Source organism: Mchenga conophoros, linkage group LG20 (assembly GCF_057382185.1).
Source record: "Mchenga conophoros isolate Kocher_MC1m ecotype Shallow Benthic linkage group LG20, M_conophoros_male_GT1.1, whole genome shotgun sequence".
Lineage (NCBI taxonomy): Eukaryota > Metazoa > Chordata > Actinopteri > Cichliformes > Cichlidae > Mchenga > Mchenga conophoros.
In genome coordinates, this window is record NC_140545.1 from 20598316 (window position 1) to 21097043 (window position 498728).

The 498728-nt window shown below is 40.9% G+C and overlaps 16 protein-coding genes across 40 annotated transcripts; 11 read left to right on the forward strand and 5 right to left on the reverse strand.

The window, feature by feature from the left end:
• The first annotated feature begins 2012 nt into the window (after nt 1–2012).
• Nucleotides 2013–11518, forward strand: nt5dc2 (5'-nucleotidase domain containing 2). The gene is made up of 14 exons (XM_085260178.1): nt 2013–2491; nt 4403–4587; nt 4681–4755; nt 4859–4914; nt 4998–5091; nt 7605–7733; nt 8154–8214; nt 8308–8410; nt 8522–8623; nt 8744–8825; nt 8973–9059; nt 9984–10124; nt 10503–10567; nt 10917–11518. Exons 1-14 carry the CDS (start codon nt 2116–2118, stop codon nt 11176–11178), a joined length of 1818 nt encoding a protein of 605 aa, XP_085116304.1. The 5' UTR covers nt 2013–2115; the 3' UTR covers nt 11179–11518.
• A 13133-nt stretch (nt 11519–24651) lies between these two features.
• Nucleotides 24652–81348, forward strand: LOC146550711 (rap1 GTPase-activating protein 1-like). 14 transcript variants are annotated; one of them, XM_085258474.1, is made up of 26 exons: nt 24652–24809; nt 46313–46348; nt 61963–62056; nt 66472–66507; nt 67544–67591; nt 68038–68076; nt 68394–68585; nt 69394–69497; nt 69964–70042; nt 70140–70193; nt 70572–70655; nt 71601–71701; nt 71865–71994; nt 72894–73049; nt 73126–73197; nt 73281–73367; nt 73552–73692; nt 74927–75058; nt 76688–76765; nt 77727–77836; nt 77944–78066; nt 78243–78378; nt 78513–78624; nt 79071–79138; nt 79361–79408; nt 79714–81348. In XM_085258474.1, the coding sequence occupies exons 1-25, from the start codon at nt 24766–24768 to the stop codon at nt 79367–79369; spliced, it is 2265 nt and encodes a 754-aa protein (XP_085114600.1). In that variant the 5' UTR covers nt 24652–24765; the 3' UTR covers nt 79370–79408; nt 79714–81348. The 14 variants fall into 14 exon arrangements, with proteins under 14 accessions (XP_085114600.1, XP_085114598.1, XP_085114599.1 ...); XM_085258475.1 differs by lacking the exons at nt 24652–24809; nt 46313–46348 and adding an exon at nt 46694–47501; XM_085258482.1 differs by lacking the exons at nt 24652–24809; nt 46313–46348 and adding an exon at nt 59751–59945.
• LOC146550712 (uncharacterized) lies at nt 33736–36469 on the forward strand. The gene is made up of 4 exons (XM_085258487.1): nt 33736–33921; nt 34836–34984; nt 35687–35851; nt 35929–36469. Exons 2-4 carry the CDS (start codon nt 34928–34930, stop codon nt 36016–36018), a joined length of 312 nt encoding a protein of 103 aa, XP_085114613.1. The 5' UTR covers nt 33736–33921; nt 34836–34927; the 3' UTR covers nt 36019–36469.
• A 2836-nt stretch (nt 81349–84184) lies between the features above and the next one.
• aurkaip1 (aurora kinase A interacting protein 1) lies at nt 84185–87372 on the forward strand. Its single transcript, XM_085259407.1, has 4 exons — nt 84185–84279; nt 86229–86334; nt 86435–86898; nt 87092–87372. Exons 2-4 carry the CDS (start codon nt 86283–86285, stop codon nt 87206–87208), a joined length of 633 nt encoding a protein of 210 aa, XP_085115533.1. The 5' UTR covers nt 84185–84279; nt 86229–86282; the 3' UTR covers nt 87209–87372.
• Nucleotides 87373–87911: 539 nt separating this feature from the next.
• On the forward strand, nt 87912–99866 carry LOC146550714 (matrix remodeling-associated protein 8-like). The gene is made up of 10 exons (XM_085260494.1): nt 87912–88062; nt 91152–91178; nt 91285–91593; nt 94927–95028; nt 95154–95615; nt 97958–98113; nt 98260–98290; nt 98364–98443; nt 98533–98586; nt 98686–99866. Exons 1-10 carry the CDS (start codon nt 88047–88049, stop codon nt 98709–98711), a joined length of 1263 nt encoding a protein of 420 aa, XP_085116620.1. The 5' UTR covers nt 87912–88046; the 3' UTR covers nt 98712–99866.
• A 787-nt stretch (nt 99867–100653) lies between these two features.
• Nucleotides 100654–124989, forward strand: LOC146550715 (segment polarity protein dishevelled homolog DVL-1-like). 3 transcript variants are annotated; one of them, XM_085260703.1, is made up of 16 exons: nt 100654–101098; nt 105830–105899; nt 109513–109634; nt 112179–112297; nt 115709–115847; nt 116216–116309; nt 116457–116526; nt 116643–116782; nt 117233–117309; nt 117745–117812; nt 117937–118014; nt 118124–118258; nt 118839–119006; nt 119131–119346; nt 121316–121810; nt 121919–124989. In XM_085260703.1, the coding sequence occupies exons 1-16, from the start codon at nt 100929–100931 to the stop codon at nt 121924–121926; spliced, it is 2169 nt and encodes a 722-aa protein (XP_085116829.1). In that variant the 5' UTR covers nt 100654–100928; the 3' UTR covers nt 121927–124989. The 3 variants fall into 3 exon arrangements, with proteins under 3 accessions (XP_085116829.1, XP_085116828.1, XP_085116830.1); XM_085260702.1 differs by having other exon boundaries at nt 100655–101098; nt 121316–124989; XM_085260704.1 differs by lacking the exons at nt 100654–101098; nt 105830–105899; nt 109513–109634; nt 112179–112297 and adding an exon at nt 115173–115324 and having other exon boundaries at nt 121316–124989.
• An 832-nt stretch (nt 124990–125821) lies between these two features.
• On the forward strand, nt 125822–128160 carry tnfrsf9a (tumor necrosis factor receptor superfamily, member 9a). Its single transcript, XM_085260705.1, has 7 exons — nt 125822–126175; nt 126757–126876; nt 127000–127137; nt 127233–127305; nt 127413–127525; nt 127608–127766; nt 127865–128160. The coding sequence occupies exons 1-7, from the start codon at nt 126049–126051 to the stop codon at nt 127984–127986; spliced, it is 852 nt and encodes a 283-aa protein (XP_085116831.1). The 5' UTR covers nt 125822–126048; the 3' UTR covers nt 127987–128160.
• ccdc187 (coiled-coil domain containing 187) lies at nt 126210–149259 on the reverse strand. 7 transcript variants are annotated; one of them, XM_085260698.1, is made up of 15 exons: nt 149129–149259; nt 148269–148364; nt 142358–142420; nt 141585–141723; nt 141309–141399; nt 140743–140775; nt 135446–135524; nt 133621–134940; nt 133000–133121; nt 132822–132893; nt 132604–132738; nt 132365–132459; nt 132185–132279; nt 127841–132104; nt 126210–127705 (listed from the first exon to the last, which is right to left on the reverse strand). In XM_085260698.1, the coding sequence occupies exons 2-14, from the start codon at nt 148315–148317 to the stop codon at nt 131956–131958; spliced, it is 2442 nt and encodes an 813-aa protein (XP_085116824.1). In that variant the 5' UTR covers nt 148318–148364; nt 149129–149259; the 3' UTR covers nt 126210–127705; nt 127841–131955. The 7 variants fall into 7 exon arrangements, with proteins under 7 accessions (XP_085116824.1, XP_085116822.1, XP_085116820.1 ...); XM_085260696.1 differs by lacking the exon at nt 149129–149259 and adding an exon at nt 148661–149004; XM_085260694.1 differs by lacking the exons at nt 148269–148364; nt 149129–149259 and adding exons at nt 144479–144543; nt 145075–145803.
• A 4464-nt stretch (nt 149260–153723) lies between these two features.
• On the forward strand, nt 153724–155577 carry LOC146550718 (urotensin-2-like). Its single transcript, XM_085258804.1, has 4 exons — nt 153724–153868; nt 154225–154335; nt 154942–154985; nt 155080–155577. Exons 1-4 carry the CDS (start codon nt 153763–153765, stop codon nt 155191–155193), a joined length of 375 nt encoding a protein of 124 aa, XP_085114930.1. The 5' UTR covers nt 153724–153762; the 3' UTR covers nt 155194–155577.
• Nucleotides 155578–155644: 67 nt separating this feature from the next.
• On the reverse strand, nt 155645–435601 carry camta1a (calmodulin binding transcription activator 1a). 2 transcript variants are annotated; one of them, XM_085258802.1, is made up of 24 exons: nt 435434–435601; nt 431594–431695; nt 422830–422933; nt 313040–313107; nt 280377–280512; nt 217852–217923; nt 192205–192358; nt 187423–187563; nt 184474–186800; nt 180460–180586; nt 179896–180030; nt 168322–168527; nt 167998–168194; nt 167813–167891; nt 167342–167690; nt 166479–166957; nt 165512–165690; nt 164754–164997; nt 163830–163901; nt 163699–163719; nt 163377–163576; nt 162967–163041; nt 162574–162604; nt 155645–160842 (listed from the first exon to the last, which is right to left on the reverse strand). In XM_085258802.1, the coding sequence occupies exons 1-24, from the start codon at nt 435456–435458 to the stop codon at nt 160810–160812; spliced, it is 5556 nt and encodes a 1851-aa protein (XP_085114928.1). In that variant the 5' UTR covers nt 435459–435601; the 3' UTR covers nt 155645–160809. The 2 variants fall into 2 exon arrangements, with proteins under 2 accessions (XP_085114928.1, XP_085114929.1); XM_085258803.1 differs by lacking the exon at nt 162574–162604.
• Nucleotides 435602–437190: 1589 nt separating this feature from the next.
• Nucleotides 437191–445431, forward strand: dnajc11a (DnaJ (Hsp40) homolog, subfamily C, member 11a). Its single transcript, XM_085259968.1, has 16 exons — nt 437191–437340; nt 438083–438212; nt 438342–438415; nt 439829–439930; nt 440045–440173; nt 440310–440432; nt 440578–440651; nt 440751–440940; nt 441029–441114; nt 441315–441431; nt 441809–441964; nt 442091–442160; nt 442365–442422; nt 443430–443572; nt 443768–443897; nt 444983–445431. The coding sequence occupies exons 1-16, from the start codon at nt 437269–437271 to the stop codon at nt 445006–445008; spliced, it is 1680 nt and encodes a 559-aa protein (XP_085116094.1). The 5' UTR covers nt 437191–437268; the 3' UTR covers nt 445009–445431.
• A 2893-nt stretch (nt 445432–448324) lies between these two features.
• LOC146550721 (F-box only protein 6-like) lies at nt 448325–454269 on the forward strand. 2 transcript variants are annotated; one of them, XM_085259970.1, is made up of 7 exons: nt 448325–448642; nt 448737–448998; nt 450343–450592; nt 450684–450795; nt 451587–451682; nt 452977–453112; nt 453197–454269. In XM_085259970.1, exons 2-7 carry the CDS (start codon nt 448885–448887, stop codon nt 453341–453343), a joined length of 855 nt encoding a protein of 284 aa, XP_085116096.1. In that variant the 5' UTR covers nt 448325–448642; nt 448737–448884; the 3' UTR covers nt 453344–454269. The 2 variants fall into 2 exon arrangements, with proteins under 2 accessions (XP_085116096.1, XP_085116095.1); XM_085259969.1 differs by having other exon boundaries at nt 448325–448998.
• Nucleotides 454270–454372: 103 nt separating this feature from the next.
• LOC146550722 (F-box only protein 6-like) lies at nt 454373–456153 on the forward strand. The gene is made up of 3 exons (XM_085259973.1): nt 454373–454481; nt 454976–455108; nt 455178–456153. Exons 1-3 carry the CDS (start codon nt 454387–454389, stop codon nt 455319–455321), a joined length of 372 nt encoding a protein of 123 aa, XP_085116099.1. The 5' UTR covers nt 454373–454386; the 3' UTR covers nt 455322–456153.
• A 1361-nt stretch (nt 456154–457514) lies between these two features.
• On the reverse strand, nt 457515–462465 carry LOC146550723 (cell division control protein 42 homolog). 2 transcript variants are annotated; one of them, XM_085259971.1, is made up of 6 exons: nt 462140–462460; nt 461459–461608; nt 461297–461369; nt 461087–461196; nt 459515–459712; nt 457515–458652 (listed from the first exon to the last, which is right to left on the reverse strand). In XM_085259971.1, the coding sequence occupies exons 2-6, from the start codon at nt 461561–461563 to the stop codon at nt 458563–458565; spliced, it is 576 nt and encodes a 191-aa protein (XP_085116097.1). In that variant the 5' UTR covers nt 461564–461608; nt 462140–462460; the 3' UTR covers nt 457515–458562. The 2 variants fall into 2 exon arrangements, with proteins under 2 accessions (XP_085116097.1, XP_085116098.1); XM_085259972.1 differs by lacking the exon at nt 457515–458652 and adding an exon at nt 458743–459344 and having other exon boundaries at nt 462140–462465.
• Nucleotides 462466–467977: 5512 nt separating this feature from the next.
• Nucleotides 467978–469835, reverse strand: LOC146550724 (CMRF35-like molecule 3). The gene is made up of 4 exons (XM_085260048.1): nt 469708–469835; nt 469245–469613; nt 468412–468463; nt 467978–468255 (listed from the first exon to the last, which is right to left on the reverse strand). The coding sequence occupies exons 1-4, from the start codon at nt 469742–469744 to the stop codon at nt 468153–468155; spliced, it is 561 nt and encodes a 186-aa protein (XP_085116174.1). The 5' UTR covers nt 469745–469835; the 3' UTR covers nt 467978–468152.
• Nucleotides 469836–482875: 13040 nt separating this feature from the next.
• slc60a1b (solute carrier family 60 member 1b) lies at nt 482876–486155 on the reverse strand. The gene is made up of 10 exons (XM_085259607.1): nt 485814–486155; nt 485517–485715; nt 485048–485290; nt 484763–484925; nt 484487–484608; nt 484169–484342; nt 483916–484063; nt 483751–483821; nt 483487–483607; nt 482876–483360 (listed from the first exon to the last, which is right to left on the reverse strand). The coding sequence occupies exons 1-10, from the start codon at nt 486041–486043 to the stop codon at nt 483251–483253; spliced, it is 1581 nt and encodes a 526-aa protein (XP_085115733.1). The 5' UTR covers nt 486044–486155; the 3' UTR covers nt 482876–483250.
• Nucleotides 486156–498728: the final 12573 nt, after the last annotated feature.

Genomic DNA, 498728 nt, shown 5'->3' on the forward strand with positions numbered 1-498728 from the left:
AGGAAAGCAGGCAGCGCATGTGTTCTGAGAGAGAAATAAGACAAATAAATATAGAGATTAAATGATAAACAGGGTCCAGGATGTCAGTACTTAAGCTCACACACAGAGGTTATGTAATAGAGGAATGAGAGAACGCAAATTTAATCCTGTCACTTTCTGCACTTGCTTAATCCAAGTGCTTCCCAAGATTTCTCTTGTTGTCAAAATGGCTTTTTCTTCTCTTCATTTTTGTGGCCCTTTTTTGAAATTCCTCTGGTTTTGGAACAACAGTGTCTTTAAACTACACATGAACTGTTTTTTGGGTTGCGTTCTGGTTTTTGTGGTGTTCAGTTACCATTTTGCATTAAAGTAAAAAGTAATGAGCACAGTAAATCAGCTTATGTGTGAACAGTGTGCCGTTTTTATCTGGATGGAATGCAGAAGTCTTTAGAAAGTGTATGTTAAGGTGGGAGTGGAAAACAGCAATCCTTCCTGTTTGCCTCGGGGTCCTGGGCGCTCACAGGTCAAGCAGCGGTGGCAGATTGCAGCCTATCACCTTCTCAACACAGCCAAGGATATGCAGGTCTCCAGTTACACCCTGATCCAGATGTCAGGGTGTAGTCTTGTGATCTTTGTTTTTTGGGGATTGGGGTTGATAGTAGAGGCCTTGCGCTGGTGAGGTATTGCACATGACTCTACACCGTAGTGTTCAGGTCAACATAAGCTGGAGGCAGAGACTGCTTGTCTCTTTATGGTATTTACAGGGGTTCTAACCTTTTGAACTGGCTCTTGTCACTCATAAGAATGAAGAAAGTCTTTATTGTGATAGGGGAGGAAGGGCCTCTGAGTTGCGCAGATTAACGGCAGCCGGGCTTGAGAGAATGGTGGGTGTCACAGAGGGTGGTGCCAAGACTGCCTTTTTGGTTTTTCAAACTAATAACAGAACACATTAAGGTCATTTGGCAAGTTGTCAGTGTACTTGAGGTCTTTATGTTTGAAGTTGATGACAGAAGCTGTCATCTACATTCACTAAACCTCTCTCGCTATCGCGCTAAACCTGTAATTTTCCTTAAGGCTCCTCACCAACCTTTTTTCTTTTTTCTTTTCCGGCTTAGCTCTGAACCATCTGCATCAGCTCTGCATCACTGTTTAACTCACGTTTGTGCCTTTTGGTCTACAGCACTCTTTACAGAAGCTACAGCAGGCCTCTGTATACTTGTCCAAGAGTGACTCATCATAGTCCAAGCACAAGAGGGGCCTCCCCCTCTTTTTTTTCCCCTTTTTTGTGCTCCACTAAAAGTCTCTGTGAACTCTAGAACAGAACAGAAGGAAATATTCACACGTATCCATGTTTATCCTATTGCTTCAGTTGCAAGTTTCTTTAAAATGTAAGACTTTGGAAAAAATTAGTTATAATGCTCTGGTTTTGAAGAGAAAGTTTGCATTTTAAAAATCAAATATGCATTTTGTTTTTGCAGTTGACTGTCCGGGGGAAACTTCAAGAAAACATATAAATGCCGCATTTATCCAATACTATGTATTGCAATTTTTTTGTGTTTGTTTTACTAAAGTTTCTCACATTTTCTTCCCTCGAAGAGCATAAATGAGGCATTTGCACATGCAATTGACGCATATCCCCGCACACCACGAAACTAAAATACACCAAATACTCATAGAGCTGCACGCTTGTGCGGAAAAACGTTGTCCTGCAGGGTTTTTACTTAGTTGTTTTTTTGTAAAAATTTCCGCCAAGACAACAAAACCTCGTTTAGTTTAAAATGCACACTGTCCAAAAACAATACCCAGCTCTCAGGGCGGATGTGGCAGAACACCCATTTACCTCATATATGCAAAGCACAAACGAAAGAACAAGATGTGACTGCAACTTAAAGAAAACACACATAAGTCACGCTGACGACATGTTTTCTCATGTGAATTTGATCACAGATACAGAGAGTTCCGCGCTTCTGATTGGCTGCAGGAATCGGAGTACCTCCCCTTTAAATGGAGGGCCTCTCGCCCCGGGGCGTGGCCACAGTGAAAACGAGGGTATATGTTTATCTGTTTGCTAGCTTCAGCTTCCAGTGGCAAGCTGGCAGAGGTTTTTAGGAATGGTAATTATAACGCGTCGTAAAAATGTCTTTTAAAACAGTGGGCACATTAACACGTACATTATGGGCAAGAGGAAACAAGACCCCTCCTCTGGCCAGATCCCCCAGAGTGAACAGACTTTGTACCACATGCAGGATCTCTGGAGGAAAAAAGCAGGGCCGCGACGGGACAAAAGAGGAAAGTTGCGGCTCAGATTCGGACAGACCAACTGGCAACGCTCCGTCACCCAGCGATCCACTTCACAGATGCACGGCTGGGGACAAGAAGCGAGCCAAGGAGCCGCTGGGTGCTCCTGGTGTCTGTGGTGTGAGGAGACGCTCTTTCACGTCCACCGCAGCTCCAATGGATCAGATCTCGTACCTGTGGACTCGCTACAATGACATGAAACGGCTGGTTCACGGTAAGCAGAGGGCCCCCCCAGCCCACCACCCCTCCTTTTATTTGTCCTAACTTGGGCCCCCCATATCGCGGTTATCCCGCACGTCACCGTGGCAGCCGCTATGGTTCTCTGTTGACGCCGAAGACATTTTGTTCTTTTAGGGATTTCGTTCATCCTCTTTCCAATTTAGCCACAGATGGCACATTAATGCCATGTGTAACACGCATGCAGGAGAAAGTTTTGCACAGCAACCTGTTTAAGATGCATTTGTGCTCACGCGTCAGTTCCTCTGTTTGGCAAGATTTGTTCTTGAAAACAACTCAAGCGGCTGTTGGTGAACGCTGCACGTACACTGTGCGTTTGTGTGTCCTTCTGAAACATGTGTTTGCGCTAAGCATCCCGCTATCCAGCCAAATGTGCACTCACCATTATTTAGGGTTAGGGCCGGTTAACCACAATTCTTAGCTTGATTGTATGTCATCGGATGCATTCTGTAAATGATCTATGTCCTATTTATATTAGCGGTTTTGGCATGCAGGAGGCACAAGTGGGCGTTTAAACAGGTCCCTGCAAATGAGGCATGGAAAAATACTTTATGGAAAAAAAAGAAAGAAACAGAGAAAACGAACTTGGGGATTTAGGGTCGGTACAAGTTGTTGTGATGTTATCAAATGCACTGACATGCACGTTAGCTCCATATTATTGCTTTTTGGTTTTTGTTTATTTAGTTCACGTGGGCCAGCCCTGCTTTGCATGTGCAGAACATAATAATAATAATCAGAATAACTGTCAGTCTGCAGCAAACCTGGAAGCTGTGCATTTGAAGGGAGAGTACATGAGCAAAATAAAGTATTAAAAGTAAAGGAACTCTTATGCAGCCTTGTTATAGCGATGTAAACAGCAATGTAATGCTGCGTGTGGGCACAGTTTGGTTTATTTAAAGTACTTTTCTATATTTCTCGAGTGTTTATTCTATAAATATGCGTCACGATTTAACTGCAAATGTTATCTTGATTTACAAAGTAAGTATAGCTGCCAAATAATTGTAGTGTAATAACAAAACACAGCATCTCCCTCTGAAGTGTTCTGGAGTAGAAACATGAAGTAGTGTAAAATGAAAACACTCAAAAGTGTTTAAGACCAGGAGCCTTTTTATATACGTGTGTGTATATATAAGTTTTTTCTAACATACTCTGTTTAAACCACATTTTTTGTTCTCCACATGGTGGGTTTTAATTAAAGCTGGTCACGCATTCTCAATTGGAAATGCAATTTGTCAGATGCAGTCTTTTGAAATGTGACTCGGCATAGAAAGAAAGGTATTTTGTCTGCTCCCAGCAGCAGCCCTCATTGAACTCTGTCACTACAGAGGGGCCATGCCCCACTTTTAGGTCATGTGTGACTCAGTCCTGTGCTCCTGCTGCAGCCAGCGCTGGAGTCCGTCTCTGCAACAAAATGTAAACTGTGTGTTTAATCTGTGCGCATGTGTTAGCTGTGTGACCGTACTCGAGATAGTGTGCAGATAATATGGGAATATTTTCAAAGGCGCAGTGAATGCTGTGCTGCCCGTTATGTTTTCCAGGTTAAGTTGGCAGAAGGTATAATTGTACAAAATGTGCTTTTGGGACGGCCTGAGCTCAGTCAAGTAAAGGGCTAGTCTTAGAAATGCACGTTGCACAACCTCGTGAGCTTGCCAGCTAAACTGGACCGAAAACAGCAGTTACTTCTTTCTCCTCTGCAGAAGCGCACAATCATCAAGTTTCATTACAGAAAGGGTCGTTTACACATTCCCTTTAAATTAAAACATGAGTCAGCTGTAATGAGCCGTCATATCGCGCTCTTAAATCTTGCTTATTCATTGTTGTTTGGTTAATTTGATCTGTGATTCTCAAATTTAAATGAGTCTTTCCCCGTTTGTCTTTCCTGCACCAGACCTGATCCCGCCGGGTGCGTGCAACCTCCTCAACTCCTCCACCATTTACGCGAACAACGAGGTCGACTTGGCTGAAGTGGACATCTATGGCTTCGATTATGACTACACTCTGGCGCAGTATTCCAATGTGCTCAACGCAATGATCTACAACAAAGCCAGAGAATTCCTAATTGAACACTTCAAGGTGTGCTTTGCATCAGTTGTGTCAAACGTGTTTGCTTTGAAACTGATTTTTAAACACAGGCTTATTTAACCTGCTGGTTGTCCTGTTTGACAGTACCCCGAGGGCATTCGCAAGTACGACTACCTTTCTAACTTTGCTGTTCGGGGCCTTCACTATGACATCCAGAAGGTAAAATCTTTTAAACTACACTTTAACCATTGCAGGAGCACAATTGTGCATTTTCTCTGTGCAGCTCATGAAGTGAAACTCAGTTATTTTTGCTCCTCTGTAGGGTCTTTTAATGAAGATAGACGCCTTCCATTACATTGAGCCGGGGACAGTGTACCGGTAAGAAATGAAAGATGGTTTAAGTGAATTGCGGGATAGTGTTATTAGACCCCAGTACATTCATTTGTGTTTGATGTTCCCAGGGGTCTGAGCCCAGTGCCAGATGAGGAGGTCCTTCAGCTCTTTGGTGGGACCTATCATGTCCCCCTGCAGCAGGACAGTGGCTTCTATGGAAAGGTAAAAATTTCTTCTTCTTCTTTTTTTTTTTAAATTTTAATTTGCAGAAGAAACCTAAAAAAATTTAAAATGAAGCCAAATCAGGACATGTTTTTTTTTTTTTTTTGGTGACTTTCTGTTCAAAGTTGATGCTTATTTTTGATCCTTATCATGTCAAACTAATCCGAAATAGCTAGGAGAATTTAAAAAGCACTCAAAACAACAGCTTGGGTTTCAGGAGATTAAGGAAGATATATTGATTTTAAAGTTAAAACACTCCAACTAGACACTCCCTATTAATCACATTAGTTCAGTAGTCCAATAACTTTAAATCAGAGTTTAGTGGAGAACTGTTTTACATTTACCACAGTTCTTGCACTTTGCCTCCAGATTTGTTTTTGTACATTTACTCTCTGTGGAACATGGGTTTGTTTCGGCACAGACGTGAAAGCCTAAGTACTGCCGGATCAGCAAAATATTACAGTTTTATTTGGACCTCCTCAAACAAGGAATTTGGGATTTAATCTGTTGCTGTACACAGATTTACCAAATGTTGGGGTTTTGTACGGCTTTAGCATTACATAAGAACCAAATGGTGAATTTTGTAATCTCATTTCTTCCTTTGTTGTCATGAATCGGTTGGAAGGCAATGTTCCAGTCCCAAAAGAGCTGATTATGAGAACTCTGTGTCAGCACTTTTTGTTTTTTTAGTTCTGTACTCGTTAAGTCAGGGAAATTAGAAAGCTCTGCTGGGTCTGGGAGTCACCAAGCTTTAAACTGACATGTTTGCCCATTAGGAGCAATTTGGGCTCTGAATGTTTTGAATCAGACTCGAATCATTTTCGCCCGATTGAACCTTTTAAGTGGTCTCCTGCAGCAGGAACGGTGCCTCTTTCCATCTGTAACAATCCTGTCCAAAGTAGGTCTCTAATCTCATTTGGTGCAGCTGGACTCTCTTAAGGTACCAGCTTGTTACTAAGTTAGTTGGTCCTACACAGGACTTTTAAACCCATATTTGTTTCAATATAGAATGATATCCAGTGTTTAAACTGATAAAATGTACCATTTTAAGAAATAAAAATTGTCTCCTTTTGAATTTAATAGCAGCACCACATCTCAAAAAGCTGAAAAACTAGAGGAGGAACAGCTAGAGGAGTGTTTTGCAGTTAATTAGGTTAACTTTCAACAGGTCGGTAACAATTTCATCTACAGTGCATGACAACCAAAGATTCAAAGAATATGGATACGTCTTTGTGCATGAGGGACGAGGCTAAAAATCAATATTGGATGCCCATGATGTTCAGCCTCAGGCGGCACTGCATTAAAAACAGGCATGATTCTATAATTGGAAATCAGTGCATGGACTCGTGAACACTTCCAGAAATCATTGTCGGTTAACAAAGTTCACTGTACCATCCACAAATGCAGGTTAAAGCTTTGTCATGCAAAGAAAAGAAGCCATATGTGAACATGATCCAGAATCATTGCTGTCCTTTCCGGGCCAAACTGTTCTGGGGTCAGATGAATCAAAATTTTGAATTCTTGCATTATTCAGCAAGATGTATACTGCATCAATTTACCAGCATGGCTTTGTAGTAGAAGACTCTGGGAGCTGAACTGGCCTACCTGCAGTCCAGACTTTTTACCATCTGAAAACATTTGACTTACCATCATAAGAAAAATAAAACACCACAGACCCAGGACTTTATATCAGATATTTATATTTATATCTATATCAGACAAGAATGAAACAGCAAAAATCCAGCAACTGGTCTTGTCAGTTCCCAGATGTTACGCAGAAGTAAACACAGCCCTGTCTTGACATTTTTGAGACGTTTGGTGTCATCAAATTCAAAATGAACTAAATCTTTTGCTTTCTTTTAATGGCAATTTTTGGCTATGTTTTCTGCGTTCTCCTGTGAATGAAATGTGCGTTTATGAGATTTATAGATTGACTGAAATGAGTAGATGTTTGTCGCTTAGGGACAGTGTCAAAAATGTGGGACAACCAGTAACATGGGCTGTACTCATTTGTTATGTTAATCGTACAATAGCTTAGGACAGATGTCATAATGAGGAAGAACTCTGCAATGAAGTGAAACAGAGCATTAAACAGTGCAAATTGTCCTGTACAGACATTGTGTTCTTCTTATGCATACTTTTTTTTTGTGTGTGTGTCTTCCTCTTTTTGAGAGACTCTGCTGTTCTTCCCTTTCCTGTGTAAGCCAGCCTCTCAACAATCAGTATTCTCTCTGCATTGTCATTGCTGGTGGGTTTCTTGCTGCTAGCTGTGTGACTCTGCTGCATTGCCAAACTCTTGCGCAAATGGACACAAACACAGGACGATAAATTTAGCATCATTGGGTAGTGCTCGTATTGAAAACTGCTCTTAATTTAGTTTTTAAGTTGTTCAAAACACAGTAAAAGGCACATGAAATGTTTGTTAGCTTTGTTTTAAACAAAATAAAGTTAAAATGTCATCTTGTGAGAATCAAACATTAACTTGCATTTTTTTTTTTTTTCCCCCCCCACAGGGACCAAAGGTGAAGCAGTTCATGGATATCTTCTCCATTCCTGAGATGACTCTCTTGGCTGTAGCAAATGACTTCTTCATCACAAACGACATCGAGTATGATCCCGTTCACCTCTTCAAAGACGTCTCTGTGAGTTATGATATGTTTTAATGTCCGTTTCAAAGTCTGGCCTCACTCTGTAGCTCATACCAAGGGAGCATAGGGAGATTGGATTTTTGACTATATCTGTGTTGCGTGCTTCATCGGCTGCACGCTCAGGAATTTGCTGAGCTCCGGAAACGTTTGCAATGGACTCTCTCTGGTAGAGCGAAGAACAATAACAGCTTTTCCTCTTGGTTCTGGGGTGGAAGGTTTTCAATTATACAGCACGCCCACTACTTCATCATAATTTCTCCTCTGAAAATAAGCAAACTGACAGGTCATTAATCATTTCCAAATAATTGGGGTCTTTCTTCCCAAGTGACTGTAATTCAAACTTATCTCATAGTAGGGATCAAAGAAATGTTCTGAACATATTGTGAAAAACATTCATTGGCGTTTAATCCACAGGAAGCAGTCGGCATGGTTCACCTCAAAGGATACATGTACAAATGGATTATGGAAGATCTCGGTAAGACTTCCTTTCACGTCTTTCGGTTTTGTCTGCGCCCTGCTACAAAAACACCAGCAGTTCAATTAATTTTTGTTTTTCTTCGCTTTACAGATAAATTCATTCTCAGAGGGGACGAGACGGATGCTGTTTTGCATCGATTGGCCAGCAACGGAAAGAAACTTTTCCTCATAACCAACAGTCCCTTCAGCTTTGTGTAAGTGTGAGCGACTTGATGGAGTCCACGTCTGCAGTAGTGCACTCTGTCCTAATGCAAAGATAAACACCTCGGAGCTCTGTTACATTTATGCTTCTTGTCTGTGTGCAGCGATAGAGGAATGACGCACATGGTGGGGAAAAACTGGAGAGACTTTTTTGATGTGGTCATCGTGCAGGCAGACAAACCTCACTTCTTCACCGACTGTATCAAGTGAGTAACTCCTTGTAGTCTTTCAGTGTGGCGAATGTGCGCCGGCATCCTTCTCATGAGATGAGGCGCAGTCATTTCAGTGCTCCTGTTTAACAATCTCCAAAACTGTTGCTCTTACAGACCTTTCAGGCGCTTGGATGGTAACGGTGACCTTCGGTGGGAAAAAATCAAGAGTTTGGACAAAGGACAGATTTACAAACAGGTCTGTAATGAAAAAAATGTTCATTGGCCTTTGTGGCATTTGATTTATTTAACTGCTGTGGTTTTTACACATTGAAAAGTCTGCATGTTTTTACTTTTTGTGTTCTGAGTGTCTAATGAGTGTATGTGGTTGATTTTATTGTTTCAGGGAAACCTATTTGACTTCCTCAGACTGACAGGGTGGCGAGGATCAAAAGTTCTGTACTTTGGAGATCATCTTTATAGCGACTTGGCTGTGAGTATCCGAGCACGGTGATCTCATCATGATGAATTGCCGAGTCAGTGTTCTGCATGGTGACTAACCTTTTGTGGTATAGGGATCAGCAGGAATTTTCCTGTGTGGCTTCATTTGACGTCCTTGGTGTGCGATTTAGCAAAGTGAGATTTTTTTTTTTTTTTTTTTTTTTTAGCTTTGATGGTTCACATCATTTGAAAGATACACAAGTACAGAGTATGTGCAGAGATGCGCACGGTGCCAGATGCCATCTGTCTCCACGTATTGCACGACTCTGAAAGTCCTGAGAGCATTTGGGTGGGGTCAGAGCAGACTGTGCAGTGAAAATCTGAAACACTAGATGGCAGTATGAGCGCCACAATTTTTCGTCAGAAATTGAGGACTGTTTTGTGTTACTGTGCAAAGTAAAGGCACACTGTATAAACATATTAACAGCGAATATGTCTGTAATCATGTATCTAATAAATAAGAGAGTAAAACATGGCAACATTTGTTGGATCTTCCAAACAGAAGACAGTCAAAGTGATTAAAAGAGAGTTATTGTGCTCATTTCCAGCTCCACACATTTATTCTGCCTGTTCATAGTTTACAACAATGCTTATTTATAATATTTATAATATCTGGGGCTCTTGTTCCCTTTTCCATTTAAAATGAGCAATTTTAGCTTCTTTCTTTTGGCCAGTTGTCTTTTTGATAGGCAGCCTCTCACAAACAGCAGGTTTTACCAGTGGGTGGGTGGCGCTGCCATGCTCAGGGCACTTTAAAACGCTGTTGTTGTTTCAGTTATAAAGTCCTTTAATTATGTTGGTGTTGGCTCACAGTTGTTGAGCATCCCGCTAAATATCAAATGTTTTTCTAAGGGGAAGAAAAAAAAAGAATAAATTGCTGCATATTTTCTCAATACGCTTTTGTCTTTTGTTGCAGGACCTCATGTTGAGACATGGCTGGCGCACAGCAGCCATCGTACCTGAACTGGAGCAGGAAACCAAAGTGGTGAGCACAGACCGGTATGGAATGAACCTCACCTGGATGCAGGCTTTAACTGGCTTGATGGAGCGCCTGCAGGTGAGAGTTAATCCTTGAGCTGTTGGGACATTATATTCTGCTTGCACTCACGCATGGCAAACACTCACATACCTGAAATGATAACACATGATAACATGTTGACAGAACACAATGTTAAAAGAAAAAAAACCAAACTGTTCAGATTCCAGCGTGAGAGTCCACGTGCTTACAATCCTGTTAACGTGTTATTGGATTCTTTGTATGAGCTTAAACGAGACAAAAAAACTGCAGTTAAGACAACTTTTGAACTTTAGTTGTTGTTTGTCCCTACTGTTGAACTCAGACTCAACTTATCTAAGGGACAAAATTTATTGTTTCTTCTCCATATTTATGTTTTTGAAGAGCTAAATTTATTCATATTGTTCTTTAATGTCCTAGACACACAGAGATCCCGTGTCTAAACAAGTTTTTCTGGAATGGCAGAAGGAAAGAGAGGAACTCAGGTGAGTCTTATCATCTTAATCACGGTCTTAATCTTTAAAAGCACCTCCCAGTGTTCCCAGTGATGTTGTTTAACAAGTCTGCACAGTACAAACACTGGCTCAAATGGAAAATTTCAGTTTTTGCTGTACTATATATCTCAGTTAAAGCATCCAAGTATATTAGTTCTACCTATCTTAAATGTGAACAGATATGATAATAACATTTGATATGACAGCGCTTGAGCTAGAGTTACTTTTTTGAGGAGTTTTCACTTCTCCTTGCTTCTACCACTTCTTGTTATTTCACAACTTTGACATATTCATACATGTACAATGTCATAACTTTTATCACACTTTTTTTACATGCTAGGGTGATGACGAAGAACCTGTTCAACCCTCAGTTTGGCAGCATCTTCAGAACGTGTCACAACCCCACCTACTTCTCCAGACGCCTGTGTCGCTTCTCAGACCTCTACATGATGTCACTGAGCTGTCTTTTGAATTATGACCTCTCGTACACTTTCTACCCCCGCCGCACCCCTCTGCAGCATGAAGCTCCTCTGTGGATGGACCAGCTGTGCACAGGCTGCATGAAAACCCCTTTCCTAGAGGAGATGTCTCACATCCGATGAGAGCCAGAATCTCATAAGTGACTGATAAGATTTTATGTTTTTTAAAGCCTGGCAAACACTTAGCCTGAGGATGTCTTACCTAGCAGGGTTTCCTTTTAATCTAAGGAGAGGCTGCACAGCTCACTCCGAAGGGCACAGTTCTTTTGTTCAAAATAGTGAGCACTTTCCCCGTAAATCCCCTGGAGGGTGCCGTGTATGTAGCTCATGTCCAGAGAGCATTTAAATACCTTGCGTTAAAAGATCAACAGACACTGTGGTTTCTTCCTGTAGCTAACTGTGGAAGTCTTTCAATACAATGCTACGCCGCACAATTTAAACAAATAAAGAACTACAAGTTTTATTGATGGTGTTATTTTATTAAGCTCTTTGTATTCTCTACCAGTGGGTTTCGAGCTTTGTTTCGGACACAAAGGGGCAAATCAGAAGTTCAAAGCACTCCTGTATTTATCTCTACACAAAGCACTCTGTCATGTGACTTGTTCTTCACTCTTTTGTCATACAAAACACTTTTGACAGCACATTTACCATGTGTGGACTTAAAAGCTCCTTGTTGCATTCACTTTGTCAGATACTTTCCTATAATCCAACAAATGCTCCTGCTGTGTCCGATGCAGGTTCAGCACTCTTTACTGTTTTATTAAGGTTGGGTTGCCCGGTGGTGGTTGGCTCTATATGAAAGTAACAGTTCTTTCTCTATTAAGCTCGTCATTGCGCCTTTGATGTATCATGCTCGCATAAATTCCACTCTATTGCAACTGCATGAATTTACTTTTTTTAATAGGTAGACATGGAAAATGAACTACTGATTTTGAACTTTTTGTGCAATTTGTATATTGTAATAATAATGCATAGCTATTAAAAAGAGATGACTCGCTGAAGTTCAAACCAAGCATCAGAAGAAGGAAGAAAAACGATTTAAGTGACTGTTGAATGATTGTTGGTGCCAGAAAAGAAAAGTTTGATTATTTTAGAAACTGTTACTAGGAATTTCCCACACAACCATGTCCAGGGTTTGCAGAGAACGATAGAGGAAAATATCCAGTGAGCGGCAGGTCTCTGACAGAGGAAGGCTTTTTGATGTCAGACGTCAGAGAAGAAATCCTAAACTGCGTCGAACGAAAGGTAACAGTAACTCAGATAACAACTTACTCCACTCAAAGTATGCAGAGAAGCATTTCTGAACACTTAAAGTATCCAGCCTTGAAGAAAATAGGCTATAGCTGCTCACCAAAATTGGACAATAGAAGAAATAGAATATTTAGATGCTAGGATCAGAATTTGGTATAAAAAAAAACACAAACATGAAACTTGGCTCAATCCTCCCTTGTAAAAGTTCAAGCTGGTGCTAGTGGTGTGGGGGATTATTATTTTTATTTTTTTGCACATTTTTTGGGCCCTGAGTGTCATTTGAATTACACAGCCTACCTGAGTGCAGCTGCTGAGCATGTCCACCCCTTTATGAATGAAAAAACATTGAAGTTGGTTGTGCTGGCACGGAAAACATTCAATGTAGTGTGCCCATTTAAACACAGAAGGCAGTTCCAAAGATTATAATTTGGTAGATTTAACAAATAGATGGATTCTTTCTATTGATTCAAACAAGAATGAAACAGAAAATGACAACTAAGAAGTGCTATCACTGCTACTGAAGTGATTCAGTAAATGAGGAACATTTATGCCACAAATGCATTCAGTTTTTTTTAATTAACAGTACGGTGATCCAGTGTAACACAACCATGCATTCAAGTGAGAAACTATCTCTTTACATTGCACGGTAATCACTTAAAAGGTTCAGCAGTCTCCTTAACTTACAGGCTCTTTCTTCTCAGCCTTGTGGTAACGAGGTAAGAGGTCTACCAGGCGAAAGAGGTGGAGTTATATAGACTTCGGGGTGTGTCCTACAGACCGACAAGGAGCAGGATACATGCTGTATGCTGGTGTCATGAAGGTGGAAAGGGTTTAGATGTGATTTTAACGATGACAAAGTGTACCCATTCTTTGATGGCTGTTTCCAGCAGGACAAACACACTATGCCACAAAACTCAATCAACTAAAATCGGGTTAAGTTGTTCGATGTGCTCAAATGACCGGATCTCAATCCAACAAAGGACACTTGGCATGTGGTGAAACTCTGGAAGAGATTCAGTGTGCACCAAAATCTCTGAGGAGTGAATTAAGGCAGTACCTACAAGGTGTACTTGTAGGTAAAGTGTGCCGTGAGTGTATTTTCTCCTACAAATTTTCTTGCACCAAATAGCCCATTGGTCGTTTGGTTGCTAGGCAGCGCACCATCCATTCATCTTCAGTGTAGTCCGCATCACACATTCATTCACTTCCAGCCGTCTGCCAGAAGACAACAGCAAAGGTACTGTACTCTGATATGCTACTCCCCACGTTTCTGTCGTTAGCGTGTGGCCGAGGTGCAGGACACTTATAGCCGATATCAAACAGCCGGGCTAGTATAGCATATAGTCAGGGCTAGTATAGCGGTCCTTGTTCAAGTTTTGTCACGCTGTCCCGTCCTGGAATCAGCTGTGTAACTGCCGACACTTAGCGTGGATCTGCATTGTACGTTTGTGTGAGTAATACATGTTCTGTATTTACAGCATAAAACTAATTTTAAGAGACTCAAAACACTGTGTGCAACACGAATAAGTAAAATGTAAAATTGTAATAACAAAATGTGGAATACACAAGCAGGGGTTCAGCGTTTATGTGATCATCCGTCCTAGCAGGAGTCAGGCTTTGATTTTGTTAGTATGAGAGAATTTTATGTGTTATTATCACTTTCTTCTGGGTTGTTGCTGCTGTATCTTCAGTTACGATGCATTTTTAAGCACCTTTTCTGTTCTTTTCTGTTTATAGATCTTTGAGGCATTTGATGGAAAATGACATTTTCTCTTGATCCATTTAACTTCTTTTTTCCTGTCGGAGAAGTCCTGAGTGTGTGTTGTCTGACCCTCCAGCATGAGTAATGGACTTCATCTTCTTGCACATCACCACCTCATTTGGCTGACTGCTTGTTGGAGGCTGCATATTAAATTCAGTGTTCAGTCTCTTTGGGTGTTTTGTGTGTGTGGATTGAACACACTTTTTGCTGTGTGTGTTGGCGCTTGGCAAATTTGTGAATCGTGAGTGCTAGACTACAAGGCATGATGGTTTACTCCTTTGTGTACCCTTTTTGGAAGACTGCAATAGTGTCACTTTCGCTTCACGAAGCACCGCATGTGACCTACTTTAGAGTGTGTAAAATTAAACTAAGAATAAGTGACAATTCATAGCTTTAAGGGATGGATTGATAATGGCTTTGATCTCTAAACTTTGTGGACTGCATGGAAGACCAGTAAAGACTGGAACCACCTGGTTTACTGACAGAAACACATAAATACATCATAAAGACAAGTGACATGCTGCAGCTATAAATGCTGCATTGCACTGAATACCTCATGTGATCTGTGTTTCTGCGGGGCTGACTGGTGTTTTAGTCTATTTCATGGCTCTGTGCCTTCAGTGAATAATTCTGCATCTGAGCAGAGGAATTTTCTCTGTATTTTTGTTGGCGCTCACCTCTTCTACTTGGGATGTGTTTGGAGTGATGCAATATAGTTTCAATGGGAGTAATCCATTTTGGAGAATTATCGCATGCTAATAAATAGATGTGGTTTAACAGGTAGAAAAGCCTCTGTATAACAATATTTAAAATTAAATGGGTGCACAGATTTCAGATCAGATCAGCTTCACCTGCTCTGTCCTTGCATCCCTTCATCCTTCAGTGCCTCCATCACGCATTTTTCTAGCTACACCAGTCATTCCATTTGCAGCACCATCTTTTCATCCTTTTTTCTTTTATCTTTCTATGCAACATCTTCTCACCTGCAACTCTTTCCATTCACTTCCATGTTCACACCTACCTTGCATTGAATCTTTTTCTTTGCTCTCAGCTGAGTGCCTCTCTGTCTGTCACTACAGTGGCCATGGGAAGCTGTGCACTCAAGTAGTGTGCTCTGGCAGCCAGTCCCACCGTGCAGCAGCCTTTTCTATTATTAAATGTAACAGGACCTTTACTTTCACAGCTTAAGATCTCACTGTAGAAAGATTTCCCAGCACAGATGATGTTCCAGCAAGTAAATCAACAGAAAAAGAAACCCTGAAGCCCCACAGAGAAAACAGACTTACTTGCTTTCCTGTATTTTCATTCTCATTCAGCACATGCATAATAAAACCGCAATATATTTGTTAATTCACGAGGTCTGCACGATATAAAAGAATGGAACTACATTTAGATTTACTGGTTTCTCTTTCAAAAGAAAAAGAAAAAAAAGAAAATGGGATGATGAGCAAAGGGAGGAGACCTCAAGGTAACAACCTAATTGGGCCTGGCAGCGTCCCGGGGTGGGGAAGTTTGAAATCACTGTTGTGTAATCTTTAATCAAATCTTGCATTGCAAGCAGAGAGTCTGTGAGGTTAAATCACAGTTGGAACAAATTGTTTTGTAGCTATTTTGTCTTAAGTGGAACATTTAATTAATATCTTTTCCCCCCCATTTTCTTATCACTGATAATGCATTTTTTAATAACTGCATGTACCACTGTGACATCTTTAGTTATAATCAAAGAAATTGGGGGGACACAAGTCATTCTGGGTCTCTTCTTGTGTCACTATTGCAAAAAATGTTTTTGACAAAGTGTACATTTTATTTCATTTTAGTGAAAATGAAGGGACATCACTTACGCTTTCTCCATCTATGGAACATTGCCAAAAATAAAAACAACTTCCATTTCAGTGACATAAAACAGATTATATTCATGCTTATCTATTCTCACCTTGACTGCTGTGTTTTGTAAAGCGTTATCTCAGCTTTACTGATCATAAAAGGCTACAGCGAGGCTGTAAAGCATGAGAACGCGTCTCTTTTTATGCCTCTTTATTACGTATCTGTTTTGTAAGTGACTGTTTTGAAAGTTTAATTGAAACTGTACTTGTCGGTCTATAATTATCTGTCTGATCCATTACTGTGTCAACAGAGCTCTTTTTATCTGTCCCTATATTCAGACTTGCTAAATGTCTGACTCATAGTAACCTTATAAACTTAAAGTCAATGGCTTTTTTCTTCTTTATTGTTCCTTCAGTCAGTTTCCACACAGGTTTTGCTAGATTATATGTGTATTATTTATATGCTGGTTCATGTGAGGCCACTGGCTGCTCCTGAGACATTCTTTCATCATACATGTAAGAAGCCCCGTTGGCACCGTGTCAGACATATACACATGCAGCTCTGTGAAGTTGCTCTCTGTGACAGCACATTTTTTCTCTCTCCTGTGCTCTTGCCCTTTTAATGTTTGATGTCCAGTATATTATCGAACCCTTTTGTAAATCACAGCCCCGCCCGTGATGTATGAAATACAAGCCTTTTGTCGTTAACATTTCTGAGGGGATGAGAAGATGCATTAGAGGGCGTGCTGTTTCATTCTGAGAACATGGGGGAGGGATAGTTAATGTGATGAAAAAGCAGAAAAGGCATTCTGAATGTTTGGGGGTTTTTTTTTCATAGATTTTCCACCTTTCTTCATTAAAAGTCACTGTGTTGTGCTTTGAAATCAGATATCCTAATTATAAACCTGTCCTAGTGCTGTTGCAACCACAACCAAAGAATATTTAAATCTTCATGCTGATGCATAAAAGCCTTTCTTTTTTTAAAGAGGCTGGATGGATAATTTCCCTGCCTGCTGAATTATTCATCTGCATACTGTATTTATGTGCATTCTCCACTCAGAGGAAGATGTCAGTTGGACCAGTGCAAACAGCTTATTAGACTGAAAGTATAGTCTCTCTTTGAAGGGATTTAAATGAGTCACTGTTGCCCTGCATCTATATTTATTCTTGATTTTCATCACAAGTTGCCTTTGCACTGTTTCTAATTCAGCATTTTCATTACCTGCCAAAGTGCATGGCCATAATCACAGAGTTTTACTTGAATTAGTTTACTCTGTGCTGTTCTGAACAGTCACACTCTTTGAAGTCAGCCTCATTAACATTCAGAGGAGCGTCCGTCATCACTTTGAGTCTGTGGCTCAGTGGCTTAGGCCTTCTTTTCTTTTTAAAGTCTTTTGGGAAAATCCTTATTGTCCTTCCCCTGCGTGATGGAGGTGACTAGAGAAATAGTAATCTTGTAAAGAACGAGTTCTGACAGGTTATTTTCAAAGTGCCTAACCTCGCTACTGCACAGATCCAGTCCAACAACAAGAAGCTAAACCTTTAAATAAAGGTCTTTAATCATGTGCCATATGTCATCTGTAAAGTCATTGAGATAAAATGAATTACTGCAGAATTTTATAGAATTGATGCATTTTAAATGGTGCAGAATGCAGTAAAAAGCAGGCACACTGTATTCCAGTATTGCTGCAGTGCAGGGTACATATGATATCTATTGATTCATCCTGCTAGCTCTGATTAGCTTCAGTAAATAATGTAACTGCATTTACTGTGGATGATGAAACTGTGTAACCCGATTATCTTTGTGCTGGAATTTAACATGTGCGACTAACAGTAAGTCTTTTATCGGGTACAAAACAGTTAAATGCTAACAACTCTACCATCACAAGGGCTTCGATATTATAAGTTAAGGCATTCAATTCTATAATTTATTCTGTATCTCACTCATTATCTGTAACAAACTGGTATCCTTCTTTAGAAATTATAAATGTTGATATGTCTGCATGAAACGGTAATTCTCACTGAAGCATGAAGCCAGCATAAATAATGAATAGTATGTACTGTTCCTCGCTTTGATCGTGTAATATTGTTTCTGCACCAGCGAGCTGCTATGAAGACTCCACACACCAGATTGTATCTGGGGAGCACATTTCCTGACTCATCAACACATCTGCCCTCTGTGACACCACAGTGTAAGGTTTTCTAGGTGACACATGCAGAAGTTCACCTCTATTTTTGGAGACACCTGCTGTTTCACTGCAGAAGCTCTGACCCTCCACCCAGTTCCTTTAGGCTTTTATTGAGCTCTTAACAAAAATAGACGCTAAACCCGAGGATCTGATTTGGTTTGATTTTGACTATCTGGTGTATTAGAGAACAGATGAAAATTTTCAAGTGGGTCAACTACCTAGATTCAAATTATTTGAAGTATTCTTTGGAAGGGCCTTAAATAGACTTAAAAATAATTATTATTTTAAAAAAATCTCCAAGGCAATCTCTTTTTAAATAACAATTAAGATGTCTTTATTCACATTTAACCCAAAAAACTCTGATGGATCTTTGTATGCAAGTCCTTAATCAGGGAAATTTCTCTCAAGACCCATTAGTGCAGTTACTTGAAGTGTCTTTTTTACAGATTGCACACGATTTTGCAGTCTTCCCCTTATCGCTAAGAATGCCTCAAATTTGTTTGACCTAAAAATTGCAACAAAATCATGCAGAGAAGGAGAAAGGTTCAATGATTAAAATAGGTAGGTTTGATGACATTAATGCACGCTACGTGCCAGCTATCACAACAGCTTAAAGTCTGTGACAGAATTTTAACCCATGCAGACCCAAGGAGAACATGCAACCTCCACACAGAAAGGCTGCAGCCAAATGGTGGCATCAAACCCTTTATTTTGCTTTTTTTCATAGAAAAGTTTATGAATAAAACTTCCATTTATCAAAAATGTTTTATGAGAAAATTACTTAGTAATAACTGATTAAAATCAGACATTTTCTGTTAAAATAAATTCAAATTTGTCTTTTTGGATGAAAAATTTTGATTTGAATATGTATTCCAATAAATACTTGATTTATTGTGCGGCATATCTCATATTAATGTGAACCTTTCCGGTTTCCAGCAGAGGGCACTGTGACTTTGCTTTCTCTTAAGCACCACTTAGAAATGAATATATGCTCATGTAGACACTTGAAGTCACCCCAGTGTAGAGGTACTCTGTGTCTTATCCAACTTTTTTATTGAGCCTTTCATTGCCACCTTATCTGAATACAAACAGCTAATATTACACTGGTCAATTTCGCAATAGTTTCCGGTGGAAATGTGAGGCATCAAATTTACTCCCAGCGTGAGAGAAACAGGATTAAAAATTACCCTTTAGCTTTTTGACATTTATCTACCGACTGTGGGATTTAAAGCCGACTGGAGCTGGGCCGAGTCTATCTCTGCTGTGGCGAGTCATGTATTGATCACCTGGCATGAAGGCAAAGTCCTTCTCAGTCGCAAGGAACCATCCATCACAGAGCTGCCCCAGACACAGTGGAGAGATAGCACGGCCCTGAATATGTACCAATTTAAGTGAAATAAATCTTTCTCGGCAAAAATAATAATAAAAAAAAAGATCAATGAGCAACATGTCCCTGGGGCTGTTGTGCTCTTCCTCTATAAGATTATAATTGTCTAAAGAAGACACATTGCCATGATTTATTGATCTCATGATATTAGCTATTGGTAATCCCTTTTAAAATTTGAGATAATACCATTTCGTGGGATAAAGTCGCATAATGACTCCTGTTACCAAAGATAATGGTCAGTCTCCTGCTAATGAAATTAATAGAAGTGGAACCAGACCAAAGAGCTGCACATAAAGGGTGGAACATATGGGGCCCATTCACTTTAAGCACACTACAACAGCACCTCTTTTCTTTAGCCCCTTCCACCATAATATCCTGGCCCCCAAACAGCAAGGCTATGAAAGGCCACAGTGTGCGCGTGAGGCTGTTTGCAGCCGCTCCCAGAGGCCCGAGGGGCACGTGACCTCAGTGGGAGGAGGATGGGTCAGTGGGCTCGCTCTATTCCTTCCAGTCAGACGGTCTGCAATCATTACTGTAACTTCTTGTTATTTTTGAATGCGTGCTAGAGGAGGCCAAGTATGTCCAGATATTGAACACAGGATGTGAAACTGATCTTTAGAAAGTGAAGAAGAAGTGAGATGGAGAGCTGAATTAAAAGTGAAACATAATATTAAATACTACTTAAAGTTTCTTGAAATTATGACAAAGTGAATTGGAGTCATAAACCTTCTTCTGTCTTCTGGCCAGTGCGACTTGAGAGCCGTGCACTCTTAGACTCATTAAGTGAAGCAAATAAACTGTAGTAAAAATGAAACACTCAGATATAAAGCACCTCTTATTCTTCAAAGAAATTTCAATTCAATTCAATTTTATTTATATAGCGCCAAATCACAACAAAAGTCGCCTCAAGGCGCAAAAGCTGCCCTTTAAATATTCACTTCCTTCAAATATTTGTATGGTACCCCATTTCCTCCTCAAACTCACCCTCTCCAGAGATCCACGTATATGTGTGCTCTTTGTAAAGCCAAGTAACGGAAAAATATTTACAATGTATACAGCCGCCATAGGCAGTTTGTTCATCCCAGTGAAGTATAAATATTGTGGAATGATTAACCTCGTTCTTTCAGGGGCTGTTTGCTCTTTAGCATCTACTGGTTAGTCCTTCTCACCCAAAACATTAATAATTTTATCAACCTTGAATCAATTAAAAAAAAGATAATTTAAAAGTAAGTATGCCTTGTAGATTGTGAGACATTTCAATTCCATAAAAGGTCATTCGAATAAACAGTTTGCTTTCTTGTTTTTTATTTGAACAAAATTTTTGTTGAGCCAGCAGTGATATGCTTCGCCTTAAACCACATGCTAGTATGTAATAGATTAGATTAGTAATGTTTATTCGGCTTTAAACAAACCCATACATTAAAGGAAATCAAATAAAAAATGATGACCCACTGAACAAAAGCCTTTGCATGTGTTGCTTGTTTAATCAGCATCTGCTTCTCTTCAGACGGGCTCAGCATTTATTCGGGAGCAAATTTCCTGACACATAAAACACATAAAAATGAATGAGCGATCTTTACCTCTGTTCTGTCCACTCCTCACCCCCTCTTATACCACACACCAACTTGACATCAACATCTGCCCTACTGCTGCAACCCTTTCAACCGCCCAGACTGAAAATAAATTATTGAGATTATGGGGCTGAATGACTGCAAGAGGGAGCATGCAACCTACATTTTCACCTGCAGTACTAGTAACATTCATCATTGTCATTTATTAAAATAACAAGGACTCTGATTTGAACAAGGTAATAATGGATATTTAGATTTTTCAGCCCTAAATGAGAAAATCTACATCTTTGGGACACCAAGGGTCCTTTGCAAGCTGTTTTTGCTGACGGTGCTGTGTCTGTAGTTTCTCTAAGTGCGACGACAAAGCTATCGGGAAAGGATCTCCTTGTTTTTTTTCTGTTCTCCCAAGAGTTTTCCTGCCTGTCTTCCTGCCCCTCCACTTCCTTTAAGACAAAAGAGGAGCCAGTGCTTCTCAGAGCTCTGGGCCTTGTTCCTGAGGTGATGTGATTAAAGGCTTCTGTCTGGGCTGCATTCATTCAAATGCATCACACACACCACAGCTGCTGTACTTAATTGAATTGTCAGGGCAGGAGACTGAAGGTAGCAACAAGACTGACAGGCTAAATCAATAGAGTGGTACTTAAATAGACTTGGGCTGTGGCGGTACTATTATAAAGATGTTTGTTTGTAATTGAACTAATGATTTGATTGTAGATGTTTATGTTTCACGTGATATAAAGATTTTCAGGATGTAAAACACATTCATCAGTCCTTTAGCTCACTACTCATTGATGCAATATTGTGCTGCTCTCATGTTCTGTATTTGCAGATTTTTACTGTATTTTTCTTATTTTTGTTTGGGTTTGTTTTACTTTATTACATTTAAAAATGGGCTTTATTGTTTTATCAGCTACTGTAACAGATTTGCCTTTTTAACATCTGTCCATGATCTGTTAATTGATCACAGAGCAGTTTCCTTGTTCTGTGATCAATGATGTTCCAAGACTTTGCTGTTTGGCAGGTAATGTCATATTATCCTTTTGGTGAGCATTACACAAAACACAAGTTTTAACCTGACAAAAGCTGAGGTGGGTGTGTATATGTGAGTGTGTGTCACTGGGCTGGTTAAAGGCAGCAGTGTTTCTGTTGTTGGCCTAATGTTGCCATGAAACAAAATAATATATAAAAACATATAAAGAAGCATAAGTTAAGCTTAAAATTTTTTTTTACCTGCTTATCTGATAGCCATGCACTTATTTCAGCCACGTTAAATAAGATTCCAACACATTAGGAGCAAAAACGCTCCCTTCTGTAGGTAACAGCTGAAGAATGGCCACACAGTGTCTTGGTGGTTAACACTGTGGGCTCACTCAGAGGACCTTACTGTGGAACTTTTTCCAAACCACTTCTTACGGGTGGAGTTCGCATCTTCGCCCGGTGTCTGCGAGGGTTCTCTATGGTTTCCCTCTCTTCCCCCTGTGGTCCAAAGAGATGCAGTTAGTGGGATTAGGTTAACTGGTGATTCTAAATAGCCCATAGGTGTGAATGTCAGTGCGGAAGGTTGTCTATCGCTCTGTGTTATCCCATGTCTTTGAAAAACATATTATTCAATTCAATTCAGTTTTACTTACACAGAATCAAATCATAACAACAGTTGCCTGTAAGGTAAACACTCTACAATAATATGAGGTTAACAAGGTTAATCGTGCCTTATTTTGAGCCAAGAGCCACAAAAAACGATATCATTCATTTCCAGAGTTTCATTTCCTGATAAATACAGTTAAAAAAAGAGAGAGAAAAGAAATGCATATCACTTCACTTTAAGATAAGCAAGATTACGTATCAGTCATAGTGCCACTCTGAAGCTGAATACCTTGTTGTGTGGGGCTATTGGAAAGCACTCAAAATGTGTTAATAAGCAGCTTTTTGCTCTCTGGTCACCCACTCAGTGTCCAGAGATGCACCTACACCAACAGAGCTTTGATGTTTTGTCTGCACTTCACAGTTAGCTATAGTTGATATCACTAGAGCAAATCAGCGCAACGATAAATTGTTGGTGTTATGGTTTTCTGGTTTTCTGGAGGAAACCCTGGCATGATTGTAGCCACACAAAACAATTAATATCAGCCTCAAGGTGGCACTAGAGATGAAGTGTCGGGATCAACCAGGTTTAAGTAGCCTTAATTGTGCAAACTGCCGTCCAGCTGTTTTGGAGATTTTTCAGAGACCAACCACCTTAGAGACCCAGAGGGTTTACCGTGAGTGAGACTCTGTGTCTGACTGTCAAAAAAATCAATTACAGCAACAATCAATATTATTCAATCAAGTCTTTATCAGCCAAAGATCTATTCAGTAAGATAAAGTTAGATTGTCTCGCACATGGCCAAGAGACAAGGTGAAGCCTACTACCAACAAAGTCAGCCAAGGACTGCGGTACATTGTTTTTTAGGTGATTGCTGTTGCAGAGGAAAGTGGTGATGTAATTTTGGAGAGATGATGCAATTGTCTAACAGCTTCATTGCGCTTGTTTAGTGCACCCGTTGATTCATTACGTGCTTCTCTGGTCAGTTACTGGGAGTGCATTGCAGTTAATGTAATGAAGACATCATTGGTCCTTTGGGAGATTAAAGTCTGGTTTGGTAGATTTGACTTAGTTTCCATTTTACACCGTTTCATTTCAAATCAGCTGTTGCCAGCTAAAAACACTGCTTTTCCCATAAACACAGCTACATATGTCCCGCCTAACAGAAATCATGAAAACATCTGTTGTGCTCATCAGGCATAATACAAATGCTTTGGAAGTGAATCTATGTCAGATAGCTGGGTGACTCTTGTGACTGCAATCCTTCTTTATTCAGTAATCCATGACAGCATTGTTGTCACTCCTGCCAGTTTATCAGATGCAGCAGCCTGCCAAAGGAGAGTCTACAGACAGTCTCCTTTTGTGTCCAGCCTTTCACGTCATTTGATTGACTCACTTAATAGTAAAGCAGGAGAACTGTGTGTTTCATTAACCCTCATTTTGCGTGCATACCGCAGGTGATGGGTGTGCAAGAGATGAGATGAAGTAACAGATAAGAAACCTGTTTAGAGTTTTCACGCAGGTGTGACAAGACTCTTAGAATAGGACATCTGTGAAAAATGATGAATTATCTTTCGATGTACTTGCTTGACCAGCTCTTTTTCCAGTGACATAAGAGGTGGGAGAACAACTGTTGCTTGACTTGTTTCACAATGCCAAGAGCACCTCTGCCTTGCTGACATCATATACAGTATTATTCCCAGGTTTACGTGTGGACTCACTGCTGTCAGAGCTGTGTGCTTATAACTACACAAATTTTAAGTAAAAATAGACATGAAGTGTCTTGTCTATGTTCTTGATGCTAAAGAGAAGGAATACAGATACAGACAGTAAGTCAGCAAAACTGCGTCTCTTCCCCTGGTTCCCAGAGGTGACTGGCATGGTCAGCAGCCCTCCCTCTAGCCCCCTCCCACTCGTCCTCCCGCATCCTCTTGCCGTTTCTACCCTGCTTGCGAAGGAGGAGTGCGAGTGAGCAAGGAAGAGGCAGGGCACATCAGCTGTGGGAGTGGAACTCAGACGGCAGGCAAAGAATACAAACACACACATTGACATGCACACGCACACATGCTCAGTCAGCGTAAGTGACACAAGTGCTGGCTCCATTCAGCACTGAGTAGACTGACTCACAGCTATCCATTAGCCAGCATGCCGCATAGAAAGAGGAGTTTCACTTTTGGAGCCTATGGGGGGTAAGAATGAAAATCCTATTGATTCCTAGATCACTCATTCATCTTCACAGAGATGGATATCAAGTGTGAATGTATGTGTGCTTGTGTGTCTGTTTCTAGCACCTGCTTTGATGACTCTGCACATTCTGTGTCTGTATTGGTGCTTGCACGTCTGTGCTGCTGGTGCTCTGGAATCCTGTCATTTAAAAAAAGCAAACAAAAAACAGCTTTTGTCATAAATGTCCTGCTTATTAGTTTGATATCTTTCTATTCCATCCGATACTAATGCTGTTGTTGTTTCGTGGTCATTTGTTAAGGTATTAGGGTAACTGTTCACAGTAATGGCGAGGTAAAATCAGGTGACAAAAGCTATAAGGTGACAAAATCAATATGTTAAGATTCAAGTTACTAATTCTATCTATTCCTGTGAATCCATGCTGTTGTAATTGTGCACTATGTTTTTTTCTGTATGAGACTGATTTATTGTCATGTTCGCCTTTGATGTGATATTTTATTGTTTGTCTATGAGGAAAGAAATATGTGCAGTACACTTGAGTGTTTGTCACTGGGCACTTATGTCCGCAGTGTATTTATTTGGCCCACTTGAGCTTTTACAGGACACTGGGCATTAGAGTCAGCCAAGAATGTTTTTAATGGTCAAAGAGCAGGTGCCCCAGTGCAACTGGATGCCTGACAGTGAAAGCGTTGTGTGTGTGTGCATGTGTGTTTTTTGTGTGTGTTTTGAGTATCTTCAAGAAAGTAGAAAACTAGCTGGGACAGTTGCTGCTAGGCTGAGCAATGTATCAATTTTAGCGAGTGGCTGCAATGACAACATCAGCATGTTTGGCTGTTGGCCATTCAGAGGAGGTATGTTTTCAGGGCCTTATCTCGGCCTCCAGGAGCCCCAAGGACTGCAGTCTCCAGGTGTCCTATACTTTGTAGCTTAGCACTGCTTTTTGCTGAATTTGAATGTTCAGTGAGTTGCAAGCTGTGATTTTCCTCTAAGTGAGCTGTTACTAGTGGAAGGGTCAAACGTGTTGATCCACACACCCATATCATATTACCAGTTGTAAATATTTAAACTAGCTGTAGTTTTGTTTTTTTTCTTCAATTTTGTCATGGTCGGCTGTGTGGCTGGCAGGCAGGAGTGGTGGACCCAAAATGCAGGATTCTCAGGACACGAGGTTTAGACAGAAAATGCAGCTTTATTGCTGGAGCAGAACATCAAGATAAAATAAAACTCACAAAAGCAAACAAAACTCTAAACAGAGATGCAGGAGGACTGGAAATCCTAAACACGCAGCAAGTGAGGGTGAACAGACGTTAACGATGCGACACCGAGTAGGGGAAGACACAGACACTAAATACACAAAGCTGAACGCACTGACAAAGGACACAGACCTACAAAATAAGACAGGAAGCACACGCCAGACAGAGACAGACTCGTAAACAGGCATAATGACGTCATGGACAAACAGAGGGACATACGGGCAGAGAAGACCAAGCACAGGCAACCTAAACCAAACATAAGGGCAAGATAACAAAACCTAAACCAGACATAATCATCATCGTCATCAACATCATCATCAGATAACTAAAGAATCAGAATATAATTGTAATCAAAACAGTATCACCAGAGAATAACCAATCCATAATGCAAAAATAAACCAAAACATAAGAAACTCAAAATGCTGGGTTGACCCGACCCAGGACCGTGACAAATTTCAGCTACATGATATGATGTGGGGAGGTTAGCCCGATTTGCAGTGTATTTGTCAAACCAACAAGTTAGTTTCGTTTAAATTTTCACACAAATTTTAATTTTAATGTTAGAAAACACTCCTCATAAAACAGAAATCTCATGTTTTTTGTTTTTTTAGGTCTGTTTTTGCGTTTATGCATCACGGTCTGCTACTGCTGCTGTTTAGAGCTGTTCTTACCAACTGTCAAGTATCACTAGTGTGTTCAGTAATGAGCACATTAAGATTTGACACATCCCAATGAGAAGGTAATGGGGTAGAAAAGCAGCACAGAAGTGAAGATTATGCCTTATTCTAAGTCTTTTCACTCTCTGTTTTTCATTTTCAAAAGAGAGACCTAATGTAATATAACAAAACCTCATATAGGAGTAAATTCGCAAATTCTAGTCTATATATTTCATTAAGTGTTAAAGCATAATTGTAGCCCTGCCCACTCCATTAGAGGACATCTAACTGTTCCCTAATTGGTGCATCTCTTGTTATTTTCAGTTAATAGCTAGTGTAGTTAGTTTTTGAGGGAGCGCACAGCTGGTCAGATAAACCTATAAAGATGTGAAATGTGTCTATATATCATTCTACATGTGTACAAAATAAAACATTGCAAAGTCAAACCGTTTACACTAACCTTTTGCTGTAAGGAGTTCTGGTTCTTAACAAGTAGGCTGATATGTTTGCACTCGTTTTCCCCAGTTTGTCACACTCATAGAGTGGAGCATGGATTGAAGGCAGTGAGAAATGTAGACCTGCTCTTGGTATAAAGCGAAGCGTGTGCTTTTTCTGGTTAGCGTTGTCTTTGAATGCACTGGCATTTCAATAGGTCAGGGTGATTGCTAACATTAGGGAGTAATATGTAAGACACTCTCATCCCTGCATCCCGTCGACATTCACTTAGGTGAACATGATCCCTCAGTTTTCAGCAGATTATTCTTTCTTTGACACAGCATGCTCATAATTTTAGAAAGAAAATGGCGGGGCCACTTAATTTAGGTGTGATTATTTACCTTCGGTAGGTTATGGAACCCACTTTCTTTCTCTAAATTTCTTTTACTGAATACAGAAATTACCAGACTTTCATATGCTTTAATGTGACCTTTAATGTGAGTTTTTGGAAGTATTCCTTAGTACTGTTACACACAGGACATATGTTATATGTTACATATACATATGTTTCTGTGTGTATCTCACAGAGATAAACACAGAGCCGTGACTTGTTAAATGAACTGAATGCTCTCCCAATAAACCCATTGACAGCTTTAGGCAGCCTAAACAATGATGCTGTATGTGGAAGTGTCCCATTGAAAGACTGGAAGAATACTTCTCAATCCTGTTCAAAAACAGCTGAATGGAAAGACAGGCACTGTTTTGTAATCTGAGCAGGCCTCAGTTGCAGTACATATTCTCTGGTCAGCTGATTTGAAACTGCCATTTCTTCAATTAAACAAGCCCACATACCCTTTGGAAAAAATGTTGTTTCACAGTGTGAGATAAAATACTTCACAATAACTGTCATGGTCCTGGGTCGTTGACCCAGCGTTTTGTGATTATTTCCCTCTGTTCTAGTTATTCTGTGTCCTCCCCCCTTGTGTCCGGTTCGGGTTCTAGATTTCCTGTTTTGTTCTGAAAGTCTGTGTCTGTTGTCATTGTGTTCAGCTTGTGTCCTCCAGTCATCATGTGTATTCAGATCAGCTGTTCTTCCCTCCTGTGTGCGATTACCCGATTACCTTGTGTGTGTGTGTATATATAGTGGGTGTCGGTCTGTGTTCGTTGTCGGCTCGTCTGTGTTTCTTGGTATCCTGGTCCTTGGTCTGCGTCTCTCTGCTCCGCTCTCCGTTTTGTAAGATTTCAGGTTTGCTCTTTAGTTTCTCCCAGTTTAGGTTTGTCATTACTCATGCTTCATTGCCAATGGCGTGTCCAGCGGGGTGGCCTGGGGGGGCACAGGCCACCCCCCCAACCAGACTGGCCACCCCAGGTGCCACCCCAAAGGCAAAACAATAAAATTCAATCAAATATCAAATGTCCGATTATGTTTTCACGGTGACGCTCAGATATCCGAGTGTAAGTGAATGCAGCATCGGCTTCTGCGCTATGTGCATCACGTTAGCAAAGGTAGGAGAGCCAAGCACGAAAGACGTCACTGCAGGAAACAATTTTTCGGTGAAAGAAAATGAGGACAGAATAAATGTCCCGGTAAGTAATATTAAGTTTGTTGAGTTTAGTAAACTTCGGCGAAATTAGAATACCAAGGAAAAAATAACACTTAAAGAATTATTGCAGCCGTGGAATATTTCAGACAGTATGCTACAGAGGGGAGCTAACATAAGAGTTATGAGTTATAAGATGTAATCTAAGTCGTAACATTGCTGTATGGAGCTGCAGATTTGGTTGCAGGTTAACATAGCTGGACTGGCCATCGGGCTTATTTGACTTATTTTTTATTTATTTTTGTAACGGCATGAACAATGAGAGGTGGTGGATTGGCCAGATGCAGGTCGATGTGTAGAAATAACTCCGTTGTTTGGTGGTGGCTATGGCGGGGCTTCCACAGAGGCAGCAGGTGGATGAGGGAAGGGGAGGCAGGAGGAGAGCCCTGAGGCAGCCGCCAGTCCGAGTGTCAGGTGAACTGAACTTCAGGTAAGAAGTTATGACCTGCAGTCTATCTGGGTCAGATATGAACTAAGTTTAGGTGGAGTTTATTTTCGTTGTGCTGACTTTTTACTGTCAGTTGCAATAACTCATACTGCGTTCTAGCCAGCTTGGAGTTTTTATACAGCTGTTCGGTTGCTATGATGTTACTGATAGTGAACTTTATTTTATTCATAAGGTTAGTTAGTAGAGTTGCCAACGGCTCCTTAAAAAAATGGAATGGTCCCTCAATCAGAGAAAATATTACACGTTTCGTATTGAGCTGAGAAGAGACGCAGTTTGTCCCGAACTTCAGCTAGAATGGAAAAAGACACAAAGCTGGATTTATTCTGTCTTTACGCTGCACAGCTGCCTCTTCTCTCATCCTGCCTCTCCTGTTGCTACTTCAATCATGAAACTGATCGATGATCAGCTGATCGGCTTTTCTCTCTTGTTTGTTTATCGCCCACTTTGCGCCAGAAAGACGAAACCAGCAGATGTCGCGCTAAACAACAGCAGCACGTTTAAGCTTGATCGGCTGTTGTTAGAATTTATTTAATATTAATTTCTAGTATCAGCTGATGTTTGCTGGAGCCACAGCTGTAAAGCTGCTGGTCATGATGTCGGTTTGGATATCTGGTGAGAGGGAAACGTGAAGACCACCCACCAGGATCCTTTTTTATGTAGCTGACAGCTGGTAACTGTGCAGGGGCGGGTCTAGCAAAGTTTTGCCAGGGGGCCAGGTAGGGCATTAACAGGGAAAGGGGGCACAAAGAAATACTTTTCTTTCCTATTCTCATTTAAAATATCTAGCTTTTATTAAATAATTATCTAAATCTTACAACCAAAGTTTTTATCTGGCGTAAAATGTATAGAAATCATACATATACCAAAAAGACTGTACATCACTGTCACAACAGGGTTTGTTTTCATTCAAAGGCTTTATGGCTTTAATACCTGGTGGGTCGGTCTGTAGTCAAAATGCCCGATTTTCTGTCCCAGTCCAGCCCTGCAGGTTATACTGGCAGTGTCACCATGCCAGCTGAATGTATTTCATCATCAGCCAGTGTTGTTCTTTATCAATATTACCAAAGTTTACCATAAGGCAGCATAGAAAGTATTTACTTGCTTTCAGGTTTTATTCAAATATTAGTCTTTTCAGTTGTTTCTCCACTTTTTTCCTGTTTCAAAATCAAACACCAGTTTGTGAGAAGATTATCTTCTTTTTTTAACAGGCAGAGAAAGTTTTGCATTGGAATGGCTAATTTGTCAATTGTTTGCTACAAATGTTCGTATTTTAATATTCAAAAATGTTTTTGCCCAAAACATATGTGCAGTATATGTCAGTAAAAATACTATGCAAATATTGCTGTCCTTGAATGCTGAGTAAACACTGACAAAGCACTGATTGTATCTCTTGTACTTTATCAACGCAGTATCTAAAAACTTTGCACCGTAGTGGTTAAAATCTCATTCTAATAAGAGTTAAAAGTGCATTTGGTTATTAGGTTTATAGGATTATTGAATTATGGTTAAGGGTTGGTAGAATTTTTTTTTAAAACATTATCTGCCAATTAAATCTGCCACCCTTCTCCAAATCTGTGCCCCTACCTGGCCCCCCCAACAAAAATTTTCTAGACACGCCACTGTTCATTGCCTGTTTTTGCCACTGCCACCGTGTAAATAAACTTCACTCGTATCATCAGTTTGCTGCATTTTGGGTCCTCCTTTTCCTCCACTCCACACGGCTCACTCCGCCAGCCGTGACAGTACGAGCCGACCAAACATGGACCCAGCGGCATCCGCACCTCCCGAGGAGCTTCGGGAGGAACTAATTGACTCTGTTTCCAGGTTGGTTAACCTATGGCTCGAGCATGAGGGGGAAGAGTGTCTCCGCGCTGTAGAAGCCAGGCTACAGCAGCTCATCTCTGCTCACTCCTGGCTGCTGGACTCTCTTCACCCGCTCGCACAGGACTTCATACTCAACGAACTGCACCTTCACCCACCAGCCGCTACCGCTTCCCAACTCAGCCCGGCGGCGAAGATTTTGCCCAGCCCGGCGGCGAAGATTTTGCCCAGCCCGGCGGCGAAGATTTTGCCCAGCCCGGCGGCGAAGATTTTGCCCAGCCCGGCGGCGAAGATTTTGCCCAGCCCGGCGGCGAAGATTTTGCCCAGCCCGGCGGCGAAGATTTTGCCCAGCCCGGCGGCGAAGATTTTGCCCAGCCCGGCGGCGAAGATTTTGCCCAGCCCGGCGGCGAAGATTTTGCCCAGCCCGGCGGCGAAGATTTTGCCCAGCCCGGCCCGCCGGAGGTTTTGCCCGGCCCGCCGGAGGTTTTGCCCGGCCCGCCGGAGGTTTTGCCCGGGAGGAAGCGACGATCGCGCCGACGGCGCATCACCCCACAGCCGAAGACTAGGACTTTGGAACTGCCAGCTGTGGTGAGTGAAGAGGACCCTTTTTCTGTTTTGGACTGTGTGTCTGTTTATTCCGGGGCTGTGTTTTTTGAGTCGGCTGCCCTGCAATGGCGTGTCCAGCGGGGTGGCCTGGGGGGGCACAGGCCACCCCCCCAATCAGACTGGCCACCCCAGGTGCCACCCCAAAGGTAAAACAATAAAATTCAATCAAATATCAAATGTACGATTATGTTTTCACGGTGAAGCTCAGATATCCGAGTGTAAGTGAATGCAGCATCGGCTTCTGCGCTATGCGCATCACGTTAGCAAAGGTAGGAGAGCCAAGCACGAAGGACAACACTGCAGGAAACAATTTTTCGGTGAAAGAAAATGAGGACAGAATAAATGTCCCGGTAAGTAATATTAAGTTTGTTGAGTTTAGTAAACTTCGGTGAAATTAGAATACCAAGGAAAAAAATAACACTTAAAGAATTTTTGCAACCATCGAATATTTCAGACAGTATGCTACTGAGGGCAGCTAACATAAGAGTTATGAGTTATAAGATGCAGGTCGATGTGTAAAAATAACTCAGTGGTTTGGTGGTGGCTATGGCGGGGCTTCCACAGAGGCCAGCAGGTGGATGAGGGAAGGGGAGGCAGGGGGAGAGACCCGAGGCGGCCACCAGTCCGAGTGTCAGGTGAACTGAACTTCAGGTAAGAAGTTATGACCTGCAGTCTATCTGGGTCAGATATAAACCAAGTTTAGGTGGAGTTTATTTTCGTTGTGCTGACTTTTTACAGTCAGTTACAATACCTCATACTGCGTGAGCTAGCATGACGAGTTTATACAGCTGTTCGGTTGCTATGATGTTACTGATAGTGAACTTTATTTTATTCATAAGGTTAGTTAGTAGAGTTGCCAACAGCTCCTTAAAAATGGAATGGTCCCTCATTCAGAGAAAATATTACGGGTTTGGTATTGAGCTGAGAAGAGACGCAGTTTGTCCCGGACTTCAGCTAGGATGGAAAAAGACACAAAACTGGAGTTATTCTGTCTTTACACTGCCTCTTCTCCTCTCATTCTCTCTCCTCTCTCTCCTGTTGCTACTTCAATCATGAAACTGATCAATGATCAGCTGATCGTCTCTCTTGTTTGTTTATCACCCACTTTGCGCCAGAAAGAGGAAACCAGCAGATGTCGCGCTAAACAGCAGCAGCACGTTTAAGCTTGATCAGCTGTTGTTAGAATTTATTTAGTTAGAATGTTTGCTGGAGCCACAGCTGTAAAGCTGTAAAGCTGCTGGTCATGATGTCGGTTTGGATATGTGGTGAGAGGGAAACATGAAGATGAAACCAGGAGATGTCCTTACTGAATCATCAGAGCTGAACAGGTGATGGAGAAACAGGTTTACCTTTTAGGTGACAGGAATGAGTTGAAGTTATGAACTGTTTCTGAGAGATAAATAACACCACACTCAGAAAAATTATGGTTCTTAAATGGTTCTTCAGATGTCTTCATGGTTCTTTAAAGAACCATCATACGTCAAAGAACCTTTTTATTTTGTGGATGGTTCTTCAGCTATTACAAATGGTTCTTTAAAGAACAAAAGGTTCTTCATCCTTAGCAATCTAAGTTTGATGGTGTAAATAGCATAAATATTTATTCACTATAATGAGGCTGTGAATTATACTGTGTGTTTTCTTTGTGTGCATGTGTGTGCAAAGGGGGAGGGCGGGATACCTGGCAATTACCCTTTAAGAGAAGATGGTAGGAAACTGAATATTCAAATAAAAGTTAGAAATATTTGCAAACAGTAGACACAATACACACATTCAAGTACTGTACTTTAGTTTTAAATTTTAATAAAGCATTACTATTTTCTACTCCAAGGCATTACTTTTGAGATTATTATATATTTTTGAAAATATAGTATAATGATAATACTAGTTATTGTAAACTTTACAAACCACCCAGCAGTATGTAAAGTCAAATTATAAGATACAAGTAAATAACAATTGCAGAACAGAATGTCAGTGTAATGAACACACACTTCGTTTTGACAAAGCACAGCTTAGGTAAATGATCTGAGTAGTTGTTCATCACTGAGCAATTTGTTGATATGTGTTTCGAGCCAAATAAATGACAGAGAGAGAGAGTGACGTCAGAACACGTCATACTATAACCTCCGGGAGCGGACGGAGGGGGTCAGTCGTTGGGATGCGCATGCGCAGACAGAGTGTGCGAGCGGCGGGCCTTGACCTTTCGGGAAAAAACCTCACGGACGGTGACAGCGAAACGGATAACAGTCTTCAGTACCTGCTGGACTTTGAAGCTGTGGATTCTGGGACTGTTAGAAAAGGTAAAACATTTCCATTAAAACCTTATTACTGTTTTGTTTTTGTTACTCGTCATTGTAGCTTGCTGTTAATGTTGTGCTAACAGTAGCGATTAGCTAGATACGTTAGCCGTTGACGTCAGCGCAATTTAGTATCCAACTGTTTTCCTAACAAAACCACTGTTATAATTAAGTGAAGGTGCTCCCAGCTAATTTGAACCTTTGGCTTCTAAAATATGTGGTTCAATTGCGTGCTGCGTACATAACCTAATGTCAGCTAGACCGAAATTAAAATTTAATATATTGTTAAAGTCACTAAAATGGCGCCTGAAGCCTGTTGTGGCGTGAGCTCTGTGTCTGCTCTAGAAACTCTGAAATTCTGTAGATCTGAGCCGTACATTAAATACTCACATGAACCTGTACTTTGAATTCTGTATGAGCTGTATAAAATACAGCTATGCATAAGTGTTTTGAATGAATAATTAGATTAGATGACTCTTTATTGTCTAATCGAATTATATAGAAATGAATAGAAATGTGACATGAGAAGGTGTGTCTTTGACTGTTCCTGCATAACTTAGTTTCGGACTAGTTGACAAGTTATGCTCCGGTCATTTGATGTTTCCAAGGTAGATGTTCTTTTGTAATATAGTTAATTTTTTTGTATATTTCATTTATCCACCATCATACATACAAGCTAAGAAGAGGTCGTTATACTAACAAGAGGTATCAACGCTGGGCCAAAGTTCAGCACATGGTTAAAGTTTGTAATCCAGCCAGGGTGTAAATATCACTCAGCAGCCAGAGCTGAAGCAGGTAGCATCAACACATAAATCCACTCTACCCGGCTTAAATCACAAGAGCACCTCTAACCAAAAAGCTGTAGATTTTTCTTGTTTGCACAAATTAATCCAGATTCACATTAATTGTGTTCACAGCTCCAACAAACTGGGGAAGAGGAGGGGCAGAAACACAATTAGGTTGAATTACAATTGGATGGAAGGCGAGGACAAGGAGAAGGAAGCTTAGGATGAGGAGGAAGAAAAGCAGCAGGAGCATCTGTAGGGATCCCTATGATGTCATTGAGGTTTGTTTCATTAATATGGTCCTCTCACAAAGAACGATGACTTGTTTTAGTTCACCTACTTCCTGTATTAAATAGTGATGTGCAAAATGTTGTGAAAAACCATAGAGCAGGCACGTATAGTGCATCTGCAGGTAAATGAACATCAAATCTCTAAGACAGACTGAAATCTGTATATTTATCACCCTTATGATAAAACCCACGTCAGCCATTGGTTTATGGACTTTGTATTTTTTTAGCCTCAGCATCTGCTTTATTGCTGTTGCTATGTTGGGACCATATTAGGATGAGGGATCAGAATCTGGAGTCATGCACACTATTGTTTCATTTAGTGTGTATCCATAAGATTCGTACAGCAGATCCAAGTTGTGCCTTGAAAACCGGAAAGTCGTCTGCATAGAGGAGAACTGTAATAGCAGGCTTGTACAAAGTGAGGCTTTGTGCACTCGTTTTACTTCTGTCACCCTGTTTTGATGCAGAATTCATTTGAAATCAGGCAAGAACTGGACTTATTTTTTATAATGTGTTCTTGTGAATTGATTGTGTATCGCATATGTTTGATTTGACTTTCTGCAAGACAACAGTCGTCCGCTGGCCAAAAAAGTTTTACAAATACCTCCACGTGATCTAGCCTGGATTTAGAAAAGAATAGCAAAAAAAATCTGCACCTCCTGCTTCAGATGCAATTTGTGTTTCTGTGTTCAGAGGCAGCGGCGAGAGGGGAGACCTCGGCTCATCCAGCTGGAGAGCCTGACCAGGAGGAGTCGAACATTAACTCAGCTCTTCCAGGGCACCCTGCAGACTCGGCTGCTGGCATCGGCGAGGGATGACGTGAACGCCAAACTGGAGTCCATCACAGGTCAACTGCAGGTATGCGAGTCAGACCTTCTGAGGAGGGTTTCACTTTTCTCTCTTCTTTATAATTGACTCTTTTCTCTCTCTTTCAGCTCCTTGTCTCAGAGTGGGAGGGATTTGAAGCACAAAGGGAGGAGCTTGTCGTTTGGTTGGCTGATATGGATGTCCGCCTGAGAGGTTGACCAGCTGACAGGAAACACCAGTGAAAAACTGAAACAACTGCAGGTGTGGGCTTGTTTTGATATGACATATGTTTGATATGAAACATACGTCAGAGACATTGTCCTAAACTGGACTAACAAAGGACCATGAGTACAACATGAAACGTACATTACATGGTGTAATGCTAAAGTTCATTGATCATTTTAATCATAAACTTGTTGAAATATTTTTACTGAACATGCAAACATCTGCTGATGAAAATGTGTTGATTTATTGGTCTGTTATGAAGCTATTGCTATTTCTAATGTGTTTTATCACTTTCTGATGTTTTATTAATTAAACAATACATGTATTATTTGTTGTGTTATCTGTAGCTATAGTATTTATATATATTTATTTATAGTATAGCAAATATATTTAATTATTACTGTTTAAAACACTAATATGTGACATGTATTAGTATTGATGTTGTGCTGAGGGTTAAAATGCCTTTTTGTCTTTTGGTATACTACAAAATGACAATAAACCATTAATATATGTCTATGCTGTGCTCATATTTATTTTACCCTACTCAAATTCAATTTATGATGCATTTTATTTTGAAAGATTTAAAATGGTTTTTTAAAGAACCACTCAAAAAAGGTTCTTTAAAATGGTTCTTTTAAAGAACCATTTGAAGGACCTTTTTAAAAATGGTTCTTTAAAGAACCATTTTTAAAAAGGTTCTTTGAAAAACCATTAAAGGTGCCCCAAAGAACCATTTCTTGATGGTTCTTTGGGGCACCTTTAAAGGTTCTTCAATGAACCACTGAAAGAAATGGTTCTTCAAAGAACCATTGTTTGAAAGGTTCTTTGTGGCACCAAAAAAGGTTCTTCTATGGCATCAGTCTAAAGAACCACTTTTAATTCCAGTTGGCACCTTTATTTTTCTGAGTGCAGTCCTGCAGGATCCTTTTTTTATGTAGCTGACAGCTGGTAACTGTGCAGGGGCGGGTCTAGCAAAGTGTTGCCAGGGGGCCAGGTAGGGCATTAACAGGGAAAGGTGGGCACAAAGAAATACTTTTCTTTTTTATTCTCATTTAAAATATCTAGCTTTTATTAAATAATTATCTGAATCTTGCGAAGAAAGTTTTTATCTGACGTAAAATGTATGGAAATCATACATATACCAAAAAGACTGTACATCACTGTCACAACAGCATTTGTTTTCATTCAAAGGCTTTATGGCTTTAATACCTGGTGGGCCAATCTGTAGTGAAAATGCCCAATTTTTTGTCCCAGTCCAGCCCTGCAGGTTAATACTGGCAGTGTCACCATGCCAGCTGACTGCATTTCATCATCAGCCAGTGTTGTTCTCAATATTACCAAAGTAAGGCAGCATATAAAGTATTTACTTGCTTTCAGGTTTTATTCAAATGTTAGTCTTTTCAGTTGTTTCTCCACTTTTTTCCTGTTTCAAAATCAAACACCAGTTTGTGAGAAGATTATCTTCTTTTTTTTTTTTTTAACAGGCATTGGTTTTGCATTGGAATTGGCTAATTTGCCAATTGTATGTTAAAAATGTTCGTATTTTAATATTCAAAAATGTTTTTGCCCAAAACACATGTGCACTACATGTCAGTAAAAATACTATGCAAATATTGATGTCCTTGAATGCTGAATAAACACTGACTGATTGTATCTCTTGTACTTAATCAACACAGTATCTAAACACTTTGCACCGTAGTGGTTAAAACCTCATTCTAATAAGGTTACGGTTATTAGGTTTACAGGGTTATTGAATTATGGTTAACGGTTGGTAGAATTGTTTTTAACATTATCTGCCAATTACATCTGCCACCCTTCTCCAAATCTGTGCCCCTACCTGGCCCCCCCAACAAAAATTTTCTAGACACGCCACTGCTGCCCTGCCGGTAGCTCAGTTAGCTGCCCAGCAGCCACTAGCTCAGTTAGCCACTCAACCGTCACCCCCATTACAGTCACAGCCAGACCTATTAGACACTTGGTTACAATCCATAGCTCAGTCAATAGCTCAGTTGACAAGAGACTCATCCGCCTTATTATCACCTATTCAGCCATCGTTGTCACAAACTCCTCCTGCACAACAAGTTAAGTCCATCCAACCCGGAAAGAACTATTTTTCACCTGTTCATGTCAAGCAGAGAGACACACCACATAATATTGTAATCAGTCCTCAAAAGCTGGCCAGCCCAGAGACTGTGACACACTCCAGGGCCTCCCCAGAGGCTGGGTCCCAGCCCCCGGCCGACTCTGGACCCCTGGAGATTAAGAAGCCAGCTGAGGCTGTATCCGGCTGTCGCTGCCCGAGCTGGGTCAATGCTCTGTGCAGCTGCAGTCTGCCTTGTGTTTGCCAGAGGCCCGTGCGCCTGCTGGTTCTGAACTGTGCCTGCCAGAGGCCCGTGCGCCTGCTGGTTCTGAACTGTGTGTTCCAGGGGCCCCGGTGCCCACTGGTCCAGAGACTGTTTTCGCTGGGGGGCCCGAGGAGCCCGTCCAGCCTCCTGTTTCGCCTGCTGGGGGGCCCGAGGAGCCCGTCCAGCCTCCTGCCTCGTCAGCTGCAGCTTCATCCACGCCACGGGCAGCAGCAGCTTCTTCCACGCCTGCAGCGCTACAGTCTCCGGCTTCCACGCCGTCGCCTGCTGCAGCCTCATCATCCTCGCCAGCTGCAGCCTCCGAGCCTTCATCCTCGCCCGGCTGCGGCATCGTCATCTGCCTCGCCTGGCCCGGCTGCGGCATCGTCATCTGCCTCGCCTGGCCCGGCTGCGGCATCGTCATCTGCCTCGCCTGGCCCGGCCTCTGCTTCAGCGTCAGCCGCGTCCGGCCTCTGCTTCAGCGTCAGCCGCGTCCGGCCTCTGCTTCAGCGTCAGCCGCGCCTGGACCGGCCTCCGCTTCAGCGTCAGCCGCGCCTGGACCGGCCTCCGCTTCAGCTTCAGCCGCGCCTGGACCGGCCTCCGCTTCAGCTTCAGCCGCGCCTGGACCGGCCTCCGCTTCAGCTTCAGCCGCGCCTGGACCAGCCGCTGCTTCGGTCTCGTCTGGTGCTGCGACGGCCACGCCACCTTCGGGTCCCGAACTGCCGCCTCGACATCGGCGGTCATCTACCAGGCCGCTGGTGGAGCGTCATCGTCAATATGGACGACCTCCTAGACGCCGCCATTGCTGTCCGCACGGTCGGCCGCCTGAACGGTTTCCCCGTCGCCGCCGCTGCCGTGTGCACGGTCGGCCCCCTGAACTGCCTCCACTCCGCCACCGCTGCCTTCCGCTCGGTCGGCTTATGGATCTACGTCGCTGACGTGGCCGGCCTCAGAAGATGAACTGTCCTGGACTTCTGAGTTGTCAGCCTCCGGGCCGGCCTCCTGAACTGTGTTTTGTTCTCGTGCTCCAGCATGTGTGTTTTTGTTTTGGACAATTCTCTCGGTTCGCTGGAGCTTGTGTTTTCCTCCACTCCACACGGCTCACTCCGCCAGCCGTGACAATAACAGCATGATTAGCAATCAGTTCTGGTTCAGCAGATGAAGCTAGAGCTGGCATCATCAAAGAATCTACCATAACCTTCAAGCATATTGTTATTGAAGTGGTCTGAGAGGGAAGTAGACAGCTGCACCTCATCTGGGGTCAGTTTTTAGTTCTTAGAAGATCTAGTCTGTGAGTGAAAACGTTGAGCAGTCATGTCTTTTCTAAAAACAACAGGTAAACAGTGTAAAGTATAATAATGCAGATGTGTCGGCTGATCATGTGCTGATCTCCCCGCTCATCTTGTTTTCTCTTCCTGTTTCAGCTTTAACATAAAAAGGGTTTATTTTAATGAAAGTAGCTGTTTTTCATACTTTGTGCTTCTTAAAAGAAAGAAACAGCGGCTTTTATCTCTGATTTTTGATGATCAATTGTCTAAAGCATGTTATTTCAATTTTAACCGTGAACAATGAGAAGACAGTGTAGAGGAGCTGATTTTGTTTGATGAAAAAAGATGATTACACTGCAAGATAGAGATACTTGAGAGCAGGAGGCCATTCAAGTACCGAAAGGGCAGTGGCAAAACAAATAGGAGCTGCAAGGCAACCAGAGGGCTCTTCAGTGCCTGTGTTCTCATATCACCTTGCATATTTACTCTGACATTCTCATTCACATCCACAATGACGAGCCATCTGCGGAGAACAAGTGGGAGGGAAGAGACTGACAGAAGCAGTGTTAATTAACTAATGTTCACAACGTTACCATCAAACTTCAACTTATTAAAAGACCAAGTTCAAACAGGTATGCTGCTGCATCTTAGCCCACTGAAGGTTCTTATCTATATCAGATATTATGACATCCTTATGTTGCCTAACAACCAGCTGCAAATGGGCTAAAATGACCCATGTGTACCGTTGATGCACCATTTTCATTTCATGAAAATGACATCTGATTCATATCCTTAAAACTTGGATTATATGTCATATATTATGACACCATTATGTTGCCTGACAACCACCTCGGAACATAATTAATTTTTATAAGCTTAAAAAAAGAACCTGTAACATCAGGCATGTACTGGTCGATTAAAGAAACAGCTGGAAAGGATCTAATTTTTCTGTTAATCGTGTTAAATCTGAACCTAAAGGTTATCTGAAGTACATGCAGGGCTACAAGAGTTGACCAAATCTGATTGTTGTGATTTTTGGCATAGATAATTATGCGCTCTTTATGTAATCAGTACAGCTACTCCAACATGATGTAACTAAAATATAACTGAGAGAAACACAGAACACCACACTACAACTATGTGAAATTAAAGATAACTGAACAAGTCTGCTATACTTGACTGGTAAATAAAAGGCTTGTCATGTGTTTTGTTTGTGTGGTAGATGTGCTAAATATTTCGCTACCAATGTGTCTGTTTTCACATACACTGTATCTAACTGTACTGTAGCTAAATGGGGACATTCAGCCACACTTTGTGCTGATTAACGTGGGCTGAATGAGCCCATTGACATGAGCTCATTCAGCCCACGCGGGGCTGAGATACAGTACAGTGTCTAGATCTGGTCACGTTCATCATTGTTTGACAGTGTTTCCCATCACTACCCTAGCTGTTATTTCTGCTTAAGGCCTTGTGCATCTCACTGAGTATATTTTTGAGTCCACTTCATACTTCCACTTCAGTTGGATATAAGAATACTGTATGTCCTTGTGTAGGTTTTAAGGGCAGAAAGACCTTATTCAGAATAAAGTGAATCGGCTCACATTCTGCATTCATCCAGTCATCCACGTTTCTTTAGTTTTGGTGGATAAATAGGGGCATTTTGCTTAAGTGGAACACACTTTGCTACAGACTGAAATCTCTCCAAAACTTTTTGATGGATTTTCCCAAAGTTTTGAAAAGACATTCATGTTATTTATGAAGCCTTTGGTAAGCCCCCAGCTTTTTATTTTTTATCTTGGCAACAAAGGAATGAAATGAAATTTGCTACACCTTCAGGATGAATAGTATTTATGTTAACATCAGCTGATGGCAGTTAACCTCAATACCAGCCCTAATCAGCCAATTGCTCAGCTGACACCCTTCCAACTGGTAAATCTCATATAGAGTGCGCTATTTAAGTTGCTTTAGAGTCCTTCCAGTCACTGCACTTTAATAGTAACTCTCCAGCTGCTCTCCCTGCTTCAGGCCCCTCATGTCTGGAGATGGCTGTGTAGCCAGGTGTAATCTCCTCTCTGAAATAATGTTAATCGAATATAGCCTTAGTTATATTCGCTGACTTTATCTAAAAGGGCATTTGAAAAGTGAAGCTAGTGCAGAAGTGCTGTAAACATGTATTCTTCCCAGTGGCCTGAAGAGGCTGATTTTTCTAGATACAAATGAAATCTGCTTATGTAAAAGTCTATGTGATAATAAAACCTTGCTAAGCTCTGTCCTCATGAGTTTCAATTGCAAGATTCATTTAATACAGCTACATCACTATGGTCCCTGTCAGAATCACAATGAACCAAATAGCAAGACTTTCTTTTAAAAAGCAAGTTTTGGGTTGTTTTTTTTGCTACCACATGAGCAAACAGTAGTCCTGGGTTACTTAGTCACACCCACACCTGACTAATCACTTTGGGTTTCAAAGTATCAAGAGTGCAACTGTCAAACAGCAGCACATTAATCACAGTGGATATCAACTATTTAGTACAGTCTGTGGTTATGCTCAGTATTTACTGCAACTAATCAAATGTTACCCTGCAATCACGTTAGCAAGGTGTCGTCTTTATTCAACAGATAATAGGTTAAGATGGTTAAGATTTGTGACCTTTTCACTTCTGTTTTAATTGGAGAATATTAAGCGAATACTGTCAAGGACTTCAGTTATTCCCAACTCCTGCAGGGTGAACTGGGCGTAACACTGCCCATGAGTCCATTAGAATTTACTGCAGCCATAGGGAATTAGAATAATTTCTGTGTAAGCTGGAATCACTGGGATCATGTTTTTTAGCATTAGTTGAAACAACATCTGTTCCTACAAATGACTCTTGTTTAAAATGTGCGTTTGAAGGTACTGACTAACAGCACTGGCCTTATTCTTTATCATTATGCGTTCATTCCCTTAGAACATTAATCCCAGGGCTATTTTCCAGTTTCTTTTCTATCAGTATGTTGTTGTTGTTGTTTTTCTGCTGGTGACAACTACTGTTAGGATGTTTGTGCTTGACCCCTATCTTGATTATGTTAAATTTACAGTGCATCTCATATTTAAGATACAGAATTAAAATGGGAAGAACATGCTAATGCAGCAGATTTGTAGCTGAACAACAAACTTCTTTGCTTTAAGCTGGATTTCCTCCAGTCTAACTCCTGAGCCTTGTCTGCTGACCTACTTGCCACCAGCAGTGTTGCTGACTTTTCTATACATACATACACCACTGGCTTAAGTTAATTCTTTGTAAAGAAGTGAAGGAAATGTTTAAAAGTTTAGCCAGAGATGAGAAGAAATTGCAAGCTGTAGTTAAACTCAGATTAAGTTGAATTAACCAATTGTTGAGTGTGACAGCCGCTGACATAGTGATGACCTCGGGTTTCTGAGACCCGCCTTGAGACTCCTTCATCCCTCCTTGATGTGTGTTTCCATGGTAACCCATTTGTGTGTATGATACCTAGCTGAAAGCATACAGGAAACATTAAAAATATATATTTGCTTGTATCTGGCTCTGACCTGAGCTTTAATTCCTGTCTGTGCTGTGATGGGCTGTGAAATTCACTAGTTAATCTCTCTCTCTCTTTTTTTTTTTAGAAAATCAAATCAAAACAAGGCTATCCACAGTCTTTTCACAGTGAGATTTGAATGTGCAAAATATGACTCATGATACAAAAATGCATTAGCGCAGCCATATTTATTATAGTCCACTTTTGTCCTCTCTAACGGTGACAGAATATTTTTTGTTTTGCTGTTACGGCTGGGATTTTTTTCACCACTGACTGTTGTCTTGCCCGGTACATCTTTACTTTATTTTATTTACACACAGTCTTGTACAGTTAATAGAAATGTGATTTTCAATAGTGTTATACCTTATGCATAACAAATAATAGCATTTCGAATTGCTATGAGTGTAATAATGTTAGTATGTTCAGTCAGTTGGAGACTTATGAAGATCAGATTCAGTTTTCCTTGTTTCCTGTCTAAACCCTAACAGCTCAGAGTCTTTGGTGTAAAGCAAAATCCCTACAGAATCTATCCCATCATATTCTTTCCAGCACAGTACAGCAAAAACATGTTAATTTCATAATCAGTTGGTTTGACGTGTCTGTCATTCCTCTGTCCCGGTTCGTCTGTAGGAGGTCTAAGCTGCTGGGTGCCATGTTTTGTGGTCGAGCTAAGGTGAAGTTTGATTTTCAAATGTTCTGTATTTGTTTTGGACTCTCTGGTTCGGAACCTTTTTCCAATAATCTCGACACACCCTGGTTGATTTCATTTTATGGGAATTCCATGAAACCTGAGAACCTGGGTGAGCAACACAGGATGAGGTTGAGGAAAATGTTATTCCTAGTGATGCAGCACATACGAAAACAACTTTAGCCGCTTCACAAGAGCACAGCCGATGGCTCATGAGCCCTATTCTTCTCTCCTAAGAACCAGTATGAATTCCATTTAAGATGGAGCGCTGATTTATCTACAGACACGTGTCTGTTAGGCTCGGTGAAATCAACACTGGTGGTAGATTTGAGATAAAACGGCACCACAAATTCCATCTGGGTGCCATTATCCGTCACTTGAAGGCCTGGGGCTGAAAATGATGAGTGATCTTCTGCACTGAGGGGAATCAGGCGAGAACCTACTGTAACAACACAAGTCTGTTGATTCGTGACTCCACAGTGCAATGAACAAACAAACCCCCCCAGGGCTTGTTTCCTCTCAGTAAGGCAGTTTTCTAAGAAGGAGGAAGCTTTAGGCTTTCATTTAGTTTTTGAGAACTTCTCATAAACAAAAGAAGAAGTAAGATTTTTCTTTTTAAACCCTTGGTCCTTAAGTTACCTCATTGGGGATTTTTTGGTAATCAATGAAATGAAGAGATCTTTTTATATGAATGGAAACTGGACTTCCTTCCCCAGAATGATTTCTGAGCTCTATGCTTGTGATTTTTGGCCTATGACTCTTAGTATGACATGTTTAATCAGTCTTTTCCCTTTTTACAAGACTTAAATATCTCAAACTGATGGATTGTCATAAATTTACTGTTAGTGCAACATGTCTATATGCTGCTGAATGGTTATGATACTGTACTGAGCCATTCATTTTTTCCTAAATATGAAGAATAAAACTAGTAATATGTATGCACTTATCTAGTAATATAACAGTTTAACTAATATAGCGCATGTAATGAGTTTGACTTTACAGTGCCACCATCTGGTCAAAATGTGTATATTTCTAATGCTATTCAACAATATCTGCTACAGCTCTAATATTCTCCTCACCTTCAGCTGAAGTTTGTAGTTAGTGTTAAATGCTAAGTGGCAACCTGAAGCATTACACATTATCAGAGCGAACATGGTCAAAATGCTAAAAATGCCCATCTACAGCTTCACAAGGGTAGCTACTGTGGCATGGTCGTTTTCTGTGTGCTTTTCTGTTTTTCAGAGAGCAAGAGTCACTTTCCAGAAATGCTCGCTCCTCCGGGTGTTGCTGTGCCATGCACACTAATCATCTCCACGGAAGGATGAGTAAGAGTTCTAAACCATGGTGGCCTTATTGGCAGATACAGAGTGAGAGCAGGCAGAGACCCAGCTTGGGGTTTCGGGATGTCTCCTTTCTATGTCATGAGAGACACAGTCAGAAAGGAGGGGGAAATCAATCGCATTATTGGCTCATTTGTATTTAATTTACACCGTCAGGTGGTGTATCATCTTTAGCACTGCTCAGGAAAGCATGTAAGATAACATATTATATAAAAAAGGTATTCTTTCTTACTCTTTTCTAACCACACAAGAGGAATATCTGCAGCTTACTCACCAGAACCAAATATTCACCTTTTAGACACTTAAACGCTGCAGCCCGAGAAAAGCTGTAGTTTTTTGTTTGTGATGTTTTCAGAGTAGAAGTAATTGGTCTTTTTTGTGTGTGTCTTGTGATTTAAATCTTGCCACATGGCCTTGATTATCATGATGAATATCTTTCTGTCTGATGAGCAGAGCAAGCCCAGTTTGTTATTAATTGCACGTTAGGATTAACCTTCTGCTGCACGCACAGTGCCATCTTTTGGCAAAAACGGGTTTCTACATTCTCATCCCCGGAGTTCCCAACCCTGCGTCATCTGGTTATTGTTTCCAGTGATTACTCCTGCTTAAATCTGTTTATCCAGAGTATGTAAGGACAGATGATAGTTTATTTTGGAGTGACAATGTGCACTGAGCCTGAAAGTGTCGACTTAAACTGAAACATGATTCACTTTGTCTCAGAAAACACCAGACTAATAATCATTCCTTCATTCTGGGAAATGATGCTTTAACAGATGGCAGGAGTTATTTCAGGGTAACCCATCTTGATGCATAATCAACCTCTTTCACTTCATTGAACTTTTTTTTTAAGTGCACTTTAAATTAATCTGAGTAAACTTGCAGGAAGGCAAATGAATGGAAACTACATGTACCTGTTACTAGGTGTTATATTCCTCTTTGTTTTTAGACTTAATTATTAAGTCTAAAAACATTTATAATTTATAATTATTTGATATAAAGTTAAAAAATATATCAAATGTACTTGTTTTTAGGAAATGCCGACATAAGCACATTAAATTAAACATATTTATTTGGGACTGTAACAGCTGCTGTTTGTTTTTGTTTTTCAGAGTGGACAAGACATTCTCCAAGGCCAGAAGCTTATGGTACGTGTTCCTTCTGTAATAAATGACATTCCTTTTGTTTCAATAAGCAAACACAGCCAATTAAAGTTAGAAATCTTAAAGCTTTCTTCTGTTGATGATCAATGTCATTGACTCACACCAGCTTTGTAATTTTTAAATGTGCAAATCAATGCAGTGAGTAGAGTTAAGTAAGATGAATGAGCCTGTAAAAGTTAGAGCAGATGGGCAGCAGCGGGGAAACAGATACCCAGTCCGCCCTGCCATCTCTGCAGTGCTGGCAAGGTTGGAGTGCTGCTGCGAATGGCACATGGAGAGAGGCAGGGATCTGAGCATGCACACCTCCTGCCACTGCAGATACACGACACCATTTCTGAAAGCTTTTAGGTGTGGTGGCATGAGTGTCTGGCCCTCGTCCCCCTCTGTCTGAATGCAGCACATTAAACAGTGCTCCACCATAGTATCATCCTGCCTTCCCTCTGGAATACAAATGCAGGAGGATATCTTTTACCAGCCAGGCCTGCATTACTCAGCAGTGGCTGAGCTTGTTTGCACAGGCTGTCGTCCGGCCATCAGCTGCTGCTGCCTGAGACAGAATGATTGCACCTCTTTGTAAAGAAGAAGAGTAAACTCCGGACCAAAATAAAGATGAAGAGGAGGATCTAAAACAGGACACAAAAGCAGCACTGGAGATAAAAGACTTCTGGGCGTGAAGAGGAGGGAAGGAGGGGGAAGCAACTGACTGGATGAGGTGACGCTGCAAATAGAAAATGTGGGGCCTGCATTAGAAAGCCAAGATACGATAATACAAGTTCATCAGTCATACTCGTTTTTTGGCAATCTTCTTCAAATCAGGGAATAATTCAGCACTGCTTGAAAAATTTGGTGCAGTGTTTAAAGCTACTTTACATTAAGATCGCTGGTTATACCCAGCGGGGCAGATCATCTTTTATCAGCAACATTGGCGTTGCCTGGATAAAGCAACTGTGAAAGTGCCATCTGACAATCTTTTTTTTGAAATCAACAAGCACTGACAGTTCATGCATCCAACTGTATGTTGGACATGGCTGGAAATCTGAACTGTAAACTGTAAAAAAAAAACTGGCAGCAAAACTTTAACAGAACTCAGCAAAATGCCGTGCTCACCTTTCCGAATCGGAAGGCCAAGAAAACTCTGGTGAGTTTCTGATTGACTTGACTTTAGATAATGCTGATAAGAACTGCATGATTCCCCAGCCGATTGGGGAAACAGATTTTAATATACATACACAGGATTATCTTTATTATCCTTCTGTTGTATTCATACTGTTTACAATATAGATCCAATGATTAGGTAGAATATTCTGTAATTCATGACAGGAGAGCTGACCTGATGCATTTAATATCACTAAGTCTTAAGATGAAGTCTTTCCACACTTGCTGCTGATTAAATCTTAAATGAGCATCTTTCATCTGGTCATTGTGGGTCATACACAATAAGCTCATGATCCTCAAACCCAGTTTCCACACTCTGCGGGGGAGGCTTGTAATTGGTGATAATCCTGCCTTGCTAAGCTCCCTCGATGGGACGCAATGGGAGAGAAGGGTTAGTGTGGATAATGGCTATACTGAGATGTTGTATAAGAGTATCTCTCCTCTCTCGACTGAGCACATGTGAACATACATCCAAGTAAAAAGTGCACTCTGCTCTCCTATCCCTGGAGCAGCATGGATTATTGTAGCAGGCTGTGGGTTGTATAACTCGCTGCCCATTCTTTAAAACAAACCACAGATCCCACTCTCTCATCCATGCTTCAGCTCACCTGACCTTCATGCTGGACAGGTCTGCACTTTTGAACCACCCTTAGGTGCCACTTTTACTAGCAAGAAAAAAAAATCAAGCTAGAGAGCACTGGTCTTTGCTTGAAACGTGGAAAGAAACAAAATGAGTCTTTTATTCTTGCCCATTAAACAAGCTTTGTTTCTTGCAAAAACAGTCTTTAAATGCATCTCTTAGATTGATAAGCTTTTCACACTCATCAGCTATAGGGCAAAGCTTTATCTGCATTCTCTATAAATCTGAATTTAACATGAACATGAAAGGGATAAAATTACATTTACATATTTTTGCTCCAGCTTGCAGTGCCGTTTATTCATATAGATTGTTTCAGTGTGAGAGCTATTAGCCATAAAGATGTCTGTCTTCTCTGAATATAGTAAAACTAAATGGCATTTTCCATCCCTCCCTTATATTGCACCAAGAGAACAAAATACAGAATAAAAAAACAACAACAATAACAACTCAGCAGCCATGTCTTATGACCTAGTTCCTAAAAAAAAAAATCTATAAACCTTGTTGTAAGCAGTTCCATGTAGGAACTACTATTTTCTCTATCCTGTACTACAATTGCGAGCTGTATCAGTGTGCAAATGTACATGTGATGGGAGGCTCATGGTAGTCATTGGGTGAGGGGATGTAAACAGTCTCCAATAAATTATAATGTAGTTCAGGAGACATAAAGTAGTGCCTACATGAGACTACTTGCAACAAGGTTTCAAGATGATTTTGAGTTTTTTATAAAATAAAACATTTTATAAAAAGGGGCAACTTAATCTAAAACAGTCTAGATCAATAAATAACATGAATTAAAGATAGGAAAAATGTATATATTTGATTTCAAGCTGCCCTCTTGAAATGTATAAGATGATTTTTTTCAGTATGTGAAACATGATATGCAACTTGCAGAAGTATGATTCTCGAGCTTGAGGATTTTTATATAATAATTTAATGCTCTGTATTTTTTGACCTGTTTGTTGAAGTTACTTTGTAAGCAAACTATATTAGACTTAAATTATCATTTCAATATGAGTATTTCATATGCATATTTAACAAAACGATGGAGCCTTGTTGTGTGTTTGTTGTCTTTTGGTTCCCTTATTGTTAGCCCTCTGGTGGCCAAAGTTAGTAGTGCATAGTTTTGGCACTTAATGAGCCCGTAAGTCAGGTAAACAAGTGTACTTGATGGGCATCTGTGGATGTTTTCCGCCACGGTGATCAAATCTGCTTTTTACTGTTTTATTCATTTCTTCCTTTCTGCTGAATAACCGTGCTATATATTTCCAATTGTTTGATGTGAGTTCCTATTCTATTTTTATGATGCTTTCTAAATCCTAGGCCTATTTCATCCCTGCTGTCTTTTTGGGGGAGGTTAGCTTGTAAACAGTTAAGAGGTGTCATTGTAAACACTCCTCTGTTTGTGTACACTGATTTCCCAAGAGATGTCGCTCCTCATCATCGTCTGACTGTCTCCTTTGCACATGCGCTCACCGCTGCATTGTGAAAACGGTCTCGGTGTCAGCTTGCTTGTGCACGCTCATCCATGTATGTCAAGCCGAGTCGTCTGGAAAAGCAGACATACTGGGAGAGCAAACTGTCAAGGCCGATCAGACCTGACTGTTTCTCTGTGTGTCTCCTTCTGTCTGACCTAATATAGCACCAAAGTGACAACCTCACCCCTGTTTCGAACCACCTCAATCCAATCCAATTCCTAAAATGTCATCCACCATCCAGGCCCAGCAGAAGATGTCTTATAAAAACATAAAGCTCAGAACGCAGCCGACTGCTGAAGGTTGAGACGAGTCCCAGGCAACTTTGACTTGACATTTCCCATTTTGCTTTATCTGATTCGTTGAGATTTTCAGTACTTAGTTATTCCTCCAGCGATTTTAAAGTTCACTTATTTGCTTGCAAGTTGCTTTGCTGCAGTCACACTGCATAAGACAGGAGTTTAGGTATGAAAATGGCAGGAAAGGTTTTAAAGATGTGGGGCCTGTTTATTGACAGATGTCATGCAGAAATGATGAGCTAAGCCAGTGGGAGGAGGAGGCTGACTCAAGGCTTTTCTATTCTCTTCCTTCCTTCTTTCTTTTCTTTCCCAGGCCTAACAACTCTTGCATGATCGGAAGTTTTGCGAACAAATTCCTGATTGATAGGATATTTGTACACAGATAAAACCGTATGAAGTTAGGTGTCATGGACTACACTAGTAAGTCCAATATGTCAAGCACAAAAGAGCATAAAAGGACACTAGAGTGACCTTCTGTTGTAGAAAAGGCACATCTGCCTGATTGTGATTTCCCAGAGGGCTTGTTTCTAAGGAAATCTGCACAGTGACATTGTTAGAGATAAGGAAGCTGAAAATCAGGACTCATTGGTAGAGAGAACATCCTTTATTCAATACCAACTGCTATACCTGGCCTTTTATTGCCAACTGAATAGGGCTAGCTATGAGGGAAAGTGTAGACTCAAGAGAAAGAGCCTCCTCGTGCATCAGATTCCACAGACATCTTAACAGATTAATTTCGTCTGTAGCTTTTGATTTAACAAAGGCTTTGAACCTTTTGAAGTTTTCAGCATATATATATATATATATATATATATATATAAAAAACACCCAGCACGCCCCTGCGGGCGGTTTATCCTTCAAGCTCGGGTCCTCTACCAGAGGCCTGGGAGCTTGAGGGTCCTGCGCAGTATCTTAGCTGTTCCCAGGACTGCGCTCTTCTGGACAGAGATCTCCGATGTTGTTCCCGGGATCTGCTGGAGCCACTCGCCTAGCTTGGGAGTCACCGCACCTAGTGCTCCGATTACCACGGGGACCACCGTTACCTTCACCCTCCACATCCTCTCGAGCTCTTCTCTGAGCCCTTGGTATTTCTCCAGCTTCTCGTGTTCCTTCTTCCTGATATTGCTGTCATTCGGAACCGCTACATCGATCACTACGGCCATCTTCTTCTGTTTGTCTACCACCACTATGTCCGGTTGGTTAGCCACCACCATTTTGTCCGTCTGTATCTGGAAGTCCCACAGGATCTTAGCTCGGTCATTCTCCACCACCCTTGGGGGCATCTCCCATTTTGACCTCGGGACTTCCAGGTTATACTCGGCACAGATGTTCCTGTACACTATGCCGGCCACTTGGTTATGGCGTTCCATGTATGCCTTGCCTGCTAGCATCTTGCACCCTGCTGTTATGTGCTGGATTGTCTCTGGGGCATCTTTACACAGCCTGCACCTGGGGTCCTGCCTGGTGTGATAGACCCCAGCCTCTATGGATCTTGTGCTCAGAGCTTGTTCTTGTGCTGCCATGATTAGTGCCTCTGTGCTGTCTTTCAGTCCAGCTTTGTCCAGCCACTGGTAGGATTTCTGGATATCAGCCACCTCCTCTATCTGCCGGTGGTACATACCGTGCAGGGGCCTGTCCTTCCATGATGGTTCCTCGTCTCCCTCCTCTTTCTTGGGTTTCTGCTGCCTGAGGTATTCACTGAGCACTCGGTCAGTTGGGGCCATCTTCCTAATGTATTCTTGGATGTTCCTTGTCTCATCCTGGACTGTGGTGCTGACACTCACCAGTCCCCGGCCCCCTTCCTTCCGCTTAGCGTACAGCCTCAGGGTGCTGGATTTGGGGTGAAACCCTCCATGCATGGTAAGGAGCTTTCTTGTCTTTATGTCAGTGGCTTCTATCTCCTCCTTTGGCCAGCCTATTACCCCAGCAGGGTACCTGATCACGGGCAGGGCGTACGTGTTGATGGCCCGGATCTTGTTCTTACCATTCAGCTGACTCCTCAGGACTTGCCTGACCCTCTGCAGGTACTTGGTGGTTGCAGCTTTTCTAGCGGCCTCTTCATGGTTCCCATTCGCCTGTGGGATCCCCAAGTACTTGTAACTGTCCTCTATGTCTGCAATGTTGCCTTCTGGTAGTTCAATCCCCTCAGTTCTGACTACCTTCCCTCTTAATGATCTCACTGAGGGGGTTCAGGCCTATGCAGAACAGCAGTGGGGACAGAGCATCTCCTTGGTAGAGCCCGCACTTGATGGTGACTTGTGCTATGGGCTTGGAGTTGGCCTCTAGTGTTGTACGCCACATCCCCATTGAGTTCCTGATGAAGGCTCTTAGGGTCCCATTGATCTTGTACAATTCTAGGCATTCCAGTATCCAGCTGTGGGGCATTGAGTCATAGGCCTTCTTGTAATCAATCCAGGCAGTGCACAGGTTGGTCAGTCTGGTCTTGCAGTCTCGGCTGATTGTTCTGTCTACCAGTAGCTGGTGTTTTGCGCCTCTGGTATTCTTGCCAATTCCTTTCTGTGTCCCGCTCATGTATTGACCCATGTGCCTGTTCATCTTAGCCGATATGATGCCTGACAGGAGCTTCCATGTAGTACTGAGGCAGGTTATTGGTCGGTAGTTGGAGGGGACCGGTCCCTTCTTGGGGTCCTTGGGGATCAGGACCGTCCAGCCTTCAGTTAGCCATTCCGGGTGTCTCTCGTTAACTAGCAGCTGGTTCATTTGTGCTGCCAGACGCTCGTGGAGTGCAGTCAGCTTCTTCAGCCAGTAGGCGTGAACCATGTCGGGCCCTGGTGCTGTCCAACTCTTCATACTGGAGACCCTTTCTTGGATATCTGCCACTGTGATGGTTACTGGACCCTGTTCAGGGAGGTCGCTGTGGTCAGCCCTCAGATCCTCTAGCCACTGAGCATTGCCGTTATGGGTTGCATCCTTCTCCCATATGCTCTTCCAGTATTGCTCCGTCTCCAGCCTTGGTGGTGCTGTTCTCTTATTGTTCCCTTGCCACTGAGAGTACACCTTTGCTGGTTCTGTGGAGAACAGCTGGTTTATTCTCCTGCCTTCTATCTCTCTGGTGTACCTCCTCAAGCGGCTGGCCAAGGCTGTGAGTCTTTGCTTGGCAGTTTCCAAGGCCTCAGGTATGGACAGCTTGCTGTATTTCTTAGGCACCTTATTTGTCGCACCTTTCTGCAACTCCGTTAGTTGGCTAACCTCCCTTCGTGCTACTTTGATCTTGCCCTCTAGCCTCCTTCTCCATGGAGGGTACTGCCCCTTGTCGCTGTTCAACTTGTAGCCAAGCATCTCACTGATCACTGTTGCCGTATTGTAGATCAGCTTGTTAGTGTCGGTAATCGTGGTTGTAGGTATTGCCCGTAGTGCTGCATTAACATCATCTAGCAGACCTTCTGAGGGAACTTCACGTAATCTTGGTAACCGGCTACGCGGGATCCAGGTTTCAAGCTTGGCCATGATCCTATTTTTCAGGTCAGTTCCTCTCTTGGGGCTATGTACCCAATCTCGGGTGGGGGTGATGATATCTCCCCCCTGACCTGGCGTCCTGACTCCTCCTTGCCGTAGCATTTGTGTTGTACCTCGTCAATCTCTAGCTGTGACAGCAGTCCCTTCTTTCGAATGTTGGAACACTGAGCTACTAGTTGTTTCGCCGTCATTGTGGATGTTGGGTATCGAAGAATCCATAGGTCCCTCATCCTCATCCGGGGTTACTTGCATAGTACCATTCCAACAACGCCCTGTTTTCGTCTCTTGCCCACCGATGCCTTCTTGTTCCAGTAGCCCACTTTTCGTCAGGGTGCCCTGGTTCCTCAACACCTGACGCGGACCTTGTTGATCCGGGCGACGTCCGAGCCGGCATGCCTTCATATTTATCTGTCTCGCTCATGTCTGCGGTAGGCTTGCTTAGCATAGGGGGTCTAGCCTTAGGACCCTTACTGGATACAGACGCCCCAGGCAGGAATCGAACTTGCGATCCTCTGTTCCAAAGGCGTGTAGTCTAACCACTACGCTATCCAGCTGCTCCTATATATATATATATATATAATTTTTTTTTTTTTTTACCACCATTTGTGTTCTAGTTTCTTATTAGGAACTGCTGATTAGGATTTCCTTATCTGCCTTTCTGTATAAAAGGTCTTTTAGAGGAACAGTTCCCTAGGGAATGGAAAGCTTCTCAGACTTATCTGCTTTTTAAATTTTGCCCAGTATTTGCTTGGCACCAGAAACCGGTTCGCAAAACAGATTAGGGAAATTCATATGTTTATTTTTGTTACTTCCTTCTGGCACACAGATTAAGACACAAAGCTGACTCATAAGATCGTTTGAATTATGTTACATATTTTTTTAACATAACCTCCAGCAAAATAACATATTTTTTTCCAAGCAAGTCAGAAAGTCAGATCTTTTCATCTGGAAAAATTGCCTCTGAGTGAGAAATGACTTTACACCAGAGATAATCATCCTGCCATTTGTTTGAGTAGTTCAAATCAGTTTAAGGGGGTAGGGGAGGGTGTCCTTGGGAACACAGCCATTTCCAAGGACTGTTTCTGTTGTAATTCCTTGTGTCTCTGGCTGTTGGAGGACTTGTGTGTGCATTTGAGCAGGTCAAGTTACTTCTGTGCTGTACTACTCTTCTTTATCATCAGTGTTATATTGATATATGAGAAACAATATATCACGGCAGAATGTGGTTGTTGGGTCTGTGTCATACATTTATATGGATATAAATTTACAAAGACGTATGGTGCAGTTGATAAATGACTTGTGCTGTGAGATTGTAAACTGTGTGCACAAATTAAATGAGATCAAACCTCTGGCTTTAACTATTGTCATCACAAAAAGACACGTTGTATATTATCTGCTGTGTACCAAGCAGCAGTTCAGCAAACTTGTGAAGATACAGGAATATATAATCAAAATGAACTGAGCTTATGTTTCCCTCAAGCTTTTTGCAAATACCAAAAATATAGTCCTTTAACAAGACAACTTATAATTGCATAAGGATAAAATTGCAGAGCTGCGTAAGGACTTAAGGACCACGTACAGGATTATGCCTCAGGAACAGAGTGTAACTCCTGTGTTTTCTCTTCGCTTATTTTTGTGTTCATTTGTGACCTTTAACTTTTAGGTTTTGACTTTTATATCTTTAGTTTTATTTCAGTCTGAGTACCCCCAAACTACTTCGTTATATCCCAGAAACAGTTGTGGTTTGGGTTACAGTAGAGCTTTTTACAACATTAACCACATTAGAAGATTCTCCTTCATTTTCTGGGTTAACAGGATGACTCGTCCACACAGTTAATGACACATGAGACAATTTGACTAGAAATGTTTTTGTCAACCATCACAAACAAATGTAATTCATGAGAAAATCTGTTTGTCTTGAAATACATTTAGAATAGGACGGGTTTTTTTTTTACATGCTCAGTATTTTTTATAACACAGTATGCTCTGTGTTGGTTCAAAGATACTATAATATCTGAATCCAACATTAATATAGCAGCAAGCAGCTATTTGCTCATTAGATACTTAATGGAGCATCTTTCACAGAAAATGATGTCACACTGTTCTGGTTTTTTTGCTGTTTTACGTTTTTATGGCCGACTCATCCATATGTGCATGTTAGTGGATCTGAGTTAATGTGAGTACCTGGAAATGTGTTGGCATTCATCAAATTTATAAAGATACTAAGGTTGACCTCTTACAGCACATTTGGAAAGTAAAACAGCAAAGCTTAGTGTGAGAGTTTCTGCTGTTGTTTTGTTATTCTCTGCTCTCTGTTCCATCCTAGGGATGTATTATGAAACCAGATTATTGGCTTAGAGGGCTATGTTGAGCTTAAAGTCAGAGTTTCCTGTGTCACGAAAGTAGCTTTCCTTTTATCTGACTATATCGCTGCGGTAACTTATGCTGAACATGTGTTTAAATCTAAAAACAGCTGGAAAACCTTTTAGCAGATTCTTTCATTTACAGCACGTTTTAATTGCAACATATATTATCTCCTGGGGCAATATATTTTATATAAACATCATCATAGGAGTTTGCATGTATTAATTTAATGAAGCAGAAAATGGATAGCTATCATTATTCCTAATTCTAATCTGCTGCTAATTCTCTTTTACACTGCTAGAGTTGCAGAACACAACACACCAAAATCACCTGTTCAAGCAACAAAATGCCCAAAATTTCACTTTGACAACAAACTAAAGCAATTTCTACGTGTCCTTAGGCTCAAACATTAGGCTATGGTACAGTAACATGTAATGTTTCAGAGCTCTAATGTGCATCTAGACCTTAGAAATAAACAGCAGCACAGAGAGCCAAACTTGGCAATAAAGCTGTTAACTTGAATTAGAATGTTTATTTTACCACTCTGTGCAATAAGGTGCAAGATTAACTATTTTCTGCAGCATTAATCTTATCATCATCATCTGATAATGTCTGATTGGAGCAGGCTGCGCTCACGGGGATCGTTTCATGTGGAAGAGTCACACGACCTTGCAAAGGGCCCGTGGTTTTTGTGAGCCTGAAGCAGAAAGCCCGGCTTAACAGACAAAGTCGTTAGCTACCGTTCTGCTAACCACGTTCTCCAACTGTTGTTATAAGTTTTGTTGAGCAAGCTAACACAGAGAAAGCCTGGCTGAGCTGAACTTTGTTTGTAGTATACCCCTCTAGTGTGGAAGTTAAGGCAAGGTTGAAGTTAAGAAGTGCAGTGAAAATACTTCTCAACAAGCATGATTTATGATGTCAATAATAATAATCTAAAAGGAAACAACCTAATACTTGACAAAAAAAACAAACAAAAAAACACCTCCCTACTTCATTTGTCACTCAAAAAACAAAAAAAGAAAAACAGCTATTAGCCCTTGCCCTTTTTTGTGAGTTGCAAATGAAGTAAGGAGGTGTGGCTCACGCTGGCTGAAGACGGGAGTGCTCTAATGAAACATCCAGCTCTGAATGTTGTATACGTACATCACCTTTAAGAAAGACTATGTTATTATTATAATTAGGTCATATTTACTGTTTACTCTGCATCTAACTGGGACACATAAGCACAAAGAGTTTCATGTCAGGGGAGAATAACAACTTGAATAAGCTTACATCTCATAGCAGCTTTATTCCCCCACCCTCTAATATAACCTCATTACCCACTTAAAATGCTGTATAATTATTGAACCACATCACAATCATAGTCACAGTAGGGTTCTGTAGAGGTATACTGCAGAGATATCATTATAGCGATGGAAAGTTTCCTCAAAGTTGAGTTGCACTTGGCACTCCTACTTTGCCTTGCAAACAAATTATGTGCTTGACTAAACAGCCAATTTGTTTAAGAGTGATGGGAGGCAGGGTTTAACATATCCAAAAACAGCACGAGAACACATCCGACATTGTGCCGCAGGAACTCTGATGAAGGATTTCTGATAGACTTTGATTCTCAGCTTTTGGATTTAATATTATATCACAACAACTTATTCTTACAAGACGCCACATGGGAGACTAGGACTATTGTGGAGGTTCGCACCATTATAATATATTTCTTTGCAGCCCTCCATAACAGTCCCAGTTTCTCATGTGGCCACTTGGGAAAATTCATTGCCCGCTTCTGTTTTACCAGTTAACACAGCTGATGGAGTAAAACATTTGACATAATTCACCACTGAACACACTGAACTGTATTATATATTTAATATTAATATCTATGTAGACAGTCTGTTGGAGATATGCCTTCAGTTATTCGTTCAGTGCTGTACTTCTTACAGCTCAGTGCTGTTTACAGTCCCTGCCCGCCCTCCTGTTCTACCCCCCTGAGGTCGACCACCACTAATTAAATCGCAACCTGTGGGAGACATACTTGTTATGCATAAATAACAATTAATTCAAATTTCCGAAGAGCAGCCATCTTGCCTGCTGGAGACCTCAGACGTGTAACTGATGTGAAATGCTTCTGTGATTAAACCTTTAGCTAGCCTTTTAGGTCACTAGCAGGTCACACATTGCCTCCCACACACGTCATACAGATTACATTCTTAGCTGCTTGCAGGGCATACTTTGCTAAGCATGGTGATGCACATTTAAATTATAAGAAGTTTAATATTTTGTTGTATAAATAGAAATATTAATAGAATAATGAAACCTGCATCAGGAATAATGAACATCCTGTGGGATTTACAGGATTCACTTAGCTCTGGGATTATTTGATTTTATGTCTCAAAGGATTTTGGATTATTATCAAACTCTTCTTGGTTGAAAAATAGCTCAAAGTGAGATTGGAAGAGAGAGGGCGTGGAAGATGAGGACATTTTTTAGCGCAGCAGCAATTCTCAGAGGATATGATATGGGGGTAGGAGAGCAGTGACCACAGGTCATTTCAGCGGCTAATGGGATGGGAATCTATTGCAGTTTGGGTCACTTACAGGGTATTTACTGATTCTGCTGAGGATGCTGAAGCAGAAAAGATGCAGTCAATTTAAAAACAACTATCACTGTCCACAGCAGATTTTTTTTTTTTTTTTAAAAAAAGCTCTTTGTGGCTATAAATTTTTTCCAGTTCTACTATTTTCTTTGTCAGTATTTGGTGTTCAATTATGTCTCAAGCTGTCATTGTAAATGCATATGCCCTTCATCTGATTGAAATCTGATCGAATAATCTGTGTTAACTTCATGGTAATCAGATTTTAAGCGGGACATTTAAGCAGTATCTGCTCTTATTGGATAATTCGCAACAAAGCTGTCACATTCCACATTTTCATTTTTTTTTTACCTACACCCCAGGTCACTGGGACCTTTAAAAAAAAAGAACCAGATTTTCTTCACTTAAGCATTAAGAAGAGAAAGAGATATTAGTGTCACAGTTCGAAAGAGCATCTCAGCAGATTATTGGTAATCTGGACATTTTTCAAAGTTTGTATTAATGATATAATAGACTTCGCTCTTTTCTCTTTTTTTAACCCAAGAAGCTTTTCGAGTTGAGAGGATTATTTGTTTTTATCACAATACACAGCTCTTAATGGTTCACAGTATGATGAATGTGCTGTAATCCTTTATTATCTCTTCATGTCTGACACACACACACACACACGCACACACCGTTTGGTAGTTCAGGTTTACACTTTGAAAAGCTAAGTAATGGAACAATAGATTGACACTCCTCTGCATTAAAGTATTATTTAGCAGGGATTTATCTGTCTATTGGTGACATTAGTCGGAGGTCTGCTGGGAACTGTGGATGTCAGCTAAGTGATGGAAACGCACATGTATCTGGGGATTAAATGAGACTCATTACAGTAATTAAAAACCTTTCCACACATGTTTTCTCATCCTGCACAATGAGTGTTGGGGGAGGCTACGATGTCTGCTCATCTCTGGGTGCTTAATGTTGAACATAATCACCTTGTTCAAGTCCTATGATAATGAACATGAATGTGCATGTGGGTGGGTTTTTTTTTTCATGTGTAGCTTACGTTGGTTGCCACAGCAACAGCCCGAGCAGGCTTGTGAGGCAGTGTGGGGATAGAAGACAACCCCCTTTACCCTAACAATCTATGCTTTCTCTTTTTGACTGCAGACTTCAGTAGTTCTCAGTTGAATGGGAGGGGGGGGTCTCCTTCTTTGGAAGGGGGATAAGGGAGATTGTAAGTGGTATTGGTTGGGGGGTTGGTGGGTGTTAGTGTCGAGTGTAGGTTTTGGAGTATCGGGTTGTGTGTGAGAGCTGCAGAGCGGACAAAGAGGGTGGAGATGGAGGAAGTGGCAACTAAAGCGTGCACGTGTGTGTGTGACTGGGTGGGAGGAGGGAGAGTGAGGGAGGAGAATCGGAGAGGATGCTCACTGGGAGTGTGCGATAGTCTAAAGAGCTGAGCGTGAGGCCAGCAGGTGAACGACTGATGAGAATCAGCGAGTGATCGGGCTGGAGCTGGAGAATTAAGAATAATAAGAGCGAGAGAGCGAGAGAGTGAGAAAAGTACGAGGGAGAGAGAAGCTTAACTCTGGAAGGAGCGTGGACGGTGAGTTATCCGTCCGAGTGCCGGTCACTGGCTTGACTTCCCGGGGAGCGCCAAGTGTACAGCTGCCACACCACTGTGTGAGTAAGTTTCCTGCTCTGCTCCATGCAGGACATCAGTTTGCTCAGATGACACACAGGGACTTCTTCACACGGCTGATTTTTGTGCTGCATTGCCAACCAGCTGGGGTGTGTTATGTAATTTGTTGTGGTGTTGGGATAAGGCTGTGGCTTTATGCTGCAAACTGATCCGCAGGACGGCTTACATGGTAGTCCTACATAGAACCGAGCAGGTGTCCGCGAGCAGCAGCATGTTATTTGTGCTGCCCCACATGCTTATGATGAAGGACAAGTTCGTGCTGGACATTTGTTGGACTTTACCCTCATGCATGTTATTGTGATACTTTTCTGGAGTGGTGTATGCATATTATAAATTCCCAGTACACTGTCTTTTGTAGAATAATAAGGTGTGCACAATATGACTCCTATAGGGAGACATATGCTTCTAGTATTACCTAGATTTTTTTTGGGACTATACATTTTGCTTAAACCATTCATTCATTTTGTATAATTAAATATGTGTGTGTGTGTGTGTGTGTGTGTGTGTGTGTGTGTCCTGACGATCTATTGAGCATTAGTTCTAATTAAGAGTTCAGGACAGCTGATGCCTTTTCCTATATTGTTCTCCCTTGGGAGAGCTCTTCGTGTGAGCCTGTTGAGAAGGAGCTTAGAAATATTCCAGTTTCATTTGCTGCAGGACTTTTCTTGATTGAAGACTCACTTGTTGTGTAATAGCAGGGCGGCAGCAGGGTGTACTAATGATTCATGCTCTGTTTTCTTCACCTAAATTTGAATGTGAGTGCTCTCAGGGCATGTGAAACCCGATTTCCATCTCAGCCAGTGTCCCTCTTGAGCAGCTCCGACCTCAGCATCCGACCATCCACTGCAGCTCCATACATTCACTCAGATAACTGAATACTTTGTCAGCACAGTCAGCCACATTATCTCTTTGAGAAATGACAATTTTTTTAAAGAGTGTTCCATTTTGTCCCCTGGAGTTGTTGAGGGCGTAGAGTAATACTTCTCTGCTTGCGGAGTGTCGTGCCTTTCGGCTGCTGGGGTACGCCGCACCCTGAACATATTTCATCGTAGCTGCCGTATCCTACTTTAATAATCGCCGGCAGACATACACATAATTCATGATATTATCGCTGATTCGTGATCAGTTCAGATTTTCTTCTGCGATGATTAATCGCTGTACGCATATGAAAGAGACTGAAATAAATTGCAGAAATTAAAAGGCTGCTGTGGAAACTGACCAGTTGTCGGTGTCAATACAGCACCATATTCATCAGAGGTATTGATCAGTCATCATGCTGAGAGAAAGCTGTTCTGGTAGAGATATTGAGTTTAGAACAAAAGATGTGTCACATTAGTATTGTTCAGTGTGTCGTTCTTCTGGATTAGAGATGCTTTTGTTTTGATAAATGTGAAAGTATTGGTCTTGTTCCCTGAGACCCCTGAGGTGTCTGTGAGGTAGATTGTGTGATAAAAGAAAAGGTGAAATCTTTTGGAAGTTATTGTTTCTTATACCATAAACAGCAAAGAAATCATGGGGTTTGTGTCAGATGTAACTTAGCTATAAAATTTGATACTGTTCAACAGATTTCAACCGCGATGACTATGACGCTGCAGATCAAACAAACCAGTTGGAAAACAGGATTTTGAAATTTAATATCAATTAAAAACTGATGTATTATTACTTTCTGATGTAAATTAGACCTTATTTTGTTGTCAGGTTGGAATGTGCTTCACTTAAAGAGCGATGTAACAGTAACCTAATTTCAAAAAGGTGACTTTACACCACTACAAGTATCTCGTACACTCCATACGACTTTTTTTTCTTGCCTAAAGAGATCAACAACATTTCCTGAGGCATTACCTTTTGTTGTCCTCTTGCTTGATCTCAAACTGGGTGACCTTTTCTGACCGAATGTTCTCTTCCATCTGTCTGATTTTAGGAAACAAGATGGGAGTGACCCCCGAATTTCTGCAACTCTAGAGCCCCAGCTGCTCCAGCCTAAGCTCCCATTCACCACCTCACCATTTCAAAAGGTAGGACTGGGGAAATTGAGTTTGCACTTTGACCGCTGACCTATATTAAAGACCTCTGTGTGACCCCCTCATTCTTTGATCTTTTTAACGTGTCTCAGCTGATCTTGTCTCCACACTTGCTTTTGTCTGGATGCACTTGCTCAGTGTTCTTGTGATGTGTTAGACCCAGTTTCATGGCGTGTTACTTTGATTTCTATCCTTGCTTTCTTTTGTGTAACTTGTGGTATTAAAGCACACAGAGCTCTGTGTCTGGATGATTATGTTTGACTGATTCAATTAATAGAAATCTATTTTTAGAAGGAAATTGTCAGCCGGATGCTGACCATTTTTAAATTGAAGCCTAACAAGCCTGATTCCATCAGAGCAAACAAATCAAAGCCTGAATGAGTCATTTTTAAATCAAAACACTAGCTTCTTCATGCCCATCATCATCCATGAGGTGTAACCTAATTGGAATGTCAATTATGCATGATAACACTGAGTGGGGCTCAATTATTACACAGTTGTTTTATGCTTTCCTGAGCCTTGCTTATTTTCCTCTGGGTTTTCATAAGGCTAAGCTTCAGTGTGAAGATTTGTGCTCTTCCATTTCTTTAATGCCTGCGGTTTATTAGCTGTCATGTCATTTTCAGATTCATCACATTCAGCTTGCCTCCTGTTCACTAAAGCATTTTTTTGCCTTTATGAATCAGCTATACTAGAACTGATATTCTTTCTTTCAGCAAAAATGGTTTGAGGAAATACTAAATTGCTGTTATTGAAGGTGTAGGAAAAAGGGCCAAAAGTGAAAATGAAATAGGAGGAAATAATTTCAATAAATCTGTTTAGACTGTCACGTCCGTAGCAAATCTATTTTGCTGTCAGAATCTTTATGCTTACCTTTAGCACTTCTGTGATTGATGTGAAAACCTGGCAGAGATATTTTGGGATCTTAGAAACTGAATAGCTCCTAGCTCCTCGGTGATTAAACGACAGGAACAGTGTCACTCGTGTCGGATTGCTTTCAAAAGATCCCTCGCACTTTGGAACGGGCTTACAGTTTTCACAATCTGCCTTCATCTGGGGAAAGCAGGGAGAGTAGGAAGAGAAAGGGATTAAGAATTCAGGAATTCAGAGATTGGATTGCTGAAACCATCATTCCTGATCCTTGCAGCATGCACCATCTGTAGGTAAAACAGACTTACCAGTTAGTCGAACATTTTGTTTGACACTTACACATTTAAGGATAGCAACTCCCTTTTTGCACATTTTAATTGAGGAGAAAGTAGAAAAAGGGAAAGCATGGAAAGAGTTTTAGGGACAGCGTGGTAATGTGGTGTGCTGTAGTACAACAAGGGCTCAGTGGAGCAAGACTCCGAGGAGTGTATCACTTTAATTAGAGCCCTGCGAAAAGCAGGTCAATCTGCAATTAACCCCATCAGCTCTTATGGCCATTGCCTGATTCAAACTGAACTGTCCTATTAATAATCTTGCAGATTTCTTAGAGATGTAATGCAAAACTCTAAAAGTGATAGTTTTCAAATTTTGGTGGCAGAAACGGCCGAGATAAAAAAAAAAAACTAAAAAAAACAACTAACTGAAACATCCTACTCACCAGAACCGTAGTGCTTAAAGAAATAAGTGTATTAGTATACCAAAACCAAGAGTTGAAATAATCATGAACTGTTGTCCACTGCTCTTGGAAAGGGTTGCATGAGTAATTATGGGTGAGCTTTCTAATGAAAACATGTTTATGTCATTTACAACCTTTTTTTACTGATTTGTTACACCAGTCAGGGTGACTTTTTACAGAGCTCTGTAAATTTGAGATGTCAGGAAATATCTTTAATGGCCCTGGAATGAAAATGCAGAACAAAGAACCAGACTTCATGTGAATTTCACATTCACGTGTATCCATCTGATCCACTTCATGGAGCTGGTTGAAGTTTTAATGAGCTCTGCGAGGATGTACGGCGTTGCAGCTGATAAGTCAAGAGGAGCAAGAGGAAGCCTCTTTAATTTGTCTCTTGTCATAATGGCGATCCTATTAGCTCTCATAATGAAAGGTCTGAGCTCTACACCTGCACTGTGTGTGCTAGCTTGGCTCCCTGGGGATCCCCTCATCGCCTTCTCTTTGTCAATTTCTGCAAAAATGAGATGTCTTGTTTTTCATCAAAAGATTGTTCCTTTTTATTACTTTCATTCTACCATTGGTTTGCATAGTTTTCTAACATCTACTTTATGCTATATCCTGATTCTAGTGTAATAGGTGATCTGTAAACAGGACATAGTTGCAGCTGTTGTCTGTGACCGTAGAACGGTTGGACTCCACCTCTTGCCACCTGTCAGCCTAAGCCAGGATACAGATAGTAGTAAAGACAGAGGTGGTTGGTATAAAATTTGGAGTTCTTCCTGCAATGCTTTTGAGAGATAGAGAGCGACAAAGAGGGATCAGCAGAAGGCTAGACACCTCCAGCTTCAGTCAGAGGATTACTTCTCAGCTTTAAGCAATAGCAGGTTTGCCTGCAACCTGAGACATAAACTTGCAGATAATCTTGTATGCTCAGAGCACACACTGGGAGAGTCTGTGGATCTTGTCACCAACTTTGTCTGATCCAACACTTTGTCAGTGATGCTTGCAAACAGCGGCGATGCAGCTAGGATTTTGCCATTTCAGAAAGGCACAGCAGTCATGGAGCGTTTAATCCAAATCTGCTGAAGTCAGTGACACTGGGACATCTTTGAAGCTGCAGGACTTTTTGTCAAGGAGAATTAAAAATGGCTAAAAATATTGACAAACACAACTATGCTCCAATGGTGACAAAGACACACTGGAAGAAACCCAGCAATGTAAGTAGCTTTATTTTAGGAACATGCTGCATACAAAACATCAACAAATGACAGACAAAGTGGAGAGGACGCCTTTAAGTTAAGGCACAGACAGTCACTCCAAACTAATGACATATCTATCTATATATATATATATATATATATAGAGAGAGAGAGAGAGATATATGAGAGAGAGAGACATTTATAGCACACTTGTTTTTGTTCAAGCCCAAAGATAATATCTAGCAAAGCAGTTCTCATACTCATAATCCATCTTATGTGTATAGATTTATGAGTCTTATAACACTTACTTCTCATACTATTTATTGAAAGTAACACAATTCATATTCAAGTTATACTTATTGTTATGTTCCGTGAGTATAATGCGAAAGCTCCCACTTTTATGAATAAATCATAGTAAATTTATAAGTCTTATTAGACATAATATTTGCATTTGTTTTCCATATGGGAATCTCTGGCTAAACCCAGAGCTATTTACTTTCAGGGTTTGTGGCGGACTATTGTTTGCACATGGTGGAGGACTTTACTCACAGTCACACTGAAAGCCAAGACACGATTGCTCTGTACACAAAGTGTTTGACTTTGTCAGGCTTTACTGGCTGAACTTTTCAGCCTTTTACTTAATTACCGAAAACCAATATGTCCACGGACAATTGTTTTTCATCATTTTTTGCAATATTTATTGTCATTATGCTCACATGACATATGCGATTTGGAATGTGATGTCGTTCTAAAGAAAGGGGTCGATTTTTCATTTTCCTGTCGGTCACACGTGACGGTGAGATGTGACAAGATCATGTTCTGCAATAAGGTAACATGTTTATTAAAATAAATATGAGCTTAGACGTCGGCTGTTTTAAAAGTGGTGGGAACATCTGGCTAAGAATGTGTAATTTACCAGCTTTACGACATCTGCTCTACTGTAGGCTTTCCTAAATGTAAACTTTACCGCTTCTTTTAAGGTCAGTTTGTCCTCATGCTTTTAACAGCTCAAACACATTCCTAACCATGTCAGGTTTGTATCAAATAACACCTAATTAGTTAATTTTAAGGCATTTCTGGCATCTTTCAGAAGACTTCTACAGAAAATGTTGCATTATTATACTTTTTGAGGGGTTTTCAGAGACCTTAACTGTAGACGTAAAATGTTGACTATATAGACCTCTTGCCCTCTAAAAGTTTTAAAAAGTCTATTTGGAATTTTGTTTTGCAAGATGTTGGGTTATTAACAGTTGTAAAGAGTGAATAGAGCTCTCTGAAACATAAAGAGCATCACTGACACAAATGCACATACCGGGATTTTTTTCATGTCTAATAAGCAGTGCATAGAATGTTGCACACACATTATCTTGAATTAATGTAATCCCATCATGCAGTATTGCAAATATAGCAGTGAGATCTGACACCCTAACAATAACCATGTAAAGGCGGTGTTCCAGAGATGTTTTTTTCTGTCACTGGATGGAGTGTGATGATTTTAAAGTGTTGAACTCAGCGAACCTTCACTAACGCCTGTCAAAGGCAAACTAACCTCTGCACTCAAGACAAAGAAGCCTAAACATTGAATCTTATTCTCCTCTCTCCAGACCCCAGATTTATTTGAAATGATTGAAAAGATGCAGGTAAGATGATAAAAGATCGCATCTCTGTATTTTGTCTTGGCTCTCTAAGCTGTGCTCAATAAGCAACTAACCAGCCAGTGTCTCTTCCTAATTCTGCAACACTTTGGCTCTCCTTTGCTGCAGTACTCATAATCTCTCTGAACATGAGAGGGATTTTGAGTATTTTCAGAGGAGTGTTGTCAATGTGTTTGTCTCGGTGTCTTTGTTAACGTTCTGGTTGAAACTTTAGCTTGCCGAACTGTAAGCTCGTTATCTCACCTCAGAATCTATTTCCTGGTTTCTGACGACTCTGGAAGGATGTTTTCTGTATTCATGCTTTCCCAATGACAAGACATGTGTTTTATAATAGAACATCTGTGCATTATTTTTTTAAATGCACATTTATCTTCTTTTTAAAAAATATGAATTGCAGTCACAATGGTGCTTCACTATTCACTACACTATTCTTTCATGTTTGGCAGTAATTCTTCTTTTGCATGGGACGTGACGCAGGATTGTCTATTTCCACTGGCAATGTATTGATGGACAGTGTATTGATGACTGCATCGTCTTCCATGATGGTCGGCGCCATCATCTAGCCTTGATTTAGTAACGCTGCATCTCTTTTTCTGCATCGATCCTCCTCACTCTCTTTTCACGTAGACACACCCCATGTGCAGTTGTACGACTGTCACTTATAAATCTTTTTAACCCCAAGACTCTTATTCACACTTTTCTGCAGTGTGTTTAATAAAGTTCTCTGTCACTTCCAGACTCACGTCTGTAACGTCTTTCACTCTCCTCACTCTGAGGACCATAATGGATCTCTTTCTGTATTTTTCCATCTGTCCCTTTTTTGACTTTGCTTTGTTGCCTGCTGCACATCTCTGGGGAAAACTGAGCTGTTACATAATGAGTTTGATCTTTTTTTTTTGCCTTTTGTTTATGTCACAGTTTGTGTTCATAGATTGGTTTTGTGCTTGACTTTAGGTATTTGTGGACTTCCATGCCACTTTGTGTGACCCTCCTGTCCTTTTGTAACCTGCTTCTCTTACAGGGGAACAGGATGGATGAGCAGAGGTGCACCTTTCCTCCGCCTCTTAAGGTATAACTCTTCATGTAGCAACACAAATTATTCATTCTCACTGTCCACGGCTGCTCCACCTTATCTTACTCTGACAGACATGGCAATTATTTCAGCATTCAGTATTACAACGTGTTCTTCATAATGCACTGAAACGCCCATGTTCCATACAGGAACAAGCAAGTGGGATGCTAAGCTCTGTAGACTAAAGTTCTGAAAGGGGCTTTTGAACACATAATTATAAAGTGATGAAGCATTTTATATCACCAGTGTGCCAAATAGTCTTACTTTCATTAAGGTGTGCATTGCTGGCTGATTTCTGTGTCATTGCTAAACAGATTTTCATTGCATAACTGTTATGCAATTACTCTGAAACAGTGTCCTTTGGGAATGTAAAGTCGTTATTATTTTGTTGTTATTGTCCTTCTTCGATGAGGAAACAAAGCATTTTTCTTTTTTTTTTCCAGACTGAGGAGGATTACATACCGTACCCAAGTGTCCATGAGGTACGAAGCTGTGTTGCAGTATTATTGTTACTATTATTATTTTATTCCAATAAAAGCATAGAAATATTGAAAGCAGTTGACTCAGTGTTGTAGACATCCAAAGTCTCAATAAAATGTTCATTTAAGCCTCAAAAGACTAGCTGTGATCAGAAATTTTACGAGCATTCTTATTAAACTAGTAAATACTCAGGCTAATCGAATCTCATTTTAATTTAATTTTTTAAAATTTTTTAATTTTTTCTCAAGTCAAATTTTTAGTTCATTGTCTATCTCTGAGAAGTAACCTTGTGTTTCATTGCTATTTTTTATTGAAACAGGTGCTGGGGAGAAAGAGCCCCTTTCCTCTTATCCTCCTGCCACAGTTTGGGGGCTACTGGATTGAAGGGACCAACCATGAGCTGAGCCAGGCTGGAGACACGGAGCCTCTCCAGCCTCTGTCCCCGAACACTCGGACCAAGCTGGAATGTAACACCCTGGCTACGCTCTTCAGGAAACATTTCCTGGGCAAGGTTCGCTACTCTGCACATGACAGAAACACATGGAGCTGCTGACAAGTAAACTGTAGTTTGCATATTAAGTTAAATCAGCTTTGCATTTGCTGATTTGCAGTCCTGGCTAAGGGCTCCCCTTGTATTGCCTCTTCTGCAGCTCTATTTTAAACCTACTTAACTGAGTAAGTTACCATATTTAGCATAGTTTTTAACCATATCATCTGTGACATTTCGATGTCCCTGATAGATTATATTTAGCTGGATGCATTTTAAATATCTCCCCCATTGCTCCCCCATTATATTTGTCAAATTCTCTTCTATTTCATGGTTAAAATTACAGTTAATGAGAATATTAATAACTGTACTAAGTTAGTTAAATTACTACAATTTTTTCAGAGATTTGTTTTCTTCCACAGTGATATTGCCAAAGTCATATTCACGTCATGTTCTCATTATAACAGCTTCCTTCCTCTTCAAATGAGTCTCATTGCTGTCATGAAATATTTTGCATTACTTCTTCTTCATTACAGTAATGGGACAAATAGGAAATAAGCAAATCTCTGCATAATAAAGTACAAACAGTAAGCCTGCCTCACAATTAGGCACCTCACACACTGTGGCTAATGAAGATGCATTACACTTTGCAAGTGTTCTTGCAAACACATAATACCAGTAAACAAAATTGGTTGCATGTAGCAGAGGACGAGTAAACAAAGGAACTCAGACAGGAAATGAATGAACTGGAGCACATTTACCCGTGTTGTGCACATGTGTGCCTCTTTATGACAGATACTAATGGTGGTACTAATGTATGCTGTGCCCTTAGGAACACTTTAATTACTATTCAGTGGACAGTGTCCTTGGACATCTGGTGTTCTCCCTAAAATACGAGGTGATCGGTGACCAGGAACATCTGCGTCTAATGCTCAGGTAACACTTAATTTTCATGCAGGGTTCAGTACAATGTTGCCCAATTGTCTGAGAAAATCAACAATTTAAGTCTGCCTGGTTACTTCATAATCTGAAGTAATTAATGTGTAAGATTTTGCCTCTTTTGTGAACAACAAGCTCTAGCTACAGAGTAATTTTTTACCCCCTAAATTGCCCAGCATTGACCGGACACACACATCCGCCTGGGGTGTTATCATAAGAGTCGTAAAGCCAGCAAGAGTGTCAACAGCTCTGTCATTTCCACAGAAGAGTAACAGATGGACTATTTTGGCCAGTTAGTGGGTGGGGATGGTGAAAGGGAGAGAAGGCAAAGAGAGGCAAGGGCGGGGAACTTTGATCATGGTCCATACTGGATCATCTCTGCACCAACTGATAGATTCTGAGAAACGCTGCTTCGTGTTATATGGCTATAAAACCCACACTAATTACTTTATGGCTTCATCAGGACCAAGCTGAAAACCTACCACGATGTGATCCCCATTTCCTGTCTGACAGAGTTTCCAAATGTGGTCCAAATGGCCAAGGTAAGAAGCCATTTTTATATTTTTTGTCTAAAGATAAGCTGCTGTGACACTTCCAGCACATTCTGACATTATTTCCCACGGCTTTTTTAAATTCAAGCTTGTCTGCGAAGAGGTCAACGTGGACCGCTTTTATCCTGTCCTTTATCCCAAAGTAAGTTCTGGATCACAGATTTTCAGGGTTTTCTTTCTAGGCCCAGAAGTATGAGCTTTCAGCATCTGGTTAGATTTTTTCACAGCTGCTTTAAGCAATATCCTACAGTTGAAGGGGAAAGGATGGAATTTCATATTTAATAATATACTGCAAGCCTCATATTACCTTCAGTCAAACTTTTCAGTACATCTTTGAATGGGATTGAGGTTTTTATCAACCTTTGCACTGAAGCATGTTAGCAAAAGAAAAATGAGAGAGAGAAAAGAAAAGGAAAAAAACATCTTGTATACACAGGAGAAATAAATCATATATGCAGATAAATATAATTAGATATAGCCATATACATCTTCTTTAACGTTATATCTGTGATTTTTGCAGGCTTCAAGACTTATTGTTACTTTCGATGAACATGTGATAAGCAACAATTTTAAGTTTGGAGTCATCTATCAAAAGTTTGGACAGGTAAGCAATAAAGCCTGGATGTGATCAGGTGCAAAAGCAGTGTTGTAGAAGTACTTGCATCCATTTTTAAGGAAGCTTATTATACTTGGTCCTCTGTGGTCTTAATTATGGCTTTCACTTAAGCCCAGTCATTGTGGCTGCCTTCAGCACACCCTCTCATTTTCTGAGGCAATCACAGCCCTCTTGTTTACTATGTGGGGTGGCAAAAGAGGTGTTGAGTGCTTTTCTACCTTTAAATCGAGACATCACTGTGTAGAAATCTTTTCTTTTGATTTTGCAAATACTACAGAAATTGAAATGTATTGTTAAACATGTTAAATGATCTAATTGGCCTTCTCACAAAGATAGAAAAGACCCTCTTACATTCAGGAGGGATGTTCAGGCATGATCAAATAGGCTCACTGCACAGAGAAAGCAAATCATAAATAGTGAAATGAGCCGTGGGACCTTGTCCCAGGTATTGTTAGCATCCCTTTGTTTTAAAGGAGGCATTTTTATTCAGATCATAGCTCTAGTTACTGACAATTGATAATCAGCAGTCCATCACAATCATAATGTTTCCTAAAGCCTTATTTCAAATGTTCTACCTACTTTTGTAATTAATTGGAACAACCTCTGCTATCTCAAATGCAAATGCACCGTGTCTGAACAAAAGTGCAAAACACACACTGGATACACGTTGTCTCGCTTCTAGTTACTGACCCCAGTGATCTGTTCCAGAAAAAAATAACACTTGCAACATACAGCTCTCACTGTGCCACTGCTGACTATTTAGCAAAAACAATTTTACCTTACCATAATGAGTTTTCCCTTTTCTTCTCAGATATCGTCACTGTCATTAGGAACCTATCTGCAAACTATGCAGTACTCATACAAACTGTTCTCATCGTTCTGCAAAAAGCTCGCTCGCTTATTTATTTTTAAAATTAATTTTATTTGTTACAGACTTCAGAGGAAGAGCTGTTTGGCAACAACGAAGAGAGCCATGCCTTTGTAGAATTCCTGGAGTTTCTCGGAGAGAAAATTGAGCTGCATAACTTTAAAGGGTAAAGTCCTCACAGTGGTTTGAAAGCATTCGATATCCCCCATCTAATATTTCATAACATAATGCCACTACAATTTACATCAGACTAGCTTCATGAAAGGTGGTGACGCTGCTGCAGTGATGGTGGAGAATATCCTCCTAGACATGGTTCTGTGTGCTTGCAGTTTCCGCGGAGGGTTAGATGTGACTCACGGGCAGACTGGCACAGAATCTGTCTACTGCAACTACCGCAACAAAGAGGTCATGTTTCATGTGTCCACAAAGCTGCCTTACACAGAGGGGGACACCCAGCAGGTACTGTAATGCAATACCAGACTAACACACCTTTTATGATTCAAAGGATGGTTAGGCAGGTTCCCTCTGGGCATCACAGAACCATATTTTGCATATGTGCATCCCTGTTGTGCAAAAAGCCTGCAGTATAAAATTACAAAAAAACAAAACAAAACAACACAACTCCCTGGTATTTGAGATATATTACTTCAGCAAATGCTTTGGTGTCTGCGTCTGTGAGCAGCACTCATTCCTCAAGATGATTTAAAGCTGAGATGTAGCACTGCATTGCTCACGCAGCAACTTTTTTTCTCTTTTATCTCACACATTCACACAAAAACTGAGGATCGCAAGATGAAAAATGCTATCATTTACTATCAAGCCATCCACAAACAGAGATAAGACCAATGCCTGTATGTTCAGCCTCTCCTGCAGCAGTGAGTGCTACATATGGGCTACTTTGAGCAAACTGTTTCTGTGGAGGTTGTCATCGAGGAAACAGCACCCCCTGGTGGTGTTTCATAGACTTAGTAGTGTAAAGATTCAGACTTTGCCTTTATTTGGTGCTAGAAATTAAAGACATTTGTGTAGTCTTTTCTTTTTTAACGCAAATGCTGTGTAATTGTCATCCCACTTAATCCTTTTAGATGTTTTCAGTTGGAAATATTCCTGGTTAGCTAACTTTGTGTTATCAGTAATATGATACTAACAGTAATCAGTAGAAAAACCAGTTGTTTTTCCAGGGAGGGAGTTCCAGGGAGCATTAACTTTGTTCATACATTTCATCTAATGCTTGGCATTTGTCTCCTTTCATTGTGTCAATTGTTACATGAGAAAATAATCATTTACACCCTTTTATATAAAATATGTATATATATTTATGTATAAAACTAAGTTGCTGTTGGGCTGTTATGTTGCAGTTGCAGAGAAAAAGGCACATAGGAAATGACATTGTCGCCATCGTTTTCCAAGAAGAAAATACTCCCTTTGTACCAGACATGATCGCCTCCAACTTTCTCCACGCTTACATTGTAGTCCAAGTGGTCAACCCCTGCTCCGACAATGTTCTCTACAAGGTAACCCGCTTCCTCTCATTTATGACGTTTTCTCCTGAAAGCATTTATTGCACTTCATCTTTATCTTCCTTTCTAGGTGTCAGTTACAGCACGGGATGATGTACCTTTCTTTGGCCCCGCCCTCCCAAACCCTGCCATCTTTAAAAAAGTAAGAAGATGAAGATCTTTGACCTCACTGATCATCTTTTAGTTTCCGAGAAGATGCCTTACCTCACTAATCCTTTTTTGCAGGGCCCCGAATTCCATGAATTCCTTTTTACTAAGCTAATCAATGCAGAATATGCCTGCTACAAAGCTGAGAAATTTGCCAAATTGGAGGTAAGTTTCTAAGAAAGACTTAAAACATTTTACGTCTTTTGACAGCCTTAAAAATTTTATTTACTTCCCTCTGCCTCATTTCTCTCTCTCTGTGTGTGTGTGTGTGTGTGTGTGTGTGTGTGTGTGTGTGTGTGTGTGTGTGTGTGTGTGTGTGTGTGTGTGTGTGTGTGTGTGTGCGCGACAGGAGAGAACACGATCGGCCTTGTTGGAGACTCTTTATGAGGAGCTCCACTTAAACAGCCAGGCCATAATGGGTGTTGGAGGAGAGGACGACAAGCTGGAAAATGGGAATGCTGGAGGAGGAGGCTTCTTTGAGTCTTTTAAGGTAACTGGAAAAGCAGAGGCTGGAGCTTCAGGTCGACAGCTTCACTGGAACTCTCAGAAAGAAAAAGTTGAAGCTAGTTTGCATATTCAAAGTCTTGTTTTAGAAACTAGGGTTTTATGTTTTACTTGCACAAGCAAAACAAAAGGAGCTTTCTTATTTACATCATTTAAATTCAAGCTCAGCAGCTTAGCTTAGCAAAAACACTGATAAAAGAGAGAAGCTCCACCTGCCTCAGAGGCAAACAGTGTTCTCAGACAACTCAGTCGTTTTATTCCATACAAAACCAGCGATTTCTGCCCTTGGATAATGTATTAATTAGTAAGTTTTAGAGGTGCCAGTATGCTCTTTGTTTCTAGCCTTTATGCTGATCTGAGATAACCCACTGCTAGCTGTGACTATACTGCAGACAGATTTGAGACTGATTTTCTGATCTAACTCCCAACAGGAATCAGTATATTTCTCAAAAATGTCAAACTTTTAGTATTAAATTACATTTTAATATTAGCCTGTAAAGTGGCATCTCTAATTAGTATTCATTGTTACCTGTTGAGAGATGTTTTTTTTATGTGAACATGAGCGCGACTTCTCTCTGGCAGTATTTCTCTTCTGTTCTTGTCTATATGCAGACTGAGCTGTAGAAGGTTTTTCTTAATCTGTATCTGAATGAAGAGAAGCTCTGCTGCTCTGTCCTCCTGGAACATACCGCTCTCTGCTTCCCAGCTTTTCTTCTTCATGCTTTATAGTTGTTTTGTGATTCGCCACGTTTCAGTGCCACCGCTCACGTATCTATATGGTCCTATCATCTTCATGTGTCATAATTTGGGGAATGTGGATGGAACGGATAATTTCCTTTCATCATCAGACGCCTCTGCCTCTCCACATTATTTCATGCTCGTAAAAAGGTGCACTGGGCTTTAAACTTCTTCTGGCTCTGATTAGACTCAGTGTGGTCAGACATCTTTGAGCCACTTGGCCCTTCTACTTCCCACTCTCTTCTCTTATCACCTACCTAAATAAAAATGACTCATCTGAACCTCCTTCAGGCACTAAAGCATACTAGTGTTCTCTGTCGCTTTCTTGTCTGTTAGAATTAGAATCTGGCCAGTGCTCTCTGCCTGTAGTGGTCAGTGTTCAGGGACAGCCCCCAGGCTCCTCTTGGCCTGTTCAGTGATACCGAGGGGTCAGAGAGGTCAGCACCATCTGAATGTATCTCCTCCTCCTCGTCTCTCTGTAGAGGGTGATGCGCAGCAGAAGCCAGTCTATGGATGCCATGGGTCTTACTTTCAAGAAGCCGCACACAGTCTCCACTAGCCTGAGCGGCAACTTTAACCACAACCCCGCAGAGAGCCCTAAATTCCCAGGGATAGTAAGTACAGTCCCACTCCTCCAGTACCTACGGCGAGGTGAGCCTCGCTGCTTCTGCCTCCCCCTCTGCAGATCTAACAGAGTTCATACCCCCTTCTCTTTCACTTGCCTGCAGCACTAACTTCTCACAGCGAGAGAGCGACTGCACACTTGGACACGGGAAGCAATTATGCCTGAGTCTTAAACTTGACTGTCACTTTGCAAAGGTTGCACATTGTCTACCACTACCAAAACGGATTGACTTAACAGTCATGAAAGTGGATATGTTTAGGACACAAGCTGAATGGGTTAAAGCATTTTTTTCTAATTGTGTTCACGTGATTTAAATGCCCATGCATCTGCATTGTTAATGAGCGATCACTTCATTTCTAACATGGGTTGGAGTTGTCTTTGTGTGATAGTGTGTATAATGTGTGGGTATGCTTACATTTTTTCTTTTAATAATCACGCAATGATTTTAAATTCATTTTTTGGGGAAATTGATATTTATGTCATCAAGAGGAAAAGTTGTAAATCTTTTCAGGTGTTTTTCAGTTTAAATAATTTATTCAGAAATACTGCTGTAACTAAACTTGTGCACATATATGCTGCATATATAAGACAGACACAGCCACCATGAGGTTGGTGCCCCTTTTTCTTAAAGCCTTGAGTTGTTTTTTTTTTTAAAAACTGGATTTCATGAGCATGGACTAACTCCCATTATGAAACTGGGGGGCACTCAGTAGCTTGGCAATTATAAGATAAGCCCAATCTGAAAGGCCCACCCTGCTCTATATTTTTCCCAGAGAACCATGGGAGCTATAATTTGCAAAATAAACATAAATTTGTATTCAATAACACCTGAAAGCGATGATTAAAAACCTAACACACAGATCAAAAACTAACTCAGAACATGCTTAGTGGGTACATGGAGGGAGTCAAGGATTGTTTTCTTGTACACTTTGATGAAAGTGAACTTCTTTTTGTAATCAAAAAGCCTTGAAAACTAGGTTTAGCTTTTGTATACAGTCTGTGTTTGGACACTTATTTTTCTTTTTTTTTCACAGTTGAAAGTAAAATATGACTGTTACCTTAGTTACAGTTACAAGTTTTCCATCAGTAGTGACTACATATGGTGGCCTGTCTGTTATATGTAGGGTATATGTTGAGAGATACTGTGTATCTTATATAAACTGATTAAGTTAATTCTCTCTGTGTTAGACATATTAGACTTTTATATAATATCTTTCATCAGTGAGTATGACTGATGAGCTTACTGTTTGTTCATAAGCCAGTCTTGATTTGATTCCTAATGTATAACATGCTGTGTGCCCTCCTCCGCTGAATTTACCTTCCTTTTCCTTTTTCAGACATACAGCTCACATAACTCTCTCCCATTCAGCTGCCTGAGTCGCACCCATGGAACCAAAATATCTCCCCCTGTATTCTCCAGCTAACACGCCTTTCGTAGTTTGTTTGGACAACATGACTTACTGCATGATATCTCATATGTATTTGTATATATCTCATGTTTTCTCTCCCCTCCTCCCCCTTTTTCCCACCTCTCCTTGTTTTTTCATATGTCATCACCACTCTCTCTTCTGTCTCTTCTCTCTTTTTCTGTCTCTTTCTTTCTCACTGTTTTTATCAGTCATTGCTTGTCCCAGGCAAAAGTCCGAGTAAATATGGACGCCGAGGCAGTGCCATAGGGATAGGAACAGTAGAAGAGGTTCATGTCTAATTCTAACTACTCTCCAACTACTTGCTTTCCGTCTTTGTTTCCTTTTCTTGTTTGCATGGCTCCTTTGCATCATAGCCAAACATGTTTCTCTGCACATTTCAGCTCCCTAATGTGTATATCAGAAACTGTGTGCTACAGACAGGATATATTATTTAAAAGGCATCATCATTTTAGTCTGTGAACATAGTCCTGCCCATTTTCCAGTGAATTAGTTGCTTTAGCAAGTCCAATCTTTTATATTTTCTAGACTAATATATGTGTGAACTATTAAGAGTATTTGCTTCTACTCTTATTCTCTTCTCTGCTTTACTGCAGTATGTGCACACCTGCTACAGTTTTACTCTATAGTTTCATTCCAGTGTGCTTAATTCTGTATTTGTTAAAAAATAATGAATATTTATAATTTAATAAGCCCCTTACAGAGAAATTGTGAAAAACGCCCCCTGCACCCCCACTGCTCTTTGAAGCCACATTAAATAAAAGCCTCTTTTTTTTAAAGTTCTCATTTCGAGAGCATTAAAAGGGAGATTGAACGAACAAAGCAGATGCTGAGAAAGCATATTTAGTGTTAGGCTCTGGAGCTTTTAAACCCATCTTTCATCTCCCGCCTTAGTGTGCTCTGTTCTGGCTGAAAGACTGCCACCAGGGCTTGTCATTAAGCTGCTAAAAGCATATTTTAACACTTTTTTCATCATACTGACAGCTCGGAGGGAGCAGTGTTACTCTTCAGCCTGGTAATTCAGGATGATATGTTTTTGAAATTTTGCCAAACTGTTCTCTATGATACAGTACACGACAAATGAATGGTTCAGTGGTCAAAGTAACCATTAGCTCTCCTCAGTCATAAATACCTAAAGTGATAAGCTCTTGAAACGAACCTAGTTTATTATACAAGGTATTGGAAATATTTTGGCATTGTCCCTGAACGGTTTTCCTCTTTCCCTGTCAGTCTCTGATAATCCCAGGGAAAAGCCCAACTAGGAAAAAGTCTGGCCCTTTCAGCTCCCGGCGAAGCAGTGCCATCGGCATTGAAAACATTCAAGAAGTCCAGGAGAAGAGGTGGGAGAAGATTCCTGTGATCATTTACATAGCATATACCTGTAGACCATCGTCTACATAAAATAACTTTTTTTTCCTATTTTTCACACTATTTTTTTAACTTGTAGCAGTAGAGATAACTCCCCAAACACTCAGAAGACACCTGACAGTGGCCACGCCTCTCAAGATCCCAAATCTGACAATTCATCCAATCAGAGCTCTCCTGAGGTGCTCACAACTACCAAGAACAGGTATATATAATAAACAGGCTCCTACCATATCCCCTGGACACTCACTGAAAATTTTAAATAGCATGTTTTGCCATTCCTGTATTTGTGTAACTGCTGGGTAATCCTCCCTTAGGTTAACATGTAGTATCACTATACATAAGATAAAATCAGGTTGGAGTTGTTAACCCAGGGTGTAGTTCTTATCTTGTTGGCAGGGCCGCATCCATCCCTGAGGCCCACGACCTTTCCCGCTCGTCCTCCAATGCCAGCAGCTTTGCTAGTGTGGTGGAGGAGAATGAGACAGAGGCAACAGAGGAATACGACACAGGCATGGTAAGCAGTGTATCCTGTATATGTACTACATGTAGAAACACAAATTATAAATTGTATTTAAGCTATCACATTTTTGTTTTTTCACTATAATCTACATAATCTGGTTTTCTTGGTCACCTTGCCATATTCTCCAGGAGAGTCTGTCATCTGCTGGAACACCACATAAGCGAGACTCCTTCCCCTACAACACTTGGCTGGAGGACAACAACAGTAACACTACTACCACCAGTCGTGGGAGCTCCCCAGGTGAGAGAGACAGCTTTGTGAACAAGGTCCAGCGTATTAAAAGTTTAAAGGGAAGGGTTAAAGTGAAGAAAGCCCATGGTTAAGCAATGCATAATTAATGCATTCAATTCATGACTTATTGTAATAAGAAGCTAATAAATAATCATGTAGCTTTGTGATTGTAATGAGGATGTTAACATATAATAAAAAATAATATTTTTTACAAGTGTAATATATAATGAGAAATTGATATGCAACTATCTTTTCAGAATATTAATTAGCAAGTATAGTCTTTTATCTAACCTCTTTAACGTGTAATAAAGTTGACTTTCTATTTCTTCTGCAAAACAAGTAAAAGCTTTCTTTTTTTTCCAAAACATAAATGATTCATATTGTATCATTTAATATTTATATAACTGTCTATATCAGGTATGAGTCTTTTCACACATTGCTAACCTATCCTTCAGGGCCTGGTAAACCTGATCGAGCAAAGGGGATGAAACTGGAACGATCACACAATCAGCAGTCCTCATCAGTGAGTAATCAGCCAGCTCTATACTAAGATCTTGTGCTTTCATTTGTGTTCATTGCACTTTTTTCTTTTAATTTGCAGTCACAACAAATGTATGCTCTTCTGTAAGACTGACCAGTTCCTATAGACCAATACAGTCTCTGCTTTACTGTTCTGCAGTGCTGCACTAATTTCTGTGACTTGTTACTGATACCGTTCTTTTTATTTTCACTGCTCCGTGTGCAGAACTGTTAGCTCAACTCACCTGGTAGTGTCCTGGATCTCCATCTTCAGGTTGGAATTCCTCTCTGCACACTTATGGCTTTAATCCACAGGTTTACTATTTACAGATGGTTCCGAAACACAGTATCCACATGCACTAAACCAAAATGCTGCTTGTGAGCATTTGTTATACAACAGTCTTCTGTCTTAGTTTTATACATAATCCTCGTCAACAGTACTGAGGAATAAACAAAAAGAAAGCAAATCTGTGTTTTGGCAAAACTGGATTTATTTTTAAATATCACTAATTATATGAATACTATACATTCTTACACTTGTATTAAAGTTTTGACCAGAATTTTCTTCTCTTCCAAAAGCATTCCCATAAGTCACAATCCTTCTGGGAGATGAGACAAGTGCAGGCATTCGCCATGACCAGTGATGAGAAGGAAAATGAGAAAGAAGATGAAAAAAAGAGAAAAAGCCTGGCCAGTCCGCTGCTCGGTGAGGCCAGAGTTCAGCATATCTAGAGAAACCTGGAGGACACTGGAGTGGATGATGCACAGAGGGGCTCAGCTTTTGCACAGTGTTCTTTCCTTCCACTCTGTTCTTTGCCTCTTTTTTTATAACCTGACCTTTGTTCCAAAATGCACAAATATAATTGTTTTATTTGTATGAGATATTACCTTGTCTGAGTTGTCTCGTTAAAGCCGAGGTGTGCTGGTTATACACGGTAAAGACAGTGCCATTGTGCTCTCTGTTGAGACTGAGTGAAGGACTGTTGATGCAACAAGTGAACTGCCTGGATGGTTTTACCAAATCAACCACGATATTGGCTTAATGAAGATTTCCAGTGTACGTGTTATACAAAATATTTGGCATCAGATTTGAGTATTTTGTCACAAAATATCCAATGTGATAAAAAGTTCTAACATTGCTGTTAATGTGATTATTTTCTGGGTAAAATACAAGTGTAACTGCAGCAAATAACTGTGTTCTTTGCTCCAGGGCCCACTCTTACCTACCAAACTTAACATCATAGTTTGTGGTAAAGATAGCATTGTATTGTAAATACCTTGAAATGGCCTTATAATTTAAACAATTTCCCTGGCCTTCAGTTTTTTTTACCTCACTTTTTTTCACTCACGTGTTCTGCAGCCAATAACGGGAAAGCAGTATTAGATTAAATGTGAAACTAATACATTTAGAATAATTTTAAGCACACTAGTTTAAAAATTTGTGGCATAAATCTTTAAAATCTGCTAATGTATAAACATACTGTACCAATCAATGAGTGATTTAACTGATTTGTCCGTCTTAAATGTTGATATGGAGATAGCTCTCAACATTATGCTGTTTTTTTTTCTCTCTCTAATGTACTTTTTTATTTATTGATTTGGTTCCTTTTAAAGTAGTATTTATGCTGTACCTCTATGGTGACTACAAAGACTACAAACAGCCAGTCATATGCTTGTACTGTCTGTGTTGTTTTGGTGTGAACTATATTGTTGTCATCTGTAAAGCTCTGTCTATTTCAGGGGTTGGGATTTCATTGAGTGCAGTAAATTTGCAATGCAGATATATAATGAAACAGTGAACCTTTATTTGCTTTTAAAGCAAGACAAAAACGCTAAATACCACTACTGATTTTGTAAATAGATGTTAAGTTTGAGGACTGTATGTGTAATGTATAGGCAGATAATTCAAAATAGGATTGACCAATTACTGCCAAGTTAATTTTTTTGCATTTTTTATTTTGTTTTTCCATAACCTCAAATTTGAAATATTTTGAGAGGATTTTATAAATTAAGATAATTTCAGAGACTGTTCTGTTAAAGGGAAATCTCACAGTACATCCAGCTGATCATTTCAGTTGCCTTATGTTGCACACTGATGGTGTAAGCATAGCTAGTGAAGCAAACAAGTTATGGGCAGCAGGATTTACAGTGAAATGAATGTTTTGTCTTTGATGTTATTTTTGGTTTTTGTAAATAAATACCCTGAGAACTTTACCATCTATTGCATATTTCTTTCCTTGTGTTGCATTACAACATTTAGTGAAAGCTACTTAGCTGTAGCATCTTTCCATCCTTTTCTTCTCACACAAATACTATTTGTCTCAATGCCTGATAGTAGAAATCATATGGAGAAATGCCTTCATACTGTAGGTGTTCCATTTCCCACAAACTTAATGAAAGCTGAGCGAGAAACCCCCATGAATAAATGATTCGATGTGGCTGCCCACAAGCTTTCAAAACTAGAGCGATCTAAAAGTGGAGAATTCCCTGGTTATGCAACTGTGCCACATGGAGGAAAGACACATATTCAGATTTAATGAGTTAAAGGGAAATAAAACTGAGCCATAACCGAAACTAGTTTTCGAATTTTTCCCAACAATTGCAAGCCACATAAGTGCCGGCCACAGGCGTTTTAGAAATGTACAGACTTGCAAGAGAAATAGGAAAATCCAAGTTTTGAACATGCTCAATGTTTCAGTTTTATATACTGATAATTGCCTGAAGATTCATCACATTAGTAGTAGCATAAAATACTAATTAGTTAATTTAAAAAAAAACAACAATACGCTAATAAGTAAGTGTAGCACCCTCTAGGATTGAAGTACGCACGATGTAGTATAGAACAGGGTTTTTTCTGGTCTTGGCAACCCGTGAGAACTGCTCACGGATAAAACAATAAAACAAAACATCACATCAAAATGCGCTCTTGTACGTAGTGTCAATTTTTGATTGATTGAATCTTTATTTTGAACATGTTGAAAAAGTACAACAAAATAGAATTAAAAGAGACAAATGAACAAAGCAAAACAAAAGGAAAACGAGCAACCACAACTCCAAATAACGTTCTTGTTCAAAAAGGAGCAGAAAGAAGTATAAGCTTATTTAATCCCACCCCTTTTCCACTATCTAGTATCAATAGACTACAGAAATACCTCCTTGCAATTACATTATATGTCATGTGTATTTTTTTTTTATATATTTTTTTTAATATTTTTTTTTATATTAAAGTTATTTATTGCTTTATATATAATTTGTGCTGTGAGAAAATGAACCAGATCTGTGAATTTTAGAATTTTTGATTTTAAGAATAGTGGATTTGTATGATCTCTGTAACCAGTTTTATGGATTATCCTTATGGCCCTTTTTTGTAATATAAAGATTGATGATAGCGAACATTTGTAAGTATTGCCCCAAACCTCTGCACAGTAATTCAAATACGGTGCAATCAGGGAACAATAGAGAATGTGGAGTGATTTGTGGTCCAGAATGTGTTTTACTTTACTCAAGATTGAGACACTTCTTGAAATTTTGTTATTTTTATAAGATTTATATGAGACTTCCAGTTTAATTTATCATCTATAATCACACCAAGAAACTTATGTTCAAGTACTCTTTCAATTTCCACACCATCTAAATGAATCTGCACTTGTGCATTTCTAAGGGAATTCCCAAATAAGATAATTTTAGTTTTACTTAGATTTAGCAATAGTTTGTTCCTGTTAAACCATTTTTTAATTTTGCACATTTCTGAAGTAATTGTATCCAGCAGCTCCTTTAGATTCCCCCCAGAACAAAAAATATTTGTGTCATCTGCAAATAATACTAATTTTAATATATCAGATGCCTTACAAATATCATTTATATAGATAATAAATAATTTTGGACCCAGTACAGAGCCTTGTGGAACACCACAAGCAATGTCCAAGCATGATGAGGAATGGACACCCAGCTTCACAAATTGTTTCCTGTCACTTAAATAATTTTTCACCCATTGCAGTACAACCCCCCTGATCCCATACCGTTCCAGTTTATTAATTAATATGTCATGATTGATTGTGTCGAATGCTTTCTTGAGATCCAGAAATACTCCAGCTGCATACTGTTTCAATCAATCAAAAATCCTTAATTACAGAAAATAAAACATTTAAAATACACAAACCTCGTGAGCTGACATCCAGGAGGTGCTAAATAGTCCTTTATGGCCTTATTGCCTTATCTTCCACCTTCTTTGTCAATTATTTCCACTCTTTAAACTATATTTTCTCCATGTGTGGAGCTAACTGTGAGCTGCAGCATGCAGACACCATGTGCGCTAGCAAAAGAAAAGTGGCTGGGTGGAGACCTGAGCGATGCACTGGATTTGTCAGCCTACCACACCATATGTATAAGAATTTGAGCCCTTCTTGAACTAATCTTAAAAATAAATAAATACATATTAATATTAATACTACTCGTACCACTAATACTACTAATAAAATTATAAAAGTGATGAAACACTGTGGAGCATGACAATGCAAAGTGATAAAGAAATCCAGACCAACAGACATTTCTATCCCTACTGAAAGAAACATTCACTCTGAATGTTAGAGAAAAACTCTTCAAATATAAAGACCTTGAAATAGAAATTAAGAAAATGCCCGACAAGAAAATTACAAAAGTACCAGTGATGTTAAATTCTCTTTGTTTGGTCAGGGATGGTATGAAAAAATTACACCAACAAAATCCCTGGTAATATCAGGATAAAAGACCTCCAGCTCCTCCTCTACTTTATCCATCGAGTGAACTATTGTGCTCTCATGGTCCTGGCTTTTTGTAATACTACTGCTACTACTACCACTACTACTACTGATGATAATAATAATAATAATAATAATAATAATAATAATAATAATAATAATAATAATAATAATAATAATAATAATAATAATAATAATAATAAGAAGAAGAAGAAGAAGAAGAAGAAGAAGAAGAAGAAGAAGAATGGGCATTTTGTTTCAAAACAAAGCCTTAAGGAATAAAAATCTACTCGGCGGAACCTTTCTCAGCACGGAGAAAGCGGAAGCGACTTAAATGTGTGTCGCACGGAGCGGAAGTAGTTAGTTGAAGTCACATTGAAGACGGAACCTCGGGTCATAGTAATACTAGGTAACCCAACTCTTTCTTTAATTAAACGAAGTTGTTATAAACATGCCACCAAGTAGTTAAAGGCAGAAAAATTCTATCCTTAGCTTTTAATATTTGAGCGTTTTGGCGGCTTTCTCGTCCAAAGTGGAGCTGCTGGTTAACGCGCCTGTTTAGCCATGATGAGCCAGTTGGCAATTACATAATTCTTTAATTTCCTTCGGTCTCTGTTATTTCATTTATTTATTTATTTACTTACTATCTTACCGTTTGGACTTTTTATTTTCATTTTTAAATCACCCGCTGTTGGGCGCCTGATTATCCGCTGATTTAAACCTGGAGGGAGGTTAGCATCCACTATTTCTGGGTTTTGATAACAGTCATTATATAAGCCTTTCACAGTGTCCCAGCACTTAGGGTAACTCTTAAAGTAGAGATGGCTAAAGGCAGTTTTCACGCAGCTTTACTAGCCAAAACATTAATTACTGGAAACATAATTTGCTACAGTGGAAACCAGTGAGACCTACAGGTTAAGAACCTGAGAACAGCCAGTTCCCAGCTCAAGGGTCAAAATGTTTCACATTTTTGCAGTGAAATCCAATTCAAATTTTAACATCCGGTAACATATATTAAAAAGGTATTATTAATCTTTTTTTTTTCTGCATTATTTTATGCATGTGACGGCAAATAGTTATTTTACTGTATTTATGTGTGAGTGTAATGCCAGAGGAAAAGTAAATTTGTTTTGTTAGTTCCATGTATGAACTTAATAGATAAAGTGATTCTGAAGTGCTTTTACCTAATATTTCTATGGTTGGAGAACTAAAACAAATGTTTGTTGTTGTTGTTGTTTTTATCTCTGGAACAAGTCACAAAATTAGTAAACAAGAAAAGGGCCAGAAAATAGTTGGCATTACTCTCAGCATTCTTTCATAAACATGTCTTAAATTAGCATAAATCAGCTACTCTGCATCTAGAATAACATAATATTCATCTGCAGCAATTTGAACAATATTTTCTATGAAATGTGATATATTAGACAGCTTGGTTGGACAAGACAGTTTACATAAAGTTAAATGTTGGGGTTTTTTTGTGGGGCTCTCAGGTGCCTCTATCAGTCTTCATCAGCAGCGAGTTTTGCTGAAAACTCTGGAACCTAAAATCTCGGTCAGATGAACGTAGACTTCATTCAGCAACCCGCAATCTTTGCAGATGGCAAGAAACCGCCAAAAGGCTGAAATTACAAATTTTCACTAGGTGGCTGGCACATGGATAAGTGACCAGTAGTTGCACTGTTACCAGGGGGTCACAGTCTAGTCTCTAGGCATGTGTGACTGGTGCTTTAGTGAACCCTGTTTTATAGACTAAATAGTAGGGCAGGGCGATATGGTCAAAAATATATATCACGATATATATTTGAAAATTTGCGATAACAATATAACTGACGATATAATTTCTGCAAGACAAAATACAACTCCACAACTTTACTAGTTTTTAACTCTCAGTGATGCCGCAGTGTTCGTTTGACTTTGGGACCTGAAAGGTGTCGGAGTTTTGGACCCAGTTTTGGATCACTCCGCAAGGCTCCTGACTACGGCAGCCGTAATGCTCCGGCAATCCATCAAGCGGTGGGCTTACCAAAGCCACACTAAAACATTTTTTGATAGATTTCTGTGCACCACATAAAATCGGTTCGAGGTCAGTAAGCACAACCAGAATTCATACATAAGGCACACTGTTGATTTTTGATAAAATTAAAGGATTTTAAGTGCGCCTTATAGTGTGTAAAATACGTCATACAGAAGAAAAGAATATATCGCGATATATATCGTTACCCCGCATGCTTCATATACCGTGATATGGATTTTAGGCCATATCGTCCAGCCCTAGTCTGAAGTTACTGTTACATTACTAGTTTGATTGCTGTGACAGAGCAGAGTAAGACCATACTTTGTCTTTTTTTATTGCCACAGGACCAGGGACCAGTGAGCTCATTCCTGATGACCTTGTTTGGATAACCACTGACAATGTTTGCCTCAAAGATCATCCCTCGTCTCAGCCTATTACACAAAGCAACTTGTGAGTAAGAACAAATAGCCAAATATCTGTCTGCCTACATTCAATACTATGTTTTCTATTTCATTAAAATCTGACTTTTTTTCTTCCCCTTAATGACAAGGTGCACTTCAAGCTCATGGAGAAACTTTGAATGGATGTCTACAACCAGCTGCTTCTGCTTACTGCCCTTCACGTCATCAAAAACTGAGAAACTACTCAACAGCGGCAGACAACAGGTCCCCTCCGCGATGGGTCCAGCTTGAGCCGGAGCTGGACGAGGCTCTCATACCACGTAAACTGTCAGTAAGTCCCCTGGAGAGCTGGCTCTCACTACGCTACTCCCTCCCTCCGCTGCTGGAGTCCACTCAGCCACAGGAGGATGTAGAGCTGCTGGAGGAGAAGGTGCTGCCGCCTATCTCCGTCCCCGTTTTGGAAGACGGGGAGGGTACAGTAACACCACTCAGATGTAAGAATGTTCTAGAGATACGGCGGCGGAAGATGAACCGGCATAAATACAAGAAGCTGCAAAAACGGACTAAGTTCTTGAGAAAGAGGGTGCTGGAGGGCCGAGGAAAGAAGAAGCAGGTGGGACTTTCCTTTCACATCTATCAGACCATTTCTTTTTTTTTCCCACTATGATGTCTTGAGGTTTGATAAAAAATGCAATCATTGTTTTATTCCTTCCAATTCATCATTGTGTGTCTGATTTGCACTAGTTACAGTTTTCCAAAGCTAGATGAATATAAAACAGCCAGCTTTGTGTCTTTATTATATACAGAAACGCTTTGAGGAGGATCTGAAGAAGATTTGGATGCGAGCGGGACTGAAGAAGGCTCCAGAGGGATGGAGCACACCTAGGATCTTCATTAAACAGCATGGAAACAGAAGGAACTAAAAATTCTGATTAAAGTCTGCGTCCCAACGTTTACCCTGGATGACTCTCCACACATCACACTGTTCTAACAATCAACCTGCCGTGTGTGCTTTTCACTTTAATTAAAGCATATTTGAGTGATGAGCTAAATAATGGTGTAGATAGTCTAATAAAGAACTCCCTCTGTGAAGCTCAAGGTGTGATGTGTCTGAATTTCTATTTTTGTTTTTTTCACCTCCAGGCTGACTTTCAGTGTCAGCTACTTCAGCAATTGTTCTTTTTCTTGTTGTACTGTAGATGGCAGTATTGTGCAAATAATGCTAACTGAAGTTTATGCTGCAAATAACTCACAAAGGAAGAAAGTGGTGTGGAAGTTTCCAACATGAAAAAACTCTTCATGTGGGACACGTAGAACAAAATAAAATGCCAACGTAACCACATACATTGTAGCTATCACTTAATATTTAATTTAAAAGCTGCAAATCATCTGTTTCATTATAAGATGATTTTCTAGCAGCTGTCAGTCGCACTAAAATTTTGGGATTATTGTAAAGTGTTTGGTTTAACGGAGATTTGTGTTTTTGGGTGCAGTTATCCGAAATGCAGTTAAGATACCAGTGTTCTATAACAAAATGCAATTGTGCAATTTAGTGCGGATATTTGTGAAGTGTTTAGCACTATTGCAGTGTTGGATTTCATTGGCTAGCGGAGGGTGGGACTTGTGTAGACTCAGTCTGCATGAACACAAAGTCCTGCTGCTGCTGGGTGAACTTCAGGCGCTCCTTTATCAGTTCTTGCAAGAACCTCCTCTGACGGGCTTTTAACATCTGACAATTTTGATAAATAGTTCCTCCTCGACATGGCTCTCCTTCAGAGTAAGTGAAGTCCTCTTAAGTCGTCTCACTTTTAAAAGAAAAAAAAAAGACGCTTGCTAAATTTTTCTTTGTGCCATAATTGCATCCAGGTCAGTCGGTAACAAAAGCAGACTCCTTTGCCAGGTTTGCTTTGCCTCAGCTAAATACTTTTCTGATCCTTTTCATTATTCTTCGCTCACAGAGTCTCTGTAAGCTATTATATGTAACTGTAAATATCTTGCATCTGTATTTTTCACTGCTTTTTGGGTTTTGTTTTTGCTGTACACGCATTTTTCCAAACTCAGTTAACCGATGCAAGATTAATGTAATGTGTTTTCATGCTTTGTATTGATAACCAATGATCTTCATCATTTTAACCTTTTTTATGTTATTTTTACATTTAAAGCCCCTTGTAGGTATGAACATCTAATCTCAAACTACGGCCCTGTACACTTTCTAACTTTTTTTGTTCAAAGTGATCTATTCAATAAAATAGATCAAATGCAATCAGATTGGGCCCGGCATGTTGATACAGTAGACAGGCCATAGTTTGTGACTCTGGGATTTTTTATGGCTTCAACCCAATGTGTTTCCAGTTAACTGCGGTCTGAGTGGAGGAGTCAGCACAATCCAGCAGCCAGTCATTATATGTGTCAGTAATGAGTGTTTCACCACGAGTGGGTCTTTTGGAGTCCAGACGGCGTGGAGGAGAGGGAGCAGGAGGGGGATCCAACCATCATAAACACAGTTTATGATGGTTGGATTCAACTTAATGAACGGCCACAAAGCAACAGGGCATGGAAAAGATTCGAAGTGCTGTTTTGACTCAAACAAGTTTGTAAACATGTAGCTACTCAGAAAATGACAAGGTCACGATAAGGTAGCATATTTATGCTCTGGAAAATCCTCGCAGGCAATCCCCTGAAATTTTGAGCTCAATTTGTCCTCCATAAGGTTAGAGAAGATGCCCACACACTGAGATGTTGCTGATGTTGCTTTGGCAGCTATGACATTTGGGCGCCATCAGATCATCTGAACATGATAAATGACCTCAAAATTACAGACGTCACCTAATTATTCCACGTGAAGATGAAACTCATGTAAATCTGCAGAAAGCAATCCATACACAAATAATCCAGCATGTTTGCAGTGGTTTAGAATGTAATTAGTGAACGTAATCAGTGCTAACACGCTGTTTCCACAGGACGGTCAATAAGCCCTCCAGGCCTCTGAATGTATCTTTGTATGTTTAGCTGAGTCTGCAGCTGCACAGATTTGTCTGATTTATTTTCAACCTGTGACGGGGCTGTGAGCAAACTTCACACTTGAACAACATCGGTGAATCACAGACTTTATGCTGAGTAAACTCATTCTTTATGTTTAAATCATACTTAAAACGTTTTGCTATTTTACCTTCAGGTTGAGATTTTAATGAGCGATTCAACGTGTGTGAGTTTGGGGAGTAAAATGACAGCAGTGATTTTGCACTCTATTTGGCAAATGTCTGTTATTATCACTAGTAATTCAATAGCCCCTTGTTAAGTCTTACTGTTAAAACAGCCTCATGAGTCAACAGCCTGTGTGTGTCTGATGACAGACAATTAAAGGGGCTGAGACGCTTTGTTTTTACCATCTGCAGGAAAGTTTTTGCCCTACTGTAGAAAAGCCAGGAAAGTTTTCCAGGATGAGGTCTCCTCTCTGATGCCAGTGTGTGTGCTGAAGTCATTTTGTCCAGCTTGAAGTGTTATTTAGTTTACTGCATCGAAGAACAGTAGCAGAGGTATTCTCATAGTCTAATGGTGAAGATAGCCAACATAGCTAAAACTGCTAAACCAGTTACTGACTTGTGTTGTATGTCAAACCCTGCATTTAACCATGCATACAAAAAAACAATACAATGCAATAATTGTTGCAAGTTTCCACTCATTATTTGCTCCTCTGGATAACATTCAGTAAATCTAAATACTTTACACAGTTTAAAAATGACCAGAGCCAGTTCATACCAGTGTTATCTCACTAACACTGGCTCCCAGTATATTTAAAGTGTTATTCGTCACATTTTGAAAGTGCTTCGTGGTGTAATTTCTTGAGATATTTCTGACCTCTTAGTATAAGCATACCTTAAAATCCCCAGGCTGAGGTCTTGTAACTCTTCCAGAGGCCCAGTTTAAGACAAGAGGGGGCAGAGCTTCTACAGTTAGTGCCTCCGGCCTCTGAAATGACCTGCACAGAGGAAGTCAGTCATCTCATCTTAAAATGGAACCTAATGTTCTCTTACTTTTATCTTTTTTATCACTGTGATTTTAAAAGCTGACGAGCTCGTGACGATTTATTGATTTGCCACCGTACTTGCATGAAACATTTCAAAGCTTGAAAGAAGATTCACTGCATTACTGAAATAAATCTTGTCTCTATAGTTTATAATAACAAGTACCGGTATGGTGAAAACAAACAGGTGTTTGGTCTGGTTCCGAGACTTTTGACACTTGGGAGTTTGACTGGAGTGCGCCAAATAACAGCCTGGTGCTTCATCCCCTCAGGATCACGGCCTTGCGACAAGCCAGCAGCAGCCGAGATGAATGGGGGCTCTGTATGCTTTGGCTGCATACATCTCTGCCCGCCTTTCAGTAAACAGACGGGAAATAGCACTGTGGGAAAAATGCATTAGAAATAGCAAATGTGCTGTCGGAAAATCCCTAGAGTGAGCAAACACAAACAGCGAAATGTATTTCCAGAGTGTGTTGTTGACATCTGGTGTGTTTGTCTACTTTTGTCTTCCTTTGCTGAACTTCTGTTTTAAAGCGTTACCTTTTCACCACGTGCTTGTTTCTTCAGCTTCACTCTATCTCTTTTAAATTGTCCTCTCACTGAACCCACATCTGCTCAGACTCTGAAAGTTTTCAGTGTTGGGTCAGTACGAGATCAAAGCTAAACTCTCCAGGCACTTCAACCAATTTGTGGGTGGAAGCGCTTGAAGTGTTTCTCAAGAATTAATCAGTGGAAATATGTGGAGACAAATCTACGGTATATAACGCAGCATCAGCAGGCTGTGTGAATTAAAATCATCAGTAGGATAAAACTCTAATCATCCTGGATTTTGTTTTTTTCAGTTCTTGCTGTGCTCTTCCTGCCGGGAGGTAAGAGACTTTTTTTTTTTAGGCACAGCATATTATTTTGGATTATTTATATTTACATCTTTGCTGCACTGAATTTGTGACTACATGTGTTTATATTCTGTGTCAGCTTGGGGACAGAGCAGCAGCAGCAGGCTTGGTGTAGTGGTGGAGGCGAAGAACATCACTCTTCCCGCGGGATCTAAGGCCATCCTGCCCTGTCACAGCCCCCGCATGGTGTGGATCCGGGACAGACTGAAGGACCGTCAGAGGGTAGTGCACTGGGACTTGGTCCGCAGCAGCCCGGAAAATTCTGTGGAACGAGTCTTGGACATGTCACCTGGGGCCAACCAGAGGATCTACAACGCCTTCAACAAGGGCCGCGTTTTCATCCCAGACTCTGCATTCAGTGATGGCAACTTCTCCCTTACTATCAACAGTGAGACTTTTCATTCTTTTTTGCAGTAGCACTATGAACGTTGTTCCATCCATCCATCCATCCATCTTCATCCGCTTTATCCGGGGCCGGGTCGCGGGGGCAGCAGCCTAAGCAAAGAGGCCCAGACCTCCCTCTCCCCAGCCACGTCCTCCAGCTTATCCGGGGGAATACCAAGGCGTTCCCAGGCCAGCCGAGAGATATAATCTCTCCAGCGTGTCCTGGGTCTGCCCCGGGGCCTCCTCCCGTTGGGACATGCCTGGAACACCTCACCCAGGAGGCGCCCAGGGGGCATCCTTGTCAGATGCCCGAACCACCTCAGCTGGCTCCTTTTGATGTGGAGCAGCAGCTGCTCTACTCTGAGCCCCTCCCGGATGGCCAAACTTCTCACCCTATCTCTAAGGGAGAGGCCAGCCACCCTTCGGAGGAAGCTCATTTCTGCCGCTTGTATCCGCGATCTCGTTCTTTCGGTCACTACCCACAGCTCGTGGCCATAGGTGAGGGTAGGGACGTAGATCGACCGGTAAATTGAGAGCTTCGCTTTTACACTCAGCTCCCTCTTCACCACGACGGACCGGTGCAGCGTCTGCATTACTGCAGCCGCAGCCCCAATCCGTCTGTCGATCTCCGGCTCCCTTCTCCCATCACTCGCGAACAAGACCCCGAGATACTTGAACTCCTCCACTTGGGGCAGGAACTCATCCCCGACCCGGAGTGGGCACTCCACCCTTTTCCGGCTGAGAACCATGGCCTCAGATTTGGAGGTGCTGATCCTCATTCCCGCTGCTTCACACTCGGCTGCGAACCGTTCCAGTGCAAGCTGGAGGCCCTCACCCGATGAAGCCAACAGAACCACATCATCTGCAAAAATCAGAGATGAGATTCTGAGGCCACCAAAGCGAAAGCCTCCGCCACTTGGCTGCGCCTAGAAATCCTGTCCATAAAAATTATGAACAGAACCGGAGACAAAGGGCAGCCTGGCGGAGCCCATCACCCACCGGGAACGAGTCCGACTTATTGCCGGCAATGCGAACCAAGCTCTTGCAACGGTTGTATAGGGATCGAATGGCCCGTAGCAATGGGCCAGACACCCCATACTCCCGCAACACCTCCCACAGGACACCCCGAGGGACACGGTCGAATGCCTTCTCCAAGTCCACAAAACACATGTAGACTGGTTGGGCAAACTCCCATGCACCCTCAAATATCCTGGAGAGGATAAAGAGCTGGTCCAGTGTTCCGCGACCAGGACGAAAACCGCATTGTTCCTCCTGTATCCGAGGTTCGACTAGCGGACGAACTCTCCTTTCCAGCACCCTGGCATAGACTTTCCCAGGGAGGCTGAGGAGTGTGATCCCCCTGTAGTTGGAACACACCCTCCGGTCCCCTTTCTTAAAGATGGGGACCACCACCCCGGTCTGCCAGTCCACAGGTACTGCCCCTGATCTCCACGCAACATTGCAGAGGCGTGTCAACCAGGACAGCCCTACAACGTCCAGAGCCTTCAGGAACTCGGGGCGGACCTCATCAACACCAGGGGCTCTGCCACCAAGGAGTTGTTTAACTGCCTCAGTGACCTCGCCCCCGGAAATTGGCGGGTCGTTCCCCTCATCCCCAGACTCTGCTTCCTCCTCGGAAGACGTGTCAGTGGGATTAAGGAGGTCCTCGAAGTATTCCTTCCACCGCCTGACAATTTTCTCAGTCGACGTCAGTAGCGCTCCGCCAGCACTATACACAGTGCAGGTAGAGCACCGCTTTCCCCTCCTGAGACGCCTGACGGTTTGCTAGAATCTCTTCGAGGCAGTCCGAAAGTCTTTTTCCATGGCCTCTCCGAACTCCTCCCACACCCGAGTTTTTGCTTCAGCCACTGCCCGAGCCGCATTCCGCTTGGCCTGTCGATACCTGTTGGCTGCCTCCGGAGTCCCACAGGCTAACCAAGCCCGATAGGACTCCTTCTTCAGCCTGGTGGCTCCCTTCACCCCTGGTGTCCACCATTTGGTTCGGGGATTACCACCACGGCAGGCACAAACCACCTTGCGGCCGCAGCTCAATGCAGCAGCTTCGGCAATGGAGACGCTGAACATGGTCCATTTGGACTCAATGTCCCCAGTCTCCCTCGGAATGCTGTTGAAGCTCTGCCGGAGGTGTGCGTTGAAGATCTCGCGGACTGGGGCCTCTGCTAGACGTTCCCAGCACACCCTCACTACGCGTTTAGGTGCACCAGGTCTGTCCAGCGTCCTCCCCCGCCACCTGATCCAACTCACCACCAGGTGGTGATCAGTTGACAGCTCAGCCCCTCTCTTTACCCGAGTGTCCAGAACATATGGTCGCAGGTCTGCTGATACGATTACAAAATCGATCATCGACCTACGGCCTAGAGCGTCCTGGTGCCACGTGCACCAGGACGCTGTTCGAACAGGGTGTTCGTTATGGCCAAACTGTGATTAGCACAGAAGTCCAATAACAAAGCACCGCTCGGGTTCAGATCAGGGAGGCCGTTCCTCCCAATCACGCCCCTCCAGGTCTCGCTGTTGTTACCCACGTGAGCATTGAAGTCTCCCAGCAGGACAACAGAGTCTCCAGGTGGAGCACCCTCCAGCACCCCCCCCCCAGGGACTCTAAGAAGGCTGGGTACTCTGAACTGCCACTCGGCGCATAAGCGCAGATGACAGTCAGGACCCGTTCCCCGACCCTAAGGCGCAGGGAACAAACCCTCTCGTCCACCGGGAAAAACCCCAACGTACCGGCTTGCTGCCGGTACGTTGGGGATATTAGAATACCCACCCCAGCCCGCCGCCTCTCACCAGGGGCAACTCCAGACTGAGACAGAGTCCAGCCCCTCTCCAGGAGACTGGTTCCAGAGCCCAAGCCATGTGTAGAGGTGAGCCCGACTATATCTAGCCGGTACCTCTCAACCTCAAGCACTAACTCAGGCTCCTTCCCCACCAGAGAGGTGACATTCCATGTCCCTATTGCCAGTCTTGGCAACCGGGGGTCAGTCCGCCAGGGCCTCCGCTCCTGGCCGCCACCCAGCACACAATGCACCCGACCCCTATGGCGCCTCCTGCGGGTGGTGGGCCTGCGGGAGGATGGGCCCATGTCTCCTCTTCGGGCTGTGCCCGGCCAGGCCCCATGAACTAAGGCCCGGCCACCAGACGCTCGCCCTCGGGCACCCTCCCCGGGCCTGGCTCCAGGGCGGGGCCCCGGTAACCCTATCCCGGGCAGGATAAACTGTTCCCTCGGTGTCCTTTTCATAAGGGTCTTGTTGTTCGTGCTGAGTTATAATTTTAATATAATTAAGTTAATTTTATTTTAATAATATTTATTTATTTTCAGATGTGGCAGCAACCGACAAAGGAGTTTATACTTGTAATTTACACCATCACTACTGTCAGATTCACCAGTCTATGCAAATCCATGTTGATGTCACTAAGTCAGGTGAGGCTATCTGATCTAAAATACTATATTTGTTTCTTGAATTGTGATGTATAATTACATTTAATTACATTTAATTGTGTATTTAATTACACCTAAAAATGTATTACACCTGAATGTGTTTCCAGCTCGTAAAGAGAAGCGGTACTTGGATGGAGAGAAGACTGTGTTTGTGGTCCTGTTGGGCAGCTCAGTGGTATTGCCTTGTGTGAACCGGCGCCCCCTGTGGCGAGAGGGTCTTCAGGAGGACCAGCAGCAGGTGGCCCACTGGGACTTCCAGCCTCCTGGAGTGCGTCCTGATAAGGCCGACCGACTGGTGGACCTGTACGCCTCCGGAGAGCGTAGGGATTACGGACCTCTCTTTGCCCAGAGCAAGATGAGTGTGGCAGAGGATGCTTTTACACTAGGAGACTTCTCACTGTTCATCTCCGACCTGAGGCCCGCTGATAAAGGCCTTTACTCCTGCCACCTGCACCATCACTACTGTGGTCTCCATGAGAGGCGCATCTTCAGACTAACTGTGGGACCTCCACTCATGCCTGATTCCACTCCAGCACCCAGAATTTTCCAGAATGATGAACCAGATCCAAGTAAGTAACAAAAATCCTTAGAAATTTGTTTTCCCACAACATAGTCATGGTAAATGGTTTTTCCTCTATGTTTTTTTTGGCTGAACTGTGCACAGAGAAATAAGACCGCTCCTGGGTTTTTTTGTTATATTTATAGGCATAGTTGGTCAGTTAAATCAGTTCTTCCTCCTGCCAACTTTCTCCTCACTCCTCCCTGTTTTTGTGTTTGAGCTGAAGAGGGAGGAGCCAAGGAATGCAGGAGCTAGTTGAGAAAGAAAGAAAGAAAGAACGAAAGAAAGAAATTCTTTCATATACTTGTTTATTTGGTTTTGCAGATTGGATAGAATAGAGATATCTATTTGCATCTTTTGCTTAAAAAGCTGTCTACAGTTTTTAATCGACTGTAATGGAAGTGCTCTCATTTTCCTCACAAACTGCTTCATTTAGAGCTTTTTTTTATTTGTTTATCTAGACATATTTTAGCTAGACTGAGCAGAGGAATGGGTTTCAGCATCCAGTACTTTTTGGAGTGGATGGTCACATCCTGTGTTTTTGGTTTTTTGTTCCTCATTTTTCCAGAAGTCTAAACCAGGCATCTAGACCTGTTATACTGCTTCTCCACTTTTGTTTTGTTTTTTTTCCAGTCTCTCCTTCGTTTCTCTGGTAGAGGCATATTTATCAGCAGTTACAGGAAGTCTGGCCCATCTGTTCAACATCTGGGCCAGCTGCGACATGAAAGAGCAAAGTAAGGGGAGGGTATGAAAGTACGTGTTAGACTATAGATTCTCCTCCCCTTTAAAGAAATGACAGCCAATTTAAAATTTATGCTAGAAAGAAATGCATGTGTGATGCATTTTTTCCTGCCCACTTAGCTCTTATCTGCACCTCGCTGAGCTTGTTAGACAAAAAAAACAACTATTTCTATTCACCCACATTACATTACAAGCATCATGGGAACTTTTCACAGCTTTTCACTTTGTTGTCGTAGTTATTGATGACATGAAACAAAAATAAAAAGAAGTTATTCCTTGTAATCATGAGGGAAGCATTTTGTGAGCTGTCACCAGTTCAAGAGAGATATCAGCCTCTGAAAAGAAGATGATTCCTTTTATTTCATTGACTTGCAAATGATGTGTATCCCACCATTTGAAAAAAAAAAAGCCATTAAAGCATACACACTTGATCTGTTAAGAAAATGGTAATAGACCACTGCTACAGCTCCTCTCAGCAGTTGTGCTGTAGAGACAATGACCTTGGGTATGTCTTTGCATTTTCATGCATATTAGGCACATTATGCAATGACAGCTTTATTTGCCATCAGTGTATACATAGACCCCCTTAGAGGATGTTGGTAATTAAGTTAGAATAAATATTTTTTCTGTTGACTGTCTGGTTTTTAATGCATAACAACAGATACACCATTGCATGTTTTCCTCATTAGTTCTTTGTTAGTTTAGACTGTTCTTTTGAGCTGCTAATGAAAGACTAGAGATTAAACAATTTTAGTATTTTCTGTGATTAAACTGCTTTTTAATTTATGACCAATTACTGGTGTATATTAGCAACACATCTATAAGCGTACTTTTTGCAGAAGTAGTCGTGATATAACACATTATGGTTTGAAATAATGATTAAAGAAAATATAAACAGTTCTCTATTTGTTATGTTTTTGAAATTATGTGTAACTATGTAGATGTATAAATGTGGTGCATTGGGACAGTTCAGGTCACTGTGAAACCCTTTGCTGCCTGCCATGTTTAGAGCGGCCTGCCAGATGGTAGACTTCACTGCTAAACTCTGCTGAAGGTGTCACAGATTTATTTTCCATACATGCTCAAACCAGGCTTCTGTGTTTGTTAGAAGAGCACTTTTAAAATGAAAAAGTAATTCAGACATGCAGACAGACCACATTACAGACTTTGTCTCCCTTCCCTCACACTTCTCCACTTTACTGGTCAGCCTGTGTTTTTCTGGGGAGAAAAAAATAACAGCTGCATGACATCAGGTCTGGAAGTCATTACTGCCAAACAGCATCTTGACATTTAACTCTCTGCTCTCCCTGCTCCAGTGTTTTGCTTTTGGGAACAAATGAAAAAGAGCCTCTGGAGGAATGAAAACCTCTACTTGTGTGGAACTACATTTCATTTTGATCCTTGTTTATTGCCATTAGTTTAATCCAATGCAGCAATACAATAAATCTCATTTAAAATATGAGCATGAAATCCCCAGGATACATTGCATTGTTTGGTTTTAGGGTTTATTGAGTTCACTCAATATTTAGCATGTGTAATATTCAGTAATTCTTGGAGAGTTAATTAGGTTATTGAAGAAGGAATTTTATTTTATTCCTGTTCTTTTCTCAGGCGAAGGGGTCGAGCCTCCACGTGTGGTTAATGTCTTTATCCCCGAGCATCGAAGTTATTTCATGCAACATTTGGGCTACTTCCTGGCAACATTCTTACTGCTGGGGTTTATCGTCATTGCTCTTATTATGCTGACTCGACGGCGCAAAAAGAGAGGTATTTTTTATTACAACATTCCTGCTTGGTTGTTACTTGTATATTGCAACCTGATTGTGTTTCTTAGCATCATAAAAAGCATATTTATCAGAGTTACATTTTGTTATTATTGTGTGCGCTTGAGTTTTTTTTTCTGTTTTTTACAGGGCTGGAGTATGAGCTGGGTCGATCCCAACGGTAATGCATTATCATGTGGTTAATGTTATGCTGCTTTAACTTTACATTAAATCTAACATTAACTTCTTCACAGGGGAACCGCAATCGCTGGAGGTGAAGTAGCTTTAGACTGCACAGAGCTGAATTGCTGTAACCAAGAGCCTTTGAATTCAGGTGCAGTAAACTTCACCCAAACGCATTAAATACGCACACTTCGCTTTCCATCCACAGCTCATTTTCTGTGTGTCTACTTTAATCGACAGAGTACAAAAACAACATAATGAAAGAGCGCGATATGGCTAAAGACTGCAATAAGGGTGAGCAGAAACTGTGTATTTCAGTGAGTAAACACAACAATTAGCATCTTTTCAGCAGATTTTGGTGTTACAATTTCCCTTTCTCACCTCCTCATGCAGAATTTGATGGGAAGATGTGGAAGTGAATGTGATATTTCTGAGACGCCGCTGGCAGGTCCAGGGCAAACACGGGAAGAAATACAGGACCATGGAGAAAAAGGAGAAAATCAGGAAACCCAGGAGAGGACAGGAGGAATGCTCCCTCTGCTGTAACCCTAGCACACAAAGCTTTTTCAGTAAAGGATATCAGCTTTCTTTTTTTTTCTTTTTTCTTTTTTTTACCCGATTTCAAAATTAATACACACACACACACACACACACACACACACACACATATATATATGTGTGTATATGTATAGATATTTTTTTCCTTCTCACCAGCTGTTATAACCATATGGTTAAACTTATATTTGATCCTTCCTCTTTGCATTCAGTGTTTTGTTTATATTAAATACAAAGCATTTTCTTATATAATGTTTTTAAAATATGTTTTTTAACTATATGCATGCTCTTTATTGAGGTACCGGTATGTTTTATTATGTACTGCACATGCTTATGGAGCTACAAGCTTACGGCTCTTTTTAATTGTTGAAATCTGGATATTTCCTTTTCTTTTTTTGCATAAATTCTGCTGTAGTGTAAAGCACATAAATCATAATGTTTCATAATTCAATTTACTGTATGTTGTAGACATTTTCAAATGTTGTTTGGAAACGAGTATGACTTTATTCTAGCTACACAAAAACAGATCTCAACAGTGGTGACAAAGGGACTACCCTGTTTTGTGGATTTTTCTTACAGAAAGGCAGATTAAAATTCTCCTCCCCATAAGTTACCCAAACTGACATTGTGTACAGTTACCTGGTTCACTGAAAATTTATCAGGTGAAAAGTAATGTTGTTACTTTTATGACAATGGACTATAGGCTCAGTCTGTGCAAACTCAGGAAAATTCTCGAACCATTCTTGTTTGCATCAAACAACAATAATGTACCCTGGTTTGTAAAACACTGAATTTTCGTGAATGAATCTTCTGGTTAGTGATACAGGAATCTGTTATCAACTGTGTAGCTGTACTTCTGTGAGGAAAAATAGTGTCTACTATATCAGTAATGCTAAATTGTAAAATGTAGATTAGCCTTTTTTTTAAACTATTTCTTGCATTTCTCTCTGGCTCACCTGCACACTTTAATGTTCCTCTCCTCTAATAAAGATTTCTTCTGCTCACAACAGCAAACACTACATTTGCTTCAAGTGGCTTCCTTAGTTTCCCAAGAAACCACACGTGAGCCAATTAGTCAATTTATCTTAGACCTTAAATTTTGACATGTCTAACCTAGAAATGTATGCACCCAAACTATGCACGTTACAAGTTCTGCTAACTTGAAAGACTCCTGTACTCTCCTTTTCTCTCACAATTGTTAGTTTTTCAGTAGGTGTGCATCCACCCCTTATCATTCCACATCTGTTCTTGTGAAATCAAAGTTAACAAGAGCTAATCAAAATATTGGGTATTTGTCTTGGTATATGAGATGGGGACCACAAGTGGGACACCTGGTCATTCTAGAGTCCAAAGACATTAGCCCACTTAATCTGGTGAACGGATGACCAAGAAACTTGTGATGAATAAGTAAAAGAAAAATCTGCATGAGTATGTTATTTCTACAATATACTAATAAGACAATTTTGGCCTCATATATTTTGGGCTTCCCTTTATTTTCATAAGAATAAAAATAACTGATGAATAAATATCGGATGAAAGCTTGAATTTAAGTGACGCTGCTTTACGCAATAAGAACTGCAGTATAAAGTCAATTATAATAACAGGAAAGCAGTATCCATGCTTCATTGGGCCGCTGCACATCCTCCTTTGTTCTATGTCATGACTGTAGGCTACTGTGGAGGTAGCTGTGTGAGTGTGTTGTATAAGGTGGCCTGCGCACACCCCAGATACACCGCTAGATGACAGCACTGTCTAACCAATTAGCTTGTGAAAAATAGCAATATTCCCAACTCCATATCGCAAGGATGTGGACTGTCCCTTCCTGTTTTAGTGCCGAGAGAGCCACCGTACCGACTCACACTGGAGCAGGAATACAGGCACTCATAACGCGATTATGCCTGGATTTTCGCTGTGTTTGTCAAAGGCACGGAGTTGTATTTTCCGTCGCGGGCTATACAGGGTTATATATTAGGGAACGCTGCTATGTTATTCTCCGGGTAGCTGGTAACATAGCAGGCCTGTTTATTGCGCTGCCAACCCTTTTTGCTTTCCCATGATTGTCCTCCCCTTTTCACACTCTCATGGCGGAGACTAAAATAATTTATCACATTGACGAGGAGGAGACTCCTTATCTGGTCAAACTGTCTGTTCCTCCGGAGAAAGTCACATTAGCGGATTTTAAAAATGTCCTCAACAATCGGCCGGTCAACAGCTACAAATTCTTCTTCAAATCCATGGACCAGGATTTTGGGTAAGTGGCTACTGTCGGCGATCATTATTATTATTAGCCTGTTCGTGTGGCTCATTTGCTATTTGCTGCGGTGTGTATTTACACCTTTTATTACAGCTATCATTATAGGCAACATCAAACGATCCCGACTGCCAGATTGCTACATGTGCGCAAAACTATATAGAACCGTGTCTGTTTCCATGTCTGCTCTTGGCACCTGCTCATTATTACAGGCTACCCTGTGCTCAGCGGAGGAGACACTTGAGGGTTTGAAGTTGTACCAGATCTGTCCAGAGCCCTAATGACGCAGACCTGCGTGCATTACACAGAGCCAGACCACTGCTTCTCATATTAACCTCAATATATTAACCATGTGGAATATGACTGTCAGAGCAATGCTGGCGAGGTCTCAATATTCAACTTCTCAGATTTCGTAATGGTCTATTTCCCAGTACCTGGTTATAATTTTAGCAGGGTTCGAAATAACCATTAAAAATATTTATTTATTAATGAATTATATGGTTGTATTTGTTTACTAACACATATTGTGCACTGCAGGTGGATCCCAAGGCAATTTGGGAACCACATGGCAGTGATGGTGACTGTGCTTCATCTTATCACCTTTCTGAATAATTCTTCTAACAGCATTCAGTCCTTAAAGTAGTTGTCTCGCTAAATTTTCTGATCAGCATTGTAATATATTGTGTTATTACAGAGCTCCTAAGGAAAACATCAAAGTTAAATAATGCGTGCTGGTGGTGCAGTTGACTGCCATCTAGTTATATCCTACAATTCACTGGCTTTTATCATTTAATGTTATTATGAGAGAGACATGGGTAATTTAATTTACTAATGGTAATTATGATGTAGATTGTCTGTAGAAGCAAAATAGGGGGTGTTGATGGGGACAGCATGCTGGGTAAAATAACGGTGTACGCAAAAGATTTAAATGTGAATATTTTGTTATTTATCCTACCCTAAAAATGTAGTTACCTTCACTTCCTTCACTGAATGTCAGAACAGAAATATTTCCTCCATGTTTTAGTCTTGTCTTTCTTTTTTTTTTCTGCCCCTCTTTTTGTCAACCCATCCTGGTTTTCAGGCGTTACACGAGGTCTACAAAGCTCTCCAGTTCTCTCGGTCAGCAAGATCAACTTGTGTCAGGCCTCTGCTGAGGATGACATATTTGTGTCAGTGACTGTTCTCATTCCAATCTGAGGAGTCATACACGGGCCTACGTACATTTGTATCTAGCAGCGTAATCGCAAAAATGATTTGAGGAAATGCAGAGGCAGGCAGTGTCTACAGAGCCGAACGTCATGCATTTCCACTGCAGCCTGACCTTGTGAGGGAAACTGGCTCTTCCTGGTTGCAGGCTAGTCTTGGTGCGCCGCTTTGTCCCCAGGCCTGGCTTCCTGCCTGTCTTGCGCTGCAGGCCGGGCTGCTCACTGGGCCTCAGGTGATCGACAAGCAGATTATGGAAACAAACAAAGCGTGTTTGCTCTCTCCACATAGAGACATGACTCCAAGTTGCTAAACTCACAGCCTCGTAGATTCTTTTCCTGCATATGCATTACAAAGCATAAAGCACACAGTCATATTACACTGTGAACTGGACAGGGTCGAGTTCCATGTAGATATTACAAAGGCATTTCTACAAGCATTCCTGCCTTTGAGTTACGCTTGGATATTCAGGCTCTGTGAGTCCAGTGCCGTATGGTACTGGCACAGTATGGAAGCAAACTCAGTCAAAGGCACAGAGGAAAGCAGCGCTTTGTGGTAGCCGTGCTGGCTGCACTGCATACACACAGACAGTATGGCTGCTGGAGAATTAGCAAGGGAGGAATAAGACTGCTGAGCAGAGAGGGAAAACATCAAATCCCTTGCAGTTATAGACAGTGTTTGAAATGTAAATGAGCAGTCAGTGCAAGGTTCTCTGTAGTAGACCCCCTGGTGCGCAGGGGAGAAAACTGCCATTTTCTTATGGGATTGCTGAACTACATTTGTGTTGGCCATATCAGCTCTTTAAGGAATGGCCACACAAATTTGATAAACGGTTTGCGCCCCGGCTGCTTCGGCTTACCGCGGTGAACGTGCCGTTTCAGGTCCCTTTGGAATTGCATGGAAAACGTGTAACTAGGGGATGTGGCATTTCCATCCACAGAACAGAGCACAGCAAATTAAGCGATGAACATTTCGTGTACACATTTCATACTTCAGTTGTTTTGTTTGTTTGTTTTTTTTGTCAGTAATATTCATTCGCTCATCCATATTCATAAGACAGGAAGCTAATTGGCTGGGTTGTTTTGAAGCAACCCACTTGGTTTTTTTGGAGACTTCAAGGTGATGATATGGCGTTTTGTCATTGCCACTGGTGGTGAGTGGGTTTGAAACCTCACTATAATGCAAGTCACAGAGGCGCTCTGGAGCTGAGGAAGCAGCCAAGCTGAAGGTCTGAAAGAAACAGTCTTGTTTGTGCCTCAGAAAATAGGGGGCTGGTAAGGGGATCTTTCTCCTGCTGTAGTTAGAGGACAAAAATCTGCAGCTTTTTGCACAAACGCAAAAATGCTTTTATCATTTACAGATTGTGACAGATTTGAAGGTGATACCAGAATCTGATATCATAGCATCAACTGCAATGATAACAATCACATACTGAACTGAAACGTATGAACTTTGTGATTTTAAGCATCACGCGCCATTGACAGTACACTTGCTATTATTACCAGCTTTACACATGGTTAAACTTGAATTGAGGTGTTTACTGAGTGAGACCCGGAGGCATATTGAAGTCAGTCTGTTCACAAACTTGTTTGACTACAAATATTTTGCTTCCCTGTTTAAAGTGTCATTAGCATGAGCCCACCAAAGTCATTGGATGGCTGGTCTGAGGTGGCTGGATTCTCCCACCTCTGGTTTCTGTTCTAGGCTGCAAGTTAACCTAGCCCTCCTCTGTCTTTCAAAGCATAAACAAACACATCTAATCTTTCCCAGCTACACAAATATCACCAGCGGCGGAATATTCCACGATCACCGGGGTAAATCTAGTCATTATCCTGTGAAATCTGTTAAGACCTATTTAAGCTGTCAGCCCTAAGAAGTCAGATCTTTGACAGCAGCCCACACCAGACACATTGCTTTCTAAACAGGGTTTACGGTGTGTGTGTGTTTGTGCGTACATTTGTGCGTCTGTGCTTAGGGTTCAGAAGTGAAACTAAAGCAGGTCCTGATATCAGATGGAAGATGTTAAAGTCATCAGCTGTTATCATTGGAATTGCGTCTCAGCTCATATCTTACAACACAAAGCGAAGGTATTTTGTATGCCAAAAAGCATAAACTACACTTGCACAGGTCAAATGTGTGAATGGAAATCCTTATTTTTGTCAAACTTTAGGAAGAAGCAATCATTCCTATTTTATTTATACAGGCCACTCCCACATCCTCACAAGTCACTGTACAGCTGGTCATGCAGCTTGAGAGAGAGGATGCAAACACTTCCTACCTAACGAGTGGCCGGCAGACTCGGCCCTCACCTCCCTCCCTTTTCCTCCCTGAGGTGGAACATGCCACAGCAGCAGACTCTGTGGTCGTCAGTTCCAGCCACAAGGCTACGTTATCTCTGTCCACCACTCCCAGCAATGCAGCTCCCACAGCGGCAGTGCACACAAAAACACAACTAGCTTGGCTAATCATTTCAGTTGCAGGGACGTTCTGGCAAAACAGGACGAGAAAAAAAAGCTGTAAAGTCGCTGTCAGAGACACCGCTGCATAAAATCGTCTTTGGATTTCCTGCTGCTCTCAAGTCATGCCTCTCCCTTTTTCATGTTCAAAGCCAAGAAGCTTACGTGAGATCTCCACAGACTCAGAAATGCTTAGTTGCTGCCTTTCCAGGAAAATCCTTCTCAAAAAACAATCAACATACAACACATAAAGTCATCCAGGGAGTTACAGTGGAATCTGGTAAATATATTAGGATGTTAGAGCCCCGTGACTTGTGTCAGAGTGTGTTTTGCCAGATCGTCTCCTGCCCCTCAGCAAGCTCCAGGCCTGATCTGTGTGACACAAGCTGAGCAGGTGTGGTGACTGCTTGCTGCTGAACTGTTTCCCAGAGGGTCAAAGGGTAACTGGGAGGTATTTTTGTTGGGAATTTACAGCCAAACTGAAGGAGGCGCTCGCACAGGATCACCCTATTAATACACGCTTGACGCCTCGTTGTCGCAGTTATGAGGCATTTCCTACTCTATCTATCTATCTATCTATCTATCTATCTATCTATCTATCTATCTATCTATCTATCTATCTATCTATCTATCTATCTATCTATCTATCTATCTATCTATCTATCTATCTATCTATCTATCTATCTATCTATCTATCTATCTATCTATCTATCTATCTATCTATCTATCTATCTATCTATCTATCTATCTATCTATCTGATTTATAGTTCTCTCCCTTGTAGGCAGAGCTGTTGTTACATTGTTGTGCTCAGAGTAAGTGGTCTGATAGCCATGATATTTATAAATCAAGGATAGAAACTGAATGCAGCACCACCGCTACTCTATGAGCTTGCTTCATGCTACAAAGGGTGCAAAGCTGATCGAAAACAATGTTGAAAACGTGGCTTTCAGTGCGTGAATGTCACTCAGCGTGGGGCAACATTGCAGGTCGACCCATGCTGTGTTGTTGAGCCAACTCTGTCTCCGACCACTGGTTAGTGAGCCTGACTGTATCTGTCTGCCTGCTCCCTAGGGTCGTCAAAGAAGAAATCTCTGATGACAACGCCAAGCTGCCATGCTTCAACGGGAGAGTAGTGTCCTGGGTAAGTGAGATGGATGGCTCATCCGTGTTGCCCCTGTTCACCTGGCTGTGTAGTCTCAGCTCTATGCAAAGATATGTGGAGCACCCATAGATCATGTACATATTAAAATGCAACGCCTCCACATAAGTTATCAAACACTCTTCACCTTAAGCTATTGTTCATCTGTGCTATAAAGGTGTGAGTGAATCCATTAGATATTAAACCAGGCCCTGGTAACAAAAGAGCTGGTTTAGGTTGACCATTAAAATGACCATTTACTTCAGGGGGGGTCAAACATACACCCATGAAATCCATTCAGTGGTGCAGTCAAGCTGGGTGTCTTTGCAAAGTGTAAAAATTGCATAGAAGTTATTAATAATTATAGTTTTACAATGAAATCTCAGCATTGTGAATAGAGCTGATGATGCTACTGGAGTGGAAATTTGTTATTATTTTAGCTCATTTGTAGATCACAAGCTGTTTGAATGATAAAAGCGTTGTTTAGTTTAGCTTTGGTGCCTTTGTAGATGCATGGCGATCAATATGTTGTCATTCACATGTAATGATAGTAACAGTAACTAAATGTGAAAGAATATGAGACATATTGTTGGAATTGCTTTGGTTTTTCTGAAGTTATTCATCTCTTTTGTACATGGATGGTAATTTACAGTTACTTGTACTTCTTTATGAACTATATGAGTTTGATAGCCCTAATCTGCTGCAATCCTTTGGCCACATACACTGTGTATTTCTAGTGTTTTTAATTACTGAAGACAAACAGCACCGTGAACCCATGTCTACAGAGACAATAGGCTATGCCAAATTAAATCAGTCTATCTTTATTAGAGAAGGATTTACACCTTAATCAGTCATATATATTTATATAGGACAAAGAACGTCTGTCTCTAAATATTGATCCAAAAGTAGCAGCAAAGATTTATAAATTAGTTTGAAGGTCTGTAATTTAATTTGCTCAGTGTCTTTTTGTTTTTTTTAACAATGTCTTGTATAGATCGTACTTTATTGATCCCTATGGGGAAACTCATTATTTTTCTTTCCGCTTGGGGAGGTCAGAGGTCAGAGAGAGCCACATGGTGGTGTTTGTGTACTTGTTAGCGACTGTCTTGCTCAATAACACTTAATTGTTGTCGATACTCTCTCACAATAGCCTCCACTTGTGATTAAGTGTGGTCACAGTTAGTCAACTGTTATATAACAGTTAGTCCTAATATGTACATGTTTCCTCATGATTGCGCCACATTTTATTTAAGTCCAGCTCCCGTTTTCACAAATATGTGTTGCTATTCAAAGAGCTCTCAGCAGACTGATTTGATGATTTTACACTTTATTATGTTTTCTTTCTTTCTCGTTTATCATTTTAATGTTAAACTTTGCAGGTGAAGTGACTGATGTATTCGTTTTAGAAAGAAAATCACAATTTGTGGTGTCGCTGCACAGCATTTCCTCTGCAGTCATTATTTCTTCCTTGTTAAAAAATTCTTGTGATTAAAACACCTGCACACCGTAGGTTAGCCACACATGCTAACTGGACTTATTATTCTAATAGTTATTCAGACAATAAATCAATTAAAAATATATTAGATTCCACTAACTAGACTACATATACGGTGAGGTTGATGTAGACTTATTTTTCTTGCATGTTTAAACATTTCAAAAGGAAGGAAAATTTCTGTGCTATTAAACTTAGTATAAAATGAAAAGATAAACATTTGCTCGTGGGGCAATGTCAGATCAGTCGTAATGCATTAATAATTAAGAATACTGCCTATGATGCTGGGGGAGCTGCAGAACCTAAGATGGAACATGGCTGAAATCATTTTACACTCATATTAGAACAATTTTTAAAGCTACAGTTTTGGGACGTTATTATGTAAATTGCCGAAGAAGTTTGTGCTTTTGATTATTTTATTGGTGATTTTAATGGAATTTAAAGACATACCCAGGGAGGGTCCTTGCAAACCAGATTGGGCTAGATTGAAATACTCTGTAATTTATCTGATGTGCTTTTTGGAATATGTGCCGTATTTGGGCCGTCAGAGATTCTGGCTGTAATATGAAGATTAACCTGGTCCACATATTTATGTCAGTGTGATTAGCAAGTCCAGTGTTTCCAAAATTAGTTACGTTCATTAAGTTAATTTCAATAATATATATTTAATCTCTGTAATATTCTGGATATTTATAATTGAGCTGTTTGTATATTAGAGTTTTTTCTTATATTTTGTGACTTTGTAATATATTGTATTATTTAATTTAGTTAAATCTGTTACTGTTGTTCTTAAAGCAACTGTAACCACATCATTTCCTTTGGAATTATTCTGATTCTGATTCTGATTAAGGCCTTAGATAAAATAATCCAGTGTGTACATTTTAAAGTATTTGGGAAAAAATATATCAGGAATTCTCTTCAAGGTCTACCATAAAAAACTCTCAAAGCCAGAAGGAAAATAATGTAATAAATGCATCCACCATATATGTCCTATACTAGCATCTTTACACTGGCTGCCAGTTGGTTTTTAAATTGATTTTAAGATTTTATTATTTATTTTTAAGGCACTGCATGGGTTAGCGCCTTCGTACCTTTCTGATCTTTTAAAGTTATACACTCCTTCAAGCTCACTGAGGTCTGCGGACCAGAAGCTCCTAGCTGTCCTGAGGTCCAGATTAAAGCATAGCGGAGATCAGGCGTTTCCTGTGGCTGCTCCTAAACTCTGGAACAAACTGCCCAGTCACAGCAGGACCCCCCCCCCCCCAACATTAGACATTTAAAAACCTGTTTGAAAACCTGAAGTTTAAAACATTTTATTCTCTGGCTTCTCTTTCTTCTCATTTTATTTTTCCTTTGTTCAATTCTGTCAGCTTGTCCTATGTTTTTATGTCATTGATTTTTCTTTAGAATTACAGCATTTTGGTCACCAGCCGCTGTTTTAAATAGAAACAAATTTCTATAAAACTGGAGATCCAAGGACCAGAGAGAAATCTGCTCCTTCTTAGGATGTTTCGAGAAGAAAGCCAGCAAGTCAGTACACGGCAGGCACAGAAGGTGATGGAAATTGCAGTAACACTTATATCCGTTGTAATGGAGAAAAGAAAAGTATCCCACTCTTTATTTGAGAATCGAGTGGCACCATAGCGATGCCTGTGAACCCCCAGGCTTGCATTAGAATAATCACAGCCCACAGAGTTGTTGGGCTTTCCTCGCCTGTCTGCTTTAACTTTCATTATTCTGGCTCAGATGAAAGGATGGGTCATTGTACATCATCCTTTGTACCGACACTCAGCTGAGTAAAAGAACAGAAGTCTTTTAAGTTTCTAAGTAGCTTGCAGTGTTTCTCAAGTTGTATAAGCATAGCCAGAAGTCATCGGTAGGCCTTTTTGCCACATCTCAATTTCACAGCCTCCCCTGAGTGGACTCGCGCTTAAGAGACGTCTGTCTCTGAGTTTATCTTTGAGTTTGCGTGGTTACAGAGTTTCTTTCTTCTAGTTCTGTGTCCACACTATGCAGCCTATAGAATACAATAAAATATGCACGGTATAACGTGTGCTTGTCTTTGACCTGAATATGTCTAATCTGTAATGAATAATTTTGTTTCCTCCAACCTGTCTTTTTCAGTTGGTCCTGGCAGAGAGTGCACACTCTGATGGAGGATCTCAATGCACGGAGAGCCATCCAGAACTTCCCCCACCCCTCGAGAGAACAGGGGGCATCGGGGACTCACGGCCCCCGTCCTTCCAGTGAGTAGGATGATTGCCGCTCGTCATGTATGCACAATTACACACACTCGTGTAGGCAGATGTATTCAAGCACGCAGCCCTGCGTACCGGTTGACCTTTTCATTTCACAGCACGCTATATGTGCTAATCAGAACGTGGAACGTGCCACAGAGAGATTTATCGTCACAGGCTCACATGGGGAGTGTAGACGGTCGCTCCGCCGCTGTGTGAATATAGCATGAAGTATGTGCTAACACTACAGTGTGGGAATATGCATAGGCGTGAGTATTTTTCCCACTTGGGTATATATTCCCGCCCACACAGCCATGGAGTAAGGCGTTACTTCGCTCGTCTATGTAAACACGATGCGCATGCTGCTTGGGCGGCTGATTCTTGAAATAGCCTTGACAGCATAAACCTCTTCAGGCAAATACTGGCACTCAAGTGAGGCTCATTGTATTCAGTCACTAAGAGCATTCATCCATACTCTTAAAAAAAAAGCACATGTGGCCTGAATCATATTATTGCTTAAGCACTCAAAAATTGAGATTTTCTCAACGTTATGGCTACCTGAGTCCAGACTTTGCCTTAAAACCAGCAGATTTAAAAAATATAACTGTAATCACTAAGGAGAAGTCCCTTCCTAAATATAGCCAAAAGGGCTGGGGGCAGTGGAGGCCAAGAGTCATTGCCATTACAGCACTAGAGCAATATAGCTGAGGCTCTATATTGAGAACATGCAATCTGTCATGTCTCAGTGTATCTCTTTATCTACTGTTTGACATCTCAGCTCTCTTTTGCCCTCTATGGGCTGCTCACTCCTGTTTGGCTGTCATCTGGCCTGATGATGTTATTGTTCCCAGCCAGCTTTGACTACCGCCACCTTGTGGAAAAAACAGCAAACTGTCTGCCGGCCCCTTTACCCGCCCCCTCCGTGCCTCGCTCTCTCTTTCTCTTTCGCTCTTTGAGTCAGACAGCCAGGCCTTTTTACAGCATGGTGAATTCCCTATCGCGAACCTCCCCTCTTTCTGAAATGAATCCAGCCTTCCCCCCTGTACCGCTGTCTGCAAATAGCTAGAATATTATTACCACATCATTTTCTCTTTGTGCTTTATTCATGCATCTCGTGTTTGTCGGCGTGAATGGCTCTATTTGATGAGCACACACAGAATAGGTGTTTTGGTCTGAGAATGGACACACTGATGTGCTTCTGCTCGGTAATCCGGATTAGCAGACATTAAAAGCACCCATCTCCATTTCCCAATGGGAGGGGGGGGGGGGGCTATTGGCAACAGGGAGAGGGGGTGGTAGGTGTGGGGATTGAAAGGGGGTGGCATTTGTTCACAGCTGGAGCCTAGCGCCTCGGATAATCTCCCACCAGAATAGCAGATCCGTCGGCTGGCTGGTGAGCGCCCTTTGACAGGTTTTGACAGGGCTAACAGCGAGGCAGTGGCCACCGCATCGATCATCACATAGCTTTCTAATCAGTTCCACTAGAAATGCACCTGAAGTGTGCATCTTCACTGATTTTTGCATACATGCACTGACCTGTGCTGGTGAAGCCGGGCCCAGGTGCACCCATTAGTACTCTGTAGCACGCGCATGTAAGCATGCTCAATTGAGCGCTTCATCCCGCTGAGTGAACACGGCAGACACGGCATCCTGTCTGCTCCTGAGATTTTCATTTGCATTGGTCAGCCACACGTAGGCACTGAGGTGTGCGAGAACATTGTTTTCAAACGAGGAATGATGTTTGCTCACAGGTTTGGTTTTTTATGCCTCTTTTTTCTGTTTATACACTTTGATTTTGACTGTTTGTGCGCGTGCACTGACATTTACGCAGGTGTGATTATTTAGGTATTCAGGTGTCAGATACATGTTGCATACGTGCCTAAGTGCGTGTGACTGACTGACAGGGTTGAGTAGAGTTCTCATCGGGTTCAGGTTTCCTAGGAGCCCGGTGGCAGTGTGAGTCCCTTAACCCTCGTGCCTGAGGCCACGGCGTCTCCAGCCCTCTGACAGAATAACAATCTGCCCGCCAGCTCTTCCAGAGCCCCCAGACTCCTTCCAGACCTCAAGTACACACAGGCCGGCTTATTGCTCAGCCCACACCTGATCTACCACTTCTCACTTTTTATGCGATCTGTCATTCTCTTCTCTGTCTCTCTCCCAATCATGCTCCAGGCACCATCTGGGCTTTCAATAGGTCTCATTAATGCCAGTATTGTCCAGAATGGCTCCCTCTCAGGGTATCTGGTCATTAATGACACTTAGTGAAAAACACATCACATACCACCGAACAATGAAATTGCTATTTTGGCCAGAGGGACTGAATTTGAAACAGAGTCATGATATGAGTTGCATATTCCCCTAAGGTTGGATGGCAGGCATACAGATACTATAACAGACAGAAGTATACTGTAGCTAGGGATTATGTTCAGGAGTGTTGGTCTCAGGCTGGCTAGAGAATTCATTTGAAACACTTTCTGCGAGGCAGACTGAGATACTCTGTGTTTTGTACATCATTATGAAGCTGACTGAAGTTTTCCGATGCGTGTATTGCAGTGCCAATGCAGTGAGCAGTCGTGACGGCCTGGACACAGAGACTGGTACAGAGTCTCTCCTAAGCCACCGCAGAGAGCGAGAGAGAGAGCGCGCACGGAGGAGAGCTCGAGAAACTGAGCGTGAGTATTATCAGCCAGGAACAGATGGATCCCAAAAACGCAATTATCTTGTCATTTCCAACTTATTACTTTTCAGTACCTCTTCATTTAACTCTCATACTCCGCACAAGTCAATCACCAAAAAATGTGGACGGGAAGTAGACATGTATGAAAAAAGGTCCCTGGGGCTCAAGTGGTACATGTTCAACTGCAGCTATGTTAAAGCAAAAAGTTCACTGTATGTCAGCGTTTTTGGAATAGTTGGCCAGTAGTTGTCTTTCTTTTCTGTTTCTTCTGTGGCTCTCAGGTCTGAATTATAACAGGAGTCTGTTGCAGTCACTGTTGAAATAAAAAATGCCTCCATTCCATCTGGAAAAGAAATTGATTGGATCTTGACTTTAAAAGCTCCTGAGAACTGTTATCAAGTGCAAATGCATTTGCTTTATTGTGCTGACATTTGACTACAGCAATTTCTATTACAAGCTCTTCGGTAGGAGAGGCGCAGCACTTTCCTGCTCCTTCGCAAGAACTCCTATTTGCAGGCTCAGTGTTTTCAGTAAGGGAGGCTGTCTGTGCTATCCACAACAGAGAACAGGAAGGTTTTGCAGTGGTTACCCACATAAGCACATTGGCGATCAGTAGAGGTACCTGCTTTCATCCGGTTTCTGTCCCACACAGGTATTTTTGACAAAATTAGTTGGTTTTTTGGCACCAAGTAATAAACAATCGCAGTCTGCCATTGTTTTCACTGACAGCAAAAATCACTGTGCTCTTCTCTCTCGCTTTCTTTCTCTCGCTCCCCCCTTCCCCTTTGTCCTCTCTTCACAGCAAGCCTGGCTCTTTGCATCCTGCGCTCCAGGCTCATTAACTAAATACTCATTAATTTATGTGGTGCAATTAGCATCACTGATTACAGCATCAGGTTGGGGTTGTATGGAGGGCTGTAGATGGGGAACAGATTTATCTTAGCAGACGATCTGCACATGAGCATAGCCAGTGATTTCATCGTGATCACGCTGGTGCACTCCATGATGATGCTTTTGACTTGGCACAGACATATTGCTGCTGCCGCTGCTGCTAGCAGCCAACTGAACATCTGTTGTTTTTTGCATGTGAGAAGGATCACAAACTCAATGAAATATACATTGTTATCCACCCCGTTGTCTGTGTTTACTGACTTCAATCCAATCTAGAAGCACATATACTTTCCCGGAGAAACTCCAAGAGGAACTGGTTCATAAATTTGTGTAACAAAGTCCAATTAAGTGTAATTCAGCTTTAATTTCACCGAGTGACACAGCGAGGCGTAAAGACAGATACCTCCTCCCACCTCTGTGCCTCACTGCCTGCAGCATCATCATCAGCAGCAGCAGGAATTCCCCTGTCACCTTATACACATGCGAGCGTTCCTCGCTGTTTTACAAAGATCGGTTAAAATGTTCAGACTTATCAAACTATTCTCTCTCTCTCGTCTTTCTCAGTTTTCTTTCCTGCGCTGTAGCATTCAAGGATGAATAATGGAGCAGTTAAAAAATTTAAGAGGGAGAACAGGTGCAAGACTACCTCATGGAGTTATGGGATATGATCTGTTTTAAGGCTGCCAGGTGTTCTGTATCTTAACCAGTTGTATTAGAGGACGACTGTGGCCAACAAAGGGGGGGGGAGCGTTCCCGTGGCATTAAATGTTATGCTGTACAGAGCCGTCAGGATTTCAAGGCTGAGGTCAGAGAAGACACAGTTAAGCCTGAGCACTTATGTTTGTATTAAAGTATTACACAAAGCCTGCAAAACAGCTGGTGAACATAAACTACTCTCTGTTATGAAAAAGTGTCTTCAGCTCATTTTCCTGTTCTTGTTGTATTAGGGCTGCAAAGCTTTTGTGATTTCAATCACTCGACAGTGCTTTCACCTGAGGAAGGGAGGGGAGAAGACAGCTTATCGTATAAAATCACATATTATTTTCTCTCTGCTTTGGAGGATACCATTGTCTGATTGGTCAGAGGCAGATTAACAGTCATTCAACAGTTGCGTGCATGAGAGTCAGGGAGGAGGTAATACTTTCTCCTCACTCTCAGCTCACTTTCTCTGTTCATTGGAAGAAGGCGTGCTGTCAGCTGCGGTGAGAGGGATTCGCTGTGTTATTTCCCGGGATGGTGTTGGGCTTTGGAATATTTTCTATTGTTTTTTGTGGGTAATTTAACGCTGGTGTTATTTTTTCTGTTTTTCCAGAGTTATGGATAGTTGGTTAAAATAGGGAGGCTCTTGTTTTTTGAAGCAAGGTGACATTTTTATTTAATAGGTGTAAGCTTTTATAGGCTGGTTCTGTTTATGAGCGATTCTCATCAAAAGGCAGCTCGATTGATTATAGAATTATTTAGACTGCATGTTTCTCTCTTTAAAGATCAGAGTTCACACAAAACAGTCAATTGCTGGAAGTGTCACAGCTTTCGGAAAGGTCACGATAATGCCGTGTTCAAAGTTTCGCATATTCATTCAAAACGTGACTTTGCTGTTGAGTCATAGCACTCGCTTCTTGTTTTACTACACGTCACTCTTGATAGTTTGTCGTTTTGTGTATTCCCTATTTCTGGCACTTCCTCTATTGTAGATAAGCTGTGAAGTGTGTCAACAGCCAGCTGGTGGGCATAGACTGACTGGGGCTCGGGCTTTTTAGAGAGCAGCTAGCACAGACGGAGCAGAGCACAAAGACGCAGATTTTTCAGGCTGGCTTGGTGAACCTGCACACTTGCTTTTTGTTTGTTTGTTTTTTTGTTTTCTCTGACGCCAGTCAGCAGAGTGCGAGAGGAAATATGTTTGAGTGAGTCTTAACACTGGATGTCAGGTCCCTCTGCTGATTGAGTGTTTATGTGCAGTAGCTCGTCTTTCAAATGAGCACCCTGTGGGCGGAGCTAGCGATGGGAACTACTACATTGCTGGAATGTTTTGCTTGCTCTCGGCGAGTACGTTGGCTACCATGCCCTCTTCGCCTTGTGAGACCTTTTCAGCCAATCCGCTGTTACCCTGAGACTGCGCCACCTCACTGCCAATGTACGTATGGAGACAGACCTGGTAGTTTTCCTCTGATGGGAGGGCACTACTTTTTCTTGGTTTTCTGCAAAGTCTACAAATCCGTGTACTGTATTAAAAAAATGCGTTTATTTTTCATTTTTATTGCTACATTTTTTTTAATTCATGTTATTCCACCTGCAGGAGGGTCTAATTGAAGATATATTTCAGTTCAATGTCCACATCTTCCTGAGATCACAGTTTAATGCTTGTTGCAGATGATTTTTGTTTTGTATTCCAGCCACTCTCATTAACTCCTTCCTTCCTCGCCTTCTGGTTGCTCTCTTATTCTCACTTCACCCTGCAATGATGACCCCCCCCCCCTCTCCATCTGACTTACTGCTGCTGTGCACTTTTTCTCTACAGTCCCTCGCATCAATGGTCACTCCAAATCAGAGCGCACTGCAAGGGACTCGGCCATGGGTTACGACAGTGCCTCAGTAATGAGCAGTGAGCTGGAGTCCAGCTCATTTGTCGACAGTGAAGAAGATGAGGATGCTAGCAGGTAAGTTCTTCTCCAGTTTTGCCATTGAAACACTTAACTTGGTCGCTTTGTCTTCTTTCTGATGTGATTTGTTGTTTTTCTTTTCATAAAAGCTGCAAAAACAGTGAAGAATTTGCAACAATAAATCAGACTTAACCACTTAAACTACAATCAGATATAGTGCGTGTGTTAGAAATTCATTTAAATAGGAATAGCAAGGCTAACAATTTATTATTTTGTTGAAACTGTATGTGTGTACATAGACCTTCACAGAGTTTTAAGGAAAATTCCCAATGAATATACTAAATAGCTTAAATTGCTCACTCTGACCTTATTCATATACCCTATTTAATATTCCATCTTTTCCTTGATTTCACTTTCTTCTTCAGGCTCAGTAGTTCCACAGAACAGAGTTCGTCTTCACAGCTGATGCGCAGACACAAACGGCGCAGACGGAGGCACAAAGTGGCAAAGATCGACCGGGTATGCACCTCTTAAAACACATCAGTGCCCCTGCTGAAAGTGACATTGACACTGAGTGCTTGAAACACATGAATAAATTGTTTGAAATGGGCTTTTTGCCACTTTTATTCACAATATGCTCACTGTAACCTCTTCTTCCTTTACCAGTCATCGTCTTTCAGCAGTATCACAGACTCCACGATGAGCCTAAACATTATCACCGTCACACTAAACATGGGTAAACCTGTTGCATCCATGCCTATTTTTTAACGTCATAGAATTTAATGTAGAATTCATATCAATACCAAAGCGAGTCTTTGTAACTGTATTCATCCCCTGCTTTAATCTCAACAGAAAAATACAACTTCCTTGGTATCAGTATTGTCGGTCAGAGTAATGACCGGGGGGACGGCGGTATTTACATCGGCTCTATCATGAAGGGAGGAGCTGTAGCTGCTGATGGCAGAATAGAACCTGGAGACATGCTACTACAGGTACGCTTCCATAACGAGATATTTGAACTGGTAATAATTGTGCCTCGAATTTGCTGTTGCAGTGACAACATCTCTCTGAGGTTTTGCTGCATGTTAATAATGACGGTTGTATTTAGTTCCCTTGTTAAACTCTTATGTAAAACTTGGAATCCTGCCTCTCTTTTCCTTCCCCATCCTTTGTTCTGTTTGCGATGGACGCTTCCAATTTGTTGTGGCCCCGATACAAACAGTATAGGTTGTTTTATGATTGTGGGGGTTTATTCCATCAAAAGGACCTTAGGATTTGCAGCCATGTGAACCCCTAAAAGAACAGCAGAGATTAATACGTGCACAGTATAAATGCATAAACGCATCGAAGTTCTCTTCAGAACTTCAAAATAATATTTTAGTTAGTAAAACATGGTCGAGAAATGTAAAGAAATTACATTGTTGGTTTTGTCTGTCAATCAGGTGAATGACGTCAACTTTGAGAACATGAGCAATGATGACGCTGTGAGGATCCTGAGAGAGATTGTTTCCAAAACTGGGTAAGGACTCTTTCTTGGAAGATTATTGAAATCAGATGAAATTTAATTAATATCAGAACCAATGTGCTGGTGAGTCATGGGGCTGTATAGAAAATCAAAGGATCTAAATAAATAGGAAAAGCTAGTTGATAATGCTGCTTGACCGTTGGACACTGTTGCAACTTTTCCTGGAAGTTGACCTTTCGTCTTTCTTAGTCGGTGTCGACTGCTCGTCAGTAGAATGAGTAGCTGACATTAAAGGATTTATAGGAAATGAAAGCCATCGACGGCTTTCACATTTGACAAGTTTGATTATGTTACGTAAAGTTATTCGCAGTAGAATGACAATGCGCAGTAGATTATTCAGCTTTGGTGTTTTTAAAAAAGGGAACAAGTACAGCATATTTCTGTGTATGATTTTTCTAAGAGTAACATTTATTTTCTATGTATATCCAGTCCCATTAGTCTTACTGTTGCCAAATGTTGGGACCCATCTCCCCGAAGCTACTTCACCATTCCTCGTGGTAAGACAGACAGTGTGGTGTAATATTTGGAGCAACGCAAATGATGACCTGATAATGTTTAAACCATACCGTGTTCACTTTGTCCTATTTATAAAAAGTTTCTCGTTTTGTTTTATTTTCTCAGCTGAGCCAGTGAGACCCATTGATCCTGCAGCCTGGATTTCACACACCACAGCCCTAACTGCACCTTACCCTCACTACGGTAAAGGTTACCTGCTGCTTTGTTCCAGTATAAAAGGTCACTTCTCAGTAACTGAACTATAAATAATGAGGTCACAATGATCAAAATTGTTTCTCTTTTTCCATCTCAGAGTTTGATGACTTGCCTCTGTCTGTAAGTAAAACAGATATGGCAACTATTGTCAAAGTGATGCAGTTGCCTGATTCTGGCCTAGAGATTCGAGACAGGATGTGGTTGAAGATCACCATTGCAAATGCTGTTATAGGTGAGAAAATCTACCCAATGCAGAAATTTATATAGAAACAGTGGCTGTATTACTGTAAACAATGCTGGTTACTTGGAAATGTGCAGACATGCATTGCATGCATAGTGATCGAAACCTCTGTGCTGAGTGTGGGCAATAAAAATAACTCAGTAAGGCTTTTTTTTTCTTTAAAAAGGGAAATAAAGAAATCAGTAGGTTTCCTAGAGAGCACAATATTAAATTACAAGACTGAAATCAATTCAAATGCATGGTATCTAAAAATATAATTTTTTAGGTAGTTTACTCTTTCTAAACACAACAAACAACATCATATAAGTATTTTTTTTCAAGTCATGTAGACTCTTTTTTTTTTTTTTTTTTTTTTTTTTTGGTTTGTTTTTTCTGAAAAGCATTAGCATCGTAGTTCTAGCATTAGCTCCACTAACTTCATTCAAAGGTTTTGCAGCATTGTGCTGCTTGCCCTAACTATTGCAGTTGTGGTTGATGTGTGGTTGCTGCATATAAGTGGTATTTTTAGCATCTGTTCCACGCATCAGGGAACTGAACTTCATGTCCACGTGTGCATTCTTTGCCATGCTAGGTGCTGATGTAGTGGACTGGCTGTACTCCAGAGTGGAAGGATTCAAGGATAGGCGCGATGCGAGGAAGTACGCGAGCAGTCTGTTGAAGCACGGTTACTTGAGACACACTGTCAATAAGATCACCTTCTCTGAACAGTGCTACTATACCTTTGGGGACCTCTGCCAAAGTACATCCACTTTTCACACCTACATTAATTAAGCAGCTCACACATTTATGGCATTTTCTTTTTAAATAGAAGGATTATACTAACTCTGTCCCTCTCTGCTGCTTTTTTTCCCTCTCTCCTCAAGACATGGCCTCACTCAATTTGAATGAAGGATCCAGTGGTGGAGGTTCTGAGCAGGACACTTTGGCACCACTACCTCCCACTAGCAACCCCTGGCCTCTGGGCGGGCAGCCATTCCCCTACCCTCCTTTCCCCACTGCACCCCCGAGCTTTCCGCCAGGATACTCAGACCCATGCCACAGTTTCCACAGTGGGAGCGCAGGCAGCCAACACAGTGAGGGTAAGCAATAAGGAGGGGCAAGACGAGTTTTCCATCAGCCTATCGTTGATTAATATAATATATTCGCTCAACATGCAACACGACATTAATGAAGTCTTTCTGGCATATTAACGAATGTCTGGCTCATGCTAATGTTAGCTTTACTGGCTCTCTGGGCAGGAAGTGGACATTGGATTGCATTATTCAATACAATATAAATATCTGTGTTCTAAAATGCGTCCTGTATTGTCAAGGTCAATCATGAGCATCTTGAGTCATGCAGCGGACAGCTCTGCAGTACTGGGTGTGTACACAAAACAGATCTGATCAACCATGTGATTATCAATCACCAGCTTGAAATGATCAACACTAAGTCCATGTGTCTCCATTAGTTCTTGAATGATCTTTTGTTTTGATTTTTGAATCAAAATGTGATGGTGCTGCATGGTTTTTGTTGTCTGCGCTGGGGCGGTACGTATAAGTAGCTGGCAGGGGTAATGTTGCTGTATATTTTTTACTACGTAGCCCAGACAAAAGATGTGAAACTATATATTACCATCTCTCTGTCTTATTTTCATTGTTTTGAGTGGCTCATCCATATTTTAATTTCGCCCAGTTGCCATTCTTTCGGTTAGTTTTGGTTTCGTTTATCAGCAAATTTTGGGAAGACAAGTGACAAATAAATGTCATGGTTTTCTTTCTTTGGGAGCGTTCAGAAAAGAGCAAGCATTCATGGTAATGAGTGCATGTGTGAAATCTTGGGGACAGTTTCTGCATATTTGCATATAAAGGATCAGTAACAGCCACCGGCGTTACGTTGGTTTGGAGCTAACGGGGGAAAGTGCACTAGGACACGACAGGTAGTAGAGGAACGACTGGGCTGGGAGGTGTGTGTAATTCTGTTGTTCCCTCTGTTTCTGCTGGGCAACGGTAGACTGAAGGAGGAGGTAGTCCCCGGACACTGGGGGAACCGGTAAGCCTGCTAACCCCCTCTCCTCCTCTGCTGCTCTCTCTATTTTACCATTCAATCTTATTCTGCCACTCCTCTCTTTCTCTTGTGCTCAACGTTCTCCACGTCTCATACTGTAGCTTTAAGGTTTTTGTTGGGTTTTTTGTTTTTTCTCTCTCTGCCCGTCCCATAATTTTTCTTTGGTCCATGTGTATCCTGTCTGTGACTCTCCTGACGTCCGATTCTCCCTCTCTGTGCCTCTAGGCATGCATTCGTACTGTGCTGGGAGGTGCATGATGCAGGATGAGCACTCTGAGGCTTGTGCTATCATTCTTGCTGATAGGGGGCAATCATGCACCACTTTACCCAGTGCTGTTGGGCTCACTGTGGAAGGGGAGGCGTGGAATGTTTGATTTTGCAACAGTGTGATACACCTCCATTAGTCTGATGCCAGCAGTGTTTATTAACAGCATTGAGAGTTGTGACACGTATTATTACTGAGAAATTGACAACACGACAAATACGTCATTCTGCGTTGTTCATCAAGTGCTTTGTGGTAATCTTTCTGATGCAGGTGTGTCATCTTTATATTTATGATCTTTGACTGTTTCAGTGTTTGTATGAATATAAGAAAAAGCCTTAATATCAGTTGCTGCATCAGAATTTGGGGCAGAAATCACTGAGATAATCATGTTTGCCCTTGACTGACTTTTGCTAGACTGCATAACAAAAAATGTGGTCACACCTTAAACAAAGTGCAGTAATGTATTTATTAACATTGACACATTTTACTGTGTTTCAAACACGAGCACCTTTTCATGTTATGCTTAATTCTGGTGGAGTTCAAGAAGTCTTTATTAAGCTGATGTTTAATGTGTGACCTTTTGTCTTTGTTTATCGGTAGCCGGTCGTGAATTATCAGTAGCTGATGACTTGCAGCTGCTCACTGTGTATTTGTGGGTGTTTATATTCTATTGAAGTCTTAACCTGTTAATCTCTGTTTCCTTTTTTTTTTTTTTTTTCCCCCCCCCCAATCAACAGGAAGCCGAAGCAGTGGATCCAACCCCAGCGCAGGCAAAGGTAGACGTTCATCCCCACAGGAAAAGGGTCAAAGGTCAACATGCAGTGAATCAGAGCCAGGAATCCGCGGAGGGCGGCGTGGTGACAGATCTGCCAGTCAAATGAGCCATCACAGCCACGCCATCTCTAGCCAAAGTCACGCAAGGTCAAGTCTCAGCCACAGTCATTCACACAGGAGCCACCCTGTCACACAGAACAACCACCCCCCGTTCACCTACAGCCACGCCGCCTTTACTCAGCCAGCTCCAGGCTCCTGTGCCCAGAGCGAGCGAAGCCATGCCTCCTCCTACGGCCCCCCAGGCTTGCCTCCCCCTTATTGTCTGGCCCGTCTGGCCCCCAAGACCTCATTCAACAGTAGCACGCCTCCTGGAGCCCCACCTGGGAGAGAGTTAGCAGCCGTTCCTCCTGAGCTCACCGCCAGTCGCCAGTCCTTCCAGCATGCTATGGGCAATCCCTGTGAGTTCTTTGTTGACATCATGTGACAGAACAGTGCCTTTTTAACTCAGTGAGCACAAAACAGCTCTCCCTGATCCCTTTCAACCCTGTTCTCCTTTTTCCTCTCAGTCTTTTGACCATCTCTAAACTTCAGAATGTAGACACTGACTGGCCCTCTCCACAGCCCCCTGCTGTCTGTCCCTCTGATGTCCAAGCAAAGGAATACAGGCAGCAAGAGCACAACAGGAGTAGTCCTCTCGCACACAAGCAGGGGTCCTCTGGCTGAAAACCCTCTTTTGTATTGACGTGACGTGTACAGTTTGTGAAACGTGAGTGGTATTCAGTGTACTGATTTCTGTAAAGATGCCATGCAGACATTTTTGGGAGTGTGTACTCTACCTAGGATATTTTCTGTTCTGCGCCTTTAAGCTGGCTGGGCCTGGATCTCAATCCCCCAGACCCAGGCCAATAACTATGGCCTACGAATCTTTTTCTGGACATAAAACTCGGACTGGAACACCTAACTCATATTTGTGTATAATGCTACAGTTTAGCACATTACTCTGGCCCCACTCCCCTTATGTCAAGGCGCTGCCACTGGCGTATTTAAGCTCTTACCTGCCAACTACTAATAACGCTAACCTTGATCAGTTCACAATCCGAGGATTTCCATAAGGGAGACCCTGTAGCCAGCCTTTAGTTCGACTAGGCTGCATATTGCATGACTGTCTCACCTGCTTTAAAGAAAACGTATTCATTCATTTTGTTTAAAGTATTACCGTTATTGGGGGAGGAGGTTACCTCTTTCCTATGTTCTAAAGGAAGAATCCATACACTGGAACATTTTCGTGATGTTATTTATGTGATCCTTTTGCATTGATGGTGTCATACTTTGTCTACTACGAATGACTGACCGACAATCAGGCATCACTCTTTATGAAACGGTGGCCATTTCTCAATGTCCTAGGTGTGCTTTGTCGAATGTATCATTATTTCTGTCAGTGATTAAACCCTGACACCCATAACACTTAGTTTAAACATGTTTAAAGATCAGCAGGATTGCAAACTTTGGACACTCACAACAGCAAACTGTGAAAGCAAACTCAAAGGTTGATTAGATAAAGTAGTTTGACAAAAGCATCAGGTTTGTCTCCTTCAGTTGTGGACTTTGTTGAAAAGTCAGTGTGATAAAAGCCAAAGCCTCACATTGTTTGGTGGACATGGCTCTTCATACTGTTGAAGCTGTCACTTCTAGTTGTTGTGTTCAGAGTGACTTCAAGGGGAATCCTGGCTTTCAGATGGTGATCTCCTTGCAAAACAATGGCAAATCCCTGTTGTATCTACCTAAAATATAGTTACAAGAGGGGAAATAACACACACACTAGTTTTATGAGCACTTTCCCATTTTGTCCTTCCCTCCCTTTAGTATGAAGCACTGTTTGCAATCAAAGCTTTCTCTTTAATTTTCTCTAAAAAAAGAAGAATAAATTGTAAATAGAAATTTATTATATATATATGAATAAAAATATATATGTTCAAAACACTGTCTTCATTTTTCACCTCACCTGGAGACTGAGTGAAATGCCACTAGGTGGAGACATTGTTTTGTGTATATTATTGTACAAACTATACATTTGACTGATAAAATGATAAAAATGCGATTTGAAAATGTGCTTAAGGTGCCGTTGCCTGTTTTAATTCGAAAGCAGTATCATGCATTTCAAATGTATGACACAATCTCGTGGGTGGTTGGTGTTCATGACCGGCCTGTGGTCAACAAAACAGTCGCCTGAAGAATAGACAACCATTTACAATTATAGCCGAGATGGGTTAATATGTTGCAACAAAGTTTTAATGTTGGTTTTGACACTTGACAGTTAACACCCCTGAATGGAGTTTCCAGTACACCAATTACGTGTACTTTCCCAGTGGGCTGGTGTTACTTGTAAAACGGCTATACAACAACAAGCCGACTGTATAGTACAGACCCCCATCTACTTGACCCACAACCACAGCCGCGGTTGCTGAGTGACGTCACACACCTACATCTATGGTGGGTGTGTAATAAAAATGCTCGTCAGGAAGGAAGTGCTGTGTAGGCAGAATAAGTTACTCTACTAGAACAGCAGCCCCCAGAAGAGCGCAATGACCTGTAATCGCCTTCGTGCTGTTTGAAATACAGGCCAACGGGTAAAGTGAAAACGTGTAGTCCCACATTAACAAAGCCTTCTGCCATGACAGTTCCAGGTTGACTGACTCTGAAGCTTATGTCAGCCTACATGCAAATATGAGCGCACACTCATTTACCAGCAGATTGTGTTGCTAAACTCCTTACCGAACAGCCCTGAAGTATTTCCCGAGCCGCTATGTAAATTTGGGACGGGGTTTTACTGTGCTTCATTGCTGAATTTTTTTAAAGAGGAGGTTGAGGAGTAAATGTGGGAAGGGTTTCTTAGGGTGCGTTGGCAGATGAGGTACATACGCAGTCTCACACCACGCGCGCACTTTGACGTGACGACGCTATCGCTCGAGTGTGATGCATTAGAAAGTCAAAGGCCTCGTCTGCGAATGTCACGAAGTATCATATGATAGTGAGATGTTACAGTCATGACTCAGCAGACAAACGTTATGTGCGTGTATTTATTTGGTTCGTTTTTCCCCCTTCGCACTTAAATTGTTAGTTTGAATTTAAGCATGAAGATGAGCTAGAAGATCCCCAGATATGTAATCACCTGACACCTCATCATTTGTCAGCAAATTCCCAGTGTTTTCCCAAACTCACACCACTTACTGTAAGGAAACGGTTCCTTTTTCAAAGGAAGTAAGTCCTACTGAGTTTGGGAATCGCTATACACAATTGAACAAAGGCACCTGAAAACAAAGGTCACTTTTAAAAGCACCACTTTCATTTTAGAAGAAATATTCTTACAACACTTTTAATTTCATTTTCTACCTGAATATTTGCCACGTGTGTTGTCTAATACAAGTGTTAGCCACCAGACACATAATGATCTTCTGAAGAGTCCGTGAGGGGGGGAATTTCGAGACATTTTCAATGCCCTTTAAATAAACTTGTGATTCTGGGCATGATGTCTTGTCCTATGACTCATCTGTTAAATAACAATGACGCGTTCTCTGTTGTGAATAAAATCGTATTTTAACAATTGTTTACTTAAATTAAAAAAAAGTTTTATGCTGTACATTTTCTTTAATTTCACCTCAATTTTGCATTTCTTCAGTGTATATTGTATGTATACTATGATGCCATGACTCCCACGAGGAAGACAATGGTATTGGCATCCTTAAGCTTTGTTTATAAAACCGTATAGACAAAATAAAGTCCAGGAGATTAAGTAAAAATAAAAAAATAAAAAAAAATCCCCCTTTATGACTGTTTCCCCGTTAGAGACAAAACAGAAAAGTTACGATGAAGATAAAATCCCTTTTATTTCTATTGTAGCGTGATAACAAAGCCTTTCCACGACAGGTAGTTAAGTCTAATGCTTTATTGTGAGACAATATACTGCGTAAATGCACTCAAATAGAAGCAAAAGCTTCTAGAAAGTAAAGCTGCTATTTGAATTAACTTCACATTTGCAGGTGGAGAACTTGACTGTGCTGTTGTAAACACATTGCGGCGATTGCATCTAAGTTCCAGGAAATCTAGTTTAGCCCTAGTTCAGACATTTCTATGAAGAACAGAACAGATTTGAACGGTCGTTCAAGTTTGAAGGCATGCATAACACGACATTATCACGGCTTTATTTGGTTACTGGTAGAGGAAAAGAAACGAATATTGTAATCTGACTGAGCAAAGTTTCGCTTTTCTTTTTCCTACAGCCAGCGACAACTTTATATCTTGGTATCTCTTTGTGTATTTTGAATGAATTCATTTATTTTTAATAAATACATTGTAGTTGTATAAAAATGACTAAGACAAAAAACTGTCTATGCATGTAGATGAATTGTACCATGCTGAGTCACACCGTTGTGACACGCCCCCCCGTCCCCCGCGACAACACTTTTTATAAGCGCTCAGCTGGCAAGAGGGTTAAAAACCTTTCTGACTGCTGAAGTCGCAACTATACAGTCTGCTTAATATGAGTGCAGAGCGCAGAACGATGCTCACACAGATTTAGGTAAAGAGAAAAGCCGAATTAGTGCCGCGTGGAAGAGATACCTGGAATAATTCTTCGATTGGATTAAATCAACTCTCTCCTGGAGTGGCTGTATCATCTTCAAGGCTGGGAAGCTGAAGTATGGCTGCAATCGCCTGGCTGATCGTTCTCTTTTTGGGCATCTGCATCCAGTGCAGTGTTGTGGAGATGGGCTGCAAGGAATGGGCGCTAAAGGGGAACGATGTTTGCTGTAACAGCTGTCACCCAGGTAATAAAGAAAAAAAAAGATCCAGAATCTCATAAAAGTTTGCAGATAGACTCTACATTTATTAGTTTTTTTTACAGATGTGCAGCTTTTTTGTTTGTTTTTAACGGCGCTCTTTTGAATTAAACTACATTTACAGTTTAGCCTACTGTATATTCACGAGTGAGATAAAAGAAGTCTTTTCTTCCACATTATTAAACCCAGCTATTATCTTTGGATGTTGAAAAAAAAAGTTGAGATTGTTTTCCAACCTTTGAGGAGTTCCTCTGCGGTGGCCACATGCAACCAAAGATAGTTTCAGTGGTTTTTCACCTAATCCACAACAAAGGCAAGGATGATGCAGCTGATATATCCAATCATTGGGAAATGTCACTGACAGAATTTGTCAGTTTCATTCCTGTACATCCAGTGTAAGAGCAGTAAATATAGTTATTAGAGTTCAAAGTTTTCTAGAAACCCCAATCTTATAACTTATGAACCTTAAAAAGGAAATCTTTTGTCATTTATTAAGATGCATTATAGCTTTGATGGAGCCAGTGTCACTGAAATTTATGTGTATTTTACTCCCTTGCTTATTTTTGCAGGAAATCACCTAGTCGAGGAGTGTGGTAAAACCCCAAAAGAACTTTGTAAACCCTGTGAGCCCGGGACCTATACAGTGCACCCTAAAAAATACAGATGTTACCCTTGTACACAGTGTGTAGGTATGTTGGTGCATTAATTAAGTCACAACCATATAAGAGCATTTCATCAGCAGTGTATTAAATTCTGGGCTAATATAGATTTCTGTAGTACTACAAGAGCTTTTAATCTTTTTGTATGTTTAGGTGCTCAGGTCCTTCTACAAGCCTGCACTGCCACAACTGATACCAAGTGTGGCTGTAGAGAAGGACTTACTTGTGGTGATGAACGTTGTTCCTTCTGTGTGAAGACGTGTGAAAAAGGCTTCGAACCTACAGTTAATCGTAAGTAAAAGTACAAATAATAAGCTTTTAACTTTAGTCCAGACACTACACATGTTGGCTTAAATGGCAAATCAACACACTGACTGTCTCCACAGGTGACTGCAGAAAATGTCCAAATGGAACATATAACGACAAAGTTCACCAGAAGTGCAAACCCTGGAGTACCAAGTAAGATAATACCCTTTACTAAACACCACCATGTTTTACAGTAATAAAACACTTGATAAATCCCAGAAAAGTCACAGGGAATCTTTTGTCACGCTTGTTTCTCCCAGGTGCTCCAATCCAAATGAGCAGATTGTGGTCAAAGGAGATGCATTAAATGACATTAAGTGTGTTCCAGTTATACCTAAGGCAACACGTGGCCAAGAAGTTAAACCTGATTCTGGTAAGTCATGATTTTTTTTCCTCTTATCATACTGCTTCAGTTCTGATCTAAAGTTGACTATAACAGTGCTGTTTTGAAACAGATGCTCAAGACCCGATATGGCCACTGTTTGTTATCATTGGCATACTTGTCTTGTTCCCCGTCACCATCATCATTATCACGATCGTAGCTGTGAAAAACCTCCAGAAAAGAAAGAAGACAAAAAAGAGAATTCATGAAAAAATCATTGTAAATCCTACAGGTAATTTCTCTTGCATTTCATGATTAGGTAATATATCACCTGAATCATAGTGATTAACTATTTTAATTGCTTACTTTTTCCCTCTTTTTCTCCTTCAGATGATCCCAGGACATTAATTGCAATAGAGTGCAGTTTCCATGAGGCTCAGCAGGAACAGGGCAGCACTTGCAGCTCAGAGTCACTGGACTCTAAGGACTCTTCAGAGCAGCTGATTGCATGAATGGAATGCCCTGGGCTAGAAAGCCGCATGGAAGTAGCTTTTTCCTTTAAGGAAACAGGATTTTACAGCTAAAATGGGATTCTTCTTTCTTCATACTGAGCCACTTTTTGTTTTTTTAAATGTCTTTGTTATACCAAGTTGCTTAGGCCAGCTGTCTTTATTTTAGAACAGCATAAGCTACTGTGTAAAAAGGCCTAAGAGGACAAAACAAACTGTAACATCATGCTCAGTTTTAACAACTGGATACAGTTTCAGTGATCCTTCAATAACACAGTCTGTTGAAACAAGAGGAAGGGGAATTCTGAGAGGGGAAAGAAGAAAGTGGACTTAACAATAGGTTATTCACCATGTAAATTCTAACAGCAGGCTGGTTTTTTGCCATCTTGAAATGTGAACACAGTCATGAAATAACAATCAACAAAAGCTAGCCTTTTTTCCATTACGTTTTTAAACTGCATTCAAAGTTCAGTCTACTTGCCCCAGTACACTGTAAAACAGCTGTAGTCAGTAAGAGTATGATAGACAGTCATTAATCTGTTATTTGGACGCCTGAGTGGTAAAACTGCCAAGTATTGCTCAGTTTGAAAATACGACGTGGGTGAGTGTGCAAGTGGGTGTAACAGACTGATTTTAGTCATATTACTTTCTGAGCCTTTATATTACCTCCCAGTAGTATGGTTTTACATATGCTCAAAGCCTCAACATAACATAGCAACCTACCTGCTGTTTATGGCAGTTTTGTTGTTTTAATTGTTTTATCTGTTGGTCATTTACAGTTTGTCTTTTTTTTTTTTTATAATTATTATTTGTTAAATTGTGAAAATAGGTAGCTAGACTCATTATTGCATGTAGCCTCTTCCACTCCACTGAACTTTACCAGGAACTATATGGACTTTCCAACTGTTGCTTAACTGGTCAAAAAAAGCCCAGTGAAGGGACTTCCCTATTTTAAGTAGATAAAGCTACGATTCAAGATGAAGCACTAGGGAGACCTATTAGTGAAATACTGAGTGTACAGAATGGTTCACAAATGAAAGGTAAAAATCGTTCAGCTGTGACAATCACTGAGCATGTTAAGGCACGCTGTATGACTAAGTGTTTATCAGATCAAGTATGCGTTCAACAGGTCAGAATAAAAACAAAAATGAAATGCTCTAAAGCTTAGTAACACAATTGCGAAAATCTTTCAGTATTCCTCACGAGTGCCACATGGGAAATCCACCAATTATCGCTGTAACTCTTGAATGTCTTGGGAAATCCTGTGAACAAATATGCTTGACTAATGTAAATGACATGCAAGCTAAACCCAGGGGCCAAGCGGAAACCCCCCAGAGAGAGTAGAGTAGAGTGCGTTACTTTTAGTTTCTTCTAGAACAGCAGAGTGGGCAGCAAGATTAGACCAAATGTTTTTTTGTTTTGTTTTTTAATTCTATTGCTCCCCTGGTCTGTAAAAGGCAAGTGTTTCTTCATGGAACATTTGAGAAATATACTGTGTGGGCTTTGCCTGAAAACGTTTACCCACACCTATAGTAATAGAGCAGCGTATGAGTCACCTCTCCAACAAAGCAAAATCAGTTAAAGACTTCAAAGTTCACAGGTGGCGCAGTGAAAAAGTGTTAACATTACAGTACAGTCATACAGTGACATTTTAATACGACTGCAGCACTTTATTATACCTGCTGAATATTACCTGATGAATGTCATGTACTTTTGGTTTGAATGTATAATTTTGTCTCACGGTGGTTTCCTATAAAATGTCTTCAGCTGTCTAAAGTACTGTATAAAACTGATTATATGTATTTTTACACTGTACTTACATCTCATTTTTGAACAAGCAATAAAGATTGTATTTATTATGTACAGAATAGTTGCAGTCATGGTGTCGTATTTCAGTTGTGTAAAGAAAAGAGTTTAAATGTGGCAGCAAGAACAACATACACAAAACAAAAAGAGAGACCAATAAATAGTAATACATGCATCAAAATTATTTCCAGTCACTTCTGTTAGATTCCTGTTTGGCATTAGGAATAGTGTTAAAGTGACCTGGTAAAACATGCAAGTGTTTTAGTTCAAAGTCTGTCTTTGGTGTTGGATTTCAGAGATTGCGAAATGTAGTTGTAAGCTCCAAAAGGTAATAGTAGCAGCTAAGCTTCATGTAGCTATAGCATAGAGCTATAGTTTTATTTATTCCATGAGCTGTCAGCAAGAGTATAATGAACTTCCTCGTTCGAGTGGGAAATAATTACATTTAATTTTGACTTCTTTCACTACCACTATGTTAATGTGATCCAGTTTTACAACTTCTGGGATTTCCATCTATAAAAAGTAAACAAAGTTAGTTTGATTGTCGTTGGATAACAGCAAACATGACAAGAACTGCTTTGAAACAAGATTACTTTGTCACTATTTCTTTGTAAAGATTAACGTTCACATGCTTCTGGAGATTCCCCCAAGAAATAGAGTGGAGGAAATAATTATTTGCTCCCCTGCTGAATTTGTACATTTACTCACTTAAGAGGAAATTAACAGTCTCTAATTTTTATGGTAGCTTCATTTTAATGGAGAGCGACAGAATCTCAACCAAAAATACAGAGGATCGGTTGATCCTCTACAACCAATCCAGAATTCTGGCTCCCACAGATTGCCTATATCCCCGCACATACAGGCAATTACAATCCGTCAATCAATTACAGACACTGGCAATCTGATGTGTATAAAACAAACCTGTCCACAGAATCAATTTCAAAGTTTTCACCACCATGGACAAGACCAAAGAGCTGTCAGAGGAAGTTACTGACCAGACTGTAGACCTAACACAAGGCTGGAATGGACTACAAGACTATCAGCAAGAAGCTTAGTGAGAAGGTAAAAACAGTTGTGCGACTATTCAGAAGTGGAATAAAATGACATGGGAGAAAGCGCTACGGTCAGATGAAGCCAAAATCAAATTCTTTGGCATCAACTTGACCAACTGTGTTTGGAGGTAAAGAAACTGAGTGTGATCCAAAGAACACCATACTTACAACAAGTATGGAGGTGTAAATATTATGCTTTGGGGCTGTTTTCCTGCTAAAAGTACAGACAACTTGACTGCAATAACAGGGAAATGGACAGGGCCAAGTACTGTGAAGGTTTTGGATGGGAACCTCTTTCCCTCAGCCAGAACACTGAAGAGGGGTTGTGAATGGATCTACCAATCTGACAAGCACTCAAAACATATCGCCAAGGCAACAAAGGGGTGGTTAAAGAAGAAGCATATTAAGGTCATGGAGTGGCCTAACAAGTCTCCAGACCTCAATCCAATCTGTGGAGGGAGGGAGGGAACTGAAGCTTCAAGTTGCAAAGCATTTTATAACTTTTATATAATGTGTTTTTTCTGGATTTTTGTTAATATTTTGTTTCACTCCATTAAAATAAAATTACCATAAAATAAAAACTGTTCATATCTTCATAAGTGAGCAAACTTACAAATTCACCATGGGTTCAAATAATTATTTTTCCCACATTATACCTAGTTTAGACATAATTTCTTTAGGGATTATTAAAGTATTCTGATTCAGACAATGGGATGAAGTTATATACTAGGTGGCAGAACATAGAAGTCTACTTGGATGGTTTAGTGTATTTGTAATGTAAATAAAGTGTAGGCACAACTTGGGGAGGACTGAGAGATCCAGCTGACAGTATACTGGTTAACTACATATAAAATACAATACAATAACAAACCCAACATTTCCCTTTAGCATTTATAAAAGCCATGATTTTAAAATGTTGTCTTTACTCAATCGAGAATCTAAAAAGTCTCCTTATTCCACTGCTCTAAAAAAAAGTGCTAGTAGGGGCAGCTGAGTGAATGCTATTCGTGTCAGTTTTAACCCTAAAATAATAAGCAATGAGAACTCTAGCTGAACTGATTAAGTGTTTTAAAAGAAACGGTGTATGGCCTACAGCAGAACACAGTGTTGGAGATCACTGTTGCTTGCAGTTCTCCTTCTTCTCTTTGGATTTACTTCGTCCTGATTTGTCTGTTTGACGCTTTGTTGGCGGAATAAATGTAGGCTCCTCAAGCATTTCATTTAGACCTGACTGTGGCACAGGAAGGGGCTGAGTAGCTGGACCTACAATGGAGGAAAAGGAACTGTCAAGTTATTGTTTCAACAGTTTCAACAGTGGTTTTATTTCAGTTCAGTTCAAATACCCATTTGTCCCATTTGGAGGCTCATTGTGCCTTGCCTCCTCGCCTGGAAGGTTGGATCCAATTCCTCTGCAATGTTTCTAATCTGCTGGGCTGATCTATAAATGTAGCAGCTATAAGTCACCATATTTTTTGAAATATCAGACATACAGCATTAATTAAGAGATTTAACTTGTTAATTACGGTGTAGTGGTGGTGGGACTTGGCGGAAGGTTCTCTGGAGAGCAGTCCTCAGTCGGGGAAGGAAGGCCCTCTGAGTCAAGTCTCTCTCGTTGGACCTGAAATGAACAAAGAGGTTTCTCAGCTTGTTTAAAACCTCTTCTGGCAGAAACACCCAATAAAGACCTTTCACACATATGCATAACAGGTCTGTGTATATGTTTGTCTTTGTCTTGAATTCCTAACCACATGTTCAAACAAACCTGTCTCTCTCTTGCAGCTCGTCTGTCATGATGATTTATCATCGCCCTATGCTCACGCCAAGACTCAGGTCCTTCCAGCTCACGAGATCTACGCTTTGATTTAATTTCTTGTTTCTGCATGAATCGTGCAATTTCCTACACAAAAAAAGGCATGATCTTACTAATCAGTTGGATGTTAAATAAACGGATACTGATGACATGTCAGTTTATCATTCCACCTCATCCTGTGCCACTTGTGCTACTCTGAAGTCCCCGTCTGGATAAGGACAACGTTGAGATGGCTGAGAGTTCTGTGAGGAAACAGAAAGTAAATGTTCAGATCAACAAACCAAACTTCTGTTTTTCTGCTAACCTTCTAAACTACAGTGTTTCATGTTAAATTCTTGGATCAGTTACCCTCCCAAACAGCTTTTCCTCTTCCTCCTGTAGCTTGAGGGCCAGTTCTTCATCTTCTAAAACCTGCTGCAGCTCCCCCAGGCTCAGATTAGTTTCACTCAGCTCTGGTTGAAGTGGTGCTCCTAAAGATGAAGTTTGACAGTGTCAAATTCACAGAAAATTGAGCAACTGTGATGATGATGAGCACATGATTTGTTAAAAAAAAACAAAAAAAAACCCATCACCCATTAATCATTCAAGTTTACCGAAAGAGTCGGGGAAAGGTTATTTACAATGACATTTGAAATAACAGCACAAGGTGAAAAGATGCAAAATGAAAGCAACTCCCTGGAATTAATTATCTTACAACCCTCAAGATGAAAAGAAAAAAAAAAGAATTAGAAGAAGGAAAAGTAGAGAATTAAAGTACAAAGCAAAGACTATTTTAGACCACTGATTTTGTAGATATGAAACAGGGAAACGTCCCACTTCAGTAAGGAATCAAGACACCACTAAAGCCCAAGTCCAGATAAGGGGATGATTAAGGGAAGATGAGAGGAGCAGATGTACACAGAGAGGGACAGCACCATGCTGGAAGCTTTCCCTCTGCAGATTAGAGTTGGCTGCAGGTCTAAGTGTTACCTGCTGCTGTGCGCCTTGACCTATCCCTGGTTGAAGCCCTGCTGCTGGTGCTGAGACTTTGGCTACGTCCTGGGGCTCTTCGGCGGGGTACATTTACTCTCCTCTCCACGTCTTGCTCCTCCTCTGAGCTTAAGCTTTCTTCTGCGGTCCTGTGTAAATGCCTCCGCTCGCTTGCTGCCCTCCTGACTCTATAATTATTTACATTCCTCTCTCCCCTCTCATCATTGTTACTCCACTTTCTACTGCCTTGTCTTTCTCTTTTAGAAAGGTCTGAGTCCCTTCTCCTAATCTCATAAATCTCTCCATTATCATGATGCCTGTCTCGGTCTTCTCTGTGATCTCTCCCACTGTTCTCTCGGTATGACAATCTCTTCCTCTCCCTAATATCTCCATGGAAACTGTGCCTCGTGGAAGCAGCTCTGTGGAAGGCTCTCTGATGTGGTTGGGAGTCGCCGCAGGAGACCTCACTCCCATGAAACACCTGGCTGTCTCTGCTTTGAGGCCTTATTTGCAGTGGCGCCCCATTGCCACCAAGCTTCACAGGCACACCCCTCTCTTTGAGGACACGGGCCAGCATCTTCCACACTTGGCTGCTTTCACTCTGCTCCCTGCGAGAGCTCCTCTTATCATCTCGAAAACGGACGTGTTTGTCAGGGCTGTCCTTGTAGCTCCAGGTCTTTGCAAAGTCTCTGTTGCTGTGTGTATCCCTGTCATGCAGCCGAACAGATTCACTCTGACTGCGTCGCTTTTCTCTAAACTCGACTAACTGAGAGCCTGGATCCTGACCTCTGATATCATACTCATCTCTGTACTTCCTCTCTTTATCCTGATTCCTAGGCCTCCCTTCATTCAGATCACCATTTTCATAAAAGTCCTCGTCCCACTCTTCTCTCTCCTCCCTGAACTCGTCTGAGAATGTTCTACGAGAGTAAACTCTTCTGCAATTTCTCTCTTGTGGCTGATGTAAAGATGCCCGCTGTCGAGCAGGTGCAGTGTTGAATCTTTCATTCAGCCTCTGGGACCAAACAGAGAGCTGTTCAGAGAAAACTGTGTCCGAGTCATCTGAATTTTCACACAAAGGCTCTCTCAATTCACTCCTAATTTGCCTAATGGAATTGGGGTGTCCTTGATTTGACCATGAAGTTGTATTTTTCTGAGCTGCTAACCCCCTTGGGGAGTTAGTCTGAGGCCCAGTTATGTCTGAGTGAGAAGTAGATGATCGCCACCTGGTGGTGGTGCTAGGGTACTGCTCTTCCCCCTGGCAAACGCTGTTGTGTGTGTGCTGTTGTAGGGATAGCAGTGCAGGGTCACTCGTGCTGCCTTTGGCAATGCCAAACATGCAAACAAAAAAGGGTGGGTGGGTGAGTCTGTTAGTGATTATTATTAATGATGAGGTAACACAGCAATACAATCTACAATTAGTATAAATGGATGAAATATAACTGACATATTTCCATGCATTTACATACAAGAATGAGCCCTGCAAATGCTGTAAATGTAATTCCATGCGTTAAAGACAATATCAAAACAAACATGAGAGCAAGTAAGAAAAAAAAAACCATGAAGATATTCATGAACAAATGAGCAACTTTTTTGTTCATGGCCTTGTAGTATCTGTGGTGAGTGATTTAAATACAGCTGCAGTAATGATCACAAGCAGAGCCAAGAATGTTTAGTAAGAAGCTAAATAATGCCAGGTTGTGTCCTATAGTATAACAAAGCCTTCTGCAAACCACTAAAAATATCCAAAAACCCCAAAACATTTTATTTAAACAATGTGAAAATTTCTAAACAACCTTCATAACTATATACAATAAAGCTTTACCTTCACTATGGCTCCCTGACCCTCTACTTCGTCTCCTGATACTCTCCTCTTCCTCTTCTTGCAACCGTTTGGCAATTTCCTGTGGAAACAAGGCCAGTGTGTACACAAATATGACTTTCAGCAGATAAAATGATCTCTTCCATCAAATAAGCACTTAATCAAAGATATTTTTCTATTTTCCAGTTTAGTTTTCAACAAGATTCACCAACAACATGTAAGGCATTTCTATAAAATAATGTGAAGAATGACAGAATCTTTTAGTGTATGACATAGTAAAAAAACAAACAAAAAAAACCAAGAGCAAATAAAAGACTAAATTATAAAACAAAAAACAAAAAAACTGAGCTTCCCCGATTAAAAGAATGACACAATAAATGGTCGGGTTACACTGATGTGGAACTATGAGTCGACATAACTGCAAGAATGAGGCTCCACATACATTGTACCCTTTTCCACCAACAGAGGGCAATATAACATAGATAAAATCAACAGCTGCAATTTGACAATGAAGGAAAATCTTATCCATGAATTAATATATCCCATATGGATGATTTTGCTTTTGTTCATAATGTAGCAGAGAGCTGTCTTGGGCTCCAGATATTCCTTCGTCGGTTTAAACCTCACACCACTCTTTAAACTCGCGTAGCTCCTTTAGATTTGCTCTCATTGGTGAGGTAACAACCAAAATGGACCAAAACCTTAGACCACATTTTTACATGAAGACAGGAATCTTACTAGATTGGACATGCAGAGTTATGTTGGGGGATCTGATACTGCTGTGAGGTGATGTGACATCTTAATAGCGGTCATTTAACTAATTCTGTTCTGGGTGGCCAGAGACACCACAGGATTTAGAACTCTGACTGAATAGAACCTGTAAGAAAAAATTAAGAAAAAGTAAACTTTTACAGCAGAAGCAGATCAATGCCACTGCTCCACTTGAAGTAACACAGGGGATTGTCTGGTCTTACCAGAGCAGCTGTGTGTCTCTACGGTCCAGCTTCAATGTATCTGAGTGCTACTTTTTTGTGCTACCAATAAATCATCAAAATTCAACCAGTGAATTCTATGAGATTTCCCTCTGTGGGCAGCATTTACAACATAAATCATAAGCAAAAGCAAGCACAGCTGCTTTTGCCTTGCAATCAGGACATTTGTGTGAGCCACTTTGCCAGCATCAGCAGACAATCAGCAGCTTGCCATGGCAGGTTAGGCGTGCAGTGCCACAGGGATCTGGCATTTAAAAGTGCACAGCCTGATGCCTTCTGTTCCTTAATTAAAGACACAATCTACAGGGAGGCAAATATTTAATCAACACCTCTGATCTCCCTGTCATTATGGAAAGCAAGCTAACGTGTGCGCTAATAGTCCATCATTTGATCCCCACGTCAACACTCATAAAAAGAAAATACTGCAGAGCCAAAAAAGTAAACTAGGGTTTACATTTAATGTAAAGTGTAAACCACAGAGTTCAAACCCAACCCCTTTACTAATGATCAAGGAATTTTATAGCCCTCTATGACCTCACACCCTCCAAACAAGGAGCTTTTGTACACAGCCTTCTCCAAAAAGGAAACTGCCATGTAGAGAAAATATTTTGCTGTAGTAGCCATGTGAAACAGACAACCAGGCCAGCTGGAGAGTTTTCATGGCTGAGTCGATGACTTTTTCCAGCACAATAGACTTCTCGTTTCTCAGTGACACCATTCATGTTATTCAAAGAATCAGATGAATTTCTTTTTGGTAAAGCAAGTTATACAAAATGCATCAAGACAGCATCATTGAGGAGGGCAGGATTTGCCTTGTGTGTGAACATTCAAACACCGTGGGAGTGGTGATTGATGAGAACCATCTGGTTGGACAACCATGTTTTGGCTGCAAGATGAATTGTTTTTGTATTTACAGCTCTGTAGAGGTTCACTTCCATACCATAAACAGGAGATAGATACATGTAAAAACAGCTATCCAAGCATTATATTTATATTGCAAACTTGGATTTGTAACCAGATGGTCATGCTCATGTTTGTTTATATTAAAACTAGATGTACAGCACTGTGTAAGCATCTTGAGCCACGGCTGATTTCTTTTATAGCTTGTGTCTAAGGAGACAAACTTCACACGAGCAATTTCAGAGGAATGTTTTTTGTTTGTTAAGCCATTTAACATTTACTTGTAAATCACTGAAGCATAAAAAAGAGACCAAAGTGAAGGGAGGAATAAAGAGCTTATTTTAATTTGAATCTTTAGGCACTTTGTTACTAGCAGCCTGTCACAAAAGCACATCAACTGTTGCCATTTTGTTAGCATGATAAAAAAATGTCAAAGATAACAAAGTTTGATAGCATAAAATAATATTTTTGTACTGATTACCAAGGGCACGGAGTATCTTGGGATGGTGTGCAAAGTGTCCTTAAAAAAACACACTGAGAAAACTAAAGTGGAGACAAGAGAAGTTACACATCTGCTACTTTGATCTGAAAAGCTGAAAGACATGTCTTCAAGAAATAGGGGAAAAAAAATCCAGCAAAAACCTGACACATGACTTTGATGCATGGCCCTTCAGTTGATCCGTGTAGTGTTCACTGAGGCCACCTAGAAATGGTCTCAGTGGAAGCGTGGCTGTCAAAAAGCCATTCATAAAGAAAGGGAAAAGGCTTAAGAATGCCAAATTACACAAGAACTAGACTAAAATAAAATGAGTGGCAGGAAGTCCTATGGAGAGATAAACCAAATCTTAATATTTTGGTTCTACAGGAGATCAGGACAGAAGGATAACAGTGAGTGTCTACAGTGTCTAAAACACAGTGGATGCGCTGTCATGGTTAGAGTTTTGATGTAATTATGAATGCAGAAAATTACTGTTCGTTTTTGATCCAGCATGCAACACCATCTGGAAAGCATCTGAATGGGAATAGCTTTATTTATTTTTTAAAATCATGACACTGATGCCAATCACAGTGCATAAAAGCATAGCTAGATTGAAAAACAGACAATAGCGTCTCAGAACCCAGATCTCAACATTATTAAAACATTGTGGCAGAAAACGGAACAAGAGGAAGCCAACATCCAAAGAAGGGCTTTAAATGTCCTTCAATGGAGAACTATTCCTGAAGACTACTTACAGAAATTACAAGAAAGCTCGCCTAAGAGAGTTAAGGATGTGTTGAAAAAAAGGTGGTCATACCAAAAACTGACTTTTAAGCTTCTTAAAACTGCACAAAATCTGTTTTTGCCTTATACACTGCATTTCAAAAATATGCTTAAATTGCAGCATCTATTTCCCAGGAAAATGTAAAGAAATGAGGGTCGAGCCTTTTGCATAATACCGTATTTTATGAACAGATACACCTTGTACATCTTTGAGGCTATACTCAGGTCAAATAGTGATTCATCTAAATGATAATGTCATCATGCTATCGAGTTCACATCGACACGTCATAAAATGCATAATTTGTTAAACCAATAAGCACTAAAAGCAAAGTGCAGCTATGGATAATAGACATGGCACTAATTTTGCAAATATCAGTTGATAAACTAAGGAACTGAACTTGATCATAGTATTAGTTAGTTATTAATTTCATGGCAACGCTAACGAAATGATCAGGAGATCGCTGATGTCATAGGTTTCTTTTTCCCAAGATCATAAATGTAAGTACAAAGTTTCATAGCAATACATTTCTGTTGAAATATTTTCAGTCAGAAGTAATATTCCTATACATAGAGCTAATGGGGCTAAAACATTCAAGCCATCATTCTGTAATAGAGTTTATTAGAATCTAAATGATTTATTTAGAGATTAAAATATTAAACAACAAAATTGAGAATACGACAGTGTGCAAGTTTTGCATGACTAAATGCGCACATATGAATGCATTCTGGATAAAGCGCTTGCTGGTCCATGTCTGGAGCTAAGCACCGGTGAAACTGCTTGAGCCATCATCGCTTGAACCACTGTGCTAAACAGCTGACCGTGCTTTTAAAGCCCTCTTTTGGAGCGATGGATGCACCCGAGGCCCAGAGCAGCACTTTGCTGCCAGTGGGATTCATTATTTACTCAGTTAGTCCTAAGTGTGAGCAGAATGAGCCATATGATTCTCCCTGTAACAGGCGCATAATTAAATGATATATAAATACATCCTAAGTGCCATAAATGCCTATGAGTCCCTGTGCTGTGTGTGAATTCACTGACTTTAAAAGGGGAATGCCAGTGGTATTAATTTACCTTTTACCATCACTAAATCCTATAAAAAAAATGATTTTTCCTTACTTTTCACCTGATTTTTTTCACATTGTTTTGTAAGTTTGTATGCATATCATACAAAAAAAGTTAAAAAAATATATATATTTGTGCTATCCCTTTTAACAAAAGAAAGAAATGCTCATACTTCCAAGGACAGACGGGAAACGAGTATCTCTCCAAGTATTAGTTTGTGCTGAAGGTAAACTTGTTCATACAGTATCCTGTTCTGCTCTGGTTACTGCCAGCAACTTGATGCCCATGGAAAAGGATTTGTTCCTCTTTCAGGAACAAATCCCTCACAATATTTTACTTTGCAAAGTTTGCTGTCAAGGTTTTTTATCTTATTATCAGGGGAACCGTTCAGTTCGGAGTTAATACCATGGAGCTTTTAAATTAAAAATGACAAAAATGAGTGGCTGGTAGAGGAAAACTAATTTTCTACTTTGCACATCTTTCATTCAAGGATCACGTCTATATCTTCTAGAATAGTCTATAGTGGTTTGAACTTGACTTGACTTTAAAACTATAGATTTGCACAAGAAAGAGATACACATTAAGAAATACATTTAAAATACAAATGCATGCTCATGCTACTGTATTGTTTGACCTGTGTGCGCTGTGACATTAAAATGATGATATTATAAGGCGTTGAAGGTGCATAAATGCAAAAAAGGGTAATTTTAGCCTACTGCTGATTGATTACTAGGCAACATGAAGACACGAGAGATCATGTATAATTCAGCTTTTATGTATATGAATGAGATATAATTATTTTGAAACTGAAATAACAGAAAACAGGTAAAAAAACAGGTTCTTTTAGAACATTAGCAGGTCGCTGCCAGGTAATATATTATGATGACATCAGGATAAATATAACTGAAAATTTGTGGATATAAATCAGATACTACTGTCATGAAAACTATCATAAAAATGATAAAATACTTTCATAAAGTGTTATAGGGACAGTAATGCTGAAAACAGATTATTTTATCCCGTTGCTAGTTACAACATCACAATATCTGATATAGATAAGAACCTTCATGGGCCTAAGATGTACCTGTGTGCCAAGTTTGGATGCTCTCCTGATCATCTAGGGAGGTGTTGGCGGTCACACACACATAAAAAATGAACATGCAGAAAGACAGAGAGAGATTTTGTATATTATAGTAAGATGAGCTTACCAGCCATGTAGTATTATAACACTAGTACACTTTCCATCAAAGTCAACTGAGCTAAAGATAAGATTTTTTTTTAAAATCAAATATGTTCAAAGTTACCAAACCTAACAGGTTTCTCCCTATTTGGTTAAATGCATGACAGCTCATGGTTAAGCTCCCCAGTTAACCTAGGCTATAGCGAGCATGGGTGCTAAGGTAAATAACCCATTTAAGGTTATGATAAAGTTCCAATATTTGGGTAAACCCTTTGAGATGTATGCATCATCTCATTTCAAAGGGGTCCAACCAGACTCTTCTTATCTCCATAAAGGTAGATTTATTTTTTTGAATGTTGGGTACTGTAAAAGAAGATTAAATACACATTGCTTTTTAAAAAAAAAATATTTATGCACAGGTTGGTAATAAAATATGCTATGTAAGCAAAGAGATGTGAGTAAAAGCTCACCTCATCATCCAGCTCCCTCCTCTGAGCCTCCTCAGCACATCTCTGGAGTTCTTCCTGAATCACACGGGCGTACTCAAAGTCCTGCTCCTCTCTACAAAGCAGTCGCAGAAGAAAATTACTTCTCATATTTGTGATTTATGGATACAATAATCAACATAACATGCAGCAAAGTAAAAGAAGACATAAATTTGTGCAATAAATTTCCATGCAGTCGCGTAAGGGTTGCATGTAGCACAGTGTGGTTATTGCAGGAGTGTGCTTTGAGGAGTCACCTACAGTTGTCTGGAGGCCTGTCTCTGAAGGGCACTCTGCTGGGCCTGCTGCTCCTCCTCTTCATCCTGCAGCTTCTTGGCTACACGGATGTCATTCTGCACAAGCTGGTTCTTCTGAATGTTGGTGGTATAGTATTGCTCGACTGTAAGTGCAAGGCAGAGAAAAGGGGAGATAGTAAGGCAACGTGCAATGCAAGTATCAAAAGGGACCGTATTTGATCTATTACATATGAATTAATATTTACTATATTGCATTTGAACTTTAAATCTGTTTTCATTTTAAATCATTATGAATGTTTTGATTATCTGAAACATGGTTTGCTGCATGCCAGCTCTTCAGTGATGACACTTTCGAGGAATCTTAAAAATACATACCAAATTGTATGGCTTTTTTTTTTTTTACAAAGATGTACAGAGACACCACAGCAGCAACCAAAAAGGCTTTCATGGAAATACATATGTATATGTTATGTAGTACATATACATCTGTGCGAGAGTTGACACTTATTGAAAAGTGTTCATAAAATTTTGGTTGCGTAATTAAAATACTCGAGGGAGCTGTTGTTTTGGATTGCATTATTTGGCACACCAGTGCAATTCTAAAGTCCTTGGCAAGTCTGCAGCATAACACTGCGGTTGTGAATACTTCAGGAAAAGATGAACCCAACATACAGTGGTGGTTCACTGAGACAGAATGGAGTGCAGCTCACATAATAGAAGTTAGTAGACGCTTGCACAGTATGCAGCTGTCAAATAGCTGCTTAACTTTGTACTTACTCTCCTGCTCTTGCAGGTTGTGTGCCAGCGCTCCATCCTCCAGCACAGCAAAACACTGGCACACTGAAACAATAGACAACAGCAACATTTACAAACAGTTACAAAGTGCTCACAAATGAATGAAGGGGTGGGATACAAGTGTTTAATAAAGTGAGGAGTTCTCAGAGGCTGACGATTACTAAAACAACAGAAAACCGACAGCAGTCAGGAATGGATGTCAATGGCTCCATCGAAAAACAAAAGCTAAGCCTTTGGATGAACTGTGCTGCTTTTGGTCCAACAGTCTGTCCAAAGGGAAACAATAGGATACAAGTGCTGTGTGTTATGATGGATGTTTACACGACACAGACAAAAGCAGAGGAGTGTCCCTTTAAACTGGAAAAAGCAACCGTCCACCACTCTGGCATCACTGTTAAATACATGAAAGGATCTTATAAAATGTTTATAGCAGGGTAGCTGCATTTCAGAGAAAGATTCAAGTGCCCAAAATTAGCAGTCACAGACTTTTAGAGCAAAATAGCAGCTCCACCGTCCTGAGCGATGCTCATGTGCTACACGTGTGTGTGAGCAGCTTTTAACAGTAACAGCAGTACAACACACAAAGTCATTCGCTCATTGTTAAAAGGATGCTAAGAGATGCCGAGATGCATGCTTTTCTTTCACTTATGTGCTCACTATGCCTACCAAATGAATATGCAAAGTTTAAGAGCAGCTGACTGCAAACCTTTAAGTTATTGCAGATGGTACAAATGTACAGTGTGTCGAATGAAAGCTGTAAGGCTGACATAAATCCAAAGGCTTTAACTACAAGCTTGCTGTATTCCAACTCTGTCTGGTACTCCATATCAAGCCACAAGTCTTTCATATCCTGTGATCCAATAGTCTGGCCACCTGCTGCTAGATATGTCATTAGTGAACTCTCACCAGAGAATGCTGCAAAGACTAGCACTTTAACATAGACTTAAGAACATAAGAATTATACAATTGTTATTCTAATCTAAACTATAAACATATTAAGTGCTTACAGTAGTCCTTAATGAGGCACAGTAGCTTCTTATCGGTGTTTAAAGATCTCGCAAACAAACTCAAACGTTACTCAGGAGAAAATGAACACAGACAGCAGCATTGTGGCTTAGATGTTTCTCCAACTCTTCCATTTCTCCACTCACACAGCTTACAATGACCCCGCCAAAACCGCTTACCGGTAGCTACCTAATAGATTTTCATCAGGGAACCCAGAGAGTTGCTTTTTCGTACAATGGAGGCTTCTTAATAGCAAAAGAACGACAGAGGACAGTGTCTAAGAGGAGATTTAGCTCACTGCTGAAAACCTTTCATGCTGAGCCAGAGACTGGGCCAATTAAAAACACCTGTCCTTCTGCTAATCCATCCACTGAGCCCAACACAGCGGGCTGTGTAACGGTTGTGGAGACAATGGCTCCACAAATGTTGCACACATGCTTTCAGTTGTTTAAGATAACCTGATTAGCTTGTGAAAGCTTAAAATTTATATGCAGGCTATAACACATTTTACATTGATATTGTTGGGGTTTTTTTTTTTATTATTATTCTTTTAGCCTTTTTTAGGATATATAGACAGATAATATTTCTAAACTTTCAGGAAAACCTAGTAGTGATATATACTGCTTGGACAATTGGGTACACCAGCATGAGCTTACATACTATCAAAGCTACTCAATTTCTGATGCTTGTAAGTTTTTAGACTGAGAGACACTTCTAATGCTCTTCCTTCTAGCCCTGGTAAAGTCTGTACCCAGGCAGCTGTGACCATAAGTTGAATAAGTGGATGGACAGATGTCCAGGAAAATGTTACCTTTAACCACAGCCTCAAAATAAACACATAACTGTCAACAAAAAATTATTAATATGAGCGGATATAAAAAAAAAAAAAAAAAGAATTTGTGCCAGGGCTGTTGTGTTAAATTGCACTGGATTGTTCAGGGGTCAGGTTGCCACTTGCTTGAGGATGCTTAATGGAGAGCAGCGTGTTATTATTAAAGGTGTATAGACAAATGAAGTACACATTTACCCAAAAAAAAAAAAAAAAAAAAAAAAAAAGGTTTTAAATAAAAGGCAGACAGATCTCTGAAATGTACTTACTATCTGGAGATGTATTAGATGGTAATACTGATGACGACAACAAGTTGGTGGCGTCGACATTCATTCTAATAGGGATATATTAGGATTACAGGACAGCAGGTGAATACAAATATAACATCAGGTGTTTGATCCATTCCAAGCTTGAAGAATGTTTCAAGACATTCATTCATATCTAACTCATACCTATCTAAATATGCATTCCTCTCGCATTTTGTTGAACTTTATCTTGACCACTAACGCCTAATCCTATAATGCTTATAACAATTTTCTTCATTTATACAAAACACAATTGTATCCAACGTTTTATAGACAATCAAAGGCTCTTCCTTGTTTGAAAATAGGACAGTAAAAAAAAACAACAAAAAAAAAAAACAACCTGCTAAGAAGAAGTCTCTGAGGAGTAGGTTTCAATCTAGAGAGGCTCAACTGTCACAGGCCATGAAAATCACCCAGACAGCACAAAGCCCCAAAGGAAGCCTCTTTACAACACGAACGACCCTACAAGCCTACACTGAGAATTTTACCAAAACAGACATGCATTACCACTTACACCTGTCGCTGAGCTTAAGAGACTATCCGCTAAATGGATCTCTAACCTGCCCTTATGGGTCCAGTCTGCCGGTGAGGAGGGTTTAAGTCGAAGGATTGATTTTATCCGACGGTACAAAATGACAAGTCCAAACAATTTACTCTTCGAATCCAACGAAGAAAGAAGAGCAAAGCGGAAAATGAGGGGAAAATGAAAGAAATGACAGTCTTCTCTGGCATGAGCATGGATGTGCATGTGGGTGTGTCTGCATTGTGGGCGAACTTGTTTTTCCACAGCACTGCTATAGGGGTTGGAAACAGAGACTTCACAATTGTTACTTCTAAACAGGTTTTGTGAAACAAGGTGTGAGACACTCAGAGCCACCAATCCCCCCCAAAAAACATATGCTCAGTGTGACTGCAGGCAATCCAACTGTAAGCTTCTTAATGAAGGTCCTTAATGGGGTTGTGTCTGTTTTCTAAGAGGATAGTGAATCAAAGATCCAGCAGGGAAAAAAAATTAATGCTACGTTTGGAAAAAACAAGGATAAGATCCACTGAGAGTGAGAAAGAGTACAAAGCAAAAACATAATGTAAAAAAAGCAAAAAAATAAACAAAAAAAAGCCTGAGTCAGCATCACTGTATAGCACAGAGCTCCCCACTAGTTTGACTTTTGTAATATCCAATTTTTAAGCAAGAACCTACCACGGCTATGACCTTAAAGCCTAGACAGTCGTATGGAAAAGTCTGTTTTCCATACATTTAAATGCATTTTTTTCAACTGCAACCTTCACTCATAATACAGAAACACATAGGTGAATGTATTTTTATTAGCGCACTAACAGCCGATCTTCCAAAACAAAATTATGCAGATCATGTCTATGATCCAGCGCGCAGGAACAGCCGCTCAAACACTGACAGAGATATTTCACTTTCATCTTCACAGCTACTTGGATAGCAGCAGTTGCAAATGCCTGCCAAACAAAGAAACCGGCTAAAGGAGAAATGACAAGGGTTCTATTTTCAGCCAAAATCCCCCACTGACCGCCCACATGCTCTCTCCTCTCGCTCCCTTCCTCTCTGGACTGTTCTGCTCTCCTCCTCACTGCTTTTTCTGCACAAGATTCCACCACGAAGTGCCTGGCCATCCCACAGATCTTTGTGTTGTGCTATAAACGCAGCATACTGGGCCAAATAACTCCTGAACTAGACCAGTTTGTCAGGGAGAACAAAGAGAGGTGAGGGTATTGGGACTCTGGGTCAGTTGGTGAGAGTGAAATTAGGAATGAGGGGGAGGTGGGGGGGGGAATTCCTCTGGGAGCTGCATTCCCTCAGCACATCAGGCTATATCAGGAGCAGGAGAGGAGGGAAAAAAACAGGAACTGATAAGGGGTGCAGTGGAAACAAAGAAAGCTGACTTTGCCGGGGCTCTTAAATGGTGAGGAAAGTGAAGGTGGAAAGGGACAAGGGAAACTTTGGCTCTTAGGAAAAAGGAAGCATATGCATGCACAAAAGAACACAAAGTAAACCATCGCAGAACTAAAAAGAGAAAATGTCTCTCTGGTAAAAAAGATAATGGATAAAGAAAAAAAAATCAGTGACCAGACAGATGATTTACATACTGCAATTGCCTCATTGACAAGTTTATAGGTGCTATTACTGGCTTTGTTTGTGCACTGGCCCCTGCTCAATAAAGCATAAAAATGCTAAGCTGCACAGTGTGCCCTTTGTGTGTGGAAACAAGAGTGGAGTGCTGAATTATCTCCCTTGATAAAAAGACTCGCAGACCTACTTCTATCCCATTCATTAGCTTGGACATGCCAAAGAATGAGTCTTCACTGAGGCGACAGCTTACAAGTTCCTAACCTGTGAATGTTTCCACACTTACATGCAAGCAGATAAAAATCAATTTAGCGTCATTTTCTTCAGAGTCATTTTAAGCTATAGATTGAAAATTATTCAGCACAATACATTTAAAATGTTTTAAACAAATATGAATTTATTGTCTAGCATATTCAGTATAGTTAGAGAAGCTAAAAAAAACAAGCACATAATTGTGAGTATTTTGCAGAGCACCTTCATCTGAGCTGAATTCCCATTTCTTTCCCATGGATTCACATATCCCGGCTATCTCATTCTTTGCTCTTATCTGCATCCAGCATGCCAGTTCTGTCACTCATGAGATCAATCTCTGTAAAGCAATGCAACATGACCCTTTGTACACAACAACTTTGTACTCCAGCCTTATTTTACCTGGCTTTAGTCTTTCCTGTGTGGTTGCTCTCCCAAACTCTATACGGGAAACCAGCTTAATAAACCTAAAGCTGGCTGAACATGTGCATGGACCCTCATCAAGTTTTTTCCAGGCTCAGCCTTTTGGGGGATTGACTGCGCACATAAAAATGACTGGTTCAAATAAAGCTTGGACAAAGAGGTTTTGTTACCTTTTATAATGCTTGCATTTGCTTGTTATTTCTGGCCGTGCAATAATTAAAAATGGTTTTGTTTTTAAGATTGGGCAAACTAACCCCTACTTAGAAAATGCTGGTTAAAAATATTTTTGTCCTGGTGATTTTCCTTTGGTGAAAGGCCAGACCAACCTGTTGCAGGGAAAAACCCTGCTCATACTTCAGTTGTTTGAACAGCGTTAATGATGCGCACGTTTCCTTTGTTAGATAGTGATTCATAAAAGACGATCAGTTCTTTTTAGATGCTTAGTACATTTGAACAATTATTAAACTTGATTGAAATATCATCAGATCACTGTGTGTTTATTTTTTTCTCGTGACTTCATACAAAGCAATTCAATTTGACTGCAATAAATAGACTAGAGTTTTTTAGATTTCCTAACAGACAATTCGGTACCAGCTTTATTCCTGTTACCATGCAGCACAGCACTTAAATCTGCACTGTCTGCTGCATCAGCCACAACACACAACAAGACACTTCTTATCCGATGTAGATACAGAGCACTGATTTAAGTTAGTCATAACACAAAAATGAGAGGATACAAAGTGGTCGCTCTCATTCTCTCTCAAACAGAAGGGTAGACAAGTCTGCTCTTAGCTAGAGTGTCAATAAAAACTCTTACGGGCTCCATGTCTGTAGCTCAGTAAGTGCCCATGATCTCTAACCTGCATGTATAGAGGCTAAACACGCACACACACACAAAGCTTTTCTCCAGACATACAAAGAACCACTTTTCTCTTGAACTTTCTATAGCTGCTAAAGTTGGGTCTGTGTGGGAGTGTATAAGCCTACCTTCTTGGACACGTGGAAGGTTGGATTGGTCAATCTCCAGCTCTGCCATCACTGTCCTCCCTGTGCCCTTAAAGCCTCATGATGATACAGAAGACTCTGGCAACAGAAAGAAATTGGTTCTTCATTAACATACAGCAAAATTAAGAAGCAATGAGTTTCCACGCCAGACAACCATAGTGAACTCGAACCTCAAATAAAACATTTGGTAATAAACATACTGAACAGATATTAACCCACTAATATTCGCCCACAGAGCTGATTACTCACTAACTAGCTGAGATCAATGGCTACCAGGAGCAACGCTACTGTTGCCATTAACTAAAGGTTAGAATGTAATGTAAACATAATTTGAAGGCCACTTGCAGAACAAAGTAAAATAACAGCAGCCCTACCTGTTCCCAGCACGCAGCCGCCCACGCACACACTGCAGTGTTGTGTTTGTACACAGCCTATTCAACAAGTACCAAACATGACAGCGAAGTGTCAACTTTGGAGTCGCTCGCACTTCTCCCTCCCTCTCTCCTTTCCTGTTTCTCTGTCTGTGCTACAAACTATGCAAAATGTCACGAGCACACTTGACCGTTTCTAACGCCTCTACTTTGGGTGTGAATTTTAAGCGAAAGCGGAGGTACTTGTTCATCACAGAAACAAAGACCCGTAGACTCGTGATGGTAAGCCAGGGCGGACAAACTTAGCCCACAGTCTGTCGCTCCGGCTGCTGCTTCTTCGCAGCTCCTGTTCGGCAACAGTGTGGGCGGTTAAAAGATGCTGCCTTTACGTGCAAACCGAAACTCGGGCTCTCGTCTATCACGAGCCACGGTATCTTAATAAAAATTCAAATGTATTGCCAAATGTTTTACCAGCTCTTTCATTCCAGGAAAAGCCCGTTTTCTTCGGTGGCAGAGGCAGAGGCAGGATAAAAGGTCGGTATAGAAAATAATAATAATAATAATACTGTAAGGAAAGAAGAGCTCAATTCAGGCCAAAGGTGATTATGAATTCAGATGGGACACGTGGTAGCAGGACACTGAAGTTGGTGACACCCATCTTGTATACTATTAAAGCTCCAGTAATGCTGTCCAGGCCTAAGCATACATAGTTGTTCAGCGAGTGAATATGTATTTTTCAACAGTCCTTGAAGGCATCTCAAATGTTCCAATTGCTCACATTTTCCAGAGCGGCATAGGCTATACTTTACTATGTATTCTTTTTATTGCTGTAGTTTGAATATAGTAGGCTGTGTTTATTGGTTTCATTGCAAAGCATGGAGATGGGAAAGAACGGAAAGACATTTGAGAGAGGGAGCTGAGGAAGGAATCTATCTGTCGAATTCAAAGCTGATAATTAATTTCACTCAACATCTGCTTCAAGAAAAAAAAAAAACTAGATTTGTGCAGAAATAATAGGCAGAACTAACATTTCCTGCAGTGTACAGATAATAAGCCAGACTGACAGTTTTAAGACTGATAATATTGGAGAGAGACAGCTCTGACTAAGAATACGATTCCCCCCTTAGAAATACATTTAAACCCAATTTACTGGTAATGTGTAAAATGACAACTATTAAACGTAACGTTTCTAAACGTAACGATGCCCTCTGCTGGCTGCGTTTGTGCCGCTGAAATATTGGCAAGTTAGAAAGAAATCTCTGGTCTCGTAGTTGAAAAGGATGGCAATGTTTGGATTGTTATAACTTGTTGATGTGAGGCGTAGTTTTAAGATGCATGATTTTCAGGAGGTTTAGACAGTCCGATGTTTTCAGGGATAAAGGTTGGTAAATAAGGGCATATTAACCAAAAAACAAACAAGCATGGGAATCAGATCAAGAAGAAGAAGAATTCAACTTGAGAGTATCAAAGAAATAAACAGATGGAGAGAAAGAGATTGGGCTGGAGGGGGTCTCATTCAATTCAACTAGCACATGGCGTTTCCACCTGGTGGTGACCACATTTTTAGCAGGTGTTAAGCCAGCGAAAAGCATCTTTCTAGACTTTGTGTGGTGCATGAAAAGTAGTCACCCGAGGCTATTCCCATACCATGAAATAAAAGGCGTCACTTGTGTCTACGAGCCTCTTTCTCTGTATGCATCGCCAAGACTATGAATGGCCTTGTTATACCACACCTAACAATGTCCAAATATGAAATTCCTTCTTTGTGTTTTCCTGCTCAGTATTTTATTATGGAGCTGAGATGGAGAGATGGAACTTTCAGTTGTGTCTGTCAGGCTGAAGGACATCACGTCTGACACTGTGGTCAGCAGCACAGGAGCACCACAGGGAACTGTGCTGTCCCCTCTTCTCTTCACCCTGTACACCTCTGACTTCTGCTACAACTCTGAATTATGCCACATTCAGAAGTTTGCAGATGACACAGCCATCATGGGGTGTATCTGGGATGATCAGGAAGAGGAGTACAGAAGTCTGGTGAGGAACTTTGTCGCATGGAGTCACACAAACCACCTGCAACTCAACACCTCAAAGACTAAGGAACTGATTGTGGACTTCGGGAGGTCCAGAGAAGGTCCACTGCCGGTTCAGATAGAGGTGGAGGAGGTCAACAAGTACAAGTACCTCGGGCTGTGGGTGGACAATAAACTGGACTGGTCATGCAACACAGAGCACCTGTATAAAAAAGCCCAAAGCCGACTGTACTTCCTCAGGAGGCTGAGGTCTTTTAACATCTGCAGGAAGCTCCTGAGGATGTTTTACCAGTCAGTGGTTGCTGGAGTACTTTTCTAAGCTGTGGTGTGCTGGGGGAGCAGCACAGCAAAGAAGGACTCATGCAGGCTGGAGAAACTGATCAGGAAGGCTGGCTCTGTGGTCGGCATGAAGCTGGACACTCTGGTGACAGTGGCAGAGAAAAGGACACTAAAAAAACTGCTGGACATTATGGACAATGCTGGGCATCCTTTGCACACGGCCATTAACAACCAGAAGAGTCTGTTCAGTGACAGGTTGCTTCTCCCCAAGACAAGAACTAACAGACTTAAAAACTCCTTTGTCCCACACGCCATCAAACTGTTTAACTCCTCTCTGGAGGGAGGGGGGAACAGGTGGACAAAGGAGGGGGGAACAACTAAGCTGTAGTGCCTCTTCACCTCACTGTGCAATAGCTTTTGTGCAATACTTTTGTTAATAGTCAATGGTGCAATAGACCTAAATACTTGAAATGTGCAATTCACTTGTATTTTTATTTTTATTCCTATTTATTCTATTTATCCCCTTCATATATTTTATTTATATATGTCTCTGTATTTATATATGTGTGTGTGTGTGTGTATATATATATATAATATTCTGTAACTGTAACTTCTGTCGGTGCTGTGCTTTTGGAAACCGAATTTCCCAGAGGAACCCACCCGAGGGATTAATAAAGTTTTATCTTATCTTATCTCTTATCTTATCTTAAAGGTTCTCAGTCATCCAGGTCATCGTAGTCTAAGGAGCTTGGAAAGAAAAGCGTCTGGACTTCTTTAACCTCCTAGGACCTGGTGTGTAGACATCACATTTTGGGTTGTCTAGAGCACAATACAAAATTTTGCCCAATCAGCCCAAATAACAAAGAGAAATTAAAAATGCATGCCATGAAAGAGTTTGAGTCTTTTTTCCCAGATTTTAAGCCGCATGGGAGGGTTGTCGACCCCCTGTTGATCCTCTACCTAATCACGAGAGCCAAGGTGTGAAAACGGGTGTGGGTCACAATCAGCCAAGGTTTCGGGTGAACCCACAGAGAAACCAGCCCAACCCTATCATGTGATTTACTGAGAAATTTCAGTTGTCTAATTCAGCCAGATAAAATCTTATACATGCTTCAAATAAACTTTAGTACAATCTCAATTTCCAAAAGTTGTGATGCTGTGTAAAATGTGAATAAACCAAACATCACTTTTGCACATCTTATAAATTCATATTTTATTCACACCAGAACATAAAAATGTGTAAACAGACACATTTTACTGATTTATGAACATTTTATAGCACATTTTGCAATTGATGGCCACAACATGTCTGAAAAAAGTTGGAAGAAGGCTAAAAAAAAGGCTGAAAAGGTCAGTGGTATTAAAAAGAAGCAACTGGACAAACATTCTGAACTGGAAACAGGTCAGTAACATGAATAGACATAAAAAGAGCATCTTAAAGAGGGAGAGTATCTGGGAAGTAAAGATGGGCAGAAGTTCACCAATCTGCGAAAAACAAAAACTGCATCTAAAAATTGTGGAAAACTTTGAGAGTAATGTTCCTCAATGTAAAGTTGGAAAGATTTTGAATATCTCACCATCTACAGTACATAATATCATTCAAAGATTTCGTGAATATGGCGATCAGGCGACACTGCATTAAAAATGCTATTATAAAATGCAATTAAAAATGTTTTCCCAAAAACACCGATGCCTGGAGGAAATTCTTGATTAAATTGTCAAAAGGACTGCATAGAGTAGGAAAAACATCAAGTTTGGGGGAGCCATAGTCTATTATAGATGCTGAAATAACTTGGAATTGGCACACTGGCCTCGACTAATTCAGAATATAAATTTTAATTGCATTTCATGATATATAGCAACACCTAATGGAGTGTCTGGCATGCAAAGCATAAAATAAAATGTCACTGTTGCTTCATTGGCTCTCATTATCAGGGACTGAACGCTGATGTCATACATCTAATAAATATACAAATTACACAGAGAGGTGCAAAATATGACTTTGTAAATAACTCCCCCCTCCCATCACCCATCTCATACTCAATAGCCAAGCCTCTGTTAGGCTGAGCAGTGATGCTTGGTGTACTCATAAAGTTTCGTTTTACTGCATGACTAAGACGTGAAAGCACAGATATAAAAGCTTAAAACCGCCAGGCTTCTAAATAAAATGCATCAATCAGTCTGATTCAGTGGTCCATGGAAGCATTTTCTTGTTGTCTTAAAATGTCAGACGGCTTATAGACAACATGGCCCTCAACATTTTAACATGTCCACTCCACCTCTCTAAATAATTACAGATTTATTAGGGGTTTGCTGGGCTTTGTTTGCAGAGATACAGCCAGAGGATTCAAATGGTCCAAGAGTTTAATGAACTAGTAGTATAAAAATATTGGTCATTTGTCTGCCCTGTTTCTCCATCTGCTCCCTCGTGGGATTACACTGACGTGACATCTTAAACACCTGCCTCGATACCTTTTACAAAGTCAGTAAAAAAACATTCAATCAACCTTAAGAGCAGGTAAAATATGACTATGCCCTTGAAGAATGGGCCAACTCACATCTTTTTTTTATTGAGACTATAAGTCACCTGTTGATTTATCACAAGAGTGCGACTCTGGATGATGTTGTCGTCCGTAGCAGCAAGAAAAGGTCTGTGTCTGCTGTGCATCATGCAGGAAGTGGGTGGGAAGGGGTTAGGCTACAGCTTCAACTATATAACACCGTTAGGATCAGCAGAGCACGTAGATTTCTCCTTTTCACCCTCTGTGCAAATCAGAGCCACTTCCATCAGCACTGATGAAGTGTAACCATCTTCTCTCCTGGGCCTTTGTGCTTGTGGCCTCAAGCCCACTGCTGGCCCACCCCATTACAGAATCTGCTGAGATGCCGTATCCAGGACCTGGTGAGTGGAAAGTAATATCTTTATTATAGCTGTTATACAAAATAATTCCCTGTGTCAGTCCCTTGATTAGCATTTTTAGTAATAAAACATAATTTGCAACGATTAATGGCAAGCTAGTCATGTCCTGGGGCCTTGAAGTAATTACTTTAGAGCTGCAGTGTTGAACAATGATTGCTCTGCCAAAGTTCACATGCCAAAGTTCTGCCATCAGAGAGGAGATTGAGTTTTTGTTCAATTATTTCGAATGCTTTATTGTGATTACCAGTGAGAATTAGATTACAAAATGTTCACAGCACGAATCCGTACCTCTCAATGGTGTTCCTACCAACTGTGTGGGCTTGTTTGGTTCCCCTCAGTATCAGCGGAGGACCGAGGAATCAGCAGTCTGGATGACCTGCCTCTCTCTGAGCAGGACGGTACAGGCCCTAGATATTCCACTCTAATATCTGATGAGATCAACAGAGATGGTAAGAAACGTGCATTGACCAAACGTGACTTTACATGACTTAATTTTGCAGAAAAGAGTGTGCTTTAGATGTGGATTCATACACAGTTACATAGTAATATGCTTACTAGAGCACTACTTACTTTTAAAGCTCATTTGCACATTTTGAGCTTCATATACTTCATATGCTGTGTTCTGCTAGAGTAGCTTTGCATTAGTTACAGTTTAAAAATCTTACACTTGGTACAGCCCCTTCATTTATCTACTGCCTGAAAACCCCCCAACTTTAACTCCTCTTCCTCATTTAGGCCCACTTTCTTCTGAGTCGCTGCCCCTTTCAAACAGAGACGAGTGCCTGAGATAACCAAATGAACATATCTATGTACTTTTATGAGATCCCCTTTTTTCACATCATGCAGATCTAAGAGCAGAAAAAATAGTCTGACAATGAGCACACAGGGCCTAAACTTACATAGCACATACAAACCATGGCCGTGTCTAACGTTAGCAACCATCATCATAAGAGTAGAAAAAGTACAGTACATCTGTTTTAAATGAACTCTACTGACATTCCCAGAAACACAGCTAAGCTATCAGCATATGTTTACCATGTTTCCTTTTCTCTCAGGTGTCAGAACAACAGGTCTGCTTCCTAGGGGGCTCAAAAGAGAGGTAGGTTTTCAGTGAATGCTATTCCTAAAACATCAAAGTAATGTGAGCAACACCCTGTGACTAATTCACTAAATCGCTTTATCTTGTCTTTCAGGTCCTGTTGGAGAAACAAAGTCTCCTAAATCCTTTCAGCCATGCGCTGGGCATCCGGAAACAGTTCAGGAAGAGAGGAGGGAATTCAGAGTGTTTCTGGAAGTACTGTGTCTAAAACAGTGACTGAAAACAGGCACGAGGCAGGGCTTGCACTGAAAGAAAAAAAAAATCAAACATCTTACACTCACACTGGCACATGCAGCCAAAATAAATAAGAAATACCTCACATGCATAAAGCGCATGTGCAGTCGCACACCCTCACACGCGCATACAGACATACACAAAATGCCCCATCTGTGATTGAAACATATTGCTAAGAGGCTTTAAGATGATTTATTAGGGTTTAGTTAGAACTGTGAAATCCACATATAAAGTCATTGGTTGTCCAATGTATGGCTAAATTTCTTTTAGACGTGAAAGTCAAAGATTATATAGCACTGTTCGTTGAACAGAAATAAAAAAATATTGTAAATAAATCATGTATTTGTCTTTTCTTGGTAAAAGGTGAACCCACTATGCCTTCCGTAAATTAAGAAAAAGGAAACAAAAAGACTTTGCAAAGTTGGTTCTCGAGTTTTCTTCATTTTTTCCTTTTTTTATTATTTTACAGCAGAAAGAATATAAAGCATTCAGAAAACATCTTCCATATTTTAAGGGCAATTCAAAACGTTTTGCATGGCTTCAGCAGCTGAAATCTCTTTTTTTTTTTTTTTTTTAACATATCCATCGAGTCAGTGACGCTTGTACATGCACAATTACAAAAATAAAACTTACAAACAAGAGAAGGGGAGAAAAAGGAGGAAAGCAAAACACATTAGGAGAACCAAGAGGACATGAAACTTTTAAAGATAGGGGTTGGGAGCGGAGAAAAATTGGGTCACATAACAGGGAAAGACAGAGAGAAAGACAGCTATAGAGGAGAGGAAAATAGATCTAACACTAGTTCACATGCAAAGTGTCGAGGACCCATGGCTTTCTATCAAAGCAGGGCCTTTTTTTTTTCTTCTCAGTTTGGAATTGATGAAAACGTGCAGTTCGGTAAAGGGTGCCATATAATTGCTGTCCATAAACTACTGAATGCTTGTCTTGCAATACTGGCATTTGCATAAGAGTAAGTCGACTACATGTGTCCAATCATTTTAAACTTTGCTAGGTCTATAAGGTCTCCACAAAATAGTTCTTTATTGCTCTGTGTCAACAAGTGGAATATACTGTAAATCTGTTTGTGTTCTGTTGTCCTGATGTGCCTACCTTTCTCTGGTTGGGGTGCTTCGGAAAAAGAAGAGGAGGAAAGGCAGATTCTCAGGTCAATTCACAGAACATCTCGAAATTAGTAATACTGTCAGCTAACCTGCCGTCCCATTCACAAATGGCAGTAAAAACAAGATTTAAGCTTTTCATACAGCTACACTCTTAATCATAAATACCCTCTACACTGTCACCTAAATGAATTATAAAGGCCTAAAGAAGTGGCCAAAGTTACACAATAATATGACAGCTTTCTACGAAAAAGCGTCAAATCATTTATCTTAAAGACATATACATAAACAACCATCATTTCAGGGCTCTAGTACTGTGTGTACTGAGGTTATTTTGAGGAAACTGTTCATACACTACAGCAAGCCGTGTTAAAGATTTCACTCTTGCACTGTTGAACCTGTTTGTCTGCTAGAAGGGGTTTTGAATTTCAGCTTCTCTTGCTGTGAATCACATGTCCTGCTCTGTTTCCTCCTCCCCGTTTTGGCACCCTGAGTAAAATACAGAAGGGAGGTGAACCAGTCCCTCAGTCTGGGTAAAAATAAATAAATAATAACAATGCTGCCTTCACCACTCAATGTACAAGTGAAATTGACACCTGACATGTCAGCATGTGTGCTGTGCGGTGTCTTGTGCGTGTGTTTGTGTGTACCGTGTGTCACTTAGTTGCTATATATACTGTCACAATGTCTCTACCCTTGTCCTTTTGTCTTATTTGAAGTTGGGAATCTACTGATTAAAAAGGATTTTAAAAAACAAAAACAAAACAAAAAGTTAGAGCTTGTCTAAAAACAATCCCGTCCTCATGCTTTGCCATGAAATCATCAGTAGCTACTGAGTATTGATCACTGGCTCAATTAGTAGGTTTGCCCTTCAGTCACATGCCCTCTGTCTTTCTGAGTTCTGTGACACCTCAAACCAATGTTCATTGCTTTACAGAACAGTAAGTCCTTTAACAAGTCTATCTGACTACCGATTCTAGGAAAATAAGCATGCTTTAGGTGCACTTCTGTCACCCAGTTAACTATTTTACCCATGCAAGCATAATAAATCCTTCTCCTTTTTGCCGCAACATTGCATTGGCTACGCATTCTAACCACAGACTAGAGGATGAATGCAAGGCAACAAACTCCAGTAGTGGCATTTCTAAATGTGGTTTTTAACAAGCTGTTCCAACAAAAAATGGAAAAGAAGACAAAAACAAAGAAAGAAAAAAGCTAGCATGTTGACAAGCTTGAGTGCTGTATTATAAGTGTTGTGTGCAGGCATATAATTGTGGCTTTGGTGAGTGGAATGGTATAACAGTGGCGATCGTGTGTATTTATGTGGAAGATAGAACACTGTCTGTGGGTGACCGCGTTCTCTCACATCAACCTCAGATACAATGCAAGTATTCTGAAACTGGATTACTGTTTTTAGGATATGAATATAGGCACTTCCTACATAAACACTCTGGAAATTACGTTTACATATCAGGTGACTGGAAAAACAACAGCAAAAACAAACAATTAAAAAAACAGTGACTCAAGTAAATAAATTGGAAAAATACACATTTGGCTTAATTATAATTTAACAAACATGACAACAGTTCACTAAACAAAACTCAAGTTTTCCAGTGGCACTTGGCTGAATAATCACGTATCAATACTTGGATACAGGATAGACTTTATGGTGGTAATATATAATAGGGATTAAACAGCAGCCAACAGGCACCTCTGAACCAGCAGCTTTACTGTTGTTATCTCTCAAATTGTTCCTCCATCCCAATTACATTTTCTCTGCTATACTGTCATTTTATAAATAACCCGATGCACAAAATGCATCTTATCTTTCATAATTACAAATGGCACTAGTGCACTGGTTTGCACTTTAGTTTCTGCAGTTGTTTGGACTCTGTAGTGAGGACAGTGACTACTTTCAGTGCCATCCTTCTGTTTAGAATCATTTTAGCACCTTTGACTGCTGGCACAGTTCATTTTGCAAACTTGTTTTCAGCTGCTTGGCAAAGAAATGTGGTCATGGACATAATGCTACATGTGGTTTTTAACTAAACGCGTTTTTCTGACATGGAATACAACATATACATTTAGACTCTGGCAGCCTTGATCCAGTGCTTTTAACCGAACCGAAACACCGTACAGAGAAACACCCGTCACTACTCGACTACGAGGAACAACTCTGAATTCTCCAAGTGTCGGTCGATGCAGCAAATTGTAAATTAAAGTTTGCATGTTTACTCCCATCTTTTTCAGGGACAGAGTAACAATGTGAATTGTTTTATATGTCCACCACGGGCAAGGCTGTCATTTACAATCTTAAAGATCAGATAATACCTCAGCAATGAGAAATCAGCACATTCCATTTGCAATGACAACAAAAAAAGTAACTCAACTTTGTTACGGTGTGTTCGGTGATTGATAAATGCTCTATTTATCTGTAGAAATGGTGCACGCGTGACAGACTTAAATGCTTTCAGCACGAATATGACTTTCTTTGCAAACTGTGTACCTTAACGTTTTTGCGATCCTCTGCCAGTTTTGATGTGATGATCTTCAGTGCTAGTGTGTATTTCACTGGATGATTATCTGTTCTGCAAAAATTAACTTAATTTTCTTCTTAAGCTATATAGCATTCACATACCTTGGCACCATTGGCAAAAGGTTCTTGGTAGCCCAAAAGAAAGAAATGAAAATAAAATAAAATAAACACAACCATACTTGTTTTAAGATAATTTTGAAGACTTCTCCTAACACTAAATACAGTATTTTTTATTTTTTCATATTGCAATAATATCATGCTTTAGCAAAATGTTCTTCTCAAGAACAATCAAAATAAAATAAAATACTCTAATAGTGAAATAGTTTTAATTTTACAGAGCATAGCCACTACTGCTTTTGTTGTTTTTTTCCCTTTTGACTCTGTTCATACTTTTCATGCACATAGCTCATTTTTATCCCAGGTATTTACACTATATACAAACAATACAACCATACTTCTTAGGCATTCAAACGAAACTATACAAATATTCTGTTTTTGTCTCTTACCTGTTTTTGACCCATTTTAATGAATAAAATAATATATTTCTAAAATACAATCCCCCTTGGGTACATGTTTTTTTTTAAATCCCTACGTACTTTCAGCCTTCTTTATATACAGAAATCGCTCAATTGTCAAAAATATGGATTTGTCAAACCCCTATTTTGGGACAAGCTTAGGGACCCCTCAAAGAATCTCTAAGACGTCAAGGCAATGTATGTGATCTTCCCCTCAAAAACCTTCACAGGCTCTGAAGTTCACTTCAAAAAAACAGTAATAACCTGCATGACCATAACCATTACAACACAAAATAAGCCAGGTTTTTTTCCACTTTGTAGGTTTCGAAGAAGCAATCAAACCAACAAGGCAAACCAAAATGAAATACAAAGAAATCAGACAATACAGGGATAGCTTCATCAATGAAATGTTGGAATTCATAGAGAAGAGTACAGATATGTGGACCAATAGAGTGGAAACAAAACCAAAACCAGAGGATAGGCTGAAAGACTAGACCAAAGCACACAAGCAAAGACTTTTCTTGCCAAGAAGTCATGCATTTTTTTTCTTGGTAGGATTTAACAACATATAGCCTGAAGATACAGATCACCAATACATTGGACATGATGGAAGAAATACATTGGACAGTGTGGAACAATTCAAGTAATAAAGTGACAATATATATATGATAAAGCATAGTTGTTTTTTTTTAAAGAAATCTTAAAACAAATATTTGATCCCCCATCTGCTTCAGTATGGTAAGCCCCCAACTACATTCATTTGTAGCTCCACTTGTGTGGGTAGACTGGTGGGGTAGAGCACAGTGGGACAGGAGGAATTGTTGGGCTAAGCTGAATATTAATCTACAGCAGTGGATAGAAGTGGGCGTGTGGGTTATTAATATATTTGGTAAAAAAAATCCCTTCTTCAAATGAATTGTTTGGTCACTTAAAAAATTATGAAATACAATTAGAGCTCAGAGTATTTCGGCATGGTCTCTCTGTCCTCTGAGATCTTCTGCAGCAGCCACAGTTTACACCTCTTGTCCCGCGTTTGCTTCCTTCACTGTCCAAATCCTCTTCATATTCAAAAAAAGACAAAGCAATCCATGAAAAAGTGCAAAAAATGCCAAGAAGCTAATGTTCTGCACCCCCACCCCTACCCTTTTAGTTTATAATCCTGTAGAAGTTGCCACTCTCCAACCAAAATCAAGTCAGTGGAAAGAATAGATATGTGAAAAAAATGCTGTTGTATATGTAATCGCAGTTGAACCAGTAACACTGCAGTAGTAGTAGTAATAATTGCAGTGCTTGCATTGGTGGTGTTTCTTTTTTTTTTTTTTCTCTCAGTTTCTCTTGTAAAATGTCTCGGGTACAAACAAAAAAGAAAAGAGGAGTCAGGAGAGTGATGTCACATCGCAAGGGAGCTCTTCTGAGGGGTCTCATGTTCCCTGGCCCTTTTCAATTCTTTCACCCTGGAACACAGAAAAAAACAAAGTGTCCATGAATGCAACAGCCATGATTTGAGTTTACTAAGTCACATACACATAAAAATATCAAACCAGCCCAGTAGTAGGAAGTACAGCCCATCTGTGAAAGGAAATGCTGGTCAGAATGCTTTCACTTTGTAATGAACAAAAGGAACTGTTATAGCATAATTACAGAGTCATTACTAGTAAAAACAAAATATTTAGAAGTGGGATTAAATGTGACAAAATAAATACAGATACATAAACAGTATTATCACAATATTGTTAATAATAATTACAGTTTTTCTCAGCTAATCTACCAGTATGTGGTATTCTGACAGATAGAATTATTGCTCAGTATCATTATGCCTAAAATCCATGCATTATTACACTAGATTTTATGAACAATAGCAGATTAAACAAAGTTAAACTTTCCACAAAGGACTGATTCATTATCAGTCAAGTAGTGCCTGTTACAACAATTAGCTTTACCGTAAAGGCTAACTTTATGGTAAACAACCACCACTTTGTAATGGATTTAGACTAGCTCTGAGAAGACCAATACTACAACATGTATGTATTGAAGAGAAGCAGACTGTGATGCTGCATGATTAGATGCAGTGGTGGATCTTGTCATGCTGAGCTGGTATACTGCCTGGAGGTATGGATCCATTAAAGCTTTGTGTTGTTGTCCTGGTGTTAGAAATAAACTATTTTATATTATATGTGTGGGGGTTTTTTGTTTTCTGTAACGGCTTCAAACCTATATCACAGTACAGAGGACACACTTGCAATAACAGGTGGTAACATTAACAATCTAATCTGCTCTAAAAGCATGGTAACCTAGTTTTGAACAACATACAACTAATCCAAAAAAGAGTAAACACATGTAATCTTAATGTCTCAGAATCAGAGGTTAAGTTATGCATACAATATTTGCACCATTTCCCCATTTAGGTGAATCTTTTAGTACACTATTGGCTTATTTATTGGTTTGTCTTGATGATTCAGTGGGCATAACACAGCTTCACACAGTTTTAGTAAACAGAAGTTAGAGAGGGGTTAAATCCCCTCGCGGTCTGTCGAGTGGCTAGAAACATTGCACACAGTCAGCCAGCCAGACAGACAGCTACTTGAGAAACACCAGGCCCATAGCATGCCTAAAGGTATAAAAGCAAGGCCCATAGTTGTCACCACTTGTCATGCAGCAGAATAAAAGATGGTTGAGAAAAAGCCTCCTGTTCTCTCAAACTGCATAACCACAAAAAGCTGAAAAGAAAAAAAACATAAACAAAAAGTAATTTCCAAGGAGAGAAAGACAGAGATAAAGAGAGTCAAAGTAGTATCTGTTAAGTGTTTCTGTGATTTTGTCATTCATAAGCAAGTTGTTAGTTTGATATGTTCTGCTCTAAATCTGAGCTTCTCAGTCCACCTGTGGCTCCAGTCGGCAGCCTTCATGCAAGCAGGCATCAAGCAATAGTGATGGATAATGAGGAAGGGTGGGTAAGGTGGTGGGAGAGAAAGAGCAAAAGAGAAAATGGGCGAGGAAAGGAGGGAGAGAATGCGAATGCTGAGACCTCAGGAGGAGATAATTGTATTATTAAAGAGTGAGACATAACAGGAAGTAAGAGAGAAAGAGGCATACGGAATAAACAGCGAGAAGGAGAGAAAGCGAGAGAGAGAGAGAGAGAGAGAGAGAAAGAGAGGCACGAACTGAGTTGCTGAGGCTGCACTCACCCGCTTGAACAGTCTATGGTCCATCAAGGGGCTTGGCATAAACAGCAAAACAATACCAGACAGCTATTAGCACACAGTAGGTACTGTGAAGGAGGGGGCGAGAACGGGTGGGGGCCAGGTATAGTGAGGGGAAGGGAGGTGGAGCTTAGGTGTTGGGGACATTTCTAACTACCCATTTATTTTCCACAAAAATAAAATCATTACACAGAGTTAAAAAAAATAATCTAGAGATGGATGAAAACATGGCAGCAATTTCTACAATGACTAACTGATCATCTCAATGAGATATTAATCTTTTAGGCCAACCGCTGCAGTAAATCTGACAGTGAACTCTATCTAGCCTATGTATAAATGAGTATGTTATCGTGTGTTTGAGACAGTGACAGAGCCTACCTGTGGCGACAACGTCGTAGGAACCTCATAATCTTCCTGGCAGCCTGATCCTGCCTCTTTGTGAGCAGACTACTTCTATGAAACACCAGACAGACAACAGCGTCTCACTGTCCGGAAAAGCATCTTTTGCAGAGCCATAGTTTAACTTTTATCTTTCACTGAAACTCTAAAAGGTGCCCATTTAAAACACACTACAATTAATAAACTGAAAATGACTATGAGTCATCTCCAAAGTGCTTAGACTTCTCTCATTAAAAGGGTATTTTCACAAAGTCAAGTCCAATAAATCAAGAACATCATTTTGTATAATGTAGTTTAACAAAGCGGTCGCTTCATTAATATAATGTCTCAGCTTCAGAATGAATAGATTCGAGTGATTCAGTTAATTCAGTACGTGGATGAACGTCTACCTTAGTTTGTGCTGCACCAGAGCAGCAGCAGCCCCGCGGTGGTGTGGCTTCAGCCTGCCAAACTCCTTGTAGCTGCGGTAGTATTGCTGAATGAGCACGGCAGCCCTCTTGCTCTGCTGGAACTTCTTCTGTTCGTGGTAGCTGCGGAATTTACTCTGGATAAGGATGGCGGCCTGCGTCATCTTCTTATAAAGTGCATACTGCCGACATGAACAAAGCAATACGTTACTGCTGACGAACAGTGCTATGGCTTCACACTGTGGAAGAACACAACCAACAAGTGTGGCGATTACATCAGCTGATGGCAATGAGAACATTTTACCTTCAAGGCTATCCATGTTAGCTTGTAGATGGGAAAAGGGAAAGATAATGAATGAAGTACTGAGACGTAAACGCTGATGTAGATTTGGCTATGTTTTGAAAACTTCAGACATTACGCACTATGGTGCCTACCTGTTTGTACTTCTTGTAACAACGTTGTATAACAGCAGCAGCTACCTCTTGTTGCTCTCTGAGCGGCCGCCCCTGTTGGAGAGTAAAGTGGTATAGGTCAGAAGTTTAAACAGAGCCCATTTTTGCCACAGAGGATATTAGTGGCTCTGTGTCCCTGAGGTCTCCTGGTGACATGGTTCACTAGCATGTGAATGCCACCCTGGAATAAATCCACGCCTGGTGGACCAGACCCACGTGAAAATTGGGGAGGTTTTCGAGAAAGAGAGAGAGAGGGAGACAGAGAGACAAAGGTCCACCTCTGCATCAGCTGGCAGATGGGCACAACAGACGACTGTGAACGACAGTGAACAGTTTGTCATACGAAAACTTATTAAAAGTAGCTATGGGGAGGGTAAGGAGTTGAGGAATGGGATCGGGCAAGGGGAAAAGGACTGGTGTTTTGATAGCTAGTTTAAAACAGGCAGTAGCAGGCTCCATACGTCTAACTTAGAGAGAGAGACAGAGACAAAGAGGAAGTAGGAGAGCATTAGCGTAATTGTGTCTAAGTGCAGCAGGGACACAAGGGACAGTGCAGTCGTTCTTCTAAGCAAGGCCATGCTCTGCTCAAGCCACACCTTTCCCATGCTGAAACCACAGGGACATATTTGTATATTTTTCTGTATATGTTGTAATGCGTATATTAGCAGAAGAACAGAGAATGACACAAAGATAGATATTAACCATGATTAGAAACAGTACATCTCAAGAAAAAAAAATACATGAAATCAACCACATCAAAAATCTTGCCCTTTACTACAACAAAGTACCATATGGAGTCAAACAAAAACAAAGTGAACTCTTCAACATCTGGCCTGAAACCAAAAACAGTTTCATCTATTTCACACCAGTCCACAGCTTATGGCACCAGAGCACCGGGGCCTGTACCTTGTACTTGCGGAAGGCAGTTTGGACTAGGCGGGCCGCCTCATATAGCTCTCTCTGCTCTGGATCCGACAGAGTCAGCTGGGCCAGGTCTCGCTCCACTTTGCTGTTGGAGGCATTGATGAACTCACTCCAGTCAGCTGGGGAAGGAAGTGTTGACCTTTCCAGGGGGCCCTCTCTCAACGGAGACCCTCCGGGGCTCAAACTGGGGTTAGATGATGGGGTCAGGGGTTCATTATACAGAGATCTGAGGAAGGATAATGACACATATCTTCTCTTCAATTCTATATATTCTACAGTTTACATTAAGTCTAAAAGAAAGGAAAATATTTACCATTTTTACACTGCGTTACAGCTTGCAGCTTTATAAAGCAATTTGACAACTAACAATATAACTCCTTGCAAACTCACAGCCAGTACACAAACATCTGACACTGCACCTTTCAAATCAGACAGTGCCTCTCTTTAGCTTGACATCCCATTCCTTTACACTTTCGGTTAATCCTTTATAGTATTATGTTTAAAGCTAGTACATTAAACTTAAACTTAAAGTTATTCTAAAAGCCATATATGTACAAATGTGTTCTCTTGAGCTGTCTATCTATTAAAGCACATTAAATCAGGTACCTTTAGACAAAGCACAGAAAAAAAGAGAAAATATTCAAACAGGTGGGAGGGCATACTAGATATGCAATATACTGGATACTGCATATCCAGTTGGCTATATTTATATCTATTCCTTGCACCACGGTGAATCTTACCGTAGATGTATGATGCTTGGCAGCTGTTCTACGTCTCCCAGGTAGTTGGCCAGCCAGTTCATGGTGTTGCTGACCCCTGATGTGTCTAAGGGCACAGAGTCTGCAGCGGTGAAGTTCTCCCTTTTGATTCTCTCTGGCGTTGCTTCAATTATGTGCTCAGCCAGAGTCATCATATTTACCTGTTTTATTAAGAAAAAAAAAAGAAAACCCGTGAGGAGTCAGTGTATTTTTTACTATATATACAGTTTGAGAGACTACCTATTATGTTTTACTATGGTGTAGTCATGCAAATTTAATTGTTTGGTGCTGCGACAATAATGCGGATTCGAGAGGGGAAACAGAAAGGAGAGAGGGATAAAAATGATGACAGTGATATTTCTGGAGGGTAAAAATAACACTTCATTTGTAAGAGGAGTAGTTAGACTGAATCCCTGGAACAATTCCTTGGCTATTGAAGTGGATCAATAAAGAGAGTTTATTATGCAGTGACGGGCATCGACAGAATGCCAGGCCTGGTGTATTCTGCCTGCTGAATGCAGGAGGCCAGAAAAAAAAACTTACAAAAAGAAAATGGTGGTTGTTAGTGGTAGGTTATAATGCTGCAAAGCTTTCTTTAATGATGATTGTGTAGCTGTATTGTATGTCACCCTATCAAAGTGGTGCCACACCCTGACACGTGGTTTTACGCAAGTTTGCAAATGTTCTTTTTACTTTTATTTGAAATTTTATTTTAAAATGTTTTCTGAATTCATAAGATCTGCTAGAACTGAAACTTTTCTGCCAAATGTTACTTACTAAATGTGATGTGCCTTGTATTTGATATTGTATCAGATGGTACATCATTTCTGCTGTAGAATCTTTAGCAGCACCATCAATTGGCTCATACCAATTGACTGGTAATACTTGCCATGCTCTACACAATCAGCTGACCACATTGAATGTTTTTTTTTTAAATTATTACTCTCACCTGCAGGTCATCCATCTGTGTGAGGCAGTCCTGGTTCTCTAGATCCTCCCGATATGATAGCAGCTCTGAATCAGCCATTTCACTTTCTGACATCACTAGCATCCCTAACTGTTCCCGCTGCCGTAACCGATTGGCCAGTTTCTCCTTCCCCAAGCTGCTGCCTCCACTGACACCCAGCGCCTTCCTTCCCAAGTTGCTGCTGCTGGAGAAACTCTCTCTGGAGGTCCATCTTGTTGTCCCTGTGCTGCCTCCAGTAGACAGTCCTTTGTCTGAGCTCAGGACTTCTGAGGACAGGCTCTTAGTGCTCGAGGATAGCTTGTGCAGCTGTTGCTGCTCCAGGCTCAAAGGAACAGACATGGCCTTGTCAGGCCGAGTTTGAAACAGTTCTGGGTTGGGTTTATGTTTTTTAGCTAGTGGGAGGTCTCTTTGGCCCTCGCTGCTGTAGTAGTTGGAGGGTTCTGACCTTGGTCTTCTCAAGTCTGCAAAAAAAAGAAAAGAAAAACACACAACACGTAACAATTAGCTGCAGAGCACACTAATAAACATTTTGTTTGTTATAAGCTGTTTTCACACATGCACTGCAGCTCGCTGGTAAAAAGTCAGTGTGATGCTAAGTGAAGAGTAAGTGGGCAACATATTTTCTGACTCCTGCACACTCTATCCAGGAATCACTACGAACTAAATCAAGCAAAGTATGTCCGACAGCGAGAACGTATCTCAAGCAGACTGTTTCCTGTTCTCAGCTGTATTGAGACGGGGCAACTTTGGACAATGCTCTGATCTGATTAATGTGTGAAAATGGCAACAGAATATCAGAGAATAAAGCATCTCACAGTCAGTGACTTTTCTTCCATTCTGCTAACCTGGATTGAGGCTGGTAGTGCTGGGTGTGGTTGTTGTGGTAGCAGGACATCCTTTCTTGCCACTTGGTGCTACTACACTGGTGTTTGCCCAGCTGACCATCCAGCTGTCTGTGGTGGGGGCATCAGGGGCTGGGGAAAAAGACATGCGAGTTGTAGGTGGTAGAGGGGCTGGCGGTTGCTGCTCTTCCCTCTGTAACTGCTCCAGACACTCTGCCAATTTGGTATGGCCACGTGAGCGGGCGATTGACAGGGGTAAGCGGCCCAGAGAATCTGGGATAGCTAGGGCACGTCTGTCCCATTTGTACAGTACCACCGCTGCCTCCAGGTGACCCAGCGCACAGGCCCACATCTAGATAAAATACAGATGGACACAAAAAAGCAGAAAAAGCAAAAATGAGCTAATCTGTACCACAAGCCAGGGTTATCTTCATTTTTGTTTGCATTGTCTTATGTTAAATTCAGTTCCCTTACCAGAGGTGTGCACGAGAAGTGATCCACATTGAGAGGGTCCACTTCTAACTCCAAATCAATGCTATCAGCATGCTTTGTACTGGTTGGTAAAAAAGGAAACAATTAGCATCTCACTTCTGTTTTAATGTGCACATCAATTACAGAACAAAGTGCCATTGCCCAGTACTAGAGAATTATGTTCTTACCGCCACTTGATGAGTGTCTGGATGAGGGTGGCGTAGCCCTGGCCTGCAGCCAGATGAAGAAGTGTCATGCCTCTGAAGGTCTTGGAGTGGATTAAATGCTTGGACTTGGCCCAGCAAGCTCTGCTCATCATCTTCTCGCAGACCACCACAACACGGCTCTCAAAGGAGCTGCTGGCTTGCGTTTGGCCAGATACACACTCAAAGACACAAAACAGCAGATCGTTATTGGTTGCTGCATATACTGTTTGTACGGTTGCTGTCCATGGTGACAAGCACAGTGACTGTCATTCAGCACAACACAAGGGGTATGATGTGGCTCTTTACCTGTGACTGGTTATTGTTGCCTCCACCGCCAGCTCCTCCACCACCTCCTCCACCACCACCTCCTCCTCCCCCTCCCCCTCCTCCCCCGGTTCCTCCCCCAGCTCCACCACTCCCTGCACCGCTCGTTTGCTGGTGGCTGGCCATCTCTGCCATCCTCCTCTCCATCTGCTCCAAGCGCTCCAGGATAGACATTCTGAACTGGTTATCTGGGCAAAGAGAAAGACACAGAAAAACACATTGGCATACAATGAGGATCTGGTGTGAGAAAAAGAAAAAGATGTCTTGTGTTTGCTCGTACAAGCACAAACAACCCTGTATCCTGATAAGACAAACGATCGCACAGTATGCACCACAGCTGCACCAGTATGTTACTCTGAGGAGCACTAGAACTGTCGCAGTGACTTGGGGCTAATCATCGTCAGGCATACAATCAACCATTTAAAAACGAATGCACTAATGCCTACTTTTGAGGTGCTGTAAAGCTGAGGGAAAGGTAATTACTTTCAGCTATAATGCAAGACCTTAGGATCATTATTTATCACTCCGGAATGTAAGTGAAAACAAGTGCATCCATCATTCACTTCATCAAAACAATTGGCTTTACTAAAATAATCTGTAAAGCCTATCAATCACTCCTTAATGGCTTCCATCACTAAACTCCTGCTGCCATCTTTCTCACATCACTCAAACACCACTCCAGCAAACTAAAACAGGTTGAAAGATTGGCCAGAGAGCAGGGCCATTTTAAATTTGAACCACTCTTCCTCAGAGGGATTCAGACAAGGGGGGGGGGGGGGGGGGGGGGTGTACAGCTGGCATTCAACAGCTGATTAAGTATAGCCCATTATGGCCCTGAAGTCCCAGCCTTCCCCTCTACCATCAGCTTGTATGGCAGGAGAACTAAGAAAATGACAGTATAGAATCAATCACAACTTGCACCCATGCACAGAGTCCTTTAAAAGACAAATATCCCATAAATCTGAATGGACAGAGGTGCTTTAGACTTGAGAATGTTTACAGGCTTTTTTAGAGACTGTTTCTGATACAGGCTGGTTGTTATGGCGTGGTTGTCCTGTGCATATTTTCAGGCTTGCAACAAGATACTTTCTATGTCAGAAACACACTGTATAATTCAAGAGCTAAGACAGGAAAGGACAGAGCGAATGACTTATAAGGACTATTTAAACTGAAGCAAACCCAAAAGATAAAACAGAGCGTAATTGGAAAGTTAAGTTGACTGTAATATTGTCAGGTTGGTTTTGATCACTGCAAAAAATGCATCTCAGTAGTTATTAATAAAAAGCCAACCCACTGGAATTGGAACCTGGTGCCATATGTTACTTCAAGATTAAAAGACACACTCGTTGCTAAAACTCACTAACTCACATGCCAACTAACAGCAAGTGCTTGTACACACATACATGCACACGCGCACACACACACACTAACATAGCATGTTGGGTACAGACAGTGGATTGGGATGTGCACAGAGAGCCCACTGCAGCAGGGAGTATAGAAGACTGCATTAGCATTCCCCATTTAGCCACTATGAGGCCGTTTCTGTGGCAACCTGCTGCCGACTGGTAACTAGGCGACAGGAACATGGCTGTGTGTATATGGTCTGCCTGTGTGCTATTGGCTTATTGATGAAGGGGAGGATAAGGACTCAGAACACCGGCAAAAAAAATGGGGAGAGAGGCGAACAATGAAAAAATTGTTTGCCTCTTTTTCTTGTGTACTTGGCCTACTCTCAGTGTTGATGCCGTAGGTAAGGACCTAATGACTCTAAGTGGGAAGCCTTCACAGCACGACCTGATGACATTTGCGTTTTACGGTATCTTGGCAGTCATGGCTCAAGGCTCCACTGAAAGCTAATGTCACAGTGGGACCTCCTATAAGCCACTGTAAAAGAGGTCAAGTAACTCCTATCGCTGAACAGAAACGAATGTCACTAGATGGTAAATGGCTGCTCGCAGTAACATTATACTGCACTGAGAATAATGAACTGAAAGGACAACAATAAGGTCTTCGTTTTTTCCTCTGTGTGCTGCAGACTACCTAAGTGAACAGTGACCAGAACAGTCATATCAAACAGGAGTTTTAACAGAGCTTATTTTTAGGGTCTATGCTTACCTATTCTCTATGTAAACTGGAGATCCATGTCAACCTATTCACATGGGGGCTTGTTGAGCCTAGTAAGGTTAATAGTTACAAGCCTGTTCAGGACTCTGGAGTGGCTGTGTCAGAAGGGGGAGTCAGAGGTTGAGATAAGTCACAGCACCATAACCTTCCTTGGTAAGGGGGCTGCTCTGCCTTTTGCTACTGTCTGACATGTTAGGAGAGACATGGATAGATGGAGAGGGAGGGGGTTAGTTAGCAGTGGGCTGACATGTCTTTGTTCAGACCCAGTGCTGCAGTGTGCTGCAGTGCAGATGATGTCATCTCCACCTGCTGCCTGCTGCTCCAAATGCGATGCACGTCCACTGCAGAGGGAGGATGGGGGTAGACACGAGTGGGAGGGGAGAAGGAGGAGACAGGGAAGGTGAGCAGCCAAACAGCAGTTTAACAACACGGTGACGTTGTTAACGGCCTCCCTCTCGCTGGTTTACTCCCTTGTGACGCTGTGTGGCAGCAGACGTGGTCACTCTCACATATTTAGGGCAGACTGTGACGTGCTATTTTATAATATAACTGGGTACAAAAACCAGGCAGACAACCTTTTTAATTAGAGAACTTGAATGAATGGTGTTTAGTCTATTGAAGTGTAAACTTAAAGCTATAAAGACAAGAACTCCAGGTTAAGTTTCTGTGAGTGAATCAGATTTTCTCTCTTTTGACGTATTAGAAATTGGTACTGTAATCCCCTGCTGGAATTGGACCCTGGCTAACCTCTCCTTTCCAAACTGGAGATAAAAATGACAAAACTACAGAGACCTCTTCACTTTTCTGAATACATTTTTATGCTCTGTTTCACACTTCTATGCATCTAAACTCATTTCTGGTGTTGGTTATCCTGTGCCATATTAAGTGTTATTCAATAAGAGTTATTTTAATGACTCTAGCTAACACAGTTAGAGTGAACCTTTTCTTTTTTCTCCCTTTACAGTCCGTTACATAACACAACAGAGTGCTTTTCGAAATTATAGTGAATTTGCTGCCAAGTGATGATCTGACTTGTCTCCTGTTAGAACTAAGAGGAAAACCTATCACCTTTGGGATGAATGCCTGAAGAGGATGGGAAAATCTAAAGACACTAAATGTCTTTAGATGTGATCGTTTCCTTACTTGTTAAGCAATGAGAATGGTGAACAGCAGGTCAACTTTGGGACCGGTACTCACTCAATACATTTCTAGACTTCAGACTTTGACTGTGGCTGTCTTGTTCCACAAGGACAGTTTCAAGTATCTTTTATTCATAAAAGGCACTGCAAGAGTAGTGTAGTATACTTTCTCCATGTTAAAATTGATCTTTGCAGAGTCTACAGTGTCCCTTTGTGTGTTATGAAAGTTGTGTGTCAATGTGGCTCTACTGTGACTTTGCATTAGCTTCTCTCAAAGGACACATCTTTGGAGACAAGCAAAGAGCAGCAGACCTGTAAAATCTGCACTGGGTTTGAATCCACACAACATCAAAGTCCTGCCTAATTCAATCTATTTCATCTTTGGGACATGGCAGAGCTCCTCAAGAGATAGTTTGATATACACGGGCATGTGGGAAGGAAGGACAGGGCTGCTTATGGAGGCACACTGGAGCACAACGAAAGTGAGAACAGGCTTGAGGGAGGAATAAAACAGCTGGGGGAGATTACAGTAAGGACAGGACAAGGGTGAAGGGAGATGAGAGGGCAGGGAAGGGTGACAAGTGAAAAGCAGCTTGTCAGAGATATCGAGGGTGAGGGCAAGACTATTAATAGAGCTTTAGTGTCTTGGAGGCACCGTAATGTTTGTGCTCACACTAAAACAACCTTTATTTCACCCTTGGAACCGAAAATACACAGTTCAAGAATAATGTGCCTATTGAGATAATACTACAGGGTTTACAGGGTTATTCATTTAGTGAGCTTTGGACAAACTGCAGGAGGAGACCTTTAATTTTCACTTTTTAACTCAGGGTTCTGTTCATGCCGCTCAGTTTAAATGCTGGACCTCATTATCCCTCTGCAGCCAGTCAGATTCTCACATGTAACCCAGTGGAAAGACCAGAGGCTAGCCTCCCCCAAGGTCTCTGTGTGAACTGATTGACAGGAGCTAGTATTTGTGCCCATGCAAAGCAAGGGAGCCAGGCCATCTGGCAACAGCCCTCACAGCTGGAACACATGGGTATGCATTGATCAAAGACAGACTTTACTTTGACTTAGTGTATTGACCGGTTTCGGATTTGTTCTATATTTTTGCCTTGCTTTAAACTGCTGTTAGAAGAGTGATAACATACAGTTTAAATGTGCAAAGCATAAGACTTAAAGCAACAGAAACAAGCTTGCTTTTAAGATTATGTTACTTTAGCACTAGGATTTGAGAATCCATCCATCTGCTATAATCCTCAGCCTGTAAAAGGCCATGGGGCAGAGTGAGAGACAGAGCATACCCTGGCCAATTCATGAATCAGTCACAAGGCTAATGTACAAAAACAACAAATGAGCTTTCAGAGTGATCTAACGTTTAAATGTTCTTAATATGTAAGTGTTTACTGCTATGAAAAGCTGAATCAACTGACTGAAACCTCTCAGATGGGTAAGATATACTTTTGAATTTCCTTTAAGTAAACAAATGTTCCTCTTGGATACATCAGTTGCAGAAAACTGTTGAATTTCTTCACAGACAAGCCGATAAGCTCTAATGTCACACTTTTAATTTCAAGACTAAATACCAAAGTGAAGGTAACCAGAAGTCTACATCACTGGCATACCTGTACATAAAAGTACATAAAACTCTACTTTTTTATGTACTTTAGTACATAAAAAACTACAAGTAGTAACAGCTGACAACAATGGCATTATTTTCAATTATTATCCCCTGGCAATTCTGTGTCTTAAAACAAAAACTAATTTTTCAGGTCACAGTGCTTCAACACAGCTCTCAGGATTCTGGCATTCATCCAGATATATAGACAGGTCAATACGAGTACAGTCTGGACAAAGAATAGATACTTTGTGCCACAATGGAGGTAAAATGCCAAGAGTGCACACCCCTTGAAATTTACTGTCACCTGCTATCCCACTAATAGAGTGATAGAGTATTGGTTTTATGTCTCGGAAAGCAGGATAGTTTGATTTTTTTTTTCAACATGTTCAGTTGATACACTAACAAGTACATTTCATTAGGTTCCTATTTGCATAAACAACTACATACTGTTTGACACATCCACTGCAGGCAGAAACGCAAATGAGAGATGAGTGGGGGAAATAATTTCAAAGATAAATCAATCTGCTATGAAACACCAAAGCCCAAGGGACAAGACTTCTCCAAAGCTTTCCATTAATAGTAAGACAACAGAGTTTGGCTGAATGCACTCAACAGAGACTCTCAGCCTGTTCTGCACTTTCCCTGAATCCTTATCCAACACTGTAGTTGAAGTCATAGTTAAGTCTTCTGTCAGCTGTTACAACTGTTGACAGACAGCAGAGTGAGCAGACTTAAATTCATGTGATCCTTAATGATTTATAAATAAAGCTGACAGAGAGCCAAACCAATCAATTTTAACGTGGAATTTAAAACACAACTAGATAAAAACACAAATAAATAATTAACAGATCACTGCTAATGTTTCATCCATTAATAACATAAAGCAGCCTACAGGAAAATACAATGTACAGATTCAAAATACAACTAGACTTTACTGAACACGATGGCAATCACAAGAAACTACACATGGAAAGCTTCACAGAGGTAGACCTCATTGCATAACTGTTATTCTGGATTGCATCAGACTAGATAGGCGTTACTGTTTTATCATCTCCCCACTATATCTCAGGCATAGACTAACTAAATTTAGTGTCAGTGCTTTAAGAAAAAGCATTCTAGCAATTATATTGTTATAGAAAAGTCAATAACAGTCAATGACAGTGAAAGTGTCTTAATTGAGGTCATTCCCAGTTATTTGTGCAACTTGAACTGAAGCACATGAACATCCGGGAATTATGTTCTCTGGTAAAATGACTGTTTCTAGTTAAACATTCTTATCTGTTTAAAATGGCTTGTCCTTGCTGATCTCTCACCTCCAGGTGTAAGCATTCCCACACCACTCCTGTTACTAGAACTGCTAATGCTATTCTTCTTTTCGTTAATACTACAGGTACACCTGCTGTACAAGGGCTGCAGTAAAATGTTTAGCATTAAAATTGCTGCAATTTTGCTGTTTACAGGGCAAAATATTAGGAATTAAACAACATTTGCTACTTTAATATCACTGTTTATATTTACTCATAGTCCCACACTTTATAATAATAAGACAGACTGATGATAAAAGGAACCAAACTCCTGACAAAGTAACTAATAATTAAATTACCACTCCTGCTACAGCCTCATAGCTTCAGCTTCCCCACTAACACTGGTATACTTAACACATGGATTAGTGCATTTATACTAAGATTCAGTCTGTCCTTACTGCTGCCAACCAGAAACCACCAAAAACTAGAGTGCCCTCAAAAATGCATTAGTTTCCCTACTTAAAAAAAGCAGTTATTCAGCATGATTTTCAGAACACATTTATTCAAGAAAATCAATGTTTGTGTTAAAGCAACAGTGAATATGAGTTTTCTAAAACTGTAAACAACATAACATTGTTTTGTTATGAAGAAAAAAATTGTAGTGGGAAATAAAATTTCTGGAATATATTAACACTATATGCATATGCATAAGGTCTTGTGTAAAACATGAAAACGCACTTTGGTGACTCATCCTAAGACTTTGCAACTTTTTTCTTGTATCTGTCACTGCTTTTTAAAATTGGATAAAGTTTGGGCACTGCACACTGTGCTATGCATTGAAAACAGGAACTTCACAGAGGAGCAACAGGTCGATAAATGTACCCCATGCCTGGAATTCTCTCAGTTTAAATAGTCTGGAGAGCTCTAAGCTACAGCAAAGTTGGAAGACTAAATGAAGTCGCTGTCCACCTAAACTGTGGTGCTGAATGATAGACTAGGCTGCTGTAGTAAGGTATGTTCATGTGTCCATGGCGTTGATATTGTCTTTGAATGCAATTCAAATTGTGAAACATCAGAATAATGATTCTCACCAGCTACACACTGGCCCCGGTAACCTCAGCAGAACTCACACATGCAACAACCCCATTAATGCGCTAGACTAAAGCAACTACACCGTGTTTAACAGCCTAACTCACGAAACAGTGCTTGTACCAGTTTAAAACACAATGATCCCACAGTTCAGACATAACTGACTAAAACTGTCAGGAAAGAGTGCAAACTGAAAGCCCATGTATGCTTAAAGCATCAGGGCTTGGAAAACAGTCGCTGCTACTACTTAACTTCCCTTGTTCCTCAAAATGTGAGCAAAAGCAAATGCTGTTACTGTCTCTGAAGGTGTCTGGAGTTGTCTAACACGTCCAAGCACAAGTCGTGAGTCAGGAGTTGGCTACTATTAGCGTCAACTCTCCAGTGCCCTGCAATGAGGCACAATTGCATGAAACACCTGGAAGCATGTGGCCAAAAGAGGCAGTTTCTGTAAAACTCTGTTACAGCACACACACCGATGACCACAGTGACATTCAATAACTCTGCATGCGGGGTGTTCAAAGAAACGTGGAACTTCTTCGGGCAAACACAAGAAACGTACAGAATATAAAAAAGCAGCCCAAACACATCACAACCACAGCACAGCACAGCACTACAGCCAAAGGTTGAGCTTAACACTTCTAACCTTCTATTTTATTTTCCATTGGTAAAGTCCACCTCAAAGCCAAAAAATACAGCCCCTTTGTCTTTTTAGGAAATGCAGGTATCATTCACTGGCATCCTGACCCAAAGAAGTCCAACCAAAGCTGCATTTCACTCAAACTGCAGTTTTGCCCCGACAGTCTGGCAGTCAGGCTACTGCATGGTGTAACACGGAGGAATAAAAAAAAAAATAATAAAAAAAATATTCATAAATCCTTGGTGTAGACTGAATCTCAATCTCAACAGTGCACTCGTCAACAATAGAACAAAGTGAGGGAAGAGAGCGACGTGGGGAGAGAGAGGGGGGAGAGAGAGAGAGACCACTCACTACTCTTCTTCCTCTAATAGCCCCCTCCTCCTCCTCTACACTTGTTTCACCTCAAACACATGCACACTTTCCTAGTGTTTCTAGTAGCCTTTGCTATCCCAGCCTGCAGTAAAATGACAAATACCACAGCGAGGAAACGTTGTACGCACGTGCCGCCGGTAAACAGACGCCCTAATTCCCGCTTGTCGCCTCTTGCGCGCGCCGCGATCCTGCGCATAAAATCTTGCTCCTCTTATTATTATTATTATTACTGTTATTATTATATTTCCCAATAATAATAACAATAATAAAAAATAATAATAATAATAATAATGAGATTTAAGCAGATATAGACGAGTCCGCGCAATACTCCAAATCCGGTCGGGTTTCGCCTTCTCCCAACCCTAACTGCCGTCTCAAACTACAGTTTACCATGTTTACCCAAACACGCCCACTTCTCCGTTCCTGCATTGTGTGTACACGATCTGCCGTTTGTCTTGCCGGTGTAGTCGGGCTCAGAGTCAGTACTGTCAATACGCTCCCTTAAACACTAACAGTCACTAGGTGCTGCTATGCGGGGCTGTAATTTTGTCTGTGCCTAGCGAACCTCTTCCGGCTCGGTTCGTGGGGTCTGAGCTCAGGGACTTTAGTGGGGCGACGACGAGAGTTCTGCATCTCCGACAGCTTTTCTGTCCTGCCCATGGCTCCGTACCTGCAGTGCTGCAGAGAAAAGCGCGCCCCTTCCCCCACTCTGCATTATGACAAATCAAGGCAGGCAGGCAGCTGTGCCATTAGCACATCATAGCACAGTTAGTCTTCCACGGGAGAACAAACTCAGAACGCTGTACAGCACACCGCTGCGTATTCAGACAAAATGCTGCACGTATGGCACGTATGCTAATGGCAGCAGCCTATAGCAGTTCTAGTTAATCAGGCGACTCACCCCCAAGCTGCACAATGAAAAATAAATCTTACCACATTAACGTTTGGAAAGTGGGTAATAAAGCGTGTCTAGTTATTACTGTTTCGCGTATATGCGCAGCGCTTCTTGTTTACTCTGTTGCGCTTCACGACACCGGACAAGTGATGAGCGCACATAATTAAACGCTGCCCTACTTCTGAAATAAGTTGCTAAAAGTGTGATGGATTTTTTTTAATGTGATTGTAGAGGAGAACGATGTTAGACAAATGTAAAACATTTCTTAAAAATCTTCACGTTAACCCTCGTGGATGTTAAAGTGCACTTTGCGTCAAAGTCGCTGTCCACACAGACCCCGCAGCTCTTTGTCACACAGGCTTTCGCCAAAAGCATCGACTCAGTCTTGAACACTAATTCATAGCACAACATTTTCTTGGAGTAACCAACAGCGAATGGCACAAACAATCCTTTCCTTTTCTGTCCCCGCTCCCTGCCACAGTGAGATACGCACAGAAACGGTCATATATGATTTGGACACATGGAACAACGACCACTAAGGTGTACTGTACATGCTGCATGACACAAATGCTTTGTTCTGCATGAGCTTAATCGCTCTACTAATTTCTAAAAGGAATGATCGATCATGCAAGGAAGCTAAAAAGATGACATCCAACCAAAAACTGAAAATTCCAGTGCACCCAGTGCTCATTTCTTTGTCCTCTTTAAAAATCGACTACAGACAACCACTAAATAAAGACAAGAAAGGGGTTAATTTAAGTAAGGTAATAGGGTGGGCTGTGTTTTCTCTGAGACAGTCAGCTCCTCCTTAACTGGTTCTGTGAATGGGCCAGTGAGGCAGTAGGGTATGAATGGCGGAGGGATTCACTGGTTCTGCCATGTATGGGAGCTGCCAGCTCACTCCCACTCCCTCAAGGGCCGTCTGCATTGCAGCTGTCCTGTGAGCCTGTGCTTCACCATGCCCTACTTTATCCTGTCAATGCTCAACCACTGCAGCAATACGTCTCCCAGCAGACACATGCACAAACAAACATAAATGACTCACATACTCATTACAATCTGGTAAATACTCTTACTGTACAGCAGGTCTTCTGACTCACAGACTGGACTGGACTTTAAACAGAATGAAAATTTGTCATCCCTGCAGCAGTTTTAGTTACACGGTGCTCAAAAGTCCTGTTTGCTGCAAGGAGCTCACACATAGCATTCACAATTGACCATCTTTTGCAAACGCTTATAAAAACGAACCCAAATTTATTACTGAATTCACATTGTTTTTAAGTCTGTGTAGGTTATCAGTCATCCAGGTCATGTAGTCTAAGGAGCTTGAAAAGAAGGCATCTGGACTTTAAGTACATTGCTGTTAAGGTTTAAACAAATAGCCTCATTAGTGGCCAAATTTAATATAGACAAGATGAGACAATGTAGACAGTATTTTGTCACCCAGCTGACCTTAAAATAAAATGTGCCCTGACACATCTGTTGTGGTGTTTAATTTGCATATCAGATAGGCAGACTACAAAGTCAAAGTGGAAATGTTGAACTCCAGTTTTCTTAGCATGACAGACACAGTAAAATCAAAATGGTACTGAGCAGTATGAAAGCACAATCAAAAAGGCTATTAAAAAAAACTTTATATATCAATGAATATATAAACATTATGCCAATTACAACAGTAGAGACTTATAATTCATCTTAGTTAAATTTGTATAGCAAAGGCAAACAAACAAACAATAAAATAATCCCTAATCACTCAGGAACTGTAGCTGAGCTACTAAAATATCAAATTACCATACAACTTTATTGCCAGTAAAGTTACGTTTTCAAAACCAGGAACAGTAAGATTCTAAAGATTATGCAATAGCTGAAATAATGATTAAAAGCAGCCAATACGGAGATTTTTGGTGACATTTACCTTCAAAGATCAAATAACCTGCATGTTATTCTCAAGAACAAGCTCTAAAAACACTGTTAATCACACCCTGATTTGATTCCAAGGGGAATATTGATCCAGCATGATACATGTGAAAATAAAACGTTTTAGAACAACCAAAAATATGTCACTTAAAATGCCAATAGCTCTGTGAAAATACCGTATATAACAGTTATGAGTATCTGGATTCAATTTGTGTGAAATCACAATGAATTTCCTGCACAGTTGTTTGGCTCCAGTGAGTTAAAGAAAATAAATGTGTAGGTAGTAAAGAAATTGTTAAAAGCCAAGAAAAAGAAATTATTTGAGCTGCTTGATGAACCATTAATCAAAACTGACAAAATTCTTAAAGTCATAGTGGACGGTGCTCAAATAGAATAAGTAAAAATGGGGAGGGATTATGTAACAAAATGATAGAGTGAAGAAAACAGAAAGCAAAATGTGAAAAGCAACAGATGCAGTCATCATAAACAAGCCAAGGACAATACAAGAGGAAACGTACCATCCAAAGAAAGCCAGTCGTGCTGAGATGATGGCAGTGAAGGAAGTGCGCGGGCCTTATACTCAAACACCACTGAATTAGAGATGATCTGGTTACTGACAGCCACCTGTAGCGTCACCAGACCTGTATCATGAGCTGGAGAGGGTGAAAGGAATGAGACATCCGGGCATATAAAATACACACAGGTATCACGGTTATGTGACAGATTTGCTTATGAGTTCAACTTTCCATGGGTTTCTTCTCTCAGTGTAAACGAAAATAACACTTAGGGATCATCTTACAATGCAACTGTTGTCATACAGTAAATATCAAAATGAAAGAGAAAACAGCAGAGGTAAACAGTGGCTCACTTAGCATTGTTGAGTTCACTACAAAATTGTAAAATGAATCTCAGTAAAATGAAAAAGTGATATTTTATTCATAAATTAGCCAAAAAGTAAAAAAAAAACACAGACCATTTGTTTTGTTTGTTTTTGGCTCATGAATCATATGATGATACTGCCCCTTCACCAAAGAAATATTATATATATTATATGTATATATGTAAGCTTTCTCCTGTCTTACCTGGGCAGTAACAACGCAGCACCCCTGGCTGGATAAGAGAAGCTGGAACTGAGATCTGGTCAAACAAACAGCTGTAATTTGAGGTGGCCTCTTGCCATGGCCCAGTGATCAGCACCTTAACTCCACCCTGAAAAAACAAGACAAATGGATAAACTCATAACACATTCAAAGTCGGCATTCCTGATTACTGAATATCATATATATTGTTATTCTGCCACCTAGAGTGGAAAGATGAGAATGACACCAAGGTAAAGCAAACACAATCCTAACACTAATCTCTGCTGCCACCATGTGGAAAGCTGTCATTTCGCCCTCCCACACCAATTTTCTTAAAAATACATATTAAAAACCCCACACTGAGTTTAAGTATGTTGCTGCCCTCCAGAGGCTGAAGTAGACCATTGCTGCTGACAGAAATAACTAAAGATTAACAGCACAGAGTCATTGGATAATCATGACCTCATGATTTGTGCAAATAAGAAAAGTAAATATTAGTGTGCATATCTTTGGTCAATTCATGAGGATGGATGCAGCTATTTTTGTTTAATCTATATTTAATTTTTTTTAACTTACTATTTTAGAAGACAATGTTAGAGGCTAATTTCATGAAAGCTGCATGAAATTAAGTGGGTATTGGTATGTGTATACCCATAATCATGCGATTATGCGATTATGGGTATAAACTTACTTTTACTTACTAGTTTTCAGTACTTTCTGATATATATTTGGAATTTAAGCAGTACAAATGCTTAGTCCTCAACACTAATGCTAATCATACCACTCTGTCTTGCGTGACTGTAATTACTAGGTGATAATGGAAAGCGCTTTCCTATTACCATATTGCCTACTCAATAAAAAAAACATATTAAAACATATTTAATCAATCGATTATCATCAGTTATAACATTACTTTTTGCAATCATCCAATCCTTTCTTCATTCACTTCCCTTGGTTTTAGAGATGTGATGTGGCTCTATAAACCTTGATATTTCCTTCTTTAGTAAAAAACAAACAAACAAACAAAAAGCTGACATAATGTCTTAATTCTAATTATGTCAGTTTTATAACAGAAAAACACAGTTGTGGTCAAAGTTTACATACGCTCATCACGGGCATCACGGTAAGTTGAAAATAAAATCAAGAATTGTGTGCATAGGTTTGACTTTATTTTGGATTTTCTCCAATCGACACAGGGTCAGTGGTATACATGCAGGTTTAAATATATACATAAAACTACACTAGTATTTGGTGAAATGTCTCTTGGCAAGTTGCACCCCGACCAGACACTTTTGGTAGTCGTCAAAAAGCTTCTGGCAAGACTATGGCTGCATATTTGACCACTTTTCCTGGCAGAACTGGTAGAGTTCATTTAACCTCCTAAGACCCGAACTCTTTCATGGCATGCATTTTTATTTTTTCTTTGCTATTTGGGTTGATTGGGACCTAAAGAATATAAAAACGAAGAATTACCTGATTTTTTTTTTTTTTAGCTAATTTTTGTTTTTGAGAAAAATGAGATCCACATATGAGGACATTTGTTCCAAATTTTGATAGAACAGTGGCAGTATAATGTCCTCGTAAGTGGATATCAGGCCCTTGTAGAGAAAAATTAAGTATTTTGGTCTAGACGTCCCAAAATGTGATGTCCACATATGTGGACGCCAGGTCCTAGGAGGTTAAATTGGCTGATTTCCCTAAAAGCACAGACTTAGCTTGCTTTATTCATTCCAAAACCAGTTCTGATGTGTGTTTGGGATCATTGTCCTGTTTCAATCATGTAGCTGTTCAGTTGAGGTGAATTTGAAGAATTTGGAAGTTGTCTTCCTTCTTGATTATTTTAACGTACCATAGCAAAACAGCCCCAGACTCCTTACACCATACTTAACATTCTGTATAGCGTTCTTATGTATGAAAGCCTCAGTTCTACTCCTCTACCACACCTCTTGTCGCTGTAGGATGCATTGTGATTGCACCCTCTAAATCCACAGTCATGATAAACTTGCTTCACTGTGGACAGTCACACTGACACATGAGCCTTGTTGGTTCCTAGGTTATTCCTGAACATCCCAACAAATTCTAACTTGTGCATAAGTACAATTGTTTAAACTGAAATCTGCAGTTGTTTAGAAATAGGCCATTAAGTATGCTTAAAACCTGGGTCTGTGCAAGGAAACCAACTAATTCAAATGAACTCTACAAATTCCTCCAAGAAAAGTGGTTAAATATCCAGCCAGAATTATGCTTTTTCATGGCAACCAAAAGCATCTGGTGTAAGTACTACTAACTAAGGGACATTTAATTAAATATTAGTGGGTATGTATGTATACCTTTGAAGCTATATGCATATTTTTGACACTTTGTGTTTTAAAACTGCACCAATTCAACCAATTCTTGTTTTTTAAAGTAATTAAGGATGTATGCTGTACAGTCATTCCACCCTGTAAAACTGTTCAAAGAAATAATTAAAAGCTTAAAATTACCATGGCCTTCATGCTCATAATTAATGTATCTAAACTTTTGACCACATCTGTATCGAGTAATTATTTAAATTTAGCCATTTCCAGTCATGTCTGAAACAGCAATAAATCTATGTATTTATAGAGATATCTATCATTCCTTGTTTGCGGATCAGAAAAACTTTAATGTACATTTTCTGATTTTCATATTTCATTTTCATTTTCTTGTGGTAAAATCTACTATTGGGATAGAAATAGGGGATACATTAAAGATGCACGTGAAAGCTGTTATGTGCAATTTATTTATAAAATGTATAAATAAAACAAAGTATTACATAAATTTAATATGATGAAACTGGTTGTCATTCTTTAGTTATATTAACTCCTTTATTAATTCTGCATAGAAAATTCCATTTAGTTTCAGACACACAGAGCTTAGCTTGTACTATATAATACTGTTTTTTATTATGGGTCACAGAAAAGGTCAGAGTATGTTTTGCTGTTGTTTTTTTGAATATGTTGGAGCAATAACACATAGATAATAGGACTTTTGTTTTCTATGGGTCTGCATCAGCAAAGACAGCAAAGTCTTTTCTAATATAATGCATGTGAGTGTTTAATTAAAATTTGACAACTTCATTTTTTACTATTGTTACTGTTGTTATATTTGTCATGTTATCATGTGTGTTGCTTTACAGGTATTCAAATTTCTGACATAAAACCTTTGGTTTGCTATGATTTCACATTAGTTGTTGTGCTGGCCAGATCTTGCTGTGGATAATTCAGATAATTTAGTTTGAAGTGAACATGATGAACAGGCCCCCAAAAATATACAATTTAAACAATAAATTTGTCAATCTAATGGGTATTTTTATAAGGATAGCCTATTCTTATATGAAGCGTCTGCTTAAGTTAAATAAGAAGGGTCTTTGTTCACTGTCCTGTCTGAATTCCTGTGCATTTGGGCTGCTGTTCTATTCTTTTGGTTTCTTTGCCAAACATTCAAAACTCAACATTTTTTACCTTATGTGAGCCAATCAGCTTCTGTTGCCTGTGTTTTAAATCTCAGTGCTGTTCTGCATTTTTGTTTCCAGATTCTCATTCATGTCCCATTTGCTCCATATCTCCACCTCATTCTGGTCATTCAGAGAGCTTCTTTCAAGTCTATGTCTGCTTTATTTTCACCATCACCAGCATATGGACTCCAGGGGTACTGTCCTACCTTCTACCATATCAGCTTTGCCATGTTCCTTTATAGGAGTCAAATCACCAAATAGCTTGTTACTCAGATTCAATAAATTCAATTAATTTTTTTCTAATAATCAATCCTCAGTCAATTATTAATTTACATACCTAACATTGTATTTTTTAATTTTCTAAATTTTTTGTATAAAAAAACAACACCTCAGACAGCACTTTAGATGAGTGGGCTACTCTAAAAAAATGTTAGAGTGTTCTTGTGCAGAAGTGACTATTACAAATATGACTATTGTGAGTCCTTCTAATCTCTTTCAACAATTAGGCTGGTATATAAATGACCAAAAAGAAAAAAACTCACCTCAGGGTAGGACCACTCAGGCGAGTAGTCAGTGACCATGAAAAGACGGCCTGTAGCCTGAAGCATCCCCAGAGCACCCTGGGCTACAGCTGCAGAAACCACCTCTGCTACATTCATGTAGGACAATGAGCCGGTCTCTCCTGTGCCTCCTCCTGCACTGGCCCCTCCACTTAAAGACTGGGGGCTGCAGCAGGGTTGGAGGCAGAGCTCTGAGGGGCTGTAACCAGAGCCCCTGGCTCCTCCATCTTCCTGGCCCTGCTGTGGGGGCCCACCAGCTGTGGTCTGGTTATCTGAGTTGTGAGATGTGACAAGCTGGTGAGCATATAAGGTCCCTCCAGCTGACATGGCTGTTCCACTACCATCCACAGAGATGAAGTCATTAATCAGGTCAGAAAACTGGTTTCCAAAAGAGATGTCAAAGTGATCCAGACTTATCTCCATGCCTGTCCCTCCAGCTCCTCCGTTACTGGCTGCTCCACCCAGACCCTGGTGGGTTCCTACAGCATTGTAGAGTCCCTGCACCATGCCCGTGCCTTGGAGAAGAGGCTGCAGCTGCTGTTGCTGTTGGGGGTGGTTGTTGCTATCACTGGCGTTGTTTCCATTATGAATTGCTACCCCTTCACCCGCACCTCCTGTCCCTCCATCGCCGCCATCTGAAGCCTGCTGCAGGTAACGTTCTGTTCCTCCTCTCTCTCCATTTCCTGCCCCACATCCCTGGATGTGATCACCAGCTTTGAGCAAATTTTCAGCTCCATTCTCGGTGGCTCCAGTCTGACCTGAATTCACATTCCCAGGTTGCTCTAGACCAACCACCTCCTCGTGCTCAGTGCCCAGCCCAGGAAAGGCCCCCTGGTATTGTAGCAGCTGGAGAGAGCCAGCCTGGCCAGGCCCTTCTGTGGGTGAGCCTCCATTGCAGTTGGTTCTGTGCTGGGTCTGATGGGTCTGATGGGTCTGATGGTGGTGATGAAGGTGGCCATTACTGCCAGGTGAGTCTGTTTTTACAACTTGTAACCCCATATAAGCTCCAGAGTCATGGGAGTTGTGCTCCATCAAATGTGTTTTCTGGCCCATGCTGGGCCTCCCCTGCTGAGTCTGGCTGGTCTGAGATGCATCCTGGAGGAAGAAGCTGGGGGAACGATTCTGATGTTGCATGTGAGGACTGGACATGGCTTGACCATAGCTCACTGTGGTAGTGCTGGACGTATAGTCTTGCTTGGCATCGATGGCACTGAAATCCATTTGCTCCAAGGTAGTGCTGGGACTCAAACCACCTCCAGATGGAAGCAGGGAGCCTGTGGCTGTCAGACTGAGGCTGCCCTGACCTGAACCAGCACCAGATGACACAGATACGCCACTCCCACAGTTCACTACTGCCCCCACCTGGTAGCCACTCTCCTTGGCCAGCTGCTGCTCAAATGATGTATCTTCTGTTTTGATGTTCTTTATGAGAGCTGAGTTGAAAGTGTAGGTATTATCTGGCATGGTGGGGGAGCGTTGTAGACTGCCATTGGTGCTAGCACTGCCACCAGAGGAAGACGAGGTGGAGGAGGAGTTTCCCTCTGTCTTCATTGCGCTGCCTCCATAGGTCTGGCCTTGTTTGGGGTTGTTCAGGAAGCAGTCGGGATCAAAGTTCATATTAGTTTCTGGGATCTTGATGGTTCCCGAGTCCAGACTGCTGGAGAGCACCAGTTCCTCAGACACCCCAGCTGTAGACAACATGGAAAGACTGTCTCCTGCAGTGGTAGTCCCAGGTTCTCCTACACCTCCACTGGGGAAAGCAAATTTGTGACGATCAGAGGTCACAGACAGCACCAGGCCCTGTGAAGTGGCATCTGCACCCATGAGGTGAGTATTTGGACCCCCAGTAGGAGACATGCTGTAGACAGGGTCTCCAGGGACCTCAGACATAAAGACACTCTGAGACAGGCCAGACATGACAGAGGCCACATGACTCATCCCTGTCACCACAGGGCTATCAGCCATGTCCGGATCGCTGTTGAGGCCGCTGCTGATGGAGACAGGTGAGTTCTGAGTGGTGTCAGGGACCTCAACCTGGTTTGTAGATGACACCTCTGTGCTGTTCTGGTGTAGCAGGACAGGCTTGTGGACTTTTCCATTGCGTTTCTCCCTGGTGCTACCCCCTCCAGTCCCTCCCCCAGAGCTTTTTCCTCCACCATGGGCACTGTGCTCTGTTTTCCCCTCAGACACATCGTTGTTCTGTACCTCTGAGTGGGCACTGCTGTATCCCCCTGAGCGGGGGTCCACTTTTGGGGAGATAATGCGGTGTTTGGCACTGTTGCATTTGTGGTGCACACTGCTTCCTGCACCTATACAAGGGCAAACAGAGCAAAAGAGGTTTGGGATTTAGCTGTGTGAGGGAGTAAAACAGGCAAATTTATTCTATTGATTTCCAAGTGCTTAAAAATTAGGCAAATCTACTATTCAATGAACTGAGGCAAAGATGGATTATTAGTTTGTTTTTGTATTTATAATTTTGTGCAACATAATCTTCTTCATGTGATAAATCCTCTCATAGGCATAAGGCGATGTAAGTGTATGGGACGCTCTGCACGCCTTGTTATCTTAAAAATAACAATGGAAGTGGGGGTTACTTAGAGTAATTTGTTCTCTAAATTAGAAAACCTTCACTCTCTACATTCTTTTTCTGATTAAAAAAGTCAGTGAAATAACACAGCTGAAAATATGCTATTGAGATTAGCATAAAATTTGAAAAGCGCAAGGCTATTTCAGATATGCCCCTGACACAGATATTAGGAACTTTAAAAGATAATAGGGCCCTACATTTGATTTCACTATTAAATCACCAACCCATAAAAGAACAACCTTCTCTGATTTACAACATACTAAACATTATCTTTATGTCCTCTCGCTGAATTTTTGAGTTCTCTCTTTTATAGAATAAACTCCTTCCCACCCACTAGCCCTTACCCAGGGTGCCCGTGCAGAGGCAGTTGTGAGTCCGGGGAGGTGGCTTAGTTTGGTGGCTGTCCAGAATCTGTTGCACTAGCTGCTCCACTGAGAAGCCAGAGCTGCTGTTCCCATTGCTGCAAGTCCACTTGATGCCATGAACTGCCGGGAGAGAGGAGGAGACAGAGATGTCAGCCAGCCCAACAGACCACCAGCCACGCCAACCCCCCGCCCCACCCACTGCCCTCCCTGTCTACCTACTAGAACACCTCATGCTGGTCACCTCTCCCAAAAAAAGTTTCCACATAAAAACAGTTAGTATTTCTGGTTTTCCCTAAAGATAAAACAATCCACCGACTCAGACAGACTAGTTTCAATAAAGAATCTAAATGGCAGTACCTTTGATTATTTGTTCAGTCTCTATCGTTTCTTCCCTATTAGACTGAAACAGCTCTAAATTTCCCCCCTTACCCTAAACCCCCTGTTTCCTTTCTTAGTGCAGCATTGATCGGTTGCTTTCCCCTCGTATCACTTCAACATAATGTCAAGCCTTTTGTATTGGACTGCTTGTTTTTGTTGTGCTTCTTTTTCTCCTATATGTCGGTGCCCGCTGCTACTCCATGGCGTCTCCTCTGTGAGTGCTGATGAAGGTGACAGCAAGCTCAATCTTTCCACTCGCCACCCTTACCCTGACCTATGACTCTGTTCTGACGGGAAAAGCTTCTGGGAAAGAACATCACCAATCTGCTGCTGCCGGATCGGCTGCTGCACCAAGGGAAAAAGGGAGGTTTTCTCCTGTAAGGCTCCACTCGCTTGCCTCAGTCACACCTCACTAGCACCTCCTAATACTTTTCATCGCTCCACTTGTCAAGCAGCCACCACTTCTGATGAGACAGATAGTGGTTTCAGTGGCTGTAAGGTGGTAGGAGACATCACTGAGTGCTGCAGAGCTCAGGCTCTCAACTGGGGAAAAAGGTAATATTTCAGAAGTGAGGCATATTTAGACTATCAAACAAAATCAAGCCAGCTTTAATTCAAGTTCTCTACACTCTAGTACCTCCTTTGGTTAAATATGCAAGTGAGATACATAAAGAGAATGAGGTTCAGAGCATGTATGAAAAAAGCTGAGGATTTGCTTAGTGCATGTCTGTTTGCACTTGAGATAAAAGGAGATGAAAACAGCGTAAGAGGGTGAGGGTAATGGAGATTAAAGACAGAGCTAGTTAAATTGAAGTGAAAAAAGCTGGGAAACATGATTGCATGACTGTGATAAGGATCAAACTTGAAAGCTCTACATTCCTTTGGTAGATTACAGGCTGGTCACCAGCAGATGTCAGCAGAGCTGTAGTGATCAAGCTAAGATCATACGCTCCACAGAAAACTAACTGTGGCAGGTTATAGAAACATGAATAGGATTCAGTTTGATGTATAATAAAGTCAGATTTATTCAGCCATTAATCTACTGTGGGTGAGCTAAAAAAAAAAGAGAGAAAAAAGGAAAAAAAGCAGATAACAAATGTGAGGGGCAAGTTTCAGCTAACGTTATTACAATTATTGCACAAATTGTGTTTGGAGGTTAAACCACTTTAACCTCTTGACTTTGTATTATGTAAATATACAAAATAGTACTAATGAAATGATGCTAATAAAGATAACAAGGCAAAATGGTGTCGTGAATTTCCGTCCATAGCAAAGCAACATGGAAGCTTCAGGACAGATGAATGTCTGTGCTGATGATCAAACTCAGAGAGGGTGACAGAGCAAGAGTGAGAGCGTAATGCAACAACTTACATCCACCATGCAGCGCCATGCCTATCCTATTTGTCCAAACAATCTTGTTTCCCCTCTGCCCTGATCCCTCATGCCAGATTGCCACAGCCCTGTTCATCTAGACGGGTGTCACCCCTGAAGGCTCTGAGTTGTTGACGTACAGTTACCACCGTGTCTGCCTGTCTGCTCTTCTCACTGAGGGTTATATTATAAAGCAGACATGACAGGAGCACTGCCACTAGGTTTAATCCCAGTGGAAGCAACAGCCCAGGCACCAAACGGCGACCTATTCATATGATCATTCTGATGATTGGATCCTGTCATGAGCAGCATCATACAGGCCTAATGACAAAAGCAGTTGATGCTGGGCATCTCCCACTCGGTTGTCTCTGCACCACTGGACATTATATGGGACAGCAGAGTACAACAGTTTATATGATGGCCAGTGCTGTCTGTCTTGCCTTGGTCTGTTCTACTCTGGCCCTGTCTGTCTAGCCTGGAGACAAGCCTTCTGTCTGTCTGAGTGTTTGTTAAAACTGCTCATGCGCTATCTGTCAGCAGGCTTGGGGCATAGCTGCAGAGTGCTGCGTGTTTATTGCATTAGACCAAAAGAGTGAATCAAGCTGGCTGCCTTGTCTATGGAACTGTAGCGTGACTGTGTAGCGATGCCCTTCTCCTACCCCCACCCTCAGCCCCCCCCCTATCTTCTTGCTACTTCTCTTTCTCATCAAACACCGCGGGGTGTTAAGGATGACGAGGTCAGACAAGGCCATGTTTCACAGGGCTTATATTTGAACTACTGTGTGTGAGCATTCGTGCATGTGAAAGGTTTTGTGACTGAGAGCAAGAATGTGTGTGTGTGTTTTGTTGTGGAGAGACAGAATAAGCTCAACTGATCCATGAAATCCACATTTTTCCTTTGTTGTTGTTTTTTTGTATCATTAGACATGTCAAATGGTTTGTGCAGTGAAATTTTGTGAAAAGCACAACAAAAAGGGAAGAGCAAGACAAAGGGGGGCAATTATTTTGGAAAAATTGGCATTGATCTGGAAAAAATAACGATTTGATTTAAAACTAAGATTGTGCTGACAAAATTCAGCTTGTGAAATTGGAACCATCATCAGTTTCTAAGAAAGAAAATAAGAACAATTTCCAAACATAAGCCAGACATGAAAACACTGAAATGTGTACTGTGGAAATTTTGCGCTTTGCATTTGATGCTCAAACTCTAAAGTTTAAATTTAGATTTTGTACATTCCTGATAAAGTGAGAAAATAAAATTGTTCAGCTGGTTACCCATGCATTTTGTCCCGATAGTTTCACTATACAACCTAAATGGCACATATAAGTTCTGCTACGTTCTGTTATATACGAAGGGGGAGTCTTAAAACTACACACACATTTGAACCCAACATCTTGAAACAAACACAACAAAATAGAAAAATGACTATATTTGGGGAGCTAATTTATGATATAAATAAAGCATGATTCACAGAGGCCAACTTCATCACAAGTTTTAGCTTCTGCTCCCTGTGTTGAGATTAAGGTTGCTATCTCACATGGCCACTAGATGGCAATGTTGCTCTATCATTGAGTTCATGTTGACATGTCTTGTGCTCCAGGAGAAAGAGAGAAGGATGGAGAGGAGAAGAAAGACAGAAAGCAGAGACAGAAAGAAGGAGAGGGATTTTTTTTTTTGCTCTTTATGTAGCCCCTCGTGTAGCCTGGCAGCTAGAAGGCATCTCACACTCACTCTCTTTGTCCCAACAACTCCCAAAGTTAATGACTTTACGCATTACTGCAAATGGTGCTTGATTTTTACATTAAGCCACAGATGTAATGAATACAGTAGGCTGTTGTTGCTCAGCGACTGTCCTGAGGTAAGGCTTTATGTTAAAATGACCTAAAACTAATGCTGTGATGAGGGTAACAATACAGCCTAGACCCCAGTGATGATGGCCTGGACTGCCTATTCAGTATGCAGCCAGCACGTGTGTGTGTGTGTGTGTGTGTGCTTGTAAAGCTGCTGACACCTTCCTCTTTACCTAGCCACATCACCAATAATTGGCCATTGGAATATCAGTCACAGCTCTGCTGGCCCCTGCCAGATACGCCCGAATTAGAGTGTGGTTGTTAAAGGTATCTTAACAGCTCTCTGAAAGATTTTCAATGCCCCCACAAGGTCCCCTTTTGGCTATTATCATCAGCAGACAAACCCTGACTTTTTTTTTTTCCAAAACATTGCCTCGATCTTTGAGCAGGTCGAGAGACTCATAAAAACACATAATGCAACTCACAGAGCATTAGTAAAGCTGATTAACAACAGAGATCAATCCACTGAGGGGGGAGAGAGACAGAAAGAGCCAGATAAGGGGTGAAGGGGGATTTCTGGTGAGTCAGACATTCTTGCTCCCACGCACTAAAATGAATCAATAACCAGCTTGCTGCCCTCCTCTGCTTTGACTTCCTTCATGGACCAGAGGGGAGATGTACTCTCTCAGTCTGGCCGGAGTGGTGCCAGAGGTCTAGGGGAAGAGCTGAACTTTGACCTCCAAGTAAGAGACAGCTCCAGGAAGAGCACAAGCACTCATTTAAAATTGCAGGAATACTAGCCAAAGATGTTCTCTGACTGAGGTGCTGAGGGCACTTAGTGTACCAGCTATAAGATAATAGGACTGGAACATAAATAATCAGGCAAAAACAGGTGCCAGTAGTCTTTCCATGCATGCACATGCAGGTGTGCATAGAGACTATTAAGGCCTAATTTGCTGTTACAGCCTCTGCTCATATTAAAGGCTATGAATAAAAGCTAATGCATGCATAGCCCAAAACAGTATTACTCAAGTTCTCACACATGGACTACTGTTGTTCATTTTGAGATTAATGGACACAAAAAGCTGCCCAATGAGGCTGCTCTTCTGCATGACATGATTAAAAAGCTATTTCCTTGTTTGTAAAGAAGTCATTTTAAATTTTAAAAGTGTGCGTGTTTCCGTCAAACAAGCTGCCCTGCTTCAAAATTCCTCAACTCACACATGGGTTTGAGCTGGCCGATCAGTTCCTCCTTGGTCCACTTGGCCCACTCTTTCTTGTCTGTATTGATGGAACACAGAATAGGTCCACATGGTTTCCCACAATCCTCGATCGCTGGAACATTCAAATAGTGGACGAGCACAATATCAGGGTTCTGTGGGGAAATCAGAGGGAGCAGGATGGTTACACAAATGCAAGAAATAAAAGCTTGATTTGCAAAGATGAAGACTAGAAACAAGTCAATTTATCTGCAAGGACAGTTAGAAGATTTGTTGAAGTGAGATATTCAGTCCTTCTAAAAAAGTGAGTATTCTTTTGAAATAAGTGGTAAAAAAAAAAAAAATTCAGCTCAAGCATTGTATTGAGTCAAATAAACTCAAAACCAGCTTGTCAATTTTTCTTACACTCTTTATTTAATTCTTAATTTTAGTGAAAAATTCTCAAAACCAAAGCTACCAAACAAGATAATAATACACAATCTCACATTCACAACTTCAGCAGTTTTCTGTACATGAGAGGGAATTGGGCCTGTCTCATAAATGACAGATATTCAGCATAGTGCAGGAAAAAATTGAGACTTTGGGGATTGATAGTACACATCATGCAGTAAACTGTAACAAGTGCTAAACAAGTCCTCGATAATCACCAGTGGTGAGACAGCACCTGTCTTTGGACTTTCAAAGCAAATAGGCTGGTCCCTGTCTTCATCAGACTAATCTCACACAGACAGCATGTTAACAATTTCAAAATCAGTTTGTGTTTTGCCAACAAATAGACCCGATTATGCAATTGCACTTAAAAACAGAAATGAATAATGATAGTTGATAAGGTTCGATAGGGTAGAGTGTTAATAATGATTATTAAAATGAGTTGTTACTGCTTTGAAAAAACAAATGTTGATAAAACACACATATTTGTAATAATTTCACTTAACAAATCCAGTGTGATTACTGGGCAGTCTTGAAACAAGTTAGCACAGCTAATAACAGTCTTGACGGACACAAGAGGGCTTCAAACATCCACATGCTGTGTGATGTGCATGCAACGCAACCAGCTTCTATAATTACCTTTATAGTGTACAATTTGTTAAGATAAAAAAAGACCCATATTTACATAATCTTCTGAACATTCTTACACATTTTTCTGTTCTTACATAATATATTATTCTCAAAATAGATCAATTAGACATACAATCACAAGGCTTGGTTAGATTAGGATTTTTTTGCAGTGCATAGTGGATAATCTGTTCCATGGTTTCTTAAGGATATAATGGAGTGATAGTGACACATGCAGTACTCGTAGCTACTGTGTCTCAGATGAGAGGGCTTTTATGTGGAACAAGCCAGCTGGTTGGTGAGAAGTAAATGTTGCTGAATTAGAAACCCTGCATGGTATCCCTCACACAGACAACAAAGCCCAAGAACAGAAGAGGAAATGCACAATCCAAAACATAGCCAGGCAGCAGAACAAATCTGGGATCAGAAATCTACAATAATCTCACTCATTATGAGACTGTATCTCTGCATCTCCAAATGTGTGATTGGATGCGTATACTAGTGCGTGTGCTCATTAATGTGTGTATTTGTACGTGCATATGTGTGTTAATTACAATGTGTGCTTGTGTAACACACGTATGGCATTTTGTCAAGTCCTCCCACATGGTGAGATGATGCCCTCAATTAACTCTGCCTGTATTTACCAAGTCAAAACTCAATAATTTTCCGCCTGCAAATTGTTACTGGGTTACCTCTGCAAATTCTCTAAATTGACAGCTTATGAATAATAGGTAGCGTTTAAAGGAATGTTGTGCAGGTGTGAATAACATCCATTCACTTCTGTATTCATAAAAAGCTTTGATTACCCAGCTCTCACAAGGAATGTTCTTATTTCAGTCTTTATCATTTCTGTTTCACTGTCAACATCTGATTGCCACTAAAACCAACAAAGACAAACAAGGTAAAATATCCCCATACTGACACATACACCTGACCCATACACAGCTAAATGTGCAAACACACATATGGGTACAACCACAGGAAGAGATGCTCTCATTACATGGTCTCTGGGTATGCTTGTTAATCTTTTCTGAATGTTTGGCCTTGGAGTGTTCCTGTTGGTTGAAAGAAACAGAAGGAGATTTATTTGTCTTTTACAGAAGTAAATCACACAAAATCACACTTACATGTGTGCATGCAATTGCAGCTAAATAAGATGCAAGAATGGACAAACCGACTGAGACCTTGATCGAGAAAAATGCTGTGACAACACGTGCGTGACTGCAGTTTGAGGCTTCATCAGTACTAAGTGGCAAATAAATCAAGGTGCTGCTACTGTAGGTCTGTGCTCCCTCTCACTGTGAACCATTAATCTGTGACTATGCCCCCCTCCATCCCCAACCACAATCTCTTCCACCGCCTCCCACTCTGATTTTCCTTTTACATCAGGCAGGGGTGTGGTTGGAGGGACACACAGATACACAGAACCAGTTACTTCTGTGAAAACGTCCCAACATGCGAACAACTACCATCTCTGATGTGTTTGGGCACTCACGGTTCAGCAGTACATAATGCAATCTATGGAAGACAGATGACCTTCCCTCACCACTAGCAGCAGAAGCTGGATCTAGACATTGCTTTGTGTTATCGTACTGCTTTCCTTGTCCCCTGTCATTGGCATGGACACTAGGTGATGACTGCTGCCCTGTTTGGATGGAGATGGCACAGGCGGTGTGCAATGCCCCCAGATGGCATCACCAGCTGTGTCACTAGCCAAGAGATGCCCTCAATCTTTACTTGGAATGAAAGCGCAGAATGTAGACAGCTTCATTCAATTATGAACGTACATAAATGTATGTGGCTCTATGGGCACAGTCGGGAGTGAATGTGCACAGAAATAGAGCACATGTAGAAGTGTGCGCAAACACACAAGCGCACACGAAAACAGACTGAGCAAGGACAAACTAATTAGCATAGTGTAACAGACACACATGTACTCACAAGACACATAAGGCTTAGTTGAACACAATCATACACGTGGATACGCACAATCTCCTTCCTCCAACGCCCACACTCCCAGCTGTTTCCTACCTTTTCACACATAGCTACACAAATATGCACACACACGTATAACACGATCAACACAAAGGAAGAGACCATGAGGTAGTCTTATAGCTCATCCAAATATAAGTAATCTTTATGTTCGCGTTTTACTATTAGGATTTTGCTACCTATTGTAAACCAAGAAGAGAGCCAGAGGCATATAACGTCTGGAACTTTCACTCTTTTTTCAGTCTTGTTTTACTTCTTTCTCTCCTCTTACTTTAGAACATATTTAACAGTTCTCTCTCAACTCAGGCTTACCTCCACTCAAAGAGGAAAACAACACAATGAAAGTGTAAAGCGTCACATAAATCTATCAGGATGGTAATTTAATTTAATTTCCTGCTGGCTGCTTTCTTTTTCCACAGTGTAATATCAGTGAGTTGGTTTTCCAAGTGTAGGGGGAAAAGGCTGAGGGTGACTTTTTGCCTGGATAGTCTTTTTCAGAGAAAATGAGATCTCATTAACTTATTGATTAATTGTGTAATGTAGTCTTTGGTTGTTTTTTTCCTCTTATTTCTCATGCAAGTCTCAAGGCAGAGCTCCAGCCTCTGCTCTGCAGCGGTGGGGAAGACTAGAACAGAGTTACAGGAACCTGTGGTGTGCATTTGCATGTGCAAACATTTTAGGCATTTTAGACAACACCGCCATAGATGAACTGGATTCATTGTAAACAACTAGAGACAGGCAACTAGAAAACAGATTCCTACATCAGATGTATTGACCTCACAGAGTTCTGTCCTGAAGATCATTAAATTAGTCTGGGATTATATAAGGGAAGACAGAAAAAGTAAAACAGACTAAAAAGGGGCTGCTCGGGTCAGGTTAGGTCGGAGGATTGATTACATGTGCACGCAGCACACTTTCATGCACACTCTGAATGGAAGCACGGAGAACTGGCCAGTAAAGAGACAGACGGGCAGTAAAAACTTAATGGGTTTTTTGACAGTTCCACCCATGCAGTGGCTCACTGGGATTTGTCCTTGTATGCCCGTTGACCAATACGCAACTGTTTATTTGTATATTATTATATTCTTACATGAGCCGGACATTGCTTGTCAGCATCTGTGCCAATCACTCATGTGTATTAATCCATGAATTTATCATGTATGCATAAAATATAACATGTGTAGCTAGTATTTTGATGATGCTGTGTTGTGTTAATGTTTACTGCGCCTCCCTAGAACAGATGGATAGATGTTGAGCTAATTACTAGAGGAGTCTTGGGGAGTCAGCCATGGGGGCGGAAGGCCTGCTGTGTGGTGGAGCTCCTTCCTGCCCCTCCTTTCACTGATCTCTCTCAAAAACACAGTGAAAAACACCAACATACAACAGAATGAATGCACATATAAAATAATACAGTCACGCACACACAGACAATTACAGTCTAATATACAACGCACGAGACAAGCATGAAAAAGGTGTAGTGCCAAAACTCACGCGCACACACATGCATATGCAAGACATCGCCATCGCAACCAAAGGATAAAGGTGCTGTTGTAGCCAGGCAACAGGTTTCTCTGGCACCCACGCACTTAGAGGCAGCCAGTGCTCCTACGATCTCTCAGTGAATGCCTACCTCCTCCTGAAGTCATACACCCTGCTCTACTCCAAAAGACAAGGAGGGAGAGAAAGGGAGAGAGATTCGCTGATGGAGCTGAAGACGGAGTTAGATGTTGGTGGAGACAGATACAATGACCTTCTACTTTGTGCTGAATGTATAATAGTGAATGTGCGTGTATAACTGCACAGAGATATAACGAACTGAGACTCGAGCACAAATTACATCTGTTGGTAAAATCTGGTGTGAGTGGTCAAGTGATGTGTCGGCTGTCTCGTTAAGTCTCTGTGACCTTGCCACAAGTGTGCCGCTCTCTTGGAGTTCTTCCATGTAGCTGCTCCTCCAACAGTCCACCATAGCTCATTAAGAGACAAAAAAGGCAAGGGAAAGAGAGAATTTGAGACAGAGATACATGGAAAGACAGAGGAAGAGAGAAAGAAGAATGAGGGTAACAGCTCTTATATTGTCATTCAGGCAGCTCTGCTCCATGATTGTACTCCACCATAGTAGGCCTCGCTTTCACAACTCGTGCACAGGAGCGATAAGAACACCATTAACATGAAAGAATCTTAATTGAGAGGGGATGCTTCATGGAACAAGGATGAGCCAGGGAGTGAAGGAGGGAAACCTTGTTCCACTCTGATAAAATAACCGACACTGAAAAAGTGGGGGGATTCAAAGTCTGTCATACTGAAGGAAAGTGCAGAGCAGACAGGAAATTAGGTATGGGAAAAGCCCCTCTTTCCACTTTCAGGGAAATAAGCAAAACACTAAAAAAAACTGAGGCAGTTCAGTGTGGAAGAATTGAACCAGCAGGCTATAGGATATCCATTTCAATACAAAATATCAAGAAAGCAGAAGCAGTCAATTGTTTTGTCACAAACATTCAGCATCAAGGCATAAATACAGCAGGGATGGGTGAGGATGTCTCTGCCTTTGTATCGGAGTCTGCCTACATTAGATTATAAATAGCATTTGAATGAGCGTCTAGAGGCAGATTTCTGTATGTTAGTTGGTGTATGTACATCAGTATGCGTGCAGAATGAGTGCAATGAGCTGTGAGTCTGAATTGAGTGCACTGACTGCATATTCATGCTGTCTGTATGTGCAGTGCATATTAGAATTTGTTGTTTGCATCGTTGCATTTGCCTGTGCGGTTTCATGTGAATATGGAACACCTGTGCACCGGATGTATGTCTTGCATGTCATGTGCTCACAGTCTGCAGAATAAGTACGAGGGGTGATTAAGGCTCTCTTCACTTGGCTATGCGGGGGCAGCTGCCCTGGCAGTGGCATGGTGATGGATAGCATCGGGTGCCAGTCATTAGGCAGCCTCCTGGCCTCTGGCACTGAGGTTGCACTCTTAAACACTGCCCTCCCCCGCCCATCCCCAAACACCACCGCTCATTTCAAGGTCAACTGCCTCTGTGGTGATATAAGTTCACCTTCACAAGTCACAAGACTTCTTCCTTTTGTTTGGAACCTTTATCGTTCCCTGCCAAAGGGTGTGTTTTGGAATGCGGGGGTGGCTGGCTGGTGCCTTGCCTCATGCCGGCACACAGAAGCACAGACATGCGCACGCAGTTCATCAGCACACACGCAAACTCACACTCACAAACACACACTGAGGTAAACAAAACCCTATGTCAAACCCTCCCAAATAGGTAGCAAACAGCCCGAAGCTCCTGTCGAGCTAGCAGAGCAAACCCCTATCTGAACCTGCTTCTCTCTGGGTTATCTATGACAACCTCTTTGTTTAAATGTTCCCAGTTTAGAATACTAGACACCCCAATTAGAGTGTCTAGAGTCAAAGCACAACTTAACTGCTACAGTTCACCTTCTACTGCATCTAGCTCTCCATCAATTACAGCACTGCCTGAGTGCCAAGCTAAAATGATGCCTGGGGTGAGTATCAATCCAGGGTAAGAGTCAGTTTACAGGGGGCTTTCTTAATGTGAACTGCATCAAATGCCTGTGTCCAAGGTATGCGAGAGGAATGGCAGAGCAGGGGGCACAGCAGGAGATCCTGATTTAGGGAAGATTCATACTCCACCTCTTTACTTCCACTACCTAGTGTACTGGCTGGGAGATATGAAAGGCAGAACTTGGAACTTTTGAGGACCAGGAAGAGGCCAGCATGTTTGAGTGTGTTTCAGAGGAAGCCAGGGGCTGAAGCCTGTGATGTTTAATTCAGTAGCACATAATCACTCCGATGGAGTTGAGAGCGGGGCTTTAAATAACTCAGCTTAGAGGGGCAGAATGGCTTCACTCTGGGTGGGGGAATGCAAGTTTGTGTGTATGCGTGTGCGCGTATGTGCACTTGTGTGTGTAATTGTGGAGATATGTGAGTGCATTTTGCAATTCTACACGTCTGCGAGAATCCAAGAGAGTGCTCCACTATTTTTGTGTGTGGCTCCTCCCCGCTTTGAAATATTTTATTTGTGCAATGCACCACAGTAAAAGGTGGAGTGTGTTTGTTGCCTTGCCAAGTATCTGCATGCATTACAATAAAAGTGCAAAAGGCCAGTATTCAGAGCCTGAATATGGAGCAGCATTCTGGATGCCAAGCAGGCAGTAAGTCAGGCAGTAAGCCAGGCAGTGAGGCATCGAAGCTCCTTTAGCTGCCACAACACAACTCACAGTTTACAGCCCACTTATTCTTCCTAAGGCCCTTACAGAACACACTACCCTCTCCATTAGCTGCGGTGGTCCCAAGTGAGAGTCAATGCTACACAGGGGCAAGCTGGGAAAGGGCCAACCGGAGCCCAACTGACTGCCATAATGGCCTTAGCAGAGCCCATGGCAGTTATCCTAAAATTCAGTGGCCAAGCAGGTGACACCAAGTAACATGGGAGTAAAAGCAGGGAGAGAAAGTTAGTGAGCCCTCTCAGACATAGTGGGGCTTTAACCATGTGTTCTCTCTCTTTATGGTTCTTTTCTTTTGTTTCCACCTCACAATAACCTCACAACCCCTGGCTTTCTCTGAGTCTTTTTCATCACCTCGCTCTCTTATTTTCATCTCTTCCTCTTAGGGCATACTGCAATTCATTTGGAGGAAGAAACATTGCTAATGCCATCTCTCTTTACTCCCTCTCTTTGGCTCTTGCTCTCTTTCATATCAGTGCTGAGTCTGATTTGTTTGTGCGCGTGTGTTGTCTTTCTCTCTGTGCCAGTCGACAAGGCGTACTATTTATGTGCCTCTGCCCATGTCTGTGAGCGAATCAGGACTTCACAGGAGCAGCCAGGGGAGTGAGATGTGCTGGTGCATTTCTAAACAGGGAGTCACAGGGAGGACTGATGTGTGCCCAGCTGCAAGACGGTCCAACCTGGCCACTATCTTCCTTCGCAATAGCTCGCTGAAGAACAATAGATAACGCCACTGGTCAGCATCAGAAACAACTGCTGGGGTTGTATCACAGAACTGACCCAGTCAGGCACAAAGTGTTGTGAACATGAATGCACACATATGTAGATATGTACTTACACCACAAAGCATCAGGAGCCTTTCACACATTGACAACAGTAGCCACAGGACTGCTGAGCCTGTGTCCTCTGTCAAACAGGGTGAGGGGTTCATTGTTATTACTGGGCTGGATAGTGGAGCAGTCCCTGAACTCAGCTTGGCAAGACCTCTCTCTGGAGATATACGCAGAAACCTCTGCACATGCACATGAGCAAACACACACACACACAAAACATACAAATGGGTAATCAAATGTCTACCAATGGGGGGAAAAAAATGCTCAAATGGTTTCCTAGCAACCAATGGTGTGTACTGGGTCCACATGAAAAATGAAAAATAAAGACAGTGTGTGAATGGGTACTTGTGTGTGTGTGTGAGACAGAATGAAAAAATAAGGTTCAGATTAACAGTGCACATTAGACAGATATAGAGGTGTTTTTGGACTGAAGTACAGAGATGAGACATTGTGCATTGAATAAGAAAAGGTAATGAAAAGAACAAAAAAGGGGGGAAAAAAAGCTGCATCAGGGACCTGCCACTCTAATCGACAAACAGCATTTCCCCAGTATCTCAACAGGGGCAGTGTTGACTGCGAGTTGATCCAAGGAACAAGTCTGCAGACAGTTAAGGTCATGGTAGTGTGATGTCGAATCACAGTTCAAAAAGATTGCATCATGGGAATAAATCAGTAGCTTACAGACTGTTACAAATATGTAACACTGCAGGGAAGGGGATTATGCACAAACCAAAGCAATGCCTTCAGGAAATGGCCTAAAATGCAGTGCGCCATGTTTAAATGTAAAACACAGGGGGTTGTGCTGTACCAAAGTCACACAATCAGGTGAGAGTAGTGGTTTATAAAATTGCTACAGAGCACTGCACAGAGAAACAGATGAATCTCGTTTTCCAACCACTGCTGAACAACATTGTAACCAAAACACAAGTCCCTTTTTAAAATGATTAAACAACAACAACAACAACAACAAAAAACCAGAGTTACATTTTATTTGTTTATCTATGTGCTAGCATATGAAATGTGAGGCGCAAAGCAGCGTGTAATAGTGTGTGTGTGTGTTTCCACAAGATACTACTCTGCGTGTGATTGTGTACGTGCATGTGTCGTATGTCTGTCTGTAAAATTGTGCGTGTGAGCTAGAGAAAGGCATACTATCTCCATCCAGCAGCTGCCACAAAGAGGCTTCAAAAAACAAGTGCAGGGCCGTGACAGAGACAGAGCGACCGCAACCTTCTGGTGGTGTAATAGGAAATTAATTGAGACCATCAATATGGTATTAATCATTAAAGAACAGGTGCTGAGGTGGCACTTTGCTGACTGCTCTGCTGTTGGCAGCACTCACATACACACTTAAAAGTAAAAGTTTGATCTGCTGTTTTGCAAAAAATGTAGGTGGGAACAAAAAGAGAGGTAGAGAGAAAAAGAAAATGAGGGAAAGAAAGTCCCATTAAAACACAAGAAGAGAGAGTGGGACCAGAATGCCCCAGAGCGTCAAACAGTGCTATTCTGTCAAATCCCGCTGGTGTCACAGAGATATGCACAAGGTGTCCTTTGGTGGTGGTCCAAGGTATTGGACGGCAACAGATAGTGCTTCTCTTTTGAACGGTTACAAAGTCCACATTAGGAGGCTGGAGGGCTGGTGGTGGAGTAAGTTGAAATGTTGTTTGCCAGAGAGACCATGTTTGGGTTTTGGGAGTTCACTTATCCTTACTGGTTTGGTTTAGATGCCAAAAAATATTCAATTAGTTTTAGGAATAGACAATGTTTTGGGTTCAAATATGCTCAATTATAGTATCAACCCTGCAAATGAAAGAATTACTTCACCAAAATCTTTTGTTTTGCTTTGACAACAAAACGAATATTGTAGGATCAAATCAGTAGCACACCCACAAAGAGTAGAAAACCAGCTCCTGGAAGCACATAACACGTCACATCTCTTTCAGCGCAGGACCAGATGTGACCCTGGATTCACCAAAGATAATCAGATGTGAAAACTGGATGGGGTCCCCATCTTCAAGGTGCACCACCATCTCACACCTTCGTGTCCAACTTCTAGTTCATCTACTGAGCCAGCTGGGTCCCTTCAAGCAATCACTAGCTTGGATCCCCCCAAAAATCCAGATTTATAACATGAAAGAGAATGGACATGCCATTTGTCAGTAACCTATATTTGGACAGCTTCAAAATACTTCAACCCAATTTGTCTCATGAAAAACAAATGCACCTGATGAGTGACAGAAACAACACTGCACATAATCATTTGTATAATATCGCAGGGCTAATTCTATTAGTCTGTGTTTCAAGTAACACACTGTGTTTTGTGTGATTTTGATCTTCTGACTCTTAGAAATGCATAAAATAACATAACATAACATAACAAATGTAGGGTTTATAAAGTAGCAAAAAGCACTGTAAAAAATTAAAAAATGTCAGGTAAATATTCATTAATTCCCTTGGAGGCCATGTTTCTTATAGCAGCTAATTCATCATAAGATAAAGCACAGTGAGGACTCGAGGGCAGTGTTAATCAGCCGGAGGTGAGCCAAATTGCAGAAACTACAATAAGCTGTTAAGCACACCACGTCTTCAAATTGTTCAAGGTGTGTCACTGCGATGAATGCTTCTTCTTATGAATAATACATCACACACGTATACATAAATATATCTGGAACAAACTTTGTATATGTGTCTATGTGATGAGATGCGCACAAAACATGAGCGTATATCTGTGTTTGGGGGGGTTGTACTTAGCGGCAAAGTTCAATAGTCTTTAGGGATCGCATAAAGTCTTCTAAAGGCACCTTACCCCAAACCCTCACCACTCCATGTTTGTCAGTGTCAAGGTTGAGCCTATCAAATGTTTATGATTCAAGAGCTGTAGATAAGACAAAGATTGATCTGGATCGAAAGGCAAATAAGATTGCCAAAGCCCAGAGTCAGCTGAAAAGCCGGCAGAGGGAGCAGAGGGGGAGGAAAAAAGAGAGACTTAAAGGAGAAAATGCATTAACACAGGTCTAGCCCTGGGAGAGCACGGAGTATCGAATACTTCCTGTACACATACTGAATACTTGGGGAGAATATGGATCCCCCATCATGAGCAGCTGACTGATGCTGTATCCGTGAATGCACATGTGTCTGTGTTTGATCTATGGCACACGTGGCACAAAGTTTTAGAGTGCTGATGTGATCCTTGTGATGTGACTAGCACTGTGCAGACAACTGGGAGAATAGGACACCCTGTCTCTTTTCACCACAGTGGCAATAACATATCAGGTTTAATTTACCATCTCTAACAGTGGAAAAAAAAAAGGGAAACGATGTCATCAAATAGAATGTTTTTCAAAGGCCAGTGTTATGCATGGATATGTGTATTTGTGTGTGCATGTGGGACAGATAGGGGGATAAGACCCTTTGATGAATTTCCCACTGGCCCTGGCCAGCTTGCAGAAGCGGAACAGAGCAGAGGCCACCAGAGAGTTGGGGTCTGAGCCCCGGGGCCTGTTTTTTCCCACCCTTTCTCAGCCTGCCTTCCCCTTACCTCCTCTGATCAATACTGGGTCCTAATCACTGAGGACAGTATGGCAGTCCTCTCTTTCTCTCATCTCCTCTCTGAGTTTTTCTTCTCATTCTTTTTCAACCTCTGCCTCTATTTCTAGCATAAATTATGCGCACTTGCTTTTTCTCTGTGAGTTTGTATCAAGGATGAACGCGTCCAGATGTGTCCCCACTTTTCCTATATTAGGAACACATATTCTGACAGTGTTTCTATGCATATTTGCAAAAGCGAGCCAGTTTGAATCTCTGTAAATATGTGAATAGGCTTATACGAGACTGTTAAAATGTGTGAATGTGTCTGTGTACAACAAGATAAGAGAATATCCTTGAAAAAGCAGCACCAACATAAACCCCAGTGAATTCTATGAGTAGCATGCATAAACTTGAATAATAACACATCCCCTCATTTAGGTGGCTTTATCCCAGTTATCTAATTGCTCATGTCTTTTTTCTTTAATAAACTAATGAATGGAGCTGGGTTAAGGCCTGGAAATACATAGCCAGCAATAAGAAGCACTGCTTTAAACCCCAAACTGCATCAGAACAGCTGAATAATTTGTAGGAGAAATAATTACGGGGCAGAAGAGCAGGCATCAATCCTGGAACACCGACAGTGCCCTCGCTGGAAACTACTTCACCCATAAGCCAAGGCTCCATTAGGTATTGTCTAGGGCCCACAGGCTAATTTGTTTGCATCAATAATACATTCAAAGGATTTATCTAACTTGCAAATGAGCGTTCATTTACTGGTCCAAGAGGCAAGGAGGAGAGCAGGAAGCAAAAGTGAAGGTGTAAAGGCTGAAGCAGCTGGTTGCGGGTATCTGGGACACAGTTAAGTCTGCTATGCAGCAGGATGGTGGTCCATATCTAGCAGGTAGTTGGCAGAATTCAGATATGGTTGCCTCTGACATGCTTGGCTAACAGCCAGTGTTTATGTAGGGCAGAGATGGGCCAAGGTGTGAGTGACCAACCATTGGAAAGGCATTAAAAATGAACCAGAGAGTCCCATTACAGGCACAACATATTAGCTTCTCCACCAAATATTCTCTGATCCCATGCCAGATGAAAAGATGACAAAGAGGAGTGTGTAAGTCTGTGTCTCTGTTAGAAGAAAGGGCTGTGGTATTAGTCAGACATGGTGGGGTACTGGGATCCCCAGTGCCCTTTGATCTCTGTTCTGTGCTGTCTCCCACAGGTGATACCAAGACACTCAAAGCCAAAAGTGGAGGTGGGGTTTAACAGAAGTGAGCTATAGAGAGAGAGGGGGAAAACAGAAGAGACGAGAGAGACAGATAAGTATGGGAGAGGAGGAAGGAAGCTGGCCATGAACATATGCTGCCTCCCCGTGCCAAGCCCCACTGGCTCAGGCAACCCACGCATACGCTGCACTGCTGCTGCTGTTACCACTCCAGCCCTCTCCAACACCAACACCATGGCACTACTTAGTCAAACAAAGCTGGAGAGATGAATCTGGAAAGAGACCGGGTCTCCCCAGTCTCAGCTCTGCCAGGGTAGGGCTGCTTGGCTTGGATAACACAGGCTGATTATAGACACACACACATACATATACAGAATAACGGCTTTCAGCTGTTTGGCTAGTCACCCCCAAAATTTGTGACTCTTCTTGTGTGGGCCACCATATAACACTATGATAAACTGTGAAACAGGACACAGATTTTGTAATTTTCTAATGGGCTTAATTTTTTTCACTCTGAAGAAAGATTGGTGGAATCTGCAAAATATAAATTCTTCATGCAAAAAATTAAAAAGAAGAATATAAAAAATATATTTGATTCAGGACTACTGTAGTAAAGGGTCTTAAACCTTTTGTTGATAGAACATAAAAATATTAGTACCCAATTATGCCAATTCACAACAATAGTCAAACAATAGTCATCTTAATGCACTTGTACCTATATTATTAGTTAAAAGCCAGACAGAATTACAGAGAAACTATCCACTAGCAGTCACAGGAGGATGTATAGTATGAACAGTGTATGTATAGTACTCATAACAAGCACTATAGTCTTATACTTAGATACTTCTAACTATACAATTTATCAGACATGAGAACAAAAACTGTCCTTTAGTAAAAGACAGCTAAAAAGACTGAATGGGAGGAATGTTTTCTGTACTGGCTGTCTAGCATTTCTCATATGGTTTGAAAAACAGTGTATGTGACCCGCGTATGTGAGACAAAGACAAGAGCACTGTGGTTACTGGAACTTTTATGCTTGACGTACTTTACACCTAAAGGTATCATTAACACTAGCAGTCTAAAGGCTCAATTCGGTTTTCATTGCTTAAAGATTTTTTTTATGCGCCAGATTAAAATTCATAGAAAGGTCACACACTGTTATTTTTATAAAATACCTGATAGGATTTTTAAGTTGAATCATTTATCTATGAAATATTTTGCGAGACGAGCCACTGCCATTACTTAAAACGCTGCAGTGCGGCCGGGGAGAGGTGGGGGGTGGGGGGGTGGGGGGTTCCACAGAAAAATTTCAAATAATGTCTAAACGTGTTTTTGATTTTTGGTTTTACCGTGTTGTTGAAGGAATGGAGGATGAGGATGGGAGATTCAAAACAAAGACAAAAATGCAGAAGATCAACCACACAGATGTACCCTGCTTGCTAAAACCCATGTGCACGCACACCAGCATCCTTCTAGACCCATAAATCCAAACAAACCCACACATGTAATAGACCCATACAAGACACCAGACACACAAACACCCTCAGACGTTGAGCTATATAATAACAAATGCTTGTATAACAGAGAAATCAAATTCAGGGTTCATCTTGCAATCTGAGCCTCACAAACTCAATTCCCCTCTGCTGTCTAGCCACTTCACGTTCCACGCCTTTTCTGTGTGAACGAATGGGGTCAGTATCGCCACATAAACATCATCCTCTGCTCTCTCCCCCTCCCCCCCCTTTCTCAGTGAATGGATGCTGAGCACTGGTGCATATCTACGCAGGGATGGCAAGGGCACCGAGGAGAGAAAATCAATACTATATCTCAGCACTAAGCACAATCCCAACCAAAAGCAGCTGGAGTTTGCAGGTTGCTCCATAAACTGGACGGCTTCATCTGGCCGGCCACTGTGTCGGTGGATTGCTACTGTAATGCACTATAGCACAATGGCCTAGGCCAGAGTCTGCCAGACGCAGAGGTACACACACTCGCAGACAGAAAAACGCACATACACAGAGACAAACAGCACGCTCCTAGGGAATAGCAACAGCAATGAGAAAAACTCTCATGAGGCAGGAACAGGGTTGACAAACACACTCTCCTCTCTCACAACCAAGGAAAAGCACCTCAGGACCATTTAGCCCACCCTTACTAGGTGTGTGTACATTCACGCACTTACACAGCTGCACATAAGCACATAAACAGTCACACAGACGTACTATACGTACACACGTTCAGAGGCATATACAGAGACGGCCCTTAAAATACTCGCTCCAAAAATAGCACACTGGAAACCGGACTGAGGCTATTATTATTGCACACACGTCCTGCCTGGTCCCACCAAGGAAAGGGAAGAGACTAATGATTTTCCTGGTGCAAGCAATTAAAAAACTATTTGTCACCTGCCAGGTTGCATATGACGTTAGGGGCCTTGGCAGAGGACCACAGAGTAACTCCACATATACACACTGCACACAGACAAAATGGGTTGCACCATAGCAAGCCGTCTAAAGGCAGAAATGGTGCATAAGAAATAGGTGAAGCAGCTAGAGGGCCACTGAAATAAGGGAAGCAAGAGGGAAGAAACAGTACTTTGGATAGAGGCATAGAGTTTTGTAAACGGCTGATTTATCCGGACAGGTTAATACCAGGCCAAACAGAGCCTCAGACAGCACACTGCCGTCAGGAAGTCATGTAATATTTAGAATCGAGCCAGTGAAAGTCATTCTGCTCCTGGCTAAAATAGAAATGTATATTTCCCCTTCTAACCTACACAACCTCACCCCCCCTAATAACATGACAACAGAAAAAGTCGTTGTCATCCATCTATATCCCTACTCTGCCTGTCTTCCTTCTCTAAAAATGCAGGTTTATATACATTTTCATGTCAAATGACTTGGTTTAAGGAATTTGAACACTAAAATTACATTGTGGTACATTCCTATGCTGATCAAGTATTATGCAGTTTACATAATATCTGCTCAAACCCATATGTGAAACTTAGATAACATAAAGTGTTTAATTTATTTTATTTGGGTATCACTGACATATATGATTCCAGTATAAAACTTGCTATGGTGGAGGATATGCTCATAGGGTGAAAAAGGCTGATAAAGAGCTTCACCAAATGATGCAAGGACATTCACCTGAAGCTCTGTATCAGCAAAATAATGAACTTGTGGTGCAGGGACAGAAGGCCAGCTGTCCTGGTTGTCTTCCAGAGAGTGAAAGTGAAGAAAGTGGACTTATTCCTAAAAGACAAGTCACTAAACACGGAAACCCTTTTCATAGCCTGTGATTTCTAAGGGATGTCATAGTCTCATGATCCCGAGCTGCGATGTTCTCCTGTTTTAAGCAGAAAATTATGATGTCTTTGTGAAGAAGTCAAAGTTAGTGCATGCATTCTTGAGCTCTATCTAGACATTGATATTTGTGTTACCAAAAATAGGACCGATATGAAATCACAGTGACACTGACCTAAGTTTTGATCACCACTATCAGATCTAGATCTAGTGAACGTTTTAGCATTCTTTAAGGCATCCCTGATATATAACGTTCACAAGAACAGAATCAACACACGTTATGTGTGGACTGCCTGAAGGACAAACAACCACAAAGATCACGATAAAGTAATATCATGGAAGTTGTATGATGGTTTGGATGCCACATAATGGATACACAGTCTGACTTAAACCAGGAAGCCAAGATTTGACTATGGGTTGTGTGGGAAAAAAACACCTTTATGTATTGGAAGGGACTAGTACATGCAATATGCCTCCTTTGCACTATGCAGCCCTCTCCAGATTCAGCTTGAAGCATACACTTGGCTGAAGTAATTTATGAGGCAGCTCGTTAACGTTAGGTGATTTGCACTGCTCGTTTGCTCCCGCTCATCTCTACCAAATGATATCATCTTCTACCTCTAATCTCCTAACTCTAATCCCCATTCTCAAAGCACCGCCACCCCTCCCACCTCTTGTTTCTTGCGCCTCTCTTTCCCTTCCGCAATTTGCTTTCGTCGTCCTCTTCTTCCCTCCTCCTCCTCTCATTCTCTGTGTCTTCTCAGGTTTGCGTGGGTGTGTTTTGAGATGGGAGAGCAGACAGGGATAGGAGCAGAGCCGTTCCATTGAAGGGTGTGTGTGTGCGTGTGTGTTCAATATGACATCTACTCAGATCAAAAAAGACTAAAAGAAGTCTGGTTTGACTCTGAAGGCTTATATGCCCTTGTAGTTACTTCTGCACTGCCCCCTACTGAGAGGGAGAGAGTGGAGGCCAAAAAAGAGATTTTTCTCAAAACATGCAGAGGGGCAATAGCTCAGCAATCCTGGGGAGACGCAGTGGCAGACAAAAATAAAGACACAAAAATAAAGAGGGGACGGGGAAAGATGGCAGGAGTGAAAAGAAGAAGAGGAATATTTATTGGAAGCAACAGATACTGTATGGCAATGCTCATGACAGAGTTTGTTACTGACAATTAGGAAAAGAAATTGCATTGTTTTTAATTCATTATAAAACATGGTTGAGGCTCTCAGGACTTCAGTGTTCACTTTAGCTAGTAAATTGATTCGACCACACTGACCTAATACTTTGTCTTATATCCTTTCCACAAACAGTCCTTAGTCTCTTCATCCCTAACCCACAGAGAAATCAACCTGTCTCAGAATAGATACAGCTAACACTCTCACAGAGACTGATTTTTACAATGAAAATTGCCAATTATAGAAATTGCAATCAGAGCTGTTGGTTTGTACATTGATGAGTGGTAGCTGGTTAAAGGGGAATTGAGATCAATATCTGACTGAATGCAGAATGAATGACTCTGGCCCTACCAGAGCTTTTACGCTGACTTCTCTTGCTACTCTTTGTTTGTAACATTCACTTTCCCTGTCTTCCCCCCTTACCTCTCTCCTTTCTTTCCCTGGCTCATCTTTCCCACTATGACACGTCCAAGTGATCGTGTCGGGATGTCAGCCCTCATCCACGGCTAATTGGGGCTCAGAGGAGTAATCAGGGCAGGACAAATCAGACAGTTCTGGTCATTAGCTGTGACCAGTGTTCTCTGGGAAGCTGGGAGATGCGTGCACACTTCTGCCATCACGCCTGAGCCTGCAAAGTGACAAAGGCAGACGCATGAGATAGGCCCAGCACAGATTTATTGTGAATCCACTGATGTTCTGTGCTTTCTCACACGCACAGGCAGAAAGTAAACACAAATAAGACTGCCTGGTGACACAATTCCCAGAGATTTCTTATTATCTAATATGGTAGAGGCAGCAAATGGTTGCTGAAGAGAATGTTCATTACAGAGGAACAGAAGATATTATCAAATCAGGAGCAGGGTTTGTTGCACTCACTAACTCAGACTCAGATATTTGCTTTCGGCTCTGGTTGCAGGACTTTGTAGTTGTTTTAGCTCACACTGGACAGTGAACAGAGCAGAATAACGTAAAATACTGGTGTCAATATCAATCTTGAAGTCTCGAAATGTAAACATGTCGATGGGTACTTTACCCGAAATCGGGTGCATGACTCTTGAGCAAGATGAATGTCAATTCGCCTTACTGGCGGAGCCTTAACCTTTCAGGATAACTGAATTATTTAAGCACCACATACCTGTTGTGGGCCTCTGTTTCTCTGTGTGGATTCAGAATGGTTAGGAGGCTGCATGAGTCTATGGTCACGCACGCCTCTTTGGCTGCAGAGTGAAAATGGCAAGACAAATGCAGCGGGGGATTTGTGATAATTGGCGGTGCTGGTGGGCTAGGCGACGGGCCTAGAGAAAAGGTCGCAGGCACTGAGGAACAGATCAGTCTGCCAGGAGGAAAGGAGGTGCCCGGTGCCTCTAGGGTTTAGCTCAACTTCTCCCTTTCATCATATGGAGAGATTGTGCTCCAGTAGGGGCCATTAATTAAGCACCAGTATAACCTTCAATTTGTTTAGAGGTCAGAAGCCCCAGTGTTACTGTTCTGGGCAGAGACAAACTTCGAACTATTTTCTCACTGAGTAGAAACAGGGAGCAGCAGATGTGCTCAGAGGTCAAGAAGCAGAGTTGATAGCAGGGGGAGAAACTTATTTGAATGTTTATGAGTATTGTAAAAAGAGAAGGTTAGCGTCAAAAGAACTGTGTCTGTGTGACTGCACATCGGGAGGAGGAGAAGTGAGGAAAATGAGGGGAGCCACAGGGACATGGCTCACACCCTGACATGCTCGTGAAGCAGCTGTTCTCCTCATGGCTGCGAGAGTAGGGGCCTGCCAGCAGCAGCATCCTGCCGAGAGCACCATGGTTTCCCACCATAGTGCAGTAACAGAGTAGCAAAGTCTGTTGCACAGAGACACACACACACACACACACACACATACCTAGAAAGACAAGCATGTGCAGACACTGATGTGCGCTCCCATAGCACATTCTGCCACCTGTTCTCCTGCCAGTCCGGCGTTGAGGTTTGGAATTGAACAGTAATGTCAGGTGTTGCAGTCAAATTCATATGCTATAAATCTGAGCTAATACTCTGTAGAGGTGCATTTCCATTTGATACAAACAACAGACTGCATAGCTAAAGGCAATTATATTTTTACTGCCTCCATTTGCCCTGAGGTTGTAGACAGCCAGTCAAAGCCTCACCAGGTTTTTCTGACTCTCTACCCTCTGAGTGAAATCAACAGAACGATGCCCAGGCTCATCCATGATTTATCTCAGTGAAATATTCATTATGTAGCTTTGCGTAGTCTGGACGTATCTGATGTGAATCTGGACCTGACAGCTCTGCTCCGTCATCACACATCACCTGAGCCACTACGAATCCGGCACCTGTCTCCCAGTGCTCAACGCAGAGGCAACTAAACTGATCCGAATGAATAGAAGACTCTGGTAGATATAAAGAATCCATCTGTCTGCCTTTAGCCTGCAGGCATGTCCACTCTGGAGCTACTGTATCCTGCTTACACACCAACCGACGGATCAGCACAGCAAAGGAGCTGCTCAACATTTCCCATTCAGTTAACTAGGTTGGGAAAAGGCCTCTGTCTTCACTGCTGCTGAGTATGAGGCATGAGGCCTGATGAGTAGGTGTTGGCCCGTGAACATGATGTGCTGACAGAACTGGCCCAGATGTATCGATCTGAAGAGATTGGCGAGCTTGTTATAGGAAGTGAATACCTTGGGAGTTCAAAAGCACCGGGTGGTTTTGATACATCAACAGAGCAAAAAGGGGGGAAAAAAGTGTAAAAAAAAAAAAAAAAGAAAGAAAAGGGGGGGGGGGGGGGCTCTGATGTGTTGAACAGTTAGAAAAGATTAAAAGAAGAAGAGGGTAGGATTCAGCACCATGGACAGCACCACAGAGCCTACATCGCTAAGAGTTCTCTTTAATCACAAAGTTATCACTCTGCCTGTCCAATTAGGTAACCTTTGAATTATTACATAAATTAAAATACCTGAAATACTTTCTAATAGTGCTGGAATGATCACAGGGACAACAGTGACAACTCATTTTCCTACATAACACTAATTCAAGTGGTTCCAAAGTCATTATACTCTGAAGGACTAATGTAATAAGAAAAATGTAACTGCAGTGAATGATGATATTAATAATGTATTCATGTGAGACAGACTAGAGCAGAGTGGCCTAAGCTGAGGAAGGTAAGAGAGAGAAAGTGATAGCTGTGAAGAAACAAGGTCGTCAGCATTCCCTCCTGCCTTACTAGTCATTTCATTATCTCATTCCTCTCTCCTCCTCTTTAAAGTAGGAAAAGCGGGAGAGGCTATTGACCCCTCTCTGTGTTCGTGGCAGGCAGCGGGACAAATGAAGTTTCCCCTCAGACCCCCTCCGTATTAATATCATAATTATCCCCACCTCTGTGCCCCCGCCGGCCAGCACAAACTCCACTGTCTGATTTGATGGAGAGGCACAAGCAGGGAATTACATTCGATTAGCACTAAACAAGAGAAGGGGACACGGAGCAATAGAATCAATCAGTGCCACCAGGACAGGTAAGATCCTTTGTGTTACTGAGTGTGTGTGTATGTGTGTGCCATGACACGTTGTACCTAGAAAGACTCTGTGTAAGGTGTATCTAATTATCTAATTATGCACACTTTTGGGAAAAACTAACAGCATTTAAAGAGTGGCCAGACATTCCCAGGATATTTATGGAGAATTGTGCGCCTATTTTTTGTTAGCAATGTTGAAAACACACCACAGTATCACACAGAGCCCAGTTTTAATATTATTTCTTTTTTTTTAACAAATCCACTGAAATGGGAACTTTTTTCGGAGTAAAAACCCACACAGTCCGCTCTGAGCAGCTATCTGTCTCAGCAGCAATTTGGATTCATTGTTTGCAACCCCAGATAACTGTGGTGGTACTTTCCTTCAGTCTCAGCCATTTGCGGGGATGGGCCAGACATTCTTAAGTGGTCTAATGCCATAGAGAGGTGGAGGTAGTGTGGCAGGAATGAGCAGATTGAGAGTGAGAGGTGAAAAGAACAAATGAAAATGAATGGAATGAGAGAAGACCCCCCTCGCAGGTCTTTATTCCTGTCCCCCGTCTCATTACCCAGGCTTTGACTCAATAAAGAGTGGATAAAGAGTGGATAAAGAGGCACACACCCACTGGTTAACCCCCTCCACCCCCTACCTAAAACACCTTTCACTAACCTCACTCCGTCTGTCATTCTCATTTCTCGCCTTCTGGATTTCTTGCACTGTTACACACATATCCAAAAATACTGACACACTGTCCTCTTTCGCTCTATACTACTATAGGTTTTTTCTTCCTTAAAATCTTTAAATGCATCTTTTTCTCCAACTCGCCCTGCAGTGTGTTTTTTTTTCAGCTCAACTTTTTAAAAGTTGTGTCCATCTCACTCTCTCATTCACAGTCTGTCTCTACCCTCTCTGTCCTCTGTGTTCCCTCCCTGTCGGTGGTGTGTAATAGGAGTTATTTTCATCCCTGTCTCTCCGTGACTGTGGCTGCTGGATGGCTGAATATTTACATTTTTCACTCACTGGTGACCTTTCCCTGTTGCCGCTCTGGGAGCTCCAGTCTCCTTGGTGCTCTGCTGTTGACAGACTACTGCCTGCAAATCTCATGTGGACACAGCAAATGGTACACAGGGAGTCAGGGACAGAGAGTTCAGAGACTAGAGGAAGGTGGAAAAAGAGAGAAAGAGAATACGAAAGAGACTGTAACCAGGCTGACTGTCAGTTGTCTGAATGAAAGTGGCAAGAAAAGACAGAGGTGCTGAAGGTCTATCTGCATCTGCAGAGATATGGCCTGAAGTGTAATCCTTTACCTCTGGTGTCACTGTATCACTGTGACTGTGGTTTCTTGTCAGCCCAGATGGTCTGCAATAAACTGCCTGAAAAGAGATGTAAATCTGGGGTTCCAGAAATGCTTAGTGCCAAAGAAAATGCACGTTTGTAAATAAATGCTTTTTATCCGGCAGCAGAAGGTGCTTATTCCTTTGAACAAGTGGATGTGTTAGCTGCACACACGCAGCTCGAGCCGTGGGTGTAACAAGAACTGCTGAGCAGTGTAAGAGATGGGGGCCAAGGATTCACTAACCAGTTGTTCTTAACTGATGCTCTACAGTTAAAGGAAAGAAAGGCAGAGTCAGTGAACTTCTCAAAATTTCACGAGTGATTATGTGCGTCTATCTTGTAGCTGGCAGAAAGCGAGGTTTAAAATGAAGGTTGCAGTTTTGAAAAGCGAGTGACCCAGTTTGACCTCAGCTCTGTGTTATTCACTTTCAGTTCGGTGTGTACATGTTTCTGAAAGTCTGCATGTGTCCTTGTGTTGTGTATGTGTCAAGCGCAACTTTCCCCTGACTTTCCCTGGAAATGTGGCTATTTTTCATCCTCGAGTCATGCTCCTCTAGCTCTGAAATTGACTTCGGCTAGAGAGGATAGAAAAAAAGAGCATGTTCACATTCTAGGCCTGTCTGAAAACAATGCCATTATACCCATATGTAAGTTAAGGGTGTTGTCATCACTGAAAAATTCTTCCTCTCTAAACTGGCCCCACAGAGATTCCTTACTACTGCATTGCCATGTCGGTGATGGAAGATGAAATCCACAGTTCTCCTTCGGTGCTAATATTCATTCTGAAATTCAGCTGAACAAAATCTGAAGATTCAGCAGTCTGAATTAGTCAAATCAAGTGGTGTCTTCCAAAGTTATACAGTCTTCAGTATGAAATCCCCTCTTACTATCCCTCCACTACACAAGGGAAACAGTAGAACCACACAAAGGATGATTTGATTCTATTGTTTTGATATTAAAGTATTTTTGCATAGAACAAGGACTGTGGGTTTTGTCCCCAATCACTTAAACTAAAATGGCCAAAGGGGGATCTCAGCCATTACACAAATGAAAAAAGCATACCAACAGCCAGTAACTACTCGCATATGCATATGGCAATATAATAAATTCATAAGTGACCGTTGGCGTCTATCCCAGCAGAGTGTGGGCGAGAGGTGGGGTCCATCATGAGGCCATCCCCTAAATATGCTAATATTATTTCATTGTGTAGCTCATCACATGCAGAATAGCCACTCTAAATGTCAAATTCTGCTGAGTACACAGGAGCAAGTCATTAGTATGAGTATTGTAAAACATACTGTATTTATAGTGCTTGAGCACAACAGAGTTACAACAATTTGTGAACACTGTTGGGGCTGCCGTGGAAGTGGAAGAGGAATAAGGATGTGTGAGAGTGTAGCCAAGACAAGAAAACACAATATAGGAAGGTGAAATACACATACACACAGCACTTCTTCTGATCCACTGCAAGGCACCGCATTTGGTGGGAGGTGAATGAGATGGGCATGACAGGACGTCTACTCTTCCCATAATTATTTTACTTTTTTATTAGTTTTTGGGTATCGATAATCTATAGCAGCGCTGCATGTTTACTGCACCGGTCTGTCTTGTGTGGCTGTTGTGGGAAAAGAAAACTGTTTTTCTTCACATTATATGCAAATGTAAGTGCTCTCTTGGTTCACAAAGTAGAATGTAAAACCTTGTGCTCTTGAAATCAACATCTGAAGAGTATTCACTCTGACACAAAAGCAGCCAGTTATCATGAGAATAATAATAGACTGGTGCAGTAGGCTTTCAATGTCAGTGACATTATAAGATGAGCAAAAAAATTCCAGTCATTCTAATGAGATAGCTAAACATTTTGACCACGCTGTTTTTGCACAATTGAAAAAAAGAAGCTCTCGTTTTGCTGGCAACGACTTATTCATTGACACAATAACTTCATCTTGACGCTTTGAGTTAAACATCTTGGGTGAGTTACAGCTTTTTGTGAAATAACTACAGTGGTTTGCTGCATTTTTGAGCTGTTTTTGATGTTCAGTGTGCAGAACTTTAATCAATGTTTCACGAAATGTAGCAAAACATTTGAAAAAAAGCTGTAAGAGAAAATATTTGAAGATTTCTTGAAGATTTCCTTAAGAGGTGCTGCTCATACCACCGTGCAATGGATGAGGTAGTAGAGGCCAGAGCAGTTCAATAAAGTTGCTTAATGTTCATTTTGTCTCGTGAGGGACAGTGCAGGGTAAAATAAACTGTTATCGTGAGAGAACAGAGAGGGTTATTGCGTGCGATATGAAAGACTTCCAGTATGTGGTTGTCACCGCAAGTAATCCGATGAACACCAGATTATTTAGGCTGAAGTCAACCAAAGTGAGTTTGCTTGCTCAAATCCCAATAGGAAGGTGGAGTCATGTTTTTATCTTCTAGAGTAATTATTTCCATCTGTCACACACACTGCCAACATAAAGCAATAGAAAACAAACAGTTTTTGTGTGAACGCTTTTATTTACTGTGGGAACGCTCAAATTATTTTAAGCGTTCCCAGAGTATTTAAGCAATTTTTCAGCCTAGTTTTTCCTCTTTTGTCTTTTGCCCCCACTGGTCTGCTCTCCTGTTTTACTATCAGTCATTTTATGTGGGAGGGGAGGGATGGTTGTAAGGTTTGTGGGAGGAAGGGATATTGGCTCGATGGCACGTGATGATGTTTTCTCAGTCTAGTCAGTACACACATTTAATTTTAAACTGAGGCACATTAGCCAAAGTATATTTATCCCACAGATGTTTTTTTCTTCTTGTACACAGAGACGGATTGATCGATAGACAGACAGACAAACAGACACAGTCTCCACAACCTCCTTTCCTCTGTGTGTATGCTTTATGCTCCCTTAAAACAGTGTGTGTGTGTGTGTTGGTGTGTGAATGGCTGTATCAGACACCTTCCAACAATAATAGCTGCCATGCTAAACGAGAATGATGAGACGTATTGGGTAGGTGATCAAAGGACTACTATTTACAACCACTCTCAGCCTGCAGACTTGACGACCCACAATAAGCACACTATACTGTACTGGGAACCTCTTCCATCATGCTTTTACTGCCCATCACTGCAGCTGTTAGACAGGGGAGATGGCAAAGCTTTTAGCTGACTGAGATACCGGCCGTGCTGGACGGCGTGTATGGGCAATGCCATCAGAAAACTGAATGACTGGGAAAGATAAGGAAAATGGAAGCTGGGAAGAGAAAAGAGAAGGCCGAGAGGGGGTAGTGGAGGGATAGGTTGATGTGTCCCTGCTGGCTGTCACGAGAAAATGCTCCGGTTAAATAGAAAGTGATATCACGCAACTCATTCAAGTTCTTGTGAATTGGCAGTTAGAGTCTTCAGTAAACTGAAGCGTGGTGAACTGTAAAAGAGGCAAAGGGGAGTTCTTACCTGGAGAAGCCAGTAGCACCTACGGTGGAAGGTGGGGATGATGGAGGAGTGGACGTAGCAGCCATATAGACACTGGACAGAAGTGAGATAGCAGAGAAAGACAGAAAAGGGAGACAAAAAGAGCACATTACACAACAGTAAAGTCCAGGAAATAGACCGACCTCTCAGCTAACCATGGCAGCTGTGACCTTTGAAGCCCTGACCTCTTCTCTCCGTATGATAACTCCCACAAGGACCTGCTGGCAGATGGCCAAGCTATTGTTCTTGAAAACAAAGACAGTGAGCTGATGGGAGAAACTGGATGGGTTAACCAGCATTTCATCACTGTCCCTACATAACCATATGACTTCTCCCCCGGTCCCCTCTCCCTCTTTTCCACTTATATCCTGTCCTCCTTGGAAAGTACCTTTGACAGAATGATTCAGGTGTTTCTTACTTCAACCCCCCCATCACCCCGTGGGGCAACCCTGCACATAACTAAAGCACAGTGTTATTAATATCCTTATCGTAAACAGATAATACTGTGCCTGGGGGCTCGTTACAGTGAAAAGAGCTAGGCGGGGCTGATAACGCATCCTGATATCTGGCGGAGGGGCCAGGAGACATTTTTCACCAGCCGGCAGCAGAGGCAAACGCAACGAAGCACCACGCACTGAGGAACAGCAGCAAGGCAGCACTTAACCTCCTTCCATCCCCACTCCTTCCCAATCCTTCTCTGGGAGACTCATGGCCGTGGCTCCCAGGTGACCTAAAGGGATGGCAGGGCTTTTGCTTGTTTACAGCAGCAACAAAAAAGTCTACAAAACTCCTTCCTTCCATAACCCTCACCAGCTAGGACACAGGCTGTGATTTTGTGTGATACAATATTTAGAAAAGGCAAGGGTAAAATGGATTGTTCTTTAGACATGAAGCCTGGTTCCCAGAGGAATAAGGCAGAGGAGAAGGCTGAGAGGGCTGAGCTTCATCCAAGTCCTCTTTGGTATAAATGTTTGATGAGAAATTAGGAGAGCTACCAGCTGTGGTGATACATACACTGTTAGTCAAAGTGCACGTGCACATATGCACATGTTCACAGGAAGGTACAGCATCATCATTCAACACTTGTTGAGTAAGTAAAGGGAGGTTTCCTGGGGAGCTGTGAATGGGCAGAAAGAGGACTACATTATTTAATGATAAATAGGCACCTTGAAGTGTGCTATGTGTTTGTCTTCTTTAACCTGGTTAACTATGCATGGCCTACAGAAGAAGTTTGCCTGTATATATAGAAAGTAGCTTGCCAACATCAAACTGCCTTGTTAATTACAGCTAGCACTGTACAGCAACACAGACTGGGCAAATGGATAAAAAAAGGCACATTACACAGTTAAAACACAAATACATCACACACAAGTACAAACTCATGTGTGAGGCTGCGTATATCCAGAATGTTCACCCATAGGAGTCTTATGACCAATTAACAAGAGTCAAATTAGCCTTGACTGTTTCACCAGGTGTTCCATTGTTCCATTCACATCTTTTGTGAACTCATTTCAATACTACTGAACTCTGCATGTGAGAGTTTGAGAGGGTGAATGCATGCAGACTGCCTCCTGTTCTTATTTTTTGCTGTACTCTCATCCATTACAGCTGTCTGAAAAAGGATGTATGCCTCCTCCCACTCCCATAGCTCTGCCATCCATTACTCTACGCTGGCAATGGGCAGACACTTCCTCCCACACCCACAGTGAACTGAACATCACATTACTACAGTCGACTACAACAGCTATCGTCTCGCACATTTCTCCTGTGCAGTTTCGTGAGCATTTATGTCACAAACTCTACTTTGGACCCTTTTCAAGAGATTAGTGATGCAACAAAGGACACTGGTCTATATGGCATTAAACTGTTTATGCATTTCACTACAGTCATGTGTTGAAAGTTCTGTGAAAGGTGCTTACAAACAGAAATGCCAAATTTCTGTCTGTGTAACGCTTGACTTTAAATTTCAGTGGCAGCACTGATACGACTTTGCACTTTCACAGCACACAGAAAATTGCAAACTTCTGGATGTCGCTCAAAAAAACCCAAAACTTGCTGTCTTGTTCATTCTGATTACAGAGCGTTTATTAATATATCATGGTTAATACTGCTATAGCCTAAAGCGCTTGGCCCACTGAGAGTGTGGTGTGGCAGTGTACAGTTGGATGGTATAACGGTATGGCATGCTCCTCTGGATTGACAGGTGGGCCGGTGCAACAGGCCTCTGTGACTAGGGCGACTGGGGAGTGAATAAATTAGCCCCCAGGCTGCTTTCCTTTCCCTCTGTTTACTCCATTTCTCAACCACACAAAGCAGCGTGCCAGACAAACAAGCAGCTTAAAGCATAACACAACTGTTGCACCTGTCATTGCCGATATACACAAGGCATCAAACACATTTTCCCCACACACACACATCCATAAGCCTGCGAACCCTTACTCTACTGTAACATAAACACCAATTCACTCTTACAAACACACACATTTGCACACACACACAAACTCACAAAATTAGACATCGAGTTCTCAAGCACAAAACGACACCCACTCAGAATCATACATTTTCACACACCACAGGCTTTGACACTCATGCACACAGCTTTATGCATACTTACAGAAGAAATCACAACAGACCCCGATACAAAGGCATACCAAGAAAATGTTGAGAGCACGAGCACGCCCATACACACAAAGCTCATCATACTTGAGCGCTTATCAGTAATTCAAGACGCATATCAGTTACTGGTGTTTCTGCTGCTTTCTGCATGCTGAGTGTCTGGGTGACAAAGTGATGGCAGCAGAACCATTATTTGCTGTCTTTGAGCTGTGACAGATGACAGCACATCGCAGGGCAAGCAATTAAACCATAATTATAGACACATACACACATGTCCTCGCATAAAAAGTAAAGTTTCCCAATGTGTAATTTTGAAGAGCGTTTGCACACTGATACAAAAACATCAAACCCCCCCCCACATAATTGCATACGTGCTCACAAACACGGCCACGCAAATGTGGATCTATTATTAGTGTGGCGTTGTGTGCGAATATGAGGCACAGCGGAAGAATGACACAGAGCAGTTTATAGAAGAATTCACAAGTAGTGTGTCCATAATGTATTCATGTGCTGTCACTGCGGACAGCAAGAAAAAAGAGTTACAGCGACGTGTGTCCTCCAAAGTCAGACACTGATGCAGCAAATTCATTTGGTGTTGTCACTCAAGCAAGCGGCCAAGGCAATGAAATGCTGGCATGACCCAATGAGAGGGTATTATAGGACTGAACCCCTCCCCAAACACCCGTCGACCCCCTCGCCCCCTAAAACCCCTCCCAATTGGGGTGTCATCTGAAGTAGGGCAGGACCGCAGTTCACACGGGGCAATCAGGCCAGACAGTTTGTCTTAAATAAAGCCTTCAGATATAAAAGCAGAGCCACCACTGGCTACCTGTCTTGCCTCTGGAGGCCACCACTGCCCCTGGCCTGCCTGTTGCCCTGGCGACACCTCACTTACATTCATCCATCATGTCTGACAGGTGTCAAGCGCAGCAAGAGAGGAGCTAGTAAAATGCAAAGTCTGTGAAGGCAATACGGCAAGCAGACATGCAGCTATAAAGAGACTGAGAGAGAGGGGAAACTCTCTCATTAGACCATAATGATGTGTGAAGACAGTCCTAATCAGAGCGTGGCACCTTATTTATGTTGGCAATTTGCTGTTTTCCTGCCGTGATGCAAACGTGTTACTGTCAGAAGCTGCCACACATTTGTCTTTCTGTGGGATTGTTAGTCCCACTGTGAAGAGCGCACATGCATACACATTCACTTAGTGGCACACAGGAATGTGCACGTACATGGATAACTTGCCTGGCATTTTCGTAAAATAATACCCTGTTGTTTATGATTTCTTCCCTCCATCCAGCTCCCTTTTATCACGTCAGGCCAACTCTTTCAAGTAGAATTGTTCTATCTTTTTATGTAAGACTCATGTATCCTCTAATATTTCCTTCTCACCATTTGTTCGCACATACTCTATCATTGCTCCGGATGAGCATAACCTACTGTTGGATTTTGTGTAATTTTTTTTAGGCCTGGCTGTATTGAATGACTTGCTTTGCACTATTAAACAGTTGTTGACATGGATATCCACGTAGTGAAGCCACTTCTGGCTCACTGCTTCATTAGCGGGAATGTATCATTTTGTGTGTGTGTACTTCTGTTTGTGTGCATGTTTGCATATGTCTGTTCATATGGATGCCTGGGGCAGGTGATTCAGCCTGGGGCACAACAGCATAAATAGAGCTCACACTGCAGCCAATCAGGCAGTACTATACAACCCCATCCATGGAGGGAACACAAAATCCATACTCAATAGAGATTCATGGACCATGCAAAATTCAAACTACCCTGGCCATTGACAGCATCCATGATGACTATTGATCAACCAACGATTTCTGGCTCTATACAGATGTGATTAGATGACTTAGGGCTGAAAAGTGCCACTTCCAGTTTGGAGGATGAGCTCATTTTCGACTGATACCGTAATGCTCTGCATTTCACCTGCTTTCTTTACAGTCAGCCTCCCCGCTCTGCTCTCTCCCAATCGTTCAGTGGGAATCAAATTATCTATAGTGTCTGGTAAGGTGGCACTATGCCCAGAATGCCCATAATACACAGTAGATGCCTGTAAAGAAATGAGAGAGGGAAAATGCAGAGCTCTGGTATGGCACTGGCACTATGGCAGTGGTTTTTTATCCCTGCTATGTTTTCTTTATTAGGTTTTTCTTCTTTATACGCCTTTAAATAAGCCACAACTTGTAAAGATGTAACGGTATAATTCTTCAGTGCATCTGAAGACCTTAGCAACGGCTGATGAGACATTATACATAATAAATCAAAAGAGGCTTAGATTTATCTCTCCAGTCTTCTCCACTAGACCAGCTGCTGCTTCTAAATCAGTCAAAACTGAGCGAGCTACAAAATGAATTGGCAGACTGCGCCTGAGCTGAGGAGAAAAATGGAAAACAAACCTAAATTCCTCAACAAAGCAAAACAAATGATGCTCTGGAAAAATGTTATGGAAATGACTGTCTCTAAAAATAGCATACTCATTGTAAAATAAACACAAACAGTTGATAAACAGGCCCCGAAGAGGAGAATTAATTAGCCACGCTGGACGTGTAAACACAGCTATACATCAAGTTCAAGAGAAAAACAATAACAGGACTGAGGCAGTTAGAGAGAAACCCCTGACCACTTGCAACACTGAATACCTTTACTCTGTCTAGCTTCATTCCTGAGGCTGAGGAAAACTAGAAATTCAAGACCAAACCGAGGAAAGACATTTTCCGGAGAAAAACCTTGGCAGTGAAGTTGGAATACAAGAATTACATATCGAGTTGGGGGAGAAATAATAGTAGGATCAGAGACGGGAAGAAGAATACAGAGGTAAAAAGACAGACGAGAGGATATAGGATTTATAGATACGTTTCCACACATGCGAGAGGAAGCTCACGCTCATGCCCATGCACGTCAGTCTCCCTGACTGAAGACACTGTGTCTGTTGATGCTAATGCTAGCCAGCTGGGCTCACAGCCAAAGGTATTAAGTGGAATCGAATTCCACCAAACTAGCTTTAATCAGCAGGTTTTTAAGGTTAGAATTACTTTCCCTCTCCTCCAGCCTGCTGGCCAAGGTTAAAGCAGAGACAGGCAGGGGCTGGGCTCAGCTAATGGGATGGAGGGGTGGCATGGGCCCTACGGCATGCCACCACATTCCAACACACAAAGACACAAGTATATCAAGTTACACCTGCACTGCCCGTACAGGAGGCAAAATACAGTTTTTCCCAGTTGCGTTCTACGTACAGTTATAAAGAAAATGCAGCTTGTGTTAGTGGAACACATTCAGACCAGCCTTAAAAATGCAGCCAAAGGAAATATTTCTTATAGAATCATCAAGGGAAATTCTTTATAACAGAGGTAGCTAAGTAAATAAAATCTACAGTAAAAGACTCACATTCATGCTTGTGTTTAAATAGGTAGTTGTTGGTTTTGCCTTTTAGATGGTAAGTGCCTTGACATATCAATATAAAGAGAAAGGGGGGATGTAGTAAATGCCCATGACTTAACTCTTTAGGTCTGCACTTACTGTGGCATTTCAGTTGACACGGTCATGCTGCAGATGGAGGAACATACATATAAACACATCAAATATGATTGTTGGGTTTTTCTCTGTATCTATGAAGCGCCTTGAGGCGACTTTTGTTGTGATTTGGCGCTATATAAATAAAATTGAATTGAATTGAATTGAATCAAATAAACAAACCCTGATCAGTTTTGTTACTGTAGCTATATATTTTCTGATTGCAGCACTGGATAAAGGCCAATTCACTTAAAGTAAGCCAAACAGAAATGCTGAAAACCTTTTCACAAAAAGAGGTGAAATGACTGGACAAGTGGATATACTGGGCAGTTTTTTTTTTTTTTTTTACATTTCACAAAGAGCCAACTGACATCTTGCCTTGACCTCAGCCTACGACAGCAGTCAAGTCATTGATGGCTGTCAACAAAAGAAAGCTCTATAAACCTTGCAGCTCTTCTGTCAGATTCTCAAAAGTCAAACTGTGTTTCTATAGTAGCCACAATATAAGAAGCAAGGGTAACAAACTTTCTCTGTCCACTTTTCTCTCCACGGTTTTTTTTTTCATATCTTTTCGCTCCCTTAGGCTGACTTTTCTCCAGAAAGAGGCCTTACTTTGGAGATCTATTACATATTAAATTATAACTGTACCTCAAGTAATGTCTTTGTTTTTGAAGTGCTAATGGTCTGTCCTCAAAATCTCTGTTTGAACCCAGAACATCTTAACAAAGCAAAATAGCTTTAGTTAGAAGTCTGCGTGAGGTTAGCAAATTATACAAACGTGGGGGATGGCAGGTTACAAATGGATACTAAGTATATGTGTAAAAGGTGAAAAGGTAAATGGAAACTGGTCATTATCTCAAGACACCACTTTCTTATCACTCTAACCTTTGAGCTGACCTCGAGATTGCCGGTGTTGAATAGAAATGAAAAAACGTCACAAAGCAAAAAGACTAATGAGGAACTGTTTGCATTACATGCCTGGCCCTTTCAATGATGACAGACACTTCATTCCATTAAAACTGGAGTAATGCATACAGCAGCCAGGTTATCAAGCCACAGCTTAAAGACACGAGGTTGGAGGTCACGTTTTAGCTGTCATTTTTAGTGGGTAGGAAACAGCTGAGTCTAAGAAGGCTTTCCCGTACCCTGTCTCTCAATTGCGCTTAGTCAAACACAAATGCATGTGCTGGAGACTGGCCAAAGAGATATTAAGCCAGAACATGAATATATATTCACATATACTTTGAGGGAAAAGCTGAAGAAGATTACAGGTAAAGATTTAGCTGCAGCAAGCATACAAGCAAAACAGATCTCAAATTCAACAATGTCCTTAAAAGCTGACATGTCCTTATTTAAATAACAAATTAATGGCAGAATCACAGTATGAGACTGATGCCTCTTATTAAGCATAGATGGCATTGTTTGAATCTCTGTGACCGTCTATTAACCTTCGCTTATGTTAGCTGAGGTAAGGATAAAAGTACCACAGCATAGAAAAGGGGACTGTGTCCTCTGCATTAATAAGAGCAAACATCCAACCCACTGTTTGCCCCTAAATGCACACACAATGGAGACCTGCTGAAGATGACATCACAGACCTCTGATTCCCTGCTGTGGGTTATGCCAGCCAGACATGCTGCCTGATTGTAAGAGAGAGCCCAGATTTGTAATGCTGCACACTTCTGTTAGGGCTGATTAGCAGAGGCTCACGCCTTCTCCCCCTGCTGTGATCTATAGGCACTCAAAATTTCTAATATCTCCGGTGTGAGCAAGGAAGAGCTGAGACAGACTGTAAATCACGAGTCCTACTGACTGAAGGAGAAAAAAGGGGATAGATGAATGGAGAGAAAGACAGAGCGTGAGTGACAGAGAAAAATATTCAGCGTGTATGAAAACATGAAGGGGGTAGAGAGGAATGGAGAAAATTATTAAGGGAATGAGGTGAGAGGAGAGGGACTAGTGCACATGTAGGGGAGAGAGGAGCACAGATCAAGGAGGCATGAGAGAGTTAGGGAGGAGAGAAGAAAGGAGAGAAGAGGAGATATGATTACCAAGGAAACAGCAAGAAAAAATCTTTTTGCCGGGGAGAAAGAGACAGAGTGTGTGGAGTAGACAAAGAGGAGAAAGAGCATGGGGGGAAGAAAGGGAGTGGGAGGACAGAGAGAGACACCGAGAGAGAGACAGAGAGAGGAGAGGATAGAATGAATGCTAACAGGGAGCCCAAACCCAGTACTGAGGCTTTATCCTTCACAGGCGGAGGAGCAACAATCGCAAACACATTTTCTCTCGCCCTGGCCCTAAGAGAGATAAAAAAGCAATTTGTATTCTATTCCTATTCAGCGTCGCTTGGCCTGTTTCTCTGCCTGCATATTTGTAAACACAGCTTTGTCAGAGCAGCTTAATCTTCCCAACACAAACACAGACTACAGGAAGGAGGGGCGAGAAAGGGTGAGTAGGGATGGGGGATTGGGGGGGGGGGGGGGGGGGGTCGGGTCGGGTAAAGGACGAGAAGGAAGGAAAGTTGGGGGGTAAGAGGGTGAGGATGGAAGGAGAGGTTTGTGGAGCAGCACAGGGTCGCAGGAGGGCATCGAGAATCAGAACTCGTTTCTGTCTCTGATGCCACAGGATGTCCTCGTGTCAAACTCTGGAAGTCCCACTGTGTCACATACAAACACACACATATATGTACACACACCGCTGGCTGAACTGCTCACCCCTTGTCATCATCTCTACTGGCCTAAAGTCCAGCAGGCTGGACAAATGACAGAGGCAAAAGAACAAGCAAATCAGTCGACATCAAACGACGCTGGTGTAACAGATGGAACGGACGGGCCCGTGTGCTTCCTTAACTGTCACCAGACTCCTATTTAGTGCTTAAGCTGCACATTTTGCCTGACATGGAGCATACAGGCATGCACCTCCAGCTTTCAGGGAGACAAAAGGTTCTGCAAGGGCCAAGCCACAGCTGTTTCTCACGTGGAAAGAGGAACATGCCAATGCAACCAATTATATATTAAAGCGCAGAGACTGAGATGGGGTTAGCTAGAGGGAGGAAGTGAGGGGACTTGGAAGTGGCGATCGTCTGTGTGCACACTGGTTTACGGAGGTGTGAAATTAGGCAGAGTGACACCTGCCAATATGCACTGCATTAAAGCGCACTAGGCTCACCAGGGTTTTTTGTTGTTTTTTTTTGGCCTTCCATATCACTCAGTAGGTCTCTTTCATTCTCCCTCATTTTGTTCCACCATACTTTGACAGGTTTTTATTATGGCCCACAGTGCCCAATTAAAGATTGATAGCTGCCCCCTCCATTCCCTACACTCTGGGTAAGATGGTGGTCTACTTCAGAGCATAGAAACCACCTTCATCAGCTTCTGTGTGCTTCTTTTACAACTATAGTCTCTTCACCCCTCTTTAGTCCCTGCAGAAGGCAGCACACCTAATTTGGACAGCCAGACTCAACAGCAGGATTAAAAGGATCGAGAACAAAGACAGTAATGACATCGATCATTGAGGTGCTATAAAACCAGCAGCAATCTTGTTCTGACTGTATAGGCTGCCTCCTATGTTATATCCGCTGCGTTAGATCCCCTGGAATTGTAATAATAAACCAACAAACTGAATTTAAAATGATAATAATAACACTTGACATGAAGTTGTTTCTCTGCTAATGCAAATACCCTTGAGTTTGGCACTTTCAGGTTTAAATAAAGGTCAACAGCATCATACTGAAAACAAAAGTATATTATAGAGCCATCAGCTAAAAGATAACCATACTGACATTGTGAGGCACATTTAACACTGACAAAACATTCCATTTATTTTGTGTAATAGTAATCGGTGAGTAATTGATCTAATAGGCAATTTTTTTTACTTTGCCAGTGATCATAAATGTGACTGTGTGTGTGTTGGGAGAGCTCAGATTCAGAGAAATGAGGACTGCAACAACAGACAGATAGACAGGCAAAGAAAGACAGGGAGAGCTGCAGATTCACAGCAGGCAGATGGAAGGGCCTGCGAGCCCCAAGGCAGCCCTGTGATGAAGACAGTGGGGAATGCAATGGAAGGGGTCCATATTATGTGTGGCTGGTGAGTGGGGGAGCTGGTTGGTTAAGGGGGTGAGGTAAGGCAGACAAGAGAGAGTGCGTAAGAGAATGAGAGCGAAGGAAAAAATCAGCCAGTGAGCCAAAATGAGGGAAAGGAAAGCAAATGAAAAGTGACATTTTAATTCAGAGGGCTTCTTCTGCCTGAGTTATTATGAGATGTTTGTAAGCTGGCTTGTTCATGCATCTCCCCTGGCCTTGTGCCTGGCTCCTTCTCAGTGAGGAGACCTGTGGCGCTAACCTGTCTTTATCAGAGCTGCACAGCAGGGGACAGCACTCTGCCACCATCTCTCCTTTGATCCTCCCACTTCTAGCATGGCTCCCTGACTTCCTCCCCCTTTTCCTCCCTCCTTTATTCACTCCTCCACCATTGCTCATATGCAAAATGTCTTTCTGCGGAGCGAAGGCCCTTTGATATGGCCAAAGGCATCCGTATTCCCTCCGCTTTTAATTATCTGAAATTCTAATCTGGACATCAATGGTTAACTTTGGCTTCATGCAAACTCTTGGAAACACTCTGGACAAAACTAAAAAGTGAAGAAATCTGAAATAGTGGCAGGGCCAGAATGAGAGTCCCACTGTAACAATTATGTTGAGAAAAAAATATGACTGAGACTGAAATGATTTGACATTCTGGCTGGGTGAAGCTTAGTGTCTGAAGATAGAAGCCTGACCAGGGTATGTGATTTCAACTGTAGGAGAAGAAAGGCCATGAGGGCTGTATTGGGCTGGGGCCCAATACAGGGAGCAGACAGATAAAAGAGACAGACAGATAAAGGAGGCAGACAAATAGAGGAAGGGAATTATAGGTACACTCAGATGGGCTAAAACGTACCTGAAATACCAGACAGGTACAACCTGGCAGCCAAAACAGACAAGGATGGAGGAGGGGGTCTGAATGTAGCAAATTCAATCAGGTAGAGAGATGTGTGCACACATATACAAATACAAGTACAACCAGCCAGACAAGAACATGGATAGATGCATTGTATGAATACAAAAAGGGGGTGTGATGTGAAATGTAACAGTAAAACAGAAAGGGAAAAGGACCCTGAGCAAAGTCAAAGTGAAAACGAGAGAGAGAGAGAGAGAGACAGAGACAGACACGGGGATGGTGGTGGGGGTGGTGGTGGTGGTAAGTTGGAGTGCTGACAGGTCTCCAGAGGTTGTAATATATAGCAGCGTTTCAATCTCTCAACAGCAACTACAGCCCTCCTTTTTCATATCCTTCCACAGTCTGAGGACGGAGAGACACTTCTGTCCTTCTGAGCCAAATCGGCATTGAGGATGATATAATGTGGACATTTTTTGACATTATATCCTAAAATCTGGACGGTTATTTGTGGCAGGATGTGTTCTCCGTTCCCATTCTATCCTGAAATCTCAAGGTTACTAATACTAAAGGATGGATATAAAATGCCAACGTCAAACACGTTTCTATGTTTGTCTTGTACTGTTTCCCCTCTCCCTGAAAGGTTCGAGACCAATGGTTGATTTATCTGCTGCATGCACCATTAATCCTGCAACCATGCATGCCTCTGCTGAATAATTGATCTTTGTGCTACTGTAACTAAATCCGTCAAAACAATGACATCCCACCTCCTTCTCTTTAACTCTCTCCTTCCTATTGCTTGGTAGCAGAGGTGGGGATGGAAAGGGTCAGGGCTAGATGGATCCATGTTGCATCACAGTAAAGAGTGGGAGGCTGTTGTTCAACCACCAGAGGGAGTTTCCCTCCTCTGTTATTATGTAAGTATCCAGAGAGGAAGCCCGGCCACTTGCCCAAATACACAAACAAAAAATATAGAGATGTTGTTGACAGGGTAGTTTGACAATGCCACCACCTCCACTAGAGTCCTGGCAGCCAAGTGAGTCAGGGCTGAGCGCAGCAATGACCTCCTAAGGTGATCGGCTCTCAACTCTCTGTCTAGACCTCAACAAACAGCTGCTCGGTCTGGAGCAGAAGGGAAACAATGACCCTTAATTTATGTCCACACCCTCCCTTCTTCCTCCCTCTGCCTGTCTCTTTGACTTGTTTTTGCATACTGCATTTAAAGTAATAAGTACAGTATCTCCTTGAATGCCACAGTGCTATAAATCAGAGGAAAATAGACCTGTCATCTTAGTAAACAATGCATGGGACCAGTTATCATTAAAAGCAAAAGAGTTCTAGAGGATGCCTGGCCATGCATACGGATGAGGATGGGACCAATCTACCAATCTCCTTGGCTCACCCTAAGTTTCTAGGCTGTCCTGTGAGTACACATACACATATGCACATGCTTACAGACACGCACATGAACAAATAGAAGAAGGGCAGAGGTGGGACCAAGTCATTGTTTTGCAAGTCTCAAGTAAGTCTCAAGTCTTTATCCTCAAGTCTCAAGTCAAGTCTCAAGTAATGTCAGGCAAGTCAGAGTCGAGTCTCAAGTCACTGGTGTAAAAGTCCGAGTCAAGTCACAAGTCTGAAACTTTGAATTTCAAGTCCTTTCGAGTCTTTAAAAAAAAAAAAAAAACGAAAAAATAATGTTGCAGTTATATGCTAAATGTAAATATTAGACCATGTAATTTTAAAATCTGTGTTTTTCTCAACACATGACAAAATAGTGAACTTAGAAAATATACACAAATTGTGAAATTGCACCTCTTTAAAATGCAGCTCAATTAAACCTAGCTCCAAGAATAATTTTCACCGACAGTTCTGAGATAAGCTGCATGTTATTCTTGGATGCGGTTGTAGGACCAGCTTTAAAATCGCATGACAAAAATATCATACACATTAAAAAAAACTGCATCACCAACGTAGCCTGGACAACATTTGCTAGTTAGATGAAGTCAGCTATCTCATCGTAGCATATTTATATGCATATTTATAATCATACGGTTCTTGGAGTGAGTGCACACACTCATGAAGTTTAGTAACTTCCGGTCACTGCAACAAGCCCAGGTACAGTTTACCGACGGATGGGTGCAGGACCTTGAAACGCACCGTGTCGAACGAAAGACCATCGTACGTATCATAAGTTTACCAGTCTCACAAATCGTCGTCATAAATACACATTCCTTAACCGTTTATTAATAGGACCTTTGAGCTCAACGGTAATTAATTAGTAGTGGAAATAATTTCTGGTAGCATCACAGAAATGTAGCAGTGACAACAATATTGTATGCTGTAATCGTACTGGGCAATTAGTGATACAAAAAACCTGTTTTATCCTGTGAATAAAAGCATATGTTTTTGTCAATGTACCATAATAACAGAAGCGAAACGCAATATTGTGTCAGGACAATTCACTATTTATGCACAATAAATAAAGGAGCATAGCGCGACAATTTCTGTTCAGCGCCAGACTTGCTTGTAACCTATATCACCAATTATGTTATGAAAATGACGTATTAACTACTAAAAAACACTGACCTTCGTGTAAATGCTTGGAGCAGACTAACCTGTGAGCTGGAGTGTTCTGGGACGTTATATTTGATCTTTGAATGGCTGCAATCCAGGCCATCCGTCGCATCTTTGTTACTTCGGAAACATGGCTTGAACAATTTCTCTTCAACGACGTAATCCGATAACAACCGATCTCTTTACCCGTCGGCTTCCCGTGGCTGTCATGCGACCGGCTATTGCAGTTAATAATACAACGGCTTCTTGACATTTTTGTGTTTCTTTTTATCGCTGTATAACTGATTTTAATTGAAAGCCTGCGTGCGCTAGTACCGCTTGCCACGAGTTCCCAGAATCCTTTGCGGTTCTACCCGTGAATGACGTCACATTTTCAATCTCTATATAATATGCATGTTAAATTTTATATTTGGGGTAAAATATCAAGTCTTTTCAAGTAAACCGGTTCAAGTCCAATTCAAGTCCCAAGTCATTGGTGTAAAAGTCCAAGTCAAGTCACAAGTCTTAGAACATTTTTTCAAGTCAAGTCTAAAGTCATAAAATTAATGACTCGAGTCTGACTCGAGTCCAAGTCATGTGACTCGAGTCCACACCTCTGAAGAAGGGCATACAAAAACTGCTTTAGTTTCTTATTTTGAGATGTCTAATGTCATCTTTCTCAGCGAAAGAAGGCTATTATTTCAGAACAATTTGGAAAAGGTTTCGGGACACAACAGAATATAGATTTGTGTTTACTGATTACCATATGTCAAAAAGGTTATTGAGGGAAAATAGCAAAAGGGCTGTTGCTGCACAATTTGAAAGAGAGGAGATTTTCCTTTTCAAAAACAAAAAGACTATTGTGTCTTTGTCTTAAAGTAAAACATAATGTACAGTTATGCTGCAGAATTGGATCCCAAAGGCACCGAAAGATGTTGATTTCCTCAGGCTTCCCAAATAACAGTTTGATTATGATATTTACGCTGTATAATGACTTCTTATGACAAATAGCGTACGATCACAGAGTCATTCAATCATAACATGTTGGTCGAAGTGACATTACTAAGATTTAGGTCAGTGCTTGGAAAATGAGCTCCGGATTCGATTGCAGAGACGACATTGTTCAATGTCACAACAGTGCCATGAAAATTTAGGATCATTTGTTATGTAGTGCCATCAATGTTTATGACAGCCAATCCATCGTCAAGTAAGCTGTATGTCAACCTTTATGTCAGCTTTATGACACATGGATCGCATAAAATGTCATGGAATGCCATGTCTATGTTTCTAGACACCCGAGCCCACGCGATGGATACAATTCTCAAAGAGAAAATCACAAGCTTTAACACATGTTTGCAGAGCAGAGTTGATACCCTTCATGTTAATCAGGCACCAGCGTTTCTGTACCCCTGTGTAAGGTGGGCAGGAGAATGGCTCCCGGCAGCAATTTGTATGCAAAGCTGCATATCCTCCTTCCATAGCTGAGGCCCCTCAGGTGTAACTGAGTGGAGGTTCCTGGTGGCACTCTGCCCTCTCCTGCCTAAATGAGATTGGATTGGAGTCTCCCTCATCTCTGTGTGCACACATTCCCTTGCTCTTCCAAAAGGAAGCCCAGTCACAGACATTGTGGCGAGATACAGTGATCAGTAAGATACCCACAAAGAGGAATACTAAAAAACAGAGAATCTAGAATCAAGAGATTTGCACTAAAATTTACCCACCTGCTGATTTTACGAGCCTGAATGAATACAGGAGCCAGTGTTACAGATGAAGATTCATCTGGTTTCTTATGGCAGTGACCGTCTCCTTCTAGATGTATAAGTTACTCTAAAGACGGCACTGTTTGAAAGCCGTTGTTACACCGCATTAGCTCATTGAAAACATGGTGTATCCCTAAGTGATACTTGATGAGAATGAAGATGGCTATATATCTGTGTATACTGTACCTACAAACAGGCCTCCAGCAGTAGTTGTGCTTTACAGTAATAGACTTTGGTGAGTAAAGTGCTGCGCCTGCACTTTTAAAGTGGATAGAATTGCAGTGCTACAGAGTTCATAAAGGGGAATATGGGAGAAAAAGGGGAAAAAAATATGTGCAAAGTGGAATCTCTGTCTCAAGCCTTTTTTAAGCCTAACAGAGGTTGTTATCTGTCACATACACACCACAGACACACACAGACTTAATTAAAGTTCCTTTTCCATCTGATGTTCATGGTTGGGCTGTGTTGTCTGTCTCTGTCTTGTGATAAATTCATTCTGCCTGGCAGATATGAGCCAGTTGATCTGTGTATGTCAGCCTCTGTCTGCAGCTGGCATCCTTCAGATACACTTAGTGACAGAGGGGTCCAGAATGTCCTCTGTGGGATGCACGCAGGACTGTCACATTCCAATAGCTCCTCCCAACATAAACACCCCTCCTCTTTATGAAGGAGCCCCAGTGCTCCTGCCATGTCTCATTATGTGGGCGAGATGTTTGGGGGTCTCTCTGTGCCATCCTGTCGTACTGTCAGCTAGCATAATGCCTCTCAGTGGGCGCCTAGCTACTGCAGCACACAGTTTGTTTCTGTTTGTGTGCCTTTCAGTATGTGTGTCAGCATGGTCTTCTAATCCAAAGAATTCATTTCTCTACTGCTGAATTCTCCTCACATAGCTCAAAAAACAAGGGACAGACAGGGGTGGTCATTACAATGTAGAGGGTGTCCGCACTAATGCACGACTCAAATGTCACTCAATTTTCAACTGACGGGTATAAATACAATACCTAGATTTGTATATGTGTCTTTCCAATTTGTTCCCATTGCAGAGGGTAAAATTTAATTTAGTAGGGATATTTACACAACCAGATGACAATGGGGCATTGGGGAGTGCTAGTGAGAGTTGCCATCCAGCCTGCAGATTAATAAAAGCCTGCGCAAAGATCTGCGGGATGACAAACAGTGAGAACCAGACAGAACAAAACAAAAGCAAAACAATCAGCTTCTTGAAAAGGCTTAAATGACATTTAATATATTTACTGGCAAACATAAACATAAATTGACACTGGGAGGCTGAGAGGAGTGAATACAATATCTCTGATTGCTATTACTGGCATAAGCAATGACAGCGTGCACTAGATTGGAGTGGTATATTGAATTTCATGTTCTTTGAAATGGAGTCTGAAATGTGAGATTTGTCTTTTGCCTCTGAATCGCTCACCCCCCCCACCCTCATTCTCTCTCATTTGGAGACTGGCACATTCAGTTAACTAATGTGCAGTATATGGCAGCGCTACACTATTACCCCATTCTCCCAACTGCCTGTCGAAGGGATAGAACATCGGGTGTGATTTGGGGATGCTTTCTTCTTTTTTCTGTTTCACATCAGAAACATACCTGCTGGGAAGATTTTCTCTCTATAAATTTCCCCTATCTGCTGCTGAAATGCTATTCATCTCATTACGGTGATTGGGATCCTCATTACATTAGAAAGTGTGCACAAGCATGTGTGCGCATGTGTGTTTTCATGCATGTAAATAAAGACAAGAGATAATGAGCGTAGAGAAAGGGAGCAAGAGAGAGCGAGAGAAAAGGAGAGTGGCGAAGAGAATGAGGGAGGGAGGAGTGTGTTAATGAGTGTGAGATGTGCTGAGGTCGCTGTGTTTGTTCTGTAATAGTGTGTTGCCGCAGAGCACTGCCACCTCAGGTGGGTGATTAGCAGTAATTATATAATTACACAAAATGTGATAATAAACAGCACAGAGGGAATCAGCTCCATCATCTACTTTGCTACACCTCATATATATATATATACACACATATACTAATTTTTTCATGTAAAAACAAGTAAATATAAAATCTGTTCTTGCTTGGTGACAAATCCACATCTTTTATTAACGCAAACTTTTGCACTAACACAGCAAGGTAGAGGCAAACCTATTCACACCCAGATAATTCCAACCTGATACAAAAAGTAATGGAACACTCACACTTGTCCTCCACTCACACCTGTGAGTAAAAACCGATTTGCTCCCTGACACACAGTAACGGCCAATAAAACAAGTGCTGACTCGTTCCCAAAGGCAGCCGAGGGGAGCGGAGGGACAAATGAACACAAACTAGGAGTAAAAAGCTGTTCCCAGGAGGATTTTACCTTTTCTGTAGTCCTCATGCTCCTTCCTGCTTGAGTGAGAAACACTATCTGAAAGAGCACACCATTGTCCACCTCATCTTTGGGCCCCTCAATACCACTGGGGTGGTGAGGAGTGTTGATTGGATAGTAGAGGCCTTATCTTTAGCTCCACTAAGAGTAAAAGCATAATGTACGTGCACGTGCATGAATGCATGTGACCTTGAGCAGAAATACGTGGTTTAACATGTGGCCAATGGCCAAAGAGCCCAACACACAAGAATTATGACACTCACAGTGAGGGTACAGGTGGAAAACAACTGGAAAAAATGGGGGAGGAGTAAAGAGGATGTAGGGAGAAGAGGGCATGTCAGGATCTCAAGGAATGATGGAGGATGGGGAGTGAGAGAACAGCATGGGGTGGAGGCAAGGGATAATTACTGCTAATAAAGCCTAATGGAATTCAGGCCTCACGTCAGGTGCAAGATGATCTGATTACTGCTGGGCGGCTGAGGGAAATTGGGAACTGATCCGTTAATCCCACCGTCCCCTTTTTGTATTTCATTTGATGGGAAGTATGTGTGTGTCCACAATTTTGAAAAAGTATGCAAAGTTAGTTTAACCGTGCTCAGCAAGCACAGTAATTTAAATATTTCACATCTATAGTTTCCGTGCCTATATTTCAATACGGGACATTGCAAATCATATTAGATTCCATATTAGATTTCATCTTATTATACTGGCATGTGTGTGCTGCTGACTTTTCGGAAGAGTGAATCACAAGGTGTGTTTTATGACTCACTGTGGCCTAGTGTTTTTAATTCAGAGCGTAGGCTATTATAACCCGTATTTGAGTTTGTGCATGTAAGTCCAAATGCTGGTTGAACTTTTCAACTGCCTCTCCTTCTCCAAGCCTCCTGCTGATGGCTGCTGACCTTGGCTGAATATCACAGTCTGGCAGCACAAGGGTCACTGAAAAATGCCACCTTTTCACAATAATAGTGTGGTCCAGAGTATATGTTGCATGTCCACTAGAGTCTGAGCGACAAAGATAGAAAGAAATAGAAAAAAAAATTCTATGTTTGAGTAATACTATATGAGGTGTGATATAACTGTGTCTTATATGCAATTCATTAGGAGCCTGTGTTGGCATCCCAGGAATTTTATGAGTTAGGAGATGCAGTATGATTGTTTTGAGGCACACATATTCATATCTAAATCATGTGTAGCACCATTGACTCTACAAGTAGGCAGATGTGAGGAGAGCTTCTCATATCACATACACTGGTAACAATCTCATTCTCATCTGCAGGAGACCATCTACAGTCTGCCTCAACTTCTGTGATGTTTCCTGTTCCCGTCTGGCTTCAGCTTGGCTGCTGCAGTGAAACTGTTTCAGTATAGTGAGCTCAGAAAGAAGCAGGCGTCATTAGCCTGGGTGGAGATGCCTTTCTTAGCCTTTCTCTATCTCTCCATAGCACCTGCTCTGTCTCCAGATGAGATCAGGAAGGTGGGGCAGTGGAGGGCAAAGGAAGGGTGCAGCACAGGCATGCTTGAAGCGGGAAGAGAGGCAGATGGGGGTGCAGACGAGAGATGGGAAGGAAGAAGGCTGTGCACAGAAGATATCAGCCCATGCCTTTAACCAGACTCGAGGCACTCGTTATCAAGGTTTGATTTCTTGCTATGCTGCTCCAGATACTTTGCTCATTGTAATGGCTGTTGGGTGTGAACATGGACGTGGCAGCTGCAAGTCAAAAGGATTAGCCATTTAAAGAAGGAAAAACGTTTATTTTCAAGTGCTGGGCTTTTAGCATTTTTATCAAAATGAACATCCAAGGCAACAGGAAAATAGTACTCCCCGAGGGAAACTATTCTGCGCATTAAAAAAAAAGATATCTGCAGCATGAGCAAATGGAAATAAAAAGTGACTTGATGGCCTTCCCAATATGAAAAGCTATGATCAGTAAATCTCAACATTTTAACAGGACTGACAAAACTAGGGGAAAAAACACCATCAAGTCCTTTTCTTTAACCAGATCTGGTCACCGTTCAGCATTTACAAAACTAATAACGTTTCAGCAGGAAGATAAAAGACCAACACGATGCTTACTGTACATAATAGCATAGTGACCTTGTGTTTTATGGAAGAAAACCTTCACATCAGATAGCAAAGGTGAGAATGATCTTAACTCTGCTTTTTTCTTAATTTTACTCTGAGTGAAAAAGACAACGGTGACCTGTTGCATGATCTAAAGTTTAAGCTGGGTGATAATATAATTTAGCACTACGACATTATTGCTTGTAGAAAAATTTGCTGAATTGGAACGGAAACTGAGAGGCGTTTCACAGTCTCTTACTGGCAACACCTTAAGTCCCTATACAGCTGGTCAAGGTCTGTTTGCCTGTGCTATCTAAGTCCTTTATATAGGTTCACAAAGTTTGTAAAAAGGTTTTTATTGCAGGCCAATCTAAGGCCTTGTTGTGTTTTTACAGAGCATCATCTCTGCTTGTTGTGTGAGGGTGGGATAACATATTGGATGTTTATTAGACCTGGAGTCAATGCCCGGGCCAGAGCGCTGCTATAAAACTGCCCTCTATAGCTGGCCAGTAGAGGCAGCGAACTGCTTTGCTAGCCTGTTCAGGCCAGATGCCACTGGGCTGCTAGGAGCACTTCTGTCCCCTAATGACCATTACCACCAGGTTGTTCTGGAAAGGTGTAGGAGTCATGCACACAGAGGGGGTGTCTGTGTTGTTTACTGTAATATGTGAGCTCTACCAGTATATACAGATAGCAATGAATGATTATACCATATAGTACATAAACATCTGTGCATGCCATGCATTAGCAAGGACACAGAAGTATATTGGCTGTTTGCCAGCTCCAAATTCAGAAGCAACTGACTACAACAAATACAGTGCTTGGCAGGGTAGGCAGTGCATAATTGTGGGATTTTCTCCCCTGTCTATTTTGGACTTCTTTAATTTTTAAATGGGAAGTAGAGCACTGACCAGAAGCACTTTAGAGACCTCGGCAGCTGTGTGAGAGAGGAGACTAGCTGAAACACTCACAGACACAATCATGCACACATGTCACGTCAAGACCTGGGGAGTCAGGTGAAATGCTGGGTGCTTAGGACCTGATGGACGCAGCTAGTCCCTTTCTCATCGATCTCTTCCTCAGACCATTTAGCACCTCTGTTACTCAGGGGTCTGTAGCCACAGATGTGTCTGTGTGGTCCTACAGCACCAGTTTCACCCTGCCATGTTTAGTGGGAGGATCATGAAAGACAAAATATTAGTCTGCATTTGGGCAGTGTCTAAAGGCACTTTCAGGGAATCGTGGCAATGTTATGGAGCCAAAGGGAACCAGCCCCATCTTTATTGCTCTTTAATCAGAGCATTGCAGGCTGGGTAAAGATCAATGATCTTTGAGTGTTAGCATTGACTGGGGCCTACAGCTCCCAATCAAGGGGCCCTCTCCCACCTAATGTTACATTTAATGAGCCAATTAGTCCACAATGGCATGGCCAGCATCTTAAACTGTTGTTTACTCTGCATTCATTATTAATATCTCATAGTTAGGTATGAATAAAATTAAAAGGAGCAGTGAGACCATTAGCTCCCCATGGTGGATGCTTATTAAGATAGGCTGCTTTGTTATCTGAGCAAGGGGTGGGGTGGTAATTGTTCGTGGTGGGCAGGATATGCTGGTTCAGTAACAAGAGTGGTGTGATTTATACAACCTTGGAGATGTTGTTGCATGCGTGTATGAGAGATGGAGTGGTGTAGTTTGCTCCAATGCCTGTGAGAGAACAGTCTGCATTCAGTGGTGTCAGATGCTGCTTTAGCTGCCTCATAAACACTCTGTTCTTGCCCTCCACTCCTCACACGCTCTTCATCTTCTTTTATCCCTGCCTCCCACTTTCTCCGATACCTCTGGGTGGGGGCATGCAGATTAGCTTTATCTCCCCTTTCTGTCATTCTGTTCCACCGGTATACTGGTTTATTTTCCTATTAATTTGACAATTTATGTTCATGCAGAGTGGGAGCGAAACACTATATGGTCATGCTAGGATGTTTTGGATACCTGTTGCTATAAAAGTGAGAACTAATAATCATTCAGAACCACTGGAGGTGAGTCAAAATCAAGCACGTCTGAAAATGACTGAGCATTGTTGTTTTGGAAAAGGCAGATGTGAGTACACGGGGACCAAGATCAAAGCTTGCTGGAGGTTTTCGCTTGTTTGGCTGTTCCTCATGACAAAGACAGAGTGAGAGTGTGTATATGGAGGCTGGAGCAGAAAAAAATAAATCAAAAAATCAATAAAACATTAAAATCGCTTCAGTCAACAGACCAAGACGCAGCTGCATCCAGCAGCTCTTTTCCCTAGAAAGAATCTCCTTCTTCTGTTGATGGGACTGACTCCAAAGATTCAGCAGGCAAATAAGCTCCTTTCAGAGGAAAGTCTATGCAATTTATTTGGTGGTGGACAATATTTAATATGGACAGAATATTAACGGCTTTTGGATAGGATATAAAGGTTACTTGCCTGAGGGCATGGTACTTATGAGCAATCAGTGTAATTTTTTTTAGAAATCATAAAATGAAATTATCAGCTAACCAATTTAGAACGCCTCTTGCTGTTCCCAAGGAAAATGACTTGACGGAACAGGTTAAAAGTGATAGTCATTGCATTTATATGGAAAAAACAAAGCAAAAACTTCTACCGGTCGTATTACAAAGACTGACAAATTGCAACATTTGTCTTAAAGTCTTCTTCAACCATTTCCCATTTCCCCATTCTCCTGTTCATCTATAGGCTCCAGTCAGAGCAACAGGGTAAGCCTTTTTGGTTCTACTGCTCCTTACCACTGAAGCAGTGCATAATAACTCATAGCCAACATTGTGCTGGAACACGGCAGCAATTGCTTTCAAGCTCCCACTTAAAATAGTCCTGGTGACAAGCCTGCTGCTTTAAATAAGCGCCTCAGCCTGTCTGGAGAGGCTCCTTAATCCCAGTGGTGAGAGACACTCCAACAGGAAGACACTGGGGTGAAAAAACACTCCTGCACCAGAGAGAGTGGAACAATTTACAGCAGGTAACTGTGGGAAGCAGGATTCACCGGCAGGGCGAGATAGAGGGAGAGGCAAAAAGAGCATGTGGGGGGTATCGAGAAGTGGAAAGGGAATTTACATGGATGGGAAATGAGACAGCTTACCTACAAATACCTCAGTGCCTGCACCCACAACCTCTTAAAATACATCCTTTAGGGGCTCCAGAGCACAAATTCTAATTCTAAAAATGAAGCTGGTGAAAATAAAAAGGGCTGAAGCGAGCAGCACAGAGCTCAGAAGATAGCATCAAGGCCCAAATGTCTTTGCTTTCAATCACTGTTCAGTTTCTTTTTCTGGACACTACTCGTGCACTCTGGCCTCTGTGTCTGTGCCAGGCTGTGCTGTGAGCCTCGCTCAGTTCCAGCTGGGTGACGTAATCTTGGACGAGACAGAAGTACAAGGGAGCTATGACGTCACCCAGGACCTCATAGAACCTCTCTTTCATCTCTAGATTACACACGCAAGCTCTCGTCTGAGAGCAGTGTGTCCATTACGCAAAGGGTAGATTTTGGCTTGTCCTCCTCACTATTTTTTCTTTTCCTCTCTTTCATTGCTTCCTTGTCCCACCCTCTAATTCTTTTCCACTCCCAGCTTTCGTCCGATTTCTCCCCCACTTTTCTCTGCCACCCTATCACTTCCTCCTCCCTCCTTCCCCTCCTCGCACTGCCACCCTCACTCCCTCTATACCTGAGGCTCTTGTTCTTTTATAGCAAATTGAACCTTTCACTCTGAAAGAAATAATTACTCTCTGGAGAGAAAGGGGACTGCCGTGGAATGCTGATATGACACACAATGTCACCTTGCCACTCAGGAGCTGCCTGCACACCCAGCTCCGAGAGAAGGGGGAGAATGGGAGGGAGAAAAAGAGCGGGTCAGGGTGCGGGAAGGGTGAGATGGGTTATAGAATAAAAGTAATAGAAAAGTAACAGAAAGAGAAAAGAAAAAGCTTGGGAGAAGGAAAGTAAGAGTGAGAGGAAACTGCGCTTGCATTGGTAAAAGAAAACAGGAGATGGAGGGAGTGAAAACACAAAAAGGACAGGCAAGGTATAGCAGGTAATAAGCTACGGAATGAGGGAGAGAGTGGCCGAAAAAAATATAATAGAGATGGAAATGAGAGCCCGACAGTGCTATGTGGAACTGTGCAGGAAAAGTAAGGGAAGAGGACAAGAGAGGATATGTGATAAGAAGGAGATAAGGTTAGGAACAAAAGTGGGAGAGAGAGTAAGGTGGTCTTTTAGGGTCAGAATAAGAGAGTGGGAGTGAGCAATAAAGAGGGAGATAGACAGGGTGTGTCAGCAAAGCCCTTACTGGGGTCACACCATGGATGGATCCATCTTCACTCACTGGCATTTGTGAGCTCGGGAGCAGTAGTAGCGAGAGCTGTGAGCCGGATCACTGCCATTTCCACTTATTACCCATCATGCCTTTCAGCAGAGTGGTCAAGCGGTCATGCTCTGGCCCCTGGGAAGTTAAAGAGCCCTCTGTGGGCTGAAGGGTAGAGGTGACAGAGCAGGAGGATGGGTAGACAGGATAGTGGGAAAAATAAAGGTTTTTGGAACCTGTAATACTGTCACAGAAACAAGTCGGGGTTACATGGTGGAGATTTAGGCTATGAAACCTTAGTGCTCAATTCAGATTTACTGCTTTTTTTTGTTTTTTACTTTGTTTTTGTTTTTTTGTCTGGTCATACTATTCCCATATGGCCCATATCAGATTCCAGGGTGTACAGATCACCGTCAACACAGTGCAGGTGAACAATAAGTTTGCACATGTCGAGGAGCGTGTCAGGCTACATTTCACTGTGTGTTATACTTGTATAACTATGCATGTGACAAATAAAGAACCTTGAACCTAATACCATCATATGTATTCTGCTGTTGTACAGAAGTAAATACTGAAGCCACTGAAGTCAACATTAAGAGATTCATTGATTACAATTTCATGCTGACTTCTGTAGCGGGCACCCCATCTCCCTACGAACGAACCCAGGAGAAAGAGCTTGAACTGTTTTGATAACAGCAGAGGTTAATCTAGAATGATGCAGAAGTCAAATGAATTCTAGTTCCACTGTTTACACTAAGGTTGCATTACATAGAAACAGACCTGTATTTAAATAATGAAAAACACATTTTCCTCTATTTATTCATAGATCCAGTTCTTCTCAAAATCAATGTTGGTTTTCTCTTTGCTGCTTCATTTGTTGTATGCGCATAACTTTAGAATTTCATTCATTCTTCCTTTACAAAATTCACTCTGAATTAGGCCTCTCATCCAAACAAACTTGCCGCTGTAGGTTGGTTTGAATAAAGTTCATTTATAAATGCAAGCTGTAGAAATGAATTTATTCATGCATTGTCAATAAAATACATAGCTTTGACAGCCTTCTCCTTTAGCTTTCCTTGGCTTTAGGTTTTTTCTTCGCCTTGTGTATTGACCATGTGGGCCAGATTCATAAAACTGTGAGTATGCACAAAGACTGAATTGTGTATACACATTCTTTATATCAGATCTATAACGCTAAAGCCTGATATGCACTACCATTTTAATCCATGAATTGATATCTACATTCCCTAATTCACCATTTGCATATAAAATCTGTGTCTGCACCACAAGTTATTAGACATGGCAATTAAGGCAACATCAAAAACAAAGAGCAAATGGAAGTGAGACACTAACTGGGGAGGTGGAGCAACATTTTTTGATGGTCTGAAATTCTGGAATCATGAACAGAAGAAAAACTAGTGAAGGAAACTCTGCAAGTTCAAAAGACCCCGGCAGAGGTAAGAAAAAAAAAGAAAAAAAGAAAAGACAAGAAAAAAAAAGCGATATTTTGAAAATACAAAGAAAGGCAAAAAAGCTCATCAGTTCAAATGAGGAAAGCAGACCATTTTCCATGGCTGTAGCTATTCATAGCACCCAGCAAATTTAGTGCACACTAGATTGTGTATGTGTGTAAGTTGAAAACAAAAGCAAAATAATGACTGTTTATACTTCAGACTGTGAGTGTGAGAAAGTGAAGTGATTACGCATTTCAAATAGTATAATTTCACAGAAATTAATTAGTCGCATTCCATTAACTACATTATATGTTTAGCTTACATATAAGGTATATATATCTGTATATATATTGAAAAAGTTGTATAGCTTCTATAAGTCTGTAGGGAGCTTTAAGTGTGATAAAAAAAAAATCCTAATGACTAGACTGCATTTTCCAGTTTTCAAATAAACCATGACCAGATTAAAACTTGAAAAATGAAATGGTTGAACCAATATTCTCTTGAATATACTGCAGTATTAAACCTAAAACTAAATGAAAACCAAGTGCTACAGTAAAACTGGTTCCTAACATGGGCTGTATTTTACTTTTAAATGACACAGCACTCTAAGATCACATTTTCTGCATTTGATTTAGAGGCTGTATGTGGGTATCAAGGTACTGAAGCTTTGTTCACATAGCTGATGATGAAAACGGGGTGGGGGGATTTGCCTGGCACTGTAGGTTTGCTACATATGAATCGATTTTAGGTGAAAGAAGGGAAGAATTTTGTCGAGAACTGTGCAAAAGATTTATCCTGAAGCTTGACAACAAATGCAATCACATAGGCACAGTCATAAAGAATTATTTTCATTGATAAGAAGAAGAAGAAATTCTGCATAAGAAGCAAACGAGATAATGACAGCTGAAATCCACAGAAGAACTGGGGCAGGTTATGCTGGAACATTTATTTGATTTGAGTTTAATTTGGTTTGAATAAAGTTCATTTATAAATGCAAGCTGCGCATTATTTTTCCACCTCTAACTTTTGTTATGTGAATGCATACTGTATATACCTTCCACTTTGTGAAAGGAAAGCTATCTTTATATCTGCTCAGGTGCCTTGTGAATAATAGGCAACTATTACTCAAGGTCACAACTCATTTGTCAAGCTGGGAGTTAAAGAAATGGCTCACTGCACTAAGGCTAACATTCACTTTTATTCTGCTGATAAAATCCACATCAGCTTTATGAGTACACGCAGTTAAAAAATGGAGAATAACAGATACTGGTAAGACAGAGGTGTGTGGTGTGGGGAGTGGTGGACAGCACAGCATGGAAGAAAATAATTTGCAGGGAACAGAGAAAGGAAGATAAACAGGAGCTACACCTGGACCAAACTGGAAAAAAATCCATCAGCTTATTGCCTAGTTATGTTATAACAGAATGCCAAAGGTGGCATGAAGGAGTGGCTCTGAGGATAAATCATGTTCCCTCTGCTTCTATGACAGCTTTAGTCATAGTGATGTCCACAAAGGGCTGTGGCGATCAAACAGGAGCTGTGATGACTTCATCCAAATGTCACACACACACACAATACGACAAACACCCGTGTCTCTCTGGGTAGGCATTATTTGATCTTGGGAGACAGACTCATGACAGGCTGTAACATGACAACTTGTCTCATGTCCAAGACAGTGAATGACAAGATGCAGTTTGCAAACTATCTATAAAAAAATATAACACAGAATAGTAACAGATACAGAGGACACTGCAGCCATGTCATGCCTTACAGCTATATTATTAATCATAGGGGTTTGCAGTTTACTGTCATACAACTGTAAACTATTACTGTGCTCTGCAACTGTGTGCTTGCAGCCCCACAACCCCTGGTCTTAGGTTATTAAATCCTATAGCCCCCAGCATGCATCTCCAGCTAAGATGCTTCCAACCCTGGCCAAAGACTTTTATCTTCCTCCCCAGCACAGGCATGGCACCTCAGTGATGCTTTCAATTTTCTGCTCTGTGCTTCTGTGTTTTATGAGCCTGTGCAAAGGTTCCAGACTGACTGGCTGGGCTGACCTGGACTCCCTGCCCGTTGGTGCGTGTGTTGTGGTTAGGGTGACATCAAGGCCACTGGCCAACCAGGGACAGGGTCCCGTGGCATCTTCAGCCAACCACAAAACACCCTGACCCCCCATTCGCTGATACACAGTAAGGCATCATGTTTACACACGCTGGCAGCACATGCAGCGCTCTTGCATACAAAGACTAATCATAACACACTGTACCAGGCTGAGGTGACTGTTGCTTTTGTCCAAGATATTACTGCTTTTTATGAGATCCATCCTTTGCTCCGTACAAAAACTAGATTTTCACTGGCACAATCACAGAGTCTTAGCTGGTCTTTATTTTTGTTCCAGTTCCTACAAAAATGGGTTATGCAAATCTGAAAGGGAAATGAAATTCACTTCTAAATCAGGCTCAAAACTGGTAATTACCTGTACAGACAGATGGATGGAATAAGTAAACCGTGGCTACTGTACAGTCAGAAAATGTAGGCTCCTGGAGTCGCCCAGGTCTACTTTATTCTAAACTTCTAACAATAAAGGACAGATAAAACAGCTTTTGTGGTTTTTTGGGCTTAATCTTGGATAGATATTTATAACCAAATGGCTATTCTTTGCAACACTGACATATAATTGAGGTATTATTTAGTTGTATATTTCTCATGGGAACTAATGAGACCTTATTCAATGCCATTACTGTGAGTTATACAATTTTGTCATTGCCTCTGTAGTTTTTTCCACCCTAAATTATCTATATCAATGAATGTCATGTGGACTAGAAATGTTAATGAGGATATTGTAGACCAAATAAAAAACGAATCTTTCCTCACGTAAACATCCATCATCCAAAAATCCCACAATCACCCATCTTCCCCAGATGGAGCCTTGGTTGATGCTTCTTGGCACCTCATGGATACTATTCAAATCATTACATAGACCAAAAGACTGTAAAATAAGAATAAATTGGTCTAAATACAAGTATAGCCGCAACGTATGTTAGACAAGGAGGTTTTAAAGCCTTTAAAAGTAAATAACTGGGGTTTTGTGTCTCACAAAGCAGCTGTTTTCCAGGACCTCAAAACACCTCCTTCCTTGGTGTGTGATTTAGTTCTGGTCCTTGTCATGCATTTGTACCTGGTCAGAGGAGGCAGGGTTTAGGGCCTGTCAAATCCCTCTCAATTCCAGGGTTTCTCACACTATTAAATATAAATCCCATGTGATGTGTGAGACAAGGATGGAAGAACTTACCTCTCCTGAAGAGGTTTGAATAGTGAGCAGAGGGTTTTCCTGTGCAGGGGAACATGGTGTGATGCATTACATTTCGCTACCCAGCACCCATAGCCCACCGCTTAGCTGATCTTTGAAAGATATTGCTTATAAAAGAGATGACTCCAGGCGACGGCCAAGTTCTGTAGTTTTATTACACCTTGGGGCTACAGCGGCCTGTCTTTGGAGAGATAAGGTTGTACCCTTTTCATTTTGTATCCTCCGGCCGATATTTTAAGCTGGCTTGTTAAGGGCAGGCGAGCTGAGCGCTGGAACAGAGTTTGATGCATGGCTTTACAACAGGAGCCGGGCCCATAACGCTCAAAGGCCGATCATTACTGACCTTAATAGCCCAGTCTGCATCTGGGCTTGATTGATCGTGCCTAGCAGGTTGTGAAATGCACCATCTGGAAGGAAGGAAGGTGAGATGGGCAAGCAGAGACGAGGGAGAAGGCAGGCAACACCAGCCGAGCACGGAAGAAGGGAGGAGGAGAAGGGGAGGAAAAAAACCCCCCACAAACCCAGACGATCTTGTACAGAAATTGATGGCCATAGTGGGATGCTGTAGAAGCTTAACTGCACTAAGAGGCCCACCAAGCACCATAAACACTGTCCCTGACATAAACAACAACGCTTAGCCAGACTAGGTGTATACAATATTCATCTGAGGAGCTGCTGCTTGGTAACTGTTGTTTACTTGCTCTCTGTGCTTGGATAAAATCAGCACTGCTTAGGTAAGACAGCGGGATGGTACAGTAAGTGCAATATGAGTAATGTGAATAAGCAGGATTTTGAATGCATTTGTGTGTGTGTCCATGAAGGGTGTATAAGAAACAGACGGTGGTTAGGTCCACAGAGCATCCTACAACGGTGCTTTACAGCATAAAGTCTGCATAATGCATGATCCTCAACTACTACAATGGTGCAGATTATCATAAAGCTCTCTATATTCTGCTGTGTAGCTGAAGCCAAAACATCATTAGGTCACCACTTTTTGTCAGTCCACTATGTAACAACAAGCTCTGAATACCACAAGATTAACAGTACTATATCACTCAAAAGTATCTACTATTCAAATTTAAATCAGAAACAGCTTAGTAAGCAGTATCTAATGTATTCCATACAAAGTTCATGCATAGTAACTGTACTCAAACTATTCCTGCACAACAAAATTTCTCTCTTATAAATATTTAAGTTGCCAGAACAATGACAAGAAGCCCTTTTGTGTTGGCTGAAGCTCCCAAGAGCCCATCAAGCCTGGGTTCTCTATTACCATCCTCTCCTCTTCATCAGTCAGTAACGGTAGCTACAATAAGGTGAAGTTATGTGTGTCTGGCACAGAAAAAGGACTCTGACAGACTCCTTTTTGCACTTCATTAGACCAATTATTTGCCTTGCTGAGTCATTTGACCCAGCCCAGTCATGTGAGTTATGATAAATGCAGATCGGGTTACACAGCACTGTGATTTTTAATATCAGTATGTATTTCTGCACTTGGCAGACACCAGCACTTAGCATAGCATGTAACACGCTATAATTTGGCTGTATAAAACTGTTTAACAGCAAATTAATGTGTGCTATAATCAGCACTACCAAATGTCTTTGGGGCCAACTTTACGCGAGGGAAGATGAAACATCTGGTATTAGAAAAGAGAACAGGGGATATAAAAGAGGAAGGTACGGTTTTTATGGTGCTTAAGATACATGTATACCTTTACACGTATTTTGTTGCTTCTGTGCTTGTATGTGTGAGAGAAAGACGTCAAGGCCAATGCGCACACGCGCAAGTTGTGCAACGGATATGGGAGGAGAGTTTGTGTGAGCGCGCTTGTGCGTGCTTGAATGAGCATGTGTGTGAGAAAGGGGAAAAGGATGACAGAGGGCCAGGTGGAACGGAGACTTCTGTCGCTGACTCAACACCTTTCTCATTTTATTACCAAATCATCCATGACAAACAGCTCTGGCGTTTGGCAAAGGTGAGGCAGGCAGGATAAGAGCTGGGATGAGAGCAGAGGAGGTCATCTCAATACCGCAAACATTGCATTGGTAATGTAACATGTCTGTGTCACTTCAAATGCCACCTTTACATGATGCAGCCATCCATGTGTCATCTTTAGATATGCGGGGGTGACAGTGATGGCCCTTACTTCATATAAACTCCCACCATCAAGACACAAAAGGCTGGCGACGGAGAAATCTTATCACCTGAGTGACTACGAAAGGAAAAAGCTTGGTGACAAGACAATCAATAGAGCCTATAAAATATGAAGCGAGTGTTCTTTGTAAACATTCGCGAACAAGCCAACCGTAATAATGAAAAACTCTTTTGACACGCGCTAAAAAGCAGGAGCTTTTATTTAACGATGATAACAACCTATCTGTTACTATTTACAAACACCTCTTCCAACAACATATTAAACTGAGGATATCATATTTAGTTATATCTGCTTGTAAATTGCCTGTGACCCTTCTTTGGGACTGTGTTAGACTGAGCAGATGTTGTGTGGACAGCTTAGAGCTGGGGAGTACGGTTCGACGGCAGGCCTGCCATTCTTTGATGTCAAAGCCTTTTGTGGCTACGTGAGCAGGAGCAGATTAGCCTGATTGACGGCTATAAGATGCTAAGGATGGAGCTCGAAGCACAGCAAGCCAGGGCGTTGGAGTGGAATGGAGTTCATTCGTGAGTTACGAGTCTGTTTCAGTGAAGTAGTAAAAGATGAATAAATCCTCCCAACAGCCTGTGAAAAAAAAAATACAACTGCGGGCTTGTGATAGAGACTCACACAAGACAACAGGCAGAAGACTGAGACACTGGCATCTGACACACATACAGTATGCCAGGACATCTAACCACAAATCAGCACCAGATATAGTATACAAGATAAGATAGATATAGTAAACAACAAAACAATACACATCAAACTGCTATGCCACTTCAGCTTTTTTTTTTTCTCCGCAGACTTTTATATTTTACCCACAGCACTGAAAACAGGCAAAGAGTAGCCCTTGACAACTGCCACCCTCCACTTTGTCAAGTTTATGTTTCAAGGAGATAGTCCCTACTTAAGAGGCCAAGGGAGCTCGTGTAAAGTCCTGGATAAACAAGGAGCAGGCTGATATAAATACCAACACAGCTAAGAGCTCCTCTCTGCCTCACAAGGACTCAGACCTGCAAGGACAAATGACCGTCCCTGTTGCTGTCCCTGAGTCCCCGCGCTAAAAGAGGCCAGGTTAAGGTTGAGAGGACCTCGGCCCACCAGCTACCAATGAGCTGCATTTACAAAGTCAAACTTCTCCTCTCATGAGAAATCTAACCAAGAATGTGTTTCTAGCTTGAGATAACCTACTTTACAATGTAGCATCATTCAGGTTTTTTAACATCTAGGGGCTTTTTTAGACAGAAGAAGTGAAATGGTTCAAAAAAAAAAGGGGGGGGGGTGATTGTGGGGCACGATATTTGGAATTAATTAAAACGAGTGAGTTTTCAGGTGTCAGTGAAGGATGTTTCTCGTCTTGCTGTTTATTTTCAAACTTAGTGATGCAGAAGCTCCCAACAGAGACCAAGTGTTAGGGATTAACATGTCATCACAGAAGGGGGAACACAGACATTTTGACAGTTACACTCGTGAGCCGAGGCTTCATCTAACACCTGCCTCACACCTCCTGTCCAGAAGCGCACCTGTTCTGACACAGTATGAGGCTCAAAGCCATTCCTGGAGCAATGTTTACACCTGTTCAAACTTCAGAGCAACACACTGTGATGGGGAGAAATATGAGGGTCGAGGATAAGGAAAATCAGAGTATGAGGAAGATGAAAAAAACAAGCAATTAATAGAAATTTCCTGTGGAGAAACTGGGGCGGAGTAATGGCAACGCCTGAGCATGCTCAGCAGCGCTGTGGTGTCGCGGTAACATTGATGCATGGTGTGACCTTACTTGTAATGCCAGCCTTAATCTACGCAAGTGGAATAAATGAAGTGGGGCCGCTGCGGACGTGTCACCCAGACTTATAAAGACAAATCCACCGCCACTCTGAGCTGTGTACATGTATTCATAAAACTCAGGGAGACGTCTCGATAGAGTGGAGTGCCCAGTATTGCCGGCTGGCTGGCAACGAACACCCAGCTCATGTTGTCACGGCTGCGTGGAGCTGTCTATCATTACGTGTAGCACACATGGAGGGCAGGGGAGATGTGAAGGTGAAAAATAGACAACATAGTCCGTTAAAGAAAATTGATGAAGAAAGTGAAAGGCTAAATATGATGAAGCATTTGCATCTGTATTAAGCTATCACAATACTGACAACATCCAAAAGACGGTTAGAATGATTTCATTACAAACTTATTTAAAAGAAATCAAACGCACAAATGAAATTTGTTTAAAAGCTTACAAAGTCTGCAAGCCTACAAAGTACCAATAAGGAGGTGGAATCAAAGCTTCTATTTCGAGATGATTTTTGATGACAATACCTGAACCCAGCACTCATTTGAGATAAACTGCTTTATTGCAAATCTCTGTGTGCTGACACTAACACAGCTTGTCATAGCCACTCATTACAGTTCAACCATGGATGACCTCGCAAACAGTCTTTTCAGTTGGATGGCTGGCTGTCAGGTTAGCAGTCAATTCATACTTGGCTGACTTTATTGGCATCTGGTTCAAGTAAAGAGCCGCCATTGATCACCCTGCGTTTAGTCAGTTTGCTTTGGAGCTGTGGGATTGACAACAGGCCTACCTTGATAGATGCTGCACTGACAGTCGACATATGGATGCTGAGCACCGACACGTGAGAGGCACTGGGATAGAGGTGTGTCTAGCATCTCAACAATCTATGTCCAAAATGCCCCACTCCTACTCTCCCCTTGCCCCCTGTCCAGTTCTCACTCTGACATGGCGGTGATTAATGCCACTGGCCAAGATGATAATAATAATGATCATAATTAATCAAGGGCTCTTCCGCACCTCTAGGAGCCAACGGTGACCTGGAAAAGACACCCAGACCTCCTTTCCCCCATTTTTCCTCTCTCTCTCTCCCTCTCTCTTTCTCTCACCTCACCTCCTCCCTTCTTCCTTGTCTCACTGACAGGCCTAAACCTCGGCCCAGCAGAAAGAGCCATGCATTATCCTGCCATCACCACTTCTATTTATATCACACCGTCCATCACTATCACTTACTCTCCTCCACCCGCCTTTATTCCACCCGCTTCTCCAAAGTGGAGTTTTCTTGAAGCTGCCCCATATTTCCTGGTGGAATAACGCTACCTATGCAAATGGCTGGGAGTCAAAGAAGCAGCTTATTTGACAGTGAGAAACCAACATCATAATTTTTTAGACATCGACAGGAGCGACGTCCAAAACAAAAGCCACCACCTCCTGCTGCCTGAGGCCAGGGAGTCTCCCTCTCTCCCCACTCTAGGTTGTGCGTGAAGGTTTGGCAATCTGTGTTTGTGTGTGTGTGAGAGAGAAAACATTTAAGAGAGAAGTGTGTCTGTCACAGATTTCTAGAAAATATGCAGCGGCAGAATGATATTTTAAATTCCTTGGCGGCTGCCAGGTAACAGTAGCCTGGAGCAATGGAAAAGTTTTTTTGTCTCACCTTCTCTTTATTTCCCCTGGTGAGGAGGATACAAAGCTCCTTTGCTCGGCTGAGCTGTACGTGCCAGGCATGTGTTGAAAATACCCCCCTCCTCCCTAAACTACTCAAATGCATATCACATACAACCTGTCTTATTTTTTTATTTTACTATCTCTTAATAAACATTGTCCAAAGGTACTGAGGACTTCCGTGTAGGGGGTCTTGTTGCATATCCCATCTATATCCCATCTATATCATATATAAACCCACACTTATGATTTCTTTTCCTGCATTTTTTTCTCTGTTTCTAAATTTCTGCATATTTATTGTCTCCAGATTTTCTTCACTTTGTGTTCTGACACATAGCTTATCTCAGCCTGTATTTAGGGCTTTGCTGAATCTCAGTGAAATCATGACACTTACCAAATCCCCCCTGTACCTCTGTGCCAGGCTCAGCCGCCCACAGTGGATCCCGCTATAGAAACAACTACACATGACATCATCAGAGCAAGACCCACTCATGGCAGGAACAAAAGAAGACCCACATTTACCCCTATACCAACCAGGTGGCCTACATTTCCAAATTGCATAAGACACAGGATCCTCTCTTATTCGTCTGCTGCTTCTCATGCACAGCAAAATGTCTCACAGGCAGGTGTGCCAAATTGAGGTCTTAAAACAAACAGATGAATACATGGTACATTGCCTGTTATGATCATTACCGTCATCACTGACGCTCGTCCCAACCACTAAATACATATGTACTAAAAATTCACAATAGATTTAAATTCTACCTGAGCCAGAAGTGCACTTTGCTGATTTACACTGCTGTTCATCTCTGTATAAGCACCATAATGCTTTATGATCTGATTCCAATTTCATGTTGACACCATGAAATAAAACTGTTAGATCACACCAATAGTAAAATACAAGTCATATTTGCTGCATGGAGCAGGAGTCAGTCCAGTCCGGGAACAGAAAGGAGAAATATGGCGACAGTTGTGAAAACCAAAGAAACAACACCGAATACAGTTATAACAAAGACAGCCAAAGTCTTATTAGCTGTCAATCAATGTTCTGTCACCAAGAGGTGCTAGCACAGACCTATTTTTTTTGTTATTTGATAACAGCATGGGATACTGTCCTCAGTCCAAGAATGCATTGAATCCATTTTGGTCAGCGTTTAGGAGGTCAGCAACCCTGCAGAGACTCTGACCATAAAGCAATGATGACAGGATTGATGTATGGACAAAAAATAAGACAGAAAAGGAAGCTTGAAAAGGGGGAAGAGAGTGGAAAATGTCTCTGGAGTCAGAGGAACCAATAAGGCAGCCACTGCTGGAAGCACTGCAGTCATCTTCAGTCGCTGGGCTGAAGTGAAGAGCCCAGAGGTACTGACTGTTCAACGACTCCGCCAAGTACGCGTCTAAGAAAGTCTAAAATAAAGGCTTCTTATTGCAAAAAAATACAGTGTGTCTCCAATGAACACAAAGATGCTGTTGATAACCTTGCTGAACATCATCTCACTCCAGGAGGCTGAAGGCAGGGAAGAAATATCGACAGAAATGTTTTTAGATTATATTCTCATGACTAAATCAATACACAGATGAACCGTCTCTTCAGAGCGGAGTTAGGATGGAGTCATTGTGAAGGTCAAGCAGTTAGCCCATTAAAGAGGCAGCTAGGCGCGCAATTTGGCAGCACATCTCCACCTCCTCCTGCATGGCATGGAGGTAACAACCTTGAGGAGTTGATTAGCGGTAGAGACGGCTCCCACGACACAGGAGAGCCCCACCTCATAAAATCCTGGGCTCGGTAGCAGAACAAGGGAGCCTGGGAGAGGGGAACTGGAGGGAATTCAATACAGAAGAACTGCCTGCCTGCCTGCCTCATCTTTTACAGGACGAATTAAAACCACAGCGGAACAAGTCATAAAACAGGAAATAATGAATTCAATTATACTTTTTAGTGTTTAGCGGCTGCTGGTGAGATGTGCTGAGTGGGCAACGCGAGGCACGCACACAGCAGCGGGCACAGGCTGATGACTATGTTGGTGGCGCTGAGCTTTCGCTGAGGGCTGCGCGTGTGTGCTGACTGCATGTCTGCATGCCCCTAGGAGCAGTTTAGACCTCGACAGGGCCTTCATTAGCAAATGAATGACTCTTAATTGGCCTGGCAAATACACAGGATGCTTGTTGATTATAGGGTGTTTTTTCAGCCTGCGATTGTGCTTCGACACAGATGCACAAATACGCAAAGTCTATAAACAGCAAGATACAACCAAACTAGAACAGAGGCACGCTTTAGCGCGGGCAGCACTGACAATAACTGTCATGTCATCAAAATGACAGACAATTCATGGCTTTGCTGCGCCTGGTTCAAAAGCAGGACTTCAACTGCCAACAAAAGATTCTGACAAAGAATTCTGGGACATATTCTCTTTATTCAGCCTATCTATACTTCTCTCTACCTCCCACCACCTATTTTTCACGCTTTTTCAATCCGTTCTAGTTTGTCCCCTGGCATTACTAACACCTCAGCGGGAGGGAGAATCACAGACAAGAGTCCTGGTGTCCTAGATTCAGCACCACTGGCAGGAGCGAAGCACATACTGGCCTGTCCTACAAGCTGCCATATAGGGCTCAGAAATCAGCTACACATAGCAGCCCAGTTTAAAAACAATACCGAGAGCCCACAGGACCCTCAGCTACTGTTCACACACACACTCTTACAGATGATGATAAAGCGACTGGAATGTGTTATATTTTGGATTGTGTGTGTTATATCAGTAATGCCATCAGCACACTCTTTTATCTGTGTGTAACAGTGTGTTTCTGTGGGATAACAGATAGTACAAAGGTATAAAATAAAAACACAGAGTAGAAAAATAAACATATTGATTTATGACTAAATATTTGTGGAACCAGGAGTAAATAAGAGTCAGAATCAGGTGGGAGAAAAAGCGTTGGAAGAAAAAGAGAGCAGTACTGAGAGAAGGACAAGAAGGAAGGGGGGGTGGGGAGCACAAATGACTATCTCAGGAAAGTCAGTGTCCCCTCTTTGCCCCAGCCCCTGGTGCCACTCACCCACTGCCAGACTGCCAATTAAAGCCCTGATTAAAACCGACAAAGTGTCTCCAAATGAAGAAAGAGCTGTTGGAGGTCTTAACTGCTGAAGCCTGTCAATTACACTGCCAGAGGAAAGTGGTGAGGGAAGAGCAAAAGGGTATGGCAATGACACACAAAACAGGGAGCACAGATGAATATAAGCTCTTTCATTCAGTGCTCCATGACTCCCCATGCTCTTCCAGAAAAATGGATAGAAGGAATTTTAGTTGGAGAATAAAAGAGGTTGACTTATAGGGTTTTATTTTGTTCTTTTTCCTCCTCGAGCCGTGAATTTTTCTCTTTGACTCTGAGTTTTGATCTGGTAAGAAAAAAAAGCAAAAAACAAACAAACAGAAGAACAAATGCTTAGTGCTCTGTGGTGAAAATGTGTCATACGTTGGACTCAAAAGATATGGGAGACACCACAGACCAATAATACGCTGTCCTTTTTGCTGCATGTTGCCATTGTAACTCATAGACACCCAACAGTGATAGGCTCAACAGCAGAGCCCTCAATCCCAGATAAACCACCCACAGTGTACATCAGCTGCTAAAATATGGTGGTATTCGTGAGGTCATAAATCTTGTTTTAGCAGGACGGGAAGAGAAAAGAAGCCCTAGCCTCCCCTGCATCGTTACAGCCGCATCCCTGTGCCCCATTCCACCTCCATTTAAGCTAAATGTCAACTTTTCAGCTCTTTTTTCTTTCCTACCGTTGCCATTTGTTTTAACACAGGGAATGGAAAGTACGAAAATAAGTCAACAGGAAGAAAACTACAAAGAGCCGGTTGTCAGCGGGTTTCAGAGCTGAGTAGATGGCCGAATGTTCTATAGTTTACAGAGAAGAAAGTATCCAGTGGAGAGATAAAATGGATTCCCGATCTGTCTGAATCTCTAACCCAGAAGCCAATGACATGAGTAATGAGGGTTGCTATTTGTTATAACAAAGTTCTGCACCTGAAAGAATAATTTCACATCCAGCAAGAACTATAATAACCTAATACTTCATAAAAGTTTTTTATTATTTAGACATTAATCATCATTAAGAACCTTAATGATATTCTTTCAGTTTAATTAAATTAGATTTTTTATTTTTTTTTTTACTCTCTGATGCCAAGTGAACGTACTGCAAGATGCTCTGGAAAGGCGCTCAATCATCTACAGCCAGATGGCTGTGGATTAGGAAATAGTTGGTGTGCAAATTCACGTGGGTTGAATGGAAACAGGGAAGCAAATAGGGTTTATTACTGTCACTGTCAGACTTTCTATAAAAGGAATAGCAAAGACTCATCTAATAGAGCATTGATATGTCCTCTTCACCAATATGGTTCGTCTGAAGGTTGCACAACAACCCAAACGCTACCAAATCTACATAAAAATAAACATCTAAGCATCTGATTAATTTATTCATGGTATTTGCTGTTTTGTCTTGTAGTCACCTTTAAATGGTTGGTCTGGTCCGAGAGGGAAAGCCAGAACAAACGGATCAGAAAACGCCTGCATGCCTCATAAAACAGATTGCCATTCAACAACCATTTCCCTTTAGCACGGGTAAAAAAAAAAATACGGAGGACAACAACAGGCTGAGGCAAAGAAGCCAAAGCACTGGCTATGGCTATCTGATAATGTAATGCCCACAAAATCCCAGCGCTCATTCTTTCTTGCTTATTTCACACTCTCCTGTATTCTATCTCACTTTTTGTCTTACTCTTTTTAGCCGATGAGAGAAGAAGAGAACGTGTAAAAAAATAGTGTAATTTTTAAGCTAATACACAATAGAAAATGAATGAAAAAGACATAAAGAAATTAAGGAGAGGCTTAGACAATTTTTTTGTAAAGTAAATAAGAGGTATTAGAAAGAATAACTATTTTTTAAGACAAACCAGTGGCCTTAAGGGGCACATATTAAACACTGTGTGAGGCCTCACCCCTTACTACTCTACTGACTTATTCAGAGGGGAGGCAGCCACTGTTAATATTTCATGGGGCAATCAACAAAATAAGGAGGTGTAAGCTCACGGGAGACCCCTAAGCCCCTGTCACGTTCCCCCTTGCTCTGGCAGTCAGGTCTCAAATGTGTCCTATTGCATAAATATAGTGTGTTGCATTGTGTGTTTGTGTTGTACGTGTATTAGCATGTGTGAACGTGACTCTCTCTTTTTTTCTTTTACAATGTAGGCTTCATGCACTGAAGAAAACAGCTGGGTTGTCAAAACACCTATTCAGTGGATTATTGATGATGGCAATGTGATCTACCATTTCACTGCTAAATAACTTATAACATAACTGAGTAAAAATCTAACCTATTAAGAGCACCACAGTATCTTTAATTAAAAGATGTTTTCCTTAATCATGTTTGGCAAAAAACACAAGCATTTCTACAAACGCAATATTTATATGTTTAAAGCCTCGATCCCACAGACCTGTCCTTTCAGTCCTTTTTCCACTGCACCAAAACAAGAGAACTGATTTTTTTTCCCTCAGAGCTAGTTAGCATTAATTGGCAATTACAACGTGCTGTGTCAGACATCCCCAAATGGCTTCTTTTAAAAAAATAAATAAAAAATTCCATCCGTCATTGGCACACCAAGGTGTCTGGATGAGTTAAGCAAAATAATAATACAATTTTAAAAAAAGAAAAAAAAAGCAGCACAGTGGCTCAAAGACTACAAAAGACACAATGAATCCAGTGCTCTGGTGTTGGCTATAAGAGGTACTTTGCTGACTGCATCCCCTCTGTGCCAGAGCAAGAGGACAGTCCTTTGTGTTGCAGAAGTCTTGGGCCACTGAATTCCCTGTTTCAGCGATTCTTTACTGAGGACAGATCCCGAGAGGTGCTGCTCCTCCCTGGGCTCCCCCACTGTGAATGACATCCACCTTCTGTTCTCATGGAGAGGGGCAAAAATGGGCCACAATCTGACCCATTTCAATGACTTGAACCCAACTTTAGCTAAAGGCCTGAAGTGATGATAACCACGAAAGTGTGAACACAAGATGGTCTAAAAAGGAGTCACATAAAGAAAGTTATTGCCACCAAAAAATTAAAATAAAATAAAAACAACCATAGAGTTATTGTGTTCTCCTACTATGTCTGGTTTATTTTCTTTTTATATCTCTTGTGTAAAAGGGCCATTCACTTAATAATTTCTTTCCTTATCAGTCACTCATCACAATGTTCCTCAACTGGGAAAGGAAAAAGATTTGCAAAACAAGAACAGAATAAAGCACTTTGACTGGTTTACTAGCCTGAGGTAGAATATGGCAACTGGAAAAAGTTACTGTACAGATTTGTCCCTCTGAAACTGTTACTGTTAGTGGATGGAAATGTTTTCATAACCTATCAAATTCATCAGGGGACCGTTTTATGGGGTCATAAAACAAAATGTGATAAATACAGTGCTTCAGGTCAAGGAGTATTTAAGCACTTATACCCACTGTGGCCAGGGACCGGGCTAGACCTTCTTATAGCAGAACAATTATTCTTCAAAAGAGTGATCTCAAGTCTTGTTTACCCAGGGTTATAACACCTAGAATACAGGTCGAAATTCAAGGTAGTACTCTAGCATAGTGATTGTCCAAACCTTCACAGAAGACAAGAACAATAAACTATTTATAAAAGATTGTTGGTCAGGTCTTGATGAATGTGTATCAATGCCTTAGATGTCCACTGGAGTGAGAAAGCATATAGAATTAGCCTTAGATGATGGAGCAGATGCAGGCATCAGGTAAAAGAAGGGGGAATAGAGTGTGAGAGACTCCATGCAGCAAATGAATGCACAAGCCGTAGAACACCTTGACAGGCAGATATCTTGCTGCGCACGAGATCTACCTCAGGGGACATCTGGCTAATTTCCTGTGAAAACAGCAGACTACCGAGGCAGGAAGCAGTGGTGGAAGTATAAAAGAGAACAGGGAGAAGGTAAATTATTTTCCAATCTTAGAAAAGTTTTCCTAGAGTTTGTCCTGTTGGCAGTATGCGCAACCCTGTTTCCCCCCATTGGGATGATGTAAAAAATGCAAATTTAAAAAAAAGAAAAAAAGAAAACAATAATTTAGAAATCGCTTTAACATTTAATAGAAAATAGCACAAATGTTGAAACTGAATAATATTTTCAATTTTAATTTAAAAATACTTGCGAGGACAGAGGCGGGTTGACCAGTGTAACGTATCATTTCTTTTAAAAAGAAAAAGCATTTGGGAACTGAGGAGACCAATTACTGCAGTTCTCAAAGTGAAATGTTTTTTTGCAGTTCTTGGTTGATATAGGGTTTGAACTGTACAAAGGTTTGGGGCTTCTTTCGGTATATATCTTAGCTCATAATGTACCAAATGTTTTCTACTCCTGGCAGGTCTGGGCTGGAGGCAGCAAAGCACCCAGATTACTTCTGAGCCATGCTGTTGAAATATGTGTAAAATATGATTCTGCACTGTTTTGATAAAAAAAAAACCCCACCACCAACAAACCCCAAACACCTCAATAGCAGCATATGTTGCTCCAAAATTGGTGCAAGTCATTCAGCATTAATAATGCCTTAACAAATGTGTAGCTAAGCATTAGTGCTGTACCATACCCATGAACGGAACAATAAATGTTTAAAAATCCATGTATATTATTATCGATCCTACTGCACTTTATGTACATATGAAAAAGTATGTAAAGTAACTGTAGAGTAGAGTAACTGTACATACCTTTATCTATTTCAGACAAGTTTAGTACATATAATTAAAAAAAAGAACAGAAGAATGTAGTATTTTGGCTTTTTTGTACACAATTTTTCTTATATATCTCTTTTATTTTTTTCGTAATATATCTTTAAGTTACCATCATTCAGCTGTTCAGCTGTAATAAGTGAATTTCCCCATTGTGGAATTGAATAAATAGAGACCGAGATTGATTTTCAACCTTGCCCCTTGTATACAGAGATTTCTGTAGATTCTCTAAATCTTTAATGGTAATAAGTACAATAGATGATGAGCTCCAAAGGTTCTTTGGAATTTCAAATCAAGAAACTTAAATTTTTAAACAGCTTGATCATGTAGTCTTCTACAGAGCTGTGAACCCCCACCCATTTTTACTTCTTTTCATACATGATGTATAATCAATATATGCAATATAGACCTAATTATTTATGAGATTTTCAAGTTTTTATTCTTTCCTAAACCTTTCCAGCCTTCTGTTTCTTCTTCTAAAAATCTTTCTTGCTTGAAATTCAAAATGAAGACATGTTGACTAGTTGGATTAGTTTCAGGGGACACGCAGAGATACAACAATCCAATATGTGAATCGGATATTGGTGACAATGAGCTGATCCGCGGTCCGATCAGTTCCATTCTGCTTTATGTTGTTCTGTGTTTACTTCAACACGGAACAGCAGCAGCTAGCAACAGAGCTAATGTACCATGGAGGAAGCTAACAGCAAAGGGTCAGCAGTTTGAAGGTATTTCACGCCAACTACACCAACAGCTTCCATTTGTGAGTTTGCAAAAGCTTTTTACTTAACTGCAGACCATGGTCAAAGCGAGCTGACTGAACAAATCTGACAATTACCTACATGGATGCTGGTTCAGTGTAACATTTGGGAAGCTTTTATTATACTTACGGTAACATAATATATTGTTGTCAACTCGATCAACAGCATTTTACCTCAGCTGTCTCTTTTCTGCTCTACACGATTGTGTGTGAAGAGGAAAAAGGAGAAAGCAGCTGTAAATGTAAAGTGTAAATGCAAGCAGTGTGCAGCAGCCTAATAATTCTGACTTTGAACTGGAATGAGACCACTGCAAATAAATCAAGCTTTACTTTTTCACCGTAATCCTGGGCCTCTTTTCATTAATATGTTGCTAATAAATACCAAAGTAAATTAATTTCTTGAATCTATTTATTTTTGCAAAGTTAGGCAAGTCTCTTAAGTTGAGCCTGATCTTTCCTCTCACATAAAAGAATAATTCTCCATCTTTTCATCATACTGACTAATTCAGCGTACAAATTTAACACTGGTACCAGTTCGGTCCTCAGGTATCGCATTGGGTCATAAATAGGAATAGCTTGATTGATCCATCCCTAGGGATGGTTGAATATGGAAAGTGGTGTGGGATGAAGGTGGGGTTGTGTCTGTGATGGAGAACCCTTCCTGTCTGTAGAATAGAGGTGATGGTACATGATTATTCAGCATGGCTCCTCATCAGCATCCTGTTTTGGGTGCCTTGGTCCCATTATACCTGGTCTCTCTGCAGCCCCAGACCCAGCGTCAAATACTCTCAAACACACTCGATATAAATACATTAACACTTACTTACAGTCTATCTCTCTGACTCACTCTCATACACACACATACTGCTCAGTTTTCATTGCAAATGGCACCAGGGAGAGCCACGCATTGAATGGCAAATGATAAATTCTGTTCTATATTCTCTGTAAGGGAAATATGGTGCCCCATCCTCATGACACATTTGATATACAGCCATTGCAAATTAGCCACAAGGCTGCAAATGTGGAATGAATTGATATTCCAATCATCTGCATGATATAACAGCACACAGAACAACGGCAAAGTCATCTGCGTTGCCTTGATTAGTGAAGTACACACGCAGGAGAATACAATTGTCTGTCTAAACTAGAGGCATACTCGTTTCCCAGCAAAGGCCCGCGTCTAATAGAGGCAGCCTCCAATAAATTTGTACAAATATTCCAACAGAAGCAGGAAGGCCGTTCTAACAGTGGAATGCGTTGATAAACAACTGTTGTGTCTATTAGCAGATGCTACTGTCACGCATTTGTATGTCAACAACAACAAACAGAGACAGGAGAGATGTGAATGAAGGAAGGAAAGAAAGTAAAGAAAAGAAAGGAGGAAATGAACGAAAAACAAAGAAAGAAACAAAGCAAGAAAGAAAGAGAGAAAAGGGGAATTGAACACAAAAGAGGTGAAAGAGTGAAAACTGGAGCTGTTCTCAGAAAGGTCAGGCTGATTGTCTCTGCCCAAATATGCTGGCCTTTTCAAAATTAACTTGGCAAAGGCGATATTTTCCACAAAGCCGGCATCATGAATCAAAGAAGCGTCTATAGTTCATCTCTGAAAGCAAAGCAACTTGCCTCCCTGTGAGCTCCACTCTCTGTACTGATACTCCACCCTCCCGCATGGAGCTGACATCTTCAGTAATTATGTAATTAACACTATGGCAGGGCCGATTTTAGAAAAAGTACATTATAATTGCATCCAGTCATTCATTAGTTAGGCCAAACATTTGATACACTGCGCGCAGGTGCGGCAGGGGGCCAAAGGCTACTTGTTTTTTGGATCGCTATTGCAGTGTCAATGACTTGATTGGTTTCTGCTTGATATCGCTGACAGGACAGGTTTTTGTAATTTACCAATAATTACCCTCACTCCCTGATACAATAAAAAAAAGTCACTGGTCTCTGCTAAGATAAACCAATCGAGTGTGCTCCCTCTGCTCCCTGCCTCACGGTCTGCTTGTCTGGTGTGAATAATGCCCACCAGGCAGTGTTCAACTAAAACAAATATAACAAATCAAGAAAAAACAAAAGCAGATGCCACATTTTTTGTCTTCCCGTAGCACTTGTAATCCTGTATTAAACCATGCTAAAGCAGTAATTAACTGAGTGATAAAAGCATGTTAGAAAAAGCGGCGAAACACGTACTGTTCAACATGATGTATTACATTAGTCAAAGCAGCAGTATGTCTCTGTTAACTGCGTTTATTGGGGTTTTTTAAGCAACAGTGGGAGCCTGTAATACACCAATAGACTTCTGACTGCAGCAAATGCGTTGTTAGGTTTAGAGTTTAACAGGTAAAACTGCCAAAACGGGGGACATTTCTACAAGGCTTGGACCAAAGCAAATCACAAGGGTGCAACATAATTCAAAGGGAATTTGTCCTGGTCTGAATCCTGTAATGGAATACTTTTCCTGTGATTAGTGGATGGATATTATCAAACTATTATGATGTTACAGTCTGGTTAGGCAGACAGACAATTTGGTCCCCGTAACACCAAATCTGTCCCTGTCCCTGTGATGATTTCTTCAATTAAGCCTTCCTGGCAGAGGAGGCCAAATGCTTAACTAGGCAGAATTGGAGCTGCCACTAGCTAGAGGTAGCAATGGGCTCCACTTCAACAGCTCATTCATCAGCCCCAGCGCTACCACTGGGCCACCTGTTCTGACACTATGCAGGGATGGAGTCATTTGCATTCTGCTCCGACAGTCCTGCTTCCCTCTCCTCACTTTCTCTCCTTTTTCTCCGCCTATACAACTTTTAAAGTTCCTCAGTGGCAGCTCTGGCAGATAATTGAATACCAGGGTTTGATTTAGTTTGAAATCAATTTGGGAAGGGGCTTTTCATTCATTATGCTCCTTGGCTTAGGTAGTGCGTCTAAAATCCCTCAAACTTTGGCATGGGCTCGAACATCGTCAATTCAAAGTGAAATTAAGCTGCCCTGAGTTGGATTGACAGGCAGGTAGTACATGATAGGATAGGGATAGTCTGTTGTCTCAGGAATGGACAGACTCTCCTCTCCTCCCCTCTCCTGGGGAGACTTTCTCCTCTGTGCTCTTTGTCACCACCAGGTGCTGCTGTGAAATAAGGAGAGAGGCGTCGACGTGAGGCAGCCATGCACATAGCTTAACATTTTAGCCAGCTCCCTGCAGACACATATGGCAGGTGTGTGGGTGGATGTGTGTATGCGTTTACGTATAACATTCTGCTTCTATGAGCACACATGCGTGCCTGTCCATATTTTTGGTTTAGATATAAGAGTTCATGTCTTCTCTTTTTTAGTTTCCATATTTATGTAATTTTCATGCTTGCAAAGTGTCTGTTTGATTGTGTTCCTGACAACACACCCTGCACAGTTGTTACATGGTTAAAGACATTTTGTTCTTTAGGCTCGCTGTTTCAGCACATTGGGATTGAAAATAATATGACGATTCTATTTAATTTGAGTAAGTTGTATCAATACAGAAAGAAATATGGTCCCTTTTAGTGCATTTAGGGTGACACAAATGGTTTGGGCAGAAACATACAGAGCCAAAGCAAATCCCAATTCATAATTTTTTGAGGAATATACTTCAAGCACATGCTTTCTATCTTCCCTGGTGATCCTCTCCCAGCTCTTAATTGCAGCCACTTTCAGCTTGATTTTGGCCTTCAACAAGTCAAACACAGCTCAGTTAGATTTGCCAGTCAAATAGCACCTTTTCACCCTTAAAGGCTCTCTGGTTGCTCTGGCTGTAAGCTTTGGATCGTTGTCCAAATGATGTATGATGAAATGCCAACCAACGATTCTGATGCATTTGACTGAATCTGAAGACACAGAATGTAAGCATTCATCCTCTGCCATCAGTGAAATCATAAATAAATGCCAGTCTGCTAGTTTCACTGGCAGCCATGCCCAAGCAATAACAGAACCTCCACCATGTTTAACAGATGAGGTAGTATATTTCGGTTCATGAGCTTGTACTTTTTTCTGCCCACTTTCTTCATCATTTTGATAGAGGTTACTTTTTCTTTCATCACTCTTTAGAAATTTACTCCAGAACTTGTCTGAAACGCAACCTGACCTTCTTGTTTTTGAATTTTACCCAATGTTTAATAAATCCTCTGAGGTTATGATCCTCTCTTGACCGTCAAAAAGGAAACATGGAAGTGTACATCACTATTCACGTATTCTGCATTCTTCAAATTATTCTATTCAAGACTCATGATCCAGTCTACCAGCCACTGTGCAACTGCTTTTAAGTGTACTCAAGTGTGGATTTTGTCATACCAATTACCTTTGATATAACTTTATATAGATTTTTTGCTTTATTCAGCTCTATTATTCTCACTTGAATACACAGCTCTTTACTCTTCATATTGACTGACCTCCAACAGTCTCAGTAGAATTACTGAACTTCTCTAATTTCAGTGTATTTTGACCTCTTTTGTGCATAAATAAACGTTATACAGCTGTCCAAAAAAGCACGTAGTTACAATGCTGTAAAAAGTGCTACACTAGCCACACAGTTATTCTTATATTGACTTTAATCTACCTAAAGAAAAAGCTCACTCTTGGCACTTAAATGTAGCATCAATTACTTTCTTTCAAACTGAACTTATTGAAGTGCAAAAAAATTGTAAACGCACACAGACCGGAGTGTACATCTGTGTGAAAGTGTCCACCTGACAACTAGGCTGATACACTGACCACAATCAGTGATAAATCAATACAATGCATTAAACAATATGTTAGACTCCATAATGGAACATAATAGTCCCTGTATTTGAAAACAGCTTGATGCAATTGTGAAGAAATATGGAAATGTTTCAGCAGAGCACATTCACTAAGCACTTTGTGGGGTGTTAGAGGACTCTAACACAGGCTGGAGAGTTGAATAGCAGTTTTCAATAAAGAAAATGGATAACATTGCCGAGTGCACAACTGCAAGAGTGCCTTAACTGAGAGAGATGAATAAATGGACACTTGACATCACAGCCACTGCTGGGGACATCAGTAGCAGATATCACTGTATGTTTTCTCTGCTTTAAAAGCAATTTCTTCCTTTGGAGCCAACTTGTCTGACTTGGGGCTGTGTTAAATTGTTAAACCCCCCAGATATGGTAATCTGACCTTGAGAGAGTGTGTTTGCTGGGTGTCAGACCCTCTAATTCATCAGAGACAGGCCATTAGCTAGCTATCCAGCCACACAAACACACAATGGAACAGGAAGGAAAGTTCTCAGGGAAACAGCAGCAGCCCCGTTCCTGAGATATCATTAGTTACTGCCTTTCAAAACTGCTGAATTGGGACACTTACCTGACTTGCCCCATTTTTTGCACCATAAGAGCCAAGATGTTGATGAATGGATGTATGAAACTGTCACTACCAGGAAATAGAGAAAATAGGGTTAAGGACATATCCTAGCCAAAGTCTTTAACATGAGGGACTAATGCAGAAACACAGAAGACAGCAGCACTTACTCATTTAGGTAAAAGAATTGCACACTAATTTAATACTCTGGGCCTGCGGCATCGAAGCACGACTACATTTAGGGTCCCTTTTTGAAGGATTAGTGAATGAAGGACAGGATATGTAAAACTGAGCATTTTCAAACTTATTCAAAGATGGCGAAGGGTTGCCACATGAGGTCAGTGGTTGTGAACAGCCTCATATATCTAGATGCCAAGGGAGATGGAATAGTAATTACTCCTGCGCATCTGTGTGCAGAGACACAGCCTCTGTCTTGTAAGCGGCAATGATTGACAGCCTCAATAAGAGACTCGCACCGCGCCCCGTTCCCTCCGCCTACATGCCCCTGTGACAACTGGTCAAACCCATCGTCTGGTGCCCCCAAGGCGGGGCACGGGTGACACCCCCCCTCTGATAATCCTGCCCATCACATCCATCATGCCACCCTGCTCACCCCATGAGAGGGCACAACCGAGGGAATCTAATCAGGCAGTCTAATTGAGGAGCAGCGCTAGCCAATAACAGGCCTAGGAGGCTGGCTCTGCCTGGGCAGGCTCAGGGGACGTCAATAACACTCAGCGGGTGTCGATTCATCAAACCTCCTTAATGTCATTAGCCCTGAGAGGCTCGCTTAACCCCCACCCCTCCACCCCCGAATCTTATTCTCTTATGCCTCAGACTTTCTCTCTCACTTTCTGTTGCCTCTTCTCCTCCACGTGCCTATAAATCTATCCATCTCCCACAAACGTTACTGCCTTCCTCACCCATCTTTCGATAGGTAATTATATGTTTTCCATTGATAGCAACTTCAGCCTTGACTGAGAAAATGTTATATCTATATTTCTATGTTTGGGAAATTAGCACTGTCTGCTTTTTGGACTAAGCTCCACTCCTTTTTTTTTTTCAGTCCTCCTCCTGTCCCCCTCTGCCCCAATATGTTCTTCCCCTTTCTCTCCAACAACATGTGGCGCATATTCCAGCTGTTTATTAAACAATGCCAGAGCTTCCTAGGAGCAGGTGATGCAGTCAATTACTCCACAATTACCTGGGTAATTATGCAAAGGAGGAGAGAGAAGAGCAGTAGCACAGGGATGAAGAGGACCTTGGCAGAGGTGGATCGACTGCGTTGGCAGTGTTTGGGACCCAGAATGGCAAGCGATTGAGACCTTGAAGTGACAGTGCCAGTGAGAGTGCAGCTATAAAGGACGATGTGCCCCCTCACCTGCCAAAAACATACACTCACGCGTACATAAACAACCACAGACAGAGTTTGAAACACTCAGCCTGCCGTACTACTCTGACACCCGGATGCCACTGTGTATGTGGCTTTTCTGAGTGCTCAAGCCCGCTTTTTGTTTTGGACAATAACTATACAGTGTTTCTGTGCTTTTCACTCCACTGTTTCCTCTGCTCCCATGACAATTAGATGTCTTATACCTGAGAGGCAACAAAGAAAGGAGGGCAAGAGACGGGAAAAGGCAGGAGAACAATGTCGAGGATGTTAAGGATCGAGTGAAAAAATAAAGGAAAGAAGAGCAAAGGTGGAATAAGAGCAGACAAGGAAATCTATGATTCTTTGAAATCTATGTTAAACCTGAATAAATAACCAAGCCTGCTTGGTTTCTTGTTTTTTGCTTTGAGCCTACTTCTCTGTGTATATAAAGACCAGTCATATTTGGCAACATGCACATTTCCTTTTTCTCAAACTCTACTCACAGCCACTAACAACCACTGCTGCTCTGCAATCATCCATGTGGACTATTTTACACATTGACACCAGAGCTCATGTCAAGCAGGCCTGACAAGCATGTCTTGGGGTAAATTGAACCATACAGTGGCTATTCTGAAACAAAAAAGAGTCAGATGGAAGAAGAGCGCTTGGCATATTTCCTGTCATGGGAGCTTTATGCACTTGGATTGAAGATATTTTCACTGGCAGGGTGAATACTAAATTGCTTAGTGTCAGCTCATCACTTAAGGAGGATTGTTGGTGGGTATAATACTTCCCTGCACATGGTTTCTCCAAATAGTCTCAAGCCAGCCAACCCCACTTAACTTTCTCCAAGTGTGCTGACGTGATGCTGTGGCCGGAGTCCTGTCTGTGGACACTAAGCTTTCAGTTATGGCTCCCCAAACTCATCACTTTGGCTCAGATTTTCTCTGTGTTGCAGATTAATTTATAATTCCCACATCAAGAGGGAGGTTGACTGACCAGCCAAAGTAGACATGGCCACGTTTTACAAAGAGACAGTTGAAGAAAAAGTGGCAGAAAAATGTCTAGTTTTACAGCAAATAAGAAAGAGTGAGCGAATGAGTGAGTGACTATTCTGTCCAACCCTTTCCCCCCAAAAAATGTTTGATAAATAAAAGTAACACATCTGTCCTTGGCTAAGTTATACTTATGGGTTTTTTTTTTGTCCTTTTTTGTCCACCTGTCTGTCTGCGTCTGAAAGGGCAGAATTAGATAGTCACATGACCATTCTGTGTTAGTGAAGATGGGCATGGGGGAATTGCCTCACAGCTCCGTATCTTAAATCTGTGGGATTAAGCTCCATTAAACACGGAGCGCTGCCACAGCTTTATCTCTGGATTTCACTCTGAGACAGAGCAGAGAGTATGAGGAGGAGGGAGTTGGGAGGGAGAGAAATAGCGATGAAACGTCCTTCACCTTTATCGACCAAATTATATAAAAAAGGAGGGATGAGAAAAATTGCTTGCCTGTTCCACAATGGTGGAGAATGGGACTTGGCCATCGTACACTCATGTGCTAGAACGCTTAAACATCCAGACAGCCACTCCAACACTGGCCACTACCCTTTGGCACAGAGACATACATTAGAAAAAGGCATTTCCCCAAGCTATACTGGTCATTTGATGAGAAATGACCACTGCTGACTCTTGTCCTCTAGTACTAAGTCAAAAAACCCCACCTCTTCAGATGATAAGACTTAAGGTAACAATTAAAAGGCTGATAATAATCATTTAAATAGTCAAGATGTGGTATATTTTTTTAGTGAATCAAGTCTCCTTATGCTTTTGTACAACCTGTGTTCATATATGGTTGTTTTTTTTTTTGCTATACTAGAATATCAGCGCACTGGCTGTGTCTCTACTTTTTTGCCACACAGAAAATGAATCCTTGCCTTGCTCAATACATTAACTGTATAGTTTGAGATAAAAAAAAAAGGAAAGGTGAGCAAGCTGGGAGTCGGGGTGGTCCAGTGATGAACACCTCCTGTGTCAACCCTTCATCCTCTTGCTCTCTCTCTTGCTCTTCTCTCTCCTCTGGGCTGTTATTGATCTGATCTCCTCCTCTCTCAACTGGAGCCATGATTCATGTTGTTCCGACTGGCCCTCACTCACCACACACAGACACAGCTCAGTCATGCCCTTCGCTATCTATCTGTCCATCTGTCTCTGCCTGCTCTCCCTCTTTCTGCCCTCAGGCAAGTCAACCTGCTATTCATATAGGGCCACCATGACCCGGTATGGCCTGGGTGTAATTATTATTGCTTCTCATTATTTGTGTTTTTATCTTTATTAGCTCTCTGTATGAAGCTTGTCATCTTCCAGTATGAATCTCTTTGTATTTCTTCTTAACAGATGATTGGAATCAATGTTGAAAGCTGCCTCTTTTGAAGTTCTTTCTTCCCATCAAGCTTTACATGCACTTCATGGTGCAGGAAGAGGAGTTTTCATAGCTCTGCATTGCTGTGCTTTATGATATTGATTAGGTTAAATGTCATTTCTTGTCCTAGCAGGGATTCAAAGAAAAGTTTTTGCCATTTTTTTGTGTCCTATATGCAATTTAAAAATATATAAAAATATATTCAGACATCATTTCTCAAAGTGTTCAAGGCCGTTCCAATTCAGAATGTTCATTTTCTGATGAAAAAAGCAAAATAAAAAGCAAAAAAAAAAAAACCTAGAGATACAGCGGGAGAGAGAGAAGGGACAGAGGGAGAGAGAGACAGAGATGTGCAAAGGCCTTGCAGCAGCAGAAGCACATAAAAGCCTAGCTTCAGCCAAGGCTCCTGCTCCAATGTGTAGAAATTAATTGAGTGAAAAAAATCTGCTGTTTAAGGTTGAAGTGGGTTATGGGAGGCAGTGTAACAATTGTTTTCTGTTTGCCAGGGGCTATATATCGTTCATTCCGGCTTTCTCTCTCCTCCCCGCTCAACACTGGCCTCTCCCCCTCCCCACCCTCCTTCCTCCCTTACCATCCATCCACCTTCTAAGCCTCTCTTGCTCCCTCCTCTCTTTTTCATCAGTCTTTTATTTTCCACAGTCTACAGTCTTTTTGATTCATTTTTATCTCTCCCATTTTCATCTATCATACAGGAGATTTTTTTTGCTGTCTTTAAACGTTTTCTAGCAATAACAGGCACCATTTATGAAATGAGGGTTTTACCGAATTTGCTTATGTGTGTGTGTTCAGTGTGGAAATTCCCTCACATTTATGGAACATATATATATATACATATTGTAAGACAAATTTAACGCCCTAATAATAAAGCTATACATGTACGTAAATGCAATGAATTCTGTAGGTGAATTGCTCTACATGCATGCGTCTTTATTCGGTAGTGACAGGAACAGGGGAGTTCTGCACACTGTGCAGAACAAGCTTAGCACCCCTTGGGCTTAAACAAATGACTCATTTTCTCTTCACATTAAAATGTGCAATAAATTTCTCAGAAGTCTGCTGCTAATCCAAAAAACTATCAAAACAGCAACAAAAAGCTAAACAAGAGACATCCTTAAAATCAACACGAAACAAAGACGGAGCGGAGACAAAGATGCACGCGCTGCATGGCATGATGAAGCTAACATCTAATCAGATCACTGTTAAAAAAACAACAACAGCATTGGTACGCTGATGTGTCAGCATACAGAAAAAGAGAGGAATGCACAGAGCAACACACACAAACAGAAAAGATAATAGAAAGCAGAGAAAAAGATGGATAACACAAATGAACAAAACGCTAATGAAGAGACTTTTATCTGCTATTATAGTTCCTCCGTTGCCCAAAGCAAAGGGTTAAACCTGTTTCCTGTGTTAAACTACTATTTAAGCACTCTTTCATGTAAAATATCAAACCTTTCAATATCACTCTGAGGGAAGCACAGTTGCTCACACTGTATATTTCTATACAAACACTTAAGTATTCTCTTTGAACTTTGCAGTTCCACTCATTATACCTCCTTTGAAGAGTGAATGTTGGAGCATTGGTACATTTTGATTTTGAAGTTATTAAATGCAACACAGCAGCAAATTACATTTAAACCTCTGTTTTGCTGGTTAATAATACATAGGCCATGTGCAGAAGCCAGCAGAATAAATAGCCAAGCAACAAGAAAGATAAAGGAAGCCAGCAAGTGAGATGCTTGAGTTTAGCAAATTCATCTCAGTTTAACTGTTAACATTTCAATATTTTTTGCAGATTAAGCACAAACTGTGATGCTGTACTTGCTTTTTGAGTTAAGAGAAGATAAACTCACTGGATGACTCTTCCTTAACACCTTTGCTGGCCCCCAGTAGTGTCCTAAACACTAACTCCAGTGTTGCAAACCCTATCTGAGAGAAATTAAAATAGCCACGTTGAGGAAAGCAGACACGGTTCTGCCAAGGCCATAGGGGATCGGAGGAAAACTGCTGTTCTTGACATAGGGGCTGGTTTTCACTGTAATAATGGCTTCATAACAACAGAGACCTAAGTGGCTTTTTCAAAAGAGAGAAGCAGATGGAGCAAAAAAGTTACACACACACAGAAAGTTAAAGGAACATGATGAAGACAGAGGGGTAAAAATGGAAACTTGTGGCTTAGGTAAAGGCATACCCTTAGCATCGGCATTACAAATGCTAAATTAAGTCATACAGTTTGGCAATAAAAAGTTAAACACCTAGTTACAGCAGATAGAGCTCAAGTTAATTATTCTGTTAACAAAAATTTAGCATTTCTGCAGCAATCATGTGACCAGCAAGACTTTGACACTGACACAAGCATACAACAAAATTGGAATAGTTATTATTAGCAGCAAATCGTGTACAGTTACAGTGGGGTCATGCAGTGCTGTGGTGCACAGTCTACAAAAGATGCCATCACTCTTAACTTCACTCTTAATCTATCAACTGCAGCCTCCTCTGGTCTTAACATAACTGGTCTCAGCATAAAACAGTTTACTGGGAGCTTCATGGCATGGATAACCATGGCTGAGCACTAGGTGTAATTTTTCAGTGGCCCACTGCTTTCATCCATATATTGTAGCTTTAGAGTGTGACCCCACTCTTGTAATTAAGCATACTGGTTTATGTTGTTTGAAATACTCTATTTATCCTTAAATTTGTGGTATGGTCTGTAAAGGTGGCCCAGTATATATTCATGGTTTATTTAGGATTTTATTTATTTATGAATTTGTCTTGTATTGCCCATTTAAATGTTATTTATTTATTTTTATTTTTTAATCGAATGAACTTAGCCAAATGTTTCCCTGTCAAAGTTGGTTCCCCAAACAGTTTGTGTGCTCTGGTGCCTATCCTCCATATCCTGAAGAAAGTAAAGTACACATTATAGTTCATTTAATAGGTTTTCAAGATAATAAAACTACTCTTTAAACATAAATAAGGCGATCGTTGAGTCCCTGCCTCTACACAAAAATGTTACAAAAGTGTATAAACTAGGCAAAAGCTGGTACCGCCTGCTTTTCTTTTTCTCCCACCTATGATTTAAGCAAATCATTGCCAGGAATGATCTGAGGCCCTGACTAGAGTTGACCTTTAAAGCATAACACAACTCACTATAAGATTTAGTATTTTCTCTTGAGTGTGTGTCTTTGAAGAGCATTCTAGTCTGAGCCGCTGAAAAGGTAGAAAACAGAAATGTTGCCTGTTAACATTCAGCTCTGCTACTATTAAGCATTCTCTTTTCTGTTCAAAATCTTGTTGTTGTTTTTTTCATTTTGCTGTGTCATATTGCTTTAGGTCATCTTTATACATGTTATTCTTTCCAAATTGTTTTTACCACAGGAGAATGAAAGAATTGAAGCTGCCAGATAGTTCTTCCTTTCCATGAGACCTCGGAGGGCTTTGAGGAACTACTGTGGGTAGCCAAATTCAGTCTAATAAGAGACAATGTCCTTAAGTTCAACAACAAATTAAAATATGTCTGTGTCTGGTTTTGTGAGGGGAGTTCCTCCCTCCTCAACACAACACAGAAAAAGACCCCTGTGGAGATGCCTCAGCATGACTACACCACAACATTTTGCAACAGTTGTAAATTAAATTAAGGAAGGTATTGATAATATACAGCTTTATATTACACTCTTTATATCATCACTCCATACAACAACCTTTCTAATGTTGAGCCAACCCAAAATAGGCTGATGGACCGAAATGGTCCAATAGTCCAATGATAGCTGGGTCAGCATGAAATACAGAGCTTAATGTTTCCAGAGTGATTTGGAAACTGTTTGATAAAAGGGACAAAAACTAATTACGGTGAGCTTGAAGGAAAATCATGAGTAAAGTGCAGGTTCCTAAGGCTTAAGGGTAACACGTTCTTGTCAGAAGGCTTTGATTCAGTCGCTGATAACAGCATAACAAACACAGTTGAGCCCTTATGGAGAAGAGAGAGGATAATTAAATGTGCCAGAAAAACAACAACAAAATAGTTTTCTATTTTAGATTTTAGGTCTAGCACTCTAATGTCCATGGCAACATTTAAGGACCTTAATAATTTATTTGTATTGATTGATTTTGACTTTGTTCATTAATATGCCATGAAGCTTTTTTATATTCTCTCTTCATAAGCTTAGGTTTACCCTATACCTGAGCCTGAAATGAGAAGACCGGTAACTTAACTGCTTTCACATGCCCATGTAGCCGCTCAGTTTTACTATATGTGAGAGCCTAAGGTTATAACCATGGAAACAGTTCTTTAAAATATTGCTCATAGATTGCCTTTAACTCCTCCACAATCAGGTAATTCAAAAGGGAAGAGCTAGTGTGCTCTCAGGCAAGTGAGAAAAAAAAAGAGTGAATAACAAAGTCGACTCCAGGAGAAGAGCGAATACGATGGGAAAAGTAATCAATTTAGTGCCTTTACAGAGCAGGCAACTGACTGTTGTCTCGCAGACAGCCTGTAAGTTAGAATAAAAATGTAAAATACAAACTTTTTTGCTTTGGGCATTGCTTGTATCAGTAATGTGATCTTAATTTCACAGTTGACTTGGAGCAGGGACAGGAGGGAAAGCACGCATTGTGTCACCTCCTCACAGAAAAAGGGGTTTTGTTTAGTGCCCTCTCACATCTGGCCTCACAATCTGGTGATATCAGCTACTGCATCTGTAAATCAGTGTTACTACTGCTACTAAAACGCATACAGTCACCCACAGCAACCCTATTTCACAGATATGCAGCCAGTTTCACTATAACTTACCAACTCTACCCACTCATTTGGCCATGAAATAGTGAAATGTTAGTTTTAACCAGCTGGGCAAAAAATGAACAGACAGACTGGATTTTAAAAGTTGGATTCGGGGGAATATTACAGTCCTACAAATTTAAATATATGTTTGATTTGCTACAAACGGAAGGGCAAGAATACTTGCAAGCAGGAGTTAAATACTGAAGGTCATGTGATTTTGAAAGCCAATGCAGTGTAGCATCCAATGCTCATCCAGTAGCATCCACTCCATTACAACATTAGCAACTAATGTTTTGACATTTGTCTTCATTATTATCAATGAACAGAGGCGATTGAGCCACCAGCATGCTCCATTACCTTCCTTCATTGCACAGTTGCACAGTTGAAATCACACATTAGGGTGGATCCAACATAAAATGACAAGTTACGGGACCTAAGGACTACCAGCTGATTATTTAGGTGGTGGAGGATGAGAGAGTTAAATGAAGGCATGGTGGGGTGGAAGAGATGCAGGCAAGGGATTTTGGGAATTGGTAGAGAACTGTACCAGCATTAAAGTGTAAGGAGCACGGGGGCACAGAGCAGCACAGCACACCTTAAGAAGAGAAGCTCATTTCAATCGGTATAATTAGCCTGTGGTAATGAAATAAGTCAGAGGCACTGCCACCTTCACTTAAGAGAAAATCGATCTGTATTTGAGGGAGTTTATTAAAGCTTAGGAATAATGGGAAGATAGGATAGAAGGGGTGGAGGAGTGGAGGTGATGGAGGCTGAGCGCACATTAACAGCTAATCAGAACGAAAAGGTGGTAGCATTGGGGTAGAAGCTTGACAAGAAGCAGAACAGAGATCAGCTGGAGTTTCCCAAAATAAAAGCGTTTAAGGTCTGTTCTATCTCACAGGGGGAAGCCATAGGACGTGAGAGCTATGAACATGTGAGACATACATGCTGAATATAAAGATGAGATATTTTTTTCTTTTTTAAACATAGTTTATCAAGGCCTGTTGCAAAAGAGGATTCGGACTGATAGATAGTCACTGGAAGTGCTTGAAAGGGTCTTTTTGGATGTTGGGTGAATAACTTGAGCTTGGTAAGCACCGGGTGTGGTGAGATAATCACTGATGGACATTTCTCCTCAGGTTCCCCAAATGCATGCTGGTTGATGTGGGTGCTGCTTGCTCATTTATCCAGCCGTCTGGCCAACTCACCTGGAGTGATGGGGGAGACGTCAGGAAGGCAGGCTGCTATTTCACGGCCTGTTAAGCGCTAATGCCGCAACATGCCCTGCGCTCCAATTTTAGGGAACAGGGAGCATTACCGCCCAACTCAAGGTTCTGTCCGTCTGGACTGTGGACTTGGACAGTAGTGAGGGGATGGGATTAGCAAGAAGAAAAAGAGGTGGGAGTAGAGGAGAATGATGAGATGTCTTGTGAATGAATTAAAAGACAGAAATAAAACAAACAGAGAAAAGCTCACAAAATAGTAAAAAGCAGAAACAAGTGGAATCTTTTTCCACAGGCTGCTGAGCAAGCACTGTGGAGTAGACAGGACAGCAGCACACTGACATCCACTTCTGCCATGCTAGGCTGCTTCTCGCAGGCCCCAGAAGGCCCCTCGCTCCCAGGCTTACAGCCTTTCCCTTGCCAGAGCTCCTGAACATCACTAGCCTGACCCACCCACAACATTTGTCCTCAGTGTGCACTAAACTTGGCCCATGTAATAACCACAGAACCTCCATTAAGCACTGCATGGCTAGAGAATCAGAGCATCTACAGCACAGTGTGAACGGTGTAAAGAATCTCCTGTAAAACAAGTGAGAATGTGCTCAAGTTATGCCAATTCTTTGTGTTCTGGCTTGTGAATGTGTAATATGAATTATGCATAAAAACATCATTCTCTTCTGTTCTGAAGTACTGGGAAGAAATTGCTAGCTCTTTATCCCATCCTACATTCACTGAACGGAGGGCAAAAGTCAAGTCATTTATGTCAAGCATGTGCTTACAGTAAACATCACATCCATCATAGTGTAGTTACAGCAGTGATGGATCACCTTTCTCATCTGCCATTCTTGAGGTGTGAGGTGTTTAAAGGACATGACCCAGGTCTTTCAAGGCTGCAAGAGGTGGCGTGCACATGGAGAAAGACACAGCAGAGTCCAAGCAACATAAGTCAGCACAGATGAAACCCGCACTGTATTTCTATATACACAATATGAAATAGCAGTTATGGGCCAATTTCTACAAGCTCTCATGTGGCCTTGCAGTCCTAAGTCATTTTCTTCCTCTGCTTTCCCTCTGCACCTAGCTCACGTTCATAGTATTCGCCACCTCTGCTGCTAATACAGCAATTAGCTCTAGTAAATTAGACATGTTACAAGGCATAGGGCCTTGCAGACAAAATCACAAGAAGGTGAGTTACACACTTTCCAAGTAACTGACAAGTGTGCCAACAAGAGCCATCGGCCATGGCATGTGACTCATAATGATTTCAGTATGTTCTTTATCTCATATTGTTGAATATTCAGCAACTGTACTATAATTTTTCAGCCCATGACAGTCTTTTTGGACTGATGGACACAAGCTAAATAGTGTCTGCTAAAGAATTTCCCTTCTCTGATGCATGATGCATTTCTGGTAATTGCCCAAGTGCTTGTTAGGGCTACATGCTTGTGGACTATCAAAGCTCAGTGGCAGGCTGGGACTATTATGCAAGGCTCGTGATTTGCTGGAACTAAACAGTAGGATTAAAAAAAAGATACAGGTACAGTTGCCGGCTGTCACTTGTAGAAATCAATCACAAAGACGGTGCTACCAGATTGTCATGGTCATTGGTAGTTTCCAAGGAAGACGCTGATTTGTTTGCAAATATCAGTTAACCAATGACTTTGCAATAGTGAAACTTGGAAATGAGCATTTCAAACTAGAAACAGGGAACATTCAGCTTCCAAATAAAAGTTGTGCCTTACTGCAGAAACCAACAGGTTTTTAAAAGGCAGAACTTGGACGGGGAATGGTCTGTGTTTTTGATTTGTGATTAAGCCGTCACAGTTTTACTACCATTAAACAAGTGGTTGGCACGTACTTGCAGACAAGTCAGCATCTTCCATTCAAACTATGGGTGACCACAGCAATCTGCTAGCGGCCAAAGCGATCAAAAGGGGGTTTTCGGTGCAGTACCGTACACTTTTTTGCGCCCATTTTCTCCTAACAATTGCCAGTAACCTCTCACAGCCACTCACCAACTGACCAACTGATCAGATACTTACTTTTTCTCCCAGTGACTGATAGTTATTATGTGATTGCCAAATACTCACTATGCTTGACATCTCTGTCAGTGTTTAGCCATCACTGTGTATTATTTGGATAATGACAGAAATGTTACTGCTGAATCCAACATGCCATAAACGTTTTCATTGTTCTTGGTCTTAAAACCAAGTTATATGTATTCTATGTTAAGCAGTTGAGAAGCAGTTGTTAACTGTGTACTCTATTAGAAAGCCTGCTGACTTTACCTCTTGCCATATATGTTTGACTAATTCTGCCTGCAATGAATTTAATAAAGAAGAACTGTTTTAACTTTTGGGATTTTTTTTTTGTTTTTTTGTAGTTCAGAATTGTAGTGAGTTGAGCTGTGACAGTGATATTCCAATTGAGGAAGTTATTCCAAAGAAAAAACAGCTGCTTTTCTGAAGCACTGAGCAGGATAGATGCTGGAAAATAGAAAATATAATACAGTATTCTGAGGAGGCACTGCCTCAGTGGATGCTGATATGGGTACAGATGATATAGCAGACATCAGGAAAGAGTAAGACATAAGCTCACTTTCAACTAATGTCAATTGTTGCTTTGCAGTAAATATTCTGCTTTAGATATAAAGTAGGTTTGTTTATATTTAAAGTCTCGAACTATGATTTACTTATAAGAGTGGTCATGTTTACACTTTTCTCATGCACCATTCCTCAGTTTTCTTAACTACTATTTGAGCTTAGTATCATTTGCACCTAGTAATCATTGAGAAAGAGATGGGACTTAAACCCTAGACCTGTCAAAGGTGCATCACGGCGTACCACATACAGAGCGACAAATCTTCACTTTTACATTCACACCTACAGCCAATTTACAATCACCAGTTAACCTGCATGTCTTTGGACTGTAAGGAATTGTGCCACACAGGCATGATGAAAGGTGTTCTATGAGTTTGGGATTCTACAGTCAACTTAGTTTTTATATCCAGTGGAAGTGCACACACTTTGCCTTCCTATCACCATATAACTCTGACAGATGTCACTTGGCTGCTGTGCATTTTTTCCCCCTAAGAAACGAAACCACAAAGGGACGAAGGATTTCTGAGTTCCTCTCTGTACTGGTTTATATATGCAGTGGCTACTGATAAAGTCAGAGCTCAGACACAAAATAGTGCCTAAACATAGCCTGAACTCACACATTAATTGAAAAAGAGTAATACAGGTTTAGCTTACTAAACCTTCTTTACAGCCAAAACTGCCGCAAACTGGAATCATATTTAATGCTTCAAAAGGACTGATGTGTGTAGTCTCAATGGGTTATCAGACCACTGTAGGACCAGAGATGACACTGAGCTGGCTAAGCGAGGGAAGAGGCCATTTTCTTGGAGTGACAAATATCTAGAGGAGTAGAAACACAGAGTAGAGCCCCTGTTGGGAGAATGCCCGAGCTTTGTCTTTGTCACACAGTGTGACACAGATGCACAGCACCACTCCCTGAGGTGTGCGGTTAGGTGTATGTATGTGTAAATTGTGTGCTTGGGTTTGTGTGTGCATGAGAGCACATTCACATAAGAAAGCTCAGAATCTCCCACCCTTATCATTGATCTCAACTCCTGTACTTTTAGCATTACTGCTTGTGGTCAATGTGAGAAAGAGACCAGAACTAAAACTTGAGCAATAATCAAATGCTGAGGAACTTTCTTTGAGTCTTTGGATGAGTCTTGCCATGACTCATTAACATGACTGCTAATAGATCAGCCAGGGTAGCAACACTGTCACCAACTTAAGTCTACTGAGAGGCTAGGTGAGCCAAGCACTGATGCAAGTGGGCTTTTATGGCAGCAGCTGGTATGGGTAGTGACTTGGAGTGAGGTGAGGGAACACTAGTTTCACAGTACTGCTTTGAGCCAGCAAGATTAATGTAGGCTCTCTGGAGCAAAGGCAACATCCAGAGCTTTAATAAGGTACAAACAATCGGTTCCACTCGACTGGCTTCCCAGGGAAAACTATTGTTGTGCTGCATTGTTTCTTGGTGAAGTTCCTTGGAGACACAAGCCGGCTGCAGCATGTGGCTGTCTCCATTACAGCCAAGGGAGAGCTCACTGTAGACCTCTGTTTGTCTGTGTCAGGATGAAGGCTGGCTCTCGCCCACCCCACACCCACCCCCGTAGCCACCCCCGTTCCCACCCCTATCCCACCTCTCTTCCCATTTACTCCCTCTAAATCCAAACTCTTGTCAGCCCACTCACCTCAACTCCCTGCACTTTCAACTTCATGTGATCCTCCCGTGTGGTCTTCCCATCTTTCCTCTTCTTCCAGCAGTAGCCATCCTTTCTGTACTTCACCTTCTTCCTATTGTACAGTATCATCGACCCATTCTGCGGCCTGGACCCGTCGAGACAGGAGAGACAGAGGAAGAGCAAAAGAGAGAAAGATAAGATAAGATGAGAAGAATTTTTAGGCAAAGCTACAGCACAGCTCAGGGACTCATTTTAGAGATGTACAAAGAAGCCTGACATGAGTCTACGCCAGGCAGAAAATGCACCAGTGACTTAGATGACAAGACTTCTTTATGGTGTTTTTCAGCATTGGTATGCACAGTTTGACAATGAACAAAGCACCCTTCAGCATACATTTTTTCCAATGAGAAGTGTGTGTGCTGTGAGGAGTTAAAGTGACACTCCTTCTCTCAGAGTAAATTATATGAAGGCCAGTTTGTAAGGAAAGCAGCATGGGGGGTGAGTGGGTTTCTTCCTTATCTCTCATTCATCCAACTTAAATGAGTTGTGGTGTTGGAAGTCCCTAGGGGAAAGAGATCTTCCTTCACACTCCATTCATAATTCATTCTCCCTCCACCAGACCACAGCCTGTAGGCTCATAATGATATAATGTACTATTTGATGATAATCTGCCTTTCCATTTCGATTTGTAACAGAGGCATTTGCCGCTCAGTGTTAAACATTAACAGAAAGTGTAGCATAAAACATTTATGACTTTCTCAACAATTAGGAAGCAGTTAGACATGGTTATGTATTAGTATTTATGTGTATTGTGCAGTGGTTACGAATCATCAGTATGAATCCATACATAGTGCTCACTCTCCACAGATTCCCACACACTTGTCCATACCTCCACAGTGCAGTGGTGGGTTTCCATCACTGGACATGGCTTTGACTCAAATTCATTTCCTGGCAACGTCCCCTCACCCTAAACTTATCCCAACCTTGAACCAAGTCTTCCAGGAGTCCAGTCGAAATTATAATGATTAGTGGTATGGGGACTTGCATTTTATCCCCAGAAGCAGAGACAGTCCCCACAAAGTGAATGTAAATGTGGTTAGGTCCCCACAACATAAGTAATACAAGTATAAACACATCACACACAGCTGCTATGATTTGGAGCTCTCCCAAATGAGAACAGGTTTGCATCGGTGTTTGTTGCCTCACAGTGAATGAGTGGGAAAGCCGCCTGCCCAGGCTGCTGAGGAGGCAGTGTAACTGAAGGGGGCTTAACCATCCAGTCAGCTGGTGAACCTTGTTAGTGTTTTGCTCATTGCTCCACACATAAAACACACACAACACACACAGGCACAGATATGTAAAACTAGAAACACAAAAAAGAGGAAAAACTCTCATCAAAGCGAAGGGGGGGAAAAGTCGGGTTGATTTGTGGCTTCTGTAGCAATAACCAAAATAAGAAAAACCAATGGTTGTTTTGCATTGTTTTGTTGTTTATTGTTAAATTTTTTTCCACAAGATTTATTTATAAAGCTGCATGCATCATTTTGCAGGGCTGCCTTTAGGGGCCAGGGCGTGTGTTTATCTTGGTATCACTCATCAATCATTTTTCCTTGCTGGATCTCAGGGGCCAGTAAAGAGGGAGGAGAAGAGGGGAACTGGGGTCCCTGCAGTCCCCCCTCTGTGGCCCCTGACAGCACCTTCTAATGAGAGACGCCACTCACACACTGATGTGCTCACTCCTTCCTGATCTCCCTTCCTCCCTTTCCTCCTCCCTTTCCCTCGCTGAAGCCTGCTCTTCTCGCCGTCAGTCAACTCAAGCTGTTCACCAGGGAATGTCTTTGTCTCCTCCCTCGCTCCCTGCTCACTCTCTCCCTCTTGTTTCATCTGTCTCAGGATCCCTCACCTACACCCTCCCACACCTCCTTCTCTCCTATTGTCTTCTCCTTACTCACTCCCCTGTCTTGTTCGGTACTTTGCATGCTTTGCAGAAATCAACTATTAAACAGACGTGTTTATTGGTCAGCTTGAGAAGTGGAACTCCTCGATGGCTGTATGCAATATACACAAAGTATAAATTGTTTTGTAGTTTACAGCATCCATAACGTCACCCATCGTTGAGATGCGATCATAAATGGCACTCTGGAGCTAAGAACTTTGCAGATTGCTGTAATCTCATCATGTACTCCTGCAGATCTGCATACCAAATATCACTTGAAGGACACTCATCTGAGATGCCATTCCTGTTTTTGGTAGCAATCAAACAAGGAATGGCCCTCTAAAAGTTTGATGCTATTATTCGCTTCAATATCATTCTGGGTTTTGTCCTTCAAAAGATACAAGGAGTGTGTGCTTCTTAAAATGTAGCTCTGCGTGAGACAAAAAGATGGGCGCGGATGAGATAAGGCAGAAAATCAAATGACACAGGGCTATCTGATCTCCTCCAGAGCACTGGAAATTGGGGTGAGGCTTCGGTGTCAGAGGCTCCACGCCGTATTTATCGGCTCCACGCCGTATTTATCGGCTCGGCGCAAAAACTTATTCGCTCAGCTATTTTTGAGGGACTGTTAGGTAGATGCTATTTTCAATTCAAGGCACTTAGGGCCCAGAAGAGAGAGGCTAGGCACCCATTCTGGGGTAGGTCTTAGGCAAAAACTAGTCTAAAATGCATGCTTTGGCATAATGTGTCTCCTTTCCCTCCTGCTGTCTCCCACTCTCTCTCTCTCCCCCTCATCTTTTACTACTGTATACTTAGGCGCTTCAATTAATCTTATCAGAATTACACATATTTATACATGAGGGGAAAAAGCTAACTGCTCCGTTATCAAAGAAGCGTGACAGGAGGCCCTCTGTCTCAGATGCCTAAATGTGGCAGATTAATATGGAAATACAGGCTTCTAAAAAAGTGCACACAAGCTCCACAGCTGCCTCTCTCTTCTTTGGAGTTTGCAGCGATAATAAGCTTCACCCTCAGGGTGGTGTTAGGCCTTGTCCAGTCCTTTAGGAATCACTCATTTACCCAGGTAATGGCATTCACTCAATCAGATCTGTTGATTTGAAAAAGTCAGGGGAGGGTGGAGGTTTTATGAGGCTGGTGACGTGATCAGCATGGGTAACAAAGCCAAAGCAGGGAAACCTGGGCCCAAAGGCAGGTAAGGAAGAAAAAAAACTGCTCACATTCTCAGCTTTACTGTCTAAAGGCCTGTCGGCACAAACAGAAACAGAAAGGGAAAAGCTACATGCACACAAAAAGCGAAATCTGAGTGAGAACAAGAGATTCTTCTGTTCTCCACAGCTCTGGTGAATCGCCTTGGATTAAAATGAAAAAAGACACAACATGTAGGCCATACATTATTCATAATACATGGTATAAGTTATTACTTTTTTACTGGACTTAAAACTACTCAATTGTAGCAGGTGTGCTCAAGTGTAAGACAAGAATACTAAATTGGTAGTCCAGGTTATAATAGTAAAGGTTATGCTTCTTTCTGAATGTATTTTTGTCAAAAGGCTTACAAGAATGAAATATCTCAGTCTTGGTGAACTGGCGTAGCCCACTCCGCCACATTCCCTGTGATGCTCTAGGTTTGATTAATACCATGCTGCAATACATGCTGTTTTTCTCCCTAGCAAGCTCGACTGACATTGGAGAGGAGAGAAGAGCTGGGCTGGAGAGGCTTTGAAGATCGGAGGGTGAGCTGGTTGGGGCCTGAAGTGGCTCAGGAGGGAGGCGACACCTGCTGTTCTCAATTACCCATCGGAGCCTTCAGCCATCATAGCCTTTACCCCACTGTGTCAACAACCACACTTCTACCTACTACTCATCTAAACACATCCACATATACACACCTGTATTTTGTGTTACACAAAAACCAATCCTATTAAGAATAAATATGAGGGATAAATATGCCCCTGGGCACTCGAACAGAAGCACAACACACAGTAACCCCATTGCTCCATATGGGGATAACATTATTAACACGAAGAGTGACAGACCATCAATAACACACTGATGCTTGTCATTACAGTTTCTGTCAATCACAGTTAAAACATAAATCACGTGTTCATACGCATGCGATTGGGAGCACATGCGCACACTTGGAGCTGTCAAAACTTTGCAGCGTTTTTTCGCATGTAATGTAATTACATGGCAAGCAATGGTGCTCTATTAGACAGCACATGATCTTTGAGCTAGATGTGTGAACAGAAAGGCGCTGGCGTCAGGAGCCCCTATCTGGACGCATCACGTGCAATTGATGACTCGCAGATAAGCTGCTCCTTTCAGACCTGCCAACGAATGCATCAGGAAGTGGGGCGTACACTAAAACTACTTTAAATGTAAATCTGCCATGGCCTCATGATTGAGATTCATCGTCTGTACTGCTCTGAAACCCTCCAACTCCCCCGCTAGTGTGCGTATGTCGAGATGCCGCAGGTCGCGTTCCTCTTTGACTGCCAATGAGGCCTTAGCACCTGGTCACTGTAATGCCTTACTGCTGTAGTCCTGAGCGGCTCAGGACTCCAGCCCTCAACCATTCTGATAATTAAGACAATGAGGGCTGTGTGGTGGGTTAGTCAGCTGGAACAAGTCATGCATCTTTTTAATCATATCTCATGATCTATTATTTTTCCTAGGGTGTTATTTTCTCACCTCTGCAGACTTTTTGAAACACATTTGAATTTTATTCTAAATATTTTTAATAAAAAAACTAATTTAAGAGTATAAAACAATGGCTGACATGAATTAGACTGAAGTAAATGATGGAAGTTAAGTTTTCCAAACATGGCGTCAGATACTGATCTCCAAGGCTGTACAGATGGAGCTCAATGTTTATTTACCCAGTGTTCAGCTAAATACAACAGTAATAATGAGAGGGTAGCTAGGCCCCTGGAGTTGTAATTCAGGATAGGGAGACAGATCGTGTGCCTCCCCTCTTCCTCTCTATCTATACTGCTGGTGATTGCCACAGAACTCAAGCTCCGGCCCACTGCCTTCCAGCACAAAACAGATGTTTCCCCCACACTTATCTCAATGAAAAAATCACAGACAATTTACAAAGAATATAAATTACTGTTGTAGCTGCACATCAGTGTCTCTGTCCCTATAAGACCTTGTAAAGAGGATAAGGGTGAATTGCTGTGGGAGGGTGGGTGAATTGTTGGAGGACAACATAAAGCGGATGGAAGCAGTAGGGGAGGAGGGTGGCGTGGCTCTTATCTGGTCCACAGCAGCCCGGCGGAATGAGAGGGTGGCTGGTGATTGGCGGTGATGCTTTACTGATAGCACTAAGCTGGTTTCATGCACATTTCAGGGAGGCTGCCATCACTGCTCAGAGTTAAAGCTCTCAGCTGCTGCCAGTGGATGAGGTTTGGATGTTATTTACAAATAGCCATGTCATACACTGGTTACACCTCTCCATTCTCTGTGTCAACACATACACACATAGCATTAGCGACTAATGTGCAGCTTTGATGTACAGCTTAGGTGACACGGAATCTGAATTTCAGTGCTTGTAAGGTTTTGGCTGTGAAGACATTTTTTATTCACTTGAAATGCACACTGTCACTGCATGTTTGTGTGTACCTGTGAGAGAGAGAGTGCATATAATGTGTTTAACTGGGTTGGACTGTTGATGATTTTCAAATGCATGCTCAAAAGGCTTCCACATCATGTTTGTGGCGAATGCTATTTCCAGTCTTTAGTCAGTACTGTATGCATATGCTTACTTGGAAAAAAGCGACTACGGAGACGATGATTCATACCTCACATGCTTTCCGCTAATCTTCACAAATCATCCATGGTGTGTCTCAGTACGTTGTAAATGAAGGTGCCATCAGAATGAAGTTTCTCTACATCCCAGCTCCTGCTGACAACTACATGCTGTGTGCATCATGCAAGTGTAAACTTAAGTCCTGTAGCACTGCCTTATTATGACACTTTGTAAAGAGGATGCTTTTGTACTTTCAATAATGCATGGCCAGCAGGGAATTGTGTACAGCCTTATTTTATGTCATGGGGTAAAGTTGCTGTTTTAGCAGCTTATGTTCTCCCCTGGTAGGAAAATACTAATGCAATTAAATCTAAGTCGAACTAGACTGCAGCAAGAAAAGGTCAGGTTTTTATTATTAGTAACAACAATCTTCCTTTCTATTATATGAGAAGCAGGGGGGATTCAGACACCAACTTAATGATGTGGTCATGTATTTTTAAGAGCCCAATTTAGGGGGAAAGATCAAAGATTTTTATTTCTCCATGTCAATCTCCTAAAGCCACATTCAACAAGCAATATAAACTTCTGCGATTGTCCTAAACAGAAAATATAAACGACAACATGAAAGGGAAAAAAAGAAGAAGCAAAAGGTAGAGATTCAAACCCAGAACAAACTGTAAAACATTGAGAGCTTAAGTCTGTGCGTATTGGCAGCAGTTTTATGAAGATATATTAAGTTATTCGTTTTGATTGTGAGTATAAAACACCTGTGAAATAGATATTGTATTCATATTTTTTCAGATAATATGGGCATCACAAGAAGACCTTGAAATTAGGGTTACTGTATGTCTCTCTAGAGGCCTCTACAGATACAGGATGGGCTGAGAGCAGGCTCTCTTCTACATCTTGCCTAATGCCAGACCAGGCTAATGGATCACCTGGACGTGAGGGCCTTGTCTCTCCTCCAGAGCAGTCAGTGCCACTGAACTTCCCCTATTGATCCCTCAGTGTTAGCACAGCTAAGGCCAGTTATTGAACCACTTATGATTAATTCACAAATCCTGCCTTGTCCACAAAAAAGGTAAAAGAACAAAGTACAAGCAGTAAGCGCGACTGGAAAAAAAAGAAGGATAAAGCGCCAGGGAGGTCAAAAAACTCAACTTTTTAAAGTGAGACAGAACTACAGACTTAGAAGTGCTGCTTTACAAGCTGACCAAGCTATAAAGCACATCTCAGAGTCCCTTCTGTCACAAAAAACGTCAGCACAGTGCTATGGTGGGGGCTGGAGGTGGTTGAAAAGAGGGAGTGATAAAAAAAAAGGAGTGTGTAAAGGAAGAGAGACAGGCAGGAAAGCTGAGTAGGAAAAGAAGAAGCTATTCTTCCTTTCCCTTCCATTCCTTGGTCCTATTTTAGTCATGAGGATAGACCGATGAGGGTGAGAGGTTGAAATTGAGCTGTAACTCTATCTGGGTGCTGGAGCGAATCAGAAAGTCTATCCCACCTTTCACCTGGGAATCACAGCTCTCTCTCTGCCCTGTCTGGTCACCATACCAACCAGAGCCAGGCATCATGGGTTTAATTGGAGCCCTGGGCTCAACGGCGGCTCAGGCACAGATAGAGTGAGGGGGAGAAGGACAGACATCAGCCATGGTCAAGTGATGGTGGCCATGCAGATCAAATCGAATTTCAGGCATTGCTTGCATTGCAGGGCTCACGTTCTCAAGGTAACACTAAACATATTTGAGACCAAGCCCCCTTCAAAGAAACACTTGGATTGGATTCCAGCATGAAGTAAGGCGCTGGCTTTCTTCTCTGATCCCTGTGTATGGTATAGGGATTTCACACGAACACGGACACACTGTGATTCGCCTCCATAAACACAAACTGTGCCAGAATGTTGAGTATACAAAGCATCAAGGGAGTCTGATCTTTATATGAGACAAAACAGAAAATGACAAGTGTAAATGGGTAAATACAGAGTCATGATTCCCAGCAAATTCAGTGGTCAAACTAAGAGCTTCAGTGAATATTGAATGGAACTGTTGTGCTTTTTAACTAAGCAGGGAGAGCTGTTGTCCACAAAAAGATTAAAAACATAAAGATAAGCTACTTACTTTTAAAAAAAGCAAACGTCTGTGATTAAATTCTTTGAGCCATAACATAAAGAACTGTGGTAAGAGTGTACTGCATGTCAACCTGAATGAAAATTCCAACATGATTTCTCCTCACAACAGCCAAACTGAAAGATAATACATGCTGGTTGCTCTTGTTTAGTTGTTGGCAATTACAAGTAATGTTCACTGATTTTTTTTCCCATAAATGTAACAAATGCTCTGCAATCACCTAATGTATTGATCATCAAACTGAGCTTTGACTAGCCTTTGCACAGCTGCAGGAGAGCAGTGTGTGGGACAATCAGTATGATCCAACTTTGTACAAAACAGATTAAAGCTGCTTAGCTGGCCATGAGATCAAACTGCAGTTGCATTGGGAAGCCTCCAACTGTGAATGTGTGCAACTGTGTGTAGCATAAAAAAAGAGCATTTGTGCTCAGTGATTGTACTGCACCTTGGTTGGTTAAACAAAGTAAGAGAAAAAAAATAGACATAAGTAGGACAATTGGTAGCCGATTCTGCTTTTTGACAAAGAAAAAAAAATAGTTTGAGATGCCTATAATCCTTAGCATCTAGATTCCTACTGATACTAAGGATGCTACGCTGTTAAAATATCTATCACGAACAACAAACCAGCACTGTAAACAGGTCTGCTGTAGTTGGACTGCTGTCCAGGCATGGCCTAATACGCAGACAATCCTCATGGAAATGCATAACTAAACACTAATGATTGTGAAGCGTAGAAATCCACACTGGATTTCAGAGTGTGTCAACATTCATTTTGCAGACTATGAAAATGTGCAAGTAGAGGATCCGGCTTAAACAGATTGACCATATTCTTCTCTCAAAGTCAAAACAAAGAGATATACTTGAATACAAATTGAATAGACATTATAATATTCTAATAAATATATTCTCCAGAGCACCGTGTTTTTTAGCAGGTTCTCCCGTGTCAAAAATGCTCTGGTTGGTTAAATACAACTAAACTAAAAATCTATGTATGAAAAACACTTTAGTTAACTGAAATAAAAATGAAAAATAAACTTCTGAAAAAAGCCCTAATGAACTAATATTTTGCACTATTCTTTACCAATGACAGTAAAAAAATGCAAAATTGCCACTAAAAGTGCCACTTGAATAACAATGAAAAAACTCTTTAAACTAACAGAAACTAAACTGAAGCTAAATATTTTTTTAAACAATAAGAACTGAAACAAGCAAATACACTCTGGATACTAACTCAAACTAAACTGAATAGGAAACTAAAATGTAACACTAAGGAAAAACTAATAATGAAAATGCAGAACAGAATTATCTATGGGTTGGTGAAAATTTATACATGACTAGAAAACCTGAAGCCACGTATCTGTGTACTTGGTTAGTCTATATGCTTTCCATGTACCCTTCCCACACCTATCATCATAGATGACAAGCCAAAACATAAAATGAGGAGGAGATTGAAGAAGTTGTGGGGAACATAGATGTCTGGGATCCTCTGCTTTGCCGCTGCAACCCTGATTGAACTAAGCGGCTTAAGGAGATGGATAAATGAACCCTGGCGTTTTGATTCTTATTCTTGTCTACTGCCACTGTTATCCTGTGGACTCTTTGCAATTTTATTTCTGACATGTTCTGTTGATGTTATTCAAAGACCAAATAATCAGTTTTTCCAGTAACTGAATGGAGGCAAACAGAAGAAACATGTTGGGTACTATATGATTTCATGGGTGAGAGTGTTAGTCACGTGGTCCCACGAGCCCCAACGCTCTCTCACACTCTATTTCCCTGGGTGTGTTTATATATGATGACCCTTCATCTTGGCCCCTAACACATGTCTGAGATCACTCAGATACATCAGCTGGGGTGAGGACCTCACACATAATCACATAAATACAAACACACACACAGCATGACTGAGCAAAGCACGAGAAAAGTCAACTTAGCTTCTCCTGGTAATACACACCAACACTGACAGTTATTACCCAGACAATGAAGATGATAGACTGTGCGTGTCCTGCTATGTTTACCTTTGGCCGCTCAACTTTAAGTTGAAGCCATCGATGTGCACATGTACACACACATCTGAATACACTCATAAAGTAGTCAACAAGGCACACCTCTAATCATGGCCACCTCTGCCTTCTCATTTTCCATGTTCAGTGGCTCATGGAGCACCCACACACTAAATCACATCAACAGTATCTCCTCCATAAATTTTCCAGTCCAAAACATAATCTTTTTCCTTTCTTCCCATCTTTTTCTCATTTATGTAAAAAAAAAAAAAAAAATCAGCTACACAATGCACACACACAGATTTACAGACAGACAGAAATACACTCGAGCACAGCTGCCCTAGTAGTACAAGAGCGCAATAAATACCCCACAGGTTGGGGTCAACTAACTATAGATAAAATTAGCATCTAACCATACCTTCCAGAGAAGGAAGAGGCGTAACTCTCCTATTCCAAAACCATAAAATGTTTATCCTTAGTCTGTCACCGAGCATGACTTTCACACACTTTTTTGAAACAGCATTTCCAAACCACAGAAATACACAGGCTTGTCACACCGGCCTAGCTGATTGACTATTTCCCACATATTTGACACACCAGTGAGTCTGCTCATCAGTCACCTCAGCAAGTAGGCAGCAAGTTAGGGTGGGGAGTCCAGGCAACAGCCCAGAATGACTAGAGTTTGTTTCTGGCTGCGTGCCGCATATAATGCAAGGCAACAGGGAGACACACTCCTGAATTAAATATGTTTTACTAATTGATGTGATACGTACATTTAGTGGTATACACAACTTTACAACTCACTAGTTACTCGTATTTCTTGTAAATGGCATATTTAGCATTGGTTCATTTTAACAAATGATGTGTAGGGGGAAAGAAGGCTAAGGAAGATGCACTACTGTCGCCCTGAGACTACTCTGGATGTTTAAAGAATTTTTATACAAACTCAACTATGGCAGGCATCCCTATTTCTGATTTGAGTCTTGGGTCGGGTCCATACACTCCCTCGTGTTTGCATGTAACACGCTTGGATATAGCCCAGACTAATCTCAGCTGGAAACCTTGATGCAGAGAACAGACGCTGAGAAGAAATATTATTATAGATTTCTGGGCAACACTTGACACTACAGCTTGGTAATAGAACTGAAATACTATAGCGATAGACTGATAATAAAGAGGTAATAGTTCGGTTAACCCATGGAATTACCAAAGTAATAATAAGAAAGCAATGTTAGTATAAAATACTAATATTAACAGAAAGCAACAGCTAGCATTACGCAGCTCTGATTTATGGTTATTACACAGAAAGTAAAAAGAATGAGAAACAAGTAACAAAATAACAAAAACTTACATCACTAAACAAATACAGCAGTATTACTTTTTAACAAAAAGCAGATGTTTGGAATATAAAGAAAGCCACTTTATATCATATATGATATGATATGATATGACTGATGATTTTGATATGATTTTTATGTGTTTTTGAAGGTTGTGGCATGATATATCAAAACATTCAAATCTCAATTTTTAACTAGCATCATTTTTATAGGTAGTAGTTGTTTCAAAAATACTGCTATACTTGCATGCGTCAACACTTTGTTTAAATGTTTTTTGACATGATTAGATGTTCAGTCTTTATTTCTGGCCCCTTACCACCCTGTTAGATCAGTTTCTTTCTATATTAGCCAGGTATACCCTTTTGCTAATTCCTGGTTACTTTATTATTTACAGGGTATTAATCATTTTCTTTAAAACTCTGTTATCAAACTGTCACTACTCAGTAATCATGATATGACCAAGCTGTAAAGTGCTACTGATTGCAGAAACACAAACACTGTCTACTACTTGTGCTGGAGTGCTACTGTCCTGCTCTTTGAGGACAATGAGACACTGATCTTGCCATCGTTGGCATTGTGATAAACTACTTCTGGAAGCAATCATGAGAATTTACATCATCCCTTGACATTTAGCCTCACACTCCAAACACTATCGGTGTGCGGCGTCTTGTCTGTACGGATTGTGGGAGCGACCCTGCGTGTATGTGTGTGTGTGTGTGCGTGTGGACTATCTTTCTCTGACATTTAGCCTTGCTGTCCACATGGTTCTCTGCAGGAAGCAGCAACGTGGGAATGCCAATCTTGAATCGTGCAACTTTTTTTTTTCCGCGTGTTTGTGTGTATTTATATCTGTGTGTCTGTTTGTGTGCAACTGTGTCAGAATTGGAATACACAGTTATTAAGGGGAAGGCCTGCCACTCATGTGTCTCCAGAGGATGAGGAGACTAGACACCACAGAGAAGAGGAGGGAAAGGGAAAAGGCAGGCTTAGAGGAGAAACAGAGAGAAGCCCAGCTAATGAAGGAGAGTAAGGGAATGGTTAAAGTGTCAAGGCACCCATTGTATTGCAGGGCAGGAGCAGTAAAGACAAGCTAGTGGCCTCCGCAACTTTAAGATTGCCATTAAACTCTTGCCTTACTCGTGTTTATGGTTGGCTTTGTGTGTCAGAGGAGAAGGGGATTGTAAAGTGGGGCTTTGTCCGTCTGCCATCGATTTATTTCCTTCGTTAGGGTGATGACACTGCCTGCTTATGATGTCCTAGCACAGACTGTAATTACAGAGCACTTCTGTCTTTATTGATGTCACTGTGTTAGTTTAATTACGCTATATTGGGTTTTAGAGTTGCGGCAAGAGCAAAGCTATGATGTAGGGCAAAAATCATCAATGGAACATCCTCTTTTGAAGGCGTCGAGTGCAAAGAGTTGGGAGATAATTATTTCATAGAAAGACATTTAAAATAGACCCTGTGCATCTCAACATCTACAAAGGCAAAGAGAAGGTAATCTAAAATTTAATGACTATTTCGTCTGTGTTATGACCAAAGTCAGAGGGAGGAGGCTGTGAATGTGATGAGGGCCTTAATGGAAATGAAACACCTGGGTTCAACCTTGAGAGCGACTGTTTACACTCCCAGTCCCCAGGTGCTGGGGTTGACTGAGAGGAGCAGAGAACCATTGGCGTGTCTGTGTGAGCACAAGTGTGTGTGTGTGTGTGTGTGTGTGTGTGTGTGTGTGTGTGTGTGTGTATAGAGTGTATATGAAGGGATGGGACCCATGGGGAAGCAGTGCCATGTCAAGGTGACCCTTGAGTGGAAGAGGAGGAGGGAGAGGCCACCTGCTTGCTGGCGGTGGCAAAATAAGGGTGACAACCATCCACCTGTCTGAGAACACTCTCATTCCAGACCCCATCTGCCCACCCCCTTTGGGATATCTCCTCCCCAGGGGAACCTGTGACCCTCACTGTCGTCCAGTTCACCAGGCCTTCTGTCCACTGTCAGGAGCCAGCTAAAATTGCCACTGCTCACCTCCGACCGGAGGCCATTCAGGGGCACTGTAATACAGTACAATACATTGGGGGCTCTGGCGCAGCCACCAGTTGTTTTATTCTACTTCTACTTTTTTGGTTTCAAAGTGATCCAGGTCCCCCGGCCTTATGTGTGAGACTGTGCTATAAGTCTTCTGGCTTGGCTAAGTCATCACACGTAGCCAACAGGAAAGCCCTTTATTTGCCCACTTTTCCTCCTCTACCATCTTCTTCAAACTGAAAACTCATCATAGTGTTCTGTAGCACAGATAATCACTGGCCAACAACAAAGCACTTTGGCAACTCAAACAATGGTCACATATAGCACACTGTCCATTTATCACCTCTCTCTCTCCCTCCCACTGTGCATACAGCTACCCATGTTTCTTCGCATAGTACTGTGGAACACACACAGAATTACATTCTTTCAACATGGCAATCCACCCTGTGGATATCGCTCTTTATTCAAGGACGTCTGTCTGACTGCAGTCAGGGGGCATTCCTGTCTCCCCTGGCTACAGACCTGTGGTGTGGACCTCGGGCTGTATTTGCGTTTTCTCTTTAGGTTTTATCCACATACCTGAGTGGGGTCTAGGTGGAAAAGACCCACCAGACTTCTGACATGTCTTCTGATCTCTCTCAGTCCTCCAGGGCTGACAGACCTACTGTACTCGCCCTCTCTGCAGAGGGATATCTACTACAACGGAGACTGAGAAAGATACAGAAAGTACAGAAATTGATTGTGAAAGAACAAAAAGGGAAAAGATTTAAAAAGTGAAGGGTGTGAGGAGGGCAGATGATACTTAAGTTAAACTGAAACATTAGCTCTTTGTTCTTGACAAAAAGTCTCTGCAAGATAAGAATATGCTCACTGTAAAGCAAATGCAGAGAAGGTTGCAAGTAGGTTTGTAATTAAGGCAAGTTGGAGCTTAAAACAGCATCTAGGAGCTGGATTTCTCTCATCTCATCTGCAGACCTCGCTGCACGTTCTGCATGATTACCTGTTGACTCATAGCGTATTGATGTTACCTTGGCTGCTTTGTTGGAAATAGACACAATGATATCTCTACCATGGCACATGTCACAATAAGAAGCTGATTAAGTGCTCTGCTGCTTCTCTAGAGTTTTCTCTTGCAAAGGTTTCCTCAGTGGGAAAAAACTGAGAAAGACATGAGAGGCTGTCTAAAGTCCTCCAAGAGAAGACTTATTATAATGATATAATAATAATTATGATGGTAATAATTTCTAAACCTCTAACTGTCATGACAAGAGTTTCTCCACTTTGTTTAGTATAAAGACTGTTTTACAAAAACCTGATCCTGAAGCTTACTACACTTTAAAACACTCACCAAACTGGTCTTAAGCTTGGTGTCTATACTAAAGTCTTAGTCATGTGGTAAAAATCCATTTATCTTTTCTAACGGGTAAAAAAATAGTAGCATCCAGTCGTTGCAGCTACTCCTTTTATGTGAGGTGTCTCACACACTGATGGTCACATTTTTGGGGATTCCTAAAATTATTGTTATAAAGAGTCGAAAACAGAATAGTGAGCCAAAATACACAAACAGGATTCCTGCTTTGCATTTGGGCCCAACTGTTGTTTCAAACTAAAGCAGCAGCACATATATAATCTCTAATAAATGCCATTATTGTGTTGAGTTTATGTAGTAGCTCAATTCTTCTATTACCATATGTCTGCAGATCTGCAATAGTGATTAAAAAAGGTAAACTACTCATAAATCTTTGCTTATCACAGAAAGCTAAATTGCGTCTTGCTACAATTGCATTAGTGTATGCTTTGGCTAAAGGCAAGAGACAGTGATAGATAGTAACAGGGTTTACTACAGGAAGACTGTGAGGTGCAGACAGGGGAAGGGACACTGGGAGACAGAAAACGGTAGAATGTGTAAATCCAGAGTAGTTTAGGATGAACTAAAAATGGTTACGGGAGAGAAATGGGAGTGTGAACAAGAAAAAAGAAGGTAAGGGGTGGTGAGAGGAGGAGGGCGATGACGAGGAGAGAGAAGGTTGGTCTCATTACTATTAGACCTTCTCTCTCCCTCCAGGCTCAGGTGACCCTGGTTCTCGAGCCCTCTGCCTTGCACACCACTAATCATTTGGTTTTAATCACCGGGATATTCTCCCCCTTTGCCCCTCCCCCACTTCCCCTCCCTTCCCTCCATGCCCTACTGTGCGCCCTAGCCTTTGCCAAGGTCCAGCTAATTTTATTCTAATTGGCCATAGCCTGGGCTGGGACCAATCTGCCTGATTGTCCTTATCCATCCGTCCATCCTGTCTCTGTTCCACTCCTTGTCCTCTCTGTTCTTTTTCATTCTGTCTCTCTCTCTCTCTCTCTCTCTTTGCTGCCTTCAAAACTTCACGCCTGTTTCTTCAGCTCGTCACTACCTCCTCTCTCTGCCTCATCTCTCTTTCACCTCTAATTCTTCTTTTTACCCATATGCTGCCGCGGCAGCTCCCTCCCACTGTCTTTAATGCCATTCATTGACATCGCACTTGTGCGAATGTTTTCCAATTTCTGTTCTCCCTCTCCTGTTGACCTTACATTCCACCAGACAAAACAAATAGCCTTGATGTTGTCTGCCAACAAAAAGCTTCATGCGACTGCCTTGATCCACACACAATGGCATGAAAGAGAAATGTGAAGCTGTTCAATTAGGGTAAACCTGATGGCTGAAGCCTGACTTTCTCCCTCTTTTTATGAGCGAGTAAGAGGACAGAGACAGTGCGTCAGATGACACTGGAAAAAATGAAAGTGCTGTGCGAACAACAAAGGGTGATGAGACGCCCGCTGGCCAGAAAGCACAGAGAATTAAAATGAAACAGATATCCCAGTGATATAGCTGTCTTCCTCATAGGCTTGTGTGAGCATAGTACACATTGTTAGATTCCAGCAAAGAACAAATGTCTTTTACTTTGCTATGTTAAGCAGAAGGGCAGTTTTTTGTTGTTGTTTTTTAACCAAAATGTGACTAATTTAAAATCTCAAACTCAAAATATTCTAAAAAGTTTTTATAGTTGCTAGCCTATTGTCAAGTTGACAAAATGTTACTGTACTGGTCATCGAGGCTAACCTTACCAGTCACACTGCAAGCAAAAAATAAGAAAAGCAGATGGAAATCCTACATTACAATCACACGCTACAAATCCCCTACTTTTCTTTTCTCCTCCGGATCAACAGCTCCAATAAATTTTCATTACACCTGTGTGAAGCGCTTCAAATAGAGCCACAGAAGCAGAAACTAATTACTTTCTAATTTATTGACTAATGGCCACAGCCCTGGGAGACAGCTGCAATTGTTCTAACAGTCCTGCTGCTCCGACTGCACTCAGGTCCACTTTAGATTCATAACCAAAATAATTTATCATTACAAGCACATTAAATTGAACCGTATAGACCATAACAGTGGTAATTTATATCATTTTGTTGTTAGGGATGCTTTTCTCTCTCCTGTCTTGAAAGCATGCAATCTAGGGGATAGGATTTGTCTCCAGGCAGTCGTTGTATGTGGCAGGTTCACTTTGTTCTTCAAAGAACTCTTTGTTTTGCACCTCATTCACCATTTGTTGGACCTTAGGGTAGAAGGGAGACGAAAAAAAGAAAGTGTGGCTTTTTTTTTTTTTAATTTAAAAAAGTGAGAAGAAGACATCTGTGTTACACATAACAAACACGAGAGTCAAGACTGAGACAGATTATGGTCATCGCTGCTCGTTACATGGCGTGTGTATTACATGACAAGCACACAAACGGTCTCTGAGTCTGGGGTACATTTTTTTGCCATGATTTAGATTCCAGCATTTCTCAGCTAGTTTTTCATCTAGACAAAATCTATGCTATTAATTAATGAATCTTTAGCGATTGTCCCATAATGCATTTCTTTCTTGATGGGAACAGTGCCTTCCAGGATGTCAATGTCCCTATCAACAAGACACAAATGGTCACCCAGTGGTTTAAACAGCGTGATAACAACATTAGCCATGTGTCAAGGCTTTCTTAATTACTACAGAGGATGCCATTTGTGCATTGATTGGATATTCGAAGCGAAGTATTAGATAGCATTTTCCGTTAGTGTCATTAAGATGGAAAGCCCATATGATCATGCAAATACATTATATAAGCACTGATTAGCATTGACCTTGCCCCCTAACAGGGGAATTGCTGGAAATAATGCCAGCAGAAGCATCCGCAAATTAAGAACAGGCTACCAAATTCAGTAACAGAAATAAATCTGGTCTTATTCAATCATCATAGCACACCAAGACAGCGTAACACAATTTAGCATTAATTCATGCCTATAACTATCTTTTGTTTGACTATTTTATTTAAAAGAACAAATATTCTGATGGTCTGAGACTTCAGATTAAAGCAGTTCACTGGATCTGTCTGAGGAATTTCAGCCTCTCAGCAACAACAACCAATAAACCAATAAACCATGCTGATAGTACAAATTTTTCTATTGTGTTGTGATACGAGAAGCTAGAAGTCGACCTCCTGAGGGAGGGTCTGAACAGTAGCAGTTTGTCTCTGCGGTAGGAAAGCTCCATTCACACTTCCCACTGCATGAACATGCCAGCCACTTGCATTTACACTTCTGCTTTTCCGTTTTTCAACCTTTAAAAAGCAAACAGAACAGCAAAGTTGCTCAAACTGTAAAATTCAACTGTAGTTGGCCATCTGTAACAACAACGACAGGTGACCTTTCTCCTGCAGTTTCACCTGCAGTTATTTAAGCTTTTTGTGTTCATGCAGTGCATGCCTGTGTTAGAACCTGTTAGTTGACTGGAAAGTTTATGAAATAGGTCTTAATGCCATTTGGTCTGGTTAGAAATCTCCATTCAGTTCTTCAGTAAAAAGAGCAATCCGTAGAGGCAGTTTACACAAGTCCAAGTGTCCATAGCAACACTAGTAGTAAATCACAAATGATAATAAAGAAAACAAATATCTCTGCTACTCTGGAATATTTGTTGTATCTTTTCTTTTAATTGGCTCACCAATTAAATCTATAACCATATACACACATCATTTGAAGAACACACATGGGCTCCAAAATACCATTTACTCTGCCTCTCTCTGTTCTCCTCTTTAGCCATTCAAGCTTTCACAGCCTGATCAATAGAATTCAGCAGGCCACAAACACAGAGAAGAGGGTGTGTGTGGAGGGGGTCCACTGGGAGAGACAATAAGAACACTGAGAATAAAACTGAGACCAGAGACACACAAACATAGACACACGCACACTCAAACACACACACGTATACACAATCTGTCCTGTATTCCCAACCCCGGCATTTACGTCAGCATCCTGTTTAAGACACTGGCCACTTAATGGAGCATAGCCAAGGCAGTATGTGTATTTGTCCGTGCCTGTGTGTGCGTGTGTATGTGTGTGTGTGTGTGTGTGTGTGCGTGCGTGTGTGTATGTGTGTGTGTGTGTGTGTGTGTGTGTGTGTATGTGTGTGTGTGTATGTGTGTGTGTGTGTGTGTGTGTGTGTGTGTGTGTGTGTGTGTGTGTGTGTGTGTGTGTGTGTGTGTGTGTGTGTGTGCCACTTCGACGTAAGTACGTGTATGTGTAAATAATGTTGGGCAGAGAGAGTTTACCTGCTACAACAGAGGCAAAGGAAGGACACACTACTACAGTGGAACACACACAAAGTCAAGCACAATAGCCATTAAATCAAAAGCAATCTCTTTGCTCCTGGCAATTTATACTGAGAGTTCTCACACATGCATGAACATGAACATACACATACAGAAAACTGATGAATACCACTATCAAATACACTGTGAGACTATTAGGTTACTTCAAAAGTGTGGAAAAAAAATGTGGGAGGAAATGAATGACATTCCAACAGTACATCCTCTCCAAACCTGAACAAAATGTGTCAGCAGTGGGAGTATAAAATCTCTGAATGAGAGTTTTTTGGCATAGGAGATATGGAGAGAAATCAATTTTAGGGCCAAGTATGGTGCCAAGGACGTCCAGAAGGGCATAGCTCTGTTGATCTGTTCATATCAATTTGCTCCTTCCTGCAGACAGAGAATGCCACAGTGTGCAGCGCTGCATCTTTAAGGAATATCGCCATGATAACGGTGCCATAAAACACATCATTTTACAGTCAAACCATCTCTGTCTCAAATGCACTTGGAGCGGAAGCCATTTTCAAGCAACATAAAGTTTAACATGGCGCTACATCTGCCGAGCCGCTAGCTTCCACAGTACATGGGACTGAGCAATTTAATTAGGGGACATTGTGTAGCGCTGCAATGAGCTCCACCCTCTCTATCTGGACCTAATACCTCCTAAACTTGTGGTCATCTCTAAAAGAGCAGGGTGCATGCTAAACTGCATTATCCAGTATGCAGTCAGACACCAGTCACACCATTGTGACACAAAATCCTTGCCTGAATGCCTTTATACAGATGAGCAGTTTGTTTGTATCAGGCACCAAGTTTCCATTTCTAAATAGCACGAGTAGGACAGATTTATGTCTACTTGTGGTTGCTAATGATCTATTATAACACAACACTGTTGCTGAATGCAAAGTATACTCATATTGAGATATTTGTGACCATCCAGTCGTCTTGGCTGTGTGGAATATGGCATTTCATTTAACTTAAACTGAAATTTTCTACATGAATACGTATTGGAAATAAACCTATTCAAAGGCTAGAGCAATTCTACGTAAAACCATACCAAAACATTTTGGAAAATAAAGTAGAGATTTAGATGAGTTGCTTTGATAGTTATTAGTCAACTGAGAAGTGGCTTTACCCCTGCAGAGATAACTTTTTGAATAATGTCTCCCTTGAAAAGTCTTAAAGAAAGTGTCCCTTAAAGTTTGCCTGATTTCTAATGGATCCTTCCTCCACTGAGCGTTTCAACTGCCTGCGTGAGAAGCAACCAGACCACTAATGCACCCTAACTCAAGATATATAGATTACAGATTCCCATGCCTAAAGTTTGATTTTTACCTTGACCATCTGAAAGCAGGATCCCAATATAAATTTAATGGCTCGGTGGTGATGGAGGGCTGGGAATGGTGAGGGACATAAAGCCTTACTAAAAGCCAAATGACATATATGCAACCTAGAAAGTAAACATGCTGCATGTCAAGGATAGTGCAAACACTATAATGTGTAAAATAAGTTGTGAAAACCATAGCTTCCGCATCATTTGTTACCCAAGAGGTGAGGGGCACAATATAGGTTCCCTAATGGCAGTTCAGATAAACATGTGAGGTGTTTGGCTGTGGGTAAGAGGGGATTGGCCAGATGGAGACACAAAGGCAAAAGTTCAATTAAAATGTTGAGCGAATCAATTTGTTTGCCTTAATTACTTTGTTAATCTGTTGAAGCATCTACTTAAAAAAAAAATCCTGTGTCACATTTTCTGCTGTGATAATGGAGCTGCTGAGAGGGAGGGGCAGTTGCTTGGGTTGAGTGCTTTTTAAATGGCTCACCCTCTGGTTCTAAACACATCGCTCAGTATGTCTTCTCGCCCATCCCTGAGTCTCTTTTGGTGGGGTGTGTTGGTAATGAGGGCCTCCTGTAGTGTTGTGCTCCACTCCTCTGTTGGTGCAGAAAAGCGCACCCCCGCCATGTCCTGACATTCTGACAGATAGGAGCCGTGGAAAGCATATGGCCAACGTGGCAATGCCTCCAACGTCCTCCAAACTGTCGTAGGGCTCAGGCATAATGAGTGGTAGAGATGAGACCAAGTCCTACACATAGGAAACGTTAGTCATCGAATTCTTTTCCTCATTTACCAAGGATCAACTAGACAACTTGGTTCATATAAGCGTCGAGAGATCCCATAAATTCGTGACTTCATCATGACAGAGCCAGATTGGAACTCTTCAAGACCCAGAGAATATCTAGGCTGACTGCCAGACGTTTGTTTTATAAAACAATGCGAGATCTTGCAGATACATTTAAATGTACACACTATAAATTCAGCAGAAAGAAATGTTCAGCTGGTTCAGCCGTTGGGCTGCTTTCTACATGGATCACAACATAGAGTCAAATGGCAGATCGGGGTGGAAACAGAGAGAGACGTCTCTGACTGAAGCACAAGTGAGTGATGGTGTGTTGGGCCAGGAAGTGGCTGCTCTCCCTGTCAACTGTCAGTGCTGTTAATGTCCAGAAGCTGAGGTCCACGGTGACTAGACCTGATTTTAGATAAGGCACCCATCCAGCCATGCCCTCGACATGGCCTCCCTCTGGCCCAGACTACTCTGCCATTCTCCTCTCCTCCCTCTGTCTAGCCTCTTATCCCAGACCGTCTAGACAGCTCCCAGCATGCAATCCCTCACCCCAGCCAACCCGGGCCGTTCTTAGCTCTTCTGCTTTCTCCCCTCTCAACACTGTGTCACAAAACTGGCTGCTTGAGTGCTGTGAAGGGCTACTGAAAAGGACAGAACAATGCCAGGCAGTTGTCTCTCTTACTTTTTTTCAAGCCACTCCCTGCAAGGCTTAGAAAGCACTTCTCGGCATTGCATTTCAGTCCTTCTATGAGAGCAACTGATATTATAACAATCTAAGATAAAGTTTATCATAGTCTCAAGTGTTGACTATACACGTAGTTTGAACAATTATAACAAGGCAGTCAGCCCCAAGCATTCCGTGATGTAGACACACCTCTGAAAAACAAAAGTAACAAGTGAAAATGCTTCATCCACTGTTGTGTTTGCAGAAAGAATGTGAATGTGAACAACGAGAAAGCTAAGAGGCAATTACCGATGGCTTCGAGTACAGACTGATCTACTGGTAGCGGTAAAACTACCCGAGAGGCTGTGCTCTGTAGCTACAACTGTCAGAGAAGCCACAGGGTGTGTGTAAAGGACGAAGACCTTTGCACCCTCATTGTCCAACAGGTGGCGTATACATACCACGCATTAATAATAGCCCTAATGAAAAGCCCTTTAACCCTAATGCGCTGTAGCAGAATGCATGGGGTTGCAATGTATCAGCTTTCCTTTTCACAAAGCCAGAGCCTCATACCCATGACTGATCTCTATTAAATTACATGGATTAAATCACAGATCCTTAATTAGGCCCCAATAAAAGTGTCATGCGGCTTTTGAAACCTCTGAGCATGCTATGATTGGATAAAAATGTGAAAACATACTAAATGAAACTGGTTTACCACTGAGTGTGCGCCCCATGACTCTTGAGTGGAGCAGCAAAGCAGGGGGAAATAAAGTGTGGAGAAATAAGTAAGAGAGAGAGAGAAGGGAGACGCAGATGCAGAGAAAGAGCAAGAGGGGAGTCTCAGGGCGAGTCACACCTCTTTGCCTCAGAAAAGCTCTTAAATTCCATGTGTGACCTAGGGGAGAGAGCTCTAAAGAGTCAGCCTAAGATGCTGTGATACAGAATCTGACTGTTGCACAGCAATGAGCTAATACTGTCGGCCACAAGCAACACTGACAAGTTCCACGTGCATGGCATACAGCTTCTAGAGATAGGAAAATCATTGCATGCAAGCATGAAATTTATTACGTGTGGATACAAAGTATAAACCTGCATAGGCTCCCTTCTAAACACTTCAGAAAACACATCAGGGACTCGATTCTCTTTAAAAATTGTAGCGTAATGTTTCCCTGCTCCTCTGGACCCTTGCATTGCCTAGTGTCAGGATGGCCAGAAGCTTTTAAGTGCTTTAAACCCATAATAACCCTAATGCTTTGTCTCCCCCTGTGAGCTTTGTGTTTGTTCGTAGGAAAATGAAATGCGATCGAAATAGAAGCAAAGATGGGGATGTTCAGACATTTTGGAGGTTGCTGGGGATTTGCCGTCTGTAAAGGCATTAAAAAGGGAACAGAGAATAGACAGACTCCAAGGATGTGTTATGTGGTGACAGGGAAAGTCTGAGAAAGGCTGGGATAAAACTGTGAACACATACAGGAGCACAGCACACAGTGGGCTTCTTATTTTGCCCTCTTCTCCTCTTGCACATTGGCTTGTTATGTTGTTTGTGATGTTTCTATTTTTGAGAACATGGGATTGAAAAAGATCCAGATCCACTGCCACAATGCATCGCAGGGAATAGTAAGCACACACACAAACAAAAAACAGCCCCCAACCACCTTCCTACTTGCCACTAATCCTCTCATTGCCAAATTGTGGGTGCAGTCACCCCTTATTCACTTCTTGAGGGACAGAGGGGGAAAACACAGCTATGGCTCTAGCTGTGAACAGACCACCCGATCTTCCCTTCAAAATGAGTCTTCTGCCAGAAGACACCAGAACGGTAGGTGGTACTCTCTCACCATTACATTTCGCTTTTATCTCACTTCCCCTTTGCCTCTCCATCCTCCTTTCGTTTCTACTTTTTCTCACTCTTCTTCTTATACTGTAAACCGCCTAAGGTGATTATGGATTGCGATGGTGGTGGGTGGGGAAGGCGAATCCCTGTCTTTGTTTCCTTAAAATAGGTTTATTATTACTCAATACAGTTGAGAACCTCTGTGAGATTAACATTGTGGTTAGAGCTTGTAGGTTGCATCAATCGCAGCGTGTCGGCATATCAGCAGGATACACAAGAAATCAAACACATTCACTGGGGACACATAAAACTGAGTAATAAACTCATATTGAATATCTTTTAATCAAATACACCATCATTCAGCTGAACAGAACTCGATGCCACGGGCCTCTGAAGAAGATGCTAGAAATGAGCCAGTGACTGGTGGCTGGCTGTGTTTTGTCTGAACAGTGTTGCTCTGTTTGGAGGTCTGCATTGGAGCAGAGCCATGCCAACCATTACAGCATCACTCTATTTTCCTGTCTGGTTTTCTACCTGTCTGTCTTCAGTGTGTCTATATGTCTGTCTCTCATACTCTCTCTTTCAGGCACAAAACCAAGGTGCACATTAGGTGCTGGTGCTGCACATTTGATGCTTGGCTGTCACTGTATCATTGTCTGGTGACATAAAGCGCAGTAAAGCACTGAGCAGTGATGAAATGGAGGTGTTTTAAACCTGCGCTTGCTGGCACATTTCTTGCCTTTCAACCAATGTCATCTGGAGACTGTTATCATCCCACTGTGAAAGTAGCCAATCCACACCCAAAATACTGAAGAGAGAAAGGAAACGAGAAAGAGCTTCTTCCACATCAGTACTTGCTCCATTATTCCGCTGGAGGCTTGATTAGACAGAGGGGATAATTTACGAGCCACTTCATTGCCAATTCAACGGGCACATCACCTGTAAATAATTGAAACCCTTCATGTCCGTTCCGACATAATCATATCGCTATCATGCTAATGTATCCAGCAGTGCTTTCCTTTGGGTCAGGCGTGGGACTGCTTTAAATCTTGGCTGACCTGTCTCCATAACTCTCCAGAGCGCAGCACTAACCTCTAGGAAACAGAAAAAATGACGATGATTGACTACACCAAGGAACGATGAAAAATTAAAAATACAGCAAACAAATACCTGACTTCTCAGCAAGCCAGCCGTGGATTGCAGGTGGAGGGCGGGAATTTTGCACTGGCTTGTTAATTATTTTTGCTTATGATGTGCATAAGAAAGATTCATCATCTTCTCATTTATTTATCTCTCTCTGAGTTCTATCAGTCAAGCTGCAGTTTAAAAAGACGGCAAGATTTGAAAGGTTGTAGAAATTATGATAAGATGAGGGAGACAAGACAAATCAAACCCTTTGCTTTTTATTGTAGGGAATTGTATCATAGTGGGAATTGTCTCTATCAAACACTCCTAATTATATGACCGTTTAACTGAATTGATGGCTATTTTTCTTACTTCATTTTAAAAATGTCATGAATATTAATTAATCCAATCTGAAATGGTTCTCACCTTTCCTTCTGCCCACTCCTCTCAAATGTGCATGACAAGAAGATTTGAATAATTTATCAATTGACTTATATTCGAATTGATTAATTCACTAATGCAAAATTAATACATGGTTATCCAGTACATTCCATCCCCGACACTCTGTCTCGTCTTTTATGAAGTAGTTAAAGAAGTAAGGGTCTTGCCTTGAATAAAGTACTGACTGACGAAGCGGGCAGGAATGTCCACCTACTACAAATGTAATGATGTTTCATTAGAATCAACAGTGTCTCAGTCAGACTAAGACAGGTAAGAACAACCTGAGTATTTCATGGTGAGTGAGGCATGTGCACCGGGGAACAGCTTTCTGCATGGTTAGGTAACAACTGACATCAAATAAATAAATGAAGGAATAAAAATCAATAGTCAAGCAAAAAAGGGATGAAAGCAAACTGTGGAGGTCAGCCTGGTCGGTGAAGGTCAAAGTTTAAGTAAATAAAGGAGCTATGAACCTGAATGCGCTGTGTATTAGTGGCCTTGATGTGTAAGGCACACAGCAAGTCAGGTTACTGCTCTTTCGTGGTTGCAAAAAGAGGAGAAGGTGCAAAGGGTCAGTCCTGCCATTTGACGTTTTTACACATTTTAATGGTGCCAAAAGGCAACTCATCATCTGCTGTACTTCCTGTACTGCAAAGCTCAGTTGGGGTGAAGAAATGGGACAGAATGTGTGCCAGTGTGTGTGCGCGCGTGTGTTTATGCACACTCATGTCGTGCCTGTTCTTTGCTGGTGATTCACCATGCTCTCTGGCAACGGCCCAGGACCTATTTTCTCCTTCTCTTTACATAACAGCGAAAAGTATCATCGAAGCAGTGTGTCCTGTCCTTTCTTTTCCTCCTCCTCCACCTCCTCCTCTTCACAGTCCTCTGCCACTTCCTTTCCCCATCCTCCACCTTCCTGTATGTGTGGGAGCTTTTAAGACATGACTGCGTTCTGCTCGGTGGTGCTACTACTGTACACCAATAGGATCATAAAGTGACAAGTCATGAACAGACTTTCACAGACCGCACCCAAAGCAGAGAGTGGCAGACCAGATTCTAGGGAATGGCATAGAGAGGTGCGTGGGATGGAAAGCTGTTTAAAATACCCCCAAGGGTTTTCGAAAGGCCCAGGATCTGCTCTCCGCTACACCATATGCCTACAGGACAGCACCCAACTGGGCACCAGGGTATGATGGGCTGAAAATAGGGACTTGCAGTCACAATCCTCACCGTACTGGCCAACACACGGCGATTCGGCACCAACGCTGCAGTGTGACAACGTGAAAGCAAAAAGTACAAAAGAAGGTGGAGAGCAAAGGGGGGTTCAAAGGAGAGTATGAAGGCAGAAAAGGGAGAGGAGCTGAAGGGAGTTTGCTTTATGGGGAGGGATGAGGGTGAAGAAGACTATGTGTGTATGTGTTGTGAGTTACAGGGTCTGTGTAGGAGAGATGTGTATGCAGGGTTTAGTCACTGGACTTCTCAGTGACTCAGGTGTGAATAATGTTGGGTCTTCTTTGTGTGTATGTGAGCGAGAGAGAGAGACCCAGGGGGAGAGAGAGCACAGCAAAGTGCTGGGTCGGTGTAGGGCTGGACATCTATGTGTCTGGGTGGCTGAGGGCGAGCTCAGCTGTGTCTATGGCCTGCTCCACGACAGCCAGCCTGCACGCTGCTCACCGGTGCAGAAGCGCTAATTGAATTAAGTCTTTATTATCAGGCTGCAGAGGCAGCACTTCTCCCCATCTCGGCCCGCTTGGCTGACACTTTCTCCTTGAACACCTGCTTGACATCAACTTCCTCCTCTATTTATTTATCCCTTCTCTCCTGTGGCCAGCTACTGGCTGCACTCCTTCCTCCTCTCCACCTCTTTCTCATATTGGCATAACAAACAAGGCTAGGCATGCTTATTTTTCATACTGCTTTTGTCTAGCTGTACTACACAATAATCCTCAACTTGTATAGACTAACTTGGAGCCCTCTACCACAGTCCTAAACTTTAATGTACTAATCTTTAATGTCTATTACCATACAGAAAGTGGCACATAATAAAAAGGATTAATTTCAAAGACAGATCATGCCCTTCCTGGCCTTCAGCAGCAGCAGCCCTGTTGCATGTAGGGGGAATAAAGGCAATAAAACTAGATGATGTTCTATGTTCTTTTGAATGGTCTCTAGTGAGCAAGCTGGCCAGGGTAATAAACAGCAGCTGGGATGCAAACTAACATATATCTAGTCCCCTGTCCATTTCCACTAGCCTCGGGCTCAGGCTGCTTCCCTGGGTTTGGCTTGGGCATTACTTTAAAGGACAGACAACAAGAGGCGCTATTAAGTTGGCTTGGAGTCTGAGGCCCTGGCACTTGGCACAACACTAGCTGTAATCTATTGACCGTTTGCATTCTCCCTCCCATGCCCCAAAACCACAGGACTTTTCTCTATCTGTCAGTTGATTCCATTGCTCACCTCCCTCCATCTCTATCTGCTGTTTACCCACTCTATTTTTCTCTTTTTTTCTCTCTCTCGTCCAATGTCAGCTTAATCCCCCTCCATTCCATCTTTCCCCTGCTCTTTCGTCTGTTTGCGTATGCCCCCCCCCCTCTTTCTCCTCACCACATCCATCACTATTCCTCCCATCTCCATCTCGTCTGTTCGCTTCTCTTATCGACATGTTTCCATTTTCTAAACTGCTCTCGCTCAATCATATTCACTCTTCCTTCAATGACCATTTTTCATTTTCTCACTTTCATTCACTCTTACGTTATGCTATCAAGGTTCACCTGACTCCTGTCCTCCCAGCTTTCCCAGGTGGGCCTTATTTCACCCAGTCTGCAAGGCCTGTCCTTGTCAGTGCTGTTGACTGGGTGGAAGCAGTGGGGTACAATGACCCAGTGTGTTGTTCCGACACAATGGGACAACCAAGTGTCACTATGCAAACAGCTCAGTTTTTCCCATGATGATTTGGGATGAAAATAACATAAGAGAAGCGGAAAATGCAGATAAAAAGAAGAGGGTGGTCCCACTACAGTGGCTCGCTAAACATTTTCTCCAGTTACATGTCATGCGGGCTTTTTTTAATAGCCCCAGCTTGATTTAGGACGATATCGCAGTCTTAGAGTCTTAATTTCAGTGTTAGCTAATGAAATACCCCCTCATCTTCTATGCCTTTGTTTCTTTATGTATCTCTCTTTGAGCTGTCTCCTCACCCTCTTCCTTTCTCTTTCTCTCTCTCTTGCTCCTGCTGCTCCTGTCCTTTTCCACTCTCCTCTGAAACTCTGCCAGCCAACGAGTGCCACAAAGCATTAGGACCAAACACTATCAGACGCCCTTCTCAGGCACATCCTACACATCTCCCCCCAACACTTATACACACGCACACAGTCACTGAAGGTCCAGCACTTCCTCACACCATTTGCCAAACTTGATGACAGAAACACAGCTTACACATAGGGCTATGGAGGTTTTATTCACAATGACAGACTCACCCAGATACCAAGTCTCTTCCAAAATTGACACACACATGGTATACAGGACTAGCGTGGTTTTTATTCAAAACACACACAGTTTCAGCTGTAATTATGTACACATGGTAGCTCCATATACTCATAAACACCTGCATAATTGCACAGTCATGAACTCTCAACTTTACGTGTATGCACATATCGTGTGCATACACATGAGTAAATTCACGCATAAGCATTAAACACAATCCCCTCTATCCATGTCTTTCCCACTGTCACAGACAGAAATTCACATTCATAGGCACCCTACACAATAGCAAACACCATACACAATCGCAAACAAACAGTCATTAGCAGATCTCAGGCTGCCTCTCAGTTCTTCTCTACTCTGTTGTTGGTGTACCCGCGCCTCTGGGGTGGCGCCACTACTGTAGGTTTTAATAAAAGCATTGTCTTTGGAAGCTGTCTAAAGGGACTTGGTTTCATTTTGGAGTGCTGCTGCTGCTGTTTCTGTTGCTGTGGATGTGGGAGGAGAGAGGGCTATTGCGCTGGGACGTGGGGGCGGCTAGGTTCAGTGTCAATGCAGGGCCCTCCAAGGACTGGTGCTTATTGTTTGATAGTTTCAATATACAATGTGTGGGTGCGTGTGTGTGCGTTCGTGTATGTGTGTGTGCGTGAGTAAGAGAGAAGAAGTGTGTTCTGTGGTCATGTAAGCACATGTGTAAATGTATGCGCTCCAAACTAGTGCAAAAGTCAAAGCAAATAGCTGACACAACCCACCACTTCAACTTTCTAACAGCTACAGCTAGTCTACTGTATCGCTGCATACAGTAGACTAGCAGGTGTAAAAGCGGGGTCTCTGTGCTGTGTTTTGCAACGGATTGCTTTTAACCGGTTCAATAAAACAAACAGTGAAGACAAGAAGCACTAATGTGCAACTGCTTCAACATGAAACCATGTGATGTTCAGGGGACGCTCACGATAACGAGCTCTCTCTGTACTACACACAGGTGTCCATTAGCTCTTTGGGCTGACCAATCTGTGACACCATCTAGTCAATAGTTACTCCATCTGTCAGCATTCAAACACCTCTAAACAGCCCCTTAAGGAGATATTTGTGTCATTTATGATGGATAATGAATGCCTGTTCTCAACAGGAGCGCAATGTTATGCCCATGATGAGGTCACATCAAATGTTATTGTCTAGATTTGGAACCGCAATTCTTTTCCCTTCCTTCTGTTTCTACCTTTCTCCCACAGGCACCTTCAGATCCCATCAACTGAAGCAGTATGGTCACATCTTTAAAAAGCCAAAAGGAAAGAATGAGTATGGCTCTCCGGAAGGATGCAGTAGAGGAAAATCCTAATTGTCCCTTTAAGTGTGTTCCCTCCTGTGGAGTGAAGGTGCGGGGTAACGGCCATCTTAAATCACAGCCTGGCCGTGGCCTTCATTAAAGCCATAATGCCAGGCTCTCCCTTTAATGGAAATGGAAGCCAGCGAGGCTGTGGGTGTAAATTAAAGTGTAAGGCCCGAGTAGGGAAAGATTTCCCCAGCTCTGACAGGTGCGGCCTGAATTAGCTGTAGTGCTGTTCAAGCAGTCAGTGGGAGAACACTGGTATTGATTTTAAGCACTGTTGCACTTCCTATCTGAAAGGGAATGTGTATTACTAGAGCTAAGCACATCAATCACTCAGCATTCCACCATTCTCCCCTGGCATGCTTCAGATTTTGAAACGATAAACAAACAGAAACAGACCCAAGCAAAAGATAACACTGGCTGTACTGTTACTGTATGCGCATCAGCATGAACCCAGAGATACGTCTATGCATGTATGAAACAGGTCCACTTCGTTTTATCTTCCTCGTGTTGACAGGATGCCATCTCTATTCAAGGCATGTACAGCATCGCGTGACACCTTGGTCAAACAGCTGGTGTCAGCTCCTTGGGCTCTGACTGTGGCCCACTCCCATCTTTATGACCTGCATGTGTCAGAGCTGTTGCATGCATGCGGTGCAGCCATGTAGCGCTGTGCTTCTCTGTGTATGACCCTGCTGCTCATCTTTGCCTCCCATCATGCCCCACTAACCTGGAGTAAAAGCCCTGGCTGGGGGAGAATTAGCCTACTTAGCCTATTCCCCACAGGGGTCAACCCACACACAGGCATGCACACGGTGCACCCACAATCAGATGCATATACACCCGCCGAAACGCACCTGAAGATTTGTGATGACAAATGATAAGGCATCACTTAAGCACAGGTGTTCCAAGCATGACCTTTCACCCGTGACCTTGAACAGAAAATTTTCATGTAGAGCCTAGCCATCAATCAGCTACCATCAATCACACATATACGCCTCATCCTTTGACTCTCGCCAACCTTTCCTGGCCCCGACATCCATCACTACACCCTACTCTTCCACTGACATCTGGAAAAATACAAACACTTCACAAGCTTTCTCGCTGACTCTCCTGTTGGCAAACACACATACAGAGTAAACACACACATCTTGTGCTGAAAAGACAGGTACTCTAAAACATGAGATGTGTTATTGTGTTGTCAGGTGATCTGTAGATGTACACTAGGAACTGCTCCCTGATGACATATCTGAGATATCAGCACCTGTGCTACGAGATGACATGGGGCTGAAATCCCTGAGCACACTAAGACCACTGCATCACATACAGCAAGTGGTGACAGACTGTGGCCATCACTATACTGAGGACCATTTGTATAGAAAGTCACTGGATCACAAGTCTCTCACATCTCACACAAGAGTCATTTTTAGCCTGTCTTGTGCACTATGATGCCAGTACTGTGACATTTGTAGCTCTCCAGGACCCCAAAACGTGGCCTTTTTTTGATTACGATCCCTTTTTTATTCCTTAAGGTCACTTAAGGTACTAGAGCAAGATAAAAGAATGCGTATACATTGAAGAGGAAATAAAGGTGACTGTAAAGCCAACTACACAGGTCACACGAAAGAAAAAAGTGTGATTTTGAATTCATTTTGGTAAATTAGACAGAAGTGGCTTGGGAAGAAGGAAGGATTCTTGATTTTAAAAAAAGGGTGTGCCTGATGCTCTTTTGGCCTAGAATTAAACCGGAGAACATATTTTAATTGGTAGTGTTTTAATGCAGGACTATTATCAATGTCCCTCCGAGGCAGTGGAAGAGAGGAGGGTATGCGAGCAATCGGTTCTGTGCCAGTAAGCCCAGAGTCCACTTACGCACGGATGAGGTTTGCTAATAATGCCAACACAGCAATTCAAACTCAAAGAAAAAAAGAAGATAAAGAAAGATTTAACATTGATTAGCTTATTCTAAATGCATGAACATGTAAACTTAAGCAAAAGGGATCATGTTTAAATAGGCTGTATATGCTGGAGCTAAGAAAAGATTTTGTGGTCTTACAGTGCGACACTTCTGTTTGATAGTCCAACAGAGGCCAAAGATGCCAACTCTAAAGCTGTATAATACGAAAAAGATTATCCAAATACACTCAAACTGAAATGTATCTAATGCTGTTAAATGTAAAAGGTTGCTATCACAGCTGCATATATTAATAGTCATTATACCATGTATGTTAAATAATGGCATCACAGCCAGTGCTGCCACAGACACATTCTCTGACATTAAACTGCTTTTGCTGAAATTTGCTGAAAAACTGAGGAGGACATGCAAATTGGCACTATATGTATCTGCATATATTAATAAAATAAATTAGGTCCCATGCTGGAAAAACGATTCTATTTCAAATATAGCACTAGCTCTTGGCATTTTGTTCAACATGGGGGTGTAACATCTGACCTAGACAGTGGAGTGGCGAATGTGCAGACAGATAGAGGCACATTAACATAACATTCACAGCAGATGCTGCAGCAGTGCATGTTGTGTTAATTGGAGTGCTAAAAGGCAGTTATTAGTCATTATTAATATTCTATAATTTATCTGCAAACTGTAAACTTTTCTGAACAGCCATCAGCACCCTGTAATATTAAACATCCTACAGTAAACTTGAAGGTAATTATGAGCCGCGCATAAGGGAAATTGCCTTGGAAAGAAAAAAAAAGGAAAAAACAAAAATGTAAATTTTGACTCACAGAGTGTAATACTTGCAGGACTATAAATCTTAAAAACCCTATGTTTTAAAGAGGGCAGTGAGTGTAATGGTCTTACCTTGTTTTAGGGGATGTCGTTAGCCATTCTTCATGCTTTTCAAATGTTATCAAGTAAGCTGCGATCTCCTGTGAAAAAGAGACGAGAGGAGAAGGAAGTGAGTGAGGCTTAGATATGTCATCTTTAATCACTGTTCTCTTGTGTTTGTTATACATCGGTGAGACTGCTTCATTGATATTCAGACAGTTTAACAAGCAGTGCAAACACAGGAAAGACGGAAACCGGGGCAGTGCTGGGGAGTTCAGCCAGGTAAATGCAGACTGCTAAAAGTAAAATGAAAGACAGAAGTGGAATGCAACTGAGGTCAGATCATCTTCTGAGACTATCTTTGTTACAAAAGCTTTGATCAGGTTCTCCTCAGAGGACATCAAGGTGCTTTCTGAAAGATTGACGTCTCTGTGTTTGAGAGTGAGCAGCTTTTAACATTTTTGGTCCGATCCTCCCCCAAATCCCTTTGATCTGCCCTTGACACTTCTCTATGGATCAATCCACTCTTTAACCTTTGAATGATAATTACACGCCAGTCTCACAATATTGACATGTGTGTGTATTGCTTCTTCAGAAAAGGCAGTAGATCCTTTGGAGTCAGTTGTGTACAGAGATGCTATAGACACCATGCTTTTTTAAAAAAAGCCCAAACTGCCACTGGCATAAATAGAGATACTTCAAACACTTTCATGTTTCCCATGCTTGCCCTGCCTACTGCATCAGTCTGAGTGTAAGGGAGAACACACTGGACCATACCCGGCCATTTTCTCACCAAACTAATGGGCAGAAATAAAAAGCACTTTGGATGCTGGTAGACAACCTAATGATTACCAGCGACAGCCAGTAATTCACTCTTCAGCAAGAACATTTGTCAGACTAGAGAGAGCTAGACACAAGGACAGAGCTGCTGCCATCTTCCACAAAAACACTGTCTTTTCAGTTTATAAGGATGTGTGTCTCACCTCATGTTGGAGTGTCAACAAACCTTTAAGAGTAAATGTGTTTCTAAGATATTGTCTTCTTTGGTTTGTGAGGATAGGGTTTGAAAATAGCTTCCTTTGGGACTAAATGCTGTTACTTCACCTGCCCACACGGGGCAATAATGTCAACAAAAGCAGCAGCTGTTTCAAAAGTGCAAACTGGAAAAATATGACACATCCAGTGTGTGGCAGCATAAAGCAAGCACATAAACCAGGACCATTTCTTCATTTCTTCCATCATTTTCTCTTCAAATTCATAAAAATTCTAAAATATGCACCACTGCAAGAAGGCACCAACTGGGCCTTCAAGGCCGTGTCACAAGTGTGACCTGGCACAGACACTGGCGATAGCCCATGGGGATGCTGCAGGGTGTGTGGTGTGAGGGGTTTCAGGGCTGTCAGGGTTACCAACAAAAAAAGCGATGGTAGCATGACTGGCAGTGTTGCCTCCAGGTGCACACTGGGAGATAATGCCCTGTTGATTAAGTTCTTGTTCTCCTGCCATAATGACCGGAGGCACAGAAGCCATGACAAGATGGCATCTTGACTTAATAAAATAACAGAAAGGAGATGAGGCTTTTCTAAAGGAGCTCAGGCAACTTTTGCTATGCAACAGAAAAATAAAACAGCATTGAAAGTATAAGAGCAGACAGTAACAACCTTGTTGATTTAATGAGCAAATAATCTTGTTATATAGACACCAAAACACATAGAGAATGTGTGCTGAGCCAACAACAACAATTACAATATTCAAAGAAAAAACACAAACTAACCAGGTATCAAAAGGCATTACTGTTCTGCATCCATTAAACTGGACTAACGTGCCTGTGATGTTATTTTGTGTTCATTCTGGGAGTTATAAACGGCAACAAGAAGCTCCTTCAGTGACCTTTGTGCCTGTTAGCACGAAGCCCTTTCCATCATTCTTGCCTTTAAAATCCAACCACAGCTCCAGTCTCAGTCGCAGAGGATGAAATAGAGGGCCACATGGTCCCATATTTAGAAAAATTTAAACAAACAAGAAAGAAAGAAAGAAAGAAGCATGGCCCTTCCTCTGGCTCTTTCTCACCCCTCCCTCTCTGAACAGATGCCAGGGATTATTCCAACCCCCCAACCAGCCATAAAGGTGCAATAATCTTATGGTGAGGAAACAAACAAAAACAGACGTGCAGCCATTAAACAGCTGCAAGGAGACAAAGTTTGCATGGGCGGCATAATGAGAGGCTAGCATGCGTTCAGGTTGAGCAAACACACTTGCGGGTTAGTGCAAGAGGGGTGGAGGGGGAAATGGGCAAGCGCTGTGCTGAGCACTGATGGTGTATCAAAGTCAAACCAGCAGCTGTCAATTGGCTCTGGACTCTATCTGCTGACCTTAGTGTCTCTGGCCTACGCTCTCTCACTAGGGAAATATTCAGAGGAGGCTCTCTGTACACACAGCTCCATCCACACTCTCCCGCTTAGGTCAGAATCCACCTCGTGCAAGGTTGTTTGTACTTGCATGAGGTTTATGCCTCACCCTCCCTACTGACATGATCTTTGCTGTCGTTTTACCTCCTGGTGTCGTTAAAATATACTGTACTCCTGTATTCGCCATATCCTGAATTAAGGCAACCTTTTTTCTAAATAAATGCCAATCAGCAAAAGCTAAGAACTGGAGAGTGAGCAGGAGCAAAACCACCTCTAATTGACACTGTACTTGCAAAAAAGAGGGTCTTTCATTTTCAAGGGGAAAGAACAACCCGGAGCTGTTTGTTGTAACCCAGCCATCTCATTTGTTTCTTTTGTCTCTCTAAGCTGCGACACACTGTTAGCAGAGGGGGCTGCCCCAGAACATGACCGAGCAGTCTAACAGTTTCAGGGCTGATGGAGATGGAGAGGAGGGTGTTTATGTGTGCGTGTGTTTCTGTCTACCCTGTTACAGTCACAAGGCCTGATTACTGGTTACCTGTCTGTGCCTGACACGTTATTAACATGCTCCTCAAGCGGTGTCACTCCTGTACTCATCAGTGTGTCTCCCCTTTATTTCTCTCTTCTTATAGCATCCACCCACCCTCTCCTACCTCACCCCCTGTCCTTTTTTTTCTTTCCCATTACCGTTGAGGTGAAAAGGAAAGCCACCATGAGAAAATTTTCATTTTGAGATGACTGGCTTTTACTGTCTTGCTTTTCAAATGATATTTTTCACTCTAGAGGTATAACATTTTCTCCAGAGAGAATCATCTTTTGAAATGTCTACCTATTTGAAATTGGAGATGACACTAACATATTCATCCCATTTCACTTCTTTGGACCAAGAAAGGGGAGCGGGAGCAGTAAACTCTCAGAAAAAAAGTATTCACTATTTGGCTCATCCCTTATTTGAATATGATGTTAAAATTAGATGCAGTGATAATCTTATGGGAACTGTTTGTAGAGCTGATTAGATGGATTTCACCCTTGCCCTTTCTTATTTCCACAAAAGTCAGACAAAGATGACCCCTGTGTTTGATGGAGATATTCAGAGAGGATTCCCTATTCTGGAAGAACTCGTTGCCAGATTGTTTTTGCTGTATCCTCTGATTTCCTGCATTGCCACCAACTTTGATTTATGGAAAGAAAAGAGAGGTGTTGAGAGGACCAGCGCTTCAACATTTGGATGACAGGCCTGATTACTTGAAACAACTGTCGCTGTTCCATTAGAAGGGGAGATAGGAGTCTTTTGGCATTATCTCAGGACAGATCAGACACCTGTCTCTAAACACCATTCATAATGCTTCGCTCTTGTTTCCGCATCCACAGAGCATTTGTGCCGAGAGAAAAATTGAGGGCTGGGAACAATACAAAGCTGGGAGGACAAAACTCTAAGTGCATTTTATTCTGTGCAACTCCTGCATTAAAATACCCTTAGTTACATCATTGTCTGAGAATTGAGTCTTAGTTTTTAAAACCCACAATTTACTAGGCATTATGTAAAAACAGAGTAATGACTTATTTTTCTTTTGGGTGAGCTCTGTTATTTAAAACCAGACTTCATCACCCCAAAAATAGGATTCAACAATTACAGCATATGTTTATCCATTATTCCAGTTACATTGGTTCTCTACTGACACTAATGAAAATGCACTTAATGAATAGCTGTATTAGAAAAACTAACTTTAGCAACAGTATTGATTGCAGTAAAAGCCCGAGCCAATGAAATGAATATGTGAGAGCAAGAGGATGTGAAAGAATAGACGGAGAAAAGTCTGGTTAGAGAGCAGAGCACAGCGCCTCCAGCCTGCCTCATGGTGAAGTCTGGGGAATGCATCCTCAAAGCTTTGACCTTGCCCTACACTTGAAAGCAGGAAGTGAATGAAAGGGGGGGCCATGGGAGGGATATGGTTAGAGGAGCCCTCCCTGATGACCTGGGTTTTACTGTGGAGTGCCAGGTCATCTGATATTTCCTCCAGGGCAGCCCAGGAAACCAACCTGTCCAGGCACAAATGCACTGGCTGGTGTTTGGGGAGGGTGGAAGGAGTTTGCCAAAGTACCAGCTATCACAAGTTTAGACCCAAAAAAATGAAAATAAATTTAAAAAATGCAATTAGTTACAGACAGACAGAGATGAGCACTAGATAACAGAAAAGAGAAAGCGGCTAGTAGAGTTACTGAAAATGTAGATAGTAGAAACTGACTAAAAAGGACAGAGTAAAAAGTTTGAAGTTTAAATGCATTAAAGGTATATCGGTGATTTAATAAGTGTGATTTGGTTCAATTCTGCAACCAAACGTACCTTAGCTGAATCATTTTGAGTTTGTTTTTTTAAATTTATAATTCATGAATTCTTAATGCACTGACAATAACGTATTACACGCTGTATCCATGTAATCTCATACAGCCACATTTCTCTTTTAAGAGAGGAAAAGTGGTAAGGTAGAGTGAATCCATCTGAGCCAACTTTAACCTCCAGCTGCCTTTAAGATTTTCTGAGCATGTCTCATAATAGGATGCAGTTGATCTGCTATCAAGACAAATGGTCAGTACGAGAGAGCGAGATGAGAGAGTTCAGAAAGCAAAAACAACAATAGGGTATGACGCTGTTGACAGCTGCACTTGGCATCTGTTGAAGAGGGGTGAGGCTGTCCTATGAGTACTGTGTTAGGTTTAAAAAATCCCCTCTCCAGCATACTGCTCATTAGAACCTGCATGGGGCTTCCCTTCTGAAAGAAAGGGTGGAAGTCACACTGTGTCCACTCTGTTAATCCACTGTGACGAGCAAATTAGTTGTTCTGCAGTGGCTGTACCCACAACCTCAAACTATCCTGAAACTTTGGCAACTGATGTAACGGACTGATTTAAGGCAAAAGGTGCATGACCATGGCACAACACATTTCTGTGAGGAATAGCTGCTTAGCACACATGAACACCTTTACCACAAAAGGGCTTGCAATGTGTTTAAAACACACCTCAGGCGATTTTGTTCTGTTTGTCCATCTAGCTTGCTATGTACCATCTCAGCTCCTGAAGCGCAGCCATACAGGAGGTGGAAAGAGCGAGACAAGCTGTCCACTGGCCTACATTATACATAGTTCTGGAATCAATTTGACATTGATCCTGGATAGCTTAGATGTTTTCCAGTAGTTGGTCAATGCCTCTCTTCACATTTCTGCTCGGCATGCTGGTCATAAGACTGTTCTGAAATAGGAGGCATTCTCCTGGGGAGACTCACTCCTCAACGCCTCCCTGCTCCCACAATCAATGTTACCTACAGCAGCTGCTCTGCCAGCACTCTCTTTTTTTGTTTACTATATCACTTTTGTACACTATATTGTAGTTATGCACAAGAACAAGACTGAGCATAAGTGACAACAGCGGAGAAAGACGAGTCTTTCCTCAGGGGAAATGTGTGTGTGTGTGTATGTAAGGTGATGAGGTGGCTTAATGTTTCCCTTTTCCTTTAATATGTCAGTATCTGTATATTGCAAAGACCGAACAGGTGTTTGCAATCAAGGCTGATCGGTACCACAAAAGTTTTCAGAAGTAAGGAGTAATTTTGCAAAAGGCAATTACAGTAAACACAGAACCAGCAACACTTAACCAGAATTCAAAGAAAGCAAAGAAAAAAGCTATACTACCTAAATATAAATATACTAACTAGCTCAGTTCACTACGTTATTTGAGGCACTATGAAAGACTTTGACAAGACAAAAAATAAGGATTCTTTAATATTACTACATTTTAGTCACGTGCTATCCCTAAAAGTCCCAATTTTAATCGTTTAATGCACCTCCAACCAAGGTAGGTAGAGAACCTTTATTTAACCTGCATCTATTAGACAAGCTGTTCAAGATCAATAAGAAGGAAGTAAAAGTCGTAACAAGGTATTGCCAGTCGAACCAGAGGAGGCTCAGCCCTATAAGTCTCCCTCAGTGGCTTCACTCCAAGTCTTCTGATGCCCGCAAGTCAGTTGCCACCTGGGCCTCTCATTGTTTACCTCTGCAGCTGACTGTTATTAGAGCTGAAGGGAATGAACCCATAAAAACTTTTAATTTAACAGATATATTATGATTTTAAAGTTGATGAGTGATTGTGATAAATGATCTTTATATCAACCCAAACAATTATGATTATATTCATTCCACAGTCAAGCAGCTATTCTCAATACTGTGCATCCGAGCAGCTATAAGATGAAGGGAAAGTGTAACAGAAAGAAGAAGACCAGGACCAAGAAGGAGCTGGCAGAAGGCAGGATTGTTTTGGCTTTGGTGCTAGAGCTGCTGTCTTGGATGTTCATTGAGAGGATGTAATTATTTGGCCTTGAAGGACTACAATGGTCAGCCACCGCCTCCCACAGGAGGCTACATCACCACAAAAGACAAATGAAGGAGGAAAGCAGAGACACTGGTGTACAGCTAAGCACAAGACAAACCTAGAAGAGTAAAAAAAAATAGCTGGCATGGGAATGGATTTGCAGCATGTGGTGTCTGACAAAAAGTGAACTGGATATAAAGTTGACTGAGATGAAATACATCCATCTTTGCCAGCCACAATTTGTGTGCGTTGTGACCCAGTGGCTGTTGCTATGGATGTGTGTGCCTGCTGATGTAAAGCCCATATGGGACCACCTACTGCTGTACCCTTGAGAGATGTGTCTTGTGTAATAATTCTATTATACCTCTTTCTTCTTTTATCTATTGCTCCCCCTCTTTCCCTGCAGGCTCTAACTTCTGGCAAGACTCTAAGATATGTTTGAGGCTTGGTGGAAATGTGGAGCGCTACCTTGGTAAACAGGGCAAAAACGCAGATGCATTGTGGTGGTTCGCTTCAGGGCGCGGCGGGAAGTGGCCAGGTTCACTTCCTGACACCCCATGGCTGTCTGACCTCTGGCGTCCGCGCTGCATGTCCTCTTCATCAGCTATGCAGCAGGATGTCTGTTCCCTCCCGCTGACAGCCCAACCAAGGAGAACGGAGAGTGGCGTAGTCTCCGTGATGCTGACCTTACCCCAGCCCCACTGCAGAGACTCCAGGCTGTTACCCCATTCTGTTGGCGAACTTTTATCCTCCTCCTCAAAACCCAACTTCTTGCCAACAAAAGTTAAAAAAAAAACAAAAAAACTGCAGGAGCAGTCAAACTTACTAGACAAGAGGGTTCTCTCTGTGTCTTCTCTCTTTCTTATTCTTGTTCCCCCCCATTTGACAGATGCTCCAGCTTTAGTAGACAGCAGATATTGGAAGTGCCGTGTGAGCCAACAGCCAGCAGGTCTGTGTGATTTCTAATATAATTTCACGATTTGATCGCGAGCAGACATAAATGTTACATTTGTTGCATTTCTATGCTTTGGGAGAGAAAGATATTCTAGTGAAAATCCACCGAGAGGGCATTAAATGTCATCTAAATATAATTGAGGTGTGAGTTCTCCCGGTGGAAACATTGTAAGAATCTGAGCATTATATCCTTAAATATCATAAATTATTCCCCCCCCCCTCCCCTACAAAAGTCAAGAAGCAATGGAATCATGCATAAAAGAAGTGAGAGAGGAATCTAGAAGGTTCCCATTTACTTCATATCAATCAAATGATGTCAGCTTTCATTTTAGGGTAACTGTAGGACCAGAAAGACGAGCAGAAAGCGGCTGAGAGATTCTCACGTCTTCCTCAAAGGCACAAATGAGCAGAATTCTGTCTCATGTGATCCTGAGAGCCTATTTATTTCAGCTCCAAAATCAATTAATGCCCACATTATCCTCTGAATTCTACTATTCAGTGCAGCCAAATGACTGGTGCACTCTTGCATGAAACCAATTTTAACTTTCAATCCTTGATGCCTCCCAGAACCACCTACAGGTCTTCCTCCAGAACTGCAGTTTTCCTTTGGCAGCATCTTCCATGTTTGCCTTTGAGCGTGTGGTGCACATTTGTTTAAAGTAGCCGTTTGCTGTGCTGAGAAGCTTTGTTAAAAGTAAAAATCTTTGTTCAACTACATAGTGAAATGGACTGAATGCAGAACGTTCTGATACGAGGACAACATGTGACAATAAAGTCAAGCTTGCTCACGATGTTACAAGCAGGAAGAGAAGAGGTGAAGGACAAGAAGGAGAAAGAGATGGAGGAGAGAATGAAGCAAAAGATGTTGTAAAAGGGCAAAATGTGATGTGTTTAATCTGACTGCTGTGAATGCTTTGAAAAGAAAAAGACTACAAGACTGAGCCCAATTGTCACGTCCGTCCACGGAAAGTGACATGTTCTGCTTTTGAGACAATGAGAAAAGACACGAAGACAAGACAGTTTGGAAATTTTACCAAGGCGAACGGTCAGATCTCCAGCTCAGGCCAATTAGCCAGAAGAAACTCCCCCCACCCAACTACTAATCAGCATGGAAGGATCACCCTTTGTCTGTCAGACCCATGCCTTTATCTTCTTTTGCTACTTGGTGTACACCGTCGGCACGGCACGCAAGCACATACACACATTTAATTCTTTCACGAAGCAGTTACATTCCTGCAACTTCCTTTTCTGTTCTTGTCATCTCTCTGTTCGCTTCTCAGCACGCACACATCCAGGCGAAAAAAACACGTATAAGAACACCGAATGCAAAGGCAAGTGCACATATAGCACCAGTCAAATCCTCACGTGAACTGCTATCATTTTATCTCCTCTCAGCTCCTGACATCTCACTGACAATGATGTGATTGTTAGTTCTAGAGGAGGGCTCCCTTTAATTGAAGTGGGTGCGAGCGCGCGCGCGTGTGTGTAGCTATCTGTCCAAAGCATCGCCTGGCCATAGCCGGTATTGTTTGGCCTATCAGACAAGCTGTCAAGTGTTCTTCCCCTCTCTCTCCCCCACTCTCTCTCTCCTGGCTCTCTGCCGCTTTGTGTTCACGTTACAATAACGGGAATGTAGGACTGTGAAGGTCACAGATGCCTGAAGTCAAACCAGCTTGCTGGCATGAATGTTTCGTCTCCTAACAGCAGACTCCAGCGCCAGACATGTATGTAACACTATCCATCCACATGAGACACAGCCAGAGACTACTCAACACCAGTAATAATCATGTTCAAGGTGATTTTACCCAAAGTGAAGCTATCAAATGCCGAAGTGGGTCTGTGCAGTTGTATAGATTTTCACTTGTAGATGTTTTCACCAAGCAAACTTTTCCTCAACTTTTTCGCCTCTATCTGCATACTCCCATCTGCCTCGTGTGCATTATCAGTCTCACATCTCTCCCCTCTAAAAGTTCAGCCCGTTGAGAAGGGAGGCACAGAATGCTCTTTGTGAAGGCTGCCTTCGCAGACGGTAGGGAATCGATCAACCAGCCGCTCCAATGGCCTGCTCCTTTGTGAGCCCAGTCTGGCTCTGTGCAGCTCTCCTCTGTTTATCTCCCTCATGTCTCTTGCTGGCTACATGCTCTTAATTAAACATGCCGCTTGGCTATTAATTGTCAACCAGATTCAATTTGTTCCCTGGGCACACTGTGAATGGGCCTCTCCTCACAGAACAAAGGTGTCCGAACAGCCATGTCAGAGTCACACAAAGGGCCGAAAGCATCACTTCTATCTCAAACAGTGTGCAGGCAGCTACTGAATGAGGTGTTATCCAGGCAGGTTTCCAAGCAGATGTTCATGAGAGGTTCTGAGAAAACTGTCATGTACGTCGCTGCACTTTTTAAAAAATCTATGGCATCAAGTTAGAAACTAGGTATTCTTTCAGAATTTTGGTACCACGCCTAAACTTACATTACTGTCATAATGTGTGTATCTGAAAAAGTACCTATTCATTAAATACTCTAAATCTGCCTCGTTTTTAAATCTTGTTAGGTAGTTTTTTTCTCTTGCATGGGAATTCTTTGACAAATTGTGGAAACAAATAAATAAATAACCCAATGACTGCTGAGATGAATCTGGGAGTAAGCAGCTGCCAAGGCATAATATAATTCATGGCCATGCATCAATGTTACTGGAGACTGCTCCAGCACCCAGCCAGAACCCACAGAGCCAAGTGCCAACACATCCATCCCCTTGCAATTCCCTCATCCGTCCCACCTCTCAGTCACTCCAACCATCACCCCAATCAATGTTCTCTTCCCAAAAGCCTAAAGCTTTGGGCCACAGCTGGTGCCAAGAAGGCCTGGCTGGGGCTATTGTGTCACTGCCTAAACCCCTCAACAATACAACGATAAACCTGCCCCTCTCGCATACAGAACAGATGCCAAGCCAAAGGCTGTTCATACACTCTCACACAGAAACCTATATACTATTGTGTAGAAAGCCTTTTGCAAACACTTTGTTGTTGTGGAATTTTTAATGACTAAGGCAAAGGTATATATACAGCATACACAGAGAGGAGATCTTTTCCCCAGTGAGCTTCTGTGCTCGCCTTTTCCGCAATCCCAATATTTTGCTGCTGGTGGACTCACTGAGCAGTTGAGGAATTACTTATTTAAAAGATAAGGTTTCCTCTGTTGTCAGCAAAAACCGCATCTTGTCCATAACAGGAGAAAACCAATGCAGTGTGAAATCAAAGGTCACCCAGAGACAAATAGCACTAACAGGCAAGAGCAGGGGTGACAAACGCTCCCTCTCTGCGCTCTCCAAATTAATTAAGAGTGGAGATTTAACATGGCATCTCCAACACAAAGGAGAACAAGCAGTCTTGTTGTTGTTTAAGCCCGACTTTTAAGAGAACAAACACAATTTCCCCTTTTCTCTGTTGTAATCAAAGCGTGTTTACTCATGTCTCTCAAATGGCCGTTTCATCAAATGCTTTATGTCGCAGCTTTGAGAAGTCATCGATCCTAGCCTAGACCCTAAGATGCCTCCGTTGAGTTTGCGTCAGCCTCACAAGTCAGCCTGCCTTCAGCCCAAGATCCTTGGGGCACACATTAAATGCTTTACCCCAGGCAGCATTCTAATCCACAGCATTCGCAGGTGTCTCTGTCTGGCCGTGACCACAAGATAAGCACAAGCCTGGAGGAGACAGCAGAGAGCAATAGACACAAAGTGCACGTGTGAGTGTGCCTTTGCATCCAGTCCACAGTCAGTCACCCAGTTGAGGAGATGGGCTGAAAACAGCAGGTCTGAGACCAAGCTTGGATAATGACACCTCATCGGGGAACAGCTAGCGAGAAAACATCTGCATCCCCTTATCTCGGCAATGGCTGTACAGTCGAAATGACACGCCGATCATTTACTGGATTACCCTACAGTAAGCTGCTTCCTGATGTTCTTTCACAGATCAGTGTAGTGGAAATGTTTATACAGAGCGAGCTGGGACAGGAACGTTTTCTCAGTGTCTTAGATAAGCATGAGAAGCCAGCCTCCTGGCCTCAGGCATGGATCGCAGTGCTCTCACCTAGCATTGATCCCAATGTTCAGTCAAGCAATTGCGGACCAGAAATTTTAATAAGCTGGAGTTTAATTAGTCCCAAAAAGGTAAAGCTAATACATTTTGTATGGTATCACTACTCTATCAATTAACCCTCTGTTTAAGTAATTATACATTACTTTAGAAAGTCTCTAAACAGAGTCAGGGAATTCAGGAAGAAATTTCCAGAAATACTGAATGTTGGGCTAATTCATTTTACAAGTAAAGAGTTGACTCCAAACAGAAACCCTGTGAGAAATAAAAGTTTGGTTAATTAGATTTACTATAAATGGCAGTTACTACCCACGACATAATATCCTCGAAATATACTGCATTTAGAAATGCTTCATTTATATTGCATTAAACAACGAGGGGTCTATGTCCTTGATGTTAGTGAAATATGGAATGGGGAGCTCGTAGCACAACTTAGAATGCACCAACCGCATGTAAGGTCATGTTCAGCTGTAGCTTTTGGCCTTTTAATGGTCATTTATTGTTCATCAAGTGCATGTGTGTGTACATGCTTACCGGTTTCTATGCGAGTTTTATGTGTTCTCTCCCCCCAACGGGGGGCAGCACCACCCTGGCCTCACTGCCTCCATCCACTCATCCATCCCACGTCTTGTCTAATTAAACATCGTTAACATTCATCCCAAGGTCTTATGCAGATGAGCACAGAGGGAATGTGGTGCACTGCGCATTAAGAAAACAACTTGGGGGTGGCAGAGAGGTGAGCTCAGGGATGAGATGGGGTTGTAACCGAATAGAGATGTGCCTGGATATCTCCGATCTGACCTCATTCATCAATTAATTACCACCATCAGCAGGAGGTGATGTGGAACCACAGCTGAAATCATTGCACCGTGGCATCTTCACCACGAGTCTGTTGACTGTGTTTGTGTGGAAATGTGGGTATGAAAGACAGGAGCCCATTAAGCCTAAATCCAGGTATGTTAAAGTGTGTCATTGTGTATGTGTACCTACGGTATGACCAGAAAGCAGACAGATAGACAAACTGACAGGCATCCAGCCAAGCACTGCCAACGGTGTCTCCTCAACAGAGCTGTGATCACAGCTCAGTCCTGTCATGTGGCTGTCACTCTATCACTCACAGTCACACACACACACGCACAACGCCGTCACAACATACCACGCTGCAGCCGTGCTAACGCCTACTGTATGGACAGATCTTAAAAGACAGTCTTTGTTCCTTTATACTGTCACTTGTATGGCATGTTAGCTTTAAAATTTAGAAAAGCAGACTGTTACCCTTCTGCACATATGCAATGTAGTAGATTAGAACCAGTCAGGTAAGCTGATGTGCCGAAAAGCCAAGTAAACATAAGACGAAACTTTGTTTTGGAATAACTGAAAGTAATAGAGGATTATGACAGTTGTTTTTCTTTGGAGGCTATTTTATCACAAACTGTGAAAATAACAGCAAACATTTTGGCTTTTAAAGCAAAATAAAAGACAGATTGGTAGCGTTAGCTATACAGCACACGAATTTCGCAAAGATCTCAACTGAGGTATATGTAAGTAGTTGCATTTGTCAAAGACAAAGACAGGATTTGTGCATTACCTTGGGCATGAATGGCGACTTACAGTGTTTTATCCAGCAGACTTAAATGGGTTTAAGAGGCTGTGGTGGTTGATATAGTCTGAGAGTGCCTGCTGGGGCAGTGGGACGGATGTGGCAGCAAGACTATGAGTTATGCACGTTGCACTTGGCCGTATGTTTTAGTGGCCAACCCTGTAGTCGGGCATGCGCAGCAGCACTTCCTAAGATCCTGTTTGTAACTGTCAATGGAACAAAAACCCAAAGGAGCAGCCTGCTTAAACTTACTCACCTTCACTGTCGGCCTCAGATTCATCTCTGGGCACAGCATGCATATTGCATGCACTTAAACACACACTAAGACAAGTGCACTTCTAAAAATATATGTCTGTACTTGTGCACACATACTTGTCACGCAAGCTCATGCATAGCACAGGGTCAGCACACCACATGTGGGCCTTTTCAAAAATAAATATTCTTTCTCAAAGGACCAGTGTCAAATGCATGCATGGAAAAGCACGAAAAGTATTCTGCCCTGCATAAATATCAGATGCACAACAGCCAAGGTTTGTCCAAATCCTCTCCCTATCGGCATCCACTTGAATCACCTTCAAGGATCAACAACTTTCATTTGGTGCTTTGCGTGTCTCTTCCATAAACATGCTATCCTACTTGAGCTCCACTCACTCTAAGTGATGAGCAAACTGAGGGATTAAACACTGCCATAGTTAAAAGTAAAACCAGGGGGCGCTGTGTAGACAGTCAAGCGCTGGCAGTGAGGGTGAGCAGGCGGGCTCAGGAAACGATGATGAAGTGCAGCATTAGTGCGGTGATTAACTCCTTTTCTCGCTCTTCCTCCTCTCGTTCAGTCCCATTTCCTCCCATTGCGGGACGGGAGGGGAGCCTCTGATCAGTGTGTGTGAGATTCCCTTGACACACCGTCCATCTGTGTGTATGAGCTGGCAAGCCAGCAGGCCTTCTTCACCAACATGCTGCTGAGATCCCATCTCAGTGCCTCTCCATTACAAACCTTTCCTCTCAAGCTCTTCGAACAGCACTGAAACTTTGATGAGATAGCGTCCCATTTAAACATGACACGATGTAAACATGTACAGAACATAAAAGTATAAAAACAAGAACATGGATCGATGTACTATATAAACCAATTCAAATAAATTTTACATGGGTCTGAAAACAACATTACCATCCTTGAATCATACATTACACACTCCTTTCTTTGTTCTGTGGTTTACAACGTGCAACTTGTGAAAGAGTTATGGAATATTTGTACAGGCGAGTGCAAGTTTGACGTTTCCCTTAAAAAAAACATGGTGCTTCACTGTGCAGTGTCAAAACTCACGAATCCAATCATCAGTTGAAGGTATTTCGGATTTTATACTCCTTTGTAGCGGTAGCCAGCTTTCTACCATCAGCACATAGAATCTGAAATACTTCCTCTAACTTGAGAGGGGAAGTTACATGAAGGCAGGGCTCTCAAACAGAAGGTCTAGGTCTGGGATAGAAACCTTAAATTCCTGTTGTAAAACATGACCTCCTACTTTTAAAAAAAGTCTGAATATATGACAAGGATTTGACTTGGAAAATATTCAGAGTTTTGAGGATAATCACCGACATGAGAAGGTTTTTTAAAATTATTTTAACGTTTAATTTTACAAAATATTTTCTGAAAAATCTGAGAATCAGGGGATGTGACTAGTCCATCTTGTATTTATTGTTTTCATCACATCACATCTTTAAATGAATGGCCAGTCAGCTTTTTCCAGTGCTCACAAGTTATTTCTAGTTGTGGCAGTGGTTATTTTTACTTGTATTGTTCACAGCTAAAGTGAATGCAAACACATATCTGTAAACCCTGCAAGACAAATGCAGCGCAAAACTGTACTGACTGTTCCTTCTCCAGAGCATTTCACACATTTCCACCATACACTGTACAGAAAAGACTGATGTAGTCAGCTTGACATCCCCCATTGGTTTGTTCTGAAGCCCTGAATCTTAGGACTGTGTGTTTGTATTAGGCTATGAACTTCATTATTTCTGATGTAAAACTAGTCATTTTAACATGGGAGTCTACAGGGAATGACTCCTTTGGATCCAGGCTTAAGTTGTCACTTAACAAATTTTGGTTTTTTTAGGACTACCACACTGGCTTCATTTTAAAGGAAAATATCACTGCAAATTGTTACACAACAGTGAGCAGCAAAAGTTTTGTGGCAAATTTAATGGCCTTGTTAATGAAAAAACAACAATTTCGACTTCATCTTTCCTACATGTATATATTGCGTGATTTTTGGCCATAGAATATAAACAATGATTAATATATAAAGACCAAATAATATTGGAATCACAATTTCAGTATATGACTACTGGACTGTCCTAAGTCTATTAACAAATGCATGAAATGACACAGTGATCAAAACCCACAGACAAATGCAAAGATGGAGATAAAGTATGCAAAATAAATATTTGAGATTTCAACAAAGGAGAAAATCTAGTTGTGGCAGCAGACGTCTTGTTTGTTTGAACGCATCCTTCAGCTGTTATTATGACCGCTCCAGTGGGACCCAGCACTGAAACACATAGCGGTGGAATTGAAGCCATGTGTTCTAGCCAGTGATTTATAAGGTTTTGTCATTGTGCAATGTATATCAAACTTGATATTGTAGACAAGTTTATTAGATCCAGTGTGGGTTGCAATAAACTTATGATTGCTAAAATCTTACAGTCCTGTAGGTGCCTTAAGGGGATCTGTAGCAGGAATGCTATTTTTAGTGATTGGAATATTATACGTAGGGCTGTATGTGGATCACAACTGCCCAGAACTTCCAGCTTTTCTTTTCTTTTCTTTTCTTGAAAGATGATCTAAGTATTCCCAGCCTCAAACAGATGGAAAATTGACAGGCCTGTGTCTGTTCTTTGGAGTGTCCAGTGTTGGCCAGCCGGCCTATTGGAACAGCGTTTTGCCCTCCAGGGTCTCTGAGCAGTCACATGTCACAGAAAACTATGAATAGCCCTTTCCAAGGAGTGATCAGAGGGCCAGGTGGCGGTGGCAAATGACCTGCACTCAATGGTGCAGTAATAGTTTCACCTCTTCACCACAGAGGCTATTCTGTGATCACAAAGCCCCCACTCATATCAGCTTGCATCACCAGTCGGCAAGCAGGGAAATCCTGCTTTCTTCCTCCTTGCAGGTGCACAGAAAAAATCGTGACTATTGGAAAACCAGCAAGGTGAAACACACCTGGAACATGAGTTACATAAATCCAGTTCCTGATATTAAAGGTCTTGATGGCAACTATGTAGCAGTGCACAATCCCTTCTTTTTTAATGCTACTGTATACTACTTGTACTAGGTGCAACATTTTCTTATACTGGAAACAATTTTTTGTATGCATTACTCATAGTTGGTACAATTTGTGGCATCCCTCTTGCATTTTCAGCCCACTCCACAGGTACTGGGAGTGCCTTTGAACAGAGGTCAAAATTTCACTCAGGCACAGTGTTCTGGGAAGCGAATGAGAGTATTGAACAGTTCTTGCACTCAAAGGCTCTTGCCTTTCATATGCAGATTGAAAATGATACCCTGTGAACAGCAAACAATTTGCACATTTTTGTTAATCATTCACTCAACAATTTGGCACAAATCTTTGCCAAAACAAACTCGCTCCTTGTTTTTTCAACAAAGAATAAAAGTTTGCATCAATTCAAGACTGCTGCTCCTGCAAAAAATGATAAAACCCACGAAAAGAGGCCGTCTTTCACACAAAGTGGCAATCAATGTTAATCAAAACAGTATTTACAATGTTTGGAAGATTTTCCAGTGTTTCCACGTGTTATAACAACTGTTAAGTGCCTTTCAGTAAAGGTGATTCTTACATCACTTTGTATATCTCCTGTTGTCTCTATTTCTCTTCGGTGCCCTTATAAATTATCAACAATTGCATGCCAAGGCTTCTCTTTTTTCCAGGAGTAGAAATTACAGCTGTCTCCTCTTCTCTCTCTCATCCTGGCATCGCTCATCTATTATTCAGTTTTTAATTTGGCTATTTGAGGTTTGTTCCCTCGTTTGGCGACAAGTAAGCCTCTGCTAAACAGGCACCTTATCCATTACACTAAATCTAGCACACAGCAGACAGCATTCTGGAATTGACCATTAGAGGGGTTATTGATATAACCACCATTCCCCCTCATCATTATCCCTCTAATTTATCCGTAATTGTATAGCAGCTTTTTGGAGTTGTTCTCACCTTGAATGCAAAGAGAAAGCATCTTCACTTTGTGAAACATATCCCATGTTTGAGTGGTTTATACAAAAAAAACAACAACCCCAAAACACACACACACACACACACACACAAAATATCCATTAAATTATGGAGAGGCAGCATTCACTCTAGGCAAAGCCGGGTCTCGATTGTGGCCATTTTGTTCAAGAGCTTTTGTATTTGTGACAAAAGTTTCCAAATTGCAGTCGGCTTTTAGCAAGGGTACCATCACACTTCTGGTCGTCGTTACAGAGAGATAGGCCTCTCTGACTGATCTTCAGACTCCTATAATCATATGCAATTGTGGTAAAGTGAAAAGAAAGGCACGGCTCTTTACTGGGATCTATGGCTCATTGTATCTTGTGTGTCACACGAGCCAAGGATCAATAGCACTCAATAGTCTATTAATAGGCAAGTCTTGGCTCTGTTCAGCGTGTAGCACCAGCCTGTCCACTAGACCAGGCCATGAAAAGAGGAGGGTGCAATAGAAACCAATCCTTGCTCTTCTGTTAACAGTGAAAGCCTCTTAAATCATCTCAGTTTCCCATTGACTTACTGCTTCTCTCTCTCTTACCAAAGGTCCATCTTAGGGGGATAGTTAACCGACCCCCACATCCCTTCCTTGCCACAAGGAAAATGACTCTATCTATTAAGGAGTTTGGAAGTGAGGTCAAGGAGGTTTTCCTCAATTAAAGTGCAACACTTTTGTTTGGATACTTCTCTCTCCATATATTTAGGTAGATATATGCATATGCTTGTGTAGGACACTAGACTATTATGGCATCTTAAACTGACTTGCAATTACAATTAACACTGAAGATTTTTCTTTACAATAACCCTTTTCCCACATTGAGATCTGATGATAATAGGCTGCCCTCTAACAGAAGTGATTACTGAAAAGCACTTGGACAAGTACGAGAACCTCTTCATTTTAAGTGTAAGTGATCCGCCTAATAGACCGTAGTAGTTATCGGATAGAGACACCAAAATCAGACTCCAAGTCGCTCACTCATGCAGGCAATCAAAGGACACCTGAGTAATATAAAACAAATATTGATATTGATCTGCAGTCTTTAATTTCCTCCCACCTCTAATAATGCTGAAAACCAAATAGAGCTTCGGGCCTTCCATTGTTTACTATCTCGCACAGATTGTGGCATCAATTCTGGTCGAGGAAGATTTATTGATGAATTCCCTTGTGTTTGTTTAAGCCTGTTGTTTTGTCGAGAGTCATGATTAAATGCTGCACTTATAGTTTAAAGAAGCGTTTGTTATTTCCATCATTTACTTGACAGAAAGTAATGAATACACTGTATCGTGGCCCACATCTTTTGACTTTATGATTACTTTTGTACACCATGCTTGATAAGAAGAACATAAGGGAAGAAGTCATTTGGTAGGATTTAGTTTGATATTCTTCCTTACTCTGGTTCTTCCCCCACCTTGGGCACAGCCAGTAGGGAATGTAACTAGGAAAGGGAGGTGGTCAGCATCACATGATCTCCCCTTGGTAGTTGAGTACCGCCTCCCTTTTGGGAGATGGGGGCTGTCACATTCGTCTTTGTCATGGCGCGGCATGCCACCCATTCATCAGTTCTGCCAGCAATGGCATCCCTTTCCTCTGTGTGCCCGGAGACTGGGCACGTCTGGGCCTGACTGCATCCCAGATACACACAGAGAGCAACACACAGACACTCTGATGGATTCATTTATTAGGCCTTTCATTACCCAAGGGGGCAATGGTGAATCGCAATGCACTGAATGCCACAGCATTGCACAGCTATGCTGTTGTTGCCCTCTAGGCCTACTGCTATCATGGACAGACTTTCAGAGGACAGAATAATGTTCCAGAAAGTGTCTTTTTTGACACCGGAAGCCATTTTGGATTATCAAAGTAATTAAGTTATTTTACATATAGGAAAAAAGTACATTTGTTCTCGATATCTGCACTGCAACAAACCTTGATAAATATCATCCTACCCTCGTTCTTGCTAAAGCCAGAATGTGACTACTTTTATTTTTTGAACTACAAGTTAAGCAGGTGCACACTCCTTTTGTTTTACTGAGTGGCTAAATCTGCAATGTTCCTATGGCTTTATGAAGCTTGTTTTAAAAAGCCAACTCTGAATCAGTTCTTCTGTACGTGACAGCCTGCAGATTCCAGAGCAATCGGGGAGAAACCAACCACCAAGTAGATGTGTGAGGATAGAGTTCAATACTGCCTGCAAAACTTAGTATTATTGATTGCACAGGATGGTAAATTCAATATAGTCTAAAGAAGTTAGAATTGTGGATCTACAAGCCAAGCAATTCAATAGTGTTCATCTCATGCAATGGTGAGGATCTGGGCACTGTCTGATTCAATCCCAGAAGCTGTGGAGAAGCCTAGCAGGGATGGAAGCGCCAACAAATGCAATACGCTGCAGCTTCAGAGAGGATCTTAGGAGTCAACAAATTTAATAGAGCCACTTTATCCCCTCATATGTTCGTGCAACTAGATTTAGAGTGTGGAGGTTCCCCTGTGAAGCTCCCAGGAGCTGGGGGGTTTATTCTAAATAAACTGTTGTCTTTACTGCATCTTTCTCCAAGTCCAAGCCAAGCCCTGGTTTAATTACAACAAATCCACTGCATTTGTTCACCAAATGCCAGCAATAAGGAATGCTTAAAAAAACTGCTCAAAGCAACTGCTGTCAACAATAATGGCAGAGCGGACACATCTCTGCCTTCCTGTAAAATATTTTATGTTTCACTCTGGGTGTAAACACTAAAATCCTTGTCTCTGATTCTACTCAGAGGGAGAAGAGGCAGATGGGAAAAACTGTCACAATGATAAAGAGGTTTTCATCTGATGAGAGAGATGCTCATTTAAAAACCGCAGTTGAAATTTAAAATCATCTAATCCTGCGAGACCATGTACGGCTCAGGCACAGGCACAATAGCGACAAGCCTCTCATCTCACCCCGGACATTTACAATCAAGGCCAAATTAAGTGTGGCATAAATTAGCCACAGATAACATAAACTAGCGCACAGGGGATGGAGGAAGGATATGATGTACACCACTCAAGAGGATGTGATACATTTCTTTTCAATTAAGAGTTTGAACAATGTCAAATCCTAGCTTTAAAATTGCCGGTAATAAAAGAACTCATTTGAATTTTTGCTCCATTCTCTCAAGATATTAGGATGAGGAATGACTCTTTTAAAACGAGGAGAAGAAACAGAACAAGATAAGCATTTCTAATTGCCGCCATGTTTGTTTCCTAATATGTGACCCATGACACTAAAATTATGCAGTTTGAAAATAAACAACAACAAAAAAAAGATTCTAGAGAGGCATTAAAGTGTTCTAGGAGGGTGCCTAGACGTGCTAGGAATGCTCAAATACAAATTTAGCTGTGAGGAACCCTGAATAACACAGGCACTGGTTGTAATCCCAACACTATGCTGCACTGTCAAGCAGCTAATAAAAATAGGCTGCTGGCAGATCAAGTCTGTGATTCAAATACATTCAAAGCCTTTCTTAACTGAACTGCAAAAATCCCATTCTAGCTCATTTTCAGACTTTTTTTTCCCCCTTTTCTTTTTCACTCTCCCTTCCTGCTTTCTTATTGTTCTCTATGTCTCTCTCTCCTCTCTCACGCCATCTCCCCGTCTCCCCTCTCGCAGTATCATTGCTAAATCTATTTGGAGCCGCCGCTGGGAGCAATTGAGCAGAAATGGGTTTGTGCACATCTTGAAAACTGTGTCTGTCATAAAAACACAAAGGTTCAGCACAAAGAACCGGTTAAATATCCATGCATCTGGCCACTAGTAGCCTGCAGGTGTCCTCAGCTAGGGCAACTGTTGACTTGGAACAACATCAGCAGCATACTCACTGTATTGTAAGTTTGCCTTAGAAATGTGTATACAACAAAAATCAATTCTCTGTCTGCCTGGGACTCGTAGGTGTGCTACACAGGCTATTACACAACTTGACCATAAAGAACACAAGTTCGGATGACCAGCATGTACAAATAAACTGCTATCACAATAACAATACCTCAGAACCAACTGCAGTACAGCTGTGCCTAGAGAGACATCACACTCGCCGTTTGACGAATCAAGTCGCGGGGATGGCGCCATGCGACAGTGCCACTTCCATTTGTCGGAGTGAGATAATATGTCTTCAACTAAAGCCTTCTGAACCTCAAAGAGCACGTTCATCTCCATGACTTTGAATTCATTACCCATCAAAGATAAGTCTCCTTTTCACACACGGAGCTCTATTTGTCAGTGTCACCACACAAAGGAGAGGGCCAACTTATTCATGCCAAACATGCCTCCAGTTTCAACTTTTGGTCGCCCCTTTGAGCACTGTTTTTTAATTAAAAGAGGTTCCCTTTCTTCTCTCTTTTTTTTCCTTAGCACGAATGTCTCTTTGATACCACTTTCCTCAGCTTGAAGTAGTCACGATAACATATCTTTCAATTAGAGTTTTATTGTGACTACCATCTGGTTGCCATTCAACCCTTCTTTCCTCCTCAAGCCACAGTGTACCTGCAATGAGGAAAAGTGACACATGGGTCTGCATAGAAACAGCTCTGATTTTCACCCATCACACACTGGCAGGAGAGGGAGACCAATGGCTTTTATCTGCAAGCTGAGGGAACACGCACCGCCTGGAGAGAAGCTGCGTGGTGGCGGTGCATGGCGGAGGGGGGCCGCTGATGAGTGGAACGCAATGTGAGGCGACGGTGCTGACCCAACTCCCTTCATCCCATACCTCGGCTGCTGCTCTCTTCACATTGACAGGCGGGTAGATTGAGGGCTAAGATTAGCAGCCACTTTCTCACAGAAGGCCAGCGAGATACAGTATTGAGAATGAATGGCCACATCATGTTGTCAATGTTGTAACCTTGGCAACAGACAGGGTACTATTTTAGTCCCCCCACTGGCCACCGGGATGGCTGGTAAGACGACGAGCTGAATCTTCACCGCTAATGGTCAGGATTACACACAGACACATGCATTCACAATCAGACACACACAGGCACGCGCATGCATATACAAGACAGGCTTACATGCAGTAACTAAGAATCACGTTACACATCTTATCAGGCCTCTGATACGAATATATGCATGCATTTACATTTTGGGCACCTCAGCAAATCTAGCTAGACACAAGGAAAATGATAGACAATGGCAATTCAGTCTTGAGCACGCAAGTGAAATCCATTCATGAACATCTCATTCACATAATTGCAGTCTAGTCTCATGTCTACACATGCAGCAGCTTCTGTATCAGTTGCTTTCAGCCATGGTAACAAGCCCATTAATGGCCATGTCTATTCCTAAGCAACCAAACTGAAACATTAAGAAATAACAAATCCAATAAACACAAACAACACAATTCTTGAAATGGCTGTCAATCTGCTGTTCATGTTACTGTTAACTTATTAAAATGATCCATTTAATTTGAGTTCTCCACTTTGAACATGGATGGGATGCGAAATAACGATTAGGTTTTTATAGGTTTACAGCTATGAGGTACTTGACATAATTGTACAGAGTCTTTAAAGTCCCATAAGGTAGAATCTTTAGTTATTGTGCAATTCAGTTCAGTTCAAAAACTGTTGCCTCAAGGCTCTCTGTAAGGTCTTTAAGCTAAAGAGAGGGAAAACCCCAACGATCAAGCACTTGGTGACAGTGAGAAGGAAAAACTCCCATTTAGCAAGAAGTCCCAGCCACCTGCTTCAACTGGTTGGGGAGCGTGGGGAGGAAAGCAATGATTTATCGTATGTAAAAAAGTTTCCTCCCTGTGAGAACAAGTTATAAACGCAAGATTAAAAAATAAAATTACTTCATGGGACTTCAGTGGCCCCTTATTTTTTAGATGTCAAACTAACTTGCTCTCAAATTATTTCCTGTAACCTAAACACAGTGAGGGTCTGAAGGCTCTTCTCATCAGGGGCAAACTAACACAATCACCTGTCTGAAATCATTTGTTTGTGTTGTATGAAATAATTCCTCATTTGCTTTTATCCCCTGTGATTATTTTGCAACCAGAGTGAAGCCAAAGCGCTGTATTAAAATCTAATCTTCAAACATAAACCTGGCTTCTACTGATCAGCCGTGGGCTATTCATCACTGCCATTACCTCACCACGCATTTTTATCCCTTCCTCCTCTACTGCTGCTGGCCAAATCTCCTCCCTCTTTCTCCATCTGACTGACCTCACCTCTCCCTCCATCCCGAGTCCCTCTCTTGATTTACAGCCTCCTGTTCAGCCCATTCCTCGTTCTTTTCCTTGCCCCTTTCCTTGGTTCATTCATTATTTCCTTCCACCCAGTCTCACTTTTTTTTCCATCTCCATCCGAGAATGCATTCATCCAGTTCTCGTCTTTTTTCCATTAACTCTTTGCCATTATAATTCTACTGAATACAGTGTTACAGCCTTGGAGATTCTCATTTATAGTCTTTGGAAGGCTGACGCACCAGAACAGATTATTTGTAGGTAAAGGGGTCATAGGAAATACATTTCCACTGGATATATGATTTACACATAATCAAAAGCACTTAGTTGCAGTTCATTAGGCACACCTGTCCCTAAGTATATCATACTTTTGGAAGGTCTTTATGTTTAGCTTTGTGTTTTAGTATAGGAATATGTAGACTGCAAAAATCCAGGGTGTATATAATTTTTAAGCTTCAGTTTGTGTGTGTATTATGTTACAGGGTAGTAGTGACACTTTTCAGAGCTGTATAACCACCCATAACAGTATATCTTTACACCAAGTTTTGGCAACACAAAACCATGCCCATATTGCTTTTAAATACACTTAGTAACTGCTGCTTTAAACCTACAGTTGTACACTGAGACAGTTTGGTCTTTATAAGAATACCTTTTTTGCTGCTTTCATGTACTTTGTTCTTCTAATTTTGCCTGGTCGTTGCGCATACCCCCAGTAGGGGGTCCCACTTTTTGCCTTTTTGAAAAATTAAAAATAGCATCACTCCAGGGCACTTTAGCCGCAAGTGTTTTTCCTTTACTTTCTGTCGGCAACTGGAAATGCTCAGAAACTGGCTGACTGCTGAATCTGGAGGATTAGGGAGACGGCTCTTTGATCAGGGCTGGGTGAGCTCTGGGATCTCTTCTTCTCGCTTTCTCTCCCTTATTGCTCTGTTTCCATCCTATCCTTCTCGTTCCTTTTCTATCAGTTCTACCCCTCCTTCTATTTTCTCTTTTCCTCCGCCCACATTGGATGTAAGCTGCGGGTGCTTTGGCCATGCCTGCTGGCACCCCAGAGCTCCCAGACAGGAGGTGGCAGTGTTACACAGTCGAGACAAATGGGTGTACTGAGGATGGCATCACAGGAGAGTAAGCACTTGTGAGAGGGAAGCAGGGGATAAGGACAGCATATGAACTACACGCTTCTGTACAGATGACATGGGGAATAAGTAATCCCTGGCCCCTTCTGGTCTGACTCAGCAGTCATTTCTCTGTCTCCCCCACTGGAGATAAGTTTAATGGAATTGCAGCATTAGAAGTACTGCATAGCCACAGCTGGGTAAAACTTGCAATACACCTCTTTCTGTTATGAGACACAGACTTGTTTGGTTTTTCCTCCCTATCGTGGGGCATGTGTTGTAGGCAGCTGCCCTTCTTCACATACACTATAGCAAAGTGTGGGAGGGGTTCTGAGGTAAGCAGAGGTGGCTGCTGGGACAAGATGTGGGCAGAAATTCCTTTATCAAACTGGCTTTTGATTTATCTAGTGGATGAGGAGAGGGGATTACTATCCAATGCTATGTAATCGCACAGAGCTGAGGAGTCATGAGCAGTTACACAGACAGCAGCACATCTGTGTGTCGATGAAATATTCAGGAGTAAGACAGCTCTCCAGAGGAGAGCAAGCTGCAACTCCTCCACACCTCCTCTACCAACGTTAATGATTTATCAATAACTCTACCCTCCTGCAGACTGCCTAGGATGTTGGGCGCACCTCATTAAAAACACCTGCCCAACATGGGGAGGGACCTGACATCAAAAATAGATCTATACAAAATATGGGAGAGTACAGGAGTGGGCAGGTCTTGCCCAAGCAACAGCTTTACCACCGGAGATAGAGAGGTTTAGCAGCCCCCAGCACCTGACCGCCCACTACCCCAATCCAACCACGAATACAGCCTAAAGTGATGTAGGAGTTGCATCCACTACACATAGTACATTTCCAGAGCTTCCATCTGTACAGCATACTACATACGCTTCTTTGAGGCTTTGAGTCAGAAATGGCCAGAGAGATAGCAAACCTTGAAAAGGCAAAGAAGAGCTTACATATACCCACATCTAATAACTGCACCAAACCTCTGTAAAAGTTGTGTTTTACCAAGAAAAGGTGTTATTTAAATAAACCATTTTGGCACCTGCTTGTAGAAATATTTAGTTTAGCAGTTTTCTTCCCAGAAAATGAGTAATCATTTGCTCAACTGGACCACGGCACAGTGATTACACCAATATCGCAGGTAATGGTCCAAAAGTCTTTCCAGTGTCTGTTGCAAAGCTAAGCCGTAACTGTACACTAAAAATAACTCCCTTACGATTTAGAGGAACATCCATTTTGAAAAGGGGATCGCTGTAGGGGCAGAACAGTGTCCAAGGGAGGTGATGGAAAAGAGGAGATGGGTGGTTTACTGTGAGTGTGAATGTTGTAACTATAAAAGCAGTGGGTTGATTCATAGGGAGAACAAAGGGAGGGCCAGGCACAAAAAGTTCATAACCATAGAGGAAGCCTATTAACCTTGGTTGGTACTTTAAATGTCATTATTTTTAGCTGACACAACAAAAAGGCCTGCGAGAGCTGTTCTCTTAGCGATGCGCCATGTAAATCACTTTCGCAAAAAGGAAATTACTTCCCGGGGCCCAATGTTATTAATCTAAATTCTCTGGTAAGTCAAATTGTTGCACATAATAAATATGGAGCAGCTCGTGATGCTTATCTGCTGTGACACCCCATTCTCGCCAAAACATTTTTTTCCTCATTTTCTCTTTATTCATGTCTCGATGGCGTTCTTGAAAGAGACAGCTCTACTAAACAGCACTAACACTGGAGGAGTAGGACGGGTGGGGAGGGGACAGGGCTGGGAAGACACTCTGTCTCTCGCTCATAGTCATCTTCCTATCCTTTGCTTATATGATGCCTGTCTTGGCTGGCTTCTCTCTCTTGCATGTCTTCATCTATTCCCTGTCTCGGACTGTCTGGCTTGATGGCACACACGCGCACACACAAACACACACACACACACACAAACATTTGAGCTCCTCTACCCTCTAGTTGGCAGCTGCAGATCTGGTTGCCAATATAGAGCGGACCAGATAACTCACTACGCTGTCATATTAGAATAAGCAGCCTTGACAGAGGGATCATTTGCATGCACCCCATCACCAAATACCGAGTCGTCTCCTGTTTTGCACAGAGGCCATACTGTCTGCCGTAGACAGTCAGACACAGAGAAAGGCTGAGTAAAGTCGGGGAAAAGGTGAGCGAGAGGTAGAAAGAAGAAAAGCCAGACATGGAGAGAACAGAAAATCTGAACACATGCATACAAATACTGGACACTGCTGGAAAATACAAAAAATTGTCTTTACAAAATAGTGTAACTGCCCCTTGTGATATTGTCTTTACATGGTAAAACTGTTGCTTTTCCACGGTGATTCACATAGCTCTGGGACTGGCAGGATTAAGAGTAGGGGTCCTCTGGGCTGACTCAATTATGTCTATGTGTGCGTACATACATGAGAGTGTGTGTGCACAAGTGTATCCTGATTATGCAGGTATAATTGTGGAGAGGTGGAGAAACCAGAGCCTCAAGGTCAGGGTGGTGTGGCTCATCAGCTCTAGCCTCTATCACTTTAATTAACTCCTCCGAGGGGCTTAGGAAAAGGCTCTTGTTAAAAATTCACCACAATGGAGCCGGCAACCATTGTACAAGAGGGAAGGGCAACATGCAGGTTTCTAAAAATAACTCAGCACATGACTACTAAGATGGGCCATTATGTAATTGCACTAGCTAGGAAACTAGACCAACTAAAGTCCGTGATAATTTTTGTAAAGTAAGACGATGAAAAACAGCAGAAAATGCTGCTCTTTGAACTGTGCTCAATTCCTGTAGTTCTAAATCAAACAAATAGGGGACAGGGCTGTGCCAGATTCATACATTGCCCAACAATGTGTAGAGGTCTATAGTAGTGTGATAGTAGTGCTACCTCAGCATAGCTCTCACAGGGCCCTCATTCTGCAGAGAGGGATGGAGGAACAGGAGAGGTGATATGAAAAGCATCTCTGCATACAACCATGTTTAAATGTCTACAACATATGTTACATGGAGCTATAGCAGAAATTGTGTTTGTTGTGTGTTGTGGACAGGCAATAAAATTCTAAAAAATCCTGTACTTAAGCTTAAGTGTAATTAAGTTAGTCCAGTCTTAAGAATAAAGTTCATTATTATGGCAAATGGGCAATCTAATGGAGAGTAGCAAAGATGTCAGGAAACGACCAAAACTGTGCTTCCGTCATGGGACACTTTTCGCAACGAGACATGTTGCAGAGGGTGGTTAAGGACAGATCTGTATCATGCTGTTTGTGGATCAATTTGAGAACTTTAATTAGCCAGGGGGTAAGGGCATGCAGTGCAGCAGGCCCAGGTAAAGCTCATCAGAGAGTGGGTTTACAGGTGCCTTCGGCCCTAATCTCTCCGCCCATCTTGCTGAAATTAAAGCGGCAAATGGGAAATTGATTTCTAGCCCCCCTGTCCATGGCAATATCTCCTTTTGTCTTAAGGACATAAGGTAGGTTTGCACTTGCCTAAGCTGTTCTTTAAAACGTTCATTATTGAAACGATGGGCTGCGCTGGCAGAGGGCCAGGGCAACCACGAAGAGGACGAAGTGTAGAAGAGCCCTCTAAGCTGCTGGCTTTTTCATAGCAACAGGTTGTTCATACAACGATCCTCAATACAAGCTGAGTGGAGACAACAGCTTTGACCTTTTTGCTCAACCTCCAACCCGAGCTGCTGCTGACATGGCATCTACGGCAAGATTGAGGAGATTAAACCACTCTTAGAGAGCTGGGCTCAACTCTTCAAAGAGAAACTCTCAATATTATCCAGATGATCAACTTAAATCAAATATGTTAGATCTAAGCTAATGGAAAAGGCCCCACAGGCTTTCCAAGTTGAAGAAGCACAAAGCGCTGCAACTCCAATCTATGGAAAAAGCAGAACGACTACAGAAAACAGGAGTGATTCAGCAGAATCTTTGAAACGATGGGCTGGCAAAGCCGTGGCTACTGATATCACATAGAATCAAATGGAGTCTAATTCATTTCCCTCCCTGCATGTCACTTTCCTCAGATCGCAGTTTCTGTTGTGCCGTGTTGATGTTTTCCACTTTATGGCAGGATGCTATTTGTCATTCTAATGAACTTCTCTGTGGGAAAAAAAATCCCAGGGAACATTTCTCAAGATGTCAGGGAGCAGAGAATGTAAAGTGTGCAACACAGTTAATTCAAGTGGGCCTGCCCTGCAGGCAAGAGGCCTGCCTGTGTATCAGTTCATAACAGGGACAATTCATGCCAAATTAAGGGAGTAAGAGAATATACAGGAATAAGTCCAGAATGTTGTGAAGTCCCTGCTTCCCTCATTTGGGAAAATCTGACAGACATCACTGACAGGGCAACCTGTCAGTGAGGAACAATGCCGGTTTATCTGAAGCTCCTACCATAGAAATAATGGCCTGTGTACCTTTATGTTTTATGTAGCATGGGACAATATCATGATCCTGCACCCCAATTATTCAAAAGCTAAGAAAACCCAAAGTGCCCACGGCTAATGTTGCTGTGAGAGCATTACAGAGTCTGGTCTACACTGTATAGAGGAAGAAGGAACTAGCTGGGCTGTTGTGCGCACGTGATAAATCTGCTGGTACGCCAGGGCTCTTTTCTCATTTGTTAGGCAGCCATGTGTGAAAATGTTAATGAAGGCCCATATAATCTAGGAAATTCTCACCATTAGAATTTCCTTCACGTAGCCAGGCTTTCTGCTTACACACTGACTATTGTGCGCATCAATCCTTCCACTGTCGTACTAATAATAGACCTAATTGCCTCAGTCAGCCCACTAGCTTTCTCTGCCCCTCTATGCATCTCAAAAAGGAGTAGAGAACTGTCTTATGACAAGCTCATGCCATAGAACATGGAGTAAATCAGGATATATATAACTACCAGACATAAATACCAGTGGCACTCTGCATGGTGTCCATCATCTACCTAGACTCCATCAACTTATCTCATAAAATATTAAGCATCCAGATGCCAAAATATTTGCCAGGGCTCAGCCAGACCGTGCAGCGCTTTTTTCTCTCTCTCTTTCTCATCCATTATAAATAGAATGGAATAAAACTAGGCCTCGTGACATGTTGTCTCCTCCGACCTCAAAGACCTACCCTATTTGCAGTGGTTTGTTTTGTTGGGGAGAAGCCCTTGTGAGATCTAAACAATATTTTGCTTGAGAATATTTAGCTATTATTGAATTTTACCCTGTCCTTGTACGTATATTGTGAAAAAAAATATGTAGATCTTCTTTGAATTTCCTGCTTGAATTAGCATTCAATGAATCTGAGTGCCTTTTTTCCTTCTTCGCTCAGAGAGGCAGAATTGCGTAATTACTCTAAAAGGAAAGGCAGAGGTGGAGGTTTGGCAGTCTTAATCTCTCAGAGTAGAGCCTCTTTAAGGGAGTGGTGACTGCAGGGCCAAAACATCCATAAACCTGCAGGCAACAGCTATCGCATCAGAGCATGTTGGTCCTGCACTACAGCACTACAGAAAACACGGGCAAAAACAATAAATCTACCCAGGATTTCCAAAGTCAGGGTCAGAATTGAAAGCAAAAAACTCGACAGTTCATTTTAAAACCATCTGCAGGAGATTAACATTTAGAAGATGGCCTACAATCTAACAGCCTTGAGGGGAAGGTGCATTTTTGAAAAAAAAAAGAAATAAAAAAAGAAATAAAAAGCTAAGGTCACTTCATTTGTAACCATGAATAGCTGATATAGCAAAAATAAATACCAATTACAATATAATAAACCACAACTCTGTTAAATTGATCCTGTGTTTTGTGTCTCTTGTATCCTATGAAAAGACAATATTTAGATACATTAACTAAGAATCACATGTTAAGATTTGCTATTAAATCTGCATTACAGCCAATAAATCCGTTTTTCACAGTACAGTTAGAGTTTCCTCTCATTCTGCATCACTGGCTCCAAGTTAAAACTTTTTAAGAGGTTTGAAATTATTTTATGAGTGATAATTATAATGTTCTCATAGACCACATACAATATATAAAAAGTGAACTGATTTTTTATATTGTATTGTATTTGTGGTATTGTATGAAATTCTGCAAAATTAAGCACTACTCAAAGGCCATACTATGTTTATGAATGTACCTACATTCTTAAGTCATTCACAAAGTTTGTGGGGGGGCTGGAGCCTGTTTCAGCTGTCATTTGGGGCTCGGTACACCCTGATCAGGTTGCCAGTCTGTCACAGTATAAACAGAGAGAGCGAGAGAGGCAACCATTCATGCTCACATTCACACATCCATATTTAGAATCACCAATTAACCAAACGTGGATGTCTCGGGATTGTGGAAGGAAACCTGCACTGGCTCAAACAGAAAAGTGATTGATTTCAATATGATTAAGAATAATATATGTTAACAATAACTAGGATATTTTTAATAAAATCATTCACCCTGAAAATGATCTTCATATTTTGGACATATACTTTTACAACCGACCACAAAAGCAGCACATTGAAGGCAGCTAAAACACAACCAATAAGTTTTAGCCCTTACTTTATCTGTTTCAATAGTCACCCTTTTTTAGATTGATCTATTTTACTCGAGTTATCACTAAAGGCATACATTTGATTTTGATTTTTAAATGTATCCTGTTCAAAAACTCAGAGGCATTAAAAATCGTCTTTTCAATCATTTCAGTCGTTGATCTGTTGCTGCGTACAAATCGAATGACCTGTGGTATTTAAAGAAGCAAACATTTTGGTTTACAGACTTGAAGAAAGTACTTGTGGGATTTAAATGGTGTCTTTTAACAAAAAAATGTTGGATTTCATCTAGTTCAGCATCAAACAGCATGCAGGACCTTTTCTTATCTTTTGATCCCCAGCCAAACACAACAGTCGCATCCAAATTGCTTTGCTGCTTTGAATGTTTGGAACATTTGCCTATGCACACCCACCCCCCCCACACACACATGCACACACACACTTCCTGAATACCCTCTAGGCTCATTTTGAATTTTTATAAAGGAGACTCCCACTGCAGCCACAGATAGATGAGCAGGTGTGCTAACCCCGGGGTCCGGAAGCCTTCCAATTAAGACACATAGAACCAAAAACATTCCTCCACACTGACCTCGCCAGCAAACATTCACTTCAACGAAAACACACTCGCTGCCTGCTTCTATGAGCTGTCCCTCCTGCTGCTCCACCCAGCATAGTTTTAAATCTATTTACATGAGCTGTGTAATAAACCCAATTTCATCTGGGTCCAGCTGTTCAGTAAAAAAAAAAAAAGAAAAAGAAGAAGAGGGAAAAAAGTATTTGTTTGGTTCTTTTAGAAAATGAGTATCTATATTGTATCTTTTTATGGCTGTGTATTTGCATGTGATTTGTGTTTATACATATGCACGTGTACTTCAAATCTTTCTCCCCTTCAAAGACTGCCTGGATCAGAGGCAGTTATGCTTATTGTGCCAACTTAAAAATAGAGGTAAGAGCGGAGTTCCTGCTGAGCTACAATACCATTTGCTGCTTTATTGGTACTGTGCCGAGTTCATGCCTCACTGAACACCTCCCAAGCATCCAAAATTATTACCTATCACATTATTTAGTCATTTGTAACTGAAAACATACAGTCATAACTATTCAACTAATTAAGATTGCCAACCTTGTAAAAAAAAAGGTGTATATAAAAAAAGAAGGATCCACCATGACTGACTCAATTGTGAAGATTGAGAGGATATTTGAAGAACAATGTAAAAGGGAAGTGAATTGTACTCTTATTTTTGCAGGTTGACCATTAATGTCAACCTTATCAAAGTCATTTGTCTCAGGATTTGTTGAACATCTCCAAAATGCTCTTTTGTCTGTGCTTGAGTGACACTGTTTTCTGAAAGGTTAATTGCTTCTTGTAGTAATAAAAGGCCAGATTCAAGACTGTGATTGACATAAATAGAGGTGCTCTCCCTCTACTTCGAGGTTTTCCACTACGTCCATACTTGGTGCTGGGTCAGTTTCAGACAATTGTGATTTATTATTAATGACATTCAGTGCACTTCCTGTGACATTCCTTTTATTGGGTCTTGTGCCTTTATGTGGCCCATCTAAGAGAGATGCTTGTCCGCCCATGGCCAGCTTTATAACCGAAGAGGAAATAAATTTTCCAATGTCACAGCCACAGCCAACAACGACTTATTTGATGCTAAAGATCAAATGATTCATTCCGCAATTGTGTATGAGAATTTACTTTTAGGCAACAACAATACAAACAGCAGTGTAATACATCTTCTGCTTCTCCACGCGAAGATTACTCTGTATCTGTGCAGCATTGGACTTCACACACTGGGACGCAAAGTTGACATAGCCATTTGCTAACATAGTCTGTTGTGTAGCAAATGCAGAGGATAGATTGGGCGGATGAAAGTTTAAAACGGGAACAAAAAAGCAGCACGAGAAGGATTCGGGAAAAACTTCACCAGCAGCTGAGGCGAATTGGTGATGCCTCATTTGTATTCACTCCTCAGTCCACAAATTCTCCACAAGGAGCTTTGGGGTTGAAAGATTTTAAAAGTTTAGGAGAATTGCCCACAATACATACTGCTGCAAAAAGACGTGTACGGGAAGTGTACAGGGAAGCTGAAACTCCAATGGCTCAGCAGGTTTTTTTGTACACACACTTGGAAGTGTGTGCCAGGCCTGAAGGTCAACGTGCCTCCTCATCAGCCCTTTTGTGTGGTCCACACAACGCACAAAGCAGCTGGAGGTTGGAGGCCCGGGGTGCAGGGCAGCCCGTCATTGACCACCACTCCCTGCCTAATTACCTCCCTGCCCTGGCCCTGTGTTCACCCAGCCCTCTCCAGTAAGTAAGGCTGGGCTGCTGAGATGGCTGGGAGCCTAGCCTCATTAGATCCTACAGAGTCCTTCTGACTTCAGCAACATGCACACACTACTAGACACCATCATACACTAATGGGTTAGCAAGAAGGCTGAGACAGATCATAAAACATGTGAAAATAGATCACAGAAGCACAAATCTTAGGGTTCACCTAACACACATTAGTCTTTTAACACCCTTACTTACGACGGGTAAACAATATGGAAATGCACGTTTTTCTTCTTACCAAGGTGTTATGGTAGTGACTCATCCACTCCACATCTAGGTGGTTAGTCCTTTAATGGGTCTACTAAGGACTCATGCGCACGCTCATATGCACACACCACCACTATCCCCCCTCCCGTAATAAGCTTTGATTCCCTCCCATGTCAGCAGAGTTTCCCTATCAGCGTCTTTCCCGCCGCGACTGAGATGGAAAAAGCTACTTTACTTAGGGGTCTTATTTGTTTGCCTGTTTGTTTCTCTCTGTTCGCTTTCATCTTTATCTTTTATGACTGCCCCCTTCTCCCTTCCAAACTCCCCAGAGAGACAGGCGTGGGGTGGGGAGAGGTTGGGGAGGGACAAGTGTGGGGAAAAGACAGAGGGGGGCTCTTTTGAAGGAGAACGAGGAGAATTGAAAATGGCCGGTGTTATGAAGGAGGCAAGATGAAGAAAGTCAATCTGCCTGTGAGGGTAGAGGAGTGGGTGAACGAGGGAGAAGGAAGTGGAATGAAAAGAGGGGGAGAGCGAGCGACAGAGAGAGAGAAATTCTGTTTGAGCCTCTTTGTCTATGAAAGAGGCAAATTAAGAGTAACGGCATGAAGAACCGTGTGAAGTATAACTTTGATAGAATAATCCTTACCCAGGGAACCATCCTCACTATGCTCAGGCTGCCAGGCTGTTGGTGCAGGCAGAGGCCACAGGGAGGTGCTGTGACAGAGGGGGCTTTGACAATAAAGCTCCTCTCACCAGCAGCACTGCTCATCAAGCAGTGTGCCGCTCCAGAGCACAAGCTGTTTTCTCACAGAGATAGAACTGTGACGATACAAGCAGGACCTATAAAAACTTTTTGCTCACGTAACAAGAATGGATGGCAGTAGAAGTTTCAAACAGGCCTTGTTTTATCACATTTTTTTTGACATTCCTGCCTAAGGCTACTAGGATCCAACCATCCTAATGCAGATTTGTAATTAAGATTCCCTTTCTCTCATCAAGCTTCTTTGTTTTTCCATTCACAGTTCTCACAAGGTCTCTTGTTTGCCAATCCTCCAGACTGTGATTGTCATAATTGCATTGCACAAATGGAATCAAAAGAGATGAGTCAAGTGTGAAAAAAGAAAAGAAAAAGAAGAGGGGGGACTACACTGCATAAATCTTTTGATGTAAACTTAATGAGGAACTATCTGCTCCTCACATTTGCACCTTCATTTTTTCCCCTGTTCAGGCACTGATGAGTGTCATTTATTTATTTGCTGGTTAATTTCTTTAGCGGCTATACTCTGGGGCGCACACGTTATAATAAAGAATGAGGTGATTTGTTTTCTCTCTTTCATCGGTGTGCTGCTTATGCCGTCCCTGATGGTTTGGACCATACAGCGACTGTAAGATGGAAGTCAGTATATTAATCAAGACGTTGGCAAAGTAAAGCATCCTAGATACTGCCAAATCCCACTGGTCTGCGTCACGACCTATCCCAAAATTCACTTCGGGGTCACTCTACTGTAAGATAATACAGAGTGCAGCCTCCTCCCTATCTATATGATCCATGACAGCTCAGGCTGTTTCCAGGGGACAGTCACTGACACATACACTTAGTTCCCGAATCATATCCTTGACTTTGACCTTCATCCAACTACTGCGCAGTAGCTTTGAGCATTACTGGTTAGGCCTTGCCTACAAAATGAGTTGTTAAAACTGCCCCTCAACGTGCCCTTTGGGCAGTCGTAGCCCCCTTTTGAACTCAGATGAGGTCACTCTGTGTGTGCTAGAGAAAGCCGAAAGTCCTGCAATCACTGCTGTGTTGTAAAAGCTCAAATAAAAAATTAATGCAAACTGTTGTTACTTAGCTATTCTCTGTTCTTTGTTATCACTGTTTTCCTCTCTTCCTCAGTTGTTCTCTGGATGTATCTTCCTTTATTATTCTCTGCTCTTGTCTTTTTTGGCTGTGATCCTTTTCACTCTTTTCAAATGGCGCTTTTTTGGTTTTCCTCACTCGCTCTCAAGCGCTTTCTTGCTCAGGGCTTTCTGAGAGGGCCATTCCCTCCTGACGTTTACAAATGAAATGAATGAAAACCATTGGTACATGACTCCTCTACAGGGAGACGCTCCATTATACCTTGGTTGACTCAAACAGAAGCCTCCCCTCGATTGGCTAAAAGCAGGGATACCAGCCTGAAAAGGGTTATCCTAGACAGCAGAGGATGCAGGGAAGTGGAATAATGGCAGGCTTACAGAGAGAGCCTTGCCCAATGTTTTTTAGCTGTTTGAAAATTGATTTATTCTTACCGATCCAACAAACCCCATGTATTCTCAACCAATGGATGAAGGATGAAAGGTATCATTCGTCAGAAACCCACTGGTCCACTCAAGAGAACAGAAGCTGTTTGTGAACGTGGATAAAAATCCCGTATGTACACGCCACAGTTATGTGTCATCTTTTCGCTTCAGAACTGCAGCTACAAGACTGAAAAATTGGGCAAACTTTTTGGTGAAAGAAACATGATTTTGCTTTTTTATCCCCCTCAATATTCTTTAAATTGGATTTCAGTCCCCAGCCCCCCAGCCCCCTCCCTCATAATAGACTCCTTTATTAACCTGTGAAATGTTGCGAGAGCATAGCATAACAGAGTTCCTTTAAAAAGAATGTGCTCAACTTTTTCAGTGTTTTGAAAAAGGAAAAACATCTCTATTTTTTAATCCTGTATCCCAGAATGGTTGTTATTTTTTCCTCTCCCCTGAGGAGGAGTTAACAACCTTGAAGCTTTGTAAACATCAATGGTACGTGGAATAAAAAAGTAAATTATCAAAGTGATATTTCCCATGAAAACAAACATCTGCTATGATAAGTTATCATCATCTTTTATCTCTTGATCAATTCATACAGCAGTTTTCTTCTTTGTGACTACACCCGTTTTCCTCTATTTTATTACGCTGCTATCTTGACAGGCACTGATGTTTATCAAATTCTGGCAATTGTTTTGATGTTACTCATGATTTTCAGCGATTTAAATGACATGACAAAGGGAGGAAGCGTTAACAATCTTGTATTGTTAATATTAGTGGCGAGACCAGCGAAACCAAATTGGTGGGAAATAAAACAAGATGCCTTTGTGTTAGCGAAATCTCAGCAGATGCCAATCAAGCAATCTGAAAGACAGCTCTGTGTCCTGGGAGGGATGTAATGGAGTTCAATGTGAAGGCAAGGACGCCTTCCTCTGTAGACGACAAAGCAGTAATACACAGAGCAACGCGCTGAAATAAAACACAATCAATTCAAACAACAACACCACTGTGCTGGGACCCTCCCCCGCCATCCAGGGGCTTCCAATGTTTCAGAATGAAACCGAAAGCTGGCCCTCCTGCCTCCCGTCGCCTCCTTTCCTCCCCGACTCTCCCTGTTCACATCCAGCCTCACTTCCTCCCATCATAAATCTGGATAAATCCACAAACCACTGTCTGGCATGCTCCATCTGTCTCCCTCACTCATGTACTGCTAGAGAAAACCTCTCTGCATCCCTGCCTGCCAGCAGGCTGTCCTCCAGGCACACTTAAAAAAGAATGAAACAGACGAAAAAAAACGGGCTGCCGAATGTACACTGCGAAGACACGATGGCGACCCACCTCGACATTATATCACTGCTATTACTCATCTCCGTAAAACAAACTTTGAGACGCAATTACCATAATCTAAATCTCCTTTACTCACGATGCAATGTGATATTGATATTCAGACTGAATTTATTCAAATATTATGTCAAGATTGGATATCTTAAATCAACACATAGGTCATTTATTTAAGATCATTGAAGATCCTTGCTTTTATACCCTGATTTTCTTAAAATATGCTCCCCTTTAGTGTTCCACTAAAACAAGGAAAACTGTTTGAAATCCTTACTGTAGTGCTCATTTTGGTAAGTGTTTATAGGTCCGTATGTTAATGCAGACACAAAACTTTACAAGGGTGTATTTGAAATTTTGGTGCTATCTGAACCTTGTGGTGCTGAGCAATGATGTAAAAAAAAGGAATTAATGTAGTAATGACTGCTTAATACTCATGGGTTGTAAAGTTATTATGTTGATGGGCATTGTAGCTGGTCTGATCCCATTACAAGACAGGTCATTTCTGTAGCTTTCTGTCCTCCTATATTGTTTTCTTGAATTAAAAACAAGGAAAACGAAATTGTTTGACCATGGGCAATTTCAGACTCCCAGCTGGTTACACATTGACGCTTGGCCAGGCATCACTTCCTGTCATAAAATCATGGTTTTTAGTTAAAATAGAGCCTTACACAGCCTTAATAAAAGATAAAAGGCAAAATGTCCCCATCTGCAACAAGATTGTGAGACTATTCCTTGGCATATTACTTTTGCCTATGGTGTCACGGCATCTATTCAAGACGCTAAGGGACTTCTAATGACTATATGCAGGAAAGTCATTAGGAACGGTTACCTAGCGTGCTACAATGTGATGTCCACAGGTCTTGACCGGGTGTCAGTCTGTGGCGACTTGGGCGTAAAAATGAGTTGGCAAAATGTCAATTCACAATTTTTGAGTGAAACGGTGACAGTGAAATCAAGCCTTAAATTTTATGGACAGTGTCAAAGGCAAGCAGCAGGCAACTGCAGATGAGTGGAGTCACACTACAACAGGCCTTTGATATCCAACAAGAGGGAACACAGGAGGAGGGCACTCTGCATCAATGGTGGCATACTAAAGAATACATGCAAGCTTACACACACACACACACACACACACACACACACACACACACACACACACACACACACACACACACACACACATAAAAACAGCTCCAACAGACCACAGCCCAGCAGTCCAGACTGGGCTCATTACATCCCACGCACCCCTTCCCACCACTACCGCCAGGGTCCTGACCACACAGTGGGTCGACGCCCAGCCACAGGGGTCCATGTGTTAGCATTCAGCAGAGTGAGAAACAACAACACCAGTGGGCTCATATCATCATCCACCTCACAGCTCCCAGGGCCTGACATCTCCTCGCGGTGCTATTGTTTCGCCTGAACGCTGCTCTCTTGCCCTTTTCTCTCCACTACAGCGCTCAGGAAAGGGCTGCACAGTCAGTAGGTGGGGGCTTGTTTAGACAGCAGGGGACCCCATCGGCACTCCGGCACTCAGTGCCAAACATCAAATATGATTGGTCAAGGGATGTAAACGGGAGTTTGACAGGAAAATAATCTGACCATTACATGTGCTCGCCGTATTTTATAATCTTTGTATAACACAACATATATCAAAGTAGGGGAGAAAAAAACTTGTTTTTTTTTACCTGGTGACGACAGTGACAGCCCAAGAGGATCCAAAGACATAAAAAAGAGAGAAAACCATTAGTTTGCGAGATTTATGTGTTCTTGAGGAGGCATTAAGCCCCATGCATGAATAAGATTATACACAAGACATAAATTGACTATTTCCAAAGGGATTTAAAAAAGAAGCGTTTTGAATGGAGAATGCTTATGAAACTTCGTTCTTTGAAGCAACTCTATTGTTTTGTGGTTTTCCTTTTTTAGCTGTTGCTTGTGTAGCTGTTTGATGTGGAGATGAGTGAGACAGAGTTCCCCTGCACAACAGACTTTTGCAACTTGCCATTTGTTGCAAAATTTGATCAGGAGAGAACAACAGGTGACGGATTTCAGGAATTCAACTTCAGTTGTAGTTTTACATGTTTTTATATTCTTTACGTAAAATATCTTATAGCATTGCCCATCATCACTGTGCTGACCTTGGTTTTACCTGCCTAAGGATTGGAAACCACAGTGAGGCAGGCTGGATCAAGACACCCACTTTACTGTATGAGACTGCTGACACATATTGATATATGCATGCACTTCCCACAACTACACTCTTATAGTGTATAAATCAGAAGGGCAGCCCAGCACTTCTTGAGCTAGGGACTGAAAAACTATGCAACATAAAATTATATTTAATCCAAAATAAAATAATTTTAGAAAGTGCCAAACATTCCTAAAATGTCTCCTTATAATAGCGATGTATGTGGCTGCTAAACATGTTCCGCAAATATGCTTCACTCGGTCTGTGGGTGATGGTCGGTGGAAGGTTCTGGTCCCTTTCTAACACTGGTCTGGTTATGATAATCACCAAGAAAGCCCCCGATGAGCTGCCGTTCCAACTGACTTTAGTCATCGGCATTAAGAAAAAAAAAAGTTCCTATAAAGTATATTTCATGGCATCGCTTGTTTTATTCATACCGTGCTCCCGCCAGAATACCGCTTATCCTCGAGACCCTCTGCAGTTAGTTGCAATCTATGACAACGTTCGCATTACAGCAGTTGAGATTTTTACATTCTGTGTGAAATGGGTCTGCAGACGGAACACCACCTGTCATCAACACAAACATCCTGCTATCAACAAAAACAAACTAAAAACTGTGTCACACCATTAATGTAGGCTACTGATGCAAAACAACTTGTCTCACAATGATCATGTTTGTACTCTGCGCTGGTATTGCTTTCTTTGGTTCGTCCTTTTTCTTATTTGTGTGAGATGGAAACAATTTATTTCTTCTTTACATATAATAGAAAGAGTGATGATGAAACTAGCAAGGGCATTTGGTTTTCTTGTTCTCGCAAGACAGGAGACCCATTGAATTTCATGAATAAATGAATGAATTAAAATTCATCTAATCATACTTCAGGAATCTCCCCCACCCAACCACAACCATCCTTTACACATAGCCTCACTGCTAGACTGCCGAGGAACCTCCGTCAGTAGTTCCACTTGCAAACAAACACATTTAATCTTGGAGTACACAAAGGGGAAGAGGGGTGGGTGTGTGGGGCTTCGCTATGGCAACGGCACGTATCACCTTTTGCAATATGTCTCTTTGTGCATGCTTCTTCATTAGAATTCATGGATCATCAATGAAAACAATTTTTTGTCACTCATTTGGCACCATGTGAATGATTGTTTCCAAACCAATATGAGGGAGATGAAAATATAGACCCTCCATATTTAGACTAAATAGATTTTTGTTCTGCTTGTGACACCAGCGACTGTAATATATCTGACCAGTGAATGATTGAAGTGTAGTTTTCTCATAGTTCCACACTGCTTTGCTTTAGGTTAAATTAACTGATAAATGAATGCGTTATACACTATACACCGTTATACATCTTATGCTTCATGGGGAACGAGGCCCAAGCCAGGCAACTTATAACTTATAAATGTTGGAGCAGAGATTTATTCAAAATATATTAAAAAAAATAACATTTAAGCAAAGAAGGCCAAGCTGAACATTTGTAAACTTATTCCTTCTTGACAGCGCAACAGGAGCAAGCTGTTTCAAAATGAGTCTGGAGACCACAACATGCTCTAATTGATATGACCTTTAATTGCTCATTCAGTGCAGGAAAGAAGAGGAAGACATCAAGCCAGTCCACTGTGGCTCAGGCTAAAGAGGCGCCGCGTAGATTGGCCTACACTCCCAGGCCCCGTGGACATAATTAAACCTGAATAACAAACACTTACACAAGTGTTCTACTCTCCTGAACAGGATTCTGAAAACATCTAGGACACCAGCTCAGATCTGTTAGTTGGTCCCTCAATCAGTGTTCATGTGTTGACATATTTTACTTGTGGCAAAAAAAACCCAAAAAACGGTTAGTTAATAATATGCAGAGCTGGGGTTTGGAATCATGTAAAATAGAGTGTGAAAACTAAAGATTTTGGAATTTAACAAATCATGATTATTTACAATACTTTCTTTCTTTACTAAAGTAACAATAAGTATCACAAACACACTAAAAGAACAAAAAGAGAGTGAACCTCTAATAAATATCCTTTCCTCCAAATTTAATGGATGAAAAAGCCAAGGTAGCACGTGAATCCACCCACAGGCACATTCCCAAATTGTCAGCAGATGCCTAATTTTTAAACAGGACTTCCGAACTGTGCACTTTAACACATTAAAAAAGCAATTCTGCATCTTGTGCAATAGTTATCCACAGGGAGCAGGAAACTGTTCACAGAGCATGTTTTATGTAGAAAGCACAAACTGAACAACAACTGGACCTTTGCATGGAATTAGAGTTCATTAATTATTTTACACAGAAGTCCAGAAGCCTCTCCGTTGAGTGAGTGCTCAGCTTCAAGTAAGCCGTGAGTTCAAGACGTCCATCGGGGCCGTGGCAGCAGTCTGTTTGACTACTATGTATTCAGAAAAGCAAATGGCATGGTCACCAGATGATCCCCCTGGTGGGGGCTTGCTGCTGGCCTTTTGCAGACCTCCATCATCTCCACCTGCAGTCTGTCTACATCCCAGAGCGCTCCCATTAGAACAGCTACGAATGCAGGTGCTGGGCGTCTAGACAAGGGGCTCATTAGCTTTCCTGTGGCTCACCAGCTAGTGATTGCAGAGGCCTAAGCTGCCTTGCCTGGAGGGAGGGGACAGGTCCTGATTGAGAGCGTGCTTTATTACAGGGGCTTAGGTGGGGGCTTCAGGATTAACACATAAGTCTTCCACCTTCATGGGTGCGAAGAGCACTTGTAGTGCTCTGTGCAGCTGAAGGGGGAGTGCAGCCCAGGGAGTGAAACAGCTTTTCTCACTTTGCATTGATAGACTGACCAGAGGCTTAACTCACACGTCCTGGAGGTCTGGATGGATTTATGTTACTTACAGCAGTCAACCTAAATCTCTAAAGGGCACCGAGAAGTTTTTTAAATGTTAATTCAAGTTAATTAGTTTTAATAAGTTTGGCTTCACCATGCGAGCCTGGGTGTTTATGTGTGTATAACATTTTCAGACTACGGGAAAAGACCTCACAGTGCCCTGTAATTGTTTCAGCACTGTTTTTCACCACAGGGGAGAACCAGTAAAACGAGTGGCAGCCTGTGCCCTTTCCTCTCACAGGTCCCTTTCAAATGGGCAGACCTCAAGCCAACCTGCCCTTCAAAGTGATGCCTGCGTATGAGCAACATTTGAGCACCACTGCTCCAGTCTTATACCTTAAAAAGTCGTTTCTGTCTAAATCTGGCCATCAATTCTTATCTTGAAGATCTGACATATTAAATCTGCATGTGCAAGATCCACATCATGTTTTCCAATGTTTCTATTTTTCAAAATAGCAGCCCTAAAAAAATTGATTTGAAAGGCCAAATTTGAGTCATTTGCATGCCTTACATGTATTTCTAATCTAACTTTCAGATAGCTTTCAGGCCTAATGTTTATAGTCAACAAAAGCGCGCACCTCTCTATATATTACCACAGCCACTTTCCTCAGATGATTAAGCGATAAGAAAGAAAGTCAAAACAATAGTGGAACAAACAACTTTTCTCTGCTCAGCCTTTTGCATAATTATGATGCCTGAGGGCCAACTGATTCACTGAAATCTGTTCTCTGTAGGGGGAGGGAAACCTAAAATAGCAGCCTCTGATTGTCACACAATTGGCTTAGACTGCACTGTGCAGCTGTGCACTGAGCCTGTCTGTCTGTCATTTAACTGATTGCTGCATGGCTGCCAACCTATCAGGTGCATCATCACTGAAATGTGGACTGATAAGCACACCACAAAATTTATCTCCAACTCCTTCCAGAAACATGGGGTCAAAAACTGTGTGTATATAGAGCACAGTGTGCTTGTGCATTAAACAGTTCCTCAAAATATATTCCATTTTTGATTACCATAATGCCACAATGGCAGAGTTCAAAGCTTGAATTTTACAGCTGCAGATATGAGCAGAGACAACCCCCAACCCATTCTTCTATTAGGAGACAGGAATAAAAGAAGAAGGAGCGATAGGAGAACAGACAGTGAATTGCAGGGCAGTCCTGGTTAATTACAGGGATACAAGTGTGATAAAACACCCATCCACCTCTGCGGGCTATTACTTCCTGCCAATACCTTCTTCATTGTTTCAGAGCTCATAAGAATATGCAGATACATAACTACTGGATGCAACAACCCGATGCAAAATGCCTATACTATACTACAAATGTTATCGAAGGTTAATCCCCAATATGGTGCCAGATTGGTCCGTGGAAGTTAACAAGGACTGAACACCCACCTCAGTTTTCATTCAAAAGCTTTGTCATCAGTATGAGAATTCAGCATGCATAATGAATGAAAAAGAAATTAATTTGCACATTTTTTCCCCCCCATTATTCTATCATCGCGTCAGTTGTGGCAATTTTTCAACTCTGAAAAAGAATATTGATTACCACCTTGAAAATAATTGCCCAATCAGTATTTCAGGTAGTAGGTAGCGTGCAAATACGATTGCAAAATGCAGTGAACAGCTAAGAGTCTTCAGTCAATCTTAGGCTCACACACTTTGTATCAACTCTTTGTTATTTTTGAGCAGTGCTTGTGTTACATGGCAGTATCTCAAAATGTTAATTAGTCTTGTCTGTGTATCTGATTACTGACATGCCTAAAGTGAGGGTGATAAAAGTGCAGTGTGGTTTATCTGTGCTCCTCTATTGAAAATAAGTTACAGATAAAACTGGTATCATGAGGTTCATGGATGATCAATCATGTCCACAGTATTTTCTCTCTCTTCCGAAGTCAATAGGCCTGTAACGTGAGCACAGCACAGGGCTGTCCCTAGGCAGGCAGACCGAGCCCGCTAATGAAAACAGAGGAAGGGAAGGGAGACAAAAAAGGAGGGGAAAAAAAAAGAGAGTTCTGTGTCTGAACAAACACAGGAGGAATATCGTCAAGGTCCCTTTCAGAGAAAAAAAAGAGAAAGAGAGAAAGTGAAGGGGATAGAGGAACACTAAAGAGATGGGTGAAGTGATGATGAGGCCAGAAATTTGGGCTCGAAGAGGAAATAAAAACAGAAAACTTTTCCACCCTTTGTTTTGCTGCACACTAAAACACTGAGGCAAACAACATAGAATTATGATATAATAGTTCCTAAATAATTCTTTTATTTTCACAGTTCACTTATCTTTTTAAGTGCAGAGGATTACATGGGCTTTACAATAATAAAACAAAGCAGCTAGAGAATAATAAGCAGAGAATAAAGTAGGCCGGCACTATTTCCTACTGGGCAAACACACAAATGGGCTTTGTTTCATTTTTATGGCCATTTTAACATTACTTTATCAATAACAAATCAGACATTTTTGATAGCTCAGCATTCAAAGTAATAGGCAACAGAGCAATCCACGGAGCATGCAAAAAGTGTGGAAGTAAAATGGGCTCTCGCCGCACAGCCGTGTAACGGGAAAAGAAATAGGATGAGGCCTGTCACGAGGACGTCAGAAACTGGACTGTTCCAGAAATGCCCAAGTGTGGCCATACACTCAGGCGTGACGTTACAGCAAACCTATTATCTACTATTCTGTCACTTTAGCTTTTCCACAACAAACTTGGGACCACATTCAATTTCAACACCAGAGATGTCTGCTTCTCCGATCATCACACTAGCACTCTCTTTCTCACCCTAGCTGAGTGGGTGTGTCCCCTCAGGGAGAAGACGGTGGTTTTTACAGCACTTCACCCAATCTTAAAAAAAGACACTTCATCAACACTCAGTACATCCAGAGGTCTTGTTTTTTTTTCAATATTAAAGGCATCAGTGCTGCCACTAATCAAAACCTAGCAGGCAAACAGAAATGCAGTGTTTGCAGAGTATGTCAAAAGAGATAGCTCGCCAAATGGAAACTTTTCAGGAGGGATACATTCATTCAGGTCTCAGGGATTTGTGGGTGGGTTTGTGTGTGGGTATGAAATGTTTGGGAGGTAGTGATAGTGCATTCAAGATAACAATTCAGTGTTATCATTAAAATTCCATCAGAGATATGGCACAGGGATGGAGGCAAAAGAAATGCCCGAGATCTAAGAACTGAAGGCCTTACATCACAGATGGAAGTGCTGCTAGCTCGAGACCCTGCTTTTGATCTTTTCATTTACCTGGATAAGACCTGCTTGAAAAACACACTAAAGAAAACCCAAACCTGTCAGGCATAGAAAGCAAACTTTTATGTGATGGCTGTCTGTCTGTGCCTAGCCAGACCCCCGAACCATATTTAAACAGCCACTATCTGCCACTCAGTGAATCAAAGACAGACTACTGTGAGAATCTTGGAGTTTCTAGGATGGTTTTGCACCCATAAAATATCTCTCTTTACAAGCACAAGGACATACTGAAAAGAACTCTCCAACCATAAGAAAATATAAACACTACTCCTAACTCTCCCTCATCATGTCATTTAATACAAGGATCAGGAAGGGCTGGGATGGCAATCTCAAGTCAATCTGTGACAGTTGAAAGCCAAGAGCCTTTCAGTCTCTGTCTCACTGCTCCTTTGTTTCCAGGAGTTGTTGTTTCTCACCTCTTTTGTTTCGGTAGCTCAACATTTCACTCGATCAGGCTTTTGTCAAGAGGGACCTGTGTGTTCGGTATTAAACCCGCAGAGGAGAATTAAGGAAAGGATGTTACAAAGATGAAACTGGAGTACTCCTGGGCTTCTTACTCTTGTCAATCAATAGGCAGGATAACAGCGGCCAGCATCAGGAGGCAAATGAGGACATACGAATAAACACAGACAAAACTTACACATGCATGCTGCCATATGGCTAAGGTTGACTTGGAAAATATATGCTTGGCTGGTTGGGAATATATCACATGATTATGCTAGACTGTGCAGTGCATTTATGCATGAACAGATCAATGCTTTTTTTGCTTGCATGCCTAATGCACAGACAAGCCTTATTTAAAATGAACATTATAGCTGCATCTGTATTGATAGCTTCGGTTTCTGAGGTACCCACTTTAGGTAATGCAGGTGTCCCTCCAGACTATGCTCGGTCATACCCTGACTCAATAAAAATCTGTTTCTGGGTTTCTCCACTGGTGTGGCCAATTAGTGTGAAATTTGGTGACAGAACCGTGGAGGAGCTAGGACAGTCCTCGTGTAATTATTGATCTAAGTTTACTTGCCTGCTTGGCTACATGTGGGGAGGAGAGGACACGGTACAGGATTGTTCTCATACAGCGCCTAATTAATAGTGACATAATCTGATACTATAGCTTAAAGTTGTTGAGGATTTCTGATCCCACCGCTGCTGTGTGGACTTAGAGTACAGCTCGTTGCACGGCAATTGCAAAGCTTTGGCTTGGTGTCACAATTAGAGTGGAAACCGGCATTATTATATCCACTGTTATAATCTCTGCCAGACCCTATTTACCCCTGCTCTAGTTCGGTTTCTTTATTTTGACGTTGTGCCAATCTGTGTAGAATGCAGACACTAATCCCTGTGACTGCAGGTTTTTAATAGGGTCTCATGAAAGGCCATGCATTTGCAAGACATGTGCAATAATTATAGCGACAAAACAATAAATATGGAGAGGGATAGCTAATAAAATAATATGCACAGTTAAACATCAGTGTCATATTCTAGCGAGCATGTAGCTGTTCAGCTGGAGTAAACATTGTACAAGCTTTTGAAAACACAATGTATTTTCTAGAGGGAGCTCTCCCCTTTTCACAGGCAGGCCTCTCTATGCTTCACACATTCTGTTGATCTGAATGACAAACCACTTCTTGATTTGATTATTTTGCAGGCCAGAGGAGGACACAGGTGGAACAGCAAAGCAAAGTCATTTGTAGAGCAGCTTGAAAGAACTTCATCTCTTATTAGACCCTGTGGGTCAGACAAAGAAACACTGTGGGAAAAGCACACAATGCATGCTGAAATAGCATCTGACTTCTGTTCATGATTCTGTGCCGCATCTCTGAAGAAATGCTAACCAGCATCTTTTCTTTTTTCAACCTCTCTCTGGGATTACTTTTAACCAGTCTCCTCTGCAGTGCTTCAGCCAGAAAGACACATAATATTTATCAGAAGAAAAGAGAGGCTGCACAGAAAAAAGGGAGAGACAATTTAAGTGGTGTGTTTGATAAAGCAGTGTTTTTGAAGCACAGCCCGTTTAGCTTCAACAGGACAAGAGGAAATAAGGATGGGAAAGTGTGTCTCGCGAAGGTGCTCCACATCAATACACACCACAGATACCTGGATGCCTCCCAAACAGAGGAGAGACTCTAAAACTGCCCCTCCTCCCTTTAAACTTGCACTCTTTGATCTTCTCCCTCTTGAATGTAAAGACTGTTACTGCCTGCACCACAGAGAGTTCAAGCACCCCACAACCTGCACCACACTCACCCACCTCAATATCCACACTATGAGCTTCCTCACTCTTAGAAAACTTTAGAAGAAGGGCAGAGGAACTTTTTTTCCTCAGCACCAGTCATCTTTAGTTATGCTGCAAGACGGAAGGTGGCTGGGCTGTTGCGAGCTTGTAAATTACTAGGTCAGTGGTTTGATAGCACCATTTACCACCAAATTATCACATTTTCTGCCTGTTTATCTGTTTCCATTTGTCTGCACTGGTATTAGTTGTTGTTTTTTTTGTCTTGGTCTATCAAAGGAAAAAGCAGCACAGTTTGCTCTTTACGTGATTTCTTTGGCTTCGGCCAATTAACAGGGCTGCGGCAGCATCAGTTGAGGCCTAATGAGACCCAGGGTACCAAGTGAGATTCAGCAACACCCTCTATTAACAGATTCAATCTCCTTCTTTTTTCCACAATTGTTATACCTATTTTAAACCTCTCCTCCTGATTTTCCCCTTCCCCCCACTTTGCTCCAATTACTACACAAGAACTCGAAATTGCAGAAGGGTTTGTGGCTTCTTTTATTCAGAGAGATGCTAGACACCTGTGAAATTTCTTTCCCGTGATACCTACATTTGGAGGATTTGTCACGAGTGTGACTTGAAGCATGTTTGATGTCTACAGGAGTCTTATTTATGCATACCGCTGTTCAATTTGAACTAAATCATTGTGGTGTTATTTTGGTGGTGTAAACAAAACAGAAAAATTAATACAGATGTGATGGAAAACTATTCAATACGCTAGTTAATGTAACAGCTCTTCAATTTGATTTCAATTAGTAAGACAATTAAAAACTCAAGTTTTTTCTAAAATTGTTGTTGCTGTTGTACTAAAGCATTCACTGGTCTTTCAACAATCAATAATTGCATTGTGTCTACACATGCAAAATATTTAAACTGCCAGGTCTTTCATGAAGTCTGGGAAACTTTTGACTACAAAGAAAACCAAGAAAACGCGAGAAATTAACTGTCTGGCTTTTGTTGCAAATGTGTTGCAATGCAGGGCTCAGTAGGAATGTTTTCTTGCTATACAGCAGCATGTCTTACGTTTCAAACTATTTCAACACTCAATAACAAGCTTGCAATTTTCTGTGCAGCAAAACGTTGATGCACATGCTGATATTCTAATATTTTCCAGCTATTACTTAACAATTTGTTACCCTTGGACACTGTGATGGATTTTCCTTCTTGCAGATTTGCAGGCAGTTTAATAAAGGCCTTTGGCTTGTCTTTCATGGATAGTTTGGTTGCATTAAATGTTCAGCAGCAGAAAAGACAATCCTTGGCAGAGCTGCGTCATCTAACCACCAATATAAAGTAGACACAGTGGAGTGGTTTTCACCATTCTCAGCCAACTGGAGGTGGGCGACAGTTAGGGCTCTCCTGTCCCGTGAGAACAGAAACTGTTAACACAGCAATGGCTCCAGCATTGCTGAGTGGCACTAACAGGGGGAGGGGCTGTGTATTGAGAGGACTCACCTCTCTCTACCCTCCAGCTTCCCTCATCGAGCAAAAAAGCTTTCTCTTGTCTCTTGGTCTGGTGTAATGTGCGTCAGGATCTCTGGAATTCAATTACTGATCCTTTTTAGCCGTGCCTGTAATCTTCCTGTTCCAGTCATATGCTCTGGGTGCCAGCCAGTGTCACACACTTTACCCAAAATTATTTCTTTTATGACCAGCCAGTGAGAGAATAAACTGGATACAGTTATAGCACAGATCTCGATCCATTCAGCCCACCATTTGCCTAAACCTAATTACGTTACATTTGGGGGGAATGTCACTATAAACTGTGAGGGTATAACAGTGTACTCTCTAATGAGTGTTCAATTAAACAGAGAGCACCCACAAGGCAAACCAGGCCCAATAAAGCCAACTGTATGCTTTCCAATTGACACAGTTTCTTCTTAAAGTCTCTCTGAAGTCTTGAATTAACAATCCATGTTTCCAGCAAAGACTCCACAAAAAAACACGTCTCCATCCTGCCCTGTGGGGTGTGAAAAGTTTCCAGATAGAGCAGCGGTCATTTATTGCAACACAAATCCATAGATTTCATCACATATTTATAATCTTCTGTCTTTTGTTTTTCCATGAAAACATCTACGCATCCTGACTTTTGAAGTATGTAAAAGGTGCTGCTAACAGCTCCATATCAACAGTACAGACTTTGTATTGGTATCAATTCACTCTTTTCATTCTTAGCAAGAAAACTAGCAACTCAACTCAACCAGCACATTTCATACAATGTCTAACTTAATTAAAAAAGGCCATGTGTAGGTTTTCCTGACATGTAACCTCTGGGTGCTGTGAAAAATGACTATGAAAAATGATTACTGTTGTCTCTCATAGTCTGTCATTCTTAAAAAGCCAGAAAAAGGATTTCAGGCCCAATTTCGTGTACTTCTAAGTTGCACAGAGAAGGTTACGAGAGATTAAAATTCCAGCGATGTCTAAGGCGGGAAGAACAGTGTTATTGTCAGATCAACCTGATGAAGGCCACAGGTGTGGTGTGATGATAAAGTTGGTCTCTATTCAACTACTGGAGTTTATATACATATATTTTATAACAACAGACAAAAATCTTGACTGCGTCTGTCAGTTTTCTTTTTAAATCGTGTCCATTATTACATAGTTTTTTACCATAGTCAAACAACTGCATCTGCTAAAATCTAACCAAATCTTAACCATAGGAGAGGGAGTTGTGAAACACTGGGCAATGACAAGCATCAAATAAACATTTCATGCCGATCCTTTGGAAGGCAATGACAAATGGCATATTTATCATTTTATCATTAAGGTCTGAGGAACTCCTGGTGAGCTGAACAGAACTGTTGCTTCGTACAAAGTTGGGAGGATCGAGTGAGGACGAGGGGGTGTCGGTGGGCATTGTCATCACCTCTGACAAACATGCGGTTGTGTTTAATTATCAAGTGTTTACTCTGCTGCCCCACACGTCAATCTCATGGACCCCTAAAAATCTGACACACACCGCGGACCCCACGCTATTAACTAGAGTCAACAGAGCGCCGATCTGTGCCTGGTGTTCCTGTCTTGTGATAGGGGAGGATCTGTACCCCCACCCCTTCGCTCCACCTGCCTCTCCAGTCTGCCGGAGTTAATTTATCTGGGTGATAAGCAGGTGGACGTGGGGAGGAGAGGCCCTCAGACTGAGCTACACTGTCAGACCTGGCAGACTGAGTGACAATGCTAATAGGCCGGTCCCATTAACCTCGCCGCACGCCTCACCTTTATCTACCACACAAAAGACTGTTTGTTTGCTTGTTGGATGATAATATTTACCTGATGATTTGGCGGCCCCAGACATGACAAATATATTTGTGCATTTTGAGAAGGCACGGTGATTCATGTAAAACGGGGTGCTGCTGAAAGGAGACAATGCTCTCTGCAGCTTCACTCTGTGATAAGGGGTAATATTCTTAGCCCTAATCTCAAACTTTAAAATGAAAGAATATTCCGGTTTCCCCTTTCTTACTTTTAAATGAACAATGTCCTTGTCGCCCATTAGTCTGCCATGTTCTTGCTGTACCATTATACAATACAGTTCAGCTTCATAAAACACCATGTATCTGCATGTTGCATTACTGCATTTAGCCAGTTCATTCTTATCTCGAGGCCACGGTCTCGTAATCAAAAAGTTTGGTGGTTGTCTATGGGCGAATCCCGTGGCGAGTTCAGTGCTCCTGCGCCAGGCACAAGACTGAGAGATATTGCTTTAATTGGAGAGTTACTGATCCTGCAAGGCATTTGGGTGCCAGACGCTAGCATCAATGCCTCTTGCTGTATTCTGCTGCGCAATCACAAAAATGATATTGGGGGGACAGCAGGTGATCCATAAAAGCTGTGTTTTAAAGCCTTGTTAATTATTCCTTCTGAAGTCTAATGAACAATGGGGATAAAACATTGTGCAGGGCAAATCTATTTGTGGGAGAGGAGGAGCCAATTCTCTTTCAGATACAGTCTTCAGAGCCTTTAGCCCATCTCATCTGTCAACACGAGTCTATCATTATTAGGCTCACACGTACAAGCTTTGTGCTTTGATCAAGACCCCGAATAGAGCTGGCACAATATTTAACAGTCATGTACACTTACACAGCTATGATGTTTGGGTGGAAATATACGCTCAAAATGGTGTCTTCCATGCATAATGAAGCAGATGCCGAAGATTATATAGTTTGGCACAGAATTTGAATATGCATAGATTATCTCCTATTTGATTTAGCAGCTGTCTGGGTGTAGATGTGTACAGTATATCACTTACGAATGCTGGGACCTCCGCATTCCTGAATTTCGTTTCAATGTAGTTTATCACATTTCCCTGTGTGGAACATCGTATTCTGTCTTGGGCTGGAGAGGGCTTAATACACGGCAGGCCTGCCAGCTCTTTTGCTCCGTAAGAGATATGAGAAGAAGGAGATTAGCTCAGCTACCCATCCATGACCTTGATATTACGATGAAGACGGATAAGAGCTTTCTTCCTCCACCTGCCCAAAGCCTGCGAGGCTGTTTAAACAGCAGGCCAGGCTCTCATCATCAATTCAAAACAAATGTCTTCTACTGGGGTTCAATTTTTCAGCCATTCTATTCAGTATCCTAAGTCAATTAATGATGTCATACGCTAGCGGAATAAAACAAATGCATGCCATATACTGGAGCCTCAAGACAGATGATTATGGAAAGCTGAGGAGCATAGGATAGTGGCTGAACAGAAGTACGTCTTTTTGATTAAAACTCAACTTTCACATAGCTTAACTTTCTTTAAAAGCTTTACATATTAGCGGAAAAATACAAATGTTCCTCTGTTTACTAAGAGGTTTGACCGTTTACACTCTCTGTGAAAAACAAGTTAATTCCTTGCTAATAATGTGACAAGCTTACTTGAGTATGCTTTACAGAAAACACATTATCTGAACCTAAAAAGACCTTTAAGCAACTGTTTGAAATAATGAGCGGGGCAGAAGTGATCGGAGTTTCATCCTCACCTAACAAAGAGATTAAAAAGACATGTGGAGCTCAAGCACCACACAATCGCTGACTGTAGCGAAAAAGAGTTTGGTTAAGTAGCTGCTTCCCTAAGCAGAGACAAACTTTATCTTTCCTTCTTAAACTAAGATGTTGTATCTGTATTGTGTGTTCCTACAGTTAAGATTTACGCTAATTTATACAAGCAGAAGAACATCTTCCAAATAAAATGATTACACACAACAAACAGTAGCAACATTCTTTTATGATTTCTGAAGAAAAGAAACGCACACACCAAGATATCACATTTTACAAATTATTTTTCTGTGCAGATTTGTGTCTAGTCTTTCTGTTATTGATTTTGTAATTTTCACAAACTCTTATTTGCAGCTCACTTTCAAGTTCTGATATTTTTAAGGCAGTGTAGCGCTCATGGCATATTTAAGATCAAGCCAGGGGACTGTGAGGGCCTTTTAAAAAGGTTTATCTTTTTAAAAGCAGTTCATGGTGGATTTTAAGGCATGCTTTTAAGGATCGCTGACCTCTTGTAAAAGCTCTTTTCAGTTTCAGTTTCTTGCCTGACCGCACGCCTTTTCATCCGGTATTTTACATGTCTTCTGTCGTGTTTCCTGTGCCGCTGGCAGCAACATAACCCCAATAGTTGACAAGGTGTTGCTGCTACTTTTCTCCTCCAAATATACCTCTGGTGATTGTGGCCAGAGAGCTCAATCTTGACTTCATCTGTTCACAGCAATTTACTTCTGTGATGAGGTGATGATTCTTCTATGTCGACCAGGGCTGTGCAATGGTTTTTCTCAGAGGACCGTGCTGTCTAAATTATTTGAAGGGCCAAACTGAACTGAAACACAATGCATATAGCACTGAATCACATCAATTTTGGCAGAAGTAACAGGTAAGAGCGGATTCTTGAGCGACCTTCCACATTTTATCTTGATTTCCACAACAACTTCTATTTTTAATGACATTTCAAACACTAGAATTGCACACTGGATATGCTTTGATATTTCTTTTGATATTTCCTTATTCTTTGTAGGCAGTTAGGTCCTTTTTTAAATCCTCACTCAGTTGAGAGTCAAAGAATATATCAAAGTTTGGCATTTCATCACATGACAGGTTCTAATGACAATTCTCGCCCTTTTCCACTCTGAAAGAATCAATTAAAGCCCAGCAAGTGAATGTGGATTCGTTACTTTAAATTTATGAATTAAATGTATCATTGAGTAAAACGATTGATATATGTTTGATTTTTTTTTAATTCTTTTCACGTTTTCCAAACTTTTCTATACAACACTGTGTCTCAATACATGTATACCATATTATATGACACTATAACTCACTATTGTACTCAACAGTCATTCTGCCTGGATTATGTGTTTACAGAGTCCTACAAAAAATACCTAAAACTGTTCATAGACACTTACAGGTAGTTTTTCATGGAAGAAGTGCTGAGAGGACAAACCTTTCTTTTACTAGAATGCACTGAGAGTATTAAAGAGATGGCATTAGGACATAATGAGTTAGAAATGTCTCTCTTACATCAAGCTAAGAAGCTGATGGGATTTTCATGCTAGACTGAATCTCAAATCCATTCGGTAGACAGCAAATGCTCAGGACATATTTCCTTGTAACTAATGTAGTAGTTAGTTAACAGAAGAAGAAGAAGATTTTAAAATGAAATAAATGCTACAGTTTTCCCCCAGTTTCACTAGAATTTTACAAAGATACAAACATTAGTATCCCAAGGAAAAAAAACTATTAAGTTATTCTTTAGAAATAATATTCACACATTGCTCCCTGAATATATTTTATCATATTGGGGGGTTTTCATGTGCATGTTTGTTTTTTTAAAATATATATCCTAACAAATAGTTATAATGACAATTTTAACAATTAGCCCTTATCTTTGAGCCTCTGTGTTTGCATAGCATATACAGCCAGTGAGTTAATTTGAGTTCAAAGGAGAGGGAATTTCTAGATATAAATAAGGGCTCTTCTCACAAGTAGTATGTGAAATAGTAAGAGAGAAGAATGCACTTTGTCCCTTGCAAGACCTGCTTATTTAAGTCTCTGGATTTGGTTAATAAAGCTGAAAATGCCCTTTGACCATTAAGTGAACTGATCTTATTTTCAGAGAAACAGTAGTGCTTTGCATGGTATGCAGGCTCAAATACTTTAGGGGCTAAAAAGAAAAGAAATGTAGGAAGAGAAATGGGAAAGATGAGAGAGCGTGGAGGAAAAGGGGAAACGAGAGAGAGCTTGCAAAGCAGAAACAGAGGAGAGGTGTAGATGGAAAGCAGGATGTGATGGAGATGGTGGTGTGCCAAAGTTATCCACTGATCCATGCCGAAACAGATGCATTTGATCACAGCAAATCTCGGGCTTAGAGCATAAATACATAATAAACAAAAATTAATGGAGGCGAGCGCCATGCATGTGTTTCATCGGCCTGTGAGTTACCACTACAGTGACTGGAGCAGGGCAGAGGCATCCATATGGATGCTGCTTAGAGAGCAAACTTGTTAACATATCTCCTTCACTATGCCTAGCAAAGCGTTACATAGATGGAATACATATCAGCCACATTTAAAAACAACAATACCTACGTAGGAGGGATTAAAATAAGCAACAAAATATGATAAAGCAAAAATCTTCCAGCCAAGCATAATGTTTATGCAAAATGGGATCAATATCTTTAGCCAAATGTTATGTAGTGCAAATCACTCATTTTAATGTGTTGTAGGGCTACATACGCTATGCAGTAAGATCTCAATAAGAGGGGTATGGAGGAAAATATTTAAAGTTACTGTGCAATACAAACATTCTGATCATTTGACAATCAGATTGAATCCCGTGGCTGTCAAAGACAGTGTATTATTCAGTAACAGCTGCTCACGACTAATTCTGAAACTGTTCTGAGTAGAGTGGGGAAGAAGCAATGAGGAGGACTCGGAGCATACATTTGCTTTCTAAGGCTTGCAATTAGAACAACCATTTCCCCCCCCAATAGTGTACCAGAAAACATGAAGAAGTCAAGGATGATGAATTAGTCTAATGATTTCACAGTAGTATTGCTTAGGCACAGAGCTGGAGGAAATTGCTGTTCCCATGTGAAGGGCCTAAAATTATCCCTTAAGATACGGCTGAACTTTGGCCACTGCATTCTCTGTTGCCATCATTATTCAGCAATCCCTCCTGTTTGTGTTGGTATCATCTGGATTCTCATTGCCTGCTACGGCAATTGTGAAAACGTTCTCTAGCTCTCTTGCTCACCTTCTCTCGTTTGCCCTCTCCTGTCTGTGTGATCTCAGGCTATAACAAGCACACAAAGCCCAGTGGGATGCTAATGCTCAGTACCACCCTCCAACTCACCCCCTCATCTGCCTCTCTTTTCCCTCTGTCTGTTATATGACTGCCCCATCTGAGTCAGTGAGGGGCATGACAGAGTACGTATATGCTGTATAGGGAGTCTCAGATGTCCAGCCTTTACAATGGATGAGAAAGGGAAGGGGAAACATGATAGAAAACACAACACTCATACAGACACATAATGCCACGAGGCCTCAGGGGTGAAGGGCGCGGGAGTCAACCCAGCAGTTCAGTGGTGAACGCTAATTAGCGCACAGTTCTGACCTTGACAAGCCATCCTTTCTCCTCCGTCAAGAGGCAGTTGTTGCCACAATCCAACACAGGCTGAAAGAAAAGCCTCAGCTGAATGAGATCTATTGATGGCAGGGTGAGCAGTGAAGAGGGAAGGAGACAGGAATAAAAACATTGCCACAATGCTTGACATACTCCCTCAGCAACTTACTGTGACTTTGGCTTGTTGCACCCTTATTTGAATGCATTACACAACTCCAGAATACAAAAACACAAACCTCAATAAATAAGGCTTGTGTATTTCAGGATGTGCCCGTATGCGCTGATCTGGGCCTTCCAGCCCACTCTGCATGATTAACAAAAGTAGCAAAGTTTTGATTGAATAAATTAAAAACTTCACTGGCTATCCACTTTTGAGACTGTGGGAGAGGGAGATGCACACTCGATACATCTGTGTTTGCAGAATCTCCAGTGGCCCCGGTAATTTAATTTTCACAAAAATTCCTTATTTACACCAAAACAAAAGAAATTAGATAAAGCAGAGGGAAGCAGCTGGAATGAAATGTTGCTGTCACAAAAAGATTTGATGCAAAGCCCCTTGAAGTTAATACATTAGAAAGTTTCTTTCATTCTCCTCATGCACAGTCAGCAAAACAGAAAATACTTAAAACTATAGCCACTATCGGGCTACTAGCTCAACATTTACCATCCTAAATCCAAACTTGCAGACTTCAGTAAACAACACCTGAGGGTCAGAGAAGACTTCAGACCAAATGGCTAGTTAATACACCTGTAGCAATGGGACTGAAAACACCTGAATTCAACGATTAAGAGGTGTGGCCCAATACGGTAGTCCATAGATGTATTTAAAATACATTTTTATTTATTTATTTAAATATTTATTTAAAAAGCTGAAGGAACATATAGGACCTTCTAACTGAAACGATATAGAACCGTGCTAAAATGTTTTAGGCATATTTAGCATTTAGCCAACTAAAGAAAGCTACTTTCGGCAGGGTTGCCACAGCGGGTACCTCCACATTTGATTTGGCAGAGTTTTACTCCAGATGCCCTTTCTGATGCAAAACTCCAAAACGAATTTGTATCCTTGGCTGGAATCAAACCAGCAACATTTCACTTGGCAAACTAATGTGCAAATCAGTACACTACATAGCCTTTAGGCGTGTTTAGCTAACTAAAAGACAAAAGATAAGTGTAACAAAATACTGAACTGTGGTGTCTTTTATTTTAAAACTCTCCAATAACTGTCCAATAAAAGCCCAACAATCATTTGGGTAGATGACACTGGATTTTCCAATAACGCATTCAAATATATATTCAGTAAAATCACAAACAAGGCAAGAAGTTGTTTTAGCCCTGCTATCGACTGGCAACCAGGGTGCACCCGTCTCTTGCCCAATGACAGCTGTCTCTTCAAGACGCAGTTTCATCTCTATGTTGCACTGTTGTCGCTGCCAATATTAACAGTACAGCATAATAAAGTTCTACAGTCCTCACAGCAAACTACAGATAAAATAGCGCCACTAGCAGTATAGTTCAGCAGCCTTCCTAAATACAGTATATACAAGATTGTCAGTCATTAATCTGTTTGCCATTTCCCAGATGCATTCATGCATTTATAACTTTTTCATAAGGCATTTCATGTATAATGGAAGCCAGAGAAAATGGGGAAGAATGTAAATTAAGAGTCAAGCTTGTTAGAAGGCCAGTTGGACTGTTTACATGCTTGACTTGTCCTGGGTCGACCCTAGTTAACAATTCATGGTGGAAATTTCTGTATCTTTCAGCTAGTACTTGGCACAAAATGCATCTGGAGCCAATAGGTGTCCGGCCTGTCTCCGTGCACTCACTCAACCCCCTTTTAAGCTGTCTGTTCCTTGTATCCTCTTCATCTCCGCCTCCTCCTTCTGTGTCTGCCTTGTACTGGAGACCTGAAGGTCAAGGTTATAGTGCCACAGATATGGAACACTGAGTTTTCAAGCCAAAGCTGCCCCTAATCATTAGAACAAGTCAAGTGGCCTCAACAAGGAAGGATGAACGTGTATGCAATTTGAATCTTGCACTATTACATCAGCAGAAAATATTACGCAGCTGTGTCTTAGTACAGCCATTAAATGTATCTCTTCCTAAGCTTCTCGAGCACAAAACTTTGTGAGGTTAAATACTGCATGACAGATCACTTTACAAAACAAGGTAAAGTCTATTATCTATTATATTAACCAATGCCTTTGGCAGTTAATGGATGTCTGTTCAGAGTACAAGCGCATTGTATGGCGTGTGTTGTGTGAGTAGGAAGCCATAAGGGAACTGAGCTATGTCCGTGTGCTCAGCAGAGTACATAGGAACTGACAGGGACATCAAAGAGCGACAACAAAGCCCTGAAGTAGTTTGCGTGTGTGTGTCTGTTGGTGTGTAGGTGTTGGGGGTCACTTTCCAGTCACAGGGTTAATGACTAGCGGGATGGGGGAGGCCATCTATAGCATGACATTTCCCTGTCAGCACGGCAGAGTCTGGGAACGGGGTGTTCAGTCCAACGGATAATGGGTATGAACACAGGAGTAAAATTTATCATGCATATTAAACCACAAGACTGGCCTCAGAATATACAGTGTATAAAATGATGCACAGGACGTGGTGGGAAAACAAAAAGAGGGGAAGAAACCATAAAGAGAGGAAAACCTGGGTCCAAGCCAGCCCTCCCCCAGCTGGGAGATAAAGATGACTGATATCTGCTCCACTTCCAGCCCAATCTCTTTAATGCTAAAAGGAGCTGAGGATAGGAGCTAAGAGAAAGGGGAGGGAATTGGGCACAAGGAACAGCAACTCTTTTACCCTCAACCAAGTTTAGCTCAGTTGAATTGCAGACACCGCACTCTCTTCATCACTTTACCCCGCTTCGCCTTCCTGTCTCCTCCTATATCTTTGACTAACACACTCTTGTTTATGGTAGCAGACAAACACCAACATCAGGTCCCTGGGCAGATGTGCTTCCCAGTGTTTCGCACAGAAAACGGATTGTTCAAATGCTGAATAATTACCATGATAATCATCTCCATCCCACAAGGGTCTGAAAATGCATACCTGACATCTGACATTTGGTACCCATGGCTCTTCTCCCAATCTGCATAATCACATTCCTACCTAATTTCCATGCATATGTTTGGAAAAAAATGAGGCTGAATATTTTGCATTGTGGTGTGGGTTAGATAGGTATAGGTACCAATGTATACACAATAGTGCTGAAAGAATTATTATAGTAATCAATTGGTCGATATACAGATTAGCAACAGCGAACATCTTACTAACCTTTAATGTTAAAATACACATTTTAAAGCTTTCTACAGCAGTGGGTGAAAAATGCCTAACATTTTCTGGGTGCAGCTTCTCTTAAACAAGGAATTTCTTTTCTTATCGTTACATACAGAACAGCTTTAGGTTATGAACATTTGATAGGATGTTGAAGTCTGAGATAGGTATTATTTTTTGTCTTAAATGACATTTCTTAAAGTAAAACAGTGATTAGCAAAACTTTTAATTAATTCCTCCCTTCAGTAGTTGTTCTTGCCTCCATTCCCTGAAAACTGGACTTATTTTTCATCCCGAGAGATGAAAAATGTAACGTTATATTGACATTTTAAAAAAGAAAGAGAGAAAGGTTATTACCAAGGCACTGGTGGCAGCACTAGAACACTTTATTCTATCACATGCATCACGTTCGTTTAAGTCAATTCAACATTCTTTGGTCAGCCATACCTCCCTGGAGACACTCTATGCCCTCCAGTTTGGGAAATGGGTTAAAAGTGGACTAAATGTTTAATTGATTCATCAAAAAATAATAAGTCTAAAAAAAAAAAAGACATGAATAAAAAATAATTAGTTATATCCTTAAGCATACTTTTTTCGCTCTGAACCATACACCACCAGTATCAAAGGCTGTGCTAAGACCTTTTGGGTATTGTACAGTACTCATCACCTTTGATGTACAAAAGCTGTAAATATGACCCATGACGGAGCATAAAGGCTCTCAGTAATTATCATATACTTTACTTGAATAGTACATGAAAAAAAATATTATTTTTAAAATACTTTCATGTACTAAGATTAGGTACAGCAATAGACAACAATACTGCATCTCCCTTATATTGGACTTTCTCAAAAGACATTTCAATACTATGGATCATTTCCAGGCCACTGCTGTACAAATGCATTTGCCCATGAGCATTAGTGCATGGCAGGTTTTTCATTGTTTTGCCATTCAAATGAAGCGTTGACTATATTCTCACACTTTGTGGGTGTTCACATCCTTTTTGGATGAACACTGTTAGACTCTTAGCTTTATTTACAAAAATCTACCAAACATAGGACGACACAACATGGGAGTCAAGGCAGTTGTATTGTGTCATTAATTATAGGTCCTCTATGACCTGGCAAATTGACACATCTTTGCTGAAAACGCAACAGGTTTAAAGCTGGAGTAAGGGAATTTTCCACGTACAATTAACATCTATTAAATTCAAGCACTTGCCAACCAAGTTCACAAAATGGTAATTATGCCTATCAGCACCAGCTAAATATCTCTATTTTGCATTTTCAAAATGTGACTGAGGTAACATTGCCATTGTTTGCCAGAGTTGAAGTGGGAGAAACCGTAACAACAAAGATGAAATAAACAGCGGCGAATAGGAGTGAGAGATAAATATGTTTGTAAGATTTAGTCAGATCCTCTAAATGCCAGGGGATCGACTACAAGTTTAACTGCTATATATTTAATTATAAAAGAGAATAATATCACAAATAAAGCAGCTGTCAGGTCACAGATGGAAATGCGATATTTATGGCTGATTTAAGTATTTTTTAGAGGAACATAAGAGGAACCTCCTTATTAGTCTATAATAGTTTTTCCTCATAATCACATTAAAAGACTAGTTCAAATTGTCTTTTTGGGCATATCTTTTTAAAAAAGAAACATTTCATCTTAGAAACAGAGTTTACATATAAACACTTGTACAGTATATTTGATAGCATTAATAAATAAACAGATAAGTGCTTGTAACAACTACCCCTAAATGTAACACACCTTCAAATCCAAAACTTTTAAATCAGTTCAAACAATGACTGTAAACCCTTTGAGAAGTCACAGGTGAAACCTGGTTCATTTAAACCCAGCTCCTGTCTTCTTGAACAATCTGGTGCTATAATAGCAAGTTCTAAAGGATTCTTTAAAGCCACCCCCTCCTCCCAAAAAATGTGGATATGGATAAAAAGGGAAAGAATTTCAAATCATGCCACTGAAAGGAAAAGTACCTATTACTGTTACTGGACATGATGCACCATCAAATTCATCCAGAAAAAATAAGTCTAAACACCCCAAGCTGTTGCAACGTTTGGTGTCAAAGTGCATTTATCTATAATCAGAAAGAGATTTGACAAATTTGACCTGCAAGGGAGGACTGCTAGGAAAAAAGTTTGGGTTTTTTGGTCCAAAAAGAACATTAGAACAAAAACACAGTTTGACAGTGAACACAAAGGCAAAGATCAGGGCTTTTGGAATAATGTGCTCTGGCCAGATAAATCAAAACTAGAGTTATTTGACCACAGTAACAGTGGACATGTTTAGAAACGAGCAAAGAAAGCCTTTTAGGAGAAGAACCTCACAGCAGCTGTGAAGCCCCGTAATAGGAATGTTATGGTCTGGGGCTGCTTCTCTGCCTCAGGGACCGAGCAGCTTGCAGTCATTGATTCTACTATGAATCAGCATCATATCAAAGTGTGCTTGAAGATAATATTAGGCCATCTGTCTAAAATTTGAAGCTGATATGAAAGTGGATCTTTCAACGGATCATGATCACATTCATACTTGCAAATTCACCAAGGAATGACTCAAAAAGGAGAAGGGGGGGGGGAATGGCCTTGTCAAAGCCCAGTTTTGAATCTCATTTCAAATCTCTGCCCCTTTTTTTGCAGGAATTTGAAAAAAGTAATGCATGCAAAATCTCAAACATTGTGTATTTGAAGGAATTTTGAAAGAAAGAAGGGTCAAAAATTTAAAATCTTCATGTCAAAGATTAATGGATGATATTCAAAATGCAAACCAGAAGTTGTTTTTTCTTACATAAAAAAAGCCTTTCCATTTTCTACATTTATTTATGATCTATACTAATAATCAAAATGTTGGTGTAATTCTTTATTGATTTACTTTTTCTCCCAATAGCTAGTTTCAGTAGCTGTAGGATTTGACCAATAGGACCTGCACCTACAATAGATGCCTCAGTCACATAATCCTGGACCCTATACGGGGGTTTGGGCCTAGATTGCTTCTTCAGACATGGCCTAAGGTGTAGCCACCAGGCAGACTCCCTCGAGCCCCTCCCTAGGCCTGGCTCCAGGGCAGGGCTCGCCAAACCGACCCCCTGTTCTTTTTTTCCATCACTCTGTGTCTGGTCCCTCACCAAGAACCAATTTGTCTCGGGAGACTCTACCAGGATCAAATTGACCATAGCTCCTGAAATCACAGGGAGAAGCAAAGTTCTCCACAAACCATAAGGTGGCAATTCATAGAGGAGTGTTAATTCACGGAGAAAACTGAAAAAGGAGTTTGGCCATTCGGGAGGGTCTCTGAGTACAGCCACTAAAAGGAGCCAATTGAGGTGGCTTGGGCATCTAATTAGGATGCCTCTTGGACGCCTCCTAGGTGAGGTATTTCGGACATGTCACACTGGGAAGAGGTCCTGAGGCAGAGGCAGGACAGGCTGGAGAGGTTATATCTCTTGGCTGACTTGGGAATGCCTCGTTGTCCCCCGGCGGAGCTGGTGACTGGGGAGAGCGAGTTCTGGACATCTCTCCAGAGAATGCTGCCCCCATGACTCAGACCAATATAAGCAATAGAAGATGACTGGATAGAGGGATGAAGTCACTGTTTCTTTTAAAACCCATTGTGCAAACAGGAAAAAAGCAGCTGGAAAAAAACTTCACACAGAAAGTGACAATTAGGTAGCGGCATTAACGTGTATACAGTACAGGTTCAAAAACTTTACTTACTTATCTTTTCATCATAAGCCAAGTTAACAAAAGTAAAAATGAACCACCTTAGAAATCATTCTGTGTGAGTTTTTAATGATATTATAATGGAAATAATAATAATAAATACTAATATAATTCACAAATAACCAGTTATTAAAAAGAGATTATTCTTCTGTGTTTAGCTCCGATTTTTTAATGCACTGAAACAGCTTGCAAGGGATTCGCTACACACTGTATACCAATTATAGTCCATATGCTCCTGAAATGCATACTAAGCTTTTTCTTTTCACACATTTCAGACATTTATAAGATATTAGGAGATAACAAGTTGGAAATGGTGAGAAGTGATTAGGCAGAGCACTTGACAGATATGGAAAACGCTGTTAGTCCCTGTTTAGCACTTGTACAGTATGCCTCGGTCTGAAGGTAGAGCAAGCAGGGCCCTCCCCCATCTCAGCACAACACATGGCCCACTCAAATAGTCACAGCTCTGCAGAGCAGCTTGGCTTCAGCATGAGCTCCAATCCCTCTCACTCTGAATCATGCTGTGATGGGACAGCAGTCCAGCCTCTCATATTTCCTCAAAAGCACAGTCACTGATACAAAGCTTGACTGGCAGCCAGATCCATCTCTGCAGCTTTTTGTTGCCTCCACCTGAGAGAAAAGCCCTTAAACTGTGATGGCCACTCATTCCCCTGACAGTGTATTGTGAGTTTTATTACAGAGTGGCTCTAGTATAGTGTCGCCCCACAGAGGATCATCTCATGTGGTCTACCATGGGGTGTCTGTGTTTCATGTGTTACACACTGCAGGCCCAACAATGCAGGCCCTCCCCATGCCTCCCCTTCTCTTTGTTTCTCATTATTGAGCTAAATGGAATTAAGAGCTTTTCTACTGGGATCCTTTTTTCTGCATTCGCCCTTTTGAACAACCTGAGGGGGATTTTAACATGCTATTACCCTCTGACACAGTGCTGGTATTAGAAGTAGGAGAGTTGTGAGGTATTTAGCTGGGGCTACAGACAGTGAAATGGAAGGCAGGAAAAGGACTGCGCTCTCCTGCGAGAAGAGATGGAGAGGGCGCCTGGGGGCAGCAGAGGTGGAAGGCCCCAGTCTGGGCCCTGTCCACTGCAACCTGCCAGACACAGTCTGAATTCCATTTATTCCTGGTGACCTTAAATAAAATGCTGGCTACCCCTGTGGGCCCCATGTGAGGCCAAAACCAAATGGGCTGTGTTCTCCACTCTTTCTACCCCACTGCTAGAGAAAATGAGCTTTATCTGTGGGGGAACTCGGGGCCATGTGACTAAATGCCCCCTTCGCTGCATGAGTTTCCCCACAAACCCAATTCCGCAGTTAATCTGCAAAGCTGTCGCCTTTTAATTACTGGCTTTTGGTATTGAAGTGTTCCAATGTGTTAACCGTTTTTTGATTTATTTTTGCAAACTTATATAATATCAGTAGGGCAGCTTGCGTGTTTGCCATTTGAGATATCACGAAAATGTACATATACGCTCATTACACACACGCTCCCCAAGGTGACTTAGGGGCTGTCTGACAAATGTGTCACTTAATTACTGCAAAGAAACTGATAAAAGAAATATGTAATCCTAGTTAATTAAGTTAGGCTGTTAAACCAGTGGGCGGTGACAAGTATTAGAGAGGTGAGAAACCGTTAGATGAAATTCAGTGTGTGTCTTTCCAGCCTGTCGAGGGATCGCAGCGCACAATAAAATCCATCACAGATTCATATCAAGCTTTGATATTTAAGAACTGGTATGTGTAATGTATAAGTTAATAAATCATGCAATTCAAGACAGAGCCAGTGGCCTGGAAGTGACAATTTCATACCATGTTTGTATTTTCATGCATTGAAATCAAGCATAATCCCAGTTGTATCACACTCCGCTACCTACCACCTTCACAGCCTTCAACAATAGCTATAATACATTGCTTTGGAAAGCTTGCCGGTGGCAACAATGTAAAGATATTTATGTATTTCACCTTTCATTCACTTGATTGATTTATTTGTTTGTTTCTTGTTTCTGTGTTCTTTACGATACATATCTCTACTATCCCCACACTATTTCCCCACCTTTTTTCCCCCCAGGCGTTGGCACCATATGCTATTTTAAATTTCTAGCTCTAACAACGCTGCCTACCCATCAACAGCACCTTTTTTGCCACATGAACCCATGCTGGTGGTTTTTAAGTGCCCACTACACATCCACGCAGAGCCAAAGTCTGCATGAGCAACTCTAATTAAAGTGGAGTTAATCACAAATAGCTGGATAGGGCCACAATTGAGGCATATGTTAAGAATGAATTACTAATTAGAGCGGCAAGCAGCGAGACAAGTCCCAGACTGCTTGAGAAGTCTCGGCACGTTACTAATATATGAAAAGGTATAAACAAACAGCAATCTGGTTGTTTAGCTCCTCCATCCCACTTACAAGGATCCAATTATGGCAGATCCCTGGAGCCGCCAGTACAATCAGGCAAGAGTGAGTTGGCGTTATGATTAACTGTGAAGGCCACATACTCTCTATGGCTACTCCAGCCAGCCAGCAGGCCTCCTCTGACAGGGGCCGTTATGTGGCTCAGTGAGCCCCAGGTCTCCACTCCCAGAACAGGCAACTGGAGAGCCCAACACAACAGAACACAACAAAAAACACAGCGCAATCCTCAGATACTGCATTCAGGCTGTGTTGTAATACGTACAATCTAATTCACTGGATGGCTTGCTTTTATAGAGCACCCCACAGGGTGTGGTATAACACACAATTAACATTAGAAATTCCTTGAACAATGCTTATCGCACTGATGTGTTGAGGGAACACACCTGTTCCTCAGAACAACCAGAAAACAGACCCTTACAGTTGGCAAGTCTTCTTCTCCAGTAGAAGGACAAAATGTAGCCACAGCTTCCCATAAGCTCACAATCAGAATATTACAGAAGGCTCTAATCTTCCTCGACAGCATTTTGTTTGATCAGCTGGTAGTTTCGACTTGAACCCCTTACCTGGGAACACAAAAGTTGAAGTAGCTTCTGTCAGCAGAATAGCTGTAGAAATGGAATTATTCTATATCAAACCCTCTCCTGTGCAGCCCACATCCATACATCCAACTGTGCTTTTCGCCACACTTTCGGCAGGAATATCAGTGTGCAGTCGAGAGGTAAGCTGGGCAATGGATGAAATGCGCTTTTTTGCCATTTATCATTCAGTGCTGGAGGTCGTGTACAGTTAGCCATCTGGATCACAGGGGCCTGTTAAACATTTTCCCCCATACAAGACTGTAAGGAGCAGCTGAGAGAGAGATAGGCGAGCGTGTGGTGTTTCTGCGCAACTAGAGCTCTGTCACACGAATGAATACAATAACAAAATTCATATTCTTTCTACGTGATGAGCAAAGCGTTAAAATAAAACCTGTGTATTGTGGTTTGATATTCGATAATTTTTAAGATACTCAAACAGTTGTTTGCTCCCCCCCCCTTCTCCCCACAGGCAGTATGTGGTAACCTATTGTAAACTCAAAAGTAGAGGGGGTAACACTTGGATTATCACCAGTCATCCGGCATTAACGAGAAAGACACCTACAGACACGCCACTGGAGGTGAACAGCATGATGCAGTCAGTCCTGCACACACACACAGATGTACACACACATGCACTAACAGGGAACTCTGCAGGTGGGAAACAACATGATCCAGTCTTAGCTTTAACCTGTGTGGTGCTGCCTAAGATACTCGCAACAACACAGCCCACCTCCATTATCTTTGTTTCCTTTACTCTGAGCCAAGAGTCCCCAGTGTTAAAAAAGGCCTCCCACCCTACTTCAATTAGAGACGCTGATTGGTACCAGTCCTTATTTCAGCAGGAAGCTACTCAACCTTCAGCTCAGTCCAGCTTTACACTCCGTGAACCAATCTAGATCTTCCTCTTGCCCTACTTCTTGTTTGGTCTCAAGTATAATAGGTCTGTTATGAGAGTGTCTGTGTATTGTATTTGTGTTTGTTTTAAAGTACACTACGTTAGTACAGCAGCACCAACAACCCCCCTCCAAATGATTAATATGTGGGCCTACTGTGGAGGTGTAGGGTGAGGGGGGGAGGTCGAGACTGGAGATTTTTCTGTGGTTTAATTAGTGCATTCCTGGCAAATACTCCTGCCATAATTACGGCCTTGGTTCTTTCTGACCTTTCCAGTATTTTCTGCATGTTTGGCTTTTATCAGATCATGTTTTATTCAGGATCTTTGTTGTGTGCATTTTGTCCAGACACTGTCTCTGCTCGTATACAAACGGAAAAAAAGAATAGAAAAAGGAACAACACTTTAGGGATGGCCAAATGGTACTTCTATTCTTTATCATTTTCCTTTGATTCATTCTTTTTTTCCTCTCCACTTTCAGAAATTACAATGTCCCACCATAAAGCAATGGGGCCAGTGTGGCACTGGCTGAGAGGCTTGTCTCGAATTCAGGCATCCATATTTATAAACGTGTCATTCTGTTTGCTTTCATGAAATTCAATTTTGCACAGATGAGAAAATAAACATTCACACAACATATGAATACCTTTCCTTGACCCCATCGGCTTCTCCGTGGAAATAAAAGAAACTGTAATTTTTCCTTTGATATGTTCTTTTTCACACCAGGGAGGAGATGAGAGACAAAGTGGTTAAAATGTATGGTTCCCATAACACACGACAGGAAAAAAGCAGGAAAACATCAAGCTTTAGAGTAAGGGAAAAAGCACAATGCTGTCTCAACAACAGATTTAGGTCCAACTAACAACAAACTAACAAAACAACTTAAGATGGAAATGTGGAATCCATACCCTTCACGCTCTGTACCTGCACTGCCACCATACTACACTGTATCGGTAGGGAAAAGTCATAAGATGACTGTCTATATAATGTATGCATATAGGAGCGGGCGCGCACACACACACACACATATATAAAAACACCACATATATATAAGAGCACAGGCAGCACTGGGGGATATGGACTGCCAGGGCCCCTGTGGGGAAGCGATGGCTTCCTGTTTGCAAGCCTTTTTTTAGTGAAAATGCTTAAAACGGGCCAAACGAGAGCAGTGCTTATCCAGCAAAATTGCTGCTAGATGGAGCAGAAAGTGCACAAATTTTCTATGACACCCCAGTAATGAGGTTTTATATTGACCCAGGCGTTGAGTGGAAGGGCTCTCTGCTCCTCTTCTCCTAAACCCAGTCAGCTCTCCTCAACCTCTATTTGGGGCCCCTGTAGGATACAAAAATCAGCATGGGCTCAGAGGTACAACACACAACTACACACGTGGCACGCGTTCCTTAAACTGTGAGGAAACTAAAAGATTTTTTTTGGCACAGAATAAACTTTTTTCTTTTTCATACCATCACAACTGCTTGAGCGCTAACATCAATTTTAGAGGCTTTAGAGGGAACAAATATTCACATCATATCACCTCTGCCGTTTCGTGTTCATTCTGCTTTGCTTTGCTTTGAATATTATTTATTTTATCCAGTAGAAATGTAAAAGCTCAATAAAATGCCGTTTTTATTATTGTAAAGATGCAATTCATGGACACTGAGTTTGTTCATATTTTCATTCCATCCATCCATTTTCCTCCACTTCTGCAAGTCAGGGTGGGGTTGGGTGGGTGGGTGTGGAGCATATTGCAACTGTCATAGGACAAGAGGAGGGATAAACCCTGGACAGGTCGCCTGTCTGTCGCAAGGCAGGCTCAAACAGTGTGCATCAATTAATTAGAAAAGAAGATTAATTGCTCACTGTTTTGTTAATTGATTGTTAGTTGTTTTGTTTGGATATAAATGCCAATCCTTCCGGCTGCTGCAGCCTGTGCAGTGTGCGCCGCGGTCACGTTTCTCGATTTAAATCATTTGAAACCAAAGTGTTTCTGTTGACTTTACCAGACAATTATCAGTTTAATCCAAATTGTCAATTCTCTGATTTTCTTTTGTTGAATTAATAAAAATAAATGTTACATGCAGCCCAGAGTCAATGTTTTAAAGTCTCCTGAGCACACCATCTAATAGAACATACAAAACCTACTGTGCCACTAAACAAAGCACTTGTACACAAAATTATCATCCACTATAGTAACAGTAACTCATTTGCAACAGTTAAAATTTTCCTGTAAACTGATGAAAAGAAGTTATTTTTGGTTCTTTTACATTCATGTTTGTATTTTGAAGTAGAGAGCCGGTGCCTCCAGAGAAAGCCTGCTTCTCTTCAGAGAAGCCAGTCTAGACGTTCCTCCCCGCCCATTAAACTGTCTGCTGGTTTTAATGAAGGTGAGAAAAGTTGATGTGATTAGCCATTACTGAAGCCCGCGCCGACCGCACCTGCTGAAAATACCCCTCTACAACCTGCTAATATGTTTCGTATTAATGGATTATTTCAGCTTAATCCTCTTTTTCTTTTCCATTGCACCAGAATTGCGCCCATGCTTATGGTAATCAAAATTTGTACAAGGCTTGTGGCCACCCCTGAGAAATTACAGGAATACGATTTAATTTTTATAACAGAGAATAAAACATAACATTTTATTTGGGTAGGAGTAAAATATTTTAAAACATTTTTTGCTGCAGTTTTATTTCGTGTAAATTAACTGACTGCAGTTGCTAGCATTTATATAAGACTGTACAAACAAAAAGTGCAGCTGCTTTGATAACTGCGCATGCTTTCCGTTTGATCAAACTCTCCCTGAAGACATCCCCCTCCCAGAATCCTAAGTGCCCGAGGCAGGGGTCCATGATGCATGGCTCTATATCCTGGAGCTTGAGCAAGTAAAGGTCAGCACTGGATGTTTGTGAAAATCAGGAGGGGTGCCTGTCTCTGAACAGTTATTGTATCATACAGTAGTGAATGTGTACCATCTTGCACCGGGGGTTAACACTGATTTTCAAAACAGAAAGAAAACAAGACTAGAACCAACATCAACTGTGCTATGCTACCTAAGATAAAAGTAAGGTAAAGTAAACACACAGCTCAACATAGGCCTCTCATTACTACTGTTTCCTATGTCCATCAGGACAGCATCCAGCAAGCTATTTTAAGCAATGCATCACCAGTGAGTTTTGCACCGTCTGCAATCCTCTGATGAATTATAAATGTATACGTGGATGGGAATAATTTTAGTACATCATAATTATTACGCTGCTTTTAAAGAAGAGGATTGCTTCTAAGAATGATCGTAAAACTTTCATAGTTGACTTATAAGAGGTATCGCATTCACAAACCTTTAACCAGTGCAACTTAGCCCATTTAGCTGTGTTTTCTCTATAATCTGTCTGAGGTGCCAAGATTCAGCCTGTGCTTTCTGACAAACATAAGCCTCAAAGGCCACTCACAATGCATTAAGAATGTTTTCTTTTTGACAGACATCAAAATGTGACCTTTAAATGATTCTTGTTATCAGGGAAGCTGAACAAGAAAATCAATAGGATGCAGCTGGAGAGGAGGGATTAATGCAGGGCAAATTGATCATTCCATTTCATTTTCATCCTGATTTGATGTGCGAGCCATACACACCTAATCTGACCACAAACTGCTTTTAACACTTCAGAGGAGAATCCTTTGAGCAGAAAAAAAAAATACAACAAGCTCAACAAGCTTCTCAGTTACAAAAACGATAGGGTAGGAGTGTGAGCCTTTACTGACAGTTAACCTTAATAATAAAGAGGCTGCATTTCCCTTCCCTTTCATCACTTCTCTGTGCTTTTTATAGTGTGCCTCAGTGCTGTTTCCTCCATCCACCACAGGGAATACACAATGGCGGAGCTCATTGTCTATTTCACACAGTTTGGGTCCATCAAACTGCAAAAACAAATACATTAATCATCAGAACACATTGATAGATCATTAATTATTGTACCTCACTGTTGATGTCACACGTTGAATCCTTTCACAGATAATCAGAGCACTTTAGTGGAACTTCATTAAACAAACTGTTCATTTACAAAGCCAAGTCTGGACGTGCAGGCACAGAGTTGAAGTGATAAAAGACAATATTTTCTTTTAAAGAGTCTTTCAGTAAACATTAAAAGGAATATCTGCCCTAGAAGAATTGCACTATTTCCCACTTCCCGCACACAGCTGAGATTGGGAGCGTGTTACCGCTGAAATGCCAGCGCTCAACAGATAACTGCGATAACAAAGATAGCAAATCTGGGAAATGAAAAATGGCACTTCTCTTCTACAAGGAGATACATCAGTGTTTATTAAATCAATGCCAGACAGAGGAATCTGAAGGTAAAATAATGAACCACTTATAAATGATCTTTGCTTCGCTGGGCCTTACCTGATCAGGGTGTTCAGGGACCACCAATGCGAGGCATATTAGAAGAGGTCTATTAATCCTCGTGCTCCTCATAGCTGACTATAAAATGGGTGAGTCCTCTGTGACTTACTAGGCACATCCTTTTTAATTTTTCAACATAAAAAAAGCCTGCCACACAACTTTCATTGATTGGGTGTGAAAGTTTGGTTTGTCTGTGTATTTCTGCTTTAAGAGAGTGGATATTTCATTATGGTGCTCTGGGACACACATTACGCAGTTCTGCTACCTTTCCAACAGCATCCATGGCAACTAGAGAGCCTGCTCTCCCTGCAGAAATGTGCTTTTAATTGAGTGACATCTAATCAGGCAGTGAAATACAGCAGTAGAGTTAACAAAACAGGTCAACGAGGGACAAGGACTACCAGCTGCAATCGACGTCACAGCGCAACACTCGGTTTTGGTGTTGACTAACATGTAGTCCGGTTTTGATGATCAAAATTACAGGGTTGGAGGTATTCTTCGATCCTTGGGTGAATGTGTGATTGGATATGATGAGCCCTTCTTAGGACTACACGAGCTTGGGGAGGAGGAATGCCTTTGATGTAGTGAAATTACTGGAGCTAAGAGGTCTCACATGCTATGCCTTAACACATATTAAACAGGCTCTAAAGGATGAATTTTTCACCGTCATCTGTATTTTACTTTTCTTCATCGTGTTGCATGGTGAGCAAGGCTTTGCCGTCTCTTATTTCCTTCCTCAAACATTACTTGTGTTTTTAACTGCAATAGCATTTCCTCCTCATTATCAGATGTTGAATCAGTGCACAGGGGGACACCATCAGCTCCCCTCAACCTAAAATCATCTGTGGTGACGGCACTCTGTAGTGACATACATAGATGGAGGGGGTAAAAGCACAGTCTCAGTAAATTGTCTGCCTGCGCTTTGGGGAATCATTGGAATTCATGATCTTTTCTCAGTATGCTAACAATAATCTTCCACTAGCTCTGTCTCGCACATCACTAGGCATAGCAAACACTTGTCTTCACTGAGTCTCAGGCAGCATCAGCTTCTCCTCACCATGCAAATTTCAGAGCTGTGCCCCTCCTTTGTATTACAACTATGTCCTCAACCTTTTCCAGTCACTACCCTTCATGCAGCTGGATGATAAAAACCAGCCCGCACGAATGGCTTGAAACACACCTTAATTGTCATAGAGGATTGTGCTTTGATAAACCTTTGAGTTGTAAACAACTTTCAAATGGACTTTTTATGGCTTTCGATTGCAATAAGATACATTCTAAAGCTCTCAAAATGTATCTCCTAAACAAATGCCCCGCTACGCGAGCGAGTGTGCCCTTACTACAAAAAAAAGTACAGCTTGCTTTTGTTAAGCAGGATATAACAAATGTTTCTGCAGTAAAAATGTGCTGGATAAATAAAATGCAACCCAAGTGAAATTTGTCTGTGTTTATATATTCCACTATGTGCAGGAGTGCAAAGAAAGCTCTTAATTGGAAGCACGTTAGATGGATGCTCCTAGAGTTGGAGGTTCAAATTTTAGCTCACACTTACTGGTAACAATACTGAATTTGATCAGCTCACAGCCTTGTACTTTAAAGAGCGTTTGCTCTTTAAATGCTGGTTTCTTCCTTTTGACCGGCCAACTACTTTTAATAATGAAAGGGAGACAATTTTAGCATATGGTCTACATATTGATGTGATATGTTTTGTGTTTTCCTGTTTTATGTTTTATGTATCGTATGCTTGAGACTCTGTGCATTTTGAGACAAATTTCCCTTTGGGCACAGTAAAGTTAAAGCTTGAAAGTGAAAGTAGCAAACAGTAAAAACATTAGGACAGCAGATGGCTCCGATATAGAAAATCTGCACCACACCACTAAAAGAGGTGTGGCAATTAAAAAATATAACCACACAACAAAGTCCATAAATTAACTGCTGACATTTGAAGAGTTTATTGTTATTTCAGAGATCCTCACAATTTAGATGACTAAGGTATAAATGTATGGGAAATGTGAAAAACATTGGCAGATACCTGTTTCAGCTGAAACACTGGTGCAATCATACAGTATCTTGTCATTTCTTCATTAGCATCAGGACAATAATCTGGTGACTAGTTTGTGATTGCAATCAAATTTTAAAATGTTTCTAAGGCAGTGCGTCTTATCATACTTGCTGTATTATTATAGAACCACTCCGTTTGCCTCACCTCCAGCGCGAAGCTTTGATGGTGTCAAGTGGGAGACGACAACCAATTAAAAGAAAATCAGTCAAACAACTTGGGGTCAGATCTCAAGATGCTCCCAATCAGTCATAATTTCCTGTTGTTATGCTGTGTTTGACTGCTCCTGATTGGAGTCTGATAAATCAGTGTGCACGCTGGTCAGTACGACATATATGCAACTGTCTCAACCCAGAGTACTACATCAAAACTCTCTACTATCTGTCTTTCCTGTGGGTAAGATGGGCGGCTCATAGAGCATGACCATGTTTCCTTAACCAAACAAGAGCAAAGGTAAAAAGACATGCAGCACCTTTAATAATACTTGTAGCACTCTGCTTGTTTTCAGAATGCAAAGGCTGGGAGATGATAGGAATGGCATGTGTGGGGTCTAGCAGGACAAGGCAGTAGTCCTGATAGTATTTCTGTGCACGTCCCCCTCTGTTAGTCATTACTGTGTGCAGACGAGGGGTGATGTTTACTCTGCTGAGACAAGCAAGTCTACTGCTCTGGGTTGCAACCTTGTGACTCTCTTCTCCCTCCTGCTGCCAGCTCTCCTTACGTCTGGGCCAGGCCCTGCCACACCATCAGCCCACTGGCCTATCGCTGTCGCTGAATGCTTGCCGTCTACCAGCACTAAGTTTTTGGATTTCGTCTGGCAAAAAACAACGATGCAATTCCGTGCATATTGTCTGACTGGTGGGTGTTCGGTTGATATTTCAGGAAATAATAGCATAATGCACACAAGGGATGTGATACTGCAATACGCTGCTGTGCCGTATTTCCTCTTTTTTGTCTTTAGTTTCCTTGCGTTGTCACTTTCAAACATTGCCTCCACCCACACACATATGAGAAAAAGAGGAGGGAAGAGAGAGATACTGACAGAGACTTACTGCAGTACACAATGTGTGAAATAGGGAGTTGTAATCCTTGGTAATAGATTAAAGAAATCAATGAAAACATGGTTGGATGGTTCATCATATAAAGATGATGAAATGAAATGACAGAATATAAGAAAGAAATTAAAGATATTAGCAAACACAACTGACAATTTATTTGTCCCACACTAATGGCTCAAGGACAGTGGAAATAACAAACTACAGAGAGAGACAAGTGTGAAATAAATGGGACACAAATAAATCAGGCTAACGGAACAGTTATAATTTTACAAATTGAAACAATTATAACAGTTAACCAGATGGAAGCAAAATAAGGCAAGTAGACAGAAGCAAGTTGAACAAAACAAGTCCGTGAGAAATAATGGCAATGTTCATGATACATAATGGCAAAAGGTTAAAATCAATCATAATGCACCAAAAAAAAAGTGAAATGATTACCAAGCTTATGCAGGAGGTCAGGGGTCAGAGGTCAAGTTCAATTTAAACACGGAAACCATTATGGCGTCTGCATGGATGTCTCTGGAAGAAATAAACAAGGAGTTGAAGTAAGTACACTTCACTGTAAGTGCTGTTTAAGCCCTACATCTATTTGACAATATGTAGCACTCAAATATTAATGTGACACAATGCTGTAGTAAGCACTGATTCACAGCAATGTACAAACCAGAAGTGCTCAGTTTCCTTAAGTGGTGGAGGGCAATTTCAGAGTTTAGTGAATCGCAGACACACTTATTCCAGCCCTTTAAAACAATTGAAGGCATCTTTTTATCATCCTATAACCGTGTCGAGACCGTAAATTAAAGGTTTGCTTGTTTCAAAACCTCTCAGCAAAATTAGGTAGACTAAGCAAAGCGCCAGTGCACCGCCAGCATCACTCATGCTCTATGTTTCATGCTTTCACGGCTGCCCCATCTCCTACGGTAACACACAAAGCAAATTCTACCACAGTGTAGACACTAGTAAGACAAAGAGTGTGTTTGATTTTTTGCTCAACCCAAAAAAACCCCAAAAAAAACAGAGAAAGATTTCTATACCGGCTTAGAAAACAGTCTGTGAGGCTCCCGCACACTGAAGACAACAAAGGCATTACTCTTTGCCAAATAAAGAAAAACTACACAAATGGCTGTGCAGTGGAAGCAGAGACTATTCATCTATTTAAGTCTGCACATTTTGTTATGCATAAAATGGTTCACATTTATTTATTTGATATTGTTTGTGTGAAGTGGATAGAAAATAGACCAAATAAAACTTATTCTTTCAAATATTATTCAAATATGCGACTCTGGGGTTTTTCAACATGTTGTGCTTGAACAAAATCTTCAGTCTCTAAAAGTATTTCTACACTTTTCCTCTCTCGATGCTGTTTACGTGATCCCCGCACTACCATGGGGTCAGCAGCAGAGCATTTTAACATGTAGCCTTTGTAATTCATTAGAGGAAACAAAAACAATGCAGATCCTGACATTGCGAAAGAAAGATATTGTCCACGCACAGAAAAATGCCAGCAACAAAAACTGCCAATTTTAGACTGGAGTCCAATACAACACCCACTAAAACATCATCTCATCTTTACTGCAACTGGCCGATGACTCATTTTCTTAATTAAAACTTAATCTCAAATAACAAAATCTAAAGGAGCATTCAAGGGAACAGATGTCACCCTTAGTAGGCAAAAAGGCACAATATAAATGGTTCTACAAAAGAGAAACATGTTTCCAGGTCCTCAACCGAGCCAGAGCATGAAAACCAAACAACATTAGATGTAAGACAACACTCCGTACACATTAAGCCCCGAGGCAGCGTATCAGCACTGAAACAAGAACGAAAATACCTTTCAAAACAAAACTAGGTTTTATTAGTGTCTAGCACTTCAGGAAGACCATGCACAAACTCACAAATAAATGTCTTTTGAGATCTTTCGGCAGTGCAATGAAATACAGGAAAGAAAGCCCAAGGGCTGGGGAGACACTTCGGAAGCGTTTGCATCTGTGTGTGATTAGTTCCACTACCTAAGATAAAGCATGCAGAGCAAATGTAACCTCATCATAATCTGTGTGTCAGGAAGGCAGGGGAACACTCAACCAGAAAACAACAATAACTGCTGTACAGTGTAGTCTACCACTGTGACAATGCCTAGTGTAAACCGTAGTCCTGCAAGTGTTCTCAGCCCATAAGTAATTGTCTGATCATTGTGGAACAGAAAACAGCACAGGTTTGAGCAGACAGGAGATCCCACAGGTATTAGCTGCTAATTGCCGTCAACCAAACAACCAGCAGTTTCTGGAGAAAAGAATCTATACTAATTCTTCTTATCCTACCCTGCAGAATACACACTGGAATTTCTTGGGTGCACAAGATAAATGCTTATACCATAATTACAACTAATTGTGCAAATAATTGCAAAGTTCTTTTGCCACGTATACCCACAATAAAACAAAAGCAATCTATGTTGCTCTTGGCTGAATTTGAAACAGTCCCATTTCCAAAGTCCCTGCCATCTAGTCGTTCATTATCTAGTATTTGTATCTGCTCTGTGGTGAAAGCCAGATTTTGCAAAAGTGAGGAAAAGGGAGATGGAAGGAAGCTGATGACAGGGATTCATGGATACTCTGAATGCAGACATGCTGTTCCAGCGCCTCGCCTCCCCCAGCAAAACATTTGAAAAGCTTCAAAGCCCAAAGCTTTATGCTTTAGAACACATCTTTTGATTATATCCAAGTCTCTTCTTTTTAAAAGATGAAAAAAAAGAAACAAACAAAACATCACCTGTAAATCGAGATAGCCTTTTGCAAAAGGTTTTTGCACCTAATCCCTTTCATTTCAGGTCAGTAAAACATTAGTGCTTTCTCACTGCTCTGATGGTCAAATCACATTTCAAAGATTCTGTGTGCCTCTCCAGCAGAGGGAAGGCGAGAGAGAGATACAGGGCAGTAGGGAGCTCAGGCAATCCGCCATCTATTACAGACGAACCAATCATCAAAGACAAATTACAGTACACTTCACTGGGATATGCTAATTCCAAATTAGATGCAAGTCATCAAAAGATCAGCGTTGCAATATTTTGCATCTACAAATTGAAAATGTCTGCTTTCAGAACAGGTTTTAATACCAATATAGAAAGAAAAGAAAAACACGAGTCCCATCCAAGCCCACGGCATGCATATACATTAAAACCCAACACAAACAAAAAGATTTATCTGGCATTTTTGCATAGATGAATTTTTAGTAAAAGACCTGCCCTTGGTAATTGGTAATGAAAAATAAAAGGGTGACTTATTTTTTTATCCCTCTATTTTTCATTAGTTGATGTGAAAATTTACATCTGTGAGTAAAAACTCGCATGTTATGAGTCCAGCCTTTTGTTTTATTGTTCACAACGCATTCTGCTTTCATTTTGTAGTCAGTTCTTGTGTTACTCTGCCAAGTGGGCAGTAATTTTGTTAACTGTTTTTCCAATGTCTATATGTAAATGTTCATCCACTCGCTTGGTGATCTTTGCTTGGTTTAGGATGTTGTCAGCGTGCTATTTATATAAATAAAATAGTCAATAATTAACATTAACACTGCATCATTAGCAGAACAATTGTTTACATGTCACACAATGTATAGTCTTACAGAAATAAGTAGAGAGAGATGTTTTCTTCCTATAAAGAACAAAAAAAGGCTGATGAAGACAGAATCATATTTAGCAAGAAGAAAAAGAATATCTCATTTAAAACTAATTGCTTGTGATAATACACAATATTTTGTGATAATACATCACAGGGGGAACAATGCATCATGATGATTATAAAAATGTATTCAGCATCTGCTTCAATTTTACTTTTTCTTATGAGGAATCCAAAAACGTTCTATTTCTAAATACATCTGAAAGCAATAAAATGTTTAGGTTTGTTTAGGTTGCAGGATGTTAAGATAAATTTGATATTTAATAGCACTATAGTATAGGTTTTTAGATTGTATGACAACAAAATACAATTATTTTTGAAGCTCCCTCCAATGATCAGTGCGTGCACATTGTCTTACATCATTGTTCTGCAAAGGTTTCCATCTTGATTTGAGGAGGAAGACTGCCAAAATGCAGTTAGTTTAAACAATAGAAACACAGACAGACAATTACCTAGTCCTGAGGGAGTCACAGACTAAAGAGCTGGTCAATATTTCTGTGCAACATATGCATCAAAATGGCTGGGTCAGCTCCAGTCTCTTGCTGCTCATTCCGTTCTCTCCCTCTAAGTGCCTCTTCTCCCAATCAGTGTCCAAGGGGAGTACAATTGCCACATCACTGAAGTGAATGTGTTGATGAATTTACCCTTTATGTTTGACACCTGATATGTAAAAGCACGGCTTATGTTCAGAAGCAATGAGCGGTGCTTTGACAATGTCAATATTTCTCTCCAACATGCAGAGTAGGCATATAGACTAATGACAGACCAAGTATATCAGCAAATGAGTGCACAACAGGGGCAGAGGACTGGGGGGAATTAATAGCTCCAGCAACAAATGACCTGACAGGACAACTGCAAACACACAGACAGACAAAGAGGCTGGAAAACATACACACACACACAAATGCCACGATACACTCACATACGTATATTCTGTCATACTCAACCACAGGGTAATGTTTCTTTTTAATATGAAAATGGCTGTAGGAAGACAGTATACCCATAGAGGACTGTGTGCATGTCACTGGTGGAAATATGTGCGAGATAATAACATTTTTGAATACCCATGTTTCTGTGTTTCAAAGGCTCCTCCATTAACAGTATCTTGTTGTGGAATATAACCAAACTCCTTAGTGACTTTCACCCAAGGCAGCCTACTTTATTTAAGGCAGCTGTGGCCAGGTAAACAGATTTTTATTCCTTCAGTTCTTCAATAGAAAAATCCCTTACTTACACCTTATTTGATGCCCCCCCCGACACCCGACACCCCTAAGTTCTCATACTCCTACTCCCCCATCCCTAAGCATAAGGCTTATCATGAAAGCACAACAAGGATATATTGTCAAGAATTTTACTTTTAGGTAGTCCTGATTGAAAGAGGCTGACTTTTATTCTCTCAAGTACACCCTTCCTCTTTTCCCTCTGCCATGGTACACAAGGGTACCATTATGGTGGCTGTGGACTTCATCCATTCATCATCCTTCTCACCTATGAAGCCAAACACACATATATCAACCACAGCTGCCCTCCCACTTCCCTAAATCACGCTTTGTTCTGCTGTGTGTAAAGAAAACTGCCTCAGCTTTTGACATCAACACCTACTATACCAAAGGAGTAGGGTGTAGGTGGAGAGACTCAGTGTTTTGCATTGCACAACTGAAATTTAAAAGCATTTACAGTGCAATATGTTTACAAATTCAATATCTTAAATAATTAAAGTGATACTCTTCTCATTTTTTAAATTTGTAATATTTAGTGTTTGTGCAAAGGATGACACAAAATACTGGATTTTCAGCATTTTTTTTTTAAAACTCCGCTGAGATAAAGTCTCATTTGGAAAAGAAGCAATTCCAATTCAATCCAGGAGTTTAATGACTGTGTTCAGTGTAGATATTATCATAAGTGAGTCTATCTAAACAGTTTGCAGCTGGTTGAAGCTGTTGTGTCCTCTGCAGCTTTTTCACAGGGTTTCATCCTTAAGCATTTTCTTGCTTTGACAGTTTGTAGGTGATATCAGATTTCATTATAATACATGCAAAGATATAAACAAAATGAGTATCCCTGTGATTTAAGAAATCTACCACATGAATATCTTAATGCTAACTGCCAACTAAGGAGAGACAGTCCATGAAAAAAAGATCCCAGTGATTGCCAAGGTTTAGTCCAGAAATGTTATTATAAGGGGATGCACGCCACCCACCTATAATGTCTCTTCTGTAAGTACATTAGGATAACTGCTGGATAACTGTTTAGTGAACTGCAGTGAAAACAGCAACCAAAAAATACATTCAAATAATTCAAATATTTGGACTCTAGTTTCCAATTCATCGTCAGTACCTCAAAAAACTGAAACTGCAATGCCTCCATTAAAGCTGACAGCATAGACATGTTCAACTCATCTAAACCTTCAACAATATTTATTCAAGTGTACAAGGCTACTGTGGATTTTCCTTAGCTGGACACCTTGTCCTAGTAGATGGAGCATGACTGGTTTGCATACTGTATGTAGAAGAGTTAATTGTAGTAGGATTATTTGCCATTTATTCATTACACAAGCAATTTCTCTTGCATTATTCATCTTCCAACAGGATCCGAGGCATGTTTTAATCATGCTGAATGCAGATTGACAGTGCTGTGTCACTACTTTGGAATGAAAAGCCAGCAGAAAACTACCCCATCTTTGTTCAGCGTTGCAAATGTTAAAACTTGAACAGATTAAAAAACTGCTCATGTGCAAATATCACTGGCATTTTAATGAAAGGAAGATGTTTACATGTTTTTTTTCTTTTATATAAAGGGATTGCAAAATGCCAACAAAAATTGCTTCTGAGGCATGTTAAATTGCCGTATATCTAGCTGTGATATGTTCATGCAACACAGTAGGGGAGCTCTGTCCTTTTAATCTCTAATCCTTTCCTCTTGAGGGAGGAGAAGAGGGCGTGGATCAGAGAGCAGAGAGAAGGTATCTTCGCCCAGACACAGACCCATGCCATGGCATTCTTCCTGTCCTGTACTGAAGCTGTCACTATTGGTGTCTGGGGCCATGAGGCAGGCAATTTTAGCGTTGTGGTGTGAATCGATACCCAATCACATCACGTTTGCAGGCAGCACATCAACCTGAAGAGTCCGTAGCTCAATTTACAGCATATTGTTTTTGGCCCTGGGAGCAAACCGCCACTAGGAGCAATAGAAGCATCATGGCAGAGCAAGACAAGGCCTTGTCATGGCCATAACGGCCTTATCTCTGGTCACAGAAGTACTCATATTAAACAGTAGTGCCAAGAAGGGCTCAGAAACACACAGAGCACATAATGCATCCGCTATTTATATTCAGCTGTGGAATCCGAGATGGTGGCCTTAATGCAGGAATTCTTGTTTAAACACAACCCAGTTAAAGTGCAACCTAGCTATCTATCTATCTACCAGGGGGCCAGTGCTAAATTCTGTGAGCACTGTATATACCTAATATTTGTGTTTCCTAGCCATTTCAAGGAAAATATTTTACACTGAATAATGCAATATGCACCATAAATTGGAAAAAGTCAAACCTGAAATCAGATATCAAAAACAAAACAAACACTGGCCCATATGGAATTACGTATGTGTACGAGGCAACGTCTGAATGGCAACGTGTCACTGAGGTGAAACGTCAGTGCAGGTGGGATTTGAACAGTGTGACAGACTCCTCACTCAGAATAAAAACATAATGTTTGTTTGTCTGTAACTTGCATCTTGTTAAGCTAACAAGTGGTTTCCATACACACCTGCAATCATTACCGTCACACAGCAGGGTTGCTTCAGTGGAACACGTAGCCATGCTGTGAGCACAGAGTGCTGGATGGATAAGAGTAGAGCGCTACAACGTATCCTCTTGAAAAACAAAAAGTAAATGAAGACAGACTAAGGAAAAAATGTATCTACATGAATAACTTTATCACAAATAAAGAATATATATATATATGCATATTAAGTATAACCAATGCATGCTTAATATGTTAACATGTTTACTCTAAAACTTTTTGGACTCAGGGAATACAATGACTAAAACAAGGGAATAAAGCCCAAAATTAAAACATTAAAAATGAAAGTGTCAAATAAAGTCACTTCTGTAAAAGTCACATTCTGTTAAAACCTGTTCTTTTACGGTAGAGCAGGCTTTAAGGTAACTTTCATCACTGGAGGTACTTGAGTGGCTTACTTGGAGGTGATCCACTCTTCTTATGTGTTCAATCACTAATCTGATCAGGAAGGCATAACAGGAAACAGGCCTATTAAAGGTAAAAATGAAAGACATATCACTACTGTCTGATTGATGCGGCCATTCCCCAGGGAGAATAAGCCTCTACTTCACTTTCAACAACTGTGCCTGACACAATACGCTGTACCTGAGATGGTTGTTATGGCTACGTAATTCTCTTAAAATGAGGCTTTTATTCAGTGCAAAACCAACTGAAGCAAGTCAAGGGCAAAACTGCAAAAGCAGTTACCTGCACTGCTCTGACAAATATCAGCTTTATCCATGTTCTCCCGCCTATCTTTTTTTTTTTTTTAAATACAGCTATGATGAGAGCACATTACTGTTTGGCTTGAGATTCTTTCTTTTTAGCTTGAAATTGTTATTAAGAGGAAATGGGTGTATAAAATTAAGCAAATCAGGGTAAAGAGTAGGGCTGCTCGATTATGGCAAAAATGATAATCACGATTATTTTCACTGAAATTGAGATCACGATTATTTGACGATATTTATTTAACCCTTTAAGACCTACTATAGAACCAAGTCCACCAGAGCTTTTTTTTTTTTTTTTTTCTTTACATGCTGTAGTGCCATTTGTGGGAGCATTTCAAGTTGCTATACATCAATACAACTGTTATAGCCCATATTTTAATAATATGTATGCATTAAGTCCATAGTAATTACATAAATTGCAAAAAAGTGCAATAAACTACAAAAAAAATTGAAAATCGCTTTTGTTTTGTTTACATATATTTCTACTTGGAGAAATTTAAGAGGTTTATCCCTCAAAACTTTAAATACAATAAAGTTGCAAAAAATAGTTTCCCACCACAGGAAATTTATTTTGAGTGTCTTCATAGTTTTATTTTGGAGATACAGCAATTTTTATATACTGCAGGAAAAACAAAAAACAATCCTATGCTGCAAATTTGCAAAGAAAACAGCATGTGCATCATTTCACTGTGGGAAGTGTTACGAAAAGCTGATAGGAACGGCAAAGCGTGTTTCTGGAATATTATGTTTTTGTTCCTGCAAGCGCTTTTTATGCAATTTTTGCAAAGCTATATGTGGAACGAAACCGTGACCGAGGACAAGCTGATGGCATAAGATGTAAGTACAACTCCTCCGGTTTCATATGCAAAACAAATTATTGCGCTAGCTTACACGGTTCAGGTTCTACAGGGATTTAAAAATAGTTACGCAAAACGTAGCATGCTGCTCTGACCGGATTTAAAGGGTTAACAATGACTTAAAAAAAATAATATAAAATGGTGTGCAACACCACTGAAGTTTTTTTTTTAAACTCTCTTTTCAACCAACGGCAGTCACTCTCCAAATAACTTCTGCTTAGCTTTCCGAGCTTCCCTCGGGTCCTCTTAATCAGCGGTCTCCAACCTTTTTTGCGCCACGGGCCGGTTTATGCCCGACAATATTTTCACGGACCGGCCTTTAAGGTGTCGCGGATAAACGAGGGAGGGGCTAATAATCGGCTCAGTCATTTTTAATGATCGTTGAAAGCCCAGATCGTAATTGTGATTAAAATTCGATTAATTGAGCAGCCCTAGTAAAGAGTACAACTCAAAATTTCAAGGTGACATCTTAAATTTTTGCTCTTGTTGATATCACATGCAGAAAATCCATCTATACATTAAAAAAATAGCGCAAGAAAATATTGGGCATTTTTGCTTACTAAACTCAAATGTACTTTTATCCCAGTTACAGGTAGATTGTCTTATTTTCTTAACTGCATGGTGAATGATCAATTCCCTTTGCAGCGTTGTCACAGTGCTGCGCCTTACACCCAATTATGGCCTGGAGAGGATGCAGATGGCAACATGCCTCCCTCAATAATATTCATGAAGTATTGCCAACAACAAAGAAAGAGGGAATTTCACACTTTAAACTTTACTCTGTTTATCTCCCCGAGATTGCAACACTTAGTAAGATAGCAGAAGTCACTACTGCAGCATAAAAATCGAGAATACACCTATAAATGCTTCAAACTGTTAGAGATTAAGTAATTGCTGTTCTAGCTTTGGTTACAAATACTTAATGACTTTTAATTTTACCAAACACCTTTACTGCACTCTTCCCACAGTGACACATACCTTCAACTGACTAAGGCACTCATTACAATAAACACAAGCTGTTAAACTGACGTCAAATTGAAAAAGAAAAAACAACAACTAACTAAACTCTGCAAATTTGCTTAAACAAAGCTTAACTGCAACTATTAGAAAATCAGATTTGGGATTTTTTGCAATGTATCTTATTAATATATTTATTAGTTCATTATTTATTTATTAACAATTCTCACTTTTTTTCATGTCTTTCAAGTCTAAATTGTATGGCATCCACATTTTAAATTGACAGCAGTTTACTTTTTAGTAAACTGCTGTCATACATCTTGGTTTGTAAATCTTCCAGAGATTACCTTAGGTCTGGGAAGAACCGATCAGGGGCTGAATACTGACATTTCCATTTACAGATAGCAAAGGCTAATACCTTTACACCGATTAGAAGCTGTCAGCTCTCTGTTTGAACTGCAATCAATATATTGTGTACACTAGTGCACGGTGTACATGATCGTCAGGGGCAAACTATAAGATAATGCATCTAGTATTTCGAGATTTCTCAGAAATACCCATACTCATGTCGTCATATCGTTGACACTTTATGTAAAAACTGCTGGTTGTGACACACCGGCTACTTCAGGGTGCCACGAGCGAAGATGTGAAAGTGCAACAAAGTCATTAGGAAGCAGCACGGATGGCTGTGGCGTAAATCATAAGAGAGAGTTTTGTTTTTGCACTTTCTTTAACCTCATATTCACTCACAGGTTACTTTTGTTGTCATAAGGTGTTTTGTTTAGCACCAATGCCAGCAGCCATTTGACAGCCATGGTTTTGGTAATAAAAAATAAAGCCCACTCACTATATTAGCCCTGTACATTAAAAAGCTAAATATGATGGCAAGGGGTTTTTCCTAAGCATCCACATGTAGGAATTGGGATTGAAGCAAAGCTCTAACATACCTCGTACACCACCACAGACCTTCCTTGCACAGACATCACAGTGTTCATATAGACATATAAATGTGAATTTTCATCATATCCTCACACAGAGCATATTAATCAGCTGTGCATCCCCTGCCAACCAGACCTCATCCATATTCCTGCAGGCTTATTGCAAAGGGAGCGGCTGGTGATAAAGCAGGATCGATATGCAGAGCTGGTAAAAACACAGCAAGTACAACAGCATGGCACAAAGGCAAAGACTAGAGAGGACAAGGGAATGAAAGATACCTGGTAAGAGGAGTTTAAAAAAAATCCTTCACAGCATATTAATAAGAGGTGAAAACACAACTGTTGTAGTTAAATAAGGCATGAAATATACATAAAATTCACTGTAGGCTGAGATACGATACAGATAATATTCTATTCATGGGATAGACGGTTTGCTCAACTTCTTTACCAGCTGTTTTAGAGTTACAAATATTCATTTTCGAGGTGCTATGAAGGTACGAAGGCAAAGATTCACCACTTTAAATGCCAGAAGGCGTATTGAAAAATACAGCAATAGTAAGTTAATGCTTTAGGTACTGTATATTTCTGTTTTATATCAACACAGAGCAAAAACCGTTATGCAGTTCATAGGTGCAAAGGCTTTTTGACTGCAACCGCCTAGCAATACTATAACTTGGGACACAGTGCCTTTAAACCTTTCTGACAGGTAAACCGGGAAGGCATCAAAGATTTTCTCTCTTTGGCATATCTCAAAACTGCCACAGAGAATTGAGTGACAACTTTATTTCTCATCTGTTACATAAATCAAGGAAATACTGTGAAAGTCAGCTCTACAAACTAAGAAATTCCCTGTGCTTTCTAAGCTTCGAAAGGATTTCTTAACAAAGTTTCACACAGGAGCGAAAGAAAAAGTAATTTCTTTGACAGGCAGACATTATGTGATAGAGGAGACTTTTCACTGCATTAAAGAATGGGGCTCCAAACAACAAAGAGATAGTAGCTGTTTAAAAGGCCAATTTTCCAGTCCACATTGTCATTGTCACACTCTTAACTCCAAAGGCAGACATGCACTCTGGCATCAAAGGCCATTGATTTTCTAATCAAGAGCAAATGATGATTAAGGCATATCTGCCCCCTTATCTTTCCGTTTAAAATCCTCCTTTCTGGATTCAATTTGACTTTGGCTGTTTTGCTGCTGAGGGGAATCAGGACAGTCAAAGACAAAGACACCTTGTAGAGACAAGGTAGTGTCATGAATGATTAGGGCTCGTGTAACAGAAATAATCACCCATCCTCCCTCTCTTTGGGTCAGTGAAGGCTCGAATTGTTAACGTGTCTTTTTTATCAGAACACATGGATTCGTGGAAACTTTTCATTTCATCTTAAGATTCAGTTTTACTGCAACTGATGGCAAACAAGTCGTACCAGTAGCCACATTTCTGCCTGAAGCAGCTTTAGAAAAATGTAAACATGGAGGAAATACAGTTCACTCACTAGTGCTGTAAGGACTCCCACCCCAATACGCCCTTAAATTCCCAAATAGGGTAGCAATAAACAATGTTAAAAAGGTTGGGAATGAATCCCCCATCTCTTTTACCTTGATAACATTAAGAAGTAATACCACAAAGCAGAGCTGACTCCCCCTTAGGGTCCAAATGCTCATTTCTTAGCGGACTTCAATTATCCCAACTTTCTCCCCTGGTCGGTCTTTCTATGTATATGTTTAGCCTTTGTGATACACCTGCCTGAGGATGAGGGATTAGCTTCCAACCCTCTCTCCATGCTGGGTTTGGACTTCAGGTTTAACCGTCCTTCAAGACCAGCCTGGAGCACAGCTTAACAATGATGCCCAAACCCTTCATCGCTGCTGCAGTCTTTCTTTCACTCACCCTCTATTTCCTCATTCCAACTATGACCATAAACGTTTCACTGGAGGGGGAAAGAATCAAAGACAGATGGACATCATCCATCCTTGACCTTCAGGCAATGCCAGCTGAACATGCAAGAAAATATGTTGCGTTGTTAAAAGTAGAGTTGTACTGATGGTCAAATAAACAGAGGGACAGACGGAAAGTACAGGCAGACCAACAAAAACACATTATGAAGCACGCAGGTACCAATATCTTTGATAAATAGGCGTCATTGTGTTACAGCTGTGGATGCTAATTACTCTGGTTTAATGAGTTCTTCCAGCAGGTACAGTTCTTCTACACAGCAAAATAATAAGAAACAAGGACACATGTTCAAATTCTCCATCCCCAGCTAACAACATTAGTTTTCATAATACGTGTGCATCACTGCCAAACAAGGCTTCCTCATTTTGACATGAGTTTCATCCATTGTGGGTTTTCTTCTCAGGAATACGCACCAGACATTGTTAAAGGGTTTGTCCCTCAAGCCTCTAATTGTCACTATACCTGAAGCAATTTGGGAGCATGGAGATGAGGGAATTGTGGGACATCTTTGGCTGCTCAGCAAGAGCTGACTTGTGAGAAAGAGAAGTTAACAGGCCGCTGTTGGGTGCACAATGTCCTTCTGCAGACAGATGGGACATTTAGTATTTCCCTTTCTTATGGAACATATGTTCATCTCTTAACAGAGCATCTATTTGAACACTGGGACCGGTAACTTATGACAAGACAAAGGAAGTGCACTGCATGTCGACTTAAAGTTTGTGTATTTATTTTATATGAGAAGTTCAGCAGTCGTGTAAATACACTAGTGACTTGTCAACCATCGACTCATGAATTTTGCATTTTGTTAAACAAGTTGAGCTTGAATTTAACTCAAAAAATATTCTAGAACTTGTCAGACTGCTAAATCTTTTTTAGGTGGAGAGAGGCAGACTTGTGGCGCTCTGTCATTTCCATCATCAGATTGCTGAACTATTACCAGTCCCCCATGATTACCTCCACCTTTCCTTATCACTGAACACAACGTACTGATGTAACCTGCTATTCGGTGAGCTAGATTTGTGTTTTCTTATGGAGAGGTTTCTGTAGATTTTAACCTTAATCCTATCAGCTAATGTGAAGGCACTGATCCGCGCCTGTCTTGAAGGTTATCTGTGCATGTTTCACACCCACAGGCATTCATTATTTACATAGCAGCTCCCCAGAGGCACCAGCCACCACAGGAGGTGTAGATGGGAAATCTACCTCCCAATCTGCCAGCGACACATCCATATCTATACTGCATGCCTCACTGACTTAGGAGGATGTAGTGTCAGGATTATCATCCGTTCCCTGGAAACTTCTTCATCACTGGCACCAGCAGCTGTGGCAGTGGCGTCAGGCAGGTGTGTTTGCCTTTTAAATCAGGGGTTCCCCAACACTAGAGCCACGAGAGACCCATTTTTTGGAAAACAACTTAGAAACAAATCAGAACGTAATGAGGCTAACAAACAGGACTGATTAAGAGCAGTGCTGAGGATAGTTCCCCATATGTACCATGAAAATGAAAAGGAGAAGAAGCAGCTACTTTCAGCTGCTCCCTTATTCACAAGGGGTCACTAAAGCAGTGTCTCCTTCTGGAATCAAACCAGGGAATTTTTGCTTGTTAAGTCAATATGTAAACACCAACACTGTGGAGCCACCGTACACCACAAATGACACATGATTAAAATCTGGCAACAAGCTGAATTAGGATTCTGGTCCATTAGGAGCAAAGAAGAAAGTAATGTGGTGTGTTAAAATACCACAAAGCCCAAAGAGAGAGAAGGCTGAGTGAGTGTGTGTGGGACAACAAAATGTCAGTAGTGGTGGTTTCTTTATACATTATTTATATTAACCCAAGCCATAATCTTTTCCTAAAATTAACCAAGTCACTTTTATGCTGAAATCTAACCAAACCTTAACCACAATAATAAAAAAAAGAAAGATCAATTCTGATTTGTGCTTCGTAACAGTTGTGTAAGACACACATGCAATGCCCTGTCAATAGTGGCATCAGTAGAGAAAAGTGGCATTCTGGAGGGAACAGACAAAGAAGACATTTTGTCATTTAATTTGCAAGACTGAAAAATGAGCAGCTTGGCTTAAAGCTATAATTCAAGTAAAATAACAAAAAAGAGCAGTCTGCGTGTGCTCTAAATCGAATTAGAATTTGTGGACGTGTTGGGCATCAAATAAGACATTTTTGGCAGTGTTTGGAAAGCAGTGTATGTTAAGAGCACATGTACGGTGAATGTCTAAATCAGTCGTTCATCTGGCAACGACACAAGCGGTTGGGAGCCGCAGTTTCACAGCTTTGTCCCATAACCCCACGGATAATTAATTCTAATGACAATTTTATTTTATTTTTATCTCCGACACCCATCACAATGAACATCATTGCACAAACCTACTCATACGAATGTGCTATTGAGCGTGACACTGACCTTTCAAGACCCTGCGGACCTCTGAAGACGTGTTTGAAAAACACCCCGAACACTCACGCCAGCCCTTTCGTGAGCGGGGCTGATTTGATATTAGCCTGACAGGGGTATTTATAGAGCAGCACAGAGCCTCACTCTCGTTTCTACACCATGAGCCCATTCCAGCCCAGACACTATTGGCAGTCCTGCTCACTCACTGGAAAAGCCATCATGTCAGCACACTGGCAGAAGATAGCATGTCGAGCTAACAGGTTTGAAAGAAGAAGCCCAATGCAGTTCATTATGCAGTGACAATATACATTCCTTCTTTGATGCCTTATTGCACACCACCAAGACTATCTGTCTGAAAATGTCACTGTTTTTTGTTTTGTTTTCTTCTCAATCTAATACAGACATTAGCTTTCGCCACAGTGTCATATCTAAAGCTTACATCAGCATAGCTGGAATTATTGGCTTATACATAGTGATGCAATCTTGAGAAACACTGAAAGAAGTAGTGCGTAAATTACTATGTATATGCATATATTTTGTTTGGGCCTCCTTTCATTTTAAATAAAGATATTTCACAAATGAATGTACAACTGTATGAGTTGCCCACACATTACAATGGAGTTGGACTTTTCTAAGTGGTTGTGTGTGTCTTTAAACTAGCATACAGATCAAATGTACAGTCATGTGAAAAGGAAAGTTTTCACAGGACTCCGTGCAATGCTGTAAAACACTAAGTACACCCCATGATTCAATAGATTGTAGAATTACTTTTAGCAGCAATAACTTGAAGTAACTGTTTCCGTTTGACTTTATCAGTCTCTCACATCATTGCAGCAGAATTTTGGCCATCTATTCTTTACAACCCCGTTTCAGTTCATTGAGGTTTGTAGGTATTTGTTTATGCACGGCTCTCTTAAGGTCCCACGCAGCATGCCAATCACAGCATGAGTTCTGGGCTTTGACAGGGCCATTGAAACCCCTTGATTCTTTTCTTTTTCAGTCATTATGTTGCACATTTGCTGGGGTGCTTGGGATAATTTTCTTGTGCCCTGGTCCAGTGGTTGCAAAGCAAACTCAAATCATCACCTCTCCACCACCGTGACATTTGGTATGAGGTGTTTTTGCATTTTCACCAAACGTAGTGCTGACCAAACATCTCTATTTTGGTCCTGTCTGTCTTAAGGACGTTGGTCTAGAATTTTTATGTTTTTTAGATGCGGCTTTGCAAGCTAAGCCACACTGTCCAGTTCTTTTTTCTTTTTGCAATCCTTCCAAACAAGCCACACTTTTTTCAGTCCTTTTCTAATTGTACTGTCATGAACTTTAACATTTAACATGCCCACTGAGGGCTGTAGAGTCTGAGATGCAGTTCACTGCGTCTCTGAACGTTGCATTGTCTGACTTTGGTATGAATTTCCACAAAAGAGTCCTGTGAAAATTATGTTTTCCTAACAGTATTGCTCGCATCACTGTATGACAAAAATCAAATACTCAAATTCAAATATTTTATTCTTTTAAACCTTGATAAAAACCAACATAAAGTGAGCACCATGTACCATTAGATCTTCTCTTTTGTCTTTGATTCTAGTATTTAATTTAATTGATATTTGATTAACTTCTTTAAGATTTTGTTGAGCAGAAATCTCCCACAGGTGCTCAAATTGGTTTAACAATGTCCATGGCTACAACACACACTGTTATCCTGGAAGAGACCGCTCCCATCAGAAAAGAAAGTTTTCATTATAGGATAAACATGCTGGAAGTACTTTGTATTGATTTGAAGAGACCCTTCCCTCTAAGGGAACATGGATACCCAAACAATGACAGCAAAACATTCCCCACAAAGCAAAGCCCCAGTATCTAATTACTCTATCTCAGTGTGACCATTGACCATTTGACTGTTTCTCCTTTTCGTGTTTCCAGCAACATTTAAACAGATTTTTTTTTCTGGGGGGGGGGGGGGGGGGGGGGGGGGTTCTATTCTGTATTTAATAATCCAACAATCTCAAAAAGAGGAGGATGGAAAGAAATCTGGGTCCACCTGAACACCCTCAACCATCACTAATACAGCCACATTCAAACCAGTGCAGTACGCTTACTCTACCAAGCACTGGTTGAAATAAGTCTTCGTGTCTCTGGACTTGGCCATTAGGATAGGCACATCTGCAGCAGGGCAAATGAAATAAATCAAACAAATAAGTTAAGAACACCCCCAAGCAGATGTTTACATAAACATTATGTACAAATGCATTATGTATTGCCTAGTGCCCTCACTACTCTAACAGAATTCTTCATTAGGTTTCCAGGTGTTCCTTTATAGTACACTGAAATTCACTGCTTTGATCAGCCTATCAGAACAATTCCCTCTTTCATCTTGGGAAATATGATTTGGTTAAAGGCAGGTTTTGGATCAAGGTTCAACATGTCCCTTTCTCTTGTTTAGTATTCATGCTGAGTATGGTAGTCTGGGGTTGCTTTACTAAAAGTCATCGGCAACATCAATTTCTTATTAATACAGAGTGCAAATATTCAAGGGGAGGGAGTGGAGCATGAGCAAAGCAGAAAAGTGGGGATTTTGGGAAAAGAAGCAAAGAAATAACACTGAAAAATATGAATATGAATTTTCTCTTCTCCTCTAACGACTCAGAATTCAAAGCTTTGTTTTATTGTTTTTTTAAGAACGCGATGCCCTTGTACGTCTAATGATAATTCAGAAAGATTTGACAAATAAATGCCTGCATCACCAGCTTTACTAATTTTAACAAAAACTATTCAATATTTCTAAAAAATTGCCAAGCACTAAAAGAGAACATGAGGGTGTATTCAAGAAAAAAGAGATTTGGGGTGTTTTCCTGCCTTGAGCGGTAGTTTATGCTCTAAAAGAAAGCAGGTTTACTCTGCTAAGCTGTTATGTTGATTCAAGGATGTATGACCTGAGGGCCTGATGTGACAGTTAAAAACTGTGTAAACACGACATTATTGTACAGTGTAGAAAATTAATAAAAGACATACTGCCATGGGTCAGGTTTCGTTTGTCTTCGAGTAGACTGGAATATATTGTGTTTTTCAAAGGAAAGAAGTTTGAGATAAAATGGCTAATCAGAAGAAGATGAAAGGTTACATTCTGGGCACAAAGTAGTTTGACTTTTCCAAACACTAGCGTAGATATTTTATTAGCGGTAGTGTCCGTGAGGTGAGCTAGTGGAATCACAAACATGCCCAGGTGCTGACCTTGCAGTTTGAACTTTTCAATAAAACAGGTCCTGCCTGTGAATGCTGTTTTTGTATTTTCTGTGTAGCAAGAAGATATGAAAAGTTGGACTGCAGTTTCTCTGCTTGATAGGATTAATAAAGTTCCATTCCTCCATTTATTTACTTTATGTGGAAAACATCAATCTAACTTGGCAGGCCAAACTTGTTCTAGGCGCCACTAAGTACAGTCTAAGCTCAAAAGCTAAATTATTTAGCCAGCAAGTCTGGTTGATAAATGTTGGTGGTGTAGGTCAATACATTACAGGGATGTGTGGACCATCCCTTTGGTAGGATTTATTATGCATTGGGGGAGATAAAGGCCATTGATTGTTTCCAACAAGGTCACAGTAAGGTCTCTTTCTCCACTGAAAGGGGTCTATCTCAACTTTAGGCCACCATATGCTGATGCCACGCAATAAGGTTAATCAAATCTGTAGGAAGAAACTATGAAACGTCTTACGTCTACCAAGGATACAGAGCGATAATGGGCTGTATTTGTATGAAGGGATATCTAACTTTTACATTATTCATGGGGCTGTGGAAAATGCAATGGCGGTGCTAATATAATATTGACCTAACCCCAACACTACATGAATGGCAATAGAGGCACAGTTTAACACACACAGATGGATGCACACAAACCCACACACAAACACATTGTGGGATGTCTTACTGGAACATATCTCATCCTCTAATGATCAATTACACATACTATACACGATACTTGGAAACTCAATACAGTAGATTGTCTTTTTAAAGGTCGCCAGAGACACAGAGACACCATCAGACATCAGAGTCATGTGATAACACTGTTTTTGGTTGATAAATACTCGGGATTACTTTTGGGTGTTTTTGTTGTATTTTGCGGGCAAAGAAGAATAAATGTGAAAAAACTGTGGTTGAAGGAATTCATGGTTTATCAACCCGCATTTAATGAAGATGTGTATGCAGCTGACTTTATAGTAAAGTACAATCATCTCTCAAAGATAAGCTGCAAAGCAGCAAAGTGCAGACTTAAGACACAATCAGATTTGCATTTGAAGATTCCTTTTTCATCTGACAGAATCTGAGATATGTATAAAGCACTTGAAATTTCACAAGAAAACAAATATAAACATAAATCACTCCTCAGTCAAGCAGAAGAGAAAAAAAAATTCTCTCCCAGATTCAAGAAAATCACTTTGTGGGAAAAATACATCTCACAAAAATACTGCTAGTAAATAAAATTTAAAAAAGTAAAATATATGTTTTTCAAAACTCAGACAATGGAATTCCTCCAAGACTGAGAAGCTACATCATTCTGCCATTACATATAATTATATACTACGCACAAGACAGGACTGCTCAGACATATATTAGCTCACTGTAGCATTCTGAATTTGCAATTAACATTTTTTCAGTGTGCCACGCACAATTGGATACACATAATATGACCCAAGAGTCACTGCATGAAATACAGTTGCCAGCATGCCCTATTGAGAAAGTGCACATGTCATACGGGAAGCACACCCCAACGGAAGCGTCCATGCCTCCAGTCCAGGGGAGATTTCTAAGCATTTTCATTGTTACATACCATCAAAGCACTTTCTCTCCTTTCTAGTTATAGTATATAAACATGACTTTGAAAAATACCCTGCAGTGGGAGAACAGTAGAGCCACTGTGGGTCTATGTTGCCTCATCAACAGAGATTTCAAAAGGCAGTGCAGAATTTCAATGGTGCCTCAAGGTTCTGCTAAAGGACAGGCTAGGGGAGTGGAAGCAAGGGTAGGGGAGGGGGACAGGTTATTATGGACTCTAGCTATACACTGTGTTGACACCTCAACCTTTTAGGCTCAAGCTGGAAAGCAAACGCTGCTGTCTTTCACCAAAACAATCAACACTAACCAGTATGGTAGAGTCAAACAACGACCCTGTATACATCATCATAAAAAAGCTACAACTAGTCTGACCTCGATATCTAAATATTAAGCCAAGACATTCAGTGTTGTAAAATGAAAAGATGAAAAAGACAGCTCCCACTTCTGTCACTGGTCAAAGTACGTAAAAGCCACAGCTAAGCAAGAATAAGAGTGCTGTGTTAGCCACATTGGCTATCTGTAAGGTACATTCATTCAAGTAAGTTTCAGGTTCAGTGCTTTATAAGTTCTGACATATGAGGGATTAAATATGCTGCGTAGCTTCAAGTACAGCACTGGAAATATTTTAGGTAAAAATCATTATTTATACAGGTTTTTAATTAAGACTTTTACATTAAATGGAAGGTGTATCTGATCAGTTTAAAGTTGTTCCCCTTCCGCTCTTTGTAGCACCAGTAGCAGCGGAAACCATATACTGCAACGTTTCACCACAGAGCCTGTGACAGAGAAGCTCACAATCAACTCCTCTGCTGCAATTCCATAAGCTTTCTCTGACAGATATATTTTTCAAATACAGCTCATTCACAGAATATAGAACAATGCAGGAGAATTGAATTCAATCAAAAGAAAGATAATAAAATAAAATAAACACCTCACTTTGCTGTCACTCATCACTTCAGTGTACACTTTCCTCAAAGTTTAGTTTAATTCATTCTTCACTGGAAAACTGCTTTATATGTATATATATACACACATACACACACACACACACACACACACACACACACACACACACACACACACACAGAGCAAGCACACAAAGTTGATTCTTTCACTTGTGTCCTACGTATGACTTTACAAAATGGACCATTGGAAAAAAAGAGAATAAATGATCTATCACAAAAACCCACTGAGAGTTTCCTTATTCTGCAACTTTATTTGTGCTAAAAAGGTTTCTGAGAACTTGCTCAGTCCTGGATCTGGGACCTGTGGGACAGATCATTATGTCCTTGTCAGCTTTATTTTTCAAATTCAGACAGTTTTATTGATGTGTAAACATCTCAAAGAGAAAAGGGACTTCACATACTGCCCAGAGGAACAAAAGGGCTCAAGGACTTCCAACGAAAAACGTCTGAATCCTACTGGACCAGGATTCTACAAGGTGCCTGAATGGGCAGCTTTGATAAGAAAAAAACAATGAACTTATAGGGAATAACCTTTACTATTGTGAGTCACTGAAATACAAATATATAATCCAAAAGGTCAGGGTGACCTGTGTAGGAATAATGATACAAAGTAAGATATATTTCAACAGTAGCAGTGAAAATAAAGTAGAGCCTTATACTCCCAAGACTCAGAAAACAGTTATTTATTGTATTTTCAGGTCTGCAGACATGCTTGATGACTATTTGTATTAAATTTGTTTATTTTTTATTTCACTTTAGTATAAGAGAATTGTGCCATAAAATATCAATATGTTGTTCAGTCCAGTATATTCATTTAAAATAGGATAAATGTGATTTGACAGCACTCTCATTTTAAGATCTGAGACTGGACTCATAAACATTTGCAAAGTTAGTCAACATGGCCTTTGGATGAAATAGCCAGATTTTAGACAGGAGCAAATAGCAGCTGTCTATTCACAGTCATGTCAGCCTGCCAAATGCTCAGATTTCTTGTCTGTTAATTCTATAAATGCCTCACATGCAATAGGAGATCTAAAAATAAAAATTTAGATAGACAATGTCTAGTGCCATTAAACAGGTTTCTTCAGAACTGCAAGCATCAGCGCAACACCCCTTCTGTTTAAGCAAAAAATAATAATTATTAAGACATATAATGATTTATACATGCTTACATTTTAAAGTCGTCCCTGCTGCTTACAAACAAAGTTAATGATAGCCCTAGTTCTAGTTCTCCTTTGACAATGAGCAAGGGTTTAATCAGATGAAGGACTATTGTAGTAGGGTATAGAGGCATAGTCATGCCTGGAGCTGTCCATCAGATAGAAAAGGGCATGATGGGCTTGGATCCAAACCGGCCCACAGAGAATCCCATCCTGCTGTTGTTGCTGGCTCCTTATTCTCAAGGACCTTTAGAGATCAAAGACCAACACACAACAAGAGAGACAGCAAGAGAGAGACGGAGATAGAAAGCGATGGACCAAAAAGTGAGCAGGGTAAGCCGGAAGGATGCCATGAATCGGAAGAACCCATGTGGCCTTCTACTGATTACCCAAACGCCCGGCCTCCTACTGAGTCCAAAGAACAATCAAAGGGATTTCCTGGAGAACGTCTGTGAAACATACACTCTGAGTCAGGGCAGCCTCCTCGTTCCGGTGCCAGATGAAGTATCTTCCGACCTCAGTTCCATCTGAACATGTTACATTTTGTTGTGTGGAAATGATGTGCTCCTTTGATACTCTAAAAAAAGATCCTCTTTCCTCTGAGGAATAGCTGAAGTAGCCTCTCTCTCTGCGTTCACTCTCTCAACGAAAATAAAAAGATACATGGTGTGCTTCTGCCGGCCAGCACTGTTGTTTAACCTTGGTGAAATACAAAATGGGACAAGCAATAGAGCTGAACAAATACTGCGCTACATGAAGCGTTACGAAACAACTTAGAACATCTAAAAATGGACAACAAAAATATAACTGAAAGGGCAAGCCTTCCAAATGCGAGCTCAACTAAACCTCAGCCCAGCAAAGGCACAATTTTACTGGAGATTTCCACAAGGAGTTAGTGTTTGTTCAGACGAATGTGCTCCATCAGAGAGATTCTGGTGAGCTTAAAATGTATAAACAGTGCTGTCACAATAAAAGATGTATAAAATACCAAGAATATTATAAAACTGAAATAAATATAGTATCTAGATAAGTTTAGTAATTAGCTATATTAATTATATAATTAAGCCTTGAAAAACTTTTGCAGAACTGGTGAGAGGTCATCTCAAGAACTTGCTCATGAATTTATGGAGTTGTATAGCAAACACACTCAGAAAGTCTGGTTCAGTTCAATAATAATATTATGCATAACTACCATTAATTTGAATAATATTTGATTTGAATTGTTTTTGCAGACGATGTTTCAGTAGATTGATGCTCTATCAAAGCATGACTGAGTTATAAAACAACGTCTGGTTAAGTCTGCATTTTAACAATTGGCTCCTATAGTTTGTGATAAAATGAGGTGTCTGAACTAGGAAAATGGGAAATAGGTGTGAAAATTTATTAAAACATGTAAATATAAAAGGAAGTAAGTGAGGCAAAAATAGTGGTTGTACATTTCTAACTAACTTGAAAGTCAGTACTTGATAGGACCACCTTTAATCTTTAACAGAGCCTGAACTCTGTGAGGCAAGTTTTATTCTCTTCAAGTAGTCTTAAGGAATAGTTCTCCAGGCTTCTTGAAGAATATTGAAAGCTCTTCTTTGGATGTTGACTGCCTTTTGTTCCATTCTCTGTCAAGATGATCTCACACTGCTGTTGGGGGGAGGCAAAGCCATGACTGATATATTCCAATGTGTGCTTTTCTACCCTGGTACGGTTTCAAGAGTGTGTTTGGGACCATTGTCATGCTGAAAAATTAAGCTGTTGCCAATCAGATGGTATTGTATTATGGTTCGAAATCTGACTTTTCTGCACTCCCAATCCCATCAATTCTCACAAGATTACACTGCTGTTGGAAGTACAGACACAAACCATGACAGAGCCTCCACCATGTTTTACAGACGGCTATAGACACTCACTGTCGGACCTCTCTCCTAGCCTCTTCAGTACACCTGGCAACAATATGATATGACCTTCTACCACTGATTTTAAGGCCAGTTCTTGTGTAATTTGACACCTCAGCCTTTTCTCCTAGTTTCCCTTCCTTAAGAAAGGCTTCTTGACAGAAACCCTTCCACTGAGACCATTTCTGACGAGCGAACAGTATATCAACTGAAGTGTAAGCTTTCTCAGTTTTTTTTTTAAGAATACAGTATACACTATGCCAAGACATGTCAAGTTTTCAGCTAATAGCTCTTTGGGAATCACCTTATTGGGGCAAAAATACTATTTTATGCCTGCCAAACTGTGCTTGCATGGGCTTTTTTTTAATTCAACAAATTCAGCTTGCCTGTGTAGACACAACACTGGCTCATTCCTTTAGTATGGTGCCATTTTTATGGTTGAATAATTCATACGTCAGTGTTAAGTGTTAATTTTTTTTAAAGGATTCTTCTGGAAATGGTTAGGTTTGAGGACTGGACTGAAAATGAAACAAATGAATGGATGAAAAAGCAGCCAATGTCCAAAGAAAACAACTTCAAAAGATTGCTCAAGACTACTTGAAAAATTACAACAAAGTGCTGCTTCTTGGAAGAAATACAAAGAAATGAGTGATGATTTAAGACTTTTGCACAGAACTATACATCAAATGTTAAAAGCTCTAGAAAAACTAGGTTGTGTGGTGTCAAAACAGAAAGTATTCTAAGTGTGGCCTAGTTTAAATAAAGCAAACTTTACTTGAATGATCATCCGCACTTGTACTTACAGTATGCACAGTTAGAACATATGGTAGATCTAGCAATCCACACGGGGAGCACAATGTGTGTTTGATACAGAGTAGATTTACACATCTCAGCAAACTTAAATGTGTGATGTCAGTGTTTACATACACATGCTAGAATTATAGGTGCCACTTTAATCACAGTAAGAGCCTCTTTTGGAGCAAAGCTGCTTCTTTCTGCTCTGGCAGCACTATGTGTAAAGAGATGTTTGACTAATCAGGTTGCTTGTAAGTACAGAAAAAAATACGACTTGAAAAGAGACAGTAGGGGAGTGAAAATCATCTATTATTCTGAAATGAATGTGAAAACATATGCATGTCTCTCATTAGTTTTTATGAGAGCATGAATTCGTGGAGAAGCTTTTACTTGAATAACCAGTCAGCCAGTCTGGGTAAGTACAGTTTTCAGTTGTATCTTATTTAAATGTACCACCACTGCCACCTTATTGTCATGGTTAGGTACGAGGACTGGACTAAAAATGAAACAAATGAATGAATGAAAAAGCGGCCAAAGTCCAGAAAAAAAGAGTTGTTTGGTCTATTGTTCAGTTGCTCATATTGTTATTGTCTTATAGTCTGAGGCTGAAGTAGAAAACCTTATTCTCTATAACCTGCGATACAAAAAAGATCAAACCGTGTCTTGGTCTTGTTTTCTTAGACTCTAATGTCAGCATGTATTGTACTTAATTGTTCAGGCGGTGGTCCCAAAGCATCAAGTACACACACTGAACAATATTGCACTGGTCATGAACAATACTTTATCTGAAGCACTATGCATTATTCAAAACACAGTCATTTCATAGCGTACACTAGCAGCAGCGGCCTTCTTGTATGCAGCAATCTCCTGACACACTTCTCAAAGGATGTTAAACCACATTTTTTGTATTCCACAGAGTACCAATGGTAAGAGTAAAGCTGGCATTAATTTTGTTTGCCGTCTCCTTCCATACATCTTATTTATCTACTCTTGTCAATGTGTTACCAAATGTCCCTTTCATTACTTGTTTTCTCTGATGTACTCGCTTTGTGAGCAGCAGCGTTTTCTTCAAGCTCCACTTGAGTCTAGGTTTTCTTTTTGTTTCCATTTTGGCCAAATCCCTGTTATTTCTCCCCAATTTAAATAGCAAGCAGCTGCTTGTTGTTAATTTCATATCAGTTAATTGGTGCTGGAGATATTTGAAATCAGGGAAATTATGTTGTTTTCATACAATATCTTTTTTCTGAATATATATCTGAGAAATGTAACGAAACATTGTTCCTTTAATTGGTTACAGCTTCTAAATTCTAAAGAAAAGACAAGATACTTGCCTACAGTCTATGTAAATAAAACTTTTTAGACTCCACTGAATCACCTTCCCAATCATTCACAGTATGGGCAACCTCCTTATCTGCTGATGAGCATAGACATGTTCAATAACCCTGCGGCCACGGTGGAAAAATGTATTATTCAGTTATGCTTATTATTCAGATTCAGTAACAAAAACATACACTCAAAAAGTTCCAAGAATAAATGTTTAGATTACAGAAAATATCATGATATTGAATATAATAATACAATGCAATTCCAGTCATGGCTGCCAGGTAGGTAGGTGAACATCTACTGTATATAGAACAATATAACAGTTTATTGAAGCATAGATGTGCACATCAAATGCAGAACTCATTTTCCTTTATCTAGTAAATAAAGTTAAACTCCATTACAAAACGGTTCTGCACAGAAAAATCCTGACCAAGCAATTCGGAGAGAAAGGTAGAAATCTTTCTGTCTATGCCTGAATAGCTTTGCAGCTCAGTGAACACATGAGGGAAAAGGGAAAGAGACAGAAGATAAGAGTAAAGGAGGGAAACCAGAGGAAGAGAGAAATAGAAAGAAATCGAAGACACAAGCTGGGTTCAATTTAGAGGCTTCCCACAGGAGGTGGAGTGACCTGTATCTGCTACAATAGAGGTCATGCAATTTTGAGTGGATACCCCTGTCTTCAGAGGATACTGAGGACCCCTGCCTTGATGTGCACATCCAGAGGAAAAAGCAAAGGGTTCCTGTAGCATACAGGACCCCCTGGATGACCTGACTGGTGGGTTCCTATTACAACAGCCTCACTACATCGTGGCCTCGCAATTGACACTTCACAGTACGCTACAACACTAGCAATCAGTAAAGCTATCAAGCTCACAGGAAGTTACTATGAAGTCAGCCATCCAAAGAAACTCCACCAGTTCCTTATCTTCCTGTCGTCTACTTTCGCAAGCCAAATGTGATGAAAAAAGCACAGCAAAATATATTATTTAGTAAACTGTAATTGAGTGGAAACTACAGCAGATGAAAGTATAGGATCATTCCACGCCACACACAGACATAAATTATCATGGGTGTTCCCATTAAAAACCCTTTGAAAAGAAAAGTGAAAAGTTGACACACTGCAGCACAGTGGCTAAATAAATGTGCTCCCCGAGCAGCCGGAATAAACTGCAGAGGCATTTTGCCATCTAAACCTCAACTGAGTAGTTCAATGACGAGCTGATATAAATAAAACCTGAACCTTACTTTAAAAAGATTCTCACCTAGACACGCTGACATGTTATCGGTACCTCTCACTGGGAAAAAACAACAAAACATAACATTGGATCTAACCCAGAAAGTAGAATCAAAGATAAGAAAGGCAACAACAAACAAACAGATAGATGGAAAAGCATGACCTTTAATTTTCACTGATTGCCCCAGAGAAGCTAATGAACATTTCTGTAAACATTTGCAATTGGTGGGAGTCATTTTAATTACTCTCCACAGAGAAAGCCTTTCATGGCAAGGAGCTCAAATAAAAATAAACATTTAATCAAGCGTAACCTTCTGTTCTATTAGGTGAGCGGCCATAGAAAACACTGACGGCCGAGGTCAGGTCTGTGTAATGGTTGAAATGTATCAGAACCAGGAATGAAGAATGAAATAACTCTTAACCAGATCACTCTAATACAAATAAGTCTATTTCATAACAGAAAGCTTTCATTCACACAGCGTTCAAAGAGGCTGGGATATTCTGAAAGGGATGCTCAAGCCTTTTAACATGTTTTTTTAAGTTCAAATCTGAGGCTTGTAGTAAAATCTCAATTTATTTTGTTTTGTTTGGCTGAGCTAGTATTGAAAACAGTAGTTATAACTTCAGGTCTGTCTGCTTAATATGTCTACAAAATAATGTTAGACACATGGTGTTTTTCCCTGTAGTGTTTTTGTTAAATCAAGCATCTCATATCATCTAAAATAAAGAGTGCCTTCACTAATGTCAGGAGAAACTGATCTATTCTTACAAAACGTTAAATCATTCTTATTAAAAACGCAGGGAAATCAAGCAAACAATGTTTTCAGCTGTCATCTAGTAACTACACTAATAACAGAACAAGTCGCTTCAAGAGCTGTTTGATTCAGCTCAGCACCATACATTTCCTTTGTAATAAATAATCTGCACAGCACTTTGCTGCTTAGTTTAAAGTTTTTATTGACCAGCTGGACTTGCATCACCTACGGGTGCGATTAGATGGGGACAGCACTTACCACCTGCGCTAACCAATTTCCTGGAGGAAACCCTGCTGCATGCTGGAACACAGCACAGTCAGAGAAGAAGGTGGCCCAAAGGACTTACATTAATAAAAATGCATGAGCAACATTCATTTTTTTTGACCATTTGTTGATGTGAGTGTGGTAAGACTGAACAATAAATGCACGCAAAAACTGCAAAAAGTTGACACGCCTGCACATAGCACAGCAAGTGAAGCCAAAACTTTGGTTTTGGTCATGAACCTGACACCAGCCCACACAAACTAAACTTCCTGAAATTAATTTCGTTTTAGGGCATAACGTTGGAGTGAGAAAGCCACAAAGCTGGGTGGTTGTGGTATTTATTTCCAACCGACTAGGGAAACAAGCATGAAATTATGGAGGGTTTTAAAAGCTAAAATGACCCTTTCGCTGGAAAAGTTAACAATAATGCATCTGTGAGATTTAGAGCTATCGCTGTGCTATCCTTTCATATTTTAAATGAAAATATTTTTAAAAAGCACTGAAAAAGAATCATTACAGTTCTCAAAGAACAAATGAATTCATAAAGAATGATTCATTTCCCCTCTGTAATTGTATTCAAGCAAGGGCATTGTTGTGTAAAATCAAAACAGCAGGTTCCAAGATACCACAGTGACAGGGAGTGGGTTAACAGAAATTATGTTTTAGTCGGAGATAAGGAGTGAGTGATTACACCACACTGCATCCAATTGTGCTTGTCATTATTGTACCTATCTTATAGTGTTACTGACAGTGTATCTGATATCGCAGTTAATTTCATTTATTGTGGTTTGTGATCACTGTTTCCCTGCTTGCTACGCCCGCTGCCCGGTGAGTCCACTAAGTGTTTCTACTGGTTCTCCTGCTCTGTCCTGAGCGGTGGCATATTGCATGTAGGCACCACGCTGCGTTGCTGCTGGCAGCGGCGTGAGGCAGAGAGGATTATTCCTGACGACAGGGGCATTAAATGTGTAGCAGGCCGGTGGAGGCCTGAGCTGATGCTCTCTTGTCTGTTTTGGTTCAGCACCAGTTCAGAAGCAGTCCCCTCTAAGCTGAAAGGAAGCTCATAGTACTCAGAGCGTTGTGCCGTTCATTAAAGGCTAAGGGTGTCACACCAGCTTAGGCCCAGTGTCCTCCCTCAACCAAGTCTTCATGCCGTACTCCTCTGCCTCGTCTTTTCAACGTGGAGTGACAAGGAATATAGTCACTCTCTCTACAATTGTCAAATTTATTCTGTTTATCAATGCTTCATAATGTCACACTTGAACTACTTATTAAAAGTCAGAATCTCTCCAAGGAGGCTAACACTGAGAGATCTAATCCAACGTGTTTTGGTGTAGAAAATATTACTCACTCTTGTCTTTAAGACTCCAATAGCACATCATAAATGTTGCCATTTAGACCAAAAAGTCCAACAGTATAGCAGAAAAGTCAATCCTAAATAAAATCAGCTCCTTTCTTTTACTGGTAGCTCCCCAATGGACACTTGCTTTGAATCCTATAATGATATACAGCCTGATTCAGAAGTCTAAAGTGAACCTAAAAAAAAACCCAAAAAGTCCATCTGGGAAATAGCCCTGGTAAAATAGCAATTCTCCAACACAACTCAAGTACTGAAACCTCCATGCCGGCATAACCAAACATCAGGCTCACTCTGTTTGATCTTGAAAAGGATATAAGCCTAAAGCCCTTCCTGTGGAAGATGTCCTTCTTTAAAAAGATTCTAATCTCAACAGAAATGTCTAGCAAAATAGGGGTCATTGTGCCAGAGCAGCAAACCAGACAATAGCAGCTGGCTGTAGACCTGAGATGAATTCTATGAAGATTCGCTCCTCTGTCTAACCCGAGAGCCTCAAAAAGCAGTTGCTCAAATAAAGTAAGTATAGACTCATTGGGAGTCTTTCTGTTTTCTTTTGCAACTTGCTCACTATAAAGTGTGCTAAGATCTTGAATCATTTTTGACAGATGAGAAATCACAGAAATGTCACTGATTATTGCAACACAAGAAAGTGTTACTTCAATCACAACCTCCTTTTCCATTTCTTTCAGTAAAAACATGTTTTTCTCTTGAGCAGCCAGGTACTTCTTTCCCATTGATAATTTAAAGGCTGATAGCATATCTGTACCTTGCACGCTACTCGTGATTTACTGACAAGGGTACCATTCAACCTTCTAAACTTCCATCCTCTGCCTTGAATTTTGATTCGATTGGTTTATCTAATTTTCCAGTAAATGCTTGAAATGAATTCCTGCACACCTTCTTCTCATGAAAATACACAAGGGAATCATGAGAATGATAGAAATGAATAGTTCTACATTAGCTTCACTTCACCTCACTGGCAACACCACAGCCCCGACTCATTCTCTTTTCAGATTAAAGTTTTCAACCAGCAAGTTGTATCCTCATTCACTTTCACAAAAAAAAAAAAAAAAGAGATGTGTGACGTGAGCTTCTGAAACAGAGTGAAACAGAACAATCCTAGACTTAAACAACAGTAAAACATATGACTCTAATGAGATGTGGGCTGCAAGAAGGATAAGCAACCAATTTCTTTATAAAAATTCCTTTTTATGTTAGGTGCAACTTATAAGTAGTTATTAAGACATGTTAGGAATGGAAATAAATCAAAATCAGAGGTTCACCAGATGTTTGGATGTGCATAAATAAGAGACACGATTAATGTACTGCAAAATGCTAAATAAATTATCAGAATCAGAATCAGAATCAGAATACTTTATTGATCCCTGGGGGAAATTATTTTTTGTTACAGTGCTCCATTTTAAACCAATGTTATGCAAATTACAGCTGATGTGATTTAATAGCAAATTACATGATTTATATCAAATTAATGTTCTGTGTTGTTATAAAAGCAGAACAAAAAAATCCACATTTCTTTAATCTCATTATTTAGACAGTGGACAAAACAATCCAAAGTTGTCCATGTAATTCTATGATAAAACAACAAAAACCCTAAAAATCTGGAAACAGATGAATCTTTGCACACATTTTATTAGCTTACATAAAAATCTCTAATCGTTTGTTTGCAAACTCGAAACAATCAGGAGCTGAACAACTGAAATTGGCACACAGGTGCAGCTAAGTTCCCTGCAGGTTCTTATCTATATCAGATATTATAACATCACCATGTTGTCAAAGAACCAAACATCAATGGGTCAAAATGACCTATTTGTAGCATTTACACCTAAAGCACCTACAGCATTATATCATATCCCATATCATGGGAACACCCATAGTTTCACAATAATAACATTTAAATTATACCACAAAACTTGATTTAAGCATTATATATATTATATTATAATTATAATATATACTCATAAACACCTAACAACAGACTAAAATCCCAAAACTAGGATGTTTATTTATTAGTGCATTTAAATGAATTTAAATATCTTGTTTTGTCCATTTTCAACTATCTAAACTTATCCATGTAATTATAGCATAAAACAAGAACCCTAAAAGTCAAGGAACAAGAAGGTTTTTTGCTTAAAAATGACATACACATCCAAGTTATCCATCCATGTTAAACTACAGCTATAGTGGGCTATAGCTATAACCCACTATAGCTGTAGTTTTCCCACAAGAGGCCAAACTTTCCAGCCTAAAGAGCGCTATGAAAGAAAAATAACTGTGGGGTACGTTGCACAATAATGGCTCAAATGAACATTAGAAGCCAAGCTACCAAACTGCTCATATTCCTTAAACATAAAATGTGGGAAATTAGTGCATTAAGCATGCTGAGCCGGTGCCAAAAATATGCACAGAATTGATGAGGTGTCACTTTCACTAAGAGTCACACAATTGCACCGACAAGAGCCTCTCTGATCCCTCCCTTCCTGCCTGTCTGCCACCAGTGAGGCCCAAACACTCTGATTTGCATGGTCTGCACAATAAAGAAATGTCCTTGATTTAAGGAAAGGTTGCCTTGCTCTTTTCAGCCCTGGAAAACACTATTGGCATGCATACCATAACACCAAGAGAACCATCTTTTTTTGCTAATTTCTTTTTTCCCCCCACAATTTTCTATCATCCTGCCAAGAATCCACGGAGGAATATGCAGGCCAGTAACACAACATGGTCCTTTTTCTCTCAAATATGTCTGTTATGATTTAATTTGGTAATAAATGACAAGACATGCTAACAATTGTGGCCAACAGCGTTCATGAGCAAATGCTTAGACTTACACTTTGAGATCAATTTCAAAGCCATGTTAATTAATTTAGAATGCTTACAGCACAATGCAGGTCAAACAGGGCAAACAAGTTACAACACCAGCCAATTAGAAACACACACACATTGTACGTTTTTTATAACTACAGCTGGGCTATTGAGAAAGATATGATAGAGAACTTAATGAAGACTGGAAGAGAGGTGTAAGAAAAGTCACGAGTATGGAAGTGATGAGTACAAGGATAGATGCTTTGGTCTTACTGTATTAATCAGCGCCGTAAGATATCTTAATACCCTCATAAGTGTTTTCTGAAAAGACTGACTACACAAAGTCACTGTGAAATAATATTTAATTGTATGTTACTGACAGATTGTCTTTTTGAATATCCTTTTTCTAAGAAACGGGCCTGTCTGGTACCTTATCATCTGGTTGTTTTTCAGTCAATTAACTTTCATCATTGCAGATGACTGTATTTATGTGGTCACAATTTGTTAATCAAGAGCATGGATGGTTGATTTTTGCATATTGGTTTTAAGATTTGTCATGGAGTGTATTTAAATCTAATTGCTACCAGTTATTCTCTGTAAAGAAGAAAGTTTTTCATGTATCAATAGTGAAAATGAAAGCGATAAATTCATCAACGTATCCCCTGAGAAAGAAAGCAGGCTGACAAATGAAGCAACACGAGTCCCTGCTAGGGACTTGTGTAGACGTTGGTCTGCGCTCTAAAATACTGCCATAGAGCAAATCAATTACGCTGTGGATAATGGATCATAAAGATTGCTGAAAATTACATTTATTATTGTTTTCAACATTTTAGCATGCTTTATTTTTTTAATTTGGGATGTGTCTACATGGGTCTGGATCTGGAAAAAAAGTCTTGTGGTAAACACTGATTACTTTCCAGAGAGACTTCAAATTCCTGTATAAATGATATTTTTTTTAATGTCTAGCACCATAAATAAATGATGACCAAAAACTGTCTGATCTCTTGGTAAAGGATAAGGAAAACAAAGGCCATCTCTAACATCTTAAAAAGCAAAACATTTATATGGGAAAAAAGTACAATGTGGTATGTCATCCTTACCTAATGTGATGCAAACATGAAACACTTTCATTCTGCCAGTGCAAAACACTATTTACGTGTTCGCTGCTTGCTGAACTCGCTGGGTGAAGTTTTGTGAATAAAACTTACAAGTGACATTAACAAACAGGGTTTTCATGCACGACGAGCGCTGCCAAATCTCTAGTAAACACAAATTACAGGCTCGGAGACATGTTTCAGTTTAGAAGTGAGGTTAAATAAAAAGAAAATCCACTGCACAACGTGCTGCAACAGAAACCAGTGAATTATCTTTGTTGGCAATAGTACATCTAAAAAAATATCACAGGAAACTGTGTGTCAATATAAGATGAAGATGGACTTTAAATTTCAAATATAGTTATTAATGCAAATACAAATTCTTGCAAAGTAATGATACATGCTGAAACAGGTGTAATGTGAAGTGGGAGCACAAGAGCTAGAAATAAACCCTAATAGGTACATTTAAAAATCACACTTTCACTGTCTTCATATGTCATATTTAAGCATGTAACGTATACCAGCATTGTTCAGTGTATTTTGGTGTAAAAGTGAACATCACAGGTAGCAGTTGTTATTTCAGAGAGATTTCATATGATTTATATGTCTGAAAAGGGCCCGAGAGAACAGTGTCTTATGTACGGCTATCTTTGAAGAGAGATGGATTTAGTGGAAAGAGGTATGATTAGCAATGCTGTCCGTACCTCATTAGTGTTCCACCGGTGTCTCTCCTTTGGCAGCGACGTGCATTTTGGTAGACATTCAAGCAGCTTCTTGGGCAGGTATATTTTCAAATGTCCATGTTCATCTACAAAAAGAGCATGATAAAAAAGAATATTTAGCACAAGCTCGCCTACCTTATTGACTTGCTCATATCCCTCTTTATCAGTCTGCAAGTCTCTCAGCAGCAAAACGCTGACAGTAAAACAACTATCCCCAACTGAATTAGGAAATTAATCTAAGGATAGAGTATTGAATACATTTTATTTTGTGGTCGACTAAATTATTTTACTGTGAAATGCATTCTATCGGGGGAGCTCACCAGAAATTTTTCAGTGTCAACTTGTAAAGGCTGTATCTATTCATTATTTAAACACAATAAACACCCTTGAGTGATTTCATAGTGTGTGGGGATTTGGGAATCTGTGTGCTGCACAAATAATGTGGTATATTACGCAGGGAAATAATTACAATTACCAGGCCCAATGCTTACATCATAATGTATGTTGTTCAATTTACTTTTCACAATCAGTTCACAAGAATTAGGAAACAGTAGACCCTTTTGCATGGATGCATTCAAATGTTCATTTCATTCCATCGCTGTTTTCTTGCTTAAATATGCAGATAACTTAAGCGTGGACAAATTATATTTGCTTAGGGAGCGAAAAAAACAAAACAGATTAAATTAACAATATCATAAAGAAATCTAATATAAACAGCTATATGTTAGAAATTGTAAATTACATAAAAATAAGAATATTCTAAGCACGGATATTACAAGTGATAACAAGTTTAAACAAAAACAGGAGAAATTGTCAGTGTATCCATTTGTATCAGTAACAATAATATACAATTAGATGGAACAAAATCGGAACAGTCTATGTGGGAAAAGGGAACAGTTCATTTGTGTGGATGGGGATTTGTATAAGGCTGAGAGAATAGTCTACAATCAAGAAAGGGCAAAATAAGAAGTGTCTAGTATCTGTAGCTGCCAGTAAAGTTTGCATTATTCCTGTCCTCTATTCATATAGACTTTAAGCTTCTTCTCTCTTTTTTTCTAATGGATTTAAAGTCTGTTACACTGTAAATCTTGGATGTTGAGCTGTTTAATCCAGGTAATGTCCCAGCATGTGCAAATAAATCTGTTATTCAGTGCTTATGAGTTCAAATTAAATGTAAATACATTCACTAAATGTAATGCAAAATACAGCATTTATCCGTAATGCAATATAGTCTGAAAATATAGAAGAACAAGAAGCAAACATCACAGACTGAGCTGCATTCTTTCACATTTATATAACTGTAGGTTAGGCGTAATGGGCAAGTAAAGGGGGAGACCGGAAAAAAAAGCCTGAATATGAGTGCTGACTATGGATCCCTGGGGTAGCTGATATCAGACAAATAGAGAAAAAGTTCAACCAAAGCAAAACACCACTATAAAGCCAATACAAATAATCCAGTAGTGCACTTCATTATGAGACTATACCAAAAGTGTCTGCAGCCTGCTTGCTGTATATCTCTGAAAGAGTGCAGTGCAACTGCCCAGAAACATCCAAAGAGAAAATTCAACTCAGCTGATCCATAGAGATGGATCCCAAGAATACCATAATCCATAAGGTGGAACGTCATCACTCCCAAAGGAATGCAAGCATATCTGTGGTATCCGCTATATCCGTCTGTACCTATTATTTTACATGTAGCCTCATGTAGACCCTGTTTTATGTGAGCTTCACAGGTATCTGTAATGATTTTTTTCACCCAATTAAGAATCGCACACAGCATCTGCTCCTAGGTACCACCAGAGTAGTTTCACTGTCAAAACTAGATAACATGCTGCAAGTGAATGATCAGAGGCAGAGACAAAAGATGAAAAGAAGCTGTTTTATGTGGATACTCGTTCTCGGAGCAACAACTTCAAATGTGAGCAAGAAACAGATTTAAAAAAAACACATTAAATCCACACTCTGATACCTCACAGGTCAGTAGAAAGTCTTAACCATCGCCCTTCCTAAAAGATTTGCTGTTTAAAGCTCACATCCGTACATACGAAGAGTCCGTCTCTCCTCAGATTATTCGGGAGTTAATGCTCCCCTCTGGCACACCCTCGTATGACACCATCAACACCAGGCTCAAGTATGTCGAGGATTTCCTCACCGAGAGAGTTGTGATAGAAATCTACTGTAAGAGGATATGTCTGCTCAACCTGCCAGCAGGCTGAAATATTTTGGATGAGAACAGCATTGAGGACCTTGACAGATGTAATAAAATCTCCCACTCGGTTTTAATCATTTCATAACCTTAAAATCACACCGGTCATTGCACAACGTGTTTTCGAGCAAAGCACCTTTGGTTCTACAACTTTGCCAGAGACCACTGAATTATGCAAAAAGCATCTCGGCTCAGTATGCCGCGCACATGAAAAGGGTGACACAACTGCAACATAACTGCTTTCTACTTTGAAAATGCCAGTCTTGTATTTGTCAGCTAACAACCCCCCAAGCGTCAAAGCAACCTATGTAAACCCTGCAAGACTAACAAGGTGTTAACTGGATCTCTCCTAATCCCTTAACCTTACAAGGATGCCTCTGAAATCAGGTTACCACCAAACTGGAGAATGATTAGATTACTAATGTGCTACATGTAAACATTCTGAATGTTAAAAGCATTTCGCCATTTTTATTTTGGTGTTAACAAATCTTAATTTTATACTGAAAAAAGTATACTTTCAATCCTCTGTATTTAATTTTAAATCAATATATCATACATGCAGTGCATTTAGAACAGTTTCCCCGGGACAATGCATTTGAATGAGACACACTCTGTGGGCTTTAACTGCTGACTTTCACTATTTTTCAGTCAGCGTAATGTTTCTGACTGGCCGATTCAGTCAGCTGACCTCAATCCAAGTGAGCATGTGTTACACTTGCTGAAGACCAGACTGAAGGCAAAATGTCCCCAAAACAAGCAAGAAATTAGTATGGCTGCAATACAGACCTGGCAGAGCATCTCCAGGGAATTTGCCAAGTATCTGTTTATGTCTACAGATCGTGGATTTCAGTTATTCATTGACAGCAAAGGATTTGCAACTAAACCTTTAACAGTAGTACTAACTGATCTATGAGAAAAGATATAGGTTAAGCTTTATTAACTTTAATACTAAATCTTCATAATGTCCAAATTAAGCCAGACAGAAAACACAAAGAAATTCTGCTGCTTTTATTTAATATTTGACATTAACATCATTCATTCAGTGGACCGGCGATAATGTTTTTTTTCCTTCCATTTTAATATAAACTGGAGAGAAACTAGGCATTTACTATGGAGGCTATTATTAACACCAGGTACAAAAACGCCAGAGACCTTACAGTACCAAAACATCAGATTATATATAGGGCTATTGTCTCTGGGTTTTGAATGACTGCATTTCTTTGACGAACAGGTTAACTACTGTCATGTTTCAAACAGCGTTCTGTGCTTTTTGCTGTTAAATAAACCATGTTTTTTTAGATGTGGCACTTCCTCAGATGCTCAGTTTTGGCCTTCTCTAATCTGGGAGTCCTTGTCTAACTTGAATGGGGTCTTTTAAAAAACATTTCTTACAAGGCTCTTAAACACACAAAAGTGAACTCTTCATTACTGAGGTTTCCTTTTACAGCACTCTAATAACTCTAAACTCTTTTTGTTCTGTCACCTGCTATTTATCAGAACTTACAATATTTCAGCTACAGTATGTCTTTCTTCCACCGGGCATTTTCACTGATGCAAAGGAGAAACTGTGAGCGTTCCTACAAAGTATTGTTTACTAATTAAAAATCTGTCCATTGCGGAATGTGGAATGGATATCTTGTATATATCCTGTAGTTTGTGTGTGATACAAAAACAGCCCTGAGGGGGCCTAGCAGGTTTAGAGAATATAGACAAGCTCTTCTTAATCAAATTGCCTGATTTGATCAGTGGATAAACAGGAACTTACCCACTAAAATTTGGCTTTGAGAATGTAAATGTAGCTCTTTTTTCTTAACCAGAAGTTGATCAAAGTCTATAAACAACTCTACTTCTTTGCTTTTCCCATGGAACCCCTGTAAGGTTTAATATTTATTTTGGAGTTTAAACAGCAGCCTTAATGACTGCCTGTACATTAGCCAAGAGAAGGATCTACAGAAAACTACTATTTGGTTGTGAAACACTAAAGTGCAAGACAGGCTGATACCAGAGCTTGTTACACGAGAGGATGTGCTGAGCTGAGCTGGCACACTGGAGCCAATTACATTCTAGGTCTTGATGAGTGAGCTCACATACAAAAGGCTAAACGGGGAGAGGAATGCTTTTCAATATAGAGACTAGAGGTCTGCAGCTTTCATGTTGCCACCACAGGCCATGTATGAGCTGAACAGTGGCAGTCTGTGCATGCTGCTGTATAATTTACATCACCCTTTGACGAATGGGTATAAAGATATATATATTTCTCTGTGATGATGTTTGGATTATCGCTGATCCTGGCTGCTAAGCAAACACTTGGGCCAAATTTAAGGGTATCTGTCATGCTAGCTTGCTCCAGCCCCACCCTAGAGATGAGAGCGAGGGTCATGAGACTGGAAAGGCTGACAAAAACAAATCTTTAATCAATATCTGAGCCCTGAACGCAAAACCCTCTCTCTTCCGTCTCTGTCTCAGAGCGCACTGGGAGTGACAGTTTTTCTTTTTAATCTGTGCCCACATTGTGGAGAAATAGCAAGCTAATGTTTTGGCTATAGATCATTCAACAAATCGCTGCTGGTGGTGCATACCCAAAGTAACTTTGAATGCAAACATTTTCCACAACAGTTCAGTGGCTAATATGGCTTATGGATGTGAAGAGGAGTCTAACTGTTCTTTTGTAGTTATACCTAGAACACATGGGAGGTGAATCAGAGAAGAACAAACAGTCCTGTGGATAAATATTTGGCCCTCGTCTCTGTGCAGTAAGAAGTGCTCTGAAACTGAATTAGGTCTATGGCAGTGTCTGTTATCATTATGTTGTTTGACAGCCATCCACTGGGCTGGACCAAAAATTGAAAAAAGACTTTAGCTTAGAAATTAGTGTGGTTAGGCAAATGAGATAAGTTCAGACACATTTCATCAACTGAGGTGACAAAATGTCAAGCGAACAGAGGCAAAAATGTGCTTTTTTATCCACTACAAAGCGCTGTATTCAAAAAACAAATTAGTAGTGCTGTACTGAAAACAAAAAACAACATATGCAAAGAGGTTTTGCCTTGATGCAGACTTCCACATGAAAATTGCAATGATGGTCACATCTTGATCACTTAAACATCCTTGAAGAAATACGTGCATTTATTATGACTTTTTATTAAGTAAAGGGACATTTCTCAAGACTTCCTGAACACCATTTAATGTGTGGTGCTTTCATTTGTTGCATCTTTTGAAACTAGCAGTGATGTTTTTTTCCTAAAGCAGCTAATTTTCCAACTGCTTCTAAAGGAATATAAAAAATTAACTGCATTATGTTTCAGTTTGTAGGTAAGATATCCATGGGCTATGAAAACATAAAAGCACAGGCCTGCTAAAATAGACAGGAAGGAAGAAAAGTATAAGATATATATGCTTTCTATCTGTAGCATGCAGACAAATACTAGAGCACACATGCAGTTAATGCATGCACAGACCAGTAAGAAAATTCATGAAATGCGTAGAGAAATGTATAATGTGTTGTATGTCTCATGCAGTAGATATAATGACCAGACATACAGAAGGTGACAGAGTGGACCTACAGCTCACACCATCGGTAGAAACGGGGAACATGTTAGCTTGATGAAAATCCAGACAAAGTGTGTTCAAATGTGAAGCAGAGATGAACTTATGCAGCCAGGGGGAAATGGTCAACTGATAACACGCTGGAAACTAAAACCAATTAATCTAGTTGTGAGATGTGAAAAAAATGAAGAGGAAAGAGAAAAAGTGGGCTTAACCTGCATGAGTCTATGGCCAATGCATTTACTGTAACGGGATATTGGTTTCAGTAGCCTAAAGATGTGTACACATTTCTGTGATCCATCTAATCCCCCAAATCCTTGCACAAACTATTTTTGGTCAAACGCTGTGATTTCCACATTCATTTAACAATTCTGACAGCTAAAATGGCTTGTTTCTAAAAAAAATTAATCGACTGCTGATCTTTAATTAACTTGATACAGCTTTAAATATATCACACAACAACAAAAACGATTTTCTCAAGTTTCTCTTTTATTTCCACACAGAAAATCTAAATTCACTAATTAAACTGATTTGAAATCTCTAATCTTAACGGGCTTGAAATGTTTCCAAATATTACAAAAACACTATTTAATTCATGCAGACCTTTAATCTATATCACTGATTAGGCTGTACCTAAAAGAAAAAGTGGTTGCTCTTGTCCAGTAGTGAACCAAACACTTGATTAGACGAGAGTCTATAGCCAAGCACTTGTGGGAGATCCTGAGCTGAGCTTTAAAACAACACAGGACAATTTAAGTAGTGTCAAATTTCCCTGGCAATAACGACAGTAATGCCTATCGTCCAGGGGCTGGTCTCCCCACAGCCTGATGGCTCTTGATGGGAACACAGAGAGGAGTATGTAGTATGTAGACGCAGACTTAAAATAGCTATGTTTTAGTGTAGGACGGGGAAACCAATTATCTTTATCATTTGGCCCATAGCCTGTTCGATAACACTCTTACATCTAGTGAAATTACAAACTGCCCACGAGCAAAAAAAGTGAACTGGTGAACTTCGCTATAGCACAGCTATGGTACTATAAACCTAAAGCAAAGAGACCATTATACGGCGTCTAGTGAAAGAATCAAGGATGGTTGTTTGACCAGGAATGCACACAACAGCTGTTGTAAAAAATGCTAAAGGTTTTTTTTCCCCGCTGGGAAAGGGAGAAAGCATCTGCATGCCAGCGAGAGATCTGAATAGGACTGAATCTCACTGGGAACATTTTCTTATGCCGTTGTGCTACAAGATGCAACATGTGCAGTATTGCAGCTTTCACTATTTACATTTACACTGTTTACATTACCTCAATGGCCATATGCTGGACACACTTTGTCTCTGTGTAGTTAATAGTATACTATAATGTAGCATAATAAGCAAAGACTGTCAAAAAGTCAAACAGCTCAAAAAAAAGCCTGCGCCTATTACTGAAAGTTCAACAAACATGTACACATGGTTAACTGCCTGCAACAAACTGAAAATGACTCTTTATGTGTTCTCAGCCCTCACCACGCTCACCCATCCATAAAAATCCCATCTCAAGGAGAGCAGAGGTGAGGTCTCTCTCTCACTCTCACTCCCTCTCTCTTGCTCTTGTTCTCTTTCTGTTTTTTCCCTCTAGCTTACACATGCACACAAACAAAACCCTTCTTTCTGTATCATAACTACTCCCACAATTACTCAGACGATTACTCAGATCAATGGTTTACCTGCTTGTTTGAGCTCTTGTATTCTGCTACAGAGTGTCCTGGTAGGCAGAAAACCCTCCAGGCTGAACACATTAAACGGGGTGTCTGACATGGGAACAGGATACTGTAATACCATGCAATAACATGAGGGAAAACAGCAACACTGGCAAAACGTATTGTCAGTCACAGTTGTCACACATGAAAGGGTAACGCAAAAGTCTATCAAAAATGTTCCCGTTACAGTCTGCATCACTGTTTCATAGATCTGCACTGGCACTCCCTTGGCATTAAATCTTTCAAAACATTCTCTGTTAAAAATACCAAAAAGATCTGGTGCAGCAAAGCTCTTCCAGTGACACATATCGAGTGAAGAGTCTAACAAGGGGTTGGGGGTGATTTCAGACTTACTATTTAGAAATGACAATACATGAGCACACTTAATTACCCAGTCTCTAGCCTAGATCAACAGAGTCTCCCAGCATTGAAGAGACTGGTGTATTCATTAACAATGAAGGCACTCCTTTTTGCAGAGGAACAATCTGCTTTAGAGGGGACCGTTTTTTTCAATGGAAAAAGACAGAGGCTAAAATTCAGGCAATGTTCTCTAAAGAGGAATGAAGGGAAAATCACCACAAATAAAGTCAACACTTTGGCCTATATTTCTGATTGACTTGTTTTGGTCATGACAGAAAATAGCGCTTGTGCACAGACTTGTAAGCGCACTGAACCAATCCCTACAGAAGCTAGCTTTTACAAGTCATAAAAACCTCCTCTATGATGTCTGATCTAGAGTTCTGATCGAGTGCAAATGAAATGAGAGGGAGACAGAGACAAATATTAACCCATAAAGGAAAAATATATAGGATGCTATTTCTTTTATATTTGGTCATACACTATTTATTTTTCCAGCATTTTTACAACATACCGTTAACCTGACTTGATACCCCTCCATCAAATACAGGTTTAAGAAAAGCAAAGAAAAAGCAAGTCCTGGGTCATAATTGATGGATCAAAGCGTAAGCTTTCTCTCTGAGGGTCTGCTCAGGTCCTGATCCCCTGGCCTCAACCTGAAATCACTCTTAGTTAACGACAACACTTCAACTATTGACAGCGTGATCCTGTAAAGCAGACACTTCAATCAACAGAACAGCCGGAGGTGGTGTTGTGTTGGAGAAGAATAAAAGAGGGAGGGGGCATGGGGACGGATGAAATCAAGAAGTAAATAAATGAATTGATGGATGAATAATAGATTGGCCAGCTAGTGGCCTCTTGCAGCAGCAATGCAGTATTAATAACTGACTCTTACTGTTCGTCTCTGTGTCATCACTGATATTCTTAGGTGGACCATGGCCAGCATAACACACTGCTGATCTGTACATTCGATCCGGATTACGAACTTTCTTCAGTCCTTCAGGAGGCAAAGAGAAAAGTAGAGAAAATCGAGGAAAAGAAGCATTCTCCCAGCCTGTGATACCTAAGCAAACTCCCCCATGCAAGCAACATCAACAGAAACTACACACAGTTTTTTGAAATGCATTTAAAACACACAAGAGCTGTTGGGAAAAATGTGATGGGAATAATAATAACACCAACAATAATCAGGGTAATAATACATATTGAATTTGTCTATTGGTTGTTTAAAACAGTGAAGCTTTCCATCAACTCAATCTTTTTCTCTCTACAAGGAAAATGCCCCTTGATATAGGTTAGTATAGCTCTGGCCTGTTTTGATATGGGTCAGTAACACTTCTTATTGTGTCATTGGTGAGCTGGAAGAATCAATACAATCAACCAGTGGAGACCCTGCAAAGCTGTCGGTAAAGGTCTATTACATGCAGACGTCTCAGCAACCACAGACTGGACGTGGGTCCCACCCATCCATACTTCTATGATTCAATTAAAAGCCTGGGAAAAAATGTAGCTATATCCTGATTCCACACAAAACTGGCAGAGCAAGTCGTCTGGCATCACGAGGAGGTTAAATTCATCCTTCTTTACAAAACAGCAGAGAAATATTTATGCCATTGCTGCACAAGCACTTTTGTAAGTTAATGGCTGACTGCGTGTTTACTTGATGTTTTCCTGCTGCTTCACCCTGAACTTTGAGTGAAATGATAAGATCGTGAAACTTTTCAAACTGTGCCTGCGTTAAAAAAATGAGAAAAAGCCCTTCCTACACGGGCAGAAACCGCAGGCCTTATTTACTACATTTCAAAAAGCAACCTTTATTGACTGTTTGGATTAGTCTTGGGTTTATGCAGGTTAACACACCTGTATGAACTTTAAGTGTGAGTAAACACTCCCTTCATCATTGGATTTGCAATTACCTGATTTTATATTAATCAAAGTGTGCTACATGATTCTGGTAGGCTGGGAAAAATACCATAAGATTTCAATTCAGAGGTTAATATCATGATTGCATTTTCACATGGTGTTTTCTTTTCTTTACAAACCTCCTTGTTTTATTTCTCACATTTGGCTGTAGTACTGAAATATCTATATGGAATTTCTGCTCTAGCGGATTCATAAGACCACTGGCTGTAGTTTTATCCAGACCAGTGTCAGTGTGAGACATATCAAGCATGTCCTTTCAGTGCCCTCCAGGCTTTGTACTTAAAGTAACGGACACACAGAGCTTTTTATGAGTGTGAAGGGGGAAAAAAAATAACCCCAAGGGGATAGACGATCAGTTAGGCTGGAGAGAAATACCCCAGGATGTAAACATTACACCACGACGTGAGGCTGGGTCATGGCCCCTGGGTTTAACACAAGATGTAACCCTCAGTTGTTATGGGCCATCATAAGACCTGCCAAACAGCTAAGAGCGATCGGCACTGCCCGCATACCACAAGGACAAAAGGTTAAGGAAACACTGTTGAGCTCTCTTAGTGGCAGCCAGACATTCAGGAACACGTCATGTAAAAACTGTAAAAGCTGTGTTCGTTTAAACGTTTTACATTCCTGCTGAAAAGCCAAAAAGACTTGGTTCAAGTGGAATGATTCACGACAGCTTTATGTAAAAGCTTTAACGGCCAGGTATGCATGAGAGTATATAGCGTTTACATGAAGGTATGAAGCACTCTCTGTCTCTTTATGCCCCCCTTCCTCCTCCTTTTTCCACTGACCGGCCTCATAGGAACTCTGAAAATAACTTGACCGGCTCAGCAATGGGACTTTCAAGTCAAGGTTTGCAGTGAGAGCTCCTCGTGTTGGGGGAGACATCGCGATTATCAGCTACAGTCTATTTGCTAAGTTCAGCTATGTAGATGAATTCATTAGGACTATACACCATAGTGAAGTCATTACTATCACAAAACCAGATGTCTTCATTTTTTTTGTCATAGCCGCAGACTGATCCCTCATGTAAGTGCGCTTCTGTAGCTCAATACCACCCCCTGGTGGGACTCGCTTTAGTGGTTGGCACACTGACATCCAAACAACTAAAATCCCAGCGTTTTATCATCTCTCCTCACATGGACCGAGACAATTTGAAACATTACAATAATTCTACATCAAAAAGAATTTGTGTTTGAGGTTACTGACACCAAAGACTGACAGATGCCTGTTTAATTTTAAACCCTGCAAAAAAAACATAAAGAACAGCTCAGAAACAGCTGGACCATTTTTTTTTAAATTAAAAAATGTTGTCTTTCTCAATTCAAGCAGCCAGTTTAAAAAAGAAAAGAAAAAGAAAAACCTAGAAAGACTCTTTTCTGCACCCTAAAGCTCTATATAAATCAGCAAATATATATAAAAAACAAGAACATATGATTTGAATTATCTACCACTGTATTCTGTTCAATAAAAAAGTTAGATAATTATCAATAAATCAATTAAAGTAACAATAGCAAAAACGTATGAATACACACAAACTATAACATGTAAATAATCAGGCGTTTAATTCTAAGATCATTGTTGAAAATATATATTTTAACATATACACATTTCATCTGTATCAAAAACACTGAGATTGTAAATAAGTAACTGGCTCCAGCCAGCTTCAAATACCATTATCAGTGAATAGGCGCCAGGAAAACCGGTCCGTTTAAAAATCATGGATCACATCTTTATTTTCATGCAGGCGTTGTTTAATTACTCACCCAAAAAATCCATGGGCCTGTCTGAATGAGATCAAATCTCTTATGCATATGGGTTGCAATAAAATATTCCACTAAGAAGGAAAATAATTAAGTCTAGTGCATTTCATTTCAAGTTAGCAAGCCGTGTGAAGTCAGCTGAGGAGGGGAGGGAAGTCTTCGTTTTGTCCTATCTGTAAAGTAGTGTAATGGGCAGGCAGGCTGCTGGAAATCCTACTCTCCATCCTCCCTGCTTCCTCCGGTGTGATGGCATTTCAAGTGCGATAGGGCATTGCGAGCGGAGTAGGCATCACAACGCTTTGATGCCCGTGTTTCGGACCAAATATAGGCCAAGTAGTATTAATTGGCATTTGGAAAACGGAGGCTAATATTCGCTCGTTTAAAAACAATACATCACTTCTGGCTCATAAACACTATCCGCTGAAAGCCGAAGAAATTTCTCGCGCTTCAAGAGGTGGGGGACTAAACGACCCTCTCCAAGAGGAGAAAGAAAGAAAGAGAGATAAAAAACAAGACTTACAGGCTACATTTTAAATCAGACATGTCTTAATAATTAGCCTATTGTAATGCCGTCAAAACAAGCTGCAAAAAGCGGCTTGAAAACAGAGCCGTATTGACATATAAACTAACACAACCAAGCCGCTTTTAAAGCTGGGTAATAAGGGAAGAAGTTGGTCGATGCCAATGACATGTTGTCATTAACTTAGCCTTGTTGTTAACAACTTGAATTGCTCGTCATTTGACAAGGAACCCGAGCACAATAAACGGTAAACACGGCACTTTTGCCACGCTATTCGTCCCAGTGGCGTGCTTTTAAATGTGGGCTACGATGGGAATAGTAGCTTGGCTAGAATGCAAGCTAATATTAGCTGGCTAGGTGATGTCTCCACGTTTTAGCAGCCTATTCGGAGGAAAATAGCGGAGCCGCTTTCTACCGAAAATTTCTCCGCTCGGCTTCACGCGTGTGTCATTTCCGCACGGAGTTGCAGCTCTTCCAAAACCCACACCGCGGTCATACTAGTAAATTAATCCCATTATATTTCTCTTACCTTCCGGCTTGTTTTCGGCAGCCATTTCCCCTTCACGCGCAACATCCTCCTCCTCCTCACGACCGTGGGTACCACGCGCGTGCACGGCGAGGACAGCACGAGGAGGGACCGGAGGAGCAAGCGGCGAGTCGGTCCGACCGAGGCGAACTTATCATTGGCTGTGAGGCGGTGACTGACAGAGAGGCTCCGGGATGAAAAACAACACATCTCACCTCACCTTGGCACCACCAGCCGTATTTTGTTAGGGTTTTTTTTAAATATAAATATTTTTATTTAATATATTTTTACAGCTCAGAGGCAATGCTGGTCTTTAAAAGACAGTATTATAAAAAGGGAAAGAAAACTTTAATGTCTGGCAGGTTGCTTTCATAATTTTCCTTCTTTATTTATTTATTTTTTTAGAAACTGATTAGACTGTGAATATTAAATGCTTCCCTTTTGAGCCACCCCACCCAAGTTGTTTTACACTGTCATTTCCGAGTGACGCAAAACCAGTTATTAGAAGAAATTAAGTGTCTAATGTTCTTCATTAATTGTTTTTTAATCAAAGTCTGCTTATCTAATCTGATACTGGAGACACGAGCTGGTTCGTACAACTAATAACTGGAGGTTCAGCCTCAGAAAAGAAAAAAGAGAGAGAATTTTCCATAATCATCCATCATGGAGCACTTTGTTTTAAGTTTCATTTTCCCGTATTTAAGACACCGAGTTTGAGTTGAAGACAAATGTGCAGCCCTGTAAAGAAACAAATGATAAAGCATTTGAGACATATTGGACAGTTCTCTGCGCAGACTGTCAATCATGTGTCCGTTTACATTGGGGAGCCTGCAGACTACTTTTTCCCCTGTAGGCCTGTCTAAATGATTTCACCACAATACTGAAAACCGCATTGATTTCCAGGAGATGTGGATACCACCTCTTGTTTCACCATGAGGGAGGCTGCCGGCGGTGGAGTCCATGTAAACAGCTGTTTCTGGTCCAGAGTTAACTTTTAACTCTACCCGCTACATGCCACGGAGGATTTTCTTGTAACTGCTATCATTATGGCGCAATCACACATACTTGACAATATACGTTAAATGGCTAGAGGCAATCTAATTACAGATCACTGTGCTTAATCGCTTCAACTGCGGCACTCCACTCAAGGACAGCCTTTAACAGGCTGCTGGCCGTCAGCGTTGAAATGCAGTGTATAGTTTGAGGTGGTGCTGAAAGAACAGCTCCTCTGCTGCCTGCTGCTGCGCCTCGTGCAGTCAACGGCTTGTTGTTATTGCGAGGAGAGTAATTAATGAAAGACCTAATGTGATTTTCTTCACCCCCTGCCTTAATTGCTTCTATAGCTGAATGTGATGCAGGCAATATCCCTTTAGAATTAAGGCATACACGTTCCCTCTAAAATGAGCAATATTCATTTTCTCTCACATAAAAAAGAACATTCGGTGTATATACATAATATTTCTTCCCTGCACGTTATTTAGCCATTATATAGTATCATTTGCAAAACTGAAATAAAATAAATCAGGTTGAATGAACACTAAAGTAACTTTAAAGTAAATTCGCGGATGGCTGCAGTGCAAAAACAACAACAACAAAACAAAAGCAAAAAAAAAGCCGGGTTACTTCATAATTCTTTCCTACGCATTATTCCTCATAAGCACATCAACTGCAATTAATGAATTCAAACTTAAATATGCACAGGACCGCGTCGCAATGTGTCAGCATTTAGGAAACGGCCGCGGAGTTGTCGCTCATCCCAACACCAGGGGGCGACAGAGCGCGAAGAGGAGACTTGGAGCGACATAAGTGGCACAAAGAAGAGATGACCGGGTGTGAACATGGCGTCTCCCTTAGACGATGATGAGCTCGCCAGTGATGATTATTATTCCCTGCTAAATGTCAGAAGAGAGGTACAATATGCAGCTGGGATCTGAATGATTGCGTGTGCGGATTCAGCATCGGTCGTCCTATAAACTTTATACTGCTGTTATTAAAGCGTTGCTCCCAAACATAGATGAAACATTAGCTAGGCAGCTAACTAGTGACCCTCGACATTGGTTAACTCTTCGGTTGTTTCAGTGAGCACAGAAGGGTCGTGGGTGACAGCTTTGGCAGCGTAATATGTTGCTTGTGCAGGACAGAGAATCGGTGTGTTTATGTGGCAATCTAAGAGCTGATGTTTCCGGACTGGCAATTGTTTTATTTTCAATTTCACATGTATGTCATGTACTTTGGAGAGTGCTAAGTAGCTAATGTAACTTCGGAGCTGCAGCATGCAACACGCAGTGCTGATTATAGTATAGATGGACTTTTTAAGTCTGCAGGAATCGGACGTTTTTGGTCGTGATTATTTACTTGTAGCAGCAAAAAGCATCGTGTTTATCTGAAAATTCGTTATGCAAAAGAAAACCATTTGCTGGCAGGCTAAAGTGTGTAAGTATACTGAACTATAAATGTTATTATAATTTCCACATTCTTAAGCAAGGAAGGTAAAAACTGATTCCGAATCGGTTATAAAAATATCACTCCGAGTGATTTTAAAACATAAAATATGCTGGGGTAATGGTAGGCTAGATTACATTTTTAAAAACAATTTTTAATCCGCGTTATGTTATGTTGTAACTATGCTGTGCTCTCTTTTTTTCCCTTCAGGCTACGCAGGAGGAGCTGAAGGCGGCATACAGACGATTATGCATGCTCTATCACCCAGACAAACACCGGGATCCTGAACTAAAGCGACAAGCAGAGCACCTTTTTAACCTTGTACACGAAGCTTATGAAGGTAAGAAGAGTATTGATCCCATTTCCTTTTGATTCCTTTCTCAACCCTGTGTTGAACTGCTGATGCTCTTGAGTATGTTTTGACGTAGAGAAAGCATACTGATGGTTTATATTTTGAATCTCTTTCTAGTGCTCAGTGACCCTCAGGCACGTGCCATCTATGATATCTATGGCAAGCGAGGACTTGATGTTGAAGGATGGGAGGTGAGTCTCTCAGTGACTTGTGACTTGTTTAGACGTCTTCAGTGCCTATGACATATCCTATGTTGAGTGGCTGAGGTCGCTGCCAGCATTTATTGTTCTGTGTGATCCATTGATTGATTGAGTGCCTTGTGGTCATATTTTACATCCAGTGCCAGCAACGATAGACTTTTTTTCTCCCTTGGGTCCACAATGTCTGGTGTCTTCAAACATATTTATCCCTCAAGTTTTGTACAATCAGTTAAAATAGTTTCTGCAGTCTCATTCCAGGAAATTGCTGACATTTGAGATTCCTAATAATCTGATACTGTGATTATTATTCCTTATATTGAGGCAATGATTGTTATCCTCTCACTTATAAATAAATAAATTGCAGTGAAAAAGTAGCTAGAAATGAATAGAAAGAATCAATGATAATCACTAGTTATGGGCTGTGTTGACGTGGCATGTAATTACGGGGAGGGAGGTGCATGTCAGGTTATGATGGTCTTTACATCGTAGGGTTTCAGAGGGGTTTGCGGTTACAATGTACCTACACGGTTGATTTCCCACTGAAGCATACATCACATCCATAATTAGAAAGAATGGTCGTTGTGTTGAACTATTGTTTGCTATTAAGTAATATACACTGACACACCTATAACTTCCTTTTCACGTGCGAAAAACTTCAATACCAGCTCTGTAGCGTTCTGAATTTCGACAATACCGATTACAAGAGTCAACTTATTCATTCTTAAAATACTGTATATTGAATTCATGATAAATATGACATGCATTGCTAGTCAAAACCAAGCGTAGAGTAAATTTTGTAATTAAATTTTCAGAACTCTGTGGTGTTGTGGTTTGTCTGTGTCTTTCATAGAAAAGATGCATGGTCCAAAACACAAACTCAGTCTTCAGGGGTTCACAAGCTAGTGTAATTCCAGTGCCAGTCTTATCTGTTCCAAATCAAATATGTGGATCCGTCTGCAGTGGTAACCCCATGGGAAATAAGGGAGCAGTCAAAAGTACCTTGTAACTTCTGACCATATTCATTGCAAGTTGGCAAAACAATATTGAGAAATTCAAAAAGAAAAAGCCTCCTGTCTTTGTTAGTGTTCAAATATCTCTTAGCTGGATATCGACATCTTGAGAAAGCTGATGGAAACATCAAGAGGCACGCATTAAAAAATAACATCCTTAAAAAATGTAGCGTTGGTGCCTTTGTGTGAAACTGTTCTACCTTTGCCTTCATCTAATAATGCTGGACTGTACAAAGTATGATGCAGAAAGAACAAATATTTACAGAGGAAGAATATATGGGAGAGTGATTTATATATTTATTTTTATTTATTTATGTTTCCAAGTGTAAACCTGTATCTGCAACCAGTCAGTTCTGCTCGGTTTACATTCAAATAACATATCTTCTGCCTGCAGGTGGTGGAAAGGAAAAGAACCCCTGCAGAGATTCGAGAAGAGTATGAGCGTCTTCAGAAAGAGCGAGAGGAGAGAAGACTTCAGCAAAGGACCAACCCAAAGGTATGTTTGAGGGAAGATAAGAAACCTCGCATTGAAGTGAATAAAACCCAGGAATGGTGTGCATTTTTTATGAATTTTCAATAAACACTGTATCGATTCGTGATAATTTCACAGGGAACGATTAGTGTGGGTATTGACGCCACAGACCTTTTTGACCGGTATGAAGAGGACTATGAAGATATGGTTGGAGGTGGAGTCCCACATGTGGAAATCAACAAAATGCACATATCACAATCTATAGAGGTAACTGGTTGCCCCAGGATTCTTGCTCTTCTATATATTGGATTAAGAGATGCCAATGAGTCTGTGATGGCTTTTGGGAAAGATGTTTGACTTGATGCTAATAACAGGACTCACAGTTTTATGTATTCTACTGCAGGCTCCTCTCACTACAAAAGACACAGCCATTCTGTCTGGGTCCTTGTCAACCCACAATGGAAACGGAGGCGGCTCTATTAACCTGGCTTTGAGAAGAGTCACATCAGCTAAGGGGTGGGGAGAGGTATGCTGTGTTTTCAGTGGGCATTGCACACTCCCTAGTACTGTAAATTGCTGGGATTTGTCACAAAACAGGCGTGTGTGGGTTTTTAATAACACGCTATGACATTTTAAGATGTGAGACGTTTTTGCTGTCTGTGTTTAAACAGGTAGAGTTGGGAGCCGGAGACACTCACGGACCTTTCCTCGGAATGAAGATATTCCGCAACTTGACGCCTCGATTGTATGCTTAGAAGTGCTAGAGAAAAACAAGTCAATCCTCGATATTTTTGCAACAACGTGAACAATTTCACCAATTTCTTTATTTTGCGTGTTTTCTCAGCTTTGTGACTGCTCAGTGCGGGCTCCAGTTTTCATCTCGAGGCGTGCGTCCTGGGTTCACCACGGTGCTGGCCCGTCACCTAGACAAGAACACTATGGGGTACCTGCAGTGGCGCTGGGGGATCCAGTCTTCTATGAACACCAGCATAGTGAGGGACACTAAGAGCAGCCATTTCACCTTCGCAATGCAGGTCAGGAGCCAGGAGTGATATTTAACTGAAAATCACAGCCGTTTATCACAGTATCACCAAGATTAACGCTCACATTTTATCTCTGCAGCTTGGCATTCCTCACACTTTTATGATGATGAGCTACCAGTACAAGTTTCAGGATGAAGACCAGACGAAGATTAAGGGCTCAGTAAAGTATGTTGTTAACGAGCAATATGTGTTCATAATGGAACCCCTGTTGTAGGTCATATTAACGTTGCTTTTCTGGTGTAAAACTCTAGAGTGATTAATGTTTCTATTAAATGAAGTTTGGGTGGGATAATTGTTGTGCAGGGAACTGGCCTGTTAAACTAAATGATGGGTAGAGTGGTTGTAACTTTGCGCTTTTGGTGCAGATCAGGGTTTTTTGGGACTGTGGTAGAATACGGTGCCGAGAGGAAGATCAGTCGACACAGTGTCCTGGGGGCCACAGTCAGCGTGGGAGTGCCCCAAGGTGTCTCCCTCAAGATTAAGTAAGTGTAACTCGTTGTTCCAATTTCCCATTCATTGGAGTTTCCCAAGTTTCCCTCAATTTCTTGTTGCCATTTCTCCTTTTTTTTCACAAATTGGGAGTGTGTATCTGCACATGTTAACACAGGATTCAATACAATATGATGTTAGGTGTTCCTGGGGTATGATTTAAAAGCAAGTGTATGTACAGCTTACATTTTATTTTTAGACACAGACAGACTTAAGGAGAGCATATCACATAAATTAATCATCTGAGAAACAGCGCACAGCTCACTCTCCCACTTGACCTGGAGTTCTGCAGTGTTTTCACTTTGCTGTGTTTTCAACCTCAGGCATATGACTATAGATAGAAATATTAAAACCAACTCTGTATCCACAGACTTAACAGAGCCAGCCAGACGTATTTCTTCCCTATTCACCTGACTGACCAACTCCTGCCTAGTGCTGTATTTTACGCCACAGTGGGACCACTGGTATTCTACCTCGCCATGCAGCAGCTTATTATTCGGCCATATGTGCGGGCCCAGAAGGAACAGTAAGAAACTTTCTTTACCTTAGTTGTTTCACGCAAGCGGTGTTATTGGAAGTAGCGCCACATGTATTATTATGGGCAGATTTTATGAGCTCATTTTATTTCTCCATTTATCTTTGAACTCAACAGAGATTTGGAGAAGCAAAGGGAGAGCTCGGCCTCTGATATAGCCAAAAAGAAACAGGAGGCAGAAGCTGCTGTGAGTATTTTACAAGCTGCGGTGCCAATCCTGCGTTGTTGTCAACGTTAGATAAGGGATGCAGGTGTTGTGTCTGTCAAGCAGTATTATTCTTGCCAGTAGAGAGAGATGGGATTAGATAAAATGCAGAGCATTAGTCAAATTCATTAGTTTAATCCACACAATGTAAAACCTCATTATTTGTGTCTCTTTTCATATCTAAAGGTCTTGCTCATGCAGGAGTCAGTGCGCAGGATTATTGAAGCTGAGGAGGCTCGGATGGGTAAGATTAGTAATATTTGAAGAAAGCGGTATCCTGAAAATAATGTTATTTTTAGCCGATTGTTAAGAAAAAATATAATTATTTTGGATTCAGAGCTGTTTTTTACATTTTGAGCGAAATCTATTGATGTCGGCTTGAGTTTTGCTCAGTACAAAGTGTAAATTCTCACATATTGCAGCGTTTGGCTACATCAAAAGAAAAAAATCCTTTATTAGCAAAAGAAAAAAAATCTCTGTTTTCACTTGTTGATAATTCCTACCACACACTTAAAAAAACATAGAAAACACTGTAATCATCTTCTTCAGAGGTTCACTAAAACCGACTTTCCTTTGAGTATCAGGTAACTTGCATTGTTCACACCAATTTCTTTTTAAATTAAGCTAAAACAGTTAATAAAGAACTATAGTTTTTAGTGGATTTTTGTGACCCTGCTACTTTCTTTTTCGCTGGTGATAATTAGTCTTCTTTGTTAGTTTGTCTTTGATAAGCAGAGGAACAAAAAGCTTTGAGCAGACAGCACAATTTTCACCTTTGGGAGTTTGACGAGCGATAATTGCCTTATGACACCTGTCACAGTTGAGATTGTTTGATTTTTAGTATCATCGGCGGTCCTTTAGACTTCAGGCCTATAAAGTAACAGTTAATAACAGTGTGTGTGTGCGTGTAGTGACAGGCATGCAGCTGCTCTTTTCTATTTAATTGACCGCACTCATAAATGGTTACAGTGTTGTTTATGCAGCCTGTGATTAAAATTAATTATGGTGTTTTTATGTCTTTTTATTGCGCACTTGCAAAATTACTTTTACAAATGACTAAAAAAAAGTTCACTGGTCTCTTCACAGACTCTTTAGCTGCAACTGCTGGCACATAACGTTCAAACTGTGAAAATAGAGATTTGTGTTTAATAGTCAACCTTGGTTTTCTGAACTCTTAATACTAAACGGGTGTTTTATTGATGTTTTATTGCAGAAGAAAGGTTTTAATGTTGATGCTGCTTACTTAAACAGGTCTCATTATCCTCAACGCTTGGTACGGCAAGTTCGTCACAGACAACAGCAGAAAACACGAGAGGGCAAAGGTCATTGATGTGACCGTGCCACTGCAGTGTCTGGTGAAAGACTCAAAACTCATCCTCACTGAGGCTACCAAGGTAATAAGTCAAGACTTTCAAACTCAAAATGTAACACTTGAAAAGTCAGTTTTACAAGTATAGTGTTTATTCCAATAATTTTTTAAGAATTAAGTGTTTTCCTGCAGAAAAATAGAGTAGCCTCACAAGTTGACATCCACGGCTCGCTACGTTAGTCTCTTGGCAGTGCTGCATGACTTTGTGTTCCCTTTCCAGTCAGGACTCCCTGGCTTCTACGACCCCTGTGTGGGGGAGGAGAAGAGCCTGAAGGTGCTCTATCAATTCCGCGGGGTCATGCATCAAGTCCTGTCAGGAGACACGGAGTCACTCAGGATACCAAAGCAATGTAAGTCCTTTGGACAGTATGCTTATGCACTCACTGGCCACTTTTTTAGGTACACCTCTTCAGTCATTTTTAAATGCAAATTATCTTAACAGTCAGTCACATATCAGGAATTCATCTCATTCGGACATGTAGACACGGTCACGATGACCTGCTGAGGAGAATGGGAGGGAGAAAGGTGGCATATTTATTTGTGCCAAATTGACTGAACTGAGTGTTTCCGAAACTGCTGATCCATTGGGATTTTCCCACACAGCCATCTCTGGTGTTTAAAAAAAGATAAGTGAGAGTGAGTTCTCTAGGTGAAAATGGCATGTTGACGTGAATAGTCAGGCTGATTCAAGCTGATAGGAAGGCAGTGGCAACTTAAATTGAGCACTGCTTACAAGCCAAGGTATGGAGAAGAGCATCTCTGAATGCACAGCTCTTTGAAACTTGAAGCAGCAGCAAAAGACCACACTGGGTGTCACTCCTATCCACTAAGAACAGGGAACTGAGGCTGCAATTCAGACCAGCCCAAAATTGGACAAAGGAAGACTGGAAAACCTTTGCCTGGTCTAAAGAGTTTTAGGATGTTTTCAAACCTATAGTTTGTTTACTCTGGTCCAAATCTGTTGCTGAGTTTATAAACTTGTAGGTATTTCCTGTAATATGTAAATGTAATGCCATCAGTATGCACCAAAATCTTTGAGCAGCGTTTCCAGACTTTATTGAATCTATGCAACAAAGAATCGAGGCAGCTCAGAAGGCAAAATAGGGTCCAGCCCAGTACTGGCAAGATGTACCAAACGAAGTGGCCGGAAGTGAGTACAGTACCAGCATTTCCACAATTTCTATAGAGTTAACATACTTGCAGATTCATACTTTTGTTTTCTGTCTTACTCGTCCTAGTTTTAGATGTTTTAGACTGCAGGGTAAATTTACATCAAATCTAAAAGTCTTTTTGATATGTTAAACATGAGATTTTTATTTGTTTGTTTATTTGTTTTTTATTTATTTGAAAATGTCTGTTAAGATATACCGTGCTAGGCTATCTGCCATCTCGGCGTGCCCGATCTGACTTTGTGGATGTTATTTCTACTTTACAGCTCACAGGATTGATGCAGACACATAGGAGCACTCTCCCGCTGACCAAAAAGACTCACCTCTTGACTGTTTAACAGAAGATGGATAAAACTCTGTTTTAGATACGACATGGATTCAAGTCTCTGTTACGCAGAAATTGTGAATTTACTTTTTTGTGTTTATATTCATTTAAATATGCAGAGAGGAATAAAATCATCACAGACTGGATTAATCTGTGTCTATGGACTGGGTCGCGGCCTGCTTAGAATTCTGATGTGACACCAAAATCAATGGCTACCATCTTAATTCCCCGGTGTCCTCGGCTCTTTGGTATCCATTTATTTTTGGTATTGGGTGTAATTTATAACAGAGTTCTCTGTACTGTATTGTACAAAAACTGCAGTGCCTGTGTGACTGAAGACATGAATGCACCTATGTTTAAATGCCATATGATTAAAATCTATCTCTCATGTTGTTGAACTATTATTGCCTGGGATGAAATTTACTGGAAACCACGTCAGTTGACTAATTGAAATCTAGGCGTCTGTTTCACTTCAGTTTCCCTTTACTTAAGACTCTTTCGGCAGAGGACCGAGCATTTTAATGGACTGGACTGGTTGTCGAAGACGTGAGGAGCACTATGGATGAAAGCAGCAGCTCCGACCCGGACCAAAGTCCGCCTAAGAAGTCTTCAGCAGCTGCAACAGCGTCAGCCTCATCTTTCAATGCAGATGTAAGAGTCCCTAAAAGTTACTTGGAAATATAGAACCGATCAGGTTAACAGAAACAAAAACCGCGTTAATTGCATTTTTAGTCACCTTATCCTCCTCGCGCAAAATTGACCGCAGTCGCAAAATCTCCAATACACCGGAAATCGATCATGGCAGTTTATCCACAAATACACAAAATCTGACATCAACCTGCCTCGTTTGGATATTAAATTCCTGTAGGAAAGTAAAACTTCTCATCAAACCGCAATGAAGGCGAAAAGACGATCCTCATAAGGAGGGACAGACAAAACATAGCAATGCAGTAGATACAGAAGAACTACGATCGTGCATAATTGTAACATTTTTATTTTTCTTTGTTTCAGAACTTACAACTTAGAATATTTCTGCTGTTTCGCACATTTTGATACAAAAAGTCCATATTTGTCCACAAGTAATAACATTTTTCCCTCATCAGTTATTTATGTCAAACCGAAGGGGCTGCCTCATGCCGAAGCTTGCTTCTTAAAAAAGTTAGGTCGAAATTTCGAATGATCTTAAAATTTGTTATTTTTCATTTACAGAAAACAAACTTTTTTTTTCTGTAGTGATGTAAACGCATTGTTATAGTGACCCACTACTGAGGTTAGAGTGAAGAATAAAAATATGCACCTTAATTACTTCTATTGTGTTTTCACCAGCACTTACTTTTAGGCCCCAGTCACAGTCAGCTGCTGGCTGGACGAGTAATGCAACCACGCCTAGTGGTTTTACATTCAGTTGAATGTAAATGCCAAACATTTTGCCCAAGACACCACTCTTTAAAAAGGAAAATATGCACTTAATAAAAACAAAAACAACTTCTTAGTTGGAAATAAATGCTTTTCCTGTATTTTGGCTGGGAAAGTAATGCCTCAAACCCCCCAATGACCCCAGAAAGTTTGTTTCTAACTAAATATAAACATTGCTAGGATAATATTTTATACAGGCGAACATTGGTACAATTATGATATATCTCACCCCCACTTTGCTGGGTGGAGTAATAGATATAGTGCACCAAGATTCGTATGATTCATGTTTTTAAGGAGTCTAAAATGTGTCAGACTGTTGTCGCTTCGACTTCTCTTTGCAATATCAGATTTCAGTTCTGATAGCAGTCACACCCAACGTGGTTTGTAAATAGTAGTAATCTGCACTACTGTAGTCTTTTTGTGTTGTAATTCCTTATTATTAGGCTGTTCAAAAAGCTCCATGAAAGACCTCCATTGAATCCAAAATTGTACAACAGCAATACTTACTGGGACCAGGCCTCATTATAATATATCATCCCAGTGGAGGTCTTTCTATTCTAGGTTTGCTTTTGGTTCCTAGTTTCCAAAAGCAAATTGTGAGTCAGAGCATTCAGCTATCAAGCTTCTCTCCCTTGTAAGCAGCTCCCAGTTTCGATTTGATTTACAGACATCTCCTCAAATTAGGTTTAAAAATGTCCTTTTTAATAAAACCCAGTTAGGGCAGAATCCAGTGACCTTGAAACGTTCTTAGTTGTTTTGTTATAAACTCTGGCTGCTGGGAACGGCACATGATGCACTTAACATTTCAGTCCTTATGCATTTACTAGTGTACATCACTGACTTCTTTCTAACAGTTTATATTTTGTCCTTGTCTCCGTGTGCTCTCTTTATCTTTCTGTTTTTGTTCTCTTTTTTTAAGGTCCTGGAGGAGATCTTCCTAAATGTCCCTGCCTGTCAGGTGGTTTGTGTTTGTCAATTAGTATGCCATCAGTGGAAGGAAGTGATTGACAGCGAATCTTTGTGGAGAAAAAGGTGCAGAAGAGAAGGGTATCCCATCTGTAGTTTTTCAAAAAAAAAAAACAGGACTGGAAGTTGTTTTATTTCTTGTCCAAACAGAAAAGAAATCTCCTCAAGAATCCAAATGGAGAAGGTAAGTAACCATAAAATGAACTTTACTTAACATAGTAGTATGATTCATTTTCACATAAATCCAAAACATTTAAAACACCATTACTATTACTATTATTTATTTATTTGTTTATTTTCTAGAAGGACTGAATGGCTGGGAGATCTTGAGAAATGGTGGCGATCAGTGGGTTGCTTAGGAGACCACATCCAGATGAAGCAGTCAAAACAAATGTTGCAACCTCTTTTGAGTGAGTATTTAACCCTAACGGATATACAAATGTAACTGATCCTCTAAACCCATAGACGTAGAGATGAAAATGAAAATTTCATCTCTGCGTGATTTTATGCAATGCAGACATGTGAAATGTTGGATAATAACCCAGAATGTTGAATCTGTTCAGCTGGACGTTGCGCTTTTCAGTGGGAGAGAAGTCACTTGAATGAGTGATTTCTCTTCCAGTGAAGTGAAATCCTGGAATTTCCTTACCTGGATATTTGAGCATGCATCAAGACTTGTATACTACAACATTTTAATTATTATTAATTGTTATTATTTTTTTATCATTCATTATTTACTTTTCTAGCATTAAAAATTATATTTAAAAAATATTCCAAGTTGTTTGAAAGCTGGAAAAAGAAATACCTTAAAACTTTCTTACAGTATATATGAAATAAGCTGCGTAAATTATTTGATAGAAACGATTTGATGAATAGTGTCTATTTGCTGTTCGAAATTGTTCATTTAAAAACGGGGGAAAATCCCCGGATGACCCATAGCGGAAGTCTCCGTCAAGAAGGCTTAGAAGAGTGTTAGCTAGGTATGTTTTCCGGAGTATCCCCGGTGTTTTACGGTATTAACATAATCAGTCTGTGTTCTTCAGTTACTGCGTGCTAGAGAGTGCAATCACAGTGGGAGTGACTGTTGTGGACGAACTACCTTTGTAGCATTTTAGAGCATAACCCCGCCTATGAAGGGCGACTCGAATGTCTCGAGGTAAATACCACCGCAACTGACAGGAAGGGCAACGTAACATGAGAGTACAAACCATGTATTCCCGTAAGTGATTACTTTGACTGTAGAAATTAAACGAGTCACTTGTCGTTGGTTAAATTTAGTCTTGTAACATTATGACTTCTAATCTATAAAACAGTTGGACCTTATCTCTAGCTGCACTTCCGCGTTGTCGGCTACAAGTGGGTCAGCACCAACGACGTTAGAAAAGACTTGTTTTTAGAGAAGACAGCGAGGGGGGTATAGTAACATCAGGCTACTTTACAGCCCTTGGTTCGTCGCAGGGCATGAAGAGGAAAACGAAAGTCATGGGTGCAAGTCACAGCTATGGTACTGCGAGTTCAAAGTCTGGCACAAGCTACGTTGTAGCACAGCAGGCAACCTCGTCCTCGGCTCAAGAGGTGAGTGCCTTACTGGACTTTTAAACACAAGGTAACTGCTGAATGAGCTTTGTCTATGCATGTGCTGTTTGTTGTCCATCAGCCAGCAACGGAAAAGAGCAAAGTGATAAAGTTCAGTTCAGGTTTATATAGTGTCAGTTTACAACAAATAGTTGCCTCATTGCGCTTTATATTGTCAGGTAAAGACGCAGCAGTATTGGAGAAGGAAACAAGGGTACTCAACAGACCAATCACAGGGTTTTGGGGTTGCCCCCTAGAGACGTGAACGCCAGGTTACAGAGTTTCAAATGGGTTTGCAATTCCTTTTCTATAATTCCTGCTGAACCATAAATCTGCATTAAGGAGAAAGAATGCAAAATATAATGAAATATTGGTGAAACTGGCCCATCCAGTGAGTCAGATGGGATCCTTTGATGTCTTTTATTTTATCTTTTATATTCCCTGAACAATCGCAGGTTTTAAGCTAAAATGGTTTTGGAATCTTGTAGGTAAAGAGGTGCAAAGGTTTTGCGTCTATTGGCACAAATGTAAAACTTTTGCAGAGAGGATTATGCATCACACTGATGTGATCATCATCACATAATGACTGACTCAGAAACATCTTCAGATTTGGAGAATGGAAAAAGTCACTTGGATGAGTGATGAAATGATTGTTCCCAATAAAAAAACAATACATCCAGATGAAGAGAATTAACTAGGATGTTGTTAGCTGGATGGTTGAACTTGCATCATAACAAATAAAGGGAGATTTGTGTCACTTAAACAAGCAACATGGCCAACTTGACATTTTTTACCATCTGGGGAACCTTTTCTGATGCTTAAGTCATCAGTAGCTGCCTGTCATCAGAAGAAAAAGAAAACAATCATAGCACAACAGAACATTTCTTTTTTTTTTTTTTTTTTTTTTTTTTTTATAATTCCAGTCTAGCAACAATCCTTGTGTAGAAAGAAAAATACATTCAGAGGCAGGGTTTTGTCTGCAAGACATACACATCTTTGGTTTCTAGGTTTTGTGATTAAAACAGTTTAAATAGTTACTATTTCAGTGCAATACAAAGGAACCTCATTTAGAAGGAATGCAAATGTGCTTTATAGCCACCCTGTGAATGAAAGTTCATGAATGAAGTGCTTGAAAAGTTAATTTTTTAAAAGCTTTTGTTTTGTTCTTTTTCTTTTTTTTGTGTTGTCTGTGGAAATCAATAATATTGTAAAATGCTGATGTAGTTCAAATGGTGAGATTATGTAAACAGCTGGGACTATTGATCCAGGTGCAGTGATGGAAAACTAAACTAATTTTTCAAAGCTCCACCTTATCAATGCTTTTTTTGTTTTGTTTTTGTTTAGTTCTTCCCTGTTCCTCTGGAGATCCTGGAGGAAATCTTCCTATGTGTTCCGGCCGACCAGGTGGTTCATGTTTGTCGGTTGGTGTGCTCACAGTGGAAAGAAGTGGCTGACAGTGAATCTTTATGGAGAGTAAGATGTAGAAGAGAAGGATACAACCTCTGTGATTCTTCCAAAACACCTGAAGACTGGAGGTTATTTTACTTCTTATGCAAGAAAAGAAGAAATCTCCTCAAGAATACAAGAGGAGAAGGTCAGAATCCTTGAAGCTCAACAACCGATTTGAAAAACCTTTTTTGTTTAAAATAAGATGCAAACTTTTTCTGTGTTTCTTTCTTTCCTAGAAAACATGGCAGGTTGGACAATAAAGAATGGTGGTGATGGGTGGAACCTAGAGGACGTTATGGTGGCACATCCAAATGAAGTAGTCAAGAAAAACTTTGTGACCTCTTATGGGTGAGTATTTACCAGTGGTCCTCCAAAAAATAAATGACCATTATTTTTATATGCTTAGTTCAAATGATGTACAGTGTTCCCTCGTTTATCGCAGTTTATACGCTCTAAAGATAATCTGCGATGGGTGAAATCTACAAAGTAGTGAACTGTATATTTTACAATTGTTATAGATGTTTTAAGGCTGTAAAACACCTCACTACACACTTTATACACTTTTCTCAGACAGGCATCAACATTTTCACACGTTTCTCTCTCGTTTAAACACTCTCAAAGTTCAAACCTTCGTAGAAAAATAAGTCCAGTATTGTAGAATAAAACCAAAACCCTGTTTTCAGGGCCAGAACATGAGAATAGAGCAGCTGCGAGAGAATGCAACATTAATGAATCAATGGTACGGAAGTAGAGGAAGCAAGAAGAATGAGTTGAGTAAAGTTTGACTTATCTGACTGTTTGGTTTCAATTAATGCATTTTATAATCCTTTGACGTCGACACTGTTGTGTTTTGTGTTTGTTGTCTTCTGCTAGCAAAGATTTATGTAAATTTGACAAGCTGAACGCATTCTGTACTGTATAGGAGACACGCCACGAGATTGATTGATTGATTGAAAATGGTCTACAGCCAGTAAAAAAAAAGAAAAGAAGAAGGATAAAAAGGAAAAAAAACATGTAAAATTGCACCAAAAAAACTCTGCGAAACAGCGAGGCTGCGAAAAGTGAACTGCGATATAGCGAGGGACCACTGTACTAGTATTAAATGTTAAACTGTTTTAAAATCATGTCTGTTTTTGCAGAATGTGCACAAAGGAGCAGCTAATTGATTTGGAGAAGGAAGGCTACAGCACAGCCTTTATGGATAACCTCCAACCACACATCAAAATATCTGATTGGTGAGATGAATACACATGACATACTAACAGTTTGTTAGTTAGTTCCTTAGTTAGTTGCAAAAAGCATTTAATTACACTTTTTAAAAGCATTTAAAATGTACATTAGGGTTGTTAAAATCATACTTTGATATTAATCAATACAAAAAATATTCATTTGCAACAGCATTGATACCAACAGAGCCATCTGGGCCTTCTCTAGCTGACACACAACTTTAAACAGGACCAATGCAGACAGTCAGGCACATAGCTCCTCCTCTCGCTGATAGATGAAATGGTAAATCCTCATAACACTGAACAAAACTTTTCAAGAATTTCGAGAGGTTAGTAAAGCTCCCGTTATTATAAATGCATACGTTAACACTAACCATTTCTCTATTAGCAATTAACTGATAGCTATATTTGCCATCTGTTATTATTAACCTAGCTGCTAGCGGACTGTAGTTAGATTAAAGATGAAAAATGACTGCAGGCTGAATGTGTCGCGGATGGAAAATTGAGATGTGACAGTGCGGATTACGGACACATGGAGAACCGGGCAGGTTGCTGTCTGTGCAGAGGAGCGGGGAAACTGTAGTTGAACTGATCACAGAGTGTGGAGAACTAATCTGAGCAAAAAGAGTGAAACCTGGAGCAGAGCAGCCGAATCATACAAGTGTGGGCTTGAAGAGCAGCACTGAGGATGTAAAGAACTGCAGACAGAAGCGGAGCTGTGTGAACATTGAATGAGAGAGAGACTGCAGGCAGATGTGGACAAGATAATAAGCACTTCTACTTTTGCAATAGTAGAAAAGTTCATTTTTAAATTTTCAATATAGGTTTTCTATACAATAATTAAATTATTTAGATGTTAAGTATTGTCATGTTTGTTGTGGCCTTTGGTTTATTAATACATTCTTAAATATTTCTCGATCTGTAATGAAATTATCTAAATCGTTTGTAAAACAAATAATATCTCTAAACTTGCTTTGCTAAATTACATTTTTTGGGACATGACTTCTTTGCAAATAGTTCTGTTGTTGTGGCATGGGGTCAGAATTTTCCTGTTGATATAGAGAATGGTGTTGAGATAAAGTTTGAAAACCCTACTTTGTGCAAAAAATTTGCACTTAACAAAAACCTTTAGGTCATGCCCAAAATAAAAGGTTTTTTAGTTTTTGAAACCGTGGAACTAAACAAAACTTACTGATGACATATAGGAATATATCCCTTTTAAGGCTTGAATAATAAGAGAGAAAAACGTAGCTTGATATGATTGGTGATCCCTAATCTTTGCACAAATACATCCTCGTTACAGGTATGCACCACGATGGGATTGTGGATGTGAATATTCAATCCTTGTGCAGTTGCTGGATGCAAAGCAGAAGGTTATCCAGTCCTATGCTCCTGATACTGTTTTCTTTGATCAGTGGAATGATCAGGAGTGGAATCGGGTATGTACAAAGTGAAATTTAATAAAGTTTAGTAACAGTGCAGAACCCACCAGCATATTTGGTTTACTGATATTTATTTTTCAGATGATCCATGTATTCCGGGACTATGGACCAGGAGTGAGATACATTCATTTTAGGCATGGTGGCAAGGACACACAGTTCTGGGCTGGATGGTATGGAATACGTGTCACAGACAGCAGCGTTGAAATATGTCCAGCAGTGAACACGTAGCTTGTTGGAATTTGTCCAGTTCTTCCATCCTGCATTTGCCTGCAATTGCACATTATCTTCTTACATCTCACTGACCATCTATTCATGTTTCCAGAGCTATAATCTCTGTATGTGCACAAGTTTTCCAGTGAAAAGCTATTTTCTTTAATGTTTCACACAGAACACCTTAAATAACACCTTAAACTTGCTTTCTGTGATTGTCATTGTGATGTCAATACTGAAGATTACAGAGTATTGTTTAATTTGACAGGCTAAGTACTATTTCATGTACAAATACATCTAAAAGTTTACCCAAATTCAAAATAAAATGATCACTACCTTGTAGCTGGATTTCAGATTTTCATGAGCCCATCCATCCATTCTCTTCCACTTCCTCTCTACTTTTCAGGTTTGGTTCCTCTCAACTTTTCATGAGCCAATATTTATCAACATTAAAACAAAAAATGTTTGGAAAATTTTACTTTGTGTAATGATTTGTAAGATGCATTTGTATAATTTGATTAAATTAAACATTTTGTGTTCTCCTGTAATTTTTTTATTTTATTTTATTTTATCTGGAAAATTTCGGGTATTTGTGAGAACAGCTACTGCTTCAGACATAAGAACCCCTCCAGTTTCATTGAACAAATAATATGCAAGTATGATTTATATTTGCATTCTGTTGTTGATGTAGGGTGAATGAGTATTCAGTGATTTATTGTGCACCTTGACTTGTTTGTCCGGAAGCCAGCATGTGACTTAATCCATATTTGCCTTACACATACTTGCCTTTACTTTCCATTTTGTAGTATGTGAGAACTGGATATAATTATGTAAGCTTAAATGTTAACACATGCTTAAGAGGGAAACTTGAAAGCCATATACTATATAGCACTATGTGAAATTTGAAAACAAAAATTAAAGTGTATTGTTGTGTTTTACGGTTACTTTGTTCTTATATTTTTTATTTCCTGGTCTTGACACCATATAGAGACCAAGTGTCCTGCTTTATTAATGTGTGTGTGCACATTATGTAGCATGAAAACCATTTTTTCCCCCACAGAATGTGCATAAAGTCACAGCTGATTGACTTGGAGAAGGAAGGTTACAGTCCATCTGTTATGGATCATGCCCAACCAGATATCAAAATATCTGATTGGTGAGAATAAACATGGGGTCTTTAACAGACTGCTTATTAATAACTAATCGTATTAAAGAAAAGTAGATGTAAGCAAAATGATTGACTGTGGAGAACATTTGAATACAGTCCGCGAGGAATGTTTCCAGTCCCTTGTTGAATTTATGCCATGAAAAATTGAGGCATTTCTGAGTGGCCAGTGAGTGTAACTGTTCACAAGTAAGGCCATGTTCCATATAAAATGGGAAATGTCATTGGATAAAAATGAAAAGCACATGAAAATAACACTAATGTAAAAAAAAAAAATTACAAAAAAAATCTATTTCTCAACCTAAGTACTATGTAATTATCAGTTTTTGTGTCATTAGAGGTTTTTGAGGTTTAAATATTAAACATATGGCTCACCAGGCACAGTTTGTACTCATAAAGTTCAGTCTAAGATGAAATGATTATTGATACATGTTTGTGTATCCAATCCAATGATTTTTTTTCATTGGATTGTGTTATTGATTTAGGATTCTTTCACGTTTCGACTGTGGCGGCAGTTATGATATCCGGGTAGAGTTGCTAGATCAAAAGAAGCAGCTTATTGAGATCTTTTCACTTGAGACTATTTACTGTGGCACAGGACGTGAAGAATGGAAACAGGTATGACAACAAAACGCTTGCATGAAAACCCAAGGACAACTTTTGTCTGACTGATTATTTGTTTTTCAGATTACCCATGTGTTTCATAAATATGGACCAGGAGTAGGATACATTCGATTTACACGTAGAGGGAGGGATTTAAGGTGGTGGAAAGGACATTTTGGAATTCACATTACTGGCAGCTCTGAGTTATTTCCAACACTGGACACATAGACTACAAATGTAGTCGGTGGGATTCATTTAACATGTGCTTACTAACTTTCTCTGAAATTATACTAATCATGTTTAACTTATTTAACCTGCTTTTAATTTAGATGTTTTTGCATCTTAAACCAACAAAATGGATAAAACCGTTTTTTGACTGTTTTATATTGACAGTTAGCATCATATTTTGACAGTTTGCCTACAATTGCGCATTATCTTCTTACATCTTACTTATCATCCATTCATGTTTCTGGAGCTATGACTAATATATGTGCACAAGGTTTGGAATAGGAAGTTTTGTATATGTGTGTGTATATCATCCTGAGACGTTATGGTGCAATGAGAAGCATGACTTAATGTAGATCTGAAAAGCTATTACCTGTATACCCTGGTTTGAGAAAGTGTTTGCCCCTTCCTGATTGAGCATGAACCACCTTTTTAAGGTTATGCCACAATCGGATTGAAATCAATACTTTTACTAGGCCCCTCCAAAGTGTTCATTTTGTTGTTGTTTTAAGCCATTCTGAGGTGAACTTGCTGGTGTATTTTGGATCGTTGTCCTGCTGCAGAACCCAAGTGTGCTTTAGGTTGAGGTCATGAATGGATGGCAGGAGATTCTGTTTCAGGATGTTTTGGGAAATAGATGTTTTGGTAAATTCATTGTTCCATTTACCACACAAAGCCTTCCAGGTCCTGAGGCAGCTAAACAGCCCCAGACCATTAAACTACCACCACTGTATTTTCTTGTTGTTTTTCCGTTGTGATTTCTTGTTGTTTCTTTATGGAAATGCTGTATTACCTTTATGCCAGATGTAATGGGACACCTGAAATTTTCAGGCATTTATAAAAACATCTACTAATTCAGACACAAGCACCTGAGTTTTACTGAACCAGGAGCCAGTTACTTCCACCGAGTGATTGGTTTGCTTTAGACTGTCTACACAGTTATTGGGGACAAAACCTGTCCTTTTGGCTATATGAGGTTTCTGTCAAATAATGTGCAAATATGATTTCTATACGATATGTTTGTATTCCGTTACAGATATGAGATGACTGAGTATCCAGTGATTTAACCCTTTCACGTATAGTGGTCGCTGCAGCTATTCAAAGGCTGTTTTCTTGTATTTGTGTCAGTGTTGTTTCTATACTTGCACATAAACCACTACATTGGACACTGATGTGTCACTCCATACCCTGCCACCCACTGGCTGTTTAATGTTGCTATACCTGTATGACATGTTTCGTTGTAATTATTGTTATTTCACACATGAATTATGACAACCTCAATCAGGATTTTTTTCTTAAGTATTTTATTCATCTTTTCATGCCTAAAGATGAATAAAAATACTTGTGAAAAAATGATGATTGAGGTTGTCATAATTCATGTGTGAAAGGGTTCATGTGTACCTTGACTTACTTGTCTGGCAGTGTGACTTTGTTTACATTATTGCTACAGCCCTAAACCAAACCTATGCATTTGCCTTAAAGATACCTGCCTTTTGTTCTTTCCATTTTGTAGTGTGAGAACTGGAAATGATAATGTGAGCTTAAATGTTAACACATTAAACCATATACTGTATTCATGAAAGTGTATTGTTGTGCTTTACAGTTACTTTGTACCATGTCTTTTATTCCCCCACCAGTGCACATGCATAAATCTAAACAGGCTTGTAGAAAACATTTGAAACATTCTTCATGTAATGTAGCCACAGTGACTACAAACTCCACAATGGGGGATCTCTAACATCACCATATTTTTGTGCTGAGGTTGGTTAAATACCAAAGAGCTATTGCAATTCCTGAAAAAAAAAAATACAGCTTTGCTCTCAGGCTTTTTGAACGTTGTGTCTGACCTTTCCTTCATATACTTTAAAACTTGGGTGAGAACATATTTGTAGTTGCATGAAGGCGTCAGTGGCTGATCTCATTATTTGAGGCAATAATGCCTCAATAATGAGATTATCCTGGGTTTATCTGAATTCTATTGTAATACTTTAGAAGTGTTATTTGGCTCACCAACGATAGAACTATGTTTGCATTGACCTGTTGTTCCTTATTGATAATAAACATTTGTAACAAAAAATGACTGAATAATCAGTTTTGATGTCTTTGGTAGTTCAAACGTATGTATGTGTAACTATAGGCAGGTTCTCAAGTTTGAACCATCTAATAACATGACAAAATGAAATATTGAAAGTAGGATTTAATAATCATAATACTGCTTTATTGTGAACCTTTATTACAAACAAAAATACAGTCCCAACTTTGTGAAATTGAATAAAAAATAAGAGAGAAATATATTCTGGTTAATGTGATTTCAGCTAAGGTTCTTTCAGTCTTTCATTAGTGACATACAAATTTTCAGTCAATAAGTTACGAGTTACTTTCACTATATTTACAAATTAAATTCAAGCCCACAATCTAGGAAGGGATAGTCAAAGGCAATAATTATCAGTTAAGTAATTTAATAACTTCTACAGGATCTCAACCTGTTAATGGTGCTGCAGTTTACAATATAGGTCACTGGCCAAACATTAGGAGTAGTTACACTTCCACAAAGTTTAACTTTACCATCTGTTGATGATCACTGAGGACATACATCGTCTCCTTGATGCTTGTCAGAAAAAGCAAATGACTTGGATATAGTTGTACTCAAACTCATAGTAACAGTGAAATAGATTTTCCACTTTTATCAGACCGACGATAAAAACATACCCAGAAGTTCCATATTTCTTTAGGTTTCTTACATTTACCTTAAGACTATGTTGAGAAGATTAAGTGGAGCTTTCCCTAAACAAGCATTTTATGACAGCAGGCTTTACAGTATGTTGCAACTACAGACACCCAAGTAGTAAATCAATGCAAATTTATAACTTTAAGGGAATTTATTAAAGCTCTATTTTATAGGACTCTTGAAACAGGAGCTCTATAAAAATATCTTTGCATAATCACTTCTTTTGCAAGGAAACCTCTGCAAAGATAACGTGGCCAAACCAAAACATTACTTCCAAGTGTTCCTTAGAATTTTCTTAAGTGTCAGCATTCAGTGTTCACATTGTGTACAAAATTTCAATGGCATCAAATTATGACAAAGTGTATCAGTCTTACACAAAGTATGTTTTAAGGTTAAGTATGTGAGAAGGCTAATATTTAAAAATATCTCAACTTATAGTGGAATGTGCTTGTGCAGAAAACCTCTTCAGTACTGTTAACCTAGATTTGGAAACTGGTGTGAAGACTGCTGCGAAACTTAGAGCAGAACACATTTACGTCTTTTCTTAGGTTCAGGTGGCTCCAGGGCAGCCAGTATTGCCTCATCAAACACATTCTTTAATCCTTTCTGTGGAAACAAAACATTAATATTCAAAACAGAGCCATTTTCTGGAAATATGCGAGCGCAAAAGAAAGCTGAGTAAAAATGGAGCATGGCAATCAAAATTTTCATTTATTGAAATAACATTATACAAGTCTCCCCTCGTGATCAAGTTGTCTTAAAGACAAAAGCCTGTGAAAATTTTGATGCTGCAGTAGAAAAAAAAAAAAAAAAGATATTACTGTCAAAGACAGTAGCACTGATGCTTAAATAGGGTACAACGGATGAGCTCAATGCTAATGTAAGGGAATGTTTGCTTAACAAAAAAAAAAACAACAACAAAAAACCCCAACAAAAACAAAAACAACCCACCACCCCTCAAAGACATGTCAGGTTACACAGACTCGTCCGCAAGGTGAAGAACTAAAGATTGGCACCATCGTCAATAGGCAGCATGGACAATTATTGAGATTAGTTGAAAAGAAAGCACACATGAAACAAAGGAAAAAGGTTAATGGGTACAGAGGTTTAAAGTTTGAAAGAGCATGGGGCTTATTTTAGTAACAGACATTTGTTTACAATGAATGAGCAGCATACGATCGAGAGGCAAAGCAAGATTCAAGAAGACATCAGAACAAGCAGCATTTTCTCTTTCTCTGAGTTTCGGGGGGCTCTAAAGCAGCTAGGATAGCCTCATCAAATACGTTCTTCAATCCCCGCTACAGCAAGAGGAAAAGGAAGAAGAAAGACAGGTACACAGTGTTAGATGGGAGTTTTTAGGTAAGTGGTGTTAGCAAAACATAAGCACTTCTACCCATGTTAAGAGATTGCATTCAGAAACATGCTTGTTACAGCAGTTTTTAGTGTATTGTGTAATGAGAGATCTTACCTGTGTTAGAGCAGAGCACTCAACATATTTGACTGCCTTAAGGTCACGAGCCAGCTTTTCTGCTGTCTCAGGAGTGATTGGCTTTTGTTTGTTCTTGGCTAACTTCTCCACTGTAGACGGGTCATCACGCAAGTCAATCTGAGTGCCTACCAACAGGAAAGGGGTCTTGGGACAGTGGTGAGTTATCTCAGGAACCCACTGGTGGGGAAAAAACAAAACAAACTCATCAAAAACAGGGATCTACAGATTATTTTACATGACTGCCAGAAAATGCACTGCATTTTCATAAACTTTTCTATTATTGGAGGACCACAGAGAAAAAGAAACCCACAAACTAACCAGATATTTCTACAATTCCTAAAATTAAAATAGGCACTTTCAATTACTCCATTATTTTTACAAGGGGTCGTCACATTTTAATTTGGTCCAAAATTGACTTAGCATAGATTTTACACCTGCTGTTAAAGTCCCATTTATCCAGGCTTAGAACCAGCGGTAAGAGTACAGTAGTTTTAGACCCCCTAAGGCCGGGTTTTGTGTCTTCAGTAGAGAATGTGTTAACCAAACCATGTTATCTTAATTTTCACATAACATGTATGGCTGAATTACATACTACAACAGATTGTAAAAGATAAAAAAATAAATAAAATACAGTCTTGAAATCACAGCACAACATTGTAACCTAGTTCACTGACAGAAAAAAAAACGAAAGAGAACATGTGGAACACACAGAGAGAAAAAACAAACAAACAAAGCATGCATACATTAGGTATATATTTGCATATTTCACATTTCATTAAAATTAGTGCGTGTGACTGAGCTGCATGTGTATGAACGTGTTGTGAGGTTATGTGGAAATGTGAGGCTCTATTCAGTCCAAATTGATATTTTTACAGGATAGAGCGATAGGGGGGGAAAAGCTACAATAATAAAACTAGAACCATCACTACTATTGCTAAACTATGCTCGTCATAACCTTGGACACCACGGATGGCTCAGGATGATCCTCATTAGAAGTAGCCATGGTGGCACAGAAAGGGTCAATAATGGCCAGGGTCAAGCAGTGTTTCTGCTCTGTGTGCAATAAATCTTTCTTTTATCTCTAAAGTTATTGCATATTGTTTACAATTCTACTTATCTAGACCAGTTAAAGTTGTTTTGGGCGGCCCTCACATCCTATAGTGGGAGGCCACTACATGAGGGTTAGAGGTATTGGTCTAGTGGGATGTTGGTGAATCCATATCAGTGACTTGGCATTTCTCCCCACAAAACCTGTTCCAAAGTGATCAAAGTATAAATTATCCAGCAACTGAGAAAAGAAAGAAAGAGAGAAAGAAAGAAATGGGAGGGAGCAGCAAGAGTTGTCTGGTCCTTGAAACAAACAAACAAAAAAAAAAAATCCCCCCAACCTCTTTTATTAGGACCATTATCTGTGGTAACATGATCTGCTTGTTGTCTTTGTCTTCATTATCAGTATTTCACGTTCTTTACTATTTTGACCATTTTGGAATTTCTCAGGTTACGGGGTTTCAATAACCAAAAAAATTCTGTATTTAGAATAAAATCATATACCTTTTCTTTCACATTCTCAAACGAGGAAGGTGAAACAACTGAGAAACACACTAAGAAGACATCAGTCTGCGGGTAGCTTAGAGGTCGTAACCGGTCATAATCCTCCTGACCTAAGGAGAGACCACACACATACACATAAATAATTTACCAAGAGACAGACTAAATAAAACTAACACATTTAACTAAAAGTGGAACTAAAATGAATTGTACCTGCAGTGTCAAATAAGCCAAGGGTGTATGGTTCACCCCCAATCATTACAGTTACTGCATAGTTGTCAAACACCTGCGATAGAATAAGTTACATGTCAGAATATTTTGAACCACGATGCACATTGAAGTGAAAACATTTATTTTTTGTTTGTGAAAACTTACTGTTGGTACATATTCTGAGGGGAATTTATTGGTGGTGTATGAAATCAACAGACAGGTTTTTCCCACTGCTCCATCACCCACCACCACACACTTGATAGTCTGCATCTCTGTGCTTTCTGAAGCTGCTGGCAATCACGTTTATCACGTTACCTGCAAGGAGGAGGTGACAACTGACGAAGGTTAGGCCAATATTTAATATTTTAGACACCTAGAGACAATATTAAGCTATTAAAATGTTCTGTCGTATCCACTGCGAATAACTTCTTAATGAGACGATGGAACCCAAGTAGAACAGCGGAGTTTTCTAGAATTAAACAGCTAAGAGTCACACCCAGCTATCAACAACATTGTCTGAAGGCTAACGTTAGCTAATGACTTGCTTACTCATTTAAATTACCTTCCCACGTTTAGTGTATGTAAACATTTTTTTAGATTAGTCACAAAATGTGGCGATAACTACTTAAATAATTACTGGCAACTGAATCATGTTTGCGCATCATTTAGCAAACTCTGCTAACGCAATGCTAACTTGTTAGCTAGTTTAGCAGCCGGATAACGTAAGGGTGTAAACAAACGCTCCATTAGTTTCTATGAGGTCAATATAGAAAAGCGTAGTTCACAAACAAAATCGGACGACTGCACAACTTCCCAATATGCCAGTTACATGTTTTAGCTACGTACCCGTGTCCCTCTTGTGTCACTGCTAGCTAACGTAAGCAGTCTGTTTCGCCGGGCGTTGGCACCAGCGAGCAAAAACTTGGTACAGCCAGTATGCGAGTAGCGACTTCCACTACGACTTTCAAGCGAGACGGAATAATACCGGACAACAGTTTCAAAGTAAAAAATTTACATGTTGCTACAAAACCCATTCATTGTAAAAGCTAGTTCTCTAAACCTGAAAGTAAATTTTTTTTATTCTAAGGCGTTTTCTTTGTATATAGGTTTAATATGATGCACGAACTCTTTTGCATGACGCTTCAAACGTTCCTTTCTGTGCTTTTAGACTGAAAGGTGACTTCCTCTCACGTTGTTATAAGATACGTAGTATCTTGAGACGAGGTTAAGCGCGAGGTTCATGCTGCAGAAGTTATGATGTCATCTTCTTAAATTCCTCTCACCTTGTATCCCCTCCCGGTGGTATTGTAAACTTAACACAGTATCCGAATGACTTCATAAAATTTACATGTGATTGTGATATGCGTATGAATAAGAAGATTATTATATTTATTTAGCATCGATTTTGCTACGAAAATTGGAAATCAGAGCAGTGATTAATTGAAATGTCTTGAAACATACATGAAAATACAGAAATAATGGCAAAACAGAGGTTTTGCAACACCAGTGAGCTTGAAAATCAATATTTGATATATCCACCTTTATTATTCAACACAGCATCAACTCTTTAAGGCAAGCAGTTTCTTTAACCAGCCTTCATGAGGCTAGGCTTGTTGAAGGACATATAAAGCTCTTCTTCGGATTCTTTGGATATTGGCTGCCTTTTGTTGGCTGTTGCCAATCAGATGCTTTGGTGCCCAGTTCTTGTGCAGTTCGTTAGACCTCAGCCTTTTTTTTTTGAGTTTCCCCTCCACAAGAATGACTTCTTGACACAAACCCTTCCACTGAGAACATTTCGGATGAGGCTGAAAGTCCAGATGCATTACTCAGGTCCTGTACCAAGTTTTTGCAATGTTTTTTTTCTTCTTTTTTCTCATTTTGTAAGAAAAATAATCTCAGATACTGTTCATCTGCTGTTGTTTTTTTGTTTGTTTTTAAGACACAGTTAACAAATTTGCCAAGTTACAATTTTATGCCTTTTAAAACGAATCATCTTAAAGCAAAGATATTTGAATAAATTACTTACTTACCAGGCTACTGGTAAGTAAGTAATTTATTTTAGTTACTAGTAACTAAGTATCTAGCAATGCAACCTAAAATTGGTTCTTTGCTATGTTGTCTGTTATGTGCAGAGGTGGGAAAAGTACAGATGCTAGTGTTAACAGTACTCCAGTATGAGTTGAACTGCTGATTCTGTCACTTATTAAAAGATGTTACCGCCTTTATGCTCGCCTGTCTTATGGTGAGGTACTGCAGCTACAGTTTATGGGATGTTGTGCCAAAAAATAAATGAATAAAAACACCATCCCCCTTCAACCCCGGACTATGGCACACACAGACTTTTGTATCTTTCATCTCTTTTTATGCCGCATCTCCTGGTGACTAACATGCAAACATAATTGCCTTTCACATGTTATTGTTTAGACTCAAATCAGTTTGAAGTTTGAAGGCTTGCAGTGTTTTAAAATAACAACTCCTCTCAAATGCGTTAAACTAAAAGTAATGAGTCTGTTTTGAAAATGTTAAGAGAACAAAGTACAGATATTTGTTTAAAATGTAGGGAATAAAAGTAAAAAGTTGTTAGTAAAATCAATACTCAAGTAATGTACAGATACTTGAAAATTCTACTTAAGTGCAATAACAAAGTATTTGTACTTTGTTGCTTCACACCTCTGGTTATGTGTAGACCCAACACTGGTTCAGCCCTTGAGTTCAAAGCCTTTTTTATTCTTGAATGAGCCATATGTCAGTGTTTAAGTGGCTTATCAAACAAAAAAAGATTCCTCTGAAAATAAGTGAAAAAAACAGCTAATTTCTGAATTGGAACTTTGAAAGACTCTTGGAAAGCCTGACCTTTGCTATTGGTTAAGACTTTAAGCAATAGCATGGAATAAAAAAAAAGAGGAGAAAATGGGTCCTTGGAAACTGAATAAAATGAAACAAGGGGTGGCTGAAAACTGTTGTATTAAACCAGTAATTCTCAATCTATGGTATGCGTACCACTGGTGGTACGTGGGCTCCCTCTAGTGGTACGCAAGAAGTCTCTCCCAAAATTGTAAGATTAAATAATATACCATGTTCTGATTGAGGGATTTCTGAAAAATTAAAATGTACAGTTCTGCTATCACTTCTGACATAAATTAAGACAGAAAACGAAACAGTTTTTTACGGTTACTGAAGTTGGGCTAGCTGTTATATAATGATGTGCTACGTGGTGGCTCACTATACAGCTGTGGTTAGCATAATATAAACAGAGTGAAGCTGGAGGATGAATGCTAACTTTTTTCCACTTGATAAAGTTAACGCGATGGTTCCCGATGGTTAGGGACAAATGTAATCACATGGCATGCTGTAAACGGACCAAACTTCAGTCAGAGAAAAACTGAGATAATCAAACTACAATATGAGGTTAGTCATTAATATATTGCTGCATGGGCTGGGCAGTAGTCAGTTAGTTACATCGTAAGGTTTTAAAAACTGAGCTTTAATTGAATAGTGGTGATAAAAACTGAGAGAGGCCGACAGTGATTGCTAACTTTTTAGGGGCTTGTTCAGAATAAATGGAACAAGATACAAAGCATTAAAACATGTTAAAAACAGGAAGCGGGGTTTGTCAACTCATCACTTAAAGACGGGATATCCCACCTGCTGTGAATGTTTTAATGCAGTACAGTTGTTATTATTATCACTTGTCACATCCTGTTTATGACAATAACATTCATATAAGAAATAAAATTGTCTCATGTAAACAGTATATGGTGTTAAATAGGCCTATACTACTGTACTATAATGTGGGTCATAAGGGTGGTACTTTAAGAGCCATATATTTTATAAGGTGGTACTCATTGTGAAAGTTTGAGAACCACTGCATTAAACAATGTATTTCTTGTCTCAAAACTGTACTCACATTCCCACATGCACACTGAAATAGCTATTGGGTCTGGGTTATACAACCTAGAAGACTAAAATGAAATGTTTCACCTAAACCTTATAGTCCGTTTTTACATATGAAGGGAATGGTGTTTTTTCTTCTCTCATGACAGAAATTATTTTACACAAACAGCTGGAAGAGCACAGGTGTGAATAATGATATTAGTCAGACAGCTTTAGTGCTATGGTGCTGATATTTTGAATACTGACTTACTTTTACATTGACATAGCTACTGGAACGTGTGACAAATACCTAGGGATGGGTATCGAAAACCGGTTCTTGTTGAGAACCGGTTCCCACTGTTTCAATTCCTTGGAATTGTTTGCCATTTTTGCAAACGATTCCCTTATCGATTCCAGTCGCCCCGAATGACGTCACCACGTTGCGGAGCGTCATTTACCTGACAGGAAACACGGCGCGTAAGCGGCTCAAACGCTCAAAAGTTTACGAGAACGGATGACAACAGGGCAACTTGCAATACTTGCAAAGTAGATACTTCATTTAAGGGAGGAAACACTACGAATATGCAAAAGCATTTGCTCACAAAACACGTGATAACCTTAAATGAATGTCATGTTTTTAATTCCGCTCCGGACTCGTGAATCTCAACCCAGCAGCAGCGGTAACGTTTGCACGTCCTCTCCCGTTAATGCGGCAGGTAAATAATCAACTAACAGTGCATATTATGTTAGCGCGATCTGCCTTATTACAAAACCTGCCATTACTGTGCATTTAGGTGACCATGATGAGACAGACAGAGTCTGGCTCAGATGCTGGCAGTTCTCGCTGCAGTCTACCGGTAGCGTCTCCTTTCAGGCCAGGATAGACGAACGTCACCGAGCAGTGACTAAGTTTGTGGTAAAAGGCTTGAACCAGTGTTGCCAACTCCTCAGTAAGGAAAATCGCTATTGGCTGTCCTAAAAGTCGCTAGAAGTCGCTAAATGATGTCATCGCCTGATTTGCATAATTGGTCATGCTAATCTAATTGTAACCTATGTTGTTGGAGAGAGAAATAACATCGTGGAAGAGACATAAAGTGAGTAAAAAACTTCCTAAATGCATTTAGTTTATTTAGAACTACAAATTAAATTTATTTTAGCAATTATTGTTTTTTTTAATGTCACAATTCCAACCCTGCTCCTTTACCCGGGCTTGGACCGGCAAAAGTGACCTGAAATAGGCACTCTGGTGGAGTTACTTTGTGTGTGTGTTTATAAGTAGTTTTAAACCTTGTGATCCACAAAACAGCATACGAGTAAAAGAAGAACTGACTGCGTTACAGCACCCACTGCTTGTTGAGAGTAAAATCGATACGCGCTTTCACGTCCTTTTTTAGCGACCTTTTTTTCTAAAAAAAAAAAGTCGCTAAGGGGTCTGAAAACTCGCTAAATATAGCGACAAAGTCGCTAAGTTGGAAACACTGGCTTGAACCCATTTGCCACAGCAGATGCCCCCAATTTTAGGTAAGTGAATGTGTTTAATTGTAGGCAGGGACATTACTGGATATTCTTGTGTAATTGCTACTGAATAATTTATGTTATGCTTTGTTATTGCTACAGAAGAATATTTATTTTATTATTTTACATTTACAATTTTTTTTCCTGGGGACCCTGTGACACCCATTGAAGAGCCGTAGGCTGGATCTCTTAAGATCTCACTGTTGGGTTTGTAAGGCCATGTTACTCCTAAATTTCTATCTTGTTCAAAGAGAAGATATAAAACAAAGTTCTAAGCTAATCGAACTTAGTGTTCTCCTTTTTTAAAAAGAATCGATAAGAGAATCGATAAAGAATCGAATCGTTAAACAGAATCGAAAATGGAATCGGAATCGTGAAAATCTTATCAATACCCATCCCTACAAATACCTGATATCTGCAGTTAAAAAGGTTTCAGAGATGTTGTTGTCCACCCCCACCTGCACGAGGGACACAATATCAAAGGCAACACATATTGCAGCACAGCGAGAGAATAAATGATTCAATGCCTCTGAGATAAAGTGAACATTATATTTTTCTATAAAATAAGATTAAATGCAGGGTTATTGAATTAGATTGTATAGGGGTGTAATGGCAATGAACACCAGTCATAGATGTTCAACGTCTTACAGCCATTACTACCAGGGTAATCAAATCTGCTTGACAATGATCACTAATCATCACTGCTTCTCTTTGTGTGCATAATATGGGAAAATTTTGAGGAATTTCAGTGTAATCCACTTTTGATTATCACTTTAACAAGTTTACATAAATTAACTTGGATAGTAACTCATTTCAGCTCCAGGTAACCTGTTAGACTATTATGTATTACTGAGGGCAAGAAGCAAAAGTCAAGCAAGCGTGAAACTATATTATTGCAATCCTCAAATAACTTTAGAGAGATCCTAATGATCCAACCTACTTATTGTGAGTGTTTTGACTTTTAGAAGGAGCTCCTCACAATAGTTCACCCTGTGTTTGAATATGAAGAAAATTTTATTCCACATGGTTTTCAGATCTCTGGAATGCAATATTGACAGAAATCTTAGATATCAGAGATTCATCGCAAAGAGAATAACAATCATCGTGCCCGCCCATATGAGATCTGCAAATAAATTAAGTGAAAGCCAAGGGCCCTCTAGGATTTGAGGCTGTTAATTTTAAGCTGATAGGATATTCAATAGTTGAGCCTAAAGTTATCTTAGGCACTGACATTAAAATGAATGACATTTAAATCATTTAAATACTTAGAAAAAACAAAAGAGTCTGAAAGCCTCTTTTTCATTTGGTTTATTTTCAGCTCAGGTCACACATTGAATGAACATCCACTGGAAGAATAGTTTTAGTAGGATTTTGTTAATACCAATTTACCCATGTTTCCTTTTGAAAATGATGACAGTGTAAGACTTAATCTATTAATGTATAGGTTCTGAGGGTAAAATGGTTGTCATAGTCATATTTTCCTTGCAGTCTTTATTCTCCATTCAGCGATATGTGTTGATGCCAAAGAACACAGCATCAAAATAAAGAGAATCCAACGTAGAGTCACCCACGAACTAGATTTAAAATAAATAAATAAATAAATAAATTATACGTACTACTATCTGTTACTATTTTTGTACTGGACAGATGATTATTCTAATGTTTACTACTACATATAAAGAGTTGATGGTGATATAGAAAACAGTTTAATAGCCTTAGACTCTTCTCACCTTTTTTCATCTTGAATTGGAGTAATTTGTGTGCTGGTGGTTGGGGTTGTCACTGTGGATAAGAAGACTTTGCATTAAAAGTCAGTAAATGATATTCTTGATATTAATACTGACTTTCCCCTTATAATCGCATTAGAAAGCAGTTCAGAGCGTTATCAGGTGTTTTCAACAGATGTTGAGAACAAGAAATAATCTGATATCTAATAATAACATAATATCTTATAAGCTAATGGAAATAATGAGAAATAACAATTAAATTTGAAAGTGGAAAAATTCAAATATCAGAAATGACCATTTTTACAATATAGCTTTTGTTAAAGTTTAATCATCTTTTATATACAATATATTTTCTGCTCCATACTACCTACTAGATGACAAGCAGTGTAATTTAAAAGGTGTTCTCAGACTCATATGCTAATAGTTAGAAGGTCAAATCAAAGGTACAACTTGTGGTTGGGTTATATTTCGCTGTGGTGGAGCAACATTAAAAAATCCCCACCACAATTATGATCAGTCTTTGATTAAGATGTTGATAAATTGTCAGTGTCTCAGATGAATATAGATGGTCACCTAGATTTGAAAATTATAAGAATCTTACTCAGAAACGTACTTGGTCGTTCAGATGACAAACAACATGATTGTGAGGCAAACAATGTGTTGTTTAACTAGTTTAGCCAAAAGGTTCAGACAACACTCGAGCTGGCCTTTCTAGAGTAGTAATAGATTACATTTACAACTTTAAAGTTTGGTGATTATTCTGTGTAATCAAAGAAAGAAACTACTGAATCAGCAATAGCACATCTGATGATAAAGTATCTGAAGCTGAAGTTTACCTGCTTGGGAGACGAGGAGGCTGACACCAATAAAGATATTTCTTCCAGGAGTCGCGATGACACACCAGTACTTATCTTCGTCACTTTGTCTGATAGATGTCATAGTCACACTGAACACTCCCACTTCCTTATCATCAGCAATGAAGGTTCTGTTGGTAGAACGGTTCTTTGGTGTCTTTACCACTATCCTGCAAAACTCATATATCTTTCCTCTGCACCAGTACTTTGTGTTTTCTTTGTACTGAAGGTCATACTGACAAGGCACCTTTACAGACCCTCTGTTTGTTGCTTTTACCACCTCTGGAGCTGAAAGCAGAAGTGATTCCGCTGCATGCTGTATTATCCACAACAACAAACAGAAAGCTGGACCTGCAAAATCCCAAACCATTTAACATCACATGTTAATCAGATAAGTGTGCAATTGAAGAAAAAAATGGCAAGGCAAGTACTTTTGATAGATTACCATTAAATAGGCAGACAAATGTTCCAGAGGTCCTCATGGTCGTTATGAAAAGTTAAAGGGTAAGAAAACACCAGCTAGGCAACTTCTCCTTTGGTCTTGCGCAGTAATGTCATACTGTGTCATACTCTCCCATTGCTCAAAATACCACAGCCAAATGACAGGAAATTCTTGACATCACGATAAACAAGGACACAGGACTAGGCAACAACAGGCAACAACGCAAAAGAAAGAATGTTTGAATGAAGGGCAAGTTTTCATCTGTATTAGTCCCTTAAATGGAAGTGTCACTGAAGAAAAAGTCAAAGTTGATTAAAGTAATCACCTTCATCCTATAATACATTTTTTATCCTGCTGGAAGATGCTTTTTAGTGTGTCCATACCAAATATGTATGAGAGTTTTAGCAATGTGAGTGTCTAAGTTGTAGAATAAAACTGAGGTACAGGGGGGCAGGAGGGGACAAAGGAGGAATGCCTCCCCTGACCCTCAGTGATGCACCTGTACCTAAAGACCTTGCATGTGTGATGGTGGGATGGTGTGGGAGGAGGGATTCAATTGAGGATGGGGAGGAAAGGTTGTTAATCCCATATTGTATAATTAATCTGTCAAATGGAATAAAGTCTGTTCCTTCAAATATATGTTTCAAGTATTTAATTCCTTTACAACTCCAATCTGGGAAGTTAATCATATTATTGTTCTGTTGTATGTCAGGGTTGTTCCAAATGGGTGTAGGTTTGGATGTGATTAATGAAGAGCCAGTCATTTTTAGAAACGCCCACCATACTGTCAGAGAGGAGCTGATATTGATACTTTTAAAGCATATATGTCGTTTGATGTTTGAACTAATGAATTGTAGGTCAGAAATCTCTATAATATTGCATAGTGCCTGCCTACGTGTAGCTAGGGCTCATCTGACAGGGCATGTTTTAACCATCCTGAGATGACTTGTAGCCTGTTGGCTAAGAAGTACTGTTTAAGTTAGGCAGATCTAGTCCTCCTTCATCCTTGGTCTTTGTAGAGTTTTTAAGCTGATGCGTGGGGGTTTATCTTTCCAAAGGAATTTAAAAATAGAAGATTCCAGAGATCCAAATCAGTCTGGTGGTGGCTTACTCAGGATCATTGAGAATGAATAAGTGATTCTTTGCAAGACCATCATTTTCATTGAAGCAACCCTTCCCATGAGTGATATGGGTACCGATTTCCATCTAGCCAGATCATTTTATGCCCTTAATCACTATTTCCTCCTGATTTGCTGCTCCTAGTGGTTCGATTAAAAACTGCAAACAGTGAAGGGGAGAGTGGGCGTCCCTGCCTTGTGCCTTTCTGGTGACAGAAGCTGGAGGATGTTTGGTCATTTGTCCTGACACATGCTGTTGGAGAATTATATAATACTTTTAACGAGTTTAGGAAAGACTTTCCAAAACCAAATTTTTGGAAGCTGTAAATAACAATTTCCAGTGTTTTTGCTACGTGAATGGTCTATCAAATTAAGTAAGTTGGGTCTTTGTACTAAGAATTGTGTGTGTGTGTGTGTGTGTGTGTGTTTAATGAATAATTTCATTGAATTCTAGTTTTGTTTGTCATATTTTCTTCAATATTTCCTGTTCCTGGAAGGACACATAGGCTTCTTCTAAAGATTTGATGATTTCGTATAATTTCTGAATATGTTTGTTTTCTCTTTTTATGTGATGAGAATTAAATCATTTTACCTCTCATCACAGCTTTCCCTGCTTCCCAGAGAACAGATGCTGATGTTCCAGGCAGGTCACTACAGTCTAAATATAAAGCCCACTCTTTTTTAAAATATTTAATAAAATCTTCATCTTTAAGCAATGATGTATTAAATCTCCAGCTTTTACTTGCCGGAATGATCTTCTTATGTATTAGAATTAAAGATACAGGAATATGATCACTGACAGCTATCGGGTGTATCTCAGTGTCTGAAGTGTCATTCAACAGTGAGCTGCTGACTTGGAAATAATCCAGACAAGAGTAGGAGTCATGGACATATGAGGAGAAAATATATTCCTTACGGCTGGGGTGAAGGGAACGCCATGTGTCGCAAAGTCCGGAATGCCTCATGTACTGTTTAGCTATATTTGTGAACAGCCATTTGTGCTGAGTTCCTGCTGTATTGAGCCTGTCCATTTCTTCATTTAGTCCAAAGTTGAGGTGGCCCCCAAGAACAAGTGAGCAATCTAGGTGTTCAATAAAATAGCGTGGAAGAATGAGGGGTCATCAACATTTGGGCCATATATACTTACAATACATAACTTTTTGTTAAGTATAGATAATTTAATTAGGAATCTTAGCTAGGTTAGGTAGGAATCTTAGGTAGATCGAGAAGGTAGATTAAGAATATACCTTCTCGATCTTCTTCATCTGGCTGCTCCCTTTAGGAGTGGCCACAGCAGATGATCTGCGGTTCGAGCCCTGTCTTGGACAGTCTCGGTCGTTGTGTCGTTGGGAGAGACACTTCACCCGTTGCCTACTGGTGGTGGTCAGAGCGTCAGTATCTGGCAGCCTCACCTCTGTCAGTGCGCCTCAGGGCAGCTGTAGCTACAATGTAGCTTGCCATCACCAGTGTGTGAATGGGTGGATGACTGAACGTGTAAAGCGCTTTGGGGTCCTTAGGGACTAGTAAAGTACTATACAAATACAGGCCATTTACCATTTACCATCTCACTCCATCTCACCATCTCAATTTTCAGTTCAATTTAATGTTATGTCTAAAGTGCCAAATCACAACAAGAGTTGCCTTGAAGTGCTTTATATTAGCATTGTAGGGTAGAGACCCTACAATAATACAAACATAATACAATAATACGAATCCCCAGTAATTTCCTGTGTCACACCACCAACCCTCTGCATGTCCTCCTTCACTACATCCATGAATACAGTGTCATCTGCAAACATTATAGTCCACAAACTCCTCTCTAACCTCATCTGTTAATCTGGCAACCTCACAAACATGAATGGGCTTCCTGATGGTTTCCTAATGTAATCGCACCACCGCTTTAAACCCATCTGTCACTCTGACCACACATCCTAATACTGTCCTCATATAGTTGTCTCAATATCCTAATGTCATGCAGTACCATAGTTCCTCTTATAGCACCCTTATTTCTAGAGACTTACACATTGATTCACTGCTTTACTCTATGCCTTTAAGGGCTCTCTATCTATCATGCACACACTCACACTTTTAGGATCAAACCAACAACCATCAGGTTGGTAGCTGGAAGGCTCTAACTACTGAGTCACAGCTGCTGTAGGACATGGCAAGTAAATAAGAAAACATGGCAACAGAATGTAACAGTGAGAAAAGCCTTCATTTTGCAATGTATGAGGAAGAGATTTTTGTTTGACAGTCAAGTAAAGAAAGATTTTGTCACTGCTGTGTACTCTCCTGCCAGTAAGTAGTTGTATAGTCTTCGGTTGCTGTAGTTGTTTGTTTAGTATCCTTGTCCTGCTGAATGATGAACTGCTGTCCAATATGCTTTATGTGTTTGGCTGAATCTGAGCACACAGACTGCTCTCCTATAATTCTGCATTCATCCTGTTGCTTCTGTCAGCAGTGAGATCATCAATAAATGCCAGTGGGGGCCAGCTACATTGGCAGCCATATGGCCAAACCCTAACAGAAACTCGACCGTGTTTGACAGATAACAGAGTATGCTTTGGGCCATGAGGTATTTTGTGTTTTTTTTTTTACCCTCTCCATTGTCCTGATCATTTTCAATTCAATTCAATTTAGTTTTATTTATACTGCAATGCACTGTATATTCTAAGGTAGACAATAAAATAGTACAACAGAGAAAAACCCAGCAATCATATGACCCCTATTGAGCAAGTGGGAAGGAAAAACTCCAGCAGAACCAGGCTCAGGGAGGGGCGGTCATCTGCTGCGACCGTTGGGGTGAGGGGAGGAAGACAGGACAAGACTAGACTAGATTAATAATAACTAATGATTAAATGAAGAGAGCTGTATAACACATTATAACTGGAAAAGGTGGCTGAAGAAAATACTCAGTGCATCATGGGAATCTCCGAGTCTACACCTATTGCAGCGTAACTAAGGGAGGATTCAGGGTCATGTGATCCAGCCCTACCTATATGCTTTAGCAAAAAGGAAAGTTTTAAGGTTAATCATAGAAGTAGGGATGGTGTCTGTCTCCTGAATTCAAATTGGGAATCTAGTAAGCATTTTGGATCAAATGAAGGCTTTTCAGGGAGTTTTTAGGACATCCCGATAATAACAAATTACAGTAGTCCAGTAGTACAGTAGTGTTTTGTGGGGGGTTTATGTGTGTTTTTTTGTTTTGTTTTTTTAGAACACACTCAGCTGGTTCTTTTGGCCAAACAGCTCACCTTGATAGATTAATGCTTTCCTCATTATTGTCTCCAGCATTTTTAAAATTTACTGAGCTTCTTTTATATGAAGTAACAGCTTAGTAACCAAATGTTCTTCTACTTGTACTTGTTTCAAAAAGAAATACTTAAAGATACACCAACTCAAAAGCCTTCTACTAAAAGAAAAAGAAATAAATTTATCTAGATGCTTACAGTGTGAACTGTTTTCAGAGTGCTGGAAACAATTCAATTGTTTGTGAGATTCGGTTTTCTGGGACTTTATACTTTAGGGGAACAAAAGAGAAGAACTGTGCCCTCTGCATATAAACTCGGTCGTTCTGTTGATTTAAAATAAAAGTGCTGTGTATAATTTCTGTTACTTTATTTCCATATGTAAGTTAAATGACCTGGCATAAGCCATGCAAAGCAATGGACAGAGCACAAGAGGGTTGAACAAGAGAGTGCAGGCAGGGTGGAGTGGGTGGAAACGAATATTAAGGGTGATTTGTAATAGAAGGATAGCAGCAAGTACAAACAGGGAAGTTTAAAAGATGTCAGTGAGATCTGATATGATTTATCCGACGATTTGGAGATGCTGGCACTAACAAAAAGACAGGAGGCTGAGTCAGAGGTGGCAGAGATGAAAATGCTAAGTTTTTTGTTGGGAGTGACCAGATCTATCCATCCATCTGTCTTGCTCTTAATGATTTTTATGTTCATGTAAAGCATCAGAAATCTGCCTTTTATTCGTTGTCATCTCTTTGGAATGACTGTCTAACATTTCATCCTTTTTCTGAGAAATTCAGAAGGGGTACTTTAAGCTGATTTATTCCAACAGTAGGTGGCACTAAATATCAGCCTGCCACACCACGTAATTTACAGTCTGATTTCCTAATCCAGTTGTTTTCTTCGTCTCTAACAACAGTCTGCTGCATAGCCTCATCAGACTTTCTCAAATCTTTAAAATTATTTTGAAGATATGAATAGCTGTGGGACAAACAAAGTTCTCCCATTGCTTCACATATATTGCATTTGTATGGTTTTCCTCAGGCTTTTATTCCTCTAATTTGATTCTTTGCCATTTTGTACCATTATGCATTCTAATGGCTCAGTAATGATGGAACGGATGCCAGTATTATAATAAAAAATCACACTTAGTTTCCTTTTATGGGTTTCAATATTTTATGTACCCATTACATTTGTACTGTAGAACTTTAGTGGACTTGATAGTTTGATTATTCATGTTGAAGGGAAGATTATTTTTAATATTTTGATTTGTTATTATGTATTTTACGTGTAGCAAATAACAAATTGCCTTTCAATAGTATCTAAAGGTATGAAAAATTAACAGAGCTATTTTTTCAGTTTAGAGCTTTGCTCACACAAACAAACTTCTTCAGAGCCCCGATCTCAACATAAGACAAATGGGACAACATGCTAAAAACTGATATATCACATTGTATATTATGCCTCATAATAAAAAACCAAACTGTTAATACAAAACTTTTTGTGAGGAACCTTTAATGATGCTAATTTGTGTTAACACTTAGATAGTCAGCCTACAAAAAACAGAACTATCCCATTGCATGCATGTGCCTGTGACTAAATTAGCAATGTGGTTGCAACACCCATGTGCACATCTGTTTCTGAAAACCCTTAGCTACATAAATTTCATGTATAACACATAGAGAATCATTTCTACCAGATACAAAGAAACTCATTTCAGGTTTGTGAATATTTAAGATATTTGAGTTATATTTTTGTGAAGAAATGTATAATGTATGTGTATAATATATGACAAATTGGTCTTTGACTTATACCCCAAGGTAAGAATTAACTCTTCTGAATTGACAAAATGCCCTTAGTGACAGCTTAAACTGGATTGTTTTTCACTTGTAACCAAAAAATCAGTACGGTATATAAATAAAACATCCTACTCTCAGCGTGCTTGACATTTATTTGACCTTTGGCTTTTTGCAGCCACATCAGCAAATTGTTTTGGAAATTCAAGTGGGACTACTTCTGCTTTGAGGCTCTTGTTTTAGCCAAGGTGCTTTCCACTGACAGCAGCTCTTTAAAAATGATATAAACAGTTAAAGATATAGAGGGTTATTATAATAGAAGCTGAAATGACTAGATAAGGTCTCCATTTACCCTGGGAATGCACTGGATTGAATGCAAATCATTCTTTATGACATATCATGACCCTTCTTTAGGCGTGATTAGAGTTGTCAAACATATTTATCATCACATATCTGCAACCTAAATAGGTTTTCAAAGGCAATTTTGTCTGTTGTTTGTGTGAGTTGACTCTTAATGTCCTATGTCACTGCTCAACAGTAACATAAAATTTACAGCATGACACAAAGGCATATTTCATATCATTAATCCCTGCACTTTAGCAAAATCATAAACATCCATCTTTCATCTTGTTTTGGTCTGTCTCTTGGCATTGGTTTGTCATTTATTCCACACTATAGAAATTTAAAAAGTAAAAAGCTCTTAGATGAGAGTATTAAATGTAGTTTTGCATTCTAAACAAACAGGTTTGACAAATTTATCAATGGTCTTTTGAGGTTTTTGTATAATATTTTATATCAGCTCGCTATTTGCTGCTGAACTACTTTTGTAATTGTGTTTTCCTTGAATAGAAGAGTCCTTCACACAAGGACTAAGCATACCTGTAGAGACTATGCCTGGAATCCTGATAAGCAGTCACATGTTTTTGTTAAATCTTCTGCAAATAACCCCATTTCATAGATGTAGCATTTTGTAATGTTTTGTTAAATTAGGTGTCTATAAAAGTGAGTCAGCCTGTTGACCTCCTAGTAGGAGATATTCATTTGCAAAGTACTGGCTGGGAATTGTGGTTGTATGTAAAAGTATCTTGTTGTTTCAGTCCAGTAGGTGCTCCTGGTAATTATTAAGATTCACATATGTGTTTCATCTCCCTAGTTAAGTAGTTTTCCAAGATAACCATCCAGTCGTTAACTTAGGTGGACACCCACTTAAGCCTGAACTTATCTTCTATATGTCTTTGCTATTATTTTTTGGGGGTAGTTTAAAAAACATGGTGCTTTAAAGTCAGATCAATGGCCAGAAGAATGAAGGAGTACATAAAATAATTTGTTTGGAATTTTTTAAAATATGGTATTTCATTTAAGGAACAATATTTTACACAGTTAGGTGTATGGGAGTGGTTTAGTTGTCACTGCAGTGCAAAGTATTGGATTCACTGGCAGAACTCGGCAAGCAAGTCTTTTCTCTCTGAATAAGATTTTGGCTAGGATAAGAAAATGCACAAATAGCTGATACTAATTGGCAGCTCTCTTTAGCCTGCCTGCCACTTGCTTTGACGTCCACCTCCACCCCAGCATGAGTTCTGCCAACCATCAGACCATCATTAATTCAATTATTTAATTCCTGAGGAAGTATGCGTTTGACATTGACTGAGACTAGCCAGCATTCAGACAATGCCCTCCTGAGGACTCCTGAGGTTTTCCTGGAGTTATTATAACATTATTTATTTATCTGTTTATTTGGAGTGTCTAGTCTTCTACTCCACTTGTACTTTTAGTGTCAGTAAGCTTTAAATAATTCTGTACCTGATAGCAATGTGACAAAATGCCACAATAAAACCCCACGGGGTGTCCAGCTCACCACCTGAACATATTAAAAATCATGATATCTGAAGTTCAGCACTAAATATTTGATATCTGCTGACATTCAGAGGAAGAGATGAAACCTGACTTTCAGAATGAGACCAAGCAGTGCAACAAGGCTTGTCTTCTTATGTCTGCTGCTGTGTTGGCTGGAAAGGAGACCATTGATTCTGCTTATCATATTGACAAGCGTGGCCAGTATGCATTTGAAGCATTATAGTGCATTGCAGTTGAATGAAATGGCTCTAAAAATGAACTCCTGGACCCTGAAACAATTAACCTAAACCTGTTGCCATTGTAAGGTTTTGTTTTTCACCACTAAGGCCCTGGATATTAATATTATGACATATGAATTTTATGGTTTGTGAGTACAGTAACTTCAAATGCTCCTAGGATAAGAGTGGCTATTTAGCTGTGGTGAGTATTCGAATATCTTCATTGAAATTGGGTGTTTTGTACAGCGCACGCACGCACGCACAGTTTCTGTAGGTTTACATCTGTAAGATATAGTTGCAGTTATATATACAAAAGCACATGCACGGCCTCAGAATAAGTTGGTTGTTTAAAGTAAGACACACTCCTGATTAAATAACTGATGACATTTCATGCTGTCACTGATGCCCTGCTTTGTGACAGCACGAATCTGTGAGTCTTTGACAGATGAAGTAACTGAAGTATGGAGTCAGCCTCGGGATTTGCCATATGACTACAAAGGAAAACCACAGCATATCCATGGGCTATGACATCATCAAGAATCAAATCAAATCAAACCAAATCAAATCACTTTTTATTGTCACATCACATGTGCAGGCACACTGGCACAGCACATGCGAGTGAAATTCTTGTGTGCGAGCCCCACAAGCAACAGAGATGTGCAAACACAACAACACAAACGAGCAAAATACAAGAATGGCCAACCTGAAACTAATAAATATATGTACAATATATAATAGTGTATGCATTTCTGGATGTGTATACTAAATATTTTCCTACGTGTGTGTGTGTGTGTGTGTGTGTGTGTATACACATTTTTACAAATTAAATAGTAAAAAAATAAAATAAAATAATAATAATAATAATAATAATAAAATATATAAAATATACAGAGTTGAATATGTGCAAAACAAGTGGCATTTATATACAGTGTGGAGTGCATAATGTTGAAGTTCCAGTAGTGAAGCTGAGGTGTCTATGACGTGTTCAGCAGTCTGATGGCCTGATGGAAAAAGCTGTCTCTCAGTCTGCTGGTACGGGACCGGATGCTGCAGAACCTCCTTCCTGATGGAAGCAGTCTGAACAGTTTATGGCTGGGGTGACTGGAGTCCTTGATGATCCTCCCCGCTTTCCTCAGGCAGCGCTTCCTGTAGATGTCTTGGAGGGAGGGAAGCTCACCTCCAATTATCCGTTCAGAGCACCGCACTACTCGCTGGAGAGCTTTGCAGTTGTAGGCGGTGCTGTTGCCATACCAGGTGGTGATGCATCCAGTGAGGATGCTCTCAATGGCACAGCGATAGAAGGTCCTGAGGATGCGGGGGCTCATGCCGAATCTTTTCAGTCTCCTGAGAAAGAAGAGGCGCTGCTGCGCCTTCTTCACTGTTTTGTTTGTGTGTACTGACCACGTAAGATCCTCAGCCAGGTGTACTCCAAGGAACCGGAAGCTGCTCACTCTCTCCACAGCAGCGCCGTTGATGGTGATGGGGGTGTGTACTTCTCTGCACCTCCGGAAGTCCACTATCAACTCCTTTGTCTTTGCGACGTTGAGGGTGAGATGGTTGTCTTGACACCAGTGGGTCAGGGCGCTGACCTCCTCCCTGTAAGCCGTCTCATCACCGTTGGTGATAAGACCCACCACTGTAGTGTCGTCCGCAAACTTCACAATGATGTTGGAGCTGTTAGTGGCTGTGCAGTCGTAGGTGTAGAGTGAGTACAGGAGAGGGCTCAGTACACACCCCTGTGGAGCACCAGTGTTCAGTGTGATGGGGGATGAGGTGATGCTGCCCAGTCTGACCACCTGGCGTCTGTCAGACAGGAAGCTAAGGATCCAGCTGCAGAGGGAGCTGCTCAGTCCTAGATCCTGCAGTTTCCTGTCCAGCTTCGAGGGAACGATGGTATTGAATGCTGAGCTGTAATCTACAAACAGCATCCTCACATACGTGTCTCTCTTCTCCAGGTGTGACAGGGCAGTGTGTAGTGTCAGGGCTATGGCATCATCAGTGGACCTGTTGTGGCGGTATGCAAACTGTAGAGGGTCCAGTGAGTCGGGTAGTGCAGAGCAGATGAAGTCCCTGACCAGCTTCTCGAAGCATTTGCTTACGATGGGGGTCAGGGCTACAGGTCGCCAGTCGTTCAATGAGGAGATGGTGGAGGATTTGGGTACAGGGACGATGGTGGCCATTTTGAAGCAGGCTGGGACTACAGACAGAGAGAGGGAAAGGTTGAAGATGTGCGTGAACACTCCAGCCAGCTGAGCCGCGCATGACCTGAGGACGCGGCCGGGAATCCCGTCCGGACCAGTAGCTTTGCGTGCGTTCACCTTCCTGAAGCACTTCCGCACATCCTCCTCAGACACAGTGTGCGCACTGACGTCATCCGCGGTGCGCACACTGTCCGGTCTCATGGTGTTCGCTGTGTCGAATCTAGCGTAGAATACGTTTAGATCCTCACACAGAGAGGCCGTGGTCTGCGGTGTGCTGGTTTTCCCTCTAAAGTCTGTGATCGTGTTTAGTCCCTGCCACATACTTCCAGATCAAGGGTACAGACACACAGAGAATACTTATTTTTCATTTGTCAGGGCAGTTTTTGGCTGTGATGAGTTACTGAACTAAGTTAAAATGGTCTAATCTCCATAACCTATATGTATTCAGTACATTCATATATTAAGTGTGAAGCATTTATCTTTGCCATATAGGAGGAAAGGTGAAAAGAACATTTATTTTTTTCTCTTGCCTGTCCCGTTTGGTTCTTTCACCATCAAAATTGTTGTCTGAAGGCCAAGAAAGATGCCCAACAGATTCACTTTACCAAGTGGATCATCACGGCCTTGCTGTATTGGTCCATTTGATTGACCTTTGTTAATATTATTTATTTATTGTATTTTGTTTTATTTTATTTTAAGTTATTACAGATGGGACAAACATGACTGGGGGATAGTAAGATAAGATAAGATAAGATAAGATAAGACTTTATTGATCCCACAACGGGGAAATTTTTGCGTAGTAAAGGGAGAAAGAAAGAGAGGGAGGGAAAGAAAAACAGAGCAGAAGATGAACAGTGAGAGACGGCACTTAAAAAAAATAAGAAAAGAAATCACCTGGATCACCTGTTGAGAGAAAAAAAAAGAGAAAACAACCAAAAAGAGAGCAACACAATACACACAACATCACTGCAATAACCTAAATAAATGTAAGTAAGAGTAAATACTACATTTCGAATGTTGTTGTGCAGCACCCAAGACCAACAGCGCACAATGTGCTTTGAGGCAGCAGCCAAGAAAGGTGCAGTTTGTGTCTGTGACACCTGTGTGCATAGCTGTGTGGACAGGCGTGCTTGTATTTAAAAGGTTTCTGCATGTTACGATATGCTAGAGGTTGTGGAGAGCCACAGCGCCGTCCCCCAGGGCATGAAGCAGGCATGGATAAGATCTAGAGGCCCTCAGAGCGCGGGAGGACCAACGGAGGACCACCTCTCCTATATCTTTCCCCCACCTGCAGGGTGAACTCCTGGAGAGTAGAGAACTCCTGCAAGGATGTAATAACCTCCCTGCCAGTTGAAGAGGCCCCCAGTTCGCCCGATGCACCAGAGGCCCCCCGCGCCAGGGCTGAGCCCCCGTGCACGCACCTGCCCACAACCTTGGTGACACAACAACCAGGACCCAAGCCCCCAAGACCCAGCCAAAGCCCTAGACCGGAGGCAGAGCACCCCCAGAACCCCAAAGGCCCCATGCCCGCCAAAGACCCACCTAGGGGCAGCCACACTACCAGGCCATTAACCTATGTCCGCCAGCACAGACCCTCCCCCAGCCCTGCTGCATGCAGCCACCAGAAAAACACCATCCAAGAGCCACCAGTGCCCCTAACCAGGTCGTGACCACAGCCCCCGGGTTAAGCCAGGGAATTGTCCCTAGGGGATCCCCAGACGCCCTAAGGCCGTCCCTACTCCCCACATCAACCACAATAGCAAAGGCGGGATGAAACTACAACCCCCCACCCCTACTAGGGGATGGAGCTGATCAAAGGAGCCCAGAGGTACTGATCTAATGTGGTGGCAGAGGCTATATCAAGACTCATGTGATCTATTAGATGGTCTCTATATTGGTCAGACTTAATATTATTTTTATTTTTCAAGTTCATTTCCAGTTAATTTTCTTAGCAATGCATACCGCAGTGAAAACCATGCAGGCTGTATTCATTTCTGTAGTGACATCATCCAAGTTGTCCAACAAGCACACTAGAGGGGAGGTTGGAATGTTACATTTCAGACACTTTAGTAAGTCTTCCCATATCCCGTGCCAAAACTTCTGAACTGGTGGACAGAACCAAAAAGCGTGGATGTAGTTGTCCAGTGTATTGCCTTGACAGTGTGGGCAGTTGCTGGTAGACGTAAAGCCCATCTTGAACATCCGTTGACCTGTATAGTGCAATCTATGTAGTATTTTGTTTTGTATTAATTGTAGACTGGACTTCTAATCAATTTAAAGGTTTTTAAGCATATTTGAAACAGGAAGTTTTGGTCTAAGCTGACTCATAAATCTGATTCCCATTTTGCAATAGGAAGGGCCATTTTGCAATAGGGTCATTTTGCAATAGGAAGGAAGAACAAATGTTTTTGATTAGCTGTATTTCATTTCACATTTTCCAGATAAAGTTTTTAATCATGATAATGATGCTGTCTATATCGCTCCCTGCTGGTCACCTGAAGGTTGACTTGCTGACAAAGAGCAAGTTTGGAGATGCCATAGTATGAACTACTTTTATGGATGACTACAAACCCCATAACTCAATTTTAATAGCTATGGAAAGTACGCAACAATTAATCTCCTCAAAAACAGCCCAAATGTGGAAGAAAATATATTACGGAATCCATTTAGGAGCTTGTGTTGATCTGTGCAGGGTGTACTTTGCTCTGTTAAAGTGTAAGCTGGGTTTGGTTTTCCTCGCTCTCTCACCCTACAAATCCAGAGGCATAAGCAGAACTATCCGAACAATAACTATTTATTTGTGAAGTTTTCCAGCCTGTTGACCCCAGTCGAGTCCCCTTCACTAATAACCAGAATGAACACAGCTAATGGAGCCAGTGGTGGAAGCTCTTCTGATGTTGATCATGTATTGTAAATGCAATATAAAACAGAATAAAACACAATTTGATGAATGCAGGTTGTAATTTATAAAAACAATCTAAGAGACCAGACTGTCATCTAAAACAGTACTGCTTTGCAAAAACACACAAAAAAAGATACACTTGCACACACACTGTTTGATGACCTTTTTGTACTGCAATACTCAGTCTCTACCAGTCGGCGGTTAAATACAAATCAGTTCGGGCTCTCTTGAATATTCTCTTCGTTGTCTATCTGTTCTGTTTTGACTTCCCCGTTCTGCTCTGTTGCTGGCTCCTCCACCATGGCTGACTTTTTTGAGGTTCCTGTTTGGATGGCAGGGGGGTTGGAGAGGGGGTTGATGAGCAAAGAAAAACAAACAAACAAACTTTCAGCACACCCACAATTATTTATTTCAAAGGAGTATCTGAGGATTCTGGCTGATGCTGTACCTGTGAGGTAATTTCTGTGCATTCGATGGAACAGCAGGAGACCAATAAAGAGGATAAAACCAATGCAGGCAATTATCATTCCACACAGCAGGAAGCTGTAGCTGCCTTCAGTCTGAATAATCTGCAGATGAGACAGCAAAATTTAACTCCTGAACATGAATCTTAAATCTCGACTGGGCTTGTTTTTTTTCTTCGCAATTAAAAGCCCATTTTTCAACTTCTGCACATTCTCTCTTTAATAATGAAGATAGTCATCACACTTACTGAGCCAACAAGAACTTGCATTACCATCTCTCCCATCCCTGCACTTGTCACAAGGACAGAGGTTGCGCAACCTGTAAAAAAATGCATGCATAGTTTATTACTTCACCTCTTGCACTCATTCTACTGCTGAGTTATTCTTAATGCGCAGATAACACTTCATCTTACCTTGGTAGTCAAGGATGTCTTCAGTGTAGGCAAGCATACAAGGGAATATGCTGCTCAGAAAGAGGCCACATAAACACGTCCCGACAAACAGAAAGATGCTGCTGGTGTAGAAAATGAGCAGCAACAACACAGTAACAATAGCTCCTGCCTGTAAAAGACAAATAAAAAAACAAAGAAGAGGATATATGCTCCATTTAGCATTTATATATCACCAAGTGATATATATCACCTCTAAATGTTTTATTGGCCTTACCAGGTTGAATATGAGTAGTTTCACAGGCTGGAAACGATATGAGAGTGGTATGGACAGCAAACGTCCAGCAGTGATAGCTGCCCAAAAGATACTGGCCAGGTAACCAGCCGTCTTATGAGGCAAGGACATCGGTGGTGCCACAGCGTAGGTGTACACAAAGCCGGCATATGCACCCTGCAATGAAAATCGACGTTCTTTCATGTGCTCTACTTTCTGGGATTTATGTGGAGCAATTTTTGTAAGCACACATAAAACTATGTGTAAAATATTAGGTGAAATGAACACCATGTCTGCACATTATCTGCACTCCTCACTCACCACAATACCATCAGTCATAAAAAGCACCATCCCACCAAGAATATGAATCATAAAGAAGGATAAAGGCAGCCCGCGCAGGTTATCATTCTGACAGCAGCTAAAGATACTCCCATGACCTGTAACTGGGCAAAAAGTCACAAAATGACAGATTGGTGTACACGAAGTGCAATTCATTCCTTTGTTTTTTATCCAAACTGGTTGGAAAATCATAAAAATTGTGTATTTTTCCATTTTAAAATAGTCCCGGTGCAAAAATCTCTCCGTCTATATCCTTACCCCCAGCTTCATGTTCATTCTGTTCCACAGCTGGGCCCTCGGCCCCCTGCTGGCTCTCCATTGCTAGTTCATCCTTGTCCAAAAGACGTGGCGTGCCATTGGGGCAACATGGGATCAGCTGCTCTCGATACATCAGATATAGGACTGCAATGGGCACAGGCAGCTGAAAGTAAACAAATATTCAACTTTTTTTTTCTTATTTCAAGAAACAATAATCATACAATAACAAACAAACAAACAAAACCCTGCTCCTCTCATTCAATGTACATCTGTTCAGCTTCTTACATTAATAAGTGCCATGATCCAGAAAGCATAGTGCACACTGGACTCCTCTTTCTCTACCCCATGGGACAGGTTGCTCAGAGGTATGCTGTGCTCTACGATTGGACTGTTTCTCAGCATGCTTCTGAAATGATGTATGACCTCAGTCTCATTCCCTGTGTGATTCCCACAGCCTGTCTCTGAGAGGAAAGGATCTGCAATCAGTGGGCTCACTAGGGCACCGAACCCAATGAAAAAATGAAGAGCCTGCAAAAAAGTAGAAAGGCCAAGGACATTACTTACTGCAGTTTTTGAAGAACTCAGTATATTACTAGCACCTAACTTCACAGTGCACTCCTATTGAGAATCTTTTGCAAATATTCTCATCGTTTTGTCTCTATATAATATCTCGATAATACTTGACAGACAAAGCAAACACATCTGAATCGGCTCATTGAATTTCAGTATTTTGATCATGTCGGTACTTTTTCACCTGTAGGAAAACGGCAGAGTCCTTCTGATATATGGTCACCAGTTGGATGTTAGCAATAGTGTCAATCAGACCCATTGCCAAACCAGAGACAGCCATGGCAATGGCCAAAACAAGGACATTATTGCACAGAGGGATGATGGCAAATATTACAGAGATGACAAGAGCAGAAAAAAATAAGGCCGCAAGAGCGGTCAACAACCTTTAAAAAAGAAAAGAGAGAACGAGAGATCATTTATGCAGGCCTTCAAGACTTTAATATGACAGCACAGACTCTAGTTGCGAGATTGTGATACTTACGTTCTCTTGAAAATACCACCAACAGAGCTGCCAATCAATAAGCAGAACTGTTGGGCAAAAAACACCCAGGTGATCTGACTAAGTGTTGAGTTTGTTTGACATTGCAAGTCTAAAATCGTAGGTCCAAGAAAAGCAATGCAGAGTCCAAAGCTGAAGAAAACACTCCAGTAAGTGAGTGTGTGATGGGCATTCCTTTTGAACAGAGTTACAATCCGCTCATCCAGAAACATCTTGGGCTCAATAAAAATTGATGTAGCTCAGTGACACTTTCAAGAAGATATTTTTTTTCCCTTTTAGAACCAACTTTTGCATACGCGTTATGGGAAAGCAGCTTCACAGAGTTTCCGTGGATACTTGCTGCAACATAATGAGTTTCTTGATCCCTTTTAAAGCTTTAAGCCCTAACCACTTTGTATTGCTTAACAGGAAAGGATGTCCTCTCGAGTTAATGGATGAAGTGGAGATTCTTCCGACAAAAATATCCCCACTTGAATTGTGTCAATGATTAGCATTGAAAACCGGTTTGTGAGGTAAAATACTACAAGCTAGTAGTATCGAATCATACAGTGGAAAATGTGTCACTCAGGAAGCAATTATACATGTGTGTCTCATTGACAAGTTATCTTTTCTTTGACACCTGGAAAACTCAGACACATTACAAAAGAAGTTTGTGTAATAAAAACATCACAATATGATATAAAATATTAACAAAACAAAAATTGTGTTTCGGCCAACTGTCATTTTTGCCCACTGCAAATAGGCCTATAGTATTTGTTGGTTATAAAATCTCTGTATCTATAATTAATAAGACAATGTCACTCTCTATCCATTCAGGCTTCTAAATTGTATTGTAAATCTTTAAGAAACATAATTTTTGTTTAGAATCGAGTAAAAAAAAAAGTCAATATATATAGTCTATAGCAATATTATATAAATATGCCTATAACTATTAGTTCACTGGCACACTTTGTCTAGTCTGATGGATTTTTTCAGACATTCATTGTCACAGGATGCTGAAGCTTACTTACTTTTTCTTTCATTCCAGTATGAAATATTTTCACTGTTAATTTAATCATTGCCCCTTTTTTGTGCAGCACTTTTAACATATTAGCAGTAGTGCTGGTCCAGTATAAAGTTCAGGATGGCAAGTGGGGATAGTTAATGTGTGAAAAGCAAACTGCAGTCTTTACCTTGGCCTCCACTTCAAGAACTAATGTCAACCTGCAGAGAAACTAGCAGACAAATTGCACTTTAAGGCTCCAACATGATTTCGATTTTTGGGAGAGTTTTTTGGGATTTAAAAAAACCCCCAATCTGAATTCAGTAATGAAGTGCGATGAGTCAGCTGTTGAAGTACTTAACCTTGAGGTGTATGAATAAAATAAAGGACTTAATACATTTGGATAAGCGAAAGAAAATGAATGGAGGGATGAATGGAGTTAATAGCTAATCCCTATAATGATTGCATAAAAGAAGCAAATCTCCACTGGTTGTGACCAAATATGGGCTTCTGGCAAGGTTGTAAAATGTGGAGGCAAATTTAACACTGGTTTTTCATTAAAACTGACTCTGTTCAACTTTAATCGTGGGTTTTATAACAGGCACTGGTGCAGTAAAAGATACTAGGAGTTTTACTGAACTATATATTCACATACTGGCAACTTTTTTTTGTTTTTTTTGTTTATTTGTAGTACTTTTTAGTCCACTTTTATTCAATCAGTAATCAGCACATCATCTGGTATATCATTTGAATGTTTATTTTCATCTATAGTGACTGCATTTCCCCATAAACACAAAACTGTGATGCATGCATTATTCAGATGTCTTCTTCTTCTTCAAAAAAAAAATCTTGATTCTTTTTTTTGTGTGTTTGTTGTCTTTGCACCTCTTATACAGAACATTCACAAACAGTCACATTTTCCTGTAGCTGTACCTTTCTGCACAGTGTTGTATTTAAGATTCACAGTTAACCCCTGTAAGATGTGTAACTGATTTGTCTTCGACATGGAGATGAAGGTCAGTTACTTTAGAAATACGTGCAGGCATTCATTAACATCCATTTCCTCTTCTGGAGATACAGCAGCTTCTTTTGGTAATTGTCAACTAACATTATCTTAGAGGCATGTCAGGGAGTGTTAAAAATAAACAGCAGTTTCTGGTTACTGAAGCAGGACATCTACTTTTGAATTAAATTATTATTTACCCTGGTTAGTTTAGGAAGAGATACTTCATCTGCCTTTATATTGCCTTAAAAATGTATACTTGTGTAGCCGGTTCACATGCACGTTCTCTTAGTTTAAAATTGCTTTTAATACATTTTTTTTTAACCACAAAAATATATCTTTTTATGAGCTTTTAAACTGCAACCTAATCCCATCTAATTAACATTAGACTGCCAAACATAAGATCTCTCCCACTTCACTGAAAGTCTCTTGTGAGTGTATTTTGACTGCAGCCTTCAAGTTTTCACATTGCCTGTGGCAAAAAAGGTCTCAGATCTTCTAATTAAAAATCTCAGACAAGTACTAGAAGAAATGCCAACATTTAAAAAAGATGTAAAGTTCATTACTATTTGCAAAGGAATCAGCAGTGCAGAATGGCTCATTTCAATCGTATATTGTTTTATTTTTTTGTATTGCATTGCATGTAGGGTCAATAAAAAAAATCATCTGCTTTATGCCAGGTTTTAAAATTACTTAAATTACTTGTTTAATATTAATTTAACAACATGTAGAAGCAGTGTGTGAAACACTAAGTACACCCCATGAATGGCTTGTACATCCATTTTTAACAGCAATAACTTGAAGCAAGTGCCTTCTGTATGACTTTCAGTCCCTTGTATTATTGGGGAAGGATTTTGGCCCAGTCTTCTTTACAGTGTTGCTTCCGTTCATTGAGGTTTGCTGGGATTCGTTTATGCACAGCCTTTCAAGCCGCTTGCGGTCTGGACATTGACCGGCTCATTGCAACACCTTGATTTTTTTTTTTCTTTTTCAGCCATTCTGTTGCAGATTTGTACTTGGATTCTTTGTCCTGTTGCATGACCCAATTAGGGCCAACTTTTCCTCTTGGAAAGATGGCCTCACATTTGACAGTAGAATACTTTGGTGTTTAGAGGACTTCATTTTCAAATCTGACTGCAAGTTACCCAGGTCTTGTGGCTGCAAAATAAGCTGAAATCATCACCCTTCCATTACTGAAGCTTGACAGCTGGTATGAGGCATTTGTGCAGATATGCTGTGTTTTATGCTGTTGCACTGTGCATTATGACCAGATATCTCAACTTTGGTCGTGTCTGTCCATGCCAACTCAAGCCTGTATCCTAAGATAACCCTTGGGTTTTTGCAATTTCTTTGAGCATTGCAGATCCTGATGTGAAGACTGTCAATTGTCTTGAATGTTTCCCACTTGTAAATAATCATTCTCACAGTAGAGTTACAGACTTTAAATTGTTTGAAAATCACCTTATAATCTTTCCTAGATAGATGGGCAGCAATAATAGTTCTTTTAAGATCATTGCTGATATCTTTCCTCTTTGGCATTGTGTTATCACCCATTTGAATGCACCAAATGAACAAAATGCCAAAACATGATCAGTTATTTAAGTGCATTTGATTACCATCACCCATCTGCTACTTCTCCTCTTTATTCCTTTGGAAGCAGTAAGGGTGTACACTACTTCCAAATTTAGGATTCGTTTTGTTTAATAAAAAGTGACACGTGGTGTTAGCCTGTCTTAAAATGAAGTAAATACAACCTAATTACCAGATGAATCGAAAGAGGGTCTACTTTCATTTTCACGTGACTCTATATAAAAATTTCAGAAATGACACAGGAACATTTTCAGCAGAAAATAGATGAAAGATAAAAATCTAAAGTAGAATCCACCATTGTTTGGTTTAATTTCACTTGCTGAAACCCTCTTAAACAGATGGTTTAAATGCTGCAAAGTGAAACTCAAACATTCCAGTGAAAGAACAAAGTCACTCAAGAACAGCAGGCTTCTCTTCAACCTTTCAACACTAGATGGTGTAAAAGCATTGCCTTCATCCCATTCAAGGTAAACTCCGTTTGGTTTGCCTCTGAAAAAAATGTAAACACTCAATTGACTCTTTAGAATGAAAAAAATATGTTGATGAACCAAATTCAGAGATAACTAAATGTATAAAATGATACCTTTTAAGTGGTTGTCCTCTCTATTCTCCCCCTTACTTGTAAAGGAATGCAGAGAACAGAGAGTGTTCAGAAAGCACTATATATTTATGAAGTCCATTTACTGTTTTACTGTCTACCTTTCCAGAACAGCATTTTTTTTTAGTTGAGTACATAGTTGCTGATGGCTGCTATATAAAGGTCCAAAATAGCATTATCTTGCTCTTCTCTCTCATCTCCATAAGCTGACATTTATCCAATCTTCAATCAGAGGCCAGAGACAGTGCCAGGAAAGTGTGACAGGAATCATGAGATGAATGCTAGTTTTCCTTCTTCTCTGCTCACTCTCACCTCTAGTGTTTGCTTCTTTATACTATATACCATTCATTTAGGATCCAAAAAGCCTGCTCAGCAAAGGACCAAATGTTTTGTAATAGAAGAGAAACCCCTTTTAATTCTATGCTACTCTCAAATACATCTTCAAAATTCCAAACACATTAAAAATAATCACGTAAAATTATTACTTTAATGAGCATGATAAGAAAGAAGCCACAATGACATAGTATACAATTATCGACTCAGGCAGTCATACATAAATCATGCATTAACACAGCTAAAGTGATAAGCTAAAGTAGCCATGACACAGGCTCCTTCTGAGGCAATAAGAAATACATCGGTCACCTATCCACATTTCTCCCACAGTCCCTGTAGCCCTGGATGGAAATGCCCTGCAGTGCACCCCCTCACATCTCCTCAGGCTCAAAATAGAGGCAGGGAAATGTGGTATGCAAACAGAAATGAGTGCAGGCCAAAACAGTGCCATTCTCTGAAGCTCTGTGTTTTCAACCTAGCATTTGGTGATGCAGTTAAGATCTTGCCCCCTTGTGAACGTCCTTTGTGCTTGAATATACCAATCTAGTGTAATTATAATTATTTACAGGACTTTAAATGATGCTTTAATAAATTAGGTTATTTGAAAGTGATTATAGGGTTTACACTAACTAACACTTTACATTACAGAGAGGTGCACTACGAAAAGGGCTATACTAAGGAAGAAAGGAAGTTCAACATAGCCAAGTTTTCTTCGTGTTAGCTGGAATGACAAAACCTAAAAACCCCAGTCACTGATAACTGGTATCACAACAATGTTAATCACCAGTCTCTGTTACCACAGGCTTCCCTGCTTCAGGATCTTTGTACACTCATGAAAAAGGGGTGTTTCATGCATTGTATGACTCTTCTTCTTCACACATTTGAGCGCTGCCTGCTCCAATCAGTTATTATCAAATGATGGTGACAAAATGCTCATAAAAAACCTAAATGCAAAAGTATTGCAAATGAGACAATAGATTGATGCACCAGAAATCAATGTCAAAAAGGATTCAAGGATTCAAGGAAGCTTTACTGTCATTCTCACTGCATGTTTACATGAGGCCAGGTTGTTTTCCATAAAAACAACAGAATGACAAGTAATAAAATAGTACCAAATAGCAATAAAATAATACAAATGAGTAATAAATAATACAGATAAGTAATAGAGTAACACAAATGAGTGAAGTGCAACAACCCGAGTAACAACCTGAGTAACAGTATGGAGTAAATATAGAAGTGTGGGTATAAATATTTTAGCAGCAAAGTATCAGTAGTGATTAAGGTGCTACAGTAGCAGTTTCTTGTCCATTATGTAACACTGTAATGCTAATGATATATTTGTTATTTACTTATTTTAAAAGGGACAAAATAGTTTAACATACCAATATGGAGGCTGAAATTAATGTGCAGCATATGGAGTTTATAGCTGTTGCTAATTTTCAACCCCTGTTGGGCTTTCACATTCACAATACACAAAGAAAATTCCAACACTCAATAGCATAGAACCATAATTACAAAATCTACAAAGAATTCAGTGTAAAATATAGTATAAAGAACTATAATTCCCCCAGCAGAGAACGTATACAGCACTTAAACTAGAACTTTCAGTTGATCTTAGACTGAAACTCTGAACATAATTGGCTTCAAACAAAGTCGTGTTCATTATGACTCACCACAGTGATTTAATCAAGTAAAGTGAGAACAACTTTTGTGACACAGACAACTGTCTTGAACTCTGACATAGCATTTCCACAGCCTTCAAGTCATCTCAGGTGTAGCTCAATTAACATCTAAACAGCTGTACAGGATAGTGTTCCCTGTGGAAGAAAATTCCAATATTTGCCAGTGTAAAAAAAGTAACTATGTTGAGTCAAACTGTCACGGTCTGGGGGGCAGACCGTGGGGGATGTTGGAGAAAGGACCCAAACGCTGGACTTAATGAAATGAACAGTGGGTTTATTTACAGTGAGGTAAATGTACACCACACATTGAATCTCCAAAAGTGCTCCCTCGACTCCCGTGACGTGTCTTCTCCCAAGTGCTGGTATCCCGTGCTCTCTGCCCCTGTGCCTTCACACACCCCGTGTGTCTTGCAGTCCTGTGTTCCACTCTCCTGAGGAAAAAACAAACACAGACACAGCCGTTATGGCACCAACTCCAGCAGGCATACACTGACCAGCACTACAAACACTGACATGGAGTCTAACTCAACGATCCTGCGCCGGAGGAAGCTCCATCGCTCTGTTAAGTAGCTCCCCCGACGATCCTGATCAGAAGCAGGTGTGTGGTAAGCTAGGCGTGACCAGCAGCTGGCAGGGCCACACCCATCAGGCCTGCAGGTGGCTGTCCTTCATCCTCCAGCCTCACACACATACACACACCAGCATTGAACACAAGAACACAGTGCAGCAAACATACATCCAATACACTAATAACAATAAAGGTCCACACTGTTCACGAACCCCGAGTCCCCGGAACCGGGTCCGTGACACAAACGACTGTCGTGATCAAACATGACTTGTGAACTATTAAACAAAATAATGATCTCTCTCTATAACATTAGAAAATACATTTTGAAAAGCTAGATTAGTCTGAATTTAGGGGTAGATATTTACACATCATTGCAGTTCTGTGTATTTTCTATCCCACCCTGCATAACATCCCTTTTGGGATCTTGACAGTAACTATTATGGCAACATTAATGGCAACAATAACTGGCTATTGTCCAATGAGGGGCAACAGTTTTGGTGATTTGGTGCCATATAAATAAAATTTCATTGAACTGAATTGAATTAAAATGGATAATCATATCCTGTAAAAAACAAACAAACAAACAAACAAACAAACAAACAAACAAACAAACAAACAAACAAAAAAACATTTCTTTTTAGTTGCTTCTTGTGTATATTGCAGAAGAAATTAATGAAATATATCCTCAGTAAACATTTAGCAGGTATACTAATTAAAAGAGTTTTCTAATTATGATAACAAAGAAACAGAAAAAAACTTCAAACAAAACATTTTGGGTTGCACAAGTAGTATATACATATTAGTAAAAAGAAGAAAGCAAGAGAAATAAGGCCTGGCCTTGTGGGAGTTTTGTTTTAATGTAGCTCCAGAGTTTATCATGAATCTTTAAAAAAGGCTTTTCTTGTGTTCTAATGAGTATAAATCGTCTTTGAGGATGTCACTCGGGTTTTGTAAAGAACTGGACTGAGTAATACCCTTTTCCTCTAATAGTTGAGGCTTTAATAATATGTCAATTGATGTTTAAGTTCAGTGGACCATTGATGATTATCCAAAGACTTCAGTCAGGATTCCACACCAAGGACAGCTCAAAGCACAGCTGCTGATCCCACATCTGGAGCTTGTGTAGTTCAGATCAGTAGAGCAGCGCTGCTTCTGTTGATAGCTGTTTAATAGCTAATTATGCCACTTCTTGCTCTAGTATGACATCTGTTTTTGACAGATAATTCAAAAACATTTGAAAAATACATTTCTAATTCAAGTTCACTTTTAAACATTTATTTTTAGGTTTTTCTCTGTTTTGATTTTTTTTTCATCTAATGCTTTAATTTTGGCATTAAAATCACTCATCCATCCATTTTCTTCCACTTATCCAATTCAGGGTCATGGGAGAGCTGGAGGCCATCCCAGCTGCCATAGGGCAAGAGGCAGGGTATACCCAGGACAGTTTGTCTGTCGCAGGGCTAACACAGAGAGACAGACAGCCATTTAGAGATAGGACCAATTTAGAATCAGAAATCAGCTAAACCCTACTAACTGCATGTCTATGAACTCTGGGGAGCCCCACACAGTCATGGAGAGAACATGCAAACTCCTTACAGAAAGGCTTTGGCAGATGGTGAATTTAAATCCATGGAACTTCTTGCTGTAAAGCACCATGCTGCCCCACATTAAAACCTCTTAGAGTAATTTTACGATCTTTGATGGGCTCTAATTTGCAATAGTACATTTAATCTTTAAATAGATTACTCATCAGATGCCACTGATGCTCAGCTCATGAGAAAAATGCCTATTACATTTTTAAAAGGCTGTTCACAAATATTTCAGCAATAAACAGTAAAGATACACTATTCAAATACTAATGTTGTTAAGCTAATATCAGGGAACTTCTGGTCATAGCATCAAATCATGTGATTGTCATACCTTTTTTTGAGGACTAACTAGTCCCTGCAGCGCCACTTAACAGTAAATCCACTTAACACTGTTCCATAGCTTCCTCCTGTCTTATGGTTTTGCATTTCCCTGTGAATAATTGTAATCTAGCGACAGCAGCTGAGTAAAGAGTGCAATTAAAAGCAGCATAACAAAGGATTAGTTTCACAGTGAAGTGCTCTAGACTATAGATGCCTTATACTGAGCTAACACACAGAAAGAAAATCAAGCACTGTGCCCATTTTCATGGATGAAATAATTTGTCAGTATATCAGCGCAGATAATAATTTGAATGCTGCGATAGAGTGTATGATCTCAGCAGAGTCAATGAAAGGCAAGGGATGAATTCAAAACCACACAAAGGATAACAGATTTCTTCACTGAGGACTGAACCCAGCTGTATTCCCCCTGAAGATTTTTCTGTCAGCCAGAGGAGAGAACAACTCATGCATACATACAGCTGTCTGGTAATATATGTTTGTACACATGTCCAAGGACAGAAAACAATAGAGATTTATTCTTTTCTATCATAAGATATCTCTTGCTTTTCCCTTCTTCTCCCTGTCCTCCTATCCCACCCCCCGCGCCTCTCCCGACACAGTTGTAGAGAGCAGAGCAATGATGCGTGTCTTAGTGAAACCTGGTGAATAGTAATGAACCAAGCCTGTGTGTCTATTTGAGGGGAAGCGAGAGAAAGACAGCGAGAGGGAGCGAAGGGTTTGTGGGTAAGGAGGAAGAGGGGTGGGGGGTGTAGACTGAGTGAAAACAGGGCTTTTCTTGCGGCACTGATGCAGCACAAGCAGCAGTGGTGACTGACAAGCGATACAGTTGCATTAATCCTTTACGCTGTTTACATGATCGCCTTCGCTTCTGTGCCACATGGCTCATAAAGCCATTCTAACCACACTAATGTGACGTCACTCAATTAAAACCTTCGGCAAACTGCATCTTTTCACAGGGTGTGTTTCATTATACAGTAGCCCATTCTCCTTATCCAACCCCCCCCCCTCCTCCCCCTGTCGATGTGGGGCGGGGGGGGGGGGGGGGGGGGTATTAGTAGAGGAAATGGATGAAGGGGGAGAAAGCTGTGATTGAGTGTGGCTCAGAGAGGGGCAACAGCACCTGCTGTCTTCAGCTCAGATTCACGAGGCAAAACAGCAGTCTCCCTCTACTAGTGATAGACTATAAGGAAGACAAAGGAGGGAGAAAAGAGGCCCAAACAAAGCTTGACAAACTCTAAAGACACCAGGCTCTTCAGAGCAGCACTGGCCTTAAAATTTTAAACCCAGACCGTCAACGCTGTACGTGGAGAACGACAAAAGACAAAGTTTGTGTCATCAGTGGGAGAAGACACGGGCATTGTGAATAAGAAAAAATGTAATCTTCTGTATGCCACCTAGGAATAAATGAGTGGAATATTCAGCAAACTGGCTGCAAAGATCAACTGGAGTGCCAAGACTGAAAGGAAGGGAACAAACACAATAGACAGCCCCCCTACCTCAGCCCCTCTTTTATCCTTTTCCATCCAGGACCCATGGGCACTCTGCCAACTACGAATCTTAAGAACTCATTCAAAGAAAGCCAAAGAAAGGGACTTGTTTAAAATCAGGACCCATTCTCTTTTGGTCTCTTGTTTTTCCTTACATTTCCCACATGAGGACAGATTTTGGATTGCTGTTTTTAACGTATTTGAGGAGTGGTGGGAAGGGGGTGGCGGTGGGAGGCAGGGGGTGGTTTGGGGGGTGAATTGCCATTCATGTAACGTTTCATCACATTCGTGTTTTGAGAGTATTGTGAGCGAACGATCTCCCTCCTGAGCGCCCCCCCCTCTCTCTCTCTCCCAGTTTTCATTCTGCTTTTACTCCCTCTGTCTCCCCACTTTAGCTCCTGCTCACATAGTAACTCCTCCCCCCCACTACCCATTGTCTCTCCATACAGTATTAGGCTGACGGGATGCCATACTTGGTCCAGCGAGGGACGCAGGAGAGGGAGAAGGAGGTAAGAGTCAGATTTATAGCGCAGGAATGCATCGGGCACTATGAATGCAGGTCACCATCACTTTAAGAAGTGTGCCGGCCAAAATAGACGTTTGTTTTCATCAAGGCTGACAGTGAGGAAAAGAAGCAGCTTCAGTAATGTTCCAGCGCTTTCATATGTTGTATGCAGTACTTCAGCATGTTTTGGCTGTCTTGTCTGTCAGTGAAATGCATGTGTTTTTGGTTAATTACAATTAAGTATAGAATAACATACCTCCACAGCTTTTATAAAGAGTAAAAATCAGTGTCCAGATGTCAATTCGTTCAATATGAATCATTTGCTGTGCTTTTGTATCTTTGCACCTGTATATTTTGGAGAAAGTTTGCTTACTGCCCATACCTCTCTGCTACAAAACAGGGAAATGCATTAAAAATGATAAAATATAGCCATAATCAAGAGCCTTTAAAAACATCTGGACAATGATGATTGCCTGAATTGGCTCCCAGCTGAGAAGGACCACGTACGATGTTTAGGGATTAAAGCTAATCCTGCCTGTGGCTGAGATTCACCTTCCCGTCTGGACAGAGACTGACACAGGGGCTTTACTAATTTATGCTGAGACATGCACGAGCACAGGCTCCCTGAAGCTCGGTGCCAATGGTCTTTTTTTGAACCTGGAAATGGCTGATTGAGTAAACACTTTCCTCCAATAAGTAGCTAATGCTCTCTGTCAGAGGTCATGTGAATATCCAGCATATGCAATACCAGCGAGATATTGATCTAAGTGTGCAAACAGTCAGATGATTGGAACCTCAAGAAATCCTGCTGGGCTTGTGCTTCATTTTGTTATCTCTGTGGAATAAAGTTGCCTTGTATGGAAGTTTGGCCTTACGAACACATAAAAAGCAAAGTCAAACGCAGAAAAATCATGAGACACAATGTCTTATAAAGTATTTTATGCTCTTGTTAGTACTGTAAAACATAAAACAGGTGCATAAAAGGGCAACTAAAAGTGGTTGTCTCAGTACCGGACAGTTGCAGCCTAGTACAGGAAGCTTTGTGTGCTTGTCTAGAGGAAAAAAAAGAGGAGGCTGTCTCAATGGGGCTTTTGTTGTTTGAGTTGGAGACAGCAAAAGCACAAGGAAAACTGACTGACAAATACCTGGCCTCTCTGTGCCTCAAATACCTCAGCGTTACACTTGATACAATGTCAACAAATGCCTCCTCTGTCCTCCATAGTGGCCCTTTTTCTTTCTGTCCACAAGATTTTTTCATGTTTTTATAAAGGCTACTATAATCTGAGAAGACATCTGGGTGAGCAGATTTGGCCTGCATAGCTTGAGTACTCAGTCTCCACTCACTGAGGGGTTGAAAATGGCCCAGAACACTTCCAATAGTTAGCAGTGCTTAAAATTGGGGTGAACAGTCTTGTCTGTCGGTTCAGTATACAGAAATTCTGGAACTTGTTTAGGATTCAAGAGTCATGGCTGTATGAACGAATATCAAAAGAAATATAACAAATGAATGAAGCTCAGCCTATCAGTATCATGGCTTTTATTTTAGACAAAATGGATGCAAATGTTGTCTTTATTTTTGTGAAAAATAATCTCTGCCATTTTTAAAAATTGCAGAGCTTTGTGCCCAGTGCTGGGGAAATGATCTCATTTGTGCTTAATGAAGTCAGGCAAGGGTTGCTAGAGAATATAGTTTATGTAATGTGTTTTGAATTCAGAAACAAAATCCTTTTGATTAACACTGCACCTTTTCTCTATAGACATTGATTTAAAACAGCATTTTTAATCAAAGATTATTCTCCAAACCCCCTCAGGAACTGAAGACCTTGCAGAATACTGCTGTAAGATTCAAACATCAGCAAGGGGTCAATTTATTTGAGTCTGTGCTGTGAAAAATACAATTTCTACTGTCTAATGACTCACAAGACAGTCTCATTTTACTCCCCTGGGCCTCAGAAGAATACTTCCACTTTCTTTAGTTAATTATTCATGCGGATGTGAGTTTTAAATCCTGAATGCTGTCTGAAACCTACCCTTGTTTTTCCTCTCTTATTGTTTTCGAGCTCTGGACCTTAAATACATGAGTTCTCTCAATGCATCCGAGTCACTGTTTGTGTATTACTGCCTTCCAAATCAAACCACACATGCGTCTTATGGCTTTCTATTCCTATGTGAGTTCTTTCTAACATGTCATGTAGGGTTTAAAGCCATTGGATACACA

Excerpts from the sequence above, each read along its gene's own strand:
- camta1a (XM_085258803.1), bottom strand. The coding sequence starts at position 435,458 with ATGGCTGCCGAAAACAAGCCGGAAG. Across the intron at positions 168,528-179,895 it reads CGACTGGCTTTCTTTGGATG|ATAACCAGTTCAGAATGTCT; the intron begins GTACGTTTCCTC and ends CTCTTTGCCCAG. Across the intron at positions 167,691-167,812 it reads ACTTCTCGTGCACACCTCTG|ATGTGGGCCTGTGCGCTGGG; the intron begins GTAAGGGAACTG and ends TATTTTATCTAG.
- LOC146550714 (XM_085260494.1), top strand. Across the intron at positions 98,114-98,259 it reads TCGACGGCGCAAAAAGAGAG|GGCTGGAGTATGAGCTGGGT; the intron begins GTATTTTTTATT and ends TGTTTTTTACAG. Across the intron at positions 98,587-98,685 it reads GGCTAAAGACTGCAATAAGG|AATTTGATGGGAAGATGTGG; the intron begins GTGAGCAGAAAC and ends CTCCTCATGCAG.
- LOC146550723 (XM_085259971.1), bottom strand. The coding sequence starts at position 461,563 with ATGCAGACTATCAAGTGTGTGGTGGTGGGTGATGGAGCAGTGGGAAAA. Across the intron at positions 461,370-461,458 it reads CCTCAGAATATGTACCAACA|GTGTTTGACAACTATGCAGT; the intron begins GTAAGTTTTCAC and ends ATTCTATCGCAG. Across the intron at positions 459,713-461,086 it reads TTGAGAATGTGAAAGAAAAG|TGGGTTCCTGAGATAACTCA; the intron begins GTATATGATTTT and ends TTTCCCCACCAG.
- LOC146550715 (XM_085260702.1), top strand. The coding sequence starts at position 100,929 with ATGGCGGAGACTAAAATAATTTATCACATTGACGAGGAGGAGACTCCT. Across the intron at positions 101,099-105,829 it reads TCCATGGACCAGGATTTTGG|GGTCGTCAAAGAAGAAATCT; the intron begins GTAAGTGGCTAC and ends CCTGCTCCCTAG. Across the intron at positions 112,298-115,708 it reads GAGAGCTCGAGAAACTGAGC|TCCCTCGCATCAATGGTCAC; the intron begins GTGAGTATTATC and ends TTTTCTCTACAG.
- LOC146550721 (XM_085259969.1), top strand. The coding sequence starts at position 448,885 with ATGAAGAGGAAAACGAAAGTCATGGGTGCAAGTCACAGCTATGGTACT. Across the intron at positions 451,683-452,976 it reads CACATCAAAATATCTGATTG|GTATGCACCACGATGGGATT; the intron begins GTGAGATGAATA and ends TCCTCGTTACAG. Across the intron at positions 453,113-453,196 it reads ATGATCAGGAGTGGAATCGG|ATGATCCATGTATTCCGGGA; the intron begins GTATGTACAAAG and ends TTTATTTTTCAG.
- LOC146550724 (XM_085260048.1), bottom strand. The coding sequence starts at position 469,744 with ATGAGGACCTCTGGAACATTTGTCTGCCTATTTAATG. Across the intron at positions 469,614-469,707 it reads ATTTGTCTGCCTATTTAATG|GTCCAGCTTTCTGTTTGTTG; the intron begins GTAATCTATCAA and ends GGGATTTTGCAG. Across the intron at positions 468,464-469,244 it reads CCTCCTCGTCTCCCAAGCAG|TGACAACCCCAACCACCAGC; the intron begins GTAAACTTCAGC and ends TCTTATCCACAG.
- nt5dc2 (XM_085260178.1), top strand. The coding sequence starts at position 2,116 with ATGTCTTTTAAAACAGTGGGCACATTAACACGTACATTATGGGCAAGA. Across the intron at positions 8,826-8,972 it reads AAGGACAGATTTACAAACAG|GGAAACCTATTTGACTTCCT; the intron begins GTCTGTAATGAA and ends TTATTGTTTCAG. Across the intron at positions 9,060-9,983 it reads ATCTTTATAGCGACTTGGCT|GACCTCATGTTGAGACATGG; the intron begins GTGAGTATCCGA and ends CTTTTGTTGCAG.
- dnajc11a (XM_085259968.1), top strand. The coding sequence starts at position 437,269 with ATGGCGTCTCCCTTAGACGATGATGAGCTCGCCAGTGATGATTATTAT. Across the intron at positions 442,161-442,364 it reads AACAGGAGGCAGAAGCTGCT|GTCTTGCTCATGCAGGAGTC; the intron begins GTGAGTATTTTA and ends TCATATCTAAAG. Across the intron at positions 443,898-444,982 it reads ACTCAGGATACCAAAGCAAT|CTCACAGGATTGATGCAGAC; the intron begins GTAAGTCCTTTG and ends TCTACTTTACAG.
- ccdc187 (XM_085260694.1), bottom strand. The coding sequence starts at position 145,262 with ATGCACATCCATGCTCATGCCAGAGAAGACTGTCATTTCTTTCATTTT. Across the intron at positions 140,776-141,308 it reads GGAGGGAGCTGGATGATGAG|ATGATCAGGAGAGCATCCAA; the intron begins GTGAGCTTTTAC and ends ACACCTCCCTAG. Across the intron at positions 132,894-132,999 it reads AGGAAAAGCTGTTTGGGAGG|AACTCTCAGCCATCTCAACG; the intron begins GTAACTGATCCA and ends GTTTCCTCACAG.
- tnfrsf9a (XM_085260705.1), top strand. The coding sequence starts at position 126,049 with ATGGCTGCAATCGCCTGGCTGATCGTTCTCTTTTTGGGCATCTGCATC. Across the intron at positions 126,176-126,756 it reads CTGTAACAGCTGTCACCCAG|GAAATCACCTAGTCGAGGAG; the intron begins GTAATAAAGAAA and ends TTATTTTTGCAG. Across the intron at positions 127,526-127,607 it reads AGAAGTTAAACCTGATTCTG|ATGCTCAAGACCCGATATGG; the intron begins GTAAGTCATGAT and ends GTTTTGAAACAG.
- LOC146550722 (XM_085259973.1), top strand. The coding sequence starts at position 454,387 with ATGTGCATAAAGTCACAGCTGATTGACTTGGAGAAGGAAGGTTACAGT. Across the intron at positions 454,482-454,975 it reads GATATCAAAATATCTGATTG|GATTCTTTCACGTTTCGACT; the intron begins GTGAGAATAAAC and ends TTATTGATTTAG. Across the intron at positions 455,109-455,177 it reads GACGTGAAGAATGGAAACAG|ATTACCCATGTGTTTCATAA; the intron begins GTATGACAACAA and ends TTTGTTTTTCAG.
- LOC146550711 (XM_085258474.1), top strand. The coding sequence starts at position 24,766 with ATGCCGCATAGAAAGAGGAGTTTCACTTTTGGAGCCTATGGGGG. Across the intron at positions 66,508-67,543 it reads AAATGATTGAAAAGATGCAG|GGGAACAGGATGGATGAGCA; the intron begins GTAAGATGATAA and ends CTTCTCTTACAG. Across the intron at positions 73,050-73,125 it reads CCGACAATGTTCTCTACAAG|GTGTCAGTTACAGCACGGGA; the intron begins GTAACCCGCTTC and ends CTTCCTTTCTAG.
- slc60a1b (XM_085259607.1), bottom strand. The coding sequence starts at position 486,043 with ATGTTTCTGGATGAGCGGATTGTAACTCTGTTCAAAAGGAATGCCCAT. Across the intron at positions 484,343-484,486 it reads TTATGACTGATGGTATTGTG|GGTGCATATGCCGGCTTTGT; the intron begins GTGAGTGAGGAG and ends TTTTCATTGCAG. Across the intron at positions 483,361-483,486 it reads GCACAGAAATTACCTCACAG|GAACCTCAAAAAAGTCAGCC; the intron begins GTACAGCATCAG and ends CCATCCAAACAG.
- LOC146550712 (XM_085258487.1), top strand. The coding sequence starts at position 34,928 with ATGAGGAGGAAGAAAAGCAGCAGGAGCATCTGTAGGGATCCCTATGAT. Across the intron at positions 34,985-35,686 it reads ATCCCTATGATGTCATTGAG|AGGCAGCGGCGAGAGGGGAG; the intron begins GTTTGTTTCATT and ends TTCTGTGTTCAG. Across the intron at positions 35,852-35,928 it reads CCATCACAGGTCAACTGCAG|CTCCTTGTCTCAGAGTGGGA; the intron begins GTATGCGAGTCA and ends TCTCTCTTTCAG.
- LOC146550718 (XM_085258804.1), top strand. The coding sequence starts at position 153,763 with ATGAAGTGTAACCATCTTCTCTCCTGGGCCTTTGTGCTTGTGGCCTCA. Across the intron at positions 153,869-154,224 it reads GATGCCGTATCCAGGACCTG|TATCAGCGGAGGACCGAGGA; the intron begins GTGAGTGGAAAG and ends GGTTCCCCTCAG. Across the intron at positions 154,986-155,079 it reads CTAGGGGGCTCAAAAGAGAG|GTCCTGTTGGAGAAACAAAG; the intron begins GTAGGTTTTCAG and ends CTTGTCTTTCAG.
- aurkaip1 (XM_085259407.1), top strand. The coding sequence starts at position 86,283 with ATGTTTGCCTCAAAGATCATCCCTCGTCTCAGCCTATTACACAAAGCA. Across the intron at positions 86,335-86,434 it reads CCTATTACACAAAGCAACTT|GTGCACTTCAAGCTCATGGA; the intron begins GTGAGTAAGAAC and ends CTTAATGACAAG. Across the intron at positions 86,899-87,091 it reads GCCGAGGAAAGAAGAAGCAG|AAACGCTTTGAGGAGGATCT; the intron begins GTGGGACTTTCC and ends TATTATATACAG.